General features: G+C 42.1%; 2 protein-coding genes, 1 long non-coding RNA gene, 1 other non-coding gene and 3 pseudogenes across 15 annotated transcripts; 3 read left to right on the top strand and 4 right to left on the bottom strand.

The window, feature by feature from the left end:
- Positions 1-19,715: 19,715 nt before the first annotated feature.
- LOC455398 (HAUS augmin-like complex subunit 1) lies at positions 19,716-20,567 on the bottom strand (annotated as a pseudogene).
- A 14,631-nt stretch (positions 20,568-35,198) lies between these two features.
- LOC107972629 (biogenesis of lysosome-related organelles complex 1 subunit 6-like) lies at positions 35,199-47,748 on the top strand (annotated as a pseudogene).
- A 10,737-nt stretch (positions 47,749-58,485) lies between these two features.
- PPEF1 (protein phosphatase with EF-hand domain 1) lies at positions 58,486-210,664 on the bottom strand. Of its 5 annotated transcripts, none has more exons than XM_054676257.2 (22): positions 210,381-210,648; positions 200,338-200,431; positions 198,273-198,397; positions 195,486-195,665; positions 188,638-188,724; positions 186,142-186,244; positions 178,753-178,920; positions 155,940-156,067; positions 152,432-152,492; positions 136,264-136,424; positions 128,512-128,626; positions 124,673-124,719; positions 107,267-107,433; positions 104,039-104,075; positions 102,362-102,511; positions 97,138-97,290; positions 82,319-82,504; positions 79,826-79,968; positions 68,248-68,354; positions 62,313-62,476; positions 60,565-60,649; positions 58,486-59,127 (listed from the first exon to the last, which is right to left on the bottom strand). In XM_054676257.2, the coding sequence occupies exons 7-22, from the start codon at positions 178,796-178,798 to the stop codon at positions 58,916-58,918; spliced, it is 1,962 nt and encodes a 653-aa protein (XP_054532232.1). In that variant the 5' UTR covers positions 178,799-178,920; positions 186,142-186,244; positions 188,638-188,724; positions 195,486-195,665; positions 198,273-198,397; positions 200,338-200,431; positions 210,381-210,648; the 3' UTR covers positions 58,486-58,915. The 5 variants fall into 5 exon arrangements, with proteins under 5 accessions (XP_054532232.1, XP_054532234.1, XP_054532231.1 ...); XM_054676259.2 differs by having other exon boundaries at positions 195,486-195,726; positions 210,381-210,626; XM_054676256.2 differs by lacking the exon at positions 198,273-198,397 and having other exon boundaries at positions 195,486-195,726; positions 210,381-210,664.
- On the top strand, positions 193,872-197,944 carry LOC107971191 (uncharacterized). The gene is made up of 3 exons (XR_010154897.1): positions 193,872-193,956; positions 194,977-195,142; positions 197,682-197,944. It is a non-coding gene; the product is annotated as an uncharacterized LOC107971191 (long non-coding RNA).
- Positions 210,665-211,561: 897 nt separating the features above from the next.
- TRNAV-UAC (transfer RNA valine (anticodon UAC)) lies at positions 211,562-211,634 on the top strand. The gene has a single exon. It is a non-coding gene; the product is annotated as a tRNA-Val (tRNA).
- Positions 211,635-233,121: 21,487 nt separating this feature from the next.
- Positions 233,122-462,039, bottom strand: CDKL5 (cyclin dependent kinase like 5). 8 transcript variants are annotated; one of them, XM_024353159.3, is made up of 23 exons: positions 445,202-445,389; positions 430,130-430,181; positions 380,899-381,124; positions 377,195-377,229; positions 323,468-323,513; positions 312,500-312,636; positions 308,012-308,132; positions 306,029-306,088; positions 303,630-303,720; positions 299,849-300,038; positions 291,290-291,370; positions 288,108-288,259; positions 281,863-282,829; positions 277,836-277,937; positions 277,177-277,282; positions 273,487-273,610; positions 266,791-266,890; positions 262,755-262,877; positions 261,511-261,630; positions 258,157-258,373; positions 240,655-240,738; positions 236,156-236,338; positions 233,122-233,326 (listed from the first exon to the last, which is right to left on the bottom strand). In XM_024353159.3, exons 3-23 carry the CDS (start codon positions 380,960-380,962, stop codon positions 233,214-233,216), a joined length of 3,216 nt encoding a protein of 1,071 aa, XP_024208927.1. In that variant the 5' UTR covers positions 380,963-381,124; positions 430,130-430,181; positions 445,202-445,389; the 3' UTR covers positions 233,122-233,213. The 8 variants fall into 8 exon arrangements, with proteins under 8 accessions (XP_024208927.1, XP_054532229.1, XP_054532226.1 ...); XM_054676254.2 differs by lacking the exon at positions 262,755-262,877 and having other exon boundaries at positions 288,159-288,259; positions 445,202-445,399; XM_054676251.2 differs by lacking the exon at positions 262,755-262,877 and having other exon boundaries at positions 445,202-445,397.
- Positions 292,528-293,530, bottom strand: LOC738805 (cytochrome c, somatic pseudogene; annotated as a pseudogene).
- Positions 462,040-518,289: the final 56,250 nt, after the last annotated feature.

Raw genomic sequence — 518,289 nt, 5'->3', positions numbered from 1 at the left:
AGCCTTCGGGAGCAGCCCCTGCTTTGCTGCTATTTAGGGGAGATAATCTAGTAACTGGAAAATGGGGGTGATGAAATGACAGAAGAGGGAGAGAGAAGCGATGCCTGTTCCCTTCCTCAGCTCCCTCCGCTGTCTCAGGCCTGAAACCCTACGTGGTCCCTACACCACGTTCAAGCCGACATGCACGTACAAAGCCATGTACCTGCATCTGCTGGCGCCACCTTCCTCGGGGGATGGGGTGGGCAAAGGAAACAGTGGCCGGGACTCTATCCCCAGGGCACCCTCCTCCGCCCTGCCTTCTCCTGCTCTCACCTTACCTCTCCCCTGACGTCCCTAAGCGTCCACTGCCCTTCATAATGGGGCTTTAGAAAGCAACAGTGACAGACTTTGGGGCTGAGGCCTGGAAAGGTTCTAAAGGCTCCACACCGCAAGTTGTTCAGAGGCTGCTTCCTCTGCACTTTAAATAGATGTGCTATGCTGACTTTGACACATTTCTTTTTTAAACTTAAAAAAAGCACAATCGGAAAAAAAGCAAGAAAGAAATGTAGTGAGTCATCCACTAGCGGGAGGGAGGGGTACTGTGCTGGGAGGTGGGGACCAATGGAACATTCCAGGAGGCTGGCCAGGGAGTACGCAGTACGTACCCCAGCCGGTGGGGAGAGGGAATATAGGAGGGGATAGTTGAGGCCAAGAGGATTGGCTCCAAGGAATCCCTGGAATCAGCTACTTTGTCCTCTGGGGGTCTTCTACCTGTAAACCTCAGGCGTCTTGGAAACTAGAGGAGAGTAAAGACTTGAGCTGTGGCTCCAGCTGAGGGACACATTCCACAGGTGCTGAAGAGCACGTGATCATCATCTATGCCTGTTTAGTTAGGGCTGCTGTTAGCACCTGGATTTTACAGATGAGGAAACTGAGACTCAAGAGGGCTTGTGAATTTCAGAAATTCACACATGTCAGTGGCAGATCAGAAAGAAGCCCATTTCCGGCCTCCATGTTTACCTAGATCTAGGCAAAGAACCTTGCCTTAGTCTCTAACAAATTTACCTCAGAAGAGAGACTCATTTGTTCAGTTTATTCAAGGTTTGGATAGTAGATATGAAGAGAAATATTGAAGGGGAAGGGAATTCTCAGCTTAGCATACAGGCGTTAGGAAGCTAAATTCAGCCCAGGGTGATAGAAGTCACGCTTGCAACTGGGTGGCGCAGCAAGGCTGGGGATGCAGCACCGTGGACAGTGGCAAGTCTCTTAGCTCCTCCGAGTCCGCTGGCTGCCCCAGCTAGGAAGCAAGGACACCAGGTCCCCCCCTGCCTCTCTCAAAGAGTCCATTTCAAGGTCAGGAGAAATGTGGCTCATGCTTTGGAGCCCACAAAGCCCTTAAGTAGCCTCTGCTGTGATGTGGGCACAGCCACCCTAGGGACTGTTCCCAGATGGTAGCCTTTGGCAAAATTGTGACACAGGCAGCATTGGGTTTAAGGTCTCACACCTTGCTTTGGCCACCTCCCGGGCCCCTGTCACCACCAGGAGCTCAGGGGTCAGATGGGCCAGAATTTTGACCCCCATGCTGCTGCTTAGAGCTGGACACCCTTTGATTAGACACAATCTCTTGGTACCTCAGTTTCTTCCTCTGTGAAATGGGATGGTGATTATATAAACCATCTTCATGTGGTGGTTCTAGAGATTAACAAGCTAATGGACATAACAGTAACAATACCGTGTATGTAATGAGGTCATGATCACGTTTGTACACCCCTGGCACTGGCACAGTCTCAGCAGACAGAGGCTGCTGCCACTCCCCCACCCCACGGTGGCGCTGGCCTAGGTCTGCAGGCTCCAGATCATCCCGGAGGGCCCAGGGTGTGTCTGAAGGTAAGCATTGGATCAGACAGGTGACATTTGAGCTGCGTGGCCATGGATAGCAAGTCACTCTCTGAGCCTCATTTCCTCATTGGTCAAATGGGGATGACGATGCTCATGGTGGAAGATTCTGGAGGACTGTTAAGAATAAGCTAGGGGGATACATCCATTTTAAACAGAGCAAGAGAGAGGTCTGTGAGGACTCCAGCCTGGCACACCTGGGAGGAGCCCAGTTCAAGGTCAAGGGTGTTGAAATCAGCGCCGCCCCGAGCAGGGCTCTGCTATACGGACCAAGGACAGAGCAGAGCAGACAGAGGCAGGAGGTGGCACTTTGAGGAAGAGAAGCGAAGAGCATAAAGGCCCTGTCTTCATCCTTCACCTACCTCTGGATTCCTTCTTCCTCTTGACACTTGCCGCCCAAGGGCCTGGGGTTGCAAAGGGGTGCGGAGCCTCCTGCCCTCACTTGGGAGAAGCCTGTCTGCCCTTAGAAGAAGGGAGAGAGCCGGGGATGGGGGATGCCCCTGGGGGAGGCTGAGGAGCAGGGCTTGCCTTTTGTCTGACCCACTCGGGACCCACCAGGGCGGGCAACCAGGGAGGGCTTGGGTCCAGGGAGCTGGCAATAAGTGGTGCCACTTCGCTGGAGGTGTCACTGCTACACAGCAGCCTGAGACTGCAAGAGCTGCCTGGCACGCTGGGTGGTTCAGAGCATGGCACTGGGGCTGGCACTGGTCTGGGCCACATCCAGGGCCACCACCTCTGTACTTGGGCTTAGTGAGAGCACTTGTACCTCGCATGGCTGTCACAAGATTGAGTGTGACATATTTTTAAAGTGCTTGGATACTACTTGGCACATAGTAAGTGCTAAATAAATGTTTGTGTAATAAAAAAAAGATAGTGGGGATAAAGCTGCTGGAACAGAGCAAATATTCAATGAATTCCTCTGAGAAAGCCTCCGAATCCCTTTTCTCCCATGCTGTCCTCTCGACAGCCAGCCTCCCGCTACCTGGGAGACACTCAGGTGCTGAAGTGTTCCAGGAAAGAAGCCACAGGGTGCGGGTCACTCCCAGTTCTCCCTGGAATGTTTGCATTTCACAAGTCACATGCAAGTTTTGGTGAAAGCTCTGACTTGTGGAATTCTCAGCCCCTGAGCTGGCCAGTGTGATGGGGAAAGGGTCCTTAACTCCCAACTGTCATCTTTTCTGCCTATGTGCAGGCCGCACTGCCTGGGATCTGCGTTCTGATAACCTGTCTCCTCCCAGGACTCTAAAAGGCAGGAATGGCTGGGTGCGGTGGCTCGTGACTGTAATCCCAGCACTTTGGGAGGCCAAGATGAGGTGGGAGGATCGCTTAAGCCCCAGAGTTCCAGACTAGCCTTGGCAACATAAGGAGACCCTATCTCTACAAAAAAAGAAAAGAAAAGAAAAAAAAAAAAACCCCACCTGGGCATGATGGCAGACACCTGCAATCCCAGTTACTCAGGAGGCTGAGCTGGGAGGATCACTTGAGCCCAGAGGCAGAGGCTGCAGTGAGCCATGATCATGCTACTGCACTCCAGCCTGGGCAACAGAGCGAGACTCCATCTCAAAAAAATTAAATTAAAATAGCAGGCAGGATCACACAAGAGGACAAATTCCTCAGTAATCTCTCAGGATACTTTCAGCTGTCCATCGCAGCTACCCAGCCTGTCAGTGGCTCAAACAATAAAGACATTTCTCACCCTATGTAAGACAACGACTGCAGCTGGGAGGTTGCAGAGTTGGTTCAGTGGCTCAACAATGCCACAAAGGACCCATGCTCTTCCTGTTTTTCTTCTCCATCAACTTCAGAGTGGCGATTTCTTTTCTCATGGTTACAAGATGGCTGCCACAGCTCCAAGCATCACATCCTTAAAGGACAACATCCCAACCAAGGAGGGAGAGTCAGGGCTTTCTTCTTTAGCTTTTGGCTTCTCTCTCTCTTGCTCCAGTCTTTTTCTCACTCCCTCGCTCCCTCTCCACCCCTCTCTCCCCCTATCAATCCCTTCCAGGTAGGGAAGTCTTTCCTAGAAGCCCTCTGGCAGACTTTTCCTTAATTCTAAATGCCCAGGACTGAGTCATATGACTGTTTAACACTAATCACTGGTAAGCGCAATAAGGATTAACAGGATGGATTTCTAAGTCTGGAACCATCATGGGCCTTGCAAGGTTGGTGGGGCACCTTTGGAGACCTCACTTGTCAAATATCTGCAACAAACTCGGGGTCCTGTTAGTGGGGAAGAAGGGAGATGGCTGCTGGGCAACCTTGAGTCTGCCAGGAGCACTTAGCCTCCTGGGTCATGGTCATGGCCTCTTTCTATGCTTCCTGAAGTTTCTTATGCCTTGTCCAGGACCCCTTGCATCAGTCCTGGGCTGGGAGAAGGCAGGCTAGGGGACCTGGCAGCACGGGCAGGTCTAAGGTCCAACAAAAATATCCCCACACAGAAGCCGGAGGTTGCACTCTGAGGGATGGGGCTCACGCGATCCTCCCACCTCGGCCTCCCAAAGTGCTACGATTATAGGCTTAAGCCAGTGAGTCCAGCCCTTGGTAAGATTTTTGATTGTCTTCAAAGAGTAATCAAAACCAAAGAAAAAGAGCAAATATACATATTTATATATAATATATATTTATTATATATATCATATATGATATATATGATATGATATATGATATATAATATATATCATGTATATGATATGATATATGATAAAATATATATCATGTATATGATATATATGATATATCATATATCATATATATCATATATGATCTATATCATATCATATATATGATCTATAGATCATATATATATATATATATTTTTTTTTTCTTCCAGACGGAGTCTCACTCTGTCGCCCAGGCTGGAGTGCAGTGGCGCAATCTCGGCTCACTGCCACCTCCACCTCCTGGGTTCCAGCGATTCTCCTGACTCAGCCTCCCGAGTAGCTGGGATTACAAGTGCCCGCCACCATGACCAGCTAATTTTTGTATTTTTAGTAGAGACGGGGTTTCGCCATGTTGGCCAGGCTTGTCTCAAACTCCTGACCTCTTGATCCGCTCACCTTGGCCTCCCAAAGTGCTGGGAATTACAGGCGTGAGCCACCACCCCCGGCTGCAAATATATTAATAATTACCCAGAATGAAAAGTCTAGATAAAATCAGCATGATAGAATTTGAGGTGAGGGAGTAGACACTCTGGGATGTGAAATATGCAAATGTTCTTTTCGAATATAAGGGGTGAGAAAGAGATCAATTCAAAAACAAGATGAGAGGCTGGGCGTGGTGGCTCACACCTGTAATCCCAGCACTTTGGGAGGCCGAGGCGGATGGATCACCTGAGGTCAGGAGTTTGAGACCAGCCTGGCTAACATGGTGAAACCCCGTCTCTACTAAAAGTACAAAAATTAGCCGGGTGTAGTGGAGGGCGCCTGTAATCCCAGCTACTGGGGAGGCTGAGGCAAGAGAATCACTCGAACCTGAGAGGAGGAGGTTGCAGTGAGCCGAGATTGCGCCACTGTACTCCAACCTGAGTGACAGAAAAAGACTCTGTCTCAAAAAAAGACGAGAAACATAGAAACACAGAATTTCCATCCTGAAGCCAGGATGGAGTGCCTGTGTATCTGTTTGTCACCCAGACAATACGTGACAAACTAAAATAAGTCTGTAATGCAAAGCAGTGTATATCGTATGCTCTGCAACGGGAAGGACCAGGTAGGAGAAGCCACCATACACATGAACATGTTCAAAACCAGCTACCTAGATCGATGGTGACAATAATGTCAAGAGACCAGACCCCTGTTAAATGACAAATGTTGACAGATTGGGTTTACATGGTTCATGTAGAAAGATATATGCTCTTTGTAGGCATATGGATACAGAAGGTTGCAAAGAAAAGGACAAAAAAAGACATGCCAGGCAAATGCTATCAGAAAGAGGGCTGGTCCCCCTGTGTCACTGTTGGGTAAAATAGACTTCAGGACCAAAAGTGATATTAAGGACGAGAAATGGGATAACATGACGATAAAAGATGAAATTTGCCAAGAAGACATTTCCATTTTAAACATTTCTTTATCCAATAAACAACTTCAAAATAAATGCAGGAAACATTAACAAAAGAACAAGGACAAGATGGCTTCATCATCTTGGTGGGAGGCTTCGAGACATCTTTTTTTACTACTGGTAGGTCAAGCTGACCAAAATATCATCAAGGACATAGAAGATCTCAGTGACACAGTTAACAACCTTGAGCTGACAGACATGAGGACAGGTCTGCTCAACAATTTGCGAATACATATTGGGATTCTTCACGCACACTTGGAGTATTAAAATTTCAATTATTTACTAAGCCTTAAAGAAAGACGCAGGGCTGGGCGAGGTGGCTCACACCTGTAATCCCAGCACTTTGGGAGGCTGAGGCAGGTGGATCGCCTGAGCTCAGGAGTTTGAGACCAGCCTGGGCAACATAATGAGACCCCATCTCTACAAAAAAGTTAACAAATAAAAATTAGCCAGGTGTGGTGGTACACACCTGTAGTCCCAGCTACTTGAGACTCTGAGGTGGGAGGATAGCTTGAGCCTGGGAGGTTGAGGCCGCAATGAGCCGTGATTTGCGCCACTGCATTCCAGCTTGGGTGACAGAGTGAGGCACTGACTCAAAAATAAGTAAATAAATAAATAAATAAGAGGTTGACCGGAAGAAAAAACAGGCATGGAGTTTGCAGTGATCATTATCACTTTCCCCCCAAATCCAGAAGAACTACAGAGCGGACACCTTTGTCCTGGGGCCTCTGCTGAACTATTTCTGCAGGTCTGTTCCTTGGCTTCCCCCAAGGGCATCCCCGCGGTTGGTGCCTCTCCTGCGTGGGGAAGACACATGGAGGGGATGCCGCTGCTGCTGTGGGCATGAGGCTTAGAGGCTGCCAGGGCCAGCATTTCGTTCTCACGGGGACCCCGCAGCACCTTGGGATTATGCCTCGACCCTCCCCGAGACAAAACTGACAGGAGAGGAATTCACAGGTGGCAGGATTCGCCTGAAGGCCAAAGGACTGGGGGCACAGCCACAGAGAGCTGGTGAAATGTCATTCAGGGGTCTCTCAAAGTCAAGGCCCGCTCTAATAGCTGCCAGCCACCCCCTAGGCCAGGCTGAGGTCACAAGGAGTTGGCTGCGTCTTGCTCCTCTGACAGGGTAGAGAGTGAGGGGTAACAGGCAGTGAGGGGACAGTTGGTGGGGACCACACAGTCTAGTCCACTTCCTGGGAGGGATATAGAGGTGGGAGCAGGAACCCCCAAAAGAGCCCAGACACCAGCCTGGGTGGAAACTGAAGGGCACACAGGGTGCCAGCCCAACCTAATGAGACCTAGACAAGAGGGGTGGAGGTCACCCAAAGGCCACAGGTGTCACTGGGTGAGCAGTAGTATTCGGTGGTTAAGAGCTCTGATCCTGGTACCAGAGTCTAGGCTTCCATCCCTGCTCCTTCCCCAGTGTGCTGGGTGGCCTTGGGCAGGTCACATAATCATTTTGGGCTCCAGTTTCCTCAGTCAGTGCATTGAACACATATTTACTGAGCACCTACTACATGCCAGGCACTGATTTAGACACGTGGGAGAATCCACGAACAAAACAGTGATTCCTCCCATCTCAGAGCCTAAGTTCAGGCAGAGACAGACGATAAGCAACGCCCTTAACAAATCGGGACGTTATGCAGCCAATTCCACAGTGAGGCCAGCTCAGGCCTCAAAGAAAGATTGGAGTGAGGGAGTCAGGCAGCAGTATTAAATAGGCTGCGGAGGCTAGGGCTTGTCAAGAAGAAAAGATCTGAGCAAAGACTGGAAAGGGCTGAGAGAAAGGGCTGCATGGCCATTGGGGGAGAGCACTCATAGCAGAGGCAGAGTGGGCCCAGGTGTGGTGGCACACGCCTGTGGTCCCAACTACTCAAGAGGCTGAGGAGGGAGGATCACTTGAGCCCAGGAGGTGGAGGCTGCAGTGAGCTGGGATGAAGCCACTGCAGTCCAGCCTGGGCGACAGATGGGACAGTGCCTCCATGAGTACTAATGGGCACTCCTGGTCTCAAAGACTGCCCCACCCTGTCAGGGCCCTGGACCTTGGTGACCTTTGGCTTCCTGACCCAGAGCCTCCCCAGGATCCAAGTGTCTCCTTGGACTTGGATGTCCTGTCTCTTAAAAAAAGTGGCTCATGCCTGTAATCCCAGCACTTTGGGAGGCCGAGGCAGGCGGATCACCTGAGGTCAGGAGTTCAAGACCAGCCTGGCCAACATGGCGAAACCCTGTCTCTACTAAAAATACAAAAAATTAGCTGGGTGTGGTGGCGCATGCCTGTAATCCCAGCTACTCGGGAAGCTGAGGCAGGAAAAGCCCTTGAACCCCGGAGATGGAGGTTGTAGTGAGCCAAAATTGCACCACTGCACTCCAGCCTAGGTGACCGAGCGAGACTCTGCCTTAAAAAAAAAAAAAAAAAAAGGAGGAGGAAGTCCTGCCACCACATGAATGCACCTGGAGGGCATTATGCTAAGTGAAATAAGCCAGACACAGACAAATATCACGTGATCCTCCTTATATGTGGAATCTAAAGTCCAGCTCACAGTAATAGGGAATAGAAGGTGGTTACCAGGGGAACTGGGGAGATGTTGGTCAGTGGGTGCAGACCTCAGCTATGAGCTGAGGAAGAGCTGGGGAGGGAGCACAGTGCGGTGGCCATTGCCACCCAAGCACCGTCCACACAGTGCTGCGTGCATGGAGCGCAGTTGCTGAGGGGTCTGTACTGTACAAGCCAAAGGAATGAGAAAAGCTTGGTGTTCATTGCTGGGAATGAGTGTCTCCAAATCCAAGGAGACACTGGGATCCTGAATAGGCTCTGGGTCGGGATGTCAAAGGCCACCAAGCTCCAGAGCCTTGCCAAGGTGGGTCACTCTTCGCGACCGGGAGTGCCAATTAGCACATGTGGAGGCACTGCCTCATCTGCCACAACACCTAGCAGCTCTCTCCGATGTCTCATTGATGACCTGTGAGCTGTTTCCTCCCACATGGACCCTGGGAAAGCAAAGAATCACAAGCAGCAATGCCCTGGAAGGACCAAGGAAGACACAGCCATTGCGGTACTTCCAAGTGGGACCCTGCCTGTTCTCCCTCCTCAGGGACCTCCCATCCCTCCTAGTGGTGCTGGGCTCTACAACCTCCGCCACTAGCTCCACTCAGAGGACCCTCTCTCCATCAGAAAGTGGCGGCAGCTGTGTCCAGGTCACCAACCCCCAAACTCTGGCTCCTCGCAGTGTCTGTTCAGAATCCCAAATCTCTCAGCAGTCATTTAAGCTCTGCAGTTTTTCCGAACACTTTCAGAAGTTAGAGAACAACTTCTTCCCTTTGGCCATTAAAATGTAAGCAATTGACCTGGCACCGTGGCTCATGCCTGTAATCCCAGCAATCTGGGAAGCTGAGGCAGGAAGATCACGTGAGCCAGGAGTTTGAGACCAGCTTGAGCAACATAGTGAGACCTCATCTCTACCAAAAATTTAAGAATTAGCTGGGTGTGGTGGCACGCACCCTTAGTCCCAGCTGCTCAGGAGGCTGAGGCAAGAGGATGGTGTGAACCCAGGAGTTTGAGACCAGTCTGGGCAACATGGCAAGACTCTGTATTTAAAAAAAAAAAAAACAAAAGTAAGTAACTGTACTGTGAGTGGCAAAACAGTTAAACTTCAAATATCAAAATTCAACTTCCTTCAAGTGATCTTCTCTTTAGGTGTCTGACAATGTTCTTTGGAAATTCAGGTTGAAATACAGTGACTTCTAGGGCAAAGAAAACAAGCAGAACATCCATTCCCCATATCCTAGGCACACTCATCCCTCACATGCCATTTGTTCCTCACGCCACCTCTCTGAGAGAAGGCATTATCACCCCCTTCTGTGGACAGGGAAACTGAGGCTTAGAGATATTCAGAAGCTGGTCTGGATTCTAGCGCCTGTATAGAAGTGGCAGAGATGGGGCCGGGTGCAGTAGCTCACACCTGTAAACCCAGCACTTTGGGAGGCCGAGGCAGGCAGATCACTTGAGGTCAGGAGTTCGAGACCAGCCTGGCCAACATAGTAAAACCCCATCTCTACTAAAAACACAAAAATTAAGTGGGCATGATGGCACGTGCCTGTAGTCCCAGCTACTCAGGAGGCTGAGGCAGGAGAATCACTTGAACTCGGGGAGGTGGAGATTGCAATGAGCAGAGAGTGCATCACTGCACTCCAGCCTGGCCAACAGAGAAAGACTGTCGGGAAAGGGAAAGGGAAGGAAAAGGGAAGAGAAGGAAAAGGGAAGGGAAGGGAGAGAAGGAGAAAGAAGTGGCAGAGGTGCAATTCAAAGCCAAGCCTTGCCCTTTAAAACTATACACCTTCTTCCAGGGTTGGAGGCCAAAGGATTCCTCCTTTCCACCACTCCTCCTGGAGGAACATGTGTCGGTACCCAAAAGCATGCCTGCAAGGTGGAGAGACAGGGAGAGGTTCGCGTGGCACCCAGACGAGCCCCCTAATTCATGTCATTTTTCTGCATTGAGTCCTGATGATTTATTTCCCCAAGCACAGCCCAACTGAGGCTGAACCTCCTGGGCCCACGTGACCTCCTCAGCCTGGCTCCGGGAGGAGGTAGCTGAGCCGCATCTTCCCATCTGCTAGGTGTCAGGTTTTGCAGGACACCAGGCCTGAAGCTGTCCCTGGCCTTCCTCTCCCAGTCGCCCACCCCACACCATTTCCCAGCTTCCCAGGAGGCGACAGATCCCTTGTCTGTTCCCCAGCAATGCACCCCGACCCCAAGTCTCTCCTGCCCCCAAGCAGATCCCATTCTCAGAGCACAAGGCATCCTTGGCCTTCAGCGCTGAATGCTCACAAGCTTATGTGATCAGTGTGCACACCAGCACCAGCAGCGTGCCAGGGCCAGGCATGTTGTACAAGTGAAATGCCAAGAGTGTGCTCCAGGGAGCAGCCTGGAAGGAAGCAAGAGTGACAGGGGAAGGAGCTCAGCAGGGTGTGGCATCAGGTGGAACCCAGCCAGCCCGACGCCACAGGGGGCTCTGGAGTGAGCACTGCAAGATAAAAGCAGCCTCTGCCATCAGTTAGCCAGTGACTGCTGGCTGCCCGCGGGTGGCAATGGGGGCAGTTGGGGGGGACGCGGATGGGACACAAGCTCTTAGGCAAGCACCTCCCATCAGTCCAGGGCAATGCACCAGGAAAGGGGGTCGCTGTGCGTTGCTGGCACCCAACATTCCTAGAAGCTGGAGGATGAGTGCACCGGCCAATAAAGGGGATGCAGCGGGGCCAACAGCTTCCACTACAACAAGATACCGCTTCCTGTGCTACGTGCTTCACGTACATTCGCTCTCATCTTTGCTATGGTCCCGGGATGTGGTTGTGGTTACGATAAATGGAGGCTCCGAATGCCCATGTCATTTGTCCAGAGTTTCCCATGCCCTTGATGGCAGAGGGGCATCTGAAATCAGGTTGTATGACTTCAAAGTCCATGTAGGATTGCCAGAGTTGACAACTAAAAATACAAAACGCCGGCCGGGCACGGTGGCTCAGGCCTGTAATCCCAGCACTTTGGGAGGCCAAGGTGGGGGTGGATCACTTAAGGTTAGGGGTTCGAGAGCAGCCTGGCCAACATGGTGAAACTTCGTCTCTACTAAAAATACAAAAATTAGCCGGGCATGGTGGCACACGCCTGTAATCCCCGCTACTCAGGAGGCTGAGGCAGGAGAATTACTTGAACCTGGAAGGCGAAGGTTGCAGTGAGCCAAGATCACGCCACTGCACTACAGTCTGGGCAACAAAGTGAGACTCTGCCTCAAAAAAAAAAAAAACAAAAAAACACCCAGTTATATTTGGATTTAAGGCCCAGTGCACTGGCTCACACCTGTAATCCCAGCACTTTGGGAGATCTAACATGGCGAAACCCCATCTCTACCTAAAAATACAAAAATTAGGCAGGCATGGTGACGCACGCCTGTAGTCCCAGCTACTTGGAGGCTGAGGCAGGAAAATCGCTTGAACCCGGGAGGCAGAGGTTGCAGTGAGCTGAGATGGTGCCATTGTACTCCAGCCTGGGTGACAGGGTGAGAATCCGTCTCAAAAAATAAATTTGGATTTCAGGTCAACAAGGAATCTGGTTTTAGCACAAGCATGTCCCGGACAATATTTGGGACATGCACAAATGAAACTATTATGCATCGCTTATGTGACATGCAAATTAACGGGGCGGCCTGTATTTTAGCTGACAACACTAAAGCCCACAGTAGTGGGCTGCCCTCTTCCACTCTGGTTACTCAAGCAAACAGGGCCGGGGTGCAGGGGGCGTGGAAAGAGCACATGGCACCAGATACTGGGGGACAGCATTCTGTTACATTGAAATACACACAAATGCTTTCGTGCTTTGCAGAGGGAGGGGACCTACAGTTTTTGTCTGATAACGAGGATATAATTGTGGCCACATCACCACGTTTGAAATTATCCCCTTTAAATGCCGTACCTCCGGGGGGGGGTCTCACTGAAAGCACAAAGCGATGAGAAGTGGGACATTTTCTGTCCGGTGTTATCGGGTCCCCGCGAGAACGCCCCCGAGTTCGGCAGGCAGCCCCGGGTTTCCCTCCACCCTCGCGTGAGGGAGCTGTGACTGGATTCTCTCTCTCAATCGATCACTCTAGGCGCCCACACTCGGCGCTGACAAACCTCAACTCTGCAGGAGCCCCTGCACGGAGGGGAAGCCCAGGAAGCACAATCCCCCCCATCCCCGGGGGCTTGAGCTGTACCCCAGAGCTCTAACTTATTTGACGACTCTGCCTCCCCGCCCAGCTGAGGTCCCAAGAGCTGTCCACTGTGCACGATGTGACACATAGCACCTGCAGAAAACCATTTCCAGTGCCTGCTCCCACTCTCGCACTGGGAGGCGTTTCACCAGGCGCCGCGCTGGGGGTAGTGAGGGATGGGGTGAGCTTCGGAGGCTCCCCGAGGCAGCAGTAAATCTAGGCTATAATTAAATCAGACTGTGAACATATTGTTCACGGAAACCTCAGCAGAACATGAGTCATGTTGCTTGAGTGAATCACAGCCTCAGAGTTTCCATTTATAATTGCTTTATCTGGGGCCTTTATATTTCACTCAGGATTTTGGCCCATGCCCCCGTTATTCTCCCTTTTGGGGAAAGCCTGAGGACTGGACATGGCTAAGAGTGCACCTGGGCAGCCAGGAAAAAGAGCAAACGCCAGGAGAATCCTCTCCCCAGCCCCAGGGGCACCTCCCTCCTGCGGATGCCCCCAGGGCCATGGGGACAAGCGGCAGGGGAAACAGAAGGAGGGGACATCGGGCCATTTCGACTCTTGCTAGTTTCTGAAATTTTAAGTAAAATTTGATGAGAGGGAGGAGGTTGAAAGCTCAGGTTAGAATGAAGTTTCATGATCTCTGTGCTGCTTTTGGTTAACTCGGCTACCGGGACACAGCAGACAGCGCACAGTAGTGCCCACACACAGGCCCCGGAGCCTGACTGGGCTCTGCCCCACCGCGTACCAGCTGCACAATGTTGACAAGTGGCTTCACCTGTGTCTGTTTCTTCCTGTGTAAAATAGGAGTGATAATAACAGTAACCTCATAGGCTGGTTGTGAAGATTAATGAGTTAATATGGGTGAAGCCCTTAGAATACCAATGGGCTTGGTAGAAGTGCTAGTGTGTGAGTTTTCATCACCATCACCACCAACATCATCTCAGACCACCCGCGGCATCGCTGAGCACTGAGGGACAGAGCCTCACGTGCTTCACACACAACCCACAGGCAGCAGTGCAGGTGGAGGCAGAACTCACAGGATGGGGGTGCTACCTGGGCCTTCCCTGCATTCTGTCCGTCACTTTTGTTGTAGGCGAGGAAATGCAAGCCCCAGCTCACACACATTAGCGGTGAGCCCAAGCAGACAGAGCTGAGCCTCCTGACCCCACCCAGCACGCTTTAATGTGTTCCCAGGTGTTCCTACTGCAACCACGTGCTTGGAGCGGGGAGCAGGTTTCTCCCTTTAGGAGATTTGCAGGGTGGGGTCTGTAGCACTGGTAGGCAGTGGGAGACTGACACTTTGAGCCACACCCGGGGCTGTGTAGTCAGGGTCCCCACAACCAGAGCGTCAGCACCCTCATCACTCAGTGCACACGTTCAGGATGCAGCAAGTTCCAATGTTGTCACCTCATTTGGAACCTCACCACAATCTTTGGAGGCCAGCTGGGGGCAGGGGGGCGGGGGTTGTGGACGAGGTGCCCCTGCTGCGGATCCTCTGAGAGCTTTGTAATGAAGAGTGATTTCACCCACTCAGACCCAACATGTAAGTGGCCCCGGGGATCCCCAACGTTTTTCCTGCAGGGATCTTTTTATCACCCCACTTTCCCTGCTTTGAACGAGTTTTTCTCCAAAGCTGCAAGTGATAAGTAAATTAATTTGTTCTCCTATAATTTATTAATTGGCGATGAACATAATGGCCAAATGAAGTTTCTGTTCAGCATGGGAGAAAGGGTGCTCCCAAGCCAAGGAGCTGGGATTCCTGCCAAGAGCAAAGAAATGTGACATTTTCCTTGGCCCGAGATATCTTATTAGGAGCTCCAAGTACATTCTCCGGAAGGCTTTCTAAAATGACAACACCAGATAGGCTCCTGTTAGGATGGCTGTCCTCCCCACAGGCCCAGGGACCCCAGGAAGGGAGTCATCAGGGGCTGCGATCCCGCTATGGCAGTCCAGCCCCTCTAGGTCAATGACTGGGTAAGGGCCTGTATTAGTCTGTTCTCACACTGCTAATAAAGAACTAGCTAAGACTGGGTAATTTATAAAGGAAAGAGGTTTAATGGACTCACAGTTCCACGTGGCTGGGGAGGCCTCACAATCATGGCAGAAGATGAAGGAAGAACAGAGGCATATTACACGGTGGCAGGCAAGAGTGCGTGTGCAGGAGAACGCCCCCTTTATCAAACCACCAGATCTCGTGAGACTTATTCACTATCACGAGAACAGCACAGGAAAGACTAGCCCCCGTGATTCAATTACCTCCCCCTGGGTCCCTCCCACAACACATGGGAATTGTGGGAGCTACAATTCAAGATGAGATTTGTGCCCAGGTAGAGTGATAACCCTGACCCTAAGCTGGGCTGAGCATGAGCCATGTTTTTCAGTTAGAAATGCTTGGTTTGGGGCTGGGTGTGGTGGCTCATGCCTGTAATCCCAGCACTTTGGGAGGCAGAGGCAGGCAGATCACCTGAGGTCAGGAGTTCAAGACCAGCCTGGCCAACAAGGCAAAACTCTGTCTCTACTAAAAATACAAAAATTAGCCAGGTGTAGTGGTGCACATCTGTAATCTCAGCTACTCAGGAGGCTGACACAGGAGAATCACTTGAACCCGGGAAGTGGAGGTTGCAGTGAGCCGAGATTGCACTACTGCACTCCAGCCTAGGCAATAGAGCAAGACTTTGTCTCAAAAAAAGAAAGAAAAAAAGGAAATTTTTGGTTTTGCTCCAAAGCCCTGGTATTGTGGAAAGATCACTTGAGTTACAGTCAAAAGGACACCAACTTGTCTTTCAACTCCATGAATGTATCTGTTACTTTATCACTTAAAATCTCACATAAAGTCTTTTTTTAAAAGCCCATATACCTATAAGTCACATTAAAAGTCTAACAACAGTAGGTATTCACAAAGGGGAAAATGGAATGAGCGGCAATTTAACTAGAAAAAATAGAGGAAAAAAACCAACAGTTTAATAGAGTAGGATGAATAAAATGAAATCAAGTATATCAGTCAACTTACCAGAGGTGATTAAACTGAATTCACTCAAGAAAAGACAGAGATTATCAGATAGAGTTAAAAGTAAAAATCCAGGTATATGCTGCTCACAGGGAAAAATGCAAAAATAAAATGAGAGAGAAAAATTGAAAACAATATGCCAAAAAGATATCAGAAAAATGCCAATAAGAAGAAAGCAGGAAGAGCAGAGGTATGGAGAAAGTTGAAGTTCAAAACCCTAAACAGGATGAAGAAGAACTTGTGTATAATAAGAATGTACAATTAAGAATATATAACATTCATAAACTTATGTGCACTAAATAACATAGACACTAAAATCATAAAATGAAAAAATATAGAAATACAAACAGAATAAAAATATAGTTTTGGTTTTTTTCCGAGATGGAGTCTCCATCTGTCGCCCAGGCTGGAGTGCAGTGGTGCAATCTCGGCTCACTGCAACCTCTGCCTCCCAAGTTCAAGCAATTCTCTTGCCTCAGCCTCCTGAGTAGCTGGGACTACCGGCACCCGCCACCATGCCCAGCTAATTATTGTATTTTTAGTAGAGATGGGGTTTCGCCGTGTTAGCCAGGCTGGTCTCGAACTCCTGACCTCAAGTGATCTGCCTGCCTTGGCCTCCCAAAGTGCTGGGATTACAAGCGTGAGCCATCGCGCCTGGCCAAAATACAGTTTTAGTAGGGTGTTTCAGTTCACTTCTTTCAGAACTGAATATACCTAATAAGCAAAAAAGTCAGTAAGGGCAAAGACAAAGTGACTGATACAACCAACAATTTAGTGTAACAAGTACATAGAGAGCCTTACATTCTTCAAATGGAAAACATACATTTTGTTTATATGTCCATGAAACATTTACAGAAATAGATTAGGTACATGGCCACAGGGAAAATCTTATTAAAATTTTAAGGAATAATAAAAGAGTGAAAATTTGAAGTTTGAAATATTTTAAATGTTGAAAATATGAAACACTCCTGGAAACTCCTTAGAATAAAGAGGAAATTAGGCCGGGTGTGGTGGCTCATGCTTGTAATCCCAGCACTTTGGGAGGCTGAGGCGGTCGGATCACAAGGTGGGGAGATCAGGACCATCCTGGCTAACATGGTGAAACCCCATCTCTACTAAAAATACAAAAAATTAGCCAGGCCTGGTGGCAGGCGCCTGTAGTCCCAGCTACTTGGGAGGCTGAGGCAGGAGAATGGCATGAACCCGAGAGGCGGAGCTTGCAGTGAGCCGAGATGGCGCCACTGCACTCCAGCCTGGGCCAGAGTGCGAGACTCCATCTCAAAAAAGAAAAAAAAAAAAAAAGAATAGAGGAAATTAAAAGGGAAATTACTGTCTAGAAACTAATGAAAAGAACACTTCACACTAAAACTGACCGCACAGTGAAAGCAAGGCTTAAAGGAAAATTTACAGCTTTAAATGCCTTCATTATTTTAAAAAATTTCTAAAAATTAATAACCTATACCAATCATAAGAAATTAGGGGAAAAGGCCGGGCGTGGTGGCTCACGCCTTTAATCCCAGCACTTTGGGAGGCAGAGGCGGGCGGATCACGAGGTCAGGAGATCGAGACCATCCTGGCTAACATGGTGAAACCCCATCTCTACTAAAAATACAAAAAAATTAGCCAGGCATGGTGGTGGGCGCCTATAGTCCCAGCTACTGGGCAGACTGAGGCAGGAGAATGGCGTGAACCCGGGAGGCGGAGCTTGCAGTGAGCCGAGATGGCGCCACTGCACTCCAGCCTGGGCGACAGAGCAAGACTCCGTCTCAAAAAAAAAAAAAAAAAAAAAAGAAATTAGGGAAAAAAACAGCAAAATAATAAACCAACAGAAATCAGAAGAGAATTTGTACAGATAAAAGCTGAAACAAGTGAAATAGAAAACAAATACCCTCCCCCCAAATATCTCAAAGGATAAATAAATGTAAAACTGGTACTTAGAAAACACTAATGAGGCTGGGCGCCATGGCTCATGCCTGTAATCCCAGCATTTTGGGAGGCCGAGGTGGGCGATCACCTGAGGTCGGGAGTTCGAGGCCTGACCTGAGGCCTGACCAACATGGAGAAACCCCTTCTGTACTAAAAATACAAAAAAAGTAGCTGGGCATGGTGGTGCATGCCTGTAATCCCAGCTACTCGGGAGGCTAAGCCAGGCTGAGGCAGGAGAATTGCTTGAACCTGGGAGGCGGAGGTTGCAGTGAGCCGAGATCACACCATTGCACTCCAGCCTGGGCAACAAGAGCAAAACTCTGTCTCAAAAAAAAAAAAAAAAAAAAAGAAAAAGAAAAGACTAACGATAGAGACAAATCTCTTACAAGCCAGATCAAGAAAAAGAGAAAGAAAGCAGAAGTTCACAAGAGGAGGAGTCAGAAAGGTGACATAACTACAAATTTTAAAAAATCTTAAGAAGCAGTAACAAGTAAATTTGAAAAATTTAGAGGAAATTGATGATTTCTTTGCAAAATTGAAGTTACCAAAATAGACCAATTACTGAAATAGAGCAATGATCACAGAAGAGATTGGGAAGGGGAGTAGCAATCCACTGTGAAACAGGCACCAGGACTGCATCACCCATGGCTGAGTTTTATCTAACCTTTAGTGGACAAATGAGACTAATGGTATTTGTACCCACTTCTCTCAAAATGAATGTGTACACTGATAACCTGTGACTCTTGATAAAATGCAGATTCGGATGCAATAGAGCTGGGGCGGGGCCCTAAACTCTGCATTTCTAGCAAGCTCCAGGTGAGGCAGATATTGTTGGTTCTTGGACCACACTTTGAGTAGCAACAATTTAAACTATTTCAGAAAGTAGGAAAAAAAGATACAAAGTTCACCAGTTTATTTTACAAAGCCAACATTACTTAAATACCAAAATCAGACAATGGTAATTCCAACAATAACAGATCCTCAGCTTCAACTTAATGTATAAATATAGAGGCAAAGTCTAAATAAAATATTAGCAAACAGACTTTGGCATTGAACAACAGAATTAGAAAGTTCTTCAATACAAAGAAACCCAGCAATATGACTCTTTGCATCAATGAACTAAAGGAGAAAACTGCCAACCTAAAAGGAAGAAGCTGAGGCACATTTTTTAATACTTCTTTTATTTGTTTTGGAAATGAGGTCTTCACTATATTGCCCAGGTTGGTCTCAAACTCCTGGGCTCAAGTGATCCTCCCGCCTCAGCCTCCCAAAGTGTTGGGATTACAGGCGTGAGCCAATGCGCCCAGCATCTGAGGCAAAATTCATCTGAGTAGAGTTTATTTGGGCCAAGTATAAGAACTGCAACCCAGGAGTGTAGACAAAAAGAGTGAAACGCTATAAAATATTTAAAGAGGTTTGTTCTGAGCCAAATATGAGTGGCCATGGCCTGAGGCACAGTCTCAAGAAGTCCTGAGAACATGTGCCCAAGGTGGTTGGGTTACAGCTTAGTTTTATATGTTTTAGGGAGACATAAGACATGAACCAATACATGTGAGATATACATTGGTTGGATCTGGAAGGGTGGGACAACTCGAAGTGGGGGGCTTTCAAGTCACAGGTGGATTCAAAGATTTTCTGATTGGCAATTGGTTGAAAGAGTTAAATTATTATCTAAAGACCTGGCATCAACAGAAAGGAGTGTCTGGGTTAAGATAAGGGGTTGTGGAGACCAAGGTTGCTACTTGGTCACAGATGAATGCCCTTAGAGACAATAGATGGCAAATGTTTCCTATTCAGACCTTTAAAAGGTGCCAGACTCTCAGTTTATCTCTTCAGGATTGGGAGGGTCTGGAAGGGGAAGATCTAGTTATGTTAATGGAGATTCTTTACAGATGCAAACTTTCCCCCACCAAAGATGGCTTTGCAGGGCCATTTCAAAATATGGCAAAAAAACACATATTTGGGGGTAAGATATTTTGATTTTTTTTATGAAAACGATGTATTTGGGCACAAAAATGCAATACAGTTAGAAACCATATTCTATCAGTTATGATATTCTGTAATCTAAGAACACAGAAAATTTTGTTATTAAGAAATGCCAAGAGGAAAAAGAACTCTGTGAAGTCCTATTCAATTTACTTTGTTAGGGAAAAGGCTGTTTATTTGGCTCTTGTCACAGTTCCATCATGTCTACTCTTCTTGTAAGTTCAGCTTCAATGCTATCTAATTCTCGCTCTGCTTCTTCAATTTTCACTTGAGCAAGGATGGATTCGGCATTAAATCTAACTAGGAGTCCAATTTTTTCTTCAAAGGTATAGTCTGTTGTTTTAATTTTGCCAGTTTCTCTGACAGTGCTACTAGGGACTGATGAGACAGAGAAGCATCCATGCCTCTGGCTGAAAGTTGCTCCCTCTGCAGCCTTGATTCCAAATCTGAATTCCACTGACTTTGGTTTTAGAAAGTCCATGCTCTGATGACGATTATCAACTTTGGCCCTTTCTGTAGACAGATGCAACTCTGCTTTCTTGAGATCCTCTTGTAGACATTTTTCTAATACTAAAGTTGCAGTTAGATTTTTTTTCAAATTTTTCCAGTTCAATCTTGATTTCTTCACTTTTGGATTTGGTACGAAAGAGGTAAGAGGTCAAATCATTCACTACAGGGATAAAACTAGTTAGTGAGGCATCCTTCGTTTCAAGGGCCACCGCACTGCCAACCAAAGCATTCAGATACCTGGAACCAGTGCTAGAGAGATTGGCAGGGGAAAAAATTCACACTCTCCATGAGAAGGTCTTGGAGATACTTGGCTTCTGACTGGTATTCACTTGCTTTCTGCTTCAAGTCCTCTATTACCAGGTAGACATCCCTGTCCTGGACCTGTTGTGTTCTGAAAGGTGATGTAAAATCTCTGTGGTCCGTGGGTTCACCTCATACTGTGGAATGGGATGATCTCCATATATAATATATATTTTTATTATTTATTTATTTATTTATTTTTGAGACAGAGTCTCACTCTGTTGCCCAGGCTGGAGTGCAGTGGCGCCATCTCGGCTCACTGCAACCTCCATCTCCCGGGTTCAAGCCATTCTCCTGCCTCGGCCTCCCGAGTAGCTGGGACTACAGGTGCCCCCCACCATGCCTGGCTAATTTTTGTATTTTTAGTAGAGACAGGGTTTCACTGTGTTAGCCAGAATGGTCTCAATCTCCTGACCTTGTGATCTGCCCGCCTCAGCCTCCCAAAGTGCTGGGATTACAGGCGTGAGCCACCGCGCCCGGCCCAAATATTTTTTCTAACCACACAGCAATGTTTCTCTCTCCTCCAGCAGCTCCATAGCTGCCGCTTCCGCCACTTCACTAGCAATATTTTGATTTTCTTCTCTGTCCAGTGGTGTTATGCCAGTCAGGTTGGAAAGTAACACATTATATAGAGTTAAATAAAATTCACCTGATGAGATGTTATGGTTCGTGATGTTATATGGTTTGTGATGTTATGGCGTAACTTCCCAGGTCCCTTAGATAGGAATTTGGGCAAGAGGGAAAAAAGGTCAGAGATTAGTCCTCAAGAGAACAGATTCAAGTTGCCCTGAATATACACTCTGGATTAGTGGCAGTTACAAGTGGATTTTTTTTTTTTTTTTTTTTGAGACAGCGTCTCGGTCGTCGCCCAGGCTGGAGTGCAGTGGCACGATCTCCACTCACTGCAAGCTCCGCCTCCCGGGTTCACGCCATTCTCCTGCCTCAGCCTCCCCAGTAGCTGGGACTACAGGAGCCCACCACCACACCCGGCTAATTTTTTTGTATTTTTAGTAGAGACGGGGTTTCACCGTGTTAGCCAGGATGGATGGTTTCGATCTCCTGACCTCGTGATCCGACCACCTCGGCCTCCCAATGTGCTGGGATTACAGGCGTGAGCCACCGCCCCGGCCTACAAGTGGATTTTTAAAGGAAAGGAAGAGGAAGTTCCTCAGCTGTTTACCAAGAATTTACATTAAAATAACAAACTACTGACAGGCTACATACAGGGTTCTTTGTATTACAAATTCCAGGCCAGGCGGTGGCTCTTCCCTGTAATCCCAACACTTTGGGAAGCCAAGGCAGGTGAATCACTTGAGCCCAGGAGTTCAAGATCAGCCTGGGCAACATAGGGAGACCCCTGTCTCTACAAAAAATAAAAAAATTAGCTGGGCATGGTCATGTGCGTTTGTGGTCCCAGCTACTCGGGAGGCTGAGGCAGGAGGATCGCTTGAGCCTGAGCGGTAGAGGCTGCAGTGAGCTGAAATCAAGCCACTGCATTCCAGCCTGGGTGAAAGAGAGAGACCCTATCTCGAAAAAACAAACAAACAAACCCAAATTCTAGGAACAAGAAGGCAAAGGGTGAGACAGCTGGTTGGGAACAAAATGACTTTAAACAATTGCCCCCAGGCATGGGGAGAGGGGGAGCAGGGAGGAATGAAAGTCCCATATTCGTGTCTTTCTGGGCCTGCAGACCACACATAGCCCAGACTGTTTTATTTTTCTTTTCTCAAAACCACATAATCATATTAATAGGTGCTAAAAGCAACCATTCCTAATCAAAACTTAAACAGGGCTAGATGGAAACTATGTAAACAAAACTAAGGATATTTACTAAAAACCAACAACAAGTGTTATTTTAAATGTCAAAACACTGGAAATATTTAATTAAAATCAAGAACAAGATTCTTGATGCTTACTAACATTATTATTTAACATGGTTTTAAGGCAGTGGTTCTCAACCCCAGATGCCCATTAGCATCAATCTGGGAAGCTTTTAAATATATGTATATATACACCAATTAAATCTCTGAGCCTAAGGGCCTGCCTGCCATAGGAGGTTTTGTTTTGTTTTGTTTTGTTTTGTTTTTCAGAGCTTCCTGGCTGATGCTAATGTGTAGCCCAGAATGAGAACCAGTCTTAGAGGCTTCAGCAAATGCAACAGAAAAAGAAAATAAAGCAGCAGGCATCCTCACTGGGAAAGAAAGAGGGTTGTTAGATAAAATACAGAACACCCAGGTAAATTTGAATTTCAAATGTATCATGAATCACTTTTTAATATAAGTATGTGCCATACAGTACTTGGGACTTACTTATACTAAAAAATTATTCCTTATTTTTCTGAGATTCATATTTAGCTGGGCATTCTGTATTTTTGTTTGCTAAAGCTGGCAACCCTAAAAGAAGAGATATAAATGAATTCTATTTGCTGATGCTATAATTGTCTACCTTGAAAACCCGAGACCCCGTTACTGGCAGTGAATCCATATGGTTCTGCAGCAACCTCAATTCTTGGCTCCTCAGAAGCAAGAACTCAACTGAGGGGCATAAGGCAGAAAAGGGGACCAAGGCAAGTTTCAGAGCAGGAGTGAAAATTTATTAAAAAGCTTTAGAGGCCGGGCACGGTGGCTCACGCCTGTAATCCCAGCACTTTGGGAGGCCGAGACGGGCGGATCACGAGGTCAGGAGATCGAGACCATCCTGGCTAACACAGTGAAACCCTGTCTCTACTAAAAACACACAAAAAATTAGCCGGCCGTAGTGGCGGGCGCCTGTAGTCCCAGCTATTCGGGAGGCTGAGGCAGGAGAATGGCGTGAACCCGGGAGGCGGAGCTTGCAGTGAGCCGAGATCGCGCCACTGCACTCCAGCCTGGGCGACAGAGCAAGACTCTGTCTCAAAAACAAAAACAAAAAAATCTTTAGAGTCAGCTGGGCGCAGTGGCTCACGCCTGTAAACCCAGCACTGCGGGAGGCCAAGGTGGGCAGATCCTTTGAGTCCAGGAGTTTGAGAGCAGCTTGGGCAACATGGCAAAACCGTGTTTCCACAAAAATACAAAAATTAGCTGGGTGTGGTGGTGTGTGCCCATAATCTCAGCTACTCGGAAGGTTGAGGCACAAGAATTGCTTGAACCCAGGGGGCAGAGACTGCAATGAGCTGAGATTGTGCCAGTGCACTCCAACCTGTGCGACAGAGTGAGACCCTGTCTTAATAATAATAATAATAATAATAATAATAATAATAATAAAAGCTTTAGGGCAGGAATTAAAAGAAAGTACTTAGAAGAGGGCCAAGGGGGCATCTTGGAGGTCAAGTGCCTCATTTCACCTTGGATTTGGGATTGTATATGCTGGCCTACTTCCCGCATCTTGCATCCTTTTTCCCTTGATTCTTCCCTTATGGGGGCTGCCCACATGCGCGGTGGCCTGCCAGCAATTGGGAGGTGAGCATGCGCAGTGTGTTTACTGGCGGTGTACGCATGCTCACCTGAGGCGTTCTTCCCTTTACCAATAGAATGCCCCCAGAAGGTCATATACCACTTAAACTCCTCCATTTTGCCCCTTAATGCACATGCTCCAGCCCACTCGCCCAATTCCTGAGCTCTTACTGGGAAACCGCTGATCATCAGTTTCACGTGTTTTTATCTATTGGGAAACTGCTTTTCCCTGGTGCTGGCTGTGACCAATTATTATTTTAGAGAGACAGTGAACCGACTGACCATGACCTGATGGTCACCTGACATCTGACATTCCTGGTGGTGGTTGGCAGGGAAGGGGAGGGGTGCTCTCCTGTCCTGTTTAATGTCTGACTAGCTACCTACTGTAACAATTCTATTAAACAACTTTTAGAGTAACGATATTTGGTAAAGAGACTGGATACCGGATACATTACAGCAGTAAATAGGCTTTTTTGAATAAGTACCTGTGAGGCCATAGGGACAGGACTTGGCCCATGCCCACTAATGTATTTTTCCATACATACTAACCAGACCTTGCAAGCTGTTTGAAGAAACTAAGATAAACAGCAACCCCCAATAAATCTTACTCAAGGCACCATACTCGCTGATCGCAGGACCTTGAAAAACTAAAATAAGCAATATCCCAACATAAATCTCACTCAAAGGAGTTAACCCTATCACCCACATGTGCACAAGACCAGACCGCCCAAGGAGGGGCTTATCTGCCATTTTCTGCTCATGTGATGTATGTGTTAGCATAACCCCTTACTACGCCTGTGCTTCTTGAATTCCACCCTGCACATGTGGACACTCCCCTAACCTCATGAATTAGGTATGTCACCCTCATTAAGACACCGCAGTGCACTCCCCTCAGAGGCAGCTGGAGAATTTTTTTCTCCTGCACTGTCTCCCTTATGCCCAACCTTTCTGGGCATGTCTTAATCAACCTTATCTGGAAAAAGCTTGCCTGGCCTCATGTCTTTTCTTTCTCTTTTTTTTCTTCTTGTCTTTTCTTTACTTTTCTTTTTCTTTCTTTCTCTCTCTCCTCTCTTTCCTCAAGACAGAGTCTCGCACAGTCGCCCAGGCTGGAGTGCAGTGGTGTGATCTCAGCTCACTGCAACCTCCACCTCCCGGGTTCAAACGATTCTTCTGTCTCAGCCTCCCGGGTAGCTGGGATTATAGGCATGTGCTACCATGCCCAGCTAATTTTTGTATTTTTAGTAGAGACGGGGTTTCACCATGTTGGCCAGACTGGTCTCGAACTCCTGACCTCACGTGATCTGCCCGCCTTGGCCTACCAAAGTGCTGGGATTACAGGCATGAGCCTCCATGCCCAGACAGGAAAGGAGACTTTATTTCTTATAAAGGGTTATATAGCCTGCAGGCTGGCTATCCCACAGGCTGCAAAGTGTAGCCTCCAGCAGACACTTCGAGGGAGTGGGGAACAAAGATTTATGTGGAACGGGTTACATCCCATGTTCACTTTGTGGGGGAGACTTAACATTTAAATGGATAACAATTAGTCCCTATCAAAGCTGTAGTGATGGCTGGTAGAACAGAGGGTTGGGGGGTCACTTAGTGTTTGGTGGTGGGTGAGCTGCAATTGCATCAACATTGCTTATTTCAAAACCAGTGCTTGTTTAGTTGCTAGAATAAAAGGGAAAAGAAAAATCCTTGTGGCAATTAGAACACAGTTGATTCCTTTTTTTTTTTTTTGAGACTGAGTTTCACTCTTGTTGCCCAGGCTGGAGTGCAATGGCTCGATCTCAGCTTACTGCAACCTCCACCTCCCGGGTTCAAGAGATTCTCCTGCCTCAGCCTCCTGGTAGCTGGGATTACAGGCACCCGCCACCACGCCCAGCTAACTTTTTTGTATTTTTAGTAGAGATGGGGTTTCTCCATGTTGGTCAGGCTGGTGTCAAACTCCCAACCTCGGCCGGGCGCAGTGGCTGACACCTGTAATTCCAGCACTTTGGGAGGCCGAGGCGGGTGGATCACGAGGTCAGGAGATCGAGACCATCCCGGCTAACACGGTGAAACCCCGTCTCTATTAAAAATACAAAAAATTAGCCGGGCGTGGCGGCATGTGCCTGTAGTCCCAGCTACTCGGGAGGCTGAGGCAGGAGAATGGCGTGAACCCGGGAGGCGGAGCTTGCAGCGAGCCGAGATCGCGCCACTGCACTCCGGCCTGGGGGACAGCGAGACTCCGTCTCAAAAAACAAAACAAAACAAAACAAAAAAAACCAAACTCCCAACCTCAGGTGATCCACCTGCCTCGGCCTTCCTAAGTGCTGGGATTACAGGTGTGAGCCACCACGCCCGGCCCATAGTTGATTCTTTAAGTGTAGGAGCGTGTAACTTAACCCTTGCCTGGCGTGGCTTTAGGTCTTGTTTATAATTTGGTATCTTACTGCCACAGAGAGTCCCTTCCATCAGTCTTATGATCTCTATTTCAGCATTAATTCTGGTTAGTTGTTGTGTCTAAACTGCAGAGGGAGATAGTATAACGAGATGTTTCCAACCTCCCAGCTCTCATGGCAGGGAGCACAGTTTTTAAGGTCTTTCTGGGGTGCCCTTGGCCAAGAGGGGTTCCACTCAGCTGGTTAGTGGGGGTGTGGATTTTATTTTGAGTTCTCAGTGGCAAAAGGTAACATGAGCAAAGTCAATAGACAAACAATAGATGTGGACAAGAATGTATAATAAAGGGTTAATTTCTTTCTTTTTTTCTTTTCTTTTTTTTTTTTTTTTTTTTGAGATAGAGTCTCATTCTGTCACCCAGGCTGGAGTGCAGTGGCACAATCTTGGCTCACTGCAATCTCCACCTCCCGGGTTCAAGCGATTCTCCTGCCTCAGCCTCCTGAGTAGCTGGGATTACAAGCGCACACCACCACGCCCAGCTAATTTTTGTATTTTTAGTAGAGAAGGGGTTTCACCATGTTGGCCAGAATGGTCTCGATCTCCTGACCTCCTGACCCCCCACCTCAGCCTCCCGAAGTGCTGGGATTACAGGTATGAGCCTCTGTGCCTGGCCTAAAGGGTTAATTTCTACAGTATACAAAAATATCTTGCAAATTGATGAGAAAAAGATGTATAGACCAAAAAAAAAAAAAAAAAAAAAGGAGCAAAAAATATGAAGAACAAGTCCAAACACATGAAAAGGTGCTTAAATTGTCTAGTGGTCAGGGAATATATCATGCTAGTATCATTTTATACTCATGAGATTCACAAAACACAGAAAGAACTCTAACATCCAATGCTGGCAGAGATGAGGGAAAGGGGGATTTTCAGGCGTTGCTGACAGTAATGGCATTGTCACAGGGTTTTGTTTTGTTTTGTTTTAAAAACAAGCAACAGCATTTACTTTTAAAAGGCAATTACTATACTAACCAGCAATTTGACTTCCTGCAATCTGTCTGATATGGTTTGGCTATGTCCCCACCCAAATCTCATCTTGAATTGTAGCTCCCACAATTCCCACATGTTGTGGGAGGGACCTAGTGGGAGGAATTGAATCATGGGGGCGGGTCTTTCCATGCTGCTCTTGTGGAAGTGAACAAGTCTCACGAGATCTGATGGTTTGATAAAGGGGAGTCTCCCTGCACAAGTTCTCTTGTCTGCCGCCATGTGAGATGTGCCTTTTACCTTCTGCCATGATTGTGAGGCCTCCCCAGCCATGTGGAACTGCGAGTCCATTAAACCTCTTTTTCCTTATAAATTACCCAGTCTCGGGTATGTCTTTATCAGCAGCATGAAAACGGACTAATACATTGTTCCATTAGTAGAGATAGATTAGTATCTCTACATAGGGACATATATACAATATTTATTGCAGCTTTGCTTTAGTGGTCAAGAACAGGAAACAAAGTAAACACCTAATAAAAGTAGGATCACTGAATAAAGGGTGGTCCTCCATAGCCAGGAATATTATACAGCCATTAAAAAGAATCAATTAATGAACAAAAACGTTCATGGCAGCACTGGCCATAATAACCCCAATGCCTATTAGAAGGAGAATAGATCGATAAGTTCTGGTATAGTCACACAATGGGATAGTATACCGCAACCAGAACGAACAAGCCACAACTACATGCAACAACATTATAAATGTCAAGAATATAATGTGCAAAAAAGTATGTACTGAACGTTTCTTTTATGTAAGGCACAAAACAGACTAAAGAAGTCGATGCTGTTACAAGTCAGGAGGATGGATACCCTTGGGGAGGTGGGAGGTCAAGGGGAGGAGGCACGTTGGGAGAGGTAGCAGTTCTCGGGCACTGGTAATATTTTATGTCTTGATCTGGGTGCTGGTTACGTGGGTGTATTCACTGTGGAAACTCATCAAGCAGTACATTCATGATTTGTGTATTCAGAAACACCAGACTTAAAATTGTAATAACTTGCAGGGATTTCAACTAGGTATTGATTGTTGGTTAAGAAAAACAGAATGTGGAAAATCATGTATAATATAATCCCATTTTTGGCCGGGTGCGGTGGCTCACACCTGTAATCCCATCACTTTGGGAGGCCAAGGCGGGCAGATCACGAGGTCAGGAGATCGAGACCATCCTGGCTAACACAGTGAAATCCCGTCTCTGCTAAAAAAAATACAAAAAATTAGCCGGGTGTGGTGGTGGGCACCTGTAGTCCCAGCTACTGGGGAGGCTGAGGCAGGAGAATGGCATGAACCTGGGAGGCGGCACTTGCAGTGAGCCGAGATGGCGCCACTGCACTCCAGCCTGGGCGACAGAGTGAGACTCCATCTCAAAAAAAAAAAAAAAAATATATATATATATATATATATATATATATATATATAAAATCCCATTTTCATACAGCATACAACAATAAAACCACCCTGATTATGTATTCCTGGGGGTGTAAATACATGTACATATGAGGATATATGTGAGTCTCTATAGATTTATATGCAGACAGATAAAAATATGGAAAGCTGGCTAGGCGCAGTGGCTCATGCCTGTAAGGAGGCCGTGAGAGGCCAAGGCAGGTGGATCACCTGAGGTCAGGAGTTCAAGACCAGCCTGGCCAACATGGCAAAACCCCATCTCTACTAAAAGTGCAAAAATTAGCTAGAGGTGGTGGTAGGCGCCTGTAATCGCAGCTACTTGGGAGGCTGAGGCAGGAGAATTGCTTGAACCCAGGAGGCAGAGGTTGCAGTGAGCTGAGATCAAGCCATTGCACTCCAACCTGGGCGACAGAGCAAGACTCTGTCTCAAAAAAAAAAAAAAAAACTTGGAAGGCCACATAGCAGGTTAAAATGGCTTCCCTCAGTGAGGGAGAAGGGGATGAGGGTCATGCTGATGTTGGGGGAGGAAAGGGAAAAAGGAAAATACTATGCCCTTGTTTAAAAATGACAACAACAACAACAACAAAGTATAAGCCAGGTGTGGTGGCACGTGCCTGTAATCCCAGCTACTTGGGAGGCTAAGGCAGGAGGATCGCTTGAGTCCAGGAGTTCAAGGCCAGCCTGGGCAACATAGCCAGACCCCATCTCAAAAAATACATATATGATCCCATCTATGTAAACAAGACAGAAATTTAGAAATAAGTCCTGCTAAGGTTTAAAAATTGAGACCCAGGAAATGATTTATGTTGCATAACTCAAGCACATGGCATATTATGAACATTTGGTCATTGTCTGGGAAAAAATATGAAGCCTAAAGATTATTAACAAACAGCAAAGAACACAAAAAATCTACTTATCAACTGCTAGCAATATGGTGGACTCAGACAACCTGAAAATTCTTTTACTATAATCACTTAGAAATACTGGGTAAAATGTAACTTAACTATTTTAAATGTAGAGCTAGGCCCACAAATAATAAAATCAAATCCCCGGGTGCCAGAAACAAAGAAGGAAATGAAAAAGCAGAAGGGTGAGTGCCTGAGTTAATGGGGAGCAACTGTCTGCAGAGCCTGGGGGTTTGGGAATGAATGCCCACACAGGAAATGAGGCTTTGGGGCTCTGGGAACTAGGGAATTGCCCAGAGAGCTTTGCTTACAGCTGAGACCCTCAAATAACTATTCTATAAATGAAAGGATCTAAAAACAAGAGGGACCACAGGACACAGGGCTTTTGGTGGGAAAAAAATAAAAGCTCTCTGAGAAGTCAAAACCACAAGACCACAATTCACATTGCTTTTACTCTACCCACATACTTCAGAAACTCCAGACTAAAAAGTACCGTGAGAATTATTCATCAAGCAGTGATACTCCTGGGGCACAAGGCAGAAGCAAACAAAAAACTTCTTTGAATTGAAGCTCCCACATCCCAAATATCATGGAATGTTCACACACAAAAAAATAAACCCTGCTAATGATGAGTTCATAGTAAAATATTACAAAGCCCATTGGTGACTAATCCAACTCAATCAACAGTCTGCACATAGTACAAACATACAATTATACCCCCACAAACTCCAAATGCACACAGATAACCAGAAAGAGATTATTTTAAAAATACATATAAAGTAACTGCAGACTAGATAAGACACAATCAAATCCTAATAGAACTAAACTCTATGGAAAAAGGACAAGAAGAATTGAAGAAACATCAAATAGAACAGTAACCACATAATGTATCAGGGAATACGTTTTTTAAACAAGATTATAGGGATGATAATAAATTCTTCACTGAAAGACATTAGAGAAGACTAAAATGATTGAAAAAATGTACCATTTCACGGATGGGAAGACTCAATATAGCAAAGGTGGCAACTTTCTCCAGATTAGCTTATAAATTTAATGCAGTTCCCATCAAAATCCAACAGAGGATTTTACAGAATTCACAAACTGATCCTAAAATCTGTACAAAGGGCCAAAGGGCCAAAAAAAAAAAAAAATGTTAAAGAATAAAGGTAATGGGGATGGGGCTCATACTACCAGATATCAAGACTATTATAGACAGGCACTGTGGCTCATGCCTGTAATCCCAGCACTTTGTGGGGCTCAGGCAGGAAGATCACTTGAGCCCAGGAGTTTAAGGCCAGCCTGGGCAACATTGTGAGACCTTGTCTCTACAAATAATAAAAAAGTTAGCCGGGTGTGGTGGTATGTGCCTGCAGTCCTAGCTACTTGAGAGGCTGATGTGGGAGGACTGCTTGAGCCTAGGGGGGTTGAGGCTGCAGTGAGCCATGATCATGTCACTGCACTCCAGCCTGGATGACAGAGTGAGACCCCATCTAAAAAAAAAAAAAATACTATTATAAACCTATAGTATGTGATACATGAGATATTAGTGAGAAGATAGTCAAAGAGACCAGAGGATCACAAGGCCTAAAAACAGACCCACGTGGATATGGAAGCTTACTGTACGGCAGAGGCGGCCTTACGAATGAGTGGGAAAGAATGAACTGTTCAATAAACTGTGCTCCCACATCATACCTTAAAATCATTTCTAGTGGATGAGAGAGCTAAATGCTCTTGAAAAGCAAAATTTTAAAAAAACCTTTGGAGGATACAGTTGATTCTCATTATTCACAATAGCTGTGTTCTATAAACTCGCTGTGAACACTGAATTAGCAAATACTGAACCATTGCTCTTAAGGGAAACACAGGGTAGGGTTCCCGTGAGCCTCTGGTCACGACATTTTCATCACCCTATCAATCCAGAACCTTGTTTTGTGTATGTTTCTGTTGAAAGGCATCTCATTTAATTGTATTGCTGATTCCTGAACACTAAACTCCCGGCCAACAGGGCCATCCCTCATGCTTGAAGGAAGCTTCTCTAACACGTGTTTTCTCTGTAAGGCACATCACAGCTTTCTTGCGCTTGGAAGTGCCAGACAACACTTCCATCTATGCTTGGGGGCCATTTTAAACAGCAAAGTCACCCACAAAAAGCACAAAAATGTGGAAACAGTGGCACTAAATGTGCCTCAAGAAGGACACTTGTTTACAGTTTGACAGCTGAGACAAGAAGGCAGAGTGTCACCTTGTTCCACCTCAGCTGGGAATGTGCGTGACTCAGATTTTTTCACTACCTTTGCATGTGATCACTGAAGATACTGATTTTGGCAAGTAGGCAAATTTGCAAATACAAAATCTATGAATAATGAGGATCAACTGTATCTTTCTGATCTTTCCAGGAGTGAAAAGGATTTGTTTGTAAACAAGACACAAAAAGCACAAATTATAAAGAAAAAGACTGACAAACAGGACAAATAACAATTTAAAACTTCTACTTGAAAATGGATGCCAGAAAGAGAGTGAAAAATCAAGTCACAGACTAGAAGAAGACATCTGCTTCACAAATAAAGAACAAGTATTGGTATCGAGAAGCGTTTTTAAAGTTCTTAGAAATCAATAAGAAAAATACAGCCAGCCATTAGAAAAATGAGTAAAGGCTGGCCAGGTGCGGTGGCTCATTCCTGTAATCCCAGCACTTTGGGGGGGCCGAGGTGGGCAGATCACCTGAGGTCAGGAGTTCGAGACCAGCCTGGCCAACATGGTGAAAGCATGTCTCTACCAAAAATACAAAAATTAGCCAGCCTTGGTGGTGGGTGCCTATAATCTCAGCTGCTCAGGAGGCTGAGGCAGGAGAATTGCTGGAACCTCGGAGGTGGAGGTTGCAGTGAGCCAAGATTGCAACACTACACTCCAGCCTGAGTGACAAGAGTGAGACTCCATCTCAAAAACAAAAACAAACAAACAAAAACCAAAGTGGTCATTTAGTTACTATATCAAATCAAGAATATGTTATCATTAGTGCAGATTATCTTATATGGGGGACTGGCAATAAGTAACATTAGAACACGTGAGAAATAATTTCTAGACTTGTGTCTCAGTGTGTCTCCATTCTGTAAGTGATACACCTCTTCACTTCAAAAAGAAAGTGGCAAGAGATAAGATTGAATGGGGAGGAAGGCACCTTCTCCGACCACACTAAGGGGTTTGAGTTTAATGCTGAAGACAACAGGAAGCCAGTGAGGAAGCTGAAGAAAGGAAGGATAATCTTAGAAGTAGAAAGTGTAGAAGAAACCCAATAAAAAAGAAATGGAAGCTAAAGAGAGAGGGTTGGACAAGAGAATGAAAACGTATATCCATACACATACTTGCAACTTGAATGTTCTTTGCGGCAGTTTTCATAACAGTCAAAAAGTGGAAACAGGTCAGGCGCAGTGGCTCACACCTGTAATCCCAGCACTTTGAGAGGCCAAGGCAAGCGGATCACTTGAGGTCAGGAGTTCAAGACCAGCCTGGCCAACAGGGTAAAACCCCGTGTCTACTAAAAATACAAAAAAAAATTAGCCGGGCGTGGTGGCACATGCCTGTTATCCCAGCTACTTGGGCGGCTGAGGCAGGAGAATCATTTGAACCCGGGAGGTGGAGGTTGCAGTGAGCAGAGATCGTGCCACTGCACTCCAGCCTGGGCGACAGAGCAAATGAATGTTCATCAACTGATGAGTGGATAAACAAAATGTGCTATATCCATACAGTGCTATACTAGTCAGCAATAAAAAGGAATGAACTATGAATATGTGCTATGATACAGATGAACTTCAAAAACGTTATGCTCAGCGAAGAAAGCCAGACACAAGAGACCACATATTGTTGGGTTCCATTTATGTGAGTTATCCAGAAAAGACAAATCTATAGGCAGAAAGTAGGTTCATGGTTGCTTGGAGAGTGGATGGGGTGGGGCAGGGTGAGAGCAGTAGGAGGGTTAACCAGAAGTGTGCGTGAGGGATCCTATTGATCTAATGAAAGTGTTCTCAAACTGATTTATGGTGATGGTTTCCTAACTTAGGAAATTTACTAAAACATTATTGAATTGTACACTTGAAAAGGGTGAATTATAGGATCCAAAATATCCCTCAGTAAAGTTATTTTGAGAGAGAAACAGAGAGTAGAAAAAAGCACCTAATCGGCCTAAGAGAGCTTGCGGGCCAGCTGAGAGGGAGAACGCGCCTGGGCATGAGACTCTGCCCGGCTTCTGGTCCACAGGCCTCTAGGCTCTTCCTGCCCAGGAATAGGGCATCACTTTCAGGCAGGGGCAGCTTGGAGAGCTGAGCTGACCGTGGGTCAAGTGGACTTGGCCTTTGATCCTGCTCTCACTGTGTATCCTACCTCTAGCTAGACCTTGGCCTTGAGACCTGCTTGCCCCAGTTCTTACCTAAGAGGATCTAGCATTGCTTTTGACAGCCCCATTCAGTGACCTGAGCCCAGAGGCTCCTTACTCCAGCCCCACTACCACCACTGCTGACCACCGAGCGGGTCCGACTGACACCTGCCTGCCCCGCCTCAGCTACTGGCCCTTCTCATGGGCACTAGGGCAAGGTCTTCCAGCTGTTGCCCATGAACACACTCTTAATTTTGGCACTGCCTCTATTTGGCTGCAACTGAGAGAGATGGTGGCCCATAATAAGATTATGCTGTGGTGGTCAACCTTGGGCAAGGTACTTAACCTCTCTGATCTTCATTTTCCTCATGGGTAGAACAAAGAAGATAATGGCATCTCTCTTATGGGATAAAATGAGATCATTCATGTAAACTGCCAAATACAGCAGCCAACACATAGTAGGTACATACAGTGGGTGTGTCTAGTTCTATGCTTGGGTTCCTTTCTGTTTGGGTTGAGAGACCTCAGTCTCTCTGCATGCTGGAATGTGACACAGGTCACCAAACAGACTTACAAGTGTTGACTCTAGAAAAATTGGTACCATTATCAGTGATACATCATATTGATAGTAGGTATCCTTGATATAATTTATTCAAGCAGAATAATGCTGGCTTCATAGAATGAGTTGACAATTTTTGCATCCTAAAATGCCACCAGGATGGCACTTAACCTCTGTGGTCTTCCTCCCCCAAACACACAACCCCAATCTAATCAAGAGAAAAACATCAGACAAATCCTAGTCAAGGGAGATTCTACAAAATACCTGAGCAGTACACCTCGAAACTGCCAAGATTATAAAAAAAAAAAGGAACTGTCACAATCAAGAGGAGCCCAAGGAGACGAGATGACTGAATGTAGGTAATGCCATATCCTAGATGGGATCCTAGAACAGAGAAATAACATGAAGTGGAAGCTAAGAAAATTTGCATAAAGTATGCGTTCGTTCAGCAGTTGCCAACCTTTTTGGCACCAGGGACCGGTTTGGTGGAAGACAATTTTTCCACAGACTGGGGTCGGGGGATGGTTTTCCACAGACTGGGGTGGGGGGAAACTGTTCCACCTCAGATCACCAGGCATTAGATAGATTCTCACAAGGAGCACGCAACCTAGATCCCTCACATGCGCAGTTCACAATAGGGTTCGTGCTCCTATGAGGATCTAATGTTGCCACTGATCCCACAGGAGGGGGAACTCAGGCGGTAATGCAAGCTCACCTGCCACTCACCTCCTGCTGTGCGGACCAGTTCCTAACAGGCCACAGACTAGTACCTGTCCGCAGTCCAGGGATTGGGGACCCCTCCGTTAGTTAATAATAATGCATCAAGGCCAGGCGCGGTGGCTCACACCTATAATCCCAGCACTTTGGGAGGCCAAAGCAGGCAGATCACCTGAGGTCAGGAGTTCGAGACCAGCCTGGGCAATGCAGTGAAACCCCATCTACCAAAAATACAAAAATTAGCCAGGCGTGGTGTGTCTCTACTAAAAATACAAAAAAATTTAGCCGGGCGTGGTGGCAGGCACCTGTAATCCCAGCTACTTGGGAGGCTTAGGCAGGAGAATCACTTGAACTCAGGAGGCAGAGGTTGCAGTGAGCCAAGATCACACCACTGCACGCCAGCCTGGGCAACAAGAGCAAAATTCCATCTCAAAATAATAATAATAATAATGCATCAACATTGGCTCATTAATTGTGACAAGTTTACCATACCAATGTAAGACGTGAATAGGGGAAACTGGGTCTGAGGTATGTAGAACTCTCTGTACTATCTCTACAACTTTTCTATAAACCTAAATCTATTCTAAAATAAACAGATTATTTACAAAGCAAAAACACAAAAAGTCTGTCGTCCACACATGTATGGATCTATTTCTGGACTCTATTCTGTTCTATTAACCTATTTATTTATCTTTACACTAATACCACACCATTTAATGAGTAGAGCTTTATAATACATCTTGAAATAAGGTAGAGTGTTAGTTCTCTAAATTCGTTCTGCTTTTTCAATGTTGTTTTGCTTATTCTAGTTCCTTTGCATTTTCATATGAATTTTAGAATTAGTCTGTTGATTTCTATTTTTAAAAAAAAGGCTGCTGGGATTTTCACTGGGACTGTGTTGAATCTATGGATTAATAAACTGGGAGTGGTTGGGGATCTTCGCATTATTGAGTCTTCTGACTCAACACAGTATATCTCAAGATTTATTTAGATCTTCTTTAATTTCCCTCAGCAATATTTGTAGCTTCTAGTGCACAACTTGCAAATACTTTGTCACATTTATGGCTAAATATTCCATTTTTCGAAGCTCTTTTTAATAGTATTGGTTTTGCTATTGTTGTTGTTGGTTTTTGTCTGTTTGTTTTGAGATGGAGTTTCGCTCTTGTTGCCCAGGCTGGAGTGCAATGGTGCAATCTCAGCTCACCGCAACCTCCGCCTCCCGGGCTCAAGTGATTCTCCTGCCTCAGCCTTTCGAGTAGCTAGGATTATAGGCATGTGCCACCACGCGTGGCTAATTTTGTACTTTTAGTAGAGACAGGGTTTCTCCATGTTGGTCAGGCTGGTCTCGAACTTTCGACCTCAGGTGATCCGCCCACCTCGGCCTTCCAAAGTGCTGGGATTACAGGCGTGAGCCACTGCACCCGGCCAGTATTGGTTTTTAAATTCCAATTTCTGATTGTTCGTTGTGAGTATATTGAAGTAAAACTGATTTTTATATATTGATCTTATATCCTGCAAACTTGCTAAACTAGCTTATTAGTTCTGGTAGCTCTTTTGTAGAGTCCATCAGATCATGTCATCTGCACATAGAGATAATTTTTCTTCTTCTGTTCAAATCTGGATGTCTTTATTTCTTCCTCTTAACTGATTATACTGGCCAGAGCTGTAGGTTTTTCATATATGCCCTTTATTAGGTTAAGGAATTTTCCTTCTGTTTCTAGTTTGCTGAGAAGTTTTATCAGAAATGGATGTTGGATTTTATTCAACATCTATGTTTACTGAGATACTCATATGATTTTTTTGGTTTGTTAATAAAGTGAATTATATGGAATGAGAGCAGTATTTAGTCTAAAGCTAATTATTCCCCACCACTGAGGCAAGGTCCTTTGGAGTACTCTATCCAATGCTCCAAAAATCAGGAGATTTTCCACACTAATTAGTGGGACAAGGCTTTATTCTGGGCCCTAAGTGAGCAGCGGGTGGTTCTTTCCCTGGCCTCAGGTAATTTCCTCATGTGCATGCCCTGCTCAGCCTTCTGCTAAAAACTTGAGGGGAAGCCTCTGCAGATTTCCAGAGTTCTCTCTCTGTGCAGCTGTCTCCTCTCCAGGACTATGTCCTACAAACTCTAGCCACCTTGGACTCCCAATTTAGGGATTCTTCTGGCTTTGCCTGAGTTTCCCCTCCCTGTGCCACAGCCTGTAAACTCTCTGAAGGGAGTAAGCTGGAGCAATTGTAGGGTTTACCTCATTCATTTCTCATCTCTCCAGGATGACTATTCTTTAGTGCCTGATGTGCAGTGTTTTGGAAATAATTGTTTCAGATATTCTGTCTTTTGTTTTTGTTGTATCAGGAGGATACATCTGGTCCCTGTTACTCCATGTTGGCCAGAAGTAGAAGTTGACTTCAGGTTTTCATTTACTTTGAAAATCTTCTAGCTGGATGATAGAGATTAAAAGTACTTTTATATTCCAACTCAGCCTGCCCTGGCCGCTTTATATTCCTCATAAATCCTGCTTGAAAACTGAACAGTTTTTGCTTTGGCTCATCTCTCTTTTCTTATACTCTATTATACACAGCTAGGACCAATCAGCTGTCACTTTCAACATTTTGCCTGTAGACCTCCTTAGTCAAATCCAAATTTCATTAAGAAGCTTTTCCATCTTCCATATTATCATAAACTACACTTTTGGAAATTGTTTCAAAACCACATAACATGTGTAAACATGTTTTGTAGCCTGCAATAGCAGTTTCCTAGCTAATTTTCCAGGTTTTGCTGGTTCCTCACTGCTTTTCCAGCCTCTGCCCTAATGTGGCAGGCCAAGTCTCACTAACACAGGCCTCCATAACAACTGTTTCAATACTGACTGAGTGGTTAAGTTAAATATTAAAAGCTAAAAAGCCAGTGCCCTTATACAAAGGCTGGAATGTAACAAAAGCCCACCAAGAGTTTTGCCTAGCCTTTCCCTGGGCCTTAAAGCATGACAAAATAACGAAGGAATTCTTAACAGGACCCATTTAGGATTAAACATGTTTTATTGTGGGTCTGAAGAAACTCCCCAGGCCTCTGCAAACAAGTTTACTGGGGGTCTGAAGGAACTCCCCAAACCTCCGTGATTTAGCAGGAGACAAGATACGGGTAATCACCTCAGCACTTGGACCCATTTAGGTTAAGTAAATTTACTGAGGCTCCAGAGGAAGGTCTTCAGGACTCAGACCTTAGTTATAGATTAAAAGAAGTTAATCACTTATGTCTTTAGATGAGTGCACACTTACACGTAGGCATACAGCTTAGAAGGTATATAAGCTCTGGAAAACTTTGTAATTTTGAATTGGCCTGGCCATAATTTCCAGGTCTTCTCCCTGTAGCCAGTTGCAGAAATAAGAACTCTCTTCCTCTCCAGTTCAACTGCATCTCGTTATTGGGCCACAAGAAATAGCAGCCCGATCCTCAGTTTGGTCCAGGCACACTAACACCTTGTCCTAAAATTACTGACACATATTTCAGTTTCTGTTAGGATAGCACTCCACTTGCAGGTATCCTTTTCCTTATAATTTAGTTTTTGTCACATTATAAACTACTCTAAAATTCAATGTCTTAAAAACAGCAATTGTCGGGCACAGCGGTTCACATCTGTAATCCCAACACTCTGGGAGGCTGAGGCAGGCGGATCACCTGAGGTCGGGAGTTCAAGACCAGCCTGACCAACATGGAGAAACCCCATCTCTACTAAAATACAAAATTAGCTGGGCATATGTAGAAAGAAATAGACATGAGACTCCATTTTGTTCTGTACTAAGAAAAATTCTTCTGACTTGAGATGCTGTTAATCTGTAACCCTACCCCCAACCCTGTGCTCGCAGAAACATGTGCTGTGTCGACTTAAGGTTTAATGGATTTAGGGCTATGCAGGATGTGCTTTGTTAAACAAATGCTTGAAGGCAGCATGCTTGTTAAAAGTCACCACCACTCCCTACTCTCAAGTACCCAGGGACACAAACACTGCGGAAGGCCGCAGGGACCTCTGCCTAGGAAAGGCAGGTATTGTCCAAGGTTTCTCCCCATGTGATAGTCTGAAATATGGCCTCGTGGGAAGGGAAAGACCTGACCGTCCCCCAGCCCGACACCCGTAAAGGGTCTGTGCTGAGAAGGATTAGTAAAAGAGGAAGGCCTCTTTGCAGTTGAGATAAGAGGAAGGCATCTGTCTCCTGCTCGTCCCTGGGCAATGGAATGTCTCAGTGTAAAACCCGATTGAATGTTCCATCTACTGAGACAGGAGAAAACCGCCTTAAGGCTGGAGGTGAGACATGCTGGCGGCAATACCGCTCTTTAATGCACCAGATATGTTTATGTATGTGCACATCAAAGCACAGCACATTTTCTAACCTTGTTTATGACACAGAGACATTTGTTCACATGTTTTCCTGCTGACCCTCTCCCCACTATTACCCTATTGTCCTGCCACATCCCCCTCTCCGAGATGGTAGAGATAATGATCAATAAATACTGAGGGAACTCAGAGACTGGTGCCTGTGCGGGTCCTCCGTATGCTGAGCACCGGTCCCCTGGGCCCACTTTTCTTTCTCTATACTTTGTCTCTGTGTCTCTTTCTTTTCTCAGTCTCTCGCCCCACCCGACGAGAAACGCCCACAGGTGCGGAGGGGCAGGCCACCCCTTCAGGCGTGGTGGCGCATGCCTGTAGTCCCAGCTACTCGGGAGGCTGAGGCAGGAGAATCGCTTGAACTGGGGGGGCGGAGGTTGTGGTGAGCCAAGATCACGCCATTGTACTACAGCCTAGGCAACAAGAGCGAAACTCCATCTCAAAACAAACAAACTAACAACAACAAAAAAAAAAACCCAGCAATCACTTATTTGGACTGTGAAAGGGAAGTATCTTGGGTCCCCAAAATCACTAAGCTGGGAACTGCTTAGGGAAAACGTGCCTCCCATTCTATTCAAAGTCATCCCTCTGCTCACTGAAATAAATGCATATGTGATTGCCTCCTTTGGAAAGGCTGATCAGAAACTCAAAAGAATGCAATCGTTTGTCTCTAGCCTACCTGTGATGTAGAAGCCCCCTCCTCTCTTCGAGTTGTCCCCTTTCTGGACCAAACCAATATTCATCTTACATGTGTTGATTGATGTCTCATGTCTCCCTAAAATGTGTAAAACCAAGCTGTGCTCTGACCACCTTGGGCACATGTCATCAGGACCTCCTGGGGGTGTGTCATGGGCACGTGCCCTCAATCTCGGCAAAATAAACTTTCTAAATTAACTGAGACCTGTCTCAAATTTTGGGGGTTCATAAGACCATAACTTTGTACATCAGCAATTTGGGCTAGCTTCAACTGTGCAGTTCTTCTGGCCTGGATGGGTTCAGGTAATCTCAGCTGAACTCATTCATGCATCTTCAGTCGGCTGGTGGGTTAGCTGGGGCTGGCTACTTTATGATGAATTTAATTGGGATGACTAGGCCTTCCTCCAGAGGCCTGAGTTTGTTTAGTTGGAAGTGGTCCTAAACCATCAAAGGTGATAGTTTCCGTGACAGGGACAATTAATCAATTTACACTGAATATTTGGATTTAAATCTACCATATTACTGTTTGGCTTATCTCTTCTATATTCTTTTTCCCTTTTGACTTCTTTTTAAAATTGTTATTATTCCATCTCTCTATAGATTGGAAATTATATACCTTTACTATTTTTTTAAACCAGTTATTCTAGAGATTACAACATGCATTCTTGACATCACAATCTAATGTTAATTGTTGCTTTGACCGTGTTTTTAGACAATAAAAAGACCTTAGAACCCTTTAACTCCATTTATTCTCTCATCAACTTATGTACTAACTATTGTTATCATTTAGTCTCTGTAATTTTACTCTTATTTTAACTCTTATAAGAGGTTATTATTCATTTAGATTTTACTCACACATTTACCATTTCAATGCTCTTGAGTCCTTCGAGCACTTCTGATCTTCCATATAGGCTCATAGAAGCACATCCAAATAGAGAGAGGTGGTGGGGGTAGGACTTGAGAAGGATCAGTAGTGCCTTGTAAGGCAACTAATTCAGGGGAGGCCATTACAGGTCCTCCAGGCCCAAAAAGGGGAAAAGTACCCTCCTCAGGCAGGGATGGCAGGGCTGCTTCTCCAGGAAAGGAAAATAAGAATCAAAATCTGCTGGTGGGTCCTGGAAACAGTAAACTAGAGGTTCCTCTTCAAAGACTTTCCTCCCCATCTAATTAGGAATAAATAGTAACTTCTCTTAGAAGCAAAATTTATTCAAAGACCTGTGCTAACATTCTTAAATATCTGCTAGCCGTAATAAAGAAATCAATGTACTTTATGTTCTTAGCTTCCACAATTTAGCCTAAATATTTGCCCTGGCATGCTTATACTGGCCCAAGCAAGCATTAGGTCATATCCTGTTCCTCTTCCTTATTTGAAGGGGTTTTTACCTTTCTCAGCATTCCACAAGTTACTTCCGCCTTCCTTTGTTCTCCTCTGCCTTTCCCTCTTTTAGAAAGTTCTAAGTTGCAGGCCGGGCGTTGTGGCTTGCGCCTGTAATCCCAGCACTTTGGGAGGCTGAGGCGGGCAGATCACAAGGTCAGGAGATTGAGACCATTCTGGCTAACACAGTGAAACCCTGTCTCTACTAAAAATACAAAAAAATTAGCCACGTATGGTGGCATGCGCCTGTAGTCCCAGCTACTCGGGAGGCTGAGGCAGGAGAATCACTTGAACCCAGGAGGCGGAGATTGGGGTGAGCCAAGATTGTGCCACTGCACTCCCGCTTGGGTTACAGAGCGAGACTCCGTCTCAAAAACAAAAAAAAAAACAACAACAAAAGTTTAAGTTGCTAGCCAGTCAGGACAAATACAGAATGTGAGGTCCCATTCCAGCCAATGGAAACCAGACACAGCAGTAGGGTGGACACGTCAGGTTAAATGACCCTGTCTCCTTTGTTCGGTGTACTCTTGCAGCAAAATTGCTGGCGAGTGTACCCTTTCTGCAGAAAGTAAAAAAATGGCCTTGCTGAGGAAATTAAATTTATGTTCAAGTGCTAGTTCTTTACGGCACCGGGGAACAAGCATTTCAAACAGGTCTCCATTCCAATTTTCAGGCTGCCATTCCTTCCCAATCATTGTCTTTTCAGCAACATACCCTAAGAGGTTGGGAGTTCAATTTGTATTGTCATTCAAGCATTCACAGGATTAGACTTCGGGTTTGGCTTTCAGAAATCTAAGCCTTGTGGCTACAGGAGATAAGAGTTTCTTTCCTGGTAGTTTTAGAAACATTCAGGTCCTTTATGTAGACCTTGAGCTGATCACTTTCTTTACCCAAGTTCTTCAGTAAACGACCAACCAGCCAACCCTATTACACTCATCCTTTTGACTAAAATGTTAAAAGTGGCAAATACTTGTTCTCCTAGAGGTCTGCCTTCTATAGGTACTTGATCGCAAGTATCTGAAGGTGATAATTTGAGTAACTATTTTGCCACTTCACACTGTGGAGTACAAGTACCTCTTTAGCACTGGAAACAGGGCTACTTGTACCTTTAAATCAAATCAGAGTAGGGAACCAATTTCAGAAAACCCAGAACCAATTCAGAGCACTTATCTTTAAGATTCTGTTCTTCTGGAACTACTCTCAGTACCAAATTCTGTGTCAGTCTGGGTTCAACCAGAGGCAGAACCAGAAGAAGATACAGATAGGTAGGTAGGCAGATAGGTGATTGATGATTTATAGGTAGATAACCGGTAGAAACCAGATGTGGTCTCCATATCTGATGCTGGAGCTCAAAGTCTACAGGGCAGGTAGTCAGGAAGGAAGATCACGAGCAGGCTAAAACCCACAAGCACAAGCTGGCACCCCACGAAAATGAACTGAAGCCTGTGTCCTTTCTTACCATCTCTGACCTTGGTCATCGAGTTGCCCTGCAGAAGCCAAGGCTTTCGGTCATGGAGCTAAACACATGTACACAGCCCAGAAATCAGAGAAGCTGATAGGATCCAGGGGTAGGTAGAGCAATTGCAGGCCTAGCTACTGTCTCACACCAATGAGGTGAATCTGCAGATCAGCCACAGCATGTGTAAGCTGCAAAATAGCAACTCCTTTCCTTTTGCCTCCCAAATCTCCTGGCCCACCCTAACCAAAAACATACAAGAGAGGGAATTCTGAGAAAGGTAGTTCAGCCTAGCCAAACTGACACAATTACAAAGCCATCACTTTCTTTAATGGTTATATGTCTCTTCAGACACTCCTTTTGTTCTTGAGTAATATTTTTCCATAGAAAATAGTCCATGGGGCCGGGCGTGGTGGCTCACGGCAACATTACAATTTAAAGATCTTACTCGGCTTTGTGATTCTAGAATCAGGCAACACTTCATTCTATAAAATTAGAGTAAGTGTTCCAATGAGTTGAGCAGAGGAGGTTGGTATGGAAAGAGAAAAGCTGAAGAAAGCAAAGCGGAACCAAAGAGTGAAAGCAGATTGGTCTCCTCCAAGTTACTTTCCTTGTAAGGTAGAAACAGAGAAACAGAACACTAGACAAATAACTGATTGGAATTAATTGGTTAACACCAGGTTACTTCAGATTACATTTTCTTTTCTTTACTTTTTTTTTTCCTGTTTTTTTGTTTGGCGGGGGGACGGAGTTTTGCCCAGGCTGGAGTACAGTGGCATGAACTCGGCTCACTGCAACCTCCGCCTCCTGGGTTCAAGTGATTCTCCTGCCTCAGCCTCCTGAGTAGCTGGGATTACAGTGCCTGCCACCATGCCTGGCTAACTTTGTATTTTTAGTAGAGATGGGGTTTCACCATGTGTTGCCCAGGCTGGTCTCGAACTCCTGACCTCAAGTGATCCACCGGCCTCGGCCTCCCAAAGTGCTGGGATTACAGGCATGAGCCACCGTGCCCGGCCAGTTTCAGATTACTTTTTGTTTTAAGGATTAAAGGCAGAGGGAACTTCATTATCACTTGGATGGAAATTGGCCCATTTGGGAAATGAGGCTGTTTCACTATCCTGATTTTTTGGAAGGCCAGCTCACAACTCATTTTTGGTTTGGTGATGTGGCACTTCAGCATGAGTGACTCCACTTTGATTTTTAGTCTGGTCTGTTTGTTGCTTAGTTGAAAACAATGGCCTCCTCCAGATTTTTGTTTAACACCTTTCTCCTCTTTTGATCAGGCTCTCCCCTAGGTGAGAGTGCAACCAAAACTTAGGGCATCAGCGCTGCTCTCAGTTACCATCATCTGGGTTTCTAGTCTCAATATATCAATCACAGGTTATGGTATCTTCATGATCACACACTTCTCTGAGTTTCTGTCATTCCAGCAGATGAGAGACCATTTCATGCTTGACAAATGGCTGTGTTCAAACATTTAAAACTTTTTGAGAGGATACAGTGCACTACGGAGACTACTATTGTAACTATCAGGAGGATAATACCTAGAATTTGGAGTATGGTTCTTAGCCAAGGTTCCCATAAACCAACCCAACTAAAATTAAGTAGATCAAAGAAGGAGCCAGATGAGGGGTCTACCATCATAACCAAGTAGCCTGTTAATTTTTGCAACTGAGTCTCCAATACCTGATGGATTTATCCCTGAGCAACAAGAAGTGTTAGCAACTGTACAGATGGCAGTAGGCAGCAATTCTATTATCCGCCATCCCATGACTGGGTGAAATTAAAGCAAAGAGTGACCATTTGCAAGTGACCTGCAGAAGCTACTGACTGAAATTCTAACTACGGCATTATTCTGCCAAGTGAAAGAGGTAAGAATAAGCAAAGAAAAATTCAGAGGAGTAAGAGTCTTAGGATAGGGAGGCTTCTTCCGATTGTCTCGGGAAAGCTGTCCACAGTGTGAAGTTGGCAGCTTCGCATCCTGGTTTGCAGTTTCAATGTTTCTGGTTGTAACATTGGGCATTCTGGTGAACTCTTTGTGTGGCCCACACATCAGGCATGAGACTTGTCCCTTCCCAAATTTACATTGAGTTGTTCAGCTTCAGCTTATAGGGCTTTAGGAACAGAGCAGTTTTTGTTCTTAGTTGGAGTTTTATAGCCAGTTATTGGAGGAAACTAGAATTCAGAAACAAGTCCAGTCTACAAGTAGAAAATAAAAACTCAAACACAGTGAACAGGGCTATGATCTAGTAACGGGGTGCTACATTTGTTCTTCTGAAACACAATTTTTCTCTCTACAGTCACTCTCATTCCTACTAATCAGAGGTAAACTAATTTGTTTGCAAAATAAGTTTACTCTCATTAAACTTGGCCTGGTTGTTTTACATAAATGCAGCAAGAATAATCACTTAGGTTCTTTTAAAAGCTGCTTGGTTGGAAATTTTGTAAGGAGTCTCACATTGGACTTTTTAAAACCTCTCAATAATAGACCGGGCGCGGTGGCTCACGCCTGTAATCCCAGCACTTTGGGAGGCCGAGGTGGGTGGATCACCTGAGGTCAGGAGTTTGAGACTAACCTGGCCAACATTGTGAAACCCCATCTCTACTAAAAAATACAAAAATTAGCCGGGCGTGGTAGCACGTGCCTGTAGTCCCAGCTACTCAGGAGGCTGAGACAGGAGAATTGCTTGAACCCGGGAGACGGAGGTTGCGGTGAGCCGAGATTGTGCCACTGCACTCCAGCCTGGGCGACAGAGCGAGACTGTCTCAAAAATAAAATAAAATTAAAATTAAAATTAAAACCACTCAATAATAAAAAGCCAAACTAAGGCAGACATCAGACTTTGCCTGTAGTATCTAATATCTTGAGAGTGACTTTTTTTCCACACTGTAAGGCTGGGAACCCTTGAAAGCAGGCATTTTATGCGCATTCTCAAATATGACAGTCCAGTCAAAAGCCTTGGTATTTTAACCAGTGTTGTCAATTGTATCCTGTTATAAAGCAAGCAAATTCTTATTAAACTTATGTGAATAACCAGATTGCCATAAAAATAAGAATATTCATGAATAGTTTCCAAATTCTGGAGGATAAGGTAGGAAGAAAAAGCAAATGTTTCAATTTTTTTTTTTTTTTTAAACGGAGTCTTACTCTGTCATGCAGGCTGGAGTGCAGTGGCGTGATCTTGGTTCACTGCAACCTCTGCCTCCTGGGTTCAAGCGATTCTCTTGCCTCAGCCTCCTGAGTAGCTGGGACTACAGGCATGTGCCACCACACCCAGCTAATTTTTGTATTTTAGTAGAGACAGGGTTTCGCCATGTTGGCCAGGCTGGTCTCAAACTCCTGACCTCAGGTGATCCACCCACCTTGGCCTTCAATTTTTGTTTACAAAAATAAACTTTACCAAATTGTTGTAAACTATAGGTAGCTTAAAATAAAAAAGTGTTCTTAAACCTGAAAAACAGGGCTGGCCACGGTGGCTCATGCCTGTAATCCCATCACTTTGGGAAGCCGAGGTGGGCGGATCACGAGGTCAGGAGTTCGAGACCAGCCTAACCAACATGGTGAAACCCAATCTCTATTAAAAATACAAAAATTAACCTGGCATGGTGGCACACACCCGTAATCCCAGCTACTCAGGAGGCTGAGGCAGGAGAATTGCTTGAACCTGGGAGGTGGAGGTTGCAGTGAGTGGAGATTATGCCATTGCACTCCAGCCTGGGGCACAAGAGTGAAACTCTGTCTCAAAAAAAAAAAAAAAAAAAAGCAGATGAGGCCCCTTCCCTGTTCCTAGCTGGAGGGACACAAGTGTCCTTGGGCCATTGTCCTTGGACGGGGCCCTGATGAGGCCACCCAACAGCCTGGAATCCTGGGAGCCCACGCTGGGTTTAAGTGACACTTCTCTAGATGAAGGGTTAATAGAGGACTTGACTATAAAACAAGGCTGTGGAGCAACTGGCAGAAGGATTGCTTTCTCATTACTTGCCAGATCTGCACAGATCAAAACAAACCCTCCAGGAACTCACACAGAACCAGGTTGTATTGTCAGACACACTGGAACAAGAGATTTCAAAATTTAAAGACTGTCATTCTATGTTGGATATTAATGCTTTGTTTGCTGAGGCTAAATACTATCCTGCCGAGTTGGTGAATATAAGAAAAGAGATGCTGATGCTTAATGAAAAAAAACATCAAATTTTTAAAAAAAGAGCACAGGCCAGGCATGGTAGCTCAGGCTTGTAATCCCAGCACTTTGGGAGGCTGAGGTGGGCGGGTCACTTCAGGTCAGGAGTTCGAGACCAGCCTGGACAATATGGTGAAACCCCATCTCTAATAAAAATACAAAAATTAGCTAAGCGTGGTGGTGCAAGCCTGTAGTCCCAGCTACTTGGGAGGCTGAGGTAGGAGAATCTCTTGAACCCAGGAGGCGGAGGTTGTAGTGAGCCGAGATCGTGCCACTGCACTCCAGCCTGGGTGACAGAGCAAGACTCTGTCTCAAAAAAAAAAAAAAAAAAAAAAAAAAAGGACTTAAACTGCAGCAAAGGAGGCAAAAAAGAGTTGGAAAAAGAGCAGCAATGAGAGGAGTTTGAAAGAGAAAAGTAGTTAACTGCCAGACCAGCTAAAAGGACGTGACAATTTGTGTTTGTGTGTTTTCTTCTCCTATCCTATATTTGGATTAAGATGGCTTAAGTGTAGACTGAAGCTGAGGTAGTGGCTTATACCGTTATGTCAGATCTTGAAATCCTTATTCCAGGATTACTGTGTCTCCATGCCTTTCTTCCTAAATAGTAGACATCATACTGCTTTGTTTTTGATATTTATATGTAAGTTTTTCAAATTTTATTTAATTTTAAAATGTACTATTTTGACCTTGAATCATTTATAAACTGGAAAATGGTTTATTATGAGTCTAGACTCTAAGTGGTTAAAAATTCAAATGAATTTTTTAGCTTCTTAATGAATATAGATTTAAAACTTTCCAGTTCTTATTTTATGAACTGGCTTGCGTTTCTGGCAATACAATGCTGATTTTTAGTAATTGTCTTTTCATTGCTTAGTTAAGAAGAAATGCCAGCTGTTTAATCACATCTACCCCTGGAAAAGAGGTGAGCCTTGTGAAGAACATAATGGAAAAGTGCACGCACAGGAAATAACAGCAGTTCAGGTGTAGTTCAGGTGAGCAAGATGCCAGATAGATTCTACTAACCAGTGCCGTTGTCACTGCTTTTGAAGCTTTTGGGTTCAAAGATTACATCTAGGCTGGGCGCAGTGGCTCACGCCTGTAATCCCAGCACTTTGGGAGGCCGAGGCAGGTGGATCCCTTGAGGTGAGGAGTTCGAGACCAGCCTGACCAACATGGTAAAACCCTGTTTCTACTAAAAATACAAAATTAGCTCGGTGTGGTGGCACATGCCTGTAATCCCAGCTACTCGGGAGGCTGAGGCAGGAGAATTGCTTGAACCCAGGAGGTAGAGGTTGCAGTGAGCCAAGATGGCGCCACTGCACTCCAGCCTAGGCAACAAGAGCGAAACTCCGTCTCAAAAAAAAAAAAAAAAAATTCTTGAAGTGGAATGATGTATAGCAACGACCCACTTTATAATGATAGAGATGGTGAAAAATTAGTAAATAGTTTCACAAAGAGGTAGCATGATACCTTTAGTGTTTTCTAGATTTTTTTCTGGATACTATATGTAGAAACTTACTATGTGAGGAAAATATTATGAGGTTTCATTGTTTAAAATCAAGAGTGTATTATTTACTGTTTTACAGTATTATTTAATATCCAACTGGTCTCCAATCTCTATTACATAGGGACTGTGCAGAGCCTGTAAAGGTGTATGAATGTGTATCTTCCATAATCCACATTATATTTTTGGTAAGCTGGAATCACTACCTCTGATCACGTATCAGGCTAATGATGGAGAAAGCATTGGATTTAAGTTCAGGGCTAAGAACTGGTTTGTTTAAAAGTTTAAATTGTGGCCAGGCACGGTGGCTCATGCCTGTAATCCCAGCACTTTGGGAGGCCGAGGTGGGCAGATCATGAGGTCAGGAGTTCGAAACTAGCCTGGCCAACATAGTGAAACCCTATCTCTACCAAAAATACAAAAATTAGCCAGGTGTGGTGGCACGCACCTGTAGTCCCAGCTACTTGGGAGGCTGAGGCAGAAGAATTGCTTGAACCCGGGAGGCGGAGGTTGCAGTGAGCTGAAACGGCACCATTGGCCTCCGGCCTGGGTGACAGAGCAGGACTCTGTCTCAAAAAAAAAAAAAAAAAGTTTAAATTGTTTGAAAGGGCATTTGTCTTCTTTAATGAATGATGATCTCACAATTCAGTTGACTTTGACCTAATATTTAAGAGTATAAATATATTTTCTTTGAAAAGGCTGAGTGTTGCCCTCAAACACTTGCTAAAACTGCCTAGGGCAGGATTCATTAGGGCTTGCAGGACAATGTCACCTAAATTGCTGAATGTACTCATTGTAATGTGATATCTGACAGAGGGGGTGCAGTGTTTCTGGGTCATTTTGGACCAACTGCAATGGTTGTTTCAGATGCTGGTTCCTGCACACTACTCTCAATCTACTGAAGCACATCTGGTTTTTTGTTTTGCCTTGCTTTTAGTTTTTAAAGTTTCCCCCAGTGATTCCAATGCACCTGAAAAATTGAGAACCACAGGCTCAGTGGTAGGTCAGGGTTTCCCACACTAGGCTGCACAGCATTATCACCTGGGAACATTAAAAAATACAGACATTCTCAATTCTTTTAGTGTAATTAGCTATGATGTGGATCCCATGTATTTTTTTAAAGAGCTCCCCAGATAATTCTGATGTCAGGAGCCACCGGTATAGACTATCTAGTGAGTTGTATTATAAACAATAAAATACTTTAAAAGCTACCCAGTAACTTTTGGGATTAATTTTATGAAATAAATTCTGAACTGCTGTTTTTGATATAGTCAGACTTAAGACTGAAACCTAGCAGGCAGGCAATAGATATAGAATTCTAGTTAACTGAACTTTTGTGACCTGTATAAAAATAAATCATGTTTATTGAACGGATGGCAAGGCACATATACTTTCAGAATTGTATTAAGTTTTGAAGACTTTTTTAAAAAATGTCAAAATGTATATATATTAGTATCCACTATCTTAAGGTCAATTATAAACCAGAAGTACTGTTATCTTGGTGATTAAAATCTATAACTTTAGCTGTATTTCAATAACAAAAACATATCTTACTAGACTGAGTGTGGTATCTCATGTATGTAATCCCAGTGCTTTAGGAGGCTGAGGTGGGCGGACTCATTGAGCCCAGGAGTTCGAGGCTGCAGTGAGCTATAATTGCACCACTGCACTCCAGCCCAGATGACAGAGTGAGACCCTGTCTCTAAAAAAAACAAACAACATATCTTACTGACTAAACCTGAATGGAACTCATAATTAGTCTTTCTGTATTTTTCCACAAAATAGCGAATTGGTACTTGGGAGACTTCTGTTTTTTTGTTGTTGTTGTTGAAAAAACTGCCTTTGTTCTGAAATTATATCACCTGTGTTCTGAACTAAGATGATGGGAGTTCATTTTGTATTTACTTTGCAGTAAGTATCATGTAAATACGCAAACGTTGAATGTAATATAGATTGTGATCGCAGTGGTTTTTTGGGTGATACAGTTTATAAATATACCAATTATACACCCTCATACATTTGTCTGATTTTGAATTTGTAAAATGAGGACTACTGTTTACACATTTAATACAAAAAAAGGTCTCCGGAAAAAAAAAAAAAGATGAATACTCTAAGAAAAGCTTGTTTTAACATAGGGGACTAAATTTTAGTTTTGTATTAGTGTACTTTTGATCTCAAAGCTTAATTTTTAGAAAACCCTATAAATAATTCCCTTCCAATTTTTGCCAACTTGATCACATACAAAATTCTTTTTTTTTTTTGAGACAGGGTCTTGCTGTGTCACCCAGGCTGGAGTGCAATGGCGCAGTTGCGGCTCACTGCAGCCTCTGCCTCCCGGGTTCAAGTGATTCTCCTGCCTCAGCCTCCCGAGTAGCTGGGATTACAGGCATGCACCACCACACCCAGCTAATTTTTTTATTTTTAGCAGAGACGTGGTTCTGCCATGTTGGCCAGGCTGGTCTCGAACTCCTGACCTCAAGTGATCCGTCCACCTCGGCCTCCCAAAGTGCTGGGATTACAAGTGTGAGCCACCTCGCCTGGCCTACAAAATTCTTTTCATAGGATTCATCTCCTACACACCTACAACTTGCTCAGATCTCTTAGAACTTGCTCAAATCTTGTACAACTTGCTTAAACCTTCAGTTTTGTTCTATACTTCCTTCTTTTTCATACTGGAACAACCAATCATTCTACTTTATGACAAAAATTTACTTTCCTTTTTCCCTTATCATTTTGACAACAAAAATTCTTCCTCATACAAAAAAAAATTACTTTTTCTCTTTTCAACTTTTTTTTAAGCCAAACATACGTTTTCATACTTATAACTTTCTTGACATCGCTCTTACTGGTTCCTCCCTACCTCATTTCTATTTCCTTCCAAAATCCTTATTTTGAAACAACTTTTAAATAACCTCCAAATTAGACAAAATTAATCTTTTTAAGAAAAAAGTATCCTTTTATTTTTTCCTCACCAAAACACATCTTACTTTCTTTAGTTTGCATACAGAATTCCTTTATAGTAGTTTTATTATTGGAATTTTTAATCCTTAGCAATTGTGAATCAGTATTCTATAAATTAAGTTTCATAATTTCTAGAAATATGCACTTTCTCAAAGTACAATTTTTCATATTAACAGACCAAAATATATTTATTTTTCCATAGCTTTTCTTTAAATAGACTAAAATATATTTAGTCTTTATTTTATCTTATTTTTTGAGACAGAGTCTTGCTCTGTCACCCAGGCTGGAGTGTAGTGGCGCGATCTCACTGCAACCTCCACCTCCTGGGTTCAAGCAATTCTCCTGCCTCAGCCTCTGAGTAGCTGGGATTACAGAAGCCCACCACCACGCCCAGCAAATTTTTGTATTTTTAGTAGAGATGGGGTTTCACCATGTTGTCCAGGCTGATCTGGAACTCCTGACCTCGTGATCCGCCCACCTCGGCCTCCCAAAGTGCTGGGATTACAGGCATGAGCCACCGCACCCAGCCATATTTAGTCTTTCTATAAAATTTAAGAAGCCAAAAATAAATTTAAAGTTACGTTCAAATTAATGTTTCAGTATTCTAACTTAATTGGAAATGACTCAGACAGTTCATGAATATTACTTAATCATAACAGGACTTTAAGTTACTGTAAAAGGTTTTCAAAACTGAAAAGTTCATTTATCAATTTGTATCCCATTTACATACACCTAATTTACTCATTTTTAACAATTATGCTTGAGTTGTTCATTAAGCAAAGCTAGCCATCACCTCAAGTTATTTTTCAAAAAAATCAGGAAACTATAAGTATTACAGAAGCAAAAAGATTAATAGGTTAAACATGGTTCTTCCACTCTGCTTTTTTTCCCTTTCCTATTGAGACGGGTTAGTTCTCTTGAACTCCTTCGTGGGCGGAAACTGGAGTAGCTCATTCCACTCAGCCCGCACTGGCTACTCTTGGCAGGAGGGAGCGTGCAAGCGAGTGAGTGCAGGAACCAGAGCAAATGAATCCTGGGACCGACTGGTCACTCTTCTCTGGTGGGAGCAGGCTCTTGTGGGCCCTGCAGCAGCGTCCAAGCATGTTACAACCAATGCTCTTTCAGTTCTGCCATCCGGGGATGGCCAAGTGCCAACCAGGTCAGTGGAGGGTCAGGGTGGCAAACCCTGCCCTCTCAGAACCTGGGTTCATGTCCGATGAACTGTTTGAAAGGTGATGAATGCAGACTTTATTGAGCGGTGGGTGGCTCTCAGCAGAAAGGGAGGCTGGAAAGGGGATGGGAGGGTGATCTTTCCCTGAAGCCCGGCCGTCTCTGGCTGGGCTCCTCTCGGAAGCCGCACCGCCTGAAGTTAGCCGTGTCTATCCATAGTCTCTGACGCGCACTGCTTCTCTGCTCACCACTCAGCTGCTTGTATCCTTGACATTCAGCCACTTGTGTTGCTCTGCCAGCTGAAGTCTTTTATCGGCAAAGGATAGGGGCAGGGCAGGCCAAAAATGGCAACATTTGGCTGGAAAAACGGGGTCAGCTGTTTTCACTTAGGGCCAAGGTTCCAGGCTTATGGGTTGGGTTTAGCCAGGAGCCCAGCCCTTCTGTATCACCATGACTGATAGGTATCAAGATTTTTTTCTTTCATGTATTTTGCTCTTTGGTTGGCTTTATAGCTTTATTATACATCTAAGAGGTAATAAGCTTGTTTGACTAGTAAATTTAGGGGAAAAATATGCTTGCTTTATAATTGACTTTAAACACTTTTTCTTTAAGCCAATTAAATAGAGCTCTTTTATATATTTTGGTATGAAAATATCAGATACACATAACACATAGATATACAAACATACACACAGAAAGAAATGGATCTTATTGCTTTCATTAAGATTCATTTGCCCGGTCGGGCGCGGTGGCTCACTCCTGTAATCCCAGCACTTTGGGAGTCCGAGGTGGGCGGAACATGAGGTCAGGAGATCGAGACTATCCTGGCTAATACTGTGAAACCCCGTCTTTACTAAAAATACAAAAACAATTAGCCGGGCATGGTGGCCGGCACCTGTAGTCCCAGCTACCGGGGAGGCTGAGGCAGGACAATGGGGTGAACCAACCCGGGAGGCAGAGCTTGCAGTGAGCCAAGATCACGCCACCGCACTCCAGCCTGGGCGACTGAGCAAGACTCCATCTCAGGAAAAAAAAAAAAAAAAAAGATGGACAGGAAAAGCAACTTAAACAAAGGTAAACGTTGATATGCAAGCTTTTAAGCCAGTGCCTTTCTCATTGTAAAAGTTTCTAATGGTTTAGGTGCAGAGAGGGAGATACCCTTACAAATGGAGATTTCCTTTACAGATATAAATTTCTTTTAGAAAGAATTTCAAAATCCTGTTCCTTACTTAGATCATTGCCTTCAGGGCAGAGCTTTTTAACAAACAGGGCAAAAACTAACCAGTAGAAACTTACCAGAGCTGTCTTCGGAGGCCTGTCAGTCTTGGTGGTTAACATAGAGATGATCAGAGGTAGGCAGCTTGTTTTTAAGGGCTTCTCTCAAATTCTTTGGGAGCAGTCCCTTTTTCAATGTTTTGATCATTTGCACAAATGACAACTATTTTTTCGAAACCGCAGTTTTAGGGGTTGCTTATTGGAATGCCCTGGGGCAGGCCCACAAGTCATTCTAGGTTGTTGGTTGCCATAGAGCTGAAATACTTTGGAAATAGCTTTCCTAAGGTCATTTGCAATCTTTCAGGGTTTGTCTGACCCGTAAATGGACCAGGTGGGGCTTGTCAGGTCACTAATATAACTCTTAGGAAAATACCATTCTGCCTCTTTCATCTATTTTTGGGCTTTCCAGATCCCACCAACATGTAAATTAGTTGGTGTAGATCAGGTATCCCGGCATCTTTTGTTGTTTTTTTTTTGAGACAGAGTCTTGCTCTGTCGCCCAGGATGGAGTGCAGTGGCGCCTTCTTGGCTCACTGCAAGCTCTGCCTCCCGGGTTCACGCCATTCTCCTGCCTCAGCCTCCTGAGTTGCTGGGACTACAGGCGCCTGCCACCACACCCGGCTTTTTTTTTTTTTTTTTTTTTTTGTATTTTTAGAACAGACGGGTTTCACCATGTTAGCCAGGATGGTCTCGATCTCCTGACCTCGTGATCCACCCGCCTCGGCCTCCCAAAGTGCTGGGATTACAGGCTTGAGCCCTGCGCCCGGCCCCCATCCCGGGATCTTAAGTTATAATTAAGACTGTGAATTCTGGCTGGGCATGGTGGCTCACGCCTGTAATCTCAGCACTTTGGGAGGCTGAGGTGGGCAAATCATTTGAGGTCAGGAGTTCGAGACTAGCTTGGTCTAAATGGCAAAACCCCGTCTCTACTAAAAGTACAAAAATTGGCCCGGCATGGTGGTGGGTGCCTGTAATCCCAGCTACTTAGGAGGTTGAGTCAGGAGAATTGCTTGAACCTGGGAGGCGGAGGTTGCCGTGAGCCGAGACTGCGCCACTGCACTCTAGCCTGAGTGACAAGAGCAAGACTACGTCTCAAAAAAAAAAACAAAACACTGTGAATTCTTCAGATTAAAGGTCTTCCCTGGGTTTGCAAAATTTTTAACCTATGGCCCTGAGCTGTTTTTATCCAGGCAATGTAAATCACTCCAGGATTGTCTCCTGAATTTTCAGATGGTTTTATGCTACAAGGAAACTGTTTAACTGTTGTTTTTTTTTTTTTTTCACAGAAGAAAGGCAATTCAGACAGAGTATTAATAGACTAAATATTCAGGCAAAGTAGGATAGAGAGGAGCAGTAGGAGTTACATCAGTTTTACCATCCTTGGTGTGGGGGATATCTTCCATTTCTAGCCCTTCATTAGCTCTTTGCAATGAAGCTTTTAAAAAGGCTATTTTGGAATCCTGGGCAGGTAACCAAGCAAAAATGTCAGCAGATTCTAAGTAGGCAGGGGAGGACAGAGAGAAAGACAGCTTAGAAGCCTCTACATGCTAATCAATTATATACATCCCATTCAGACTTTAACCCTATAGCTACAGTCTGCTAATTTAGTTCTAAGAATAAAAAGAGGTTGGGCGTGGTGGCTCACGCCTGTAATCCCAGCAGTTTGGGAGGCTGAGGCGAGTGGATCACGAGGTCAGGAGTTCGAGACCAGCCTGGCCAACATGGTGAAACTCCGTCTCTACTAAAGATGCAAATCAGCCAGGCGTGGTGGTGCGCGCCTGTAATCCTAGCTACTCGGGAAGCTGAGGCAGGAGAATTGCTTGAACCTGGGAGGCAGAGGTTGCAGTGAGCCGAGATTGCGCCATTGCACTCCAGCCTGGGAGACAGGGCGAGACTCCCTCTCAAAAAATAAAAATAAAAAAATAAAAGAATAAAAACAACCTTGGGAGGCTTGAACAGTCCACATAAAGACCACTGGAACTCCAAATGGTCCTTGGTATAATCTTTTTTTGTTTTTGTTTTTTTTGAGATGGAGTTTCACTCTTGTTGCCCAGGCTGGAGTGCAATGGTGCGACCTTGGCTCACTGCAACCTCTGCCTCCTGGGTTCAAGTGATTCTCCTGCCTCAGCCTCCCGAGTACCTGGGATTACAGGTGTGCACCACCATGTTGGGCTAATTTTGTATTTTTAGTAGAGACAGGGTTTCACCATGTTGGTCAGGGTGGTCTCAAACTCTTAACCTCAAGTGATCCACCTGTCTCGGCCTCCCACAGTGCTGGGATTACAGGCGTGAACCACCGTGCCTGGCCAAGTCTTTGGTATAATCTGCCCATAGGTTTAAAAACGTGCACAAGAATGGACCATAATGTTTGAATACATAGCTGTCTGGAGTCCCTAAAGGGGGACTATATTTGCATGCATTAGAACTTGGGGTGTCCATTATGTTTCTTATTAATCTTTCTAGATCAAAATCCAGACTACCAAAGGCAGCCAAAAGAAAGAAAGATGTAGACATAACAGTCAGTATGCTAGTCACAAATAGGGTGCAACCCACATTTCTGTCTAGCCATATTCTTGGCAACTCCCAACCTTTTGGTTGGTTGACCAAGTTCTCAGAACACAAAAACATGACAAATAGGAAACCTATAGCTGTCCATGGGAGGGAAAGAACCACTAACAAAGGGGCAGCCTAAAGCCAAGAGTACTCAGTTCTTTAGAAATTAAGGATCCTATTTTTATGTTGGAACTTGGGTCTCTCAGAGCAAAGTTGGTTTTGGCTCTGAAATCCCTTTAACTTAGCTAATGATTTTTCTTACCTCAGCACACAAGAAGAGAAGAAATAAAGTGGATAGATAGCTGTGAATTCTGAAAGCCAGGCTCACTCCTACAGTAACAGTCAGTTACTGCAACTACTGTCAGTTACCTTTGAAACTGCAGCCCCTGCCGGTGACTCATCATCCACTGCAAACCCAAAAGCCATGTGTCCTCTTATGGCACAAACCCTTGGTATTTGTTTTAGTCTGTTTTGTGTTGCTATAACAGAAAACCTGCAACTGGGTAATTTATAAAGAATGGAGGTTTATTTAGCTCATGGTTCTGGAGGCTGGGAAGTCCAAGATTGGGTGGCTGCATCCAGTGAGGCCCTCATGCTGTTTTATAGCATGGTGGAAAAGTGAAAGGAGCAGGGGAGAGAGAGCACTCACACACCAGAGAAAAGGGGGCTGAACTTCTTTAATTGCTAACTTATTCCCATGAGAAAGGCACTAATCCCTCTTAAAGACCTAATCACTTCTTAAAGACCCCACCTCCCAACATGGCCAAAATGGCAATAAAATTTTAACATGAGTTTCAGAGGGGACACACCATATTCAAATCATAGCAGTACCCCAAAGTCAAATGCTCACTCTTGGCATTTACCTTGGATTTGAAGGCCAAAAAATTCAGGGGTCTCAATGCAAAAACAGCAGAGTCTGGCACAAAAGGAACTTATTTACAACACCTAGGACTCTGTGAGGAAGACAGGGGACCTGAAAGGGGTCAGCAGCACGTCTCCTGCATTCCTCAAGAGGCCCTTAAGAGTAATTAGTAGTCTCCTTATGGTCCCTTTTATGGTCACCAGATTGGTCAAAAGATAACATTTAAAGATCTTAACTGGCTTTGTTTGTGATTCTAGAATCAGGCAACACTTCCCTCTGTAAAAATAAAGTGTTCTGATAAGCTGAGCAGAGGAGGTTGGTTTTATAGACAGAGAAAAACTGAAGAAAGCAGAACCAAAGGACAAAAAGCAGACTGGTTGTTTCAAAGTTACCTTCCTTGTAAGACAGCAGGGAAATAACAATAAACAAATAATTGATTGGTTAACATCAGGTTACTTTTTGTTGTAAGGCAGAGGGAACTTCATTATTATGCCAATTGAAGCTGGCCTGAGATGACACAGGACCTCAGCATGGGTGACCCCATTTTGACTTTTAGTCTAGTCTGTTGGGGCCTGGTGAAGGAGCTTAGTCCAAAACAATGGGCTCCTACAATTTTCATTTAACAGTATGCATAAGCAAGGCCCCATCTTACCAATGAAGGTGTCAAACCATATTAATTATAGGGCTCAATCCAAGTGTATTCACTTTGTATCTCCAACATACACACACACAAAAATACGCTTTTTCAAACAATACACTCCCACAGATTCCCCCCAAGAATCCAATATGGTTCTCATCCCGGAAGGGTGGATCCCTTAATTGAGGATCACTGGCTTATAAAATCTCCAAAGAAGATCACAGTTTAAAGATGGAAAGACTTTATTCCATGAATAACCTGGTATTCCTCCTGTCTCCCTCAGTCACTCACAGATGTCAAGCTTAGTAGTTTTCTCTTGTGCTGTATGAGTTCCTTTCAGGATGTTTTCAAACCGCTGTGGCCTCCTGGTTAGGTGGCACTCACGAGAACACCACTAGGTCCAACCCAGTTTCTCACTGGCAATATGTAGGTACTAATGCTGAAACCAAATCCTATTACTGACATTTAACCTAATCTTACCAATAACAGCTTGCTAGGGACTTCCAAAACCCATACTATGCATCTGTTTGTGGGATGAATTGGGATCTGCTTTTCTCTGCTACTGACTATGAATTTCAGGGGTGTTGGAAAGGACTGTACTTGTGATTTGGGCCTAGCTGTTTCAGGGAGCCTGAGGGAAGCTCTCATTTGTGTTTAGCCAAGGTTGGGGACATCAGGTTTCATCAAGTCTTCATATCTATGCACTACATAGAAAGCCTTTAAAAACTCATTAAAGTCAATGCTTCCATCTTTGTTCAAGTCCATTATGTTGGCAAGCTTATTGACTTGGGAATCATCAATATGAACATTGTAGTGAGAACTAAAAAGTTTCCACATGGCACGAAATTCTTCCATGGAGATCAGGCCTAAAAGAATATAGGAGAAGGTTGTGAGTGTTCATTTTAAGACCCACCTAAGGCAAGGGTTGGGGAACCCACACTGATTAAATAGCCCCAGTTAGAAACTCACTAAACTGCCTAATCATGAAGATACTGAAGGATATGGAAGAGTAAGATCATAAATGTAAGAAACAATATCTCACTTTCAACTACCAAGGGATCCTGAACTTATTCTAAAGCCAGAATGAGCAAACAGTGAAGAAATGGGGACGGGGTTGTGGACTATGGGACTAAATGTGGTATAGAAATTACAAGACCTAAAATAGAAAGGTGAGGTGCATGGAAGGAGGGCAGAGAGGAGGATGACATCAAAGCAGAGGGAGAAGATACCGTGGGAGTCAATAAGAGGATTACAAACAACGGTGCTGCCTTTTTCATAGGCAATCATTTACTTTAATGTGTTGATCATTGATTTTTTTTTTTTCGGTGTTCAAAGGTCTCTGCATTAGGGGATTATCTGATGAGTTTTTAAAAATTTGAAAATAAGTAATTGTGCATCAAAGCTAAAGGCAGAAGGCCGGGCGCAGTGGCTCACGCCTGTAATCCCAGCACTTTGGGAGGCTGAGGTGGGCAGGTCATCTGAGGTCGGGAGTTCGAGACCAGCCTGACCAACATGGAGAACCCCATCTCTACTAAAAATAAAAATTATCAGGGTGTGGTGGTGCATGCCTGTAATCCCAGCTACTCAGGAGGCTGAGGCAGGAGAATTGCTTGAACCCGGGAGGCAGAGGTTGTGGTGAGCTGAGATCCCGCCATTGCACTCTAGCCTGGGCAACAAGAGCAAAACTCTGTCGCAAAAAAAAAAAAAAAAAAAAAAAAAAAAGCAGAAAATGACTTTTCATAGCCCTTACTCCCCAAAACAGAATCAGATTTCTAGGAATGATTTTTATGGCCATGAGTAACTAAGATACTGAAATGGATAGTAAATCATCTTTTCATTTGTGCTGGTGATTTATAAAAAGTTATTTCAGTTTGACTGATGGCTACATAGGTTTCTGTAGGACTCTATGGTCTTGAATACAGAGTCTGCAGCCAAACTGAAATAACAATAATATTAAATGAGTTTCTTTTTCCCCTCAAGTTTCATCATGTTAGATGAAGAACAAAATAGATAAAATCAGAGTTCTGATTTCAGAGAACCAGATTAGCCTTTGCTTTCTACTACTGCTACCCCATTTTGACTTTTAGTCTAGTCTGTTGGGGCCTGGTGAAGGAGCTTAGTCCAAAACAATGGGCTCCTACAATTTTCATTTAACAGTATGCATAAGCAGGCCTCCATCTTACCAATGAAGGTGTCAAACCATATTAATTACAGGGCTCAATCAAAGTGTACTCATTTTGTATCTCCAACATACACACACACATACGCTTTTTAAATGGACTCATCCAAGTTCATTTATTTACCTGAGTGATCAGTGTCAATGGCATTAAATATGATTTCCAGGTCAGATCTGTATCTGTACAGAGTTTCAACTAGAGTAGAATGAGCCTAAAATAAAGATTTTCTAAGTGTTAGAACATATTGAATTCATGACACTAATCGCTTTTAGCAAATGTAACAAACAGAAAACATCATCAACAATTGAAATGATGTGATTTAGACAGAAATCTGAGAAGGCCAGCCTTCCCTTGGAGGCCCCACCCTCTTCATTCAGTCTGTGATCCTCAGGGGACAGGGCCAAAATGAATAAGGCAGCAGTAACTAACACAGCCACCATTTACAGAGAACTTTATGTGGATTATTTCATTCGGTCCTCTACAACAAGAATGAACAAGAACAGAACTATTATTATGTCCATTTTACAAATTTGAAAACAGGGAGATAAAGGAACTTTCCCAAGGGTCGCAGAGCTGGTGAGTGGGATTTAAATCTCGGCTGCCTGAAGCCAAGGCCTGTGATCTTAGTCACCATGGTAAACTGCCTCTGAAGTGACGTCAAAAGCCTCCTTCCTGGGGATATTTTAGTCTCTAACCTACCTTTACTTCCCTTCTCTCTGCTCTTAACGTCTCATCTTCGCTGCAAATGATCACCCAAGTTCTAGCTCCAACCAGCTCCTTTTCAGCTCAATGTCATATTTAACTGCTGATGAATTGTTAACTAATAAGTATGGGGATCCGATAAATCTCCCTGATATTCACATTCTAAGAAAAGATTCTACATTTCAAAACTCTTTCAGACATATTCTGGGTCATGTCAGCAAGTCTGTACACTCAGGCTTAACAAGCAATACATTAAGTATTGGAAATGGTATGTTGTATAAAAGCATGGATGTCAGGCCAGGCACAGGGGCTCATGCCTGTAATCCCAGCACTTTGGGAGGCCGAGGTGGGCAGATCACTTGAGGTCAAGAGTTCAAGACCAGCCTGGTCAACATGGTGAAACCCCATCTCCACTAAAAATATAAAAATTAGCTGGGTATGGTGGCAGGCGCCTGTAATCTCAGCTACTTGGGAAGCTGAGACAGGAGAGTCACTTGAGCGTGGCAGGCAGAGGTTGCAGTGAGCCGAGATTGCACCACTGCACTCCAGCCTGGGCAACAGAGCGAGACTCCACCTCAAAAAACAAACAAAAAGCATGGATGTCATATCTCCCCTTCTGCTAGACAGCACTTACAAAAAAAAATCCAGTATTTGATGTGGACTTGCTTGTGGAAGCTTTTTCTTTTTTCTTTTTGCTTATCCTGGGAACACACAAATTTGCTGAACAGACCGCAGTGTACCTGGGAGATTCCCCTTCGGCTTTTCCTAAGACTGCCACTCCATCTATTAGATTATCCCACTCCCAGCTTCTCTTTTTTTGAGACGGAGTCTCGCTCTGTCACCCAGGCTGGAGTGCAATGGTGCGATCCTGGCTCGCTGCAACCTCCGCCTCCTGGGTTCAAGCAATTCTCCTGCCTCAGCCTCTTGAGTAGCTGGGATTACAGGTGGGCACCACCACACCTGGCTGATAATTGTATTTTTAGTAGAGACGGGGTTTCACCATGTTGGTCAGGCTGGTCTCGAACTCCTGACCTCGGGATCTGCCCGCCTTGGCCTCCGAAAGTGCTGGGATTACAGGCGTGAGCCACTGTGCCCGGCCACTCCCAGCTTTTCAAAGGACTAAGTTATGTTTCACCCTGGCCAGGTTTTAGCTGGGGCTATGTTTCACTTGCCTCTTGTACAGGTTTTTCAATGCGGATATTCTGGAAGCTGGACATGTATTCAACGTTTCCATTTTGGTCTATGTTTACCAGATTCGAACTGAGGGATCTCCATGGTAAGTTCAGCCCCAAAATGTTCTCCATGCAAAAAGCCCACTGGCTCACAGAAAGTTTTCCTAACAACAACAATAACAAAGCCCAAATGATTTGTTAAAATATGATTTTAAAGAATGCAACCTCCTTGGGAGAGCCAGGGCAGCATGGGGCCAGCTGCTCTCCCTCATAATTTATCCTCCCAGGCCCTGCAGCCCTGAAGGAGAACTAACTCAAGGATATCTTCAGTGTTCCACAGATCGTGTCCTTCCTGTCACCTGTAAGAAATCAGACTTTAGGTGTTAGATTTTTTTTTCCTTTTTTTGATTAACAAAGTAAGGTATGCTTATTTATTTATTTATTTTTTTTTTGAGAAGGAGTCTGGCTCTTTTCACCCAGGCTGGAGTGCAGTGGTGCCATCTCAGCTCACTGCAACCTCCGCCTCCTGGGTTCAAGTTCAAGTGATTCTCCTGCCTCAGCCTCCCAAGTATCTGGGATTACAGGTGTACGCCACCATACCCGGCTGATTTTTTTGTACTTTTAGTAGAGATAGAGTTTCACCATGTTGGCCAGGCTGGTCTTGAACTCCTGACCTCAAGTCATCTGCCCACCTCAGCCTCCCAAAGTGCTGGGATTACAGGTGTGAGCCACTATGTGCGGCCTAGGTTTGCTTATTATAGAAGATTTGAAAAACACAAAAGAATACAAAGAATAAAAGATGTATTATTCACCTGTCATTTCACAACTAATATTCTTTTCCTCCTAATATATGTAATTTTTCAAAACACAAATATCTTTATTACATATAGGCTGTTTCTATTTTTATACAGATATCCATTTGGCCCAGCATCGTTTATTGAAAAGACTCCTTTGCCCACTGCTCAGCAGTGGGACCTTCAAGTGTCTATATATGCATGAATATGTTTCAGGATTCTCTACTTGCTTCCATTGTCTATATGGGTATTCTTGTGCCAATTGCATGCCATTCTAATTACTGTACTTTTATAATAGATCTTGATATATAATAGGGAAAGTCTTCCCACCTTATTCTTTTTCTTCAGGAACATCTTGGCTATTTGGGGCCTTTTGTAATTCCATATGACTTTTAGATACAGATTCTCAAGATCTACTGAAAAATCCCCACCTTGGGATTTTGACTGAGATTGCATTGAAACTATAGCTCAATTTGGGAGGAATTTGTACCTTGACAACTTCAACCCTTATAGTCCTTGAACACAGTAATACCCACCCATTTATTTCAGTCCCCTTTGATTTATCTTAATAATATCTTAGAAATCTCATACCTCCCCCGTCTCTACTAAAAATACAAAAAATTAGCCAGGCATGGTGGCGGGCGCCTGTAGTCCCAGCTACTTGGGAGGCTGAGGCAGGAGAATGGCATGGACCCAGGAGGCAGAGCTTGCAGTGAGCCAAGATCGCGCCACTGCACTCCAGCCTGGGCGACAGAGCAAGACTCCGTCTCAAAAAAAAAAAAAGAAATCTCATACCTCATTCATTAGGTTTCTCCCACAGTACTTGATTATCTATTGTGAATGGTATCTTTTAAGATTTTTGTTATCTAAAAGCTAATTGCTGGCTACCCCAGCTATCAATTTATTCCCACTTAGCTCCAAAACTAGTCATTTTTTTTTTTTTTTTTTTTTTTGCACGTTTTGTGATACTAGAGCTGGACCCTGTAATCATTTCCTCTTTGGCAGCTTGTATAACGTTAGTCTCTGTTAGTAGACAGTGCAGGAAGAACACTGCAAAGGATAGCAAAAGAAAAAGCTTTTCTTTCTGGTTCTGGTGTGCCTTGCTTCTTGTTTCTACAGCACCGCATGGTTAGCATGTGTGGAAAATGTAGTGGCACCCACCTTCTAGTAAATTTCACTGACACCACAGCCCATGGCTTCCTCGCCATTAGTGTGTGGGAGACGCGGTGGTGCACAGCCCAAAGAGAGTCTTGCTGGCACCTCAGTGGGTGGCTCCATCCTCTCCAGTCCTGGCCCACCAGCCGGAGACCCAACTGTAACTTGAGGCACCTCAGTGAACTTCTGCCCTATCCAGCGGACCATAGCCACATCCTCACCAATGAGGGCTTGATCTCATCTCTTGATTGGGAGTAGGGGGTCCCTTCCAAGTTTTTCCTTCCTTGGGTCCTCTCTCTCAGCCTTAGACAGCAGCTCCTCCCTACACTTGCACTGGTTATTTGTTTTCTCTCTCTCTCTCTCTCTCTCTCTCTCTCGCGCCATGGTTTCGTCAACTTCAACAGTTCCCTCAAAGAACCATTTTTTGGCCGGGCACAGTGGCTCATGCCTGTAATCACAGCACTTTGGGAGGCCAAGGCAGGTGGATCACCTAAGGCCAAGAGTTGCAGACCAGCCTGGCTAACATGATGAAACCTTGTCTCTACTAAAAATACAAAAATAATTAGCTGGGCGTGGTGGCATATGCCTGTAGTCCCAGCTACTTGGGGAGGCTGAAGCAGAAGAATTGCTTTAACCTGGTAGGCAGAGGTTGCAATGAGACAAGATCGTGCCACTGCACTCCAGCCTGGGTGACAGAGGGAGACTCCATCTCAAAACAAAACAAAACAAAAACAAAATTTTTTTTTTTTACTTTGTTAATCATATCTTTTACATTTAAGGTTATCATCAATGCCTCTCTAATTTGCATCCCATAAATTCTAATACATTGTATTTTCATTGTCATTCAGTTTCAGCAATCTAATTTCCATTGTGATTCTCTTTGAGCCAAGGATTATTTCTTTTTTTTTTTTTTTTGAGACAGAGTCTCGCTCTCTCTCCCAGTCTGGAGTGCAGTGGCGCAATCTCGGCTCACTGCAAGCTGCGCCTCCTGGGTTCATGCCATTCTCCTGCCTCAGCCTCCCGAGTAGCTGGGACTACAGGCGCCCGCCACCACGCCTGGCTAATTTTTTGTATTTTTAGTAGAGACGGGGTTTCACTGTGTTAGCCAGGATGGTCTCCATCTCCTGACCTCGTGATCCACCCTCCTCGGCCTCCCAAAATGCTGGGATTACAGGCATGAGCCACCACGTCTGGCTGGAGCCAAGGATTATTTCTATATTTCTCATTTCCAAGCCAAAGGGTGATTTTATTACTATCTTATGTTACTGAGTTGTATATGTCAGAGACTTTATTCTGTAATGTTTCCAATTCTTCAAAACCTATTGAGATTCACTTTATGTTCCAGTGTGTGGTCACTTTTTGTAAATGGTCCATTTGTGCTTGATAAGAACATGCATTCTGAAATTTGGGTACAGAGTTCTGTGTAGTCTTTTAAGAAAAAAGTTTGCTGGCCAGGCGCGGTGGCTCACGCCTGTAATCCCAGCACTTTGGGAGGCCAAGGCGGGTGGATCACGAGGTCAGGAGATCAACACCATTCTGGCTAACACAGTGAAACCCCACCTCTACTAAAAATACAAAAAATTAGCTGGGCGTGGTGGCACACACCTGTAGTCCCAGCTACTCGGGAGGCTGAGGCAGGAGAATTGCTTGAACCCGGGAGGCGGAGGTTGCAGTGAGCCGAGATCACGCTACTGCACTCCAGCCTGGGCGACAGAGCAAGACTCCATCTCAAAAAAAAAAAAAAGAGTCTGCTAATCTTTTATCTGTTTGTTCTTTTAGTTCCTGAGAGAGGAGTATTAAAACCTCCCTCTATCGTGGTAGATTTTTCTACTTCTACTTTTTATTCTGTCAATTTTTGTTTTGAATAGTTTTGAAGCTATATGAATAAGTACATACACATTTAGAATGGATTCAATTGGCATAATTAATATTTTATCATTATGAAATGTCCTTTTTTATTTCTAGTAATATATACTTCCTTAGAGTCTACTTTGCCTGATACTAATAAAGCTGTCTTAGCTTTGTTTTTGTTAGTGTTTTCATGGTATATGTTTTTCCAAATTTAATTTCCAATGTTTTGTGTATATGATTCTATGGTCTAATTTTGCAACTGTTGAGAAATCTATCAGTCTAATTGTTATCTCTTTGTAGCAATATGTGTTTCCTCTCTGCCTGCTTTTTAAAGATTTTTTCTTTGCTACTGGTGCTCTGGAGTTTCACAACAAATGTGTGTAGGTGTGGATTTAACTTCATTTATTCTACTTGAGAATCACTGTTCCTCTTTATGAATTTGAGTCTTTTATCAATTCTGGAAATGTCTTAGCCATTACCATGTCAAATATATGGTCTCTTACATTCTATTCTCTCCTCCCAGTACTCTGAGTAGGTGTATGTTCAACTTCTCATTTTATTGTTCATAACTCTTTTTTTGTTTGTTTGAGACAGAGTTTCACTCTTGTCACCCAGGCTGGAGTGCAATGGTGCGGTCTCGGGTCACTGCAACCTCTGCCTCCTGGGTTCAAGCAATTCTCCTGTCTCAGCCTCCCAAGTAACTGGGATTACAGGTGCCTGCCACCATGGCCGGCTAATTTTTTGGTTTTTTTTTGTATTTTTAGTAGAGGTGGGGTTTCACCATGTTGGCCAGGCTGGTTTCAAACTCCTGACCTCATGTGATCTGCCCGCCTCAATCTCCCAAGGTGCTGGGATTACAGGCATGAGCCACTGCGCCTGGCCTGTTTATAACTCCTAAACTAATTCTTTCTTGAGTAGCGTCTAATCTTCCGTTTAACCCATTCATTATGCTTTTTCTTTTTTTAACAAGCATATTTTCTATCTCTTTGGTTTTTCTTCAAATCATTCCCAAATGCATGTTTCTGGTTCCATATTTCCTTTGAACATATTTATTTGATAATTCCAATATTTGATGTCCTCGGGGAAATAATTGTTGTTTCTGCTGACTCTCACTCATGGTAGTTTGTATCCTTGTTTGTTTGGTAATTTTTGATTGTGAGCTTATGTGAGTTGATCTTAATCTCTGGATACGTGAGTGGCCAAAATTAGGGATGCTTCCCTCAAAGATAAATTTGCATTTGCTTGCCAGGAGTCAGGGAGCATTACAGACTTAGGACAACTTTAGCCACTTTGAGGGTCCAAGCATGATGATGGAAGTCTCAAATTCAGCTTTTCCATCTTCCTACTATATTATAATTTAGTCTCAGAATTGATTGCTATACCAATATCAGCATTGGGCCCCAGGAAAATCTAGTCTTTTGTGCTTTCTTGTTGCTCCATGCTCCCACATGTGGTTTCAAATCATCTTTCACGGAAAGTGAAGATGCAGCTGGAAGATTCACGTGACTGTGAGGCTGGTAAATGCATTAACATTCTACATCCTCCAAAATCTAGCTGTTTGTTAACAAGAAGGCCCTCCAGAACATCTAGTCTAGCATACTATCAGAATAGAGGTTTAGGGCCGGGTGGCTCACGCCTGTAATCCCAGCACTTTGGAAGGCCAAGGCGGACGGATCATGAGGTCAGGAGTTTAAGACCAGCCTGAACAACATGGTGAAACCCCATCTCTACTAAAAATACAAAAATTAGCTGGGCGTGGTGGTGTATGCCTATAATCCTAGCTACTTAGGAGGCTGAGGCAGGAGAATTGCTTAAACCCAGGAGGTGGAGGTCATAGTGAGCTGAGATCGTGCCACTGCACTCCAGCCTGGGCAACAGAACAAGACTCTGTCTCAAAAAAAAAAAAAAAAGTTTAATTCAGGGTTGTTGTTAGTTTTCCAAGTTGAAAATAGCTTGCTAAAAGGGAGAAATATGCCTTTTTTGAGCAAATAATGGATTATATTTTATTTTTATCTCTATTCTTCCTTCTTAGTAAAAATGGAGAACTGAAATCCTAAGGAAGCAAGGAAAATGAAAAGTGATCTGTATGTAACTTGGTGTGTTAAGAAATGGTAAATGTTATGCAAATTTGTTACCTGATTTTCTATGGTCTTGAAGTTGGAAAGCACGAGTAAGGTCACTTTTTCGTGAAATCACTCTCTCTCTTAATATCTTGATGGCGCTGTTTTCCATAGTATCCACTCTGCAAAGAAAACAATAATTAGGTAAAAGTAACATAAATCATCCTGTTGTGTTTCATTTTAATGTGCAATATTACTATTTATGAATTTTTACTTTAAATGAATTGCCCAGATTCTCACATATCGCTACTAGATGGTAAATATATGCATATGTATATGTATGTGTGTGTGCATGCACACATGCATTTCATGAAGTTTTAAAAGGATTACAAATAGTATTTTCTTTTGAATGTCAAAACTCACATGAACAATCATTTGAAAAGAAGGAAAATAAAGAGGAACTTACTATACCAGATATTGAAATTTATCATTAAATCACTGAGCTAAAACAACAGATATTGACACAAGAGAAGACTGATACATGAGTAGAACATAATAGAAATTTCATAAACAAAGGCCGGGTGTGGTGGCTCACACCTGTAATCCCAACACTTTGGGAGGCCGAGGCGGGTGGATGACAAAGTCAAGAGATCGAAACCATCCTGGCCAAAATTGTGAAACCCCGTCTCTACTAAAAATACAAAAATTAGCTGGGCATGGTGGCACGTGCCTGTAGTCCCAGCTACTTGGGAGGCTGAGGCAGGAGAATTGCTTGAACCCAGGAGGCGGAGGTTGCAGTGAGCTGAGATTGCACCATTGCACTCCAGCCTGGGCAATGGAGCCAGACTCCGTCTCAAAAGAAAAATTCATAAATATATCAAACTATGTATGGGAATAATATATATAATACAGAGGTATTGCAATTCAGTAGAAGAGGACAATTTTTAAAAAGAGTGCTAGGATAGTTAGCTAACAACCTAGACTTCAACCTCTACCTCAGACCATTTACAAAAATAAATTTTCAAATAAAGGAGGAACAGAGGAACAAAATAGTCACACACATACATATAATTACTGTTTTGTTCCTCTTTGTATTTTTTGTGCATGTACACACACACACACATATATGGCAAAATGATAGATGTAAATCCAGGCATATCAATAATAACATCATATGAGAATGGATTAAATAATCAAAAGGCAGAGATTGTGAAACTGGATAAAAGCAACAAAACAAGATCTAACTATATGTTGTTAATAGGAGACACACTTTAGTTTCAAAAATACAAAGAGTTTAAAAGGAAAAAGACAAAAAGGAAATTCCATGCAAACGGCAAGCCTGAGAGCTAGAGTGGCATACCAATAGCAGACAAAATGGACTTTAAGACAAAAATTGTTACCAGAGACAAAGAGGGGTATTTTATAATGATAAAACAGTCCATCAAGAAGATGAAGCAATTATAAACACATGAGAACCTAACAACAGAGCTCAAAACTACATGAAGCAAAAACGGACAGAACTGAAGGGAGACATAGACAATTCAACAATAATATTGAGACTTCGATAGTCGACTTTCAGTAATGGATGAAACAACTAGGTGGAAAATCAACATGGAAAGAGAAGTCTTGAACAGCACTCAAACCAACTAGACCTCACAGATATGTATAAAACACTCCACCCAACAACAAGAGAATTACATTCTTCTATAGTACATGTGGAACATTCTCCACAATAGACTCGATGCTAGGCCATAATATAAGCCTTAATAGATTTAAAAGGATTAAGATCAAAGTATCTTTACTTTAAAGAAAATTTAGGATTTATTGAAAGAAATAAATTAATAAAGTAATTTGGGAAAATAAATAAATTAAAAATTAACAACAGAAGAAATTTGGGCAAGTCACAAATATGAGAAAATTAAACAACAAAATCTTAGCCAATAGGTCAAAGAAGAAATCACAGGAGAAGTCAGAAAATACTTTAAGATGAGTGAAAATGAAAATACAACATACCAAAACATATGAAGTAGTGCTTAGATAAAAATTTATAGCTATAGATGCCTATATTAAAAAAAGAAAAAAGATCTTGAATCAGTAACATAATCTTCCACTTTAAAAGATTGGAAAAAGGCTGGATGTGGTGGCTCATGCCTGTAATCCCAGCTACTTGGGAGGCTGAGGCAGGAGAATCGCTTGAACCTGGGAGGCAGAGGTTGCAGTGAACCGAGATCACGCCATTGCACTCCAGCCTGGGCAACAAGAGCAAAACTCCATCTCAAAAAAAAAAATAAAAAAATTAAAAACTGGAAAAAAGAGTAAACTGAACCCAACATAAGCAGATAAAAGGAAATAATAAAGAATAGAGCAGTAAGAAATGAAATAGAGAATGGAAAGATAATAAAGAAAAATCAACAAAACTAAAAATTGGTTCTTTGAAACTAAATTGTCAAACTTTTAGAATGTCCAAGAAAAAAAAGAAAAAAGACTCAAATTTCTAAAATCAAGAGTGAGAGGGGACATCACTACTGACCTTACAAAAGTAAGAAAGATTATAAAGAAATACTAAGAACAATTGTAGACCAACAAATTAGATAACATAGATGAAAAGGACAAATTGCTAGAATGACACAAACGATCAAAACTGACTAGGAAGAAATTAAAAAACTGAACATGCCTGTAACAAGTAAAAAGACTAAGTAATCAAATGATTCGCAAAGACAAGCCCAGAGCCAGATGGCTTCACTGGTGAATTCTATGAAACATTTAAGGAAGAATTAATGCCAATCACTCACAAACTCTTCCAAAAAGAAGAGGTGGGAATACTGCCCACTTAGAAGCTAGTATTACCTTGATACAAAAACCAGATAAAGATCACAAGAAAACTACAGACCAGTATCTCTTATGAATATAGACACAAAATCCTCAACAAAATACTAGCAAATGGCATCCAGAAACATATAAAAAGGATTATACACCATGGGTAAGTGGGATTTATTCTAGGAATGCAAGCTTTGTCTAATAGCTGAAATCAACCAATGTAATATACCATATTAACACAGGACAAATAAACAATGGGGAAAGGACTCCCTATTCAATAAATGACACGGGGATAACTGGCTATTCATATGCAGAAGAATGAAACTGGACCTCTACCTATCACCATATGCAAAAATTAACTCAAGATGGATTAGACTTATTAATAAATGTAAGACCTCAAACTATAAAAATCCTAGAAGAAAACCTAGGACATACCCTTCTGGACATCAGCCTTAGCAAATAATTTATGACTAAGTCCTCAAGAGCAATTGTAACAAAAACAAACATTGACAAATGAGAACTAATTAAACTAAAGAACTTCTGCACAGCAAAAGAAAATATCAACAGAGTAAGCAGGCAACCTAAAGATTGGAAGAAAATCTTCACAAACTGTGTATGCAACAAAGGTCTAATATCCAGAATTTATAAGGAACTTAAACTATTCAACAAGCAAAAAACAAATAGCCCCATTAAAAAGCGGGCAAAGGATATGAACAAACACTTCTCAAAACAAGACCTATAAGCGGCCAACCAACATGAAAAAATGCTCAACATCACTGAACTTCAGAGAAATGCAAATCAAAACCACAATGAGATACCATCTCACACCAGTCAGAATGGCTATTATTCAGAAGTCAAAAAATAATAAATATTGGCAAGGCTGCAGAGAAAAGGGAATGCTTATACACCGCTGGTGTAAATGCAAACTAGTTCAGTCACTGTAGAAAGCACTTTGGAGATTTCTCAAAGAGCTAAAAATGGAACTCCCATTTGGACCCAGCAATCCCATTACTAGGTATATACCCAAAGGAAAATAAATCATTGTACCAAAAACACATGCAGTTGTATGTTCATCATAGAACTATTCCTAATAGCAAAAACACGGAATCAACCTAGGTGTCCATCAATGGTGGATTGGATAATGAAAATGCAATACATATACACCATGAAATAGTATACAACCATAAAAAAACCAAAATCATTTCTTTTGCAGCAACATGGATGCAGCTGGAAGCCATTATCCTAAGTGAATCAACATAGGAACAGAAAACCAAATGCCATATGTTCTCACTTTTAAGTGGGAGCTCACCATTGGGTACACATGGACATAAAGATGGGAAAAATAGACACTGGGAACTACTAGAGGGGGAGGCAGAAAGGAGGGCAAGGGCTGAACAACTAAGTATCGGGTATTATGCTCACTACCTGGGTGATGAAATCACTCATACATCAAACCCCAGCATCACACAATATACCCATGTAACAAATCTGCACATGTACTCCTTGAATCGAAAATAAAAGTTGAAATTTTAAAAAATCACAAAAATCACATGATCATCTCAATGCATGCAGAAAAAATTTATCTGATGAAATTCAACACTCTTTCATGATAAAAACACTACCCAAACTAGGCATAGAAAGAAACTTCTTCCACTTGACGAGAGGCATCTATAAAAATACACAGCTAACATTATACTTAATTATCAAAGAGTGAATGCATTCCCTTAAGATCAGAAATAAGACAAGTATATCTGCCCTCACCAGTTTTATTCAACACTGTACTGGAGGTTTTAGCCAGGATGATTATACAAGAAAAATAAAACCAGGATGATTATACAAGAAAAATAAATACAAGGGATCCAGATTGGAAAAGAAGTAAAACTGTCTCCATTAACAGATATGATCTAGGTTATAAAAAATCTCAATGACTCTACTAGAAAAAGATTAAAACTAACAAGTTAATCAAGATTGTACAAGATCAATATCCAAAAATCAATTTTTTTTTTTTTTTTTTTTTTTTTTTGAGACGGAGTCTTGCTCCGTGGCCCAGGCTGGAGTGCAGTGGCGTGATGTTGGCTCACTGCAACCTCCGCCTCTCGGGTTCAAGCCATTCTTCTGCCTCAGCCTCCTGAGTAGCTGGGACTACAGGCGTGTGCCATCACACCCAGCTAATTTTTGTATTTTTAGTAGAGACAGGGTTTCACCATATTGGCCAGGCTGGTCTTGATCTCCTGACCTCGTGATCCACCCGCCTCAGCCTCTCAAAGTGCTAGGATTACAGGCATGAGCCACCGTGCCCGGCCAATCAATTGTATTTCTATACACTAGAAATCAAGAATCTAAAAATATAATTAAGAAAACAGGCCAAGTGTGGTGGCTCACATCTGTAATCCCAGCACTTTGGGAAGCCAAGACTGGAGGATCACTTGAGCCCAGGAGTTTGAGACCCAGCCTAGGCAACATAGTGCGACCCTGTCTCTACAGAAAATTGAAAAAATTAGCCGGGTGTGGTGGTGCACGCTAATTTTAATGTAAGGCCCAGGAATTTGAGGGTGCAGTGAGCTATGATCACATCACTGCACTCCAGCCTGGGTGACTGAGTGAGACCCTGTCTCCATAAAAAGAGAAAAGGAAAGAAAAGAAAAACAATTCCATTTACTATAGCAGCAAAAGGAATAAAATATTTAGAAATAAATTTAGCAAAATAAGTCCTAGACTTGTACACTGAAAAGTTCAAAATATTATTGGAGGAAATTAAAGAAGATTTAAATAGAACAATATTTCATGTTCATGGATTGGACAACTTAATATTGTTAAGATGATAATAGCCTTCAAATTGATCTACAGACTCAACATAATCCCTATCAAATTCTCAGCTGGTATTTTTGCAAATTGACAAGCTGATTCTGAAATTTACATGAAAATGCAAGGGACCCAAAATAGCCAAAACAATCTTTAAAAAGAAGTGCAAAGTTCAACTCACATTTACCAGTTTTAAAACTGTAGTAAGTTTGTAAAGTTACAATAATTAGGACAGTGTGGTACTAGCATTAGGATAGACATAGACATAGACAAATAGAATACAATTTAAAGGCCAGAAACAAACCCTTACATTATGATCAACTGATTTTTGACAAGAGTGCCAAGAAGGAAAGAACAGTCTTTGAGTCATGGTTCTGGGACAACTGGATATCCACATGTAAAAGAATAAAGCTGAACCCTTCCTTCACACCATACACAAAAATTAACTCAAAATGGATCAGAAACCTAAATGTAGGAGCTAAACCTATAAAACTCTTAGAAGAGAACATAGGAATGAATCCTTATGACTCTGAGTTAGGCAATGCCTTCTTAGATACAACACCACCAAAAAAGCACATAAATTGGATTTCATCAAAATGAAAAATGTTTGCACTACAAATAATACCACAGAGAAAGGGATAAGAGATCCCACAGAATGGGAGAGAATGTTTGCAAATCAAATATTGAACAAGTGGCCAGTCGTGGTGGCTCACGCCTGTAATCCCAGCACTTTGGGAAGCTGAAGCAGGTGGATCTCTTGAGCCCAGGAGTTCAAGATCAGCCTGGGCAACATGGTGAAATCCCGTCTCATCAAAAATACAAAAATTAGCCAAGTGTGCTGGCTTGTGCCTGTAGCCCCAGCTACTTCAGAGGCTGAGGCAGGAGGATCAACTGAGCCCCGCAGGCCAAGGCTGCAGTGAGCCATGATCGCCTTTGCCTGGGCAACAAAGTGAGACCCTGTCTCAAAAAATATATATATATATATACTGAATAAGTGATGTGTATATAGAATAAAGAACTCTTGCAATGCAAAAATAAAGAGTGACAATTAAAAATGGAAAATGTACCTGAAATATAATATTTCTAAAGAAGATGTACAAATGTCCAATAAGCACATGGAAAGATCCTCGACATCATTAATCATTAGGGAAATACAACGCAACACTACAATGAGATTCTACCTCACACCACTAAGAGAACAATAAGAAAAAAGAGAGATCAAGCTGGGCGCGGTGGCTCACACCTGTAATCCCAGCACTTTGGGAGGCCGAGGCGGGCAAATCACCTGAGGTCAGGAGTTTGAGACCAGCCTGGCCAACATGGAGAAACCTCATCTCTACTAAACATACACAAATTAGCTGGGCATGGTGGCGCATGCCTGTAGTCCCAGCTACTCGGGAGGCTGAGGCAGGAGAATCACTTTAACCCAGGAGGTGGAGGTTGCAGTGAGCCAAGACTGTGCCACTGCACTCCAGCCTGGGGCAACAAGAGTGAAACTCTGTCTCAAAAAAATAAATAAATAAAAAGAGATCATAACAAGAGTTGGCAATGATGTAGAAAACCTGGAATCCTCACACACTGATGGTGGAAATGGTAAACTGGTTAGCTTCTTGGGAAAAAAGTTTGCAAGTTTCTCAAAATGTTAAACACAGAGTTACCATATAACCCAGCAATTCCATTACCAAGTATTTACTCAAGAGAAATGAAACATGTACACACAAAAACTTGCCCATGAATGTTCATAACACCATTGTTTATAATAGCCAACTAGTGGAAACACCCTAAATATCTATCAACTCATGAATGGACAAACAAAATGTGGTCTATCCATACAATGGAATATTATTCACCCATAAGAAGGAATGAAGTACTGATATAGAATACAACATGAATGACCTCAAAAACATTGTGCTGAGTGAAAGAGGCCAGCCACAAAAGACCACATATTGTGTGATCTCATTTATATGAAATGCCGAGAATAGGCAAATCCATAGAGACAGAAAATAGATTAGTGGTTGCCTAGGGCTGTGATGGGAGGAGGTGACTGAGAAATGACTGCTCAGTGGGTATGAGTTTTCTTTTTAGGATGGCAAAAATGTTCAAAAGTTAGATAATGGTGATAGTTGCAAAACTCTAAACGTACTGTCATTGAATTGTAAATGGGTAAACTTTGTGGTATGTAAATTACATCTCAACGTAGCTGTTAAATTTGAGAATTTGTGTGTGTGTGTGTGTGTGTGTGTGTGTGTGTGTGCAGAGAGAGGCAGAGACAGAGAAAGAAATTTTCTAAACAAAGGTAAAAATCCAAAAATTATAATGAAATTATAAATAAATATGGTATGTTGTTTTTCAGATTGTCCAATGTTATAACCCTTTTGAAGTAGCTATTAAAATTTTAAACATATAAATTCCATAAATTCCACATTGTAAAATCTTACATTAAAAAAGCCACTAAAACTTATGGATATATGTCCACACACACACACACACACACACACACACACACACACAGGATTTTTTCCAGCTTTATTGACATAAAGCTATAACATATTTATAACTGGCAAATAAAATTGTATATATTTAAGGTATACAATGTGATGATTTGATATACCTGTATCTCCAGATATCCTCCACCTCTCAGCCCCTGGCAACCACCATACTACTCTCTGTTTCTATGAGTTCAGCTTTTTTAGATTCCACATATAAGTGATGTCATACAGTATTTGTCTGACTTATTTCACTTAGCAAAATGCCCTCCAGGTTTATCCATGTTGTCATAATGTCAGGATTTCTTTTTTATGTTGGAATAATATTCCATTGTGCATGTACAATCAGCCCTCTGTATGCATGGGTTTCCCTTCAGTGGGTTTTTTTTTAAATTGAGACAGGGTCTCACTTTATTGCCCAACCTGGAGTGCAGTGGTGCAGTCTTGGCCCACTGCAGCCTTGACCTCCCAGGCTCAAGTGATTCTCCTGCCTCAGCCTCCAGAGTAGCTGGGATTACAGGTGTGCGCCATCATGTCCAGCTAATTTTTGTATTTTATGTAGAGATGGGGTTTCACCATGTTGCTCAGCTAGTCACGAACTCCTGGGCTCAAATGATCCTCCTGCCTCGGCCTCCCAAAGTGCTGGGACTACAAGCGTGAGCCACTGCGCTTGGCCAAATTTATTTTTTTTAAAACAGATGGTTGTGCCTGTACTTAACATGTACAGACTTCTTCTTGTCATTATTCCCTAAACAATACAGTATAACAACTATTGACATAGTGTTTATAGTGCATTTGGTATTATAAGTAATTTAGAGATGACTTAAAGTATATGGAAGGATGTGCATAGGTTTTATGCAAATACCATGCTATTTTATATAAGTGACTTGAGCATCCAGGGATTTCGGTATCTGAGAGGGCTCCTGGAACCAATTCCCTACAAATATCAAGGAATTACTAGATAGATAGATAGATAGATAGATAGATAGATAGATAGATAGATATAATGTGATATATCTATATATATATAATATATAAATCCACACACGTATATCAGTCACACTTTCTTTTTCTGTCTTGATAGACACTTGGGTTGTTACCATATCTTGACTATTGTGAATAATGCCACACTGAGCATGGGAATGCAAATATCTCTTCAAGATACTGATTTCATTTCCTTTGGATATATACCCAGTAGTGGGATTGCTGGATCATATGGTACTTCTATTTTTAATGTTTTGAGGAACTTCTATACCATTTTCTATAATGGCTGTACTAATCCATATTCCTATCAACAGAGTACAAGCATTCCCTTTTCTACACTCCCTGGTCAACACTTAGGTTTTGTCTTTTTGATAACAGCCATTCTAACCGGTGAGAGAGGGTATCTATCTCATTGTGGCTGTGCATTGCATTTCCCTGATAATTAGTGACGTTGAGCATCTTTTCGTATACCTGTTGGCCATTTGTATGTCTTTGGGAAAATGTCTATTCAGGTCCTTTGCCTATTTTTTAAATTGGATTACTTGGTTTTTTTTTTTTTTGCTGTTGAGTCGTATGAGTTCCTTATATATAGGAATGCTAGTTATAGCATTGTTTTTAAATGCAGAATCCTGGAACCAATCTGGATGTCTATCAATTGGATAAGATTTAGTTGCTCCATAACTGTTATGGTACATGTATACTACAGAATAATATGTATGTACTAAAAAGAATGAGTTAGGTCTATCTTTACTAACTTGCGGTGATGTTCACGATAAAATTTTTAGGGGAAAAATTCAGTTGCAGAATACAGTGTGCAGTGTGATTCTTTCTTAAAAAAATATACGTACGGCCGGGCGTGGTGGCTCACTACTGTAATCCCAGCACTTTGGGAAGCTGAGGCGGGCGGATCACAAGGTCAAGAGATCGAGACCATCCTAGCCAACATGGTGAAACCCCCTCTCTACCAAAAAAACAAAAATTAGCTGGGTGTGGTGGCGTGCACCTGTAGTCCCAGCTACTTGGGAGGCTGAGGCAGGAGAATTGCTTGAACCCAAGAGGCAGAGGTTGCAGTGAGCTGAGATCGCGCCACTGCACTCCAGCCTGGCAACAGAGCAAGACTCCGTCTCAAAAAAAAAAAAAAAATGTACGTACAGGCTGGGCGTGGTAGCTCACACCTGTAATCTCAGCACTTTGGGAGGCCGAGGCGGGAAAATCACCTGAAGTCAGGAGTTCAATACCAGCTTGGCCAACAAGGTGAAACCCTGTCTCTACTAAAAATACAAAAATTAGCCCAGCGTGGTGGGGCATGCCCGTAGTCCCAGCTACTCGGGAGGCTGAGACAGGGGAATCACTTGAACCCAGTAGGTGGAGGTTGCAGTGAGCCAAGATCGTGCCACTGCACTCCAGCCTGGGCAACAGAGCAAGACTCCTTCTTTAAAAAAAAAAGTATGTACATTGTTTATCGTCTTTCTCTTCACACTGAGATATGTGTTTGATGAGGGGACTTCAGCCTATCTTGTATTATGTATGCCTAGAATAGTATCTGACACATGGCAGGTACTCAAAGGTTTTTTTTAATTCAATGACTGAATAAATGCTTGACTATTTTTGTAAGAGCAAGAAGAGGGTGGAAGGGGCCATTCTAAACTGCCAGTTTTAGTTACCTCTGGGGAAAAGGATAATTGAGAAAGGAGAGAAGTTGTTAACATTTTCTTTATTCTTCTTTGCTTTTTTTCAGTTGTTAACAACAAACATGTTAGTTCTATAATGTAAAAAATCTTAGACCGGGCGCAGTGGCTCATGCCTGTAATCCCAGTACTTTGGGAGGTCAAGGCAGGCAGATCACATGAGGTCAGGAGTTCAAGACCAGCCTGGCCAACATGGTGAAACCCCGTCTCTACCAAAAATATAAAATGTTAGCCAGGTGTTGTGGCGGGCCCTTGTAATCTCAGCTACTCAGGAGGCTGAGGCAGGAGAACAGCTTGAACCTGGGAGGCAGAGGTTGCAGGGAGCTGAGATCACGCCACTGCACTCCAGCCTGGGCTGCAGAGCGAGACTCCGTCTCAAAAAAACAAAAAACAAATGAAAAAAACAAAAAAAAAAAAAACAAAAAAACACTTAGAAAGATAATGTTAAAGGGAGAAAAGGAGTATAAGCTACAAATGCCATCACATGGAGAGAGACACTCAACTATTTGTCACATACACTTCTGGATAGAGAAGAGAAAGGGGCAAGACCAGATAGAGCTGTTTGTGGGTCAGAGAAGGTTGTAGGTTGGGGGACTGAGTGGGTGTGGGGATCTTCTTTTCTTTACATTCAGTTACGTTTCTGAGGGCTGACTGCTTTATCCATCTAAAAAGATGTATGAATTTAAAATTGCTCCTTTTGGTTTCAAATATGGGTGCATTCACCACTTGGTGTCTGGAACTATTTCCATTTTGTTGATACTAATGAGTAAGCTATAAATGACTCTCTTCACTCACGTGGCTGCTCTTAGTCACGTGGGACTGGTTCTAATGGGTCCGTGATACCAGTGCTCAGCACTCTCGGTATAGTATACACACCTTTGGCGAAGAGGCTGAAAGCACGTTGCTTTAGTTACTTGGTACTGGAAAAATCGAGGAGTTGTACCAGAACATAGTTTGATGTAAGCTCCTCGATTGCTGCCTTCTTCATAATAATTAGAAGCAGAAAATATAGTCACAACCTGGTTAAAGAAAAAGAGGGTCAGGTTCACGTAACATTAGTTCTCAAAAGGTCATTCAATAAGGTCAGAAATGGCTCAATTCTTAAAAAGCAAACATCAAAGAAAGTTCATAAACCCTGCAAATCATCACAGTCTGATGTGATTTCTATGACTGCATCGGAGGAAAACAAGGCTACTACCCAGTGTCCCCAGCAGCACTAACTCCTGGCCACTCAGCCAATGTCCTCAGCGCATGGCCCTGCAATCCCGGGTACAATTTTAGTGCCAAATCTCAGAATCCTCTTTAATGTTTGATTTTGCAAATTCTTTTTCCAAGGGGATAAATCCCCTATTTTCTTGCCTTGTAATAGTTGAGCATTCAGAACAAAATTTGTCTGGTACTTCAGTTTTTTTCTTCTGCTTGGAGCTGAGTGATTTAGAGGGTTCAGGGCCCCAGAAAGTCAGTGCTTTAAGGGCAGAGGTGCAGTGGCTAGAATAAGGGACCATGACCACTGTCTTGTGAAGGAACTAGCCTTGGGCTGTGGTAGAATATGGGAGGACAATTTTTTTTTTTTTTTTTTTTTTTTAAGATGGAGTCTCGCTCTCTCACCATGCTGGAATGCAATGGCACGATCTCAGCTCACTGCAACCTCCACCTCCTGGGTTCCAGGAATTCTCCTGCCTCAGCCTCCCGAGTAGCTGGTACTACAGGTGTGTGCCACCACGCCCAGCTAATTTTTGTATTTTTAGTAGAGACAGGGTTTTACCATGTTGACCAGGATGGTCTCTATCTCTTGACCTCGTGATCCACCTGCCTTGGCCTCCCAAAGTACTAGGATTACAGGCATGAGCCACCATGCCCAGCCAGGAGGACAATATTTGTGGGTGACAGGGAACCTGGTTTAGGCCCCGTTCTGTCCTGATGAGCATGTCACTTCAGACAAGCCACTGATGTTTTCTATCTATTTTCTTACTACAAAGAAACCCTAAACAATACTTGCCTTACTCATCTTGGAATGTTAGTATGAGCTGAAAATGAATTAATAAAGGTCAGAAAAACAAAGTGCTGACACAGAGGGAAATGCCACACAACTTGGTGTCCATTTTTATTTATTGCTGTTCACTATAGGAAAAGGTGCATTCCAGGCCAGGCGCGGTGGCTAATGCCTATAATCCCAGCACTTTGGGAGGCTGAGGCAGGTGGATCACCTGAGATCAGGAGTTTGAGACCAGCCTGGCCATCGTGAAACCTTGTCTCTACTAAAAGTTCAAAAATTAGCTGGACGTAGTGGCGGGCGCCTGTAATCCCAGCTTCTCGGGAGCATGAGGCAAGAGAATCACTTGAACTCGGGAGGCGGAGGTTGCAGTGAGCCGAGATCGCACCACTGCACTCCAGCCTGGACAACACAGCGAGACTCTGTCTCAAAAAAAAGAAAAAAGAAAAAAAAAGAAACGGTGCATCCCAGAACAACTTGGGACAAGAAACCAGCTCCTCGGTCCTCACCTTTTTTAGCCTTTGATCAGACACCACTGAAGGAACACAACACACTCCGTTTTAGTGGCTGCAGCTAAACTGACTACAGTGAGCAACTTGCTGGAGGTCACCTACTCAGGGAGCTGAAGGGAAGTGTGTTTTGTGTTTTGGGCCCTGCACAGGGAACACGTAAAAAGTGCAAGAGCAAACTGGATTCACTGCTGCCTTTTATGCGCTCTGTGAGGAAAAGGACATTCTCAACCCCACTGTATGGGACAGTTGCCTTATAAGCAGTCTAAAGAACCAAGCCTTTCTGTGTGTCTACTTAGTGCCATGTATCAGAATTTCTGTTTCTGGGGCCAGGCGCGGTGGCTCACGACTGTAATCCCAGCACTTTGGGAAGCCGAGGCAGGCGGATCACCTGAGGTCAGGAGTTTGAGACCAGTCTGGCTAACATGGTGAAACCCTGTCTCTACTAAAAATACAAAAATTAGCTGGGTGTGGTGGCACACACCTGTAATCCCAGCTACTTGGGTGGCTGAGGCACGAGAATCACTTGAACCCGGGAGGCGGAGGTTGCAGTGAGCTGAGATCACACCACTGCACTCCAACCTGGGTGGCAGGGTGAGACTCCATCTCAAAAAAAAAAAAAAAAAAAAAAAAGAATTTCTGTTTCTGGGATTAGGGAAGATCAGGGAAATAACCCAAATATCTTTTAGGATAAGGGACAGTGAGGCCCCTTCAAACAACCTAGATGAAGCTCGCCTTCTCTGGTTTCCGTTTGGTACTAGAGAAGACATCTTCTCATGGGCTTCTAGGCCAGACGTGCTCTGTGAAGAAAAGACTGTGCTTAGGGGAAGGATGTTTATGGGAATGTCACCAACAATTTTAGCTTACCTTCCCATCATGACAGATTTCATACCCTTCGGGCTTACATTCATGAGACCTGATGAGCATCTTCAACTGGTATTTATTAAGAATCTTGGAAGTAACATCTGGTCCAAAATAGCAGCCCCCTCCTCGGCACGTATTTGGAAAACAGCCATTTTTGCCTCTGGGATCACTCCACAGAATATCAATAATCTTGGAACAACAAACCAGATTTCACTGTAACTTACAAGTGAGAGTATATCTTTCTAGATTCCAACTTATTTGTCAGAAATATTAACCCAAGGTATCCCAAAGACCACTTCTCATTCTTCCTTGAAAATTGTTTCAGGCGTGGCGTGGTGGCTCATGCCTGTGATCCCAGCACTTTGGGTGGCTGAGGTGGGAGGAGTGCTTGAGGCCAGGAGTTCAAGCCCAGCCTGGGCAACATGGTGAGACCTCAACTCTACAAAAAATACAAAAATTAGCCAGGCATGGTGGTGCATGCCTATAGTCTCAGCTACTAGGGAGGCTGAGATGGGAGGATCACTTGAGCCTGAGAGGTTGAGGCTGCAGTGAGCCATGATCGCTCCACTGCACTCCAGCCTGGGTGACAGAGGGAGACCCTGTCTCAAAATTGTTGGGAGCAGGCCCCCCTAAAATCTGGCCATAAACTGGCCCCAAAACTAGCCATAAACAAAATCTCTGCAGCACTGTGACATGTTCATGATGGCCATAACGCCCACGCTGGAAGGTTGTGGGTTTACGGGAATGAAGGCAAGGAACACCTGGCCCGCCCAGGGCGGAAAACCACTGAAAGGCATTCTTAAGCCACAAACAACAGCATGAGCAATCTGTGCCTTAGGGACATGCTCCTGCTGCAGTTAACTAGCCCAACCTATTCCTTTAATTTGGCCCATCCCTTCGTTTCCCATAAGGGATACTTTTAGTTAATTTAATATCTATAGAAACAATGCTAATGACTGGTTTGCTGTTAATAAATACGTGGGTAAATCTGTGTTTGGGGCTCTCAGCTCTGAAGGTTGTGAGACCCCTGATTTCCCACTTCACACCTCTATATTTCTGTGTGTGTCTTTAATTCCTCTAGCGCTGCTGGGTTAGGGTCTCCCCTACCGAGCTGGTCTCCGCAAAAAAGAAAAAGAAAAAAGAACATTGTTTCATATTCATCTCCTCCATGAATAACCAATACAGCAATAACAATAACCAAGAATCAGGCCCTGTCATTTTTTTTGTTTGTTTTTTTGGCTTTAAAAATTCCATCACAATTGTTTGACAATTGTTGAATCTACAAGGTTCTTTTCTCTTAAAAGAACTTCATTGTCACATTCAGGGAAGAAATTAGCTCCCCACAATGCCCACACATTAGGTGTGTCTTAATATGTTCAAAGACATAAAGTAGGTCTCCTGCTGTGGCTCTGGGCCAGGTTTTTGTCCTGTTGAGCACATAGCCTGAGGAAGCCCTTGCTGTTTCCCAACACAAATGTGGAAACCTGTTTATCCGAGGGTGTCTCCTAAAGCATCTCCTTCACTTTTCCCCCCTCGATGGTAAGTACCTTCTCAGTTTCCGCAATACATTTAGTAAATGACTGGTTTCCATAATGTGTTCTAAATCCACAAGTGTTGTATTATTATAACATTTCCTTTGGGGCGCAGGAGAGGCAAATGCAGGTTACATGATGTCCAGGACTAAAGATCCAAATTTTTAAAATCATTTTTCTGCCAGGCACAGTGGCTCATGCCTGTAATCCCAGCACTTTGGGAGGCTGAGTCAGGAGGAATGCTTGGGTCCAGGAATTCAAGAGCAGCCTGGGTAAACATGGCAAAACCCCATCTCTACAAAAACTTAAAAAATAAAAATTAGCCAGGTGTGGTGGTGCCGGAATGTGTTCCCAGCTACTTGGGAGGCTGAAGTGAGAAGATTCCTGAGCCCAGGAGGTTGAGGCTGCAGTGAGCCATGTTCATGCCACTGCACTGTGGCCTCGGCAACAGAGCAAGACACCATCTCAAAATAAAACAAAATAATATTTTTCATAAAGATTGGAGGCTCCGTCTTTGTGGCTCTCATCTATCTGTAATGTTTCTTTTCTTTTTTTCTTTTTTTCTTTTTTTTTTTTTGTGATGGAGTCTCGCTCTGTCACCCAGGCTGGAGTACAGTGGCATGATCTCGGCTCACTGCAAACTCCGCCTCCTGGGTTCAAGTGGTTCTCCTGCTTCAGCCTCCTGAGTAGCTGGGATTACAAGGGCCCGCCACAACACCTGGCTAATTTTTGGTATTTTTGGTAGAGACAGGGTTTTACCATGTTGGCCAGGCTGGTCTCGAACCCCTGACCTCAGGTGATCGACCCACCTCGGCCTCCCAAAGTGTTGGGATTACAGGTGTGAGCCACTGCGCCCAGCCTGTAATGTTTCTTTATTGAAACTTCTATAACAGCTTAAAGCGGTGAGAAAAACTCTCTGCCATTAAAGCTATATAACCTTGAAAATCCTCCCTGGGTCTCACTTTTGAGATCTTTAGAATCAGGCATTTGGACCAGTTGACCTGTAAAGTATCTCAGATTCTAACAGACTGATTCTAACAGTCTATATTTTCCACATGTTTCTTTTGAGTGCATGAAAAAGCAGGCATGTGAAGTTGTGCAGTTATTCTAGTGGGTCCAAATCAGGTCTGGAGAAGAGGACCAGGAATTGCTAAACATGATTGTACACCCATTTATAAGTTTGGTATGGAAGAGGAGCTAGAAATAAGTGAGGAAAAAGACAGTGAGGTGAAAAGAGCAGAACTGGCAGGAGAGCTACCCTGGAATAAGTACCTGGTCAGAACTAGAGAAAAGAGAAACCCTGTACCAGGCCCACATCAGATACCTGCAGAGTTTTTGATGATTGAAGTGACAGTTAAAACCACCCAAAGAAGAGTCAGCCAAGGGGGCTCCTTTCTCCCCACTGAATTCCAACATCAGCACCGCCCTACTCTATGAATAAATATAATGGAACCCCTTTGCTGGTGTTTATGACAAAAATAACACTTGCATTTTCAACTGAGTCAAATCTGGCTCTTACACCATGATGTCATGTTTAGGGACATAATTCGACCTGTAATATAATGATGGAGGAAAGATGGAAATCAAGGAGTTGGGCTTTGTTAGGAGGGGATTAAGCTTTCAATTTCTACATGGGATGCAAATCATTTATAGCCAAAATTACCCCTGGGAAACCTCTTAAGTTACCCTTAACATATATAGTTGCCCCTCAGTATCCAAGGTGGATTGGTTCCAGGACCACCTCCTACATCCAGGATACTAAAATCTGTGGATGCTCAAGTCCCTCGTATAAAATGGCGTAGTATTTGCATATAATCCACACCCATCCTCCTGTCTACAAATGGTCCCTGACTTAACGATTTTCAACTTCACAATGGTGCAAAAGCAACAAGCATTCAATGAGCTCCTTGACATGATGGAATTAAGTCCAGATAAACTCATCATAAATCAAAGAGTATCTGTACTATAAATCATCTCTAGATTACTTATAATACCCAATACAATGTAAGTGCTATGTAAATAGTTGTTATGCCATATTTTAAAATTTATATTAGATTGTATTGTTATATTGTTTTCTTTTTTTCCAAATATTTTCAATCTGTTATTGGTTGAGTCCACAATGCAGAACCCGTGCATACGGAGGGTTGACTGTACATGATTGTATGCATATAACTCTATACAATAATATGTATATGTGAATGTTTTATATATATTATATAAATATGGATATATTCTTTTATATATGTGATAAAGTATATGAAAATAAAATTTTCCAGTATTTTTCTCCTTTTTTGCCATATACAATAATTGAAATTTACATAAATTCAATGCACATATGATGGGACTCTGTTGAACTAGAATAAGCACTGGCCAAGGAGTTAGCACTTCAAGTAATTACCTAAGTCACCTTGGGCAAATCACTTAACATATTCAGGCCTTAGTCATCATCAAAGGAATGAGGAAGATATATCTGAGACTCATTTTTCTTTGATTCTAAGTCATCAGGGGTAACAGTTTTTAAGAATTGAGCTTGTCCTTCAGAATCCATTCCCTGAGTTCTGCATTTCTTTTTTCTGTCTAGAAATCATTTACTTGACTAGGTTTACCCAGATCGTAGTGGTAACGTAAGATTAATTCCAGAACTCACAAAAAAATTGCATAAAAGCCCATTTGTTGGTGAAACAAATTCCTCAGTAGAAACCATCTCTTTCATCTCAACAACACATTATCCTCTGAAATGCAGGAGCCTTGGGGTGATCACTGCATGAAAGACTAATTAATTCTTTACAACATTCTTTCCTGAAAAATTTCAAACAAAAAAAATGGGAACGTTTTACTGAATTACAGCTTTTATATGACCTGGTCAACAAAAATCTATTTGTGTGTCAGCCTTTTAAATCTCCTCAATCTAAAATAAATCCTTCAAGAAGCACCTTGCGCATGTCTGCAGCTCTAAGTAATCCAGACTCCAAAAGTGTGCTTCGAGGGAGAGTTAATAGCTCTGAAAGGTATATCTAAATGCTTCTCTTCTAAAACATTAATACTATAGATTCACTATTCTTTCATATTTTCCCTTGGTTATACATCCTCCCTTCCAGCTTTTGTCCATGTCATTTTTAATTAATTCATTAATTCATTTATTTTTTGAGACAGAGTTTTGCTTTCGTCGCCCAGGCTGGAGTGCAATGGCGTGATCTCAGCTCACTGCAACCTCCGCCTCCTGGGTTCGAGCAATTCTCCTGCCTCAGTCTCCCGACTAGCTGAGATTACGGGTACGTGCCACCACGCCCAGCTAGACCATGTCATTTTTTTTTTTTTTTTTTTTGAGACGGGGTCTTGCTCTGTCGCCCAGGCTGGAGTGCAGTGGTGTGATCTCGGCTCACTGCAACCCCCGCCTCCCAGGTTCAAGCAATTCTGCCTCAGTCTCCCGAGTAGCAGGGATTACAGGCATGCGCCACCACGCCCGGCTAATTTTTGGATTTTTAGTAGAGACGGGGTTTCACCACGATGGTCAGGCTGGTCTGGAACTCCTGACCTTGTGATTCGCCTGCCTCGGCCTCCCAAAGTGCTGGGATTACAGGCGTGAGCCGCCACGCCCGGCCTAGACCATGTCATTTTAAAAGCTATGCTCAGGCCGGACATGGTGGCTCACCCCTGTAATTCCAGCACTTTGGGAGGCCGAGATGGGTGGATCATGAACGAGGTCAGGAGTTTGAGACTACCATGGCCAACACGGTGAAACCCTGCCTCTACTAAAACTACAAAAATTAGCCGGACGTGGTGGCAGATGCCTGTAATCCCAGCTACTTTGGAGGCTGATGCAGGAGAATTGCCTCACCCTGGGAGGCAGAGGCTGCAGTGAGCCGAGATCGCACCATTGCACTCCAGCCTGGGCGACAGAGCAAGACTCCATCTCAAAAAAAAAGCCGTGCTCAGCCCAAACCTTCCAGCCAGGTACCTAGATTTCTTTAAATGCCTTCCTCCTGCTCCCTGTCCACCCTTCAGGCCTCATTGAATAAGGGCTGACTAAAGTAGGTCACGTCCTTCCTGAGAATGCCTGTCACTCTCATCTATCCCTTCAGAAAAAGAGCATGGACATTCAAGTCAACCTCAGGATCAAATCCTACTCTATCATTCCTGACCAGCCAAGACACCTCAATCAAGTCATTTCCCTCTTGGGAGCCTCCTCAATGCTGCTGACTACGTTATTTAAAATTGCAATTTTGGCCAGGCGCCGTGGCTCATGCTTGTAATCCCAGCACTTTCTGAGGCAGAGGAAGAAGGATAGCTTGAGCCCAGGAGTTCAAGACCAGTATGGGCAATATAGTGAGACATCATCTCTATAAAAAATAAAAAAATGAGGTGAGAGAATCACTTGAGCCCAGGTGGTCAGGGTTGCAATGAGCCGTAGTTGCACTACTGCACTCCCACCTGGACTACAGGAGTGAGACTCTGTCTCAAAAAAAAAAAAAAAAAAAAAAAAATTGCAATTTTGTCCCCAAGTCCAGTTTTCCTGTTCTCCTTAACTCTGCTCTAGTTTTTATTTTTCCCATAGAACTTATCACTTAAGACTGGGCGCAGTGGCTCACGCTTGTAATCCCAGCACTTTGGGAGGCCGAGGCAGGTGGATCATGAGGTCGAGACCATCCTGGCTAACATGGTGAAACCCCGTCTCTATTAAAAATACAAAAAAATTAGCTGGGCGTGGTGGCAGGTGCCTGTAGTCCCAGCTACTTAGGAGGCTGAGGCAGGAGAATGGTGTGAGCCCGGGAGGCGGAGCTTGCAGTGAGCCGAGATTGCGCCACTGCACTCCAGCCTGGGCAACAGAGCGAGACTCCGTCTAAAAATAATAATAATAATAAAAAAGAACATATCACTTAAGATATCATATCATTTACTCATTATTGTATTGTTTGTCGTCTAACTCCTCCCCCTAAAATGTAAGCTCTGCAAGGTAATGGATCTTTATTTGGCCATTGACATTTCCCAGAAGTCTAGAACAGTGTCTGACACATAGTAGGTGCTCAATAAATACCTGTTAAATGAATGAATAAAGAGAGGGGAGTCATTCAGACTATAAATAATTAAAATTATTTTTGAAACCTTTCTGGCCTCTGTCTCTTTGTAAGTCTGTCTTAAAGAGTATCATATTCATCTCTGTATAGTGACTTAACTCTGATTAAATATATCCCCACATCTCAGTGAACATAAGGGAAAATTTAAACTATAGCACTCTGCCAAGAATTATGAATTTCCATGACTACAAGACAAAATAAAGAGTATATGATCTTTATACAAAATAGCTCATAGATATTAAGAAATAAAGTAATTGTGAGCTCTGTTTTTATCTGGAAATTTCGGCTCTAGCATAGCTTATGTGTGTGTTTATCCACTATGTACCAGGAACTGAGGAAAGAAAATTAGGGGCACAACTAAAATGATTAAACATCAGAAATGAGGTTCTGGCCCATTTTACCCAATGTCAGCTCTGATCATGTGTATGGGGTCTGCAGGAGGCTGTATCTCTATTGTTTGGAGAGCGGGAGGCTCTGTTATGGAATAATGAGCCCCAGTCTCCTCCCTCCCACTTCTTAAGGCTCTTCTAACTCTTCTAGGCTTCCAGAGGCCACAGTTTTCTTTGTGTGCAGCTCCAATTTCTTTAACATTATCTTCTTTATTCACCATAATCCTAGAAGAGCTTGTTCTAACCTTCAGTCTTTGGGATTTGGATGTCAAGGTTTAAGGAGGCATCCTTTCCTACTTGCTATGAGATGCCTCTCATGCTTACTTGATTTTTAAATATTTTGGACTCACAGCCAATGATGAATTCCATTTCTCCCTCAGTCTGTCTCCCCACTTCTCTCTCTCCTCATTGATTAGGGTATATTTTACACCAGAAATCACATTTTAGTCAACATTTTCAGCAATCAAGGTATAAGGGTCCCAAATCAAGAAAAAGAGGCTTCTTTAACAATTACTGAAGAGAAGTAAGAAATTTAACACTGTTTGGTAATTGTTTAATTATGCTTCCCAGCTACAGATGTAACCAACATCATGTGGGCACGTGTCTATGTGTACTTGTGACATTGCAAATGCATGTATGTGTGTTTATATCTGAAAACGAAAGCTACTTATTATGGTTATGATTCTATCTACAGGAAGAACACTTTTATCATTAAGCGTTAGTCCATATCCAATAATTTTATTTCATTTCTTTCAGAACAGGAAACCTGAAGAAAAGTCTACAAAAGACCTTTCTAAGAGGTCATAACATTCCCATCTAAGAAGTTGAAAAACAGAGTTCTGGGGCCGGGCACAGTGGCTCATGCCTGTAATCCCAGCACTTTGGGATGCCAAGGCAGGTGGATCATCTGAAGTCAGGAGTTTGAGACCAGCCTGACCAATATGGTGAAACTCAGTCTCTACTAAAAACACAAAAATTAGCTGGGCGTGGTGGCACGTGCCTGTAATCCCAGCTACTCCGGAGGCTGAGACAGGAGAATTGCTTAAACCCAGGAGGTGGAGGTTGCAATGAGCTGAGATTGCGCCACTGCACTCCAGCCTGGGTGACAGAGTGAGACTCCATCTCAAAAAAAAAGAAACCAACCAACCAACCAAACAAAACCCAGTGTCCTGTAACATCTTTTCCTACAGTGAGAGACATGGTATGACCTAGCAGTCAAAAATGAGAAGTGTAGAGTCCAACAAATTTGGAATCAAAACGAGACCCATCATTTAGCAAATTATTCAACTTATGTGAGCTTCAGTGTCCTCTTTCGGGAAATAGGAATAATATTATCTATGTCATCAGGTTGCTTTAAGGATTTAATGAGATAATACACATAGCTGTTGTTCTTAAGAACTCATCCCTGCCATATGGGGTAAAAACTGACAAGAAAGCAGTTAAAATGTAGGACTGGAAATTTAGAAAAACGCTAAATTTCACCAAGACAAATGAGCAAGAGTACTCAGGAGTGATCAATACATTCTTGTTGAATGGATGAATGAATGAGAGGAATATTTATAGATCTTACTCCATGCCAGAAGCTGCCAGAGACTCCAGACAGGCAGCTCTGGATATGCACGCTCTCACAAAGATGAGTACATGGCTTATTGCCTTTACATCCATGTTTATAGACATACTCAGTACAGTTCTCAAAATGACAACATAGTGACAGGAATGGCAGTGTTAGGGGCTTGGCAGACCCTCTCCCCAGTGAAACAACCATTTAACTGGTGAACATCTTTTTCTTTAAGACAGGGTCCCGCTCTGTCGCCCAGGCTGGAGTGCAGTGGCACGATCTCAGCTCACTGCAGCCTCCGCCTCCCAGGTTCAAGCCATGCTCCTGCTTCAGCCTCCCAAGTAGCTGGGACTACAGGCATGCACCACCACGCCCAGCTAATTTTTGTACTTTTTATAGATATGGGGTTTCGCCAAGTTGCCAAGGCTGGTCTCCAACTCCTGGGCTCAAGCAATCCGCCCACCTCAGCCTCCCAAAGTGCTGGGATTACAGGCGTGAGCCACCACGCCCAGCGGAAAATCACTTAAAAAAAAATTAAAATAGTTAAAGCCACTGGAAATTGTCGTAATGGCATACAGCATATGGAGAAACATTTAAGAAAACTTACTAAATTTTGATACCAACAGAGAGAGTCTGTGGCATTTGAGCCATGATCTACTCTAACCCCCTTCACTGATCAGCATGAAGGATGCTCTACTTCAAGTGGATGCATCCAAGACGGGGCTCCTTCTTCCCCCAGCTCCCAGTAGAGGGCTATGGTTTTGCCCCAGAAGGAGCAAGCTGATGGGCATCCCTCATTCCCCTCAGCTCTGCGTTACAGAAGCTGGATTCCAGGCAAGCACAGCAGAGAGGACTGGGGTCACTTCTCCCACTCATTGGGCAGAAGCCCTATCCTAGGCATGGCAGCCTGCAGGTGCTAGACCCCAACTGCCCCCATGCTTGCTCAATCATAAGGAGGAGGTGCTATGCCAGGAAGGGCAAGCCAAGAAGACCAGGGGCTATCATCCCTGCCTACTACCCCACTTGTGGAATGGGGCTGTCACTGGAGGAGAAGTGGGTCACTGTCCCTGCTCCCAGCTGCAGTGCGATGGCACAGTGGTTTGGCCCAGGGTGTGAGGCAGGTCAAGAACAGAGCACTGCCACTCTTCCTAAGGGACCGGCCTTATTTGGCACAGAGTGTAAGGAAGTTCATGCCTAAAGGCACTGTTGAAAACAATGGAGATGTTGGGAATAAGCATTTACGAGGAGGATGGTAGTGCGGAGATACTAGTAGTAACAGTACCCCAGCTAGAAGAAATTTAACAGACTGAATCGGGGAAAGAGACAGATGAGAAAAGAGCCTTTGTGGAGGTTGGAGTAAGCCTCAAACATGGTTAAAGCCCTGCCCCTGCAAAGGGGTCCAACTTTAATCGGATCAGACTGTAGAGCACTCTGTGGGCCAGGGCATTGTTAAAAACAATAGAGCAATCGGCTAGCAATTAGTGAAGGCTAACAGCTGGGACTGCTTCAAATAGTGGCAGATGGGTCCGAAGCTTAAAGGAGAGATCAGGGAAAGACAGTCAAAGAGAGCCCAATTAAATCCACACCAGCCCTGGTGGTCGGAGAAACTGTATGCATGCCCAAGGCAGCACTCTGTGAAGAGTGACATCAGAGGCTGCACACTGAAGGGGAATAGACTTCACTAAACTAGTCCAGACGAGTCACTCAATAAATAAACAAAAAAGCAAATAACAACAAGCCCCAGAGGGGCATGGGAATAACTAACTACCTAGGGTTACTACAATGTAAGATTACAGGACATGCAAAGAAAAAAGTATGACTCATACACGGGCGGGGGCGGGGGTGGGGTGGGGGGGGCGGAGGGGGGAAGCAGGCAATAAAAACTGCTTTTGAAGGGACTAGACGTCGACTTAGCAGACAAAGATTTCAAAGCAACTATTATAAATATGTTCAAAGAGACATATATAAAACACTCCACCCAATAAGAGTGAAATATATAGTCTTCTGAAGTGCACATGGAGCATTCTCTGGGATAAACCATATGCTAGGCCACAAAAAAAGCCTCAACAAATTTTAAAAGGATTTACCAAAAAAAGAAAAAAAGTTTTAAAGGAATTTAAATCAGGCAAAGCATGTGTTCGCTGACCACAATCAAATTAAATTTTAAATCAATAAATGAAAGAAATATGGGGAATTCATAAATACGTAGAAATTAAACAACACACTGCCAAATAACAGATAAGTTAAAGAAATCACAAGGATATTTAGACAATACTATTGAAAACAAAAGCACAACATAGCAAAACTATTTTTTTTAAGGCAGCAGCAATTGTTTAATAACATAGCAAACTTAAGGGATGGAGCTAAAGCGGTACTTAAAGGGAAATTTGTATCTTTGTTAAAAAATAAAAAAGATCTCAAGTCAATGATATTACCTTCTAAGGAAACTGAAAAAAGAAGAGCAAACTAAACCTAAAACAAGCAGAAGGAAGGAAATGATAAAGATTATGAGGCAGGAAAATAAGGTCTGGAGGCAGGGAACATAAGGCCAGCTCACACTTCAGCTATGACAGGAAATATCCTCTCCATTGGGCTTATGCTGTAAATGACTTTGTAACTTCACTTCAAACTCTGCATTTACATAGGGTGTACCCCAAGTAACCAATGGAATCCTCTAGGGGGTATTGAAACTCCCAAAAATTCTATAACAGGGCCTTTCAGCCCATATGCTCGGGCCACTCCCACACTGTGGAGTGTACTTTCATTTCAGTAAAACCCTTCATTCCTTCCTTGCTTTGTTTGTGCGTTTTGTCCAATTCATTGTTCAAGACGCCAAGAACCTGGACACCCTCCACTGTTAACAATTAGTGCAGAAATAAATGAAATAGAGAATAGACAACAATAGAGAAAAATCAATAAAACTAAAAGTTGGTTCTTCAAAAAGATCAATAACATTGACAAACCTTAGTGAGACTGACCAAGAAAAAAAAGGAAATATTACTACCAAACTTTCAGGAGAAAAAACAATAAAGAAGTACTACAAACAACTTTAGGTCAACAAATTAGATATATTAAATGAAATGAATTTCATGAAATAAATTTGTTTCAGGAAATGAAACAAATTCCAAGAAAGACACAACTACCAAGACACAAACTACTCAGGAAGAAACAAAAAACTTGAATACAACTATAGCAAGGAAAAATATTGAAATTAGTAATTTTAAAACTTCCTGCAAAGAAAAGCCCAGGCCCTGATGGCTTCACTGATGGATTCTATCAAACATTTGAAGAATTAAAATCAATCCTTCACAGACTTTTCTAAAACACAGAAGAGGAGACAATACTTTCCAATTCCTCTTATGAGGCCAAACTTATACCAAAACCAGACAAAGATATCACAACATAAGAAAACCATAGACCAATAGCTCTTATGAATATAGATGCAAAAATCCTCAAAAAATATTACCAAACGGAAGCCAGCAACATAGAAGGTGGATTATACATCATGACCAAGTGGGATTTATCCCAGGAATGTCAGGTTGGTTTAACATCTCTGAAATCAATCAATATAATATACTGTATTAATAGAATAAAGGGAAAGAACACATCATTTCAATGTATTCAGAAAAAGCATTTGACAAAATCCAACACTCTTTCACAATAAAAACACTCAATAAACTAAGCATAGAAAGAAACTTCCTCAATGTAATAAAAGGCCACTACAAACAAATACACAGCTAATATCATACTTGATGAAAGACTGAATGCTTTCCCCAATATCATGAACAAGACAAAGATATCTACTCTCTTCACTTTTATTCAACAGTGTACTGGAGGTTCTAGACAAGGCAATTAAACAAAAAGAAAAAAAGGAAAAGAAAAGGCAGACAGATTGGAAAGGAAGAAGTAAAATTATTCACAGATAACATAATCTTGTATGTGGAAAATCTCAAGAAATCCACTAAAAACCATTAGAACTAATACGTTTATCAAAGTTCACAACACAATGTCAGTATATAAAAGTCAGTTGTATTTCTACACACTAGCAATGAACAATCCAAAATGTAATTAAGAAAACAATTCTATTTACAATAGCATCAAAAACACCTAGGAATAAATACAACAAAACAAGAGCAAGACGTGTATACTGAAAGGTAAAAAAACATTGTTGAAATTAAAGATCTAAATAAATGGAAAGACATCTCAAGACAGCCATAGTACCCAAATTGACCTACAGATTCAAGGCAACCCTACCAATATCCCAGCTGCTTTTTGGTAGATATTGACAAATCAATCCTAAAATTCATATGGAAATTCAAGGGGCCCAGAATAGCCAAAACGATCTGGAAAAAGGAGAACAAAGTTGGAGAACTCACACTTCCCAATGTTAAAACTTCCCACAAAGCTACAGTAATCAAAATTGTACAGTACTGACATAAGGATAAACATAGAGATTGTGAAATACAATTAAGAGTCTAGAAATAAACCCTTTTATTATGGTTAACTGATTTTTTGATAAGGGTGTCAAGAAAATTTAACAAGGAAAGTATAGTCTTTTTAAGAAATGGTGCTGGTGGCCAGGCACAGTGGCTCACGCCTGTAATCCCAGCAGTTTGGGAGGCCGAGGCGGGCAGATCACCTAAGGTCAGGAGTTTGAGACCAGCCTGGTCAACATGGTGAAACCTCATCTCTACTAAAAATACAAAAATTAGCCAGGCGTGGTAATGCATGCCTGTAATCCAAGCTACTACTCAGGAGGCAAAGGTTGCAGTGAGCCGAGATCCTGTCACTGCACTCCAGCCTGGGTAACAGAGCGAGACTCTGTCTCAAAAAAAAGAAAAAAAAAATTGGTGCTGGGATAACTAAATATCCACATAAAACAGAAAGAATTTGGAATCTCACCTCCCACCACACACAAAAATTAACTCAAAATGGATCAGACACCTAAATTTAAGAGCTAAATGTATAAAACTCTTAGAAGAAAACAAAGTAATAGATCTTTATGACTTTGGATTAGGCAATAGCTTAGATACAACACCAAAAACATGAGCAACCAAAGAGAAAAAATATATCATTTTGACTGGGCATCACCCAAATTAAAAACTGCTGTACTGCAAAGGACACCATCAAGAAAGGGGAAAAGACAACCCACAGAATGGGAGAGGGTATTTGCAAATAATATACCTGATAAAGGATTTGTATGTAGAATATATTCAAAAAACCTCTTACAATGCAATAATAAACAGATAAATAACTCAGTTTTTAAGATGGGCAAAGGATCTGAATAGACAATTCTCCAAAGAAGATCTACAAATATCCAATAAACACATGAAAAGATGCGTGACATCATTAGTCATTAGGGAAATGCAAATCAAAACCACAATGAGATTCCATCTCATGCCCTCTGGGATGGCTATAATCAAAATGATAGACAATAACAAGTGTTAGAGAGGATGTGGAGAAATTGGAACGTTCATCCATTGCTACTGGAAATGTAAAATGGTGCAGCCACTTGGGAAAACAGTTTGGGACTTTCTTAAAATGTTAAACTTTTTTAGAATTAGTTTATGACTCAGCAGTTCCACTCCTAGGTACACACTTAAGAGAAATAAAAACATACATGCACAGAAAAACTTGTATGTGATGGCTCATAGAAGGATTATTCATAGTAGCCAAAAAGTGGAAACAACCCAAATGTCCATCAGCTTATGAATGAATAAATACAATGTGTATATCCATAGAATGGAATATTATTCAGCAACAAATAGATGTTCAGTACTGATACATGCTACAACATGGATGAGCCTCCAGAACATTGTGCTGAAAGAAGCCAGACACAAAACATCACATATGTGTCCATTTCTACAACATGTTCAGAATAGGCAAATCTGTAAAGACAGATAGTAGATTGATGGTTGCCTAAGGCTGTTAGGTGGCACAGGGTGGCTACAGAAGGGAATGGGGAATGATGCTAATACGTATGTAGTTTCTTTTTCAGATGATGAAAACGTCCTAAAATTAGATTGTGGTGCTAGTTGTACAACACTGTGAATATACCAAAAACCATTGAATTATACAGTTTAAATGGGTGAGTTACATGGTATGTGAATTATATCTCAATAAAGCTGTTAAAAATATAGTGATGAATTCCAAGAGAATCACGTGGTCTCCTCATAAAGGTAAAGTCACTTTTTATCTATATATTGTAAGGGACAACATGCACGCTAGTGTCATTGTTGCCACTGCAGTGAACACCCTGATTACCTACCTGTTCCCATTCATGCTTTGTTAAGTGTTCAGTAGGAGACCCATTTGTTTTGATTCTTCCATGTGCATTAAAAGTCACACCTACTTTATTGTGCTTCGAGTCAGTGTCATGGTCTCTGTTTGTTTCCGTTGGTGGTATCAGCACAGATTTCATCTATAAAACAAATTCATGCTTTAGTCCAACCCTCTGCTTATTCTGCCACATACAGAGACTTCAGTCCCAGGCGGGATTCTTTCTATGTTGTGGTGCCACAACCCAATGAAAAACACACGGTCACTTTTTGCATCTCGTCCACCTCCTATATCTCACTCATCCACTGATGTCTGTAAAGTGGGTCTGTTACATTGTTGGTACATTTTCCAATTACAGACATTGCCTATAAAGAAAGAGTTTCTGTGTTTCACTGGAGTTTCTCTGTAGGTGTTAAACGCATTCTGTGGCATCCACACAGAAAGTGGAAGATACCAAGGTAGGGGCAACTAGTCTCCTTATTGAGCCTTTATCTAGCCATAGGATCTTCAGGAGTTCAGAAACACCTCTTAATAGAGTGGCTGCTGTGCATTTTGTTATGCTTTCCAGAAGAAAAGAGAAAAGGTACATCTGTGTCCAAGAAAGTTCTTAAAGGGGACATAGGTTGAAAACTTCAGAAGCCCTTCCAACCTAAATGCATTGTGGTTCTCAGCCTGACTCTGCCAGCCATTGACGATGTTCTCTAATCTTGGCAACAAAACTGCTGCGTTTCTTTGGAAAACAAAATGTCTTTCTGATAGGGCATCAATTACTAGAATCCCTCTTGTTCCCTTACGCAAGCAGAGACTGTAATTTTATACTTGTTTCTTTGTAGCACCATGTCTTTAAACAAAACAATATTAAACAATATTTCTGTTATACTGGTGGCCGTGGTTCAGTGATAGACAAATTCTCTGTGGTAGGCACTTAGTTTCCTTTTTTTTTTTTTTTTTTTTTGAGACAGAGTCTTGCTCTGTCCCCCAGGCTGGAGTGCAGTGGCGCGATCTCGGCTCACTGCAAGCTCCGCCTCCCGGGTTCACGCCATTCTCCTGCCTCAGCACTGACTACAGGCGCCCGCCACCACGCCCGGCTAATTTTTTCTATTTTTTAGAAGAGACGGGGTTTCACCGTGTTAGCCAGGATGGTCTTGATCTCCTGACCTCGTGATCCGCCCGCCTTGGCCTCCCAAAGTGCTCGGATTACAGGCGTGAGCCACTGCACCCGGCCAAGCACTTAGTTTCTTTTACAAACTAGAGTGTGTAGGAAATCTTACCTTTATTTTTCAAAAATGAAATTGAATCTTATTCTGAGGTCCTGTCTCATTGAGCTAGGTAGAAATTCAAGCTCAGCTATTGCTAGCTAGTTCACAGCCTACCTGCCCTGTCTCCTGCCAGCAAATGTTCCCATTAGGGGCAGAGCAGAATATTCTGGGAGGACCCTCTGGACTTGGGTCCACACAACTCACTTCTTTTTCCCTTTTTCTTTCTTTCTTTTTTTTTTTTTTGTAGAGATGGGGGTCTTGCTATGTTACCCAGGCTGGTCTCGAACTTCTGGTCTCAAGTGATCGTCTCACTTCGGCCTCCCAATGTACTGGGACTATAGGCATGAGCCACCGTGCCCAGCTGTACACAACTCATTTCTGATGAGCTCACTGAGCAAGGCCACATGGTCTCTTAAGTATGTGTGGCTCTGAAGTTTTCAAGGCCATTTGGGATCAGGATACTTTGCCCCAGCTCTCCCTAAGGCACTACACGACCATTTTCCCCCAGGGAGTCTAGTAGCCATCTTTCTGCAAATGCCTTGCTGGGGAGTCTGACAAATAATAAACCAGAATCTTAGTTTTATAAAATCTTCCTTCATTCTTTAATCCCTCTGCATTGACCCCCCTCAACCTGCCCACCTTACAAAATACCTTAAATGAACCTAGAATAGAGGTTGTCATCAAATTCCCCCAACCCTTCCCCACCCCTGTTAACAATGATACCATTACGACCGCAGGTGTAAACCAGGAAGTATGGTCCCTCCTGCCACAGAGGGTTGGAGGGTCCTATGGGATGGGAAAGTGGGGATTATAAAACTGGACTGGAACAATCTACTTTTATGTCTCATCTGATAGAGTTCCAAATGGTTGAACCTATCATTTTCACTACAGTTCAATGATATTTAATACAACAAGTATGTGTTACCAGTTCAACCTCACTCAAGGAAGGGTAGAAGACACAAACAATATACAAGTTGAATTTCTATCTTTAAAGCCAGTCTAAAGAGCAGGTAGAACAGTTATCCCTGAAGGGGGTGAAACTCTAGGTATCCTGAGAAAATTGCTGGCCCACAAACTCTCCCCAGGGTCTGTATTGGTGACTGAAACACAAACCTCAGAACCAAGTATAAGGAAAAAAGAAGAGAGAACTGGAGGAGAGAGCTATATGTTTAGTAGTATATGCCATTTTCTTTTCTTTTCTATTTTTTTTTTTTTTTTTTTGAGATAGTGTTTCACTGTCACCCAGGCTGGAGTGCAGTGGCTTGATCTTGGCTCACTGCAGCCTCTGCCTCCTGGGTTCAAGTGATCCTCCTGCCTCAGCCTCCCAAGTAGGTGGGATTACAGGTGTGCACCACCATGCCCAGCTATTTTTTTGTATTTTAGTAAGGACAGGGTTTCACCTTTTTGGCCAGGCTGGTCTTGAATTCCTACCCTCAAGTGATCCGCCCACCTCAGCCTCCCAAAAGTGCTAGGATTACAGATGTGAGCCACTGCGCCTGGCCACCATTTTCTTCATATAGGTAATTACATTTAATCCTCCCAAAAATCCAATATGGTAGGTATTTTTATCTTCAGTTTATACGTGTGGAAACCAAGGATTAGAAAACTTCAGTATGTTGCCCAGTCACCCAGGAAGTGGCAGAGGCAGGATGTTAACCTACTTCTGTCTGTCTAATGTTAGAGCCTCACAGTCTTTACTATGTTAAGGTGGCCCTCAACTTGGGATCTCCACAGAGCTAGTGAGGGACATCCCAGAGGCATCTTCTCAATATCTCAAAAAGCCCTCGATAGAGCTGGCTGCTCAGGCTAACCTCAGGAAAGCAAAAGTGTTCAATCTGGTCAATTGGAAGAGGCTGCCATGACTGATTAGCACTGTAGTCATAGGGCAGGTGGTGATGGAATGTGGCATTCATGCCCTATGTTCACCAATATTTGACTGACAAAGACATCATGTTCCCTTGTGCTCTTGGTTAGAATCTAATCCACTCATTATGTTAATAATGACTATTATATCTTGATCAAAATGTCTTATTGGCTTGATTACTCGCTGATATAATGAGAAAGGTACCTTAAACTTAGAGTGGGCTTAAATTTTATTGCAACTGGGTTTTGTTGTGTTTGAGACAAGGTCACTCTCTGTCATGCAGGCTGGAGTGCAGTGGTGCGATCATAGCTCACTGCAATCTCAAACTCCTGGGTTCCAGCAATCCTCATGCTTCAGCCTCCCAAGTAGCTGGGACCACAGGTGTGCACCACCACACCTGGCTAATTTTTTCTTTTTTGTAGAGATGAGGTCTTGCTATGTTGACCAGACTGGTCTCAAACTCCTGGTCCCAAGTGATCTGCCCACCTCAACCTCCCAAAGTGCTGGAATTACAGGGGTGAGCTACCATGCCTGGCTGCAACTGGGATATTTTTTTTTTAGAGTAAAAGGAGGTGCTATTAATAATTACAACAGGACAACAGGTGTAAGCCAGGAAGCATCGTCATCAGTTGGTGAGGTGGGGAAGGGTGGTATGTAAAATCACCACAGAATCAGGAGAGGGCTGTAAAAAACTTTCTATTCAGTTTTGTCTTAGGTTTACCCTGCTTTGATCTTAAATCTCTCAAGAGATAGTCAATGAATATTAAGTACTTACTACATCCCAGGTGCTGGGGTTTTATCAATGGACTAGAAAAACAGAGGAAGATAGTAAACAAACAGTACCACAATTTCTTACTTAAATTCGGTAACTATGATGAAAGATATGTACAAGGGGCTTGACAGTATACAAAAGGGGATCTCATCTGGTCTGGAGGTCAGACTTATTAAACTTTAATTAAAAAGATGGGAGGATACCAGCAACAACATTCTCATTCACATGTGTATAAAGGGTCCAAAAAGTCAAGGTGCCACTGGGGTCACATTTCTGTCTCTATCAGATTAAATTCCAGCTCTAGACCCCACCTGTCCAGGTTGGTTGGAAGTTGATGATCAGTCCTGAGGGGTAACAGTTCAGGTTTCCCACTAGGACCATATAGCATCATCTGGCTCCGCTGCTATTACTGGTCTTCAACCCATGTGGCGCCCCCTACACCTCTAGCCTGAGGGCTTCCTCTTGGCTTGAGTAGAGGAGGAAGACAACTCCAATGACCCTGCAAGACCCGTCCAAGGAACCCTTCACCAGGCGTGAGATCTTCACAGTCACCACATAGCCACTTGTCTCAGAGGTTCCATACTAGTTCCTGCTCTGCTTGTATTTAACATGATTATTTAAACATTTCAAAAAAATATTTCCAAAAAAAGTATCCTAAGTTATTTGATGTGTATTATGTGGGAAATCGTATCAATTCAGAAATAAACTGCACTTATATAAGTGATTCCACTTATATAAGGTACCTAGAGTGGTGAAATTCGTAGACAGAAGGTAGAATGGTGGTTGGTGGTTGCCAGGGGCTGGGACAGGGGAGAATGGGGAGTTAGTGTTTAATGGGTCCAGAGTTTCGGTCTGGGATGATGGAAAATTCTGTAAATAGATGGTAGTGATGGTGATGGTTGCACAACAATGTGAATATACTTAATACCTCTGAACTATACACTTAAAAATGGTTACAGTGGCAAGTTTTATGTTATGTATATTTTACCACAATATAAATGAATGAATTGAGGTTTTAATTTTAAAAATCAGGATTTTTCACTTTTAGAAACTACATAAAATGCCAACATTTCCTCATTTTTCCACCCTCAACATGAATTTAAAATTTTTTTCCGTATATAGAAGTTACCCACTTAGTTCTTTATCATGCAGTCATAGATTTTTCTTAAAATTTATACTTTTATATACTCTAATAAAATCTATAATCTTTTTAGAGTTACAACCACTAAAACACAAATCAATTCAAAATAATAAATGAAGAGGTATGTATTCCCTTCTAAATCCCTGAGAGAAGATTCATGCCAACATTACTTCTTACCTTGTTCCTCTCTACACGGTGGAGTAAATTCAAATCTGTGGTCTCTGATATCCCACCATGGATGACCAGGATTTCATTGTCAACGATTGTACCGATTGGGAGCCAGGCATAGAATTCTTCCAAGATTTGTAAGATTCTTTTTCCATGTAGCTGTAAGTAAGAGCTTGAGTAAGTTTTGTTTTTCTGACAGGTTCAGTTTATTGAATAGTCCCCAAGTATGGACAAAAAGTAATGATTTTCAGGCCACTCAAAGGAAGTCAGCAAGGAGTCACTAACCAATTAGCATGTATTCATCATGTCTTTTTATTCTGTTTTCTTTTCTTTTTCTTTTTTTTTGAGATGGAGTCTCGCTCTGTTGCGCATTGGAGTGCAGTGGCGCCACCTTGGCTCACTGCAACCTCTGCCTCCCAGGTTCAAGCGATTCTCCTGCCTCAGCCTCCCAAGTAGCTGGGACTAAAGGCGTGTGCCACCACGACTGGCTAATTTTTGTATTTTCAGTAGAGACGGGGTTTCTCCATGTTGGCCAGGCTGGTCTCGAACTCCTGACCTCAGGTGATCCGCCCACCTTGGCCTCCCAAAGTGCTGGGATTACAGATGTGAGCCACTGTGCCTGGCCCTTTATTCTGTATTTTTGATACTATGACATCTTGGGGACTTGCTGACTCTGGAGGAGAGACTGTCCCTCCCAGGGCTAGCTAATTCCTAGATAGTCAATGACTGGCCTTTCATATGCAGACCAAGCAACCGAGAGCCCACACCCCAGCTACCTTCTTTATGGAGCTCTCACACTCCTCATCCCGGGGCCAGTTACCAGACAGCTAGGGACAACCTCTGTGGCCCAGAGCAGTCTGAAATTACTCAAATTGGTCAGTCCTAAACCAGATTACACTCAGATGCTTCCCTCCACCCTCCCTCTGCCTTCTTTTTTTTTTTTTTTTTTTGAGATGGAGTCTCGCTCTGTTGCCCAGGCTGGAGTGCAGTGGCACGACCTCGGCTCACTGCAACCTCTGCCTCCTGGGTTCAAGTATTCTCCTGCCTCAGCCTCCCGAGTAGCTGGGATTACAGGAGCATGCCACCACGCCCAGCTAATTTTTATATTTTTAGTAGAGACAGGGTTTCACCACGTTGGTCAGGCTGGTCTCGAACTCCTGACCTCAAGTGATCCGCCTGCCTCAGCCTCCCAAAGTGCTGGGATTACAGGTGTGAGCCACCGTGCCCAGCCTCCCTCTGCCTTCTGACCAACTCTGGTGCTTCCCCACGTGGTCTCCCAGGGTGGCTTGCAGTGCCTCCATTTTCTAGAGAATTGTAAATAAAAATCTCTTCCTTCGTGACAGTCATTTCTGTGTCTGCATATTTTACCACACCTAAGTAAAACAAATCCTTGGTACCTTTGAAGCAATGAAATATGTATCTATGCTAAAACTTACACAAAACTCACAGTGAAAAAGTGTGGTTTAATCCAGAAAGAAAATATAAGACTCTACTGTGGCCAGGGCTTCCTGCTGTGCTTGTATTTTATCGGTATGCATTCTGACTAGTTGGCCTATTACCTTTCCTAAAGCATCAATCTGGTCTTTCTTGGCTCTTTTTAAATTTCTCCATAGAAACAGCAAAGTGAATACTAAAAAAAAAAAAAAAAAAAAAAAAAAAAAAAAAAAAAAAAAAAGAATGTCTTACCTTATATTTATGCAAAATTTCTTTCGTGAAGCCATACCTAAAAAAAAATGGGATTTAAATGATTTGATTGTTGATAACACCTACTTCCATGAGTCATGCAAAAAGGGAAGCCCTTGGCATCTCAGTATCTATCACAAGAACTCAAGAAACCAGAGTTCAGTGGGAAGTGTTACTTACCTGAGTCCTTGCTAGGCATGATTGGAAAGCATAAAAGCAACCAACGACATCATCCCTACCCTCAAGGAGCTTATAGTATAGCTGGGGAAAGAAGATAGATTTCTATGAAACAATTATAAGACAACTTAAGAAATATGTGGTAGGCACAGGTTGTGTAAACGCTACAAGTATGCAGAGAAGCATGCTGTGGTAGCTGGGGGAAGCTGTGTGAGAGAAGACTTTTCATTTAGATAGAATTTCTCAGACATCCTATACAGTAAATGATTGGAAAAAAGAAAAGACTGAACAAAGAAAAGACTGAACAACTTGTTACCTAGCAGGTAACAAGTTGGCTTGTTATGCTCTCTCTGATACAGGTCCCATAATGGTATTGAGGGTTTTAATAGAAAGTGTCAGGAATCTTAATGCCTGAATAGCAGCAGTGAAGGGAGATTCAATGATGACAATATTTCTGTTACTTTTCCTTGCTTTAGGATAACAGTACATGCCCTTAATATCCAACACTGTGAAGATGAAATGCAATACACTCACTCTGGCTTTCCATGGAAATCATGTCACATCAGGCTTCTACAGTGTAACGTTCTGTTTTCTGAGATGAATTCCATCCTGTACTCACCAAAGGTGTCCATACTATTGAATCCAACAGATGCCTTGCAGTCCTCACCTTCCTCGCCCTCTCTGAAACACTAAATACAGCTGACTCTACCATCCTTCTAGAAAACTTTTCTTTCCTTGGATTCTGTGACCATAAACTCTCTTGGTTTTCCTCCTGGCTCTTCTGAGCCTCTTTTGCAAGGTCTCCTCTACCTCACCTTAAATGTGGCAGTTCCTTCAGATTCCATCCTAGGCTCTCTTCTCCCCTCACTTTCTCCTTTGGGAATCTCATCCCTGCCCGGGCTTTCAGTTATTATCTAGTGTTAATACCACAGGATGATGTTCCAGGCCACACTTAATTTCTGATCTCTGGACACGTATGTACACTCAACTGCCTACTCAATAGTACCTCAAATCAGCTTACCCAAAACTGAATTCATCATTCCCCCTCATCCCAACCTCTCTCCTCTTTCCACATTCCCAATATCAGTGAATGATGCCGCTGTACCCCCAAACTCAAGCTGGGAATCTGGAGGCCATCCTTGATTCCCTCCCCCCACCCCCCTTTTTTTTTTTTTGAGACAGAGTCTTGCTCTGTCGCCCAGGCTGGAGTGCAGTGGCGCTATCTCGGCTCACTGCAAGCTCTGCCTCCCGGGTTCACGCCATTCTCCTGCCTCAGCCTCCCGAGTAGCTGGGACTACAGGTGCCCGCCACTATGCCCGGCTAATTTTTTTGTATTTTTTAGTAGAGACGGGGTTTCACTGTGTTAGCCAGGATGGTCTCAATCTCCTGACCTCGTGATCTGCCCGCCTCGGCCTCCCAAAGTGCTGGGATTACAGGCGCGAGCTACCATGCCCGGCCGATTCCCTCCTCTTTCAGCTCTCCCATATCCAGTTACTGAGCCTTAAATCATCATTGACTAAACTCCTCTTGAATCTATTTCTTTGCATCTCTATCACCACTACCCTAGTCTAAATGAGAACCCATTATCTATCCCTTTAACCTTCAACTACTTCCTAATTGACGAGCGTGTATTCACTCTTGCCCCTCTCCAACTCTCTCCTCCTACTGCATTTTAAAACACAAATTTTATGACGTTATTCGGTGACATTGTGTTGTTCTTGGAAGTCCGTCCAAATTCCTTTGAACCATCCAATCATTTCTTATGTCTCCAGCCCTATCAGGCACCACCCTGTCCCTCAGTCTATGCTCCTGTCCTCCTGAACTTCTTTCACATCTAAACAGTCTTGTCCTGAGCTCTGCATAAGTTGTCCCCTCACTGTGGAACACTGTTTCCCATCCCCCTCTATGGCTCTTTCTTGATTGCCTAATTCATTCTTCAGCTCTCAGGCTAAAGCCATATTTCTATGGGGGAACCTTCCATCATCCCTCAGACAAGGTTGGATTCCCCCTTTACAAACTCATCACACTTGAAAAACCTGCTCAACACGCATCTTCCCTGCTAGATGTAAGCTCTATGAGGGCAGGGGCCATGTCTCCTTCATTAACCATTATAGACACTAGATAAATACGATAGGCAATAAGGATAAACAGCATGCCTAAATAAAAGTATCAAGCTATATTATATATAATGGGCCTCTGATAATAGTCCTGGGATTTTTTTCCTTCATAGTTTTAGCATTTGCTTCCATACCTTGAGAATTAGAATTGAAACTCTGTACTCAAGCCAGGCGCCAAAACTGCCCCAAAGACAAAACTAATCAGTTGCTGAGCTTTGATCAAGGCACCCAAAAGCCCAGGACCAAAAGCATGAGACATGCCATATCTTCCACTGTCCTAGAGCAAACTGATTTCTGTTTTTCATAAAACAAGAGATTTTTTAAAAGAAGAAGAAAAAAAGAAGGGAAAAGGGAACATTTGTCACCTACTGTGCCTTCCAGCAAAGATTCTTAAACCATCTAACCAATCTTTATTCCTCAAGTTTCTGGTGAGTTAGATAGTTGAAATGCTGTGTTCGTAAATATGTTTATGAGCAACAATGCCAGAAGCAATTATCATGTCATAAAACAATACACGCATCGGTGAAAAACATGGAACTAGTTTCTGAGACAACATCTGAGGCAAGCCAAGAGTAGCAACAGAACGACTGCATCCAAATCTGTTCGAAGAACCTGCCACACCTCCAAACCTGGCCTCACACACCTACCCAACACACAATTTAGCCTGTGAAGGTCGGGCATGGGAGCAAGAGAAAGAACATAATAGAAGGGAGAAGAACTGACAGAACTGGAAGAAAAGATAGGAAGGGAGTTTCAGGGCAACTGATACTCAGCAGAATAATGGGGGTGGTGAAAGGGGTAAGAATTGAAGTCCTCCTTGAGATCCCCCTCATCCCTCTTCCAATACACTCACTTCTATCTCTGTTAGGAACTAAATATGGCAGCATTTTCCAGAGTGCGAAACTTTTAAAAGAGAAAATCTAAAGGCCTGGGTTACCTCAGATTCATCATAAAATCTTCATGGTTCCCTCTGTTCAAGTGCAGGTCATTGGGGTAGACAAGAAAACTCACACACAGGATCATTAGGATCTCTATGGAATTCTTTCCTCGATCTACAAAGTCACCATTAAAAACATACGGGTTCCTCTCTGAGGGGAGACCATTCTGTGGAAGGAGGAGAAGGGAAAAAACAAGGAATTAAAAGAACATACTTTTAAAGTCAGGCTGTGTACATAACATCCCTGTTAATATGGAAAAAAGAGGCTGAGTCAGGTTCTTCCACCGGGAAATATCTGCTCTCTCGCTTGAGCCAGTTTTACTCTTCCAGGGCAGGCATCTCCTGCAAAGGCCCTGAAAGTGACAAATCTGCTTGGGAATGGAAGATTCCAGGGAGGATGGGACGGTGCTAATTTTACCCACCACCTACTATGAGTTTCCTCTGAAAGGAGCTGATATTTGTCCTATCAAACATGGCTATTCTGACCTCTTCCTTCTCTTCTGAAAAGAGGGAAACTTCTACCCAAGGAAGACCACCAAACTAAGAGCCAGAAATCCTTTATTCTAAGGGGTCCTATGGTCAGCTCCTTGGGGCTGTGATTCCCCCAGTTTGCAAAATGGGGATGGCACTACATCCCTCCCCAGATCACCTGGGAGAATGGAAATGAAAGTACTCAGGCAAGTGAAGAGTGCTATGTGATGTGACTGAGCAGCTCGGATGTACTGCCAGCGAGCAACTACACCAGGTGTGCAGAGCCCGGGTATATTCTCAGTGATCACTGACCGGGCCATATCAGTTTTTAAGTATTTTTAATATCACTCTTGAGTATGAAAAAATACTTTTAAACACAGTGTTAGCATGAAAAGCAGCAGAGATCAGAACAAAGGCCTGGTCTTTAAAATAGCTATTAATTCATTTAGTCCTATACTATAAAACTCTAAGACAAAACAAACACATGTAACATGGCTACATTTTCTCGATGTCATGTTTGATAGGGAGATGGTTATTTCCCTACTGCATGGCTTCTACTGCATAATAAGACAAATTCAAACGTTTTAAAAATATGTTACACAGAGACAAATTTAACTACTCATATATAAAAATGCATGTCCTCCTTCAAAAAGGTTACCTTCACCAGGCATGGTGGTTCATACCTTTAATCCCAGCACCTTGGGAGGATGAGGCGGGCAGATCACCTGAGGTCAGGAGTTTGAGACTAGCCTGGCCAATGTGACGAAACCCCATCTCTACTAAAAATACAAAAATTAGCCAGGCATGGTGGTGTGCGCCTATAATCCCAGCTACTCAGGTGGTGAGGCAGGAGAATTGCTTGAACCCGGGAGGCAGAGGTTGCAATGAACCAGGATTGCACCACTGCACTCCAGCCTGGGCAACAGAGAAAGACTATGTCTAAAAAAAAAAAAAAGAAAAGACCACCCTGGCTAACACACGGTGAAACCCCGTCTCCACTAAATATACAAAAAAAAAAATTCTCTGGGCGTGGTGGCAGGTGCCTGTAGTCCCAGCTACTCAGGAGGCTGAGGCAGGAGAATGGAGTGAGCCCGGGAGGTGGAGCTGGCAGTGAGCAGAGATCGCACCACTGCACTCCAGCCTGGGCGACACAGCAAGACTCCGTCTCAAAAGAGGAAAAAAAAAAAAAAAGAAAAGAAAAGAAAAACAAAATGGCTACCTTCAGGAAATAATACACATATTCTAGAAATATTAATCTTTTTCAAATGATTTTCAAATTCCTCTTTTGTTAGATTTCTGACTACATTTAAAAATCTTATTAAACTCAATATCTTATTATGTATATACATTTTAAATTGCTCATATCAGTATAATAGAAATAATTGAAAAAATATAATACAGGTTACAGCATATAATTTAGGGATTCTAGAAAACATTTATACAATGTAACATGTTCTGAAGGCAATTTCAAACAAACAAATAAACAAGCAATGGCATAGTGTGATAAGAAGGTGAATTCTCTGGTCCAGGTCCATTCATTACCCATGTGTCCTTGGGCAAGTTACGTAACCTTTATGAGCTGTAGTTTTCTCATCTGTCAAGTGAGGATGATAGCTTCCATACTTACCACACACGGCTATTTTGGAACTCAAATGAGACCATGTATATAAAATTGCATTAAAATGGTAAAGCAACATACAAATTAAGAGACTCATTTTATTATGACCATGTTATTTCTAATTCTAAGATTCCAATATTTTCTTTTTCTTTTTTTAAGACGGAGTTTCGCTCTTGTTGCCCAGGCTGGAGTGCAATGGTGCGATCTCAGCTCACCGCAACCTCCGCCTCCCAGGTTCAAGTGATTCTCCTGCCTCAGCCTCCCGAGTAGCTGGGATTACAGGCACCTGCCACCACGCCTGGCTAATTTTGTATTTTAAGTAGAGATGTGGTTTCATCATGTTGGTTAGGCTGGTCTTGAACTCCCAACCTCAGGTGATCCGCCTACCTCAGCCTCCCAAAGTGTTGTGATTACAGGCATGAGCCACTGCGCATGGCCCCAATATTTTCTTATGTATTAATTCATATAACCTTATTCACACTGGGCTTAGTGTAAACCAGTTGCAAAAATACAGGCTATCGTTCATCAAAACGTAAAGAAGTCTGGGCATGATGGCTCACAACAGTAATCCTAACACTTTGGGAAGCCGAGGTGGACGGATCGCTTGAGCCCAGGAGTTCAAGATCAGATTTGGAAACATGGCGAAACCCCTTCTCTACAAAAAGTACAAAAAAATTAGCCAGGTGTGATGGTGCACACCTGTAGTCCCAGCTACTCAGGAGGCTGAGGTGGGAGGATTGCCTGAGGCCTGGGAGGTCGAGGCGCAGTGGAGCTGAGATCACACCGCTGTATTCCAGCCTGGGTGACACAGTGAGACCCTGTCTAAAACAAACAAACCAACCAACCAACCAACCACAAAGAAAGGGGGGAGGATTCTGCATCTCTGATCTCTGTTACTCTTCCACCAGCCTTCAGCTGTCTAGGGTGAGTAAGCTAGAGGAACCTGAGGACTGTTGAAGGCTATAGACTCTGTTGGGATGTCCAGGTCTGAAGGGGGCTAGAGGAGCAGCGGCAGGGAGCCCTGGGGTGAAAACATGGAAGAACTAGGCCTGAGGGGATGGTGGACACTTGATTAAGGGGGTGGCTCTGCCTCAGAGCATGTGTGTGATCTTGGTTTGGAGGCAGGGGGAGCTGAAATGTTGGATCCTACCAGAAAAAGTGTAGGAAGATGTCTTCCACATCCTTGAAACGAAAAGAACAGATCACTTGCATTTAGGGGTACCTAGAAACACAGAGACTTCTTTTCACACTCGATGCAGGAGTAGAAACTGTTGTGCCTCCAACTATGGAAAGGCTTAACCTAGCTTAAGCAGAAAATAGAAAATGGAAATAAGCTAGTACCTAAGAGGATCCGGCAACTAGAGAGAGACAGACCAATCAGATCTACTAAAGCAGATGGTCCCCAATAAAACAGGACTGCTGGAGGAAACAGAGAACTAGTTTGTTTTTAAAGTAATAAAGAACAAAAACTTATTAATTCTTGGCATTAGGAATATACTATTCAAACTTAAAATATCAATGGGTTGGCCGGGCGCAGTGGCTCATGCCTGTAATCCCAACACTTCAGGAGGCTGAGGTGGGTGGATCACTTGAGGTCAGGAGTTCAAGACCAGCCTGGCCAACATGGTGAAACCCCATCTCTACTGAAAGTACAAAAAATTAGCCAGGCGTGGTGGCACGCACCTGTAATCCCAGCTACTCAGGAAGGTGAAGCTGAGGCAGGAGAATCACTTGAACCTGGGAGGCAGAGGTTGCAGTGAGCTGAGATTGTGCCAGTGCACTCCAGCCTGGGCAACACAGTGAGACTCTGTCTCAAAAAAAAAAAAAAAAAAAAAAAAGCAATGGGTTAAAGGTAACTAGAAGAAAGAATGGTTGGGAGAATACATTATTGGCCTGAAAGAGCAAGCAGATGAAAAATCTCTTACTCTCATCATTTTGAGTAAAATCAAAATGATGAAAATCAGGAAGAATAAATAAGAGACTAGCATTCAAAGCCAAGAGACTTAATATGCCAATAATAAGCATTTCAAAATCAGGAAAAAGGAACAGATGAAGAGGCAATAATTACAAAAATAAGAGAGAACATTTTCTATGGTTAAAAAAGGACTTCAATTTGAAGCTTGAAACACGACTTCTACACACAATTGATGGGGACAAAATCCCTACCACCTGGTAAAAAGATTGGAAGAGGCCAGAGAGAAAGAACAAGTTACAAAAGGAAAAGAATCAGCCTAGCATCAGACTTCTCATCTATAGTAGTGGGAGGTAGGAGACGGTAGAATAAAATTTACAAATTAAAGAGGGAAAAGGACTTTGAACCAAGATTTCTACAGTGGCCAAGACATTAAGTTCTCAGGGTGATAGAAAAATACTTGCAGATGTGTAAAGAGATCAACTATCACCAACAACATAAATGCTCAGGGTGAAAGACAGACATGCAAATGTGTAGTATTTAATATAACAAAAACAGCAAACATAGATCAATTGCTTGTTATGTACCAGGCACAGTTTTAGGTGCTAGGAACACAGAAGTAAACAATACAAAGTCCCTGTATTCGAGGAGCCTGCATTCAGAGAAGATAGCATCCACATGCCCCACTGAGGAAAACACTCAACAAAACACTGTAACTAAATAACCATACTAACATTTAAAAGTCCCTGGCCGGGCGTGGTGGCCCACGCCTACAATCCCAGCACTTTGGGAGGCCGAGGTGGGTGGATCACCTGAGGTCGGGAGTTTGAGACCAGCCTGACCAACATGGAGAAACCCTGTTTCTACTAAAAATACAAAATTAGCCAGGTGTGGTGGCACATGCCTGTAATCCCAGCTACTTAGGAGGCTGAGGCAGGAGAATCGCTTGAACCTGGGAGGCGGAGGTTGCGGTAAGCCAAGATCATGCCATTGCACTCCAGCCTGGGCAACAAGAGTGAAACTCCATCTCAAAAAAAAAAATAAAAATAAAAAATAAAAGTCCTCAAGTCAGGGAAAGATCAAGAGGAAAGAATACAGATGTGAACAATGAATCATGAAACATATAATTATATATAAATCAATATGACAATATGAAACTTGCATTTAAGTATTAAGCAAAGATTCCAGAAGTAGAAGAGACATGCTATGAAGGAAAACCTAATAATGGTCAGGAACTAAAACTATGGTATGAGCAATAGCTAGGATTTACAGGGGAGGTGAGAGGAGAAAAATAAAATGCTCTAGAAATCTTAACTGAATGGGAGACATGGAGTGTGCAAACAGTTATCTTATTGAGAGAGAGAGAGGATCGTAGTGGAAGAATAAAGTTATAGCTATTTGAGAAATACACACATATACATTATTTACCAGAAATGTCAGAAGTGGGAAGGTAACCACTAGTGAACGGAAAAGCAGAGTTAAAAATTCCAAATAAAACAATAAAAAATAAAACTTTACCAAAACAGCAAAAAGAAAAGGAAAAGGGTGAAACAAAGTGAAATAGCAAAGTAGAAGAAAAAATTTCAAATATATCTGTTGTTATACTAAGTGTGAATGATTAAATTCTCTCATTAAAATACCAAGATTACCAGGCTGTGTTAAAATACAAAACCCAGATATATAGTGTTCATGAGAAATATACATTAAAAAGAAGGTAAGAGAAGGTTGAATATGAGGTAGATGCAACAAAAAGAAAGCAAGAATGGAAATATTAATACCGGGCAAAGTAGAGTTTAAGATTAAAGTACTAAACAGGATCACAAAGCAACATTATGTCATAATAAAAGCCACTTTATGAAAAAAATACAACTCATGAACTTATAGTCAATAAAAGAACACATTTTTGCTTCATACATTTAACTACTAAACGCAAGAAGAAATTGTTTAAAAATACACAGTGTGTTATTCAGATTGAATTACTGCTTTAAAATAATGTCCATAAATTCTTTGGCACTCTGTTTACAAGGTGAAGCCTAATTTGCCTCCCCTTGAGTAGAAGCAAGACTTACTGACTTGCTTCTCATGAAGAGAAAAAAAAAGCAAAAGTGATGATGTACAACTTTGGAGACTAAGTCATAAAAGACACTGCAGCTTCCTGCATGCTTTCTTTCTTGGATCACTCACTTTGGGGAAAGCCAGCTGCTCTGTCACAAGAAGAATCAGGCAGCCTTGTGGAGAAGCCCATGTGGCTGTTCTGCCAACAGTCAGTGAGGAACTGAAATGCTGTGTCTACAGCCACATGAATGAACCATCTTGGAAATGGGTCCCTCAGCCCCAATCAACTTTTCAGATGACTGCAGCCCTGGCCAATAGTTTGACTGCTACCTCATGAGAGATCCTGAGCCAGAATCCATCCAGCTAAGCTTGACCCAAATTTCTGACCCACAGAAACTGTGAGATACTAAATGTTTATAGTGTTAAGTCATTAAGTATTGAGGTAATTTGTTGCACAGCAACATAATATACATATTTAGGTACATATAATAGAAAAAATACGGGAAAATTGAATATACAACCAATAAACTTGATTTAATATATGAAGAACTTTGTGTATTACAAATAAGAGAATACAGCTGACCCTTAAACAACACAGCTTTGAACTGCATGAGTCCACTTATATGTGGCTCATCTCCCTCTGCCACCCCTAGACAGCAAGACCAATCCCGCCTCTTCCTCCTCCTCAGCCTACTCAACATGAAGATAAAGACCTTGGTGATGATCCACTTCCACTTAATGAGTAGTAAATATATTTTCTCTTCTTTAATATGTATATATATATTTGAGAGAGAGAGTCTTGCCCTGTCGCCTACATTGGAGTGCAGTGATGCAATCTCGGCTCACTGCAACCTCTGCCTCCCAGGCTCAAGCGATTCTCTGTAGATTATCTGTAGATTCTCAAGCGAATGCCTGCCTCAGCCTCTGTAGTAGCTGGGATTACAGGCCTGTGCCACCACGCCTGGCTAATTTTTGTATTTTTAGTAGAAATGGGGTTTCACCATGTTGGCCAGGCTGGTCTCGATCTCCTGGCCTCAAGTGATCCACCCACCTCAACCTCCCAAGGTGCTAGGATTACAGGCATGAGCTACTACACCTGGCCTAAGATTTTCTTAATAATATATTTTTTTTCTCTAGCTTATAATTATATAACATACAAAATATGTGCTCATCAACTGTTTATGTTATTGCTAAGGCTTCCAGTCAACAATAAGCTATTAGTTGTTAAGTTTTGGGGGAGTCAAAATTATATGTGGATTTTCAACTGTATGGGGAATTGGTACCCCTAACCCCAGCATTGCTCAAGGCTCAACACTATAATTAATTTTTTATATGTCCACGGAACTTTTATGAGAATCAGTCTCATACTTGACTTCAAAGAACTCTTAAGAAATTCAAAATAAGAAAAATGTCACAGGATACAGTCTCATAAAAATGTGATTAGAAAAAAAGTCTAGCTCCTTGAATTAAGATTCTTGGAAATTAAAAATTATCATCTTAATAAGTATTATATCAAAGAGAAAATTAAAAGCAAAATTACAAGTGCAATAGAAGGCCTAGTTAACACTAAAATCAGAAAAGATGTGTAGCCTTAAATGCCTTCATTATTAAAGATGTTCACGAAAGATGGTATTCATCTTAGGAAATTAGAAAAAGAACAATAAAACCCATCAAATAAGGAGAAGAGCTGAAACTAAGGAAATAGAAAAGAAATAAAAAGGATAATTTGGGTTTATATAAATCCAAATTTTATTGGTTCTTTCTTTGAACCAATTTTATGATTTCCTTGAAAATCATCCATTTCCTAGCAAAACTGATTCAAAAGAAGAGGAAAACATGAACAGTGCACTGGCCCCATGTGGCTTTCTAGCAGAACTCTATTTTAATTTTCATGAGCAAATAGTTTTAATGTGACTTAAACCCATGGTGCCCAACCTTGACTGCACATTAGAATCACCTGGGTGACTGCAGTGTATAGCCCAGTTTGAGTTTGCAACCCAGGGATTCAAATTATTATAAGCAAGAGAAAAAGATGAAAATCTCTCCAACTCATTTTATGAAACCAGTATAACCTTAATTTCAAAATTTGAGGAAAGCATCCAATAGTCTAAAATTATATTTATTATGTTTGAATGGTAAACACACTTTCTATTGTGATGACAGATTTTCTTGTATTAAAACTTCTTATCTCGAATTAAACCAGAATTTGTTGTGGGTAAATTCTTTGCTACCTCTGTGATGTCTTATTTCACCTCTACTATGAGCAAAGAGTAATGAATGTTTTCAGTTAAACCTCATTTTAAGCCCCAAATAGTAATGGTCAACTAATCCATCCACCTTACGCAACACACTTGACACTCAATAAGCTTTAACCTTTTCAGAAAATCTTCAAGATTTTCTTCAAGAATCTCACATGTCTTCAAGAGATTAAGACTTCTGATAATAAAGCTCATTCAACAGAGTATGTCACTATCTCTGAAAGTGATTCTAAAAGGAGTCCTGAATGTATATTGAACTCCTTTCAGTGTTAAGCCCCTCAAGACAACCGCATCAAAGAGGGCAAGACTCATTTGGATGTGTAAGATCTGCCCTGTTGTTCCAGGATTAGTTGTATTACTTTATATAGTTTGGGTTTGAATCCACTTTAGTCTTAGAGTAATAAGGGAACTAAAAAGCACACAGGATGATGAGGAACTAGTCTACTGGGATGTGAGTGTCTAGGATATTTAGGATTCCGGCTACTGACATTTCTCCAGGTTTCCTTCAAAGAAGCAAAACCTCATGCCATAAAACATGCTTCACCCAGTGCCAGTAAACGAAACCCTCTGGCTCATTCTGCAGCTAATATGCAACAAACCGTCTATGACATGGTGATTAAGTTGACAGATACAGAAAGTCCAGAGTAGCTACAACTCTGAACTGCAGTCAGATGACCTGTAGGGGGAAAAATAGCAGACCATAATTAATTAACTTAAACAGAGACAAAAACCAGATGTTTCCCACAGTCTCGCCTATTTCCTATGGAAGCATTTTACAACAGACATCTGGAAATTATCCCAGTGAATTTGGACATTTCCTGAAGGCACATCAAACAATAAGCTCTGGTCAACTCCACGTTAATTTTCTTCTTCTGCAAACCCTATTTCAGAGGTCTGTTCTGATTGTAACATACTACCTTCACCTCAAAAGGAAAATAAAATTGGCCACTGTGGCAGTGTGAAGCATTTCAGTGATAGAAAATAAAGAAACTGTTTGACTACCTTGACAGCTGGAAAATTATGGGTGTAGCGGGTGGAGGATGGTGGGGAAGAGAGAAAAAAAAGGAAAACAAGGCAGTAGGGCTTCCACTGGATAGCATCAGGATGGTACCCACAGGGTTAAGAGTTCATTAGCATCTCTCTGTTCACATGCATCTCTTTTTCAGCGATAGGAGGTCACCACTCACGGCATCAATTTAACAAACTAATTTGGTGATACTTGATCTAAAATTTCAAGCTTTCTATTCAATGAGGGAAAAATGTCTTGTAATTTTACTGAAGCTGAGGCTCTGAAAGAAGTATTTCAAACTGGTCACTCTAATTAAGCAACAGGGCTGATTAAAATTAATCTTTTCAGAAAATAAAATCTAAAAATATGACCTAACTAATGATATGTAAATTACTTCACTTGATGATAAGATTATATTTGAAGCCATGTAAAGTTGAGATGCCCTTTTAGCAAAGGTCTGTTGTTAAGAGTATGGTACCCAGTGGGGAAGAGTCCTTTTCAAACCCAGATGCGATTCTGAGCTGAAAATGTTTCCCTTAGTATTAAGGTGCTAGCTGATACAATTTTTAAGGACAACCAAATATTAAAGAAACCAAAATCTCAAAACAATCAATGAAGAACAATAATTGCTACAAATCCCATCATTTATTGTAGGGCACCACAAAAAGTGTGTGAGAATAAAATCTTTCATGATCCTCCAAAACTTCCCTTCATGATTTAGGCACTTACTAAATTACTAAAATTCTTTGAAGAGATCGCCAGAAATGTCTTCTCTTCCAGGAAGTCTTCCATAAGGTTAGGTGCTCTGCCAATGGGTTCTTTTAGGACTCCATGCTGATCCCAATCATAACATGTCCAACCCTGAACTATCTTGTCTTTTTATCAGCCAACCTTCCCCACTAAACTGTGATGTCTTTGGGGCCAACAACTGTGTTTTAGTCATACTGTATTGCCAACCCTTAGTAGAGTGCCTCATTCATAATAGGTGTTTCATAAATATATGTTAAATCAACTTTGTATGGTCCTTTAGTGTTTATATGATACCTTGAACATTACAGGGACCAGATAAAAGTTTACTGAATGAATGCATTAGTAGACAGATTCACTTTTGCATATGGTGAGTTATAATGATAGAAGTCTTGAACCAAACCAACCACTTGGATGAAGAGTAATATGGTGAGGCCTCTCAGTGACCCTACATTAGAACAGTCTCTCAGGCTGTGCCCTTAGTTGGCTTTGGGCCAGCCCCAGCCTTAGAGCCTATTCATGCTATGCTGTATAAAAGAACTGATGAGGAAGAAAGTGTCTAGCAAACCACCAATTGAGATGAATTAAAATTTTGTCTTAATTCAAAGCCTGAGGTTTTCCTACTTACTCTTGTGAGTGATGGAGAGAATCAGTTAGTCATAGTATAACATAAACTTTGGTCACTTATAGCTCCAAAAATCTCCAACAGGATGTAGTTTGCCAAACTATTCCCCACAATTCAAGATCTATTGCTCTTAAAAACAATAATAAAATAAAAGTAAGTGAAAGCACGGCCACTAACTACTTCTAAACAAAAGATTAGGAGCCCGTGGTTACACTGATGTGACTCAATTGTAGCTTCTATCAGTGAACCAGAGTCAGGTATGACATATAATTGGGATTCAATCAGTTGTTGACAAATTGATTAGTACAAAGCATTACAGTGAGAAACAAAGACCATCACAGAAATTCTACCATTTCCCGAAGCAATCAAGTGATTGCTTAGGTCATAGTTATGCACCTCCTGTAATCTGAATAGGCAACCTTCGTGTGTGATGCTACCAAGAGAAATCCATCACCCCCCAACCCCCTCACCACTCTCTTCCTTTGAGATGTGCTTCTTCCTTTCTTCCTTATCTATTTTTATGGCCCAGTGCTCTTCTCCTAACTAAGCTTTCTCTTTCTTCATGCTCTCTCATCCTCCTATGCCTAAGACCCAATATCCTCATTCATACTATAAGCATTGCTTAAATGGATTTTCCAGATCACTGAAGCTTATTCCTTTGAAAGCTAAAATGCCTTTAAAAATTACTTTAACCATTTTGGTTGGAAGTTTTTAAAATGTGCCATTTGCTCCCTTTACTTCTTCTTATTTTTTTCAGATGGAATCTCGCTCTGTTGCCCAGGCTGGAGTGCAGTGGCACGATCTCAGCTCACTGCAACCTCCGCCTCCCGGGTTCAAGCAATTCTTCTGCCTCAGCCTCCTGAGTAGCTGGGACTACGGGTGCGTGCAACCACGCCCAGCTAATTTTTGTATTTTTAGTAGGGACAGGGTTTCACCATATAGGCCAGGCTGCTCTTGAACTCCTGACCTCATGATCCACCTGCCTCGGCCTCCCAAAGTGCTGGGATTAGAGGCATGAGCCACGCGCCTGGTCCCTTTTACTTCTTAAGAGTATACACCTTATAACTTGAAACTCTCTTGACCTTGCAGGCTCATCAGTCTAAACATCCCCTCAGGCACTTCTGACAAGGCAAGAACTCTCTTCCCTACACTCCACAGCTCCAGATCGCTGAGTATTAGTATTTCAGTTTTTATCTCATTTTTATAGTTCTGTCTTTTAATTTTCTTTTCTTTTTTTTCTGAGACAGAGTTTTGCTCTTGTTGCCCAGGCTGCAGTGCAATGGCGCAATCTTGGCTCACTGCAACCTCTGCCTCTCGGGTTCAAGTAACTCTCCTGCCTCAGCCTCCCAGGTAGCTGGGATTACAGGCATGCACCACCATGCAAAGCTAATTTTTTTTGTATTTAGTAGAGAATGGGGTTCCACCATGTTGGTTGGGCTGGTCTCGAACTCTTGACCTCAGGTGATCCACCCGCCTCAGCCTCTCAAAGTGCTGGGATTACAGGCGTGAGCCACCGTGCCCGGCCAGAACGTTTTAATTTTCATTGCTGTCATTATGTCTGACTTTTCCGTCTTCACCTCCCACTCCCTAATCTGCTGTGGGGTGGATAGCCAGACAGGCAAACTCATGTGAACCTTGTGTGAGAGAAGGTTTTATTGATACTGGTTCATGGGTCTTTGAGTAAGAGGCCTAAGGCCTGTCCTGTGAGTAGGGTTCATTGGATTTGTGTCAACGATTTCAAGCGTTCAGAGACCCTTTTTACTTAATTCTGGGTTTGGGACATATGAGTGGTAAGTGAAGGTAAGTAAAATAGGCTGAAGTTTGACATTGGGATAGGTGGGGTATCACTGTCATTTATATTTATACAGAAACACTGTTTCCAGAACAGCTTGTCTTCATGCTTTTAGGCCGCAGTACATTCATGCAAACTATCATCATTCTCCAGTTAAACTGCAGACAAAAATAAATAAGACAGAAAAGGGCAAAATCCTGACTTTGGTAAATCAGAGATCATCAGATGGCCGGGGCTTCCTCAGATATCTCTGTGTCCCAGCCTTTCATTTCCCTGCTTTTAAGTTAGGACATTCTTTTGCTATAAGCTAAGCGACCAAGCACCATCACCCCCAAGCTCTACGTGTCATTCTCCTGTCTGAGACACCATTAAGTACACTACCTTTCCAGCTTCTTTTTTTCTTTCTTCTTTTTTTTTTTTTTTTTTTTTGAGACAGAGTTTTGCTCTTGTCCCCCAGGCTGAAGTGCAATGGCGCGATCTTGGCTCATTGCAACCTCCACCTCCCGGGTTCAAGCGATTCTCCTGCCTCGGCCTCCTGAGTAGCTGGGATTACAGGCACGCACCACCACATCTGGCTAATTTTTGTATTTTTATTAGAGACAGGGGTTTCATCATGTTGACCAGGCTGGTCTCGAACTCCTGACCTCAAGTGATCCGTCCACCTCAGCCTCCTGAAGTGCTAGGATTGCAGGCATGAGCCACTGTGCCCGGCCTTTTTCCTTTTTCTAGATAAATGAAAGTAATGTATTTATTCACTTATTATAAATTCCTTTAAAATAATAATATAGTTTCTGGGTTTTCTGCTGTACCGCTGTTGAAAATACTAATGATATTGTTGATCAGCTATTTTCCCCATTGCTTTATCATTGTTGCTATTTTCTTCTTTTTTAAAAAATAAATTTTACCATGTACATTCAAGGTATAATATATCATGATGTTACAGAATACATACATATAGTAAAAAGGTTACTATAGTGAAGCAAATTAAAGTATCCATCATGTGACATAGTTACCCAATTTTTGTTTTTTTTGTGGCAATAGCAGCTAAAATCTACTCATTTGGCATGAATCCCATATATGGTACAATTTTATTACCTATAGTCCTCGTGTTGTACACTAGATCTCTTTTCAGTTTCTTAAAGTGGAAACTTGCTGTCATCAATGGCTCTTCCCTCGGTCTCCCCACTTAAACCAGGCAGTTTCGAGATTCTGGTGTATGTGGTTCATTCCATGTCCAAGATGCATTTTACCTTCTTCTCACTCACGCCTGCCAGAATTCTAATCCATGGCTCTTGCACACTTCTGTTTTCCAGACATCCCTCTCACCTCTCTACCCAAATCCATCCTAAATATAATAGTGCCCTAGTCTTTCATCACTGGGCTAGCAATCTCCATTTCCTTAGCACTGTCATTGGTTAGCTCTCCAAATATATCTTGCTTGCATTTGAATGCTATATTTTCACCTTTAGTTCCTTTTATAGTACTTCTTACCACCCACCTCCTCCTGTTCAATCTTTACATTAGCACCTTCCAGTTTTATATGTGTCATATAGTTTTGCAGACAGAATTAAAGGAATATGTTAGAATTCTCTTTTCTCATCTGTCTACTCCAGAGTCCTATCCCTTATCGCACTTTCATACGAAATAAAGAAATTTTCTTTTCTAAATGCCTTGGAATTTAGTGACTACATTCCCGATTTAATTTACTCAACTATTTTCCCTTTTATATATTTCCCAAGACTCTAGATAAAGAATGACCAGGTTTGTTGTTGTTCTCCACATGCCCTGCCCCCTCCTCCTTCCTCACATTGTAATTGTCAACAATAGCCGGACCGCACTTCTGAACATTTGGTGTGGAGCTACGTCCCAAGTTAAATAAATCCCATCCCCTGTCCATCCTTCCACCTTTCCCACGGCACTCCAGTGGGGCCAGTAGAATCTCCATTTCATGGTCAATGAAGCCCCTTCCACCTTCAACTTATTCAGAAAGGCTTCTCTCCTCCATAGGCCTGGGCTTCCTCCAGAGCACAGCAGCGCTCCTGACTCCTGCAGCCCTTCTGAAGGAAAGGACCCACCCATCCCCAGGACACCCACCTCAGGCCCAGGAGCAGGGGAGGCTCTGCTTGCCCCCAGGGCTGCTCACAGAGAAACACCCCACCACCCTCCTTTCAGGCCCATGACCTCTGACTAAACTTCCCGCCCCTGCTCCTCATCTGGGTCCACGTGGTGCCCGCCACTGTTGAACACACCTGCTTTCCAGGTCCTTGCCCACCTCATCGCCAATATTCTCTTTCGATGGCTTGGGCTGCCCATGTTCTAGGCTCCACCCCAGGGCATCCCTTACCCTGGGACTGCTCCCCCTGCACTTCCCACCATCCTACCTCCTAAGGCCCTCACTGCAGTCAGCCTGCTCCCTGACACAGTCGGTCAGCATTCCAGTCCTACTACCCTCCTACTTCTCCCAGTTGACTGGCCCATCCTGGCTTCTCTTCCTTCCCTACCCAGCTTAGATTCTGTGGCTGATGTCCAGAATTGCTCTTTCACCAGCCCCCTCGGCTCCCTGCCAGCAAACCTTCGCCTGGACTTCCTACACCAACCTGCTACTTGGGACACTTCCTGACACTCTCTGACAGTCACACTCTACGTCCTGGCTTGGGCCTGCTGAAGTCTCAATGGAACCTCTTCCTAGGTGCTGGCTCCACCCACTCCTGGTTTGGCCTGTCCTCTTCCCTTCCAAGCTGCTAATCTAATGCATGAAGTGAAAACCTTGTATTTCTATTATAATTTATTATTTTAAAAATGCTTTTGGATACTTATTTTATCCAGAATACAACCTCTTATGGGGTGGAAGCTCAAGATAATATTGCAGCTGAAAAAAAAATTGCAGTTCATGGAGGTTGTATGGCTCACTCAAGCTCTCACAGCCTCAAAGAGTGGAACTGATTGGTCATCAAAATGTGGCAGGCCAGGTCTCACTAACGCAGGCCTCCATAACAACTGTCTCAGTACTGACTGAGTGGTTCAGTTAAATATTAAAAGCTCAAAGAGCCAGTGCCCTATACAAAGGCTGGAATGTAACAAAAGCCCACCAAGAGTTTTGTCTAGGCCTTTCCTGTGCCTTAAAGCATGGCAAGATAACGAAGGAATTCTTAACAGGACCTATTTAGAATTAAACAAGTTTTACTGGGGGTCTGAAGAAACTCCACAGGTCTCCACAAACAAGTTTATTGGGGGTCTAAAGGAACTCCCCAAACCTCCATGATTTAGCAGGAGACAAGATAAGGGTAATCATCCCAGCACCTGGACCGATTTAGATAAAGTAAATTTACTGAGGCTCCAGAGGAAGGTCTTCAGGACTCAGACCTTAGTTATAGATTAAAAGAAGTTAATCACTTATGTCTTTAGATGAATGCACACTTAACACGTACACATATAGCTTAGAAGGTATATAGGCTCTGGAAAACTTTCTAATTTTGTGTTGGTCTGGTGATAATTTCCAGGCCTTCTCCCTGGAGCCACTTACAGAAATAAAAACTCTCTTCCTTCCCAGTTCATCTGTATCTCGTTATTGGGCCATGAGAAATAGCAGCCCAACCCTCAGTTTGGTCCAGGAACAATAATGTTAGAGGTGTTTGAACCAGAGCATGCAGAAACCGCAATTACTTTTGCACCAACCTAATAAAACAGTTGCAGTAAAGAAGCCAGCTAAAACCCACCAAAACCGAGATGGCAACAAGAATGACCTCTGGTCATTCTCACGGCTATACTCCCACCAGCACCATGACAGTTTACAAATGCCATGGCAACCTCAGGAAGTTACCCTATATGGTCTAAAAAGGGGAGGCATGAATAATCCACCCCTTGTTTAGCATATTATCAAGAAATAACCATAAAAATGGGCAACCAGCAGCCCTTGCGGATGCTGTCTATGGAGTAGCCATTCTTTTATTCTTTTACTTTCTTAATAAACTTGCTTTCACTTTAGTCTATGGACTCACCCTGAATTCTTTCTTGTGCGAGATCCAAGAATCCTTTCTTGGGGTCTGGATCGGGACCCCTTTCTGGTAACAATAATAATCAGAATATATTTTCTTTCCACCCATCTGAGATACCTATGCTATGCCCAATTATTTGACATGCTAGTTGTGGGGATCACAGGGGTAGATGAACAATAAATGCATTAATCAAAAAGAGACATTCAGAAGACCAGTGTAAAGGGGTAACCACTGTGAAGGCAGGGATCTCAAGATCAGTTTTCCATATGCAGTCAGCCATCCCTGAAGCAAACATTCAGGCTGTAACTCTTGGCCCAGAGACAGAAAAAAATCCAATCAAAGAGATGCAGAGAAAATCCATGCTGGCCAAGCAGTTTTGTGCCCTCTGTGCTGGCTCTCACAGGCCAAATGCAATAAATGAAGAGGAGGCACAGCATTGGAAGAACAACTGAGCCCATGGATGGCGAATCAGGGGAGAAAAGAGAGCATGCTGGAACTTATTCCTTATCATAAGCAACTCCACTCATGCATAATTAGTGTGCACTGGAAGAGAAGACTGGTATGTGACATGCTCATCCCTGAACAAAATTAAAATAAAACAGACTGCATCCCTCCCCATCCTGTACCATCTAGACATTTATGATGCGATAAAGACAATAAATACAATCCGGTACAAACCCTAATGGATACATAGACAACAATAATGTAGAATGAAGACCCAAAGTACAATTTTTTAAAAATTTATGAGATGTGTGTTAAAAAAAAAAAAAAGATATGGCTCTACAAATCTTTGAGCCTCCTGGTTAAAAACAGTAACATTATATCTGTATTTGTACATATCTCTAGTAAAACTAATACTGTTATCTGCCCTAAGACTGCCCTCCCCCAAGAAAAATGCTAATATTTAGCAAAATCATCATTTACCTTGTAGAAGATCAAAAAAAGATCATCCAGTTTCCCATGCAAATCACCTGCAGTGCAAATGAAAAATCAGTATTCAGTAGAGAACGAGATGCAATGCCCATTTTTAAAAGTGAAATACTGCTGATCCACTCCAAGTGTTCTCAGAACATTGGGTTATCCTATGACGATGTTAATTTGACAGGCAATTTGTCTCCACAGCACTCTTCTCTTCCTCTCCTATAGTGGGGACAGCATCTAGTGCTTCAATTACCTTTTCAGTCCAGTCATTTGCACAGGGCTTCGATCACTCTGGGCCAAGCACTGTGCTAAGGGTTTTACATGAATTATCTAGTTCAGTCCTTACAATCACTCTATGAGATGGGTTTTATCTTCATCATTCTCATCTTACAAATGAGGCTCACAGTAGTTAAGTAAGTTATGCAAAGATACCCAGCCATCAAGTATCAGAGCAAGAATTCAAACCCAACTTTAACTCACTTCAAAACTCAAGCTTGGCTGGGCGTGATGGCTCACACCTGTTACCCCAGCACTTTGGGAGGCCAAGGCACATGGATCATTTGGGCCTAGGAGTTCAAGACCAGCCTGGTCAACATGGCGAAACCCCGTCTCTACTAAAAATACAAAAATTGGCTGTGCATGGTGGCACACGCCTGTAATCCCAGCTACTTGTGGGGGCTGAAGCATAAGAATCACTTGAACCCGGGAGGTGGAGGTTGCAGTGAGCTGAGATTGCACCACTGCACTCCAGCCTGGGCGACAGAGCAAGACTCCATCTCAAAAAAAAAAAAAAAAAAAAAAAAATTGCCAGGTTTGGTGGTGCGCACCTGTGATCCTAGCTACTCAGGAGGCTGACTGAGGTGGGAAGATTGCTTGACCCTGGGAAGTCGAGGCTGCAGTGAGCTGTGATCATGCCACCACACTCCAGCCTGGGTGACAAAGTGAGACCCTGTCTCAAAAATAAAACGAAAAACAAAAAACCCCTCAGGCTCTTAGCGATTATTCTGTACACCCACACTGTAATCCCTAGGAGAGCAGCAACAGTATCTATTGTAGTCAGCATTGAATCCCCAAGTGCCTACCATAGGACCCAGTGGATAAGAGGCACTCAATAAATACATTTCTTGGCTAAGTATATAGCTTTTTAAAGCTGTGTTTTTAATATACTCCAGTAGCAGTATCTGAAATTTAAACTTTGTGAGTAGGTAGTTGACATTCTTTGATGAGACATAGAAAAAAAATGAAAGCCAACTAGGGGAGATCATGAGTATCTGAAGCCATTAATTAAAAAATAAGGCCAGGCACGGTGGCTCATGCCTGTAATCTCAGCACTTTGGGAGGCCGAGGCAGGTGGATCACTTGAGGCCAGGAGTTCAAGGCCAGCCTGGCCAACATGGTAAGACACTGTCTCTACTAAAAATACAAAAATTAGCCAGGTGTGGTGGCGTGCACCTGTAATCCCAGCTACTCAGGAGGCTGAGGCAGGAGAATCGCTGGAGCCCCGGGAGGCAGAGGTTGCAGTGAGCTGAGATCACTCCACTGCACTCCAGCCTGGGTGACAGAGCGAGACTCTGTCTCAAAAAATAGCAATAATAATGAGTGACTATGTGAATATCCAAAAGCCCTATTTGGATAACTATTTCTAGGTAAAATATCTTTCATAAGTTCTGCTCATAAATTTTTATTCTTTGTATCCAACTTAATTACTATAGAATTTAATTTACAAATACTTTTCCCTCAGTTTGCTTAAAATCCCACAACCAAGATTAACCAAATATATGCAATAGAAGACTCCAAATATACTGGAAATAATAAAATAGAAATTCTATATCACCAGCACTTATTTATAAAATACTACTATAATATTATTAGCATATTAGTATCATTGTGTGCTTAAATCTCATTGCTTTCATATGGTCTCACTCTAAATCTAAGGACATAAAGATGGGAGGACTCTTTACTTAGTTTAATATTTTTAACTTCTAGTTGGACAGCAAAAGAAAAACTCGTACCATGGGAAGAAGGACAGAAAGATATTTCCACTGCCAACAAAAACATGAGTGCAGAATTGGTTATCATTTATAATATAACTGTAGACTAAAAATCCTCTTATATTTCATGCATGCTGAAAACTACGGGGCATATTTAGATGTACATGTAAAAAAATGCATCTCACAATTAAAATAATAGCAAATTTTCATCACAATCTCTCCCCCTTTCCTAACACCGTCTTAAACGGAAGATGGTTTTGAAGTTATGGCCCCAGTTTTAAATTTTATTATAAATAATCATGAAATTTTTGAAGTTCAATGAGCTGTTAAAAATAGAAAATAATAATATTCCCATGTTAAGAAAACCCACTGGCCTTGTCTTTTCCCCCTACCAATGGTGCTATGTGAAAAAGTCTAGAAATAAGTGCCAGGATGTGGAAATCTTTAACCAATGGAGATGTCCAGTTAAGTCATGCCCTAATCTTTGTCTCATGATGGAAAATGAACCACCAGGTACATAATGTGAGTCAGGATGGCAGATGTGGGGCTGCCTCTAACCTGGGATACAGAAGACCTGATTTTAATTCTGATCCTGCCACTTTTCTCTCTGAGCTTCAATTTCACCCATAAGAGCAAGGAATAGACTAGAGAACCCTTCAGTTCTCACACTGTGGGATTCTAGGACTGCCCTGCCCTGTAATTAACGTGTGTGTCTTCTTCCAGATCCTTTTAGCAAGGATGAGTCTGTAGTGGCTCCCAGTGAAACACAGGGGAGCGGATCCCATTCTCAGTTTGGGCTATTCTATATATCCTAAGAGCACACCTAGCCCTGGCCTCACAGGCTTCACAGGGTGGCATGGCTTTCTGAGCCTCATGACCCGAAGTCTCTATTTTCCATGAAAAGGCCAGGTGAGGCCTTGAATAAAAGACCCCCACTGCTGAGATGAATCATCTGCTAGTCAGAGACCTGATGCCTGAGGAGGCTGGAAATGAACCATTAGAGACTCTTCAAAAACCTGAGTCAGGGCATGTCATGAGGTAGGCACTGCTACATCAAGTCCCTGCCACCACTATCAGACACTAGAAATGCAAATAGTTTAATTAGATTGTCAAATTCACTTCTACCTGCCAGAATAAGAGAAATGCAGGCTAAAAACTGATTTGGAAAATAACAATCACTGTTTTGTAACCTAAAGGCTTAATTAGAAGTTAAGGGAATTGCTGTTCCTTCCACGCACCCCACTCTCAAACGGTTGCAAGCATGCTGAGCACCAACTGTGAGGAATTTCAATGTGTACTGTTTCTTGAAGCAATATCCTGCCAGGCTGGCCTATATGATAGCAAAATCTCAAATCTTGTTATTTAAAAGAACAAGAAACAGATTTCTGGGACATTCCCACTCTTCTAAAAGCTGCACAGACCAGTTGGAAAAATCTAAAACAGCAGCCAAGGGCAGAGAAGAATTTAATCTTCACCCCGCCACGGGCTTTTCTCTTCCCAGCATAAGTGGCATGCAGAGGCCCACCTAGAAAAAGCACCGTGGAACAAAGATAATGAGAGCTAGACGGAGGGCAAAGAATGCTTATTCCACCCATGGGTGGTTTTTCCATATTAAAATGCTGTCTGCCTTTATAAAAAGCTATGAGCTCTTTAATTTCTCACATAATTAATTCCTGCCAGCTGGTATGCAAAACAAAGACAAGATGGGGAACAGTATTATCATGATAGATAATTCTATATTAACATTTTTCCCTTAACACAGTCCAATTTACACAGTTTTCAAGTTAGGCAAACGATGTAGGACCAAGAGGCTCCTAAATATTAATTTGACAACTCTGCTCTGAAACTTACCACAGATTGTTACCTCTTTGGAGGGAGAAGTTTGTATGTGAGTGAAATTCGGCATTTGCTTCAGGACTTTCTTGGTTTCAAACAGCACCTCTAAGACATAATGGGCATGAAGTATCTGTGAGGGGAAAGCAGAGGAAATAGATGTAATGAACAAGGAAGAAAGACATGACTGTATAGAAAACTGTAAAGGTGGAGCATGCACGCACGTTTCAGGTCGCTGTATTTCAGGATAACCTTTCAATTATTCTGAAATAGATCATTCTAGCCCGGTGTCTGGCATATAATAAGCCCTCAGTCGACGTGTGTAACTGAGAAAATGAATCATCATCCCAGGTCCTTAGAGCCCAAGAGAAGTGAAGGGAGGCACGCCCTTGCCCTAGGGAAACGTGCAGACAAAAAGCCAATTGTAATAATAAAAGAGAAAAAGAAAAAGGAGAGGGAGAATGAAAAAAAATTATAAATACATACTCCAAAATATAATACAGCAGAGATGTGACTACCACACAAATTTAACATATTTTAATAGGTCAAAACTATTTAGACCTATTGCCATATTGGACCTATGCTGTCCAATATGGCAGCCACTAGCCACACGGAGCTACTGAGCATGTGAAATGGAGCTAATCTGAATTGAAATGTGCTGTAAGTGAAAAATTCACACTGGATTTTCAAGCTCTTTCCTTTTTTGTGGTGGGGAAGAGATAGGGTCTCACTATGTTGCCCAGGCTGGTCTCGAACTCCTGGTCTCAAATGATCCTCCTGCCTCAGCCTCCCAAAGTGTTGGGATTATAGGTGTGAGACACCACCCCCAGCCACATGTAATCTATTGATTCCCAACACTGGCTTCAGTGTTACCTTAGCTTATCATTGTAGTTTTTCTGGTCCATTGGTAGTACTTATCAGAGTAACTGTTGTCTAAAGGGGAAGTTTTCTTTTTTATAAAAGCTAAATTAACAAATATTCACTGAGAATATATTGCAACAACACAAAATTATTATGAAAATAATTTCTCTGGGTCTTTGGATTGACTAAAATCATTTTGGTCATACTAGTCCTTGCCTATAAGGCTATCTTTCCATAGCATTAGAATTATATTTACAACTGCAATATTAAATGCTCAAGATGATTAACTCAGATGGCAGTTTCTCCATTTATAAATATATTCAGGTTAAATAACCACTTGAATAAAATGGTCACATTCTTTTAAGTTGGAGGAAAATACTACCTTTAAAGAATATTTCTTTTTAAAAAAGTAGTTTTAGGGCCGGGCACAGTGGCTCACACCTGTAATCCTAGCACTTTGGAAGGCCGAGGCGGGCAGGTCACTTGAGGTCAGAAGTTCGAGACCAGCCTGGCTAACATGGTGAAACCCCATCTCTATTAAAAATACAAAAATTAGCCAGGCATGGTGGGGCGCGCCTGTAGTCCCAGCTACTCAGGAGGCTGAGGCAGGAGAATCACTTGAACCCGGGAGGCGGAGGTTGCAGTGAGCCAAGATTGCGCCATTGCAGTCCAGCCCGGGCAACAGAGCGAGACTCTATCTCAAAAAAAAAAGTAGTATTAAAATGGAGAAACATGTCATTTTTTTAGTTGAAATAAAACTTTAAATAGTAGAAATGGGTAAAATAAGGAAAAGTCATTTTCCATCTCCCCTAGATCTTATTCCCCTAATCCCTACCCCTAGAAACAGCCACTGTTAAAAGTATCGTATCTTTCCCAGAAATATTCTATGTGTTTGCAAGCATACAAAAATCAATATAACCACAGATGAATATGAAAATGCATGTATAAACATATAATCCCTTAAATACAATGTGCTATATCCATACAAAGTAACATTACTCAGCTAAAAATAGGAAGTAAGTACTGATCCATGCTACCACGGATGGACTCTGGAAACATGCCAAGCAACAGACGCCAGGCACAAAAGGCCACATATATTGTACGATTCCACTTACAGGAAGTGTTCATATTAGACAAATCCATAGAGAAAGAAGGTAAATTAGTACTGCCAGGGGCTGGGGGAGGGAGCAAATGGGAGTGACTGCTAACGGGTAAAGGGTTTTGTTTGGGGGTGATGAAAATGTTCTGGAATTACATAGTGGTGATGGTTGCACAACATTTTTAATATACTAAAAACTGTTGAACCATACACTCTTTTTTTGGGGGGTGGGGGGGATGGAGTCTCACTCTGTCGCCGAGGCTGGAGTACAGTGGCACGATCTCGGCTCACTGTAACCTCTGCCTCCTGGGTTCAAGTGATTATTGTGTCTCAGCCTCCCGAGTAGCGGGGACTACAGGCACATGCCACCATGCCCAGCTGATTTTTGTATTTTTAGTAGAGACGGGGTTTCACCATGTTGACCAGGCTGGTCTTGAACGCCTGACCTCAAGTGATTTGCCTGCCTCGGCCTCCCAAAGTGCTGGGATTACAGGAGTGAGCCACTGCACCCGGCCTCATACACTTTAAAATGATTTAAATGATCACTTTTATATTAGATGAATTTTTTCTCAATTAAAAAAATCAAAATATACATGATCCTTTTTTTTTTTACTCTGTACACTGTGTTGAACCTTTTATTCTTCCCTTAATAACAGTCTTTTCATTTTTATAAAGTCAGAATTATCAATCTTCTCTATTATGGCTCCTTGGATTGATTTATCTCCTTGAACTTATATTAAGCATATTTATTTTAAACTCAGAGTCTGATAATGCCACTAACCAAATACCCTACAGGTCTGTTTCCATTGTTTGTTGTTTGCCTCAGTTTTCTTCATGTGTCTTATAACCTCCTGTGCTTGGTTATATTTGTATTGAGTTCTGGAAATTGCATATGAAAAACTGAGGCCAGGTGCAGTGGTTCATGCCTATAATCCCAGCACTTTGGGAAGCCGAGGTGGGAGGATCACTTGAGGCCAGGAGTTCGAGACCGGCCTGGGCAACACAGTGAAAACTTGTCTCTACCAAAAGCTAATAAAAAATTAACTGGGCATGATGGCATGTGCCTACAGTCCCAGCTACTTGAGAGGCTGAGGGGGGAGGATTGCTTGAGCCCAGGAGGTCAAGGCTTCAGTGAGCTATGATAGTGCCACCACACTCCAGCATGGGTAACAGAGTGTGACCCTGCCTTTAAAAAAGAAAGGAAGAAAGAAAAACTGAACAAACAATCTCAGGCCTATCGTCTTCCAGAGAAGACTTAAATTTGCTGTTGGCAGGTGGTTAGGAGCATTAGCTATCTAAGATGATCTCAGTTCAATCTCAGGAATTACATGATTCATTCCAAGCTGTTCTTTGATCATTGAAAAGCCAGTCTTCCAGTTCACTCTTACTCCTAGGTATGCCCTTTAGGGTCCTAACCTGAGAATGAGGGTACTGGGGTGATGTCAGAGAAAACGGTGATGTAGGCAACTCTAAGGTCCCATTCCGCCACAAAAACATTGACAAATCAAGCAAAAACAAACAAACAAACAAACCCTGTCAGAATCAACTTTGTCAGAACTCTGGAAAATACTCAAAGTTTATAACAACCAAACAGTGAATCAAGAAAAAGGAAACTGAACAATGGTTCAGCACAAGCGGGAAGTAACGACTAAGATTTGTAAATGGCCCAAGGAGTTGAAGGAGTGCTCCAACACAGAGCCAATCTGCAAATATTTGTTGTTGGTTTTTTTCCCTTTCTTTTTTTTTTTTTTTAGTCGCTCCTGGTGTTCAAGGAAATCTCTGTCAAAACACTAACTTAACACAAGCTAAAGGAACAGAGATTTCAGAGACCACACACAACTAGACCTAATAGATATCTACTAAACACTCTCCCCAACAAAAGCAGACTATACATTGTTCTCAAGGACACATGGAACATTCTCCAGGATAGACCAGATGTTAGGCCACAGAATAAACCTCATCAAATTTAAAAAGACTGAAATCATGCAAAGTATCTTCTTTGACCACAATGGAATGAAACTAGACATCAATAACAAAAGCAAAACTAGAAAATTCATAAATATGTAGAAATTACACAACATACTCTTAAAAAACCAATGGGTAATAAAAAGATCACAAAGGAAATTAGAAAATACTTTGAGAAGAATAAAAATGAAAACACAACATATCAAAACTTATGGGATACAGCAAAAGCAGTGTTCAGAGAGAAATTTGTAGCTGTAAATGCACACATTAAAAAAGAAGGATCTCAAATCAATAAACTAACTTAATATTTTGACAAAGAAAATACGAATTAGAGTGGAGATAAATGAAATAAACAATAGAAAAACAATAGAGAGAATCAACAAAACCAAAAGTTGGTTCTTTGAAAAGATCAACAAAATTAACAAACCTTTAAGCAAGACTGACTAAGAAAAAAAGAGAAAATGAAAATAACTAAAATCAGAAACTAAAGTGGGGACATTACCATCAACCTTAAAGAAATAAAAAAGGGTTATGAGAGAATACTATGAACAATTGTACACCAACAAATTAGATAACTTAGATGAGATGAACAAATTCTTAGAAACTCACAAATTACCAAAACAGACTCAAGAAGAAATAAAAAATCTGAACAGATCTAGAACAAGAGATTGGATCAGTCATCAAAAACCTCCTAACAAAGAAAAGTCCAAGGCCAAATGGCTTCAATGGTGAACTCTACTAAACATTTAAATTAGAATTAACACAATCCTTCTTAAACTCTTCCAAAAAACAGAATAAAAGGAAGCAATTCCTAACTCACTCTATGAGATCAGTATTACCCTGATACCAAAGCCAGGCAAAGACACTACAAGAAAAGAAAATTACAGACCAATATCCCTTATGAAATAGATGCAAAAATTCTCAACATAATACCAGCAAACCAAATACAACAGCATTTTAAAGGGATTATATACCATGGCCAAGAGGGATTTATCCCAGAAATACAAAGTTGGTTCAACATAAGAAAATTATTCAATATATCACACCACATTAATAGAACGAAGGGTAAAAAACGCACAATCATCTCAACTGATGTAAAAAAAAAAAAAAAGCATTTGACAAAATCCGACAACTTTTCCTGATAAAACCACTCAGAAAACTAAGAATTGAAGGAAATTTCCTCAACATGATAAAAGACTTTTATGAAAAACCTACAACTAACATTAAACTCAGTAGTGAAAGATTGAAAGCTTTCCCCCTACGATGAGGAACAAGATAAACATGCCTACTTTCACACTGCTATTCAATATTGTGGTGGAAGTTCTAGCCAGAGCAATTGAGCAAGAAAAAGAAACAAAAGGCACCCAAATCAGAAAGAAGGAAATAAAACTATATTCACAGATACCATGATCTGGTATATAGAATATTCAAAAGAATACACTACACACGCACACATACACACACACACACACACACAAACTACTAGAGCTAACAAGTATATTCATCAAAGCTGCAGAGTATAAGATCAACACACAAGTAATGAGCAATCAAAAAAGGAATTAAGAAAACAATTCCTTTTATAATATCAACCAAAAGAATAAATTGTTTAAGAATAAATTTAACCAAGGTGATGAAAGACTTGTCCACTAAAAGCTACAAAACATTGCTGAAAGAAATTAAAGACATAAATAAATGGAAAGACACCATGGGTTGAAAGACTTATATTGTGAGGATGGCAATTATTACCCAAAGTGATATAGCAATTCAATGCAATCCCTATCAAAATCCCAATAGGCTTTTTTGCAGAAATGGAAAATTTGATCTTCAAATTCATTGCAAGGGACCCCAAATAGCCAAAACAATAATGAAGAACAACTTCAACACTGCAAAAGAACAAAGTTGAAGGACTCACACTTCCCTATTTCAAAACTTACTACAAAGCTACAGCAATCAAGACCGTGTGGTACTGGCAAAGACACACACACCAATAGAATAGAACTGAGAGTCCAATAACAAACCCAGATATCTATGGCCTATAGATTTTTGTTTGTTTGTTTTTTTGAGATGGAGTCTCGCTTTCTCGCCCAGGCTAGGGTGCAGTGGCACGATCTCGGCTCACTGCAACCTCCACCTTTCGGGTTCAAGCAATTCTTCAGCCTCAGCCACCTGAGTAGCTGGGATTACAGGCATGAGCCACCATGCCTGGCTAATTTTTGTATTTTTAGTAGAGACAGGGTTTCATCATGTTGGCCAGGCTACTCTTGAACTCCTGACCTCAGGTCAGGAGGCACCCGCCTCGGCCTCCCAAAATGTTGGGATTACAAGCATGAGCCACTGTGCCCGGCCTGGCCTATTGATTTTTGACAAGGGTGCAAAGACCACTCAATGGGGAAAGAACAGTCTTTTCAACAGATGGTGCTGGGACAACTGCATATCCATATGCAAAAAATTAATTTTGACTTCATACCATATATAGAAACTAACTCAAAATCATTCACAGACATAAGTGTAAAGGCTAAAACTATAAAACTCTTAGAAGAAAACACAAAGGCAAGTCTTCATGACCTTAGATTTGACAATGGATTCTTAGATATGACACCAAAAGCACAAGCAACCAAGAAAAAACATGGATAAACTGGACTTTATCAAAATGTAATGCTTTTATGCATCAAAGTACATTATCAAGAAAATGAAAAAACAACCTACAGAACGGGAGAAAATATTTGCAAATCATATATCTGATACGGAATTTATATCCAGAAAGAACTCTTATAACTCAATAATAAAAAGCCCGATTTTAAGTGGGCAAAGAATCTGCACAGATTTCTGCAAAGAAGGTACACAAATGGCCAATAAATACATAAAAAGATGTTCAACATCATTAGTCATTAGGGAAATGCAAAACAAAACCACAATGAAATGCCACGTCACACACACTAGGATGGCTATAATAAAAATAAAAATAAAAACAAAATAACAAGTGTTGGCAAAAACATGAAGAAATTGGAACCTACATGGGAAGATACATTGCTGGTAGAAATGCAAAATGGTGCCACTACTGTGGGAAGCAGTTTAGTAATTACTGGAAAATTTAAATATAGAGTTACCACATGATCCAGCATGGAGCTACCATATGACCCAGTGAAATATTCTTAAGTATAAGCCCAAGAGAACTGAGAACACATGTTTATACGAAAATCTGTGAATGAATATTCATAGCAGCACTATTCATAATAGCCAAAAGGTGGAAATGATCCGAATGTCCATTCACTGATAGCACTGGAATATTATCAGCCATAAAAAGAAATCAAGTAATGATATATGATATGACATGAACGAACCTTTAAAACACTAAGTGAAAGAAGCCAAACACAAAAGGCCATATATTTGATGATTTCATTTATATGAAATATCTAGAATAGGCAAATCCATAGAGACAGAAAATAGAACAGTGGTTGCCACGGGTGGGGAGGAGGCAATGATAATAGGAATGGCCTTTCTATTGGGAGTGATGAAAATGTTCTGGAATGAGATATTGGTGATGGTTGCACAATCCTGTGAATGCGTGAAAAAATCACTGAGTCGTACACTGTAAAATGGTGAATTTTATGGTATGTGAATGATATCTCAGAAAATGGCAAATGAAATGCTGTTAGCCTACAGAGAGGAGCTTGCTGTGCACCTGAGGAGACTTCTATTAAATGAGTAACAGAGGGTAGCTCTCACTTAATGTGAACTGTTTTCTAAAGAAATGCATTTCTGCGGTGGTATGTTCATCCATTCTTTCAACAGTTATTGGGCATCTGTTATGTACAAGAATCAAGGCAGCATCTGCTTCCACTTACCTGTTGTTCCTTAAAGGCCTCAAGAAGTAAATCAATATCCGTACAAGTGAGAGGAAATTGTAGCCGAGGACCATTATAGGAGTCTGGGACATCTATCGAGTCCACATAATCCCATCTATCCCTCATGTCCTGTTCGCTTTCAAGAGATTGATTTCTTAATTCTGGAAAAGGAAGGACAGAACGGGGGGGTGGGGGTGGGGGTGGGAATCAACATTTCAATACTTAAATTTAATAAATATCTTCTTGAATACCTAGCCCATGTAAGGCACTGTGCTAAATGTTCTGCATATCAACACAGCCCACATATAACCACGAGGAATGACGGACCCTGAGACCAGAACATTCACATGGGTCACCACCATCCCTTCCTGGGCAGATGTTTTACCACAGCAGTGGGTCCATGGCTAGTGGGAAGGGGAGGGAGAAGCACAGGGAAAACTAGCCAATCAAGGTATTTGGATGATCGAAGCTCTAGCTCTAAGTTTTTTGCCCACTCTTACATCTCAGACTTTTACAAATAGGGCTGAAAACAGAACAATACATTATATTTGGTTCAAACATCTGTTGCTATTCAGAACCTACAGAAAATTTAACTGCAACATTCAATTTTTCCCCTGTTAAACACTTCAGAGGATTCTATTTAGCTGTAACGGATTTGTTTTTCTCCTTACATAAAAATAAACTTTCTGACATGATTTTCATTCTTTCTTGGTAACAAAGCAGATAAAGTTAAAGGACAAACCACAGGCAGAAATACCCAAAGAACCTCTCAGTCTCAGAGAGACAGTTCTACATAACGGAGTGCCTGCATTGTCCATTTTAGTGGGTGCTGAGACCCCGGGTCCCTGCCTGCTAGATTGCCCATGAAACAGTCAGCCCCAGTACAGAAATCAAGACAATTCAGATAGAGAAAGACGAAAGGAAACATGGTAGATGGATTGCAAAAGTGATCCCAATTCTCTATCCCACCTTCTATCCATGCTCTTTGTAATGTACTTTTGCAGCTACTCCCATCAAGAGTGTGTTTCCCCAGCCCTTCAAACCAGGCTGGGCTCATGACTTGTACTGGCCTAAAGAATGTGATGGAAGTGCTATGTACCAGTTCCAAGCTCAGGTCTCTCTGGAGGCCTTGTATGCTTTCATGCACTCTTTAGGAACGATGCCACTACCACAAAGCCTAGGCTAAGCTTCAGAAAGATCCAAGACCATGTAGAGCTGAGCTGAGTCATCCTAGCCAAGGCTGTCCTCGATCAGCCCCCAGCCAGCAGCCACCAGTGTTTGTTCTGGACACATGAGTGAACTCCAGCCAAGACCCCAAAAAACTGCCTAATCAAACCTGCCAAGATCAGCAGAAGTGTTCAGCTAATCTGTAGACTTGTTAGCAAAAAGAAATATTGATTACATGCCACTGAGGTATGGTGGTTGTTTAATACACAATATTCTTGCGGATAATGACCCAGAGGACAATGACATACTCTTCAACTCATTAACACTGAATTGTTACAAAGGCCATTCTTCAGAAGTTCTCTGCAAACAGTTTCTATCTTTTAAAATATTCAGAGTGGTCAAGATATAGACAGAATACATTTTTTTCATGATCCAGTTATGCTGAGAGATTACAGTTAAGAACTAAACGTGAAAAATGTTTTCTAAAGTCATACTATTTGGCAATTTAAAAAAATATTTTCTAAATTCTTGTGTACCACAGTGTTTTCTGGTGGTGGTTGATGATGTTTTATAAGCTGAATTTAGGAGTAATAATGTCTGTCTTTAATGTGGTCCGGGAGTGGTTATTTTTCTCATTTGGGTTTGGTTTGAGATTTAAGAATAACTTAATTATTTCAATTTATATTTAGAGACTAGAAAGGGAGAGCATCTTGATAACTTTATCTCAGATTCATTACGTAGGCAGTAAAGCCTAAATACTTCACTGTCTTCAATGCCCATGCCACCCTTTTCAATTTGGTAGTCGTTCTTGGATATAAATCTTGCTTCAAATGAAAACTTTCCTTTTCCTGACCGTACACACTGAAATACCAAGCAACTCTTAGAAAAAACAAATAACAGCAAAAACAAAAACCCACAAAAAACCGCAGTACTTTCACTATATCATCTAACAGAATTATAAAGGTTATTTTCTGTTATAGACTCTAAAAAATAAAGTGAATATGGAACGCATGGTAAAAACTAGGGGATTTTGTTTTTTTTTTGATGGGGGAGGAATTTATGATATGATTGCAGTGTTCATGAGAAAGGCAGTGAAACAGCCTGGGCAACATGGTGAAACCTCGTCTCTACAAAAAATACAAAAAAACTAGCTGGGCATAGTGGCGTGCGCCTATAATCCCAGCTACTCAGGAGGCTGAGGCAGGAGGATGAGCCCAGGAGGTCAAGGCTGCAGTGAGGTGTGATTCTGCCACTGCACTCCAGCCTAGGCAACACAGCAAGACCCTGTCTCAAAAAGAAAGAAAGAAAGGCAGCATAGCTTAAAGCATGCCTGATTTAGAAAGTCAGATGCTGGAAGGAAAGAGGAAATGAAGTTGAGGATGCAGCTATGGATGCAGACAGGCATATGGAAGCACCCATGGAGCTGTTCCATGGTGGAAGAAAGGGGGTGGAGAAACCACCCCCTTTCTCCCTTCCAAATCCTCAGAGGCCTGGCAACTTCATAGTCACTTCCTCCCTTGCCTGTATCTCCAGCATGATCCTCTCTTCAGACTCTGTAACACAATTAAACATAGTTAGACACTCCTCCGATCTAAGATGTCACCCCGGGACCTCGCATCTGCTCCACACTGGCGATGCTTTCCTCTCCCAGCCCAGCACTCTGTCTTTATTGTTCCCACTCTTCTCTCTCCCTGGACTACCCTTGCTTTCTCTTCTTTGGACAATTTATCATCCTTCAAAACTCAGCAACCCCTGCCCAGTTGAACCCCAGGCCACACCTTTTCCAAGGCATCATGGTGATAATGACAAGGATGGGAGCTCCCAGTTACTGATGTGCCAGGCACTGTTCTAAGCACCTTACACATGTGTATTCATGTAATGACCGAAACCACCCTATGAGATAAATATTGTTGGTATCTCCATTTTATATACAAGGAAAATGGGGTACAGCATGTAAGTAGCAGAGATGGAACTTGATCCCAGAGAATCTGGCTTTGAGCTCAAACTCTTAACCATTACACTTTTACTACATATTAAAATGTAACTATGCTACACGATACCTATAGTATTATTTATATACTTATAACAGATTTATTTAGTAATCCCAACTCTGTGAGCAATAAAGCAAAAATCATTTTATTTTCCCAATCACTGCCTCCACCCATGCTGTCATCTCTCCCTTTCCCATCAGCTAACTGACACAGCAAATCAGTTCCATCCCTTCCAGTTATGAAGACTCAGTCTTGTTACTTAAGAACAAAATTAAAATATTGTTTTCATTCTTTAAAAAAAAGAGAAGCTTGGTCTACCGTCCCTTCCATAGATGTGATGACCATCATTGCCTAAAAGTTCAGTGACAAAGATATGAAAAAGCACCAGTTCCCTAAACCGATTCTTAGTTAAAACTACTCAATATGAAGTATTAGTCAATGTCAAATCATAATCCTTCTGCTGGTTTTTAGCAACATAAAAAAGAATAACATAAATTCTCTTCCAGTAGCTAATGTGTCATGTATGAAAACAATCAAAGGCTTTAACATTTCTTATGTATATACTGTTCTTGTGGGCTAGAACTATTACAACTAATAACAATAATTTAATGAACAATATATAAAGATTTGTGCAACACAGAATTAATCCTTACCTATTTGGTTTACAATTTTGTCAACATGAATCTAAACTAATTAAGAATTATAGGCAAATGATACCTTTACAAGTTGTTCTAAAGAAAATACCTCAAAAATACCCCCTACACACAATCTTTTCTTTTACCCAGTACAGACTCAAAATCTGGACAGGGAAAAATTTAAAGCCCATAAATTTTTATACAACAATTTCTGCCTCTACCACCCACATGTCACTTTGAAAACAAGCTCCAGATATTGCTGGAAAAAGAAAAGCAACAATTGAACTACATTTATAGTTATTTTTGTTTCTCAGTTATGAATCTGGATCAGAACCATTGGTGTCCATATAATAAATTCAGTAGATGCCAAAATGACATTTCATAAAATTTAACATCTGTTCCTGATTTTTTAAAAACTCAGAAACTAGGAATGGAATGATACTTCCTTAATATCGCTTTGTAAATTTAAATCATCAATAATGGTTTTTCCATTAAATCATCAACAAAACAAGGATGCCCACTTTCACTGTTTCATTCTAACACTGATCCACTATCTTTGGCCAATGCAATAAGACATGAAGCTGAAATAAGAGCAGTAATTATTGTATAGAAAGATATAAAAATAAAGTTACTTGTGGCCAATGTGATTAAATACCTACACCCAAGAAAATCAATTGAAAAACTCCCAGAATTGATAGGACAATTAAATGTAATACAGAGGCTGGGCATGGAGAATTGCTTGAGTCCAGGAGTTCGAGACAAGCCTGGGCAACATGGCAAAACCCCTACAAAAAATGCAAAAAAATTAGCTGGGCACGGTGGTGCGTGCCTCTAGTCCCAGCTACTCGGGAGGCTGAGGTAGGAGGATCATCTGAGCCCAGGAGATCGAGGCTGCAGTGAGCCATGATCATGTTACTGTGCTCTAGTCTGGGTGACAGAGTGAGACCCTGTCTCGAAAATAAATATATATATATATAATATATATTCTATATAATTATATAATTATACAGAATATAATATATAATATAATTATAATAATATATATAATATAATTATATATAATTATATTATATTATATATAATATAATTATATTATATATAATATATATTCCGTATAAATATATAATTATATGGAATATATATTATATAAATACTATAATAAATCTATTTTATATTTTTTATATATATAAAAGATAGACATTAATCACACTGGTTTGAATCACAGCTTCTCCACCAATGAGATGAATAACCTTGGGAGATTGCCTTCTAAGCCTCAGATTCCATATCTACAAAAAGGGGATGATAATACTACTAATCTCACTGGTTTGTCATGAAGACTAAATGAAATGATGTATTTAAAGCACTTAAATACATGGCACATGGTAAACATGTAACAAATATCAACAATAAAAATATTATTATTACTTAATAGTAGCACAATATAAGATAAATTGACATAATTCAAAAGCTTTACTAAACACTACCGATAACCAATGGAAGATATAATGGGGAAAATGTTCTATTCACCATAGCAACAAAAAATATAAAATACCTGGTCCGATAGGACATTTTGGCTGATCTGAGAAGCAGAAAGAAAAGTGAAAACAACACCTCCACACACTCCATCCCACTCCCCGCTTCCGCCAGTCTCTGTTTAAACCTATGGCTATGTATGGCAGCTTCGGCTTTCTGCCTGTGGGAGGAGGCTGATGTGTGAAAAGTGGACTGGGAATGTTTCTGTGGAGTCTCTACACCCCATGGAGTCCTATGCACTGGTTTTGAGCTCTTAAAGTAGTAGCACAGGGAGATCAACTGTTATAATTGATCATCATGAGGTGGTAGGATTACAAGGACAAGTATGACTGCTTCCAGGGTCACCTCTTATCTTCAGAGTACCCAACGTGTCTCAAGATACTCCATGCCCCAGAGTTAAGACCATTAATCTGGTGGCCCCGATATCTGGAAATGTTAAATAACCTTCTGGTTCCTAAAAATACCCTATTTAGGCCGGGCGCAATGGCTCACGCCTGTAATCCCAGCATTTTGGGAGGCCGAGGCAGGTGGGTCACCTGAGGTCGGGAGTTTGAGACCAGCCTGACCAACATGGAAGAAACCCCGTGTCTACTAAAAATACAAAATTAGCCAGGCGTGGTGGTGCATGCCTGTAATCCCAGCTACTCAGGAGCCTGAGGCACGAGAATCGCTTGAACCTGGGCAGCGGGGAGGTTGCAGGGAGCCGAGGTCACGCCACTGCACTCCAGCCTGGGCGACAGAGCGAGACTCTATCTAAAAAAATAAAATAAAATAAGAAGAGTTAGAAAACTCTTCCAAATTCATAAGAAAAAGACAGATAACCCAATAGAAAAATGGACAAAAAAACCTGAACAGGAACTTCACCACATGAGATGTCCACATGACCAATAAACATACAAAAGGGTGAGCAACTTGGTCGGGAGCGGTGGCTCATGCCTGTAATCCCAGCACTTTGGGAGGCCAAGGCGGGTGGATCACCTGAGGTCAGGAGTTTGAGACCAGCCTGGCCAATGTGGCGAAACCCCATTTCTACTAAAAATGCAAAAATTAGCCAGGCGTGGTGGCACATGCCTGTAGTCCCAGCTACTCAGGAAGCTGAGGCAGGAGAATGGCTTGAACCCGGGAGGCAGAGGTTGCAGTGAGCCGAGATTACGCTACTGCACTCCAGCCTGGGGAACAGAGTAAGACTCTGTCTCAAAAAAAGAAAAAAAAAAAGAAAAAGAAAAAGAAAAAAGAAAAGAAAAAAAGTGAGCAACTTGACTGCTCAAAGGGAAATGCAAATTAAACCTGAAATACGATACCACTAGATACTCACCAGAATGACTAAAATGAAATGAATGTACTATTGCAAGTGTTGGTGAGGATATGGAGCAACTGAACTGGTGAGAGTATAGCTTGTTACAACCATCCTGTAAAAATGCCTGCCAGTATCTAATAAAGCTGAACAGATATAAGCCCTATAACCCCAAACTTCTATCCCTGGCTTGTGGTACATTTTTATGATAATGGCTCCCCAAGGAATCATGCCTCCCTATGTCCACATCCCTTTATACTGTAACACTGCTACTCCTCTGAGCAAGAGATGGATATCTTTAACTGCTCTGAATTCACGTCTGGCCTTGTGACTTGTTTTAACCGATAGAGTATGGCAGAACTGATTTCCCAGAGTTCTAGCACATAGGCCTTAAGAGGCCTGGCAGCTTCTGCCTTTGCCCTCTTGGACCCAGCCATCATGTAAAGAAGTCCAGAATAGCCTAATGGACAGAGAGGCTGTGTGAGAAAAAGGGAGGTAACCAAAAAATTTTTTTTTTTTCTGAGATAGAGTCTCACTCTGTCACCCAGGCTGGAGTGCAGTAGCACGATTTTGGCTCACTGCAACCTCCGCCTCCCAGGTTCAAGCGATTCTTGTGCCTCAGTCTCCTGAGTAGATGGGATTACAGGCGTGCACCAACACACCCAGCTAATTTTTGTATTTTTACTAGAGATGGGGTTGGCCAGGCTGGTCTTGAACTCCTGACCTCAAGTGATCCATCCACCTCGGCCTCCCAAAGTGCTGAGATTACAGGCATGAGTTACTGCACCTGGCCGAGAGGTAACCAAGTTAATACCTAATACCAAAATCCCAGACATGTGATTAAAACCATTTGATCTTTCCTGCCCAGTCCAGCTAGATGAGTGAGCTCAACTGATAACACATGGAACAGAGGTAAGTTGTTCCCAGCAAGCCCTGTTCAAATGCCTGACCCACAGAATTATATGCAATAACATGGCTGTTGTTTTTAAGTCACTAAATGTGGGGGTAGTTTATTAGGTAGCAATAGATAACCAAAAATGAATATATAGCCAAATAAATGCATACATATTTTACCAAAAGGGACATGTACAAGAATGTACATAGCAGCACCATTTAAATCACCAATCTGAAAACAACTCAAATGCCCATACACAATCGAATGGATCAATTATGGTATATTAGTAAAATGGAACATTATTCAGCAATAAAAATGACCAAATTACAAGGATGATTCTCACAAATGTAATGATGACCAAAAGAAGCCAGACTCAGGACTGGGCGCAGTGGCTCACGTATGTAATCCCAGCACTTTGGAAGGCCGAGGCAGGCAAATCACCTGAGGCCAGGGGTTCGAGACCAGCCTGGCCAACATGGCGAAACCCCATCTCCACTAAGAATACAAAAATTAGCCAGGTTTAGTGGTGAATGCCTGTAATCCCAGCTACTCCGGAGGCATGAGAATTGCTTGAACCAGGAAGGTGGAGGTTGCAGTGAGCTGAGATTGCGCCACTGCAATTCAGCCTGGGTGACAGAGCAAGACTCTGTCTCAACAACAACAAAACATTAAAAAAAAAAAAAAAAGAAGAAGAAGCCAGACTCAAATGAGTATATACCACATGCTTCCATCTATATAAAGAAGTTCAAAGACTAATCTAGGGTGTAGAAGTCAAGAAAGTAGTTATGTGATTGTGTGAGGGTTGGGTAGCAGTACAAGAAGGCAGGATGGGAAACTTATGTGGCCCTGATCATGTTTTATTTCTTGTTCCAGGTGCCAGTTACATGGGTGTGTTTACTTTGAGAAAATGTACTGAGTCATATAATTTGTATACCTTCCTGTAATGTATACTTCCAAAAAAGCTTCTATAAGAAGATTAAACCACTGTCCCCTTCTTTAATAAAAATATTTTTCTTATATTTTAAAATCACCTACAGAATTTTTTAAAATGCAGATTAAAACAACAACAACAACAACACAGTCTGAGTAAACATCTCTGGGCTGGAACCCAGCCACCGGTGGCTCTGAAACTCCGTAAGTGATTCTGATGAAGTGAGCCTGGGTTGAAGTATTAGGTCATTAGCAGAAAGTGCTGTTTCATTTTATCATTATCATATTTCCTCTCAAAAACATTTTTGCCAAGGAATATGAAGCATAAACAACTGTCTTTGAATTGCAGTTATCTAAAAGAAAAAATGGCAAAGTACCCACTTCCACCCACTCCCCATTCCTTAGGTTTGGCTATTTCACCATTCAGAAGGCTTCTACAGATCATTAAATGCTTTAATTAGTTTCATACATATGCACTTAGCTTAAATCATGCCCATTAAAACACCATTCTTTTACCACTTCACTTTGAAGGGTATTTACAAGATTATTTAAAAGATGCTCCTAGATGCCATACACATTTTAATGAGAGCAAAAAAAAAATGGTTGGCCCAAATTAAAGCAAAATGAGCGTTTAAGTCTGGCATCTGTCTTGGAGATAATAACAGGCAGATCTTAATTTGCAGGAGAAATACATGGTTGTAAAAAATTATAATTTTAAAATCATTTTTGAACTACACCTCCATTGCCTGCCTCTGCTTCAGAATGACTAGATGATAGGTAGACAGACAGACAGATCAAAGAGAAGAGAGGTCGGGTGCAGTGGCTCATGCCTGTAATCCCAGTACTTTGGGAGACTGAGGCAGGCAGATCACGAGGTCAGGGGTTCAAGACCAACATGGTCAACATTGTGAAACCCCGTCTCTACTAAAAATACAAAAAATTAGCTGGGTGTGGTAGCAAGCACCTGTAATCCCAGATACTCAGGAGGCTGAGGCAGGAGAATCGCTTGAATCCGGGAGGCAGAGGTTGCAGTGAGCCGAGACCGTGCCACTGCACTGCAGCCTGGGAAACAGAGTGAGACTCTGTCTCAAAAAAAAAAAAAAAAGAGAGAGAGAGGACAGAAAACAGATACAACGGGGCCAACTGTGTTTAATTTGCCATTTTCCCCTAGATCTGCTGCATGAAATACTCAAAATATTTTGATCTCTCAGCACAAAAGTTTTGTGGATGAAAAATAAAGTTCCCTTGATCTTGGTTCCAAGATGGCCGAATAGGAACAGCTCCAGTCTACAGCTCCCAGTGTGAGCGATGCAGAAGACAGGTGATTTCTGTATTTCCAACTGAGGTACCGGGTTCATCTCACTGGGGCTTATTGGACAGTGGGTGCAGCCCACGGAGTGTGAGCAGAAGCAGGGCTGGGCATCGCCTCACCCAGGAAGGGCAAGGGGTCGGGGAATTCCCTTTCCTAGCCAAGGGAAGCCGTGACAGATGGTACCTGGAAAATCAGGACACTCCCACTCTAATACTGCACTTTTCCAATGGTCTTAGCAAATGGCACACTAGGAGATTATATCCCACGCCTGGCTTGGAGGGTCCCACGCCCACGGAGCCTCGCTCACTGCTAGCACAGCAGTCCAAGATTGAACTGCAAGGCAGCAGCAAGGCTGGGGGAGGGGCATCCACCATTGCTGAGGCTTGAGTAGGTAAACAAAGCAGCCGGGAAGCTTGAACTGGGTGGAGCCCATTGCAGCTCAAGGAGGCCTGCCTGCCTCTATAGACGCCACCTCTGGGGGCAGGGCATAGCTGAACAAAAGGCAGCAGAAACTTCTGCAGACTTAAACATCCCTGTCTGACAGCTTTGAAGAGAGTAGTGGTTCTCCCAGCACAGAGTATGAGATCTGACAACGGACAGACTGCCTCCTCAAGTGGGTCCCTGACCCCCGAGTAGCCTAACTGGGAGACGACTCCCAGGAGTGGCCGAATGACACCTCATACAGCCGGGTACCCCTCTGAGACGAAGCTTCCAGAGAAAGGATCAGGCAGCAACATTTGCCGTTCTGCAATATTTGCTGTTCTGAAGCCTCTGCTGGTGATACTCAGGCAAACAGGGTCTGGAGTGGACCTCCAGCAAACTCCAACAGACCTGCAGCTGAGGGTCCTGACTGTTAGAAGGAAAACTAACAAACAGAAAGGACATCCACACCAAAACCCCATCTGTAGGTCACCATCATCAAAGACCAAAGGCAGATAAAACCACAAAGATGCGGAGAAACCAGAGCAGAAAAGCTGAAAATTCTAAAACTCAGAGTGCCTCTTCTCCTCCAAAGGAATGCAGCTCCTTGCCAGCAACGGAACAAAGCTGGACAGAGAAGGACTTTGATGAGTTGACAGACGTAGGCCTCGGATGATCGGTAATAACAAACTTCTCCGAGCTAAAGAAGGATGTTCGAACCCATCGCAAAGAAGTTAAAAACCTTGAAAAAAGATTAGACGAATGGCTAACTAGAATAAACAGCGTAGAGAAGACCTTAAATGACCTGATGGAGCTGAAAACCATGGCACGAGAATTACATGACGCATGCACAAGCTTCAGTAGCTGATTCGATCAAGTGGAAGAAAGGGTATCAGTGATTGAAGATCAAATGAATGAAATGAAGTGAGAAGAGAAGTTTAGAGAAAAAAGAGTAATAAGAAATGAACAAAGCCTCCAAGAAATATGGGACTATGTGAAAAGACCAAATCTGCATCTGATTGGTGTACCTGAAAGTGACGGGGAGAATGGAACCAAGTTGGAAAACACTCTTCAAGATATTATCCAGGAGAACTTCCCCAACCTAGCAAGGCAGGCCAACATTCAGATTCAGGAAATACAGAGAATGCCACAACGATACTCCTCGAGAAGAGCAACTCCAAGACACATAATTGTCAGATTCACCAAAGTTGGAAATGAAGGAAAAAATGTTAAGGGCAGCCAGAGAGAAAGGTCGGGTTACCCACAAAGGGAAGCCTATCAGACTAACGGCGGATCTCTCGGCAGAAACTCTACAAGCCAGAAGAGGGTGGGAGCCAATATTCAACATTCTTAAAGAAAAGAATTTTCAACCCAGAATTTCATATCCAGTCAAACTAAGCTTCGTAAGTGAAGGAGAAACAAAATCCTTTAAAGACAAGCAAATGCTGAGAGATTTTGTCACCACCAGGCCTGCCTTACAAGAGCTCCTGAAGGAAGCACTAAACATGGAAAGGAACAACCAGTACCAGCCACTGCAAAAACATGCCAAATTGTAAAGACCATCCAGGCTAGGAAGAAACTGCATCAACTAACGAGCAAAATAACCAGCTAACATCATAATGACAGGATCAAATTCACACATAACAATATTAACTTTAAATGTAAATGGGCTAAATGCCCCAATTAAAAGACACAGACTGGCAAATTGGATAAAGAGTCAAGACCCATCAGTGTGCTGTATTCAGGAGACCCATCTCACGTGCAGAGACACACATAGGCTCAAAATAAAGGGATGAAGGAAGATCTACCAAGCAAATGGAAAACAAAAAAAAAGCAGGGGTTGCAATCCTAGTCTCTGATAAAACAGACTTTAAACCAAGAAAGATAAAAAGAGACAAAGAAGGCCATTACAAAATGGTAAAGGGATCAATTCAATAAGAAGAGCTAACTATCCTAAATATATGTGCACCCAATACAGGAGCACCCAGATTCATAAAGCAAGTCCTTAGAGACCTACAAAGAGACTTAGACTCCCACACAATAATAATGGGAGACTTTAACACCCCACTGTCAACATTAGACAGATCAACAAAACAGAAAGTTAACAAGGATACCCAGGAATTGAACTCAGCTCTGCACCAAGCGGACCTAATAGACATCTAAAGAACTCTCCACCCCAATCAACAGAATAAACATTCTTCTCAGCACCACATCACACTTATTCCAAAACTGACCACATAGTTGGAAGTAAAGCACTCCTCAGCAAATGTAAAAGAACAGAAATTATAACAAACTGTCTCTCAGACCACAGTGCAATCAAACTAGAACTCAGGATTAAGAAACTCACTCAAAACCGCTCAACTACATGGAAACTGAACAACCTGCTCCTGAATGACTACTGGTACATAACGAAATGAAGGCAGAAATAAAGATGTTCTTTGAAACCAATGAGAACAAAGACAACATACCAGAATCTCTGGGACACATTTAAAGCAGTGTGTAGAGGGAAATTTATAGCACTAAATGCCCACAAGAGAAAGGAGGAAAGATATAAAATTGACACCCTAACATCACAATTAAAAGAACTAGAGAAGCAAGAGCAAACATATTCAAAAGCTAGCAGAAGGTGAGAAATAACTAAGATCAGAGCAGAACTGAAGGAAATAGAGACACAAAAAACCCTTCAAAAAATCAATGAATCCAGAAGCTGGTTTTTTGAAAAGATCAACAAAATTGATAGACTGCTAGCAAGACTAATAAAGAAGAAAAGAGAGAAGAATCAAACAGACGTAATAAAAAATGATAAAGGGGATATCACCACCGATCTCACAGAAATACAAACTACCATCAGAGAATACTATAAACACCTCTACACAAATAAACTATAAAATCTAGAAGAAATGGATAAATTTCTGGACACATACACCCTCCCAAGACTAAACCAGGAAGAAGTTGAATCTCTGAATAGACCAATAACAGGCTCTGAAATTGAGGCAATAATTAATAGCCTACCAACCAAAAAAAGTCCAGGACCAGACAGATTCACAGCCGAATTCTACCAGAGGTACAAAGAGGAGCTGGTACCATTCCTTCTGAAACTATTCCAATCCATAGAAAAAGAAGGAATCCTCCTTAATTCATTTTATGAGGCCAGCACCATCCTGATACCAAAGGCTGGCAGAGACACAACAAAAAAAAAGAATTTTAGACCAATATCCCTGATGAACATTGATGCAAAAATCCTCAATAAAATACTGGCAAACCGAATCCAGCAGCACATCAAAAAGCTTATCCACTACAATCAAGTCAGCTTTATCCCTGGGATACAAGGCTGGTTCAATATATGCAAATCAATAAATGTAATCCAGCATATAGACAGAACCAAAGACAAAAACCACATGATTATCTCAATAGATGCAGAAAAGGCCTTTGACAAAATCCAACAGCCCTTCATGCTAAAAACTCTTAATAAACTAGGTATTGATGGGACATATCTCAAAATAATGAGAGCTATTTATGACAAACCCACAGCCAGTACCATACTGAATGGACAAAAACTGGGAGCATTCCCTTTGAAAACTGGCACAAGACAGGGATGCCCTCTCTCACCACTCCTATTCAACATAGTGTTGGAAGTTCTGGCCAGGGCAATCAGGCAGGAGAAAGAAAGAAAGGGTATTCAATTAGGAAAAGAGGAAGTCAAATTGTCCCTGTTTGCAGACGACATGATTGTATATTTAGAAAACCCCATTGTCTCAGCCCAAACTCTCCTTAAACTGATAAGCATCTTCAGCAAAATCTCAGGATACAAAATCAATGTGCAAAAATCACAAGTATTCCCATACACCAATAACAGACAAACAGAGAGCCAAATCATGAGTGAACTCCTATTCACAATTGCTTCAAAGAGAATAAAATACATAGGAATTCAGCTTACAAGGGATGTGAAGGACCTCTTCAAGGAGAACTACAAACCACTGCTCAAGGAAATAAAAGAGGACACAAACAAATGGAAGGACATTCCACGTTCATGAATAGGAAGAATCAATATCGTGAAAACGGCCATACTGCCCAAGGTAATTTATAGATTCAATGCCATCCCCATCAAGCTACCAATGACTTTCTTCACAGAATTGGAAAAAACTACTTTAAAGTTCCTATGGAACCAAAAAAGAGCCCACATTGCCAAGACAAACCTAAGCCAAAAGAACAAAGCTGGAGGCATCACGCTACGTGACTTCAAACTATACTACAAGGCTACAGTAACCAAAACAGCATGGTACTGGTACCAAAACAGAGACATAGACCAATGGAACAGAACAGAGTCCTCAGAAATAATACCACACATCTACAACCATCTGGTATTTGACAAACCTGACAAAAACAAGAAATGGGGAAAGGGTTCCCTATTTAATAAATGGTGCTGGGAAAACTGGCTAGCCATATGTAGAAAGCTGAAACTGGATCCCTTCCTTACACCTTATACAAAAATTAATTCAAGATGGATTAAAGACTTAAATGTTAGACCTAAAACCATAAAAACCCTAGAAGAAAACCTAGACAATACCATTCAGGACACAGGCATGGGCAAGGACTTCATGACTAAAACACCAAAAGCAATGGCAACAAAAGCCAAAATTGACAAATGGGATCTAATTAAACTAAAGAGCTTCTGCACAGCAAAAAAACTATCATGAGAGTGAACAGGCAACCTACAGAATGGGAGAAAATTTTTACAATCTACCCATCTGACAAAGGGCTAATATCCAGAATCTACAAAGAACTTAAACAAATTTACAAGAAAAAATCAAACAACCTCATCAAAAAGTGGGCGAAGGATATGAACAGATACTTCTCAAAAGAAGACATTTATGCAGCCAACAGACACATGAAAAAATGCTCATCATCACTGGCCATCAGAGAAATGCAAATCAAAACCACAATGAGATACCATCTCACACCAGTTAGAATGGCGATCATTAAAAGTTGGGAAACAACAGGTGCTGGAGAGGATGTGGAGAAATAGGAACAGTTTTACACTGTTGGTGGGACCGTAAACTAGTTCAACCATTGTGGAAGACAGTGTGGCGATTCCTCAAGGATCTAGAACCAGAAATACCATTTGACCCAGCCATCCCATTACTGGGTATATACCCAAAGGATTATAAATCATACTGCTATAAAGAGACATGCACACGTATGTTTATTGCGGCACTATTCACAATAGCAAAGACTTGGAACCAACCCAAATGTCCATCAATGATAGACTGGATTAGGAAAATGTGGCACATATACACCATGGAATACTATGCAGTCATTAAAAAGGATGAGTTCATGCCCTTTGTAGGGACATGGATGAAGCTGGAAACCATCATTCTGAGCAAACTATCGCAAGGACAGAAAACCAAACACTGCATGTTCTCACTCATAGGTGGGAATTGAACAATGAGAACACTTGGACACAGGGTGGGGAACATCACACACTGGGGCCTGTTATGGGGTTGGGGGAGGGGGGAGGGATAGCATTAGGAGTACACCCAATGTAAATGATGAGTTAATGGGTGCAGCACACCAACATGGCACATGTATACATAAGTAACAAACCTGCACGTTGATCACATGTACCCTAGAACTTAAAGTATAATAATAATAATAATAATAATAATAAATAAGGTTCCCTTTACTAATCAGCTACTGTTGTGTACCGATAGATTGTCGTTCAGAAAAGGCATTCAACAAATGAATATTGAATGAATTCTAATTCAGCTTTTGGAAAAGTGAAAAAATTAAATGATTGATTTAGTTGACACCATCCAGAGAGGGAAAAAGGCCACTTGAACTGATGTTGCCAGTTGTTGGGTGTCACATAAACAAAAGAGGTAGGCATCTTTTTAATTTCATAGTGTTCTCCCATCTTCAGAATTTACCGCTCTTGATGAAGACAATTCAATATTTAATGACACATTTGAAAAGACTAAGCTTTTTACTTACCTAGCTCTTCCTTATGTATATGTGTGTAGTTTTCCAACATGAAGGAAAAGAAGGTGGATAACTGGACAAAATAAAAAAAACATTAATCAATTAGTGAACCCCAAACAGCTACTGTGGCAAATGCTGTTGGTGTTCCACCCGAGTGCCCTTACTCTTGTGGGGCATTTCTATCCCGGCTGCTGCAGGTGCTAAGGGTCACTTCTATGCCTGCCTCCAGAGGACTGCCTGCATCCAGAGCAACACAGGATGACACATGAACGCCCCTCCTGTGGGGCTGCCCAGAGACAACGACTGGCTGAAGCAAGGGTGTAACAGCCCAGTCCCCCACCTCCCTTGCCTCTGCCAGGGACAAACTGTAGTGCATTTCACACTTGACAGCTCCAGATGGGATCAGGCTGAGGTCAGACTTCAAAAAGTACATCTTGGCCTAGCTTCTCCCGTCCTGTCTTGCATTCCTCACTCCCTTACAGGCTTTCCCTGAAAACACACCCTCAATAAGTCACTTGTACCAGAATCCCTGTCTCAGCCTCTGCTTCTAGGAAATCCAACCTAAGACAGCTACCGAATTTTGTTCATTATGATCTCTTCTTCTCTTTTTTTTAAGATGGAGTTTCACTCTTGTCACCCAGACTGGAGTGCAATGGCACGATTTTGGCTCACTGCAACCTCCGCCTCCCCGGATCAAGCGATTCTCCTGCCTCAGTGTCCCGAGTAGCTGGGATTACAGGCACTCGCCACCATGTCCAGCTAATGTTTTTGTATTTTTAGTAGAGACAGGGTTTCAACATGTTGGCCAGGCAGGTCTCGAACTCCCGACCTCAGGTGATCCACCTGCCTCGGCCTCCCAAAGTGCTAGGATTACAGGTGTGAGCCACTGCACCCGGTCATGATCTCTTTTCTTTTTGGTGGTGAAATTAAGAGTTAAGGAATATTCTTAAATATCAAATATATTTTGGAAAGAAAGGAAGGGAAAGGTGGAACTTCACCAGCTTTCCAGCCACAATCAGGGTACTGGCTCTATGGCCACCAGGTATCTGCAAAGACCTGCATTTGTACAGCACAAATAATTTCTTTTTCAAGCCCTGCCTCTCATGAAAAGTAAACACTTTATCAATCTGGGAGTAGATCTGGGAGTTGGGAATTGAGAGAAGGAAGACTTTCCATACAGTTATCAAAATGTACGATTTTAAAGCTGTTGATGATGGGTTTGTCCGTTAACAGTCAATAGAAACCACAATCAGACATCACTTCACACCCACTACGATAGCTATAATCAAAAAGAGATAATAACAAGTATTGGCAAAGATGTGAAGAAATTGGAGCCCTCATCCACTGCTGGTGGGAAGGTAAAACCATGGAGCTGCTTTGGAACACAGTTTAGCAGCTCCTCAAAAAGTTAAGCACAAAGTTACTACATGACATTCCACTCACAGGTCTATACCCAAGAGAACTGAAAACATATGTTCACACAAAAACTTGCATACAAATGTTCACAGCAGCATTATTCATAATAGCCAAAAAGTGGAACAACCCAAATGATCCATCACCTGAGGAATAGATGACCAAAATGTGGTCCATCCATACAATGGAATATTCTTCGGAATGAGTAATATTAACTAAAAAGGAATGAAGTCCTGATACATGCTACAACATGGGTGAACCTTGAAAGCATTATGCTAAGTAAAAGAAGCTGGGCCGGGCACAGTGGCTCACGCCTGTAATCCCAGCACTTTGGGAGACCGAAAATGCAAAAATTAGCTGGGCGTGGTGGCACGTGCCTGTAGTCCCAGCTACTCAGGAGGCTGAGGCAGGAGAATTGGTTGAACCTGGGAGGCGGAGGTTGCAGTGATCCGAAATCGCACCACTGCACTCTCCAGCCCAGCGACAGAGCGAGACTCTGTCTCAAAAAAATAAAATAAAATAAAATAAAAAAGAAGCCAGACATCAAAGACCACATATTATATGATTCCATTTATATGAAATGGCCAGAATAGGTAAATCCATAGAGATAGAAAATAGATTAGTGGTTGCCAGGGACTGGGGGAAGGAAATGGGGAAATGACTGCTAATGGGTACGGAGTTTAGGAAGCGGGAAATGAAAATGTCCTAAAATTGATTGTGGGGATGTTTGCACAACCCTGTACATATACTAAAAACCATTGAATTGCACACTTTAAATGGGTGAATTGTATGGCATGTGAATTACATCTCAATAAAGAATCAATAAAAAATAATGTACTGGTGCTGGAATGTGTCTAAAGCATACCAATTTGGGATTCACTCTACCTGTATATTTATCACTATATTCTACAGTGCTTAGAAAGACAGCCTATGCTGAGGTTCCTAATCTAGACAAAGGGAGCATCTGACTGAATCACAGTATATCATTTTTCTAGCTGCCAAAAATAAATCTAGCAACTTAGTTCTTTTTGGAATGTTCTTAATTATCTTTAAATATTATAATGTGATACACAGATATATGATTGCTAAAAACTACAAATAATACTAAATAAAAATGAGAAGTCCCTCTTAACATCCCAACCCACACCCACCAATACCATTCCTGTCCTCAGAACTAACTACTGTAAACAATTTCCTGTGTATCTTTTTCCAGACTTCTGCTGTATGTTTCATGTTCTTTCACATAAATGAGATAAACTCTACATATTGTTTTACAAGTTGATTTTTTCATTAGCAACTATATTGGAGATCTTTCTAAGATCTGTTTATTGTTAAAAGTAGTTTTTTAAAATTAATGAGCATTAAAACTAGATTTATGTATTCTTTAAAAAGGCCTTCTTTGGCCAGGTGCGGTGGCTCACGCCTGTAATTCCAGAACTTTGGGAGGCCAAGGCAGATGGATTACCTGAGGTCCGGAGTTCGAGACCAGCCTGGCCAACATGGTGAAACCCTGTCTCTACTAAAAATTTAAAAATTAGCTGGGTGTGGTGGTGGGTGCCTATAATCCTAGCTACTCGGGAGGCTGAGGCAGGAGAATCGCTTGAACCCGGGAGGCGGAGGTTGCAGCGAGCCGAGACCGTGCCATTGCACTCCAGCCTGGGTGACAAGAGTGAAATTCCGTCTCGAAGAAAAAAAAAAAAAAGGCCTTCCTCACCCATGTATATTTTCTTCTAGAGCTTGCAGAGGTTTGTTGCTAGGAAATTCTGCCATTTTTTAACTCCTTGAAGTATTTTTTTCTTTTATAAAATGACAACTTTATTTCCTATTAAGGCATCTGCCCCAAAATAGAATAAGACTATTTTTATTAGTTAACCAGATGTTGGGCAGCCCTCTTAAAAATGTGAACTTCAAAACGGAAAAACACCATCCTTTTCCCAAAGCACACTCTCTCTCAATAACTAGTTCCAAGACAATGTCATGACATGCTCTATTAAAGCCTTTCACCAAGCTTCCTCAGCTTCAAATGGACCCAAACTTTCATTCTTTCAATAACAAGGGGTAAAGAGAATCATTTTATCAAAAGAAGAGAAAAGCTTGCAAAACAGACCTGCATTTGGCCTTGTTCATCAGCATATTCGATGGACTGGAAGATGGTGAGGGCATAGTGTTGTCTGGCCTTCAGTCGAGCTTTGTAACCTCGGTACCAGTTCTGGATGATCAACGCAGCTCTCAGTGCTGCAGACCCACAGAATATGAAAGTCAAAGAAAAACAGTTACTATGCACCTGTTAGGAGAAGTAGGTGCTTCAGTGGAAAAAAAAAAAAACTGTACACCTGGATTCCTAGGTTCTAAGAATATTAAAACACCAAACAATGAGATTGACTTTTATGTTTTTTATAAAATGTCCTCATGTCTCAAACACTCAGAGAATAATGATGGCACAGCCATTAGGAACAGAAGTTTTGGAGTAAGACTGCCTGAACTTGAATCCTAGCTCTGCTAATTACCGTCTATGTTACTTTGGGTAAGTTATTAAAACTCTCAAAACCTCAGTTTCCTCATCTGTAAAATGGGAATAATAACAGCACCTACCTTTGGCATGGCTTAAGCATAGTAAATCTATGAATTTATGTATACCCTATGAAGTAGCAATTCCATTCTTCACTACGTACCCCAAAGCAATTCTCACACAGTCCATCAGGGAGACATATGGGGATGCAATTGCTTCTTTGTGGCAATAGGAAGTTTGATACAAATAGGCCTGGCTGCCTATCACTAGGAAAGAGAATCTGTATCTTTGGTGGGTGCACACCATGGAGTAGCACAACACAACCGGAAGCAATAGATTAAATAAACCCATAGCAACCTAACCAGTAGGTCTTAAAAACATAGTACTTCCATTGGAATGGTTATTAAAAAGTCAGAGACAGAATGAAATACTACTTTAATCAATAAAACTATATAGATACAAAACCACATTTCATAAGAACATATACAAAGGGAAAGATGCACACAACACATAATGGACCGGTTATTTATAGGGGAGTGAATGAGCGTGGGGTACATGAAGAGAAGGGAATAAACTAATTAACATAAGAAGGGGCCTTGCACAGACCAATGATGATAATGTTCAATGAGCTGATGGAAACGTATGATTCACACCACCTTCTGCACCTGAGATTCAATTGATAAAATGCAGGTGGATAAAGAAACACACCCCCTCCCTCACAGAGTTTCTATGAGGATGAAATGAGATGTTACAAGGGGAAGAGTTTAGCCCAATGCCTGGTAAAAAGCACATGCTAAGTAAATGGCAACTGGAAGTATTGTCTTGTTTGTGGACTATCTAGGCAGACTGTCTCTCTTCTGGGGAAGGTAGCCTTTGAGCCATCTTGTAGTTTCATCATATTGAAGAAAGAAATCAGGTAAGAGATAATGAGATTTAAAATACAGTCTCTTATGCCTCCTCGAGTTTTAGAGTGAAGAGCAATCAACACCAGCTGGCTCCTTTTATTCATGCTATCATTTTTCCCAGTTGGTGCATAAAAAATAAGAGTTGACTATAACAGGAACGATGTGAGTTCTAAAAGCAGGGGTCCAGCCCCCAGTCTCAGCATCCTCTGGTTTAGTACTGCTGCAGTACACAGAATATCCCAGGACCTGGTCATCTGGCAAGGTTAATTTATTAGCTTCCCCAAGGCTCTTGGGTTCCAGGGACTCTTTCCATTATTCAGGTTCCAGAAAACCCCAGGAAATAGACCCAACATCACTTATCATGAGCTTTATAGGGAAAAACCACAGGAAGAAGAAATAGAGTGACATGTTGTGGTGTTATAATATACAAATGATTTGGCTGTGTCCCCACCCAAATCTCATCTTGAATTGTAGCCCCCATAATTCCCACGTGTTGTGGGAGGGACCTGGTGGGAGGTAATTGATCATGGGGGTGGTTTCCCCCATACTGTTCTGGTGGTAGTGAATAAGTCTCATGAGATCTGATAGTTTTATAAGGGGTTTCCCCTTTCACTTGGCGCTCATTCTTTCTTGTCTGCCACCATGTAAGACGTACCTTTTCCCTTCCACCATGATTGTGAGGCCTCCCCAGCCATGTGGAACCATAAGTCCATTAAACCTCTTTTTCTTTATAAATTACCCAGTCTCAGTTATGTCTTTATCAGCAGTGTGAAAATAAACTAATACAAGATATATATATATATATACAGAGAGAGAGAGAGAGAGAGAGATTGAGAGAGAGAGAGAGAGAGACAGAGAGAGAGAGACAGAGAGAAAGAGAGGTTTTCATCCATGGCCCTGATACAGTCTTTTGTTATGATGTCGGGTATGTTAGGCCTCAGGGGCAGCCTCTGACCTCCTGTCCTCCTTTCACCTGCCCCAAGGCTCTAATCTTCCCCTGACTTTCTGATTATGGGCTTAAGGCTCTATGCCCTAGGGGAAGAAATGCTGTTGTCTTGAAGCCTTCATAAAAACCCAAGAGAACCGGGTTCAGTGAGCTTCCGGATAGCTGAACAGTGGAGGTTCTGGGAGGGTGGCCTGCCCCTTCCCCCCCTGCCTCGCCCTATGCATCTCTTTATCTGTTTCCTTTGTAATACCCTTTATAATAAACCAGTAAATGTAAGGAAGTGTTTCCCTGAGTTTTGTGAGCTGCTCTAGTAAAATAATGGAACCCAAAGAGGGGGTCATGGGAACCCCCAACTTGAAGCTGGTCGGTCAGAAGTTCTGGAAGTCTGAACTTGCAACTGGTGTTGGGGTGGGGTTGGTAGGCAGTCTTGGGGACTGAGCCCTCAACCTGTGGGATCTGACACTATCTCTGGGTAGATAATGTCAGAATCTGAATTAGAGGACACCCAGCTGGTATCCGCTGCTTGGTGTGTGGAGAAAAGTCCCCACACATTTGGTCACAGAAGTCTTCTGTGTTGATGATTGCTGTGGTGTGAGAGTGGAGAAAAAAAATGGTTAGGGGAGAAAGATTTTCCCTACACACATCTTCAATCTTGCAAAGCAAATAATTGGCAGTGGCATGGCTGAAATCTGAAGTGTTCTCACAATACCATGATGGAGGCTCTAGGGTCACCTGAAAGGCCTGTTCTGTGGGACAGTCGCTATCATGATGAATCACCCTCTGGCCTCAGGGGTTCTCATACTCACAAGCACAATGGTGCCTTTCCAGTGCCACTTCCTAGGCACTTACAAAGGACCATGCATTGATTAGTCCTGCAGTCCTCACAACACTGTGAAGCTGACAGAGACTGAGGAACTCACTAAAGCTCACTTAGCTGGTAAGTGGAAATAGACAGTGAGGATTCGAACCCTGGTCTGACTGACTCCATAGCCCAAGCTCTTAACCTCCATAGAGCTATTGATCTTTTCTGTGCCTCTGCTTCTTCATCTGCACAATGACGTTGTGGAATAAATGATCACTGAAGTCTCTTCTATTTGGTATTAGCAACATCAATAACAAATAAACAAGCTTGGCCAAGTGTGATGGCTCACGCCTGTAATCCCAACACTTTGGGAGGCCGAGGTGGGCAGAACACTTGAGGTCAGGAGTTTAAGACCAGACTGGCTAACATGGTGAAACCCCACCTTTACTAAAAATACAAAAATGAGCTGGGCACGGTGGTGCACGCTTGTAATCCCAGCTACTTGGGAGGCTGAGGTGGGAGGATCACTTGAACCTAGGAGACAGAGGTTGCAGTGAGCCAAGATCGCCGCCACTGCACTCCAGCCTGGGAGACAGAGCAAGGCTCCATTTCGATTAAAAAAAAAGAAATAACTGAGCTTATTATTATTTCTCTAATAATAGAACAAAACTATAATATGTTAAGGGTCTATTACAAGACATTTGGTCCCCACAAGCATCATCATCTCCATGTTACACATAAGGAAATTTTGAGTTCAGAAAGGCGAGTCTCTTGCTCCAAGTCACTTATTTAGTATGAACTCAGGTCCTCTGGCTCTTTCCACTCCAGTCAGTTATTACTTCATTCCCTAACCTATGTGTACCTTTCCTTCCTTTGAATAATAATGGCCGCCATTTATTTATTTATTTATTTATTTTTTTGAGTCAGAGTCTCGTCTGTAGCCCAGGCTGGAGTGCAGAACCACGATCTCGGCTCACTGCAACCTCCGCCTCCTGGATTCAAGCAATTCTCTGCCTCAGCCTCCCCAGTAACTGGGACTACAGGCGCCCACCACCACGCCCAGCTAATTTTTGTATTTTTTGTAGAGACAAGGTTTCACCATATTGGCCAGGCTGGTCTTGAACTCCTGACCTCATGATCCACCCGCCTCAGCCTCCCAAAATGCTGGGATTACAGGTGTGAGCCACTGCGCCTGGCCATTCACCATTTCTTGAATGACTACTAAGTGGCTGGCACTAGCTGGACACCTGACATCTACTGCCACTTCTCCTCCCTGATGCGGAGAAAGAGGCAAGCTAGGCCCCCTCCCATCTCTGCCTGGCTTCCATCCCCACCCCACTCTCCAAGGGAGGAGCTGCTGTTTTGTATATAGCACACAATACGTTCACTGGGTTCCACTGGGAGGGGTGTAAACTGTGGCATAGGAGATTTATAAACACCTATGGTGCCCTCTGTCTTCTACTTCCTCTTCTACTCCAAAGTCAGGAAACGGAACTGCCCCACCCCACCCCAGCTTGGGAAGCAGCCATCTCTGCCTATGCTCATACTCCTGTACCTGAGCACACATGCCACTTATTAAGCTATCAGGTCTCAACTCTAACCCCACCCTTCCCTAGTCAGCACAGTGGTGCTGAGGCTGGGACTTTGCAGACCCCATTTCAGCTTTGTCAGTTGCCCCCTGTGAGGCTCTGCCAATAGGGGTAGGAAAGGCAGACTGCAAGGCTGGAGGAGGGACTAGGGACACACTCCTTCCTGTCTGCTTCCTGTTCCTGACAGTGTAACCTAGCAACTGCTCTTCACCCCAGGTAACAGTCGTTGGATCCAGTTTGCAGTTCATCCAGCACTTGCAAAGCCAGTCTCGTGGCAGCCCTGGAGATACCAGCACCAGCTGAGTGCACCACTTCTCAGAGGTCTGGGCTTCAGTTCTGTGGGACCCTCCTTGCAAGTTTCTCAACCGGAATAATTCCACTCTTTTCCCTTTGTTCTCTCAGCTCTAGGGTGGTAACTTCCCTGCAGTTACTATAGTTTTTTACATTCAATTCTCTCTGTTCAAATCACTCTGTGGTTTCTGCCTCCTGACTAGACTCTGCCCGATGAGCTCGTCTCAGAGGGGTGGGAAAAATAGGTCCTGCTAAGACCTCAAGCCTCCAACTTCCTGCAGGCTCCAACTCATGCCGTCATTAGAGCTCTACGTTGAGATTTGGGGTACTTGTGCAGCAGCTAATAAAGCGGACTTTGATCCACATCCTGCTGTTGTCCCTTGGGCATACATTTCCCAAAGAAACCTCTCCAGGAGAGGGAAGGAGCCCAGCAAGGTTGGGCATACCAATATCAGACCTCCAAAACCTCACCTAATTCCTAAGCCCCATCCGCCACAGGACAGCACTAGCCAGCTGAGGACCCTCCCCTGGAGAAGAAACCTCCAAAATAGCAAAGGGTAGAATGTGGGCATGATAGACCCTACCCGAGGGGTTGCTGGCCCCCATAACCCCCCACCCTGCCCAGAGAGTTGAAGATCTGCGTCATCCAGTTCTAAACTTATTGGACAGCTTAGATCTACTTCTGGTCCTGCTGCTTCATCTGATAACAGGGCTTCTCTTCCCGGTCACATTGATTCCATGCAGAATAAATGAATGAATGAATGAATGAATAAATGCATGCTATTGAGGAGCATGTGTAGCAAGGGTCTTCTATTTTTGTTTCTAGACAGAAGCAACAGCATAGATTCAATAAGTTACCTGGCCAATTTTCTGTGCCCAGTAGGTGGTTTCTCTATTGCCAAGCTGGTTTTTTGTTTTGTTTTAATAGATTCTTTTCTCTGGTGGCAATCACTGTCATGGCGTCTTGCAAGAAATTAAATAGTCATGTACGGGGTTAGTGAGCAAGACAGATAATGAATTCAGAGTGATTGCTTTGTGCCAGGCATTGTGCCTGGTGCTTTATGTGGATCATCTACTTCAACTTGATTTGATTTCATCCTCCCCCCAACAATCCTCTCAAGTGTGACTATCCCTATTTTACAGATGAGGAAACTGGGGCTCAGAAACAACAGGTCTGGGGTCATGTCACTTGTCAGAGGGACAATGCAGAGTCAAATCCAGTTATCTGTAATTTCAGAACCTGGGCTCATCCTCATTTTGCTATATACATGGCATTTGGAATCAGCCATAAAAAATGAGACGGGGCCAGGCTCAGTGGCTCAAGTCTTTAATCCTAGCACTTTGGGAGGCCAAGGCAGGTGGATTGCCTGAGCTCAGGAGTTTGAGACCAGCCTGGGCAACATGGCGAAACCCTGTCTCTACTAAAAATACAAAAAATTAGCCAGGCGTGGTGGTGCATGCCTGTAATCCCAGCTACTTGGGAGGCTGAGGCACAAGGTATGAGAATCACTTGAACCCGGGAGGCAGAGGTTGCAGTGAGCCAAGATCATGCCACTGCACTCCAGCCTGGGCAACAGAGCAAGACTCTGTCTCAAAAAAAAAAAAAAAATCAGATGGTATATAGAATAGCATCTCCTCCCACACCTTCCCCCCCTCACATTCCCTATTTCTTTACCTGTTCTACTGTTCTCTGTAGCACTCTTGAGCATCTGACATTGTCTACAGTTATATGTGTATGGGTTTATTGTCCATTTTCCCCTATTAGCTAGGAACTTCATTTTTTTCATTGCTGCATCCGCAGCACCTGGGGCAAGGCCTGGAAATGTATTATATATTTGTTGAATGAATGATTGAATGAATGAATGAACACCTTCTAGGGGTGTTGTAATAATACATAATAATGTATTAGTAATCTGTTGACATAGGTATTAGTAATATATTAATTGATTCATATAAAATGCTTAGCATATTGCCTGTCATATAGGAAGCACTCGATAAATGGGAGATACTTTTTTAAAAATTGTCTCTCTCCAGGCTAACAAATTCCAGTTAAGTCCCAAAGACTTCCTAATTATACATAATATTTCATTAGAAATTTCACAAATTATGACTGCACATGGTGGCTCACGCCTGTAACCCCAGCACTTTGGGAGGCCGAAGCAGGTGGATTACCTGAGATCAGGAGTTTGAGACCAGCCTGGCCAACAAGGCAAAACCTCGTCTCTACTAAAAATACAAAAATTAGCCGGGCATGGTGGTGGGCACCTGTAATCCCAGCTACTTGGGAGGCTGAGGCAGGACAATTGCTTGAACCTGGGAGACGGAGGTTGCCGTGAGCCGAGATCACACCACTGCACTCTAGCCTGGGCGACAGAGCGAGACTCCGTCTCAAAAAAAAAAAAAATTCACAAATTACTGTGGACAAACAGGCTACCATCTCCGAACACAACAGCCTAGAGCAAGAAGAGCCCGGCCAACTGAGGTGCATGCAGTTAGAGCCTGCAGCTTTTGCTCAGACATCACGTTTGCGGGAGGCCTTTCCTGACCACCCCTTCTTACATGGTCTCCCCTCCCCTCATCGCCTATCTCCTTCCTTGTTTTTTCTCCATAGCACTTATCACCATGTGATATTTACTTCTTTGTCATTGTCTGTGTCTTTCCACTAGAATGTAGTCTCTATAAGAGCTGGGATTTTGATCTGTTGAGTTAGCTGCTGTATTTCCTGAGCCTGGAATAGTCCCTGGAACATAGCAGGAATAAATATTTGTTGAACAAATGAAATGACTGTTTAGTTAAGACTTTGTGTCTTACATTTCTCTTTGTGCTGGCTGGTAGAGTCTTTATGTTTGGTTTGGTTTTGGTTTTTAAATAGGAGTTTATTTGACAGATAGTTCTTCAAACAAGACATTTCATGTTCAGAATGATAAGGTATTTAAAGGCTCTCTGCTTTTGAAATTCTTCTGGCAGAGGCCTCCTGAGGAAGCAGCAGGATTAGCGAATATTTAATGTACCTTTAAGGGGCCTGGCATCCAGGCAAGAAGAGACCCAGGCACAAGTGCGACACAGCTGATTAAAATGAATTCGAATGAACTGGAAAGAAAATGAATCCTCTAATAGCAAAAGGCTTTAAGCGAAGAGGAGAAGCATCTATAACCTCAGCTGTTCAAAGTATGATGAGAAGAGGGTATGGCTGAACTCTGGCCTAGGACCACAGTCTTCATTACTGTTATTTTTGTTTACAGATATTCTATATCTGCCATCTGCCAGAATGTGCGGCTGTCCCAGTGAGACTTCTAACTTCACTGGAAAAACAGCTCAAAGCACATGCCCAGTGAATATGAGACAGACACAAATCCTGCTTGTTGGGCAGCAAGCAAGGCAGACACCTTATGAGGCTCGCTCAGCCACAAACTCTGGCAGCCCTGCAGAGCAAGGCCACAACACAGAGGCCTTGTCCCTGGGAGACACTTTTCTGAAAGAAGAGAGTAAAGTGTGAAGTCCAGTCTCCAAACAATGTCAGGCATTTGAAACACAACTATCACTTTCCCTAAGGGACAAAAGAGATCATAATTGTGTCATTCTCAGGAACCTCTGGCCTTCCAGTGAGACAAGAGCGAGAATAACAGGTCACTTCTACAACATTCTATGTACTTACTCTCCTACCCACCAACCCCATCCACATGGGGTAATAAAAATAAGTTCTGACTTTGTCATTGGGATACTTCCATTTGGGCCCTGACTTACCCAGTTGCCAGCTAAGTAACCTCAGGCAAATCAACGAAACTCCGAGGTCCTCAGTTTCTCATGTAAACAATGAGAACTTTGGATTGTGTGATCTCTAAGATTCTTTCCAGTTACCAAATACTCTAACTCATCCATCTACTTGTTTTTAGTGCCATTGCTGCAGCCCACCTATCACTGTACATAGAAAAGCTGAAAATAACCATCCAAGGGCACGATATGATGTGCAAAACTGAACACTCAAACCAGAAACTTCTGGACAAAGGAGACAAATTCTAAAGGCTATTTGAAAATAAATCAATCAATCGGAATCATCCCTATAGAAAAATACAAGTTACTAATATCTCTGGCTTTTCCATCAAGGAATTGTAGCCAAAGTTTGCTAGCAATTGGTTTGGGAACACTAAACATTTCACATATTAATTTTTTTAATTGCCTAAAATATGACTAAGGTGTATGATCTGTTAACTGGTTCAAGTGACAGCAAACAAAAGATGGAGGGAAGATGGATGGGGAAGAAAGGGAAGACAAGAGAGGGCTGGCTCAGACTTCACCACCACGCAGTATATCCATGTAATAAAAATGCACCTGTATTCCCCAAATCTATATAAAACTGGAGGCTGGGAGATAGAGACACATGTGAAGTATCTAAGGCTCAGAGGTTTCAAAGAAGACCAAGTAATCAGAGAATAGGATGATAATCATGAAGATTCCAGAGGTGGGGCTTTTCCAGGTGACCATGGGGGCCAGTAAATGGGAGTGAGCAGCTGAAGTTGAGGAGATGAGGGAGTTTCTGGGGCTCAGGAGATCAAGGAACTCAGACACCAAAGCATTTGGGGCTTATTCACATGTACAGTGAAGATACCCAGTATGAGGCTCAGAGTGGGTGGAGAGTCTTCAATGAATGAAGTTGGTAGATGGCAAAAACAAGAAAGGGCTAAAAAATGGTACTACCAAAGGACATAAGCCTAGGTTGCCACCACTACAAACTTGGTAAACTTATCTCAGGATGTACAGGATTAGGGTTTTTTCTTTTGAAAGAAATTTTTGTTTTTTTTTTGAGATGGAGTCTCACTCTGTCACCCAGGATGGAGTGCAGTGGCGCGATCTTGGCTCACTGCAACCTCCGCCTCCCAGGTTCAAGCAATTCTCCTGTTTCAGCCTCCCGAGTAGCTGAGATTACAGGCACATGCCACCATGCCCAGCTAATTTTTGTATTTTTAGTAGAGACGGGGTTTCATCACGTTGGCCAGGCTGGTCTTGAACTCCTGCCCTCAGGTGATCTGCCCGCCTCAGCTTCCCAAAGTGCTGGGATCACAGGCATGAGCCACTGCGCCCGGCTGAAATATTTTCAAATGTATGAAAAAGTAAAGATAGTATAATTGTTAATAACTAGTCTCTCTCTCTCTCTCTCCATATACCATCGTCATTTCTTCAGTCTCCTTTAATCTGGAACAACTCCTCTGCCTTTCTCTTCAATGACACTGAAATTTTCAAACAGTACAGGCCAGTTGATTGTAAAACATCCCTCAATCTGGATCTGTCTGCTCTTTTCCTCGTGATGAGATTCAGGTTGTGTATTTTGGCAGGATAAGTGGTATGTCTTTCTCAGTGCATTAGGACATCAGAAGGCATGTGGTGCTCATCTGTCTCATTATCACTGAGCGAACTTGGATCACTTGGGTAAGGTGGTGTCCATGTGAACTTCTCTACTGTAGAAGTGTTTGCCTCTTTACAATTAATAAACAGTTTGCAGGAACACGCTTTGAGACTGTGTATACATTCTGTTCTCCAAAATATCCATTGATGATTTTTGCTTAAATCAATTATTTCTATGGTGGTTGCAAAACAGTGATTTTTGAACTCATTTCTTCTACATTTATTAGGATTAGGATTTTTAAATGGCCCATTTAAAGCCCTATTTGATTCAACAGGGCAATGGAACAACATGAAGATGACATAAAGCCATCTCATGAAAGGTTCCTTAAGAGTTGTCATCCTTGGACTGGGTGCAGTGGCTCATGACTGTAATCCTAGTACTTTGGGAGGCCGAGGCGGGCAGATCTCTTGAGCCTAGGAGTTCATGACCAGCCTGGGCAATGTGATGAAACCCCATCTCTACAAAAACTATAACAATTAACCGGGCATGGTGACACACACCTGTAGTCCCAGCTACTTGGGAGGTTGAGGTGGGAGGATCACTTGAGCCCAGGAGGTTGAGGCTGCAGTGAGCCTTGATGGCGCCACTGCACTCCAGCCTGGGTGACAGAGTGAGACCCTGTGTCAAAAAAGAAAAAAAAAAAAAAGATGAGTTGTAATCCTTGGCTATATCACTAGTTCAGGAAAATGTGATGCTTCATTTATACCATACCAAAATAATAGGCCAACTCAATAAAACACTCAGACCAAGAGAATAGTTTACAAGTAACTGTTAACCTTCCTACCATATTATGTTTTGCCAATTTTCCAAAAGAATTATTATGAATACATTAATTTTTAAAAACTATTGTATTCTTAAGTATGTAAAAGAAATTTTGCTATATAAAAGAATTCCTATCATTTTAAATTATTAAAATAGTCTCTCATAGGAAATGTGTTCTATTCAATAATTCAATAATAACCTTTAATCTTCACTCAGGAAATAATATCTTGACTGCAAATTCTGTTTTATGTCTCCCTCGTTATTAATTACTAATCTGTGTTATATTGCCACGTTCGTTCATCCAAGGTCAAATACAATCCGCATTAAATTTTTGTCTTTTGCAGCTGCTAAAAGCTAATGAAATATAAAGCCATAATCATATAAGAAAAGCGTTCTGAATATGGGAAATAACTGGCAATTGGGGCTGAGGGATTGTCCTTTCTTGCACTTAGTTGCAATAGGTCTCTCTGCAACAAGATTTCCTAACAATTAACATGACCCAACTGGAAAGCTGGCTTCTTTGTGAATTTCCTAGTAAAGCTGGAAGCCAGTAAAAATCATTTAAACAAAGAGGTGGTTCTGCTCTCTTTGGGTTTTGTGTTGTGTTGTGTGTGTGTTTTTGTTTTTTCTTTTTTGAGACAATGTCTTGCTCTGTTGCCCGGGCTGGAGTGCAGTGGTACGATCATGGTTCACTGCAGCCTCCACCTCCTGGGCTCAAGTGATCCTCCTGGGCTCAAGTGATCCTCTGCCTCAGCCTCCTATGTAGCTGGGACTACAGGTGCGAGCCACCATGTCCAGCTATTTTTTTTTTCCTTTGGTAGAGACGAGGTATTGCTATGTTGCCCAGGCTGGTTTCAAACTCCTAGCCTCAAGTGATCCTCCCGCCTCGGCCTCCCAAAGTGCTGGGATTACAGACATGGCTACTACACCTGGCCTTTCTGCCTTCTAAAGGTTCACGATTCTAAAATGGATATCTAAATAGCCCCTATCAGAGTCTCAAAATACTTGAAAATTTTAAAGCAAAGGTAAATTAATCACACAGCAAATAAAAAGATGAAGATGTATTTAATTGGTGTAAAGAATAAAAAGGTTGTTGGGATGGGTTTGTTTTGTTTTGTCTGTTTCACACAGGCATTAAATGTGTTTGTAGTACCAATCCTATACAAACCTCCAGGCCAACACATTATCATATCAAACGGTGACTATTACCTAAGAATTGGTAGTGAGAGGAATCATGATTTCAGATGAAGAAAATGGTCTCCTTTTACAAAGAAAAGTACTTATTTAAAATGATTCCCGGCCGGGCGCGGTGGCTCACGCCTGTAATCCCAGCACTTTGGGAGGCCGAGGCGGGCGGATCACGAGGTCAGGAGATCGAGACCATCCTGGCTAACACGGTGAAACCCCGTCTCTACTAAAAATACAAAAAATTAGCCGGGCGTGGTAGCGGGCGCCTGTAGTCCCAGCTACTCAGGAGGCTGAGGCAGGAGAATGGCGTGAACCCGGGAGGCGGAGCTTGCAGTGAGCCGAGATCGCGCCACTGCACTCCAGCCTGGGCGACAGAGCGAGACTCCGTCTCAAAAAATAAAATAAAATAAAATAAAAAAATAAAATGATTCCCAATAAAACAGGGATTAGAGCATATAATGTGGGCTGAAAATAAAGATTTGGAGTCTTGACACACTGATGTCAAAGCCATGGAGTAGAAAAAGCATCCAAGGAGAGTGTTAGAGTGACAAGACCAGAGAGCCAAGGGGGAACCCAGAGGAGCCCCAACATTTAAAAGCCAGGAGAAAGTAGAGTCCACATAAATAGTTCATGCAGAGACCTAAAAGAAAAACCAGGAGAATGTGTTGCCCCTGAAGCCAAGGGCAATGAGTAGTAAGAAGGGAGTGGGCAGGAGTGCCAAAGACTGCCAGGAAGTGAGCAAAATCAGCACTGAAAATGCTCCATTGGACTTCGAGGTCATTCAAGAACCTGTCAGATCATCTTCCCTGGGCTGGGATCGATGAGGAGGTAGGAGACAGCGGTACAAATGCACCCCTAAAAGGAGCGAGCTTGAAGGGGAGGACAGAGACGAGAGGAACTGGAGGGGACGAGAGGGCCAGAGAAGGCTTATTTTAAAGGGAAGGAAAGAACAGTTACAAAGGGCAATTTTGGACAACTGGGAAATTCTGAATATGGACTACATGTTAGATAATGTTACGCTATCAATGTTAAATTTCTTCAGGGTGATCTAGTATTGTAGTTATATAAGAGAATATCCCTCTTTTAGTAGATGCATGCTGAAGTACGTAGAGGTTAATTCCATAATGTCTACAGCTTATTTTCAAATTATTTCAAACGGATGTTTACGTACTATTCTTTCATCTTCTCTGTAGGTTTGCAATTTTCAAAAATATTTGGGGAGGAAAACAAAAGTAAAACAAAATGGCTTGAGAAAAAAAAAATATATATATATATATACAAACCAAAAAAAAAAAGGAAAAAGGAAAAAAAGAGGAAAGTCACTGAGCATGTCAAGATGCTGATGAGCAATAGCTAGCGGAATGAGCAGGAGAGGCAGAAGGAAAATCAATGCCCTCCCCTACCTACCCCTCCCACAGCTACAGAGCATACGGATAGTCTTAGAGGGACAATGGACTTGAAAGAGCATCTTCTCTGTCTGCAGTTCATTGAGGAGGAAAATGAGGACGGTCCGAGTTCACAGGGATTTTCAATATACCCTACGGTGGCAGTAAAGACTGCTTGATGGCTATGATAACCTAGAACCCTCTGACAAACAATAGCAAGAAGAATGGCAAGAGGCCCTCTAAACTTGGAGAAAATTCTTTAGGGAACACCAAAGATGAAAGATTTTCATTTGTTATTTTTCCATGAAGGTCTCAAACTGAAATATACATCACAGTAAAGGACTTCAAATTGGGAGTAAGGAGATGGGGATGGAGAGCCGGGAGGGGGGCTCTCAAGCAGCTGTGAATGGCTTGATTGTTCGATTTTTTTTTTTTTTTTGAGATGGTGTCTCGCTCTCTCGCCCAGGCTGTAGTGCAGTGGTGTGATCTTGGCTCACTGCAAGCTCCGCCTCCTGGGTTCACGCCATTCACCTTCCTCAGCCTCCCGAGGAGCTGGGACTACAGGCGCCCGCCACCATGCCCTGCTAATTTTTTGTATTTTTAGTAGAGATGGGGTTGCACCGTGTTAGCCAGGATGGTCTCAACCTCCTGACCTCGTGATTCACCCGCCTCGGCCTCCCAAAGTGCTGGGATTACAGGTGTGAGCCACCGCGCCTGGCGATTGTTCGATTTTTAAACAGCTAAATTAACTGGATGTTTTACCAAGAATTAAAGAAATATTTAGTTTGCTATTTAGTATTTTTAAGTTTTTTTCATATAAAATAAAGAATGAGTACTTTTGAAAGGAACAATTTCCTTTAGAGAAACTTCTATTTGTCACAGCTTACGCATCAAACCACAAAGCCAAAAAAGCACGGATTGTCTTTGTCGGCCTCTTAGCACTTACAGAAATTGAATAAATACATTTCTAAGTGGTCTCAAGGGAAGAAATAAAATATATCAGTGTTTCCAAAGTGCTCCATGGGAACAAAAAGGCAATAGATTATTAATTGAAATACCATTAACATAAAATTTTAAGTGTCAAGTGAAATTCAGGAGAATGAAATTGCAATGTTTAATTTCTGTTATGTGGATAAATTCCAATTCTCCAAGTCAGGGTAGCATATCAGAAGGGCCATGAACTTTGGAATCTGCCAGATCTGGTTCCAATTCAGGCTCTGCCACCCATGAGTGTGTAACTTGGGGCAGTTAAGTCTCACTTTCCTCATTTATAAAACGAGGGAGACTAATCAAAGCTTTAAGAGTTTTGGTAAGAAATAATGAGAGTAGCAGGCACTCAATAAATGATAGCTATTATTAGTCCTCTCTTACCTGCTACATATCACAAAAGAAATAAAATAACAATGACAATATAAAATTGATGTTACTTTTTTTTTTGAGATGGAGTCTCACTCTGTTGCCCAGGCTGGAGTGCAGTGGCATGATCTTGGCTCACTGCAACCTGTCTGCCTCCCAGGTTCAGGCAATTCTCCTGCCTCAGCCTCCCAAGTAACTGGGATTACAGGCATGTGCCGTCATGCCCAGCTAATTTTTGTATTTTTAGTAGAGACAGTGTCTCACCATGTTGACCAGGCTGGTCTTGAACTCCTGACCTCAAGTGATCCACCCACCTCAGCCTCTCAAAGTGCTGGGATTACAGGTGTGAGCCACTGTGCCTGGTCTTTTTCTTTTTTTAAGAGTCAGGGTCTCACTCAGTGGTGGTCCTGGCTGGAGTGCAGTGGCATAATCATAGCTCACTGCAACCTCAAACTCCTGGGCTCAAGTGATTCACCCGCCTCTCAAAGTGTTGGGATTACAGGCGTGAGTCACTGTGCCTGGCCCGATGCTACTTCTCTACATGGAAGCTGGGTAGAGCACAAGAAAGGGAATAGCCTCGATTTTATATGTAGGTTACGCTTTCTCAAACTGCCATGATACTCCAGAGGCAGAGTACTGTGGTCAGGTGGAACGACCTAGCAGGACAAAAAACCCTTAACACTAGTCAGACCAGTGGAAACAGGAATCAAGCACGAGCCTTGGCTCTGTGACTTGCTGTGTTCCCTTGAGGCAATCACTTTGCCTTTCAAAGCCTCATTTCCTTTTCTGCAAACTGAGAACAACCCTTCAAAAGGCTGTGAGGATCAAACGTATGTTACAGGGCCTGGCCAACTTGAAAAGCACTATGCAAATACAAGGTACTGTATATAAGTAAATTTAATTAAAGCTAGCTTCTGAAGCAGCAACATTCAGAGGTGGCATAAAATGGTGTAATGGGTGACAGCAAAAAATACTTTGTCGTCAAAACTCCTTGAATTCAAATCCCAACTCTGCCAGCTGTAAGCTGCATAAACTTACCAAGTAGGCTGGGCACGGTGGCTCATGCCTATAATCCCAGCACTTTGGGAGGCCAAGGCGGGCGAATCATAAGGTCAGGAGTTCAAGACCAGCCTGGCCAACATGGTGAAGCCCCGCCTCTACTAAAAATACAAAAAATTAGCTGGGCATAGTGGTGGGCGCCTGTAATCCCAGCTACTCAGGAGGCTGAGGCAGGAGAATCACTTGAACCCGGGAGGTGGAGGGTGCAGTGAGCCGAGATCACGCCACTGCGCTCCAGCCCAGGCGACAGAGTGAGACTCCATCTCAAAAAAAAAAAAAAAACGAAAAAAAAACTTACCAAGTACCACACTGAGCATGAGCTGCTTCCACTATACAAACAGGAATAATAACCCTTTATTCAGGTTTATTACAAGGATTAAATAAAACATATGTAGATTATGTTGAACACTCTTTGGAATATGATTAGTAATCAGGAAATAATATCTATCATTTTCTATCAAGAGCTTTCAAAATATTTATAGCCCTTGACACGATAATTTCATATCTAATCACCTGAATATAGAAATAATCCAAAATAAGGAAAAGGCTTTGCACAAAGAAATTCTTCAAAGTGTTATTTATATTAGTATTAAAAGGTCCAATATTTGAAGAATAATTAAGCATATTATGGCCTATTCACCAAATAAAATACTTAGCAATGACTAAAATGATGTTTGCAAAGCATTTATAACAACTTGAGAAATGTTTACATAACATTTTAGTGCTGAAAGTGAGGCTACAAAAAACTAACATTTAGGATGATCAGAAATCTATAATATACAAAAAATACATTGAAGGAAATTATCAGAATGTTGTCATTATCTCTGGGTAGTGGAATGATGAGGGAGTATTCATTATTTTCAACTGCTTTTCTATATTTTTTCCAAATTTCTGAATGAGAGAAAATTTTATGCACACAATGTTTGTCTATGAATAAATATAAGTAAACATCACTGCATCAGCTTTCAGCAGATTTATTATTATGAACTCATAATAAACCTTGATTGGCATATCCAACAAGAGATAAAAGAAGAAAAAGAATTTTAAATGGCTCTTCTGGATGCACTCCATATGGGTTTGCCCTGCTCCATAAGGAGCAATGGAGCAGTAAAGAAAAAAAAAAAAAAAAAAAAAAAGAATTTTAAGGGAATACTCTGAACAAGTATATGTCAACAAATTAGATAATGTAGATGAAATGCGCAAATTCCTAGAACTACCACAAATGACTCAAGAAGGAATAGAAAATCTAAATAGTCATATAACAAGAGACAGAATAAGTAATCAAAAAAACTACGCACAAAGAAAACCTCATGCCCAGATAGCTTCACTGATGAATTCTACCAAATATTTAAAGAATTAATACCAATTCTTCATAAACTCTTCCAAAAAATGGAGGAGAAGGGAACACTTTCCAACTCATTCTATGAGGCCAATATTACCCTGACAGTTAAATCAGACAAAGATATCACAAGAAAACTATAGATCAGTATCTCTTATGAATATAGTTGCAAGATTCCTCTACAAAATACCAGCAAACTGAATTCAGCAGCACATAAAAAGCATTATACACCATGATCAAGGGGATTTATCCTAGGAATGCGAAGTTGGTTTAACATCAATTAACATAATGTGCCATTTAATTAACATTATATGCCATATCATAAAATAAAGGACAAAAACCACAAGATCATCTCAATACATGCAGAGAAAGCATTTGACAATATTAAACACCACTTTGTAATAATAAAAAAATCAATAAACTAGGAATAGGAGTGTGTTTTCTCAACCTGAGAAAGAGCATCTATGAAAAAGACACAGCTGATATAAGACTTACTGGTGAAACACTGAATGCTTCTCCCTTAAGATCAGGAACAAGACAAGGATGGCTACTCTTGCATTTCTATTTGACATTGTAGTCGAGGCAAGAAAATGAAACAAAAGGCATTGGAAAGAAACAAGTAAAACTATATTTGCAGATGACCTGGTTTGTAAATAAAAATTCCTAAAATATCCACTAAAAACCTATTAGAGCTAATGAGTTCAGTAAAGTTTTGGGATATAAGACCAATATACAAAAATCAATTTTTAAACATTTGCAATAAACAATCCAAAAATGAAATTAACAAAAATCCATGTATAATATCATCAAAAAGAATAAAAAACCTAGGTTAAATTTAAGGAAAGAAGTGTAAAACTTATACTCTGAACACTACAAGACACTGGTGAAAGAAATTAAAGATCTAAATAGATGGAAAGACATCCCATGTTCATGGATCAGATTATTTAATTGTTAAGATAGCAATACTCCCCAAATTGATCTACAGATTCAACACAACCCCTGTCAACATTCCACTTGGCTTCTTTTGAGACATTGACACATTGATTCTAAAATTCATATGGAAATGTAAGGGACCCAGAATAGCCAAAATAATCTTGAAAAAGAGAAACAAAGTTGAAGAATTCATACTTCCCAATTTCAAAACTTTATTAAAAAAAGCTATAGTAGGCCTGGCATGGTGGCTTATGCCTGTAATCCCAGCACTTTGGGAGGCCAAGGTGGGCGGATCACAAGGTCAGGAGTTCAGACCAGCCTGGCCAACATGGTGAAACCCCGTCTCTACCAAAAATACAAAAATTAGCCAGATGTGGTGGTTTGTGCCTGTAATCCCAGCTACTCCGGAGGCTGAGGCAGGAGAGTCACTTGAACCTGGGAGGCGGAGGTTGCAGTGAGCTGAGATTGTGCCATTGCACTCCAGCCTGGGCTACAAGAGTAAGACTCCGTCTCAAAAAAAAAAAAAAAAAGCTATAGTAATCCAGACACTGGTACTGGCATAAGAAAGACATACAGATCACCGGAATAGAATTGAGAGCCCAGAAATAAACAACATTTATGGTCAATTGATTTTTGACAATGGTGTTAAGAGGATTCAATGGGGAAAGAACAATCTTTTCAACAAACAGTGCTGAGACAACTGGATATCCACATGCAAAAAATGAATTTGTACTCCTACCTCACACCATACGTGAAAATCAGCAACTCAAAATGGTTCAAATGCCTAAAAGTAAGAGCTAAAAGTACAAAACTTTTTTTTGGCCTTTAAAAATATATATATTTAGGGGGTATAAGTGTAATTTTGTTACATGTATAATGAAGTCTGGGCTTTTAGCGTAACCATTACCCAAGTAGCATACATTGTACTCATTAGGTAATTTCTCATACCTCACCCCCCTCCCACCCTCCCAGCTTTCTGAGTCTCCAGTGTCTATTATTGTATTCTGGATGCCCATATGTATACATTATTTAGCTCCCACTTTTAAGTGAGAACATGGGGTATTTGACTTTCTGTTTTTGAGTAATTTCACTTAGGATAATGGCTTCTTGTTCCATCCATGTTGCTGCAAAAGACATGATTTCATTCTTTTTTATGGCTGAGTAGTATTCCATGGCATGCATATATATATATATACACACACACATATATATATATATATGCACACACATACATACATATATACGTATATATACACACACATACACACACACACACATATATATACACACACACACTTACATATACATACACCACACATTTTCTTTATCCAATCATCCATTGAAAAACACTTACGGTGATTCCATATCTTTGCTATTGTAAATAGTGCTGCGGTAAACATAAGAGTGTAGATATCTATTTGATATAATGACTTCCTTTGGGTAGACTCCGTGGTGGGATTGCTGGATGAAATGGTAGTTTGGTAGCTCTATTTTTAGTTCTTTGAGAAATCTCCATAATGTTTTCCACAGAGGTTGTACTAATTTACATTCCCACCAGCAGTGATAAACATTCCCTTTTCCCTACATCCTTGCCTACATCTCTTATTTTTTGACTTTTTAGTAATAGCCATTCTGACTGGTATGTAAGATGGTATCTCATTATGGTTTCAATTTGCATTTATCTGATGATTAGTGATGTTGAGCATTTTTTTCGTGTGTTTGTTAGCCATTTGTATGCCTTCTTTTGAAAAAATGTCTGTTCATGACCTTTGCCCACTTTTTAATGGAGTTATCTTTTTTTTCTTGTTGAGTTGTTACAAAACTCTTAAAGTAAGACGTGAGCAAAAATCTTTTTGGACTCGGGAATGGATTCTTAGATATGACACCAAAATCACAAGCAACCAAAGAAAAAATAAAGTGAACTTCATCAAAAGTAAAAACTTTTGTGCTTCAAAGAACACCATTAAGAAAGTATGAAGAGAATTCAACGAATGAGAGAAAATATTTGCAAGTCACATATTTGATAGGAAACTTGTATCTAGAATATATAAATTTATCTTACAACAATATAAAAATAAATAATTCAATTAAAAATGGGTAAATGATCTGAATAGACATTTCTCCAAAGCAGATATACAAATAGCCAATAAACACATGAAAAGATGCTCAATGTCATTAGTCACTACTGAAATACAAATGAAAACCATGGTGTGATACCACTTCATACCCACTAGGATGACTAAAATCAAAAGGACAGACAATAACAACTATCGCTGAAAATGTGGAGAAATTGAAACCTTTATACACTGCTGGTAGGAATGTAGAATGGTGCAGTCACTTGGGAAAACAGCTTGGAAATTTCTCAAAATGTTAAACATAAAGCTACCATATGACCCAGCAATTCCACTTCTAGGTATATACCCAAGAGAACGGAAAACATATGTTCACAGCAGCATTGTTCATAACAGTCAAAAAGCTGAAACAGGTCGGGCACAGTGGCTCACACCTGTAATCCTAGCGCTTTGGGAGGCCGAGGCGGGCAGATCACCTGAGGTCAGGAGTTCGAGACCAGCCTGGCCAACATGGTGAAACCCTGTCTCTACCAAAAATACAAAAATTAGCTAGGTGTGGTGGTGTGTGCCTGTAATCCCAGCTACTCCAGAGGCTGAGGCAGGAGAATCGCTTGAACCTGGGAGGCGGAGGTTGCAGCGAGCCGAGATCACCCCACTGCACTCCAGCCTGGGTGACAGAGCAAGACTGTCTCAAAAAAAAAAAAAAAAAAAAACAAAGCTGAAACAATCCAAATGTCTATCAATTGATGAATGGATAAATACAATGTGGCATATTCATACAATGAAATATTATTCCACAATAAAAAGGAATAAAGTACTGATACATGCTACAACATGGACAAAGCCAGACACAAAAGGTCACATAATATATGACTCCATTTACATGAAATGTCCAGAATAGATAAATCCATAGAGACTGAATATAGATTTGTGGCTGCCAGGGGCTGAGAGGAGAAAGTGCTTAATGGATAAGGGGTTTTACTTTGGAGTGTTGGAAATGTCTCAGAAGTACAGAGGGGTTGTGGTTGCACGACACTGTGAACATACCAACTGCTGCTGAGTTGTTCGCTTGACAATGGCTAATTTTATGTTACGTGAATTTCACCTCAATAAATCACAGGTATTTGAAAGAAAAAGCAATCCAAAAATCTAAGCTAATATTTCCACTTACATGCAATGTTTTAAAAGTTGAAAAGTATTTCAAAAAGAGAGAGGATTTGTTTTTACAAGTTGGACTTGGCTTTTTTTTTTTTTAACCTAGGAAATTTGGCTAAATTTAAAGAACTGTGAGTAATCCTAGATATAAAAAGATAATTTCTCTTTACTCTCTGCTAATAAATGTCTACTACAGCAGTAGAGTTCAGATGGAGCTTTTGAAAGATTTATTTCATGACATGCTTAAAGATTTGAAAGAGTCAGTACACCTCCTATGTCCCTTCCTACTTTCAGAGATGAGTTTCCTACATCATCAGCACAAGTCAGCTGGGTAGGAGAATAACATTTGATTCCCAAAGTAAAACATCCCACGCTAATTAGTATAGCGCACTCTGCATCCTAAACCCTCCACCTTAAGCCTGAATAAACTTCCAAAGGCAAGATGTGGAATAGAAGTTGGGGGAATTACCTATAACCTAGACATCAAAGAAGTGGAGTTTAAGAGCAAATTACTCATATTAATTGTCCCAGCTTATTTACTTGTTTTTATTTTAATTTGCTTGTTGGAAACTCTATCCCTTAAATGCTCAAGTTTGTTTCAACTAGATGCCAATAGCCATGAGAAAGAACCTCAGTACAAAATAAACAAAGTGAATATTTAAGCTTCTAATGATATGGGGGTACAGAAAGGCATGCCATCTATTTAGAAACAATACACCTTTTTTTTGGAAACAGATGATCTAGCATTCTCCCAATTCTCCTAGATTATTTTTAAAACGTGATGCAAATCTCATGAAGTTCTGTGTTGAATAGATATAGAAATAATGTGATCATTGAGTTATAAAATCCAATAAAAATTCAATGATGCTACTAAATGTCACAAAAGTAGGGATATAGCTATTTATAAAAGTATTGAAGAAACACATATAAATTACACTGCCTTTCTTGTTCCCTGCCACTGAGTTTTAAATTGAGATTTTATATTGGTACATTATCGAATGAAATTAAATCAAACATAAAATATCTCTAAGACAACACTTTATGGTACTTCATAAATTCAAAGCTACATCTTCCTAAATGTAGTTTCCTATGCTACTCTAACGATGCCTTGTGCAAATCACACAGGGCAGCTTGAGCATCGTGGGAGTAAATGAGAAAGGAGAAGAGGGTGAGGGCAGCTCATTTTCCCCTTTTCATTCATAACCACAGGCACATTCCCAGTACTCACATGTGTCAGATCTCCTGGTTTTCGTTGAAGAACTGCTGCATCCCATGACTTCTATCTAAATCATATGTGTTCATGAATTCAACTTCTGATTTTAAGACAGAGTGTGAAAAGTGCCTCCCTTTAAGCTGCGAGGAACCACTCTTAGCCGATCCTCTTCAGTCATAGATTCTAATGAGGAATACACAGGAGGGAGGGAAGGAAACCGCCAGTTAACCACATGGTAGCTGAGGGGCTGCTCAGCAGGATTCATTTTACGCTTCTTCTGAATCGCTGTTCATCATGTGATGTGGAAAGTGATCAGACATAATCTAATCCTGGCTTATTTTCCAAAACACAGCAGCAGCTACAGAGCAGCTATAGGCTGCTTCTCTGCTAGACATAAATGAGTTTCTCCATGTCTAGGTCACATCCAGCTCTGTATAAAATAGAGCATTCAAAATGAAAAGAAAAATCGAAATATGAGAGTGTACGATTTTCTAATTTAAATATGGGGAATGGGATGTGGAGGAGCTGACATAATTAACTGTTTTGGTTTTCAGCTCAAAGTAATTCAACCTATCTAGGCTTTTAAAAACACAAATTGGAACTTGACTATGAGACAAAAACAACATATTTAACAGCTATGCTGAAATTCAAAGTGAGTTCTTTGACAGTATTTCGCGGAATAAGTTGGGAACATTTGTTTTAAAAAAAAAAGGAGGCAGCCGGTCGCGGTGGCTCACGCCTGCAATCCCAGCACTTTGGGAGGCCGAGGCGGGCAGATTACGAGGTCAGGAGTTCGAGACCAGCCTGGCCAACATGGTGAAACCCCGTCTCTACTAAAAGTACAAAAATTAGCCAAGCATGGTGGCACATGTCTGTAATCCCAGCTACTCAGGAGGCTGAGGCAGGAGAATCGCTTGAACCCGGGAGGCGGAGGTTGCAGTGAGCTGAGATCGCACCACTGTACTCTAGCCTGGGCGACAAAGCGAGACTCCATCTCAAAAAAAAAAAAAAAGGAGGTTTGAAACCTCCCCCCAAATTTAGGAATTGTAATCTGTGAGAGTGTCCTTTTATTTATTTTATTTTTTGAGATAGAGTCTCGCTCTATTACCCAGGCTGGAGTGCAGTGGTGTGATCACAGCTCACTGCAGCCTCAACCTCCCAGGCTCAGGTGATCCTCCCGCCTCAGCCTCCCTAGTAGCTGGGACTACAGGCATGCGCCACCACACCTGGCTAATTTTTTGTATTTTTAGTAGAGACGGGGTTTTGCTGTGTTGGCCAGGATGGTCTCAAACTCCTGACCTCAGGTGATCCACCTGCCTCGGCCTCCCAAAGTGCTGGGATTACAGGCATGAGCCACCGTGCCTGGCCAAGAGTGCCCTTTTAAACAAGCTCTCTGGGCACTGCTGAGGCCCCTCTGGAGTCTAACCTTGTGTTCTATAGTCCTTCTCATGAGCTCCCTGACTCCCATAATCACTTCACGGGAGTTTTCAACAAAATTCCTTTCCATAGTATACTGTCACGTCACTTTTTAGGGTGATGTTTCCTTTATTTTGTGATGCTCCAAACCAACCTGATCTAATATATTTGCATTCCTTTTTTTTTTTTTTTTTTTCAGACAGGGTCTCACGCTGTCACCCAGGATGGAGTGTAGTGGCACAATCACGGCTCGCTGCAGCCTTAACCTCCCAAGCATGTGCCGTGACACCCGGCTAATTTTATTTTTTTGTAGAGACAGGGTCTCCCTATGTTGCCGAGGCTGGTCTCAAACTCCTGGGCTCAAGTGATCCTCCGACCTTGTCCTCCCAAAGTGCTGGGGTCACAGGTGTGAGCCATCTTGCCCAGCCCTATTTGCATTTCTTGACAGGCACAAAGTCAGCAAACAACTGACATATCTATCTTTCCATTGGTACTACACCAAAAGCTTCAAAATTTCAACTCGACTGAAGAAAGGGAAAACTAAAATAAGCAAAATATTTGAACTATGGCAATGTTTTGAAAATAACAATAAGCTTAGTAAACAGATTTTCTGACCAGAGGTGAACCTGATTATTTTATGTATTGAATGAATTAGCCTTCCTAAACTTTGGGTTATTTCCAAATTTTTATTTATTTTTTGAGACAAGGTCTCGCTCTGTCACCCAGGCTGGAGTGCAGTGGCGCAACCATGACTCACTGCAACCTCCACCTCCCGGGCTCAAGTGATTCTCCTACCTCAGCCTCCTGAGCAGCTGGAACTACAGGCATGCGCCACCATGCCCAGCTAATTTTTGTACTTTTTTGTAGACATGGGGTCTCACCATGTTGCCCAAGTTGGTCTCAAACTCCTGGCCTCAAGCAACGTGCCCACCTCAGCCTCCCAAAGTGCTGGGATGACAGGCATGAGCCACCGTGCTTGGCTCTATTTCCAAATTTGATAGGCATTTCTTTCGTGTCTTCCTTATCTACATCATGGCTAAAGAACATTAACAAGTTCAGATCCAAGGGCAGGATGAGCCCTGTGGCATCCCACTCCAAACCATCCTCCAGGTTCACCACAGATCCGTTACCTTCATACTCACTGAGCACATTTGTTCAGTTAGCTGGTAAACTCACCTATCATAACTCTCATTTATCTGTGAGACATCCTGGAGAATTTTACTAAATATTTTAATAAAATGATGATATGTATATATTTTGATACTTTGACATTCCAGCTTATTCCAGCAAAAGAAGAGAGAGGGAAGGAGGAGGAGAAAAGGAAGGAAGGGCAGGGGAGGAAGAAAGGAAGGAAATCAATTTGGCAACATTTTTAATACAAAATCATAGAAGTTTAAAGGTGAGAGAGACCTTTAAAATTACCTAGTATTTACACAAAGTGCAAGGAAGTTAAGCAACTTGTCCCATGTCATATAGACCTGTGCTTGTCATACTTCGTTGCATATGAGTGTCACCTGGGGAGCTTTTCAAACTCCCAGTACTCAGCCTGCACCTCATTAAGTCAGAATCTCTTGGGGTTTAAAAAATACTGATGCCCAAGTCCCACCCCCAGATAATTTGACATAATTGGTACTGGGTGGAGGATGAGGCATCAAGATTTTTTTCAGTTTTCCAGATTCTAATACACAACAAAGTTTGACAATCTGTAATAGAGACGGTATTTTAGCAAACCCACGGTGCTGCATAGTGATGATCACATTTTCCTAGAAATGCTTTGGCTCCATCTATTTCAAGCTGAATTTTTCCAGAGGTCATATCAAGCCAACGAGTCTGTGGCTTCTAGCATATATTCTTTTCTCATTTTTGAAATTGGGGCACTGTTCGTCTAGGAATTCATCTAGTCCTGGTGACATTCTCCAGGTGCCTAGATCAGTGCTCTCCAACTCGAGTGCTCACAAGACTTATTGGGGGTGAGGGGATGCAGATTCCCAGGCTTTACTAACAATACTCAGATTCAAAAGTCCAGTGCCTTGGAATACACATTTAAAGTGCACCATGCCGGGAACTTTGATGCAAGGAATCCCCATATCTCAGTTGAAGAAACACTATTTTCCAACAGTATCCAAATCTCACTTGGGCTTCGCTCCATCCTCATGCTATTTTTTCCACTCCTTTTTATGAAGACATAAGAATTGGGGCTGGGCACAGTGGCTCTCATTCATAATCCTAGCACTTTGGGAGGCTGAGGCAGATGGATCCTTTGAGCCCAGGAGTTCGAGACCAGCCTGGGCAACATAGGGAGACCCCAACTCTACCAAAAAATACAAAAAATTAGCCAGGCGTGGTGGTGCACATCTGTAGTCCCAGCTCCTCAGGAGGCTGAGGTGGGAGGATCACCTGAGGCTGGGAGGTCAAGGATGCAGCGAGCCGTGATCACACCACTGCACTCCAGCCTGGGTGACAGAGTGAAATCCTGACTTAAAAAAAAAAAAAAAAAAGGTATGTTTTTTAATTTAAAAAAGAAAACAGGGAAAAAAAAGAATTGAGCATTTAGTAGGCCATAAACACTGATTGGACTGATTGATATATTTCAATTTCAATTTTCTTTTTCCAGAAAAAAAAAAGCACTGTCTCAATATCTCTCCAGAGGCATTTGGTTTTCAGTCACCCCTCAGTTAATCCACAACAAACACAATTGCATATAAAAGCTTCAGTAAGAACTAAAAAGCATCAAACTTGAGTATATTTCTGTTAGACTATTAGCCCCACGGGCAACTTCCAAAGTAGCCCTTGAATCTCTGGCACCTACATGGTGCCTTTCACATTGCAGATGTTGGATAATGCTAAATGAATGAATGAATGAACAAAGGAATCAATATTCCTAGGCCAGAGTTCTTTAAAAATTTAGTTGCTAAAAGTCATTATTAATCCATCATTTTGTGCACAGGTAGGTGCTATTCAATTACACAAAAGCATTTTATTAAATCAGAAAGGGGTAGTACTTATACATAATTTTTAAAGAAAGTTTTAAAATCATGATGGAAAGACATGATGATTGTTGTAGAATTTTTTGATTATCCATTAGAAAAAATTGGCTATAATAATTTTTGCATTATTAAATAATTATTATCAGTTTATTTTTAACTGTTTTTCTCTCAGGTAATAGGTTACAAAAAAAGTCAGTTCTTTTTCATTCTCACCAAAATATGAGCTGGTTAAAGCAAGATGCCACTTACCCCTCCCATGTACTGCCCCACCTAGACTTCCAGGAGAGAGGGAAGTGAGTTTGTAAGCAGTGCGTGAGCCTTTGAGGACATCTCTGACATAAAGCTGATAAAAATGATTGGGGATTTTCCATGACTTGGTAAAATCTAAGCTGCTTCCATTTCCCACCCTCTGTTAGCATTTAAGTGCATTGAAGAAGTCTCTGAAGAAGTGATTCCCTGAGGCCTGAAAAGGGTTCTCAGGCTCAAAGAGGTGGGGGGCTTCCACAGGGTTCACAAATGCCCAAGAATGTCCTAGTGGGTAATACGAGCCCCTGGGTGGATCTTGGCAAAAAAACAGCTTGAAACTTGCCCATTGCTGCTGTCCCTTCTAATATATACCAAGGATGGTTTTAAAGAGTAAACATGAAATAATGACTCATCATTGGCACTCACTTATAATTTGCAAAAGGAAAGCCTTCCGCTAAAAGGTTTTTACTGTGTGTGTGTTGGGGGTGACTGGGTGGAACTGATAATTTTCCATTTTTTTCATGCTAATCTTTCACTTCCAATGCTGAAAATACAAGGAAAGTACAAAAGACAGGCCGTGGGGACAAACTAACGTTCGCCACCAAGCACCCTCCAACCACTAGCCCAGCCTCCCCGAGTTGTTCTTGTTCATTTTTAAGGTGGTCTGATTTCTAAGCTCATCTCTATCCAACTTCCACACCTTGGCTCAGCCACCCTGACACGACCCTCTCTGGCATTCTAGATGTCAGTTTCGTAGTTTCCTAGGCTAGAATTCAGCTTTTCCTAGAGATGTTGGCTTTAGCAAGAAATTGGCTTTAGCTCTAGTCCTGAAAACCTGGAACCCATAGTCATTCAACTGATACCAACACCCTCTACCCCCACCCCCGACCACCACAGTGGGAGTGAAGCAGGCAGGTGTAATTCTTCCCCCGTAGATTGTGCTAGCATGAGGAACAGATGCCTCATCGGGCTCACCCTATTGCATTCTGCTTGGTATTCATTGCCACAGAGGTTTTATAGCCTGATGTCTGTGGCCTAAATATAATGAAGAGGCATAGGGTGAGGCAGAGGAGTCCCTGGCAGCCCGTGCCAGAGAGTTCCCTTCCATCACTACCTTTCCAGTAGAACAGTGGAGCAATTACTTATGTCTGGGGTCTTAAATGAGTAAGGGGAGGTCTGTAAGACCAAGCTGGTGATTCTTCCTGGGTCTCGCCACATGAGAGGATAAGAAAAGGTAGGAAACTATACTGACCACCAGAAGGTGTTTGAAAGTGTCTGCTGGTATATCAGACATGATTGTAATCAGGAAACAGCGTGGCCTGGTGCCAGGTTTTCCAAAGTGTGTTTGTGGAAGAATAGTTCTATGTGGTTTATTATTCTAGGACTAAGGCCAAAATAAAGGTCCCACCATTACATAATAAGTTCAGGGGATGTAGAGCTGGACAGGTTTCTTTACTGCAGGACTTCTCAGAGCCTTTAATATATGAACATACATTGTGAATCTCTCAGAAAGAGCTGACCACTATTTCCCAAAGAGCCTAGCAAGGGGCCCTTTTGAAGTAAAGCATCTCAAGAACTACTGTTCCTAACTGCCTAATGCTGGCCCAGTGGAGCCTTGGGTTTAGAAGTCAGACAACAGGAGTTTGAATTCTTAGTCATTAATTCCCCTGTACCTCAGTTTCCTCATAAGAAAACAGTGATAATAATGCATATCTTACTGACTTGTACTGAGGACTGAGTGGTGGGAAAAAACTAGCTTGAACAAAGACCAACTGTTTTTAGCTGATGAGTTAGGAGGGGCCATGCATGGGTGGGAACCCACTGTGTTTGTTCAAGTCTCTTTCTTCAGAATGCTTTGTCTGGGGCTTCCCAAAGACTAAACCCTTTGGGTACCTACAGGTTCTGGGATAATTTAAGAGTCGCAAAGCAATGGGTTCTTTTCCCTTGAGAGGTCTAAGATCGGAAAGAATGCTATACCAGTAATCATAATAGTAGCTAAAATCACTACTATTTATTAAGGGACTACTATTTACCCAGCATAGCGGGTGCTTTATATTTCTATTATTTCAGTTCACTGTCACAGCAAACTTTCAAGGTAGTATCGTCATCACCATGTTACAGATGAAAAAAACTGAGACTCAAATAACATACTCCCTGGCGTAGCTCATTAGTGGCAGAACTGAAGACTCGCTCTGTTTAATCATTAAAGAACAAAAATGTCTGCCCGCTAAAAGGCTATGCCTTGGTTTCAGGATCCAATCTGATCAGTTCACATACGAAGTAAATCACTAAAGAGAATTTTGAACACTGTAAGGAATTCTGGTTCCATTCTTACAGATAGCTAGAAACCTCTAAGACGACAAGACGCCAAGGGAACTAAAGGAAGATTTCTAAATATGAAGGTGTGCAGTGGAGTTTGGAGAATACTCCCTGAGGGGACCTAGAAGGGTTTCTCAAAGGACCCCTTCCCTCATTTTCTGGCTCTCAATCCAAGTGACTGTGGAGATTTTCCAAATATCAAGTTCATTTGAAATAGGCCACAATCCTTCAGATTGCCAAGTCATCTGTACATCTTCTTCAACTGATGGCAACTGATTTACAACCAGCATTTTTGAGAACAATCATTCCGAGAAATTGCAAAGCAGTAAGATATACTCCAAGGAGTACACATTGCCTGTTCCATTGCCACACGATATATGTTTATGATGTAGACTTCTGCTTGCCCCAAATGCCTAAGAATAAACAAACATATTACCTGTTTCTTCTGCTTGGCCAATGTAGAGGTTTTTCCTCACCCCAGGTGTTTCAAAGGAAATGAAGACGAGAAAAAAACCTTCTCTCTGGGGAAATGCAGAGGGCTGAAAGAAAAGAGGTACAATTTCAGCCCTCTCTGAAGCACCCCACACAAACACACACACACACACACACACACACACACACACACACCCCACTCTGCAGAGAGAGCTCTTGCTTAAATAAACAAACAAACATATACACACAAAGAAATAACTAGAACAGGGCCAGGCTGCTTTGCCTTTCAGCCGGGAAGGCAAGCCCAGAGCCACGAATCTGGGAGACAATGCACTGGCCGTGAGCACAGCTCTCTGCTCCAACCCTGCTCTGTTCCTGGCCTGGAGATGCACTCAAGTAATGGGCTGCAAAGTCAGCGGCCACGTGACTGCTTCCAAAGGGACCAGGCTCCGCATGGGCAGGACCACGCTATTGTGTGCATAATCTGCCATCAATACAAAATAGAAAAGAGAATTTCAGTAAATAAGAGCAGAAAAGCACTCTTTAGGTAAACTGAGGATAATTTTTAGAAAACGTTACATTAACCTGGTACAATTAAGAGAAGTGGAAAAACTAAACATTCTTCCTTGGTTCTAGAAAGGTGTGGGTTTAAGGGAGCAGCCACTGGGTCATAAGACATTTGTACTCCAGCAGCTGTTCAGTAGCTCCTTATTGGAGAACCTACCTGTGAAGGGAGAATGACCTCCCTTCATCAGCAGAAAGGGAAAGGAAAGTTGGCCTGTAATGTTGCTGAGTTTGGGGGAGGAGAAAGACATACTTGAAAATTCAAAGTGCCCATGGCAGTAATGGATGCCAGCAGCCACAGTTCTGCTATGTTCGAGGCAATCTAGTGGTGGTCTTGTTCACAGAGTCTTATACTGATCGCGGCCACGCTGCCAGCAGTTTCCCTGGCAAACTCTTCCTAGCTGGTGACACAGCATACGTGTTTTCAAGCTTACTGGTCTTAGGCTTTGCCAGCTAAAATTTACAGGACTCCAGCCATAAACATTTCATAACCCCACCCAAGCTGCTCTTTAGCTCGATTCCTTTCTGCAATTGAGAGCCACAGGAGATCTAGTAAAGTGGTTACCTAGTTTGCCATTTAATCGGATGGAGTTACTTGAAAAATAACTGGCGAGGTGGCTCTGGGCTTCTGTCCTATTAGTATATTAACATCACCAGAGGGCCTCATTATGAGGCAATACGACCACTCAGGTTTCCATGGTGGGGAAGACAAGAGCAGGACCTGATGAGGCTGCTACACAAATTGTAAATGATAGCATAATTACTCAGGCTCCAAAAAAATAGTGGACAATGTAGCTATACAGCTGGCTCTCCCAACCAAATGCCTATTCAATCCTCAGCCATTAAATTATGGCTATGTCTAGATACAGTTGTTCCAATGTCACCTCCTCTGTGTGAAGCCTTTCCTGAATCACCAAAGGGGAATTAGTCACTCTGTCTTCTGGCTCTCAAAGCCATGTGTGCGTCCAATTATAGAGTGTGCTCAAAGTGTGCTGTAATTTGCCCTTTTACATGTGAAATCCTAAAGGGAAAGGATCTATTTCATTCCTCTTGGCATCCCCAGTTGTGTGTGTGTTTTCTTATTTTTGAGACAGAGTCTCACTCTGTCACCCAGGCTGTGTAGTGGTGCATTCTGGGCTCACTGCAACCTCTGCCTGCCAGGCTTAAGCGATTCTCCTGCCTCAGCCTCCCGAGGAGCTGGGATTACAGGTGTACACCACCACACCCAGCTAATTTTTGTATTTTTAGTACAGACGAGGTTTCACCATGTTGGCCACGCTAGTGTCAAACTCCTGGCCTCAGGTGATCCGCCTTGGCCTCCCAAAGTGCTGGGATTACAGGTGTGAGCCACTGCGACTGGCCACATCCTCAGTTTTAAACCTACTCATTACTGAATGCAAAAGAGGTACTCACCAAATATTTGTTTAACCACAGAAAGAAAGGAAAGCAGGGAAAAAAACTCATGATTTAGGTTGTTATTTTAATGGCCAGCCCCTGGACCACGAATTGGATTGGCTGTGCCCTTTATGTGATTTGTTGAAAACTCAGAATTTGCTTTGAATGAATAACTTCATTGTATTTTTCCGTTGTAGAAAGAACACTGAAATGTTACTGTGAGCACCAAAGGGGTCTTATGGTCAGCCTCCAATTGTTAAATGAACCAACACTGATGTAAGTGAATAAATCACAATAATGATAATATCTATTGAGCACTGACCACGTTCTAGGTACTTTTAAATTTTACATATGTTAATCTTATTTAATCCACACACCATCCTCTGAGGTATATACTATTATGATCCCTCTTCACCCATTAGGAATTGTAGCCTAAAGTCAAACAGCAAATGAGGGGTGGAACTGGGAGTTGAACCCGGCCACTTTGGCTCTAGAACCCCTGCTTATTATAATCATTACACTCTACTGCCTCAGTCAGCACCTTGTGTGTTTGCAAAATTCAAGCTTCAGCCTCTTCTCAAATGCTCTCTGGCTTTCCTACAGCTGACCAGGGATGTGTTCTCCCAGCCTGAAAAAAGAAAAAATGATGGGCAGAGTGATGTTAACAGTTTTAAACCTCCTATGTGGCAAGTACCTCCTATGTAGCAGGTGCTACTGAGGGACAGAGACACAAATGGCAGAGAAAAAAAAATACACATGATTGGATATTGAAATATACATACCAGGTACTTAAAACAGTGCCAGGCACATAATAAATATCTATTACATGAATAAATGAAAGCAAAATGGTATGATAAAATATCTAATACAACAGGTACGAGACACTCCAGGGGCGCAGAGAAAGAGCCCTATCTCAGAAAGGGGGATGACGGAAGGCTTCCTAGAAGTGATGCACGGGCCGAGACCCGATGACTGACCAGGCATCAGCCAGAGGAAAAGAGGTGGGAAGAGGGGGTTCTCATAGCTATGCATATTCTACAGTACTTAACTAGGGTGTGAAATGGGAGAGGGGAACTAGAAATCAAAATGAACTTCTTTCCTAATGATAATGCTGCAATTACATAGAGAAAGGTGCCCGGATGTTAAGATTGAAAAATGGCTGCCCTCTCCACCTCTTCAGGCTGGACTTAATCTCTCTTGATTGCCTTCCCTTCCTTTCTCACTTCCCCACTGCTGTACTTTCTTTGCTCCTGCCTTCCAAATAAACTTGCTCTCAAATGTTTATCTCAGGCTCTGCTTCTGAGGGATCCCAACCCAGGACATTTAGTTAGTCCATGGCAATAGCAAACTATGGAAAGACAGAGGGGAATGGAGAAGCCTGGCTACCTCTCAAGGAAAAGAGGGCACTGCGGGCAAGCCTCTCCTATTTCACAAGCTTCCTGGAGCTGGCCACAGTTCCAATTTCTGCCAAGGCAAAGTAGTTCTAATGGGCAGCTCCCATTATTGATCATGACATACCCTGAGGAGTATGCTAGAATTGAGGCGAAGCAGCTGGACTGGAGAGGAGACTAAGAAAACAGCGGCATGTGCAGATCTATTTGATGGTGGGTACTTAAGGTGTCTGCTTGTGGCTCCTGATACCTCGAAGCCCCGTAGCACCAAAGGGGGGAAGCTCAGACAGGGCTGGCCTCCCATTTCTTCTGACTCTGAGCTAGCCTCCTGATGCTGGGGCCACGGGCAAGCAATCACACCCAATCACCACTTCCTAACCCCTAGTAGTCTCCAAAACTGGGGTAGCTTCCCCACAGCACATGCACAGAGATCTGCTGGAGAGCAGAAAGCAAAACATCAGAACCCATATTTTTATCTATTTTCTTATTCTTGTTAACTTTTCTATTTCCATGTATATTTGATCATGTACACAATAAATGAGTTCAGCAGTATTAGCTGTAAATAAATAAATATGCTTGGTCCATTCTCATGAAACTTACTGTGAGGGGTCCATGATCAAAAAAGTTCAAAAAGGCTGGGGGCAGTGGCTCATACCTGTAATCCCAGCACTTTGGGAGGCTGAGCAAGGAGGATTGCTTGAGCTGATGAGCTGGAGACCAGCCTGGGCAACATAGCAAGTCCTCTCTACTAAAAAAAAAAAAAAAAAATTAGCTGGGTGTGGTGGGACATGCCTGTTCTCACAGCTACTTGAGAGGCTGAGGCAGGAGGATCACTTGAGCCTGCAAGATCGAGGCTGCAGTAAGCCATGATAGAGCCACTATACTCCAGCCTAGGCAACAGAGGAAGACCTTGTCTCAAAAGAAAAAAAAAAAAAATCAAAGGACTCTAATTTAGAGATCCTGCTCCCTTGTGAAGAGAAGAAAGGAATACCAAGTAATTTTTCACTTAAATAGAGAAAGGATCAAGCATATTTTCAAGGGTGAATTCTGGGTACTGAAAAATCACATTAACTAGGAGAAAAGAGAGGCCAGATCTGGCAAGTCATTAGGAAGTCATTAAAAGAAATTAAAAGTGGGTTATGAGTCACTATCAGATGGAAGAAATTCATAAAGGTCAGTGCTTGCCAGATGTTTCTATTGGGGTCACCTGGTGAGCAGCCACAATGACAGGCTAAAACAGCCATCACGTTTTAAGGTGGGGAAATTCAGCTTTCGAAAGGCTCCATCTTAGATACAAAAGTTGAGCTTTCCTTGGTTGTGATTTAATAAATAGATTAATAGATATCAGAATTTTAATTCGGACCACTGCTTAATCTAACCCTAGCTTGGTCCTCGATGGCTTGAGTTTAAAGAAATTCCTTAAATTAACCCTGAATGTTCATAAATCAAATCAAAAAGCTTCACAGAAGGTTCTGGTCTGGGTAAGATGGAAAAAGGACATTTTACCCACTCTACTCTTTCTCTCTCATGGGACAAAGCTATAAAACCTGGACAGAATCCATGAAACAGCTATTTGAGGACTGTGGCAGACAGACTCTAAGCTGCCCCCAATGATCCCTTCCTCCTGGTCAATTCACACCATTGTGTTCATCCCTTCTCTTCAGCATAGGCTGGACCCAGAAACTTGCTTCTAATCAATTGAGCATGGCAATGGTATTGGGATGTCACTTCTATGACTAGGTTATAAAAGATTGTGATTTTCTGTCTTGCTAGCAGACCCTATTATCTTCACAGCTTTTGTGCTTTCAATGAAGTAAGCTGCCATGTGGGAGAAGCCCAAGTGGCAAAGGACTGGGGGAAGTCTCTAGCCAAAAGCCAGCAAGGAACTAAGGCCCTCAGTCAAACAGACCATGAGGGACTGACTCTTGTCAACAACCATATGGGCTTGGAAGTGGATCCCTCCCCAGTCCAACCTTCAGATGACAGCAGCCCAGTCAACACATTGTGTGCAGCAGCTCACGACAGATGCTGACGTAGAGGGCCCAAGTAAGCCACACCTGGGTTTCTGCCCCACAGAAACTGTAAGATCATAAACATGTGTTGTTTTAAGCCACTAGATTTTTTGGTAATCTGTCCCACAGCAATAAACAAGTAACATGAGGATTCTGAAAAGTAAATAACAGACGGCAGATGAAGGAAACAGATCAGAGTTTGAAGTACCACTGAACTGACAGTGAGTTTACCTTTTGTTCCCTCCAGTTCCTCCAGGCCAGATTCAAGGAAGCAGAAATTAAAATTAAAACCATGAGATACCACTATATGTCTATGAATATGGCTAAATTTGGGTGGGGGGGTTGAGACAGGGTCTCACTCTGTCACCAGGCTGGAGCGCAGTGACACAATCACAGCTCACTGCAACTTCAACTTTCTGGGCTCAAGCTATCCTTCCACCTCAGCCTCCCAAGTAGTTGGGATCACAGGTACATGCCACCATGCCCGGCTAATTTTTGTATTTTTTGTAGGGAGTGGATTTTGCCACATTGTTCAGACTGGTCTCTAGGTATCCGCCTGCCTCAGCCTCCCAAAGTATTTGTATTATAGGCGTGAGCCACTGTGCCCAGCTAAAATTTTTTTTTTTTAATACAATATCCAGTGCTGGCTAGAATGTGGAGCAACTCGAACTCTAACACTTTGCTGGCAGGAATGCAAAGTGGTACAGTCACTCTGAAAAAGAGTTTGGTACTTTCTTATAAAGTTGAACATATACTTACCATATGACAGCAATCCTACTCCTGGGTAGCTATACTAGAGAAATAAAATTTTCTATTCATGCAAAAACGTGTATGCAGGTTCATACGGTCAAACATTGAAAACAGCTTAAATGTCCTTCCGTGAGTGTCCCACAAACTGTGGGACATCCATACAATGAAATGCTACTTAGCAATAAAAACAAATGAAGCTGATACACACAACCTGGATGGGTCTCAAAGGCATTATGCTGAGTGGAAGAGGCCAGGCTGAAAGGGATACAGACAGTTATATCGCATTCTCAAAAAGACAAAACTATAGTGACAGGGAACTGATCAGTGGTTACCAGGGGTTTATGGGTGAGGGAGGGGAGTGACTACAAAGGGCTAGCAGGAGGGAGTTTTGGGGGGCATGTTCTATATCCTGATGATGATGGTGGTTATGCTAATCTATCCATGTGTTAAAATTCACAGAACTGGCTGGGCGTGGTGGCTCACGCCTGCCATCTCAGCACTTTGGGAGGCCAAAGCGGGTGGATCACCTGAGGTCAGGAGTTCAAGAGCAGCCTGACCAAAATGGTGAAAACGTGTCTCTACTAAAAATACAAAAAATTAGCCAGGCGTGGTGGCAGGCGCCTGTAATCCCAGCTACTTGGGAGGCTAAGGCAGGAGAATCCCTTGAACCCGGGAGGCGGAGGTTGCGGTGAGCCAAGGTTGCGCCATTACACTCCAGCCTGGGCAACAAGAGAAAAACTCCGTCTCAAAAAAATAAAAATAAAAAATAAATCACAGAACTGTACTTTAGGTTAGTGCAAAAGTAACTGCGGTTTTTGCAGAGATACGCCCATGTACTTACTACTGGAGTCCAGAAAGAAATGAGCTCGACCTGGGAACACCAGGAAATGTTTCGTAGGGCATAAAAGATGGAGAAAGACATTCCAGGGAACATGGGAGTCTGTTATATTTGAGATTGGGGGATACATAGAGTACACAGCAAAGGTTGGGAGCATTAACCTGGGGGAGGTAGGTTGGTGCCACCTGTGTTCTTATAAATCACAACAAAGAATCTGGACTTCAACTTATCAGTCAGGGATTGTCCTTTCAAATGCTTAATGGGCTGGGGCAGATAATACAAATGACTAAAGCAGCCTGGGCGGAAACCATGAGACACTGTAGCGAGTTTTTGTCTAAATGAGGAAGCTGCTACTTACTGGTAGCTCCATCTTCGGCTGCTATCCAGAAATCGCAGCCCAGTGTTGCCTGATGTAATTTTCCAAGAGAAGCTGAAGATAGTTTTATGTACGATCTCCTTATTTTTAAATGTTAGCATGAGTATTTTTCAGCAAATTTATGAAGCCACTGATTACAGGGTACACTGCTGTTTTATGTACCAATAAGAGAGAACACCACTGATCAAACTATGTCACTGTCCATTTCAAGACACATCCCAATATCAGAGCTGCTAAAATGTGAAAAAAAAAATGCATCTTAGAATCAACAAAATACAGTCATTCTCATTTTCTCAAAATGCCGTACAGACTGCGTGGATTCTGCTTAAAGCTGCCAGATTGCAAACTCTGTTTAAGTCAAGGGGAGCCTGAGGGTAAGCTGATTAGATTCAAGCTGCAAGATCACTCTGGGGATCAGATGGTGATGAATGGGGAAGAGCAGGTAACAGGAAGACCAATGAGGAGGCTCCTGCAATAATCCAGGAGATAGATGGTAAGGGCTGAATTAAAGTCATGGCAGCGGGGATGAAGGGGAAGAAGGAGCCGAATGTAAAAGGTTTTATGTAACAAACCCCACAGGTCTCAGACTGGGCATGGAGAGTGAGGGAGACAGAGACATCGAGGAGGATTCCAGGGTTTTTAGTTTGGAAGAATAAATAGATTCATCATTCACTTGACAATATTTACTGGGTGTCTACCATGTGCCAGGCACTATGCTAGGTGCTGTGGTTACAAGGGGTGGACAAGATAGACATGGTTTCTGCCTTCTTATAATTTACAGTCTAAGAGATGATGATATTCATTGCAATAGGGTATTAAAGGGTACAAGAGTTGGACATGAAGGGGGACAAGCGAGTTTATGGTGGAGAAAAATCGTGAGTTCAGTCAGCGGTGTGCTAAATTTCAGTACTTGTGAGACCTCACTGTTGAGATATCCCACAGGCAGTAGAAGCCTGGGTTTCGAGCTCAGGAAATAAATCAGGACCAGAGAGTCAGATTAAATAGGTCATCAGGTTGCTGACAATAGCTGAAGTGATTAGAGAAGATAAAATAGCCAGGGAGAGCTTATAGAGTAAGGCTATAGAGGCAAAAGCAGAACACTGGGGAATAGAGACATTAAAGAGAATGAAAAGAGGAAGGAGCCAACAGGGAGGCTAACAAAGAAGCAATCTGGAAAGTAAGAGGCCAAGGAGTGAGGGCTATCTGTAAAGCAATGGAGACTTGATTACCGTATAGTCCATCTAAACCTGCACCTAGAATTACTGCCTGGAAGCAATTTACCTTTGCCATGTACAATTCAGACTGTCAGAGTTATGGATGTTTTGCATGAATTCCAAATAGGCTTATCAGAACTGCTTCTAATTTAAAAAGCTAGGATATTTTTAAATATTGCCACAATCTGTTTCTTTATCTTGTATGTGCTTACGTTTTACATGTATCTCAGATTGACATCTAGCATGAGTCAATGTAGAGCAATGCTAATTCCTTATTTCTTCTTCTTTTCCTTCTACAGGAGCTACAATCTGCCATTCCAAGAACAAAAGTAAAACAAAGACTACACACTGATGCAACTCCCTCTCATGTTAAAGCACTGGGAATTGGGCAAAACTGATCTAGACAGAGAATGGAGTCACCTTGCAAGACCATCATGAGGTTCTCTGCCCAGAGCTCTGTAACAGGTGAGCCTGAAATGTGGTAAGATACTCTGATCCTTTGGACTTGTCTAGAAAGGTCCTCAGACATCTTCATTTTATAGGAGAGGAAACCACGCCCAGAGAAGTTAGGTGGCCTCCCCAAAGTCACAGTCTTGTGACTCAGTGACCAGTACATCAAGGTGACCCAGTTTCACCCTATACATATATATTAAAGCATTTAACAAACTTCATACATAAAACATAAAGACCACAAGAGTTGGGCTAAACAACTAAACAGACAGAGGCCACAGGTTAACTTTCGATCATTGTCCCATGCCTACCCGGATCATACTCCATTCACCTGGTCCACTAAGTGCTCTTCTCTTACCTTTCCCTCGAGGTTTGATCAGGTCCACACAGGTTCAAGGGGAACAGACTCCTAGATCTTCACTTTGCTGGTTGTTGACTCTTTCAGCCTGACCTGCGGGCTCAGGACACAATCTATCATCACACAGGTCTTATTGAAGAGGGTTTCCCAGTCTCATTTGTAATCTTCAAGAGGTAGATTCTAGAATGATTAATAGGTTGCCTTGGTGACCTCACAATGTAGCATGCAGATATGACAATACCTGCCAATGGAATGTGGACGACATGACCTGGATGAGAGGACTATTTCTTGCTTATTGAAAGGCAGATTCCAGCTTTCTTTTTGTCACCATTGCCTCCCTATCAACTATTTTTGTGTTCATGAACATGGTAAACAAAGAAAAGTTTGTTTCTTGGAGGAATGTTGATAAAACAAGGCCTGGGCCAGGCACGATGGCTCATGCCTGTAATCCCAGCACTTTGGGAGGCCAAGGCGGGTAGATCACCTGAGGTCAGAAGTTCAAGACCAGCCTGGCCAACATGGTGAAACCCTGTCTCTACTAAAAACAAAAATTAGCTGGGCATGGTGGCGGGCACCTGTAATCCCAGCTACTCAGGAGGCTGAGGCAGGAAAATCACTTGAACTCGGGAGGTGGAGGTTGCAGTGAGCTGAGACAGTGCCACTGCACTCCAGCCTGGGTGACAGAGTAAGACTCTGTTCCACGCCTGCCCCCTGCCAAAACAAACAAACAAACAAACAAACAAAAAACAAGTCCTAGAAAATATCCAGGGCTTTCTTTTCAAAACCCTCACTATTACTGCCTCAGATGCCTAAGAGTTTACGGAGAAGCCTTTGGAAAAAATTTTCAGAGCATTTTCTTTTGTGCACTTATTCCTGGCTTGGTTTCATTCATATATTCATTAAATAAATATTTGTTGAGCATCTATTATGTGCCGGGTACTGTTCTACACCCTGGGGATATACCAGTTAGCAAAACTGGTAAGGTCTCTTCCCTCCTAAAGCTTATAGGCTAGTAGGAGAAGTAAACATGAATCAAATAATCATAAATGTGAAATTGCAAAGGACAAGTATTCATTTTATGAGAGTGAGGTGGGGGTTCGAGCAAAGACTTCTCTGAGGAAGTCATCTTTGACCTGACAGTGGAAGGTTGAATGTGGATTAATTAGGTGAAGGTGTTGATGGGGGATGGAGTCAAGCATACAGTTGAGCTAAGGCTCGTGACCCGGAGTAGCTAACTGGAGACTAGGATTGGGAGACTTTCCAAGGAGAATCCAGGATTCAATATAGGTCTAATTTACTAAAGCCGAAGCTCTTATTTTCACCAAAATTTAAAGGGTGCACAATCTGTCAGTCTTACAACTCATTTGCGTAAAACTCTAAAACAGCACTTCTCAAACTTTAATGCACTTACAAGTCACCTAGGGATCTTGTCAAAACACAGATTCCCGGGCCCAATCACTGCTGAATCCCAATCTGATTTAGTAGGTCTGGGGTGGGGCTGTGAAGCTGCATTTCTAATAAGCTCCCAGGTGACAGTGAAGCATACTTTGAGGGGCACTGCTCTATAACACAGTATTCTTTTTATTTATTTATTTTTATTTGCTTGAGACAGGGTCTCACTCTGTCGAGAGTGAGCTATGATCGCGCCCAGGCTGGAGTGCAGTGGCGCGATCATAGCTCACTGTAGCCTCCACCTCCCGGGCTCAAGTCATCCTCCTCACTCAACCTCCCAAGTAGCTGGGACTACAGGTGCCCGCCACCACTCGGCTAATTTTTTATTTTTTACAGAGATGGCGTTTCACCATCTTGCCCAGGCTGGTCAAATTCTTGGGCTCCCAAAGCACTGGAATTACAGGCGTGAGCCACCACACCTGGCCTCATTCATAGCTTTTGGAGTGTAAACCAAAAGAAAAATTTTAATCCCTGCCCAACCATTGGAATGGACTTCTTCCTAGGCCAGGGCACTTTAAAATTTAACCTGAAAGACTGCTTCAGGCCATGACGAGAAGCAGAGGTCCAACATGCCTCATTATACCTCTCCGGTATTAATATAAACACAGACCTTAGGACGGATAAGAAACATTTACAATCTGTCCTCTCTGAAGCCTGCTACCTGAAGGCTTCATCTATCTGCACAATAAGAACTTTGGTCTCCACAGTCCCTTAACCCAGACATCTCCTTTCTACTGATCCCAGGTCTTTGGATAAACTCAACCAATTGTCAACTAGAACATTTTTCAATCTACCTATAACCCGGAAGCCACGCCCCTCCTCCCCCTTGCTTCGAGTTGTCCTGCCTTTCTGAACTGAACCAATGTATTTCTTAAATGTATTTGATTGAATTCTCATGTCTCCCTAAAATGTATTAATTCTACAATTAATTTTTATGGTTTACTCAGTAGTAAGACCAAAACAAAAGAATGTTGTGATATGTAAATAAAGCAATGCCAAAAGCTAAAGATTTCAAAGACTTGGAAAGAACGAGAGAAATAATAATCATAAGCAAACTGACGTGTCAGTAATGTAGTGAAACTTCTCTAATTTATCCCAGTGAAGTGGGCTGTCAATTCTTACTCAGTGACAAGTTCAATTTATGAAATAGTTTTAAAGAAAAGTAACAAATTAATCTGATGTAACTAATGAGAAGCAATGTCTATATGTTTAATAACTCTTTAACAGGTCAATAAGAGCTATTTGTAACTAACACTTTCATTTTCTGACGGAAGCTCTGGATTTTATATGATGTGAGAGAAAAACCACCTCCCTTTCCAGGCCTCCATTACTTACTTCTGTCACAGTTCCCACTGATGTGCCACATTCCTCCTGGTGGCCTATGTGAAAACAAGTAGGCGAGAGAGCCAAGATTTCTCTGGATTGGTTTTCGTGAGAAGGTTATGAAGTTAATATAGGGCCTAGAGTGAAATATTGTCATTTAAAAAAACTAGAAATGAACTCCTCTGTGCAGAGAAGAACAGGAAAATTAAGAAAGGGAAACAGGAGTAAGTTTTTATAATTTTGAGGAAATATCAGCTCTGCCACTTTCAACCTGGGGATCTTAGGCAACTTACATAACTCCTCTAAACCTCAGTTTCCTCATTTTAAAAATGAGAATAGGCCGGGCGCTGTAGCTCACACCTGTAATCCCAGCTCTTTGGGAGGCCAAGGCAGGTGGATCACTTGAGGTCTGAAGTTCGAGACCAGCCTGGACAACATGGTAAAGCCCCGTCTCTACTAAAAATACAAAAATTAGCCAGGCATGGTGGTGTGCGCCTATAGTCCCAGCTACTCCGGAGGCTGAGGCACGAGAATCACTTGAACCTGGGAGGTGGAGGTTGCAGTGAGCTGAGATCGTGCCACTGCACTCCAGCCTGGGCAACAGAGTGAGACTCTGTCTCAAAAAAAAAAAAAAAGAAGAATATTTAAAGAGAATAATATAAGTGGCAATCTCTTTGTAAACTATAAAGTGCTAAACAAGTATTAGCTACCATTTCCAGGAGAGGCTTGCATTTCCCGAGTGGATATACATCCTAGAGAAGAAATGTGGTCTGGCCAGTGGGTCAGGATGTGTCTAGGAACATACTAGAATTAGATTCTAGAGTCAGCTTGCTTGGGTTCAAGTTCTTGCTCAACCACTTAACAGCTCTGTGTGAGCTTGGGCAAATTACATAACCTCTCTGTGCCTATTGCTTCAACTATAAAATGAGGCTACAGATAGCACCAATCACACTGGGTTGATGTAACGAATGAATGGGTTAACACACATTGTAGCAGCCACTGATCATTACTGTCCATTCTCCCTCTGTTCCTTACTAATAAAACCCCCGTTTTGTTCTAGGTGGCAGTGTTCGGGCAACAAAACTTGATTTGCTAGGCTCCCTTGCAACTATGGGTAGTCATGTGACACAGTTCTAGCCCTTGAGATACAAGCAGAAATCTATGGGCTGAGGCTTCCAGAAAAGCTATTTTCCTGATAAAAAGGAAAAGACTCAGCTGGCACAAGCCTCTTCTCTTTTGTCCTTCCCCCTATTCTGCCTGGAACCAGGACACAATGCCTGGAGGAGGAGCAGCCATCTCATGCACACTAGGAAGAAAGCCTCACACTGAGAAGAGCGAAACCATGATGCAGGATGGAGGGACGAGCTTGAGACCTGGATGACAACGTGACACTGTATATCTCCTGGCTTCGTATCATGTGGGACGAAAACCAAGCGCTCTGTGTTAAGCCCCTGGTGTTCTATTTACCTTATTTCAGGCAGCCAAACACATTCTCTAACCAATACAACTGTAAAGCAGCTTGGTGCCTGGCTCATAGTATTCAATAAATGTTAGCTATTATTATTATCATTAGGCCAGCATTCTGTTCCCTAACCAGGTGGCTAGCAAATAGTCCCCTAACTTCCTTGTAATAGAATCACAATTTTCCTTTTCGAAATCACCCCCGCTTCCTGTTTTTAGCCATGTGATTTGCATGGGACTGACGCAGCCCCCAACTCTAAGCGCGGGCCCTGGTTGACTTAAGCCAATTATCCGAGCCCACTCCCCAAGCAACAGCAACTTTTCAGGAACAAGCACATAATTCAGGCCTAAGACAGCATATCCTCTTCTCCTGGCAAAAAGGAGTGTTTGGGGTGGGCGTATAGCTAAAGAAAGATATTATGAGTGAATCTCGGGGTACCTGGAGAGAGTGCTGGGACAGACTCACTTATCTCCCCCTAGTGTGGTGCTCTGAGCAAGGTTTCACCATGAGAAGAGCCAGTCCAGGGGGTGAAATTGATACATGGGGAAGGGCCAACCAAAAGGCAGGGAAATGGAGCCGGAGCCCTCCATCCTAAGTCTCTGGATCAAATCTTACCTTCGGAAGTTTCAAACCAGATTCGTTTGAAACTGGTTTTGCTCAGTTTGGGTCGGATCTTCTGCCACAGGCAACTACAAGATTCTTTCTGATACTGTTAGAAGAAAAAAATAATAATTTTACTGTAAGGACTACATGCCTACAGGGGAACTTTCCAAATCCTGGTGTAGTGCTTCTATTCAGTAAAATCTATAATCCAGCACAATATAAGTTCACATCACAATCACCTTTTTAAAAGAAAAAATGACAATAAGATTCACAATCAATTTTCAGTTGTGTGAATTCATTCAAATTTCTCTTCTGAAAGAAAAAAAAAGTCAGCCAGTTGAAAGTGTTTTGTTTTTGTTCTTTTTGTAAACACGTCCAGGAGAGGTCCATTAAGAATAAATTTGTATCCAGGCTTTAGAAGAACGCTGAGCCCAGAAGCAGACGCTGGAAATGTATGACTAATATTGAAATAATATTCACAGACAGTTGTCATGGCAGCCTACTCCGTCTGCACAAAATAGAACCCACTGCTTTTTTTTTTTTTTTTTTTTGAGATGGAGTCTCGCTCTTTCACCCAGGCTGGAGTGCAGTGGCGAGATCTCGGGTCACTGCAAGCTCCGCCTCCCGGGTTCACGCCATCCTCCTGCCTCAGCACCCCAAGTAGCTGGGACTACAGGCACCCGCCACCACGCCCGGCTAATTTTTTGTATTTTTAGTAGAGATGGGGTTTCACCGTGTTAGCCAGGATGGTCTCGATCTCCTGACCTCATGATCCACCCTCCTCGGCCTCCCAAAGTGCTGGGATTACAGGCGTGAGCCACCGCGCCTGGCAGAACCCTCTGCATCTTAACAGGATTTAGCAGAGGAAAACTGCTAGCATGCAGATAGCCTCTAAATGAATTAAACAACCTACTAATTGGTTTTGCTTTTATTACTGTAGATGGCCTTAGGACTCTACCCAAATTGTATCCAAAAGATCCCCAATTCTTGAAATCATTAGTAAAAATACACAATATGACTGGAGTTTAACACCTGCACCACACTTGAAATCTTTCCCTCAGACTGTGCAGAAAGCTTAGAGGCAAGTCTTATTGCGTGCCCAGTTGAATCCATGTGGAAACAAATCAGGCAGTAAGTGTAGTGGAAGTCGAGGGAGTAACCCATTCCATTTCCATCACCAATTAGCACTGGCTGCTATCAGGTGTTGCCTTTTAAATGGGACTCTAGAGGAGTGGGCAGTAGTAGTCAAATTGTTCTGTGTTCAGTTACCTAGTCACAGGGGAGTGACTTTAGAAACTAGGCACATCTCTGCCGGGTGTGGTGGCTCAGGCCTGTAATCCCAGCACTTTGGGAGGCCAAGGCAGGCAGATCACCTGATGTCAGGAGTTCAAGATCAGCCTGGGCAGCATGGTGAAAATCCATCCCTACTAATAATACAAAAATTAGCAAGGCGTGGTGGCGGATACCTGGAATCCCAGCTACTTGGGAAGCTGAGGCAGGAGAATCGCTTGAACCCGGGAGGTGGAGGTTGCAGTGAGCCAAGATTGTGCCACTGCACTCCAGCCTGGGCGACAGAGTGAGACTCTGCCTTAAATTAAAAAAAAAAAAAAAAAGAGAGAGAGAAAAAGATACTAGACACATCTTAAGATAGGTTAAGTAAGAGAGGGGGAGACAAAACATTCTAAGCTCATCTGTTTCTCTCTCGAGTGGCCATCTCTAGGAAATGTAATCTCACTGAAAGTGATTGTGGGTGATTGTGAAGGTTATAGATAACTGGTCTGGAGAGGTATACCATGTGAGGCCTTCTTTCCTATTAGACAGGTTTTTGCTTATCACCCTGCCTATCCCTCATCAGCCTTCTCTTTTGTCAAGTTTCTTCTTTAAGAGAAAGGAGACCGGGCCCAAATTCAGATCTAGTAACATCCTACATTAGGAAAACCACATCAAGCCACTATCTTCCATTAATATACTGGAACAAATGAGTCCTTTGGGTTAACTCATGTTCTTCAGACTTCTTGAGATGAGGCCATGTCATATACTTTTTTTAAAAAAGCTCCTGCACTACCCAACACTGTGTTCCCAGACATATTGCAGGCATGTGATAATGAACAACTTCCATCAAGGGACTGGAACACAGGGCAAGCCCTTGGTAGCTGGGGGACAAATTAAAGACATTGTCAAAATGGTACAGGAGAGAGCTACGGGTGAGCTATGTACAAAGGTTCAATCAGTAGGATCTGTATTTTTCCTCATATAACTGAAACTTCTACTAAACAGTAGCATTAAAAATGAGGGATTTTATTATTCATTTCACAAGGAATCTGGAGTAGGGAATCTGGGGCTGGGACCCAGGCACCTTCCTTCTTTAGGCCAAGCCATGCAGCTTTCTTCTTCCCAATTGTCAACTCATGGGTGCAAAATAGTGATCACGACAGAAAGTGATGCCCTCCTTCTAGCACCACACTCACGTTCCAGGCAGAAAGAGATGAACTATGGGCAAAAAGGGGGATACCAAATGGGTCTACCTCCTTTCAAGGAAATGAAGCTGTTTTAGCCACACACATCACCAAAGCAAACAAAATCAGGCACTATAGTGCAGAGGCTAAGCACAGCCCATGGAGCCAGATGGTCTGGGCTTAGAACCTTGCTTCTTTATGTCACTGTGTGACTTGGTCAAGTTACCAACTTACTCTGTGCCTCGATTTTCTCACCTGCAAACTATGATAATAGTACAGGGTTCTCAGGAGGATTCAATGAGTTATTACGAGTGAAGCACTTAGAATAGTCCCTAATACACAGCAAGCACTGTACAACTGTGTGTTTTTACTTGTCTTATTGAGGAAAAGAGGAACGGATATTCCTCTTTTCCTCAATATCTGCTAGTAGATAAGCAACTAGCAGTATCTGACACAGACATGTTGCCCACCGTATAATTGTACCTGGCCTGGTTACTGTGCCACATGTGAGCAAGCGCCCTGCTGTACATGAGAACTACTGGCTCCCCAGCAGACAGGGAAACCACAACCCAGGTGATACGGTTTGGCTGTGCTGCAACCCAAATCTCATCTTGAATTGTAGCTCCCACAATTCCCACGTGTCGTGGGAGGGACCCGGAGGGGAGGCAATCGAATCATGGGGCAGGTCTTTCCCATGCTGTTCTCATGAGAGTGAATAAGTCTCATGAGATCTGATGGTTTTGGCTTCCCCTTTTGCTTGGCTCTCATTTCTCTCTTGCCTGCCAGCATGTAAGACGTCCCTTTGCTCCTCCTTCATCCTCCGCCATGATTGTGAGGCCTCCTCAGCCATTGGAACTGTGAGTCCACTAAACCTCTTTCCTTTATAAATTGCCCAGTCTGGGGTTTGTCTTTATTAGCAGCGTGAGAACAGACTAATACACCTACCCTACCAGAAGCGGCCATTCCCATGACTGTCAGCCTCATCCCCACTTACTGGGGACTGAGAACAACCAAAACTTTCAGGCATCTGAGCCAGGGCACCACCGTTAGCCACTGTGCCAACGCTCATCCATTTGAGACATAGATCATTAGGACTCTTTCCATTGCAAGTGTCAGTAAGCCCATTCCAGCTGGCTTAAGCAAAGCAAGGAATGGTTTCCTCAAATAACTGAAGAGTCAATGGTATATGCATGACTGGGGTCGGGGCGTAAGTGATGGCACCCAGCTGCTCTATTGCTCAGCTGGGATCCCTTGGTGTCCGCTCCATCCTCAGGTCTCCAGCAGGTCGTGGATGTCTTTCATGCTTCATGGTCATTCACTAACTTCTGAACCTCCTCCCTATGTCTTGGTAATTCCTCCTGTTTGACTCCTACCTCGCCAAAGTAGAAACAAGAAATTTGCTTTTCCAGCCTCTTTGATAGCAAGAGCACAGGCAGGTAAACTAAGCTCTGCCAGCGACTTCAATCCAGAAGAGGGCAACCTGAAGACGTGGAGGGCTCCCAAAGGCCATCTTCTGCCAAGGTTAGTGGCAGAGGTGTCCAGTTTCCAGAGACAGCAGTGGTCAAGATTCTGGGCTCCAACACTGGTTTGAGTTACTAAATATGTACTCAGAGGAGGCAGCAGTGCGCACCTGCGCTGGTGCAGTCCCTCAGTGAGATTTGGACATCATTCCTGGCTTTGGAGTCACCGAGGCCTTCTTGGAGATCCTGTGAGCCATCTGGTGTCCTTTAATAAACTCCTTTTCCTCTTAAACTTGTGGGAGTGTTGAAGCCGCTTAGGTGGTGTTATGCTTTCGTAACAACCCCAAACGTTAGTGGCTTACAATGATAAAGGTTTGTTTTGCACTCCATTTCCGCGGACAGTGCAGATGGGCTGCAGTTCTGTAACATGGAGCCTTCCCTCTGAAACTCAGGCCAACCTGTCTCTGGGGCATTGCTGTTCTTCTTGCAGCAAAGGGGAAGGACAGAAGCAGCCACCACACTGGCTCTTACACTTTTGCTTGGAAGTGATACTCATCACTTCTGCTCACATTCAACTGGGCAAAGCAAAGCCACCTGGGCAAGTCTATCGGGGGGCCATGGTGTCAAAATCCTACATGGGGAAGAAAAGTGAATATTTTGAACAAGAGGATTCTGTTGTATGCAACCAAGAGCCCTAATATAATGCAATAGTAAGATGGCAGCAGAAGTGCCAGCCTCTACATCATCTCACGTTCAAGTCCAGGGTGAATTAGGAAACGTCTCTGCTCAAGAAGTCAAGCAAAAATCCAGGATTAGCTCTTACTGGAACTCATTGCCCTGGCTTGAGTCACCCTCAACACTGACACATTGTTTTCAAGACATATTCACTGAGCACTTACTATATGCTGGAAACTATTTAGACTCTGCGTAATACAGCAGAGAATGAAGCCAAATCCATGCCCTCATGGATCTTTCGTTCCAGTCGAGGATGGTGGGGACAATCAACAAAATAAATTAGTAAATATGTAGAAATTTAGTGCTGCAGGCCAGGCACAGTGACTCACGCCTGTAATCCCAGCACTTTGGGAGGCCGAGGTGGGCGGATCACGAGGTCAAGAGATCAAGACCATCTTGGCCAACATGGTGAAATCCCATCTCTATTACCATTTGACCCAGCCATCCCATTACTGGGTATATACCCAAAGGATTACAAATCATGCTGCTATAAAGACACATGCACATGTATGTTTATTGTGGCACTATTCACAATAGCAAAGACTTGGAACCAACCCAAATGTCCAACAACGATAGACTGGATTAAGAAAATGTGGCACATATACACCATGGAATACTATGCAGCCATAAAAAATGATGAGTTCATGTCCTTTGTAGGGACATGGATGAAACTGGAAACCATCATTCTCAGCAAACTATCGCAAGGACAAAAAACCAAACACTGCATGTTTTCACTCATAAGTGGGAATTGAACAATGAGAACACATGGACACAGGAAGGGGAACATCACACACCGGGAACTGTTGTGGGGTGGGGGGAGGGGGGAGGGATAGCATTAGGAGATATACCCAATGCTAAATGACGAGTTAATGGGTGCATCACACCAACATGGCACACGTATACATATGTAACAAACCTGCACGTTGTGCACATGTACCCTAGAACTTAAAGTATAATAATAATAAAATTTAAAAAATATATATATATATAAATTAGCTGGGCGTGGTGGCAGGTGCCTGTAGTCCCAGCTACTCGGGATGCTGAGGCAGGAGAATCGTTTGAACCCAGGAGGCGGAGGTTACAGTGAGCTGAGATCACGCCACTGCACTCCAGCCTGGGCGACAGAGCAAGATGCCGTATCAAAAAAAAAAAAAAAAAAAAAGAGAAGAAAGAAATTTAGTGCTGCAGAGAGAAATAAGCAGGAAAGGGGGGCAGTGAGTCTCTAGCATGAATGGAAAAGAATAATAGCAATTTTCAGTAGACAGTCAGGAAAGGCCTCACTGAGAAGATATTTGGGTATGACCCGAGCAAGGTCAGAGAACAAGCAACAGCGTGATCTAAGGAAAAACTATTCGAGGCTGAGAGCAGCAGCAGCAGCAAAGGCCCCGAGGCAGGAGAGGCCTAGTGTAACTGAAGGGCAGCAAGCAGGCCGGTGTGGCTGGAGTGCAGTCAAAGCAAAGGCAAAGTTATAGGATTTTTTTTTTTTTTTTTTTGAGGACAGGGTCTTGCTCTGTGACCCAGGCTGGGGTGTAATGGCACAGTCACGGCTCACTGCAACCTCCGCCTCCCAGGCTCAAGCGATCCTCCCATCTTAGCCTCCCAAGTAGCTGGGATTACAGGTGCATGCCACCATACCTGGCTAATTTTTGTATTTTTAGTAGAGACGGGATTTCATCATGCTGGCCAGACTGGTCTCAAACTCCTGGCCTCAAGTGTCTGCCCACCTTGGCCTCCAAAGTGCTAGGATTACAAGCATGATCAACTGTGCTTGGCCAGTAAGAGGATTTATAACCAGAGAGGCACAAACCTTGTAGGCCACTGTAAGGCTTCAGCTTTTCTAGTTGAAGTAGGGAGCCATTGAAGGGTTTTGCACAGAATGATGAGAGCTAATCTGAATCTTGAAAGGACCACTCTGGCTACTGTGTGGAGAATAGTCTGTAGGGGGGAAAGGGCAGAAGCTGAAAGGCCAAGATCTGAGGCCACTGGCTATGATCCAGGCAAAATGTGATAGTGGCTTTGATTAGAGTGTAGCTGGGGAGATGACAGAAAGCTAGCATAGATAGATCTTGCAGGTGGTGCCAATAAGCTTTGCTAGTAAGATTACACTGGGGGTGTAAGAAAAAGAAGAATCAAGTATGATTCTTAGTTTTAGGCCTAAATAGCTGGAAAGATGAAGCTGCAATTATCTGAGATAAAGAAAACAGAGGCCGGGCACGGTGGCTCACGCCTGTAATCCCAACACTTTGAGAGACCGAGGTGGGTGAATCACTTGAGGCCAGGAGTTCAAGAACAGCCTGGCCAAAACAGCAAAAGCCCATCTCTACTAAAAATACAGAAAAAAATCAGCCAGATGTGGTGGCACACGCCTGTGATCCCAAGTACTCGGGAGGCTGAGGCACGAGAATTGTTTGAACCCAGGAGGTGGAGGTTGCAGTGAGCTGAGATGGCGCTGCAGCACTCCAGCCTGGGTGACAGAGCAAAACTGTCTCCAAAAAAGAAAAACAGATCAAGAGAGAAGCGGATTTAGGGGCAGAGATCAGAAGCGTGGACACAGACATGTGAGATGCCTAACAGACATCTAAATGGAGATGTTGAACATGTAGGTCTGGAGTTTGGGAGAAAAGTCTAGACTAGAGATACACACTGGAATCTTCTAGGTTCTCAATGGTATTGAAAGCCATTAGATTGAATGAGGTCGCTGGGGTGGTGAGAACGAATAGAGAAGTCCAAGCACCGAGACCTCTGAGGTACAGCTGTGTTTAAAGGTCAAAGAGATGAGGCTCCAGCAAAAGTGACCAAAAAGGAGTATGCAGTGAGAGGAAATAAACATCGCGAGAGGTCCGCATCCTAAAAGCCGAGGGGAGGGTACCTCAAAACGGAGTGATGGGTTGTTTTCAATGCTGCTAGTAGATCAAATCTGATGAAAAGGAAGAGCTATTCTGTGTAGCAATGTGGAAGTCACTGGATCAGAGGAATTTTGGTGGAGTGCTAGAACAAGTCCCAATGGGGGGACAGAACTGAAGAGAGCATCAGACCAATCTAAGAATTGTATTATAAAGGAGAGCAGAGAAATGGAAGTGGCACAGGTGCAAGTGGAATTAAGAGCTTTTTTCCCGTTTTTTTTTGCTTTTGTTTTCGTTTTTGAGACAGGGTCTCACTCTGTCGCCCAGGCTGGAGTGCAGTGATGCGATCTCAGCTTGTTGCAGCCTCGACCTCCCCAGGCTCAAGGGATCCTCCCTGCCTCAGTCCTCCAGAGTAACTGGGACTACAGGTGTGCGCCATCATGCCTGGCTAATTTTTTTTGTATTTTTTATAGAGATGGGGTTTTGTCATGTTGGCCAGCCTGGTCTTGAACTCCTGAGCTCAAGCAATCTGCCCGCCTCAGCTTCCCAAAGTGCTGGGATTATAAGCGTGAGCCATCGCACCCGGCTTTTTTTTTTTTTTTTTTTTTTTTGACAGGTTCTCACTCTGTCACCCAGGCTGGAGTGCAGTGGTGCAATCATGGCTCACAACAGCCTCGACCTCCTGAGCTCAAGGGATTCTGCCCGCCTCACTCCCCCAGAGTAGCTGGCACCACAGGATGTTTGGCAGCGCCCCGGCCTCTCCCTCCTGGGTGCCTATAGTACCCCTCTCCCAGTCATAACCAACAAAAGTGTCTCCAGATATTGCCAAAGAACTCCCAAGATTTTGTCCCCCAGGGGACATTTTGGGTCGTCACAACTGGGTGGTGGGGGAGGATGTGTGCGACAGGCATCCAGTGAATAGAGGCCAGGGATGCTGCAAAACATCCTACAATACACAGGACAGCCTCCTACGACAGTTAGCCAGTCCCAACCCATCCTGATCCAGAGGAAGAGCACGAGAGCAGACGGTGGCTGGCAGGGGACTTGCAGAAGTTCTCTTCTGATTGCTTCCATTTTTTCACCGCAATAGGAAGCTAGGTCATCAGCTGTAACTGAGATTGGGGTTGGGGGTACAGGAGGTTTACGGAGATAAGACATGAAACTGTCCTTAGAAGTGGACATGTATTCTGGACTGCAGAAAGGGCTCACTTGAGCTAAGCAGTCATGAATTTAGTGTGAAACCAGTCAGCTTGGATGTGTTCTTCTTGGGCCATGTTCAGGGGCAGGGTAGGGAGACAGTCAGATGTAAGAGATTGTGGTTTTACCAACAAGCACAAGGAAGAAATGAAAGGGCAAACAAGCAAGTGATAAAAATGACCACAGAATTTGAGCTGGGTGGGGCCGGGCGCGGTGGCTTACGCCTGCAATCCCAACACTTCAGGAGGCCGAGGTGGGCGGATCACTTGAGGCCAGGAGTTTGAGATCAACCTGGCCAACATGGTGAAACCCCATTTCTACTAAAAATACAAAAAGTAGGCCAGGTATGGTGGGGGGGCGCCTGTAATCCCAGCTACTTGGGTGGCTGAGGCAGGAGAATTGCTTGAACGGGAGGCAGAGGTTGCAGTGAGCTGAGATCGTGCCACTGCACTCCGGCCTGGGCAACAGAGCGAGACTCCGTCTTAAAAAAAAAAAAAAGATTGTGATGACACCTTGTGAGGGGCGGCGGGGAGAACAGAACACAGTTTCCCTCCTGGAATGGAGAAAAGGAACAAGAGTTTTTCACCAAAGGCAGATACCTGTGTTGCATGCAACAGAGGGACACCAGCTTCTTTTCTGCACAGAGGTTAAGTGTGGGAACTTGGCAAACATACCTTTATACCCAGGGGCAGACAGAAAAATCGGGATGTGGGGGGCTGGAGAGCAATGCATTTCCTAGAGACACCATCCAAAACACAACCAGTGGGTGTAACTTTAGGGCCAGTTCCTGGCAGTCTTGTTTTCGACCGCCAGGGGTTTGGAAACAGGTGGGATACACTTATTATCAGGCTTCCCAGGAGTCCTGAGGCTCACTGACTAGTGGGAAACGTGGAGCTCTCACGAATTTATCCTCCGGCCGGTGGCTGGCCACTCTGGTCATCTCGTGGCCCACAATCTAGGCATCAAGCGCTCGAGAGGCCTCTGAAAACGTCTCACCAAAAAAGCAGACTAGAAGGGGGCCCCATGATGAATATGACAGGGAGCTAACTGAGGACATCGGGAAACGGGTACTAGAAAAACCCACGCCACTAGCTGGCCTGCCTCTATTTCTGGGCGGGGGGCGGGGGTGTGTGTGGGGGGGGGATTACATGGCAGATAACTGCCTCCGTTTTCCTACGTGGAAGATGGGCATAACATTGAGACCCAGAGGTGAAAGGGGACGTGTTTAGTCCAACCCTTGTATTTACAAAGGAGGAGACTGAGACCGGAGGTGAACTGACTAGCTCGAGTACCCAGCTCATGAATGGCCAAATCAAGACGAACATCCAGATCGTGACCCCCACCTTAGTGTTCCCTGCACCCACCTGGTTTCTTCCAGAGGCCTTCCCAGGAAGACAGGAGTTGGCTGAAGGGAGTTCCTGCCACAAAATCAGTATCACTTTATCAACCTACCGACCTCAGCAGAAGATCCAGAGAAAAGGACAGCTGCTGCCTGCAGACCAAGTTCACCTGGGCGCTTAAAGATGCCCCCCCCCCCGCCCCCCAAATGATTACAGGTGGGTTTTCAAGCTTGAGAATGGTGAGCAATCCTAGGGTGGTGACGAAGATCCACCTGGAAGCCCTGAAAAAGGCAAATGACACTGACGATGAAAAACAAGAATCACCCTTTGTGATGGAGGGTCCCAGCCCGTTACCCAGACTACAGTCCTGCAAGCAAGTCAGGGACCCCGCACCGGGTTGAATACTCTGCTGTTACCGTGTGAAATTCCCAAAAACTTAACAAGGGGCCTGGCATCTTCATTTTGCACTGGGCCCCTCAATCACGTGGCCAGGGCCGCTGCCACCCTGGAAGCCACAGACGGGTGGCCCCGTCTACACGTCTTCGTCCCCCCACCCCTGCAGCCCTAGACCAAGGAGACCTAACGGAAGCCCTGGCATTTGCACCCCCTAGGCCTGTCCTCGGGAGGGGAAGAAGGCTGCGGGAAGGGGCAGGGGAGCGGGTACAGGTCCACACCCTCGGGCAAAGGGCCCGCTAACCAGCGGCCTTTTCCAACCCTGGTTCCAAGGGTTGCCCCTGTCCTCCTTGCTCCGGAGGCGAGGCCTTCCACGCCGCCGCAAGCGGCGACGTCCTGACTTCCGACCGGCAAGTGGGCCGGGTGGCCGAGGCTCAGTTTGCCGGTTGGGAAAATGGGAAGGCGCGGGGCCCTCGCGGGCGGAGGAAGCTGCCGGGGGCGCAAAGCCCGAGCAGGGTGCACTTCCGGCCGCCGGGCCGCCCCGCCGGCGCCTCGATTGAGGGAAAGTTTGGGGACAGATGATAGCGGGGAGGTGCTCTCGGCCGGGGTTCCGGCCTCGCCCTGGTCCCAGGGGCCGCGACTGTGGCGGGCAGGGAAGACAAGCCGCCCAAACGCCGGAGCCCGAGACTCGGAGCCGCCGCAAACTCCTCGCCTCGGGGGCGGGGTCACGGTGGAGAGGCGGGTCTCCGGCGGAGGGACCGGAACTGCTGTGAGTCTATGAATAAAGTCCCAACAACATTCTTCCTCGTGGAGGTTCCATAGTGTAGTGGTTATCACGTCTGCTTTACACGCAGAAGGTCCTGGGTTCGAGCCCCAGTGGAACCATACCCGTAAGGCGGCTGTTTTTGCTTTTTTAGGGTTCCGTTGTTTGGGTTAAAAAAAAGGGTTTGGGTTAAACAAACAAAAGAAACAAAAAGCGACAACGAAGTGTTTTTCTTTGTCCTTTTTTTCTTTTTAATTTTTTTGGCATGTTTTTCTCGCAGAAGTGAAATGACAGATACCCTCTCCTATCCCACAAGGTCGCTGCCGCCATAGTCCGACATGAGAAGTAGTGGAGGGCAGGGGCCGGGCGAAGTCCTAGACCCGATCCGGCGCCCCCGATCCGGCCGGGCCCTACCCCACCTCTCCTCCCAGTACGCCTCGGAAAATCGGGCGCTCGGGGAATGCACCTGGCTGCCCTTTGCCTGCAAGCCAGCAAGGGCCGGCCACCCAACCTCCAACTAAAATGTGGCAGGCAATACAGCAGCGCTTTGACTGCAGGTGAATTATTAAAGGTCGATCATGATTATGACTCTGATTAAAAGTTCTATTTTTCATTAAACTCTGATGTGCAGAGCACGAAAAAAAAAAAAAAAAACCCACAGTCCCTTTTAATGCAGCAGTAGAATTTGTGGAATAGAGTTCATACACAGTATAAAATAAATGTCAGGCTTGTAGACATTCAATAAATACTGGTTGAATGAGCAAACGTTTCTCTAGTTTCTTTCCGTTCCTCTTTACTATTTCATTACAGTTTCGTTTGGGGAGTTTATTATTTGTTTAAATATTGGCTTTTTTATCTTTGACAAGAGGAATGAGGGTGTGGGCCATGGTGAGATGGTGGTAGCAAAAAATATAAAATGGGAAGGGGCACTCAGTATTTTTCTCTGCATTTTCAACCTAGTTATGCATCCTTAACAGTGTAGAAATTTGCGTCTTTTTGTAACTTAAGAGTGTAACTCTTTCCCTGTTATTACAATCACTTCATCAACTTTATTCTTTTTTTTTTTTTGGAGGCGGAGTCTCGCTCTGTCGCCCAGGCTGGAGTGCAGTGGCGTGATCTCAGCTCACTGCAAACTCCGCCTCCCGGGTTCACGCCATTCTCCTGCCTCAGCCTCCCGAGTAGCTGGGACTACAGGCGCCCGCCACCTCGCCCGGCTAATTTTTTGTATTTTTAGTTGAGACGGGGTTTCACCGTGTTAGCCAGGATGGTCTCGATCTCTTGACCTCGTGATCCGCCCGCCTCGGCCTCCCAAAGTGCTGGGATTACAGGCGTGAGCCACCGTGCCCGGCCTTTTTTAAAACCACCTTAACCTTTTTTTTTTTTTTTTTTTTTGAGATAGAGTCTGGCTCTGTCACCCAGGCTGGAGTGCAGTGGTACAATCTCGGCTCACTGAAACCTCGGCCTCCTGGGTTCAAGCGATTCTCCTGCCTCAGCCTCCCGAGTAGCTGAGATTATAGGTGCACGCCACCACGCCCGGCTAATTTTTGTATTTTTGGTAGAGACGAGGTTTCACCATGTTGCCCAGGCTGGTCTCGAACTCCTGACCTCAAGTGATCTGCCTGCCTTGGCCTCCCAAAGTGCTGGGATTACAGCTGTGAGCCACCACCTCCAGCCCACCATAATCATTTTTAAGTGTACAGTTCAGTAGTGTTAAGTATATTCACATTGTTGTGAAACAGATCTCGGGAACTTTTTCATCTTGCAAAACTCAACTCTATACCTATTAAACAACTCCCCTTTTCCTCCCATCAACTTTATTCTGAATGGTGATGTAAAAATAATAGCTAATTATGTCTAGCACTGTGCTAAGTATTTTGTACATATGATCTCTTGTAAGCCTCAAAATAACTCTCGAAAGTAGGCATTATTATCATCATCTTACAGATGAGAAAGTTTAGGCGCAGAGATATTAATAACTTGCCCTGAGGTCACAATGTAACAAGTGCTAGTGCTGCGATTTGGCATCCAGTCTGGGTTGGCAGTCTGTGCTCTTAAACCTACCAGGCTGCACTCGTCTCTTGATTTACTTAACCAGCCCCCTAACCTTGGCCATTTAGATTGTTTCCAATTTGTTGTTGTTAAAAGTAACACAGCAATGCACAGCTTTGTGTGACTGTCCTCCCACCACCACCAAATTTAGCATTTTCCTGAGTGAATAGGTGTGCACATGATGCCTAGTTGCTTTCAAAGAGGGGGAATCCATGACATTTTCATACAATTCGAGAATGTTAGTGCTTATGTGGCAGGAAATTGTTCAAGGTCACCCCCTAGAAGATGATGGCGAAGAAAGGACGAAGACCTGAGACTTCTGGTTGTAGTTCTCTCCCTCCATTGCTTCCCTTACATTAAGATAGAATGAACAGTATGGGCCGGGCGCAGTGGCTGACGCCTGTAATCCCAGCACTTTGGGAGGCCGAGGTGGGTGGATCACCTGAGGTCAGGAGTCCAAGACCAGCCTGGCTGACATGACGAAACCCCATCTCTACTAAAAATACAAAAATTAGCTGGGCGTGGTGGCGTGAGCCTATAATCCCAGCTACTCGGAAGGCTGAGGCAGGAGACTAGATTGAACCCGGGAGGCAGAGGTTGCAGTGAGCCGAGATGGCGCCATTGCACTCCAGCCTGGGTGACAAGAGGGAAACTCCATCTCAAAAAAAAAAAAAGAAGAACGAAAAGTATCTTCCTCGCGAACCGAATCTCAGTTGATGCTAGTATCTTCCATGAGACTTCCTTGTTGAGGCAGGTAACTCTGTGGGTTAACTTGATGGGGCTCAGCCAAAGACCTAAGAACTAAATGGATTAAGATGCTTAATGAGGCCAGGGCTCAACTTAATCCCCTGCTCCTGGGCCAGCTCTCCAGTTCAGTAAGGTAGAGCTTCGGCCGAGGACCAGGGGAAGATGTCACGCAAGATAGAAGGCTTTTTGTTATTACTTCTCTTTGGCTATGAAGGTATGTGCTATTCAGCCATTGACATTCATTGCATACTTAATACATAATTTAATTAATATCGTTGATAAATAGGAATATAGCCTGAATAATAGAAATATTATTAATTAGCAACACATGTTAATTAACTAACATGTGTTATTAATGAACAACAGTTGTCTTTGTGCGGATGGCTTTCCAGTTCTGTGAGGAGCCTTCTAAAGTTCAAAGGATGCTTAAAATCCAACAGAAAAAAGGATGGGTCTCAGAAATCTATAAAATAGCCATAAGTTGCAACAATTAATGAGAAAGTATGGCATATTCTGGAAAACTTTTAGGAGTCAAAGTGGGAGTGATTGTAGAATTTAATATTCCAAACCGGAATGCCATTGACGGTGGAGGAGGATGCTATTAATAATTCTGTTGGGACGACAGGTGTAACCCAGGACCATCCAGGGCAAATCGGGGTGTAAGGTCACCCTAGTTTAAATATGGATTAATGTAACATACCCAGTACCACTGGAATCTAATAAAAAACATAATCCAACTGAGAGTCAGGAAACCCCGGAGACTCAGTACACTCACTCATTTTAAAATTTCTAAATATGACCCTAGCAGAAGTGATATGCTTCAATTAGGAAAAAATAAGGGCAAATCTCTAAAATGTCATCCAGTTCCAATTCCCTCTCAATCTTTGAAATAATATTCTTTCATGCCTCTCTCAATTCTCAAGTACCCATCTGCTCAGAATTTCTCCTCAGGTTCATCCAGATGTTAGAAATTGGTTGCCTCTTCTTTGTGGACATCGTGTATTTGTGTGTGTTATAGAAAATAAATTAAAAAGCAGGGAGAAGGAGGTCTCTCTGCTCTGCAAATGACCTGGTAGACAGACACAGCGAAACTCACACAAGTAGAATCAGAATTCTTGGTTTCACGGCTCACTGTAGCCTCAACCTCCCAGGCTCAAGCCATCCTCCTGCCTCAGCCTCCCTAGTAGCTGGGACTACAGGCACGCACCACCACATCCGGCTAATTTATTGTATTTCTTGTAGAGAGGGGTTTTCACCATGTGTCCCAGGCTGATGACTTTTGTTACTTAGTCACATTTCTCAGTATTTGGAAAGACTGGTGACAATATAATTCCAAGGTCATTCTGCAAACCCCAAGGTATATTTCTAAGTAGGGATCATGTAAACCAGTTGTCTGTTAGGATTTTTTTTCCCTTGCAATTAATAGTCTGCAACTTGTCCCAGTAACTCTGACTACTTTAAGATGCTTTGGGGTTTTGTTGTTTTTCCTTTTACTCCTTGCCCCCTCCTCTTTCCTCAGCAAGAAAATCTAAGCAGACTCTTTCAAGGCTTAGATCTAAATACTCCTGGTTGTCAGACACCCCTAGGGCTCACTCTCAGATTTCTCTTCTTTGTGATTGGCATGGAGATTCACTCATTCATTCCTTGGTCCCTTCTTTTAAGAGCTCATCCCTGACTATCTCCTAGGGGGCAAACATTGTGTATGACGGCGGGGCGCGGTGGCTCATGACTGTAATCCCAGCACTTTGGGAGGCTGAGGTGGGTGTATCACCTGAGGTCAGGAGTTTGAGACCAGCCTGCCCAACCTGGTGAAACCCCGTCTCTACAAAAGTACAAAAAGTATCTGGGCATGATGGCAGGTGCCTGTAATCCCAGCTACTCGGGGGAGGCTGAAGCGGGAGAATCGTCTGATTGCTGGAGAGGGAGGTTGCAGTGAGCTGAGATCATGCCATTGCACTCCAGCCTGGGTGACTGAGCGAGACTCAGTCTCAAAAAAAAAAAAAAAAAAAAAAAGGACTTGACATGCAGGGCATCCTTGTTGCTTCCACAGTGCTGAGTCTAACAACCCTGTTCTGTGACTTCCCCACCCCCGCGATGCGAAGAAGTCCTAGAAATGTTTACCAAAGCATTTTAAAATTAGACCTGCCCAGTTAGTGGATATCAGCAATAAAAGGCCGTCAGGAGGCATGAAGGATAGCACTCTTTCGTGCTCTAAAGTTTACCAATCTTTGTGCATGGCTGGGGAGCTCCAGAAATGTCCACGAAGAGCAGAGAACATCGTCTCTCCAGGTGCCCTGCAACGTGGGCCAGTGGGAAGGTTTGGGGAGCTTAAATTATCTTACCTGCTTAACGCAGGCCTTTAACAGCACTTGGAAGGAAAGCAGCCAGCCAAAAATAGCCAGTGTGGCTTGGCAACCTACTGTGTGCCCTACCCTGGGCCAGAGGGATGCTCCAGGGGACAGAGGACACAATCACTGAACTTAATCAGCATATTATCCAGATGGAGATGCATAAGGCCCATAGACATGGGAAAGATGCATCCCATTGTACAGCTGGGAACCTGAAGACAAAGGCTCTTTGTCCAATTTACCCTCCGCTGCTTCTGTCCTTCAGTGGCAGTGTCTCCTCATTACAGTGAAATAAGGTAAAGAAATTGCCTTCACTTAGGCGTTGGATGAAGGTTCATTTCAGAGAGCACACAGCATCACAGTAAGGCATTTCCTATGTCTTTTTTTTTTTTTTTTTTTGAGAATTTCACTCTTGTTGCCCAGGCTGGAGTGCAATGGCGTGATCTCGGCTCACCACAACCTCCATCTCCCGGGTTCAAGCGATTCTCCTGCCTCAGGCTCCCAAGTGGCTGGGATGACAGACGTGTGCCACCACGCCCGGATCATTTTTGTAATTTTAGTAGAGATGGGGTTTCTCCATGTTGGCCAGGCTGGTCTCGAACTCCTGACCTCAGGTGATCTGCCTGCCTCGGCCTCCCAAAATGCTGGGATTACAGGCATGAGCCACCGTGCCCAGCTTCCTATGTCTTATAATTGAGTCAGGCTTCTATTTCTCTTACACCGCACATATTGGATTCAATGCCAATAAGGATTTTTAGAACATCCATCGTATTAAAATATCTTACTTCATTACTTGGTCATGTTTATTATATAAAAACAAAAAAAGTCCTTCAGGCTCAACTTATAGGTGACTGTGTTACCATCAGAGATTGCAGGGTTTTTTTTAAAGCAGCTTTATTGAGATGTAATTTATATACTCTTAAATTCACCCACTGCAAGTCTATTGTTCGATCGTTTTAAGTATATTTACAGATTTGTGGAGCACATAATCTAATTTTAGAACATTTTCATCACCCAAACATTAAGCCCTCGCTCCTCATTCTCCCTGTCTCCCCCCTCCCCCAGCCCCTGGGCAACCACGGATCGACTTTCTGTCTCTAAAGATTTGCCAGTTCTGGACAGTTCATTTCAATGGAGTCACACAGCATGTGGTCTTTTGTCTTTCACTTGGCATATGTGGTTGAGGTTCATCTGTGTTTGAAGCATGTGCAGATAACAGATTTACCCATGAATATGCCTGTCGCCTAAAATAGTAACACTTTCACACCAGAAGCAATTTCCTTCTTTCTCTTTCACGAGAGGGACATTATTGCAGCCTGCTGCGTGCGTTCCTCCTGTTTCTCAAGCAGATTGGAAGCTGGTTACAGACCATTTTTAATCATTCATAATTTTATGCTTTTCTCCTCGGCTTCATCTGTTTCCATGGGAAGGAACGCTCTATGGTTGGTGATACCCAATCCAAGAGACTAAACTAGGTTTTCCTGTGTGTATCTAAAGCGCGCCTTTCCTCATGGGTTGCAAGGTACATTTCAAGAAATAGACACGCCTTGAAATTTCCTGCTGTGACAACAAGGGTTTCCTCACAGCAGAGTGGCCCTTTTGGACCAAGGGGCAGAATGAGCCCATATTGCATAAATCTAAGCCCACATTGCATAAATGTAAGATTGGTGACTGGCGGATGTCTCATGTAACGTGTGGCGGAATCACAGAAGCCATCTAAACAGGGAGAAAAATATGCAACCACATAATCGAAATATTTCACTATTTTTCCTTTAGAGGCTGATATATTTCTCTTGTTCCCCTTCCAACAATGCTATTTTCTGGTATGATACTATTAGGTTGGTGCAAGAGTAATTGCGGTTTTTGCCATCACAATATGTTGTCGCCAAAAATGCTTTTGTTCTCCAGTTTGTTGGTGATTAAATCATTGTGTGGGACTGCAGCAGCCATGTTGGTTCTCCTTTGGTGACAGCTTTTTCTGTAAAACGCCTGTCGTTCCTTCTCTCTCTGCTCATTTCCATAAGGATATGGTACCTCAGAACCCCAGGCTGTCTACAGACAAATGCTTTCTGCGGGAGGGGAGTCTGGGAAGAAAAGAAATGCAAGAAATTGGTCCAAAATTGGATTGCACCCAGGAATTGGCTCTGAAAGCAGGCCTCTCTTCCTTGGACTCTAGGTTTCCTCAGTGACAGCTCAACAGACCAGACTCTCTTCAGTGACATACATGGCCTTTGAGCCAAGTGGATTTGGTTATGAAAGCCACACTGTCAGTGACCACCAACACCCCTTGCCTTTGGTCTCCCAAAAAGAGGATCTGGCACTGTTTTTTTTTTTTTTTTTTTTTTTGAGACAGTCTCACTGTGTTGCTCAGGGTGGAGTGCAGTGGCGTGATCTTGGCTCACTGCAACCTTCCGCCCGCCTGGGTTCAATCGATTCTCCTCCCTCAGCCTCCCTAGTAGCTGGGATGACAGGCACGCACCACCATGCCCAGCTAATTTTTGTGTTTTTTGTAGAGACAGGGTTTCACCACCTTGGCCAGGCTGGTCTGGAACTCCTGACCTCAAGTGGTTTGCCCGCCTCGGTCTCCCAAAGTGCTGGGATTACAGGCGTGAGCCACTGGCCTGGCACAATTGATGTTGACCTAACTGACAGGGCCCTTCAGAAACTACCTCACAGCCAGTCCCAGCTTCTCTTGAGGGTGGGGATGGGACAGAGCATCTCCTGGACTAGCAGCCCCCAGCCAACTAGACCCTAATTGCTGATTTCCTTTGCATCTCTTGATGAACAGCTACAGGCCTGAGGTTAGGAGTTCACGTAGTCGTTAACTCCGCAAAGCACAGGGCACCATCCAGCCTGTCTGGGCTCCCCCTTGAGTTCCAGAAGCATCTGTCTGGCTGCCAGCTCGATTTCAACACTGGGGTGTCCCCTAGGCGCCTCAGATTCATTATGTCCCAAACAGATCATCCTCCTCCCCATCCTCCCCAAATCCCTTGTCTTCGCTGAAACCTTCTTCCCCTTCCGCCCGCCCCGCAAATGGCAGCTCTATCCTCCCAGTTGCCCCAGCCTCAGACTTCCGTTTCTTTCACACCCCCACCCCTGCCACGCGTAATCTGCCCGCAGATCCTGTGGGCACTACTTCCCCAGTGTAGTCAGAATCCAGCCACTTAACACTTCCACTGCCACCACCCTGGGCCAAGCCAGCATCTTCTCTCCCTCGGATGACTGCACTCACCTCGGAACTGGACCCTGTTGCCACACTTGCCGTGGCCAGCCCAGTCCACAACATTGTACCAGAGGGAGCCTTTGAAACTGTGGTCAGTAATGTCCTCGTCTATCCTCAAGTTCCACAAAGCCTCACATGGCCCACGAGGCCCTGCAGGAACTGGCTCCCGGACACCCCCAACCTCGTCATCTCCTAAGACTCTCTCTCCTCTAGCTCCAGCCTCAGGAGCTCCTTGCTCTTCCTGGAACACGCCAAGCACACGCTCACCTCGAGGGCTTGGCACATGCTGTTCCCTCTGCCCAGTATGCTTTGCCCACAGGTGTCTCGCCTCCTTCGAATCTTTGCTCCAACATCACCTTCTCAGTGAGGGCTTCCCTAAGCCCAAAAGGACCAGTCCCTGTTCCCTACTTCCTTGTGTTTTCTCCACAGCAGTCACCGTAACTTTCCATACTATCTATTCTCTTTCTTCATTAGTTCATTAATGTATTCTCCCCACCCACTCCCACCCAACACACACACTAGCCTATGAGCTTTATGATGGCAAGTGCTTTTCCTGTTTTGTTTGCTACTCTATCCCCAGCACCTAAAGCTGGGACTGGAATGTAGTAGATGCTCAATGAATATTAGTTGAATGAATGAATACTTTGAGGTGAGTCATTATCAGTCATTTTTTGTATGGGTTTCTATAATCTGTGGGCAAGAAAAAGGTGGACTGAAAAGGCCAGAGCAAATGGTGAGCTGAGGGACAGGAAAAACCCTCTTTTTTTTTTTTTTTTTTTTGAGACAGGGTCTCACTCTGTCACCCAGACTGAGGTGCAGTGATGCAATCATACCTCACTGCAGCCTCCAACTCTCATGATCCTCCCACCTCAGTCTTCCGAGTAGCTCAGATCACAGGTATGTGCCACCACACCTGGCTAATTTTTATTTATTTATTTGTTTGTTTATTTATTTTTAGCAGAGACAGGGTCTCGCCATGCTGCCCAGGCTGGTCTCAAACTTCTGAGCTCAAGGGATCCTCCCACCTCAGCCTCCCAAAGTGTTAGAATTACAGCCACGAGCCACTGTGTCCGGCCAGGAAACGTCCTCTTTATAGGGAATGGGCTGAGCAGGCGGAGAAGTAGGGGTGGGGGGACGCATTTGAGGCAAAGAAATTCTATGGACGGAGGCAAGAGACAGTCTGGCACATTTGTGGCTTGGCGAGCAGTACAGAGTGAGAAACATAAATCCCGAGAGGTGGGCAGGAGGTAGATCTATCTCCATGACCCCTTGAAGGACACTTTATTATTATATGCATCGTAGGGGTGTGGAAATGGAGAGATCATAATACATCTCAGAGGTGGGACTCAGCCCCTGGCAACAGTGACCCGCCAAAGCGTTTTGCGCAGGAGAGTGTCGGCATCAGGTTTGCACCTCACTGCCTCAGCAGCGTGGAGGATGAAAGAGACAAGTCTCTCTTTAGCAGGTAGAGTACCTGGGAGAGAGGGTGGGGCCTCAAAGCAGGCAGTGGGATGGAGAGGAGAGAAAGCCCCTGGTGGCCATAGGATGGTAGGGATTTAGGAAAAAGAGGAGGCTTGGAGGAGCCTTCTGGATGGGGTGGTAGATGGATGGCGAAGCCACTCAGGAGATAAGAAATAGAGAAAAGAGCCCAGGTGCAGGGGCTCATGCCTGTAATCTCAGCACTTTGGGAGGGCGAGGTGGGAGGATCCCTTGAGCCCAGGAATTTGAGACCAGCCTGGGCAACATAGCAAGACCCCGTCTCTACAAAAAAATTAACACAATTAGCTGAGCGTGGCAGCGCAGGCCTGTAGTCCCAGCTACTCAGGAGGCTGAGGTGGGAAGACTGCTTGAGCCCAGGAGGTCGAGGCTGCAGTGAGGTGAGATAGCACCACTGCACTCCAGTGTGGGTGACAGAGCAAGACCCTGTCTCAAAATAATAATAATAATAATAATAACAACAATAATAATAAAGAACTAGAGAAAGGAGAACAGTCTGAGGAAGCAGATGAGTTTGTTGTTGTTGTTGTTTTTGAGATAGAGTCTTACTCTGTTGCCCAGGCTGGGAGTACAGTGGCGTGATCTTGGCTCACTGCAACCTCCGCCTCCCCAGCTCAAGTGATTATCCTGCCTCAGCCTCCTGAGTAGCTGGGACTACAGGTGTGCACCACCATGGCCGGCTAATTTTTGTATTTTTAGTAGAGCCGGGGTTTCACCATGTTGGCCAGGCTGGTCTTGAACTCCTGACCTCAAGTGATCTGCCTGCCTCGGCCTCCCAAAGTGCTGGGATTACAGGCGTGAGCCACCGCGCCCGGCCACTTTTGTACGTTTTTTAATGGATCCATGTGGTGTATCTGCTTCAGGATTGGACTTCTCACTCAGCATCATGAGATGCATCCATCCTGTGGCATGTAGTTCTAGACTGTCTATTTGCATTGCAGTATAGTGTTCCATTGTGTAAACATACCCCGATGTAGATGCTCTGCTTTTGATGGACATATGAGCATTTCCAGTTTGGGGGTATTACAAATACTGCCGCTATGGATCATCTAGCACGTTTTTGGTTTTGGAGTATATATGTATGCATATCTGGTGGGTAGCTACTTAGGAGTGGAATTGCTGGGTCATAGGGCGCATATATGTTCAGCCTTTGTATAAACTGCCAAATAGTTTTCCAAAGAGGTTAGACCACCTTGCACCCCCACCAGCAACATATGACACAGTTCAGGTTTCTCCACAGCCTTGTCAACACTAGGTTGGTCCACTTTGAGCTAGCAGGAGACATCTACGGGAAGATATCCTGTAGGCCATTCAGTGCTTACTGGATATCTGAACCTTGGATTTAGCAATATTTACGGGGTGGGTGGAGGAAACAGAGCTCTCAAAGGAGACTGAGAAGGTGTATCTAGAGTGGTGGAAGCTAAAGGAAGATGGGACTGACAGCACCCAACATTGCGGTGTGAAGATGGAAGGTCAGTGTTGGGAAGAGTCCATTGGATTTGAAAATAAGAAGTTGGCTGGGTGCAGCGGCTCACGACTGTAATCCCAGCACTTCAGGAGGCCAAGGCCAGAGGATTGCTTGAGCCCAGGAGCTCAAGACCAGCCTGGGCAACGTAGTGAGACCTCCATCTCTATAAAAATATGTTTAAAAATATTGGGTGTGGTGGCACGGGCTTGTAGTCCCAGCTACCATGGGAGGCTGAGGTGAGAGGATGGCTTGAGCCCTGGAGTTCAAGGCTGCAGTGAGCTATGACTGCCACTGCACTCCAGCCTGGGTGACAAGAGTAAGACCCTGTCTCAAAAAAAAAAAAAAAAAAAAAAAAAGCCAGGCACAGTGGCTTACGCCTGTAATCCCAGCACCTTGGGAGGCCAAGGCAGGTGGATCACCTGAGGTCGAGAGTTCCAGACCAGCCTGACCAACATGGTGAAACCCCGTCTCTACTAAAAATACAAAATTAGCCAGGCATGGTGGCACATGCCGGTAATCCCAGTTACTCAGGAAGCTGAGGCAGGAGAATCGCTTGAACCCAGGAGGCGGAAGTTGTGGTGAGCCGAGATCGCGCCATTGCACTCCAGCCTGGGCAACGAGTGAAACTCTGTCTCAAAAAAAAAAAAAAAAAAAGTCATTGTTCTTGGAACCAACCCAAACGTCCATCAGTGATAGACTGGATTAAGAAAATGTGGCACATATACACCATGGAATACTATGCAGCTATTAAAAAGGATGAGGTCGGGTGCAGTGGCTCACGCCTGTAATCCCAGCACTTTGGGAGGCCGAGGTGGGCGGATCACGAGGTCAGGAGATGGAGACCATCCTGGCTAACTCAGTGAAACCCTGTCTCTACTAAAAATACAAAAAATTAGCCGGGTGTGGTGGCGGGCGCCTGTAGTCCCAGCTACTTAAGAGGCTGAGGCAGGAGAAAGGCGTGAACCCGGGAGGCGGCGCTTGCAGTGAGCCGAGATCGCGCCACTGCACTCCAGCCTGGGCGACAGAGCGAGACTCCATCTCAAAAAAAAAAAAAAAAGGATGAGTTCATGTAGGGACATGGATGAAGCTGGAAACCATCATTCTGAGCAAACTACCGCAAGGACAGAAAACCAAACACCGCATGTTCTCACTCATAGGTGGGAATTGAACAATGAAAACACTTGGAGACAGAGCGGGGAACATCACACACTGGGGCCTGTCGTGGGGTGGGGGAGCGGGGAGGGATAGCATTAGGAGATATACCTAATGTAAATGACGAGTTAACGGGTGCAGCACACCAACATGGCACATGTATACATATGCAACAAGCCTGCACGTTGTGCACATGTACCCTAGAACTTAAAGTATAATAATAATTTTTTTTAAAAGTCGTTGTTAACTTCCTCAGCCAGCACAGAGTCTGACATTGAGGGACTGTCTTTGTCTGTTTGAGAAGCTATAATAAAATACCATCAACTAGGTGGCTTATAAACCACAGAAATTTATTTCTTACAATACTGGAGGCTGGGAAGTCCACGATCAAGGTGCCAGCAGATTTGGTTCTGGTGAGGGCCTGCTTCCTGCTTCATCCCTGGCACCTTCTTGCTGTGCCCTCCCATGGTGGAAGGGGCAAGCTAGTGATACTGAAGGGGGGCACCGCGTGGTCCCTGCCTCGGGCTCCACCCCCAGGCCTGTGCCCACGGACCTAGGTGAGGACAGGCACTCCTGCCTTCGTGCCCAAATGCTGCATTTCCCAAGACCACCCTGGCCCACCACGCCCCCATCCTGTGCCTATCAAAACTCCAAGACCCTAGCAGGCAGACACACAAGCGGCTAGATGTCGAGAGGAGCACATTGGCGGAAGAAGACACAAGTGGCTGGACGTGCAGAAGGCATTGAGAGGCGTGCGCCGGCGGAAGAGCACACGATAGACGCCGGCAGCCCCAGGCCATCAACCGGCGGAACAAGGTGGAGTTTGGCCAGGCTGTCAGAGAAGAGTGGGGCCACCTACCAAGCCCGACTCCAGGAGAAAAGCATCTCCCTTCTGGCTCCCCTATCTGCTGAGAGCTCCTTCCACTCAATAAAACCTTGCACTCATTCTGCAAGCCCACGTGTGATCTGATTCTTCCGATACCCCAAGGCAAGAACCCTGAGATACAGAAAGCTTTCTGTCCCTGTGAGAAGGCAGGGAGATGAGTCTAATGGGGCTGACTAACACAAGCCGCCTACAGACGGCAAACTAAAAGAGCACTCTGTAACACAGGCCTGCTGGGGCCTCAGCTGTAAACATTCACCCCTAGACACTGCCGTGGGTTTGGAGCCCCACAGCCTGCCCGTCTGTATGCTCCCCCAGAGGTTTGAGCAGCGGGGCACTGAAGAAGTGAACCACACCTCCCTTGCATGCCCTGAGATGGGGACAAGGGGACCTTTCCTGTTTCACTAGCTCCCTGGAGTCTCTTTTACACAGATACTAATCCCATGTATGAGGGCAAAGCCTAATCACCTCCCAAAGGCCCCACATCTTACTACTACCACATTGGTGATTGGGTTTCAATATATGAATTCTGGGGGGACACTAACATTCACATCATAGCAGGGACTCTGGTGGCCTGCTACAAAGATGGCGCTCCCTAACCTTCATTGCTACTTGAGAAGGTCAATTCTGCCCATAGCGGGTGAGTAACCAGTGGAACAAGGGCCCAGGAGAGACAGCAGTGTGGTGGCTGCAGGTGAGGGTGGCCCTGAATCTTCCTAGGCTAAGAGACATGTGTGCTTCACTCCCACTGCAGCCCCTGCATAGCCCATCGAAGTACTCACCATGGGCATGGTCCAGTGGCCTGTCTTCTCCTGGGTCCTCAAGCCCCTTGTGAGCAGAGAGTGAGGCTTCCATTTCAGAAGGCCCAGTCCTAGTATAGCGCCAGGCCTACAGTGGACACAAAAAAAGTGGTTGCAGAACAGGGAAATGTGTATTATTGAAATTCAAGCTTTTATAATTGTGATGATAAAGGCTTTGTGTGGTTTCTAAAAGCTTTTTGTGAGCATCAGATTTACTTTTTAAATAGCAAAGTGGTTAAAGGAGGGACTTTTATTTCCATTTTTTACACTCAGGTTTAGTCTGAAATTTTTTTATCATCAGAAAAGAAAGAAAGGTATTTGTTTTGTTCAAAATGTCTGGGAAGGCCGGGTGTGGTGGCTCACACCTGTAATCCCAGCACTTTGGGAGGACAAGGCAGGTGGATCACCTAAGGTCAGGAGTTCAAAACCAGCCTGAGCAATATGGCAAAACCCAGTCTCTACTAAAAATACAAACATTAGCCAGGCATGGTGGCTGTAATCCCAGCTACTCGGGAGGCTGAGGCAGGAGAATCACTTGAACCCGGAAGGCAGAGGTTGCAGTGAACCAGTCTCAAAAGAAAAAAAAAAAAAACAAGTCTGGGAAATGGAGTTTTGGTGGTGTAGGGGAGAAAAAGTAAGCACTTTTCCTCACTTATCTCAAGGTTCATGGCTGAGATCCCTACGACAAAAGACAGATTAATGAGGGAAAACCATCCATACTTATTTAATAAGTTTTACATGGCACAGGAGCTTTCAGAGATGAAGACCCAACGAAACAGGAAGACCTGTGCATTTTTGTGGACAGTTGTGTGGAAATATGATTGGAGGATCAAAGGGTATGATCTAATGGTAATAAATGAGAAAAGCATAACAAGGCCTGTTTGTTCAGATTCGTGTTGGTGCCCCTGTGTGATATTCCTTCCCTCTGGGTATAGGGCAGGACACCTGTCACATGAGGGTCTTCAGGGGAGAAGATTAGACTGACCTTCCTAGGTTTGATGGCCTGCTTCAGGGAAGAAGAGGTGAAAGGAATTCGATGGCCCATTTCAGGAGAGAAAGGGTCAAGGGCTGTTTTTGTTTCTATGGCCAGCTTCAGGAGGGAGAGGGCAGGAGCAGGTCAGAGAGACCTTCCTGCTTCTGCAGTTTTCTCAGTTTCCTTGTGTGTCCAGGTGCCATATTTGGTGGTAGCGTTTCCTGCACCCCATCAGTGCTTTAAACCAGCAGTGTCCAATGCAACCTTCTGCGATGATAGAAACGTTCTGTATCTTCTTAGCCAGTACGGTAGCCACTAGTTTCATGTGGCTCTGAAGCACTTGAAATGTGGCTGGTTTGACTGAAGAATTGAACTTTTTATTTTGATAATTTTAATTAATTTATTTTATTTTTTGAGACAGAGTCTCACTCTGTTGCCCAGACTGGAGTGCAGTGGTGCAATATCGGCTCACTGCAACCCGGGTTTCAAGTGATTCTCCTGCCTCAGCCTCCCAAGTGGCTGGGATTACAGGTGCCTGCCACAAAGCCCAGCTGATTTTTGTATTTTTAGTAGAGACAGGGTTTCAGCATGCTGGCCAGGCTGGTCTCGAACTCCTGACCTCAAGTGATCGGCCTGTCTCAGCCTCCCAAAGTGCTAGGATTACAGGCATGAGCTACCCCGCCCGGCCAATTTTAATTAATTTAAATTCCAATACCACATGGGACTAGTCATGACTACATTGGACAGTGAAGCTTTAAACCATCAGTTTCTGCTAATATATGCAAACTCTTTACCTGCTAAAGTGTGAACTCATTCTCTCTCTTCATGCTTCTATAAAGAGAGCTTATATGTCAGTTTTATGTTAAATTTTGCACACTTTCAATTTTCCCACATTATGTATATGGTACTTATACTTTGATTGTGGTTTGATATTTCCTGTACATTATAGACAAACCTATAAAATAATTTCTAAACAATGTCTTAATCTTAAATCATCTAATTGTGGCACAGTGAGGGAACTGGGAATCAACTCCTGAATAGCACATTGGGCAGACACAAGGGATGATGATGATGATGATGATGATGATGATGATGATTTAATAAAAGAGAAACCTTGGGCCGGGCATGGTGGCTCACGCCTGTAACCCCAGCACTTTGGGAGGCCAAGGCAGGAGTATCACCTGAGGTCAGGAGTTCGAGACCAGCCTGGCCAACATAGCAAAACCCTGTCTCTACTAAAAATACAAAAAATTAGCCAGGTGTGGTGGCATGCACCTGTAATCCCAGCTACTTGGGAGGCTGAGGCAGGAGAACTGCTTGAACCCAGGAGGCGGAGGTTGCAGTGAGCCGAGATCGCGCCATTGTACTCCAGCCTGGGCAACAAGAGTGAAACTCCATCTCGAAAAAGAAAGAAAGAAAGAAAGAAAAAAACACAGAAAAACTTCACACTGCTAGGGTTAAATGAAAGGGAAAGCAGGATACAACACTGTTTAGATAGTAAGTTCTCAAATATATTTAAAAATACACATAGAAAAATGACGGGAAATGACGGGAAATATTTATACTAAAATGTTAACAGTGTTGGCTTTGGTGGTAACAAATACAGGTGTTTTCCTCTCCCTGCCCTGTCCACTTTGCTACATTAATGTAGTTTCCAAAATTCTATAACGAACAAAAATAATGATTATCTTTTTTTTGTTTGTTTTTGAGACAGAGTCTTACTCTGTCGCCCAGGCTGGAGTGCAGTGGAGCGATCTTGGCTCACTGCAACCTCCGTCTCCCAGGTTCAAACGATTCTCCTGCCTCAGCCTCCTGAGTAGCTGGGATTACAGGCGCGTGCCACCATGCCCAGCTAATTTTTGTATTTTTTGTAGAGGCGGGGTTTTGTCATAGTGCCCAGACTGATCTCGAACTCCTGGCCTAAGTGTTAGGCCCGCCTCAGCCTCCCAAAGTGCTGGGATTACAGGTGTGGGCAGGTGCAGCGGCTCACTGCAACCTCCGCCTCCCAGGTTCAAACGATTCTCCTGCCTCAGCCTCCTGAGTAGCTGGGATTATAGGCGCATGCCACCATGCCCAGCTAATTTTTGTATTTTTTGTAGAGACGGGGTTTTGTCATGGTGCCCAGGCTGGTCTCGAACTCCTGGCCTAAGTGTTAGGCCCGCCTCGGCCTCCCAAAGTGCTGGGATTACAGGTGTGAGCCGATGCACCGGCCCTATAATGATGATCTTGTTCTTTCTGTTTAATTTTACTGTCCCTAGCTTCTTAGCATCTGCGGATGTTTTTCCTGGCAGATATTTACTTACCATGACTTCTTCCAGAAGGGGTGTTGGTAGCTTTCATGTGACTATTTCTATTTCACTTTTCCATGTAACGAGTGATGCTGTTGGATTTCTCTTTCATTAATTAGATTTTTTCTGTCTCATCCTTTTGCTTTAGCCACATTGGGATTATCGTCTACCGAGGTATGTAACAGTAAGAAGGCTGTAATGTACATGCATAGTACTTTTGAAAATTGTCCTAGCCAAAAATAACATAGAGGACTATCACTTTGTTTTTAAATGTATTTTGAAATATATTTTGGCTGGGCATGGTGGCTCATGCCTGTAATCCCAACACTTTGGGAGGCCGAGGCAAGCAGATCACTTGAGGTCAGGAGTTCGAGACCAGCCTTGCCAACATGGTGAAACCCTGTCTCCACTTTAAAAATACAAAAATTAGCCAGGTATCGTGGTGCATACCTGTAATCCTAGCTACTTGGGAGGCTGAGGCAAGAGAATCGCTTGAACCCAGGAGGCAGAGGCTGCAGTGAGCTGAGATCACACCACTGCACTCCAGCCTGGGCGACAAAGCGAGACTCTGTCTCAAAAAAAAAAAAAAAAAAAAAAAAAAGTATTTTTTTTTGGTGATGGTGACTGTAGCACATTTGACCTAGGCAAGCTCCACGATTGGTGTTTAAATGAGAGAATGCAAGTAAAACAGGTCTTCAATCAGATGGCACAATCTTGAATCTATCTCCCCATAGGAACTTCCAGGGGATGTGAAGAGTCTAAACTTGGATTGGGGCTCCCCAAACTCCTGAAGATAACTATAATGGGGTGAACGGTACCCTCTAGATGGGTGTATCTGTGAGATTATTAGTTGGTCGCCCAGGGTGGCAGACATTTTACTTATTTAGAATGGAAGATGAGTGGTAGCTGTGTGTATTAAGGCTGGATTAATAGCTGAATTTGGCCATTGTAGCAAAGCTGCTATAGACGATGCATAAGGACTGAGTGTGATCACTCCGTGGGGGCAACCACAGTTGCCTTTGACCGTGACTTTTCTGCCCTGCCTCTCTGGTTGGCTGCAGGATGAAGGCGAGGACCCCTGGTACCAAAAAGCATGCAAGTGCGATTGCCAAGGAGGACCCAATGCTCTGTGGTCTGCAGGTGCCACCTCCTTGGACTGTATACCAGGTGAGTATCCCCTGTCCTTGGGATGGAACAGTCATTGGGAACACCCCATTTCTCTTCCTTTTTCCCACTCAGCTGAATTAACCCCCTGAACGCTACCCCCATCTTTAGAATGAAAGATGAGTGGTAGCTGTGTGTATTTATTACTATTTATTACTATTAGTAAGCCTATGTTAATGCGGGTTTTCTCCAGTTGGCCTCTGAGCTTCGAATCTCACAGTGGCCCCTGCTTCAACACATGGCGTGATGTCAGTGTTCAGAAACAGCTCCCTGGATCTCCATGTCTCCAGGCTGGGATAGTACGATGGGATCTAACTTTCAATGAAATCGATGAATGAGACTGATTGAAAATAAATTAATGGGAGGACGGGCACAGTGGCCCACACCTGTAATCCCAGCACTTTGGGAGACTGAGGCGGGTGGACTGCTTGAGCTCAGGAGTTTGAGACTCTCCTGGGCAACATGATGAAACCTTGTCTTTACTAAGAATACAAAAATTATCCGGGTGTGGTGGCTTGCACCTGTGGTCCCAGCTATTCGGGAGGCTGAGGTGGGAGGATTGCTGGAACCCGGGAGGCGGAGTTGCAGCAAGCAGTGATCGTACCACTGCACTCCGGCCTGGGTGACAGAGCGAGAGGCTGTCTCAAAAAAAAAAAAAAAAAAAAAAAGGAAAAGAAAAGAAAAGAAATTAATGCTAGGCAGCCTGGAATTTTGAAAAGAGCACAGGCTCTAGAGCCAGGAAGATGAGGGCTGGAATCCTGGCTGTGTCACATCTGAACTCTGGGACTGCCACTTTTTTCCTTGCCTGTCCAATGGAGGTGATGATAGCACCATGCCTGGATACTGCTTGCTCACCAAACAGCCATGTGCTTCCCTCCCATTGCCCAGCCCCCTTGTAATTAATCAGGTGGTGCCATCCAAACAGCTACAGCCAAGGTGAGCAGGCCACTTTGAAAATGGCACTGAAGGGCTGGCACTCAACTCTTCAGCTCTCCCTTTCCTGCTGTGAAGCCACCTGTTGAGATAGTGGCTTTTTCTGCAACCTGGTCTCAGGCTGATCACGTGGAGCAGAACTCCCTGCCTACCCACGGTAGACCAGTTGCCTGAGTGAAAAATAAACCTGTGTTTTGTGGAGCCTCTGAAATTTCCAGCCCAATTTGTTCTGCAGCTGATTTAGCCTGTGTCTAAGACAGGGGCCAGCAAACTTTGTAAAGGAGGAGAGAGGAAATATTTGTGGCTTTGTGGACCAAATAATCTGTCACAACTAGTCCATTGTGCTCTTGTCTTGGAAAGCAGCCATAAACAACATGTAAATGCTCAAGCATGGCTGGGTTCCAATAAAACTTTATTTACAAAACAAGCAGAGGGCCAGGTGTGGCCCATGGGTCATAGTTTGTTGACCTCTGCTCTACGGGGTTGTCAACAAGGAATAAATAAGATGAGGCATTAAAGCAGCCTGTGGGGTACTAGCACACTGTTGAATAAAGGTTGGTTTCTTTCCTACCAGCCTCCTAAGAGCTCACACACTGAGGAGGGAGGGAGCAGATCCAATTTTCAGAGGCTTGGGCAGTCGCTGCAAATATTTGCAATGCTTAAATCCTTTCCATGCTCAGAGCTTGTTTTGCATGAAACCGGCCTTGCTGCCTCTCCAGGGTTATGATGGTATTGTGCCACTTCATTTACTTTACACAATTGCCTAATAATAGCTTCACAAGAGACAGGTTTGTGTGTCTGTGTGTGAGGCTCTTTTCATTATTTCATTAAATTTGCATCAAAAAAGCAAATTGCAATGTGTGTGTGGGAGGGTAGGGTACAATGGTTTCTACTGCGTGATTTTCCTATTTTCTGAAGGGGAAGTCATTTCTGAACTAAGTTTGTTTTCCAAGGGAACTGTGGGGTCCCAATCGTGAGGAAACCGGTGGGCTTTTCCTATCGGACATCCCCTCAGGCTCCATGGCATGAGCTCATGCAGCCATTAAATGTTGGTATGATTGGCTCAGTCAATACTGACGCACCCTCATTAATAATCCATTTATAACTCAATTCACCCATCTTTCAACATGTGCCTATGATGTGTCAGGCACTGACAAGGAGACAGAAATGAAGGCATTGTCTCCACCTTAGAGAAATTTACCATTCAGTGGTAACGAATGTTCTTTTCACTAGAGACATGAGACCTCCTGGAATTCCATTCCAAGTAAGTTCTGTCTAAGAAGAAATTGAAAAGACATTGTTTATGTGGATTGGCTTCATCGACCCAATCTAGTTTGATACTTCAAGAAAGGGCCATGTGCAGCCTGGGCAACATGATGAAACCCCATCTCTAGATGGGGGGGGGGGCACGGTGGCATGTGCCTGTAGTCTCAGCTACTCGGGAGGCCAAGGTGGGAAGATCGCTTGAGTCCTGGAGGTTGAGGCTGCAGTGAGCCATAGTTGTATCACTGCACTCCAGCCTGGGCAACAGACAGAGACCCTGTCCCCCCCACCAAAAAAAAAAAAAAAAAGAGAGAGAGAAGAGTCATGTGTTTGAGGGATGTGATATTGACCCTGGTCCCCAAAGCTGTCTCCCCTACACAGCTGTCATGAGCTTGAAGTTCTAAAATTAGAAATTCTTTTAGCTTAAGTGTTCTCCTCTCTCCACTGTTTTTTGGGTTTTGTTCTTTTTTTATTTTTTTATTTTTTTTTTGAGACGGAATCTCACTCTGTCTCCCAGGCTGGAGTACAGTAGCGTGATCTCGGCTCACTGCAACCCCCACCTCCCAGGTTCAAACAATTCTCCTGCCTCAGCCTCCCGAGTAGCTGGGACTACAGGTGCACACCACCACGCCCGGCTAATTTTTTGTATTTTAGTAGAGACGGGGTTTCACCGTGTTGCCCAGGCTGGTCTCGAACTCCTGGGCTCAGGCAATGCACCTGCTCGGCCTCCCAAAGTGCTGGGATTACAGGCGTGAGCCACTGCACCTGGCCCTGGTTTTTGTTCTTAACAACACAGATATTTTCAGAAAGGAAAACTCAACCTCAGCGTTAATGGTTGATTCATTGGTGTTAATTGGTTCTTCCATGAGAGAGGTGATTCAGGGCATTGGGACCAGCCGCAGGCTTGCAGAAGTCACTTGCCCGTCAGTGCCGCATTCTCATGGTATGTCAGGAGCGCAGCTTGGTTTACCTGGGCCCTGTGAATCAGGGCTTCCCTCATAATGTGTCTCACGAAGAAAGAGAACCCTGGAAAGCACAGAAGGACAGCGGGGTCACTCAGAGCTGCCAGGAGCGCTAGCAGGTGCACTCTGGCTAATGCCCGGGCCGCCCACGGAGCAGAAGGCCACATGCATTCTGGCCTCCTAATCTTCACTTTAATGCTATTAAAAATACTAAAAGCTCTGTCTTTTCCACCGTTGAGCCAAGATTACCCCGGCACTCTGAGAGCAAAAAATAGGGTAGGGAAATTATCAAAAGTATAAGAAATCTACTGGTTTGCTAATGGTTCATTTTGATTCTAGATTTTCTATTCTATATGATGCTTGAGCTTATGATCCATTCTTCCAGAAATATTATTCTACATATTTTCTTCTGTACTCTACTGTATTGTCACATATATTCAAGTCTAATATCTATGCATAACACTATTCACATCTGTCTGGAATCTTGTGTTAAGAAAGTCCCTGAATTCTGTGTTTCTTTAGATCTGCATTCTTTATAAGCCTGCCTACAAACTCAGAAAGTAGCCACTAAAGTAAAAAGGCTAGAATATGAAATATACACAGCCTTGGGCTGGTAACATATTGCAAATATGCCTTTATCTATCTCATGATCACATCATGGCTCAGAAGAGCCATTTGAGCCACAGAAGATGTAGGCTTTTCCCTAAGGGTGAAATGAGTATAGAAACAGGTCTAATAGCTGCAACAACAAAGTGACACTGGGTGGAAAACTCGGGAAGGTCATATTCTGTGTGTGTCTGATAAGGATCCCCTTAATTTTTTTTTTTGAAATGGAGTCTGGCTCTGTTGCCCAAGCTGGAGTGCAGTGGCACGATCTTGGCTCACTGCAAGCTCTGCCTCCTGGGTTCAAGCGATTCTCCTGTTTCAGCCTCCCAAGTAGCTGGGATTACAGGTGCCAACCACTGCGCTCGGCTAATTTTTGTATTTTTAGTAGAGATGGGGTTTCACCGTGTTGGCCAGGCTGGTCTCGAACTCCTGACCTCAAGTGATCCTCCCGCCTCGGCCTCCCAAAGTGCTGGGATTACAGGCGTGAGCCACTGCACCCAGCCTTGGGTCCCCTTAATTCTTTCACAACACTATTTATTTTGCCTTCTAGCATCTACTCAATTTATGGTTTCTTTTGATTAGGCCAGAGGTCGCAGTCAGTGTCTACTTCTTCCCTGAGGCCTCTGCTGCCTGTTTCGAAATGCCATTTCCTACGCTTGTCCCCAGTGGCCACCCAAGATGGGGCGACGGTGTGTGTTCATTCATCTCTCCATCCATCTGTCCAGTCAATACCTAGAGAGTGCCCAGCACCTGTGGGCATTCTGCTCAGCTAGGGGGAGAATGGGGAGGGAGGCAGGCGAGGGGAGATGGCAGTGAAGTATGCCTGAGGAGGAGGGGTGCGTGACAGGTGTGGAGGGTGCTGGGGAGGTAGCACCTGGGGCCCCTCAGCCAGCTCAGGGCGGGCAGAGATCTGAAGGCTGAGGCATGGGGGGCCAGGCGGAGGGGTGTGGACGGGAGGGGATGGCCTCAGGGAAGGGCTGCAGGCCACATGTGGACCTGAAAAGAGCTCAACCAGGCCCACAGAAGGAAGAGGAAAGGGGAAGAAGAAGTCAGGAAAAATCACAATAAGAGAACTGGAGTGTGCTCTTCTTCAGGACACACACAGTGTGGGAAATGTCACATTTTCTATTTTTCCATGTTAGAAGAAATCCAGCCGGAGTGCCCCCTTGTAATGGCCTGTGAGGAGTCTGCAGACAGGATTTTTGAAGGTCTTTTCTCCCAATTTAGACTACATGAACCCCCCACGAGCTTGCGAGGGCAGGCTGGCCACAGCCCCATTGGAAGGCAGACGTCTCATGGGTGGCTCCTCTCCCTCTGAGCCATACTCAGTCCGAGGGACCTTCCCAAGTTTTCTGAGCGTGCCCAGAGCTTAGGGCTCCCAAGCCCATCCCAGTCCAGCCCCTCAGGGGAATCAGGTCCCTCTCTGCTGCGCTCAGGCCCTCACCACATCCCTGCTACTTTAGCTGGGGCTGTGACCTCCTTCTCTTGGGCAATACGCTAATTCCTGGTGAGGCCTAGATCTTCCAGGTCCGTAAGCTTAAGGGATGCTGTCGACAAGATTCTCTCTCACATCCCTCTCTGTCTCTCTCTCTGTCTCTCTGTCTCTCTGTCTCTCTGTCTCTCTCTCACACACACACACACACACACACACACACACACTTGCTCCTGCCTGGGGCAAGGACAGCCGAAACCATTCATTAGTCACGTGAAGCTGGCCTCATTCTCTGGAGGGTGTGGCGGGGGGTGCGGTGGTGGGGGGACGGGGAGGGTAATGGGGACAGAACAGAGTAGGATAGAGGGGCAATGGATTTCCTCCCTATTAAGTCTTTGCCAGAAAAACATGCAAAATTCAAGAAGGTTATCAATGTAGTCTCACAAATTCACCTCCACCAATGTCATGCACCTGCTGCTTTTTGGCAAGACGCTGTGCTCTACGAACTCTACAATCTCCAAATAGTTTCACTCAATCTTACAGCAATTTTATGAAGACAGGTACTACATCATGCCCCCATTTCACAGATGAGGAGACTGAGACCCAGAGAGGTTAAGCAACTGGCCTGCGCTCACGCTGAGAGGGTGGGCCCCTGCCCCAGGTGTCATTGGCTGGACGCAGGTCTGCTTGACCTTGACTGCCCATTACAATCACCTGCAGCTTTGTCCCCATGCCCAGGCCAATGATGTCAGAATCCCTGGGGGTGTGGCCTGAACATCTGCATTTCTACAGCTCCTCGGGCAATTCCGAGGTACAGCCCAGGCTAAGCCCCACCGGTCTAGAGTCTCTGCTTACCGGATTGCTGGGTTGGGCAGCTGAAAGCATCAGTGCCTCGGACCTGGAGTGTCGGGCACATGGAAGTGCCTCGGACCTGGAGTACTGGATAGGGAGCAGGACTGGAGGTTGGACGATGAAGGGCTCGGTTTGGGACACACGGAGTGTGAGGCTTCTTTGGGTCACCACAGCGGAAGTATTCTCCTGGAAAATATTCAGAGGGCAGTGGAATGAAGCTTGGGGCCCGGGAGTCAGGCATCGGCTCCCAGACACCAGCTGAAGCCAAGGTGACAGTGAGAGCGTCACCTTCCCTGGGGAGTAAGTACAGCATCCACGTCTGGACACACGGGTCTTTAGATCGCAGAGTGAGCCACACATTCTCTGCTGCCTGGACAGGCCCTCCCAGGCTGTCAAGGCCATTGGCCCTGGCCAGGTACCCCTGCAGGGCTACAGACCGCTCTGGAGTGTTAGATGAGCTATTGGGAAGAAATGGCAAAAGAGATGTGAAGGGGAAACAGATGAAGAAGAGCAAAGTGCCAAGAATAAGGTGACTGGGAGAGGTGGCACTGGCTTTTTCCCTTCCCCTCTGCCTACTCTCTCAGAGCTAGTAGCCCTGAGCGGGGCGGCGGCGGGGGGTGGGGGTGGAAAAAAAAAGGAGGTTCAGTCATCAAATGCTCAAAGTGGAGGGGCCTCAGAGACACCCAAGGTTAGAATTTTGCCCATGAAAAATCCCTGCCACCTGGCCTTGTGCCCCTCCCCCTGATCGCTCGGGCTTGTCTTCCCAGCTGGAGGGGTGTCGCGGGTGGGGGAGGAGCCCTCGAGTCCGCAGGCACTCAGTCCTCGGGATCCCCAGCCCACAGAAAGAATGTCTTCCCTGGCAGGCCAAGGTTTTCAAAGTGCACTTTCAAAAGTGGGCTTGTTAAAATTGCAATTGCTCTGGGGTGGAGTCCTGGAAACTGCATTCTTGAGTACTTGAGTACTCAATAAACTACAAATTCTGTGCCCTCACCCTCAGACCCACAGAGCTGCAGATACTGGTGAGATCAGGCCTATTCCTTTCGTGCATTGGGGCAGAAAGGAAGTTAAGCCTCCCTGGCCAGAGGTCTGAAGCTGGCCTGTTTTTAGCCTCTGGGGACAGGGCATGGCCGTCTCTGCAAGCATGTTTCATTCAACTTTACTGGCTTTTGAAAAATTCTGGAGAAAATACTATGATTTGCCTTAATTGCAGTTTATCATTCATCATCAGAAAACTAGGAGAATGAGGTGGGAGGATCGCTTGAGCCCAGGAGTTAGAGTTGCAGAGAGCTATGACTGCGCCACAGCACTCCAGCCTGTGTGACACAGCGAGACCAGGTCTCTAACCAAAAAAGGAAAATATATTTGCCATTTGTTTTCTGTAGAAATTCAGTTAGGAACTGGGTTTGGTTATAAGCACAAGACCCCCTAAATACTGGCTTATTGATTTAGGAGTTTTAACTCACATGGTAAAAAAAATTAGGGGTAGGGAGTTATAATACTTAAGGTTATCAAGGCTAAGGTCTCTGCAGTTTTCTTTTTTTTTTTTTTTGAGACAGGGTCTATCACCCAGGCTGGAATGCAGTGGTGTGATCATGGCTCACTGCAGCCACAGACTCCTAGGCTCAAGCAATCCTCCTCCCTCAGCCTCCCCGGTAGCTGGGACTATAGACGTGAGCCACGAGATGGGGTCTCCCTATGTTGCCCCAGGCTGGTCTTGAACTCCTGGGCTCAAGTGATCCTCCCAAAGCACTGGGATTACAGGCATGAGCCACTGCACTCAGCCTCTGCAGTTCTCTTGGCCTTACCCACATGGTGCAAGATGGTTACTCTCACACCAACTATCAGATGTGATCTAGGCAACAGGAAGAAAGAAGGGGCAAGCAAAACCTGACCAGAAATCCCAGCAGGCAGTCTTTATGTCTCACTGGTCAGAAGTTATGTCACGTGGGCACTTCTAACTGCAAAGGAGGCTGGGAAAGGCCCTTTATTCAGCTGGCTACATTGCTGCTCCCAATAAAAGGAGAGCTCTTTAGTCAAAAAGAAGGGGAGGCTGGGTGTGATGGCTCACACCTGTAATCCCCAGTGCCTTGGGAGGCCGAGGCAGGTGGATCCCTTGAGCCCAGGAGTTCAAGACCAGCCTGGGGAACATGGCAAAATCCTGTCTCTACAAAAAATACAAAAATTAGCTGGGTGTGGTGGTGTGCACCTGTGGTCCCAGCTACTCAGAAGGCTGAGGTGGCAGGATCGCTTGAGCCCAGGAGGCAGAGGTTGCAGTGGGCTGACATAGCAACACTGCACTGCAGCCTAGGACAGGGCGAGACCCTGTCTCAAAAGAAAAAAAAAAAGAAGAAGAAGAAGGGGAGAATGAATGAATACTGGGTTGAAAATTGGCAGCCTCTGACCAGGTAACTCGACACTGTGCCTGCCACTGCAGGCACCACCTCGGCTCACTGAAACCTCCGCCTCCCGGGTTCAAGCGATTCTCCTGCCTCAGCCTCCCGAGTAGCTGGGATTACAGGCATGAGTCACCGTGCCCAGCCTCAATACTGTTTTTACTGTGAGGGGACATACAGACGAGAGGAAGGGGGAGACAATCAACACAGAAGAACCACCTTTGGGTACTACCACTGGGAAAAAGCAGTTCCTTTTAGCTGTTTCTCACTCAACAGTCCCCCAAGCACATTTCACCCATTTTTTTTTCATTAGACTGGTGAGAAAACTGCAATTTACAAGTAGGAAGTCATTCTCTATATCTCAATATGTCATCGCCCTTCTTGCCTCTCACTGTGGTTTTGTCCCTATAATTGGCATGATCTGCTGCCCAAGGACAACGAGAGACCTGACGTCATGAGGCAGGATGGCTAAATCTGTGTTAATGGGGGAAATAAAGATGTATGGCATTTAAATATGGTATTTCACTGTGCACCTCTTGGTTTTTAGATCTCTAAGTTGGTGGAGGAGGTGAAGTATTTCTCAAAATTCCACACACCCCTTGTGAAGTTGCCATAGAGCCACTTCCCTCTGCTTTTACAAAGGCTGTGAGTCTCTATGGCAATTCCTTTACTTCATCCTTCATTCCTTTCTTGCGTGAGTAGTGAACCGTTGAAGACCCAGCTGTACCCATTGTGAACCACAGAGACAGGTAAAGCCTTCTCCGTCTCCGAAGCGCAAAGCAGATGGGTTTGTTTTGTTATTTCAGTCACCTGGTGCTTGTTGAGTATTGAGATATGTGTGAATGTGAATTCTTTTTCCTTTCCCAGAATGCCCATATCACAAGCCTCTGGGTTTCGAGTCAGGGGAGGTCACACCGGACCAGATCACCTGCTCTAACCCGGAGCAGTATGTGGGCTGGTATTCCTCGTGGACTGCAAACAAGGCCCGGCTCAACAGTCAAGGCTTTGGGTAAGCAGGGCCCGGGGATTTTTTTTCATGTGCTTTAAAAAAAAAATAGGCCTCTCTACCAGCGTGACCAACACAGTGAAACCCCGTCTCTACTAAAAATACAAAAAATTAACTGGCGTGGTGGCACGTGCCTGTAATCCCAGCTACTCAGGAGGCTGAGGCAGGAGAATTGCTTGAACCTGGGAAGCGGAGGTTACAGTGAGCCGAGATCACACCACTGCACTACAGCCTGGGCGACAGAGTGAGACCCTGTCTCAAAAAAGAAAAAAAATATAGGCCTCTCTAATAAACAAATGACACAGAATGTACTTATGAGTGCTGGGGGAGAGATGAAGGAAGAAAGACCTCATCCATGCAGCCAGGGAAGGCTTTCTAAGGAAAACATATTTGACCTGTGGCTTGAAGTTGGCCAGGTGAGGGAGGGGAAGAGGCGTGGGGTACAGCAGGTGCAAAAGCCCTGAGTTGGGATGATACCTCCAGGGTGTGGATGGGGAACATAAGCAGGGCAGCAAGGCTGAAGCACAAGTGAGACAAGGTGGAGAGGCAAGCAGAGGTCAGATGGTGCAGGACCTTAGAAGCCACGTTAATGACTGTGGTCCGTACTGTAGGGATAATGGGAGGACCCTGAGTGCGTATTAGTTAGCATACAGGTTCATGCTGTTGTAACAAAGAGCACCAAAGTACAGTGACTTAATGTAGAAGTGTGTTTCTTGCTCACTTAAAAGTTCCATTCATCAGCCAGGCACAGTGGCTTACGCCTGTAATCCTAGCACTTTGGGAGGCCGGGGGGGGGCAGATTACCTGAGGTCAGGAGTTCAAGACCAGCTTAGCCAACATGGTGAAACCTCATCTCTACTAAAAATACAAAAATTAGCCGGGCATGGTGGCAGGTGGCTATAATCCCAGCTACTTGGGAGGCTGAGGCAGGAGAATCGCTTGAACCTGGGAGGCAGAGGTTGCAGTGAGCCGAGATTGTGTGCCACTGCACACCAGCCTGGGCGACAGAGCAAGACTCTGTCTCAGAAAGGAAAAAAAAAAGTTTCATTCAGTAGTCTAGGGTTGTTATGGCAGCTTGATGGCATGCGGGGCCCAGACTCTACCTTGTTGTTCTGTTGTCCTTAACACGAAGCGTCTATCTTGGGGTCCAGAATGGTGTCTCTGTCTTCTGCCATCACATCCACCTTCTAGTTAGTGGGGAGAAACAAAAGAGCAGCAGAGTGTGCATGACTTGCCTTTAAGAACACAAACATATTCTATTGGCCACTTCTGCCCACATCCCATTGACCAGAGTTTGGTTAGGGGGCCCCATCTAGTTGCAAGGGAGACTAGGAAATGCCATCTTAGCCAGATGGCCATTTGCCCAGATGAAACTCAGGGGTTCTATTACCAAATGAGGATGGGAAGGGAGTATCGGGTGATAATTAGCAGACTCTGCCGGATAAATATTTTAAGTCGAAGAGTATCGCAAGCACATTTGTGTTTTAAGAAAAGTTCTCTGGTTCCTGTGGGGCCAGAGTAATCCAGGGAGAGTAGTTGAGGTGTGGGAAGAAAGAGGGGGACACGGGCTAGAGTGGTGGCGGTGGAGACCGACAGAAGTAGAAGAATTTGAGGCACTTGGAGATGGAGCCAATAGATAGATTGGGCACTGGAGGTGGAGAGGAGGGGCCCAGGATGGTTCTCAGGTGGCCGGCATGGACACATGCGAGGATGGGGTTAACTCAGAGACGTGGGGTCTGAAAGCAGGGTGGGGTGGGGGCACTTAGGGGCTCACATTGAGACGTGTTTCATCTGAGATGCTGAGAGGCATACAGAAGTCCTCTAGCTGGCAACTGAACTCTCTGGATTTGGGATTTAGAAAAGGTGTGGGATAGAAGTGAAAAGTCAGGAGCCACCCAAGGAATAAGTCTGGAAAAGGAAGAGAAGGTGGCCCAGGGCTTAAGTCCTACAAAGCTAATTAAAATACACACTAAAAGGAAAAAAGGAGGTGGCAGGGGGAACTACTATAGGTTTCCACGATTTATGAGGAATGTAGCTAAAAAAACAACTTAGTTGCTTCAACGGTTATCTGGCTTGACACTTGTCAAAGCCCTTCTAGATCCACATGGGTCAGTGCTCTGCACGAGGCAGGAATGTCACCAACCGAGGGAAACACAAATAGGTGTGAAGAGAGTGAAATGCGCAGAAAGGTTCACCCTGGGAGTCTCAAGCAGAGGGCAGGGGCTGGTGGTCTAACAGCCATGCACCTGCGTGTTTTGCAGACAGACATGTTCAACCACTCGCAAAGGCAATTTCAGCCACACTCTGAGGCATTTCTTTGACAAATTAGTCGAATCTGGAAATCTTTTCTTGGGAGGTGGAGATGCAGGGAGAGGGAGAATGAGATGCAAGTTAAGTATAACGGAAGCTGGCCATTCCTAGGAGACAAGGCTCAGACTGCAGCCCAGACTGCCCGAGCTTGGCAGGGGGCTCTTTGGATGCTGGCATCCCCTCGAGAGCCAGCACCTGCGGGCTTTTTGCAGACATGCACAGGGGGAGTCTCTCGGTGACTCGGTATGTTCTCGGCAGGTGCGCCTGGCTCTCCAAGTTCCAGGACAGTAGCCAGTGGTTACAGATAGATCTGAAGGAGATCAAAGTGATTTCAGGGATCCTCACCCAGGGGCGCTGTGACATCGATGAGTGGATGACCAAGTACAGCGTGCAGTACAGGACCGATGAGCGCCTGAACTGGATTTACTACAAGGACCAGACTGGAAACAACCGGGTAAGTTGGGCTTATCCCAAACCAACTTCAGCTCACACCCTCTGGGACTTCCCCCCCTGTCCCCGCGCTCCTGTCACTGCCCTCTGTCAGAGCACCGACTCCACAGCACAGTGGATCGTCTGCGCTTTCCCCCACAATGTGCTGTGCTCTCTTTCCTGGGCTTGCTTTGGTGCCCAGCACAGTTTGTTTGCGAATGAATGCTATTCTTAAGCTCAAAAAAAAAATTTGTCTGAGTTTCCATATCAGCATGCAGTTGCCTGAACTCTTAAGACTGACCATTTGGACTATTTCAACTCACTGGATCATTGAATGCACTTTGCTTCACGGGTATGGTCTGATGTTATTGATGTGGGTAGAGAATCATCCATTTATATAGATGTGGCCTCTCCTATTGTTTGAGACTGACAGAGGGGAGCCTTTTGAGAACCTAGCAAGTTACCCATTAGCCAAATGGTTAAAAGGACTTCACCAGCACAAACACAGACGAACTTAAACCTTTGGGCAACTCTACATCCTATTAATCTTTGTGGATTGAGACAGAAGTCTTCTTCACCATTGACTAAACGCAGTAGACTCCTGACTATATATATATATATATATATATTTGCTATGAATAAAAATGAATTAAAAACTCCCTAGCTCTTTGGAAATGGTAAACATCCTTTTGCCTAAGAGTAAGGAGTTCCCCAGGCTAATTTCAACATTTAATCAGGTTAAGTAGACATGTACAGCTGAGATTCAGAAGGCTTTGTAAGTCTCTGATGACAATTTGTACGGCCAAGACGTTCATGGGTTGTTCCAAGGAGTTTGAACACAAGAGGAAAAACCATCTTGATACTTGGACATTTAATTTCATTTTTATTCTTATTAGCTGGCCTCTCCAAAAGACATGAGAAGTTTTTCAAGCCCTGTGCTTCTGAAGGCCTTGAAGGTTCTTTGCAAAGAGGCACTTCACCCCTGCACTTGTGCAATCTGGTGGAGCCTGTTCCACCCTCCCCTCTCTTCACCTGGCTCCTGACTTGAATAGGCTCAAAGACAAACTGCAATAGAGAGGGTGGTGTGGGGCGGTGCCACTGCGGAGAAAGGCAAGAACATGGCAGACCAGGCCCTTCCCGTTTTGTAGATGGATGGGGCCAAATGCAACAGCCAGATATTTTCAGGAGATAATCCCAGAAGGAAATGAAATGTCCTAGTGGCATCAGGCAGAGCACCATGACTTTGGTAAGAGGGCAAAGAACGATTTCTTTGGAAATGGCGTCAAACACCCACAGCATGTTTTTATGTTACATCCTTAAAAACACTAAGCAAACCCCCTTTCTCTTTACTCTGGCACCACCCTCCCCTTTCCAGAATCTTCCTTCGAGTTTTTATGTCTTTTTGTTTTGTTTTGAGATGGAGTCTCACTCTGTTGCCCAGGCTGGAGTGCAACGGTGTGATCTCAGCTCACTGTAACCTCCGCCTCCCGGGTTCAAGTAATTCTCCTGCCTCCGCCTCCAGAGTAGCTGGGATTTACAGGCACCTGCCACTGCGCCTGGCTAATTTTTTTGTATTTTTAGTAGAGACGGGGTTTCACTGTGTGTTGGCCAGGCTGGTCTCAAACTCCTGACCTCAAACGATCCGCCCGCCTCCGCCTCCCAAAGTGCTGGGATTACAGGCGTGAGCCACTGCGCCTGGCCAAGTTTTTATGTCTTTTAAAAAAAACATTTTCCAAGTTGAAAAGGTACTCATCACTTGTATCAAAGTAGGAATACACATTTAAGTTTTGGCTTACAACTCCTGAGCCAAGCACGGGTTTTCACTTGAGCCCTACTTTGGATACCTTTGGAACATGTAAGTGTGATGTGGGCCTTTTCAAAATGTCAAAATGCAAAGGATAAAAACTCAAAAGCGATGAGTCAAGTGGCATTTTCTAGCAGCACCCTCCAATAGAACTTTCTGTGATGATGGAAATGTTCACATCTGCACTGTCCAATATGGCGGCCACTTGAAATGTGGCTCATGTGACTGAGGAACTGAATTTTTATCTAATTTTAATTAATTGAAGTGTAAACAGACATATTGGCTAGTGGCCACCCTATTGGATGGTGCAGTTCCAGATGTCCCAAGCATGTAGGTGTGATGACAATCACTCAAGGTCAGATTTTGGGGGGCACCCGCAAACTGTGCTTTAACCACTTCCTAATCATTTCCATAGTTAAAAGTTGGGGCTAGCTCCAGAAAGGAACCCTTCTTCCTTTTCCCTCCCCGATGTGATGGTGACAGGATTTCCTCTATCTCTCTAGGTCTTCTATGGCAACTCGGACCGCACCTCCACGGTTCAGAACCTGCTGCGGCCCCCCATCATCTCCCGCTTCATCCGCCTCATCCCGCTGGGCTGGCACGTCCGCATTGCCATCCGGATGGAGCTGCTGGAGTGCGTCAGCAAGTGTGCCTGATGCCTGCCTCAGCTCGGCGCCTGCCAGGGGGTGACTGGCACAGAGCGGGCCGTAGGGGACCCCCTCACACACCACCGAGATGGACAGGGCTATATTTCGCAAAGCAATTGTAACTGCAGTGCTGGGTAGATAATTTTTTTTTTTTAAGATATAGCTTTCTGATTTCAATGAAATAAAAATGAACTTATTCCCCACTCAGGGCCAGAGAAAGTCAGAACAAAGAAAATGTCCCTGAAACGAATTTTCTTACAAAAGCCTAAGTAGCAGGGGTAATTTTCTGCTCATTTTTTGTCTCAGTGATACTGTGAAAGGTGCAGTCTCAGGGGAACACAAAGCAGCCCTGATAATTTGAAAATTCATTTGCTTTACCACATTCAAGACAGAAACATACAGTTTCCTAAAGCCTGGCTTTGAATGCAGAAGGGAGCGGCTCCTCCTAGTTAAGTTTCCACTAAATCATCGCCAAAGAGGACTTCAGAGCCCTGGGGAGGCAGCTGAGGGACTCAAGGGTGACTGGGTGGCAGGGATGAGTGCGGTGGGTGAGAATCCCAGTGCCCTGAGAGGCTATACGTGACAAATGACCAAAAGCCCAAGGTAGGGGAGTTTCCTCTGCTCACAGTTCTTACCTTCAAGGCGGATCTGGGCTTCCACCCTCATGAACACAGGGATTGGGGAGGGACCAGAGCGCCCAATACACACAGCTCCATTATGCAATCCATTCCAGCAAATTCCCCGTGTCTGTGGTCACCATTTAGGTGATCATACAGGACAGGCTGCACATCTAAGTATATGTAGGGACCCCAAATGACCACAACACAGTACAATTGCCCTTTACCTAGGGCTACCATTTCCTAGCAAACCAAACATAGTTCGAGAACAGCTGGCCCAGGAGCTACCACTGGCTACTCAGAGGAGGCTCATTAGCTGGCTACATGCTTCGCAGGAAGTGGGAAGGACTCACATCATAAAAAGGACCATGTAGCTTTTTCCCTGAAAGCTTCTCACCCTCCACCCTCTGCCTTGCAATACGCAAACTGCGCCTGCTCCTGAAAAGCTCTCTGGGAAGGAATGGGCCTGGCTTTCCGTTCCTGGAGGCGGCGCCTTAGATTGGGAGGCCTCATTGGCCACTTAGAGCCCAGCCTGAGTTTCCAGGCCCCTTCCTGGGAGAGGCTGTTAACACGGGGGAGGGGCAGGAGAGGGATATGGAGAGCAGGTGGTGGAATCAGAGGACGAGGCTGCTCTAAAGACTGTCCTGGCCCCAGACACAGGGTAGTCTTTGCTAGCAGCTCATTTCCGAGTTACTTTTCATTTTCAAATGCCAAGGCAAGTGACTAGACTCGCGCTAATACAGTCCTGGACAACACATTCACCTTTTCTGTGAACAGGCAGCCTTCTAAAAGCCCCAAACATCCTTCCTGATGCTTTGGGGGCTCAATTATTTTATATCCAACCCAGCATCTTTCTAGTCCCTATGCTGTATGCTTGAACTTCGGAAAATGCTTTTCCCTGCCCAATCTTCTCTCAAATATAAACACATCACACAGGGTGTTGGGGGTGGGGGGGGGTGGGGGGACTTATCCCTGGCCTTAGGACACAGGACAAATCTATTTTGGATAGAAATGCCTGAACAGAGACCCTTATTTGGAAAGGTGAATTAACTTTGGTCACGACATGGACTGTCAGACAAAATGGCAGTATCCTAAGAGTTAAGGCACATCAAACACAGGAGTCGAGAGAGTGCAGTTCAGGGAAAAAGGAGAGGAGGAAACAGTGAGGCAGGGAGAAAGGCTTTCCAAATAAGAGTTCATGTTGGAAACTTTTGTCACAGCTTTATTGAGATTAAGTTCACATACAATTTGTATCCATTTAAAGTGTACAATTTGATGACTTTTGGTATATTCAGAGTTGTGCAACCATTATCACTAGATCAATTTTAGAAAGTTTATCACCCCAAAGAGAAATCCTGCACCCATCAGCCAACACTCCCCAACCCATCGGCCACCCCAAGCCCTCTGCAACCACGAATCGACTGTCTCTATAGATTGGCCTTCTGGACGTTTTACATAAATGAAATCATATAGTATGTGGTATTTCGTGACTGGCTTCTTTCACTTAGCATAGTGTTTTAAAGTTCATCCACGTTATAACATGTGTATCACTATGTCACTTGTCACTCCTTTTTATTGCTGAACATCATTGTTCAGTATCATGTCAAGAGCACATTGTTATTTATCCATTCATCCATTGATGGATATTTGGGTTTCCACTCTTTAGCTATTATGAATAATGTTGCTATGAACATTTGTGTATAAGTTTTTGTGCGGATGTGTGTTTTCATTTATCTTGGGTATATACTTAGGAGTAAAACTGCTGGGACACACAGTCACTCTTGTTTAATCTTTGGAGGAACTATTATCCCAAGTGGCTGCATCATTTTACATTTCCACCAGCAATGTAGGAGGCTTCCACTTTCTCCACATCCTCAGCAACACTTGTTACTGTCCATCTTTGACTATACCCATAATGTGTGAAGTTGCATCTCAACTGTGGTTTTGATTTGCATTTCCCTAGTGACTAATGATGTTGAGCATCTTTTCATGTGTTTACTGGCCATTTGTACATCTTTGGATAAAGGTTTTTCAGATCCTCTGCCCATTTTAAATCGGCTTACAACTTACTGAGTTTAAGAATTCTTTGTATATTCTAATTCCCTTATTGGATATGATTTGCAAATATTTTCTCCCATTCTGTCGATCTTTTTAACCCTCTCGATAGAGTCCTCTTAAGCACAAAATTTTAAATATTTGATGAAGTCCAATTTATTTTTCTCTTTGCTTGTGCCTTTGGTGTCATATCTGAGAAACCACTGCCAAATCCAAGGTCATGAAGATTTACCCCTATGTTTTCTTCTATGAGTTTTATAGTTCTACCTCTTACAGTTAGATCTTTGTTCCATTTTGAGTTAATTTTTGTATATGGTGTGAAATAGGAGTCCAACGTCATTCTTTTGCATGTGGATATCCAGTTGTCCCACCACTATTTGCTGAAAAGACTATTCTTTCCCCCACTGAATGATCTTGGCACCCTTGTCAAAAAACAATTGACCATAAATGTGAGAGGGTTTATTTCTGGACTCCAAATTCTATTACCTCACTTTCTTCATTATTGTAGCTTTGTAGTAAGTTTTGAAATTGGGGCATGTGAGTCCTCCAACTTTGCTCTTCGGGATTGTTTTGGCTATTCTGGGTTCCTTGAATTTCCATATGAATTATAACTAACTTGTCCATCATTGCAAAGAAGCCAGCTGGGATTTCACATTGGAAACTGCTCAATACTTCAGAATTTAATAAACAGTAAGATATACGATTCATAAGACATTTATCTGCAGATAATTTGCTTACAACAGCATATTATTTACTTCATTCAATTCATGACAGAATGTATAAAAACTAAAACTTTTATTGAGGGAAATCTGAAGCCTAATAGAATCTTGCTGTCAAACACACAAACTATGCTTCCAAGTATCATTTCTTTTGTGGGGGAAACTTTCAATTAAAAATTATACATAGTGTAGGAAAAACTCACTCTTACCTTATTTTAACATATTTACTTTTATTTTTAGAAATGCTAGAGCACGGTCTACACTGGAGTTTGTTTAAAAATTGCGGTAAAATATACACAACATTTGCAGATTTTTAAATAATTAAATGAAATGTTACGAACAAAGAAGTAGCATTAAGTGTTGCCAATATTAAGAAAAAAAAATCTGAGCTGATTCGGGTACTCTGTGTGGGAGGAGGTTACTTGGACAAAGCAAAGGTATTTCCAGATAGAGGTGCTGCTGTGAATCCATTCTCAGAGCCCAGAAGATTGCACCCCTAAAGTGACCCTTGGAATGGATGCTCACAGAACCCCATCTTTCTGTCCACTTGGGGCTTGGTTGCTAAGGCCCACTGACAAACAGCTTACAAGGACTGTTGCTTCCCCTGTGGTCCCAAGAGTACTTCCATGCTGGGTCATTCTTAAGCCCAACCTTACAGGGCTGATACGAAGATCAAATAGGCTACGTGCATCTAAAGGGCTGTGTGGACACCTACTGAGCTCTGTGTAACTGGCATTAAAGATTCAGTGACATTCCTTCTCAATTTCCTGAAACTGCCAAATTGGGGCAGAAGTAATAGCAATGTTTTATAATAGCAATAATGTTATAAGAGCTCATATTTCTTGAGACTCTCAAGTGCTCTGCAGGTTATTATCTCATTAAATCTTCACAACAACACTGAGGTAGGTACTGTGATTACCTCCATTTAAAGATAAGGAAACTGAGGCATAGTGAAGTGCCTTGCTTCAAGTCACATGAGATGTAGGAGATGGAGCCAAGACTCCACCCAGGCAAGCGGACTCTATATCCTAGGGATTTATTTATTTATTTATTTATTTTTGAGATGGCGTCTCGCTCTGTCGTCCAGGTGGGAGTGCAGTGGTGCGATCTTGGCTCACTGCAACCTCTGCCTTTTGGGTTCAAGTGATTCTCCTGCCTCAGCCTCCCGAGTGGCTGGGATTATAGACATTCACCACCATTCCTGGCTAATTTTTGTATTTTTGTATTTTTTTTTTTTTTGAGACAGAGTCTCGCTCTGTTGCCAGGCTGGAGTGCAGTGGCGTGATCTCGGCTCACTGCAACCTCTGCCTTTTGGGTTCAAGTGATTCTCCTGCCTCAGCCTCCTAAGCAGCTGGGATTACAGGCATGTACCACCACACCCAATTTTTGTATTTTTAGTAGAGACGGGGTTTCACCATGTTGGCCAGGCTGGTCTCGAACTCCTGACCTCGTGATCCACCCGCCTTGGCCTCCCAAAGTGCTAGGATTACGGGCGTGAGCCACCGCCCAGCCTTAATTTTTGTATTTTTAGTACAGACGGGGTTTCTCTATATTGGCCAGGCTGGTCTCGAACTCCTGACTTCAGGTGATCTGCCCGTCTCAGTCTCCCACAGTGCTGGGATTACAGGCGTGAGCCACCACACCTGGCCTGATCCTGGGCTTTTAAGCTGCATCCCCAGAGGACCTCCAGTGACTTGTTTCAATGAAGTGTTCTATTCTCAAATCGCATCAATTACCATCTGCTGGGAAAGGGGATGGAAGGTGGCACATAAATTGTTGTGAGCTTTTAGAGAAGAATATGTTATACATCGTGGGGACTTGTTACCTGCTCTAATTAGTATACTTATTCCATCAGTGTAGATAGCCATTTCTAAGTCTGTTACCCTTTCCTTCACTTGACTAAGTTGTCTTTATTTCTGCACCTAGAGTAAACTTCAGGCAAAGTTTTTAATATAACCTGTGTTGGAAACTGTTTTTGAAAATTTGAACCTTGGAGTTACTTGAATAAATCTGAATTACTAAAGAGAAACAATACTGATTGTGACCACATTACCATATGTGGACGTGCAGTGACTTTTAAGGGTATATGGGCTTTACAATGAACATATTCGGCTTCAAATCCTGGCCCTGCCACTTCCAAACTGGGTGACCTTGGGCAGGTTAATGTCAAGTATGGAAATCTGTTTCCTCATTTACAAAAAGGGGATAATAACAGTACCTGTTTCACTGGGTTGTTGTGAAAATAATAATAATAATAATAATAATAATAATAATAAAGCAAAACACTTGGGCATTGTGCCTGGCCATAGTAAGTGCTATGAACATTAAAAAGTATAAGCACCAAATACTTTCATTCAGTCTTGGTAAGATTATAGTTGAAAGCACAGGCCACAAGTTTCCATGTCACTTAAGGAGACAGAGTGAAGAAGTGGTTGACACAGGACTTTTAAGAACGGAGAGCACTGACTTTCAGCTCCTACCCTTTGTTTAGAAAGAGAAAGAAAACTGGGGAATATTTTATCTATAAGTTATCACAAAAGCTAAGTTCTTTCCCTCCTGATTGAACATGTACTCGGTTGGTGTTACCCTAAATGATGAAACTGAGGGCCTAAAACGGGTTAGTAAACTATGGCCTGTTTCTATAAGTAAAGTTTTACGGGACCACAGCCACACTTACTGATTTACATATTATCCATGCAGCCTCTGCAATACAAAGGCAGAGCTGAGTAATGGTGACAGGGAACTGATGGGCCACAGAGCCCCCAGTATTTACCATCTGGCCCTTTACAGGAAAAGCTTGCCCACCTCTCCTCTAGAATCAAAAAACCCTTATTAAGCTGTGCATCTTTGCTTTCTCCATAGCACTTAGCACAAGATTGGCCTCTCTTCCCATCCTCCTCAAACTACCACGTGAGTGTCTAGCGACGTGCAAAGGTGACAACACTCAAGTATAAAATAAACCAAAGTTTTCAAAATGCCGTAAGGGGAAAAAAGCTTTATAAATAGGAAAACAAAGATCAACATCATTAAGTTACAGGATTTGCCTAGTTTTACATTAATTTCTGTCTCTTAAACTGATTACAACCTCAAAGGCCCATCATCCCTCATTTGAATTCGAATGCACTCTTTCTTCCCAAGAAGGAACTAAAATGGAGCTGTTCGCAGTTCAAACACGAAGGACCACAGTGCTCAAGATTGGGACGGCCTGGCAGTCACATCAGTCAGTGCAAAATCTGCATTTTATTAAAGACATTTGGGAAGATCCATTCAAAAATACATTGTGCTCAGTAAAAATTAACCATTTCATGCTGATAATGAAGGTTATCACGGAATAGATATTTGTGTAATATTTACAGCAACAATAGAAATTTTACATAAGTTTAGAATGGAATTACATGCCAGAAAAAACTTGATAAGATGTACCAACACATGATACAAAGAGTTATAGAAACACTTTACAAATGGTTCATAATTCACTTGTGAGGATTTAAGTATTCAACACTTTAAATTCAGTTTGGATTCAAAAATTAAAAAGATTAACAATCACATCACACCCTTGCCACAGTAAAAAGTATGGAATTACACTTTATATAATGGATTATAAAGTCTGTGCAATTAAGAATTTCCACTGATTCTTCATCTACCACATACTAGATGTCACATCATTCTGGCTTATCCCTATTTTTAAGAATGAACAGAGTCTAAATGTCACCCTGCCCTGTGTCTTCCCAGACACCACCTTCAAGCTTACTAGAGATTGAAGAAGCTCTGAATAGTTAGCTAAGTATATACAGAATAACTACCTGAATTCAAAATGGCACAAAGCAATTCTTGGAGATAGAAATTTGGGGCAATGATTTTGTTTGGTTTAATTGTTTCTGTTAATCAATCCAAGTTTACAGTGAGAATTTACTTCTTTTAATCACCGTATTACCCCTCTAGCCTGACTCGATCGGTGACCAAAGAGTAAACAAGGGGAGGGAAACAGACTGAGGGCCAGAATCATTGTGTGTCTCTAGAGAAAACAGGTTGTCTGCAAGCTTTGCTTTCCATTTTGGAAAACCTAAGCCGTGCTGGAGAACTTACACATTCTCCGGGACGATAAGCATCTTTTTTGTTTTGTTTTGTTTTTCCATGAAACTCTACAGAGTTTGAACCGGAGCTTTTGACAATTCTGGCAAAAAACACTTTAGTCCCCACAACAGGGACAAAAGTCAAGGCATCTACCTTTTCTATTCCTGGGTTTCTTCTGATAAGACCTGAAGCAGAGCACTAGGACAAGCTTGTCTACCCCTGAAAGAAATCAGATCAGACTTTTGGGAAAGTAAAATCCCCAACCAAAGGAAGTCCTGAGGAATTCTTAGCAGTCTGTCAAAACAGGGGGGATGGAGGAACAGATAAGGCCTCTTTCTCCCTGATACTCTGTGTTGGAAGAGTAACAAACAAGGCAACTTCTAATCTGCATACAACATGGAGACCGATTTTCAGATTCCAAAGGAGGATCGAAATAGGAACCAAGGATCAAATGGGGTTTCGAGAGCTTAACCTTGTGGGAAATGAAGGGCTTTAGAAGTGAAACTAGTTTCACTGCCGCAATTTTGCTGGCCCTACAAATCCAGCGTGCCGACTATTACAATTTTTTTCTGGCAAAATGAGACAAACTTCCTTTAAATTTGGGCGTAAACAGGTGATGAATGAAAATGCAAGGCGGGTCATGATCATATTTAATAGCCTACAGTAAATACACAGAAAGGTGGGGTCAGTGCCCGGAGAGGAGAAAGGTGGAGCCAGGACCAAGCCTAACGCTGATGAATGAACAAACCACTGTGGGAAATGAAGATTCATGTAGTAACTGGCTCACATGAAAGCCTACCATTTGTATCGTACATTCAATTCACAAAGAAAAAAAAAAGAATCGAAGGGGGCAGCAGGCCCAGAGTTTCCTAGCCACCCCACTTCTCCCACATTGCGTGTATGCAGATAGATGAGGGACTTCTTTTTCTTGTATGGTTTCTTACTCATCGTTTCTGAGACAGAATTTTTCATCAGCTGAACCAGACCTCAAGATATTCTGTATCTCAGCTGGTCAAGAAGCAAAAGGAAGAAATCGTAACTGCTTACAAGTTTGGTTTCTGGTTATTTTTGTAAGCCAGGCTTTTAAGTCTCTGAGAGGATCTTCTTGTGAGATTCTGGCCCTGGGAATTAGCGACAGGACACTTACAACCTTTGTACTGTCTTTTCTATGTCCCCTTTCAAAAACAATTGTGGTTCTTCAAACCATAAGTAAGTTTTCTCTGCCTACACACTTTCTTAGTGATGAACTGAAGGAGGCAAGGAAATATTTCACTATTTTCTGACTTGGTTCAGTGTACCCTACCACATTCCAAAGTTCACAAAAGTATGAGTCTGTGGATCTTAGAACCCACATCTCAATATCCCACTATCATGCAGGAGGTAACGAACTTCTAGATAGAAAAGCAATGCTCTCCAGGAAACATGTTCTGACCAGCAGAGAACGTGCAGATTTACTGAGTCCCAGCTGAGCTCCAGCACCGAATCACATTGAGCCATTGCCCTTGCTGAAAGAGTTCAGTCACCACCAGGTCCCAGGTGAACAGAAATAGACAGATCTTTCTACACACTTGAAAAGTAATCCTCTGGCCTTTGAAAAAAAGTTGTACACTATGAGTCATTCTCAATAATACATGGCTAGAAGAAAATAAATGGCTTTTTTCCTTATTTACTCTAAAGACTAGTTTAAGAAGTGAGGATACTATGATCTTAACTAAGAGGGGCTGGAAAGGGAAAATGGGATAGCATTTCCTAGTATAGTCCACTAATTCTCAGATTAGGAACATGCTAAACTGGCTAACTCTACAACCACAACATACTTTATAATACATGGCGTGACTAGAGACTGACAGCATAGCTCTGAGCTTAGAATTAAAGTACAACTGCGTAAGGTGAATCTTAAAGCATGTTTTAAAACAGATTTAACCAAAGCATACAGCACAAATACTTCTATAACAGCCACATCACAACCACCAATACGGACTTTTTTGCTTCTAATTGGTCTGCCATATGCTAATATTTGTAAAGAGCTATTAAATGACTTGAATAAAAAACAAAGACATTTTCTTTCGGGAGACACAGCTGAAAGCCACGGATGCCTTTGAGCAGTTGGTAAAAATCATGCCAATCTGCCAGGCTGTTGCTTGCTTCTAAATATAAGCCTCATGGCTCTATGAAAGATTTTCTAAGGATGCTAACCTAGAATTTAAGTTCTCCAACACCTATAAAGTAACTCTGGTCTCCTTCCAAAGTATGCACCTTTTAGCAGGCCCAAGACAATGGAAACGAACAATAGGATTCCAAGGATTCAGGAATAGTGGTTGAAGACTCTTAAGAGAATGTGATGTTGAAGAATTCACACCTGCAGTACTGTAGCCTGGACAGAACAAGGCCAGAGCCAAGCTCTGCAGACTGGTGGGCTTGGGATGGTGTAGGGCAGGGTTTCTCAACCTCAGCACTAGCAGTGCTTGGGGCTGGACCACTGTTTGTTTGGGGGGCTGTCCTGTGCATGGCAGGGTGTTTAGTAGCATCTGTGGCCTCTAACCACTTGATGCCAGTAGCATACCATCACCTCCCCCCCAGCTATGACAACCAAATGTCCCCAGACATTGCCAAATGTACCCTTGGGGGCAAATCTGCCCCTAGTTGAGAACCACAGTTGTAGAGTCAGCTCACTTGAGCCCCTCAGCATGAAGCACTCCCTTTTGGTCTTGGGCTCTAGAAAGAGGCTAAATTTTAGAGCAAGACCAACAAGGTTCAGTTAAAGTGTATTTAGAACTTCAGAGAGGAAAAACGAGGATGGCAGAGAAATAAAGGTAGAAAAACAGTGAAGCAGAGTTTCTTTTCCAAAGGAGATCAGTGATACTTTCATAAAAGTAACATAAGCTTTCATTCACCCGTTTTCTTCTTTAGGAAGTTACGGCCGATAATAGGACATGGATGTCATGAATTCCCCTTCCTAAAGAAAAGGCAAATTTTTCTGACTTTAAATCAAGTCCTTTCTACCATGGATGGCAATCTTTGTGATGTCAGTAATTCTTCATCAAGAGGGGAAAACAACAGTTAAAAGCTAAGAGAGGGCCCATTAGGTGTGAGAGAAAACTTTTGCATCCCCCTCCGTGAGCAGGAAGAGAATTGCATGCTGGAAATGCAGATTGTAGTTCACTTACAGCTTATTGGATGAAAAGTCAGAACAGACAAAAGCTGAGAAGAGGATTAAAGAGCTACCTCGAAAACACTGGTTGAAAACATTTGTAGATATCTGTAGGTATTTTCTGGCTCAAATCTGGGAAAGTACAAAAAGTACGTATTGACTCTTCAACAATTAGGTTTACTTTGCTCTAGGTAGAAGGCAAATATTCTAGCCCTTCTTTGAAGAACCGTCATGAATAGAAATGTTCTGCAAACATCTGAGATCCCAGTGTTAGCAAGGATGACAACATGGGAAACCAGCCCCTAGGTGACGAGCCTCGAATGCCACAGCATGGCAACGGGACCGTGCAGTTCCTAAGCGCATAGCACAGTGAGAAGTCTTTCCAGAGAAAAAAAGTGTAGTTTCTGGTTTGCAAGGGGGGAATACAAGGTAGAGATCTAGTATGAAAAAGAAGAGTTAAATACACACCCTTTTAGAGTCATTAGTGTCCAGGCAAAACTGCTGATGGTCCACCTCATTTGTATCATCAAGCAGCTGCCTGGAAAAGCCAGAATTCAGAGCTACCCAAACAGTACTGAACTGGTGAAAGAAGTAAGACAGAAAAAGAACTAAAGAGCATGCAAAACTATTGGTTTGAGTCAAATTTTTTCAGTAATAGTACCCAGTCGAGTTTCATTTTAGTGCCTATTACACTCATTAAAATTAAATAAAAAGCACCTTAAAATGACCTATCTATATAATCAATACACATTATAGTATTTATATAAAAATGCAATATGTGCACAATTTAAGCTTCAGGGAAACTAGGACCTTAGTCTTTATAATCTTCATAATCATCAGAGCTATGATTCTCAAAATCTCGGGGGAGGGTTAACAGTAACAGCACATTTTGATTATAGCTGACTTGATGCAGGGGCTGACACTCAGAATTTGAGGACAAGTAATAAATACTGAGAAATTATCTCTTTGAGGGGTGAGAGGGACCTTTAAAAGTATTATTGCTAAGAGACTACTTCCAAAAATCTACTACTACTGATAGATGATGGTGCTGAGGTGACTTCCCTCAAGGATGACCCAGAGGCATGGGAGGATAACACTTGATGGCCAAAGGGTTTGATGATACTTAGGAGTAACTTGGGAGCTGAAAGAGATCAGATGAGGGGAAGATAGGTCCTGTTCTGATGGGGATTGTGTGTGTAACAGGTGTGCATGAAAATCTTGTCATAAGTGGACAGCCCCAGGAAGAAAAAAATGGATAGAGTAATTTTTTATCTACCTGGAATTGCTCCAGGAGCCTTTTAAATATGGTATTGGAGAGAGCAATAGCAAAAAAGGCATTCAGAAATAGAAATGCCACACATATATCTCACACCCCATCAGCCAAGAGTCTCCGGGACAGTGGACAATATTCAGGAGCATAGAGATGGTTTGCAAGATCTGCAGACAGGTACCTCTTATGATCTCACAACAAGGAATGTTCACTGGCAACTCTTTGGTCTACGCTCTACACTAATGCTAAGTGGAAGAGCACATTCTCTCTACAAAGACCCACGAGTAACGCCTCAATCTATTCTCCCCTGTGTGCAAGTAATGTCCCTGGACACAAACAGGAGCCAAGTGTGTGAGGACGGAAACCAGGCCTGCTGGAATTCTCACTGGCCTATCTGACTTTCTTCCCCTGCAGGTTTGGAAAGAGATGCTGCATCTCATCTGCTACCAAGGATCATGTCTAGAGGCTACTGCTGGGGCCTAAAAGTTGAGCAAGGTTCATACTGTTACAGTCACGTGTAGCCACAATTCAACTCCCTTTAGTAGAAGTATAATACTCACTTCATATCACAAATGTATAAAAATATGGCAGATAGTGTCATAACGATACTTTCTTTAAATGAATATATTTATAAAACAGATATTTACCATATATATATTTATATATAGAATAAAATACTCCTGATGCAATATATAAATGTTACTGTTTAGTTTTTATAGAAACTACTGTAGCTGTCCCACTGCTTCACAATGTTTCAAACAGCTCAAAATAACTTTACATTATAACATAAAAGATATGATTTTAACAGTACAATATTAATTATAAATAAATGTTACAAATCCTATCAAATATGGAAGTTTAGAAAACAATTTAAGACATACAGTTCATCTGCTAACCCTTCAAAGGGATACTCTCGGATTACAATAAACCCCACATTTAGTCTAGGCAGAAAAAAATATGTAGTAAGGGCATCGGTCAACACGACTTTCCTATCCCTTGCAGTGCCAGGACACATCCTGGCATTCCCAAGTTCAACAGAGATTGCACTAAAGCTGGAATGTAAAGGGGAGAAACTGGCAAGAATTTCTTCTTCCTCAATGGCACACTCTTATCTATTCTCACACAAGACCTGTGGGGAGTGGCGATCCCTAAGGAACTCCTGTGGCTCTAAGATCCCTGACTAGCATTTGTGGCCGCGAGGAGCTCAACGGCCCCAACACATGCAATATTGCACACACCTTCATAAAGCTGAAAATATTGGCTCACCACTTGGCCCGGCCCATGCCCCAAGCCCAGCCCACCCTTTCCCACCCCTCCCCACTGGCTTGTCTGTCCACCCCTCCCCCCTACCAGCACAAATTACAAGGCTGTCTCTTTTAAATCATTCAGATTTGGCATTCGTGAGCGATTTGTTCTGTTATAGGGGTGCCCATTTGGCCCACTTTTGGCACCCAGCTGTTCAGAGTAGGAAGGGCCCTCTGTGGCACTCCTGGTCACAGAGGACACATGCCAACCAGGATCCATCTGACCTGGCAGCTGGAGGGCTGGCCTGCCCTTCGGTGCGGGTTCCTGCCGGATGTTGCTGCTCCCGCCAGAGGCCTGGCTCAGGGGGTGAATCCGAATTTCTGAGAAGGAATTTTTGGTTTGTTGAGCTGTTAAGGGCTGGAAGCGGGGATCTGAGGAAGCCGGGTGATTTGAGGCCGAAGAGAGATGTAACAACTTGCGCAGTGATTTTAATGGCTGGCTCTGAAAGAAAGGATGAGAATGCACACAGGATTCAAGTTAGAGCGACCATAAGGCTGGGGAGGGAAGGGGGCTTAGAGGTGAGGTGACTGGGTGTGGCCAGGAAGGGCAAGCATGTGCAAGGAGGAGCCCGTCCAGCCATATCTGTTCTTCGGGTTTTTTCAAACAAGATTGTATTATTCTTTAATGGAAAAGCCTAGAAATCTAGATAAGACATATAGAGCTGGTACGGCAGCCAATCAAAGGCCCAGGCTCATCTACCTGGTTGCATCCTATCTCTAATCAGGGGATCTCATGCTTCAACCAGCAGGAAGGAGAAAGCAAAAGGTGTATGTTTCTCTGTTTTGAGAAGACTTCCCAAAGGCTCCACAAAATGCTTCCACTTATATTTTACCAGCTAGAACTTAGGTACACAGCCATATCTAGCAGCAAGAGAAGCTGAAAATATGGAATGTTTTAGTTAGCAATGTACTCAACTACAAGTCGTATAGCCCTTTTCGTTCTTATCTCCCCAATTTCCCTCTCTCGATATTGCAAAATTCAAATGTTCCCTTGCTGCACTTTTTTTTTTTTTTTGCTTTTTTTTTGAAAGGGGGAGGGTAACATTTGGGCATTGAAAATGCAAAGCACAAAGAAATATGCAAAACCCCATCAGAACTATCTAAAGAATTAATTCACAGGAGGCCTTCAATTCCTAACATGGGCTCACAGTGGTCCACCCTGCCTGTCTGTCTACTGTGCAGCTGGACATCCCCAGGTGCTGCATCAAGGAGGGAGACTGACTTCAGGGCAGAGGGGAGGAGCCTCAGAGCCGTCTGCTCACTGGACAATTCCTGAGCCTCATGCTCCTGAACGATGAAAGATGGCTCAATCTCCTCTTCCTCGATCTCGGAAGAGACATGGAAAGCACTTGGAAATTCACAGCCAATCACGACTGCTGGATTTGGCCACTTGGGCTACAACCCTAGCCTTGGGACCCCTCTGGGGCCAATTCTCAGAGTACCTTTGCTGTAAATGTCATGGTATAAGGGACATGCATTTAAGGGCTCAGTAAAGTTTGAATAAAATGTTGACGAACTCAAGGAACATTACAAGATTTGAAGGAACTAGGCACTGAAACCCAAGGTAAATGGCTTCAGAATTGACTCAAGTAGATATTGTTTCAGGGGAAAGTATTCTCCATCATCATTTCAAAGTCTTCCCAAGAAAGCTTTGTGCTCCCTACAGGAGGTAGCAGAGCACACTGTACACTCTAAGTGCTCAAAAGTGGCTTTTTAAAAATAACTAAATTGGTATAACACGATGAGACTCCTGGTGATTTTTATAGCCTTGACCACATGTAACTATCAAGCAATTACAATAAGCTGCATTCAGCAAGAGCTATAAAGTTATTTGAAAAGAGCTTCTAGCCTGGGCAACAAGGCGAGACCCCGTCTCTATAAAAAAATTAAAAAACTGGCCATGTATGGTGGCGTGTGCCTGTAGTTCCAGTTACTCTGGAGGCTGAGATGGGAGAATGGCTTGAGCCCAGGAGGTCAAGGCTGCAGTGAGCCATAATCTTGCCACTGCACTCCAGCCTGAGTGATTGAGTAAGACCCTGCCAGAAAGAAAGGGGGGGGGGAGGGGGAGAGAGAGGGAGGGGGGGCGAGAGCGAGCGAGCGAGCGAGAGAGAGAGAGAGAGAGAGAGAGAGAGAGAGAGCGAGCGAGAGAGAGCGAGCGAGCTTCTTGGTAAAAGAAATGGTTTCACAAAGAAAGTTCTAAAGCTCTCTATTCTTTTTGTTTTGTTTTGAAATTGGGAATAGAGAAGCAGGCCCTCACTCAGAGGCTTGTCTCTTTAGTTTGCATACATATCCAATAAACTTGGATATCTGGTTCTCTATGCTTCCACCATCCCCAGCTTATATTATGTTAGAAGCAGAAAATATAAATGGCTGGGGCAAATAGAATGGGAATATGGGGAACTTCTGCCAGCAGTTCTATGCAACAGCTTACAGTTAAAAAGAGTAAACAGAGGCTGGGCATGGTGGCTCATCCCTGTAATCCCAGCACTTTGGGAGGCAGAGGCAGGTGGCTTGCTTGAGCCCAGGAGTTCGAGACCAGACTGGGCAACATGGCAAAACCCCGTCTCTACCAAAAATTCGAAAAATTAGCCAGGTGTGGTGGTGCACACCTATAGTCACAGCTACTTGGGAGGCTGAGGTGGGAGGATTGCCTGAGCACAGGGAGGTTAAGGATGCAGTGAACCGAGTTTGTGCCATTGCACTCTAGCCTGGGCAATGGGATTGAGGCCCTGTCTCAAAAAAAAAAAAAAAAAAAAAAAAAACAGTAGTCCGCTCTCCCAATCACAGAAATCTGTGACACAAGAAATCACAGACACAAGTAATCCTATAGCCTCAAAAGCTCGGGAGGATTGTCAGAAATTATAGTGCAAGAATAAAGGATTTATAAAATACTCAATATCAAAAAACAAAATGCTCATTATGGGATACTGAAAAGATACATTACAAAATTTCCAACCAAAATAGTTGTTTAAAGGAGATAAACCTCAGATACCTGAAAAATTTACTGATTCAGTTTCTGCTTATTCCTCCATTACGGAAGATAAATGTGACTATATAATACAGTCTAATATGTAGTTCCTAATGCAACTGTTTGCCTGTTTCCTGTCAAAAACAGTATGGATTTCACGAGTTGAAATATTCTTTCAAGAAAACTTATCATACCTGTCTTTCAATTTGTATGCTATTATTTTTAATGAAACCTTAATCTTCCCACCATCTGTGTTCATCCTGCCTGAAATGTTATGGCATGCCTCATTTTTTACCATGAATTATGGTTCTTTAACACAGCTCAGCTCTTTCCTGGGCTGTATTTATGGGCTGGGACTACATCTTCAGTTGCCTCCAGCTAGGTGAAGGCTAACAGAAGCTTGCATCTTTCCCAGTAGAACATGGGTCACTGAAGCAAGATTCATCCTGGCTCACAAGATGCATCTGGCTATAACTGAGGGTCTATTTTGAGGAGGTGCTCAGCCTTACTGTAACATTGAGAGGCTAAGTTTTCTCTACCATGCCCTCCCCGCTCCTCAGGACAGTTACTGGAGAGTTGGAGAGTCTAGCAGTGGTGCAGGATCCACTCACTTGGGTCTGCAGATCTGAGATCTTCTCGGGGCGCCACTCCTTTGGTCTGCTGCTTGGAGTGCTAGCAGAATGAATGGATTTCTGCAACGTCAGAAGATCAGGGCTGTCGGAATTGGGTACCTAGAGCAAAATATGGACAAGCATTCAATAAGCACACTGATAAGCCTAATTAAGATATGCAACCACACCCAAGAGGAGAACCAAACTAAAAAGCAAACCAAACCAAAACTCAAATAACCCAGTAAAAAAAGAACCCCAATCTCTCCCAATGTTCACAATGCAAGTGATGCTAGTTAAATTCTTCTGCCCTCTTAATAATTTTCCCTGCATTAGGAAAAATTGGCAGATGTCATGCAGCTTTGTTAAACCTCAACCCTTAAAGCATTCCCATGCTGTTAGTTTTAGTCGCTGTAAGAGAGAGCAGTTAAATTGGGCTGTACCAGGAATTGCTGTCGTATCCTCATTCCATATTGCAGTTAGGTTATGAACCAGTTCAATAAAACAGAAATTTTTTCCTGCTGGGAAAATGATCCAAACACTGTATATGGTAGTGCCAAAGAAGTCTGGTAGGCTTTCAAGGATAGCAAAGTGAGAAAGTATGGTTTGGATCATATTCCCAAACCACAGTCTGATATATCTGGATCTATCATTATGTACTAGAGAAATGCTGGAAATCTGTGCCACAAATTCCAGATGAATGCAATTGCTCTATTCACCAGTTTTGGTGAACACAAGAGTAATGTCAAATGCCAAGCAAAAGCCCTGGTTTTAAACTGACCAGCAAAAGCTCAAGCCAGACAAGGAAACAAGCTGTTTTTTCATGGAGCCTGTTAGCTCATTCAATTTGGTCAATTCAACTTGGCTTCAAAAAGACAAATTGCCAATCAAGTGTTAACAAACTCTGTGAGTCAAATGCAAAGATATTTGTTAACTGTAAATGTTAATAGAATTCCTTACATAAAATACAGGCTTTTATAAATGTTATCTGCCCATAACTGGCTAATCAGACATGACAAACTAGCCTTTCACTAGTTTGTTTGCTTAATAGACTTTGTGCTTCAACTTTCTTAACTGATTCAGAAGAATGGCAATGAATTTATATCCCAGTGAATTTATGGAACTGGCTCACATACTTAACTAGCATAAAGAGAATATGACCTCATGAAAATAAGACATGCTGTTGTCATCAGTAAAACAAGTTTACTGGAGCAGTTTTCAGGGCTACCATACATAAAAACGGGTACCATGGGTGGAGTGACTACAGGAAGCTTTTTCAAAGAAGAACTATGCTTTAAATGATTCTTTGAATTAAAAAGAGGAAAGAGGGATTTCTTGATGCTTGGATTCTCCCCGTTGGTGGAATCTGTCTGCAATATAAGATACAAATAAACTAATTGCAAAAAAAAAAAAAGTGCTCTTATTGAAACTACTAGCCCTTGGAAGCCCTCAAATTGCTAAATATTAACAGTCACTGAAAGAATCTCGGTGCTGTGCATCTACAGAGGTTCTGTGCCAATTCTCACCTGGATGTGAAGATGTCAATAATGCAAATTCAAGACAAGCACAAACTTCTTCTAAGTATATAATGTGAGATCATGATCAATACCTCTAGTAGGAATGCCAAGAGACCTAGACACACCTACTCACATTAAGCTTATAAAACGTTAAATAATTTTTACTTACTATCAGAAATATGGTTATAAAGAACTGTGTTAAAGAGCTACTGATAAACTTCAATCTTCTCCTAATTGCTAGAGAGGACTTCAGCAAGTAAAAAATCTACCATGTAATTTGCCTATTAGGAGAAAAAAAATCCCAACATACTGGAAACCCTTTCGAATTTGGTCAACTTTTAAGCCTGAAAACATCACTAGGAAGAGGTATTGATCACTGTGGTGGGATACTAATGTTGAGTAAGAGGCCTTGTTCTGTACTGCTAGAAATATTTACCCAATGGAAAACATCTAGCACAATTCAGATACTGGTTTTCAAAGAGAAGAAACAGAAATTTCAATATTTAAATGGAAGCATCATCACAAGTTGAGATACTAACTAACTAGGATACAATTACCAAGTTGGCAAAGTCACCATATGCTCTGAGGACTTATGTAACTCTGGATATGTAACCAAAGCCAGATTTCCCAAGGCAGCTTCCAGATTTGCTTGAGTCGAAGCAGGCACCTTTACAATACAGAATTATTTTTTTTTGGCACCACTTTTCCCTGTTTTGGATATCTCAATTGTCAGAGAACTAGAATGTCTATGAAGGTATTCAAGTATTTAGGTAATCTTTTAAGGGTATCTGTAAAAAGGGATTTGAGTAAAACATCCCACAAATTTTCTTGTTCCAATGACAGGAACCCCGAGGAAGAGTTTAACTTGCATCGCTGAAGAGGCCAGAGGAGAGCTCCTAGAGGCTCCCCACAGAGGCGGGTCCATGGTATAAATTGAGCCTGGACTTGGTATTTAGGAGAACGCAGTTCTGGTTCTCCCAGTTGATTATGTGATTTTTGGGCTTTGAAGCAAGCCCACGACTTGCTTGGGCTCAGCTCCTATACCAGTGAATAAAAAAATTCAACTAGATTTAGGATCCACCTCAGCTTTAACATGTCATGCGTCTCTATGTACACTGGGCATCAGATTTTCATTCTTTTGGAATCTTATGCAAAGGCCACAATGCCTTAAATCTTTTGAAGCTTATTCTATGTAGTTTCTTTTTGCTGAGTTCTAGAAAGTGAAAAACTATTAACAGTTTAAATGCTCATTCAAAGTAGGCAGAGTTAACCCAATGTCAGGCGTAGGACTCTGAGGTTTGGAAGGCTGTACTGAGCGCTCTTTGGAAATCCCAAAGCCCTTAAATTTTATTTTTCATTTAATTAAAAGATGCAGAGATACAAACAACTTTTGGGTTGGTAAAGCTTAAGGCATTATGGCCTATGCAGAGATATTCTACAGTTACTTTAATATCAAAAAGGAAACTTATGAAAACCTAATAAAAAGTTTAAGTCGAGAGGATGTTAGAGAATGGTTATTTTCCTTTTTACTCTAATCTATATTACTAAAATATCTAAAATTTAACTAAATTCTGAATAATAAAGTCAGTCAACATGTATACTCTACTTGTGCCACAGTGAGCCAGGGACTTTAGGTTTAATGTTGCTCTACAGTAAACATCAAAATCTAAATCTATATACAAAAACACCTTCAATTCCTTAATCTTTCCTACTTTCTACCACTTAATCACCCCACAATGCCAGGAGACCTGTGGTTTAGAACAAAAACCACAAAATAAAAATAACAGTGGTCAGGAGGTAGCCAAAGTTTAATGCTCATGATAGAGAAACATGTTCTACAGACAATGATAAAAGTTTTATTAACACTTTAAACATTTTAAGTATTCCTATGTTAAATCAGGTCTATTTGTTCACCCAGTCTAAGTAACAAGTATAGTAGTATCTGACTGAGTGGCATTTTGATTTGACACTTTAAAAGTAAGCTTCAGTTAAAAATATGGGCAGTTTTTTTAATGACTACTTCAGAAATATTATGCAGCCATTAGGATTGAAGATAATAAAGTATTTGTAGTAACATACATATTCTGTGCATGTAGATATAGATAGATAAACTGTTAAAAGCCAGAATACAAAATCGTACTAAAAGGATTGCTCTAATTTAAAACTTAAAAAACAAACAAACAAACAAAACCCCCACCTTCTTGCCACAAACATATGCATAGGCTAAACAGCTGGAGGAAAATATACCAAAATCCTAATACTAGTTGTGGTAGGGTATTAAGATTTAAAACGATCTTTTTCTTTTTCTCAAATTTTCTATAATGAACTCATATTTATTTTATAAGGAAATACATAAATTTAACAAGCAAGGAAGTGAAAGAATGATCTAGAAAGATTATCTAGGAAGGTATTTGTTAACATTTCTAGAACATCTGTGAGATAAGAATGCTTACTTCAGGTTATTTATACACATTGTTATGAACATCTACCTAATCTACTTCCCATTGAGTCATAATTCTATAATTTTCATAATAGAAAGGGCCTCAGAAACACTGGGTCTAATCTACTAAACTTATAGATGAAATCAGTGAAGTCCATCTGAACAGGCCATTTTGATTGTGTCTTTTTCCTCTTCAAATAAATAAGAATAAATTACGTATGAAGTAAAACTAGAACCAAAACCATTCAAAATGGCTAACTAGGCCAGGCACAGTGGCTCATGCCTAGCACTTTGGGAGGCCTAAGTGGGCAGATTGCTTGAGCTCAGGAGTTCGAGACCAGCCTGGGCAACATGGTGAAACCCTGTCTCTACAAGAAATACAAAAAATTAGCTGGGTGTGATGGCGTGCACCCAGTTATTTGGGAGGCTGAGGTGGGAGATCACTTGAGCCCAGGAGGTAGAGGTTGCAGGGAGCTGAGATCATGCCACTGCACTCCAGCCTGGGCAACAGAGTGAGACCCTGTCTCTAAAATAAATAAATAAATAAAAACGGCTAACTCTACCTTGTTTAGCCTTGAAGTTGTCATAAAGAAAAGGGGGATGCAGCCTCATCTAGGGGAAGAACTACTCCTGCTGCTGTCCTACAGGCCGGGTTTCCCCAAGGTTCTCATGTCACTAAACTAGCAGGATCCTTGCTTGGGTGGTTCAGTGAAGTGATGTGAACGGTCCCATGGAGCCAGCTCTTTGTTCAGGCAAAGGGCTCCCAGGAGATAAGGTGCATTCCAACCCACAGCGCGATCAAAAGGCAAACATATTTTCCTTCTAACGCAAGCCCTAAAATCCCAGATACGATCTTTGTGACTATATAACTCAGAAACACACCTGGCAACGTAGGAATTCTGTAACCAGCCAGGAGAGAATAAGGAATGATGGTTATTTACAAATTTCAACATTTAAAAGTAAACCAAAACCCATTTCCTAAGTTTATGCATATCTTTAAATCCCCAGAGAGAAACAAATCCTGTGTCTTCAAAGTTTTTACATTAATATAAGCCCACATAGATAAGAAGTATATTGAGAAAGGCTTAAAGTGTTCTCTGTCATCCAAATTAAATTTCTTCTATTCCTGGAGATTCTGTTGAATGTAGAAAAGGCTCTGTTGAGAGGATAGTTGTAAAGAATTTCAGAAAGAGACATAATACAGTGCATAAATGTCAAGTCTCAATAAGAAAACAATCAACTTTGATCGCCAAGTGCAAAGTGTAAAGTATCCATTGAATAATGCAGAAACATGTTATTATATATAGAAACTGGTCATCTACTTACTGTTTGAGATTTCTTCTTTTTCTTTTTCATTGACCTGAAAAATCCTTGCTTCTCTTTTTCCTTGAGTTGCTCTGAATGACTAATATTTTCAGGACTTTTCCTAAATGAGAAGACATTTTTATCATATTGATTTTTCAATCATTTTCTTGCCATTGTGTGACAAATATAATAAGGACTGAAAATGCATGACACTAGGTTCCTATAGCCGGGAAGAATCAAACACTTGGGTAAAGAGCCTCTAAAAAAGCACAGGAGGAACTAAATTTAATCAACCATGGTTAGTGATTATCCTCTGGCACAGGCTCACTCAAAAGAGCAATTTGAGCATTATGACCCGTAACTGTTGCTGCAAGACTATTTCCATGCTGTTGAAGACCTCAGAGTTTGAGATTATGAAAAGTACACAGCTTAAAGGATGGCTTTTCTGTAACTCTACAAGGGAAAGAGCAAAACATTTTCAACACCTACCTTCATTTTTCTATTTACCTTTTAAAAACCAGCTCGACAAGTTTATTATTAGCGACTTGTCAAGATACTGAACATAAAGATCAATACAGCTATAAAAACATCTTGAATGAAAGTAAAAATTTGCCAGAAACTGGAAATATCCTACTCATTAAACCTCTTATGTATTTATTAAAACTAAATAAAAATAGTTAAGAAAAAAATGTAGGGACAGGTGCAGTGGCTCACACCTGTAATCCTAGCACTTTGGGAGGCTGGGACAGGATCGCTTGAGGTCAGGAGTTTTAGACCAGTGTGGGCAACACGGCAAGACCCTGTTTCTTTAAAAAAAAAAAAAAAAAAAAAAGCTTTCACGGGGGGGGGGGGGAAGCTTCTAACTGAAAATACTGACATTAAGCTTGATACCACTGACACCACCAGGTATTCTGAACTCAGAATGATACATTTATAATTTTGAAAGCCAGAAAACTTCAGACATGATGAAATGGGTAAGTGTTGAAAACTTAAGAGTCTTTATTTTTTTTTATTTATTTTTGAGACAGTGTCTTGCTCTGTTGCCCAGGCTGGAGTAAAATGGTGCGATTTTGGCTCACTGCAACCTCCACCTACCGGGTTCAAGTGATTCTCCTGCCTCAGCCTCCCAAGTAGCTGAAATTATAGGCATGCACCACCAGGCCTGGATAATTTTTTTACTTTCAGTAGAGACAGGGTTTTACCATGTTACCCAGGCTGGTCTCGAACTCCTGACCTCAAGTGATCTGCCCACCTCAGCCTCCCAAAGTGCTGGAATTACAGGTGTGAGCCACCACGGCCAGCCAAAAGAGTCTTTAAATGTAGTGTTATATTGTTGCGAAAAACATTCTAAACCCAATGACAGACTGGGCCTAGGCCCTGGGAATTTGGTAAAAGTTTCTTGTGACAAGTTCTTTTGCAATTAAGGAGATGAAACCCTCTTGCATGGGGCTTAAAGATAGACTGTCGTAAGCTAAACTCCAAGACACAGCATTCAGTCACTTGCCATTGGTAAGGAACACTGCAGAAGAGTGGGGTTTTCTGGAATCACAAAAGCATGACTCTGGATGGAAAGGAGCCTCAGAGAGCATCTAGTAGAAATGGCAATACTATTTTTTAACGTTCTGTAACTTCTAGAGGTTAAAGAATTATACGTTTATGAAATAGCTATGTCGTTCCACAATACTATCTGCAAAAACACAACCTAGAAGCACAACAGAATATTCAGATTAATGGGTATAAGTTTTTACCAAGCAGAATGAAAGTCTCACAAAATACCACAGGTGTGTTGAGGGTAAAAGTGCTTTCTGCCAATCCAGCAAATCTTTAAGGAAGACATATTCATCATGACTGCCATCTCAGAATGTGAATGGGCATTACTGTAAGAATGTTAATGCTGGCACAAGAGGAAATGAAGGCTTGAGACACCAGTCCTAGGAGGAAGTAGGATCTTGCATGGTAAGAGGAGAATCTATGCAGGATGAAACAGTGAATAAGATGAAAGTGAGAAGGGGAGGGTAATAAAAGGGAAGCTCAATGTTTGCAGTTTGCATGTTGCATCGTTGGGTCCCCAGGACACAGGGAAGATGGGCCAAAGACCCTCTGCAGGGGCTTTTCAAGAGGCACTGGATAAACCACAGCCCAGGTGGGGATAGAGGAATGATTGGGACATTTTCAAAGATCCAGGCAGAGAAAGATCCCAGAGGCCAAATGAAAAAAAGAAATAAATTACCCTTGAACTGGTGGGTGAAAACTAGGAGCGAAGCATGTGTTTGCATCACCAAAGACAGAAAGAAGGATGTCAGAGAGGAAAAACAAAACAAGCGAGAAGCTATGCAGAAACATACATACCCAAAGAATTAACACAGAAAGGGAAGGGAGAAAAGGCTGACAGAGTGACTCAGAGACAGATGGAAAGAGGCTGGCTGGAACAAAGGCACTTGAAAAGCTGTGTTGTATAAAGGAATGCAGAATGAGTTATACATTGACAGCTGGAACTGAGCCATATGGGTAAGCGTGTGGTTGGTCATTTCCCTCATTTGCGCATTCTGGCCCCTGTGATTCCACCTGGAAGAAAGCAGCTTCGTGCTGAGTGGGGTAAAGAGGAGCAGCACAAAAGAAGGGTAAATAGGGGGTTCACATCAATCTCAGAGACAGAAGCTTTGAGAAGGACTATTCATCCAGTCACCTGGCACCTTCTCCAGAGCAGCAGTTGGGACCAAAACAGTACGGAAGGAGGGCAATGAGACAAGTGGTAAGCAGGCACACAGGCATGGGACTCTAACGTTATCTAACATGACAGCTATTTCCATAAGGGTCCAAGAGGAGACACAATTCCAAAGATTCACCTAAAGAAAGGAAGGAATTAAAATCCAATGAATCACTCAACCAACATTCAGCGAGTACTTTATACATGTCAGGCCCTGTGTTAGGTGTTGAAGAAACAGAGAAAAATGAAAGAACGAATCTGATCTCACTCAAGCTGCTCATAGACTCTTGTTGGGGGTAGGGGACAGGTTTGACAGCTAGGGAATGGGGCGGGGGGGCATCATGGTCAGGCTTATGGGACTTCAGTATAATCCCTCTGAGAGCAGCATGGAAGGTGAGCTGAAGCGGTGAGGAGCATTACTCTGTGACACTTTCTCTGCCACCTGCCCCTCCCCTGGCGATGTGATGAGCGTGGTTAGCTAATGTGTGAGAAGAGAGAGGCAGTGAATAATTCTACGGGAGTAACTCTGAAAGTTATGATGACAAGCACTAATGGATATCAATATATTCATAACCTTACGAGAAAAAGAAGGCTGGAATTGTGCAAGTTACAGCAATTCTTCATTTAACTAGTGGGATTTCTTTCTTTTTTTTTTTTTTTTTAGACGGAGTTTCGCTCTTGTTGCCCAGGCTGGAGTGCAATGGCGTAATGTCGGCTCACCGCAACCTCCACCTCCTGGGTTCAAATGATTCTCCTGCCTCAGCCTCCCGAGTAGCTGGGATTACCAGCATGCGCCACCACGCCCAGCTAATTTTGTATTTTTAGTAGAGACGGGGTTTTCCCATGTTGGTCAAGCTGGTCTCGAACTCCCGACCTCAGGTGATCTGCCCGCCTTGGCCTCCCTAAGTGCTGGGATTACAGAAGTGAGCCACCGTGCCTGGCCAACTAGTGGGATTTCTAAGTAATTTGGTTTACTCTTTAAACATCAATTTTTAACCCAATTGACAGCAGTCTTTCTAAACATATTTATACATTTTGTCTTTCAAAGCAAAGTGAAGCTGCCTGTTTTATAAACACACACTCCATAGAGATCTATGATATGTATGATTTTCCAACCTGCTTCTCTCCATAGCTATTGCTTGGATCCTTTTCCCTCTGCATACTGTAGTATTACCTTGAACTATTTCTTGCCCTGACAACCTCAGTGCTGCCTGCTAGACCTGAGCATAAATGAAGAACAGACTCCAAATGAGGGTGGGGGTGTTATCCTATTAGTAAAGATGATTAATCCCACCATATTAACTCTATTTTGCTTGTTCTGAGATATTTTGGCTATCTCCTGATTCTTAAGTGGGTTCTACATAACTGAGATGGCCAGAATAACAGCTCTGGATATCATACTGCAATATCTATTTATTGCTTTAAAATATAACATAGTAGCTTGACTTTTCCATTGCAAGAAAGGGGTACACTGTACAAATATTCTCTTCCTGAAGTAAATCTGAAGTACTACTACCAAGGAAAAACAGACTGACCTTAGGTAAGAGATTATTTAGGAATAGCAATTCACGGCCAGGCACAGTGGCTCATGCCTGTAATCCCAGGACTTTGGGAGGCTGAGGCAGTCAGTCACTTGAGCTCAGGAGCTGGAGTCCAGCCTGGGCAGCATAGTGAGACCCCATGTTTACAAAAGATACAAAAATTAGCCAGGCATGGTGGCATGTACCCACAGTCTGGGCTACTCAGGAGGCTGAGGTAGGAGGATAGCTTGAGCCCAGGAAGCAGAGGTTGCAGTTAGCCAAGATTGCACCACTGCATTACAGCCTGGGCAACAGAGCCAGACCCTGTCTCCATCCCCTCGCAACAAAGAATAGCAATTCACTATATTACCAAAACAAGGCTCTTTGATGTTTTTTGTAAGTTACCAAATGTGCATTTCTCTCAAATATGAAGAATCTGATGAACCAATTCGAGAGCTTGTTCAAGAAAAAAAATCAAGATGAGTCAAGTTGAACTAATGACAGACTAAGTGAGATGCGATGAAGGAAGGAAATACGTCATAGCAGCATTATCACGAAGAGTTAACAGAAACAAAAGAATAGAGCCAGTTCATCACTGGCAATTCTGGAACTCTCAAGTCTCATAACAGCAATACTAGAATAAGGATGACCTGATGAAGACTCAACTAAAGTTCAACATCCCAATTGAGCCTCTCATTCTTTTTAAAACAACTCTTTTTAGGTTTCTGTACATATCCACGCATAAAACAAGTTCTACTTAAACTGATTATCAAAAGACAGAAACAGTACATTACTAACACTGTCTATCTCAAATTTGGATTTAATTTTGATCTGACCTAATTTTCACAGGACTAAGGTAATCTGTAATTGTTACTCTTTTAAATCATCACCACTTCATTATGTAATAATCAAGAGAATCCAATTCCTTCTGTACTTCTGTATTCTCACCATTTAGACAATTTTGTCATGACTTATCAAAGCCACACCAGAAAATGGTCAACACTGGTAAGTAAAGAAGTTATACTTGCGTTCTCACGTTAATTCGCAGATCTTTTCTATATACTAGGGAGCTTAAAACAGTCACATGGAGAAAGAACACCAAAGTTTATCATCAAAATGGAGGGGAAACACCTGATGTTGAAGTTAGATGACAACGATAGTAACTGCAGTCACTAACATTAATGAATGCTTACGGAGCCAGGCATTATTCTAGGTGCTTTTAATGCATTGCCTCATTTAATTATCACATGAACCCTATGAGGGAGGTGCCATTCTTAGCCCTATTTTACACATGAGGAAACCAAGAGACAAATAGACACAGTCCTCTGATTGATAGACAAGTTGCCATCAACCAAGATATCCTATTTCCAGAGTCTAAAGTCTTAGTCACGAACATTAAGACTGTCATTTTATAAATAGGCAATGGATGTAAATTGTGCTTATACAGCAAAAGTGTATTTATAGCTTTTAAGAAGTCATTTTTTATATTGTTTTAAGAATAATTAAGTAATTTTCACTATAGGGCACAATAACACTGAAACCTTGATGTAACTTTATCAACGGGGTCCAAATTGTGACATCACATGGAGTCAGGAGTACTGACATAAGGCCCTTCTGTTACTTCTGGCAACAAACACCAGAGAGGGACTCTCTGACAGACTGGTCTTATTCCAAATCCAGTGTCTTACAGTGATGTCCCATTTTATGCTCTTGGTAGAGAACCTGGGCAGTCTTTCAGGGTAGTTGAGAAGAAGTCTACATTATTATTTTTCTTAAAGTCCTTACTCCTCAGACAGATTTGCTAATGGATCTTGATAAAACTGTAATTCTCTCCCTAAATATTTATTAGATGCGACACAAAAAAGATAAAAGAATAAGAAAAGTTGCCACATCATTTGTGCCTTTCATTACCATTATGCTTTTATGGTAGCATAAAGGACTGTTCCCCTATTTCTTTTTACCCTGAATGACAGACAGGTAGCACAGAGGCAACAACCATGAGCTTTGGAGTCGGAGCCCATTTAAGTTTGAACCCTGGCTCCCTTCTCCATGTTACTGGCTGTCCAGCACCGGGCCAGTTCCTCGACTTTTCCAAGCTTCAGTGTCCCTGCCACTAGCATGGAAGCACAGTGTGACTATGAGAACTGACTGAGACGATGCACATCAAATGCTAAGCGAAGTGTACCTGGCTCAATGTCAACAAAAGGAGACCGCAAAAGTCATCATTCATATGAGAACAACACAGTGGAAAGCGTATCAGGTATTTAATAATCCAGGAGATTTTTTTCCCTTAAATGATATTTAATCTAAATGCCAAACTGGAAAAAAGTTACCAATAATGAAAAATCACATTTTCCTTATTCAATAATTTATCTAGAGAAAAAAAGGCCTAGCAGGAGAAAGGACACTAAAAAGCTCATCCAGAATTTATTTCAACTCTTAAATCTACAATTAAAAAAAGGAAGAGTAAAAACAAACCAAAATGCTCACCATGGATCGAATGCTGGTTGTCTTTTTGAGTGGTTGGTTCCAGAACTGCTCTCTGATGGTAGAGAAGAAACTCTAGTTGACACATTATTTTCATGGAAAGAATTGTCTGGACGTGGAGATGGCACTGAATAAAGAAAAAGTAAGTCACTGATGGACTTTTTTTTTTTTTTTTTAGACAGAGTCTCGCTCTGTCACCCAGGCTGGAGTGCAGTGGCATGATCTCGGCTCAGTGCAGCCTTGACCTCCCAGGCTCAAGCAATCCTCCTGCCTGAGCCTCCCAAAGTGATGAGATTACAGACATGAACCACCACAGACGGCTGATGTTCTCTTTTGGTCAAAGCAGTTTTCACGTTATCCTACTGCATTTTCTCTAACACAAATAAAACAACAAACAAACATATAAAAATCCTCATCAGCTCTTCACATAACTTTTGTGTTTTCTGAGGGTGAAGGCATTCCAGGGAACCTTGTCCCTCCATCCACTGCTTATGACACTAATTTGCAAGGGTTAGTTAACACCAAGTAATGTGTATTGAAAACAGTAAACTGACCTGCCAGCTGATAAAGTGAAGAACATTATATTTTCTTTCTCTCTCTCTTTTCTTTTTTTTTTAAATAAGAGACTGTTACTCATGCTGGAGTGCAGTGGCACAATCATGGTTCACTGCAAACTCCACCTCCCAGGCTCAGGTGATCCTCCCACCTTAGCCTCCTGGGTAGCTGGGACCACAGGTGCACACCACCACACCTGGCTAATTTTTTGTAGAGACAAGGTTTCACCATGTTGCCCAGGCTGGTCTCGAACTCTTGAGCTCAAGTGATCTGCTCACTTCAGCCTCCCAAAGTGCTGGGATTACAGACGTGAACCACCGCGCCCGGCCAGGATATTTTCAAGTGTGAATCTTGTAGCCCCTACCACCATTCCCTGCCACCGTTTTGGCATTCTTTGAAGTTAAAGCTTTCTTATCATAGACCAACAATGTAAAATCTATTCTTAGTTTGAAGTAATTAATATGTGTGCTGAAACAGACAAACTACAGTTTAAGCCTTGACACTCGGGAGGTAGTATCACTCGTTTTTAAACAAAATTACACAGAAATTTAGCTATTTCTACAAAAATATTATTTTTCTCTAAATTCTAAATGAACAGAAAAAGATAAAATATAATGTATGTGAATAAATACTTTTCTGCTTTTGGGGGGATAGTTATTAACTTTTTCTGTCAATTTCTAAGAATGGTTATAATAAAAATATACTGGAAATTTTATCACAAAAGGAATATACAGACTGTATATAAAGATAAATGACACAATTTCACTTGACTCTTGACCAATAGGAATGAAAACGGGAAGCATTCTGGAAACATCTGTTATTTCAATGATACCACCAAATCTTCCTCTAGGACTTAGTAGTATCATTGAAATGACAGATGTCTCCAGATGTTTCATCTAGTTAAATATTTTCCTTCTATATCTGAAATCTTTAAAATTAAAACATTCCACCTGCCAAGCTCTCACTACCCTCTCTACTAATGAGGTAGAGACATATGAAGTATTTCTCTGAATTAACCAATTTATTTTTTTTTTGCAATCAAAATAAAACCGTGTTTCCAGAGGTCAAAGACTAACTTAAATCTCCATTAGCATTTTATATTAATGTATATTCTCCAGACATCTATAGAAATAACACACCTATGCTACATTTTGGAGGTAATGCTTTGGTGATAGAAGAAAAGGCTTTTGCACATGTATGTTACAATATTTTAATTAAATTAAATCTTAATTAAAAGCTTAGTCCCATAAAATTCTTTTTTTTTTGTTTGTTTTGAGACGGAGTCTTGCTCTGTCACCTAGGCTGGGGTGCAGTGGCGCGGTTTTGGCTCACTGCAAGCTCCGCCTCCCGGGTTCACGCCATTCTTCTGCCTCAGCCTCCCAAGTAGCCGGGACTACAGGCACCCACCACCACACCTGGCTATTTTATTTTTTATTTTTTTTAGTAGAGACGGGGTTTTGCCATGTTAGCCAGGATGGTCTCGATTTCCTGACCTCGTGATCCTCCTGCCTTGGCCTCCCAAAGTGCTGGGATTACAGGCGTGAGCCACTGCGCCCGGCCAGTCCCATAAAATACTAAAGCGTAATCATGGTATCAGGAAAAATGGCATATTCAATCAATACCTTATGCTTTTCCAAAGGTGGGGCTGGAAGGGAAGGAACAGAGTAGCCTAATCATTAAATATACATTTAGTCCTAAATAACACTTCTGTGCATTTATTTAGCTGGGGTTCCTAATTAAAATGACTAAGCAGTTCTCCATGCCCCCGCCCCAAATCCTGCCCCTTTCCAACTACCCTCTTAAAACAACAGAAATAGTGGGAAGTTAGGCAACGTGGGCATAGGAGGCTTTAGAAAGCTGTGGTGACTCTTGAAGGCTTTACAGGCCTCCTGACCCAAGGCCTTGCTCTTGGCCCTGTGGGCTTGCTGTCCATTTTCTCCACCAGGGTGTTGGAATGCCCAAGGGCTTTACAATCTATTACTGCATAGTTACTAAAAGGGATTGCCTTTGTCATTCAATGTCTCCTAAGTTTGTACAACCCCAAAAGCATCTGTTTTAGTTGTCTGCTAAATAACAAAGTACATTTTAGCCTGTGCAAGTACACTTGAAATTTTTCTTTAATTCAATTGACAAATAGTTATGAAACTGTGCGAGGCAGTGTACTAGTCAATGAGAATAAAAAGAAGAGAAGACGAAGAGAACTGAATGTCTCACAACCTTGTGAGAGAGAACTCAGACAAAGAATCAGTGCAATGTGGTCAGTGTTACATCAGAGTTACAGGCAAGGTACGACAGACAGAACGGAGAAGAAAATGTTTCAGTCCATCTGGAACAAACTGTGGGAAGATATTATACTGAAGAGGACCTTAAAGAAAGGGACAGAAACAAGCTGTTCCAGCAGGAGGAAGAGTACATTACAGGCCAGAGGAGGGCACAGCCTGTGCAGTCCCATAGGCTGGGTACGAGAGAGACCTGGGGGGTGGGGGAGAAAGTGGCTGGAGAGCATGGCAAGGGCCAGATCATGGGAAGTCTGCAATGACATCCTAGAGAATTCAGATTTTGTCCTGATGCCAATGGGAAGCCACCAAAAGACTCTCAACAGGTGAGTGATAGGGGATTAGGAGTAGGGTGGGGTGGGGTGGGCAATGGGATGCCTTGCTCTATTTTTTCCCCCCTTATAGCACTTAATATCTTTTACTGCTCTATATAATTATTATGTTTAGTGTCCATCTCTCCTCCCGAGGAAGTGAGTTCCGTGATGGTGAAGATCTTTGACTATCTTGTTCACCAACAAGTTCTAAGCCAGAACGGTGCCAGACACACAGGTAACATCAATAAGTATGTTATGGCTTGACAGAACAAAATGAGTGGTATGGTCAGAACACAGCTTCAGAAGGATCACTCTAGTCTCTATATTGATGGGTACCTTGGAGATAGGGAGACCAGTTAAGAGGCTACTTAAGGAGGCCAATTCATAAGCCAGGAGGGCCTGACTTAGCAGGAGCAGAGGCAGGGAGAACCGCTGGAAGGCGACAGTGTAGGTGAGAAGGCCGCTGGCCTGAGTCGGTGAAAGCAGTGTGCACATAAAGTGAGAGAGGGAGGAGAGGGGAACCTGTTGAATGCCGGGGGTGGGCTTACCTCTGTAAAAGCTACCAACTCTCCTTGGCACAGGATCATTGTATAGGTGCCTATTTTCTTTGGGGGCTGTGCCATCATCAGAGTGTGGGTCATGATACACTCCACCCTGAGGCAGGAAAGAAATTTACAAAAGTTAAGCCACACATTGATGACAATATTGCCTATGACTTTTTTCTTGAGACAGGGTCTCACTCTATTGCCCAGGCTGTAGTGCAGTAGTAGGATCATGGCTTACTGTAGCCTTGACTGCCCCAGTTCAAGCAATCCTCCTGCCTCAGCCTCCCGAGTAGCTGGGACTACAGGCACACGCTGCTACACCCAGCTAATTTTTTAAACTTTTTGTAGAGATGGGGGTCTTGCTATGTTGCCCAGGCTGGTCTTGAACTCCTGGACACAAGCAATCCTCCCACCTCAGCCTCCCAAAGTGCTGGGATTACATGTGTGAGCCACCTGGCCCAAATTTAGAACCGTACCTAATCAATCTATAATTGACTTAATGATCTTTTTGAAAGAAAACTCAGAATTATGCCACAAGGAAAACTACTTACTTTATAAGCCACTTCAACTTATTTGTGGGAGACTGGGTATTAATACATTTTAAAAGCTAGGCAGTAATGATGTTGAACAAATGTTTACAGGCATATTTTATTGTGACATACCTCAGACTTCTGGCGTGTATGGAAGGAAGAGGTGCCTTCTCTGGAGGTCTCTTTGACCGAAGATCTTGCCACAGTCATCTCTGGAGGGAGCTGTTCTCCAGGCTGGAAGTAAAATTTAAAAGGATTTATAAGAGCATCCTGTTCCTAGGGATGGAACTCATCATGGCCTTTATTTGGTAGAACTAGGACCATAACCAGCTAAAATAAAAAATGTTAGTTGGCTAAAATACAAATAGTCCCATAAAAGTGAATAATCTGATGAATGTAATATAAGTCAAATTTCACACAGATGGAAAGTAAAATTCTCATTAAAGTTAAGGCAAGCAGAGAACAAATTAGTCTGAAAATAGTTCAATTAATTATTAAAAACAAAAAAAATTACCATTCTAATATCTAGACAGTCATGGTTCTGAGCGGCCCTCTGATTAGGAATTCTATTAGTTTATCTGAAATTTCTCTAGCAGATTTTAAGTCTGAGTTCTCTAAAATGAACTGTGCAGTTCCAAAAGTATATTTCATGCAGGACTTATATGGCAAAGTCAGATGAAAATAAATGATTTTTGAATATATCAAGGAATAGAGTAAGTCCTTTTAATAATTTTTTGTGTTAAAATCCTCTTAACTACTATAGTTTATGTGCTTAAATTCTTGTCTTAATCTTCTCTAGGATAACAGCACTTATGTTTCATGTATTTTCTGAAGCCAAATCATGATAGTGCTCATCTCCAAAGACATACCACTATCTTTCTCTCTCAAGGAAGTGAGTCACAAGCTAAGAACAGTACTCAGTCCACAATGGTGTTCACTGAGGGGAAAAAACACAGCATTTTCTATCGCCAGAAAAAAAGATTAAGGAAGAAAATTACCAAGTCATTAGAAGGAGTTCGCTGCATTGTATATCTGTATATTATGCACAGAAAAGGGCATTACCTTAAGCCTATGTGACATATCAAAAACATTTTATTTAAGATTTAAAATATGATTATTTTTCTCCCTCTCATTCTCCAAATGTACTCTGAGGATTCTGGGCAGGAATTCATCCAACATAGCCTTCCTTCTTTCTATTTTATGAAAATGTCTCATTTGACTTTTACCACCTGTACTGTTTACAAAGGCCTCTACAAAAATTATTTTAAGAAAACAAATTATTAACATCTAATATAAACTCAGTAAGAGTCTCTGTGCTTTTCAAGGTGGCCCGATACTTTGCATGGGAGTGATTCCTAGGATTCACTCACAGCTTAAGTTACTTTTCCAGCCTTCTGGTATCTTTGTGCTTTTAAACTTGTACTTTCTTGTAGCTGGGCACTGTACCTCCTGAACTGGCCTTCACAGTCTGTAACAGATCTGTGCTTAGCCCACAGTAACTGTTTATAATTCGTTTATGACCACCATGTTCACAAAAATTCTTTTCCTGGAATTCTCAGAGAGCAGTTACTTTTTCTAAGTTAAAAAGCTATTTGTTTTTCCGATTTCTTCTCCATTTTATACCATGCTGAATGCTAGCACATTTTACCCAATTTTCCCTTCCATGTCTCCTCTGCAGGAAGCTGCCAGATCTTTCTAGGCTCTGGATGTTCTTTCTCCCGACAGCATCTCCTCAGGGCTCCTCTGACCATTCCTCTGACTCCACTTCCAGCCTCTGCAAATGGGCACCTCTTGCTTTCTCCTTTCACCTGGGTGCCAGACCATCTTTTTAGCCTCTTAGAGCACACTTCTGCTTAGAGGCCAAGGTCACTTCAAATTCAACATGTCCGCAAGACACCAGTGGTAAGCAGCTGGCCTCAGCACCTGGAGTTTGCCTCATAATCCCAGCTCCATCCTGAGCTGGTTGGGTAAACTTGGAGCAACTCACCCAACTTCTCTGAGCTTCGACATGCTCATCTGTGAAATGAAGGGGTTGAATTAGGTGACTTCAAAACTACTCTCTTTCACTCCAAAAAGGAGGTCCTAGAAAAGAAACCATGAAGTCTTCCTTTTTCCTATATTCAATCCTTCAAATCACAAATCCTATTGTTTCTACTTCTGAGGAGTAGAAGATCCACTCTGTTTCCCACTGGCACTGACTTAATCCCAAACATATTCTCTTCACCTCGTGCTTGAATTATTGCAAAAGCCACTCCAAATTTTGCATTTTTCACTCCAGCAAAGTGGAACAAGTTGCAATGCCCAAAGCATACCATGCTATGTAACATCTGTTACCTTCCTTCTCCTTCCAATGCTCTTTTCTTCCCTCTTTCCTGAGGTCACTGTCACTTTCTTCCCAACCTTCCTGGAAGTCTCTGCTCAGGTGCCACCTGTTCTAGGAGCTCCCACAACTCACAACTTGGACTGTCTCGCTCCCTTGCCACACTGGCATGCCTCTAGCACAGTAGCCAGAATGTAACCTCGCAGTAGTGGAACAACCTATCTGTTGACAAGTGTCCCCTGCCAGCCCACACACTTAAGACGACAGGGACCCTATTCTTTTCATCTTTCTAGCTAGAGCTTTTCATGTTGCCTAGCTCAGGACGTACCTGAACATATCTTCACTCTTCAGCCTATTCAAAGCTTGTCTATACATCCTAGCCCAGAGAAAGACCTTCAGTTGCCTGTAAAGCCGTTTCTAACTGCTTCTGCTCACAATGACCTCTCTCTATTCTCAGTTCCTATTTATAGCCAGTGCCATATTGACTTAGGTCTTACTTATTTCATTGTGTGTTTGTGTGTGTGTGTGTGTGAGACAGTCTTGCTCTGTCACCAGGCTGAAGTGCAGTGGCACGATCTCGGCTCACTGCAACCTCCACCTCCTGGGTTCAAGCGATTCTAGTGCCTCGGCCTCCTGAGTAGCTGGAATTACAGGCACACGCCACCACGCCCAGCCAATTTTTGTATTTTAGTAGAGACGGGGTTTCACCATGTTGGCCAGGATAGTCTCGATCTCCTGACCTCGTGATCTGCCTGCCTCGGCCTCCCAAAGTGCTGGGATTACAGGCGTGAGCCACTGCGCCTGGCTACTTATTTCATTGTTATCATGTATCAGTTTATCTTCCCCAAGAGCAGGTAAGTTTCTCAAGTGCAAGAGCTCTCTCAGACTCTTTTGAGTGCCTGGGAACACCCAGCATAGAAAAGGTGTTCAATGTCCAAATATCAGCCTCCACAATCACAGAAGCAGCAAGAATAACTAAAATTTGTTAGACACTTACTTTGTGCCAGGCACTGGGCACAGTACTTTATAGATGAAATCATGAGAACATTATTTTTAAAACATGCTCTACTGTAAGAATGCTACTTCTTGTTTTTTTTGTTTTTGTTTCTGTTTTTGTTTTTGAGACAGAGTCTCGTTCTATTGCCCAGGCTGGAGTGCAGTGGTGTGATCTTGGCTCACTGCAGCCTCTGCCTCCCAGGTTCAAGTGAAGGAATGCTACTTCTTTTAAGCAGGTTAGGTCAGTTCTAGAGTTTGACGATGAATAAGATGGAGGAAGCATTATGCTAAAAATACTGTTTTAAGATTTAAAAACAATCCAAAAGACTGAAAACTAACATTTATCCTGGTATGAAGTTAAATTTATCTATAGTTCTGGACAAATTTAAAACTTTTAAATTCAGTTAAAATATTGAGTAAGGTACTAGCAAAAGCTTTTGATTTAAGCAAATGTGGTTTGGAGAGATCAGAGAAAATACCCATGAATTCACACTGTATTTTAAGAAAAACTAAAACCTAACTGATACAGCTGATGAATTCTGTAATAAATCAAAATAGGATTCTCTCAACAAAATATTCCAGAAAAGAACATTTAAGAAAAAAAAAAGATCACTAAAAACAAAATTTGACTTTTCTTGAGTACTCAACGGTTGATCTAAATAGATTTAAAAAACAAAAAACAAAAAAACAGAGATTAGGCCAAGTATTGCTTCCCTAAATGCATCCTATCAAGAAAAGCACAACCTCCTGTAGTAGGGAAAATAGTAGATGGACCCTCATCACATCCCTCGTACCACCTTCCCCTGAAGGGCCACCAGATTCGGTCAAGGTGCTCAACTGTACCTGGGGTGACAAGAGTTGCAGGCTGTTGGCTCTAGCTGCCATCCCTTGCCCTATGCTCAAGCTTCCATCCAAGCCCTTGGCTCTCACTTTGTCACGGGTCACATACATAGAATGCCTATGAGGACGCTGCTGGGAAGAAAAGGGGCTGGTGTAGCCCAGTCCATAAGAAAAAGATTCGTGAGGTGCAGACAGCGAATGGGAATGGCTACTGTCCATGTGCTCCGGCAGCTTCAATTCCTCCATCGTCTTAGAATGTCTGGTTGTGGTTCGACGTGAGTCCAGCGTTCCCTCATTTCGGTTATTTCTTCCAGAAGGGCTGAGCAAAGTTCTCGTGTCACTGTGTCTGGTGGGGGTTGGGCTGGTGGGAGAATTCAAGTCTAAGCAGCTAGATGGGAAGTACCTACTGGTACTGGGCTCCGCAATTTGGGCCCTGGCTTCAGAAAGGTTGCTCACAGACTTGGAGTCACTCAGTGCCCCATGGCTTTTGGCCTTGGTCCTGTAGGAGGGACTCCTAGAGGACTGGGGAATTGTGTCAATATAGCTATGCCGACTCTGCTTTTCATTGGGCTGCAGTGTCCCAGCTTTGCTTTGAGAGCTTTCCATGAATGAGTGGCGGTTCTGCTGAGATCTGCTGTTTGACTTGAGGTACTTTGTCCCTGGGCCTTCTGAAGGCTTTGGGTCAATATTAAAATCAAACTCTGTTTTTGACTTGGCTTCTTTTGGGCTAAGAAGGTGTGGTATGTTGTTGTTGGTGAGATCTTTGCTGGTAGACCCAGGCTGGCTGCTTGCTTGGTAGGTTTTGGTGTGCAGTGGACTAAGACTAGCTCCAGCAAGGTTTCCATTTAGGAAGCTTTCATTGGCAGGGAGACCTTCGTCAGCCCGGGGCAGGCCTACACTCAGGTTCTGGATGTCCTTGCTGTTAGATCTGTGGTGAGACTGCAAAGCAGTACTTTTGCCGGCTTGGTTTCTATGTTAAAAACAAAAGAAGTATATCAGTTTCCCTCAATAGCTGACACACAAAAAGTATTGTTAAAAAGAAAGAACAAATACTCAAAACACCTGGAAGACTAAAAACATTAATTCTCTCAAGCATGTGCCTTCAAATAACAAGTAACCTATCAACAGCAATTAAGTTTCTTAGACCAACTCACTCTGTAACAAAGCACTGGCCTTGATGAAATTATTCTGGCACTGCTAAATGCTCAGCTAACTTGCTGTCAAAACAGTTTCTAAATGATAATCTGGTAAAACATACTCTCATTATATTGGTACTCATATGAGTGTTTGTGATAGAATGACTGCTAAGAAGAGAGCTGAGCTATAAACTCTTTATAACTCTTTTGTCTGCTTGAATGTCAGAAGACAACATTTAGACTTAAAGGTTACTATGTTTCTTGAACTTCATTTTTATTTGTAAAACTTGTAGCCTGCCTCAGAGATACATACTCACAGCACATACACACAGACACCAATGTCTCTTCTGCCTGCATAATCAAAGAATGAGAATTCTAGCAATGTACTTAATAAAAGAAAATGACCCTCTAAAAAGAAATGTAAACTGTCCAGTGAGGTTTGTTGGAAAACATGATGATCAGTGTTTATGTCTTGGAGAAGTGGCAATTACTTGGGGCTCTTCAGATATCTCTTTGTACAGTAAACAGGAATCCTGTACTATACCGGATTACAGAGATCTGAAAGAGTTCGTTTCTCTCCAAAAGACACAATTATTCTCTTTTTTATTTAACATTTCATTATCCTAGACCGACTGAGCCCTCCTTTAGGACTTAAAGCTTCATTTCACACTTGGTTTAAAATACAAAATATAAATCCAGAGGAAAATCTTGTCCTCTATTTGAAAGCTGAAACTGACACCATAGCAAGGCCAGTTTGTGCTACTGTAACTATTCAAAGGATCTAATTGTAGTTTGGGACAGACTAGAATGTTTAAAAATGAATAATGATTTACACAATTCTGGTTTTACTATGCATTCAAAAAATTTTGCTGCAAATATTGCTATTGCTACAGATGGTTTGATTTGGGAGAGTTTTGTTCCCATGACACACTAATTGGAAGTCACTTTTTTTTGTTCATGTAGAATGGTAGTCTGTGAAGCTCTGACTTCCAATTTTCCCCATGAGAACCTGCATGCTCAGCCATCAAATAACATAAGGACCCATTTCCTAGTCTACCTTTCAGTCAGTAATCTCTGCCAGAAAGCTACCTGAGAGTGTCAAAAAAGAAAAAAAAATCTGATATCGAGCAAGCCTGTGACAGTGTGGGGGGCCTCATCTCTTGAATGTACTCACTAATCTCTTCCAGTTAGGTCATTAGAATTACAGCATTAAATAAAAGGACTCCTAAATATGAGCACTAAATGGCAAATCCCAGACCTAGAAAGGAATTACAAAGAAAAAAATGCTAAGTTTCACTTTCTGTTAAATTATATTAACAGAGTCTATCCCCAGATCAATAAAGTCCCTGTATCCTAAAGGCATCAGGTTTTAAACCATTGAGTTGTTTGCCAACTTATATCTTGGTAACTGAAATATCTCAGCGACTTTTCAAACCTAAATAGTGATAGACTGTCTCATCCACAAATAGATCTAAGTGTGTTGGTTATTCTCCATTTGCCCAACCTCCAATCCGTCCTCCACCCCCATGAGCCCGGCCCTGGGCCTCAGGAACCCAATGCTGCAGATTGTCACCCACGCTTCCTAGCCAGCTAGCTTCTGGTTGGGCTTAGCAGTGGAAGGCATCACAAGACAAGAGGAGAGAGGGGCTGAGGGATGTCTTCCCTGCTCCTTCCCTGCAGGCATCTGCAACCTGACTCAGATCGTGGCTGTGTCCTTCTAGATGACAGCTTCTACAGGGTGGCTCTTCCTACCCAGGTCCAGCTCTCCCTGGACTCTCAGAACCCTATTTCATCCCCATTCCCCTTCAGGCCTAGAAATAGTAATCGTAGACAGATAACATGTACAGATATTGGGAAACGTCCTCAGCTCACAAAGACCATAAAGGGACAGAGAACAGCAAAGGCAGCTGCTTGAGCCTTTGGAACTCTTAGAAACACTGTTAGCGACGTTAAGCAGAAACGTACATGTGGATCTTAGAAAGAACACATTCAGAGCAACGTAAGAGACAATTCTAACATGAAAAGAGAGGTTATCCAGTTAAGGTAAAACGTGTCAAAGCTTTAGGTTTTCCATAAGTGTACAAAGAGCCTAAACTGCCATTCTGAGGGTTTGTGTCTTAGGATTAGTTGGAAACCACTGAGCTTTGCACATAACGCCTATGTAGAAAGGGCATCATACTCTCTTTGCATCGGAGCTCTGCCAAAGTGCGACAATAAAAAACAGCTTTGAAAATTCCATAGATCTCTTCGACACACAACTGTAAGGAATCTGTGTTAAACTGCCAACTAGTTAAAAAAATTTTACATACAAACTCTTCTTAAATGGTTGCAGAATGGATGGATGGATGGATAGATAACGATTTAGTTAAAGTAAGTTTTAAAAGCAAATGTCGAAGGTGCAAAGCTACACTTTGATGGAGAAGGCTGGTGAAGGACCAGGAGAGTGGCAGTATGGGGCAGCTGATGCACCATTGCACCGTGTCCATGGTGGGCAGAACCTCAGGAGAGCCTGAGGGAGATAGCCAGGGGCTAAGTAACACAAGAGTCCACTGCCTCTCCTAGAGAGAAAAAATTTAGAAGACAAGGTATGCAACAGCATGTTTGTGTCTCCAGAGACAAGGCAGGGGAGTTTGTACGTGGCAACCAATGTGATATGGTGCTGTGAGCATCTCTAAAATGGTCCTGCGAAGTCTTAGGGAGCCATTGTTTGTGTTGAGATTCAAGCTAGAATTAATGTCTCTAACAAAAAAAGCATCCATGGAATAAGTATGGACCATAGACCAGTGTGGAGCAAAAGCCCTCAGATATATGTAAAATGTGGTAAGATCATTCCTAGAAAAATCATATAAGACTTTTTCTTTAATATATTCAATACAGTGTCAAGACCTGAAAATGAATTCTTCCAGAGATTTTAAATTCACTTATAAATTCTATTCTCCTCTATTTCAAAAGGGGACTTGGGAGGACTCCTCAAGGACCCAAACAAATCATATCTTCTGTATCTGCTGAAAACATCATCACCAAGCACATCCTCCTTAACAGATCCCTAAAGAGGTTCCCGAGGAGAGCCTCGGGTCCCCACTGGTTAATTCCAAGAACTCTGTCTCTCAAGTGGGTCACTAGAAGACAAATACACAGCCTCTTTTCACAGTATGGGTTATATCACTAATCACTATAGCACAAATCAAAAACTTATTATCAGTCTACTGAACTTTATATCATTGGGATAATTTTTCGGTGTAAACTAAAGGAGCTAAGAGACAATTAAGGTAGAAGGGAGATAAAAGCACCTGAACTGAGAGTAACCCCAAAGAAGACACAGGACTAATTTGCACCCCCTAAATGCAAAGGAACAACCAAATGATGACTACTATTCCTTGACTTAGTGTCCTAAAAATTTCATGGCAACAAACAAAGAAAGCCAGCTAAGAAAGGTCTATAAGATGTGAGGAGAAACAAACTGAAACCAGTCATTTTCAAGAAGAGTAAACAGCTCTAAAACACAATTATACTATCACAGTTAAGCAGAGAGAACATACGATAAATGGTCATCATCAATTTATGGATGCTCTCCCAGACCTAAATAGTACCAGATCTTGAGCTTTTAAAAATCTGATCTACTAAGAACAACTGACTGGCCAGGTGTGGTGGCTCACACCTGTAGTCCCAGCACTTAGGAAGGCTGAGGCAGGCGAATCGCTTGAGCCCAGGAATTCTCTACAAAAGATAAAAAAATTAGCCAGCCATGGTGGCACATGCCTGTTGTCCCAGCTACTCAGGAGGCTAAGGTGGGAGGATCGCTTGCCAGGAAGGCAGAGGCTGCAGTGGGCCATGATTGCACCACTGCATTCCAGCCTGAGCAATAGAGCAAGACACTGTCTCAAAAAAGAACAATGGTTCTATATGGATGGAAAATTTGGGGTTGCAGGTGGGAAGAAAATTTATATTAAAAAACCTTCATATTAGGAATTATTGTTTTCAGCCAGATGCTATGGCTCATGCCTGTAACTCCAGCACATGGGGAGACTGAGGCAGGAGGCCTGTTTGAGGCCAGGAGTTTGAGACCATCATGAGCAACACAGTGAGACCCCATCTCTACAGAAAATTTAAAAAATTAGCCAGGCATGATGGCATGCTCCTATAGTCCCAGCTACTCAGGAGGATGAGGTGGGAGGGAGGCTTGAGCCTGGGAGTTCAAGGCTGCAGTGAGTTATAATCATGCCACTGCTCTCCAGCCTAGGCGACAGAGCAAAGGCCCTGTCTCTAAAAAATAAAAATAAAGAATCATTGTGTTCTATTTATCTTGTAATAGTAGATGAGAGAAACTATTTCCTATCTTCCATAATCCAACGACCCCAGATGACAAGATCAGCCTCTTGGGAGATGAAGGAAAACAGGGAGACCATGACTAGGACACTGTCCTCTTGGACATGCAACCAACAGAATTGAGGAATGTCAGGTCTGAAAGACAACCTGATTGTATGGCCCAAATCCTGTGTGTGTGTTTTTCAGGAAACAGGCTTTGAAAAAATTATGCTGAAAAATTATATTTAAAGAGCAACAATTTTAATCACTGACTTTACTATTTCCATATTCTTATTCTTATGAAAAATTAATTTCTCAACTCAATGATTAAAAGACAAGAGCAACAAAAACACAAGACCTCTCTGTAGAGCCAGACCTATTTGGTCCAGTCACAAAGATTACACTAGGTACATTTCCATCCACCATCTGTGTTTGGCACCCTCTTCTCTCTCCAGGAATCCCCTTGCCTTCACCCATCTTTCTTCCTCCGGGTATCACCGATGGGTTTCATTCACACAGAATATTCTAGCTCTTGAGGCTGTAAACCCCCTTAGTTGCTAACCCAATGCTACCTTTCCCAGGGAATGCATAGGTTTCCATCATATACTAGTTAAAGATAAGAAAGTCTTTAAGACCCACACAACTCCTTAATTGTGGTTCTGAATCATGCAATAAGCATAAGGAAGATATTTTTGAATAAAGAGGGCTTTCCTTCTTTTCTCTAATTGCATCATTTAAGCAGCCACCTCCTCCACCTACTTGTAAGACCAACACTGCATCTGTATTTCCTTAAAAGGGAATATTTACCTATTAGACAATGTGCTGCTTTCCACATGGTAAGGTTTTCTTTTTGCTGACCTTGAAGGAGAACGATCCAGAAGTCTCTGGGTTTGAAATGTAGGGTGATTCAAACACTGTTCTGTCAAGTATCTGTCAGCTGGGTCCAACTTCAGTAAATTCTTAGGAAATAAAATTTAGGATCGTTAAGAACATTACAAAGTCAAATTTAAGTTCTAATAAAAACCTTATTTTTTTCCTTATAAAAGAAATACACAGTCATTGCAGAATATCAAGTAAACACAGTTCAGGAAATAAAAAAAAAAAAGACTATCTAAATCACCTATAATCTCATCATCATTTTCCTCTTTGTATATATGATCCCAGCCCTTTTTTGAATATCCTATATACATATTTTCTTTTACAAAATATACACAGTTTTGTATCCTGCACTTATCATTAATCAAAATCACTTTTACAATATAATTAAAAAATTTAAAGTACACTTTTAATTAAGTAGATATTCACTTGAAAGAATATACATTCTTAATCTTTCTCTTATCCCCCAGATACCCAGTTCCCTTTTCTGGAGGCAGCCTAGGTTACCAGTTTCTTAGGCATCCTTCCATAGATATTCCCTATACATATCTCTACCTGTTCCTTTTATTTTACCCACATAGTAGTATACACATAATTGCCTGAATTTAGCTTTCTTCCCACTTGACATAAGATCTTAAGAAATAATTCGGGGCCAGGTGTGGTGGCTCACGCCTGTAATCCCAGCACTTTGGGAGGCCGAGGCAGGAGGATCATCTGACGTCAGGAGTTCGAGACCAGCCTGACCAGCATGGTGAAAACCCGTCTCTACTAAAAATACAAAATTAGCTGGGCGTGGTGGCTCATGCCCGTAATCCCAGCTACTCAGGAGGCTGAGGTAGGAGAATCGCCTGAACCTGGGAGGTGGAGGTTGCAGTGAGCTGAGATCACGCCATCGCACTCCAGTCTGGACAACAAGAGTGAAACTCTGTCTCAAAAAAAAAAAAAAAATCATTCTGTATCAGCAAAGAGCCTCAACTCTAATTTTTTGGTTTTAAAGTTTCTTCTTTTACATTTTTTTAAAAGTTTCATAAACTTTTAAGTTCAGTACTTGGAGGGAAAACATTTTTTAAGACTAAAATAGAGCCAATATAATTAATACAGCTAGTCTTAAGGTTATTAGGGGCTTGAATTAATTTTGGTGACCTGTACCCCCACTAAATTGGCTGACAGGATGAGATGGCCATTTTAGGTACTTAGATGTGGACAAAATTAACACGGCAGCTTTAGAGAATGGCAAAGAGATAATTTCTCTTTGAAATATTCAAAGAAGGGATAATTGGTATTTTTCATTTTTCAAATTCATTTTCAAAAAAAGCTAAAAAAAAAAGGAATGATTGTATTTATATAACATTTGATAATAACAAGGCAATACTAATCTTTGGTGACAGAAGTCAGAACTGGTTTCTGAGGGGGGTGGGGTGGCATAAAGCCTGGAAGGGGGCATAAGAAGGCTTCCAGGGTGTTAGTAATTTTCTCTATCTACATCTGGGTAGAGTTACACTAATATGTTTACATTATAAAAAGTAACTGACATATAGATACAATTTGCGCACCTTCTGAAAGGACATGTCAATAAAAATATTTACTTAAAGAAATCTGATGGTAAAGATATTAAATAAATAGGAATTTGAATGTTTAACTTCTAAACTGGCAGAAGCACAGGATGATTCGGGTAATCTTTCTACTTTTATTTGTGCTAGCTTTTAATCTGGTACCACACTGATGCTTGGCAATTATATTTGGTAATGATTTAACAAAAACATTCAATTATTTTTAACTAAAGAAAGATGAAAGGCAGAAAACATGAAATTGTACTTAATTCCATGTTCCTACTTTATTCTATTCACATTTTAGAAGTTACCAAATTATTGAGGTCCCAATCCATGAGGACTGACTGTGTGAAAAAGTGTATTGACAAAACCTACCTGATTTAAGTGATAATTTATGACTAATTAAACAAAAGGCTTTAAGTGTTCTTTTTTGCCAGTAGCATTTCTCAATCCGCATTCAGAAGAACACTAGAGCTTTAGAGTTTTATAAAAAACAGTATTCAGTATTTAATTAAATTTGGAAAATATTGGGTAAGACAGAAATGCCTCTTTATTGTGATATTTCTGAAAGCCTTTATGGATTAATGAATATTGTGCATCTCTACAAAAGGTTGTATGGTATGTGGCCTTTCCGAAACGTCACACCCTCCTCCCCCACCTCCACCCCCACACCTATGTACACTATGTTCCCTGGAACACAGATTAACATAGTTTAAAGCACGGCAAAGTTCTGAGAATGCCACTCAGAAATTTCCGACTGTGCTAAGTATGCCTTTTAAAGGCTCTATGCACAGTGTAACCTCTACTGATTTTGACAGTTGACTGACTGGGCATAAAATAAAATTGATCCATTAATAAGTGTTCTTTGAAGGTCTACTATCAAACAACCAACACTTGCTTATGCACTTCTGGCTGCAGTGAAAGCTGGAGAAATATGAAAAACAGTTCCCACTCAAGGAGCCGACTGTCTACTGGAGAAAAAAAAATAAACTTGAATAAAGAAATTTGAGAATGCTTTTAGAGTATAGAGCAGGAAGACTTCTGGAAAGGGAGGGTAGCATAAGGAAGAACACTCAGGCCACAGCATTAGCAATGATCCTGATACGTCTAAAGTAGAGCCAGAAAGAGTCTGGGAGAGAAGAGACCAAGTTAGAAAAAGAGAAAAATTAGATTCACTGATCAAATCTGTGTAGGCGATGGGAGGCTTCAAATACCATGTCAGAAAAAATTGTTGAATTTCTTCTTTCAACATTGATTTTAAGATTTGTTTTAAAACCTTATGCTTGAACAGCTCTTGCGTGCTAACAGATTTTTATTATTCTGTCCATTTTAAGAATGTCATTTAGGGGTCTCATGATTCTGTCTAGATGGACTGTGACAATACCAGATCCCATTGTAATTTTAAATAAGTTACATGCCTTTTAATATGACATAGTTCCCCATTATTTGCCATTCCACATCTCCTAAAATTTCATTCATAAAAGCAGGCTATGGTCACATGTAGACACAAAAGAATCCACAAACCAAAAGACATTTTATAGAGATAATATCAATTGGCCTTACCTTCATTAGGTCAAGTAGAACACTATTCAAAATTCCAAGGTATCTTCTTTCCAAGGACTGAGGATGGTTAACAGCTGGAAACTGTGAGACATACACAAAGGGAATGTTAACATTTGGGGAAGGACATGTGTGTGCACGTGCTTGTGAGTGTTGCAGAAGGGAGCAGATAAGCAAAAATGCCAATCCCAGTCAAATTCATACTTGTATATTACTTTTGTTGTCTATGTATTTTTTTTTGTTTGTTTTTGAGACAGAGTTTCATGCTGTTGCCCAGGCTGGAATGCAATGGTGCGATCTGGGCTCACTGCAACCTCTGCCTCCCGGGTTCATGCGATTCTCCTGCTTCAGCCTCCTGAGTAGCTGGGATTACAGGCACCCGCCACCACGCCTGGCTAATTTTTTGTATTTTTAGTAGAGCTGAGGTTTCACTATGTTGGCCAGGCTGGCCTCGAACTCCTGACCTTGTGATCTGCCCGCCTCAGCCTCCCAAAGTGCTGGGATTACAGGCGTGAGCCACCACACCCGGCCGTCTATGTATTTTTATATGGATTAATACGACTGGGTGTCAAATAATAGGAAAACTCACAGGTGAAAGATGATACTTAAATCTAGGCAGACAATACTAAGGCATGTGAAACAAACTAAAATATAAAAATTTGAACTAATTATGCAGTAAAATAGAATATCATCTGATTATAAACAATTCAGTTTTAATACAGTGTATACATAATTTGTCTGCTTATACACATGATTCTTAATTACTGATAGTAATTGAGGGTCTAGCAGAGAGGATATGATAAGACATTAGATAGAATCCTTATAGCTTTTTAACAACAACATACCATTTACTTTTGAAAACATAGAAGTAAAAATAGAGAGAAAGTAAGTGGCCAGTACCTAAAAGGTCACAGAAGTAGAGAGTGAATTCAGACACACATTCTGTCATCGCTTTTTTTTTTTTTTTTTCATGATCTGTGGTTTTCTTTTTAATTATCTTTAGTCTTGTGATCACACATAATTTTAAAATTTGTGTATATCTCCGTTACTTTAATCCTTTTAAGTTGGCAAAAGCACCATTCCCAATCACAAATACACAGTTCTACAGTTTTGTTTCTGAATGGCTGTTTAAAGACAATCCTAAATTATAACTTAGTTTGACTTAGATTGTAAAGAATTCAAGAGTGAAGTTTAACTTGCTACTATTTTAAAAGCATGTGACCTTATAGATCTATAAGATGTGAGAGGTGTTGAATAATCTTTAATATTACACATAAACCACACTAAAATGCCTTTCAATAAGTAAAAGGAACCATTTTAAATACAGGGAATTATAATTAGATTGGCATAGTTAAGGCCAAAACTATAGACATTGCTACCTTATTTATCTTCAACCCTTGCCTTTAAGAGGCAAATGAACATGAACACAAAACACAGGTGAATCTTGCTTGGTTCTAAGACAGTGAAGGAATTTCCCCAGTATTTAAATATATTCACATAACCAGTTATATAAATCTAAATATAAAACCAATCTCCAGTAAGTTTTAAGATGGCACTCACCATCTTTGTGAAAAGTTGAACATTACTAACGAAGTCTAATCATATCTTTAAAAGGGGTAAACAGTGATAGCATTTACTGAATTGGAGTTACTATTAAAATTCAAAAACTGAACATATTCATTTAACCACAAGCCAGTCTTAGTTTTAAATCAGGACTGCCCAACAAAATATTCTGTCAGTCATTCATGATCTGAATTCTGGTGTATGAGATCTATTAAAGGATGGTACACATAAAAAAGTCATGAGACATTTCTGTTTTGTAATAAATAAGGCAGTGGCCAACTATTACTCATTAGTAGCTTTTTTGAGATAAGCTATTAAGTCTGCCCTTTCTTCCTTCTTCTTAATGCCGACAAAGATCATTTTTGTTCCAGGGATGTACTTCTTGGGATTCTCCAAATACTCCATCAGTGTATCCTCTCCCCAGATGATGCCTTTGTTCTTATTGGCGGCTGTGTAAGAATATCCAGGGGCCTGACCTGTCTTCCGCCCGAAGAGACCATGGAGATTTGGCCCAGTCTTGTGCTTGCCTCCCTTTTCAACGGTATGGCACTGGGAACACTTCATAATAAAAATCTTCTTGCCTTTCTCAACATCACCCATATTTAATTCTCTTTTTAGTCGCTGGCACAACGAACACTCCCGCTCCGAAGCCGGACGTCCCCACCTGTCATCGCTTTTAATATGCTCTTACAATGACCTGTTTTCAAATTCTTCCTTTTTTAAAGTTGGAACCGAAGACAAACAGGTTCCTAGATTAACAAATGCATTTTTAAATAAAATGAGGGGAAGGGGTCTAGTTTATTTAGATGTGCTTTTTGTTCTTTCCTCTGCCAACTCACATTCTGCAATATCTAGTGGATGTTAAAGTATTGGGTAATATGACTGGCAGAGCCCAATGCCATGTACTCCCTTCCAAATGTCAGGGCTAGTCTGCTTCCATACATTATTTCCTCTATACAAACATACAAGCATTTCTAAGTACCGAAATCCCTAAACATGCTAAATAAGTAAATGGGAGGACTAATTATACAGTAAAATTTCAAACAAGATATTTAAGGAGTGATTATGATATCATCTCCACACCATGCTCTGGATAGCAGGAGACAAAAAATACAGGTAAGACCCAAACCCTGCTCTTGAGGAATCTGCTGTCTGGTTGGGAAAGCAATCAATGTTAAACTGTGCAACCATAAATTCTAATTGAAGCTCAGAGAAAGGAAAGACCAAGATGGTTTATGGCTGTGGAAGAAAGAACCCATAGGTAATACCTGAATTGGGTTTTGAAAAATATGAAAAATGTGAAGACAGAGAAAAGTAGGACAGCACCTTCCAGATAGAGGAGTAGAAGGAATAACATGAACTCAATACAGATGCACAGGCAATAACCTAAAACTGATTTCTGAGGGAAGTGATGTTATGCGAGGCATTTTGGATATATTATTCTTATTTTAGAGATGAAGAAGGTGACAATCAGAAAGTTCAAATAACTGGTTCAAGGCAAGTTACATAATTAAACAGCAGTAGAACTAGTATTTGCACCCAGTCTTGTGATCCAAACCCACACTCTTTCTAAACCTAGGTGCCTCTCCTAAGGGAAGTACAGAGGCTCCCTTCGATGTTACTGGAGCATTAAATATCAGCCCAAATAGAAAGACACCTACCATGCTGTGATAAAAGACCCTATACCAGTACATGTTAATATTTTGTGTATGAGGTCTATCTTATGCTACCAGATACCCCCTTATTTTTTCTAGGAGTGAAATTTCATTGATAAGAAAATTAATGCTGAAAGTCGAAAGGTATTAGAAATATTATAATAAAAAATGACCAAGCAAACTCCTAACTTCAAAGAATTAATTTACATGCGTTTGAGTGAGACCTACCATTCTAATATGAAATAATTCAACAAATAGCCAAAACTCATGCATAGAAGTTTAAAGTATATCTCAATCAGTCTTGTCTCTTTCTGAATCACTTGGCCAATCCAATACAATCCAATGAGAATGCCTCTTTGCTGAGCACTATGCGTGAGGTTCTGGTCTAGACATTTTACAAATAATATTTCATCTTTACACCAATCCAATCAGGCAGTCTTTTGGTTATCATCATTTTACACAAGAAGAAACAGAGGCACAGGATGGTGAAATAACTTCCTGGCATCATTCAAAATAGTAAATACGGAACCAGGCCTTGAACCACAGCAGTCTAACTCCAGAGCCTAGGCCCTATACTATGGGGCATCAATTGTTACTTTATCCCAATAATGCAAACCACTATAGCAACATCTTGTAGATTTTCCTGTCTCTACACAACTAACTTCAAATGCACATCACACTGGACTGGTTACTGGTGAGTCCATGGTGCACAGCAGATGCAGTTTACATGTCCCATGTGCTTAGCTATCTGTCATAGACATTTTCAAATAACATCATGAAAGAAAATTTCTCCCTCAAAAGATATTGTCAAGCCTCCAAAGAGATTAAACTAATTTAGTTAAAACACCACAAACACTTTCAGACTAAAATGTAAAGTATTAAGGTTTATAAAAGTCAAAGTGTGATGGAGGCAGCAATTTCCCTGAAGGATGTTTGTAAGCAGCATTATCACACGCTGTCTAGAATTTTATAGACAATATTGTTTAGGGAAGAAGACTATGAGCAAACAGGACCACAGACAAATGAGAAAGAGATAATCCTTTGTGTGGCCTATCTAATCCAAATGCTCCTCGTTCTTCAATATCCATTTCAAATGTCAAATGCTTCATAAAGCATTCTCTAATGAATCCCCAATGATGATTTCTAACTTTCCAGAATATTTGACACTCTCATGGTCTAAACCATATGGAGATACATTAGAAAACCGTACAATGAGGTAAACAATGCAGTACTTTATTATATACCACGCTTTCTTATAAATTGTATTGTTTTCTAATTATTTCATGGATGAAAGTCTTAATTCTTCAGCTAGTTTGTAAGTTATTAAGGCCAAGCAGCATGTCAGATCTGTTCATACTCTCTTCAGAGAATCCGGCATACAGCCCCATTAACCAGGCCAAGAACAAGTCAGCCAGCAAACCAGGCTTAATGTTCCAGCAGTTAATGTTAAAATCCTGAGGTCAAATATTTAATCATTCAACACTATTCAGCCTAGCAGGCACTATTCTAGGTGTGCTGCAAATATAATGGTGAACATAACAGTTCATTTCCTCAGTCCAGTGAGGATACATATTTGCAAACAGCTACTTAAAGGAGAATGCAATGGGTGCTACAAAAGAGGTATAACCAGAGTGTTATAGGGTCACCAGTTTCCCCTCGAATAGTCTAGAAGGTCTTCACGGAGGGAGGACATTTGGCCTGAGTCTAGGGGAGGAAGGAGGAGGAGAAGAAAGACAGGTGAGTGTTGGGAGCATTATAGAGATGGAAATGCAGACTATAAAAGCAATATGTCAAGGAAATGGTGAGAGGTTCAATGTGGCCAAAGAGCACAAACTGGGCTAGCGGGGAGGCAGAAATGAAGCTGGAGAACTAAGAAGGGGTTTTTAAAGCTACCCTAAAGAGTTTAAACTTTATCAGTAACCTTGTAGAGGTTTCTAAACAAAAAAGAGAATTGTGTGGTTTGAGAAATGTGAGAAGGCTAAAGTGAAAAGAGAAAGATTGGGGGATCTATTTGGGGGTGGTGGTCAAAGGTTAGGTAAAGGTAAAAGGGTAAAAGAAGCATGAGAGATGGAGAGAAAAGAAATACAGTTGAGTTTCAATGCTGATGCCACAGACTGGTTAATCACTTCTCAGATATGTAGTGAATACTCACTGGATATGGTAGATGCTGTGTTAAATGCTGGAAACACATCTGTGATGTGATAAAACAGTTGATTTCTGCCCTTGAGAAACATATTCTAGTGTGAGAGGACTAGATAGTTAACAAGTAAAGAAACAGACAAAATAATTCCATACTGTGGTAAGTTCTATGATAGAAAAAGGATGCTGTGGGAGAGAAAGACTAGGATGGAGGTGAGGGTGGTACGTTGGGTGGCCAGAGAAAGGGGCACTCTTTGAGATTGACAGAATGAGAAGGGACCACACGAGGGAAGCACCTTGCCAGGAGAAGCAGCCATGGGTCCCAAGTTGATGAAACTGGAAAAACCCTGGAATGTTTATGGAAGCCAAAGAACAAAAAAGGCAAGTGTGCTGAGAATCTGGAGAATGGGGGGAATGGAGATAGGTACGAGATGAGGTCAGGCAAGGTCTCATAGGCTACGGCAAGGAGTTTAGATTGATTTTCAGTGAAAATGCAATTCATTAATTATGACTAACTTTATTTCTGAGTATAATAGATTTTTCTTTCTTCTAGACTGGGGACAAGTCCTATTTATTGTCATATTTCCAACACCTAGTATGACAAATGTTCAAAAATGTTGAGCTAACCTGCTGAACCACATATGCTGTTGGCACCCCAATTACTGGTCATAGCTGGCAAATTTCTGGCTTACAAAAGCAAAAATAAAAGGAGAAACAACAAACTTGCCTGAGGTAACTCAGACAGATGTGAAAGACAGACAAAAAGCAGGAGATAAAAAAGATACTGGCATGCCTCTGTCCATTCATTTTGCCCACATTCACTGAGCCTAGAAGGATCTGGACGGTTGGGCACTCAGGTTTGAGCAGTGGTGGTCTCTAAAGGGAAATTAACTGGGGGCCAGAAAATCAAAAGAAAAAAACAAAGTGGTTTGTAAATGGCAAGGTAACATGGTTTGAGAACTATGCATTTCAGAGAAAGGAAAGAAATGGTGGGGAGATTATTTTATAGTTCCCACAATGACCAGCAATTGCCATGCTGGCCCAAAAAAGTGGCTGAAGATGGATTAAACACTTAATGTTAGACCTAAAACCATAAAAACCCTACAAGAAAACCTAGGCAATACTATTCAGGACACAGGCATGGGCAAGGACTTCATGACTAAAACACCAAAAGCAATGGCAACAAAAGCCAAAATTGACAAATGGGATCTAATTAAACTAAAGAGCTTCTGCACAGCAAAAGAAAATACCATCAGAGTGAACAGGCAACCTACAGAATGGGAGAAAATTTTTGCAATCTACCCATCTGACAAAGGGCTAATATCCAGAATCTACAAAGAACTTAAACAAATTTACAAGAAAAAATCAAACTACCCCATCAAAAAGTGGGTGAAGGATATGAACAGACACTTCTCAAAAGAAGACATTTATGCAGCCAACAGACACATGAAAAAATGCTCATCATCACTGGCCATCAGAGAAATGGAAATCAAAACCACAATGAGATACCATCTCACACCAGTTAGAATGGTGATCATTAAAAAGTCAGGAAACAACAGATGCTGGAGAGGATGTGGAGAAACAGGAACACTTTTACACTGTTGGTGGGACTGTAAACTAGCTCAACCATTGTGGAAGTCAGTGTGGTGATTCCTCAAGGATCTAGAACTAGAAATACCATTTGACCCAGCCATCCCATTACCAGGTATATAAAGGATTATAACTCATGCTGCTATAAAGACACATGCACACATATGTTTACTGCGGCACTATTCACAATAGCAAAGACTTGGAACCAACCCAAATGTCCATCAATGATAGACTGGATTAAGAAAATGTGGCACATATACACCATGGAATACTATGCAGCCATAAAAAAGGATGAGTTCATGTCCTTTGTAGGGACATGGATAAAGCTGGAAACCATCATTCTCAGCAAACTATCCCAAGGACAGAAAACCAAATACTGCATGTTCTCACTCATAGGTGGGAAATGAACAATGAGAACACTTGGACACAGGATGGGGAACATCACACACTGGGGCCTGTCATGGGGTTGGGGGAGGGGGGAAAATAGCATTAGGAGATATACCTAATGTAAATGACAAGTTAATGGGTGCAGCACACCAACATGGCACATGTATACATATGTAACAAACTTGCATGTTGTGCACATGTACCCTAGAACTTAAAGTATAATAAAAAAAAAAAACTGGCTGAAAACTTAAAAAGTTGTTTTTGGGGTAGGTGGAAGAAGTAGCCTATAACTCACTGGGCACTCTAATAAGGTGACTCCTCCTCATTTGGGGAAAGTTTATACTTTCTAAGACGCTATTTCACATATTCTCAGAAAAGTTTTGTACAAAGTTGTCAAGTCTAGGAAAGGCTGCCCAAGACAATACACTAGTTGTTGTTTTGTTTTTGTTTTTGTTTTTGAGACAGAATCTCACTCTGTCACCCAGGCTGGAGTGCAGTGGCATGATGTCGGCTCACTGCAACCTCTGCCTCTTGGGTTCAAGCAATTCTCCTGCCTCTGCCTCCCGAGTAGCTGGGACTACAGGTGTGCACCTCCATGCCTGGCTAATTTTTGTATTTTTTTGTAGAGATGGGGTTTCACAAAGTTGGCCAGGCTGGTCTCGAACTCCTGGCCTTAAGTGATCTGCCCAACTTGGCCTCCTAAAGTGCTGGGATTACAGGAGTGAGCCACCATGCACGGACCCAAGACAATACACTAATTTGAAAAGAAGATTTGATGTTTCACCGTCAGTGGACCAGAAACATCTACTAAAACAAGAACCTTCAAATCTGGGGAATCCAAGTTTTCAGGGCTTTCCTCAAATCACTACAAATATGTTTGTTCAACATTCATACATTTGGTATATTTGGGGGATGCTTAATATTTTGGATAAAGAAACAATCTAAGATAACCAAAGTTTAGCGTGTAAAAATGTATACACTAAAAAAGATTTTGAAAAACTGGAACTTAAAAATTAGAAAAAAGATTAGAATTTGAATTCTAACCACTTTTTAAATCCACAAGTACTATTTAAAAAATCGGAAATAAAATATTATAATAGGGATTATAAACACTGTAATGGGAAAAGAAATAGTATTCAAAGGATAGTTTAGCATTCCATTGTGCAATGAACAATGACTCAAATACTGCAGTATTGATTCCATTTTGGGTTTCAGCAAAACCTCTTACCCGGAGCCCATGGAAGCGAGGATTACTGTAGAAAAGCTTCATCTGCTCAGATGGAAGTGGTCCTAGCACCTTCTGAATAGTAAAAAGTTGGTCAATTTCACTTTCTCCAGGAAATAAAGGCTGTCCATCGCTAAGCTCCCCAAGAATACAGCCCACCGACCACATGTCCACGGACTTTCCATAGGGAGCGCTGAAAAATAAAGGAAGCGATTATTTTGGCAACTGAAAAAATATAATGTTTTGATAATTTCCAAATTATTGTGAACAAATTTATAATGTGCAGCACACTTGTATATTTATGAAATTAAAAAGTTCCATGTGAAAAGAAGGCTGAAAAGCAAATCATCAGAACACAAGTGAATAAACCTATGCTAATAAAGCCATCAATTTAATAACAATTTAGTTAGTATACACTAATTTGAAATTTATTCACATAAATAGATATGTATCTTAAATGTGAACGGCTTAATAAACCCTAATACAGTATACATATCTGGCAAGTAACACCTCACTTGGGGAATGAAATGCTTCCAAATAATTGTATTTTCTAAGACAAATAATTATCCTTTAACTCTCTAAATGTCAAAAAGATACATCTTATCCATTTTATGAGTTCAGTCTATTAAAATTTACTATGTACTGATTTATGTGTTTCCTTAACACTGAATATTATTTAACCTTCCATCGCTCAGCATCACAGTTTCTGATGACTAAGATTGTGCTAAGATCTACTATATTATTTATTTGAATATAATATATGTAACCTATGTATATAGAGCTTTATGGTAGCTATTTCCCTCAAAACATTTTCCAGTTTATTTAGGGGTTTATAGCTTCTTCTAGGGTGTGAGTTTACCAGAGGGCTTTAGGAGTGTTGCTGTTATTAATAAATGGAGGTTGTATATGAAAATCTAGGTATCCTCAAAACAGCTTTATATCTAGAGTATTAAATTTACAGCAAATTAAGAAACCACACACACACGCGTGCACGCTCACACACATTTCCAACATAAATAATCCAAGCTTTAAGAAGGGAAAGCCAAAAGAAAATATCTGAAAAAGAATATGGAAAGAAATTTTGGAATGCTAAAATGATACAGTAGTGAAACAAAACTTTTAAATCAAAGGACTGTTAACATTATACAGAACAAATTTCTAGGATAACAAATCATTGCAATAATAAGTCAATATTTCATTTATCTCATTTCCTTCCCATATCAACCTAAGAACTACACAAGGAAACTTCATTTAGATCTTTTTGGTAAGTTTGTTGGGCAGGGCAAGATACTGATCTTTCTTTCGTATCTGTTTGAGAAAGAGAAAATTTGTTCCATAGTGCTAGATGGAGAAACTTATGGAAAATTTTCACATACTCACTACAAGCTATTTTTCTTCTGTCATCTGATTTGAATAATTTATGCAGCTGGAATGATTCTGAATGTCAAGGACAAAGCCTTGAGAATATATAAAACTTAAATTCTTAATGTATAACCAAATACCTGATTTCAAAAGGATTTTTACAAATATGGCTCTTCAACTAGTACTTGACAATCACTTAATTAGCAATATTCATTTCAGCACTAATTTAGTTACATTGTCCCCATACTTTCAGCAGCTAGCACACATCTCTAAACATAACTCCAGTTTTTCTACAGGTATTATTAAGCAGCAGATACTCTCTGAAGATTCACAATAAGGCTGTCCTCAAAATAAACTTTTTGGGGCCATGTTACTGACACCACCATATTATAACAAGCCCTTCTACTACACTTGAGTCCTCAGATGGGGTTCTAAGAATGATCTACTTCATACTCATTTCTCCATTGGTAAAGTGTCCAGTAAATTCAATTCTCCCAAAAGAAAATGGACTATGCATCCCAATGAATCCAAAAGGTACACGGAAGAAATATAGACAAACACAAAGAAAATCAATCCTGATTCTAAGATTAAAAATTAGCATAAAAACTCTAAACTCTGCCTACACAATGGAAGAGATAATAAAGTGACTAAGCATCTTTGTTTTTCAGGATAAAGCAAGCTTTTGATTTAAAAAAAATAGTAAAGCTTTCAAAAACTAATGTCAATGATTCTTACAGGCTTTAGGTCAGCAATGAATCAAGAATTACTACTAGACGGTTGGTAGACACTGGAAAATAAGTAGTTAATATCAAAATAAACCCTCAGTGAGTAACTTAAACATGTCGTCATCATGCTCTTCAGAAAAAAAATCCAGAAACTTATATTGCTATTACATAAAAAACATTTTTAAAAATTAAATTCCTCATGTCCCCCAGATACACTAAATTAAAGAAATGAGACCTACAATTTGCGCACTTGTCATCATTATCACTATATCTAATTTTATTTGTGGAGTATAAATTATCTGTTTTTGGGTGGTCCCAAAGAAGGAAATACAATCTAAGGAAAATAATCCTACAACTAGGGTAGGTAGAGAATTATTAATGAGAACTACAGGCTCCTTCTTAGGCTTTAAAGTTAAAATGTACTAAAAAGAAAAGAACCTTATCAGAAGACCTTTTTTTGGTGTTAACAGATGAATGAAAGAGCATTGAAAGTTAAAGGGTGGCCACAAAGTAGATCAATGTAGAGATGTTACTGAGAAAATCATCAATGCAGTGCTAGTTTGAATAGCCATTTATCATCAAACAGGATTTACACTGTTCAGAACAAAAATGGCAATTGGTCCATTTTTTTGTTTTTTGGGTTTTGTGTGTGTGTGTGTGATGGAGTCTTGCTCTGACGCCCAGGTTGGAGTGCAGTGGTGGGATATCAGCTCACTGCGACCTCTGCCTCCTGGACTCAAGTGACTCTCCTGCCTTAGCCTCCCAAGTAGATGGGACTACAGGCAGGTATCACCATGCCTGGCTAATTTTTGTATTTTTTTGTAGAGACGGGGTTTCACCATGTTGCCCGGGCTGGTCTTGAACTCCTGAGCTCAAGCGATCTGCTGGCTTTGGCCTCCCAAAGTGCTGGAATTACAGGCGTGAGCCACTGTGCTCCGTCTGGTTCAATATTTACTCTATGTGCCTGGCAAAGTGGTTGGACATAAGAGATACTTGATAAGTACTTGAAGAATTAATAAATGAACAAATAGATAAGCCAGAATGTCAAACTGTGTGGATATTCACATTCTTAATGTGGAAGTTTATTAGCAAAGATGGCTACAATTAATTTCTTCCATTTCCATACATATACCATTTCATAATATGGCTCTGCCACTTGCCCCATCAAGAGATGGAATTTATTTCTCCATACCATGAATCAGGGGTTGGTCATGTAACATGCTTTGGCCAACGAGGCAAAAGCCATACAAAAAAAGGCTTGAAAGCTACTGTTGCTTTGGGGCTTACCCTCTTATAGCACAGAATTCTCCAACTATCACACTTAGAAACTTGGAATAGCTTACTGGAGGATAAGTTTCCAGGGATCAGAGACGGTCTGATCCAGCTGAGACCCCTAAACTAACCAGCTCCCAGAAGACCTACCAGCTGATTATAACTTCGTGAGTGACTCCAAGAGAGACCAGTAGAAGAACCACCCAGCTGAACTCAAACTGGTGATTCCCCCACACCCAGAATTCTGAGCAAACAAAAAGGTGCTTGTTTCATACCATTAAGTTTTAGGTAGTTTGTTATACTGCAATATGTAACTGACACATTTAATTAACTGAAGTTCTTATTTTCCATAGATGAACTCAAAGCAAATGACAATAGAATCAGCAGATGTGGAAATGTCATTCTATTTTGGGACGGTAACTCACCCAAGTAAGAGTTCTGGGGACCGATACCATCTGGTGGCAACGTACTCTGTGTAATTAGCATTATTGCCTTCTGACAGATTACGAGCAAAACCTGAAAGATAGCAAAGTCCAAAGTTGTAACTTTGAAAAAGAAATAATAATTCATGTTGGCAAAATATTTCAGCGCTAGTAATACTTTAAACAACATCAAAAGAATGTAATGACTGTTCTCGCATGGGCTATTTATTAATAATATCCTTGTTATCTTAAAAAGTTAGTAGAGTGTTCCATGTCAATTGAAAGACATACAATGTATTCACTACAAAACCAGTCTCTTCACTATGCTAAAGAAAACCGTGTTTTCGAAGTCATCCCATGCTTTTATAATTATTCAGAGCATACTTTTAAATCAGCTCTCCCAATAAATGCAAACCTTAGGAAAAAAATGAAATAAAGTCCCCACAAAAGCTAGAAATCAAAATCAAAGTCAAACTAGCATATTGTAGACGGTCATTAATTTTGCTATGTGGCACTTACACAGTATTTGCATATGTACTGTTGCTGAGCAATTCTAGCCTTTACATAAACAGTGATGGAAACAAAGCAGGCCAAAATTACTATCATCTCCTAATGACTGAGAATATTAGGGGTATCTTAGTTACCAATTACAGACTCTACCACTACTTTTACCCCCACCCTTTGAAAAGGTTTTAGGGCTACTGCATAGCCACAAAATAAGGCAGGAGGATAAGTTAATCACCCATCTAACTCACCAAACACAACATAGGTTCACTGTGAATAGTTATAGAGAATCAGAACATTAAAATTAAGAGTAAAAATTAAGGTGTACGTCAGTTTTGAGACATGGAAAATACTGTTTCTTAAAATGAAACGGTAAAAAATAAAAACAATCCCAGCGTAAAACAAAACCCCTAACTTCAGATAATCAATGTTTCTTCATAAGACACGCTTTGAAGAAATATTTGTATTTTTGAATGGGGTTCTTCAAGTCAGACCAAGGAGTGCGTACTCTGGGAGGGGAAGCAATTAGGAAGTCCTTGCTAGGGATACACAGGACACAGGATACCGCATGTGGTGCTGCCAGGAGGAACTTCCTGACCATTTACAACAGTCTTTTCTCTGAGAAATGCCAGACCAGGAGTACTCTTCCTACTACTAACCATTCTATGGGCATTCTTTTATATTTATAACTTGCTTTATATTTTCAGTAACTTAAGTCTCTGTTTTGGGTAGTAATCACAATCACGGACAGGAAATCAGAAACAGATGTTGTTCCTGAAAATCATAATGCTAACAAAATGCTAAAAATGCCACAATTAAAATCTTTCAGATCCAGTATTCAATATTTCCTTTTTCCTAAGTACATTCTTTATAAATTTAGGACATAGACTCTTTTACATACCATTCCTTATCATAAAATATGAAGAAAATTAAGTCCTGTAAAACATTTTTTCTCAAACAGGTTAATAATATTCAAAATCTTTGAAAATACTGAGTGACAATAGCTACACATGCTTCCATTTGCTACACTGGACAAAATGGGTCATTCTACGAAGCAAATTTTGACAATGCCTCTATTTCTTGCTTGTGTAATTCATCTCCTATGCACTAATCTAATCTAATTTTTCCTTATAAGGAGATGGATTCTTAGTTATATGTAGAGGTTTACATTGTATTTGTGATTATATTTAAATATATGAAAAAAGACATTTAAAAAATCAAGTGTTCATTTTTCAGCATACAGGTTAGGCAAAACTATTATTTTAAAAAGTGACCCATGACCCTAACATACAATCTAAAATTTTTTCTGAATTATTTTAATTTAAATGTTTAATAGAGCTTAATACAGAGTTATCTACATGGGAGACACAGACAATTTTCTACTAGGAGAGAGTACAACTAAAAAAATTTCCCTATACATTCAATCAAAAGCTGTAATATTATACATGACTAACCCCATTCATTGAACATTTAGAGGGAACAAATGAAAATGTTCTAAAAATGTCTTTTGACTTTATAGATATATAACAATTGCATATACAAAATACTTATGTGTATTTACAGAGGGATATTTTAGTGTTCATGATTAAACCTGGAACAACTATCAACATTCAAAAAAAATTTTTGTGAAGTCATTACATATTGGGCATATGGGTGTATTTGCTTTGAATTAGTTCTGATTAAACAAAAACCATGATAAAATTTTAAAAATAGACAATACTCTGAAGAGAGCAGTACTCCTCCAGCAATCAATTTGTCAACATGTGACTCAAAAGAATGTTCCTCTACCAATTTAAGTCAAAACATAACAATTACTTTTAATATTCCTTTAAAAGCTACCTATGTGTTACAATAAATTAATTCTGTAAGTACCAGGACTTAATTTCTTTTTAACTTACCAAAGTCACACAGTTTTAGGACATCATTGTGGCTGATTAAGAGATTTTCTGGTTTTATATCTGGAGTGTCAAGATAAAAAAAAAATTAGTAAAAATGTTCTATGTTCTCCTGATTGACACTGTTAGATCACTGTAATAGCATCTAATTAGAAATATCTGGAGTAATTTGAATAGAAAACTGTGGCAGCAAAAATAAAAGTAACACATTTTATGCTGGTACATAAAAGTTTTAATGAATTTCTTTTTCAGAAACATGCAGACCACAACTTCAAAAATATTTTTTTCCTCTTTAAGTATTAAAAAGATTAGTTGGATCTCTGAAAGAATTTTAAGAATAATTAAATATAGGCCAACACATTTTAAAAACCTATTATTACTTCATAAAATACTAGTAATACAAATTTTTGGAGATAGAAATATAAAATGTTTACACCCACAAGATACTTTAAAAATACATGAGAATAAGTAGCTAGCATTATATTTACGGGAGAAGAAATACAAGACATGCTTTCTGTTACATTCTTCTACATAATTTCTATATTTACATCTCTTTAGCTTTTCTGCATGGTTCACAATTATCAATGTCTAATGCTGAAGCCATACTGGATGAGTCAAATTAAGATTTCTAATTTTTTCCATGGATGTTATGAAGATGTGGTGGGAGTTAAGCAGAAATTCACAGAAAATGCAGTTGAATTCTCTCCTTGGGAGGCATCTCGCAATTGTATTTTTAGAGTAGAATACCCATGATCTATATCATATGGTAGAGATGCAAATGGAGAAAGGGCAGAGGTAGTGAAATCTGTAGATTTCAAATCATGGTTTCTACCATTAATTTGCAACCAATGATTCACTATGCACATAATCAAATCACAGTATCATGATGGAAATGCACCTAACTCGGCTCCTCATTAATATCCCCAAACTACAGTATAGACTGTTACTAGAATCATTACCCTAGACACTGGATGTCCAGTTGACGTGGAGATCTACCCATGCTACCAACAATCTTGATAAGGTAACTGCTATGAGAGTCAAATGCAAGAGAAATATAAACTGTTTCTAGGAATAAAAGACGATGGCATTCTTCATATGACCTTTAAACTATTCTCACAAGTGAGAATATTTTTAAAGTGATATCCTTGTGCATTTGTGTATAGGTAAATTAAAATGTAGCATTCTTTTATCTGCTAATCTAAAGACAAAAAGTAAATACTGCAATTTTTTAAATAAATATTTAGGGTTATTGTTGTATCAATTTGTGTCCCACTACTGTAAAACTCTCCAGTGCAAGAAAGATTATCAGGAGAAGAGTCAAAGTTGATGCTGAGCAAGTAATTTCCCTTTCATTGCTATAAACCACCCACTTCATGGCAGTAAAGGACAAAACAGTTTATGGGAGTATAATTATGACCTTTATGCAAGGTTGATCATGCCTGCAACTGCAGACAACGGGCACTTTTCACTAAGGGGTAGAGAAAATTAGGAGGTGAAGATACATACTGGAGATTGTTGGTGTAAGAAGGAATGAGACATGAGTGCCAATAGGGGCCAGTGACTTAGGAACCACCTATATAAAGCCTGATTAAGAGTTGTTTCACATTACCTGGTCTACCTGCAGGACCAAGGCTATAGAGATCAACATTTTGCTCTTCTCCTATCCCCAAGTAAGTTTCAAAGTTCACATTTGTTGAGTTCTCTTATATCACTAGGCATTTCTACAGTTGGGAGTGGATCTATAATAGTTATACAAATGTAAAGATCTCACCACAATATCCAAATAAATTTGTAATCCATCCTTTTGGTGATAGAAAAGGAGATTTGGAGAGCAAATATTTCTCGTGTCTTGCACTTTCAAAATATATTTAATTTAAATGGCAATGCCAATGCTTATGAAAATATTCTTAAAGACAGTAACATGTGAAATACTCTTAACTTTATTTGATGTTTTAATATTTTCCATTTTAAAAATCTCATACTCACCTCGATGGACAATATCATTCTTATGGCACCAGTGAATAGCCTTGATTAGCTGATAGATGTAGCTTTTTACTTTCTCAGGTGGAACTCCATTTGGCATTTCTTCCAGCAATTCGAGCATATTCTAAAAATTAAATAGAGTCATTATTTCCCAAATTAGGTAGGCCCGTAAATTATGTATTAACAATTTTACAAAGCATCTAGAATAATTCATCCAATACAGAGCTTTTTTTTTTTTAATTGTTTTGCTTTCTATCTACAACTTTCTCATGCTGAATCAGCATTAAAATTGGGGCCTTCTTTTATGAGGAATTCCATTTTTACTATTCCCTAATGCTACCCCAAATAATAACCCTGTATACTTTTCACTCTCCCTAAAGGTTTTCAGGCTTTATTTTAGAATAATTAGAAGAGAAAAGCAATACAAAGTAGAAATATGACACTGTAATGTATAAAGGGGGGAAAGAGTCTTTTTAAACACAGTGTGCTGTATCTCTGCAACAGAATCTTGTGATAAAAATCAAGCCTTGAAAATACACCTGGAAGATCCAGGAAATATTCTTAGTAGAAAAAAAAATGTCTAAAATTAAAAATGATCAATACATTTAGTACAAAAATTCAAACAGGCCAGAAAATACTATTGAAATAAAGAGTCACAGACCCCCTACAATTCAATATTCAAAAACCTTAATTTGGAGTCAGAGACCATTATAACTAAAATTCATGCAAAATTTTTTATTATGTAGAAATTCCACTTAGCCGGTCTCTATTGAATTTCCAGATTAACCATTCTCCTTTCCCACTGTAAAGTACAAGGCCCGTGGTACAATCACAGCTTATTGTTTGTAAGCAACCATCTAGGACAGCAGTTCTCAAAGTGTAACATGTGGATCTGTGGGGTCTCAGACCTTGCGGAGGGCCCATGAAGTCAAAACTATATTCATAATAAGACTGTGATGTTTGCCTTTTTCACTGTGTTGGCATTTACACTAATGGTACAAAGCAACAATGGGTAAACTGCTGGCACCTCAGCATGAATCAAGGCATTGGATTCTTTAATCCAATTAAACCTTGCCTTTAAAAAAGAAAACAGACGTTTTAGTTAAGGACATCCTTGATGAAGCAGTACAAAATATTACTTTGACTAAATTTCAATTCTTGAGTACATGTCTTTTTTGGAATCTGCATGATAAAATGGCAGACTGCACATAAAGCCCTTCTGCTGCACATGTACCATCTGTCCAATGGTTGTCCTGAGGAAAAGCACTTAGAGGATTGAGATGCAAGCTGAATGAGCTGCTTTTTATGTGGAATGCCATTTTTCACTTGAAAGAATAACTGACATACAAACTTATCTATGTTAACATGCAATACGTTTATTGTTATTTTAAAATGAACTAATATTTTTATATTGCTCAGTCATGACTAATATGAGAAACACTAATAGATAAAATACACATAAATAAAAAGTTCTTAGGGTTCCCAATAATTTTCAGAGTGTGAAGGGGCCATAAGACCAGTTAGAAAATCACTGCTCTAATTTGGCCTCACAGTTTTGTTCCCACCAGTCAAGTTGTATACCTATCAAGAATCAGTTGTATTTACTCCCATGCCTATTTATAAAAGATGCACTTGTTATTTTAATATAATTAAATACCATATAAACAAATGAAATAATGTTTTTTTAAAAAAAGAGTTGTTGTTTATAAGAAAACAAAGTTGAATACTTTAGAAAGGCTTAATAAATGAAAAGCCACTAAACTTATTGCCATCTAATCAAATGTGAGACAACTACAAAACACTGGCAAGGAATGGGTGCTAGTGGGGATAAGCATGTCCATTGAAGGATTCTGCACTAAGATTCCTTTGCAGATGTTTTTGCACATTTGCTTTACCTTAAAGATGCATTACGAGTATGATGTATGTAAAAAAGACCAATCAGAACTTCAGAAGAGCGATAGGCAAAAGGCCTTGACCCTACCTTTATAGCGTGGTAAATGAATACATACAGTATTTATGTTTCCAATTAAAATAAACATTTTAAGTATGTATGCATCGTTTTTTGATTCTCCATTTGAATTCTCTTTTTCAATTAACAAATTCATAGATGGTCCCAAATGCACAGGTGGAATAAGAAGGCTTTGTAATATAGAAAACAAATTGTATCTCTTGTTTCATATTCTATTCTAAATTCCTCAGTGGCAGACATATTGTCCTCCAGTATCCAGTCTTCCCTTACTCCGCAGGAACACAATTTTCAAGTGGAGGCCTAGCTGCCCAGAACGAAGAGTACATTTCTCTTCTGCCTTGCAGCTAATGTGGTCATGCAACTATGTCCTGGCCAATGGGATATGACAGCTGGAACTCTATCCTGACCTTGAGGACAAGGGTCACACCTCGCTGTGGTGGAGCAGAGCTGCCACACTAGTCCTGTACTGCCCTACCTTTGTATTTATATGTGAGGGCGAAAGAAACTTCTATTTTAAGCCTCTGCAATCCTGGGTCTCTGTTACCAGTCCCTTATCCCTTAGAGAACTTTCTCCTTGCTCTCCTGAGACTTACTGTCAATTAGGACGCACTGCCACTAATGTGGCAGGTGTGACAGTCACATTCTACCTAAGAACCACAGGATCGGGGGAAGAATCTCAGGCCTGACTGTCAGAAGACTGGAGTTCTAGTAGCAGCTCAGCCATTTACCAGCAGGGAGATCTCAGACACACAAAATTGCCTCTCCCAGTGAGGAAACAGATACACAGAGGTGACTTCTCCATTTGTTATATTAAATTATTATTAATAATGAACAACCACCATGAATAGAACAAAAATAAAAAGGATAAACTAAAAGAGATGTCAAAATTTTCTTATTTGGTAGTGAAAACTACAAACTGCATGATTATTTATGATAATGAAAAAATAAAAAGCAGCCAGGCATGGTGGCACGCACCTGTAGTCCTAGCGACTCAGGAGGCTGATGTGAAAGATTTGCTTGAGCCCAGGAGTTTGAGGCTGCAGTGTGCTATAATCATACCTGTGAATAGCCACTACACTCCAGCCTAGGCAACATAGTGAGACCCCATCTCTAAAAAGTTTTTAAAAAATAAAGAGCATCTGGTTTCCCCTGGAATCCTAATATAGTAATCCTTTTTTTTTTAATAGAACTTTAAAAAAAAAAAAAAACTTTTAGTTTTATTTTGGTGTGGAAGGTACCTTAGAGGAATGTATAAGTTGACACAGAAAAAGAAACTTAAAACAGATTCTGGAAAAGGAACATAAAGCAGTGGTTTAAGATTACCAACAACCTTCTAGTACCGTTCCAGTTTTTCTAGTAAGGAAATTATTACATGTATTTTTTTTTTATTTCAAAAAACAATTTGTAAAGGCTGAATGCATTCAAAGACACATTACTGGTCAGTTACCCTGGCAATACTGCTTTCCATTTGGTTATGACAATGTTGATACTCTGTCATTTATGGTATAGCAAGCACCTGGGTATAGACCTGCAGCAAACATAAACCTCTCCCACTTTAACCTTCTTTGGACAACAGCATAGGAATCGGCAGGAGCCACCTATTTACTCATCAAGAAAACTTGCTTAAAGGTTTGCCCCACTCCAGTTTCTTCTACTACTGTTAAAGTGTTTATCTGTTTAAGTTTTTGACCATAACAACTGCTGTAGGTCAGCTGCTCTCCAAGAAATTTCTCTTTTTCTTTTTCTTTAGAGACAGGGTCTCACTATGTTGCTCAGGCTATTCTCAAACTCCTGAGGCTCAAGCGATCCGCCTGCCTCAGCCTCCCAACGTGCTGGGATTACAGGTGTGAGCCACTGCACCAGGCCCCTCTCCAAGAAATTTCTAGGCACACATTATTGATTACTGTAACATACATTTGCCCTTAGGTCATGTTATTAAAATTGTCTCCAACAAGTTGAACATTTTTTAATACAAGCTAAGGCAAGTGTAGACAGCTCAAATAATGCATGCTTTTCTTTTACGGTCTCATCTACCACCTCAAGCCTCATCTTAGGCCTCCTGGCACAGCTCCTTCCCTCAAATAAAGCCAAAGCACTGGCAGTTCACATAAGCTGCTTCCTGGGCCCACTCATTCCCCAGCCTAGATCTGATTCAGTGTGGTATCTTATACAGCCTCTTCCAGCCTGTACCATCACTGTCAGTTTACCAGTTTCTCCCTCAGTTTAGGCTTAGTTAAGTCAAGTCTAAAAATTACTTGTTGAACATAGAGTTTAAGACTTCAGAAGCCAAATCAGTATATTGTTTAAACTTATGATTATCTCTATACAGTTTAATTGTACAAAATTCTTAAATATATTTCAGAATTTCTAATGATTATTAACAACACTTTCATTTTTAAAGTCCTCAGATTATGAGTACATTGATAAGCCATATTAGATAACAGTACTTTCTTAAATAATGTCAGAAACAGCCTTAAATAAAAGAATCGGGCAAATGTGCACATTGGCAATTAATGACTTACTTTTTCAACATACTCAAACACCAAGTACAACTTTCCCCTCCGACGAAATGCTTCCTTCAACTCCACAATGTTTTCCTGCTTGAGAGTTCGAAGCATTTTAAGCTCTCGTAAAGTCGTTTCTTTGACTTCTTCATTTTCTAGAATGTAAACAATGGTGAAGAGACTAAAATGAAAACTTTCAAGCTACTATTCAAAGAATTCCAAGAACACTGAAAACATCCCAATTTCACCTTCCGCTTTGAGTACTTCTGCATAAGAAGTACAAGAATGGAATATTAAATAACACGTTTTCTTGTTCAAAGGATCAAGAATAAGAAAATCGAAGAAAGGGTTTACTTGATCAGCACAAACTTGACTTCCTGCTTATATTTTCTTATACTCCTTTTACTATGTGTATGTATAAAAATTTTCTTATACTTCTTTTACTACGTGTATGTATAAAAACACACTTATAGATACAACATATGCCTCCATTGTCATCTGAACTATAACACTCTATACAAGGAAGGAAAGAGATTAAAAGGGCCATAAGGAATCAAAACTGTTAGTGTGCAGAAGAACCTCTATGCAGCCGGCATCTGTAGTAGCTGATGTTTTTAAGGATGGCCTGAAACTTTGGCCTAAAAGAACATTTTATTCCTCAGGCTGCATGAGTCACCTCAGGGAGCAGAGGTCATGCGCCAAGCATCCACAATTCAAGTCACAGCCAAGTTGCAGGGAATTCTGAGAGTGTCTAATCTTCTCTCTGAACAGCAGCTGCTGTAGGTTCCTGCTGTCCTCCCTGTGGCATGTCCATCTGTCCATCCCAGATGGTGTAGCTGTTCTGGGATGGAGAACTTATGCTGAACCAATAGACCCTCTTCCATACCATCAACTTCATTCATGATAATCTCCGCGGTTATGGAGGAAGGACAGAAGTCATATTAACTCTAATAGATTAATTGGCAGGGGAGTGATGAAAATAATATTTCTATTTAAATTAGTTTTTATTATACCTTTAGATTTACCCGGGAAATCCTAACTACCATGTTTTTGCATGTATGTACCAGGATACAGGTTCATAATCCCTCATCTGCAAGTCCAAAATCCAAAACACAGTCTAAAAACTGAAAGCTTTTTCTAAGTTTGGGGCAAATTCACTGAGAGGTAACACCTGAACTGACAGGAGACTACATAAAGTCTTTGTTTATCCAATCTAATATGAACATTCATATGTTGTGCTATAGAAATACTACTTGATTACTGAGTGCTGTGCATTATAACATGCCACACGTCCATTCTAAAATCCAAAAATTATGAAGTCTAAAACACATGTAGCCACAAGCTTTTGGGTAAGGGCCAGAATCCTAGCTTGAGAGCTGTGTGACCCTCAGGATTAGACACGTCTTTCAGTGTGAGAAGGAGGAAAATGGAGTGTGGAGATAGGGGCACGGAAGCCTACTTGATACGCCCTCTAGAAGAAAGGCTCTCTAACCAAGGCATGCAGGAGGAAAAAGGCTGAATGGATTCCAAAGGGAGAGGGAAGATTCTAAATGCAGAGCCAGGAATGTTTCCTCAGATTATTTTCTATCCCAGCCCCCTTTCCCAACCCCCAACTCAAACTCAAACTGAGTTTAAAGAAAAGGGAATGACATAAAAGCAAGGGCTTTGTAGCACCCGAGTATCCATAACAAACTGGGAGCACGGAGTCAACACTCCCTTGTGAACTGGTTACATAAATGAAGTATTCTACTTTAGCCAGAAAGCTGTTGGAGAACACTGGAACACAGATTAGGACCAAGAGAGATACTGCCTATGAGAAGACAAGAACCAGCAGTAGGAAAGGCCAACTGTGGCATAAGCAGCGAATTACCTGGATCACACCAAGGCAGTCAACAGGGAACTGGGTACTTACAGGGAAAAGAGCATGACAGTGGATGTCACCTGGCAGTGGGGGAATGTCTGAGATGCAATCGGGGACATCCCAAAGTAGCTTAGAGCATTGGGAGGGGACAAAGGTCCAGGTGTTCTGCAAGTTGGGGCTGAGCCAGAGCAGTGGTGTTCTGTGACTGTTAGAATGCTAAGGTAGCTGCAGCTGCTGAAGCACAGGAACACCGGCAGTTTCCTAAAGAAGCAAGATCGAGAACATGCTTCTCTAATATCCCCTCTGAGTTACTCAAGGTTGGGGTAATCAAACTAAAATCCATCTATCTATCTCTAAGAAACAGAATAACACACAGATCTCAAATAAGAAACAAATGATCTAACAAGGGACTAATTTAACAAGAGACAAGTCTACTGATTACTCATGACCTGGTCTGTGCCTGCCTTTCCATCCCCATCTCATGTCCCTCTCCCTCACCTCCATCTTTCAGTTCCCAAAATAGCCCCAAACTTCATTTTTCCACCTTAATGGCCTTAAGACTTGCTCCCTCTGCCTACAATGCTCAGTCTACTACATAGGCTCTTGACAGGGCTTGCTCCTTCAGGTTTTAGTTTAAATATCACTCCTCTAGAGCCTTTCCCAGACCACAAAAGCAAGTAGGCCTCCATCCCCATTATTCCTTATCACAGTTCTGGACTTTTCTTTCACAGAACTTCTTACCATTTTTCTTGATATATTTGTTTGCTTAGTGGTATGCAATCTATGCAGCCATCCCTGCTAAATCAAGAGCTCATGGAGGACAGGACTCAATTCTTCTGTTCAACAATATACACCAGGACTGTACCTGACACAAGGAGAGGTGATCAATACATTCTTCCTACATGAATGCTTCACCTGTGGCCATAAGGAAATCTCTGCTCATACATGCGTAACTCTTCCTCACTTCAGCCACAGCAACGGGAGGGCAAACAATAGGCACTTTGCCTCTCAGTTTTCTTACAGCACTGTCAATTTCCTCAAGCACCGCTTATCAGGCAGTACGATAAACTGAATTTTCTCTTCTCCCTATTCACCTCTGTCCCTAGGTGTCTTCTACAGTATGTGATTAGAAACGATGGAGGATACAGAACACTGACAGTGCTCAGGGTCAAGAACACACACAAGTACATGCACACAAATACCTAAATAAAAATAAAATCATTAAGAGCGTCCATAAACTATGATGCTTCGTGAATTCTTGGTACTGGAAATGCAAATGAAAAAACATCGTACTATTATTTATTACCAACTTGTGGCAGTTTCACTTTGCTAATGAATAAACCCTCTTCAGAATGGCTGCATCAGGATGGTCTTAGTAGAAGGAACAGTGGACCAGGACTAACTAGGGAGACCTAGATTCTGGACTCAGTCTTTTAATCAACTAACAGTACACCATGCAACTTTAGGCAAGCCACTTAACTTTTCATCAGTAAAAGAAACAAATAAATGCCTCCATCTCCCAAAAATCCTATTGCCTTTTTCAAGTCTAATAATCTATTATTTCTTTTCATTAAAATTGTATTGATTATGAGCCTAAACCTCATGGAACTTGGCTGCTTTGTTATACATACATTATTCGAATCTGTATTGACTCCACTTAACAATGGTTAGAGAAGATAAATGAATCATCAAAAAGCAGCACACAAAATTACCTAGAATGTAGTGCCCAAACATCCTCATTGGAGCAGCTGTTTTTAGGAAATAAAGGCTTTTCTACTTTATGCCAGTCATAGTATTAAAAGTTGAGGTAAACACTTGAGCACTAAGATTGCAATGAATGGGAACAGGCAGGAAGTGGAGTTAATTCCCTAAATTCAAGCAAAATGGGCACTCTTCATTATTACTGGGTACATCCTATAATTTTGTTTTTCTAAGTACTTTGAAGGTTCCTGGCCTGCCCTGCACTTTATGATGAAAACTGTCAACTAAATTATCAGATGAGGGGAAAAGGAAGGCACATTCCAATTACACAGGCTTCTCTTCTCAGAGGTACACAAAGTAGGAAAGCATTTTGCAAGGCATTACAAAATGCCTTACAAAAAGCATTCAGTAAGGCATTTTCAAAGATGGTAGCACAGCCCACTGAAATGAGCACAAAAATCACTGCCATCTAGTTGAAATAATCCCCGTGGATTCTTTGTCTAGGCTAGGATTCTTTATCAAGGCTAGGCTCCAGTTTACAAATGAAGAAATCAAGTCTAGAAAGGATAACTTTCTCAGGGTGCATGAATGGAGGGTCATATTCAACCTCATAGTCTGAGTAGAACACAGGCACAAAGGTGGCATAGTATACAATACAGTGAGTTTTGGAAAGTGAGTCACAGTACCCAGGTTCAGGTATAACTATGCTACCATTTAGCTGAACAGCAAGGCGGCATAGTATGGGTGGAAGAAAAACTCAACAAAGATCCTGGGTCAGCATTTTAGTTGCAATTATTCACATACACGCTATGCAACTTTGAGCCTGAGGTCCATCATCTGTATACTGGGGCTGAGTTATACTGGATTATTCAGAAGGACTCTTCCCGAGTCCATACTTCTATGTGATAACTGCTTATGTGCATGCTGACCCATCTTGTCATCAGTTACCACTGAGGGGGTTTAGCTGAATGCAGGATCAACTCTGACAAAGTTATGTGCAGATATATAGAAACCCCACTGAGTGAGGACAAAATGGCAGGGTGGAAAAAGGATGTTAAGTAAAAACAACCCAAAAACTGTCCTACTTCTAAACTTACCAGTAAGGCAAGTTAACACACCTAAAAATCAAGAGCGATTTGCTAAAGAGAACAATTCTTAAGAAGAAAGATCACAGGAGCAAAGGAGATTCAAAGATAACTGATGAAAAGAGAAAAATCTAAAGATGAGCAGAAACTCTATTGTAACTCTATTTTTAAAGAACTGTGGGCTTAGAAAGGAAATCCAGGAATAGCTGTAACCTACTTTGTGAAATCACAAACCTGACATTTTTGTATAGCCAAAGAGCCCCCCACCCCAAATGGACCTTTACACAGATAAACTGATAAAGAAAAATCAACCCATCCTTGATCAAAACCATGGGGGTACCATATTTGAGTCTGGTTGCTCTTATTGAAGAAGGGACATCAATAGACAGACAATGTGGCTGAGGGAGTTTGAATGCTAGTGCTACTGTTACATACACCAAGAAAGATGAGGACCCTCCAAACTTTAGAGATGAAGAACAGGTAAAAGCACAGTAGAAATTTATTAAATCACAGAAGATGCAAAATGATCACCAAATCCTAGAAGAATCCCTAAAGTCTGAAGGAGGTCCATGTTGAACATGAAAAGGAAGTGTGGTAAAATCATGACTAGCCAGAATGCTCAAGCTCAGTTAATCAAATTCTTTGTTTACTCAAGGGTTGGACTTTTTGTTTCAAGGCCTCTTTCACACAGAAATCAGGCTCTTGAATTTAAGGACTCCAGATTATGAACTCTGGTTTTGTACCATTATATAAAATAAGAGACCAGAGTACTCCTGATCCAGAGATCAGTATAGAGCTTTCCAGTGTCTGGGTAAACAGAAGAATAAAATAAATTAGAAGACAGAACAGATGATCAATTAAATGTTTTCTAATAATTAAGAAGAATATGTCCATTCCAAGAGGAAAATAGTTCTCTATAGAAAACATGCAGCAGAATACGAAATGCAAGTAATTTTATTTTATATAAAAGCAGAGACACAACCTAAGTTTCATCTCAAATGTAGACTAGTGTATAGCTCCCTGGAGTCAGCCTCCTTGCCATGCACAGAGGCCCAGTGACAAGCAGAGAGGCTCTCCCCTCACTCCATCACCTTACATTTAAGGAAAGATGGAAAAGTCTAAAGAAGCAAAAAGAAGGTCCAAATGTATGTCAAAAATAAATTCTAGACAATAGGTTTTCCTAAAGTAAAGGCTGGACAGACAATATTTTGAATTCTTGCTGGTCCAAAGCTATATAATCTAAATCAGCGCTCTTGGGTTATTTAATAAATTGAGGACAGCAGACACTTGTACTTGTGTTGACAAAACAACAGTGATACATTATCATCTGAACATCAAATCTCACTGTAGAAGATGGGAGTCATAGGAAGGGTAGAAGAATTGGACTAAATTTATAATTTATACATAGTCTGAAAAGTACCTTTTAACTAAATAATCTCTAGTATCTTTATGGTCTATGGTCATTTTTTCCCTTCTCAGAAAATCCAAATAATGAGCAGAACTATTACAATGAGCAGAACTAATACAATGGAGACTTCTGGTTGGTCAGGTGTTTACTAGATAAAATTTCTCTGCAGGAACTTAATAGCCAAACTTATAATACCATCATTTAGGGTTATCTTAAAGAACTCATTATCACAGACTCCAAATTTATGAAGGGTCAACAAACAGAAGTCATCAAAACAACAAAAAATTAACTAATGAAGTAAGCTCAGACAAAATTTTTCATTACTCAAACATTCTTCCTTTTTAATAGGAGTCTATATCCCCAAGTCAGGGTGTCAAAGTCTTTCAGAGAGAATCACAGGCAAAGACACTGATAAATTATCTGATAGAATTGTATCTGCTAACAACTAGAAAATAAAAACCTCGAAAAGGCAAGGCTTGGTGGCTCATGCCTGTAATCGCAGCATTTTGGGAGGCTGAGGCAGGAGGATCTCTTGATCCCAGGAGTTTGAGACCAGCCTGAGCAACATAGCGAGACCTCGCCTCTACAAAAAATGAAAAAATTAGCTGGGAGTGGTGGTGCACACCTGTAGTCCCAGCTACTTTGGGAGGCTGAGACAGGAAGATTGCTTGAGCCCAGGAGTTCAAGGCTGCACTGAGCCATGACCATGCTACTGTACTCTACCCTGGGATACAAAGCAAGACCCTGTCACACACATACAGCCTGAAAAAGAAGACACATAGACAGGAATAAAAAAAGAAGAAGAAGAAGAGAAAACTGACAAAGCTTTTTGTATATTTCTTAATGACCCTCTTTACTGTAGAAGCTACTCATTGGCCTAGCCTACAATTTTACTGTAAAAACTGTTCCTCCTCCCAAAAAGGTTAACACTTGATTCTTTCTTGAAATAGCATATTAGTTACTACTATAACCTAACTTGTGTTAACTATAAACTTATTTTCATAATTTTAGTTTCATTTTATCCACTTAAAGTCCCAAAATAAACTTTTATTTACTATGAAATTTTGATTCCCATTTTAAATAGTGATCTATCATCCTGGGATAATAAAGACTTCTTGAACTAAATAGTAGTCTAACAAAATATAGTTTCACAAACATTTTTTATAAATTTGTGAATATATATGAATTTAACAAGAAAGTAGGACATTAGCATAATCTTTTAAAGCTACCAGAAATTAACATATATTCCGTGATATCAGTGAAAGAATAGATGGTCCCGACTTACAATGGTTTGACTTCGATTTTTTGACTTTATAATGGCATGAAAGCCATATGCGTTCATGAGAAACCATACTTTGAATACCCATAAAATCATTCTGGTTTTCACTTTCACTACAGTATTCAATAAATTACATGAGATATTCAACACCTTACTATAAAATAGGCTTAGTTATATGATTTTGCCCAACTATAGGCTAACATAAGTGTTCTGAGCATGTTTAAAGGAGGCTAGGCTAAAGCTATGATGTGTGGTAAGTTGGGTGTAGTAAAGCCTTTTTTTGGAGACAGAGTCTCACTCTGTTGCCTAGGCTGGAGTGCAGTGGCATGATCACGGCTCACTGCAGCCTCAACCTTCTGGGCTCAAGCGAGCCTCCTACATCAGCCTACTGAGTAGCTAGGATTACAGGCACGCACCACCATGCCTGGCTAATTTTTTTAAAAACATTTTTGTAGAAACAGGGTCTCGCCATGTTGCCCAGGCTGGTCTCAAACTCCTGGCTCAAGCAATCCTCCTGCCTCGGCTTCCCAAAGTGCTGGGATTACAAGTGTGAGCCACCACACCCAGCCAAAGCATTTTGTACGTAACAATTTTTTCCACTTATGATGGGTTACTGGGATGTGGCCTCATCACAAGTCAAGGAGCATCTGCACTGGATTACCTTGAACATGGCTCAGACCAAGTGCAGATCCTATTTCAGTTAACAATATTTTTACAAGATTATTTCGTTATCTTCACTAAGACTTTTAAACATTAGATCTAGATAATCACTGCCATAATACCAAAAGAATATTTCAAGAATAACTAATAAAGGGGATTAATGAGAGCTACATGACAATGAGGGCAATATTATCATGACACTGTTTTTTATTATAATTGGCTAAAATTTAATAAACTGATTGAGAATTAAATGGTTTACCCAGGGGTTGAATAGACATCCTTACCTGAATGAGACTATCTATATACACTTCACACTCCAAAAGAGTTGTTCACCAAACATGTACCCTTTTTTCCATTTTTCCATTAAGCAAGACACTACTCCAGCCAGAGGAAAAGGGTAAAGACAGAAAAAAGAGAGTACTAGTATCTCCCTGGGAGAAATGTAAACAGTAGGTAAGTGGGCCAGACTGGAATGAAAAAGTTTATGAATAATTGGTTATGTTTTTGGGTTCTAGCACAGAAATGTTTTGGAAGTATCCCTCTAGAAGTATGTGTAGGTGGTACGTAGGTGTCATTGACAAGGTGGGGTGGGTGATAAGGCTGCATGCCTCTGAGGGATGGTGAGTGATAAGGGTCTGGCAGAGATGAGGGCAGAGCAGATTAATGTTTTGTTGGTTCAATAAAATAAGGGCAGATCAAATATTTTCCATGTCTAGACTATTCATGAACTCCCGATACCACGTCCAGAAACAGTTTCTCTCACCTCAAAATGATCCAAGTTCCATGTCTCCATTCAGGCAATAACTGTTTTCTACTGTGTTTTATTGTTATTTATTTGCAGGTCTTAATTCTCCTAATAGGTCATATGCTTCTTGAAAGTATCCACACCTCAACTCTTACAGCACTTCACTCAGTGCTCAATGAATTTCAACGGATACATTAGATTTCCACTCTAAAGGTATCATTAACACAGGTAAAAATATATAATTGAAGCTAAGAATTGGTATGCACAAGACAGAGATTATAAAGAACATGGTATTTACTTAAAAAGAAAGTAATGGGGCTGGACGAGGTGGCTCACGCCTGTAATCCCAGTACTTTGGGAGGCCAAGGCAGGCGGATCACTTTGAGCTCAGCAGTTTGAGACCAGCCTGGGCAACATGGCGAAACCCTGTCTCTACAAATAAAATACAAAAAATTAGCTGGGCATGGTGGCGCACACCTGTAATCCCAGCTACTCAGGAGGCTGTGGCTGTAGAATCACTTGAGCCCGGGGAGTGGAGGTTGCAGTGAGCCAAGATTGCGCCACTGCACTCCAGCCTGGGTGACAGTGTGAGACCCTGTCTCATAAACAAAAAAAGATGGCATACATGGCCTAGATTGTACTTTTTACAAAATTTGATGACAGTTATTATTTTTGGTGGTAACTGATGCTTGCCAATATGCCCTGAAAGATGAATGCACAGCCAGAAGCCTTTACATGCATGCGAAGGTTGTGCTTTGATCTACTGTTGCAACCATTCTTTTTAGGAAATCACCATTTGTCTCTCAGCCACCTGCTGACCCAAAGTCACTGCTCAAAGAGCTCATTTCCAATGGTATCACAGTGGGATAGCCTGGAGCTACTGCTTCCTGCTAGACCACAAATATCCCATTTGAAGCAAGATTTTTTTGTCCCCCTAGAACAAGCAAAAAGTTCTCTTTTACCTTCCACTTTTTACCTTCCCTTTAAGCCTGCCCATACAATGACTGCTAAAGTTCCCAGCTGATATGCATGTGTTTCATATAACTAGCACATCAGAGATGGATTACATCAAATACTACTACATCTATCCTGGAGCAAGTCCCTTTTTGTTATTTAATGTTTGCTAAGTCTTTGAGGTGAGGGTGATGAAACTGTTCATAAATATAGAGGCTGGTGTCTTACATCACTTAGGGGATGTGTGCTGATGAAGGTAAGCTATGACTGCTATTTCCACACTTCTAATTAGATATGAAGATTGATGCTGTGTTGGTACTTCTTACTCTTAGACCATAGTTTTTCAAATAGCAGGCTCTGACTTACTAGTAGTGAAATCAATCCATTTGATGTCACAATAGGCATTTACATGAACAGGAAAGAACAGAAAGTAGAGAGCTTCACATTCATAAGATGAAGTTCGTGACATTTTTGCTTCATTTACATATAGTGTTACATATGTGTGCGGACACTGGGTTAGGATATGAAATATATTTCTACTGTGGGTCTCAGTCCAAAAAGTCTGAAAAAAATGTTGTCTAGAGCACCTTAAAGGCCATACCTATTTTTGTTAACAGTTTCTCTATTTGGCTATCTTTGGATGGCCAACAGTCTAGATTTTAAAACTAATGAACTACTGAAATGCATTATTTTAAACTTTCTTGCCCAGCATGGGGTAATTTTACAACTCTGTCTGAAATGGTCTGGATGTGATGAAGGCCCCTAAGCATAGTATTTCTTCTTAAAAAGCTTTTATTCTCTCAATGCATTATTCTAAATATAAAATCAATCCCTCAATATATCCTTGTATTTCTAACTCTGACTAGGAGCTGGAGATCACCGTAACCAATACTGAAATCTTTCATGTAGTACTTGCTATTTATGTGGACCCACAGAAGTATTTACTTGAAGCCAGTTTTTTTATTTTAATAATATTTAGAAACAGCATAAACAACATGCCTTCTAACCAGCCTTTGGAGCAAGATTTCCAATGCTGCTTGCAACCTTAAAATAAAAAGATGAATTTTCTAATATCATGAGATTTGAAAAGATTCACATAAAAGGAACTAAATGTTTGAAAGCAAAGCATAAGAAATAAGCTATATTCACTTTCTGAGACTGTGACTTCAAAATATCACGAATAGACAGTGTCTGACCAGCTAGATCCCACTTCTTCCACACTCTATGTATAGAAACTTTATACAGAAGGAAAAATACATATATACAGATATATATATATATATATATATCTACCTTCACTGTCCTTGAATTTCTTGATCGCCACAATTTCATGTGTTTCCTGCAAGGGAAAAGAAGCAGAAGGAAAGTCATTCTCCAGTGTTTTTCCGACTGGGGATTCCAACTGCCTGGGGGTATATTCTGGGACGGAGTAGCAAGAAGCCAGAGTGTTAAAAATATATCATCTTCCTCTCCCCCGCCACCCCTCATTTCTTGGTTCCAAAATCTCTTTCTTATCACCCCACAAACATTGTCAAGGAAGGGAAAGGAGAAAAGGAGAGGGTGTGGAGCAAAGAGCAGATATGGTGACAGAATATGCGTAACTCATAAATCATTAGTGTCAATGTCTTGAGGATACTCAAAAGTGCCAGGATGAGTGTCAGACTGTCATCTGTACTGCCCTCTGAAGTCCAGAGACACATTTTAATTGGCCTTCTAAGACCAAGAAAGGGCCTCTCCAATACACAGTAGTTGCTGGTAGCAGAATGCTAACAAGCATATCTAATTTTCACCAGCTCGTCCCTATTGATGGCCACTGCAAATCCAAAGTGAGATAAACATTCCATCACCAAATACCAATCATCACCTTCGTCCTGCCCTTATCTCTTCTGAACAGAAGAAATAACAGAATTCTGCTTTAAAAGAAAATATGAAAATCTTTTTTGTTGTTTTTGGTTGGGAGGAAAGAAAACAAGGGCTGGAAAGGAAATGGAAATGCTAAGAACTAAGTACCACTAAACTAAACAATTTTTACTCAATTCTGGTCTATAAAAGGAATAAAAAAGCTTTCGGCAAAATAATTAATACAAATTCTTCAAAGCCAACATGTCATATAAAAGCCTTCTGAATGACTCAGGCCTGTTCTTTTTTACTCTAAGTGGGGACACTTTCAGATCAAATCTTTTAATATTTAATAAAACGTTGTCCCTGCATCAAAACAAAAACTTTAAAATTAAACACAATACCAGGCAAGTGCTATAAATTATGGAGGAAAAAGATACTTCTTAAAGGTACTGTGTTTTTGTTTTTAATGAAGGAATAGGACTGTAGGGTAGAGACAACTTACTTGTATGTATAGGGTACAACTTATTTGTATATTAATGGATCTTCTGACTTAAAGAAACTCCTTCTTCCAGGTATTTTATTATTGGGAAGGAAGAACTGCCAATTTTAAGTAATGCAGGAGATTATCAGCTGGAATATTATCCCACGTAGTACAAAGGTGACTCTTTCATGTATGCTACTCTCCCATAATACATTGATATCATGTTCTTACCCTGCTCCTTTTCAAATGGCTCTAGCTAGCAATCTACCTACAGCATAACTGAAAGGACAGACCATATCAGGAACCTCCTCTTGCTTTTCTCACAGCACAAAGATGTAGCTTCCAGGAATAGAGAAAAACTGCGCACATCTCAAATGAATATTGTTCCAGGTAGTGTTCCATCTTATATTCTATTCTAACTGAAAGACTCCCACATACATTTCTTTCATTGCATCCTAAGCGTTAAAACTTTGTCTGATTTTATAAAAGATCTTACTCAGTTCAAAACTGTCCACTGATATGACTACAAATTTAAATTTGTAACTGGCACATTTATACCACCTTGAATAAATTCATTAGTTATTTTTCTCTGGCATCTCATAAATACAATTTACTCTATAAAGCAGATGGCTAATGGGGGTCAAATAAAATGTTTATTCTTTTATTTATCCTTTCAAGAATACCATGAAAATCCTCTCTCCTCACAACTCACTTTCTCTGCCTCCCCCGATATGGTTTATGTATTTACTTAAAGAATGAAATCGAACAGATGAAGTTTTCTACATTAAACCAATTCAGTGTTTAGTGAAAAACACATGCAATTAAGAGAAGATACTGGAAAGAATTTAACATTTCACATGTATTCAAACTGCTTATAAAAATAATATAAACTCATTACAGAAAACACAAAAAGAATACAAAGGGTACAAAAAGGATATAGAGAAGACATTTACAAAATTAACCCTTGCTAATATTTTGGTATATTTTCTTCCAGTAAATTTTTCTCAAATGGTAGTAGTAACATTGGACATCTTATTGTATGTTGTTTTTATTTTACTTGTTATTATGTAAGCAACATTTCAAGCTGTTATTTTTAAAACCACCATTTTTCATGGATGGCTATTTAACAAGTCTATTAATGAACATACTTCAACATCTGCATCTTTATTTCCACAGAATAAATTCTATAAGTGATATAATTGGTTCAAAGGGTATGAATGTTAAAGGCTCCCAATATATAATGACAAACTGACATCCAAAAAAAGTCATGTCACAGTTCCCTTCAGCAGTGTATAAGAATATTTACTCTACACCCACTGCCAAAGCAAAATAAAATCATTTAAAAAAACCTCGCTGGCATTCAATGAGATTAGAGAAGCTTTCTTTTAATAAGTGAAATCGGGTCCACTAGGGTTAATATTTTCTTGTTGATTCATGGATGAGAACTTGTTGACAAATTCTGTTACAAATCTTTTCCCCAGATTGTTGTGATCACTAGAGTTTTGTTGTTTATTACATAGTCAAGTTTACTGATATAGGCCTTTGTAATTATGTCTATTACTTTTGTGCTCAAAGTCCTTACTTAGCCTGAGCATGGTTAATATTCATCTGCATTTATGTATCTTGATTTTTTTTTTTTTTTTTTTTTGAGACGGAGTCTCGCTCTGTCGCCCAGGCTGGAGTGCAGTGGCGCGATCTCAGCTCACTGCAAGCTCCGCCTCCCGGGTTCACGCCATTCTCCTGCCTCAGCCTCCCGAGTAGCTGGGACTACAGGCGCCCGCTACCACGCCCGGCTAATTTTTTGTATTTTTAGTAGAGACGGGGTTTCACCGTGTTAGCCAGGATGGTCTCGATCTCCTGACCTCGTGATCCGCCCGCCTCGGCCTCCCAAAGTGCTGGGATTACAGGCGTGAGCCACCGCGCCCGGCCCCGTATCTTGATATTTTAATTATTTCTTTCCTTAAATCTTTATTCACTTGTAATTTATTTTAATATATGACATGTTGAGGGAATCCAGATTTAATATAATTTCTAAACACTAAATCAATTTTCCCAATACCCTTTACCAGAAATTTTTAGTTGTTACATCTTAGCATCCTCACATATAGATACTAGATGTGCTTTCAGAGATTTCTAGTGGACTCTAGCCTAGTCTAGTATAGGCTACTGATTTGTTCTTATGCCAGAACCAGTTTTTAAAGTATTGTGACCTTTAACTGTTTTAAATTAATCTGAGGTTATTGACACTGATTCTTCTTATACCATTTTGTTAAATATATTTATTTTTGAGAGCAGGGTTTGACTGTTGAATTTAATTTGTAATTATAGATACATGAGCTATAATTTTTTTTTTTTACATATTCAGTTTCCTTCACTGTTTACCACCAGTCCTTTTCTTGTATGGTTTATACATATTTGAGTGATTGATTTGCATTCATGTTTTGCTCAGCCAGAGCACATCTTTGAAAGGTTTTCTGACAAAGTGTCCTATTTTTCAAGTCTTTGCATTTTTGAACATCTTCATGTATACATGGCAACTTGATAGGCACAGAATTCTTGGGAAGGCAACCTTTTATTCTTCAGAGTCACTGGAAGCTTAAGTGCACCATAAAGCCCTGGAAAATGCCATTCACATCACAGACACCAGAGTCTGTATGCTTATTAAAGCAACTTAATGCAGGTAGGAATAAAGTGTCTTCTTGTAACAAAATCTATATACTAAGATATTTTTCCAAGAAGAAGAAAATTAAGGGTCTAAAAAGAAGGGCTGCCATTTTCTAACATAAAGAAATTATAATACTATCACATAAGGCATCAAATGGGGAACAATGACCTGACAGTCTCTGGTATTTGTAGTAGAAAAGAAGTATGAGGCCTATTTGGATTTTGTTCCAATATAGATCACTTCTTTTTTTCTGCCTAAATACTGTTAGGACTTTTCCTTTTCTTTGAAATAAAAATTTTAAATTATTTGGAATATATCTAGAGGAGTGAGTGTGTGTGTGTGTGTGTGTGTGTGTGTGTGTGTGTGTGTGTGTGTATTTTTTGAATCAATAATACCTGGAAATCAATGAAATTAGGAAAGTCTTCTTATAGCAACCTTAAACGTTGTTCCTACTCCTATTTTTCTATTATTTTCCACCACAAACCTTACAACTTCTAGGTTGGATCTTTCATAATTGCTTAGTCTTGTACTAAGTTTTTGTACTTAGCATGCAAAGTTCACAACTGCATCATCAGCACCTAGAATAGCAGGCACATAGTAGGTGTTCAATAAACATTTAGTAAACGAACATTAATCAGTTCGAAAGTGCTAAACAATTTTGTTTTATCCATTTTAGGCTTCTTTCACTTGTCCTTATCTCAGCCAACTTCTGCATTTTTTGCCTTGTTTTAGCTTATTCACTCTCTGTAGAGGTCATATCTTCTTGGCTTTCTTTTGGGAGACTAAGCAGATGCCTTAACTTTATTGGTTTGTTAGAAAAGGTCATTTTCGGCAATTGTTAAAAAGTCAGGAAACAACAGGTGCTGGAGAGGATGTGGAGAAATAGGAACACTTTTACACTGTTGGTGGGACTGTAAACTAGTTCAACCATTGTGGAAGTCAGTGTGGCGATTCCTTAGGGATCTAGAACTAGAAATACCATTTGACCCAGCCATCCATTACTGGGCATATACCCAAAGGACTATAAATCATGCTGCTATAAAGACACATGCACACGTATGTTTATTGCAGCACTATTCACAATAGCAAAGACTTGGAACCAACCCAAATGTCCAACAACGATAGACTGGATTAAGAAAATGTGGCACATATACACCATGGAATACTATGCAGCCATAAAAAATGATGAGTTCATGTCCTTTGTAGGGACATGGATGAAGCTGGAAACCATCATTCTCAGCAAACTATCGCAAGAACAAAAAACCAAACACCGCATGTTCTCACTCATAGATGGGAACTGAACAATGAGAACACATGGACACAGGAAGGGGAACATCACACTCTGGGGACTGTTGTGGGGTGCGGGGAGAGGGAAGGGATAGCATTAGGAGATATACCTAATGCTAAATGATGAGTTAATGGGTGCAGCACACCAGCATGGCACATGTATACATATGTAACTAACCTGCACATTGTGCACATGTACCCTAAAACTTAAAGTATAATAATAATAAAAAGAAAAAAAGAAAAAAAGAAAAGGTCATTTTCAGAACCATGTGTTGCTTGTAAATCTTCACAGCCATGTTTTCTCTTCCCATATCTTTTCAGTGTATTCTCTGCTCCACCCTTTAAAACTCATCCTTACGGCCGGGTGCAGTGGCTCATGCCTGTAATCCCAGCACTCTGAGAGGCCGAGGTGGGCGGATCACGAGGTCAGGAGTTCAAGACCAGCCTGGCCAACATGGTGAAACCCCATCTCTACTACAAATACAAAAATTAGCCAGGCATGGTGGCGCGTGCCTATAATCCCAGCTACTTGGGAGGCTGAGGCAGGAGAATCGCTGGAACCCAGGAGGCAGAGGTTGCAGTGAGCCGAGACCACGCCACTGCACTCCAGCCTGGTGACAGAGCGAGACTCCATCTCCCAAAAAACAAAACAAAACAAAACAAAAAACCTCATCCTTACTAAGATGGAAAGAGATCCACCAGGACTGGCATTTGGCCTCAACTTGAACTTCAAATATGAACTGATGCACCCCAGCCCGATTTTAGAACCTGGCTTGCTAGCACACATCCTTCTCATTGGGGTTGGCTGGTCTGAGACTAAACTGCCTGGGCAGGGTTCTCTGAGTAAGCCAGAAGAGCACATGCCATTCATTAGCTGTTTACCTCGTGGCATTCTGGAGACCACATTTCCAAGCACAGCCTGTTCCCTTCCCTTTACCTTCACCACACTTTGCCACGGGGACTCCGAATCCTAGGATGGTACATGCTTTTTCCAATCCTTCTTTGCCTCTTCCCTTACTATATTTAGGACATTTTAGTCTCTGCAAAGATCTGGAAATGCAGATGTTAATGCAGGCTAGTAGGGGAGTGAGAACTCCAGCTCTAGCAGTGTCAGATTATAGTTAACCTCAGGGAGATGGTTGCTTATTTTTCAGTTCCTGTGAGCATGGGTCCAAGGCATTTCCTACTCCCTTTGGATATCTGGCCTGATTTGGGTTCACAAAGTAGGATGAACAGCATGATGTTCAAGACTATGTTTTCAACCCAGTCCTGCTAATAAAATTAATTCTCCCTGGACTTTGCTAGCAATCTTCGATGTTTAGTTTCTTAATCTGCAGAACTTCATGGGTATTTAACATCTTCATGGGTATTTAATGGAGAGGTAGGAAGTAACACGCCAAGCTTTATTACTTATTCTACCACCACCCTGAGATGCTATATATAATAAAGGTGTAGACAAAGAGAAAAACATACAAAAAATAACTCTGAAAAACTTGTTTTGAATTTAATTTATTCATAAAAGCATACCATTGCCCCCACAACGTCTGCAACAGAATGTCACCAGCTGTAGTTAGCAAGATAGGCATAGTTTGCTACTTGTTTCAGTGTCTTTATTTAAAATATGAAGTATTTAAAAGCCGACATCTTAAGCAATAAACTAAGAATGTGATCAAATATATCAGTAATCTATTAATGATAATTCCATGCCTCACCCTTAATTCTACCTTAAAATTAGAATTGTATTATGTACTTTGGAACACAAACAGAGAGACTAGGTAACTTTAGATAAAGGTTCCTGAATTGTACTACTGTCTCCATGAGTAAACAAACTATATCAAGGCATTTCACATTTCCCAGAATAAATTTCCCCAGCTGGAAAAAAAAAATCAGAAAGAGAATAAAAAATAAATGTTATGAGTACTAACAAATACAAATATCTGGAGAGCCTACAGTTCCTTCAATATTCTCAAGATCTCTACCCCATAAAAATCAAGCCTCAATCACTAGAGAATCATACTAGACAGAGAGACTTATAATCATCAACTCACTTGCGTTGCTGACTGTCTAAAGCTCTGGGTCACTGTTTTATTCCCAGTATTAATTGTGCCTTACTTAAGATTCTGGCAAAGCAACTAATTGGTATTAACAGCCATACAATTTACTAAGTTATTTTAAAATGCAGTTATATAACTTAATTATGCTCTGGAACAGTGAATTCTTTAAACTGATCATATACTGTATAAGGAAGTAGCAGGAGTCATTATTTTTCAAATGTTTTGCTAAGTTAAAATATCCAACAGGTATCATGAAACAGAACAGAATAAAATACTCTTTTATTCTACTATTCACGGATTAAGCCATTTCAAAAGGTTATAACAGTTATTCCTCAGTATCTACGAGGATATGGAGGGGGGCCACTGGTTCCAGGATCCCCGAGGATACCAAAATCCATGGATGCTCATCCCTGACATAAAATGGCACAGTATTTGCATATAACCTATGCACATTCGCCTATATACTTTAAATTATCTTTTGATTACTTATACTACCTAGTACAATGTAAATGCCATGCAAATAAATAGTTGTAATACTAGTACAATGTAAATGCCATGCAAATAAATAGTTGTAATACTGTTATTTTTATTTGTATTTTTTATTGTTGTATTTTTTAGTTGTTTTTGTTTGTTTGCTTTTCTGAATATTTTCAATCCTCAGATGGTTGAATTCATCGATGTGGAACCTGCTGATATGGAGGGCCATCTATAGTCTACAATTCATTTTCTAATTGCTCTCTGAGGAAGTGCTTTCTTGGGAGAAATTCTTTATTTCATCATCCAAATAGCAGGGAATATAACTTCATAACTAAAGCATTTTAAATATTTCTGTTCACGTTTTATTTGCAAATATCCTGTCTGCTCCCTGAGCATAAGTAAAACCCTACAAACACAGAAACTACTACTTTATCGCTTCTCAGCCTTCTGGCTAAGATCAAGTGAAACTGGTACTTTTTTTTGAGACGGAGTCTTGCTCTGTTTCCCAGGCTGGAGTGCAGTGGCGTGGTCTCGGGCTCACTTCAACCTCCGCCTCCCAGATTCAAGCGATTCTCCTGCCTCAGTCTTCTGAGTAGTTGGGATTGTAGGCACACGCCACCACGCCCAGCTAATTTCTGTATTTTTAGTAGAGACAGGGTTTCGCCATGTTGGCCAGGCTGGGAAACTACTACTTTATAGACCAGTATGGTCCCAGAAAAAGTAAGCTTCATTTTAAGTTATTGTTTTTAAGTACTCTTGCACCAAGCCCCACCCTAAGTGCTTCCCGTGGATTATCTCACTTAATTCTCAAATCATCATTCTGAGGAGATCTCATGCTCATTTTACAGATGAGGATACTGAGTTTTAATGAAGTTCCATAATTTGTCCCATGATCACACAGCTAAGATGTAGCAGAGCTGAGATTTTAAATCCAGGAAGACTGATTCTGAACGCCATTTCTCAACCATAATCATGCTATACTGTCTTTGCAAGCCATGTGTATGTAAATTTTGTTGTAGAAAGTGATTCTGAAACACACACACACACATCACTGAAGAGAAATGTTAGCACCAATGAACATTTCAAAATAGTTTTCTAATAATATGTTATAATATTTATACACTGAAAAGTACAGGCAAGTATTTCATTACTTCCATCTTTATCTTTTTTACTGTGTAGAAACCTTCCAAAATAACTTAGTCCAAAAGTATTTATTTTTACATTATAAGTAAAATTATAAAATGGGAGGAAATTCAAGCACAGGATACATTCTATAGCAGGTCAGAGCTAATATGCATTTGCCAAGTACTATAGAAATATAAAATACCATCCATGATATTCAGTGATAAAAGCTAGATTTCTCCAGGAAATTCCTTAGAGATCTTGACTTATATTATTTATTATTTGAAAACTACCATAGCTTGTCAATACTAAAAGTTAGATTTACTGCTAAATTTCAATACTTCAGACCAAATCACACACACAAAAAATCTATACCAAAGAAAAAGAGCGTTTCAATCAGTCAACTAACAAATGTTTATTGGACCTCTGCTTTATGTAAGGTTTTCTTTTGGATCCTGTGTTTGACATGAGTGAGTAAATGAAGCTGTCTTATATACATAGAAGTCTACAATCTGGTATGTAATAACGCATGACAGTAAGTTAAAAATGCATGACAAAAGCTAAAAAGTATAACAAGTGTTATATGATATGCCACAGGAGTTCAAAAAAGATCATGCAAATATACAGAAAAAATATATATCCCCTTCAGATTTAACAGTTGATAATATTTTGGCTTATTTGCTGTGGATCTCCTGCCTTTTGAAATGTAAAATGCCAAAAATAAAACTTCATTCATTTCCATTCCCTCTACCCAGAGGTAATTTCTATCCTGAAGTTGATAGTATCATTCCCACACATTTTTATCAGTACGAATGAATTTGCCCATAAATTGTATTGTTTTGTGCACTAAAAATCATGTAACTAGCATATGCTATTGCATGTATCTTTTTTCAAACACTTAAAAAAAATACAATCTGTATCTGACATTAAAAACTAAATCTAGTTCAATAGTTCTCCCTTGGGGGGTGACTGTGCTCCCCCCAAGACATCTGGGGACACTTTCGGTTGTCACATAGGCTGGGGGCGCTACTGGGATCGAGTGAGTAGAGACCAAGAGTGCCGCTAAACATCCTATAATGCACGGGACAGTCCCTACAACAGTGCTAGCCCCAAATGTCAAAAGTGCTAAGGGTAAGAAACTCTGCTCGAGTTTATTCATTTTAACCATTTTGTGGTATTTCCGTACAAACATTCCCCCTTAAAAATGTGAGAATGCCATGGCACGTGTATACCTATGTAACAAACCTACACGTTATGCACATGTACCCCAGAACTTAAAGTATGATAATAAAAAAAAATTTGAGAATGATCACTTGTTGAGGAGATCAGGTAAAGCTTTACTGAAAAGATTAATATGCTATGAAAGAAAATTTTAATTGAAAAAGAGAAGATTAAAAGATCCATTCTCCAAAAATTATTAAAACTATCACAACACTAAAATGTCTACACTCATTTTTATAAAACAATGATTAGTTTTATAATAACTTTTGTAATACAGTTCCATTAAAATATTATACTGTGAAATGGCCAGGCACAGTAGCTCATGCCTGTAATCCCAGCACTTTGGGAGGCCGAAGCGGACGGATCACCTGAGGTCAGGAGTTCGAGACCAGCCTGGCCAACATGGCAAAACCTCATCTCTACTAAAAATACAAAAATTAGCCTGGCGTGGTGGTGAGGGCCTGTAATCCCAGCTACTTGGGAGGCTGAGGCAGAAGAATTACTTGAACCCGCGAGGTGGAGGTTGCACTGAGCTGAGATCACGCCACTGTACTCCAGCCTGGGCGACAGAGTGAGACTCTGTCTCACAAAAAAAAAAAAAAAAGACAGTGAAATATACCAAAAGGTATACTGAAAACATATATCCTTTTTTTTTTTTCCTAAAAATTTCAGGAATGGTTTTCATTAGGCCAAAAACAATTTAGCGGAGTCCCACCAAGTCTATACCAATACCCGGCACAATGAGAACACTTGGACACAGGGAGGGGAACATCACACACCGGGGCCTGTCATGGGATGGGGGGAGGGGGGAGGGTAGCATTAGGAGATATACCTAATGTAAATGACGAGTTAATGGGTACAGCACACCAACATGGCACATGTATACATATGTAACAAACCTGCACGTTGTGCACATGTACCCTAGAACTTAAAAGTATAATAAAAAAAAAAAAATATATATATATATATATAAATACCTGGCAAAACTGCCTATTAAGGTTGACATGATGGAGCTATTATTACAGGAAACATTGATGTAAACTCTAACCTGCTCAAAATTAGAATTAAATGGTACGCTAAGAGTACTTTAAGAAAACTCTTATAATTTAGAAAGCATTACAAGAAAAACTGTGTATTTACTTCATGTACCGTCTCTAAAAAGAGGATAGTCTTATGAAAATACTAATACTTTATCAAGAACATGTGACAGCAGGTAGCCAAAAAGGAAGACATGGGAAGTGGGATCTCACAAAGAGACTTTGTACAGATAATGACTGCCTTCCAGGCGGATCACTTGAGGTTAGGAGTTCGAGAACAGCCTGGCCAACATGGTAAAACCCCATCTCTACTAAAAATACAAAAAAATTAGCCCAGCGTGGTAGCACACGCCTGTAGTCCCAGCTACTCGGGAGGCTGAGACGTGAGAATCGCTTGAATCCAGGAGGCGGAGGTTGCAGTGAGCCAAGATCACGCCACTGCACTCCAGCCACTGGGCAGACAGAGTGAGACTCTGTCTCCAAAACACACACACACACACACACACACACACACACACGCACGCACACACAAAACTGCCTTCAAGCCAAGTCAGTGATAAATTTCCAACACAACAACTCTGTTTTCTCATTATTTCCAATAAGACATAAAATCTCTTCTACCATCTCTGCGCTGGATCTGCCCTCCATGAATCTTTTATTGAGATGTAAAATGAGAATGTATGAGTGTAAAATATTCAGACAGAATGCCTAACCATTTCTGCATCTTCCCCTACAAAACCTGGGCCTGTCTCCTGTCCCATATATCTCAGTAAACACTAGCCAGAAATTTGGGATCACTGTTGACATCTCCCTTGTCTGCACCACCAAATCCATCCAGTCTATCACTAAGTGCTGTTGGGTTTTGCCTCCTACATTGTTTTCAAATGGGTCCACTGTCCTGTACCTGAATGCTCCTCCTACCCCTGGTCAAGCCTTTGGTACTTTCACCTTCAGTACTGCCACAGCCCTTCTGATATGTTCATCCCCTCAGCAACCAGGTTCTTCCTTGGGAAAGGAAATCTGATTTCAAGCTCCACCATTCCCCTTAAAATTCTCCCTAACTCCACTAACCTGACAACTCCGTCGCAGCTGCTCCACATGGCAGGCCAGGTAGCTCTTCCACCTCCTCTCCCTAGGTCTCCTTTGCTTGCTGAGTCACGTCTCTCCTTGCCATGTTCTCTACTGCCTTAGGGTCTATTCCCTTTGTTCTTGCAAGCTTTGCCCTCCCTTGCCCACTCAACCCTCTCTCATCCCCCAGATCCTGGCTCAATCAATCCTCACTTCCTCAGAGGAGCCTTCCCACGGCTCCTCGATGAGATCTGAAGGCCCTGTGGTGTTCTCTCAGCAAGCGCCTCTTCTTTATAACTTGCATTAAAGTTCCACCTTTACAGATTTACATGATCACTTGATCAAGGTCTGACTCTACTACTAGACTGCAAGCTTGTAGTTGAGAAATAAATGCAACTGGTCCAAAATGTGCTCAGCAAAAAAGGAGAACAGCTAGTCCAAACATCTTACTGTATTGTGTTGCCAATGTAAAACATATATCCTGTTGGCCTGGCTCATTCTTCTCTTTGGATATCAGTTACTAATACTACCATAGCCTAACACTTTTTCCTCCCATAATTTTAAAAGAAAAAGACATTCCTTGGTACATAAGGAAAAACCAACCAGCCAAGAACACAGAATGCAAATATATACATTTTGGGTTTTTTCTTTCTTTCTTTTTTTTTTTTTGAGACGGAGTCTCGCTCTGTTGCCCAGGCTGGAGTGCAATGGCACAATCTCGGCTCACTGCAACCTCCGCCTCCCAGGTTCAAGCAATTCTCTTGCCTCAGCCTCCTGAGTAGCTGAGATTACAGGCACACGCCACCATGCCCGGCTAATTTTTGTATTTTTAGTAGAGACGGGGTTTCACCATGTTGGCCAGGCTTGTCTCAAACTCCTGACCTTGTGATCCACCCGCCTCAGCCTCCCAAAGTGCTGGGATTACAGTCGTAAGCTGGCCACTTTTCGGTTTTTTTAAGGACAGATTCCCTAGGAGACATATTAGATCTGTTTTTCTATGCTTTAGAAAGTTTCGGAAGGGTGTGGTGGCTCACGCCTATAATCTCAGCACTTTGGAGGCCGAGGCAGGCAAATCGCTTGAGCCCAGGAGTTCAATACTAGCCTGGGCAACATGGTGAAACCCTGTCTCTGCACACACACACACACTACAAAAGATTAGCTGGGTGTGGTGGTGCACACCTATAGTCCCAGCTACCTGGGAGGCTGAGGTAGGAGGATCCTTTGGGCCAGGAAGGTTGAGGCTGCAGTGAGCTGAGACTCTGCAACTGTGCTCCAGCCTGAGCAACAGAGTGAGACTCTGTCTCAAATAATAATAATAATGATAATAATAATAATAATAATAATAATGTCAAGGTATCTAGTAAGGCTATGAGACTTGGGGCCACCTTGGATGGCTGATATTTGAGTGCCACAAATGTGAGAACAAAACCATATTAAAAGCCTTGGACCACTTAATTGATAAATGCAAACAAACCCACATATCCAGAAATCCTTTGTAAGTACTTGTAATATGCTCCATTGTAACTATTATAGTATCAGCCTGAAGGGACGCTGGCTAATAATGCCAAAGAATGAACTAAGAGGGCTAGTTTACACAGAACTATACACTAAAAATGGGTACATCTTATTGTATATAAGTGGGTAATTCAAGATGAATCACTTAAAAATAATTTACCTCATAGTTCCAGGACTAATATAAATTTACTACCCTATGTTCATATTATAGATTCGGTAATTAATAAAATGTTCAAAAAGTAAAATATAGTTATCAAAATGAAAAATGAGACATTCAGAGAACAATTTTCCTTAATCCCTCTGGCAGAAAATACCAACAATTTTCAATGGAAAGAGAGAAAGGTGAACTTTCAAAACAGTCTAGCTCCATACTTATAGATCATATAAAATTTGAGATGCATCTCATTTTTATTTAAAACCCACATCTTCAAACATTATATGTAGATACCCTCAAACCACCTTGTCTACACCAAATTCACACCAAATTGTCCGCAAATGAATGAGAATTTTGAAGACTACATGGCAGTGATGCCTGTCAGACAGCCTTTCAGTTTAGTATTAACCATCACGTCTATACTGCAGTTATTGTGCAATTGTGTTACTATTTCATTTTGTCCTTATTTTATAACACTGAGGCGAGAAAATGAAAATTTCACTTCTAGTGATCAAGTAACTGAGACCAAGATGGCATTAGGCATGCCAACTGCAGGCAATCTAAACCTCAGATAACCATTGGACTTAAAAGCTATGTTCCACTATGAATGAAGAATACAAAATTTAAATTTAAATGCAGGAAATATATCCTCAAAGACTATCTTGCTGCGGCAGGAACAGTAATTTATAGCTCACTAAATTTAACCCGTGCCAAGAAAATGTAGCTTTTAAATTTTCTGTAACTGTTTTAACCTTGCTTTTCAAGCCCCCACACTTGACTTTAACTTGCATTATATGGTAGTGCAGTCCCTTCTGGTTTAAAGTCTTGTTCAGGTAAATGTTAAGTTTTTCCATTTTCTCCCTGCTTCTACCAAGATGACAGCTGTAGGTATGGATGTGGGTGGGGTTACAGAACTTCACCGTAGTAAGGTAGAGGTTCTCAGGTCTCCAAGACAAGGTTCCTTATACGCGTGGACCCCAGACACTGGCCTGAGGCTGCTGTTGGAGCTCAAGGAGGGTGTAGACTCAGGTGTGCTCTCTTGGCCCAGAGCCCAGGGATCTACCCCAGTTGATCTGTCTCTAATTGGTGCCGAAGACATCTAGACTCCTTAATCTCATTTACACCCAAGACCTAGCTCAATCAGTGTCAGCTACAGCGTGGCTGTCAGCTACAGCGTGGGTATCAGCTTGCCCCTCAACACATCTTTCCCACTGACAGGTTCACTGGCTCTCAACCCAGCTACCTGGAGTGTGAAGTAACTTTGGGATTCCTCAGAAGCCACTCACCAGCTAAAGGAGGCCTGGCAGTCCTCTTTACCTAACCACAGCATGCTACATTTTCTTCTGCTGTGGCTGCTTACATTGTGTTAAAGCAGCCTTGCAAGACTGTTTCTTCCCTGAGTTACAAGAAGGGGATGGGGCATAAGCTTCCTTCACTTTTGGCTTACCTTCAACCTACCCACCCCCTAAACCTTGAATTTCAGTTCCCTAAGGTGATGGGGGCGGGGAATGACAAGAAATATATACCTGACCACCTGCCTGCTCTAACTCTGCCTGTTCTTCCCACATTCCTTTGACACTTGAATGGGCTGTCCTTCATTTCTCCTTTAATACTCAAGGAATTTACCCTACAAAGTGGCATTCATCCTGCTCTCTTTCCTGGGGACATGATAAAAGAAAAGATCAGAAGACAAAAACCAATTTATTGACCAAAGATACATCATCAGGTATTCCAAAAGTATTATTCCTGCTAAATAAAGATTCAAGAATATTGACAGAATAAAAAACAAAGTTTAAAATTATGGACTGATGATCAGCATAAAAATGCATGGTCCAAATGAAGAGAAAAATCTATTGCTCTCTTGAACAAGTGACAGAGCTTGCTAGAGATTCCTTTATCAAGGGAGGGACTGACTGTGCCTTTCTTATGACCAATTGTTTCAGTAAGTTATGTAGAGACCATCGAAGTCAGTATACTTAATTTTTGCAATTATTCATGTATAAACAATGTACAGGTAGTTAACAATAGCATAGCTACTACAGAGCAAGTTGCTCACTGCTTACTCAGAGCCTGAACAAAAGCCAGACCCATGCGTATATACTCATACCTTCTGCTGACGTTAGAGACAGTAGAGCAAAAATGGTAATAAATTAGTGCTCAATAAAAAAATGCTTGATTCTGTTTTGTTTTTATTCATCAACACACTGATGAATTGTGCATGCATGTATATAAAATCTATAAGTCTTGAATTCTGGCAAATACAATATCCTAATTTTACATTTTCTTATAAAATAAGAAAATGAGAATACTAAAATCGCAAATAAAGCCAATGCACCAAGGTTTAATTTTTTCCAATTCATGAGAGATATGGCTGCTTTAGAACAGGCACGAGCTTAACAAAACACTGAAGTTCAAAGAAAGCAAACAGCAATTTGTTTCTGTATAACATCTTCGGGCTACCTAGGCACAAGGTGCTCAGGTGCGCAATGGCTACGACACTGCTAAGATGTGAAAGACTGTGACGTATAGAACAGAAACACAGAAACTCCCTATTCAAGCACTGCGCTGGGTTATCTCTAGAAATCCTGTGACCACACTTTCTGATAGATGTGCTCACAAAGCAGGCAAGGAAGCAGAATAGGACAACTGAAATCTGAAAAAGGTTCCAAGTCACAGCGTTTTGCCATAACCATATCTACAGAGAAAAGTGAAAAATACATTCAACATAGGTAGTAACAATTTTTATTTTCTTTTCCTAAAATCTGATTTTCAAAGTATCTAGTTAAGCTTGTAATAACTCCTCATATCTTATTATACATTGTGGAGAAAACTAGAAAATGCCAGATTTACTTTCTCTTAGCAGAGAAAGAGAAGGCTATTAGATATATATCAGCAGCCCATGCTATTTTTCAAAGAGCTATGTGTAAAATATAATAAGGTTTCTCTTCAAATAATCTGATCAATCTTTTATTCTTTAATTCATAGTATCCCTCCCTTTTTTCTCCTTTTTCCTTTTTGCCTTTGTTAAATGCCCAGGCACGCCTCAATACCAAGCGTTATCAATACCAGCTCACATTCCTTCCCTTATTTAAAAAAAAAAAAACTTTCTAGCTCATTACAAACACCCCTTCCCTTTCCTCTTTACTTTCTTTTACGTGCCCACCCTATCTAAAAAACAAAAAATCAAATGTTTAGCCAACCAAATTTAATTTAAATTATACAACCCAACCCTGGCCAATAAAAAAATACAAAAACAAAACTCGCGTCAAAAATAAAAACTCTCGTGCCCTTTGTTCAAGTATATTCTCATGACAACTGGCCGAAGAGGCACCCCTCTGCGCAAAAACAAAATTGCTTTGCTAAAAATCCTTTTGTTCAAGTGTTCAATTTCCTTAAGATATTAAGTGTTATTCCTAACATGTGTCTAGTTTGCCTTACATCCAAGTATCTAGCATTTTATCTTACATATGTAATTAAAAGTCTGCTCAATTAAACTGTATTATCACACAGGCCTGGAAGAGGAACTGTTTATCACCATCATATTGGCCTGATGACCAATGTACACCACACCTTGAGCACTAAAGCAAAAGGAGGAAGAGACAAAACTCCCAAAAGTTTTGTCTGTTGTCTTGAAACAAGAGTGGCACGTAAGTCTCAAGCAATTCAATGTTTCAAGAGAATTAGCCAAAGAACACTGTAAACCTGAATAAAATGTTTGTGTCCGGTTACTTGATGTCAAGAACATCACTGAAGCACTCTAGTTAAAATCCTCTTTAAATAATATTCTCTAAAAGGCCTAAGTAAGATCATCAGTTTTGCACATAATGAAAATTTAAAATATTCACAGCTGTTAATCAGAGGAATTCAGGAAAAGAATGCTGCATTACATATCATGCAGCCTGGAGGCTTTCAGGATAACGTTCTAATTCCATGCTTTACCTCCTAATTTGTAAGGAAAAGCTCCCTTGCTCATGTCACACCTAATCATTTGCAGTAAGTTTCTCAACTAAGCCTTCACATACACTTGCTTTTATCTGCTCACACTCTGCCTCAAGCATTCATTCTTCATTCATTCATTCATTTATTCAACCAACAAACATTTTTCAAGCCCCTACTATGTAATAGGCACTGGGAATACAAAGAAGTTACATTCTGGAGGGAAGAGACATATAACAAGGAAACAACAGAACAAGATTATGGTAACAAAACAGACAATTCAATAGAGTACTGGTGCAGTACCTAAGGAGGTGATGTTTTAGCTTTACTGAAATGACAAGAAGCCAGCCCTTCTACTTCTAGTTCACTCCTTTTACTCCTTCAAAACCCTCCTTCAGGAAGCACTGCAGGATCCCCCCAGCTTGTTTTGTGTACTCCTCTTTTCGTGATCCCAAGACCCTATTCACACCTCCAGCAAACCACTCACCACAACTGCACTGGAATCTATGCTTTGCCATGCGGCCTCACTTCCCAGCCAGACGGTGATTAAGATCCATGAGGGTAGGTACCTCACTTAACTCTGTGCCCCTGAGACCTAGCAGAAAGGCCCCCACCAAAAGGATGTGATGGATGGGTTAGGCAGTTCAGCTGTTCTAAATACCTCTGATGAAACTTACAGTGACCAATAAGAAATGAGACAAGGGACATGCTGGGCAAAGAAAGAAGATATGTAACTTGCTTGGGTGCAATGGCTCACGCCTGTAATCCAGCACTTTGGGAGGCTGAGGCAGGTGGATCACCTGAGGTCAGGAGGTCCGAGACCAGCCTGGCCAACATGGTGAAACCCCATCTCTACTAAAAATACAAAAATTAGCCAGGCGTGGTGGCAGGCGCCTGTAATCCCAGCTACTAGGGAGGCTGAGACAGAAGAATCATTTGAACCTGGGAGGCGGAGATTGCAGTGAGCAGAGATTGCACCATTGCACTCCAGCTTGGGCGACAAGAGGGAAACACTGTCTCAAAAAAAAAAAAAAAAAAGAAGTAGAAGATATGTAACTTAAACATGGCAGAAAGTAAAAACAAATATTATCTTGTTAAAAGAACCAACCACCTGAGTTTTCAAACGGATAACCTGTTTTTTTTACATTTTCATGCTCTGACAGCCATGAACACCTCCAGGGCAGAGAGTACACCCCAATTTCTGTGCCACCATAATAAGCCTTTCCTTTCTGGAGTGTGGTCACTCTGTAATCACTGATCATGCCCTTCTCACCCTTTACCCCAAACAACCAACAGGACTCACTAGAGTAGGTGTGTTACCAAATGTCTATTTAATGAACTAATCGGAAGTTCTAAAGTTCACTCCTGTGGTTTCTCTTGAGCTAGAACTAGCAAAGAATCTTATTATATCAACAAAATGTATTCAAGTGGCATGGAAGATAAATCAATATGAATTTGAAAAAAAATCTGCCTCAGATAAATCACATTGTGGGCTAGTGTTCATGGAAATTTAAGAGCCAATGGTATGAAAACATGCAAATTAATGGAGAGATACATTATTCCTAACAAAACATGGCAGAAAATTTATATTCACATTCTGTGTTTACAAAGAATAGAACAAACTCTAAGATTATAGTACCAAGTACACAGAATATGCATGTAAATGAAACTTTGATTCTACATTTCAAATGAACGAAAAAACTTAAAACATTTTCACTGAAAAAGCAAGGTAAAGGGCAGTATGACTCTTTTCTCAACAGAGGAACATGGCTATATTATAACTGCTTTACAATTAAGTCCCTATAGAATTTAAATGTACTGGCATGGATAATATTTACATAATGACGTGTGAGTCACATCCTTCTAGTTATTCTACTACCTGTATTTAAACACAAAGACATGTAAAAACAATAGAAATGATCACAAATGTATAACAAAATGTGATATATAATAGATATACATAATCAGAAATAATCTGGTTAAATTTTTTATTGAGCCCTAAGCAACCAAACAAAAAAGCAGAGATTTCCTTTTATTTTTCTTTATTATTATTATTATTTGAGACAGAGTTGCACTCTGTCACCCAGGCGGGAGTGCAGTGGCTCGATCATGGCTCACTGCAGCCTCGACATCCCCAGGCTCAGGTGATCCTCCCACCTTATCCTCTGAGTAGCTGGGACTACAGGCTACTATCTGTGTGCCACCACACAAGGCTAATTTTTGTACTGTTTGTAGAGACAGGGTCTCCCTATGTTGACCAGGCTGGTCTCTAACTCATAGGCTCAAGCGATCCTCCCGCCTTGGCCTCCCACAGTGCTGGGATTACAGGTGTGAGCCTCTGCACTTGGCCAAAAGCAGAGATTTCTAACAAAATCATTGTTTCCTACTTACAAAAACGAACCAAAAAATCTGATTATTAAAGGACTATACTCCAAACAGTTGTAAATGTAACCTATTACTGGTTATTTTTTATACTCTTGTTGCCAAATCTATGTGGTTTAATAAGAAAGAAAACAAAAACTTTTCTAATTAGAAACATACTTTAGTAACACTTAATTGTGTGACACTTTTTAGAAGCCTAGAACACTTATTTTAGATACATCAATCTTAATTTCAAGCAAATAATAGAAAAGCAAAGTAAAACTCAAAGGTTGTCACGTCGCTGAAAGAAGGGTAAGAAGAACTTCAGCTCTGAGCTAGACTGCCTGCATTTGAATCCTGGCTCTACCACCTACTACCTGAGTGACCTTAGGGAAGTTCCTTAACTTCTCTGTGCCTCAATTTCCTCCGGAGATAATCAGATATAATAATATCACTTATTCCTGAGGTTGCTATTAGGATTAAATGAGAAGATACAAGTAAAATGCTTAGAACACACATGAGTTAAAAAAACAGTATCACCATTATCACCCACTACCATCAAGGAGAAAGTTCAGAAATGTTCTACTTTTGGGCATTCCCAAATCATCAAAACCAAATTTCCAAAGGAACTCAGAGATCATGGGGTTGTATCCCTGAGATCTAGTTTCTCCTGCCCATGGAGAGAACTAACAGCCCTTATGATTATAAAGCCCAGACTCACAAAGGCAGTAGAGCTGAACTTCCCATCCAATAGAGTTAAGGTTCCTCCAGGAGTGGGAGGATCATGGGACCACAGCTTCTGCGTGAGGCAGAGAGGGGTGTTCAGGACTTCTGACAGTTGTGGTACTTGCGGAGATTCCACCTGTCTGATTACTAAGCACCATAGCCTGGAGAGTTGGGGCCAGGGAAGCACTACCCACTGGATGGCAGCTCCTGGCAAAGGGTTTAATTGTAACCAGAGTAACAACAAGGCACTAAGCACTAGACCCCTTCCTCATTTGCCTAGTACCTCATAAACCAAAGGAGGCTTATCTCAACCAATGAGAGGGGAGGAAACTCCCACAATACTACCAGCCAGGTAGTATGAAGCTAGATTCTGTTTTTATTTCTAAAAGAATTGTGAGTGGTTTCCATCTGAGTATAATGGGGCAAATTAAAATTGATTCCACAGGTCTTTGAACTCTACAAAACTATCAGCTATTTGAAAGTAAGGATTATGTCTCAGTCCTATCTGCAGACCCAAGGGTCAATCACTGTGCCTGATACATAGTATATTTGAAGAATAAATTATTAAGTTTATTCTTTAAATATTAAAATATGTTACTATTATACAAAACGGTGTTAACAGATTTTAGAATTTTCATTATATATTAAACACATGCACACACAGACTTCTCATTCTGGTCAAGATGGAGGAGCCCCACTCCTTCCAGGTCCTCTTCCTTAAGACTAAAAATCCTTGACCGTGACACAAAAACGTACATAGGAAGCCAAGATGGAAAGAAGATGGCACACTGCATAGGGACTTCGGCACTTGAGAGGCAAGTTCCTGGGTTTCCTTATTGTCTCCCATATATGCCCAATAAGGTACTTCAAAAGCCTTCAACCTGGCACCGATAGACAAATAAAAAAAAAAATAGCTCCAAGAAAAGCCTGTTCTTTCAGCCAAAAGACCAGGAAAAGGGTAGGCTAACAACTGAAAATCTTTCTGGCAATACCCTCCCTATTCCAGGCAACAGGGAGGGTACTGCCAAAAAGAAAATGGAAAAACTGCAGCAATGGAAAAACTGCAGCACCACCCCACTGAGGTTTCAGCAGGCCCAAGTAGGAAAACACTCTTTTACACATACACATCCCGAGAAAGCAGGCGGCACTGTTAGAATTCCCTGCCTGATGAGATCAGTGAGGCTGACCAAGGAGCTAATCTTTCATTGCCCATCAGGCCGTAGCACCTCTGACTCCCCGGCCAGGGTAGCGTCTGCAAGATGTAGCAGAGGCAATAAGGCAGGTGCAAATCTGAGATCCGATTTCACTGGGGAGGTGTTGGTGGGGCCAAATGAGGAGCTGAACATCCACCTCACCCATCTGCAATGAGGCAGTGTGAGTAAAAGTGGAGCTTTTGCGGAGGTGGTATCAATGGGACCAAGAGGGAAATTGAATATACACATTTGCCCTTATCCGATACCTCAACTGGGTGGCTACCTGCTAAAACACACAATAAATAGGATCCAGAGTCTTGCAATATCCAAAATGACCAGGATACAAAAAAAAAAAAAAAATCATCATATTAGGAACCATGAAAATCACAACCTGAATGAATGAAAGAAGACAATTAAGAGACATTAACACTGAGATGAAGCAGGTGCTGGAATTATCTGACAGAGATTTTAAAGCAACCCTAATAAAAATACTTCAATAAAGAACCCAGAAGAGCCCATGGGCACAGACAAAAAAGAGCCCCAACAAAAGCCTTCTCTTCTCCAGCTAAAGGACCAGGAAAAGAACAGCCTAGCAGGACAAAAGACCTTAGACAATAACTACTCTACCCCAGCCACAAAACAGTGAAAACTGGGGCCCTACCCATGCCAGCAAATGCTGCGAAGAGAACACGTCTAATTCCCTGCCAGGCTGGTGTCAGTGGAGGCCAACGTGGGGAGTGGTCACAAGATACTCCTGGCCCTCCAGCCACAGTGGTCAGCAAAGGCCTAGGGAGCTGGAATTCCCACCCAACAAAGCAGCAGCAAGGAGCCCCTCTCAGTGGGTGTCAATGGATGTGGAATTAGAAAACTCAACTTCCATTCCCTTCCTTTCCAGAAGGGGTGTCAAAGAAGGCCAAGAAAAACAGGAGATTAAATAAGATCCAGATTCTAATGACATAACATCCAAAATGTCCAGGTTTCAGTAGAAAATTATTCATCATACTAAAAAGTAGGGAAATCTCAACATGCAAAAAAGACTAACAGGTGCCAGGGAAGATTGTAGAGATGTCAGAATCATCACAGAAAAAATTTCCAAGCTGCCATCATACAAATACTTTAGAGTAATTACAAGCATACTTGAACCAAATAAGAAAATATAGGAACTCTCAACAAATTAATAGAAGATACAAAAAAAAAACTTTAGGCCAGGCATGGTGGTTCACACCTGTTATCCCAGCACTTTGGGAAGGCAAGACAGGAGGACTGCTTAAGTCCAGGAGTTGAAGACGAGCCTGGGCAACATGGTGAAACCTGTCTCTACAAAATAAACAAAAATTAGCTGGGCGCGTCTGTGGTCCCAACTACTTGGGAGGCTGAGGTGGAGGATCATCTGAGCCTAGGGAGGTGAAGGCTGCAGTGAGCAATGACTGTGCAACTGCACTCCAGCCTGGGTGATAGAGTGACACCCTGTCTCAAAAAAAACAAAAACGAACAACAACAACAAAAAAACTTTATGAATTGAAAAATAAAGCAAATAACTGAAATTTAAAACTCAGTGAATGGACTAAACAACAGAATGGAGAAAACAGAGGAAAGAATCTGTGAACTTAGAGACAGAATAGAAATAATCCAATCTTAACAACAGAAAAGAAACAGATGGGGGAAAAATGAACAGAGACTCAGAGACATGTGGCACTATAACAAAAGACCTAATATTCATGTCACTGGAGGTTCAGAAGGATGGGACAAACAGAGTAGAACTGAAAATACATTCAAAGAAATCACAATGGAAAAGTTCCAAATTTAGCAAAAGACATAACCTACAGATTCATGCAGCTAAACAAACTCCAAACAAGATAAACCCAAAGTAATTCCAGCCAAGACACATCATAGTGAAACTTTTGAAAACTAAAAAACAAAAAAACAGCACCTTACCTACAGGAGAAAAACAATTTGAATGACAGTGTATTCTCATCAGTAACCACAGAGGCTAAAAGGAAACAGCACAATTTTCAAGCACTAAATAAAAGAACTGTCGGCCGGGCGTGGTAGCTCACGCCTGTAATCCCAGCACTTTGGAAGGCTGAGGCGGGTGGATCACGAGGTCAAGAGATCGAGACCATCCTGGCCAACATGGTGAAACCCCATCTATACCAAAAATTACAAAAATTAGCTGGGCGTGGTGGTGCGTGCCTGTAGTCCCAGCTACTCGGGAGGCTGAGGCAGGAGAATCGCTTGAACCTGGGAGGCAGAGGTTGCAGTGAGCCGAGATCACGCCACTGCACTCCAGCCTGGAGGCAGAGTAAGACTCTGTCTCAAAAAAAAAAGAAGGGAAGGGGAAGGGGAAAGAAAAGAAAAGAAAAAAGAAAAGAAAAAAGAAAAGAAAAGAAAAGAATTGTCAATCAGAAATCCTGTATCAAGCAAAAATACCATTCAGGAATGAAAGAGAAATAAAGACAATCTCAGATGAAGGAAAACAAAGAGAAGTAGCTAGCAAACTTACCCTTAAAGAATGGTTAAAGGTAGTTTTCTAAATAGGAAGTAAAAGATAACCAGCCAGGCGTGGTGGTTCACACCTGTAATCCCAGCACTTTGGGAGGCTGATGCAGGTGGACTGCTTGAGCCCAGGAGTTGGAGACCAGCCTGGGCAACATGGCAAAACCCTATCTATACCAAAAACACAAAAATTAGTCAGGTGTGGTGGTGCACACCTGTGGTCCCAGCTACTCAGGAGGCTGAGGTAGGAGAATCGCTTGAGCCCGGGAAGTCACAAGGCTACAGTGAGCTGTGATTGCACCACTGGGTGACCCTCCAGCCTGGGTGACAAAATGAGACCCTGTCTCAAACAACAACAACAACAACAACAACAAAGAAAGTAAAAGATAACCAAAGAAGCTTGGAATTTAAGAAAAAAATATTAGAACAGGCTACAAAAATAAAAGGTGGGGAATATAAGACTATCCTTTTGCTCATGAGTTTCATAAATCAGATTTGATGGTTGAGACAAAAATTATAAATTATAACATCATCTGATGTGGTGCTCAATGTACGTAGAAGAAATACTTAAGACATATATATTTTTTAAGTGGGGAGGGCAAAAGGGTCTAAAGGAGAGTAAGATTTCTACACTTCACTTGAGTGGTAAAACACTGATAATAGATTGTGGTAAATACAAATGTATATTTTAATACCTAGATCAGTAACTAAGAACACAATACAAACTGATATACTAATGAACTGTATAAATAAGATGGAATCCTAAAACTTCCTGAAGACAAAAAAATAAGAAAATGAAACCCAACAGGGTCTCATTGTCATATATAAAATACTATACCCAACAGCAGCAGAATACATGTTTCTTTCAAGAGCCCATAAAATATTCACCAAGACAGAACACATCTTGGGCCACAAAACAAACCTTAACAAATTTTAAAGAGCTGAAATCATACAGAGTATTTTCTCTGACCACAATGGAATCCGATTAAATATCAGTAAGAGAAAGAAAACAGGAAAATCTCCAAATAGTTAGAAATGAAACCTAACATTTCTAAATAATCCACGGGTCAAAGAAGTAGTCTCAAAGGAAATTCTAATTTCATAGAACTTGATGAAAATGAAAATACAACATGTATCAAAATATGTGGGATGCAGCTTAAGCAGTATTGAGAGGGAAATTTATAGTATTCAATGTATACATTTTTTAAAAAGAGAGAAGGTTACAAATCAGTAAGATAAATTCTTCTCTCAAGACTAGAAAAAGAAAATAAACCCAAAGCAAGAAGGAAATAATCATGATAAAAGCAGAAATAAATGAAATTGAAAACAGAAAATCAATGAGGCAAAAGGCTGATTCCACAAAAAGAACAATTAATATTGATAAACTTCTAGCAAGACTGGTAAAGATAAAAAGAAAGAAGACAAAAATCATCAGTATCAGGAACAAAACAAGGAAGATCTCTACAGATCCTGCAGTCATTAAAAAGAAATAAAGGAACACTACAAACTTTACACTCTTACATTTGACAACTTAGAAGAAATGGACCAATTTTCTTGAAAATCAAACTACCAAAAGTTAACCAAGATGAAATAAACAACTTTAAGAGTCATGTAATTATTAAAGAAATTGAATATGTAATTATAATTATCAAGTTTCCAATAAAAGAAATCTGCAAGCTCAAATAGGTTTGCTGGAGAATTTTAACACTTAAGGAAGAATTAACAGCAATCTTATACAGTCTCATCTAGAAACTAGAAGAGGGACAGAGAATCCAGAATTAGAGATGCACAAATCTGCCCAACTGATTTTTCACTGCAAAAGGAACTCAATGGAGGGAGAATAGACTTTTCAATGAATGGTGCTGGAGCAACTAGACATCCATAAGGGAGAAGAAAAAAGAACTTTGGCCTTTATCTCACACCTTGTACAAAAATTGACAAAATAGATCATGGACTTAAATGTAAAATGTAAGCTTATAAAACTTTTAGAAACAACCAAAGGAGAAAATCTTTAGGATCTAGGGCCAGGCAGAGTTCTCAGATTTGACACCAAAAGCACAGTCCATAGGAAAAAAAAAATTGATAAATGACCTTAACAAAATTAAAATTTTTGGTCCATGAAAGACATTGTTAAGAGAATGAAAAAGCAAGCTATAATCTGGGAGAAAATATTTTCAAACATATAGAACAAAAGATTTAAATCCAGAATATATAAAGAACTTAAACTCAACAATAATAAAACAATCCAATTCAAAATTGGAAAAATGGCACGGGTACTTCACTGAAGAAAATAGACAGATGCCAAATAAGCACAGGAACGGTGTTCAACATTTTTAGACATTAGAGAAATACAAATTTAAACTACAATGAGATCACCTACACAACTATTAGAATGGCTAACATAAAAATAATAATAGTGATAATACAAAATGCCGGTAAGCATGTGAAGAAACTAGATTCCTCACACATTGCTGATGGGAAGGTAAAATTGTACAGCCACTCTGGAAAAGTATACACCAGTTTCTTACAAAGCATTACATTCACATACCATACAACCCAGCAACTGCACTCTTGAGCACCTAACACAGGGAAATGAAAACTGGAAACGATCTAAAGATCCTTCAAAAGGTAAACAAACTCTGGCACCTCTATACTACAGCATACTAAAAAAGAGCAATAAAAAAGAGCAAACTATTAGTTCACACAAAAACTTGGGTGAATCTCAAGGGAGTTGTGCTGAGTGAATAAAGCCAGTCTCAAAGGGTTAAATATTGTATCATTCCACTAAAATAGCATTCTTGAAATGACAAAATTATAGAGATGAAGTACAGATTAGTGGTTGCCAGGGGTTAGAAAGAGGGGAAGGCAAGAGTGTGGCTGTGGCTATAAAAAGGCAGCACAAGGGATCCCTGTGATAAAACCGTTCTGTAGCTTGACTGTGGTGGACATGTGAATCTACACAAGTGATGCCATTACACATAACTAAACATACACACACAGGAGTGCAGATAAAATTGGTGAAATCTGAATAAGGTCAATGGAAATACATCAATGTCCATTTTCTAGTTAAGATACTATACTGTAATTATGCAAGATGTTACTAATGGGAAAAACTGGTCAAAGGATATAAGGAATCTATTATTTCTTATACCTACATGTGAACTATAATTATCTCAAGATTAAAAGTTCAAGGGAAAAAAAGCAAGATATATGTGAAAATGAATGTGAAACAGGAAGTGAGGACAGCAGCGTCCAATCCGATTCAAAAGTTTCAGGAGTTTTGTAGTATCCAATAGGCACACACATTTCATTAGTAAATAACTGTGATTATTCCTCATGCTCATAAAAGGATTTATGAGAAGGAAATTTAGCCAAGAGACTGAGTTTTCCAAATGAGACTGTTTAAACTGTCACAGCAAGATGCTGGATGGGCAGGTTTAATGTTTAAGTTGTCTGTGTCTTCTCCTTCCCTCCAGCGCCCTGGGGTGGGAAGAAGCTTCTGATGAAAAGTACAACAGTTAAAAAAAAAAAAAAAAAAAAGCTATATTTTTGGCACATTTGAAAGTAATGGGTATATGTGTGATCCTGCTACATATAATTTAAAATGTTAATACTAAAACTTTCTGTAATGTAGTCACTGCAATTTCATTTCTAAAATTCTGATTCTAGCCTATTTTGCTTAAATGAAGATGTGCCAATGAAGAGTTTAAAAGTCTAGGAAAGATGGGTGCAGCCAGAAGCTCTCAGGAGGGAGACACACAGGTTGCTTTCTTAAAACTTTATTGAGGCCAGGCATGGTGGCTCACGCCTGTAATCCCAGCACTTTGGGAGGCTGAGGCAGGCAGATCACCTGAGGTCAAAAGTTCGAGACCAGCCTGGCCAGCATGGTGAAACCCCGTCTCTACCAAAAATACAAAAATTAGCCAGGGGTGGTGGCGCATGTCTATAATCCCAGCCACTCAGGAGGCTGAGGCAGGAGAATCACTTGAACCGGGAGGCAGAAGTTGCAGTAAGCGGAAATCACGCCACTGCACTCCAGCCTGGGCAACAGAGTGGGACTCCGTCTCAAAAAAAAAAAAAAAAAAAAACCTGTATTGAATAAAGAATACTCTCTAGAACTTGTAATATGATGAACTAGGTCTACATTGCATGCAATAAAGCTAAAAATGACAGCAGTTTACTACCAAATATTAAGCAAATTAGCATTTCTCATTGTACAGGAACCCTGGTAGTCTAATGTCTTTGTGTCTGCTAAGTCTCACGACTGAGGTTTTTGAGTACCACCTCCACTGGGGCAAAGGTGCGCTTTCTACTGCGCCTTCCTTCTCTTAAACAATCAAGCAGAATCATAATGCTTCCAAGTATGCATCTTGATCTCTAGGTCATCAGGCTGCTGCTGGCATGACTACTGGCTCTGCAGGATGGCTGCTGGCCTACCATGGCTAGTGCCCAGTAGCTAGGTTTTTGCTTTTGTTTAAGAATTCTGTTTATCAGCAGGGAAATCAAAAGACTGGGAGTCAGAGGGGGTACTTCCTGCCTGCTCCATTCAATCTTGCTATGCACTGTAACTAGAAGGGTTTTTGCTCACTTCCTTGTTGTGCCTACAGCAAGAGGAATTGTTTCTTTCTCCAGGAACTAGCTTGTCCCCAGGAGGGGACATGGTGGAGAGAGGAAGAGTTGATATGGAGCCATTGGAGGGACTCTGCAGGCCAGGTGTATCACTCTCCTGATCCTTCACATGATCCTTAAATGCTCTTAAATGAGACACTGAATAACGCAATGATGTTCAAGGCAAGAGACACCAAGGACACCACCAGCATGAAGATGATGAAGGTGCTTTTCTCCGGGGGCGAGAGAGTAAGCAGTCCACTTAATGTGGGGAAAGATCTCGTTTGCAAGTGTAAACCACACTTAGGCTGAATCCATAGACAGACCACGGGATCATCAGGAAGGCCACCTCAAACAGAGGCCTGAAGATGACACCAATGGTACACATTCGCAGCAAGCTCCCTGGGATTTTCACCCTTCCATGTTTCTCAAGGCCACACTTGAACTTCTTTATTTCAATTCCCTGCAAGTGCATCTCCACACTGACATCATCAATTTGGGCAACTTCGAGTTCTCCCAATTGCCTGTTCAACTTCTCTTCTTTTCACATCACGTAGAACATGTGTGTCAGGTACAAGAGTGGGGGAAGAGACACAAGTATTATCTGCAGAACCCAGAAGCATACATGGGAGATTGGCAAAGACTGGTCATAGCAGACATTTTCACAACCAGGCTGTTGAGTGTTCAATGAAAGGCAAACTGCTTATTATCCCAGGCTGACTCAACTGCAGTACTCAGGAGCAGGATTGGGGAAATGAAAAGGACTGAGAACCACACCTTACCTCCAGCTGGGGACTAAGCTTGAACCTTCTCTAGGAGGTGCCTGAGGCACTCCAGTCACCAACGTTGCCTGTTCGCTGTTAGTTCACTTAAAAAAAGTGAAGTAGGCATGCCAAATGATTGCACTCATTGGGGGACTAAGTAAAATGAAAAAAGTTAAGTTCAAGCAGCCAAAACTGTCTCAAGTTCAAAAGTCTGCTGCTGTTTGGTACCTTCCTCGCTCCTTCTCCCTAATGAAAGAAAATTGCTCACACCAGGTAGAAGTTTATGTGAATTCATTTTCATGCAAGGTGAGTAAGTACTTCTAAACAAGGATGTACATATACCTATAATAGGGCAAGTTACATAGATGGAGGAACAAAATAGACAAATCTAAAGGTCTCTTTCAATTCCAGAATAAAGGAATCTTGAAAACAATGATTCAACAACAGAAACTGAATTAACAATTCATACTTACACACTGACTAATTCATCTTGAGAAAATTAGGGCCAAAATCTCCCAAATAGATAATGATATTCATTCAACTACTATTTATTTAGAGCCTCCTAGGTGCCAGGTACTGTGCTAGGCACTGGTTCATTGGTGAGTAAAATGAAATTCCTATACGTGTGGAACTCACAATCAACCAGGGGAAACAATAATTAAAAGTGCAGTATTTTATTAAATGTAAGACAATTGTAAGATAAACCATTATTTTATCTACCATTCAGAAAGGAATCAAGAAATCCAGTTTAAGATACATCACAATTTCAGAAATGTGAGGAAAAATATATATCATAGAATCCAGAAAAAAGGCTCAGTGAGCAAGTGAATATACAACTTCAAATTTAATTAAGTGCCAAGAAGAAAACAAATAGGAGGCCCCAGCAGAGGACAACACGAAGACACCCAGATCAGACTGGATAGGGTCGGCCAGGCCAAAACAGTGAGAAAATTGCTGCAGATGAAGGAAGCAGCCTGTGCAAAGATTTTTAAGAGTGAAGACCTCACTGTATTCAAGGAACTAAAAGGCAGGCAGTGAGGTTACCAGGTAGTAGGCAAAGGAAGAAACAGCACAGCCTGAGACTGATGCCAGAGCAGGGGCTACCCTCAGGCATCCATTTGGCAGCAGCAGAGAACCAGGGACAGAAAGTGAGATTACACTGTGATGCTGGGGCAAGACTGAGGCCATGGGAGAAATTATTCAAGAGTTCTAGGGGCCAGTGGGAGGGTTGGAGGAAACTGGATCAGACTGAGGAACCTACAGAGCAGCACAAGGATGGGTATTCTGTGCTAACAGATGGCCAGTGAGTTTTGGTGGTGACAAAAAGTAAGGGATGTCAAGAATGATGGGGCTGGTCCTGAGAATCTCTGGAGAGAGGAACAGGCAATCAATCCTGGCACTGTGGTACTGAAGCTTTAGTGAATGAAATGGCATTTTCCAAGGGTATCTGCCAGCCCAGTTAGCATGAAGTAGTAAGATCAGGACAAAAAATGAGCTGCTGCTCCCTCATTATCTGGGAATTGGAGGTCAAGTCCCTGACAACAGGGGTCCCAACTTAAATATGTATTTACTGAACGTAGACCATCTATCTTCAGTTGAATTGTTAGCACATGGAAGCTATTTTGTTAAGACTATATTACTATACATTGTGTTCATTCTTGTGGGTTTCTTCTAGGGTACTGTCATAATACATGAAGAGTTCTTAAAAAAACATTTTGGGAGGAGCAACACTGATACCACCCACTAATCTGCTAAGGGTGGTGGAACCTGGCATGGTGCATAACTCATAAGCATGCCACTCCTGAAGACCTGCTAGTCTTTATCCATTTCTACTCTACGGCCCTTACTTCTTTATAATAAAGGTCTCTAAGCAAAAGCATAGTAAAAGGTTTCTGTCTCTAATTCAGAGCATGCTACACAAATAGATCTTATCGTAAAATGGGCCACAGCTAATTGATCATTACACAGCAAAAATTAATTATTTTCAACCAAATCCTTTCAGTACGGCAAATCATTTTAAAACAAATTTTATTTAGTATATTAAAATTACATTTATAGAGAAAAACAAAAAAAATTACATTCTATTTAACATTTTAATTCTTTTAAAAATATATTTAATTCTCAAAGACAAATATTCATTTTAATCAAATGAGAAAAGAGGAAAATATTTATTAAACACATTAATCTGCTAACTAATAAGCGATCTTTAAATATACTGCTAATTTGTTTCTTGGTTTAATGGCTGTTTCTCACAGTACGTTCAGTGAGAAAAATAAAACTTAAAATGAACCCTAAAAAAGAAGCAAGGTTAACGAAATTTATAATGTCTCAAATGACTGAGGTTAGTTACAACTGTTATCCAAGGATAAGAACTAAAGCCTACCAAAATGCAAATTTGTAGCCAGTAATCAAATTATAAGGCTTTAAAGTACACACACACTACTTTCTCGGTTGCTTAAATAACACATTTTAGCCAAATTGTCCTCTATCACACAGATTCTCAAACTAATCCTATTAAGCTAAAGTCACCACGATCTATAGTTTATAATTACTACATTCTTCAAGGTTAATTGAAAATAAACCATTGGCAGCATAAGAGTTCCACATTTATTCTCATTAGTTTTTCAAATTTAAACCGTGCTTAGTCTCTAGAGATTTCAAAGTGCCTTAGAAAACTGAGTTCTTCTTCAAAAATAAGTGGGGTGAAATAAGTGAAGAAAATAATCCCTAGAACTACTTGAGCATGGTTTACAGAAGGTTAAAAAAAAAAAAAAACAATGCTGTAGGGGAGAAAAGGAAATCAAAATGTGTAATAATTCTAGTTTCTTTAGGGTAAAGTTAGTAGCCATTTGCAAGAACTACATAAAGTTCTTAAGTTTTCCAAATATTTTGTTCTGAAAAAGTTCTTACTAAGCATATGAAAATACAGAGATTTGAAATTCAAAGGGATGAAAATAACTGGGAATGAGTCATTTCAGCTAAGAAAATGGTTCACAGGAAAGTTAAAAAACCTCTTGCTGAATATTATTTATAAACTGGACAAGATATTTCCAATTTTAAAATGTAAACAGGACTTCCAGTTTCAGCATCAACCCATACAGTGCTTGGATACCATCACTCCTGTCCTTACATTAAGAAAAAACCCTAACAAATTGAAAATCAGCAACTTTTCTTGGATTTACAGAATTGAGGTCAGAGGGTGAACCAATCGCCTGAAATCTAGAGAAACAGGCAAATACAAAGAATCACATCCAAGATCAGCAGTACCTGGAGCAGAAGGCACTGGAATCATACACTAGTAAGAAAACTTAAATGATAATTTTGACAAAGGCTAACTGAGACTAGCTTGTGAATGAGAACTCCTGGGGACTAAATCTTAGGAGGCCCTCTAAGTTCTTGCAGTTTTACCTCCAGGAAATCTCACCAGGTTCTGACTATGAAGACCCAAGAAAAAACTCCTCCCCTTTTGTGTAAGACACAAGGAAAAGTAATTTGAAATACACCCAGGGGTAAGATCTAATAAAAATCTCCTCTTCTTTTAGGTAGGGAGAGGAAGAAAGTAACCATTTTGAAATAAGGCCAGAATGTTTTTCATAACAAAGGTCAACAGTCCAAGAGAAAATTTACCAGAGCCTTGGTGTCCAGGGAGAAAGGAAATCAGCCAAAGACAGTCCCTCTAGCCTTCTTGTTTCATCTAACAGAAGAAAAGGAGGGGAAGGGGTGGCTGGAAACACTTCTGAAGGTTGTAGCCAAAGACTCAGGTCTTACAGAAGAAGGAGATTATAGAACACTTTCTTCCCTTCGCCATACTCTTCCCATCATGTCAACAGAGCTCCAGTACATTAACAGAGAATTACAACTGAAAGAGTTGCAAGACACAGACTCACTATTTATAAAGGAGTTCTTAGGAGAACCCACAGACAACAGACTAGGAAAAATAAAATAACAAAGACACTAGAGGAAACTGAAGCCTCTGGCATCTATACCTACATCATTAAACATGACCTAGCTTCTAGACAGATTAACATATAACCTTACACTAAAGGCCTATTTATTCAGTTCCTATTGCCTAATATATCATATCCAGCTTTAAAAAAAATTACAAGGCAGGCCAAAAAGCAAGAAAAAGCATAGTCTAAAAAGACAAAGTAAGCATCAGAACCAGACTCAGATATGGCACAGACTTGGGGATTATCAGATAGGGAATTTAAAATAACTGTGATTAATATGTTAAGGGCTCTAATAGGAAAAGTAGACAGCACGCAAGAACAGATGGGTAATGTAAGCATACATAACTCTAAGGAAGAATTAAAAGAAAATGCTAGAAATCAAAATCACTGTAACAAAAATGAAGAATGCTTTTAATGGACTCGACAGTAAACTGGACACGGCTGAGGAAAAAATCACTAGGCTGTAAGATATGTCAGTAGAAACTTCCAAAACTAAAATGGAAAGAGGAAAAAAGAAATTTCTTTTCTTTTTTTTTTTTTTTTTGAGACGGAGCCTCACTCTGTCGCCAAGTCTGGAGTGCAGTGGTGTGATCTTGGCTCACTGCAACCTCTGTCGCCTCCCAGGTTCAAGCAATTCTTCCTGCCTCAGCCTCCTGAGTAGCTGGGATTACAGGCGTGCACCACCATGCCCGGCTAATTTTTTTTTTTGTATTTTTAGTAGAGACGGGGTTTCACCATGTTCGCCAGGATGGTCTCGATCTTTTGACCTTGTGATCCGCCCGCCTCAGCCTCCCAAAGTGCTGGGATTACAGGCGTGAGCCACCGTGCCCGGCAAAAAAAAGATTTTTAAAAAGCAGAACAGAACATCCAAGAATTATGGGAAAATTACAAAAGGTGTAACATATGTAATTGGAATACGAAGAGAAAAGTGAGACAAGGGAGAAGAAATATTTGAAAGAATAATGGCAAAGAATCTTTCAAAATTAAGGGTGCCAAACTGCATATCCAGGAAACTCAGAGAACACCAAGCAGAATAAATACCAAAAGATCTACACCTAAGTACATCATATTCAAACTACACAAAACTAAACACAAGGAGAAAATTGTGAAAGAAACCAGAGGAAAAAAAACACCTTACCTATAGAGAACAAGGATAAGAATTACCTCTGATGTCCTGTCAGAAACCATGCAAGTAAGAAAGTAGAGTGAAATATTTATAAAAGGTTGAAAGAAAAAAAAAACTCTACCTCAAAGTTACTCAGTGAAATGATCCTTCAAAACTGAAGGAGAGTTTCTCAGATAAACAAATGCTGAGTGAATTTGTCACCAGTAGACCTGCCCTTTAAAAATGCTTTAAAAAGTTCTTCAGAGAGAAAGCAAAATTATATAGGTAAGAAACTGGGATCTACAGAAAGAAAAGAGCATTGGAGAAGGAATAAATAAGATAAAATCTATTTTTCCTATTCTTAATTGATAACTGTTCAAAATAATAATAGTAACTATTATTGACTGAGTATAGCATATGGATAAGCAATATGAATAATAGTAACGTTATAAGGGACTGGAGGGAGGAGTTCAAAAATTCTAGTAAAAGTTACCTACACTCCTCAAGAAGCAGTATAGAGTTATCTGAAAGTGTACTTAGATAAGTTGTAAATGTACACTGCAAACTCTAGGGCAATAACCGAAAAAAAAAAAAGTAAAAACAAGTATAATAGACACTAAAACAGGAGAGAAAATGGAATCCTGTAAAATGGTCAGTTAAAACCAGAAGGCAGAAAAAGAGGGGATTAAAAAAAAAAAGTAAGTACAACAAATAGAAAATCAGTTATAAACATGGTTCATATTAATACAACCATATTAATATCATTTTAACTGTGAATGGCCTCAATATACCAGTTAAAAGAAATTATCAGAGTAGATTTAAAAAAACAAATATAAAGGAATGGGCCAGGCGTGGTGGCTCATGCCTGTAATCCCAGCACTTTGGGAGGCTGAGGTGGGAGGATCACTTGAGGCCCAGGAGTTTGAGACCAGCATGGGCAACATGGCAAAACCCTGTCTCTACAAAAAATACAAAAAATTAGCCAGGCATGGCAGTGCACACCTGTAGTCCCAGCTACACAGAAGGCTGAGGTAGAAGGATCACTTGAGCCTAGGAGGCGGAGGCTGCAGTGAACCATGATTGCGCCACTGTATTCCAGGCTGGGCAACAGAGCAAGACTCTGTATCTAAAAATAATTAATAAATAAATAGAAAGCAAAGCAAAGCAAGAGAAAGAAAGAGAGAGAGGGGGGGGGGAGGGAGGGAAGGGATAGGATAAAAGTAAAGGGATGGAGAAAGTTATACCACGATAACACTAATCAAGAGGAAGTTGAAGTAGTTATATAAATTTTAGACAAAGCAGATTTCAGAACAAGGAAAATCATTGGGATAAAGAATAGCATTACAAAATGCAAAATTCTCCAAGAAGACATAACAATCCTTAATATGAATGTACCAAACTAGAGAGCATCAAAATACATGAGGAAAATACTGATATAACTGCAAACAGAAATAGACAAATCCACTACTATAGTTGGATACTTTAACAGCCCCTTTCAGTAACCGATAGATACAGCAGGCAAAAAAAAAAAAAAAATGAGTATGGGTATCTATGAATTGAACAATACCATCAAGCAACTGGATCTACTTGACATTTATATAATACTTTAGTAACAGCAGAATACACATTCTTCTCAAGCTTACATGGAACAATTACCAAGATAGACCACAACTGGGCCATAACATATACCTTAATAAATTTGTAGCTATCATATGAAGTATGCTATCATACCACAACGGAATAAAAATAGAAATCAGTAACAAAAACATAGCTGGAAAATCTCAAAATGTTTAGAGAATAAACAACAAACTACTAAATAACACATGAGTCAAAGAAGTCTGAAGAGAAATTTTAAAATATTTTGGACTAAATAAAAATACAAGTCAAAACTTGTGCAATACTATGAAAGCAGCACTTAGAGAAAAGTTTATAGCATCAAGTGCGTTATTAGAAAACAGATGTAAAATCAATAATCTACGCTTTACCTTAGGAAAGAAAAGAAAGAAGGGCAACTTAAGCCTAAAACACGGAGAAGAAAAAAAATTTTTAATTACAGTAGAAATCAATGAACTGAAAACAATCAACAGTAAAAACAAAAGCTGCTTCTCTGAAATCAATAAAGCTGATAAACCTCTAGCCAAATTAACCAAGAGAAAAAAAAACACAAATTATTCACATCAGATTTGAATGAAGAGTCATCACTACCAAATCACGTGGACATTAAAAGGAAAATAACAGATTATTATAAATAAATCTATGCCTAAAAATTTGACAACTTAGATAAAATGGACCAATTCCTTGAAACATACAAATTACCAAAATTTACACAGAAAATAATAATCTGAATAGGCCTGTATATATGAAAATTGATCAATAATTATTAATATTCCAAAAAAGAAAGCTCCATTCTCACATGGTTTCACTGGTGAATTCTAGCAAACATTTAAGAAATTATACCAATTATCTACAATCTCTTCCAGACAACAGGAGCAGAGGGAATACTTCCTAACTCATTCTATGAGGTCAGTATCATCCTAATACCAAAATAAGCTAAATATATTTTTCAAAAGGCAAACTACAGACCAATACCTCTCATGAATACAGATGCAAAAATCCACAACAAATATTAAGGGAATCAAATCCGCCAATATATGAAAACAACTATACACCAGGTATGAAAGGCTGCTTCAAGGCCAGGCGCGGTGGCTCACGCCTGTAATCCCAGCACTTTGGGAGGCTGAGGCGGGCGGATCACCTGAGGTCGGGAGTTCGAGACCAGCCTGACCAACTTGGAGAAACCCCATCTTTACTAAAAATACAAAATTAGCCAGGCGTGGTGGCAGGTGCCTGTAATCCCAGCTACTCGGGAGGCTGAGGCAGGAGAATCGCCTGAACCCAGGAGGCGGAGGTTGCGGTGAGCCGATATCGCACCATTGCACTCCAGCCTGGGCAACAAGAGTGAAACTCCCTCTCAAAAAAAAAAAAAAAAAGAAAGAAAGAAAGGCTGCTTCAGCATTCCAAAATCAAGCCATGTAATATACCACCACCACCATGCTAAGTAGAAAAATCACATGGTCTTATCAATGGATACAGAAAAGCGTTTTTTGAAACTCAATCTCCGTCACTGATTTAAGAAAAAAAACAAACCTCCCAGCAATCTAGGCATAGAGAGGAACTTCCTCAGATGAAAAACATCTACAAAAAACCTAACATTATTGGTACTTAACAGTAAGAAACTGCACGCCTTCCCCTTAAGATCAGAAGGATGCCCCACCTCATAAGTCATATTCAACACTGTACTGGAAGTCTTAAGAAATACAATAAGATAAGAAAAGGAAAGAAAAGATATACAAATTGGGAAGAAAGAAATAAAACTGTTTTGTTCACAGATGACATGACTGTCTATGTAGAAAATCCCAAAGAATCTACAAAAACAAAAAAAAGAAAAAGAAAAACCTGGAACTACTAAACAATTACAGCAAGGTCACAGGATGCAAAGTTAACAGACAGAAGTCAATTACTTTCCTGTATACCAGCAAAGAACAACTAGAATTTGAAATTGAAAACACAATACAATTTATATTAGCACCCCAAAAATAGTGCTAAGGTATAAACCTAACAAAATATTTGCAGGATCTGTATGTGAAAAATTATTCATTGCTGTTAAAAATCAAAGATGATCTAAATAAATGGAGAGAGATTTTGTGTTCACAGATTATAAGACTCAATATTGTTGGCCGGGTGCGGTGGCCCACGCCTATAATCCCAGTACTTTGGGAGGCCGAGGCGGGTGGATCATCTGAGGTCAGGAGTTTGAGACCAGCCTGACCAACATGGCGAAACCCCATCTCTACTAAAAATACAAAAATTAGCCAGGCGTGGTGGTGGGAGCCTGCAATCCCAACTACTCGGAGGCTGAGGCAGGAGAAGCGCTTGAGCCCAGGAGGCGGAGGTTGCAGTGGGCCAAGATCGCACCATTGCACTCCAGCCTGGGCAACAGAGTGAGACTCCAACTAAAAAAAAAAAAAAAAAAAAAAGACTCAATATTGTTAGGTTGTCAGTTCTTCTCAACTTGATCTGCAGATTCAATGCAATCCCAATCCAAATCCCTAGAAGCTATTCTGTGAATATTGACAAACTAAAGTCAAAGGGTGTATTGAAAGGCCCAAAACAGCCAACCCAATACTGAAGAATGACAAAGTGAAAGGACTGATACTACTACTCCCCTTTAAGATAATACAAAACTACAGTAATCAAGACAATATGGTATTGGTGAAAAATAGACACAGACATCAATGGAACAGAATAAAGCACAAAAACAGACTCAAGAGCCAGCCTGGTCAACATAGCAAGACCCTGTCCCTACAAAAAATTTAAAAATTAGGCTGGGCGCAGTGGCTCACGCCTGTAGTCCCAGCACTTTGGGAGGCTGAAGTGGGTAGATCACCTGGGGTCAGGAATTCAAGACCAGCATGATCAATATGCTGAAACCCCATCTCTACTAAAAATATAAAAATTAGCCAGGCGTGGTGGCATGTATCTGTAGTCCTTGCAACTCAGGAGGCTGAGACTAGGACGTGCTTGAACCCAGGATGTGGAGGTTGCAGTGACCCAAGATTGCGCCACTGCACTCCAGCCTGGGTGACAGAGCGAGACTCCATCTCAAAAATAATTAATTAGTTAATTTAAAAATTAGCAGGGCATGGTGGCATGAGCCTATAGTCCCAACCACTTGGGAGACTGAGATGGGAGGATTACTTGAGCCCAGGAGTTTGAAGCTGTAGTGAGCCATGACTGCATCACTGTATTGCAGCCTGGATGACAAAGCAAGACCCCATCTCTAAAACAAACAAACAAACAAACAAACAAAAAATAGACTCGACACAAATACAATCAGCAGATCTTTGACAAAGGAGCACAGGCAATCCAACGGGGAAAGCAATCTTTTCAACAAACGGTGCTAGATGTCCAAATGCAAAAGAAAGGATCTAGACACAGACCTTACAAGTCTCACAAAAACTAACTCAAAATGGATCATACACCTAAACGTAAAATGCAAATGTATAAAACTTCCAGAAGATAACCTAGAAAATCTAGGTGACCTTCAGTTTGGCAATGAGGTTTCAGATGTAACACCAAAAGGACTGTCCATGAAAGACAAAATTGCTAAGTAGGATTTCATTAAAATTAAAAACTTCTGCTCTGGTAAACATACCATTGTAAGAATGAAAAGACATGCCACAGACTGGAAGGAAATATGTGCAAAACACATATCTGGAGAGTGTTAGCACTGAAAATGGCAGAACTGGGAAATCTAGGACTCTGTCCCTCCACAAAAACAACTAATGAGCTGGCAAAAAGTATCAGAATCAACTTTTCCACAACTCTGCAGGTATTCAAAAACTCACAACTACCAGAGGAAGGCTTGGTGAAAGAGGTAGCTGCTTTGTGATAACACTGTGCATTTTAAACTGCCCACCTACCTTTACCCACATATCATATCCATGGCAGATGAGAAGACTAGAAATAGAGGACAACTTCCTCAACCTGTTAAAGGACATTTTTAAAACCCATAGCTAACATCATGAATACTCAATGGTAATAGACTAAAACCCCTCCTCTCAAGATCAGGAACAAGACAAAGATGCCCACTTTCACCACTTCTATTTAACAAAGCACTGGAAGTTCTAGCCAGAGCAATGTGACAAGTAGAAGAAATAAAAGGTGTCCAAATTGTAAATGGATAAGTAAAACTACCCCTATTCACAGATGGTACCTTATACAGAGAAAATTCTAAAGAATCCACACACAAAAAATATTAGAACTAATAAACGAATTCAGCAAAGTTGCATAATACAAGATCAAAACACAAAAACCAGTAGGCCCCAAAATATTAAACATGTAATTACCATATGACCCAACAATGCTACTCCTAGGTATATATTCAAAAGAATTGAAAACGAGGACTCAGATACTTGTATGTGAATGTTCATAGCAGCATTATTCATAATAACCAAAGGTATAAATAACTCAAGTGTCCACGAAGAAACAAATGGATAAACAAAATGTGGTGTACATTCTGCCCCCACATATCATATCCATGGCAGATGAGAAGACTATAAATAGAGGGCAAGTTCCTCAACCTGATAAAGAACATTTATAAAACCCACAGGTAACAGCACGAATACTCAATGGTAATAGATGATGTCTAATTACATGTATACAACACATTTTGTTCGTTGTATACATATACAATGAACATGATGTTTTCAAGGTTCAACCATATAATATTGTTATATGTTGTTCCAATATTGTTCAGTCATATAAAGGAATGAAGTTCTGATATACTCTACATGAATGAACCTTAAAAACATCATGCTAAGTGAAAGAAATCGGACACAAAAGGACAAATACTGTAATATTCCACTTATATAAAATATCTAGAATAGGCAAAAATCACAGAGACAGAAAGTAGGTTGGAAGTTACAACTACTGGGGATAGGGGAATTAGAGAGTTATTGCTTAATTGGCAGAGAGTTCCTGTTTGGGGTAATGAAAAAAATGTGCAAATACATAGTAGTGATGGTTACGTAACACCGTGGATACAATTAATGTCAAACTGCGGCCTTAGAAATAGTTAAAACGGCAAATTTTATATTACATATATTTTACCACAATAAAAAAAAAAAAAACTGGGGCCGGGCGTGGTGGCTCACGCCTGTAATCCCAGCACTTTGGGAGGCCAAGGCAGGCAGATCACTTGAGGTCTGGAGTTCAAAACCAGCCTGGCCAACATGGTGAAACTCTGTCTCTACTAAAAATACAAAAATTAGCTGGGTGTGGTGGCATGCACCTGTAATCCCAGCTGCATGGGGGACTGAGCCAGGAGAATGGCTTGAACCTGGGAGGCAGAGGTTGCAGTGAGCCGAGATCACACTACTGCACTACAGCCAGCCTGGGTGACAGAGCCTCTGTCTCAAAAAAAAAAAAAAAAAAAAAAAATCGATAATATTTCTATACACTGGCAACAAACAATCTTAAAAAAATTTCTTAAAAAAGAAATTAACAGCAATTTCATTTAAAATAGCTTTAAAAAATCTTTAAAAAATTTCTTAAAAAAGAAATTAACAGAGCTATTTCATTTAAAATAGCAGCGAGGTGCGGTGGCTTACGCTTGCAATCCTAGCACTTTGGGAGGCCAAGGTGGGTGGATTACGTGAGGCCAAGAGTTTGAGACCAGCCTGGCCAACATGGCAAAACCCTGTCTCTATTAAAAATATAAAAATTAGCTGGGCGTGGTGGTGCACATCTGTAATACCAGCTACTCAGGAGGCTGAGGCATGAGAATTGCTTGAACCCAGGAGGCAGAGGTTGCAGTGAGCCAAGATCACAACACTTCACTCCAGCCCGGACAACACACCAAAAGTCTGTCTCAAAAAAAAAAAAAAAAAAAAAAAAAAAAAAGCTCCAGCCTGGGCAACAGAGCAAGACTCTGCCTCAAAAACAAAAAAAGCATCCGAATGAATAAAACATCTAAGAATAAATCTAACCAATGAGGTAAAAGACTAGCACACTGAAAACTACAAAACATTGCTAAAAGAAGTTAAACACTTAAATATATGGAAAGGTCCCATGGATTGGAAGAATTTATAGTTAGGATGACAGTACTACCCAAAGCAATCTACAGAGTCACTGCAATCTCTATCAAAATTTCAACAGCTTTTTTTTCCCAGAAATGAAAAAAAAAATTTCAAATTCATACAGAATTGCAAGGAGCCCTTGATAGACAAAATAGTATTGAAAAAGAATAACAAAGTTGGAAGACTCACACTTCCGAATTTCAATATTTACCACAAATTTATAGTAATCGAACCAGTGAAGTGCTGACATAAAGACAGGCACATAGCCCAGAGGAATAAAAGTGAGAGTCCGCAAACAAACCCACATGTCTATGGCCAACTGATTTTCAACAAGGGTGCTAGCACCAGTAAATGGGGAAAGAATGATCTCTTCAACAAATCCAGGTGCTGGGACAACTGAATATCCACAAGCAAAAGAATGAAGTTAGACCTCTATCTCACAACATATACAAAAACAATACAAACGTTATGAGAAATTACTTAATGGGTACAATGTACATTATTTGGGTATGGTTACACAAAAACCTCAGACTTCATCCACTACGCAAATAAACCCATGTAACAAAACTGTACTTGTACCCCTTAAATATATAAAAATAAAATTTCATTAAAACAATTTTTAACTGTACAAACAACAATTCAAAATGGATCAACAACCTAACATAAGAGCTAAAACTATACTACTGTACCATTAAAAAAAAACAGCCATAAATCTTCATGACATTGGATTCGGCAATGGTTTTAAAAATATGAGCAATAAAGGAAAAAATAAACTGGACTTCATCAAAATTAAAAACCTTGTACATCATCTAGCACACTATTAAGAAAGTGAAAAGGCAACCTACAAAATTAGAGAAAATATTTGCAAGCCATATATCTGATAAGGAATCTATATTCAGATTATATGAATAACTCTTACAATTCAACCAAAAAGACAACCCAATTTTAAAATGCTCAATGGATTGGAATAGACATTTCTCCAAAGAAGATATACAAATGACCAAAAGCGCATGAAAAGATGCTCAAAATCACTCATCATTGGGGAAATGGAAATCAAAACCACAATAAGATACCACACTACATCCACTAGGGTGGCTACAATTAAAAAGTAATAATAAGGTGGCCAGGCGTGGTGGCTCACACCTATAGTCCCAACACTTTGGGAGGCCAAGGTAGGTGGATCGCTGGAGGCCAGGAGTTTGAGACCAGCCTGGCCAACATGGCAAAACCCCATCTCTAATAAAAATACAAAAATTAGTCAGGCATGGTGGCTTGCACAACTGTAATCCCAGTTACTCGGGAGGCTGAGGCACAAGAATCACTTGAACCTGGGAGGCGGAGGTTGCAGGGAGACACTGCACTCCAGCCTGGGCGACAGAGTGAGACTTTGTCTCAATGAGGAGGAGGAGGAGGAGGAGGAGGAGGAAACAAGAGTTGGTGAGGATGTTGAGAAATTGGAACTCTCATACATTGCTGGTGGGAATGTAAAGTAGGGCAGCTGCTGTGGAAAACAGTTTAAGCAATTTTTCAAAAAATTAAACATGGCATTTCCACTCTACTTTGGGGTATATACCCCAGAGAATTGAAAATAGAAATTCAAACAACACTTGTACATGAATGTTCATAGCAGTAATAGTCACAATAGACAAAAGGTAGAAACAACTCAAATGTCCATGACTGATGAAAAGATAAACACGATGAGGTATATTCATACAACACGAAACAGTATCATGCAGGCATAAAATGGAATGAAGTACTGTTACATGCTACAACGTGGATAAACTTTGAAAACATAGGTCAAAGAAGCCAAACACAAACGGTCACATGTTGTATGATTTGTATGATTCCATTTATATGAAATATCCAAAATAGGTAAATACAGAAAGCAGATTGGTGGTTGCCAGGGGCAAGGGAAAATGGGGGGTAAATAGTGAGTACAGGGTTTTCTTTTGAGGTGATGAAAATGTTTTGGAACTTCAAAGAGGTGGTGGTTGCACAACATTATGAATGTACTCAATGTCACATACTTGTATACTTTAAAATGGTTAATTTCATGTTATGTGACTTTTACCTCAATTTTTTTAAGAAAGAAGGGGAGCCTAAAATGTGACTAATTCCCGGCTCAACCATCTACTGACTTGTATGGCTTTCAGGAAATTAACCTATTCGAGCACCAGTTTCCCCCACATAAGAGGAGGATAATTCCTTCTAACTTTTATGGTTAATGTGAGGATTGAAAGAGACACGAAAATAAAGCAGCTAGCACAATGCCTGGAAGAGGCACTTGAAACAAAAGTTAACTGTTTCGTCTTAATTTCTTATTTACGTTCCTTTGAATCTCACATATTTTTCTCCAAAGAATTTTACACTCATAAATCTCTTCATATTTATGAGAATGTCCTTCTCTTGAGCTGAAGAATTTTTTCACAATCTCAATGAGGACTGTTTTCTTCTTCGTATTCGTCTTTGGGTGGAAAGGGTACTATGCAGGCCAGTGATGTGACAGAAGGTAAATAGACTATATGCGTCTCTGTATGCCCAGTACCCAGCAAATTCCACATCTCTGCTGCGACAGTTGACACGTGAAAGAGGTAACCAATACAAAACTTCCTGCCCAGCCATTCAAAGGATTTACTCAAGTCCAGATCAACGGAAAAGTAATTTTCACTGAAGTCCCCCACCTTATTAACCTTATTCCTCAGGCTCTTAGAGCACCAAGGGCAAAGAGTCAAATAGAAATTAAGACTGTGGTTCACTAAGGCCACTACGCTGTTCCCACAATATTCTCCTAGTTAGGGCTTGCTCAATATCAGAAGTCAGCAAACTCTTTCTATACAAAGCCAGATAATAAATATTTCAGGCTTTGTGGGTCAGTCTCTATCGCAACTACTCAACTGTCATTGTATTGCAAAACCATGCACAAAAAATACTTAATTGACTGTGGCTGCATTCCAACAAAACTTTATTTATAAAATAGAGCCCACAGGCAGTAGTTTGCCAACTCCGGATCTATACAGCTAGGAGAGGTTCTCCTGCCCATCCTAATATGGTAGAGTCTTAACGGCAATGACTTGGGCTTCCTGGATCAAGTTTCAACTGTGCCATTTGGGGAAGGTTCTACAATCCATCATTACTACACCAAGGATTCTGGGCCCTCTGACACACAGAGGTAAAACAGAGGTTCTCACTATACCATTCTCATTCAGTCCATTATCAGCTAATAATGTTACTCCTTAATTCTATTCCCAGCTTTATGGTAGTTCTCATGTGGGGTTCTGGGAAATGCTTTTCCCCTCCCGCTTTATTATTGACATGAATTTTTCCTAAGGCAGGCTTCAATGGAGAAATTTATTGGAAAAAAAAAAAGGGAAAGGTTTCACACTATCATGTCAACTACCATCTTATCTCAAATTCACCTCCCAAACTATATGTTAAACTTCCTGACAACAGAAAACATGACTTTAAGGCTGGGGCGATGGCTCACGCCTATAATCCCAGCACCCTGGGAGGCCGAGGGTGGATCATGAGGTCAAGAGATCGAGATCATCCTGGCCAACATGGTAAAACGCCATCTCTACTAAAAATAAAAAAAATTAGCCAGGCATGGTAGCGGGCACCTGTAGTCCCAGCTACTCGAGAGGCTGAGGCAGGAGAATCACTTGAACCCGGGAGGCAGAGGTTGCAGTGAGCTGAGATTGTGCCACTGCACTCCAGCCTGGCGACAGAGCGAGACTCTGTCTCAAAAAAAAAAAAAAAAAATAAGAAAAGAAAAGAAAACATGACTTTATATTTGTTAATTTATCCATGTTAAATTCCTTAAAAGTAAAAATTACATCTTATTGTTTTTTTGTAGTTAGTGCCTAGCTAAGTGCCTGATATTTGATAGGCATTCAACAGATTTTCCTTAGATGTCTGGTTGAATTTTACTTTATGATGTCATGCCTAGAACACAGTGTTTTAAGTATAGGAAGTAACTTTAAAAACAAAAAAAAAGTTGATTTTTTTTAAATTAAAATGCTTTAATATATGAAAGACACCTTTAAATTGTAAAATATGAACTACAGCTTCTAATTACACAGTAAATCAGTGTTGGATTACTTTTTATGTAGAAATAGATCACGATGTACTACTCTGTTGTTTTCTGAGACGGAGTCTTGCTCTGTCGCGCAGGCTGGAGTGCAGTGGCCCAATCTCCGCTCACTGCAACCTCCGCCTCCCGGGTTCAAGCAATTCTGCCTCGGCCTCCTGAGTAGCTGGGATTACAGGTGTCCGCCACCATGCCCAGCAAATTTTTTTGTATTTTTAGTAGAGATGGGGTTTCACCATGTTGGCCAGGCTGGTCTTGAACTCTTGGACCTCAGGTGATCTGCCTGCCTTGGCCTCCCAAAGTGCTGGGATCCGTGCACTACTTTGAAGAAGTTTCAACAACTGATAAAGAGCTATGCTTAAATTACTCAAGAGTTTCCACTATATAGGTATTTGTTCATCAGTGCCTATATATTGCAGGCCTGTGGGGGGAAAAAATGATTCACACTCATTTTTGTTTCTGAAGTTTTGAAGAAAAGTGGCATTAAGGAGCTAGTATAAATCACTTAAGCACATTTATCAGAGACTAATGAAATTATTCACCTTATAGTACAGAAGAGATGTTCTCTTCTTTGAACTAATTATATTTTTATGATTACCATAAAAGGACTTTAAAGTTAACTATAAGTATTCAATAAATAAGAATGTTAACTTAAATTAGAGAACTGAAGATGAAAGATGTAGTAGAGAGCTGTTGCAGAGTAGCAGGGACTCAGTCCCTGAAGAGGGATGAAAGATAATCCCAAGGATTTGAAAGTGGTACACTGGAAAAGCATTCCAGCCAATTCATCCTCTAGAAGTGAGTGGGGAAATGATGATTTAGGAACTGAATCACTGTAAAAAGGAGGAATGAGGAAAAGTTTTCAGAGTAGAAAGAGGTAATACTAATTGTAACATGACCATTCCCTTACTCTGTTTACTAAAAAACTCACAAACAATAAACTAAATGTAGATTCGGATGATGAGGATAAAGGCAAACAGGAGGCTTGCAAAGGCCCAAAACTCTTCTAGCTCCCTTAAAAAGTTAGGTCAGGCCAGGTGCTCACGCCTGTAATCGCAGCACTTTGGGAGGCCCAGGCGTTGTGGATCACATGAGGTCAGGGGTTCAAGACCAGCCTGACCAACATGGTGAGACCCTGTCTCTACTAAAAATACAAAAAATTAGTCAGTGTGGTGGCACATGCCTGTAATCCCAGCTACTTGGGAGGCTGAGGCAGGAGATCACTTGAACCCAGGAGGCGGAGGTTGCAGTGAGCCGAGATAGCGCCATTGGACTCCAGCCTGGGTGACAAGAGCAAAACTTCATCTCAAAAAAACAAAAAGTCAGATCAGCATGGAAAATGACACACGACCCATTATTTCTTTAATAGATAAAAAGACAACAGAAGTGGCCAGGCGCCTGTAATCCCAGTACTTTGGGAGGCCAAGATGGGAGGATTGCTTGAGGCCAGGAGTTCGAGACCAGCCTGGTCAACATAACGCGATCCTATCTTATTAGAAAAAAAAAAAGACAACAGCAGCATTTGTAGTTTTTCTGGTATCAACAGTCTAGCAAAATCTCAAATACAAAATATTAAAATACAAAGAATTAGAATTTGGGTGAGACTATTTCAGCGTTCCAGGCACTGTTCTACAATTAATTGGATCAGCAACAAAACTCAGGACAAGAGCAGAAACCACACACAATGGTTCTCTATGAGTGCTTCTCTAAGAGGAGACAGATCTTTTTCCTCAAGTATCTTCTTAAAATTGTTTAGCAATAAAAAAAAAAAAAACGTAGGCCAGGCGCAATGGCTCACGCCTGTCATCCCAGCACTTTGGGAGGCTGATCACTTGAGGTCAGGAGTTCAAGACCAGCATGGCCAACATGGTGAAACCCCATCTCTATTAAAAATACAAAAATTAGCCACGCATGGTGGTGGCTCATGCCTGTAATCCCAGATACTCGGAAGGCTGAGGTATAAGAATTGTTTGAACCCGGGAAGCGGAGGTTGCAGTGAGCAGAGATTGTGCCACTGCACTCCAACCTGGGCAACACAGTGAGAGAGAGAGAGAGAGAGAAAGAGAGAGAGAGAGAGAAAGAAGGAAAGAAGAAAGGAAGGAAGGGAGGAAGGAAGGAAGGAAAAGAGAAGAGAAGAGAAGGCTCCTATCTCATGCTCAAGTTAGCTATTTCTGGAGTCAGATCAAAGCCTAGTTCCACAATTTATCAGCCACATGATTTTGGCCCTATTACATAGACCCTCTAAGACTCAGTCTCCTCATGTGTAAAATGAGGCTAAGAATAGAGTTATCTTGTTGTAGTGGTTGAGACATCTAGTAGAGTGTCTAGCATGTGGTAGATGCTCAATAGGTAGTATTTGTTAATATTAGGTTTTATGTTCTGCTGCCATTTTTATTCTTTATTAAAGCCAAACTCATTATTTCTCCCCCCAAACTCATATATCTTTTACAAGTTTCCCAGCCTGATAAATAATACCAAAGCTTTTCTAGTTTACCACATTCAAGTCCCTGGGATCATCTTTCATCCCTCCACACATACCAGGTCCCTGCTACTCTGCAACAGCTCTCTACTGCATCCTTCATTTTCAGTTCTCTAACGTAAAATTATTATTTATTGAACACTTATAGGCTGTACCCCAATGTTGGATGTTCACAGCTTTGTATAACTAGCTATCTCCAAAGCATATGTCACCTACTGCTTCAAAACAAACAAAAACTTCTCATAAGTCAACCATAGTCACAGGAAACAAATTATATGAATCACCACTTTCCTGTCCTGGGCTCAATGAGCATCACCCTCCAGCCTCTCTCTATCAAGCTGTACAAGCCCACTTTCCTCAAGTTCTAATCGAATGTCTTTATTTCAACCCCATTCAATTATCCTTGCCTTGTTGTAAGCATGACCTTTTCGTGTTTTTGCTAAGAAGAGCATGCTACAAAACATGCCTATTTCACAGGCACTTTAAAACAGACACACGAGGCTGGGCGCGGTGGCTCACGCCTGTAAATCCCAGCACTTCGGGAGGCCGAGGCAGGCAGATCACTTGAGGTCAGGAGTCCAAGACCAGCCTGGCCAACGTAATGAAGCCCCGTCTCTACTGAAAATACAAAAATTAGCCGGGCATGTTGGTGCGTGCCTATAGTCCCAGATACTCGGGAGGCTGAGGCACAAGAATCGCTTGAACCCATGAGGTGGAGGCTGCAGTGAGCCAAGATCACATCACTGCATTCCAGCCTGGGTGAGAGTGAGACTTCGTCACAAAAAAAAGCAAAAAACAAAAAACAAAAAAAACAAACACATACAAATAAAAAGATAATTAACTATGCATATCTGCAGGGTAAAGGTCCAAACCAGAATATCTTTTTTTTTTTTTTTTTTTGAGATGGAGTTTCACTCTTGTCACCCAGGCTGGAGTGCAGTGGTGCGATATCGGTTCACTGCAACCTCCGCCTCCCAGGTTCAAGTGACTCTCTTGCCTCAGCCTCCTGAGTAGCTGGGACTAAAAGCATGCGCCCCCACGCCCGGCTAATTTTTGTATTTTTAGTAGAGACCAGGTTTCACCACATTGGCCAGGCTGATCTTGAACTCCTGACCTCAGGTGATCTGCCCACCTTGGCCTCCTAAGGTGCTGGGATTACAGGCGTGAGCCACTGTGGCCAGCCTAGAACATCTTTCAAATGTGAGTAGTCATAATGAGTCCTAAAAAGAAGCTTAGTCACTGCTAAGAGTTTTCATATGCATGTCAACGTGTATATATAACAACTTATTATTATATATACAATAAATATATACAGCTTAATTTTGTTCAGCTGTCAAAAAAAAAGTACAAGCTATATTTTTCCTTTGAAATTGAGCAGCATTAATTTCAGTAAATTAGGAAGTATGATCTTTGGTCTGGATCAGCCCAACATCATATTCTATGCACAAAAGCAAAATACACCTATTTATCAGCATGATCTCTCAATTACTGCAACAGTACACAGATTAAAAAAGTGACTTTCTTCTATACTTGTTCAAATATACAACATGCTAAGAATTAATTATATATACATCCCCAGTCAACCTTTTCAAAAAGATACCGAATTTATGCATAAACAATCACACAGACCTGACTTATACATTTTTATAAACATTTCACTAAATTTTTAAAGGTATGCAAAAGATATTGGCCTGATTACTTTACATAAGTACAATCGGGAAGATTACATACATTTTTAATTATAATATGAGTTTCATAATAATCCATTTGTTTGACCCTAAAGCATCAATCTTGCCAGAAGCATCAAATTCTCTATTTTTGGATAATGGGGTATAGATTTGAAGGTCTGATTTTAGCTGAGAAAAGGATATACTATCTATAACAAGCCTAATGACTAAACAGCTGCAGATTCTAAAAAAGAGTTTTATAATACTCTGAGATAGGCACTAATTTATGCTTTAAATTTTCCATCCAGTGATATCTTTTTAGACACATGCAAGGAGAAAGCTACAATACTTAAAGAGCTGGTGTGTGACCTCATGTAGTGAAGGACAGCAAAGAGAAATGTTTTAGATGTATCTCATTTGCAGCAACCTCACAGACTTGTTTTTTTTTTTAAGTTATCTATTCTTCTATCTCTTCAGACAGACCATAAGCCATATAAAGGCAAGAAAAGTATGGTTTATTTATCCTTGTAATTCAAAGTTTCCTACACACAGTAACTAAAAATCAGAGTTCACATTTAGAGTTGGTTTCCTAAGAGTAGAGATGTCCATTCTCATCCACTTTCACACTGGGCCCATCCTGCTGGCACTAACAGTGTGTGTTTTGAGAACCAGGTATATGAAACAACCATTTTAACAAATGAGTAAATAGAAAGATAAAAACAATATATTTAAATAATAAACTATTTTTATATAAAAGGCAGAAGGAGAGCTTAAAGTTACATGAAAGTATAGAGGAAAAGGTCACAGGTTGAAGTATGACAATGACTAGGAGAAAACATTTGGACTCTGTACATGATGTGTAATATATATCAGATATATGTATACGTATAATACATGTATGCATATGTGTATGTACATATGTAAGATATGTACATATTTCATAAATATTTGAGTTTTAAAACCCAAGATTAGAAGTAAGAACTGAAGTTTCCATTTGCAATGTTGCATAAACAGAGCCATTGTATAAAAGGAGGTTTTATGTTCGGGAAAAAGTCAAATTTAACTTAGAAACTAATAACCTATTTCTCCCAAGTAATATCCACCCAGGAATTTTTTTTAAGCTTCAGAAACTTATAACTAAAGGCAAGTCATTAAAAGTATAGCATTTAGCATTTTATTAGGGAGCTTTTCATTTGTTTAATTTCAAACTACAGTAATATTTCTTAACAAGGTGTTCAAGGTGCTAAATTTATTTTTATTATATTTATTATTTTAAATTCTTAATCATCCTTAATCAAGAACCAATAGTATTCGAACCATTTTTGAAAATTTAATGGCAAAGAGATCTTCAGATAACTATTATTAACATAAAATAGTTCAATCACCCAATTTCAAAAAGAATACAAAAGCCATTGCATGGAAGTAAGAGATCTGTGATCTAAACACAAAAATATATTAAGTGTCACGAAGGCTTAAATTCAAAAGGCAGGTAGTATTTTGTACAATAGGAAAGAAAAAGCAAATATAAGAGTATCATCTTTATTTATGTGTGTGCATATTTACATACATACACACACATACATTATTTTCAATAGATGACAGATTCAAGAGTTTAAATGTTTTGGGTTAAATTGCTAAAATCATCACAGACATAAATTATATCATTCTAAAACATCATGAAAAAACTTAAAACCTTGGTCTTAACAAATTATATGCAAATGAAGCCAAATACTCAGACTAGGTATGCCATAATAGAAAAATATTTAAACTAATGTTTGTTACAGTTTCAACACTTGCCATCTGAAAGTTACTCTCCCAGTAAAACATGCTTACCACTGAATAACAGCTATGGAAACTTCAAATAACTTCTCTGAATAATTTGTGATTATTACCATAGTAAAATAATTTCTAGTAAGGTTCATTTCACAGCTGTTCAAGGGTAATCAACTATAGCCAGTAATCATAATCTACACTATTATCCCAAGTTCTAGCTCATACCCAAACACCTACCTTATTACCCTTCAAAATCTGAATTCAAATGCATCAAGCAATCTAAGTTAATGGGTCTACATGAAAAATAATTTTTAAAAAAACTCTTTGCTCATAAGTACTTGAACATAAATTAAATCTGTCACTGCCCTGCCTTCTTATTCCTGTCCCACCACCTTTTCTCTTCTCCCATTAGGCAGCTTTTCACTTATACAGTCATGCATCACTTAATGACAAGAATACATTCTGAAAAATATGTCATTAGGTGATTTTTATCACTGTGCAAACATCATAGAGTGTACTTACACAAACCTAGATGGTATAGCCTACTACACATCTAGGCTACATGGTATAGCCTATTGTTCCAAGGCTACAAACCTGTATAGCATGTTACCTTACTGAGTACCATAGTCAATGATAAGTATTTGTGTATCTGAAAATGTTTTTTATCTAAACAAAAAATACCATATCATAATCTTACGGGACCACCATCATACATGCTGTCCACTGTTGATCTAAATGTCATTATGAGGTGCACGGCATAGGTCAGTTGAAAAAAAAAAATAGCACGTGATTGCTGAGAACTAAGGACTACCCAACCATGATCAAGCTTATCTAAAAGTAGTCTCTTTCTGGCAGCATTCACATATTAATTCCACTTCATTAAACAACATCCTCATAACCAGAGTTTTAATTACAGGTTGAGCATCCCTAATTCAAAAATCCAAAATGCTCCAAAATCCAAAACTTTGAGTACTGATATGATGCCACAAGTGGAAAATTCCACATGTAAGTATTTAAACTTTGTTTTAGGCAAAAACTTAAAATATTGCATAAAATTACCTTCAAGCTATATGTATTAAGTATATATGAAACATAAATGAATTTTGTGTCTAGCCTTGGGTCCCATCCCCAAGGTATCTCATTACATATATGGAAATATTCCAAAATCCAAAAAAATCCAAAACATTTCTGGTCTCAAGCATTTCAGATAAGGAATGCTCAACCTGTACATGCCCACACGCAAAGACCACTACATTAGTTTCAAAACAGTTAAACATAAACAGATATTTCTTTTTAAAAATAATGTACTTGCCTTGTGTCTGCATTTAAGTACAACTCCATAGGCTCCTATAATAAAAAGAAGTAAACAATCAAGGGCACGCATACAAACTACAAAGCTCTGCTATATTGACATTGCTTCTCAGTGTTATAATAATGACTACTAAAGTGACAAGATTCTATAGTGATAATGCAATAATGAGCCACATACAAATGGAACATACTTTATTATACATTTATTATAAATCAAGAGTATAGACAAGTCATTTCTTCCAACAAGTATTTTTAAATGTTTCTTTTTAAAGAAAATTTCACTGGCGATACGTTTAAATGTAGGGTTACACATTTATGAAGACAAGATTTGGTCTCAAGAACTTTGAGAATAAAGGAAAATTAACTCAGAAGATTCTGTGGAACTTAAAACTTAAGAGCTAAGCCAGGCACAGTGGCTCACGCCTATAATCCCAGCACTTTGGGAGGCCGAGGCTGGCAGATCACCTGAGGTCAGGAGTTCGGGACCAGCCTGGCCAACATGGTAAAAACCCATCTCTACTAAAAATACAAAAATTAGTTGGGTATAGTTGCAGGTGCCTGTAATCCCAGCTACTCAGGAGGCTGAGGCAGGAGAATCGTTTGAACCCAGGAGGCAGAGGTTGCAGTAGTCCAGATCGCGCCACTGCACTCCAGCCTGGGCAACAGAGCAAGACTCCATCTCGAAAACAAACAAACAAACACTCGAAAACAAACAAACAAACAAACAAAAAAACCTTAAGAGCTAATGACATCCCAATAGTAAGCTCAAGCACAGAGCCCACCAAATACATTATCTGTTCTAGAAGACATTAAAATCTTCCTCTAGGATACTGAAATGCCCCTCTTTTTTTTTTTTTTTCTGTTTTGTTTTTTAAGTTTTTTTTGTAGAGACATGGTCTCACTATGTTGCCCAGGCTGGTCTCAAACTCCTGGCCTCAAGCAATCCTCCCACCTCAGCCTCCCAAAGTGCTGGGATTATAGGCATGCACCACCACACCCAGCTGAATGTCTCTCCTGACTGGCAAGGTAGTCCAGGCCTCAGTATTCCAATTAATAGCTAGTAGGATTTGCTACCTTTTGCCATAAATAAAGACTCAGTTCATGCACAAAGGCGACAAGCACTCCCACTGTCTTTGGTGTATTTCAACAAGTAACTACCTTTGGGGTTACTTATCCTATTATCTAGGCAATAGACTTCTTCCTTAGAAGTAGGACAGAGTTGACAGCAAAGTACTCAGGAAACTGAGGTTAAAATTATAATGTGAAAAATCTAATTAAGAGAATCAAAATGTAATGAATGATAGCTGAGCTTTGCAGAAACATCAAGAACATTAACATTAGCAGACTGGCAAGCCTGCATTCATCTATGAGAAGGGGGCTTCACGGATACAAAATTAGGAAATGTGTCTCCAATACAGTCTATGGGACCTGAACAAGTCTCCCTCACTTTGGTAGAGATGGATGAATCCTATTATCACAGTTAGCATAGAACCAGCCATTATAACCATCTAACTTAACTCCACAATTGCCAGGCAATTGTCCAATTCTAACTGCCTATGCCAGTTTTTCTATGGGGTAAAAAATACACTGTCTAAACTACAAGAATGCAGAGTTTGCTTGACAGGGGTGTGTGTGTGTGTGTGTGTGTGTGTGTGTGTGTGTGTGTGTGTTTTGAGACAGTCTCACTCTCTCATCAGGCTGGAGTGCAGTGGCACAAGCTCACTCACTGCAACGTGTGTGTGTGTGTGTGTGTGTGTGTGTGTGTGTGTGTGTGTGTGTGTGTTTTGAGACAGTCTCGCTCTCTCATCAGGCTGGAGTGCAGTGGCACAAGCTCACTCACTGCAACCTCCACCTCCTGGGTTCAAGCGATTCTCCTGCCTCAGCCTCCTGAGTAGCTGGGACTACAGGCGCCCGCCACCACACCCAGCTAATTTTTGTATTTTTAGTAGAGACAGGGTTTCACCATGTTGGCCAAGATGGTCTGGATCTCTTGACCTTGTGATCCGCCACCTCAGCCTCCCAAAGTGCTGGGATTATAGGCATGAGTCACTGTTCCTGGTGACAGATTGTTATATACTTTATATGTATATCCTAGCCAAAAATACATGTGAGGTGCTTTCCAAAGAAAGAAACATACAGCAATGGTAGTTCTGATAACAACTTAAAGTAACATATTCTGATATATATATATAACAGTCTGGTAATTTTGAGCCAATCCCAAAGAAGATGATCACCTATGGCTATACTGAGAAAAACTAGTTATGATCCAGAAAAACTTAGGCCCAGAATCTGGAGCATTCTATCCTTGTTACACCCTATGTGCTAGCCTTCTCCAGTCAGCAGCTTTATTGCATTGGTCTCTAATTCTAATACTTTTGAAAAATAAAATAGGCTATTCCAGAACAGATGGTAGGCAAGACACTGAAGATGAAATTTTTACATAACATCGATGAAGAAATGGAAGAGGAGTTGACTAGTGAAGGAACAAAGACGTATTTGTTTTGTATGGTTTGAATTTCAGACCTTGAAACAAGCATCCAATGATTAAACTCTTTATTTTAATTGTTTCTATGTATTTGAAAGGATTTGCCAACTTTAAAACTTAATAACAGCTTTGCTGTTCACATAGGTGAACTTTTTTAGTCCTTTAGGAATTCAGAGTTTATTTGAAAATTCTGAAATATGAAATTTTTGTAACATATGCTTTAAAGATATAAATGCTAAGAAACCATAATTATAATCACTTATCTTCTGTTAACAGAATCATTTATCAAAATTTCCAAAGTTATCTTTAAGTCTAGAGCAAAAATCACTAAGCAGGAAAAATCAGAAGAAATGATTTTTTTTTAGGAGTCAGTTTATACAAAATGACATCATATTTCATCAAATCAATGGTATATCATTGGTCATGAGCATTATTTTAAGTACTATTAGGAAAGGGAGAATGCTGCCAATTAAACTGTGACATGATACTGATTATAAGATACACCCTGATTTCAGAGATAAAATTGTATGCCTCAGAATTTACAAAACATAGTCTCCCATTTTCAAAGAAACAGAATTTACTTATTTGTTTATTTACCAGGTATTAAGTAAAATTTCACCAACATGGTGAATCCCAGTCTCTACTGAAAATACAAAAATTAGCTGGGCACAGTGGCTCACGCCTGTAATCTCAGGAGGCTGAGGCAGGAGAATCGCTTGAACCCAGGAGGCAGAGGCTGCAGTGAGCCGAGATCATGCCACTGCACTCCAGTCTGGGTAACAGTGAGACTCTGTCTTGAATGAATGAATGAATGAATGAATGAATGAATGAAATTTAAGTTATTCAAAATAAGCCTAGCTGATATAAAAATAAAATGGAACCAAGAAAAAAAATGCAGACTAAGGAACTCATGATTGCTAAAAAAAAAAAAAATGAATGAAGGCAAAGACTGTTGTAACACTGGGGCTCTTTTTAAAAGAAAAGGGAAAAAAATCTTTGATTTATTAAACTTTAAAGGGTTTTAAAAAGTCATTAATTTTTTATTGGAGAGTGAGACCCAAATTGTTTAAGAGTAATTTTATTTTTAATATTTTACTCTTAGACACACATGTGAATTGATATAGGTTAAATTAACAGGATCTAATTAGTAACTTTTTGGTGGTAGGAATAACTAACTGTTCATTGCTCAAAACTCAAGGAACGCAAAAATTCCAACTTACCTTCACCTACAACCCCAAGGATCTCAAATTTATTCATCACATTACCAATGTTAGGAATCTTCATGAAGACAAACTCCTCTTTTGATGCAAGCCACAAAACATGGCACCAAAAGAACTTCTCAGAAAGCTGTGCAGTAAGATCCAAAACCGTCTGAAGGAAGAAATTCTCACTGGTTGGTGGGAACTTTCACATATTTGTTCTAATCATGAAGTATTAAATGACTCCCTGAAAAAAACAAACATAATTAAAAGCTGTAAGTTTTATATTTGCAGTACTCTAGTAACCAATCTTACCTTTTTGTATAGTTATTTTTCAATCCATTTTAATGTTTTATACACTTAAAATGAAGAAGAAACCAACAGTAATAGGAGCGAAGAACCCAAAATGGAATGAATACAAACAAACAAATGAACCTCTCTGTATTTGAAATGAATAATATAACCACACTTTTGGGGACAAGGACAAATGAATTAACCACAGCTAACTTTTAAAAACAGCATTTTCACTATCTACTCTCCTAAAGCTAAAAATAAAAAGAATTATAAACAAATACTATATTCTACTCAGCTACCTGCTTTTATACAATGACATGAAACTTGTTTGTGTGTGTTCTAAGATTGGGCAAATAGGTAAATATTCTGTGAATATACTGACCTTGGTTTCTTATTCTCATAAAAGGGAGTAACAAATATAAAAAGGGAGAAGGCTTGGAGTTGGAGTTAACAATATAAGCTCAGTTTTTAATATATAGGAGTATAGACAGATATAAAGGTGTTTGTGTAAATGTGCACTCACATACATATATTTCCTAGCTCTGTCTGCTGAGAAGGCCTAGAAGCAATGATACCCCTATAGCTATGAACACAGCTGGTGCTCTAATAAAAGGAACTAGGGTTCCTTGAAGAAATGGCTGATTCCAAGGGTGGGGCAGGAGAAGGACCATAGGAGCCTAGGGCATATTTTTGTGGTGCCAGAAAGTAAGGAAATGCTCAAAGAATGATAGGCGTACCTCAAAAGGACACAGGAGTCAGACTGATGTGACTCCCACTGGCCTAATCGGGAATATTTGAGCAACAAAGTAAATAAGCACAGTAACAGATTATAACCCATATAATTTTTTTAAAAGTCCTTACTGACATAAATAAATAAATGGGGGAGAAGAGAAAGCTCTTTTGCGAAGTATAATTCCAAATAATAAATGTAGTGATAAAATTAGAAGATCGCCATTTGGCAATCACTCTGGTAATAATTACTTCAAGCAAGTATGATCAATATATGCTAAAACTAGTGGTTGAAAATTTGATGGAAAACAGGATATTATCTAATCTCAAAGTATCTCTCCACAAGATACCTATTAATTACAAGAAGAAAAATAGTAATTTTACACTGAAGAATCCTGCCAGACACCACCTTAATTAAATGATCAAGTTAACGTCATCAATAAGGGGACAAACCAACATTATATGTCCCCTGATAGGATGTATCACATCACCACTTCTGTGGCATTCCTGCCAGAAATGCAAAACCTGAATCTAATCACAAGAAGCAAGAGACAAGCCCAAGCTGAGGGACATTTTACTAAATAATTGGCCCATATTCTTTTAAAATGTCAAGGTCATGAAAGACAAGAAACAACTGAGTAACAAGAAGCGACTATTCCAGATTAAAGAAGATTAAGAGATATGACAATGAAATACATTGCATGATCCTGGATTACATCCTGGACAAGAAAAAGCTTTTGTTCTTTTTTTGCTATGAAGAACAATTGATACAATTCAAATGTTCACAGATTATAGTACTGTTGTCAGTAGTTTTCTAATTTTCATATTAGTACTTCAGTTATATAAAACAATGCTCTCATTTTTAAGAAACAGCACTAAAGTTTTTAAAGGGGCATCATGTTTACAACTTAAACCATTGAGAAAAATTATATGTGTGTATGAGGGAAGAGAAAAAAGACAGAAAGAATGATAAAGCAAATATGATAAAATATTAACACACTTGGAAAATCTAGGTCAAGGGTATAGGAAGTAGGAAATTCTTTGCACTATTTTTGCAATTTTTCTCTAAATCTGAAATATTTTCAAAATAAGCTTTGTTTCAAAAAGCTTATCCCATCTCTAAGAATAACAGTGGTAACAACACAAAATATTGTTTTAAAAGGAAGAAACAAATCTAAACAAGAAGTTCCTTACTGCCTATAAAATCTGAAACTTTTAACAAGAATACCCCATGTGATGTGGGTAAGTATTGTCAAGGAGTACCCTTCCATACACTGATGGTAGAAATGTAAATTGGTGCAAATTTTCTAAAAAGCAATATATACATAATTAGGTGACTTTAAAATGTGCATATCCTGATAAGGGCATCTGACAAAAACCTACAACAAACATCATTCTTAAATGTGAAGCAGTAGACACAGTCCCTTTAAAACTTAAGAACATGTGCCCAGGCACCATGATTCACGCATATAATCCCAGCACTTTAGGAAGCCAAGGCAGAAGGATCGCTTGAGCCCAGGAATTAGAGACCAGCCTGAGCAACACAGGGAGACCCAGTCTCTACAAAAACAAAAAAAAACAAACAAAAACAAAAAAAACCTAGCCTGGTGGGCATGGTTGTGGGAGGCTGAGACGGGAGGATCACTTGAGCCCAGGAGGTCAAAGCTGCAGTGAGCTGTGATTGCGCCACCGGACACTAGCCTGGGCAACAGTGTGAGACCCTGTCTCCACCAAACAAACAAAAACATGACAAGGAGTTCTACTATTAATACTTATTAACATTAGTATTAAACATCCTAGCCAGGCACAGTGGCTCGTGTCCATAATCCCAGCACTTTGGGAGGCTGCTGGGAGGCTGAGGTGGACGGATCACTCACGCTCAGGAATTCAAGACCAGCCTAGGAAATGTGGTGAAACCCTTTCTCTAGAAAAACTACAAAAACTAGCCGGGTGTGGTTGTGCACGCCTGTAGTCCCAGCTACTCTCAGATGGTGAGGAGGGAGGATTGCTTGAGCCCAGGAGGGCGAAGCTGCGGTGAGCCGTGATCGCACCACTGCACTCCAGCCTGGGCAACACCGCAAGACCTTGTCTCAAAAACAAAAACAAAAACAAAACAAAAACATCCTTGTGGGTTATAGCTGGCTTAGTAAAATAAGAAACAATAAATGAATAAAATGTATGATTGAAAAGAGGGAAACGAAAACAGAATTTGCATATATTACCTCATAGAAAATTCAAAAGAATTCATAAATTATTGGAATTATTAGTGTTTGGCAAGGTAGCTGAACATAAGCTTAATACACAAATATCAGCAGCATCTTTAAAGAGCATTTGTAAGAAACAGAAAATGCAATTTTTAAAAATCACATTTATGGGCGGGGCACAATGGCTCACGCCTGTAATCACAGCACTTTGGGAGGCTGAGGCAAGCAGACTGCTTGAGCTCACGAGTTCGAGACCAGACTGGGCAACATGGCGAAATCCAGCCTCAACAAAATATATAAAAATTAGCTGCATGTGGCAGAGCATGCCTGTAGTCCCAGCTACTCCAGAGGCTGAGATGGGAGGATGGTTTGAGCCTGGGAAGCGGAGGCTGCAGTAAGCCAAGATTGTGCCATTGCACTCTAGCCTGGACAATAGAGCCAGACCTTGTCTCAAAGAAAAACAAAAACAAACCACATTTACAATAATTTTAAAAAGCACCTAAGATTTAACAAAAGATATTCAAAACCACTTTTCAAATATATATGTAACTTTACTCAAGGACATTAAAAAACACCTAAATAAGTTATCCAAATTTTACAGCTAGGAAGATTCAAAACTATAAAGGTATCAATTCTTTCCATATTGATCTATATAGTCAATGCAATTCCAATCACAATCCCAACAAGGTTTTCTAAAGAATTAAGACAAGCTGATTTTAAAATATATATGGAAGGGCAGAGTTCCAAGTAGAAGCAACACCCTCCTACTACAAGTATGAGCAGCAAAGAATAAGAAAAAGAAAATAGTAAGAAAGATAAGAAAAGTTACAAGAGCACTAGGCTTTGAGGGTAGGATCTGGCAGGATGCCCTACTGAATAGGTTGAGGATTATAATAGAGTGAGGGAAATTAAGACAGGGTGGTTCTGGCACAGATAAATAACCAATAGAACAGATGTGAGAGCCCAGAATAGACCATACTTCAGTATCCCTACAGATTCCTACAGACCTTAAAGAAGTCAGAGTAACTCTTGAAGATAACTCAGACCATGTCACCTCTCATAAACTTCTCATTCAAAACCCTCTAATGGCCTCCCATATCATTAAGAGTGAAAACCAAAATCCACATGAGCCACAGGCCTTGACCTCCCCTCCTGATATCATCTCCTACTAGTCTCTCCCTTGACTAGCTTCACTCCAGCTACACTGACCTCCTTTCGCTATACTTAGCTTAGAAAACTTTAGTTCACTGGAATCAAAAATTTTTTAAGGATTATTCTGATATTTAGAGAAAAAGATGTCACAATTTGAGATGAAATATTTATTAATTCATTAAGCAAATAATTACTGACTGCCTCCCATGTTTTCAGGATAAGACACACAACATAGTGGTAAACAAGACAGGCAAGGTCCTTACCCTCATGGAACTTTACATTTTGCTGGTGGAGAAAAAATACGAGACTATTATCTTGTATTTTGTTATGAAAGAGGGAAAAAGAATGATAGACAGGGAGGGCTTCTCTAAAAAGGTAACATTTGAGCTGAGATGGCAATGACAAGGAGCCAGCTATATGAGGATCTATGTCAGTCACATTCCTGGTAAAAGATGCTCAGAGCATTTCTGAAAACGAATCACTCTTTCATTTTCTACGGCTGGTTTGAAAGAACACTCAGGAAATATTTAAATATTCTACTCTCTGCCAATAATGGTATGGTTCATTTCAAAGGAAACTTGAGATAAAAATTAATCATTCTCACTAAGAAGACCCAAAAAGTTCTGTATATAAGTATTTGTAAAGAACATTTGTGGCCGGGCGTGGTGGCTCACGCCTGTAATCCCAGCACTTTGGGAGGCCAAGGCAGGTAGATGACCTGAGGTCAGGAGTTCGAGACCAGCATGACCAATATGATGAAACCCGATCTCTACTAAAAATACAAAAATTAGCCGGGTATGGTGGTGCGTGCCTGTAGTGCCAGCTACTCGGGAGGCTGAGACAGGAGAATTGCTTGAACCCAGAAGGCAGAGGTTGCAGTAAACCAAGATCTTACTACTGCACTCCTGCCTGGGCGACAGAGCGAGACTGTCTCAAAAAAATTAAAAAAAATAAAAATTAAAAAAAAAAAAACATTTGGTCTCACTATTCTTTGTGGCAGTCAAAACTGAGTAATAAAAACTGGGAATTAGGCCAGGTGAGATGGCTCATGCCTGTAATCCCAGCATTTTGGGAGGCTGAGGAGGGTGAATAACCTGAGGTCAGGAGCTCGAGACCAGCCTGGCCAACATGGTACAACCCCGTCTCTACTAAAAATACAAAAATTAGCCAGGTGCGGTGGCAGGCACCTGTAATCCCAGCTACTCGGGAGACTGAGACAGGAAAATCACTTGAACCCGGGAGGCAGAAGTTGCAGTGAGCTGAGATATTGCCATTGTACTCAAGCCTGGATGACAAGAGTGAAAACTCCGTCTCAAAAACAAAAACAAACAAACAAAAAAACTGGGAATCAGAATGTGAGTGGGGCCGGCTACAGTGGCTCACGCCTGTAATCCTAGCACTTTGGGAGGCTGAGGCAGGCAGACTGCTTAAGGTCAGGGGTTGGAGACCAACCTGGCCAACATGGTGAAACCCCATCTCCAGATAAAATACCAAAAAATTAGCCGGGTGTGATGGTGGGTGCCTGTAGTCCCAGCTACACAGGAGGCTAAGGCACGAGAATTTTTTGAGCTTGGGAGGTGATGGTTGCAGTGAGCCAAGATGACGTCACTGCACTCCAACCTGGGCAACAGAAGGAGACTCGGTCTCAAAACAAATAAAAAAAAAAATAATGATGTGAGTGGATACTTATCTTGGATGTCAAGAATGGTCTTTTAAATACCAGTATTCATACTGAAGAAAAAAATTATGCCATATTGGATTTAGCTGCAATTTTATATCAATATAACTGATTAATCTTTTTTTTTTAAGGCATAAAAACTAAAACGTTTTAGTTCTGGTGATGGCAAACTACATATCTTGGATGAAATGTCCCTTTACAGACAAATACAAATGCTAGAGGGAATACTTTTCAGAAACATCTTAAAAGCTCCAAACACTTAACAAGATTGTGAAGAATTACCTGGCTAAAATCAAAGCAATCAAAGCAAAAGAATAGAATCCAGAGAGATAATCCAAACCACCCAAAACTATTTTAGCTTTTCTGGTATTTGAAGATCCAGAAAATGAGAGAAAAACAGGTTTGCTCTTGAAATCGTTAGAGATCAAGGAACACAAAATTCAAAGTCAAGGGTGTCTCAAAATGAGAAAGTTTGTTAGCAATAATTTATTGTATATTTCAAAATAACTAAAAGAGTGGAATTGGGAGGTTCCTAACACAAAGAAATGATAAATGCTCGAAATGATGGATACCCCAATTACCCTGATCATTACATATTGTATGCTTGTATCAAAATATAACATGTATCCCATAAATATATACAACTATTAAGTAGCTATAATCATTAAAAATAAAATTTTTATAAATAAGGAGAAAGTTTGATAAATCACCACTCACTTGAAGCCAAAACCCCAGGATATACTCCCAGGATAAGAAAAAACAGAAATAAATCAGCCCTTGGACAAACTTGAACTGTAGGTTTATGTCATCTGGGCGATCTAGATAAAATCTTTAAATGTACTTTGGATTAAGGTGGTTCCACATTCAGATTGTTAAAGCCACCAGTTGTCTGGGTGAAACAAAGAAAAAAAGCAACGCTCTGAGGGAAGATGGCATCAACCAGGCCTCACAATACTGCTACAGATAGTTTCTCATTTACAATGTGCAGTACATAATCAAAGATGGCCAAACACGCAAGGTAAGATACCACGAACAAGAACCAATAGAAACAACTGAAAAAGAAAATGATCCCAAAAGACTTTGGGTCAGGGATAGCCTATAAATGATCAGCAATAGCCTACAAAACAACGGTAGGGTTGATGCAATAAAAACCAGACTGGCTGGGTGCAGTGGCTCACGCCTGTAATCCCAGCACTTTAGGAGGCCGAGGCCGAGGCGGGTGGATCACGAGGTCAGGAGATCCAGACCATCCTGGTTAACATGGTGAAACCCTGTCTCTACTGAAAAAAATACAAAAAAATTAGCCGGGCATTGTGGTGGGCGCCTGTAGTCCCAGCTACTCGGGAGGCTGAGGCAGGAGAATGGCATGAACCCGGGAGGCGGAGCTTACAGTGAGCCGAGATCGAGCCACTGCACTCTAGCCTAGGCGACAGAGCGAGACTCCATCTCAAAAAAAAAAAAACCAAAGACTGAACATTGTGACAGAACTAAAAGGTCCAAAAGGTGAAAGATCAAACTATAAAAATAAATTAGAATGCTAGATAGAGAGCATAACAAAAAAAGAGAACTAAATGAAAGAGAAAAATATTAGGATAAAGAAGACATTGAACATGTTTTTAAAATTTGACCAAATGAACATATAAACTATAGCAAAGAACTGCAAAATATCTTTTTCTCCTCTCCAAGCACACATACAACATTCACAAAAACTGATCATATGCTAGGCCATAAAGCAATTCAAAATAAATTACAAGGGCCGGGCACAGTGGCTCGGGCCTGTAATCCCAGTATTTTGGGAGGCTGAGGTAGGCAGATAACTTGAGGCCAGGAGTTCGAGACCAGCCTGGTTAACATGGTGAAATCCCGTCTCTACTAAAAACACAAAACTTAGCCAGGTGTGATGACCACGTGCCTGTAGTCCCAGCTACTCAGGAGGCTGAGGCACGAGAATCACAGAGGATGCAGTGAGCCAAATGGCGCCACCGCACTCCAGCCTGAGCAACAGAGCAAAACTCCATCTCAAAAATAAATAAATAAATAAAATAAATTACAAGGACTGAAGTAAAAGGATGGTCTCTTTCCACAACTAAAGTTGATCAATCACAAAAGAAGTAGTTAGAAAATAATTCTTATGTTTGGAAATAAATATACTCCCAAAATAATCCGTATGTCAATCAAGGAAGAAAACATAATACACTTAACAATAACAAAAATACAAATCTATAGAAAGAAAACAATGCTTAAGGAGGAAATTGAGAATCTTATATGCATATATCAGAAAATACTAAAAACTGGAAACATGAACTAAGCATCAAACTCAAGAGGCTAAACAAAAGAAACACAAAATGAGCCCAATGAAAATGTGAAGAAAGAAATGAGTAAGAGCAAAAATTCATGAAACAGAAAACGCAAGTAATAAAAAGATCAGGCTGGGAACCTACAGAACTGTGAGCTAAAAATATATGATGTCTTAACATGGCTAAGCATGTGGTGAGTTATTATGCAACAGAAAACTGATACAACAGCATTGTTTCTTTTATATACAGTTTAAAAACAGGCAAAGCTGAACTATAAACTATATTAAGTATGTACATGTAAGTGGTAACTGTATAAAAAAGTGATCAAGGAAGTGTTTATTGTAAAAAAATCAGGATATTAATTACCTCTAAGGAGGGACTGAGATTGAGAAAAGACTTATGGCAGCCCGGCACTTTGGAAGGCTGAGGCGGAAGGATCACTTAAACCCAGGAGTTTGAGACCAGCCTGGGCAACATAATGAGATCTTGTCTCTACAAAAACTTTTTTTTTTTTTTTTAATTAGCTGGGCGTTGGTGGCGAACACCTCTAGTCCCAGCTACTTGGGAGGCTGAAGTGGGAGGATTCCTTGAGCCTAGGTGATCACAGCTGCGGTGAGCCGTGATTGTGCACTGTGCACTGTGCACTGCCTGGATGACAGAGAAAGAAAGGAAAGAAAGGAAGGAAGAAAGGGAAAGAGAAAGGGAAAGGGAAAGGCTAGACAAGACAAGACAACACAACACAACACAGGAGGGGTTCCTGGGGCACTATTTCTATGTCTTGGTTAAATAGACATTCACTTATAATTGTTCATTAGAGTATATACTTATGTTTAATGTATTTCTATGTTGTTATATTCCATTATAAAACAAGCTTTTAAGACCTCAGAATATTTCTGATAATGATTTCATACATAAATAGTTCCTTCGTCATTTATATGGTATTTAAAAATAATTTTTATCAAAGACAAAGCATTGCAGTATCACATTAAACAAGAAAGTTTAACTGTTCTCTCTCTCGGAAGTTCAAGACACCACATAATGCACTATGTTTAGTGCTGGGTATCACAACAACAAAACCAAAAATTGCCAATAACTGATAACCTGGATAGTGACCACTCACCTAAAACCATGCCAGATGAGGAACTGGTAAGGAAACCAGGTGAGTTTGGCCTCAGTGAGAGATGACTGACATCCAAATGTCTGAAGACTTTGGAAAAAATGGAATCGAGCCAGTGATTTATTCCAGGGGACAGAACTAAGTTCAGTAGTAGAAGCAAAAAGGAGACAAATTTCAGCTCAGTAGTGATTGGAACATGTAAACCAAAAATAAAATCCTAAATTAGCCGGGGGTGGTGGCGTATGTCTGCAATCCCAGCTACTCGGGAGGCTGAGGCAGGAGAATTGCTTGAACCCAGGAGGCAGAGGTTACAGTAAGTCGAGATAGCGCCACTGCACTCCAGCCTGGAAAACAGAGCAAGACTCCATCTCAAAAAGAAAAAAAAAAAAATCCTAAACCCCCCAGCTGACTGAACAAACTCCTTCTTGGCCAAGGGCACCCCAGAGAAACCTGAAAAACTGAATTCCCAGCCAGGAAGAGAGGTCAGACATACCTCGTTATACTCCCTCTTTTTGGATGGCGATCCTAAGACTGGCAAACCAGACACTGTGGCAATAAGATACCAAATTATAAACAACACCTAAGGTCAGGCAAAGCAGGGGTTAAGTCACGCCCTACAAACCATAAAGCCTCATCAGAGATGATTAACCTAGTATAAAGTATAATGTGGCTTACTTTCCAATCTGACTGTGTTATAGCATCACATGACAAATAGCAGACCCTGAAGGCAATCAAAATATTTTACCCCAAAATATATTTCTTTGACATATTTTAAAATAACTGTCACGGGGCCAACAGAATCTCCATTAGTGCAGCCAAGCCTTCCCTTTCTGGGCCTTTCCCCCAACCTAGGAGACATTAACTGAGAGCCTGACACCTTTAAGGTCTGAAAAGAGACATTTACCATCTATTCTCCCTGAAAGCTGCTACCTATGAGGCTTTATCTACATAACAAGAACCTTGGCCTCCACAACCCCCTAATCTTAACTTTAGCATTTCTTTCTACTGACTTCAAGTCTTTAGAAAAAGCTTAACTCTTTCAACCAACTGCGAATCAGAAAATCCTTTAATCCACCTATGATCCCCCACTACCTTGGCTGAACCAATGTACATCATCCTCCAAGTACTGACTGATGATTTTACCTACAATTCTTCTCTCCCTAAAACATATAAAAGCAGACTGCAATCTGATAGCCTAGGACATATTTTGTCAGGGCTCTTGAGACTGTTCCCCAGACCATGGTCACTCACATTAGCTCAGAATAAACCTCTTTAAAATATTTTACAGAGTTTGGTTTTAACATTAACAAAATGATCAATCATCAATGGTTATTCATTCATTCTCATTTTTGTCATACTTGTCAGATGCCTACAATGGGACAGCCACTATTGTAGATACTTCAGGATATAGTGGTGAACAACATGGACCATGCTCCTGCTCTCATGGAGCTAAAGGAGATAGACAATAAATATGATAATTTCAGACAGTGACAAGTATTATAAGGAAATAAAACAGAGTCTTATGATAGAGTTATGGCAGTTGGGAAGGGGAGAGGTTCTTTAGGTAGGAGATCTGGGGAAGGTTGTCTGAGAAGGCAGTATTTCAGAGAAATCTGTCCCATGTAAAAATTCCAAGCCACCAGGGCTATGAGAAGAGTGTTCAAGGCAGTACAAAGAGTCTTAGAGAGTTTGATAAATTCAAGGAACACAGAAGGCCTGTATATCTGAAGCAGAACAGACAAGGAGGAACCTCGCAAGAGGCAGGAAGGGGCCTCTGTAAACAGTTTGTCCCTGGTAGAAAGGAATCCTGTACTAAACTAGATGCCCTCTAAGGTACCTACTAAAGTGAAGATTCTAACTCCCTCAAAAATTGTTTGCGTTTTTGATTACCAGTCACTAACTGTGTAAACAAATAACCAAATGCATTTTAGGTTGGATTTGACTCACGCTAAGAAAATACATGTAAAATTAAGCAATGTTTCTGTATTAGCAAACAAGCAGGTATCTAAAGAACTGACAGAAACGTAGGCTTATAATTTATTTCATAGATTATTAGTATTGAATTTAAGAGCTGCCTGGGCCTTGAATGTTTTCTTTGTTACTGAAATTATAATCTTCATCTCAACGGGTCTTTTCTTCTTCCCAAAGAGAGTACAAAATCAGTTGAATCATGAGTTTTGTTTTTGTTCCTGGCATTGTTTTTACATATCCAAATGAGAGAACCATTTTGTCACTGAAAATTGCATAGGAATACATTTGGTACATGACTAAACTTCTGTTATAATAAGAGAGTTCAAATGGTTGGAAAGCATCTTAAAACTCAAGATCCACATATAGAAGAAAACCATTTCTATGGAAGGCACGGCCTTGTGAAAAACACCCTAATTAATTACCCTTTTGTAAAGACTTCTCCATGCTGAATACAAGCAAGGAGATGAAGCACTCCTACTTAGTTTTCTTTCTAGATGGGACCATCTGACCCATAATAGGATCTTCATTTTGCTTTATTCTCCCAAAAGTGGAGAGTAACTTGATTTATCAATCCATCCTTTATAATTCAGTCCCCCCTTATTAAATCAAACAGATATTTGATTATCATGAGTTATACACAATTTACTAGCATAAAAATTTCAAACTACCAAATATGTTATGTGCCTCCCTACCCTTGACCTTCAGAATCCTTCCACAAGGTAGGAAATCCAGTATCAACCCAATGTATCTTCTACCAGCTACTTGATACTTCTCCCAGCACTGCCAATCCTCCTAAACTCCCAGCCCTTCCTAATATGAGGGTCTTTGGATTCAGATTGAAAAACAGAGCTAAGGCTGGGCTGGGTGGCTAACGCCTGTAATCCCAGCACTATGGGAGGCCAAGGCGGGTGGATCACCTGAGGTCAGGCATTAGAGACCAGCCTGGCCAACGTGGCAAAAACCCCATCTCTACTAAAAAAAAAAGAAATACAAAAAATTAATGGGGCATGGTGGCACATGCCTGTAATCCCAGCTACTTGGAAGGCTGAGGCAGGAGAATCACTTGAACCCAGGAGGCGGAGGTTGCAGTGAGCCAAGATCTTGCCATTGCACTCCAGCCTGGGCAACGGAGCAAGACTTTGTCCCCAAAAAAAAAAAAAAAAAAAAGAAAGAAAGAAAAAGAAAAACAGAGCTAAAATGGGATCAGAGCCAGGGGCGTTGGCTCACGCCTGTAATCCCACCACTTTGGGACGCTGAGGCAGGCCGATCGCTTGACTCCAGGAGTTTGAGACCAGCCTGGGCAACATGGCAAAACCCTGCGTCTACAAAAAATTAACCAAGCGTGGTGGTGCATGCCTCAGTCCCAGCTACTCTCAGCTACTCAGGAGGCTGAGGTGGGAGAATCATTTGAACACAGGAAGTCGAAGCTGCAGAGAGCCATGATCACGCCACTGCACTCTAGCCTGGGTGATGAGCAAGACCCTGCCTCAATAAAATAGGATCAGAGAAACTCAGAGTTCATACTAAAACTGTACTATTTCAGATACCCTATTGGTTAAAAGGATGTTGAAGACATCTTCATGAAAATATAAAGATCAATTTTAACATGGTTTCTTTGGGGTAATATTTTCTGAACTGCAAATTCTAAGTAACTGAATTTAAAATAAACTTACAGAAGTTGGGGACCACCTAGATTTTGCTGGATTGATGTGGGTCAGAAAATGTGGTCTGAGTTATTGTCCTCAACTCCAAGAAAAATAAACTTCACATGAAAAAGGAATGGAAGGAACTGAAGTCCAAGACTTGAAGAACACCTACAGGCTTTAAATGAATTCAAGACCATTGACCTGGATAAATTTCATGTTTGAAATGCTTTAAGACTTTCAAAATGGAATTGCTGAAATTTAGTAGTCTTGGGAAAATCACAGGGAAAAGAAGAGGAGAACAAAGACTGGCCAAGAGCAAATGTCCCATTTTCCAGAAAGGGCAAAACAGTACATTCTGTAAACTCTACACCTAAGGGTTTATAGTTAAGCAATCATTCAATGTTTTGAGAGCTAACCATGTACCGGGTACTATGATAGATTCTGGGACATAACAGTAAAGAAAACAGACAAGATCCCTATCTCATAGAGCTTAATCAAAGACTCACACAGTAAGTATAAAACAGTAAATATTAGTGCTATGAAAGAGATATAAGTTGCTGGAAGGGCTTATGACAGGGGTTTCCCACCTATTAGGAAGAGTTGTTGGCTCTCCTAGAGAAAGCAATTAGTGAGCTGAGGCCTGTAGAATAATTCAACATAAACTCATGGAAGAAGGGGGGTGCTCCAGGAGAAAATAATTTATGCTAAAGCCCCAAGTCAGGAGGGAACAGGGTGACACAAGAGACCCACAGGTGAGGTGGGGAGGGGTGGGGGTCAATAACATAGTACAAGGTGAGGCTGGAGAAACAGCAGGTTGGGCTATTTCAAGAAGCATAATCTTTGCCATGGGACATAAGGACTTACAGGAGGGTTTTGAACAAGAATAGGAGGGGTGGATTCAGGGAGTGGTATGACAATCTGATTATTTGCAGTTTGAAAAGATCACATAAGCTACAGAGTACAGAATGGCTCAGTACCTGGAACGGGAGACATCAGTTTTGGGGTAGAACAGCTAGGAAGCCATGGCAGCCACCCAGGTGAAAGATAAGGGGAGGATGGACTAAATTGGTGGATATTAAGAGAAATGAATAGATTTGGGACATGTTGGAGAGGAAGTCAATACCACTGAGGATGGATTAGAGACAGGGAGGGAGGGAAAGAGGAGGCAAGGATAACTTCTTGGTTTTGGGCTTGGGCTATGTATGAGCAGAGACACATGAGAGGTGCTGTTTCTTCACTGAGGAAGACTAGAAGAGAAGGAGGTTAAGGGAAGGATAGAAATCCAAGGTTCCATTTGTCAAGTTAAGGTTGAGTTTAGATATCCATAAAAATGGAAAAGGTACAAACTACAGGAAAAATAGAAATGAAAACCTGAGGAAAAGAATCTGCAACTTATATCACAAAGTTAATCTCAATACACAGAAGGCTACTCCTGCTCATTAAGAGGGGCGGAAACCCAATTTTTAAAATGGGCAAAGTGATATGAACAAATAGTTCAGAGAAAAAGAAACACAAATGGCTCTTAAACATAAAAAAGTTACTCAAATTTACATATAATACAAACAGAAGATTAAAACCACACTGAGATACAATTTTTTACATTAGCAAAAACCAAAAATAACATACCATGCTGATGAGAGCATGAGAGAATTAAGCTTGCTCATACACTGCTGGTGGGAATATATATCAAATTGGAAACCAATTTGATAAAATCCTTCAAAACTAAAAACATATTCTAATGACACAGCAATTACATTTCCAGAATTTATCCCCAGAAACACATACACACACACCACATAATGTATACATACATTATTCACTGCAACATTGTTTGCAAAAACAAGAATGGAAACAGTCTAAATACACATCAACAAGGGCCTAGTTAAATGAATTACAGTACACCCATTCAAATATTTTAAGCTAGAGACAGAAGTGAAATATGTATGTACAGTACTCTAATCAGCATTTCATAAATTTTAGCTATGTCGTCATTAATTTATTATCCAACAAATTAAAATTGTGCTTAAAACTATTTTAATTAAATATCACGTATCTTTTTTGTATACTGTGGTTCAATATAAGATTATATTGAAAAAAAGGAGTTACTGTTTTTAAAAGTTTGAAAATCTGCTAATTAAAAAGTATAAAAGTACATGGTAGAGGTTATTGATCCTGAAGACATGACGAGATTTCAAACACTGTCAATGACATGGAAAATTCACAAAGGGAGCTTCCAGGCTAAACTTTGTTAATATTTTGAAAAACAGACCCTCTTATCAAGTCTTCAGACTCCTGGTCCTTGTGGCTATAAACTGCAAACTACATGAGAGATTTTCTGAAACCTAGGTTTCTTTCACCAAGCCAAACTATCAGATTTATGGTTGATCTTGACAACTTTTGTTTCCTCATTTAAAAAATAAGGCTCCTCAGTTGGACGATCTCCAAGTTCCTTTTTAGCTTTCAAGTCTCACAATTTAATTCTAAACACTAGGACCCTTTCAAATTGAAAATGAGCACAAAAATCCTCAATAAATAAATGTCAATTCCTAAGGCACCAATATAAAATATATAAAGCCTACCCTCTTTTTTCATTACGGTTCCAAATCATTTACCAAGGTAAGCTTCCAGAGCAATTGAGTAAATTCATTCTAAACAAGGGAAGGCACGGAGTGATTATCTTTCAGCATATTTCAGAGAAACAGGAAAAACAAAGTAAGTGGAATACCACTGGCCAAACAGCTGGTGATGAAGCTATTCCTGTGAGGGTCACTTATGTCAAAGGGAAAAAACATAGTAATAATGACTAGACAGCAGCAACTTTGCGAGGCATGGACAGGAAGTCTGGGATGTTTTCCAAATGTATTGGAAGTTATTTTTATTTACAGAGATATTTGTGTCCTATTTAAAATATAGAAGAAACTGAAGAAAAATCAAGCGAAAATCTTTGCACTTCCTCAATTGTTTGTGCTGCTAACTTCAGAAGGGTACGTAAAATTACTTTGGCCATACAAATAATAGTCAAAAATACAAGCAATTTCATCAAGACCATTAATTGATAAAAGCATTCAATTAAATTCCAAAGAGATCTGAGAAGCTGACTAATAAATAATAACGATTTAAAAAAGAAAAGATAGATTCTTTCCCTCAAAGAGGATACAATTTTTTAAAAAGATATGGTTAAGAGCACTTTTGAGTTATAGCTTTCCCGCATACTACCTTAATGATGAGCTCAGCAGTCTCTTGAAGCTTTGGTATGTTTCCATTTGTAAGCTGAAGATTAATGTGCCTACCTGAGGGCTTTTTTTTTTTCCCCAGACAGCAAATGCGTGGTATCTTTTCCAACACCAATTCTGATTCTCTGACACCAACTGAGTATCCTTCAATTCAATCCACAGGTTTAAGGACTCAGTCTCACAAAACTGCCCTCACTTCGGATTCCTGTCACAAGTCCCAGGTCCCCAGGCTATTCATACTTCTATCCAACTTGGCTACAAATTTGGGGGTTCCCACAACTCACTCTCCTCAAGTTTGATAATTTGCTAGCGTGACTCACAGAACTCAAGGAAATGCATTACTTACATTTACTACCAGTTTCTTATAAAGGATACAACTCAGGAACAGCCAAATGGAAGAGATGCACAGGGCAAGGTATGAGGGGTTGGGGAGCCAGCACAGGCCTTCCGTGCCTTCTCAGAGCACACCAGCCTCCCAGCACCTCAATGATTTTGACAGAGTCAAACTCTAAAATATTTTAAGAGATTTATTCTGAGCGAAATATGAAGACCATGAACTGTGATACAGCCCCAGGAGATGCTGAGAATATATATGTGCCCAAGGTGGTCAGGCTACAGCTTGGTTTTAATTACTATTATTTTGAGGGAGAGTTGGGGGTAGAGAAGAGGTCTCACCATGTTGCCCAGCTGGTCTCCAATTCCTGGACTCCAGTGATCCTCCCGCCTCAGCCTCCCAAAGTGCTGGGATTGCAGGTATAAGGCCACCACGCCCGGCCCCCTACAGCTTGGTTTTGTACATTTCAGGAAGACATAAGACATCAATCAATACATGTAAGATGTACATTGGTTTGGTCCAGAAAGGTAGAATAACTCAAAGGTGGGGAGGGGGGTGCTTCCAGGTCATAAGTGGATTCAGAGATTTCCTGATTGGCAATTGGTTGAGTTTACCTAAAGACCTGGAATCAATAGAATCTCCCTTCTATGATTTGGGTTAAGATAAGGGGTTGTGGAGACCAAGGTTCTTCTTATGCAGAGGCTTCCTATGGAACAGATTGTAAATGTTTCTTATCAGACTTAAGAAGGCAGTCTGTGCAGTGGCTCCTGCTTGTAATCCCAGCACTTTGGGAGGCTGAGGCGGGAGGATCACTTGAGGTCAGGAGTACAAGACCAGCGTGGCCAACATGGAGAAACCCCGTCTCTACTAAAAATACAAAAACTTGCCGGGCGTGGTGGCGCATGCCTGTAATCCCAGCTACTCGGGAGGCTGAGGCAGGAGAATCCCCTGTCCCCACCCCAGGTCTTTAAAAAATACCACGAGAATTGCTTGAACCTGGGAGGCGGAGGTTGCAGTGAGCCAAGATCATGCCACTGCATTCCAGCCTGGGTGACAGAGCGGAGACTTTGTTCCCAAAAAAAACAGACTTAAAAAGGTGCCAGACAGTATTCTCTCCTGGACCAGGAAAAAGACCTGGAAAGGGAAGGGGATTATCTATAGAATGTAGATTTTTTTCCCCATGAGAGACAGCTTTGCCAGGGCCATTTCAAAATAGAGAAATATATTTCAGGGTAAAATACTTCTATTTCTTTCAGGGCCTGCAATCATGTTGGTATCTTACTGCTACAAAGTGTGGTACATTTTATGTATCATGTTGGTATCTTACTGCTACAAAGAGTCTGTTTTAACATTAATGCTGGTTAGCCATGCCTGAATTCCAAAGGGACAAAGGTATAATGAGGCATGTCTTTCCTATGATGGCCTGAACTAGCGTTCAGGTTAGAGTGCCCTTGGCTGAGAGGAGGGTTTCATTCAGTTGGCTGGGCGGCTTAGAATTTTGTTTTGCTTTACAGTGTGTTCACCAACCCACAAGGCTCCAGGGCACCATCATTTAGGAAGGTTTCATTATGTAGGCATGACTGATTAAAGCACTAGCCATTGGTGATTGAGCTCATTCTCCTTCCCTTTTCCCCTCCCAGAAAGTCTGGGGTGAAGCTGAAAGTCCTAAATCTCTAATAGTGCCTTCTTCTTTCTGGTTGACCAGCCCCCATCAGAAGCTATCTAGGAGGTTCTGCCAGGAGTCACCCAATTAGCATACAAAAGACACTCTTATCATAGTCATCTTCATAGTACTAGTATAATACAACAATTGTAACATTTATTTTGAACTACATAAAATCCCTTTAATTAAGACACCCCCAATATATGGCAAAATGACAAAAATTTTGAATATCCAGATTTAATAAATTCAGTTGAAAATCCTGAACTCTTAGCTTGCCATTATGAGTTGGCAACGTCTACACTGCTCTTGATGGTCTGCCTCATCAACAGAACAGGGCCTCCCTTCAAATGCATTATTAAATATCAAAGTTTTGTTGCAATTCATCTCAACATTTTAGGTTTCATCATTGCACTGTCAAGTACCTTCAAGAGGTACTTTTTCCTTGTTTTCTCTGGCCAGAATCCCCATTTCCTCTACTGTTCCATAATAGAATTAAGTAGTATTTGAATTTCAAAAGGTCAATTAGCAGAAAAATACCACTTAGCTACATCATGTTAATATCAAAACAAGAGCTCAAACAAATAATTTTTTCACATTGGTCTAGCTAGGAAGTGATTTTTTTTCTTCCCCCTGAGACGGAGTCTCACTCTGTCGCCCAGGCTGGAGTGCAGTAGGGGGATCTAGGCTCATTGCAACCTCCGCCTCCCGGGTTCAAGAGATTCTCCTGCCTCAGCCTCCCAAGTAGCTGGGATTACAGGCACACGCCATCATGCCCAGCTAATTTTTGTATTTTTACTACAGACAGGGTTTCACCATGTTGGCCAGGCTGGTCTTGAACTCCTGACCTCAAGTGATCCTCCCGCCTCAGCCTCCCAAAGTGCTGGGATTACAGGAATGAGCCACCGTGCCAGGTGTGATATGAAACTTAGTGCCTACAAAAACAGCTCACAGCCAGGCACAGCGGCTCATGCCTCTAAACCCAGCACTTTGGGAGGCCAAGGCAGGAGGGCTGTTTAAGGCCTGGAGTTCAAGACAAGCCTGGGCAACACAGCGAGGCTTTGTCTCTACAAAAAATTTCAAAAATTAGCCGTGTGTGCTGGTCCATGCCTGTAGTCCCAGCTACTTGGGAGGTTGACACAGAAGGATAGCTTGAGCCTAGGAGTTCAAGCCTGCAGTAAGCTATGATCACTAGTGCACTCCGGTGACAGAGGAAGATCCTGTCTAAACAAAACAAAACAGCTCACTCCAATTTCAGATCGTTCTAATTATTGAAAAATTCCTATTCACCAGAAATCTGCAAAGCCACTTCTACCTCTCTAAGCCTTAAGTTTATTCGATGGCAAAGTGAAGAAATCCTCAAATCTCAGTAATCATTTAAAGCACTGAGAGCCTAAGATCTACCCTACTCAAATTCAACAAACATTTATTAAGCATCTATTATGGCATGCTTGCTGTTCATATATGCAATATTTAGCCTAACCACAATTCTTATCTACAGTCAATTCCACCTCTTAAAGCAGGCAAGAAACAAGAAAATTCACTGGTCTTTCTTCTTTTCTTATGCACCAAGATATTTAGAGATTTTTTTTTTTTTAGGAATGAGGAGAAAGATGTAGCTAAGTGGAATATGGAGAAGGAGGAGAGAATAAAGTAGTGAATAAGGAGACAATATCTTCGACCACAAGGTAATTCACAATTTACTCATTAAATAAAATATTCATCAAGCACTTATTTGGAAGCTGCATTAAAGATAAATCTGAATGAAAAATTTCCTCAAAAGAGTTTCAACAAGGTGCCTTGATTGAAGGGAACCAATCATGTCATAAATTTGCTACTCTTTATGCGAGTCACAATACATGATAATCATAGTACATATTCAATCCTTTAAAATAGATAACAAAAGGAAACTTCAGTACTTTAATAATGCCATCTACAATACCAGAGAATATAAAGGACTTTACCTAAAATGAAAAGATTTAATTGCCCAATTTCATAACCAAGTTAAGGCTATATGCCATTGTGCTTGACTGCTTTTTAAGCAAAACATCTGACATTTTCTTTCATGAGAAAGCAAAAAATAGACAATTAAATGTTGGCAAAAGTTTGGTTCAGGCATTTTAAATGCAAATATTGTAAGTCATATAACAGGTTGTAAGTTCAAGCTACTAGTGCTGAATCACATATAACAAAGTCTTCCTGCTTTCCAATGTGAAGAGATACTAGAAAAGCAGAAAAAAAAGATTAACTTTGACTTGGAAAATCAGAGAAAGCTTCATTGAAGAGGTGATATCTGAATTAATACTTGAGACAAGAACAGAAGTTTAGCTGATAGACAAAATGGGTAAAGGCATTCTATGAAAAGTTTGTGCAAAAATGTAGGCAAAAAAAATGAGTGTTCGGTGAATGCAAGTAATGCAGCATATCTGAAATCCAGGGCAAAAGTCCAGGAATAACACGAAAAAAGGCATGGACAAAATCATAAAAGGGCTTCTATACCATGCTAAGAAGTCTAGGTTCTGCTTCAGGATGGTGGTTTTCAAACTTTGCCCTAAATGGCTCAAGGGGCTTTTTGAGAAAGGTAGAAGCAAAAGCAGAGTTCCTACATTCCTGTCCTGCTTCAATCAGACAATAGTGTTGCGCTCTCTCTTTTTTAAAAAAATCTATTTTAAACATTATATTTGCCTTAATTAAAGAAAGAACAGCAGGCCCAAATGGAGTCACTCAGGCTAAGGTTCCAAGTTACCAAACCAAAACCTAACTTGTTTACTTGTAAAATCTGACCACCTAAGAAATCAGGAGAAAGATGATAGCTAAATTCCCTTAAGCCAAGATTCCCTATAAGGAAAGTAACCTTGAAATGACCAACCCACTATTTGATCCTTGGTCCTGCTTTCCTCCACTTTTTTGTGCATACAAAATGTACCCACTAAGTCTAGGTCATTAGAGCTCTTTCTGTTTCGTAGACTGGATGCTACCTGGTCCATGAATCGTTAATAAAACCCAATCAGATCTCTGAGACTCAATTTGTTGAAATTTTGTTGACACCCTATATTTGAAGAAGGGGTCTAACTGCCTTACAAGAAGTTTGAAGGCTACTGCCATAGACAACAAGAAATCAAGAGAAGGTTTAAGTTGAGCATTTTACCAGTGTTATACTTCAGAAAAATCACCATGGAGGCAGGAAGAGAGTTAGGGCAGACACTAGTCAGAAAGCTACTGATTTATAGAGGCCAGGCACAAAATGATGAAATTTAAACTAAAGCAGCAACAGTGGGAACAAAGAAAGGCAGATAAAGTTGAGATATTTAAGAGATGTAATCAAAAGACACAGCGACAATTTAAAAATAGTTGATGAATGAGAAATGGAAAAGTCTAAAATGATGCTAAAATTTCTGCTTTGACCTGTAGGCCAGGGTTTGTAAAATCAAAAATTATATTAAAAAAAAAAAAATTCTGCCTTGACTACTGGGTATATCAGGACTCTACTAACTGAAACTGGGAATAGAGATGGAGCAAATGGAAAATAATATTACATGACTGACAACTATGAGGTCTTAGTTGTTATTTATTATGGGCAACATGGCGAGACCCTGGCTCTACTAAAAATTACAAAGTCAGCCGGGCATGGTGGTATGTCCCTGTGGTCCCAGCTACTCAGGAGGCTGAGGTAGAAGGATCGCTTGAGTCTGAAAGGCAGAGGCTGCTGTGAGGAGAGATCCTGCCCCCCCCACCCCCGCATTCTAGCCGGGGTGACAGAGGAAGATCCTGACTCAAAATAATAATTCCCTACAGATTTAGCATCTAGTGATGATTTTTGAGATCCTGTGTCAAAAACAAACAAAAAAAAGATACAGAGAAAGAAATGGGCTTGGGATAAACCATTCTAACAATTCATAAATAATTAAGAATTGATTATGCAGCCAGGAGTGGTGGTGGCTCATGTCTGTAATCCCAGCACCTTGGGAGACCAAAACAGGTGGATCACTTGAGGTCAGGAATTCGAGACCAGCCTGGCCAATATTGTGAAACCCCATCTCTACTAAAAATACAAAAATTCGCTGGGCATGGTGGTACACTCCTATAATCCCAGCTACTCAGGAGGCTGAGGCAGGAGAATCACTTGAACCCAGGAGGCAGAGGTTACAGTGAGCCGAGATCGCGCCACCACTGCACTTCAGCCTGGGTGACAGGGCGAGACTGTCCCCCCCCCCAAAAAAAAGAATTGATTATGCATATTTATAACAGTATCTAACAGAGAATGAACTTGTAAACAATATTGCATTCTATTTTACAGTTCCACAATACCAACTAGTTAGTTACTTGCGCTTCTCATTTCATGCAAATGACACGTAAAGCGCATTGAAATACAAACCACCATCTTTGTTTTCAGGGAATCCAGAATCTGATAGAGAGAATAAACCCTACACATTCATTATAGCAAAGAGGAAACAGATCTCATCTCCAGGTCTCCTAATCAGCTGAGGAGGAGCTATGCTCTGGCTTGACCAAAGGATTCTTCTCCATTCACAATAGAGTAAGTGGGAAAATCAGATAGCCTCCTGGTGACTAAGGAGCCTACTTCTCAATGTGGTGTCATCATTTTCCTTGAAGTAACTCCTAGTTTATATAATCATAGACACAGGATTCAATATAGAAACCCACAGACATTTCAAATTTAAATATTGTTTGTTATCTGCTATTTTCAATTGTTTAGGCTAACAAAAATTTTTTTTAACTTTTTAGTTTCTAGATTTTGATATGTCCTCCTTAGAAGATGAAAACTTATTTCAACAATCCAAGACCAATTAAGATGATGAGGCCAGGTGAGGTGGCTCACACCTGTAATCCCAACACTTTGAGAGGCCGAGGCCGGTGGATCACGAGGTCAGGAGTTCAAGACCAGCCAGGCCAACATGGTGAAACCCCGCCTCTACTAAAATTGCAAAAAAAAATTAGCCAGGTGTGGTGTTGGGCGCCTGTAATCCCAGCTACTTGGGAGGCTGAGGCAGAGAATTGCTTGAACCCGGGAGGCAGAGGTTGCAGTGAGCCAAAATTGTGCCACTGCACTCCAGCCTGGGCAACAGAGCGAGACTCCATCTCAAAAAAAAAAAAGATGATGAACAAGCAGTCCATGCACTGCTTTTGCCACAAACCCTTCCTCTACCTGGACCCTTCTTTCTAGTCTTTTGAGAATACTGACACATCTGGGTGTCATCCCTCACTAATTATGTGACCATGAGCAAGTTATGTAGTCCCTTCAAGCCTATTTTCTCATTCATTAAGAGGAACTGATACCACCTACTTATAGGCTAATGAAGAGGATTCAAGATTATATAAAGCCTCTGATGCATAGAAGCCACATAATAGAGATTATTACTAATTAAAAGATAACACTAATGAAACACAATAGATGATGTAATAAGGCCAATAACTTTAGAAAGAGGGATTTATTATATCATCTCAAAGAGCCTACATTTAAATGGATTCCCCAAATGAGACCAGTAATTTATGTCAATGCCCAAAAGAATAGATTCATGAAATGTCATTAACATTTTTAAAGCAATATTTTTATTAAGGAAAATAAAATATTTTAAAGCAAACAATTTTAGTCTTGCCAGTTCTGATGACAATTATATTATCTGCAAAGTAATGTTACTTTATCAAGTTGAACAATATCACTGAAAATTTTTCTACTCGGCCTCAACAATTTAGAACTATGCTAAATCTAGAACAACTTCTGAAATTGCATTGCACTATCATCATTATTGATCATTTATAGTTACGTAAGTAAAGATACCTTTCATTAACTGTATGAAATAGAACATCTTCTGTTGTGCCAAGAAAAAAAAAAAAAACAAGAACTGACAAATTGAAGAACATCTAGATGCAGAATTGCTAAGGTATTTGTTTGAAGGAAATAAAAACGTTTGAGTGGGAGGAAAAGCAAATGTGCTTCAATTACCTTTAGCCCTAAGAAGTTTCATGAAAGACATCACAGAAACAATACACACACAAAAGGGATGGTTATAGGACTATAAATGGAAGTAGTCTGCCAGGGCTATGAAAAATAAAATGAAGCTTCATTCTCAAAAGATAAAATACAAAGAGAAGAGGTGAGTTAGAGTCTAAATTCTAAAGAACTGTTGTTATAAATTAGTATCAAAGGATATAGAAAACAAGATGGGGCAATGAAGATTACTATTTAGAATACGTGAAATATATTTACCTAATGCTGTTTCCATAAGTAATACTTTATTCCAACAAAATTAAACCAAAGAAAAGCACTTCCAGAATGGCAGTGTGAGGTGGTCCATGTGGACCCTGGACCCTCTCCTCAGCAAAACAACCTTAACTGGTACAAAGGATACAAAAAAAGAAGGAAAGAGAAGAAACTATTTACAGTCTGCAGAAATTGCCCTAAGGACATGGGGCAAATGCAGAAATATTTAGTCAAGAAAATCTACTGAATCTTGGTAAAAAGACCAAGTCGGAAAAATTTGAACCAGGACTCACTTCCTTACATGCCCATTCCCTCTCCCTCACCCCCAGCGCTATGCCCAGTGAGTGTAGCCAAGACGAAAGTTTCTCCCCAGGAGCAGTAGGTTACCAGAATTTCACATCCCCTGCCACCCCTCGCAGCCTCTGTTTCATGTTGCAGGAACTATTCCGGTCAAGCAGAGCTACCTCCACCTAGCCTCATTTATAGGGCAGCAGCTCTACCCCAGGCAAGGAAGGCTGAGAATACTGAAAATGGAACCAAATGGAAATTCTGGAATAGGAAAGTAAATAACCAAAATGAAAGATTCATTAGCACCCACCTAGCACCTAGATCCTGCTTTCTAATACCATTCTGTGATAAAAATAAACCAGGAGTCGGGCACAGTGGCTCATGTCTGTAATCCTAGCACTTTGGGAGACAGGCCGGGCAGATCACTTGAGCCCAAGAGTTCGAGACCAGCCTGGGCAACATGGTAAAACCCCTTCTCTACAAAAAAAAAAAAATACAAAAATTAGCCAGGTGTGGTGGCCCGCACCTGTAGCCCCAGTTACTCTGGAGGCTGAGGTGGGAGGATCACCTGAGCCTAGGAGGTCAAGGCTGTGGTGAGCCACGATCATGCAACTGCACTCCAGCCTGGGTGAGAGTGACGCCCTGTCTCAAAAAAAAGAAAGAAAGAAAGAAAGAAACCAGGACTCTTTGGTGAAATGGCTGAAACTAGGACTGGGGCATAAAAATGTACAAGATGAGCCTGGAGCATATTCTAGTGCCAGAAAATAAAGTAGGTTTAAAAAAAAAAGAGAGAGAGAGAAGGAGGAGGAGGAGGAGAAAAAGAGAAAGAAAAAAGAAGGCCAGGCGCAGTGGCTCACGCCTGTCATCCCAACACTTTGGGAGGCCGAGGCGGGTGGATCATCTGAGGTCAGGAGTTGGAGACCAGCCTGGCCAACATGGTGAAACCCCATCTCTATTAAAAATACAAAAATTTAGCCAGGTGTGGTGGCACACACCTGTAATCCAAGCTACTCAAGAGGCTGAGACAGGAGAATCGCTTGAACCCAGGAGGTGGAGGTTGCAGTGAGCGGAGATCACGCCACCGCACTCCAGCCTAGGGGATAGAACGAGACTTCCTCTCCAAAAAAAAAAAAAAAAAAAGGAAGAAAGAAGAGGAAGGAAGAAGAAAGAAGAGGAAGAGGAAGAGGAAGAGGAAGAAGAAGAAAGAAGAAAGGAAGAAGGAAGAAGAAGTGTGCTATGTCAAATCACACTAGTTAACTGGAGGGGCCCCCGGTAGCCAAAGCAGGGACAATTTTAGCAACAAAATAAAGTAGTACTACATTTGGATTATTAACCAAAGTATTAAAAAGAAATCCATGAGTCCATAATGATTTTTTAAATAAGTAAATGAGAGAGTCAGAGTTGACAAATCCCCTGTGCACAAGAATTCTAAATAATTTATGTAAATACCCCATCTTCAATAAGGTGGAACATAACTCCATAGTCCTTAAATGTGGCCTGCACATAGTAACTTTCTTCCAAAGAGGACATTATGGAAAGGGAGAAAAAGAGTAGTTTTACAATGCAGAAACCTGACAAACACCGCCTCAGCCAGGTGATCAAGGTTAATTAACATCAATAGTGATAAGCATGTTGATAGTATGTCCCTTTGATACGATGTGATGAAAATGACACTTTACTTACGTGGTCTTCCTCCCAAAAACCTGCAACACCAGTCTAATCACAAGGAAAACATCAGACAAATCCCAACTGAGGGATACTCCACAAAACACCTAAGCAGTATTACTCAAAACTGTTCATCAAAAACACAGAAAGTCTGAGAATCTGTAACAGCCAAGAGGAGTCTAAGAAGATATGACAACTAAATGTAATATGATATCCTACATGAGATCCTAGAGCAGAAAAAAAAAGACATTAGATAAAAACAGGAAATTTGAATAAAGTATGAACTTTGAATATCAGTAATCAATAATCACTAACAATATGGTTTATTAATTAGAATGAATGTATCATACCAATATAAGATGTTAATAATAGGGAAAACTACACGTGGGGTACATGGAAACTCTCCACTATCTTTGCAATGTTTCTGTAAACCAAAACCTATTCTAAATTATGAAGCTTATTTTTAAAAACTCACTAGAGGAGATGAATAGATTTCAGCTGGCAGAAGAATCAGTGAACTTGAAGACTGATTGATAGAGATTATGCAATCTGAAGAACACAGAAAAAAATGAAAAATGAACAGAACCTCAGAGAAACATGGGATACCATTAAACATATCTATCTATCTCATCATCCCCTTTTGGTTGTTTCTCTGGAGAGCCTGGACTAATACACAACAACATACATGTAATGGGAATACCAGAGGAGAAAAAAGAACAGAAAAAAATACTTAAGAAATAGTGGCTGGCCGGGCGTGGTGGCTCACGTCTGTAATCCCAGCACTTTGGGAGGCCGAGGCGGGCGGAACACAAGTTCAAGAGATCGAGACCATCCTGGCTAACACAGTGAAACCCCGTCTCTACTAAAAATACAAAAAATTAGCCAGGCATGGTGGCGGGTGCCTGTAGTCCCAACTACTGGGGAGGCTGACGCAGGAGAATGGCGTGAACTTGGGAGGCGGAGCTTGCAGTGAGCGGAGATCGCGCCACTGCACTACAGCCTGGGCGAGAGTGTGAGACTCCATCTCAAAAAAAAAAAAAAAAAAGAAATAGTGGCTGAGAACTTCTCAAATGTGATGAAAAACATTTAACTACATATCCAAGAAACTCAACAAACTCCAAATACAATAAACACAAAGAGATCCACACCCAGAAACATCATAGTCAAAATGCTGAAAGGCATAGAAAATCTTGAAAGCAGCAGGAGAGGCCAGGCACAGTGTCTTACACCTATAATCCTAACACTTTGGGAGGCCAAGATAGGAGGATCGCTTCAGGCCAGGAGTTCAAGACCAGCCTGGTCAACACAGCAAGACCCCATCTCTATATCAAAAAATACATTTAAGGCCAGGTGTGGTGGCTCATGCCTGTAATACCAGCACTTTGGGAGGCCAAGGCAGGCAGATCACTTGAGGTCAGGAGTTCAAGACCAGCCTGGCCAACATAGTGAAACCCCGTCTCTACTAAAAATACAAAAATTGGCGGGGCATGGTGGTGCACACCTGTAGCCCCAGCTACTCTACTCGGGAGGCTGAGGCAGGAGAATCACTTGAACCCGAGAGGGAGAGGTTGCAGTGAGCCAAGATGACACCACTGCACTCCAGCCTGGGCAACAGAGCAAGACTCCATCTCAAAAACAACAACAACAACAAAATATATATTTAAGAAAAAAAAAAGAAAGCAACAAGAGAAAAACAACTTATCACATAAGAAGAATCCTCAATAAAATTAATAGCTGACTTCTGATTAGAAACAACGGAGACTGGCCAGGCACGGTGGCTCACACCTGTACTCCCAACACTTTGGGAGGCCGAGGTGGGCAGATCACTTGAGGTCAGGAGTTTGAGACCAGCCTAGCCAACATGGTGAAACCCCATCTCTACTAAAATTACAAAAATTAGCCAGGTGTGGTGGTGCATGCCTGTTATCCCAGCTACTTGGGAGGCTGAGGCAGGAAAATCACTTGAACCTGGGAGGCAGAGGTTGCAGTGAGCTGAGATAGCACCACTGCACTCCAACCTGGGCGACAAAGTGAGTGAGACTCCATCTCAAAAAAAAAAAAAAAGGAAAGAAAAGAAACAAGCAATGGAGACTGGAAGGCAGTAAGATGACACATTCAAAGCGATGAAAGAAAAGGAAAAAAAAAAAAACTTCTCAACCAAGAATTTCATATCCAACAAAACTATGTTTCAAAAATGATGGCAAAATAAAGACATTCCCAGATAAATGAAAACTTGAGAGAATTCATTGCTAGAAGATCCAACTTACAAAAAATACTAAAGGAAGTTTTACATACTGAAAACAAGTGACACTAGACAGTAACATGACTCCACACGAATTTTTGTTAAAGGGCCACTAAAGCACAAAGGAGGTGGGTGGGAACAAAGCTATACTGGAGTAAGGAAATGATACCAGACGGTAACTCAAATTTCTTCAAAAATTAAGGAAACCAGAAATGGTAAATAAGAAAGTTAATATAACAAACTACAAATATATACTTCCTCTCCTTTATTCTCCCAACTTCTTTAAAATATGAAATTATATAAAGTTATCATTTTAACAACATATCTCAGGTTTTAACATAAATAAGACATGTATAATAACATCACAAAAAGGAAGAGAGAATAGAGCTACATGGAAGGAACGGTTTCTATATCTTACTGGAGTTAAGTTAGCATACATCTGAAGTAGATTCTGATAAGCATGTATGTGGTAAGTCCTAGAGCAACACTAAGAAAATAACTCCAAAAAAACTTAAAAAAAATCATTAAAGAAATTAAAATGTTACACTTGAAATTCTTCCCTTAATACAAAATAAAACAGTAAAGGAGAAACAGAAAAACAAAACAAAAAAATGAAAAATACAGTAAACTAACAGCAAAATAATAGATGTAAATCCAAACATATCAATAACTATATTAAATGTGAAAGGATTAAACAATCCAATCAAAATGCAAAGATTGTCAGACTGGATTTTAAAAAGATTCAGCCAGGTGCAGTGGCTCATGTCTGTAATCCCAGCACTTTGGGAGGCCAAGGTGGACAGATCACTTGAAGTCAGGAGTTCAAGACCAGGTTGACCAACATGGCAAAACACCATCTCTACTAAAAATACAAAAATTAGCCAGGCGTGGTGGCACGTGCCTGCAGTCTCAGCTACTCGGGAGGCTGACACAGGAGAATCTCTTGAATCCGGCTCACAACATTGTGCGCTCCAGCCTGGGTGACAGAGCGAGACTCCGTCTCAAAAAATAATAATAAAAATAAAAATTAAAAAACAAGATTCAGGGCCAGGTGCAGTGGCTCACGCCTGTAATCCCAGCACTTTGGGAGGCCAGGGTGGACGGATCACGAGGTCAAGAGATCGAAACCATCCTGGCCAACATGGTGAAACCCCATCTCTACTAAAAATACAAAAATTAGCTGGGCATGGTGGCACATGCCTGTAGTCCCAGCTACTCAGGAGGCTGGGGCAGCAGGAGAATCGCTTGAACCCGGGAGGCAGAGGTTGCAGTGAGCTGAGATTGTGCCACTGCACTCCAGCATGGCGACAGAGCGAGACTCCGTCTCAAAAAAAAAAAAAAGATTCAACTATATGTTGTCTATGCGAGGCGTATTTTACATTCAGCTATAAATAAGTTGAAATTGAAAGGATAAAGATATACATGCATAAGAGAGCTGGAATGGCTATATTAAAATCAAACAAACTAGATGTTAAGACTTTTAAAAGTATAAGGTAAAAAACTAAAAAAATCTGAATGTGGACTTTATTAATAATCACTATCAATAACCAATAGTCAGTAATTGGTAATCAAAAATCAATTACTAAAGGTAAAGAGGGATGCTGGGTATAGTGGCTGACACCTGTAATCCCAGCACTTTGGGAGGCCAAGGCAGGTGAATCACTTGAGCCCAGGAGGTCGAGACCAGCGTGAGCAACATGGTGAAAACCTGTCTCTATCAAAAATACAAAAAAGTAGCCAGGCATCGTGGTGCATGCCTATGATCTTAGCTACTTGGGAGGCTGAGGCAGGAGGACTGCCTGAGCCCAGGAGACGAAGGTTGCAGTGCAATGAGACCACACCACTGCACTCCAGCCTGGGCAACACAGTGAAACCCCCCATCTCAAAAATTAAAAAAAGATAAAGAAGGACCTTAAGAGTCAATCCAACAGGAAGGGATAAAAATTATAAACATATTGCACCTAATGAGAGAGCTCACAAAGTACTGAAAGTTGAACCAAAGAAATGAGAAAATTTGGATGAGCACAGTAAGAAATACATAAGAAATGAACTACAGAGAAAATACTCAAGAAACCTATCCTTTGTTCAAATATGAATGCTTAACCCTGATTTCAAGGTCTGATCAATATAAATTTTCTGATCTTGAGTTATACAAGTTACTAAGAAATAGGAATAGTAATGTTACTTGTTTTGGAAATACATTGTAAGAACAAAATCTAAAATTTGTTATATGAGTAAACATAACTCTATACAATGTATTTTTAAAATTCAGATACTAGAAAAGAGCAATAACCACAAACATTAAAGTAGTTATTTTCATCATCTTTTCCAAGAAAAGCAGTAGACTGAGTTTGGAACACTGAAGTACCACCACCAGTTCTCACTGTGTTAATACTAAGTATTAGAAGGCTAAAATAAATTATAAATGATGTATATAGTATTTGACAGGAAAAAGAGTAGAGATGATAATTTTCCAATTAGCATTTTCTTAAAATGTTCTTACAAAATTACAAAGTTCAGGCCAGGTACAGTGGCTCATGCCTGTAATCCCAGCACTTTGGGAAGCAGAGGCAGGAGGATGGCTTGAGCCCAGGAGTTTGAGGCCAGCCTGGACCACACAGGGAGACCCTGAGTCTACAGAAAAATTTTTAAAAATTAGCCAAGCATGGTGGGCATGCCTGTGGTCCCAGCTACTCAGGAGGCTGAGGTGGGAGGATCGCTTGTGCCCAAAAGGTCAAGGATGCAGTGAGCCGTGATTGTGCCACTGCACTCCAGCCTGGGCAACTGAGCAAGACACTGTCTCAAAAAAACAAAGAAGAAAAAAAGAAAAGAAAAGAAATAAAAATTACAAAGTTTAAGCCAGGTGTGGTGGCTCACGCCTATAATCCCAGCACTTTGGGAGGCCAAGGTGGGCGGATCACGTGAGGTCAGGAGTTTGAGGCCAGCCTGGCCAACATGGTGAAACCCCGTCTCTACTAAAAATACAAAAATTAGCCAGGTGTGGTGGTGCGTGCCTGTAATCCTAGCTACTCAGGAGGCTGAGGCAGGAGAGAATTGCTTGAACCCAGGAGGCAGCGGTTGCAGTGAGCTGAGATTGCCACTGCACTCCAGCCTGGGCAACAGAGTGAGCCTCTGTCTCAAAAAAAAAAACCAAAAAACAAAAAATAATTACAAAGTTTAAAATAAATAAAAATTCAAAGAATACAAAATGAGAAAATGTGTTCCTATATTTAAGGTAATACTATTTAACTTCTTTTTAAAAGTTTGAACAACAGATTCTCCAAATTTCATTCACTACCTTATATTCATTCAAACACTAACTTTGGACTAAACAATACCAAATCTCTGAATTATTTGCCTGCCTAAATTGCTTTTCCACTACTAAAAGTTAAGGTCCCTAGGAACGGGGATTCCATTTTCACAATTCTGTACAGCAAAACATGCTTATGCTTTTATCTTCCTCTGCTACTTTGAACAAGTCACTTCAACAATTTAATCTGCTGTAAAAGGGCATTGTTATAATGATTGCTACAAGGTGTGTTTGATTATTGTTTGTTATAAACTGTGTTTACTTTGGTCCTCAGGCATTAGAAATTATTGAAGGTTTTAAGGAGAACAGTCATACCACAAGTGATAAACTTCTATATCAGAAAGGATTGTTGAGGATGAGGGAAAATGGTTCCGAGGAGGTAGAAACTTGGGGACTTATAAAACTTGGGGACTTATGTACCTTAATAAAGGTAGAGGCAACAGAGATGAAAATAGGATGGTTTTCGGGGAAATAATCAACACATACCATACCCTTACAATTTTTCTGATACCATACTATACCATGAATAATCTCCTCACGGTCTTGTAAAAATGAAGAAAGTCTAGACTAATGCTATCAAGGTAACAAAAACGAACACTTTAATTTGCAGAAATTTTATTTCATTAGACCAAAGTTCCCAGGGCCAGGCACGGTGGCTCAGGCCTGTCATCCTAGCACTTTGGGATGGTGCAGGTGGATCAACTGTGGTCAGGAGTTAGAGACCAGCCTGGCCAACACAGTGAAACCCCATCTCTACCAAAAATACAAAAATTACCCTGGCGTGGTGGCACGTGCCTGTAATCCCAGCTACTCAGGAGGCTGAGGCAGGAGAATCACTTGAACCCAGGAGGCAGAGGTTGCAGTGAGCTGTGACAAGAGCGAAACTCCATCTCAAAAAAAAAAAAAAAAAAAAAACGAAGTTCCCCTGATGGCCTACTTTTCATACACCATCCCCTCTCCCCACCCCCAGGTCTTTAAAAAATGCCACAAGAATTGCTTGAATCCGGGAGGCATAGGTTGCAGTGAGCCGAAATCGCGCCACTGCACTCTAGCCTGGGTGATGGAGCAAGACTGAGTCTCCAAAAAAAAAAAAAAAGAGAGAAGTTCATTTTTATCTTTCATGTAAAAGTCCAGGTAAGTGGTTCCAGCACTGTCCATATCACAGTCTGAGATACCTAACTCAACTCTCACCAATTTCCCCATATCTCAGCCACAGAGAAGCGGGAAAAGTGGAGGACAGGGAGGCCAAAACTCCACTCCTTTTAGGCAAAACACCCAAGATGTACCTAACATCTTCATTCATATCCTACTGGACAAGATTTAATCCTCTACCACACCTGGCTTTAACGGAGACTGGAAAATGTAGTGTTTACCTGGGTGACGAGCACCTACTGGAAAAAAAAAATACTGTACTATTCTAAAAGTGAACAGATACTAGAAGCCAACAGAATATATTAAATATTCTATGACTACATCTAAGAGGTTCATGTAACTCTCCAGGATACTTCAGTTATTATCAGTGAATGCTCTTAAAAGAAATTAGAAGAGGGCCGGGCACAGTGGCTCACGCCTGTAATTCCAGCACTTTGGGAGGCCGAGGTGGATGGATCACTTCAAGTCAGGAGCTCGAGATCAGCCTGTCCAACACTGTGAAATCCCCCTCTCTCTACTAAAAATACAAAAATTAGCCAGGCGTGGTGGCATGTGCCTGTAGTCCCAGCTACTCAGGAGGCTGAGGCAGGAAAGTGGCTTGCATCCAGGAGACAGAGGTTGCAGTGAGCCGAGATCACACCACTGCACTCCAGCCTGGGTGACAGAGCGAGATCCTGTCTCAAAAAAAAAAAAAAAAAAATTAGAAGAGATTCTCCAACCCTAGAGAGGAAAAATTAAATGGGAAAGAGGCAAATGAACACCCCATTATGGACTGCAGGAAGGAAATAAATGAAAACTATTTTCAGCATTTTCTATATCTTATCATGCCCTAAAATCCCCTACCCCGTCAGATATCCACATTTAAAAAAAAAAAAATCAGAAACTATCTAGCATGTATGTTATACTTGCACTGCAGAAGACAGAAGGTATAGACCCAGAACACAAACGATGTGTCGCAGAATCAGAGAACAGCAAACCACTTAATTTTGCTGGCTGAATATATCAACCTAGCCAACAAAATTTTGATGCTTTCTATTTCAAAGAGCCTAGAAGTACACAAATTTAGATCTCCTGAAAAAGGTCATCTCCTTTTATTCATTATTGCTAGAGTGGAATATTATCGTTTCAGAAGGACAGCACAATGTCTTATGGCATGCTTGGGTATTTTTAACTTAAATCCACCAAAGACTATGTAAAAGTTACTCCTACTTAAAGTTTGTACTCGTTTTCCTCTCCAAAACTGAAATGATATTATCTGGCCTGGAATTCATTTACTGGGATTGTAAAACTTTAACAACAATGAGAAAAGTCAGAAAATAAGATACAGATGCACTGTATGGTAAAATACACTAGGGAAAGGCCATGGTGTTAATAAGTAAAAGAACAAAAGCTATCCAAAGTACAGCATTTTAAATTCCTCAGTAAATACCATCAGGAAATGAAAATCTTGAGGCTCAAAGTATTTTAACATTGCTATCATCTACTGATGAGATGAGACCAAAAGAGACACTCAATGGGTTCAAAAATATAGTTAGACAGAATGAATAATTGATAGCACAACAGGGTGACTATAGTCAACAATAATTTATTGTACATTTTAAAATAACTAGGCAGCAGCCAGGCACAGTGCCTCATGCCTGTAATCCCAGAACTTTCGGAGGCCAAAGTGGGTGGATCACTTGAGGTCAGGAGATCGAGACCAGCCTGGTCAACATGGTGAGACTCCTGTCTCTACTAAAAATGCAAAAATTAGCAAGGCGTGGTGGCACCCACCTGTAATCCCAGCTACTTGGGAGGCTGAGCCTGGAGGATTGCTTCAACCCGGGAAGAGCTGGTTGCAGTGAGCTGAGGTCATGCCACTGCACTCCAGCCTGGGTGACAGAGTGAGACTCTGCCTCAAAAAAACAATAAAAAATAAAATAAAATACATAAACTGAAACAAAATAAGATAAAAATAAAATAACTAGGCTGGGCACAGTGCCTCATACCTGTAATCCCAGCTAAGGTAGGGGATTGCTTGGGAGACCAAGGTAGGGGATTGCTTGAGCTGAGGAGTTAAGGCACCAGCCTGGACAACATAAGGAGACCTCGTCTCTACAAAAATTACAAACATTAGCTGGGTGTCGCAATGCAAGCCTGTAGTCCCAGCCACTCAGGAGGCTGAAGTGGGAGTATGGCTTGAGCCCTGGAAGTCAAGGCTGCAGTGAGCTGTGATTGCACCACTGCACTCCCGCCTGGGCAACAGAACAAGACCCTGTCTCAAAAAAAATTAATAAAATTAAATTAAAATTAAAAATAACTAAAAGAGTATAACTGGATTGTTTGTAACACAAAGAAAGGATAAATGCTTGAGGTAATGAATACTCCATTTACCCTGATATGATTATTATGCATTGTATACCTGTATCAAAAGATCTCATGTACCCCATAAATATATATACCTACTATGTACCCACAAAAAATAAAAAATAAAAATTTTTAACCACACATTAAAAAAAAGACTTGAGATGCTCAAAATGAGAAGCTCAATGTAGTGGATCAGTCTCTTGTGAACTTGATCAAGCCGGGAACTGTGTTTCCCAGAATTCCCTTTCCTGCACAGTACACCAAGTTCAAGATGGCCAAATTCTTACAAGATCTTCATGAAGGTCACACAGGGTGACGACAAATGCAGAGGTGTGTGGCAGCTTGCAGCTTGTCCCTGCTCTCCTCTTGTCCCCTCTGTGTCCAGCTCTTCTTCTGATCTGACCAACAGTAGAGCAAGACCCAACAACAAATGCTTGGCTGTGGACCCACAGAGGCAGCAGCTACACGGAGGAAACAGCCTTCCACAGAACTCTCCAGAAAAAAGCCTTTCTGCATGCCTACTTTGGTGACTGTACACATTTGGCTTCTTAAAATTTTCCCAGTAAGCTCTCATTTATCAACCTGTACCAGTACCTCAGGAGGATCTATTAGTGATTTTTTCAGGTCTTTCCTTTTTCAGATAGATATTCCCATCCCCAGCACCTCTTATAATTGTGTACAGTCTGATTACCATATAAGTTCCTTACCCATAATACTCACAGTGGTTCTATTTCTCTGACCAAATTCTCAGTAATGTACTCAAAATTCAGCAATTAATCTGTAATCCAGCAGTACTGACAGAATGGGTTTAATTATTCTGATTAAACCCATTCTGAAAGCTATTTTCCTGTTACTATTAAGCTAAAATGTTCCTAAGATAATGAGGTTCACCTCATCCATTTACTTTTTTTTTTTTTTTCTTTTCTTCTTTTTTTTTTTGAGACGGAGTCTCACTCAGCCACCCAGGCTGGAGTGCAGCTGTGCGATCTCAGCTCACTGCAACCACCATCTCCTGGGTTCAAGCGCTTCTCCCGTCTCAGCCTCCCAAGTAGCTGGGATTACAGGCACCCACCATCATGCCCAGCTAATTTTTGTATTTTAGTAGAGACAGGATTTCACCATGTTGGCCAGGCTGGTCTTTAACTCCTGACCTCAGGTGATCCGCCTGCATCGGCCTCCCAAAGTGCTGGGATTACAAGCGTGAGCCACCGCACCCAGCCCATTTACTTCTATATGTAAGAAATGTTCTCTGCTTTCTGTCAAGTGATTCTTTAAAAAGTCTGCTTCATTACTTTTGTCTTTAATCATTTCTCTACATGTGGCACATAAAAATACATATTAAATAATACAACTTACAGTATTTATTCTAAGTGTTCTTTTAATCAATTTGTCATTTGGGGATATGCTAAGAGAAAAGACAAATGGACTAAAAATTGGTAATTTTAAAGAAGTCTTCTTTGAAATAAGCCCGTGAATTCTAACTAGAAAATTATAAAAACACAAAACATATGAAGTAGTCATTAGAAATATCTTTTCCCCCAAAAGGAATGAATATATACTAAGCATTCAAATCCCGAACTAGACACTGGTAGGTCTGATTCAATGAAAAAAAATTTTTTTTTTTTGAGACAGAGTTTTGCTCTCATTGCCCAGGCTGGAGTGCAATGGTACGATCTCAGCTCACTGCAACCTCCGCCTCCTGGGTTCAAGCGATTCTCCTGCCTCAGCCTCCCGAGTAGCTGAAATTACAGGCATGCACCACCACGCCCGGCTAATTTTGCATTTTTAGTAGAGATGGGGTTTCTCCATGTTGGTCAGGCTGGTCTCGAACTCCCGAACTCAGGTGATCCACCCGCCTCGGCCTCCCAAAGTGCTGGGATTACAGGCATGAGCCACTGCACCCCGCTTTTTTTTTTTTTTTTTTTTTTTTTGAGACAGTCTCACTCTGTCGCCCAGGCTGGAGTGCAGTGGCACCATCTCAGCTCACTGCAACCTCTGCCTCCCAGGTTCAAGCAATTCTCCTGCCTCAGCCTGGCAAGTAGCTGGGACTACAGGTGTGTGCCACCATGCCTGGCTAATTTTTGTATTTTTAGTAGACACGGGGTTTCACCATGTTGGCCAGGCTGGTCTGTAACTCCTGACCTCCAATGATCTGCCCGCCTCAGCCTCCCAAAGTGCTGCAATTATAGGCGTTAGCCACCGCGCCCAGCCCTATTCAATGATTTTTTGTGACCTTTTCTAAAGAGTCTTCAGTTTCTTTTTGACCTTAAAAACCATAAAAGTCTAATATACATTTTCGTACAGCTTTTATAAATTACCAACTATTTCTTTCATGATTGTGACATTAGGTATTCTATAGTTAGCCTACTATATTCAAGGGTATAAAAACAACTCAAAAGTGAAAAGACAGAAATTATCTGCCATGAGTAAGAACCATACTTCAATATGAGATCTGAGTACTAATCTCCAAAGCACTACGTAAGACTAAGAAAACTGATTGTATCTGAAAACCCAACCCTAGAAGTAGCTAGTAGTACTGGGGGTGAGGGAAGATTAGGAGATATTCATGCTAATAAAAGAACTCTTGTTTTACAAAATAATTCACTTTATAACTTATTTTAAAAGAACATTCATAAGGTGTGTTTAAAATTACCGTATCTAGAAAAACTCTGGGAACAAATCATTTTACAAGATGGTGTTATTCTATAAAAACAAGTATAAATGCAAAAGCCAGTGCTTACGCTTACTAAAGGCCCACCGCTGGATCCCTACCCACAAAATGGTATAGAACTCATATTTCCAGTGGGAAGGATTTCTTCAGCTCCAACTCAAGAAAGAAACATACAACTAATGATTCACTAAAACACCACTGGGAAAAGAAAGAAATAGCACGTTATGTGGCTTCTTATAGAATGCTTGAGTTTACTATAGAGTTTATATTTAATTTACACTTACTATGAAGAAAAATTGTACTTACAGTATCCGCACATTCTGAAAAGAATCCAGAACACTGTGAATCAATTCCTTTAAGGTCACAAATTTTAACTTAAATCAGTCTCAGATCCCATTCATTTGCTGATTATAATTATAGCTATAGCTATTTTTTTCAAATTGGAAAACTACATACTGAATTGAAATATAATCATACTCCAAAATTAGAATAAGATTTTTCTCTAAACTTGATATTTAAAATTTTTTAATCTACAGGAATAATAAAATTATTTAACCAGCTAGACTGGTTGAAGATACTAAAATTATTTTTTTAATCTGAGCACATTTCAATCATCACTTAACATTAGTTTCTAAAGTTTTCTAAAGTCTTCATAACAATTCACATATACAACTGACATTAATCAAACACCTATCACATGTAAACTGCAGTGAAAGACAAAAAAAAAGGTGGGGGATAATTCTCCTTCCACAACACTAATTACAATTACAGCTTTTGCTTGCCCACTCCCTTAATTCCCAAAATAGTCAACAGAGCCCTTGCTCATTGTAACTGTCTCTTGCTGGTCCTTCATGGAGATGAACCTGCAATGGTGGGCTGTTTTAAGTTGCAGTCCCTTTACTGAGGCTGCTTAGCATTTGTTGACCTCCTTGACTACAGCAGCTTACAGACTCCTCAAGTTCACAAGGAGCATGCATGAAAATGCTACAGGACAACCTATGACAATACTCTGATCCCTCAGCTGCAACTCATCAAATTACTAATGTTGTCCTGAACCCCTATTAACTTCAATAGGGACAGCACCATGTTTGAAAAGCCAAAGAAGAGACCCAGAGCTAGTGAAAAAGATGTAGGGTTTTTGAGGGAACTTACATGCAGGGCCATCCAGTCCAGTGGCAGCAGGCTAGAAAGAAGAACTGATCTCACTTGTAAAAAAGCATGCAGTTTATATAACATTTTGACTTAGCACCCTCCCCCACCAACCTCCACCTGGCAACCTTCATTTAACCCAAAACAAAGATCCTCAATCTTCCTGCAAAGCCCAGGATCCACAGGACTGGCCTGGGGGCTCAGATGTTCCTTATAGATAATGAATGAATCTGCTGGTTGGTCACTGCCGGATTCCTTAGTTCGGTACCCTATGAACACAAGTTGTTCTTAGACCTCAGGGTCATTCTCGGGGTATGCTTAAGTAAGTTACTGCTGTCAGGTACATATGCTATACAGGTTCATATTCAGAGTATGCCACTGTTATTACTGTCAGATGTGTCTGGCATACAACTAGTCAATTTGGTATTTTCCTCTGGAAAACATTACCTGACACTTGCTCACAATGATGCTCATATGCCACTTCTCTCCCAACGAAGTTTCCAGAGTTCTTCCTGCAGTGCATCTCTATTGGCACCACAGAGCATTACCCAAGCAAGCCAATGCCCTCTGCAAATGCGGAGAGCTCCCTGGGGTACTTCCAGTAGGAGGCTCATAAGAACAAGGACTAGGAAATGAGCCAGGCATGGTGGCTCACACCTGTAATCCCAGCACTTTGGGAGGCCAAGGTGGGAGGACTGCTTAAGCCCAGGAGCTTAAGACCAGCCTGGGCAACATGGCAAAACCCTGTCTCTACAAAAAAATACAAAAAATTATCTGGGCGTGGTGGCGGGTGCCTGTAGTCCCAGCTACTCGGGAGGCTGAGGCAGGAGGATCTCTTGAGCCCAGGAGCTCAAGGCTGAGGTTGCAATGAGCAACCACACTCCAACCTGGATGACAAAGCAAGACCCTGTCTCAAAAAAAGGAAAAGAAAAATGAGCACATCAGAGACACCTTATGGCTTCACTAGTGACTTCACTACTTGGAAGAATTTTTTAAACTACTGATAAGTTTTCATATTTTAAGTCCTTGAGATACACATTAAAAGCTGTCTCAAAAAAAATTAAATTTTAAAGATTTCATAAGATTTGCTTATAAATCCATTAGGAACATTTATAACATTGTCTCAAACAATACTATTAGCTTTCACTGGGATTGAGGCACCTTTGAGATTTGGGTTTAAATTCAAAGATAATTCAGAAATGAGAATGGGGTGTAGTTTTTATCTTTCATTTAGGAAGACTTTCTGCTTCCAGTAATAATGATTATATATAATTCAGACAAATCTCTTCACTGAGAACAGGTAGAAATCTAGACAAAAATGAGTGCTAGGAATGACCAAAAAACCTATCATTTTCCACAGATTGTACACAATAGAAAATCCAAAACAATCTACAAGTAAGCTAGCAGAAAAAATTAGCTTATCAAAGCTGAGGGATACAAAAGTTAATGTTCAAAAACCAACAGTATTTCTATACACCAGCAATAAAGCTAGGAAATGAATTTTTAATACCATTCCTGAAACCATCAAAAATTATCAAATTCCTAGAAATAAAAAGTGGAAAATCTTCTATGTAGAAAGCTATTAAACAAACAAAAAATACTTTTACAAATTAAAGGGACCTAATAAAGTGAAGGGATATCCCATGTTCTTGAAATTTAACACTGTAAAGATGTCAATTCTATCCAAATTGATCTAGAGACCCAATACAATCCCAACCAATCCTAACAAATTTTTAATAGAAATTTACAGGCTGATTTTATTTATTTACTTATTTATTTATTTGAGACAGAGTCTCACTCTATCGCCCAGGCTGGAGAGCAGTGGCACAATCTCGGCTGACTGCAACCTCCCCTTCCCGGATTCAAGGGATTCTCCTGCCTCAGCCTCCCGAGTAGCTGGGATTACAGGCACCCGCCACCATATCTAGCTAATTTTTTTTGTATTTTTAGTACAGACGGGGTTTCACCATGTTGGCCAGGCTGGTCTCGAACTTCTGACCTCAAGTGATCCGCCCACCTCGGCCTCCCAAAAGTGCTGGGATTACAGGCATAAGCCACCATGCCCGGCAGAAGATTTAAAAATGTATACATAAATACAAATAGCCAAGGCAAACAAGACGTCCTTGAAGAAGTACAACAAAAAGACTTTCTCTCTGGATCAGGACATATTATAAAGCTCAGTCACTAGACAAACAGATGAAAAGAATGAACAGAAGGCCCAGAAATAGATCATACAGGGATGCTTGCTGTACAAGACAGTTGGCACTGCAAATCAGATCTTTTCAAATGACACTGTCATTTGGCTATTCATAAGGGAAAACAAAATTCAACTTAACCTCCAACTTACACCATACATAAATATTAACTTCAGGTGGATTACAGACCTAAATATAAAAGTCAAAACAATAATGCTCCTTAAATATACTATAGAAGAATATCTCTTTGTGGATACAGCAAGCACCCACCATAAAGGAAAAGACAGATAAACTGGACTATATTAAAATTAAGAACTTCTATTTGTCAAAAAGAAAGTTAACAGTTAAGCCACAAAGCAGATATTATATATACATGTACACACACTGACATTTTTTAAATGGCCAACACATGATAACAAAAAGCAGACCAACTCTTAGTCAATAATTTTACTGATTTTAAATTCCCTAAAGAAAATGCACTTTGTTATTGCCTGAACCTGGGGTAGACCTCACCTATCACCCCCAGCCTTAGGTACACTACTGACTTTTGGGGTTTTGCAATGTTTATGTCATCACCTAGGTCAAGTTACATAAGGTTTGGCTTTGTGATAATTCACTGAATATCTCCTATACCTTATGAAGTGTTTGCCATGCTTCACTGTGGCATAGTTTAAAAAGCCAATGAGTATGTACACCTCTTGATTTAAAAAAGTGGTAAAATAAAAAAAAGAGAAAGACAGAAGCTGAATATCCTTAATATGTTAGCATCTTACAAATCAGTATAATATAAACACCCAAAGAGAAAACAGACAAAGAGATATTAACAGTCCTTTCACAAAAGAAATGCAATTATCTAATAAAAGCTGTTTGTTCCTGGCCAGGCATGATGGCTCACATCTGTAATTCTAGTACTTTAGGAAGCTGAGGTGGGAGGATCACTTGACCTCAGGAGTTACAGACCATCCTGGGCAACTTAGTGAGACCTCATCTCTATTTTAAATAAAAAGAAGAAAAAGAAAAACCCTGTTCCATCGCAATCGTAATCAATTAAATTAAAAAAAAAACAAAAATGAGAAATCAGTTTTAACCTATCAGATTGGTAATAAGTAAAGTAACTGGAAAATATCTAGTGCTCTCTCATAGGTATGGGAAAATGTGAACTCACATTCAAATCAGGTAGAAAGAAATATAAAGGTTCCTGCCCATAATTTCTTTAAAAAAAAAACAACAAAAAAACACACACCACACTTAAGAAGATGGTATATTCTGTCATACATGTCACAAAACTAAGAAATGGGCAAACTATTCCACATCTTTGCTTGTGGCTCATAAAATTCACTAGGAGCTAGCTGCCTATTTTAAAGGAGAACTTTGGAACTTGGTATTGACCTATGTAATGAGACTATTTTATGCCCAATATTAATTATTTCTTGTAAGACACCGTAATAAACTTGCTATTCTAATAAAAGCCACAAATGTTTCATCTTTTTTCTTCTTAGTTGCAGTTCTTCTCCCCAGACTAACAGCACACCAAGCATCTTAAACTGTTTTGCCCCAGATTTCCTCTGTAACAACTAATGTGGACAGGATGTTTTTATGACCATGGATAATGAAATTGCAATCTTTACCAATTAGCTGCTTGTATAAACATTCTGTTTCCCAAATATAAAATCCACCAATTTCCAAACGCACACTGATCATTCATGTGTGGAACACTAACGTATTCAAATTCAATTTGTCTGAGAAAATTTGTTACGGAATTGTATAATTCCATGCATACAAAACTGAGTTTAAAGAAACAAATGTATACTCAAAATATTTAAAGAGAATAATGTTTTGCTAATCTCTGTAAAGTGGGATTTGAGGCGATTCTGCATTCTTCTTCACTGTCCCCTCAAGGACCTGAATTTCTTACACTAAACTTGTACATTCAGGGGAAGAAGCAATTATTTGTAGAAAACATCCTCTTCCCCCTTGTCCCATTTTCCTGCACCACGTGGCCTTTGCATCTTCTGCCTGCACTGCTTCTAAAGGCACCACCATCCTCTCAACACCCAGGTTCAGAACCATAGCTGCTTCTGAGGCTATGGCCTCTTTCCTGACACTTGACCAGCCAGCTGTCAAGGCTCACATCCCAGCTGTGTTGCTCCTTTCACTTTCCAAGGCTGCTACTCCCAGCTTCCGGTATCTTTTATTTTTTTCATTTATTTTTTATTTTTGAGACAGAGTCTTGCTCCGTCACCCAGGCTGGAGTGCAGTGGCGCAATCTTGGCTCACTGCAACCTCCGCCTCCTGGGTTCAAGCGATTCTCCTGCCTCAGCCTCCTGAGTAGCTGGGATTACAGGCGCACGCCACCATGGCTGGTTAATTTTTGTATTTTTAGTAGAGACGGGGTTTCACCATGTTGGCCAGGCTGGTCACGAACTCCTGACCTCAAGTGATCCGCCCACCTAGGCCTCCCAAAATGCTGAGATTATAGGCGTGAGCCACCACGCCCGGCCTCCAGTATCTTTTAGTTTTAATTCATCTTACAAAAAAAGTTTGTTGGCTCACTCTTCCTAAAGTAAACTCCAAGGATGTCCTTTCCTTCACCCTAACAGTTCCCCAGCCCCATATACTCACACCCTAGTACTCAATCAAGGTCTCTGCAGTAAGGCCCCTGCCTTCTTGTTCTCATAACTTCCCTTCTCAAACCTTACTTCAACTATTCTCTGACCAATTAAGTCTAGACCAATGGTTTTCAAACTTTAACACATCACAATCACCTAGAGAACTAGTTAAAACCCAGGTTTCTGGGATTTCTGAGTTTCTGAATCAGTAGGTCTGGAGTGGAGCCCAAGAGTTTGCATTTCTAACAAGTTTCCAGATGATGCTGATGCTGCTGGTCTGGGGACCACACTCTGAGTACCACTTGGTATAGACTATATGTTCCTGCTACATGATTCCATCAAGCAATTCCCTTCACCTGGCATATATTGCAGCTGCGACTGAAATCCTTTCAAGATGGACCTCTTAGACCACAACCCTTCCATGAAGCTTTACAGCAGGGGTGTCAAATCTTTTGGCTTCCCTGGGCCACATTGGAAGAATTGTCTTGGGCCACACAGGAAATATTCTAACACTAACGATAACCAATAAGCTAAAAAAGAAAAAAAAAAACGCAAAAAAAATCTCATGTCTTAAGAAAGTTTACGAATTTGTGCTGGGCCACATTCAAAGCCATCCTGGGCCACATGCAGCCCACAGACCGCGCGGGTTGGATAAGCTTACTTTACAAGGATACCTTCCCCTCTCTGCAACCCAAATAAAATGTGATATGCTGTGATATGGAAGCCCGGCAGCACTTTATTTCCAATTCTAGTGACAATTATAGTTGGTCTTGTATCATAGTATGTGCCTCCTATCCCCATTAGACAAGGTCAAGAGGTTAGGAGATTCATTCTCATTGGTCTTTGGACATGGAGATGCCTAGCACAGAACCTTGCAAATATCAAGAACTCAGTTTGAAACTTGCTGACTTATGCTGAACTAGAATTTCAAAAGGGCATTGTCCTTTATTCTGTTACACACTGCAAGCCCTCAAATAGTAGCTAGTAATATCACTGACAGGCAAAGTACACTCATTCCCATAACAGTAAGCAACAGGAAGCAGTACTCAACACAATCCATTTACAAAGGCATGAACAAGTTTCTTCAAAGACCGTGTGTCTTGAAAGTAAATCAAGATTGACAATAGAGGGAGAGATAAGATGCTTAGTTTTTATATTCTTTTAAGGTCTTTTGAATGATATGGTAGGTCTATACTATTTTCAGATTTATCTGCAAGTGACCCCAAAGGTCTGTGATGTTTGGTAATTAATGACTTAACTCACACAGGCTTGGTGGAAATACTCGGACAGTAAAAATGCCTAATGGCAAACTTTAATCTTTTGTCCTTTCAAAAAGAAAGCAACATAAATTGCTACAACTATTTTAGAAAACTGGCCATGCTGTGGCCCAGCAACTTCCCTCCTTCCTAGGTATGTACCCAAGAGAAAGGAAAGCAACTGCCCACCAAAAGACCGGTACAAAAACATTCATAGTTTTATTTGAATTAGCCAAAAAACAGGAATCTAACTAGATACTCATTGACAAGAAAGTGGATAAATTGTGTTTTACCATGCAATAAAATGGAAACAAGAAAAAGATTCAGGAAACTTTTGCTCCAATCATTGTAAACCACACTCCCCAAATGAGAAAGAAACCCAAGGGAACGAATGGTTCACCAAAATATTTCCATCGTGCCCAACCCTATCTTCCCTGAGAAATTATATGTAGTACTGTGAATATCAAATTTGGGAACATGGAAAATTTCATTGTGATGCCTCCTGCCAACCCACAGCATTCTGACATGATGGGCCTCCTTAAATCCCACTTAATAAGGGATAAAAACCTAGATAAGCCAGGAATGGTGGCTCACACCTATAATCCCAGCACTTTGGAAGGCCAAGGTGGGAGGATCACTTGAGCCCAGGAGTTCAAGGCTAGCCTGGGCAACATGGCAAAACCCCGCTTCTACAAAAAATACAAAATTAGCTGGGCATGGTGGAATGCACCTGTGTGGTCCCAGCTACTCTGGAGGCTGAGGTGGGAGGATCACCTGAACCTGGATAGATAGAGGCTGCAGTGAGCTGAGATCACACCACTGCACCCCAGCCTGGGCAAGAGAGTGAGACCCTGTCTCCAAAAAATAAATAAATAATAAATAAATAAATAAAAAGAACCTTGATATGGTTTGGATCTGTGTCCTCACCCAAATCTCAGGTTCAATTGTAATCCTCAATGTTGGAGGTGGGGCCTGGTGGGAGATGATTAGATAATGGGTGCAGTTTCTAATAGTTTAACACCATCTACCTGGGTACTGTTCTCATGATACTGAGTTCTCAAAAGACCTGGTTGTTTAAAAGTGTGTAGTACGGTCCCCCCTACGGCACCCCGCTTCCTCCTGCCATGTAAGACTTGCCAGCTTCCCCTTTGCTTTCTGCCATGATTGAAAGCTTCCTGAGGCCGAGTGCGGTGGCTCACGCCTGTCTCAACATTTTGGAAGGCCGAGGCAGGCGGATCACGAGGTCAAGAGATCGAGACCATCCTGGCCAACATGGTGAAGCCCCATCTCTACTAAAAATACGAAAATTACTCTGTCTCTACTAAAAATACAAAATTAGCCAGGCATGGTGGCGCACACCTGTAATCCCAGCTACTCGGGAGGCTGGGGTGGGAGAATCGCTTGAACCCAGGAGGCAGAGGTTGCAGTGAGCCGAGATCGTGCCATTGCACTCCAGCCTGGGCAACAAGAGCAAAACTCAGTCTCGGAAAAAAAAAAAAAAAAAAATTAGCTGGGTGTGTGGCATGCACCTGTAGTCCCAGCTACTCAGGAGGCTAAGGTAGGAGAATCACTTGAACCCGGGAGGCACAGGTTGCAGTGAGCTGAGATCACACCACTGCACTCCAGCCTGGTGACAGAACGAGACTCCATCTCAAAAAAAAAAAAAGAAAGAAAGAAAGCTTCCTGAGGCCTCCCCAGAAGCAGTCATGCCTCCTGTACAGCCTGCAGAACCATCCATGAACATATTAAACCTCTTTTCTTTATAAATTACCCAGTCTCAGGTACTTCTTTTTTGTTTGTTTGTTTTTTAAGGCAGTCTCGTTCTGTCGCCCAGGCCGGAGTGCAGTGGCGCGATCTTGGCTCACTGCAACCTCCACCTCCCAGGTTCAAGAGATTCTCCTGCCTCAGCCTCCCGAGTAGCTGGGATTACAGTCGCCCACTACCATGCCTGGCTAATTTTTTTTTGTATTTTTAGTAGAGACGGGGTTTTGCCATGTTTTAGCCAGGCTGGTCTCGAACTCCTGACTTCAGGTGGTCCGCCTGCCTCAGCCTCCCAAAGTGCTGGGATTATAGGCATGAGCCATGGTGCCCGGCCTCAGGTATTTCTTTATAGCAGCACGACAACAAAACTGATACAAACCTAGATAAAAGTTCTTAAATTTTCAATGTGATGAAATTTGTTCTAAAAACCCTCTTAAAAAAGTACACCAGGATACACGTTGAATAAAGCCAGCTAAGCTATTTCCTGTTATGCACATGTATAGCCTCTCCCCCTTTTATCTAAACTATTTAATGCTCCAGTTGTTTTTTATTTCTGCGTACCTACCACTTACTGTCCCAGGCCCTGGTAAAACTGAAGGCAGAAGGAAAAGACAGAAAAGTTCCCTGATCTCCCTGAAGGAAGGAAATACAGGTAATAATAATGCCAGGAAGTAAACTAACCAAAGCTTTTCCAACCCTCCAGGTACAACTGTGGAACCACATTCTAGACCAGTGCTACCTAACAGAACACTCTGCAATGATGGGAATGTTCTATATCTGCACTGTCTAATACAGTAGCCACTAGTCAAATGTGGCTATTGGGTATCTGAACTGTGGCCAGTGCAACTGAGGAACTGAACCTTTATTTTCTTTTTCTTTTTCTTTTTTTTTTTTTGAGACAGGGTCTCGCTCTGTCGCCTAGGCTGGAATGCAGCGGTGCAATAATGCACAGCTCACTGCAGCCTCAATGTCCCGTTCCCAAATGATCCTCAGCCCCACCTCCACCATAACTCCCACAGTATCTGGAACTACAGGCATGTGCCACCACACCCAGCTGATTTTGGGGTGGGGGGGGATTTTTTGTAGACACAGAGTTTCACCATGTTGCCCAAGCTGGTCTCAAACTCCTGGGTTCAAGTTAATCTTTTAGTTTTAATTAAAATTTAATAAATTTAATGTCTAATTAACATATTTACATAGCCACATGTAGCTAGAAGCTACCACATTTGACAGCACAATTCTACACATGTCCATCATATTTACCATTAATATATACTATAGTTCAACTATAGTATACAGTATAGTAATTAGAAATTATACTATAGTTACAACTACTAGTTGTAAGCAGCATCAATTTAACAGCTCTTGAAGGGGGAATAAAAAACATTAAGCAGGCTGGGTGCGGTGGCTCACGCCTGTAATCCCAGCACTTTGGGAGGCTGAGGCAGGTGGATCACCTGAGGTCAGGAGTTTGAGACCAGCCTGGCCAACATGGTGAAACCCTGTTTCTACTAAAAATACAAAAATATTAGCCAGGCATGGTGGCGCATGCCTGTAATCCCAGCTACTCGGGAGGCTGAGGCAGGAGAATCTCTTGAACCCAGGAGGCGGAGGTTCCAGTGAGTCGAGATCGCGCCATTGCACTCCACTCTGGGCAACAAGAGTGAAACTCCATCTCAAAAAAAAAAAAGCCGGGCATGGTGGCTCACGTCTACAATTCCAGCACTTTGGGAGGCCCAGGCAGGCCAATCACGAGGTCAGGAGTTCGAGACCAGCCCAACCAACATGGTGAAACCCCATCTCTATTAAAAATATAAAAATTAGCTGGGCATGGCAGCATGCACCTGTAATCCCAGCTACTAAGGAGGCTGAGGCAGGAGAATTGCTTGAACCCAGGAGGCAGAGGTTGCAGTGAGCCGAGATCGCACCACTGCACTCCAGCCTGGGCAACAGAGCGAGACTCAGTCTCAAAAACAACAACAACAACAACAACAAAAACATTAAACATACCAGGGTTTAGACGCATCTGGATTTCAGAGATGCTAGAAGAAAATGGGAAGAAAAGTGTACCTTAGAACAGAGGAAATCCAGTAGCCATGTTTTCCCCTTGAAGATGAGCAGCCTGTGGAAAATGATATAATACATCTAAGCCTACAATAGAGCTCCGCACAGAGAAAGTGTTCAATAAACATTTGCTCAACAAAGTACCAAAATAATCCCCGACTAGGATTCTAAGAACGAGGAATTGGATCTGTTATATTTGTATTCCTAGCACCTACACAGTGCTTAGAACAATATGCACTAAATATTTATCTTTTAATTGGCATGCAATGACGACAGTGGAAAAATTGGTGGGGCTACAAATAACATTTCAAAGACAGAAGCAGAACTCACTGACCAGAATGGGGAATTGAAAGAACTCTAGTACTATGCACAGAAAAAGGCAAGTCTAGAAGAGGAGTTGAGTTTGAGGAAAGAAGCTAAATGTAAGAGAATAGTATGTGGTGCCTACTACTTAGAAAACTATATACTAGATACTTTAAGAACTATAAAGGTGCAACTTGCCCTCAAGAAGTTAAGGTCCAGCAGAGGATGGAGTCTGTATGTAACTATAGTGCAAAGAAACGATAAATGCTCTAAGAAGGATACTGATGAAGTGTTGTGGCTATGCAGAAGATAGAAAAGCATATTTCCAGAAGCACAGGGTTAGGGTTAAAACAATAAAGCATTACACCAAGGGCAAGAAAGAAGAGGAAAATGGCCAAAAGCAATAGATTGTTAAGGAAAATAAAGATTATTGCAGAGGAAGAAGGCTAGAGATGGAAGTAGGAAGACTAGGTGTATTTGACAGAAAAGAAGGGAAAAGAATTTGAAGGAGATCCAGACTATCCAATGCCATAAAGCAGTAAAATATCTGCCAAAAAATCCTAATTATTGTTACCATTCCAAGTCCAGTTCAGGTCCTATCTACTCTCAAATCCTCTCAAATTCCTTCAGGCTTGAATTAATCTCTCCTCCTCATATATTCCCACTGTACCAACAATATACATGTCCACAGACAAGAACTATGTATTATTAAGCTCAGAACTCTGTAGACATAGCACAGCATCTTTGACATATGGAATATAATATACTCAACTGAGTATAATTATCCTAAAATATTCTCTGAACTGAGTTTATAAATAATAACAGCTTATTTTTCAGTAGCACATCAATGAAAACTACACCACATCAAGATTGGGTTGTGACGGAAGGTTGGGTTGTGACGGGCAGGCGCGGTGGCTCACGCCTGTAATCCCAGCTCTTTGGGTGGCCAAGGTGGGTGGACCACCTGAAGTCAGGAGTTCGACCAGCCTGGCTAACATGGTGAAACCCCGTCTCTACTAAAAATACAAAAATTAGCTGGGCGTGGTGGTGGGCACCTGTAATCCCAGCTACTCAGGAGGCTGTGGCAGGAGAATCACTTGAACCTGGGAGGCGGAGATTGCAGTGAGCACCACCACACTCCAGCCTGGGTGACAAGAGCAAAACTCCGTCTCAAAAAAAAAAAAAGAAAGAAAGAAAGAAAGAAAGAAAAAGATTGGGTTGTGACATCTACTTAAGTGGCCAGAACTTCTGTTTCATTCAGTTTGTTGGGTATCAACTGTGGATCAGATGTTGTATACAAAAGTTTTTCAGAGGAAGACCTCATAGTAAAGGTGAAAGGGTTAACTCCAAATGAGAAGTGCTAAAATAAAGGTAGTCACGTGCTGCATAATGATGTTTCAGGCAATGACAGAAACAGGCTTTACAGAAATCTTGGACAGGAAAAGGCTTTACAGAAATCTTAAACAGTGATTTTCTCCAAGCATTCCCAGTAACAGTTATCTTCTGTTACATGATAATTGTTACGATTATCTTCTGTTACATAAAAAAGCATGTTATTCATGGGAAATGGAATTTTTAAAAAGTATAAAATGCATTACAGAAGCGGGTTTGCACTGTGCACTGAAGTGCCATACTGGCCTCCAGCAGGCCTCTTAACAGTCCTCAACCTAACAGTTACCAAACTCCTCATCAAACTCCTCATTACCTCTGGAAAACAGAGATCTGGCTGTTGCCATCAGTACAAATGTTTTTGGCTAATGGTTAACTATCTAGTTCAACTTCACACTTCTGCTCCCTTATATTAAGCTGGATGCTTTGCATCCAAAAGTCAGTTGCATTTCTTACCCAAAACTGTCAATTCCTCTGGTAACAATCATTACATGTTTTTCATTTAAATAGTGTGCAAACCAATTACAAGAAAGTGCCATTTTTGTAAAAATTACATTGGATGCTTTGGTAAGATTCAACAAAGGTGATGAGTCACTTAAAAAATGTGCCTGTCAAATCGGATGTGGGTTAGATTATGTTAAAAGACAGGAGACAACTATAAAAATCTATTATTCTGCACTAGTTTCATAGGTTATCTAAATTATTGCTCCACTTTCAAGTCGTCGAAACTGAACCTACTGCACACATAGGATGGATTATACAAGATGACACCGAACTTCAGTCAGCTGAGAAAGATCCTAGACATACGTCAAAATAGTGGCAATGAGCTAGGCATGGTGGCTCATGCCTCTAATCCCAGCACTTTGGGAGGCTGAGGCAGAGGTTGCAGTGACCCAAGATCATGCCACTGCCCTCCAGCCTGCGTGACAGAGTGAGACATGGTCTCAAAAAAAAAAAAAAAAAAATACACTTGAGAACTATTATAGTGATGCAATGATATTATATCATTTCCATGCAATGACATTATATCATTTTCAAATGATATAATGAGGCAGGTGGATCATTTGAGGTCAGGAGTAGAAGACCAGCCTGGCCAAAATGGTGAAACCTCATCTCTACTAAAAATGTAAAAATTAGCCAGCATGGTAGTGTGCGCCTATAATCCCAGCTACTCGGGAGGCTGAGGCAGGAGAATCGTTTGAACCTGGGAGGCAGAGGTTGCAGTGAGCCAAGATCACGCCACTGCGCTCCAGCCTGGGAGACAGAGCAAGACTCCGCCTCAAACAAACAAACAAATACTGGTAATCAAAAGTATGCTTTAGGCTGGGCACGGTGGCTCACACCTGTAATCCCAGCACTTTGGGAGGCCGAGGCAGGCAGATCATGAGGTCAGGAGTTTGAAACCAGCCTGGCCAACGCAGTGAAACCATGTCTCTACTAAAGATACAAAAATTAGCCAGGCATGGTGGCAGGCACCTGTAATCCCAGCTACTCAGGAGGTTGACACACAAGAATCCCTTGAACCTGGGAAGTGGAGGTTGCAGTGAGCCGAGATCACACCACTGCACTCCAGCCTGGGCGACAAAGCAAGACTCCATCTCAAAAAAAAAAAGAAAGAAGAAAGAAAAGTATGCTTTATGGCAAAATAGTTATATGTGCATTCGTATTTGATTGCTTAGAGCTTTACCAATTTTTAAAATTAATTTTCCAATTATGGACTCCAAACCATCAAATAAGGGCAGCTCCTACAAGAACACCCTGCTAACACTATTCCTTCAAGTCTCTACATAAAGGCTACCTCCTGATTAACAGCCCCAAGGATACTAACCACCTCTTCAAAATACCTTCAACTAGTGCTAGGCTGCTATTGGGTTTAACCTCAAAACACTTTAAAAAGCCAAATGCATTATAAATAACGAAAATTACATTACTTTCCTCTTTCAATCTTGATGCTCAATAAGTAAAACAAAACGAGCTCAATAAATCACTGCAGAGTTAGATCTTACAAAGACAACACGCCTATGAAAACGTAGGTTTTTCAAAAGAATCTGTGAAAATCCAAGGCTAAGCAATTTAAGGAGAGAATCTATACCTTAATGGAGGAGAAATAAGTAGGAAATAAGTCAAAGTATGTGAAACAAACTAAAAAAGAAAGGAAATATATATGGACCAATTTTAACAAAAATTCAGTTACCCCAGAGAAGTGCTAGACTGGTTCTAAAAAGGAAAATGTTAAAACTCAATTTTAAGATTAATGATACATCCACTAATCTTACTCACTGCTACATTTTATTATATATAAAGAAAACATTCATGAAACCAGGAAGTACACATCATGGTCTTTTCTTTAAAGTACCTTACAATCCAGTTGTGAACACTGGAATTAATACACGAAAACTTTATGTCCAGAGATTAGGACAATAGGTGTTATTGTCCTAATAAATGTTTGCTGGTCTCACTAAGAGATAAACATCTTAAGATCCTACATTATTAACTTATCAAGACAAAAGGCAAGATGTGACAATTCAGACTCATGATGACCAAATGAACTGTACAAATCAAAATAGCTATAAATGTTCAAAGGAAACAGTACCCCTTTCAGACTGAAGAGGTTATGTTTTATACAGGAGATAGTATATGAACTACATCTGAAAAAATTAGTGGGGTTACAGTAAAGTTGTGTGACCAAAAAGAAGAGGGCACTCAAACGTGGTTAAAAACACTTGAGGCCCAGTGGCCCACGCCTGTAATCCCAGCACTTTGGGAGGCTGAAGCGGATGGATCACGAGGTCAGGAGTTCGAGACCAGCCTGGCCAACATGGTAAAACCCCATCTTTACAAAAAAATACAAAAATTAGCCAGGCGTCGTGGTGCACGCCTGTAATCCCAGCTACTAGGGAGGTTGAAGCACGAGAATCACTTGAACCCAGGAGGTGGAGATTGCAGTGAGCCAAGATTGTGCCACTGCCCTCCAGCCTGGGTGACAGAGCGAGACACAGTCTCAAAAAAAAAAAAAAAAAAAAAAAAACTTGAGGACTATTATAAATAGTGATGCAATGATACTATAACATTTCCATGCAATGACATTAAATCATTTTCAAAGTGCTTTCATGTTTATCATTTTACTGACTGGACATCACAACCACCCAGTGAATTCACAAACCAGAGAACCATACACTTGAGGAGAAACACAGAAAAAGAATACCTAAGCCTGGGCAACATGGCAAAACCCAATCTCCACTAAAAATACAAAAATTAGCCGGGCGTGGTGGCGTGTGCCTGTAATCCCAGCTACTTGGGAGGCTGAGGTGGGAGAATCGCTTGAATGCGGGAGTCGGAGGTTGCAGTGAGCCAAGATTGCACCACTGCACTCCAGCCTGGGTGACAGAGTAAGGCTCTGTCTCAAAAAAAATAAAAAAAAATAATGCAGTGTTCCATGTGGAGAGTGAAAGCGATGTGTTAATACTACTTACTACCTGAAATAAGCTCATAGATGTCCTACTTCAAATCCTATACAGGGGTCTTACCATTTTTACTAAAAGACCATATTTCACTATCTAAGACAACCAACTACAGACAGCTAAATACAGAGTAAACTCTGAGACAGTAATCACTTATTCTATTAAAGTTTTTATATTATGAAATTCATCTACCTAAAGTTTTCCCCTTGAGTCTGAGCCTAATTATAATTGATTTTCCATACTCTACCAGAGATTAGAATGAAAAATCTATTAACACAATCATCCTTAGAGTGCAACAAATTGAGCCATTTACCCTAGCCCCAAACTTGGGAAGCCCTTTGCAGTTGTTACAGAAACCAGAAAAGTAGTCTTGCAAAGAATCAGCACAAGGGCAAAAAGTTAAATCAGTATCAGCACATATACCTTCCCTTAATGCCTTTTTATTATGTATAAAACAGTGTGGGTTATCTCTCTTCCGACTTCCAATGTCCTCCCTAGCAACCATTAAACATTAATGCTTATTTTTGCCAGATAAAATATAAAAGGGGGCCGGGCATGGTGGCTCAGGCCTGTAATCCCAGCACTGTGGGAGGCCGAGGCAAGTGGATCATTTTGAGATCAGGAGTTTGAGACCAGCCTGGGCAACATGGCAAAACCCCATCTCTACAAAAAATTACAAAAATTAGCAGGACATGGTGGCGCACACCTGTAGTCCCAGCTACTCAGGAGGCTGAGGCTGGAGAATTGCTTGAACCAGGGAGGCAAGGCTGCAGGGAGCCAAGATCATGCCACTGCACTCTAGCCCAGGCAATAGAGTGAGACCCTGTCTCACAAAAATTAATCAATTAAATTAAACATAGAAGGGGTTGAATAAAACTATAAGAAGTAGAGATATTGGCTGGGTGTGGTGGCTCACGCCTATAAACCCAGCACTTTGGGAGGCAAGGCGGGTGAATCACCTGAGGTCGGGAGTTCAAGACCAGCCTGACAAACATGGAGAAACCCCGCCTCTACTAAAAATACAAAAATTAGCGGTGTGTGGTGGCGGGCACCTGTAATCCCAGCTACTCGGGAGCCTGAGGCAGGAGAATCGTTTGAACCCGGAAGATGGAGGTTGCAGTGAGCCGAGATCATGCCATTGCACTCTAGCCTGGGCAACAAGAGCAAAAGTCCGGCTCAAAAATAAAAAAGAAAAGAAGTAGAGATAAGATTTAGGTATGGGCTTAATACACAACTTATAAAAGAACATTCATTCATTCAACAAGTATTTACTCTATACCTACCAAGGTTGGAAACAATAATGGTTAGCATTCTTCTACATCCCAATATACCCTATTTTTACTCCTGCCACCCTTCAGGGACCCTATCTATAAAATGGAACTAATAACTACTCTCACAGAGGTGTCATGGATTAAATGTGGCAACCAAACTTTAAAGTGTTCTGTGCTCAAATAAAGTAACAGTTAAAAGACCAAAAGGTTTTCACAACAGCATGTTAAAAAAAAAAAAGGCCGGGCACAGTGGCTCACGCCTGTAATCCCAGCACTTTGGGAGGCCGAGGCAAGTGGATCACCTCAGGTCAGGAGTTTGAGACTAGCCTGGCCAACATGGTGAAACGCCATCTCTACTAAAAATGCAAGAAAACACCGGGCTTGGTGGCAGATGCCTGTAATTGCAGCTACTTGGGAGGCTGAGGCAGGAGAATTGCTTGAACCCAGGAGGCGGAGGTTGCAGTGAGCCAAGACTGCGCCATTGCACTCCAGCCTGGGCAACAAGAGCAAAACTCTGTCTCAAAAAAAAAAGCCTCAAAATGTAACTATATATATAGTATGCTAATATTTATCCCTGGACAGGAAGCAGCCTAAAACATCTCTGTATCCCTCAAGGTATTTGGCATACTGCCCTTCATCGAACAAGGGTTCAGTAAAAACAACTTTTTGTCTAAGGTGTGGAGTACTGTAGTCATTTTAATAATCTGGCAAAGAAGAAAGAATGAATAACAGGAACTAGTATTTACTGCTGCCTGTTATGTACCAAGTACTGTGTTGGGCACTTCACCTATGTTATTTAGTTTAATTTTCACAGCCACCGCATGAGGTATGTAATTTAACCAAAAAACCAGGAGTAGATTTTCATTTTCCAAGAATCAGAACATAATAAATCTACACTAAAAACTGAGCAACATATCTTACATTTGGCAGCATCTGCTTATTTCACTTCAAAAGAATTAAGGGGACCGGGCACAGTGGCTCATGCCTGTAATCCCAGCACTTTGGGAGGCCGAGGCGGGCGGATCACGAGGTCAAGAGATCGAGACCATCCTGGCCAACATGGTGAAACCCCGACTCTACTAAAAATACAAAAATTAGCTGCGCGTGGTGGCATGTGCCGGTACTCCCAGCTACTCGGAAGGCTGAGGCAGGGGAATCGCTTGAACATGGGAGGTGGAGGTTGCAGTGAGCCAAGATTGCGCCACTGCACTCCAGCCTGGAGACAGAGTGAGCCTCCGTCTCCAAAAAAAAAAAAAAAAGAATTAAGGGAATCGTATTAAGGGGAAAAAACTTTTATTAACATGAAAAGAAAATGCAGGAAAAAATATAAATGGGCAACAAATGAATCTTATAAATGTTCAATCTTACTAGTAATTTTTAAAATCCAACAAAAAAACAATAAGGAGAAACCATGCGGCCAGAATGGCCAACAGAGAAAAATTAACAGACTTTTCCTTCAGGAGAATCAGCAGTATTTCCTCTACATCCTTCACAAGTGTAGCACATTCCCATGTGAATCATCTACCATCACCACCCAGTGATTCTGGGGGGGCGGGGGGGGGGGGGGAGGCGGCAGGGGGGAAGGGCAGGATATAAGGCCAGTATCTTAATAAAATGATCAAAGGTGTACACAATGATTCACTTTAAAAGACATTCTCGGCCATGATGTCTGCAATAGAGAAAAGGGGGAAACCCACGAGGACAGGGCACTGAAGCTCTACTTTAAAATGGCTGACCAAACACACATTTACCTTTCCTCCCACACCAAAACTCAGTGAAATAAGCGAAAGAAATAAAAAATTAATCCAGAGCAGCCCTGGGAATCTAGGAGATGCTCTCAGCACATAGATCAGTGAGGAATTCCAAGGAGCACTGAAGCAAGTTAAAATAGATGGCAAAACCCAAAGAAAACAGGCTCTCAGGCCGGGCGCAGTGGCTCACGCCTGTAATCCCAGCACTTTGGGAGGCCAAGGCAGGTGGGTCATGAGGTCAGGAGTTCAAGACCAGCTTGGCCAAGATGGTGAAATCCTGCCTCTACTAAAAATACAAAAAAATTAGCCAGTCATGGTGGCGGGCGCCTGTAATCCCAGCCACTCAGGAGGCTGAGGCAGAGAATTGCTTGAACCCAGGAGGCAAAGGTTGCAGTGAGCTGAGATCGTGCCACTGCACTCCAGCCTGGGCAACAGAGTGAGACTTCGTCTCAAAAATAAATAAATAAATTTTAAAAAATAAAGAAAAGAGGCTCTCCCTCCAAAGATACATTTTTCCAGAAGAACCCCTGAAAGGTAATAAAATAGAGGAAGTAGGGACTGAGGAAAGAAATAACTGAAGAGCTGTGAAACACCCTTGCCAATGTCCCCTCCCTACCTTCTTTCAACAAGACTAATGCAGCATTTACCAAGCCCTGGCTCTCTGAAATAATTCAGACATCCTTACTCCTCATAATGTTGAGGCCACAGAAGTGGGGCAAGGTGCCAATTAACTGTAGCTTCCATGAGGAATGGGGAATCTCACCACTCAGAAGGCAAGCAACCCACATATTCAATAGAAAAATACTGCATTCCAGGCAAAAGACATAAAGTAAAGACATCAAGTATGAAACAAAATTGTATAGGAACCTATACGTGTCGGAGCATAGTGTATAAGGCAGGAGAGAGATGATGTGAGGTTGGAGAGGTGGGTGGGCAGAGACTATATCAAGGAGACCCTGATGGGCAAAATAAGGGAATTCAGTCTTTCTCTTTCTGTTACCAAGACAGCACCAGTGCAGACTTTCAAGTAGGTGATATGACCTAAATCATATTTTATATCACATTGGCAACTGTAGATAATATATGAACTGGACAAGACCCCACTATCTGTCTTGGGAGCCCAGGTGGATCTCAGAAAACGAAGTTTGAGGAAAAGACGTACTTCACATTAGACATGCTGAGCGTAAGGTACCTATAGAATATTCAGGTGTAGATTTCCAGCAGATTACACAGACACTAAAGCCTGGAGGGGAAAAGTCATGGAAGAATTTAAGCCGGGCATGGTGGCTGATGCATGTAATCCCAGTACTTTGGGAGGTCAAGGCAGTTGGATCGCTTAAACCAGGAGTTCTGAGACCAGCCTGGGCAACACAGAGAAACCCCGTTTCTACAGGGTGAGGATACAGTGAGCTGTGATCATGCCATTGCACTCCAGCCAGGGAAACAGAGTGAGACCCTGTCTCAAAAAGAAAAAAAAAAGAATTTAGAAATTTAGAAAAACATCTGTATATAAGTGCAACTGAAATCCTTGGGGTAACTAAGGTACTTCATGGAGACAATGACCTATGATAATTCTTGGCTAAGAAGTCAAAACCAGGTAACAGCAGTGTGCAAGGAGTAAGTAGATCATCAAGAAGCCCACACAGGAGGGAGAGAAAGAAATACAAGAGAAGGACATGGAGAACAAGGATGACAATGGAATACATTGGTTCAAGGGGATAGTGATTAACAGTGTCAGGTGCAACAAAAATGTCAAGTAAAATTAGGACTAAATGAATCCACTAGATGCAGCACACAAGAGGTCACAGGCATTCTCAGCAAAAACAGTTTAAGCAGCGGTGGGGGTGGGAAGCCAGAAAGCAACAGCTAAAATTTGAAGAGTGAATGAGAGACTATGTGTAAATCGCTCTTTCAGAAGTTTCAGTGAGAAGGGGAGAAGTTAGGTAGCTAGGAGAGGATTGGACATGTGGTTCAGGGAAGGTTTCCTAGGATGAGAATCTTAGGCAAAAGATAATGGGCAGAGAAAAACGAAGGAGTCAAAAGTGAGACCCTGAGGATGCAGCAACATTACTCAACCCGGGCACTACTGACATTGTGGACCAGGTAATCCTTTGTCATGGGGCTGTCCTGTGCATTGTAGGATATCTACATGCCTCTACCCGTTAGATGCTAGCAGCACATGCATCACCACCACCCCCCAATTGTGACAACCAAAAATGTCTGCAGACACTGCCAAATGTCTCCTGGAGGCAAAATCTTCACCCCTCCTCCCCAAGTGGACAGCCACTGGGAACAGAATGGGGAGAATGAAGGGGAATAACTGATGAGAAAAGACTGCCAAAGAAGCAGCAGTGAAGCCTAAGGCTCCTGGCAAAGGACTGCCTCAAACAGCAGAAGAAGCATCTCATCCCCTGAGACAGGAGGAGAGGGCAACTCTGGAGAAGCAGGGATGACAAACTGGTAGAAGTGTGAAGAAAATCAACCAGATGGCTCAAAGTTCTCAGTGAAGTGGAGGCAAGGTCATGTGCTGAGTATGAGTGGTGATATTTAGTGGCAGATTTGAAAACAGTGGCTAGAGTTTGTAACAACTGTTGGGGTCTGGTAGCTGGCAGGTCACACCAGGGAATACCGACTGGGGTTGGAAAACAGCATACTCCCTTCTTCACTGAGAACGTTAAAATGTATTATACCTTCCCACAGAAATCACATACTGTATATTGATTACAGTCCCAAAGAACTCACAAGTCTATATGAATTTCAACTGCATAAAGGAGAGAACAGACTCCTCAGGCTCACCTGGGAAACAAATCCATTTTTTAAATAACATAGTTCCTATCAGATAATGTGAACTGTGTTCTATACAATCAATGTCCAAAAGAACTTTTGGTAAATAACCTGTTCAAGGTGGGGGTTGTCTGTGGTTACAACTACTTCCCAGTTTTTTGTTTTTGTTTTTGTCTTTTTTGAGACAGAGTTTTGTTCTTGTTGCCCAGGCTGGAGTGCAATGGCGTGGTCTCAGCTCACGGACTGCAACCTCTGCCTCCCAGGTTCAAGCGATTCTCCTGCCTCAGCCTCCCATTACAGGTGCCCGCCAACCATCCCTGGCTAATTTTTTTTTTTTTTTTTGTATTTTTAGTAGAGACGGGGTTTCACCATGTTGGCCAGGCTGGTCTCAAACTCCTGACCTCAGGTGATCTGCCCACCTCGGCCTCCCAAAGTGCTGGGATTACAAGCCTACTTTCTTGTTCTTAACTGGTAGAACTACTTCCTGATCAACAGTTAGGAAGAAAATAGAATAGAAAGGAGTGGCTGCAAAGACAGAAAAACGTATTAAATGAGATTCTTCATATGATAAACACCTGCTCACCCCTGCCCTCTAAATCAAGGGCTGCAAATGCAAATGATTATAGGACCAGGAAACTGGAGAAGTTTCCTGTATTAGTCCATTCTCACACTGCTTTAAAGATACTACCCAAGATTGGGTAATTTATTTTATAAAGGAAAAAGGTTGAATTGACCCCCAGTTCCGTATGGCTGGGGAGGCCTCAGGAAACTTACAATCATGGCAGAAGGGGAAGCAGGCACCTTCTCCACAAGGCAGCAGGGCACAGAGTGTAAAGGGTGAAGAGCCCCTTATAAAATCATCAGATCTCATGAGAACTCACAGGAACAGCACGGGGGAAACCGCCCCCATGATCCAGTCACCTCCCACTAAGTCCCTCCCCTCGACATGTGGGGATTACAATTCGAGATCAGATTTGGGTGGAGATACTGAGCCAAAGTATTATCAGTTGCCTGAAGCCTGTGCATGGGAAAGAAGCTGGAGGTGAACCACTAGCACAAAGACAAAGACATAAAGGACTGTCCTTGAGTGAAAAAATAAAAAGAAAAGCTACAAGCACCAGCCCAGGGTTGTGCAGAGAAAGTGACCCAAACAGGCTGGATGCGGTGGCTCATGCCTGTAATCCCAGCACTTTGGGAGGCTGAGGCGGGCAGATCCCTTGAGGTCAGGAGTCCGAGACCAGCCTGACCAACACGGTGAAACCCTGTCTCTACTAAAAATACAAAAATTAGCAGGGAGTGGTGGCGTGTGCCTGTAATCCCAGCTACTCAAGAGGCTGAGGCAGGAGAATCACTTGAACCCGGGAACCAGAGGATGCAGTGAGCTGAGATCGTTCCATTGCACTCCAGCCTAGGCAACAGAGCAAGGCTCCGTCTCAAAAAAAAAAAAAAAAAAAAAGTGACCCAAACAGAAGGGAAAACCCCAAGTCTGTTCTACACAAATATGGAGTCAAAATTTACACTACTTTCCAGGTGCTGGAGACCCATCTGAGAATAGACCAAAACCTCTCTAGACGCAGTGAACCCAAAGGGTCCCATCAGAGACAAATGCAAAACTAGACCAAAAGAGCATTCCACAACCCGGGCATAGGCAAACAATTGTTAAATTGTCAAATATTGCACACCACACGGAAAAACAGCAAAAATCTTGGAGGGAAGAAGGGAAGCCAAATGGGAGATTTCATTCCTCAAAAATTACAGCTAAGAAAATAATCCAAAGAGGACTTAAACATAACTATATTTTTAAATGTCCAAAGAAAATGCTCTTATGAAAAATTTAAAAGCTGATTTGAAAGAAAATTTAAATACAGGTTTGAAAGAAAATGTAACAGAAATTCTTAAATTTGAAAATATATTCGAGGTGAGGCACAGTGGCTCATGCCTGTACATCCCAGCACTTTGGGGGACCAAGGTGGGAGGATCACTTGAGACCAAGAGTTCAACACCAACCTGGGCAACACAGCAAGATCCTATCTTTAAAACATGTATATATATGTTTGTACACACATATATATTTGTATATTTGTATAAATATCAATATTTATATATTTGACTATATATAGCCAAATGTTTTTAGTGAAACCCTCAATAAGTTAACAAATTAACTGCACAGCCAAAGAGGAAATTAGTGAATCGTATGATAGATGTCAAGAGATTAGCCAGAAGAGATAGAAATGTAAATTAAACAACACAAAGGATGTGATGAAAAATCCCAAAACATATCTAAATAATGGTTCCATAAATGGAAAATGGAGACGAAACTATTTCAAAAGATAATGGCTAAGATTTTCTCCCACAGCTGAAGACTTCAGGGGTCCTCAGACTAATGGAATACATCAAATAAAAGCAGGATACATAAAACAAATCCACACCTAGAGATATCGCAAAAAAAAAAACCCTGAAGATCAAAAAAACAAGGAAATAAACAGCAACTCAAAAGTACTGTAAATAAAAAATAAATAAATAAACAAGGAAAAGATCTTAAAAGTAGCTCAAGAGGAGAGATAATTACCTACCTACAACGAAATTACAACTAAACTGACTGTTGACTTGTCATTAGCAAATAAAACTAGGCCAGGTGCAGCGGTTCACACCTGTAATCCCAGATCTTTGGGAGGCTGAGGAGGATCACTTGAAGCCAGGAGTTCCAGACCAGCCTAGACCAAAAAATTAAAAATTAACGGGAGCTAAATGATAAGAACTTATGAACACAAGGAAACAACAGAAATTGGGGACTACCTGAGGGTGGAGGATGGGAGGAGGGAGAGGAGCAGAAAAAATGACTATTGGGTACTGGGCTTAATACCTGGGTGATGAAATAATCTGTACAACAAACCCCTATGACATGTGTTTACCTATGTAACAAACCTTCAGATGTACCCCCAAACCTAAAATAAAAGTTAAACAAAATTTAAAAATCTGTCAAAACACAAAATAACATTAACTATCCCCCTCTACCTGAGGGGAAGGGTGAGAGGAAGGAGAGGAGCAGAAAAGATAACTACTAGGTACTGGGCTTATTACTTGGATGATGAAATAATATGTACAACAAACCCCTGTGACATGTGTTTACCTATGTAACAAAACTTCACATGTAGCCCCAAACTTAAAAGTTAAAAAAAATTTACAAATTTGTCAAAACACAAGAGAATAACATCAAAGTACTCGGGGAAAGGAATTAACCCAAAATTCTGGACCCAGCTCCACAACCATTCAAGAGAAAAAGTGAAGTACAGACACTTTCACAAACACCAAAACCAAATTTACTATTAAGGGGCCCTTACTTAAATAATTAAGAACATTTTTTAATAAAGAAGGAAGAAACTGAACCAATAAGGAAGAAATGGAGTGAAGGAAGAATGGTGAGCAAAGAAACCTGAAAAACACATGAGTAAATATTCACTATTTTTATTGGTGTAAGGTGGCTTAAATAAGGCAAAACTAACACATAAATAACATTAACATGGAAGAGGGGCTGACGGTTAAGGAGTAAATCATTCCAAACTCTTGGTCTTATTCAGGAGGACAGGAATAATAATTAAGCTTAGACTTAAGGAAACGCTCATGTTAAAATTTTAAGAGTAACCAAATTTCTGGCTTAAACCCTGGAATAAGAGAACTACAATGAAAAAGAGCTGAACTAATTTCAAATTCAAGACTTTCTTTAAACCCAACAGAGCGCTAGGCGCGGTGGCTCACACCTGTAATCCCAGCATTTTGGGAGGCCGAGGCGGGCGGATCACGAGGTCAAGAGATTGAGATCATCCTGGCTAACATGGTGAAACCCCGTCTCTACCAAAAATACAAAAAAAGTAGCCGGGCGTGGAGGCGGGCACCTGTAGTCCCAGCTACTCGGGAGGCTGAGGCAGGAGAATGGCGTGAACCCGGGAGGCGGAGCTTGCAGGTAGCCGAGATCGCGCCAGTGCACTTCAGCCTGGGCGAAAGAGCGAAACTCCGTCTCAAAACAAAACAAAACAAAACAAAAAAACCAACAGAGCAACCAGTTGGCTCAACAACTAAGGAGAGTACCTGAAGGGAGGGAGGAGACGACCATGTGCTCACCTGTTGGAGAGTACAGCTGGACACCAAAAAGAACGGGTAGAAGAGTCAGTAAATGCGTGAAATCCAATGTGGCTTGCTGAAAAGATAGTGTGAAACCACTGGGGGTCACAGAAATTGAGGATATGATACCTCAACTTCCTGTAGGGTCTTCCTCCTCCAACCCCCCCACCCCACGCACTCAGAGCTCTAAAGAGTCCTGAGGTAGGCTCATTGTGATGCAAACCTGGGGTTGGGCAGCAGCTAAGCCTGAGAGGCTGGACACTACCCTCAGATCACTCTCCCCTATCTCCACTCAGGAAGACAAGCCTTCACTGTGACAGAAAGGACAATGGTTACTTCTACCCTTAAGACAATAGTGAAAAATCAGAGCAGCAGGGAGGAGGGGTGGGGGCCCAAGTCCTGGGAGAGGGGTAGGATTCCACATTGAGCCCAATACAACAGCCAAGGAAGGGGCAAGATCCTGAGAGTCAGGCCTGAAACTGAGGCTTAATCAAGAACAGAGACCACATCCTATCACCCCTCCCCACCTCCAAGCAAACAAACTTCCAGGAACAGTAAGAGCAGAATATCACTGAAGGGACGGGAGAAAATCAAGAGTATGTAAAGAGACCCTCACTAAAGCACACTTCGAAGGGGAGACCTGAAATTTAGACTGGAACAGACACTGTTCTGGTAAACCAATTCCCACCCTGATCACAAAGTATCTCTAAGAGAATTTGAAAACTGGGGTACACTAGGTTAACCATAACAACACAAAAAAACTCAAATCCAGCCCAATGTAACAGTGAAAAGGAAGCCTAGCATGACTAACATCATTTTGCTTCTAAGCCCCCCCACCACCACCCAGTGAAACCATCTAACTATGGGAGAAATTCAGTTTATAGTTTAAAGCAAATAGTCCCTTCTGAAAACCCCTGAAGAGATAGGGGCAGTGTACACACAAGTAACAACGTTGTTAACGATTTTTTTTTTTGAGACAGGGTCTCACTCTGTCACCCAGGCTAGAGCGCAGTGGTGCAATCATGGCTCACTGCAGCCTCGACCTCCTGGGCTCAGGTGATCCTCCCACCTCAGCCTCCTGAGTAGCTGGGACTACAGGTGTGTGCCACCACACCCAGCTAATTTTTGTATTTTTGATAGAGACGGTGTTTCGCCATGTTGCCCAGGCTGGTCTTGAACTCCTAGACTCAAGTTATCTGCCTGACTCAGCTTCCCAAAGTGCTAGGATTACAGGAGTGAGCCACCATGCCCAGCCATGTTAAAGATTTATAGTATTGTGACCTGACCAAGGACAAAGAAGTTTCACAACCTCCACAGACCCTCACTGCCACCCAGATGTCTATGGTCATCATAGTCATCTCTTGACCTCAACCTCCTCCCTCTTCCCTCTTCCTCTAACATAAAAGGAGGCGAAAATTCGTATTAAGATGGTTCTTTAGGACATTACTAGTCCACCATCTTCTCAGGTTGCTGGCTCTCCAAATAAGGTTGCTTTCTTTGAGCCAACACCTTGTCTCTTAACTTATTGGCTGTCATTTGGTGAGTAGTACAACCTTGGACTTGGCTACACCAATTCCTAACTAGATTAACTCAAATACCAGCACTAACGGCCTAGCAGAAGGAAAGACATACCCATTTAAAGACATAAAGATTATATGGAGGCTGAAGTGGGTGGATCACCTGAGGTCAGGAGTTCGACACCAGCCTGACCAACACAGTGAAACGCCGTCTCTACTAAAAATACAAAATTAGCTAGGTGTGGTGGCACATGCCTGTAATCTCAGCTACTTGGGAGGCTGAGGCAGGAGAATTGCTTGAACCCGGGAGGCGGAGGTTGCAGTGAGCCAAGATAGTGCCATTGTGCTACAGCCTGGGCAACAAGAGCAAAACTCCGTCTAAAAAAACCCAAAACACACAAAAAAATATGATATGGCCAGGTGCAGTGGCTCACACCTACAATCCTACCACTTTGGGAGGCCAAGGCAAGAGGAGCCTGAAGATATGACTGAATTGCTGTGATCTCATGATAAAACATGAATGGACAAAGGAGTTGCTGCTTATGGAAGAACAAAGGAACTGTTTTTCTGAGATGAAATCTACTGGTAAAGATGCCTTAAACATTTTTGAAATGACTATTTCAAAAATAGACTACTCTATAAACTTAGTTGATAAAGCAGCAGCAGGCTTGGAGAAGTAGTTCTAATGTGGGTAAAACGCTATCAAACAGCATCGTATGCTACAGAAGAACCTACAATGAAAGGAACAGTCAACAGACATGGCAAACTTCATTGCTGTCCTATTTTAAGAAACTGCCACAGATCCCCCAACCTTCAGCAACCACCATCCTGATCAGTCAGTCACCATCAATACTAAGGCAAAACCCACCACCAGCAAAAAGGTTATGGGTCACTGAAGGGTCAAATTATTGCTAGCATTTTTTGGCAATAAATTATTTTTAATTAAAGTATGTGCTTTTTTTTAAAGACATAATGTTATTGCACACTTAATAGACTACAGTATAGTATAAACAAAGCTTTTTTTTTTTTTTTTTGGAGACCAAATCTCACTCTGTCGCCCAGACTGGAGTGCAGTGGTGCAATCCCAGCTCACTGCAACCTCCACCTCCTGGCTTCAAGCGATTCTCCTGCCTCAGCCACCCGAGTAGCTGGGATTACAGGTGCGAGCCACCACACCCAGCTAATTTTGTATATTTAGTAGAGATGGGGTTTCACCATGTTAGCCAGGCTGATCTCGAACTCCCGACCTCTGGTGATCTGCCTGCCTTGGCCTCCCAAAGTGCTGGGATATAGCGTGAGCCACCACGCCCAGCCAACAAAGCTTTTATATGCACTCAGTAACCACAAAATTTGTGTGACTTGCTTTATGGCAATATTTGCTTTACGGTGGTGGTCTAAAACCAAAACTATCTCCAAAGTATGCCTGTATTGTACAATGTAGATACACATACACATACACACACACACCCCTATTATGGAATAGAACTCAGCATTTCAATGAATTCATGCAATAAATCATGAAAAAAAGCTCAGATATGTCACTCTGGTAGTTGTCACCTTTGGCTTCCCCTTCATCTGCCATACCGTAAATGTTGGTAGAAAAGATTCTGGAGCCCCACAGAGAGCTATTAGCACCTACTCATTTACCAGTGTGGATCCAATTATAACAATTACATATCTTACACAGGTAACAGACACAGGACAGGCATATCTATAGGGTAAGCAGAGAGGAGGATCCACTGGATAGGCACCTGATATACCACTGCACAAGGAAGAAGATACAGACATGAGGAAATGGTGGGGGGCGGGGGGGGGGGGCAAAAAGGGGCACCTTTGATAAGGGAAGTGTTTATTGAGCACTTCCTATGTGCAAGGCAATGTGCCACATACTGAGGGTACAACAGTCAACACTCCATGCCTCCACGGAGCTTACAGTAGAAAAGATCCTGGGATATAGCTAGGGTACAAGCATCAAAGCAAAGCATGTAATACATAAATAAACATTACTTCTTGCAATTCTCCCAGCTTTATATGCCCATCCTTAGATCCTTGTCTTTTTTTTTTTTTTTTTTGAGACGGAGGTTCGCTCTGTCGCCCAGGCTGGAGGGCAGTGGTGCAATCTTGGCTCACTGCAACCTCCGCCTCCAGGGTTCAAGAGATTCTCCTGCCTCAGCCTCCTGAGTAGCTGGGACTACAGACACACACCACCACGCCCGGCTAATTTTTGTATTTTTAGTAGAGACGGGGGTTTCACCATGTTGGCCAGGCTGGTCTTGAACTCCTGACCTCGTGATCCACCTGCCTCAGCCTCCCAAAGTGCTGGAATTACAGGCATGAGCCACCGCGGCCAGCCAGATCCTTGTCTTTTAATGCACCCTCTGCCTGTAAACCCTTTACCTGCACCTGACATTCTGGACTTCCTTTAAGACTCTTCACAAGCACTCAAGAGTCATTTCCTTTCCCAGTCCCCTTAAGTGCCTGTTAAGTGTACCTCTTCAGGCCAGGCATGGTGGCTCACGCCTGCAATCCCAGCACTGTGGGAGGCCAAGGCAGGCAGATCATGAGGTCAGGAGTTTGAGACAAGCCTGGCCAACATGGTGAAACCCCGTCTTTACTAAAAATACAAAAATTAGCCGGGCGTGGGGGCACATGCCTGTAATCCCAGCTACTCGGGAGGCTGAGGCAGGAGAATCGCTTGAACTCGGGAGGCGGAGGTTGCAGTGAGCCGAGATTGCGCCACTGCACTCCAGCATGGGCGAGAGAACAAGACTCCGTCTCAAAAAAAAAGAAAAGAAAGAAAGAAAATAACTCATGGCAAAAGCGAACTCAATTCAAGCCTGAATCACTATGTAGATTTCCAAGGAACTATTTGAAGGAGGTGATGCTGCAGTTATTCTTCGTATATGTGGAGAGGAACAGTGGGCAACAGTATTCTTTACAGGCATGAGCTAACAACTTTACACCAAGAAAAACTTGAATGAATGCTCACACAATCACCAAGGCAATCACAAACTTAGTATGGCAAAGATTTCCTAAAAAGAATTCAGCATGTAGGGGCATTTATTGTCGGAGAAAGAAACAAATCAGGATATAAAAAATAACACCTTTATAGCACTTATATATACATAAGCCCACCTGAACATAAAATGTTTAACAGAGACCAATTTAATGTAAAAGATAAGGCCACAGAATGTGAACCAGATTTGAAAATGGTGCTCCTGATGAAGAGTAGTGCTCCTATACAATAGTAACAAAATTTTCTAAAAACATTCTGGGTGCTCACATGTGATTTCATAAAACATGAAATAGCATAAATGCTGAGAAATATTAAACTAGATCTAAGACACTGTATTTGGAAGAACAAAAGAATAAAGCAAACTTAATGAAACATTTCGTTAAAACATTAAATACTTCGAGCAGATTAAAGGTGTCTGGAGGGAAAAAAACAGCAAAGAATTTTAAGTTTAAATATGGAAGAGAGCTAAAGCTGTTAGAAAAAATATTCTAATTCAGTTATAAATAGAAATGACATTCCTATATAAGGTTAACAGAACAGTGAGGGATAAAAGAAAAGGTACCTTTAGAAAATTAAAGGGAATTTCTACAAAAACAATGAAAGGAGTACCGCAGACGACAATCAATCAAGAAAGGAGTTACAAAAATTTTAATGAAACAAGGGAAGAATATTTTACTTTGCAGAGATTATGACCTTTCTGGTAAATTACCAAGGTTCCATTGAACTAAAATTCTTGGGTTTTGTAGCATTTCATTTCATGTCACACCCCTCCTTAAAATCTTCAACCGTTTCCCAGGAGATTTAGGACAAGTTCAAAAACCCAGCAAAATGGCCTACTAAGCCTTTTCAAGACCTGGCCCCTGCTGCCAACTTCTGCTTCAATGCCTGTTTCTCTATTTTCTGGTCGTTTTAGATTTCTTTCAGTTCTTTTTTTTTTTTTTTTTTTTTTGAGTCAGGAGTCTCGCTGTCACCCAGGCTGGAGTGCAGTGGCATAATCACCGCTCACTGCAGCCTCCAGCTCCTGGGCTCAAGCAATCCTCCCAGCTTACTCTCTGGGAGTAGCTGGGACTACAGGCACATACCACCACACTTGGCTAATTTTGCGTTTTTGTAGAAATGGGGTTTTGCCATGTTGCCCAGGCTGGTCTCAAACTCCTGGGCTCAAGTGATCTGCCTGCCTCAGCCTCCCAAAGTGCTGGGATTACAGGTGTGAGCCACCATGCCCGGCCCTCTTTCAGTTCTTTAAAAGGTTCTGTTGTGCAAAAACCCCAGCTCTCTCACCTTGCCTCATCACATTTGCACCTTCTGTCTGGAAAACTTATTTCCCCAACTAGACCAGGTCCTTCTCATTCTTAGGGTCTCACTTAAATGTTACTTCCTCAGAGCGACCTTCCCACCTCTTCCCCCAAGGACAGACTCTCCAACCCTACCCTGTTACATACAGTTGACCCTTGAACAACACAGGTTTGAACTGCATGGATCTACTTATACCCAGATTTTTTTTTCAATATAAATTACACTGAGTGTGCCTCCCTCTCCTGCCTCCCCTTCCACCTTCTCCACCTCTTCCACCTCTGCCCCTGCTGAGACAGCAAGACAACCCCTCCCTCTTCCTCCTCAGCCTACTCAATGTGAAGACGATGAGCACATTTATAATGATCCACTTCCTCTTAATGAATAGTAAGTATCTTTTCTCTTCCTATGATTTTAATAACATTTTCTTCTCTGGCTTACTTTACTGTAGGAATATACTACATAATACATATAACATACAAAACAATGTGTTAATTGACTATTTATATTACCAATAAGGCTTCCAGTCAACAGTAGGCCATTTTAGTAGTTAAGTTTTTGGGGGGGTCAAAAGTTATACTTGGATTTTTGACTGCGTGAGAGTCAGCACCCTAACCCCTACCTTGTTCAAGGGTCAAGTACACTCCCATAGTGTTCTGCAGTTCTCCTCTGCCTCCATCTCAAGACTAAATTCTTTGGCCGGCTCACACCTGTAATCATGGCACTTTGGGAGGCCAAGGTGGGTGGATCTCTTGAGGTCAGGAGTTCAAAGTCAGCCTGGCCAACATAGTGAAACCCCGTCTCTACTGAAAATACAAAAATTAGCCAGGTGTGGAGGCACGCACCTGTAGTCCCAGCTACTTGGGAGGCTGAAGCACAAAAATCGCTTGAACCCAAGAGGCGGAGGTGGCAGTGAGCCAAGATCGCACCACTGCACTCCAGCCTGGGAGACAGAGTGAGATTCTGTCTCAAAAATTAATTAATTAATTTTTTGAGGGCAGGGCCTACTTACATTTTATCACTCCATGTAGTCTCCAGCAAAGTCTGGCACACAATACAGAATCATTAAGTAATATTTGTTAAATGAATGAAGGACAGATCCTCAGGATGTAGGACAGGTTATTTGAGAAATAAATAATTGATAAAGTATAAAATAATTATGTGCACAAAATTAGCTTTTGTCTACCCCAACTATTTTCAGTAAGTACAATTAAAATCAAATTTTTTCTTTTCATTTGCATTGCTAAACTTGAATTTAGTGGTAATATTAGGAATAATAATTACTAGCAATTAAAGTTAATATATCCCATAAGCGGCTGACAAACCTTGGTGGGGTGTGTGTCTGAGGGTGTGGATAAATTCTAGGATATGTCACATCTGACCCAGCCTCTGGTAATCTTTGAAAGATTCTACTCATCAGGAAATTAGTTTCTAAAATCAGCAATGTCAGGGTAATCAGGTAAATCCGGGTCAGTAAGTTGTTCTTCAACTATTACTCACCACCTTTTTTTATCTGTCATATCTTCCTCATGAGACTGTATATGTTTACTTTAATTATCAAAATACAATCTCATACTTCCAAGAAGCTAATCTTTAAATATAATACAAAATCTTTTTCTTCTTTTTTGAGATAGAGTCTCACTCTGTGGCCCAGGCTGGAGTACAGTGGTGCGACCTTGGCTCACTGCAACCCCTGCCTCCCAGGTTCATGGGACTCTCCCGACTCAGCCTCTTGAGTAGCTGGGATTACAGGTGCGTGCCACCACACTCAGCTAATTTTTGTATTTTTTGTAGAGACAGGGTTTCACCTTGTTGTCCAGGCTGGTCTCGAAATCCTGACCTCAAGGGATCCGCCCAACTTGGCCTCCCAAAGTGCTGGGATTACAGGCATGAGCCACCATGCCTGGCCCATAATACAAAATATACAGTTTAAAACTGATATCTAAAATTGCAACTTACCTAAAATAACATAATCCTTTTAAACAATATATATTATTTATATATGTTTTGTTAATTTCCAGAAACCAAAGTTGTTCTTACTATCAAAATCAACTTACACTGGCACTTCATGTTACCTATGCCTATTTCAAACCAGTTATGATTGAACTGACAGTAAAATATTAATATCAGACCAGTGCCGTGTGTCTAACCTGTTTGCCATTAAAAACCCAGACACAACCAACCACACAAGGAGTTATTGATTTACCTGCCTGGTACATATAAGGGTCACTTTCCAGAGAGAAATGTTCATCTAAAAGCAAAGAAAATTAGATACATTTTCCAAAACACTTTACTTCTAACCAAACCATTACATTCCTCTCCTATATGTACCCAAAAAAATAACATCCCTAAGCAGTGTCCGTCTACCCAAGCAATACACTGAGCAAAGGAGGAAACCTGCACAAGTGGGGATCAGCCTGTGCTGATGAGACTTCCCGTTCCTAAGCTGGCCTTACTCCTCAGCCCACCCTAGAAGGTAACTAAGAAGAAAAATGATGCAGGCAGGAAAAGGCAGTTACAGTACCTTGCATGTTAAGCTGTTTGCAAATCCCATCACAATCCAGTCTGAAGTAGACAAAGTGTCTAAATACCTAAATTTGATGAAGCCTGCTCTACGACACGCGCATTAGGCATGGATCTGTCAAGGGGGATTAGAGGTTCAAACAACAAAATGCACAATGTCATTAGCTTAAAATCAAGAAAACCAATTGTTTCCCTGTGCTCTTACATTTGAAAGTAACTTTTTCTTGCACAATAATTACATTACTTTTACCTTCATTTATTTTCCCTGCATTCCCAACATATCACCAAGAATGTTGTATTTTATTTGGTTTAAAAAAGATCAAATGAAAATAAAATTTAAGCCACAAACACAAGGTAATTTATATCATTTGCAGTTATGATCCTTTAAATTCCGCTATGTATTATGCATAGGCAAGAATTTTTGAAAATACAAAAAGCATTATGAAATGATACTGTGTGTGAAAATTTTTTTTTTTATTTAAACGGAGTCTCGCTCTTGTTGCTCAGGCTGGAGTCCAATGATGCAATCTCGGCTCACCGCAACCTCCACCTCCCAGGTTTAAGCAATTCTTCTGCCTCAGGCTCCCGAGTAGCTGGGATTATAGGCATGCGCCACCAGGCCCGGCTAATTTTGTATTTTTAGTAGAGATGGCTTCTCCATGTTGGTCAGGCTGGTCTCGAACTCCCGACCTCAGGTGATCCGCCTGCCTCGGCCTCCCAAAGTGCTAGGGATTACAGGCGTGAGCCACCAGGCCCGGCCGAGAAGTGTATTTTTTTTCTTTTCTTTTCTTTTCTTTTTTTTGAGACAGGGTTTCACTCCTGTTGCCCAGGCTGGAGTGCAGTGATACGATCTTGGCTCACTGCAACCTCTGCCTCCCAAGCTCAAGCCATCTTCCCACCTCAGCCTCCCAGGAGGTTGGGCCTACAGGTGCACACCACTGCACTCAGCTGATTTTTCTATTTTTTGTAGAGACGGGGTTTCACCATGTTGGCCAGGCTGGTCTCAAACTCCTGACCTCAAATGATCCGCCTGCCTCAGCCTGCCAAAGTGCTGGGATTACAGGCGGCAGCCACCCACGCCTGGTCTCCAGAAGATATTTTTTAAAGACATCTTTTAGACCAGGCACAGTGGTTCATGCCTGTAATCCCAGTACTTTGGGAGGCCAAAGTAGGGGAATGGCCAAAGTAGGGAACTCAGGAGTTCAAGACCAGCCTGAGCAAAACTGTGAGAACCCATCTCTACAAAATACAAAAAAATTAGCCAGGCATGGCAGCCTGCACCTGTAGTCCCAGCTACTCAGGAGGCTGAGGTGGGAGGATCACTTGAGCCTGGGGAGGTGGAGACTGCAGTGAGCCGTGATCACACCACTGCACTCTAGCCTGAGTGACAGAGTTGAGATCCTGTCTCAAAAAAAAAAAAAAAAAAAGACATCTTTTAAGATCTACATGATTTCATTTGTCAGTATCTGATGACAAAAAGATCTAGGTTGGCCAGGCACGGTAGCTTACACCTGTAATCCTAGCACTTTAGGAGGCCGAAGCAGGCAGACTGCTTGAGCCCAGGAGATCGAGACCAGCCTAGCCAACATGGTGAAATCCTGTCTCTACTAAAAATACAAAAATTAGCCAGGTGGGCCAGGCATGATGGCTCATGCCTATAATCCTAGTACTTTGGGAGGCTGAGGCAGGCAGATCACCTGATGTCAGGGGTTCAAGACCAGCCTGGCCAACATGGTGAAACCCTGTCTCTATTAAAAACACAAAAATTAGCCGGGCATGGTGGACATGCCTGTAATCCCAGCTACTCAGGAGGCTGAGGCAGGAGAATCGCTTGAACCCAGGAGGCAGAGGTTGCAGTGAGCCAAGATCACACCACTGCACTCCAGCCTGGGTGACAGAGCAAGCCTCCATCTCAAAAAAAAAAAAAAAGAAAGAAAGAAATTAGCTAGGTGCAGTGGCATGTGCCTGTAGTTCCAGCTACTCAAGAGGCTGAGGTGGGAGGATCGCTCGAGCCTGGGAGGTGGAGGTTGCAGTGAGGTGAGATCACACCACTGCACTCCAGCCTAGGCAACAGAGTGAGACCCTGTCTCAAAAAAAAGGAGAGGTCTAGGTGAAGCAAGTAAATAAGGTTAAAAAAAACTCATTGACAGGAGAGAATTTTGGGGGGTGATGGAAATGTTCTAAAACTGGATTGTAATGATAGTCACACCAACTCCATAAATTAACTTAAAAATAACTGAATCATACACTAAAAAGGTGAGTTTTATGGTATGTAAAGTACACCTCCATTACGTTATAAAGAAATCAACAAAATTTTGTAATCCCAGCACTTTGGGAGGCCGAGGTGGGCAGATCACGAGGTCAGGAGATCGAGACCATCCTGGCTAACACGGTGAAACCCGTCTCTACTAAAAATACAAAAAAAAAAATTAGCCAGGCATGGTGGCGGGCGCCTGTAGTCCCAGCTACTCCGGAGGCTGAGGTAGGAGAATGGCGTGAACCCAGGAGGCAGAGCTTGCAGTGAGCCGAGACCGCACCACTGCACTCCAGCCTGAGCAACAGAGCGAGACTCCGTCTCAAAAAAAAAAAAAAAAAAAAAAGAAAAGAAATCAACAAAATTAACACACAGGTCCCATCTGTGTAGAAATATGGTCCTGCTTTGGCCAAGATATTTCTGGCCCTGAGGCTCTACAGTATTCATCAGCACTTTCTAACTTAAATAGGTAACAAAAGTGATTTTAATCGATTACAGAAAAAGATGTTAAGTTTTCTTTTTTCCTAACATGGACTTCTAAGTGTTCCTTTAGGGCACATAACTGTTTAGTTCTCTTAATGATGGGTCTTGTTTTAAAAAAAAAATCACCGCCAGGTGTGGTGGCTCATGCCTGTAGTCCCAACACTTTGGGAGGCCGAGGCAGGAAGATCACCTGAGGTCAGGAGTTCGAGACCACTTGGCCAACATGGTGAAACCCCGTCTCTACTAAAAATGCAAAAAAAATTAGCCAGGCGTGGTGGCAGGCGCCTGTAATTCCAGCTACTCAGGAGGCTAAGGCAAGAGAATCACTTGAACCCGGGGGGCGGAGGTTGCGGTGAGCCGAGATCCCATCACTGCACTCCAGCCTGGGCAACAGAGTGGGGGACTCATCTCAAAAAAAAAAGAAAAAAAAAATTAAAAATTTAAAGAAAATCTGTTTTAATCACAAGAAGCTTTAAATAGCAGAAAGTTCTACTTTCATGTAGAAAAATTTTCAGAGTCCAACCTCTGTATTAGCACACAACAAGCGGTGGGCGCAGTGGCTCATGCCTGTAATCCTAGCACTTTGGGAGGCTGAAGCGGGTGGACTGTCTGAGCTCAGGAGTTCGAGACCAGCCTGGGCAACACGGTGAAACTCCGTCTCTACTAAAATACAAAAAAATTAGCTGGGCGTGGTGGCATGCACCTGTAATCCCAGCTACTTGGGAGGTTGAGGCAGGAGAATCCTTTGAACCCAGGAGACGGAGGTTGCAGTGAGCCAAGATCACGCCATTGCACTCCAGCCTAGGCAACAGAGCGAGACTCCATCTCAAAAAAACACGCACACACAATAATAATATATCTCTATAGACTTTACCTCCAGATTTTATTTCACTGGTCATAATTACACAAGAGGTGCCCATCTGCAAATTATAATGGCTGCCATTTTACTTCAAGGGTATATCTAAGCCACAAAATTGAATTCAAGGAGTATCTTCGTAGCCTTTATTAGTGTAGCAAATGTAATCAAAGTCCATCAAAAGTTATAATGCAATATCCAGAAACATGAAATACCAAGTAGCTAATTAGAAACAACTACCTCATTTTTGGCATGATTATGTACAGCCTTCATTTATGAAGAAACAGAACCTCTGTTAGAAAAGTCTGACCCTCTGGTTAGAAAAGTCTGCACTTCCAATTGTCCTACCTAGCAGTCCTGATGGATCTAAGTTCAGTCCCCCATGTGACTAAAGGTCCAGCAGCCTTGCCAATGTAGCCCATGAACTCCAAGAAGCATATGTATACCTTCAGTACACCCGAGGCATAATATACAGTAGGAACTCAAAATACCCTTGGGGTGGGCCTGGCGGTGGCTCATGCCTGTAGTCCAAGCACTTTGGGAGGCCAAAGCAGGAGGATCGCTTGACGCCAGGAGTTCAAGACCAGCCTGAGCAACATCATGAGACCCCGCCTCTATTAAAAATAAAGAAAAATTGGCCTGGTATGGGAGCACGTGCCTGTAGTCTCCAGCTACTAGGAGGCTGACATGGGAGGATCCATTGAGTCTGCCAAGTTAAGGGTGCAGCAAGCTGTGATCACACCACTGCACTTCAGCCTGGGCAACAGAGTGAGACCCGGTGTCAAAAATAAATATGCTTGGGAAATCAGTTTCCTAAAGAGAAGCAGAAAGCATGGTTTTGAAGAGCACGGCTTCAAGTCAGACCAGTTTGGATGGCAATTTTGCTGTTTCTGATGACTAGCTGGGTAATCTGAGCAAAGTACTTTATTTCTCTGAGCCCATTTGACATGTATACAGGAGGTAAGAAGACCTACTTCATAGAGCTGTTGTGAGAACACACATGTATTCATGCAAATAAATTACTTGTCACAGTGTCTGGCATGCAGTAAGGCTCAATAGATGGAGTATTATAATTATTACAGAGAAGACTGCCCAAAAGAGAGACCACACCCAAAACCTGACCCTGATTAGGATTATCTCAAACCCCAATGTTTCTAAGAGCTTAATTCAAAGTATTGACAATCATTTTCAAATACCTGAATGGGCTAGTTCCTTTTAACCTAATAAATAACTTTCTATTAATTCCCAAATCTGAAATATTTAAATGTTATCAGTCTCTAGGTAGAAGGTCCTTACCCTCAGCTTTCACACCCACCAACAGAATTGCACCCAAGCTCGTATCTCAGTGTGAAATGTACAAACTTGAATGAGAAATGAGGCCAGATCTTTGATTAATTCAGTCATCCATGCGCTGCTCTACACACATAAAAAAAATTCTAAAAACGATCAAAACCTAAAATCTGAACACTAAAATTGTGCGTCACCAACAAAAGATTTCTAACGTTGGGCTTGAGATTGAAAGCAAATTAGAAAAACCTCCAAAAAGAAAGTTTAAATGTAGTCTTTTAATTGCATTATTGTCCTAAGTTGAAATGTAGTCCAACTGATGCCATGATCAGATGATAAAGAATCTGTGAGATTCTATCTCCTCCTTTAACAAGAAATTTGATGTTACCAAATTATTTGATGTTGCAAAAAAAAAAAAACTTTAAAATCTAAAATTACCCAATTCTGAGTAAATAGCTTTTTCTACTTAGAAAGCAACTTAATACTTCAAATTGTGCTATTCTTGTACCAAAGTGAAGGGTTATCTAAAAGATTTCCCTCATGTTTTAGATCTATGCATGTGAATTAATTATTCCTAAAAGCCTCATATTATTATTTGACATCAATTTATTACATAAAAAAGTCATATTCCCACAGTAACTGCCAAAAATCAGGTACTGTGTTAGCATACCTAATATCTAGAGGAAATAAAGATCACCACCAGTTATCAAAACGGAAGGGGAGAGAATGTGAATTTTAACAGACACGTTGAAGAAAACCTATTTTCCTTGCTCTCTTTGCAAATTTCTTACAGCCAATTTCTCAGATAAAGCTAAATTTTCTTTTACAAAGTAAATTGAAATGAAAATCATAATGAAAGGTTAACTTTCTGCAAGAGAAGCCACTGTCATTTCCAACAATGCAGCTATTGTTAACAGTCTCTCATAGATTCCTGGACACAGTGGTGAAACAAGGCTAGGGGTGATACTTAAAGGAATTTCTCCACCTCTGTCTTTCAGTTTGTAATGTAACAATACTGTACCTTCAAAGTAGAAACACCACGTAAAATCTGGTTCCCGTTAACTGAAACTGCCTTAACCCCAAGCAGCATATTTGCAACCGAATACATCTGATTCGCAATCAGTCAACCTTCTATTACCCATCTATGCGAGACGGCCCTGCAATTTCTTTCAATGGGAGCCTTTCCTTTTAAAACCCCAGGGGACACAATAGATGCCACACTCTGATTTAAATAATTCCAAGAAAATTACAATATAAACAAAGGCAGACTTAGGGAACTTGCATAAGAAAAAATCAAAAACCTGAGAAAAAGGGGTAAAAAAATACCAATCACAAACCCCTAAATCATGAATAAATTTTAAGACTCAGCCAGGAAAAAAGGAATTACTCTCTGGACAAAGAATTCTATTTCAAATTTTAAAAAAATATATCAGATTTTGATTTTTAAAAATTTAGGCTTAGGAAATATGCTAAACAACAAAACTGGAATACTCAACTGTTTGATATATATACATCTAGCAAATTAATCGCTGCATTGACTATGTTAAAAAGGCAAGACAATTCAAAGAGATTTGATACCCTCTCCAATTGAGGAACCCCCAACTACTCTGAAATGGCAGATAATATTTAACACTCTTGGAATGGTTAACTTTATTTAGTGTGCCCCTTTTGGAGTTCTATTATTTAATACAGCCAAACGGAATTTTTCCCTAATTAGGTTTCCTTGTACTTGTGAAATGCTCAGCATACAGTGCTGGCAGCATTAGCTCTTCTGGCTCCTTCCCCCCTCAACCACCCTCACCTCCCCCCCCACCCCCGCCCCGAAAAAAAGATTTCCTTCCCAAATGTTCTCTTCTCTGCATTTGTCAACAGAAACACCTACTGGTGGTGTCAAACTGCTAAGACTGCTGCAGGCTTCCTTATTCCTGGTTTCAGTGTCAACGCCAAAAATTCTCAATCCTAAAATAGTACTTTTAATAAAAAGAAATTAGAAGTCTTGCTAGGTACTCAACCTATCATAGTCTCGAAAAGCAGCACGCCTTTTTAAAAAATCTATTATTAATGGACCCTAATTGGATTGTTAATCATAAGATCATACTATCCCCTTCAACACTAAGATACAGGAACAAGTAAATATAGCCTCTTCACATTTTGTGAATAAAACATTTTAAAACACTTGAAGGAAATAAAAACAAATTTACATCTAAGTGTCACTCACATGTAATTCCGAATAGCCTCGGTGAAGATGTCTTTTTTGTAACCCTACAGCAAGAAAGAAACAAGCTGGAAATGTTCCAGCAGATGTTACCTAAAACGATAATCCTGTTCTATACACATCTCTGTCTCCTGTTTCTGACAAACGCTCTCAGACAAATTAATTTGTGTAATCTTTTACATTAACTATATAACCATTACGTTCAAACAAACCTAATTCAGATGCACAGAAAGAAATCATTCGGTGTCAACAATACTTTCTAAAATCAGCTTAAATTCCAGCCAATTAAAACAGATTGTGCTAACAGAATACTGATCTGCAACTACTTAAATATCACAGCACCCGTCTAATCTCACTGTAGAGATACTAAGGTCAGGCTTTTCTTATTCAGGCATCTGTTCTTTAACACTCAAATGAAGCGAAAAACAAAACCCTCAAGGAAGATCTGCCTTTACACTGAAATATGTTCAGGTTATTTTTTTCCCCAACGTGGGCACAAAACGTGTCAATGCAAGGAGGACCTGTTCATTCTGGGAGACGGTTCCAAATCCCAGAATCCGATTTCTATGAGGGTCCAAAAGGTATGAAGGTCTGAGAAGGGGCCATTCTTCTTCCCCGCACTATGCCAGTCGTGAACTTCACTGCATCGCCTGAAACTTGTCCGGGGGAGGTTGCGGAGCCGCGGGGCCGGCGCCGGGTCGCTAGCCCACCCTCGCGGGCAGCCAAGGTCAGAAGGGCCAGGGCCGCGACTGACGGCCCCTGGCGAGTCTCGGGCTCCCTCCGAACTCGGGCAGGGGGCTGGGGCGCGCAGGCCCCTCCTCGGCGCCGGCGGGAAGGGGCTTACCTCGCCGCAAGCCCCGGGGAGCTCGTGCCGCGGGAGCGGCGGGGCGGGGACGCCGCAGACCCGCCGCTGAGGGGAGCCCCGCGGGGCGGGCTCGACCCGCCGCCCCTCTTTCACACCCTTTCGCCTCCCCACACCCCAAAAGACAGCCCCAGCCCCTCGGGGGAAGCCCTTCCAGAGGCGCAGGGGAGCGCTGAGGAGGGGCTACTCCGGGCTGGGACGTCCTCACCGCGTCGCCCCGTTCCGGGGGGACTGGCGCCCCCGCCCCTTCTCTTGTCCGCCCGGGGGGACTGGGTGGGTCTCCACTCTCAGGAGAAGCTGGGTGGACGCGGGGCCGATGTAAGGATAAGAAGGCTGGGCGGGTGGCGGCGCGACTACTCACCCCGCCGAGTCCCCCACTTCTAGCAGGGGACCCCACAGCTCCTGAGGACGCCGTCGCCGCTTTACCTTCCCCAGCGGCAGAGACAACTAATCGAAACCTCCGGCCCCGCCCTCTAGCAGAAGCGAACGCGCAGCCTATTTTGCTAACTGCCCCGCCCCAGCCGGCCCGTTCGGACCAATGGGAAAGCACCTCAGGTTTTGCCCGATCCCGCCTTTACCCCGCCCCCTTCTGGTAGGAGCCAATGAGGAGGAAGCGCTTGTCCTGGGGTTCGGGCTCGCGCCGCTCGTGCTCGAGTCTCCGAAGCCGAAGAACGCTGGTTCCTTATACAAGCTCGCCTGCGCGCTCACGCGCGCGCCGCGCCTCCTGGCACGCCAGGTTTGGTTGCCCCGCCAAGCCCTAGCAACCTGGGCTGGAGAGGCTGAGAGGGGCGGGGCCCGAGCCTGGAGCCGACGCCGGGGGGAGAGCGGGGAAGAAGGGAGAGGGTCGACGGTGGTGGGGTGGGGAGATCGTGACTGAGAAAGGGGTGGCTGCGGGGGTAGGAGGTGGCGAGGAGGCCCCGGAATCCGCCTGTCACTGCGGAAAAAAGAGGGAATCCTGCCTGCAGCGCAGCTACCCTGCCCTCCCTCCGGAGGGACCCGTGCCGGGGGCTGGGGTGGGGGAAGTCGGAGAAGAGGGGGAGAACACACTCGGGGCGGGAGCTGAGAAATACAGGATGGAGGATGGTTTATCTCTGTTGTTGGTAAAAATGATATCGAAGTCCATTGCTGCTGCTGCCCAACTGTTGCCGCTGCGTGTGCACACACACACGCACATATGCACACACACAACACACACTCACACGTACACTCATCCAGCAGCTTGCGGTCCCTTGGGTGAGTTAGGCGCAAAGACCTAGCAGCCTGAGGATTCCTTACACAGCAGCTGGGCGCGTGCAAAGAGCTGTTGCAGCAGTAGCAGCAGCAGCAGCAGCAACGACCCACACCTCCGCTTCGGTCCGATGCTCTGCCACACAAGATCCCCCAGCTGGCTTGAAAGCAATGAAGTCATCGCCCAACCAGTAGAAATGTAAAGATCTTAATACCCACCATGGATCGGGTTTCCAAGGAGGATGAAGAGGTGATGAAATTGAAGGAGATAACATTTCCAATGCTACTTTTAGAAAATAAAGAAAAAAAAATTTTTTTAAAGACATTGGGGACAAATCTATGGAAAGCTGCATAATAATTTTCGCTTTAACAAGCAAAGGAGAAAAATAGGGTCTCTTCTGGTTAGGAAAAGCACGGAAAATAGGCAGTGTATGAGGTCATAGCAGCCACCAAATTAGAAAGATGCAGTACTGTAATAGGAAATAGATATTTGGGATAAAATCCACTTAATCTATTCCTGTAGTGAATCTGGTAACAATATGTAGCAGCATGCTCAGTTTGGCCACTTCATACCAAGCCAATAGGATTTTCTTTTTCATAACGGTGAATATTTGATGAGGAAATGAAAGTGGAAGCATATTAGAAAATTTTACAGGTAGCAGCAATGAATTAGCAATGAGGGAAAATGGAGTCAGAGGCAACAACAGAGGGCTTCGCAGAGTCTCCTGCCTCCTCCAGATGCAAAGTAACAGTGCTGTGACCTCCAGCTTCACCCACGTGGATCCAGAACTCCTGGGGCAATCACTCCATTTTCATCCCTGTATATCAGAGCCTTTGTACTAGGAATTTCAGCAGCATTACCTTTGACTCAAATGAATAATTTTTTAAAATTTTATTTAGACCTGGTGAACCGGAAGTAACAAATTAATTATCCGTATAGATTGAGAAGATGGAGAAAAACCAATAACTGAACATCTGTTAATATAGGTCCAATTTAGTATTAAGTAGTAATATTAGATGCCTTATAATGTGCCATCCCATATACACAAATATGACCTTCTGCTTAGGGACATTTGCTTTGATCTGGTTTTAAGTAGTGGTAAAGGATTTCTTGCAGTCACATGCAGTTTAGTTAATTCGTCTTTTGGTCAAAAACTAACCTTTCTAGAAAGTTAGTAAAAGTTTAAAAAGTACCATGCGCCGGGAGCGGTGGCTCACGCCTGTAATCCCAGCACTTTGGGAGGCCGAGGCAGGTGGATCACCTGAGGTCAGAAGTTCGAGACCAGCCTGGCCAACATGGTGAAACCCCATCTCTAGTAAAAATACAAAAAAATTAGCCGGGAGTGGTGGCGTGCACCTGTAGTCCCACCTACTCAGGAGGCTGAGGCAGGAGAATCGCTTGAACCCAGGAGGTCAAGGTTGCAGTGAACCGAGATGGTACCACTGCACTCCAGCCTGGGCTAGAGTAAGACTCTGTCTCCAAAAAAAAAAGTACCATGCTGCCATTTAACTGAGCTCTTATGTAGAAAGAACACTAATACTAGCCAGTGAATGGATACCTGCTCTGTGCCAAGAACTTCACGTAGATTTAGGGTTGCCAGATAAAATACAAGATGCCCCGTTAAATTTGAATTTCAGATAAACAACAAATAATTTTTAGTATAAATATGTATTTTTATCCTGGATACATGTGGAACAAGGCTAGAAAACTAAATAAGGTTCTAACCATTGCCAAAAAAATTACAAAATGCCCTTCTAGGTCTAGACCTTGTAATGCAATCAGGACCTGGGAGAAAAGCTTAAGAACCAAATTATAAATTTGTAGTGTTTGTAGAAAGAGGTGAGCATACTTAGACTAAAACATTATTTGCTGTTTATCTCAAATTCAATTTTAACTGAGCATCTTCGATTTTTATTTGCTAAATCTGACACATTATCTCTAATCCTCTCAATTCTCTGCGAAATTCTCACCATTTTCCAGATGAAGAAACAGCTTGAGAACCTCCCCAGCATCGATTTGCTTTTTTGCCCTTCTAATAGAACCCCAACTCTGTTCAGGCATCCACCCCCTCCACACTACCCAGAGTCTCAGTCAATCAATGTGTGGCCTAATTACACTGAAGGAAAGAACTTAACATCTGATGGTTTGAAAGAGGTTTTCCCTGTCTACCCTGCTGGATGAACAAGGAAGCAAGTACCCTTGTTGCCACTGACAGTCATTTCGTGACTAAGAGGAAAACCAGCCCTAGGTCAAAGCCTACACACTAAATAAGGCAGAATCAAAAAATAGAAAAAAAAATTTTTAACTGGGTTCTTGATGACGTCACTGAGTTGTTTCATTAAACAAACTCTGCCCTTTCCTTGCATTTCAGACAGTTTGAGTCAGACTTTCTATTAGATGCCACAGACGCATCCCACTACAGATGTCACAACCCATGAGTGCTACTCATTATGGGTCTCAATAATCAATAAACAAGTGGTAATCAAGATGTAAGATATTTTTGGCCGAGCACGGTGGCTCACGCCAGTAATCCCAGCATTTTGGGAGGCCAAGGCAGGTGGATCACCTGAGGTCAGGAGTTTGAGACCAGCCTGACCAATATGATGAAACCCCGTCTCTACTAAAAATACAAAAATTAGCCAGGCATGGTGGCATGTGCCTGTAATCCCAGCTACTCGGGAGGCTGAGACAGGAGAATCGCTTGAACCCGGGAGGCGGAGGTTGCAGTGAGCCGAGATTGCGCCATTGCACTCCAGCCTGGGCAACAAGAACGAAACTCCATCTCAAAACAAAAAAAAAAGTAAGACATTTTTATCCTTGATATATGTGGGACAAGTCTAGAAGACTAAACAAGCATTCTATTCATTGTCAAAAAAACATTTATGAAGTATTCATCTGGGCCTAGGCCTCATAATGCAATCAGGATCTGGTAGAAAAGCTTAAGAATCCAATCAACACATAATTTTTTTTTTTTTGAGACAGGGTCCTGCTCGGTTACCCAGGCTGGAGTGCGGTGGCATGATCTCAGCTTACTACAACCTCTGCCTTCTGGGTTCAAGTGATTCTTTTGCCTCAGCCTCCCTAGTAGCTGGGACTACAGGCGCACACCACCACACTCTGCTAATTTCTGTATTTTTAGTAGAGATGGGGTTTCACCATGTTGGCCAGGCTGGTTTTGACCTCAAGTGACCCGCCTGCCTTAGCCTCCCAAAGTGCTGGGATTACAGGCGTGAGCCGCGGTGCCTGGCTCAGTGCATAAATTTATAGTGTTTGCAGGAAGAGGTGAGCATTAGTTATTCCTCGGCCCTGCTCAGAGCTTAAATCAAACCGTCAGATCTTACATGTTTTCATTTAAAGTTTATATCATTTGGAAAATTTTCATTTTGGAAATTTGAATCCAATTCCTCATTTGAAACAAAGCCTCTATCTTTGTCCTCCAGGCACTGAGTTTAACCAGGAACAGTGGGGAAAGAACAGAAATGTCAGCCTTAACACTTTAACCAATATTCTTCTGTACCTTGAGCAAACCTTAAATTGCAATCATATCTTTTAAGACTCGGGCGTCAGATGACCTGGGCTCAAATGCTAGCTCTAGTTCTGTCCTTGGGCAAATTGCTCAACTTCTCTATGCCTCAGTTTCCTCCTCTGTAAAAATGGAGATGAAGCCGGGCGCGGTGACTCATGCCTGTAATCCCAGCACTTTGAGAGGCCAAGGTGGGTGGATCACTTGAGGTGTGGAGTTCGAGACCAGCCTGGCCAACATAGGGAAACCCCATCTCTACTAAAAATACAAAAATTAGCTGGGCGTGGTGGTGAGTGTCTGTAATCCCAACTACTTGGGAGGCTGAGGCAGGAGAATTGCTTGAACCCGGGAGACAGAGATTGCAGTGAGCCTGAGATTGCACCACTGCACTCCAGCCTGGGCAAAAGAGTGAGACTCCGTCTCAAAAAAAATTGGAGATGATGAAGATGATAATAGTGCTTACTTCATAGGTTTAGGTGAGTGACTATTTGTGAAATACTTAGAAGAGTATCTGACCCATAGTAAGGACTTTATAAAGATTACCTGTTACTGAGCAGGCTCAATTCCATGGGGTATAAATGAAGTGGTTTATTTTTCTCCAATCACTACTTTGAAACATGTTTTTATGGTAAATTTACCTTTCATGTCCCTTCATATCTTGGATACTTTTTTTGACATTTAGGTGTTTTCTGCTATTAAAAATCAACCATTTAAAACTCTAATCTTGTGTTTGATTTAAATCCCTTTCCCCACGTCCCACCATCATCACCTGTCAGGCTTGTGGCTCATGGCACCTAAAGTGACCAAAGTGACCAACATAAAGTGACCAGGGGATGTGATGGGCCCTTACTCCAGTTCCTTGGAAGGTGTGGTCAGTTCTCTCACCAAGCCTAACTTCTCTGACCATAGGGAGGCAGAGGGGAGAGGGAACCATCAGCTCTTGGCTTAACAACTCATGAAAGCCCCTTTGAACATGGGCTACACTTAATAACTCACTTCTAACAAAATATGGCAAAAGTACTGATCACTGATGGTCATGACCTGAGACTAGGTCATAGAAGGTGTTGCAGCTTCCTCCTTGCTCTCTCTCTTGAATCACTCACTAAGGCGGAAGCCAGATACATGTCATGAGGACAGTTTCAAGAGGCCTTGGCCAGGCAAAGTGGCTCACGCCTGTAATTCCAGCACTTTAGGAGACCAAGGCAGGAGGATCACTTGAGGTCAGGAGTTTGAGACCAGCCTGGCCAACATGGTGAAACCCCTTCTCTACTAAAAATACAGAAAAAACTAGCTGGGCATGCTGGCGGCCCCTGTAATCCCAGCTACTGGGAAGGCTGAGGCAGGAGAATCACTTGAATCCAGGAGGCAGAGGCTGCAGTGAGCTGAGATTGTGCCACTGCACTCCAGCCTGGGCAACAGAGTGAGACTCCATCTCAGAAAAAAATAAAAATAAAATACAAAAATACAAAAAAAAAAAAAAATAGCCAGGCATGCTGGCACCTGCCTATAATCCCAGCTACTTGGAAGGCTGAAGCAGAAGGATTGCTTGAGCCCAGAAGTCCGGGGCTGCAGTGAGCCATGACATGACAGCACCACTGCACCCCAGCCTGGGTGACAGAGCAAGACCCAATCTCAAACAAAACAAAACAAAAAAGATATATATGGCCTATGGAGAGACCATGATGCAAGGAACTGAATGGAGAGACCATGAGGTGAGGAACTGAAGTCTCCTGCCAATAGCCATGTGAGTACGCCATCTTGGAAGCAGATTCTCCAGCCCCAGTTAAGCCCTTGATGGCTGTAGCCCCAGCTGACATCCTAACTGCAACCTCGTGAGAGACCCTGAGCCAGAACCACCCAGCTAAGCCCCTCTTGAATTCCTGACACTCAGAAACTATGGTATGACAAATGTTTGCTGTTTTAAGCCACTAAGTTTTGGGATAATTTGTGACGCACCAATGGGTAACTAATATAAGTGGTTCCTATCTCCATTTTACAGATAACGTTTTAGGAACCTGCCCAAGCTCACCCAGCCAGTAGGCAGTGGAACCAGGACCCAGGAAGAAGTCTAACTCAACCTTTAAGCTCTTTCCCCTCAGCAGTAGAAACCATGTACGGAATGCCACTATGTGCCAGGAACTTCCCTTACGTTGTCTCATTTATTCCACAATAGCTCTGCAAGGAAGACATCTTTCTGCCTTTCAAAAAGGTATCAAAGTAAAGTTCCTATCTTCTTTTTTTCTTTTTTTTTTTCAGACAGGATCTCACTCTGTCACCCAGGCTGGAGTGCAGTGGCACCATCTCGACTCACTGCAACCCCTGCCTCCCAGGCTCAAGAGATCTTCCTGCCTCAGCCTCCCCAGTATCTAGGATAGGACTGCAGGCATAAGCCACCATGCCTGGCAAATTTTGTGTGTGTGTGTGTGTGTGTGTGTGTGTGTGTGTGTATACATATATATATGTATACACATATATATATGTATACACATATATATGTGTGTGTATATATATATATACACACAGATTTTTATATGTATATGTAAAATACAATACATTTGTAGAGATGGGTTTTGCAATGTTGCCCAAGCTGATTTCAAGCTCCTGGGCTCAAGTGATCCTCTCACCTCAAGGGACACAGCTGTTCCTTTTCAGTTCAGAATATGTAAGTTTTTAGTACATTCTCAAGTCAAGGCAAAGATATGTACAAAAGCATATTAAATAAGAATACCCGTCACAGGCTGGGCATGTTGGCTCATGCCTGTAATACCAGCACTTTGGGAGGCCAAGTCAGGCAGATTCCTTGAGGTCAGAAGTTCGAGACCAGCCTGGTCAACATGGTGAAACCCCATCTCTACTAAAAATATAAAAATTAGCCGGGCATAGTGGTGTGCGCCTGTAGTCCCAGCTACTCGGGAGGCTGAGGCATGAGAATTGCTTGAACCTGGGAGGCAGCAGTTGCAATCAGCTGAGATCGTGCCACTGCACTCCAGCCTGGGCAACAGAGACTCCATCTCAAAAAAAAAAAAAAAAAGAAAAGAAAAAAAAAAGAATACCCATCACAAAGCACAATCCAGCAACTTCTCCACCAAATTCTCATAGATTTAATTTTTAATATAATGGGAAATATTGAGCCCATCTGATTTTATATATTAATCAAATATAACTTTTATAAGATAGATTGAAACAGGAAGGAAATTGTCCACATTTTAAAATAGACCTCAAAATATGCTTACTTCATCAATTGATGACTGCAAGTTGCTTTGAAAAGTATAAAAAATAAGATGATTAATAGAAGGATTGATGAATGGATAGATAGGCGATGAAGCAAATAAAGTAAAATGTTAATTGTAGAATCTAGGTGGTGGGTATGTGGATGTTTAGTGCACAATTCATTCAACTTTTAATACTTTGAAAATGTTGATCACTTGCCATAATAACCCCCAAATAGAGACCACTTATTATTCTATACATGTCGATAAGATTTTCCCCTGAATCCACCTATATCCATCACCTGTACCATAGAACCTTCCAAAACTTGACTTAAAGCTGCTTCCAGGGAATATATGTATATATATTTTTTCTCATTTATTTTATGTATATGTTTAGGGATATGCTTACCTGTGTATTATTTTCTTCTCCAAAACAGACAAAAGTTAGAATTATATGGATGAGTAAACCTAGCAGGACACACTCCCATTCTAGACAGATGCTCAGCTGGTACCTTTAGTGCACTGTAAGATCAATCGGCCACAACATAAATTATTTTAAAGAATGTTACCTTCTGAGATGTTATACCCACCAAGTTTAGAGAAGGCAGTTGGAAAAATATTACCATAAAGACAAATAGAAAGTACCTTTAGAATTTGGAAATTAGGGACATGGAGAAGGATCATAAATAATAAATAATCCCCACAGCAGGCTGTATTTTCCCCCAAATAACTGCAACAATGTCTCTCATCCCACATGTCCTTTTTTTTTATTAGATAGAGATGGGGGTTTCGCTATGCTGCCCAGCCTGGTCTCAAACTCCTGGACTCTGGCAATCCTCCTGCCTCGGCCTCCCAAAGTGCTGGGATTACAGGTCTGAGCCACAGCGCCTGGCCCCATATGTCCTTCTTGCAACGTGACTTTGACACTCTTCCCTTTGAGAGATGAAGGTTTATGTTCCCTCCCCTTGAATCTGGGTGGGCTTGTGACTTGGTGAAAGTGACATTGTGTGACTTCCAAGGCTAAGTTACAAAAGGCAGTATAGATTCCATTTGGTTCTCTTGGGGTGGTCAATGTTTTTACCCAGTCGCTGTGTTGTGAGGAAGCCCAAGTCACCCTATGGAGAGGTCACCACCGAGAGGAAGCAACAGCCAGTCCCAACTTGCCAGGCATGTGAGTGAGCCACTTTTGAAAGTGTTTCCTTTAGCCCTAGTCAACTCACCCCAGCTGATGCAACATGGAACAGAAATAGCCAGTCTGCACCAAACCTTGCTCAAATTGCAAATTCACAATCAAAATAAATAATGGGAAGACACTGGCCGGGCGCGGTGGCTCACGCCTGTAATCCCAGCACTTTGGGAGGCTGAGACGGGCGGATCACGAGGTCAGGAGATCGAGACCATCCTGGCTAACATGGTGAAACCCCGTCTCTACTAAAAATACAAAAAAATTAGCCAGGCGTGGTGGTGGGTGCCTGTAGTCCCAGCTACTCATGAGGCTGAGGCAGGAGAATGGCGTGAACCCGGGAGGCGGCGCTTGCAGTGAGCGGAGATCGCGCCACTGCACTCCAGCCTGGGCGACAGAGCGAGATTCCATCTCAAAAAAAAAAAAAATTAAATAAATAAAAATAATGGGAAGCCACTGCATTTTAGGGGTAGTTTGTTATGCAGCAACAGATAACTGATACAATGCCTAAGACAAAAAAAAAAAAAAAAAACATGAATTTGCACACCTCAGCTTCCAAAATCAAGAAAACACCTATATTACTGTTCTAGTAGGAGAAAGACCTTGAAACCTATTGAATCTGTCAATAATCCAACTATTTCACTTCAGCCAACTCTGTTAGTCTCTCACATATGAAAACTTTTTTTTTTTTTTTTAACAAGAATTGCTAGCAAATGGCCAGGTTAGCTTGAGTTCATCTGTCCAACAAAGATTAATCAGTACCTGTTATATAGAAAACACTGTACTTATCATGGTGGGGATACACAAATGGAGCCAATCATCATAAGCTACATTTTCCTGATTATTTATTCTTCAAACTGCTAATAAACATGGACATAATCAAAAAGTAATCATATAAAAAAAGGAAAAAGGCTGTTACTTTACTCATTCATCAATAAGGCAATTAACTCCTGAAAACATCACATAGATTAGCCAAATAAAAACAAAAGTTTGTTATTTTATTAATTAACTTCACCAGTGTAAAATATGTAACTTCAAGACTGTCTTAGTCCAGTTTGTGCTAGTATAACAGTATACCTGAGACTGCGTAATTTATAAAGAAGAGATTTATTTCTCATAGTTCTGAAGGCTGAGAAGTTCAAGGTTGAGGATCCAGCAGCTGGTGAGGGCCTTCTTGCTGAGTCACCCATGGTGGAAAGGAGGAGGGCAAGAGAGCACATGAGAAAGAGAGAGAGGGAAAAGGGGCTGAACTCATCCTTTTATCAGGAATCCACTCTCATGATAACTAACCCACTCCTATGATAACAGCATTAATCCATTAATGGGAGCAGCACTCTCATGATCTAATGACCTCTTAAAGGTTCCACCTCTCAACACTATTACATTGGGAATTTTTTTTTTTTTTTTTGAGACAGGGTCTCCCTCTGTCACCCAGGCTGTAGTGCAGTGGCTTGATCTCAGCTCACTGCAACATCTCCCAAGTAGCTGGGACTACAGGTGTGTGCCACCACGCCTGACTAATTTCTGTATTTTTAAATTATTTTTTTGTAGAGATGGGGTTTTGCCATGTTGCCCAGGCTGGTCTTGAACTCCTGGGCTCAAGCCATCCTCCCACCTTGGCCTCCCAAAGTCCTGGGATTACAGGCATGAGCCACCACATCTGGCTGAATTGGGGATTAAATTTCCAACACATGAAAGGGACATGTTCAAACCAAAGCAAAGACTTTGCAGAGAAGGAAATTTCAACGTGTCTTATTGTCAATTCATTGGCTTCCAAGTAAAAGATTATCTAACTACGCATGCCAATTAAATGGTTGCAAAATCTCAGGCTCCTTTGGAAACTTTATCTGTAATGAATGCATTTACACAAGGCAAGGTCTAGGCAATAGTGTTGGTTTTATGGGCCCCAGCCTCCCTTTCTACTCTTTTTCCCAGCCTCCCTATGATCTCAGATTTAGTACTCCCAGTAATCTCCTAACTTCTCCTCTTTAAAAGTAGCTCTGAGAGGCCGGGCATGGTGGATCATGTCTGTAATCCCAGCACTTTGGGAGGCCAAGGCGGGCGGATCACCTGAGGTGGGGAGTTCGAGACCAGCCTGACCAACGTGGAGAAACCCCATCTCTACTAAAAATACAAAATTAGCCAGGCGTGGTGGCATATGTCTGTAATCCCAGCCACTTGAGGGGAGGCAGGAGAATTGCTCGAACCTGGGAGCCAGAGGTTGCAGTGAGCTGAGAACATGCCACTGCACTCCAGCCTGGCCAACAGAGCTAGACTCCATCTCAGAAAAAAAAAAAGTAGCTCTGAAAAAAACACTTGATAAATTCATTGAAACCAGCCTATAATGTTAATGTGTTGTGTGTAATCTTTACTGGCAATTGGCATTCTAACAGTGACCAATTAATCAACCAATCAATATGACAGAAGCAAGACCTCTAGTTATAAAAATCCAACATTCAGTGAAACTACCAACATTATTCATAATAGTCAAAAAGTGGAAACAACACAAACATCTATGGAGTGATGAATGGTTAAACAAAATGTGCTCTATCCATACAATGGAATATCAGTTGGCAATAAAAAGGAATGAAGTACTGATGCATGCTAAACATGGATGAACATTGACAATGTTATACTAAATGGAAAAAGCCAGACAAAAAAGACCACACATTGTATGGTTCCATTTATATAAAATATCTAGAATAGGCAAATCCATAGAGACAGAAAATAGATTGGTGATTGCCTATGGCTGGAGGGGGGAGCTGGAGGGAAATGGGTAGTGACTGCTAATGAATATGGGATTTCATTTCTCTTTCTTTCTTTCTTTCTTTCTTTCTCTTTCTTTCTCTCTTTCTTTCTTTCTTTTTCTTTTTCTTTTTTTTCTTTTTGAGACAGGGTCTCGCTCTGTTGCCCAGGCTGGAGTACAGTGGTGCGATCTTAGCTCACTGCAACCTCCGCCTCCCAGGCTTAGGTGATCCTTCCACCTCAGCCTCCCAAGTAGCTGGGACTACAGGCACACACCCCCACGCTCGGCTAATTTTTAAAAATTTTTTTGGAGACGGGGTTTTGCTGTGTTGCCCGGGCTGGTCTCAAACTCCTAGTGGAGTGCAGTGGCGCAATCTCGGCTCACTGCAACCTGCACCTCCTGGGTTCAAATGATTCTCCTGACTCAGCCTCCTGAGTAGCTGGGATTATAGGCGTGTGCCACGACACCTGGCTAATTTTGTATTTTTAGGAGAGATGGGGTTTCACTGCGTTGGCCAGGCTGGCCTCGAGCTCCTGACCTCAGGTGATCCACCCACCTTGGCCTCCCAAAGTGCTGTGATTACAGGCGTGAGCCACGGTGCCCAGCCTTGGATATGGGATTCTTATTGGGGTGATGAAAATGTTCAAAAATTGATTGTGGTGATAATGATTATACAACTCTGTCAACACTAAAACCACTGAATTGTATACTTAATTTTTTTCTTTTTTTTAAGAGACGGAGTCTCACTCCAGGCTGGAGTGCAGTGGCACAATCATAGCTCACTGCCACCTCTATGAATTGTACACTTTAAATGGGTGACTTGTATGTGTTATGAATTATATCTCAAAAAAATTATTTAATAAATGAGTCCAGGAGAATACACAGGGGGTTATACTATAAACATCTCCTGCGTATGCCTGTGGGCTACTCAGGTCTACCCCTATGCTACTCAAACGTGTTCCTCAGACCAGCAGCATCTGAAAGCTCAGAAATGCAGAATCTCGGGCCCAGGCCCCTGAAATGGAGTCCATTTCACTGAGTCATGCCTTCTTTGTGGACCTAAAGCTTTTCAAAAGTTTTCAGTTAGGTAGAACCACGTAAGTTCATCAATGTTACAAAACAAAGTAAGGAAACAATCTTCTTTCCCTTCTAGAAAAGGAGCTGCTCTTATAAAATTTGGCAATTTTTGGTGCCTGCTGCTTTTAGAAAGCAGATGGCACTGTAGGGCCGGGGTAGGGGGCACAAGGGTGACTGCTAATGAGTGTTGCTTTGTGGGTAGTGAAAATATTCTGGAGTCAGATAGTGGCGATCAATGCACAACTTTGTGAATATACTAAAAACATTGAATTGTACAATTTAAAAGGATGAACTTCATGGTATGTGAATTACTGTATATTTCAGTAAAGTTATTATTTACAAAAATCAGTGAGACAAGCAGAAGAGGCATTTTTGTAGAACTGGTAATAGTACTTCACAATGCCTAGAGATTCCACTGAATTTGTTTATACCAGGGTTTTTCAACATTATGACTGTTGACATTTTGGGCTGGCTTATTCTAGCGGATGGGGGCTGTCCTGTGCACTGTAGGATATTTGGCACCATTGATGGTCTGTACCCATTAGATGCCAGTAACACCCTCCTCCTAATTGTGACAACCCAAAATGCCTCCAGACAAGGCAGACCTTGCCAAACGTCCCCTTGGACACAAAATCATCCCTGCCTGAGAACCACAGACTTGCACACAAAGTTGGCCCTGCCTTTAGAATAAGGAAGCTTTTCCTTAAAAATAATCTATTATTCTCTGGTATTGACAGGATTTACTCCTGTTCTTTTCTCAGTGGAGATGGTAAATAAATGGTTAAATTCCTATAGTTACTTTTCAGTTGTCTAAATCCTTTATTTATAGATGATCTTCAGCCTTTTGCCTGTTCACTTATGCAACTTTTCTTCATCTGTCCCATTTTCAAGTCTGAATTCTTTTTACAACTATCCGATTGACCTTTATTTCTTAGTTTCTTTTAAAACGGGAAGTTTAAAAATGAAATAATGTCTCTGTCAGAGTCCAAGCAGGAAAAGAGAACAGGCTCTAGATGTAGCCAACAGAGATAATTGTTTTTTGTTTTTTGTTTTTAAGAGTCTCGCTCTGTTACCCAGGCTGGAATGCAATGGCATGATCTCAGCTCACTGCAACCTCCACCTCCCAGGTTCAAGTGATTCTCCTGCCTCAGCCTCCTGAGTAGCTAGGATTACAGGCATGCACCACCAAGCCCAGCTAATTTTTGTATTTTTAGTAGAGACAGGGTTTCGCCCTGTTGGCCAGGCTGGTCTCAAAGTCCTGACCTCAGGTGATCTGCCCACCCCAGCCTCCTGAGTATCTGGGATTACAGGCGTGAGCCGCTGTGCCTAGCCTAATTTTTGTATTTTTAGTAGAGATGGGGTTTCACCATGTTGGCCAGGCTGGTCTCAAACTCCTGACCTCAGGTGATCTACCTGCCTCGGCCTCCCAAAGTGGCAAGCAGAGATAACTTAATGGAGGGAATTGTGAAAGGGGAAAGGTAGGGTTCCCCAGAGATTACTGATTACAGGAAGCCTTACCACCACTAAGACCGGAAAGCAAAAAAGGAAAATGGGTTTTCCTGAGCCCAGGTAGGCTGTGCTGCTGGAGTTGCTGGAATATTAATCACTGCTCTTGAAGAACGTCCTGCCGCCTCCTGGCAGGAAGCCAATCACCTGTATTCCCATGGATGTTGCAGGAACCCCATGGTGACCCCATCAAAGGGGTTTCTTTCTTTCTTTCTTTCTTTCTTTCTTTCTTTCTTTCTTTCTTTCTCTCTTTCTTTCTTTCTTTTTTTGAGACGGAGTCTCGCTCTGTCACCCAGGCTGGAGTGCAGTGACGCTATCTCGGCTCACTGCAAGCTCCGCCTCTCGGGTTCACGCCATTCTCCTGCCTCAGCCTCCCGAGTAGCTGGGACTACAGGTGCCCGCCACCACGCCCGGCTAATTCTTTGTATTTTTTTGTTTTAGTAGAGATGGGGTTTCACCGTGTTAGCCAGGTTGGTCTCAATCTCCTGACCTCGTGATCCACCCACCTCGGCCTCCCAAAGTACTGGGATTACAGGTGTGAGCCACCGCGCCCGGCCAGTTCAAAGGGGTTTCTTTCTGACATGGGGAAACTACGACACACAGTTCAGTGGAAAAAAAAAACCTAAACATATGTGATGACAACAGCTGCTATTTTTCGAGCAATGACTACGTGCAGGTATTTTACATACATGATCTTCTTTAAGGAGACAATCATACTGACAGAAGCCTTATAGGGTAGGTATTGCTATCCACACTTGATATATGAGAAAGTGAAGGCTTTAAAGAAGGATAAGTTTCCACTAACATGCGAGTTCATGAAGGAAAGGCTTTGCTTCCCTTTTTCAAACTCATATTCCCAGTGCCATATGATATTTTTCATTTTTCTCCCTTTTTTACTGTTCTGAAGGTACATTGGCACCAAGGGCCACATCATAGATAGCTATTTTTAAAAAATTATTTATATTTTTTAAAAATAGAGATGAGGTCTCCCTATGTTGTACAGGGTGGTCTCAAACTCCTGGGCTAGTGATCCTCCCACCTCGGCCTCCCGAAGTGTTGGGATCACAGGCGTGAGCCACTGCACCCGGCCAATAGCTATTTTTTGAATGAGTGAATGAATGAATGAATGAAAGTTTCATAACAAGTAAGTGTCAGAGACAGAATTCCTACCAGGTCTTTCTGCCTTCAGAGCACATGTTCTTAACTACAACACACTGCTGCCTCCCACAGGTGTAACATGAGCTCAACTAAGGATGGGAATATATATTTTAGGAAAAATATGCTAAAATGTTAACAATGATTACCTGATTACTTCTGGTTGGTGGGCTTGTGGATGATTTTCCTCTGCTTTTATACCTTTTTTTTGTACTATGCATTTGTTTTAAACCGTAAATATAAATTGCTTTTATAGTCAGGATAAATAAATAATTGAATTCATCTATTTTCTTAAAAGTAAGTATTCGGCCGGGCGCAGTGGCTCACGCCTGTAATCCCAACACTTTGGGAGGCCGAGGCAGGAGGATCATGAAGTCAGGAGTTTGAGACCAGCCTGGCCAACATAGTGAAACCCTGTCTCTACTTAAAAAAAATACAAAAATTGGCCGAGTGTGATGGCATGCAACTGTAGTCTCAGCTACTCAGGAAGCTGAGGCAGGAATCACTTGAACCTGGGAGGCAGAGGTTGCAGTGTGCCATTGCACTCCAGCCTGGGTGACAGGGCAAGACTCTGTCTCAAAAAAAAAAAAAAAAGAAAAGAAAAGAAAAGAAAAAAAGTATTCAAGGTTTGGCGCGGTGGCTCATGCCTGTAATCCCAGCACTTTGGGAGGCCGAGGCGGGCGGATCACCTGAGGCCAGGAGTTCGAGACCAGCCTGGACAACATGGTAAAACCCCAAATCTACTAAAAACACAAAAATTAGCCCAGCATGGTGGTGTGTGCCTGTAATCCCAGCTACTCAGGAGGCTGAGGCGGGAGAATTGAACCTGGGAGGTGAAGGTTGCAATGAGCCAAGATTGTGCCACTGCACTCCAGCCTGGGTGACAGAGTGAGACTCCATCACAAAAAAAAAAAAAAAAAAAAGTATTCAGGGCCAGGAGCAGTGGCTCACACCTGTAATCCCAGCATTTTGGGGGGCCAAGGTGGATGGATCACTTGAGTCAAGACCAGCCTGGGCAATATAGGGGACCCTATCTCTGCAAAAATATTTTTTAAATTAGCTGGGCATGGTGGTGCATGCCCATGGTCCCAGATACTCGTGAGGCTGTGGTGGGAGGATTGCTTGAGCCTGGAAGGTCGCGGCTATGATGAGCCATGATCATGCCACTACACTCCAGCTTGGGCAACATAGTGAGACCCTGCCTCTACAAAAAATGTTTATAATTTAGCCAGGTGTGGTTGTGTGCCCCTGTGGTCCCAGTTACTTGGGAGGCTGAGGCAAGAGGATCGCTTGAGCCCAGGAGTTCAAGGCTGCAGTGAGCTGTGACACCATCACTATGCTCCATCCTGGGCAACAGAGTGAGACCCTGTCTCGAAAAAATGAATAAATATTGCAGTGAGGCAGAGTTTTCTTTTTCTTTATTTCCATGGCATGTCTGCTGGAGGCTGCCATGGTATAAATGAAAAGGTCTTGGTCGCAGTCCAGACCCCATATTCAACAACAGGCACATGAACTTGTTGGCCCATGTATTGCAGGCTGTTGCTCTTCCTGCAGAATGAATCCGTGCAGGTGGGAATATCAATTTAAGCAGGTGTGCTTTTTGTTTTTACGCTATCAATTCATATGTATCATCCACTTTGAGTGTCGTGGTGGATACCTTGGTGCACCAGCCCAAGTCCTCTTGGATGAAAGGCTTGTCCTAGCAACTGGGAATGCTGGCTCATTTAGGAGTTGTCTCAGCTGTACAGCCACCTGGTCCAGGTGGCCTGCATCTGATGGCTGATAGATACAAGGTTACAAAGGCCTGGCCATCTGGCCCGAACCCAGGATGAAGCTCCAGAAGTCACCCACTCCTGCTTCTCTCCCCTCCCTTCCACAGAGCTTCACCCAAGAGCACTTCCTAATAAACATCCTGTGTCCGTCTCGGAGTCTGCTTCCTGCAGAACCCAACCCGTGACAAGTCTCAGTTCATATTTTATTTTTTCACTAAAAATTAATCTCATCTTCAATAGAGAAAGAGGACCATGATAGGAGGAATGAGGAGTTGAAGGGCATTTTATAATTTAGCAAGATATCAGCACAGAGAGCTAACTTTTCCACTAACCCAAAAAGCTTTGTTATCACCAGACAGCCCTGGAGAGGATGATGTCTAAAGTGTCACTACTCTCAGACGAATCTGTAAATGGAAAAGCCTTCCTAACCTACACCTTCCCTAAAACAATTTCATCTTGTACTGATATTTTGGGACTAGTGACCCTTCTGTGCCACTCAATTCTTCTTCCTGGAGACATATGGTTACAGTGATGTGCCCATTTCTAATCACCTGCCTACACAGTGGCCCCAGACTTCATTCAACTAATCACCAGAAGGAACCCTTATAACTTTTTTTTTTTTTTTTGAAACAGTCTTGCTCTGTCACCCATGCTGGAGTGCAGTGGCTCGATCTCGGCTCAGTGCAACCTCTACCTTCCAGGTTCAAGTGATTCTCCAGCCTCAGCCACCCTGGTAGCTGGGACTATAGGCGTGTGCCACCACGGCTGTCTACTTTTTGTATTTTTGTTTTTATTTTTACATTTTTATTTATTTATTTATTTATTGAGATGATGTCTCACTCTGTCGCCCAGGCTGGAGTGCAGTGGCACGATCTTGGCTCAGTGCAACCTCCGCCTCCCAGGTTCAAGCAATTCTCCTGCCTCAGCCTCCTGAGTAGCTGAGATTAAAGGCACCTGCCACCACGCCCAGCTAATTTTTGTGTTTTTAGTAGAGATGGGGGGGGGTCTCACCATGTTGGCCAGGCTGGTCTTGAACTCCTGACCTCAAGTGATCCACCTGCCTTGGCCTCCCAAAGTGCTTGGCCTCACAGGCGTGAGCCACCATGCCTGGCCAGAAACCCTTATAACTCTTAAGACAAAATACAGGGAAAGCCAAAGTCTGACTATTCTTCTAAAAGAGACTAAATGTCTAGTGGTTTTTCCAGGAACAGGAATATTTCCTGGGCTCAAGTGATCCGGTTGCCTCAGCCTCCCAAAGTGCTGGGATTACAGGTGTGACCGACCATGCCCAGCCCTAATCTTTACAATTTTCTAAAAATATGAGATTCAGAGAACAGGTATTAAATTCCTTCCTTCATTCACTAAGATACAGCAGATTTCTATAGGCTGAGACAACATACAATGAGGGAAACCCGTGTGCAGGCCCGCCCTGCAGTACCATCTACCCTCAACTTTACTATGAGTTCTGCTGCTCACCGGCAGGGTGACCCTGAACAAGCACATTCACCTCTTTAAGTCTTGATTTCCTCATAATCGTACCTTCCTTAGATTAGTTAGAGCTCCAAAAGTATCAGGTTTTATTACCATAATGTGACTGCCACTGAAATGAACGCAACCAGGCCTATATTTACTCAGCAACCGAAATGTTTCTCTGCCTGTGTTCCATATGAAATATGGTTCCAAGAGGTTTCTTTCAAAATGTCAAATTGGGGGAAAGAATTAGTCAGAGTCAAACAATTTGAGGGAACAATGGTGCCAAATTGACACCATCTGGGAAATCCTCTGTCTACACTTAATGCTTAATCTATTCACTTTTTTTTTGCTCTGTATTTTGTCCTGTTGAAAGCATCCAGTTGTACTGGTATCTGTTTCTCAGATTCCCAGACTCCCAAGTTATAAAAATGTGTAAATCATGAGCAGGACCCTGACTCACATCCTCTTCCCAGTTCTGTGCATTTTGCTTCTTTTGTAACCCACACGGAAATCAGCACCCCCCATAATCCATTCTACGTGCTGAGAGTCATTCAAGCAGCACAGCCTGACCTCCAAAAGCAACTACAGGCCGGGTGCGGTGGCTCACGCCTGTAATCCCAGCACTTTGGGAGGTCGAGGCAGGAGGATCGCTCAAGCTCAGGAGTTTGAGACCAGCCTGGCCAACATGGCGAGACCCTGTCTCCATAAAAAATACAAAAATCAGCTGGGCGTGGTGGCTCGAACCTGTGGAGGCTGAGATGGGTGGATCACTTGGGTCCGGGAGGCGGAGGTTGCAGTGAGCCGAGATTATGCTACGGCACTCCAGCCTCAGTGACAGAGTGAGACCCCGCCCCAAAAAGAAAAAAAAAAAAAAAGAGCAACCACACTTCATCAATTTGCAGCTCCCACAATACTTCATATAATCCAGTTTTCCCTTTCCTCTCATTGCAATAGCTTTCCGACCCCACAAATGGCATGAATTTTTCAATCCCTCAGTCTCCACTGACCATTTAAAAAAAATTACCCTAAATAAATAACCTACTAACCTACATGAGTTCTCCCTTTTTGACTGTTCCACCTAGTTCAACCTTCTCTTCTCCCTGTGTGATGGTTAATACTGTCAACTTGATTGGATTGAAGGATGCAAAGTATTGATCCTGAGTGTGTCTGTGAGGGTGTTGCCAAAGGAGATTAACATTTGAGTCAGTGGACTGGGAAAGGCAGACCTACCCTCAGTCTGGGTGGGCACCATCTAATCAGCTGCCATCTCGGCCAGAATAAAAGCAGCAAAAGAACTTGGAAATATTAGATTGGTTTAGTCTTCCGGCCTCCATCTTTCTCCCGTGCTGGATGCTTCCTGCCCTTGAACATTGGACTCCAAGTTCTTCAGCTTTGGGACCCAGAGTGGCTTCCTTGCCCCTCAGCTTGTGGACAACTTATTGTGGGACCTCACCTTGCGATCATGTGAGTCAATACTCCTTAATAAACTCCTCTTTATTATTTATTTATTTATTTTGAGACGGAGTCTCGCTCTGTCACCCAGGCTGGAGTGCAGTGGCGTGATCTCGGCTCACTGCAACCTCTGCCTCCCGGGTTCAAGTAATTCTCTGTCCTCAACCTCCCAAGTAGCTGGGATTACAGGCATGCACCACCACGTCCAGCTAATTTTTTGTATTTTTAGTGGAGACGGGGTTTCACCATGTTGGCCAGGCTGGTCTCAAACTCCTGACCTCAGATGATCTGCCCACCTCGGCCTCCCAAAGTGCTGGGATTATAGGCGTGAGCCACCATGCCCGGCCAACTCCTTTTTACATATACATCTATCTTATTAGTTCTATCCCTCTAGAGAACCCTGACTAATACACTCTGCTAGCATCTCTTGCTCTCCTTTCCAAAGTTACCTTAGTAAACAAGTTATGCTCCTTGCAATTCTTCAGCTCTTTCTCTTCCTTACAAAGATGGGCCCAGAATTTTTCATAAGAGGGGTGTTATGGACTGCATTGTGGTTTTTTTGTTTGTTTGTTTTTGAGATGGAGTCTTGCTCTGTTGTCCAGGCTGGAGCGCAGTGGCCTGATCTTGGCTCACTGCAACCTCCATCTCCTGGGTTCAAGCGATTCTCGTGCCTCAGCTTCCCGAGTAGCTGGGATAACAGGCACACGCCACCATGGTTGGCTATTATTTATTTATTTTTTTTAGTAGAGACCGGGTTTCACAATGTTGGCCAAGCTGGTCTCAAACTCCTGAGCTCAAGTGATCTGCCTGCCTCGGCCTCCCAAAGTGCTGGGATTACAGGCGTGAGCCACCACACCTGGCCCTGAATTGTGTCTTGAGACAGGGCCTTGCTCTGTCACCCAGGCTGGAGTACATTTGTATGATCTTGGCTCACTGCAACCTCTGCCTCTGAGGCTGAAGGGATCCTCCCACCTCAGCCTCCCGAGTAGCTGGGACTACAAGTGTGTGCCACCACGCTCAGCTAATTTTTCTTTTAATTTTTGTAGAGACAAGGTCTTACTCTATTGCCCAGGCTGGTCTTGAACTCCTGGCCTCAAGCGGTCCTCCTGCCTTGGCCTCCCAAAGTGCTGCAGATTACAAGTGTGAGCCACTTCACCCAGCCTCAAAATTAATATACTGAAGCTTCAATCCTCAGTGTAACTATACTTGAAGATTGGGCCCTTAAATAGGTAACTAAGATAAAATGAGGCACTTAGGGTAGGGTCTTAATCCAATATGACTGATGTCCTTATAAGAAGAGGAGGAGGTAGCAGGGGTTCACATCCATAGAGAAAAGGCCATGTGAGGACACAGCAAGAAGGTGGCCATCTACAAACCATGGAGAGAGGCCTCAAGAGAAACTAAACCTGCTGATACACTGATCTTGGACTTCCAGCCCTGAGAACCGTGAGAGAATAAATTTCTACTGTTTAAGCCACCCACTCAGTGGTATTTTGTTATGCAGCCCTAGCAGAGTAATACAGGGGGCTTAGGACAACAGCTTGGTCTATGCAACCTCTCCTAAAGATTGTATGTTTACATCAACACACTTTTTAATTAAATTGTATATTTATTTACTTTTTTTTTTGAGACAGAGTCTTGCTCTGTCCCCCAGGCTGGAGTGCAGTGGCACAATCTCGGCTCACTGCAACCTCTGCCTCCCGGGTTCAAGCGATTGTATATTGATTTAAAGTTGTTTGTACGGAGGTGAGGGCTGAAGAGATTACTCATGGCATCGAAGCCTCCCTCGCCCCAAGGCCTTTCTTTCCATGACCAAATCCACCTAAACCTCATCTGATTTTCTTTTCTTTTCCTTGAAACAGGGTCTCGCTCTGTCACCCAGGCTGGAGTGTAGTGGTGCAATCTTGACTCACTGTAATCTCCGCCTCCTGGGTTCCAGCAATTCTTGTGCCTCAGCCTCCCTAGTAGCTGGGATTACAGGCATGAGCCACCTATACCTGGCTACTTTTTATGCTTTTAGTAGAGACGGGGTTTCACCATGTTGCCCAGGCTGGTCTCAAATTCCTGAGCTCAAGTGATCCACCCCACCTCGGCCTCCCAAAGTACTGGGATTACAGGTGTGAGCCACCACACCCCGCCCTCATCTGATTTTCTTTGAGCTGTTGCCTGTTTCACTCTGTGACCTCATTTCTCAGCACTTCCCAGCTCTGACACCTGCTCAATCCTAAAACCAAGCAAATCTGTCTGCTGCCACCTTTAGCCCACAACCAGCTGGCCTCTAGGCCTGGGCCTCAGTGTACTTCATGTTCCCTCCCTCCTGCCTTCTCTCCATTTCCTCGTATGATGCAGTAGCCAGTGTATGCACTCACAGCTCTGTGCCCAAACAAGAACCACAGGTGCTCCTCCACTGTATTCATCTGCTCAGTCTGTTGCAACAAAGTGCCACAATCTGGGCAGTTTAATAACAGACATTTATTATCTCGAAGTTCTGGAGGCCAGAAGTGTGAGAACAAGGTGTCCGCAGGGTTGGTTCCTTCTGAGGGCTGTGAGAGCCTCTTCCTCAGCTTCTGGTGGTTTGCTGGCAATCCTTGGCATTACTTGGCTTGTAGATGCATCACTTTGTGTATTAGTCTGTTCTTGCGTTGCTATAAAGAACTACCTGAGGCTGAGTGTGGTGGCTCATGGCTGTAATCCCAGCACTTTGGGAGGCTGAGGTGGGTGGATCACTGGAGGCCAGGAGTTCAAGACCAGCCTGGCCAACATGGCAAAACCCTGTCTCTACTAAGAATACAAAAATTAGGCAGGCGTGGTGGTGCGCACCTGTAGTCGCAGCTACTAGGGAGGCTGAGGCAAGAGAATCACTTGAACCCGGGAGGCAGAGGTTGCAGTGAGCGGAAATCGCACCACCGCACTCCAGTATGGGCGACAGAGTGACACTCTGTCTCAAAAACAAAACAAAACAAAACAAAAAAAGAATGGGGGTGATGTTAAAAGTTCTAGAGCAGGAATTCTTACCCTGAGATCCAGGATTTATTTCCAGAGGGAGCTATGGCTCACCCACATTACATGCAGAATGTGGATTGGTTGTGTGCACTCCTACGACTGTCTTAGGGGATGGTCCATGTTTTTCACCAGATTTTCAGAGGCCAGGACTCACAAGAGTTACAACCTCTGTTTGAGAGACTAAAAGGCTTGTGTCCAGCAGAAGCGACTGAACAGTGAACCCCAGGTCCCTCTCACACCCAAGCAGGACTCCAGCGGGCAGAGGGCTCTCACGATCACCGCAGCTTTCCTTAGCAATGGGGCTCTCTCGCTTGGCTTTTCCTTCCCACTGTCACCACTTGTGCTTTCATTCCTGACTCCACTTCACTTAGCCTGCCCCCTCCCCTCATCCCTGAGGCCATCCTATGGTGCTTGATGAGGCCAGTTCCCCTGCATTCTAAACCGAATTTCTTGCTGTCTGCCTACCTCCATCCCCTGGCCTCAGCTGAAACCTGTGTCTGCCAGGACAGCAAGTCCCCAGGTCTCCAAATCTTCCCTGTATCAGCCATCAGAGGGGGGTCATGGTGGGGCAAGGGTCTGATCCCTGAGCTGCTATGCACTTGGGCCTCCCCAATGGGGGTTTACTCAACCCAGCTAACCCCAGAGATGGGAGGTCAAGGATAGGGCCTTGGGAGGCTGGAATCAAAGGAGAGCAAGCTGGTTTCAGAGTAAGAGTGTCTGCAGCCGGACCCAGGATGCTGGTTGGAGCAATGTGGGTTATGATGACCCAGAGAGACAAATCTAGTCAGAGGCCACCTGAGACTCCACTGGAAAGACCAAATACAAACATGTGTTCCAAAGGCCGGAGACAAGATCAATATTTTTTTGCAAAGCTAAGAGTTAACACACAGAGGGAGACCAAACTCAGACAAAAAAACAGGACAGGGACAAATGAGAAGGATCCAGGACCATCATCCTGGTTGGACTCAGGCATCTGTTTGTATAAAAGCAGTACAGTGGTTAAGAGCATGGACTCTGGCACCAGACCGCTTACATTCAAATTCTGGCTCATCCGCTTCCCAGCTGTGTGACCTTGGGCAAGTTACTTAAGTGCTGCCTTCCTCAGTTTACCCATCTACAAAATGGGGAATACTAATCATACTTACCTCTTGGGCTTGTTGAGAGAATTGAGTGGTTTAACACATGTGAAGGATTTAGAATGGTGCCTGGCACACACCATAAGTAAGTGTCAGCTGATATTATAAAGTCCGCACATGGTGATTCACAGGCAGGCCCTTGTGAGTTCAATATCCATGTGAACACATCACCTAACACCACCATTTCTGCACTGTTCTGGCTCTGTTGCAGGCCACTGACACCAATGATAGCCACGCACCAGCCCAGGTGAAGCCTGAATAGCTCATCACATGCCACACTCTATTCCCAGTTGCCAGGCTTGGAATGCCAGTGCCTGGACTTTTTTTTTTTTTGAGATGGAGTCTCACTCTGTTGCCCAGGCTGGAATGCAGTGGTGTGATCTCGGCTCACTGCAACCTCCGCCTCCCAGGTTCAAGCGATTCTCCTGCCTCAGCCTCCCGAGTAGCTGGGATTACAGGCATGCGCCACCATGCCCAGCTAATTTTTTTTGTATTTTTAGTAGAGATGGGGTTTCACCATGTTGGCCAGGCTGGTCTTGAACTCTTGACCTCAAGTGATCCGCCCACCTCGGCCTCCCAAAGTGCTGGGATTACAGGCATGAGCCACTGCGTTCGCCAGTGCCTTAACTTTCATCTGCTCAAGCTTCTCTCTCTCAGAACCCCAATGTAGCTTTTTATTGTCTGATTTTCAAAATCCACCACTTTACCCAAACCCATGCATGCATGATCCTGACTCCCTTTCAGTCGTGATCACCTAGTTACCAGCTCAGTGCATTCTTCACTAATACTCAAACCTAATCTTATATATTCTTAATATATAATATCTCCCAAAGATCAAGCTATTTTCCCACCTCAGCCTCCCATGTAGCTGGGACCAGAGGTGTGCACCAACATGCCTGGCTGTTTTTTTAATTTTTGGTAGAGATGTGGTCTCGCTATGTTGCCCAGGCTTGTCTCAAACTCATGGACTCAAGCAATCCTCCCACCTCAGCCTCTCAAAGTGCTGGGATTACAGGTGTGAGCCATTGAACCCCGCCAGGCTTGACATTTATACCAATGAACTTTTTCTAATCTTTCCAAAGCTGCCTGCCTCTCTCAACGTCCCTTATTGTCCTTTAGGCCACTGTAACAGTACTGACTCTATGTTAGAAAAAAGTTTGCTTGAAGAGGAGAGAAAAAAAAAGAAACAAGTTTGCTTGGCTGGATGCAGTGGCTCACGCCTGTAATCCTAACACTTTGGGAGGCGAGGTGGGTGAATCACCTGAGGTCAGGAGCTCGAGACCAGCCTGGCCAACAAGGCAAAACCCCGTCTGTACTAAAAATATAAAAATTAGCCGGGCATGGTTGCAGGCGCCTATAATTCCAGCCACTCAGGAGGTTGAGGCAGGAGAATCGCTTGAACCCAGGCAAGGGCGGACGTTGCAGTGAGCCAAGACTGCGCCACTTCACTCCAGCCTGGGTGAAACAGTGAAACTCCATCTAAAAAAAAAAAGTTTGCTTGCTTGAATATAATTATTGCTTTGCTTGAGTTTGTAGATTATTTACTAGAAACAGCCTCGGGAAACTAGGGCTTTCAACGAAGATAAAAGAAAACACGCAGACCAACAACTCTGGGAACGGGCTGACTGGCCTGATAAGAATATGCTGATGGTGCCTGCAGAAGACCACAGAAAGTTGACCAAGAAAGCAATTATTAACTGCCTGTCAGAGGCCACGCGTGTTTCGCAAGAATTTTTGTTCGTTCGTTTTTGAGACAGAGTTTCCCTCTGTCACCCAGGCTGGAGTGCAGTGGTGCGATCTTGGCTCACTGCAACATCCGCCTCTTGGGTTCAAGTGATTCTCTAGCCTCAGCCTCCCGAGTAGCTGGGATTACAAGCACGTGCCACCACACCCGGCTAATTTTTGTATTTTTAATAGAGATGGGGTTTCACTATGTTGGCTAGGCTGGTCTCGAACTCCTGACCTCAGGTGATCCACCTGCCTTGGCCTCCCAGAATGCTGGGATTACAGGCATGAGCTGCCGCGCCTGGTCTGCAAGAATGTTTTGATCATCATTTCCCCTAATTTCTCTTAAAAACCCTGATCCAGAGGCACAAGTAGGAAAGCTGGTCTTTCAACGCTAATTTAATGCCTGCCTCAGGTTGCTGGCTTCTCAGATAAAACTAACTTTCCTTTCAACAAAGCTCATCTCTTAAGTTTTTGGCTTTCAGGTGACGAGTGGCTCAGACCTGAGCTCAGTTACAACACCACAATTCTCCCGAGCCCTGGAGCCCTCTTTAATTTCTCCGTAGTCTTCTGGATGCAACAGCAGCCAAGTCCTATCAACAATTTCCCAGTTTGTTTTCATTGCTTCCCTTATTTTCATTCGCGAGGCCATGGTCCTAGTTCAGGCCATTACCTCCACCCATCTTCCGACAATGGCCTTGGCCTGGGAACACTTTCTCCTGTCTCTGGCTCTCTCTTCCCTTCAGTCCATCCTATACGGAGTTGCCAAGCTAATCTGCCTAAATCACAGCTTGGATCGTGTCACTGCCTAGCTAAGAAAAGCTTTGTGACTGCCCACGCTCTACAAAGAAAGATCCAGGCTCCTCATGGGACTCTGAAGTCCTCTTCGAGGCTGCTCTTTGCCTGGTGGACAGAGGCACGAGCAGAACGGCCCAGGTGGGGAGAAGCTTTGGGCTTAACAGCAGCCCGCTCCCACCTGTTCTCCATCCTGAGCCCTAATTGCGGACACGCTCATGCATTTTGCTGACCATTCAGAGGCCCCGCACTCTGGCTCCACTGTGCTTCCCAAAATTCAATTTCACTCTGTGGAGTGTTAAACCTCTTCCTGTTCACTATGCAAATCCCAGCCAGCCTCCAAGACCCCCATCCCATTCCAACTCTTCCTCTTTCTTTTTTTTTTCTTTTTTGAGACAGAGTCTCGCTCTGTCTCCCAGGCTGGAGTGCAGTGGTGCATTCTCGGCTCACTGCAACCTCCTCCTCCCAGGTTCAAGCCATTCTCCTGCCTCAGCCTCCTGAGTAGCCGGGATTACAAGCATGTGCCACCACACCTGGCTAATTTTTGTATTTTTAGTAAAGATGGGGTTTCTCCATGTTGGTCAGGCTGGTCTCGAACTCCCGACCTCGGGTGATCCATCCACCTCGGCCTCCCAAAGTGCTGGGATTACAGGCCTGAGCCACTGCACCCGGCTTATAGAAGTATATTTTTAATACCACTCATTTGAGATTCATTCCTCTACTGCCATCACTAGATTTCTTGCACTGGCATGTCGAATTGTCGATTTTCTCTACATTTTTGTATGTTCAGTGCCAAGCAAGCATTGATATATCAAAAGTTATATTTAACTACCTGCACAATAGTTGGCATTGTTAACTTTTTAAATATCTCAAACGTATAGAAGAATAAAGACACCAATGTAATGGACAACTATGCCACCAACTCCCAGGTTTAACAGATGCTAATATGTAACCAAATTTGCTTCGGAAATCTTAAGAAAGAAAATAAAAACATAACAGAGGATAAAAGCCTACCTCCCTCCCCTCAACCCATGTATATACTTGCTCCTCCCTTTTCTCTCCAGAGGCCACCACTGTCCTCATTCCCAAGAATGTTTGTACTTTTAACTATATATGTATATTTCCATAAATAATATCTAGAACTGTATGCTTTAAAATTTTATACAGATATCATATTGCTATGGTTTGAATGTTCCTTCCAAAGCTCATGTTGAAACTTAATCCCTAACGTGGCAGTATTGAGAGGTGGGGCCTTTTAAAAAATATATTATAGAGACAGGGCTGGGTGCAGTGGCTCACGCCTGTAATCCCAGTACTTTGAGAGGTTGATTGCTTGAGCCCAGGGGTTCGAGACCAGCCTGGGCAACATAGCAAAACCTCATCTCTACAAAAAAAAAAAATTAGCTGAGCATTGTTGTGCATGCCTGTGGTCACAGCCACTCAGGAGGCTGAGGCAGGAGGATTGCTTGATCCCAGGAAGCAGAGGTTACAGTGAGCTGAGATGGCACCACTGCACTCCAGCCTGGGTGACAGAAGGAGGCCCTGTCTCCAAAAAAAAAAAAAAAAAAAGAAATAAGAGAAAGGGTCTCTCTATGCTGCCCAGGCTGATCTCAAACTCCTAGCCTCAAGTGATCCTCCTGCCTCGGCCTCCCTGGGTGCTAGAATTACTGGTATGAGCCACTGCACCCAGCCAAGACGTGGGGCCTTTAAAAAGTGATTGGGTCCTAAGGGCTCTGCCTTCATGAATAGACAAATTTATTCATAGATTTCATGGATTAATGGGTTATCATGAGAGAAGAATTAGGGGCTTTGTAAGAAGAAGAGAGACCTGAGCTAGCATCTTAGCACACTCAGCCCCCTCACCATATGGTGCCCCTCGCCATCTTGGGACTCTGCAGAGAGCCACCATCAACAAGAAGGCCCTCACCAGATGTAACCCCTTGACCTTGGACTTTTCAGCCTCCAGAATAGTAAGGAATAAATTCCTTTTATTTATAAATTAATCAGTTTCAGGTATTCTGTTGTAAGTAACAGAAAATAGGCTAAGAGGGTGGGCATGGTGGGTCACACTTGTAATCCCAGTACTTTGGGAGACCAAGGTGGGAGGATTACTTAAGCCTAGGAGTTCGAGACCAGCCTGGGCAACAGAGAGACCCTGTCTTAAAAAAAAAAAAAAAAAGAAAAGAAAACAAAGACACATGTACCTGTCCTGTTCCAATGTGCCTTTTCTTTTAAACCAAAGGTTGTTTTTTGTTTGTTTGTTTGTTTTTTTGAGACAGAGTCTCACTCTGTTGCCCAGGCTGGAGTGCAGTGGCGCCATCTCAGTTCACTGCAACTTTTGCCTCTCGGGTTCAAGTGATTCTCCTGCCTTAGCTTTCCGAGTAGCTGGGATTATAGGCATGTGCCACCACAGCTGGCTAATTTTTGTATTTTTAGTAGAGATGGGGTTTCACCGTGTGTTGGCCAGGCTGGTCTCGAACTCCTGGTCTCAAGTGATCCATCCACCTCGGCCTCCCAAAGTGCTGGGATTACAGGCGTGAGCCACTGTGCCTGGCCACAAACCAAAGGTTTTGTTTTGAGATTTTTTTCATATTGATGGCTTTATTCATTGTGCCTGTCATCCATTGTACCAGTTGCATCAGTTCGGGTCACATTAAGAATGAGATGGCATATACCCAGCAGATTTAACTAAGGAGAGTTCATTTCAGGGGCTCCTGTGAGAGATATGGGCAGGCTTAAGGGAACCGATAAGGAATGATGGTGACTCGCCCAGGGACTAGCAGCATCAGGAAGGTTTTGTGCTGATTCTCTTTGCTCCAAATTCATCCTTTCTTGTCAGCTCTGTGAAAATGGATCTGGGCTGGCCTGAAGACAGTGGTGTTTACAATTAATTGATCACAACCAGCTGTAGATTTCTTTGTTCCTTCTTCACTCCCACTGTTTCCCTTGATTAGCCTTAAAAAAATAATAAAAAGAAAAAAAAAAAAGAAAATGGATCTCAGCCCTTTAAGTATCTTGCCTTTGGGTCGGCCGCGGTGGCTCATGCTTGTAATCACAGCACTTTGGGAGGCCGAGGCGGGGAGATCACTTGAGGTCAGGGGTTGAAGCCTGGCCTGGGCAACATGGTGAAACCCCATCTCTACTAAAAATACAAAAATTAGCTGGGCGTGGTGGCGCACGCTTGTAGTCCCAGCTACTCAGGGGGCTGAGGCATGAGAATTGCTTGAACCCGGGAGGCGGAGGTTGCAGTGAGCCGAGATCTTGCCACTGCACTCCAGCCTGGGCGACAGAGCAAGACTCTGTCTCAAAAAAACAAAACAAAACAAAACAAAAAACAAACAAAAAAACTATCTGGCAAAAAAAAAAAAACAACTAACAAAAAAAACTATCTTGCCTTTGCCAGCTGGCATGATATAAAGCGTCAGTAGAGGGTGAGGGAGTGATGCTGCGGGAGGAAAGGGTTTGGGCAGCATGCTTGCTGGGCCAGCTCCTGTAGCACTCACAACTCCAGTGCTTGGCTCTTGCTGTATACAGCAGCCGGCATCGCCCTGCGGCCGGCAGGTTCCCCTGCCACCCCCTTAGGTGGTTTGGCAGCCTCTAGTGAGTCGCTTTGCCTGGCACCCTAGAGGGAAGAGTCCCAGAAAGTTCCAGAGCACAGATTTGCAGTCCCACCTGCGCAGCAGCTCAGTGCCTTCTCTGCCTTTTAGTGAGCCAGGGCTGCATGCTCCCAGTGTGGTCTGGATCTCAGCTTTGGAGCAGGGAAGGGCTCTTTCTTGCGTGCTCCATCACAACCATCCGGTAGCAGGAGCTGCTCCTCCTGTCGGCTAATCCTAGGTTCTCCAGAGTTTCTTACTAGCCAATCCCTCTCTGCTACAATGAATCATTGTTCATATTAAACTTTCTCTGGTCAAGTGATTGTGTGGCTTCTCTTTCCTGATTGGCCCCAAATTGATACACAGTTCTCATCCCTAAGCCTGAAGGACCAAGAAGAGGGAACCAGCTACTGAAATCCAGCAAGAAGCGAAGTTATGGGAGAGTGCTGCCTCATTTGGACAATGAATACATAATTGGAGGCTTGTTCATACAGCGAAATGTGGTGCAACCGTGAATGCTAGGCAGTCTCTATTCTCCCTTCCAGACACTGTCTCAATCCTTCTTCCCCCTGCTCTGTGCCTGGGAAACCGACAGCGGGGTGCCGGCAAATGGTTAACAAGTAGGTGGGAAAAAAAATAACGATCCTGGTTTGTAGTGTTGGCTGATTTCTTTGGCATAAATACTTCCACCATGGCTAAGAGCCAGCCCCAGCACACCACAGGCGGCTAAGACTGCAAACCTCAGGCTCCTTCGCCCTTTGGTTTTCAGATGGCTGGGCCACTGGGAGGCCCAGCAGATGGGAAGTGAGATGAGATCGTTCCTTTGACCCCCTACCACCTTGTAGGCTGCGGTTTGGGTGGGCCTCTGTATCTCTCCGCACAAGAGGCCTAATTAAGTTGTTTCTGCCTTTTCTCTATGACACAACACAGCCGCAGTGAGAATCTTTATGTGCGTGTGCACGTCCCCTGGACCCAGGTGTGACAATTTTCCCTGCTGCAGGGCTGTCAAATAAAATACAGGGTGCCGGGCCGCACGCGGTGGCTCACACCTGTAATCCCAGCACTTTGGGAGGCTGAGGCGGGCGGATCACGAGGTCAGGAGATCGAGACCATCTTGGCTAACACGGTGAAACCCTGTCTCTACTAAAAATACAAAAATTAGCCGGGCGTGGTGGTGGGCACTTGTAATCCCAGCTACTTGGGAGGCTGTGGCAGATAATTGCTTGAACCCGAGAGGCAGAGGTTGCCGTGAGTTGAGGTCACGCCAGTGCACTCCAGCCTGGGCGACAGAGGGAGACTTCGTCTCAAAAAAAAAAAATTGCACAAATAGCACAACAGGATGACTACAGTCAGTACAGTCAGCAATAATTTATCATACATGTAAAAATAACTAAAAACATATAATTGGATTGCTTATAACACAAAGGATAAATGCTTGAGGTGATGGATACCCCATTCACCGTGATGGGATTATTACACATTGTATGCCTGTATAAAAATATCTCATTGATACGATTTGGCTGCGTCCCCACCCAAATCTCATCTTGAATTCCCATGTGCTGTGGGAGGAACCTTGTGGGAGATAATTGAACCATGGGGGCAGGTCTTTCCCGTACTGTTCTCGTGATAGTGAATAAGCCTCACAAGATCTGATGGTTTTAGGAAGGGGAATTTCCCTGCACAAGCTCTCTCTTTGCTTGCTGCCATCCAGGTAAGACGTGACTTGTTCCTCCCTGCCTTCCGCCATGACTGTGAGGCCTCCCCAGCTATGTGGAACTGTAAGGCCAATTAAACCTCTTTCTTTTGTAAATGGCCCAGTCTTGGGTATGTCTTTATCAGTAGCATGAAAACGGACTAACATAGTAAATGTACCCCATAAATATGTAAACATACTATGTACCCACAAATTAAAAATTTAAAAATTAAAAACCATTCATTGTTTATCTGAATATCAAATTTAATTGGCTGTCCTTTTTTTTATTGCTTGTTTTTTGCGAAATCTGACAACTCTACCTGGGGAGACTCCTAGAAATGGAATTTCTCTCTCTTTTTTTTTCTTTTTTTCAGACAGGGTCTCATTGCCCATGCTGGAGTGCAGTGGCATGATCTTAGCTCAATGCAGCCTTGACCTCCTGGGCTCAAGTGATCCTCCCACCTGGAATTTCTAAAATAATGTCTCCAACATGGTTTGAGTTCTGTAAATTAAATTAAATTAAATTAATTACTTAACTTTGAGACAGGGTCTCACTCTTGCCCAGGCTGCAGTGCAGTGGCATAATCATGGCTCACTGCAGCCTAAACCTCTTAGGCTCAAGCGATCCTCCCACCTCAGCCTCCCAAGTAGCAGGGACCACAGGTGCATGCCACCACACCCAGCTAACTTCTTATTTTTTGTAGAGATGATTCTCACTATGTTGCCCAGGCTGGTTTCAAACTATTGGGCTCAAGGGATATATCTGCCTCGGCCTCCCAAAGTGCTGGGATTATAGGCGCGAGCCACTGTGCCCTGCCCAGGTCCTGTAAATATTATATGATAATTTGTTTTCCTGTTCTTAAGATACCCCTTGATCTAGTTTTCGGTCATCTGTAACCCCGTATTGGGTCTTTAACAGGGCTTGACAGGGGGTGGGGCCGTGGTCACATGATGACAATATAGAGACTAGAGCTCTCTGGTGCTATGAGCAAGACTCTGTCACATGAGACATGTCCATGGAGGAGGCTGAGGAATGTGTTTCCATCTGAAATTCAGCACCTCTGGACCCAGCCTCCCCTCCACCTTACCACTGATTGGCAAATGCCTCTGAGTGGGCCAATGGGGATTTGCCTTTAGAGCGGAGGTCCCTTCCCTTCCAAAATTCCCTCCCCCTGGCCTCAGTTCCCAGAGGCCTGACTCTGGGGTCCTTCCCAGAGCATCAGACCTGATATCCTCTCCCTGTTTCCCTAGCAAGTCTTTCTGGTTTGGGGAAGTTTCTTTACTGTCAGGGTATTACAAAGCAAGGTGACAAATTAATGCCCAGAAAGGTCTTAATGATGGTGAAATGTGTTGCCCTCCTGGAGCATTTATGTTTAAAGCAGTAATCCAAAGGGCTGGATTTTTTGTTTGTTTGTTTTTTGAGACGAAGTCTTGCTCTGTTGCCCAGGCTGGAGTGCAGTGGCGCGATCTCGGCTTACTGTAACCTCCGCCTCCCGGGTTCAAGTGATTCTTCTGCCTCAGCCTCCTGAGTAGCTGGGATTACAGGCGCCTGCCACCATGCCTGGTTAATTTTTGTATTTTTAGTAGAGACGGGGTTTCACTATGTTGGCCAGGCTGGTCTCGAACTCCTGGCCTCAAGTGATCTGAAGGGCTGGATTTTAAGAGACCATTTTAGGGAGACCTTCTGGTGCTTATGTATTTAAATGCAACTTATCCTTCTCTTCTAGGGGAAGAGTCCTTGTCTTCTTTTCCACCATTTCCTCTAAGTTTATCTTATATTTCCTCATCCAGAAGAATTCCTAATCTTCTGACCTTGGAGATACAGATTTTATAAACAGGTCTGGATCAAGCAGCCGATTGTGTTCCATCAGGTCTGTTTCCTTCCACGCTACTTGAAATAAGTTTTTATATTAATAGTTATCCCACAGCGCCATCTGCTGGCTGAAAGCCGTAGGTACCTGTAAGTTATTTTACAAGAGCGGGGTTTTTGTTTGTTTGTTTGTTGTTGTTGTTGTTGTTGTTGTTTTTGGTTTTTTTTCTTAAAGAGAAAGAGATTTGTTTCCTTGGTTGGAATAGGTCGAGTTAGGTTAGGTTTGGGTTGGTTTGGTTTGACTAGGTTTGCTTTGCTTCACTTTGTAACACTGATGAACTGGGGTTCTACATAACTGGAAAATTTTCAAAAGACTTCGGTCTTCCAAGAAGGCATCGCCCAGTGAGTGGAGTCTGTTTCAGGGGGTCTGGGCCAGAGATACTGCATTTCTAACAAGTCTCAGGTGATGCCAGTGCCACTGATCCAAGGGTCACCATTGAGTAGCGAGGGGATACACCTGAGTAGAACAGACGCCTGGGCAGGAGACCCTTATAGTATAACCCTCCTGGATGCATTTTTTTTTTTCATGCTTTCAGTTAATACACAGAAAAACAACTTCTTTCTCTTCCTTCATAAGATAATTTTATCTTTCCTCATCTAGACAATTTCTTAATCTTCTGACCTTGGAAGTGTAGATTTTAAATAGGTCCAGATCAAGCAGAAAATTGTGTTTGATTTTGTTTCCTTGTCTTCTTCCAAGCTACATTAAAAACAATTGCGGCCAGGCGTGGTGGCTCACGCCTGTAATCAATCCCAGCACTTTGGGAGGCCGAGGCGGGCGGCTCACTTGAGGTCAGGTGTTTGAGACCAGCCTGGCCAACATGACGAAACCCTGTCTCTTATAAAAATACAAAAATTAGCTGGGCGTGGTAGTGCACACCTGTAATTCCAGCTGATCGGGAGGCTGAGGCAGGAGAATCAGCAGAACCTGGGAGGTGGAGGTTGCAGTGATCTGAGATTGCGCCACTGCACTCCAGTTTGGGAGAGAGAGTGAGACTCCGTCTCAAAAAAAAAAAAAAAAAAAAAAAAAAAAAAACCCAGTCACTTTCTTCTAGTTGTCCCCCAGTGCCATCTACTGTCTAAAAGCAGCAGGCACCTGAAAGTGACTTAATAATTTATTTTGTAAGAAACAGCAAGTCCTCCTCTGGAAGGAACAATCAAGTTATTTGTTCCTCACTATTTGTTTCCTAATATACCTCTGAGGTTCTATATAACTAAAACTTTTTAAAAGCCTAAAAGTTCTTAGGAGAATTTACATAAAGTTTTAAAAAATTTCTTCGAGCACTTTAATGATCCAACGTTTTGATTTTTATTATGTCTTTATTTGATGGTGCCAGAAAGGGTGTTTTAATTCAATCAGACTTTCACCTCATTAATGAAGCATCTGTTGGTGGCAAAGCTCTGAGCCTGGCTCTTTGCAAGGCAAAGCTCCCTGGGAGTTGGGGCTGGAGCAGCACAAAATCCAGGCAGGGCACAAGAGAGCTCAGAGGGGCTTCTTTTTTTTTTTTTTTTTGACAGAATCTCGCTCTGTTGCTCAGGCTGGAGTACAGTGGCGTGATCTCGGCTCACTGCAATCTCTGCCTCCTGGGTTCTAAGGGATTCTCGTGCCTCAGCCTCCGGAGTAGCTGGGATTACAGGTGCGCGACACCACGCCCGGCTAGTTTTGTATTTTTAGTAGAGAGGGTGTTTCACCATGTTGGCCAGGCTGGTCTTGAACTCCTGACCTTAGGTGATCCACCCACCTCAGCCTCCCAAAGTGCTCGGACACTTTTTTATTTTTATTTTTATTTTTTTGAGACAGGGTCTGTCTGTTGCCCAGGCTGGAGTGCAGTGGCATGATCATTGCACACTACAGCCTCGACCTCTGGGACTCAAGCAATCCGCCCACCTCAGCCCTCTGAGTAGTTGGGACTACAGGTGCATACCAGCACACCTGCCACCACATCCAACTAATTTTTTTATTTTTAATTTTTAGTAGAGATGAGGTCTTCCTATGTTGCCCAGGCTGGTCTCAAACTCCTGAGCTCAGGCGCTCCTCCTGCCTTGGCCTCTTAAAGTGCTGGGATTACAGGTGTGAACCACTGGCCCGGCCGATTCTCTACTCTTATAGAATGAGTTCATTCCTAAGAGGCACCTCAGGCCATGCATGAGTCTAGGCCCTTTTAGTTGCAAGGTCAGAAACCCAATCAACTGGCTTAAGCAAGGCGGAAAAAAAAAAAGGAGATAAATTGGCTTATGTTATTGGGAAATCCAGAGGTGTACTTCAGGCATGGAGGGATCCAGGGACCACAAACTGTTGTCAGGGCTTTCTCTATTTCCAACTCTTACTTCTGCTGCTTTCTCTGTTTGTCCTCATTCTTTCCCAGTTTATAAGGGCTTCCTCTAGTGGCAGGAATATGTCCATTGAGATCTTCAGGCTTATGGCATCACAGCTTGAGAGCCAGGGAAAATGAGAGTGGTTCTCATTTCCAGCACTGATATATATGATTCTCAGAGATGCAGTCTAACTGGGCTTGCTGGGTTCATGTGCCCATCTCTTGAACAAATCAGTGGCCAAGGGGATGGAGTAGCAGAGTCAAGCACTGTGGTTGGTTGCCTGCCTTCAAGATGGCTCTCAATAATCCCTGCCTCTCTCGATAGTTATGCCTTTGCCTAATGTCCTCCCAAATGGTATCAAGCTGGTCTGTGTGACCAGTAGAAGAATAAGGCAATCGTGATTGTGTGTGACTTCTGATGGTAGGTCATAAAAGGCACTGCAAATGCCTCTTGGTCTTTCCCTTGGATCACGCCCTCCCGGGGAAGCCAACTGCCATGCCTTTAGGAGAGATCCATTCATTAAGGCACTGAGGTCTCCTGCTGACAGTGTGGGGGTGAGGCTGGAAGTGGATTCTCCAGCCACAATCAGACCTTCACATGACTATAGTCCCAGCCGACATTTTGGATTGCCACCTCAGAACCACCTAGCTAAGCCACTTCCAAATTCCTTATTTATTTATTTATTTATTTAGAGACAGAGTCTCGCTCTGTCACCCAGGCTGGAGTCTAATGGCACAATCTCAGCTCACTGCAATCTCCACCTCCTGGGTTCAAGCGATTCTCCTGCCTCAGCCTCCCCAGTAACTGGGACTATAAGCGCGCACCACCAGGCCTGGCTAATTTTTTTTTTTTTTTTTGAGACAGAGTCTTGCTCTGTCACCCAGGCTGGAGTGCAGTGGCCCAATCTCGGCAACCTCCGCCTCCCAGCTTCAAGCAATTCTTCTGCCTCAGCCTCCCGAGTAGCTGGGACTACAGGCGCCTGCCACCATGCCCAGCTAATTTTTGTATTTTTTGTAGAGACGGGGTTTCACCATATTGGCCAGGCAGGTCTCGAACTCCTGACCTTGTGATTCACCCGCTTCGGCCTCCCAAAGTGCTGGAATTACAGGCATGAGCCACTGCGCCTGGCTTAATTTTTGTATTTTTAGTAGAGACAGGTTTTCACCATGTTGGCCAGGCTGGTCTCAAACCCTTGAGCTCAAGTGATCAGCACGCCTTGGCCTCCCAAAGTGCTGGATTGCAGGCATGAATCACCACACCCAGCCCCAAATTCCTGATTGTTTTGAAATGATGAGATTAAAATATGTTTGCTATTACAAGCCACTAACTTTGGAGGTCATTGGAGAAGATAGAGTGCTAATATGGGAAAAATGGATATCTTGCTGATCCTTGAAAGGATGCTGGGCAGGCCCAAATAACAGCTGCCCAATACCATCCCTCATGCTGGGAGGAGTTCAGCTGACTGCCAGGGCTACAAACCTGCCAGGTGGGCCTGACACTCACTGATGAACTGGACCCAGGCTCTAGTTACTGTTACTAATAGAAGAGTAATGATGAAACATACTAAGTTGGCTGGGCATGGTGGGCTCACATCCATAATCCCACACTTTGGATGCCGAGGTGGGAGGATGGCTTGAGCCCAGGATTTCGAGACCAGCCTAGGCAACATAGTGAGATTCCCATCTCCACAAAAACTAAAAATAAATTTAGGGCTGGGCGCAGTGGCTCATACTTGTAATCCCAGCACTTTGGGAGGCCAAGGCGGGTGGATCACTTGAGGTCAGGAGTTCGAGACCAGCCTCACCAACATGGTGAAACACCATCTCTACTAAAAATACAAAAATTAGCCAGGCATGGTGGTAGGTGCCTGTAATCCCAGCTACTTGGGAGGCTGAGGCAGGAGAATCGCTTGAACCTGGGAGGCAGAGGTTGCAGTGAGCCTAGATCGCTCCATTTCACTCCAGCTTGGGCAACAAGAGTGAAACTCTGTCTCAAAAAATAATAATAATAAAATAAATACATTTAGCCAGGTGTGGTGGCACATGCCTGTAGTCCCAGCTCTGGAGGCTGAGGTGGGAGGATCACTTGAGCCCAGGAGGTTGAGGCTGCAGTGAGCTATGATTGCGACTGTACTCCAGCCTGGACGCCAGAGTGAGACTCTGTCTAAACAAACAAACAAACAAAAAAACAAACCCACAAATATACTAAGTTATTCCTGGTCCTAATTTTCCCTATTACCAAGAGATTGGGCTTTGGTGCCAGCTATGTAGTAACAGACAAGTTACCTCTCTAAGACTCAGTTTCCTCATCTGTAAAATGGGGTAACATAGTTGTATCTACCCGTTAGGGCGATGGTAAAGATGAGATGAATGTACATGCTTAGTCCAGTACTTCTCAGTTGATGAAGCCCAGTGAATGCTGGCTGTTTGGATTATTTACATTCGTAATAGGCTAAATAATGCCCCCGAATATATCAGGTCCAGTCCCTGGAATCTGGGAATGCTACCTTATATGGCAAAGACTTTGCAGATGTGATTAAGCAAAGGAGACTGAGATGGGGAGATTATCCTGGATTATCCATATTCTCCCTAAATGCAACTAGAAGGGTTCTTTTCTTTTTCTTTTCTTTTTTTTTTTTTTGAGATGGAGTTTCACTCTTGTCACCCAGGCCAGAGTGCAATGGCACAATCGCAGCTCACTGCAACCTCCTCCTCCAGGGTTCAAGCGATTCTCCAGCCTCAGCCTCCCAAGTATCTGGGATTACAGACAAGCGCCACCATGCCCAGTTAATTTTTGTATTTTTAGTAGAGACGGGGTTTCGCCATGTTGGCCAGGCTGGTCTCAAACTCCTGACCTCAGGTGATCCGCCCATCTTGGCCTCCCAAAGTGCTGGGATTACAGGCATGAGCCACTGCGCCCGGCCTTAAGGGTTCTTGTGATTTAAGAGGGTGGCAGAAGGAGATTATGCACACGCAGAAGAGGAAAAGGCAATGTGACTGCAAAGGCAGAGATTGGACCGGTGTTGCCCCAAGCCCAGGAATGCCGACAGCCACCAGAAGCTGGAAAAGGCAAGGAATAGATTTTCCTCTAGGACTCCCAGAGAGAGCCACCTTGATTTTAGCCCACTGAAGTGATTTCAAATTTCTGGCCTCCAGAACTGTCAGATAATACATTTCTGGTTTGTTTGTTTTGTTTTTGAGATAGGATCTCGCTGTGTGGCCCAGGTGAGAGTGCAGTGGTGCGATCACCACTCATTGTAGCCTTGAATTCCTGGGCTCCAATAATCCTGCCACCTCAGCCTCCTAAGTAGCTGGGATTACAGGTGTACACCACCACCCCCTGCTAATATTTTTGTTTTTTGTAGACATGGGGGGTCTCACTTTGTTGCCCAGATTGGTCTTAAACTCTTGGCTTCAAGTGATCCTCCTGCCTTGGCCTCCAAAAGCACTGGGATTACAGGCATGAGCCACCATGCCCAGCCACCTTCTTTTGTTAAGCTTGTAGTCATTTGTTTCTGCAGCCATAGGAAACTAATGCAGTATTATTATCTTTTTTGTTTGTTTTTTGTTTTTTTTGAGACAGAGTTTTACTCTTGTTGCCCAGGCTGGAGTGTAATGCTGCAATCTCGGCTCACTGCAACCTCTGCCTCCCACGTTCAAGCGATTCTCCTGCCTCAGCCTCCCAAGTAGCTGGGATTACAGGCTGGGATTACAGGCATGCGCCACCACACCTGGCTGATTTTTGTATTTTTAGTAGAGACGGGGTTTCATCATACTGGCCAGGCTGGTCTCGAACTCCTGACCTCAGGTGATCCACCCGCCTTGGCCTCCCAAAGTGCTGGGATTACAGGCATGAGCCACTGCGCCTGGCCTAATACAGCATTATTATCTAAAAGCCACCTGCAGCTGTCCATTCCATGGCACGCAATTTAAAAGAAGATGTAGAAATAGATGTGACCTAAGACTTCATGGTGATCCTTTGGAAAAAAAAAAGAGAGAAATAGAAGTGATTTAGAAATTAGACTTCTTCACTGTTCCTGACCTTTTCTACCAAATATATAGAAATATCCTATATTACATTAATACAGATATTCATTTTTATCTTGCAAGCTAAAGAGATAAGAGAACTCAGCAGAAAATTCAATCTAAAATTCTAAGGAAAGAAGAAGAAATTCAAAAATGGTACTTAATGCTTCCTTACTATGGCACCTACTCTCCTGAAAAACAAAAAAATTTTAAATTTAAATTTTTTTTTTTTTTTTTTGAGATGGAGTTTCTCTCTTGTCGCCCAGGCTGGAGTGCAATGGCACGATCTCGGCTCACTGCAACCTCCACCTCCTGGGTTCAAGCGATTCTCCTGCCTCAGCTTCCTGAGTAGCTGGAATTGCAGGTATGTGCCACCACACCTGGCTAATTTTTGTATTTTTAGTAGAGACAGGGTTTCACCATGTTGGTCAGGCTGGTCTCGAACTCCTGACCTCAGGTGATCCACCCGGCTCGGCCTCCCAAAGTGCTGGGATTACAGGTGTGAGCCACTGTGCCCGGCCTTTACATTGTTTTTTAACACACTAGATTTGGATCTCTTTTTTGATGATCATCTATAGAATGCTCCTTTATCCACTTATTGTTATCACCTTCTAATTTTGGTAGACTGAAAATATTGCCGGTAAAGTTTGTCAATGGAGCAAAGATTCATCTAAACCATCTCTTCAAATCCCATTCGCAGGCTTCTATTTCAGGAATGTAATTAAAATCGGCTGCAACAGCTTGAATTCTCACTGGATAAAATCTCTGCAGGCCAATCTCTTTGGTGGATTGCATTTAAATTTTATGTTAATTACAAATTTTGTCTAATTAAAACTCCTACCTTGTGGTCCTACTCTGAAACTTTACGCCTTGATAGTCCAAGGTTGGACCTGATGGTGCTGGCTTTGTATGTTTCTTGTACTTAGGTTTTTTTTCTAGTAGTTTCAGGCAGTTCCTCGCTGTAGAATATTAGAATTTGTGTCTTAAAATTCATATTGTCTGGGGGACTCTTTCCAGCAAACATTACTCCCATTGATGGGAGATTTGCAGGTATAATGTTTTAGCTCTCACCAGGCCACCCTATCCTGGGTGCGAGGGCGAAGTATGTTGGAACTGCAGGCCACAGCTGCCTGGGTGTTTACACCGACCAAAACTCAGAGGGTAGAGCCACAGAAACAGCAGCTCCTGCTGCTCATTGAGATTTAATTGTGTGTGGATGCAAAAATAGAAGTGGATTCTACCTTTCCCATTGTGGCTTCCCACTAATGACATAATGATGGCACCAATGTCAAAATTTCCAAAGCTTAAAAATCCCAATTTCACAGTCATTGAGTTCCTTGAAAACTGTCAGGACCATGTGATACAATGACAAAGGAGGTGGTTGCGAGAGGCACAAACCTAGCAGAAGCTACAGCAGACAAAAGAGAGAAGAATGCAGTCGCATGCCCAACACATAGACACCACACAAGGTCGCTGGATAGTAGGCCAAGGAATGTGAGATCTTTTTAAATATCAGATGAGACACCATGGTTTCTGGTGTTTGCAGCTTCTGGATCTTGACGCCCTTATCTCATGGATGCTGAAGCTTTATCATGTCTTAAAATCTTGGCCAAATGCATATCGGGCCGAGTGCTATTTATCTTTGGTGGCTGACTCTGCTTTTTGGTTAGTGTTCAGTTTGTTCTAAACGGGAAATCAACTTACATTTAAAGATAACAGACTGGTCAAGGTCAGAGAATTGGTGGATGGCAGGGGAAGGAGAGGTCCTTGAAGCCAACCGGATTCTTCCACTATGCCACACTGCTTGCCCTAGAGGAGAGAAACAGATTTACCATGTAACCCATTACTCACTAGAAAATGCCAGGGCAATACAAGGAGGCAGGTTGTGATCTAATAATTATTTCTTTTCTTTTTCTTTCTTTTTTTTTTTTTGAGATGGAGTCTTCCTCTGTTGCCCAGGCTGGAACGATCTCGGCTCACTGCAACCTCCACCTCCCGGGTTCAAGCAATTCTCCTGCCTCAGCTTCCCGGGTAGCTGGGATTACAGGCACACGCCACCACGCCTGGCTAATTTTCATACTTTTAGTAGAGACGGGGTTTCGCCTTGTTGTCCAGGCTGGTCTTGAACTCCTGACCTCAAGTGATCCACCCATCTTGGCCTCCCAAACTGCTGGGATTATAGGCATGAGCCACCGCGATCCGCCCCACCAAAAACTTAAATTTTTTATTGTTAATCAATCTAACAGGTTTGTCCAAAATAATAAGAGCAACAATGTAGTCAATTGTGTGTGCTTACATATATTGCTTATGTATAAGTGAAATGAATGGCAGCAGGGCTATCACGGATGGGAGGACAGGACTAGGATTATTTTGTTACTTTAAGGTACCTGCACTACCTGTAAAGTGGTATAGTGTTAGTTGAAAGTGGACTTGGATTAGTTGTAAATGCATATTGCAAACTCTAGGACAATCACTAAAAAAGTAAAAATAAATATAATTGATATGCTAACAGAGGAGAGAAAATGGAATCATATAAAATGCCCAATTAAAACCACAAAAAGCAGAAAAAGCATGGAAGACAAAAGTAGAAACAGAACAAGGGCAACAAATAGCAGACAGTAACAAATATGGTAGCTATTAATCCAATTAGATAAAGAAAAATCACTTTAGGTTGGGCATGGTGGCTCATGCCTGTAAGCCCAGCACTTTGGGAGGCTGAGGCAGGCAGATCACTTGAGCTCAGGAATTCAAGACCAGCCTGGGCAACATGGCGAAACCCTGTCTCTACAAAAAATAAAAAAAATTAGTTGGGTGTGTTGGTGTGCTCCTGTAGTCCCAGGTACTTGGGAGGCTGAGGAGAGTGGATTGCTTGAGCCCGGGAAGTTGAGGCTGCAGTGAGCTGTGATTGTGCCACTGCACTCCAGCCTGGGTGACAGAGCAAGACCCTGTCTCAAAAAAAAAAAAAAAAAACCTTGAATATAAATGATCTAAACACATCAAACGAAAGACAGAAATTGTCAAATGGATGATAAAACAAAGGCCAACTATATGTTGTCTACGAGAAATGTACTTTAAATATAAAGACATATATAGATTGAAAGTTAAGGGATAGAGAAAACTATCCAATGCTAACACTCATCAAAAGAAAGCAGGAGTAGCTGTATTAATTTCAGGCAGAGCAGACTTTAGAGCAAGGAAAGTTATCAGGAATAAAGAGGAGCATTATATAATGAAAAAGGAGTCAAAACTATAAGAGGGTATAACAATCTTAATGTGTATATGCCTAACAAAAGAACATCAAAATTACCTTACAACAGACACAAAACTTTTTGTCTCTATAAAAAATTTTTTAAAAAGTAGCTGGGCATGGTGGTGCATGCCTGTGGTCCCAGCTACTCATGAGGCTGAGGTGGGAGGACTGCTTAAGCCCAGGAGTTTAAGGCTGCCGTGAGCCATCGATCATACCAGTGCACTCCAGCCTGGGCAACAGAGTGAAACTCTGCCGCAAAAAAAAACCCCAAATAATATTTACATTAGCACCCCCCAAAAAGGAAATACTTAGGTATAAATCTAACCAAATATGTATGACATCTATATGAGGAAAAGTATAAAACTGATGAAAGAAATCAAATAATAACTCAATAAATGAAGAGATATACCATGTGCATGGACAGGAAAACTCAATATTATCAAGATGTCAGTTCTCCCCAATTTGATCTATAGATTCAACACAATCCTAATCAAATTCCCAGTCAGTTATTTTGTGGATATCAGCAAATAGCTTCTAAAGTTTATACGGAGGGGCAAAAGACCCAGAATAGCCACCACAATACTGAAGATCAGTGTTAGAGGACTGACACTACCTGACTTCAAGATCTACTAAAAAGCTACAGTAATCAAGACAGTGTGGTATTCGCATAAGAATAGACAAATAGATCAATAGAATGGAATAGAGAGCTCAGAAATTGACTCACACAAATATAGTCTACTCATTTTTTTTTTTTTTTTTTGAGACAGAGTCTCACTCTGTCGCCCAGGATGGAGTGCAGTGGTGTGATCTTGGCTCACTGCAACCTCCACCTCCCACGTTCAAGCAATTCTTGTGTCTCAGCCTCCCGAGTAGCTGGGATTACAAGCACGCACCACCACGCTCAGCTAATTTTTGTATTTTTAGTAGAGACAGGGTTTCCCCATGTTGGCCAGGCTGGTCTTGAACTCCTCGACATCAGGTGATCCGCCCACCTTCACCTCCCAAAGTGCTGGGATTACAGATGGAGCCACCATGCCCGGCCCCCTAGGTTCTGACAAGTAGTCATCTTTACCTAAAACTCAGTTAACATGATTTGTTTTCATACTATTCATTCCTTTTGAAATTTTATTTAAAAAATTGATATATGATTCACCCCTGTAATCTCACATCTATAATCCCAGCACTTCGGGAGGCTGAGGCAGGTGGATCACCTGAGGTCAGGAGTTTGAGACCAGCCTGGCTAACATGGTGAAACCCCATCTCTACTAAAAATACAAAAATTAGCCTGGCGTGGTGGCAGCCACCTGTAATCCCAGCTACTTGGGAGGCCGAGGCAGGAGAATTGCTTGAACCCGAGAGGCAGAGGTTGCGGTGAGCCGAGATCTCGCCATTGCACTCCAGCCTGGGCAATAGAGTGAGATTCTGTCTCAAAAAAAACAAAACAAAAAAACCACACAAAAACTTACAAAACATAACCTATGTACAAAAATGCATACTAAACATATGTACTTTTTATTTTAAAGGAAGAAACAATCTAATGTAAGTCACCCATGTCAACAAAACAGAATATTACAGAACTCCCCCACATGTAAGTAACCTCCTGGATCATGACTCTTAACCTCCTCCCTAGAGGTAACTCCTAACTCATAATAAATCCAGTTCTTGTTTTTCACATGTGTTTGTTTTTGTTTTACACTGAGGTGTGCATCCTGGATTTGAGTATTGTATGGATGGGATGGAGTCTTACCCTTTGGATTCGTTCTCTCTCTCTCTCCTTTTGCTGAACATTATGATTTTGAGGTATCATCCATGTCTCAATGTATAGTTGTGTATTTTCATTCTATAGAGTATTCATTCTATTGAACGAGTATGCCACAATTTAATTTGCGTTTTACTATAGATGGACTTCGGGTTTTCCATTTGGGGTTATTATAAATTATGCCGTTATGAAGTTTTTTTTGTTTTTTAGAGACAGGGTCTCGTTCTGTTGCCTAGGTGGGAGTGCAGTTGTGCTATCACAGCTCATTGTGGCCTCAACCTCCTGGGCTCAGGTGATCCTCCCTCAGCCTCCTGAGTAGCTCAGACTACAGGTATGTGACACCACACCCAGCTAATTTTTTGTATTTTTAAAATAGAGACAGAGTCTCCCTATGTTGCCCAGGCTGGTCTCGAACTCCTGGACTCAAGCGATCCACCCACCTTGGCCTCCCAAAGTGCTGGGATTACAGGCATGAGCCACTGCACCTGGAAAGATTCTTAAACACTTACCTTGATGTACAATGTGCATACACATGTTTCTCCGGGGCATAGACATAGGGTAGAACTGCCCACAGGCTATGCTGTCTTCAACTTTATTAGATAATGCCAAACTGAGCTCATATCCAGTTACTTAGGTGTGAGACTTCCAGGCAAAAAAGTTGTTTAAATTTTTTTTTTTTTTTTTTTTTTTTTTTTTTTTTTAGGACAGAGTGTTGCTCTGTCACTTAGGCTGGAATGCAGTGGCGCAATCTCAGCTTACTACAACCTCCGCCTCCCAGGTTCAAGCAATTCTCCTGCCTCAGCTTCCCAAGTAGCTGGGACTACAGGTGTATGCCACCACACTCGGCTAATTTTTGTATTTTTTAGCAGAGATGGGGTTTCACTATATGCTGGCCAGGCTGGTCTCGAACTCCTGACCTCAGGTGATTTGCCTGCCTCAGCCTCCCAAAGTGCTGGGATTACAGGCATGAGCCACTGCACCTGGCCTAAAAAGTTGTTTAAAAAAGATAATGCCAAATTGTTTTCCAAAGTAGTTGTACTAATTTACACTCCCACCCGAGGCATATGACAGTTCCTATGCTCCACATTATCAAAACCTGATATTGTCAGTCTTTTCCCTACTTTGTAATACTGGAGCTGCACCTGCGCAACCTACATTTTGTGTTTTGGCAGCCGGCTCCATGTTATACTCTGCCAATAGGGGGCACTGAAGGACTTTTCTGCTTCCTGTTTGCTGCTTTGTTTCTCCTCACTGCTGGGACTGACTTGATGGGCGCAGTGTAGCACTGGCCCCGTGGCATTCCCTGTGCAGGCATCCAGTGAGTTTCCTCCTCACTGTGGTGATGGGTGGTGGCTTCCTGCAGAAGCTGCAAAATTCTTTTCTTTCCTTTTGTTTTTGTTTTGATACAGTCTCTCTCTGTCGCCCAGGCTGGAGTGCAGTGGTTTGATCACGGCTCACTGCAGCCTCGAACTCCTAGACTCAAGTGATCCTCCTGCCTCAACCTCCCAAAGTGCTGGGATTACAGGTGTGAGCCACCACATCCTGCCCAACATTTTTTTTTTTTTTTTTTAAGGCAGGGGCTTGCCCAGGCTGGAATGCAGTGGCCGATCATAGCTCACTGCAGCCTTGAACTCCTGGCTCAAGTGATCCTCCTGCCTCAGCCTCCCCAGTAGCTGGGACTGAAGGCATGCACCACCACATCCAGCTAATTTTTAAATTTTTTTGCACGATGAGGGCTTGCTATTTTGCCCGGGCTGGTCTCGAACTCCTGAGTTCAAGCAATCCTCCTGACTTGGCCCCCCAAGGAGCTGGGATTACAGGTGTGAGCCATCACTTCTGGCCTGCTTAACTCTCTAAATACTTTACCTACACCTGTTCCAGCATCTTATAGTCACATCCCAGTATTTAGTGGGGGCAGAATCAGGTAGTTATAAGTGGCTAGCTAGCCAGGAGGAAAGACTTGGTACTGATCCCTTCCTAGCTTGGGACAACTTTCTTTGGGGAGCTGGAGAGATAGTTTGGCTGGACAAATGAGGGGGCTCAGGGTCTAAGAGCAAATTACAGACAGAAATGGGATAGGTAATCCAGGATGAAGTAGCCAGCATGTCAATCAATCACAGTAGTTCTGTCACTGGAGTTGTCCAGGTTCTTGGCGTTTTGAACAAAGAATTGGACAAAACGCACAAACGAAGCAATGAAAGAATGAAGCAACAAAAGGACAGATTTACTGAAACGAAAGTACACTCCAGAATGGCAGCAGGCTCAAGCAAGTGGCTTGAGAGCACTGGTTACAGAATTTTCTGGGGTTTAAATAACCTCTAGAGGTTTCCCATTGGCTACTTGGTTATACCCTATGTAAATGAAGACTTGGCCAACGACTAGTCTGATTGGTCATGGGAGGCGAACAATCAGAGGCTGAAGTGAAGTTACAAAGGCAGTGGCTCACGCCTGTAATTCCAGCACTTTGGGAGGCCGAGGCGGGTGTTCGAGACCAGCCTGGCCAACATGGTGAAACCCCATCTCTACTAAAAATACAAAATTTAGCCAGGCATGGTAACACGCGCTATAGTCCCAACTACCTGGGAGGCTGCGCTGAGGCAAGAGAATTGCATGAACCCAGGAGGTGGAGGTTGCAGTGAACGGAGATCGCACCACTGCACTATAGCCTGGGCGACAGAGTGAGACCCTGTCTCAAAAAAAAAAAAAAAAAAAAAAAAAAACTTGGCCTGCAATCAGTCTGATTGGTCGCGGGAGGGGACCAATCAGAGGTGCTTTCCATTTTTCATCTGTGACGCAGTGGTAAGGGAGTAGCCGCTGATCCTTTTGTTACTTGGGTGTGGAGAGGTGGGGTTTTCCTTTTGATTCAGTACTAGGAAGTCAGTGTGAATTGGCCTTGGGTTCCCTGCCTCCAGACCCTATTCTCCTGCCTCATTTCCCCACTGAGAGATGTGATCCCTATACATTTTTATGGGAGGCAGAGGGACCAATGGTCTTTCTTATGTGACTGCTTCCAGCTGACTTGGGGTGTAGTCCCTACCATTGGGGATCACAGAACTCTTGCCGCTCTCTGTCTAGTGGAGACAGGGTGGCTTCTTGATGGCCAACAGTAGTGTCTTCAGCTGGAACTGGCTGGAAACCTTGTTGCATGATCATCTGAAGTTTGATGGTCCCTAGGCAAGAAGAAATGAAATTGGTTAAGAGATTTAACAAACATGGTCCAAAAACCAAGACAAGTATAATCATTAATAATTGGCCAGCCAGCAGAAGGAGCCATGAACCCCTACTTAGCATTTTTGGCCAGGAGCCCCATGACTTGGACAGCTGTTGTCGTACCTTAGAGGCCCAATTGGCTAGTTTTCTGGTGTCATCTCTTATTAATCCTGATTGATTGATATAAAAAAGCATTCTTCTAGGAAAAGACATAAGCCACCTTTTTCAGCAGTTAGGAGATCCAGTCCCCTTCTATTTTGTAAAGCAACTGCTGCTAAGGAGTCTATTTGATTGTGTATCTTCCAAGCTGTCTGAAAGCTTGTCTGAGTCATGGGGCTCCTGGTCAAAAATGCTAAGTTCATGGCTCCTTCCTCTGGCTGGCCAATTATTAATTATTACACTTGTCTTGGTTTTGGTTTTTGGACTTTATTTATTTATTTATTTTGGGACGAAGTCTTGCTCTGTTGCCCAGGCTGGAGTGCCATGGCATGATCTCAGCTCACTGTAACCTCCACCTCCCAGGTTTAAGCAATTCTCCTGTGTCAGCCTCTGGAGTAGCTGGGATTACAGGCACGTGCCATCATGCCTGGCTAATTTTTGTATTTTTAGTGGAAACAGGGTTTTACCATATCGGCCAGTCTTGTCTCAAATTCCTGACCTCAGGTGATCCGCCCACCTCAGCCTCCCAAAGTGTTGGGATTACAGGCATGAGCCACTGCACCTGGCCTAAAAAGTTGTTTAAAAAAGATAATGCCAAATTGTTTTCCAAAGTAGTTGTACTAATTTACACTCCCACCCGAGGCATATGACAGTTCCTATGCTCCACATTATCAAAACCTGATATTGTCAGTCTTTTCCCTACTTTGTAATACTGGAGCTGCACCTGCGCAACCTACATTTTGTGTTTTGGCAGCCGGCTCCATGTTATACTCTGCCAATAGGGGGCACTGAAGGACTTTTCTGCTTCCTGTTTGCTGCTTTGTTTCTCCTCACTGCTGGGACTGACTTGATGGGCGCAGTGTAGCACTGGCCCCGTGGCATTCCCTGTGCAGGCATCCAGTGAGTTTCCTCCTCACTGTGGTGATGGGTGGTGGCTTCCTGCAGAAGCTGCAAAATTCTTTTCTTTCCTTTTGTTTTTGTTTTGATACAGTCTCTCTCTGTCGCCCAGGCTGGAGTGCAGTGGTTTGATCACGGCTCACTGCAGCCTCGAACTCCTAGACTCAAGTGATCCTCCTGCCTCAACCTCCCAAAGTGCTGGGATTACAGGTGTGAGCCACCACATCCTGCCCAACATTTTTTTTTTTTTTTTTTTAAGGCAGGGGCTTGCCCAGGCTGGAATGCAGTGGCCGATCATAGCTCACTGCAGCCTTGAACTCCTGGCTCAAGTGATCCTCCTGCCTCAGCCTCCCCAGTAGCTGGGACTGAAGGCATGCACCACCACATCCAGCTAATTTTTAAATTTTTTTGCACGATGAGGGCTTGCTATTTTGCCCGGGCTGGTCTCGAACTCCTGAGTTCAAGCAATCCTCCTGACTTGGCCCCCCAAGGAGCTGGGATTACAGGTGTGAGCCATCACTTCTGGCCTGCTTAACTCTCTAAATACTTTACCTACACCTGTTCCAGCATCTTATAGTCACATCCCAGTATTTAGTGGGGGCAGAATCAGGTAGTTATAAGTGGCTAGCTAGCCAGGAGGAAAGACTTGGTACTGATCCCTTCCTAGCTTGGGACAACTTTCTTTGGGGAGCTGGAGAGATAGTTTGGCTGGACAAATGAGGGGGCTCAGGGTCTAAGAGCAAATTACAGACAGAAATGGGATAGGTAATCCAGGATGAAGTAGCCAGCATGTCAATCAATCACAGTAGTTCTGTCACTGGAGTTGTCCAGGTTCTTGGCGTTTTGAACAAAGAATTGGACAAAACGCACAAACGAAGCAATGAAAGAATGAAGCAACAAAAGGACAGATTTACTGAAACGAAAGTACACTCCAGAATGGCAGCAGGCTCAAGCAAGTGGCTTGAGAGCACTGGTTACAGAATTTTCTGGGGTTTAAATAACCTCTAGAGGTTTCCCATTGGCTACTTGGTTATACCCTATGTAAATGAAGACTTGGCCAACGACTAGTCTGATTGGTCATGGGAGGCGAACAATCAGAGGCTGAAGTGAAGTTACAAAGGCAGTGGCTCACGCCTGTAATTCCAGCACTTTGGGAGGCCGAGGCGGGTGTTCGAGACCAGCCTGGCCAACATGGTGAAACCCCATCTCTACTAAAAATACAAAATTTAGCCAGGCATGGTAACACGCGCTATAGTCCCAACTACCTGGGAGGCTGCGCTGAGGCAAGAGAATTGCATGAACCCAGGAGGTGGAGGTTGCAGTGAACGGAGATCGCACCACTGCACTATAGCCTGGGCGACAGAGTGAGACCCTGTCTCAAAAAAAAAAAAAAAAAAAAAAAAAAACTTGGCCTGCAATCAGTCTGATTGGTCGCGGGAGGGGACCAATCAGAGGTGCTTTCCATTTTTCATCTGTGACGCAGTGGTAAGGGAGTAGCCGCTGATCCTTTTGTTACTTGGGTGTGGAGAGGTGGGGTTTTCCTTTTGATTCAGTACTAGGAAGTCAGTGTGAATTGGCCTTGGGTTCCCTGCCTCCAGACCCTATTCTCCTGCCTCATTTCCCCACTGAGAGATGTGATCCCTATACATTTTTATGGGAGGCAGAGGGACCAATGGTCTTTCTTATGTGACTGCTTCCAGCTGACTTGGGGTGTAGTCCCTACCATTGGGGATCACAGAACTCTTGCCGCTCTCTGTCTAGTGGAGACAGGGTGGCTTCTTGATGGCCAACAGTAGTGTCTTCAGCTGGAACTGGCTGGAAACCTTGTTGCATGATCATCTGAAGTTTGATGGTCCCTAGGCAAGAAGAAATGAAATTGGTTAAGAGATTTAACAAACATGGTCCAAAAACCAAGACAAGTATAATCATTAATAATTGGCCAGCCAGCAGAAGGAGCCATGAACCCCTACTTAGCATTTTTGGCCAGGAGCCCCATGACTTGGACAGCTGTTGTCGTACCTTAGAGGCCCAATTGGCTAGTTTTCTGGTGTCATCTCTTATTAATCCTGATTGATTGATATAAAAAAGCATTCTTCTAGGAAAAGACATAAGCCACCTTTTTCAGCAGTTAGGAGATCCAGTCCCCTTCTATTTTGTAAAGCAACTGCTGCTAAGGAGTCTATTTGATTGTGTATCTTCCAAGCTGTCTGAAAGCTTGTCTGAGTCATGGGGCTCCTGGTCAAAAATGCTAAGTTCATGGCTCCTTCCTCTGGCTGGCCAATTATTAATTATTACACTTGTCTTGGTTTTGGTTTTTGGACTTTATTTATTTATTTATTTTGGGACGAAGTCTTGCTCTGTTGCCCAGGCTGGAGTGCCATGGCATGATCTCAGCTCACTGTAACCTCCACCTCCCAGGTTTAAGCAATTCTCCTGTGTCAGCCTCTGGAGTAGCTGGGATTACAGGCACGTGCCATCATGCCTGGCTAATTTTTGTATTTTTAGTGGAAACAGGGTTTTACCATATCGGCCAGTCTTGTCTCAAATTCCTGACCTCAGGTGATCCGCCCACCTCAGCCTCCCAAAGTGTTGGGATTACAGGCATGAGCCACTGTGCCTGGCCTGGACCATCTTTGTTAAATCTCTTAACCGAATTCATTTCCTCTTGCCTAGAGACCATCAAGCTTCAGATGATCCTGCGACAAGGTTTCCAGCCAGTTCCAGGTGAAGACCCTACCACCGGCCATCAAGAAGCCACCCTCCACTAGACAGAGTGGGGCGAGAGTTCTGTGACCCTTGGACAAGCATTGGTGATAGGACGGGGAAGTTGCAAGCCCACCAACTCCCATTCCTACTCCCGCTGTTATTTCTAGGCTTACCAAAAGGGGTAGGAGTTGGATGGCTCGTTTGTGTCTGGCGGTTGCAGTTAAAGGTATAATGAGGGATTGGTTCTTGGGAGCTATATTGATATCGGAGGCTAAATAAACAAGTGTATAGGTTCCAGTCCAATCGGCTGGTAATCATAAGTAAACTAGTCCCACACAAGAAAAAGGCTCCTTGTTTTTCAAGACAAAAATTGTTTGTTTGCTTTTTGAGCTGGAGTTTTTCTCTGTTGCCCAGGCTGGAGTGCAGTGGCGCAATCTCGGCTCACTGCAACCTCCGCCTCCTGGGTTCAAGCGATTCTCCTGCCTCAGCCTCCCAAGTAGTTGGGATTACAGGTGCCTGCCACCATGCCTGGCTAATTTTTTGTATTTTTAGCATAGACGGGGGTTTCTCCATGTTAGTCAGGCTGGTCTCGAACTCCTGACCTCGTGATCTGCCCGCCTCGGCCTCCCAAAGTGGTGGGATTACAGGTGTGAGCCACCGAGCCCGACAAAGTGTTCTTACTACAAAAGCAAAAACAAGGCTGGGTGTGGTGGCTCACGCCTGTAATCCCAACACTTTGGGAGGCCAAGGCAGGTAGATCACCTGAGGTCAGAAGCTCAAGACCAGCCTGACCAACATGGTGAAACCCCGTCTCTACTAAAAATACAAAAATTAGCCGGGCATGGTGGCGGGCGCCTGTAATCCCAGCTACTTGGGAGGCTGAGGCAGGAGAATCTCTTGAACCCGGGAGGCAGAGGTTGCAGTGAGCCGAGATTGCGCCACTGCACTCCAGCCTGGGCGACAGAGCGAGACTCCATCTCAAAAAAAAAGAAAAAGAAAAAAACAAGGAAACTTTAGCAGGTGTTGGACATGTATATTACCTTGATTGTGGTGATGTTATCAACTAGTGTTTGCATATGTCCAAGCTCATCACATTGTATACATGAAATATGTGCAGTTCTTCTTATGTTGATTATACCTCAATAAAGTTGTTGAGGAGGAGGATGAAAATGAGGAGGACGAAGAAGAAGGTGCCATCTAGTAGCTGCAGTTCCGGGGAAGCTCTCCAGTTCATGCAGGGATCCCAGGTTAAAGAAAAGATAGACTGTGAAAGTTATTAGAACCAAAAATGAGGGACAAAGGCCAAGGTAGAATCCAATGATAAGATCTAGAGCCCCCAGTAGGAGACTGAGATGTTAAGCAAGTTTCCAGAATAGGTAGTTGGGGCAGTGACAAAGTAAGAATTCTGGATGTAAGAATTAAGGTCACATATCAGAATCAAATGATGTGGAAGGGTAGCTGGATGCTTATGTCTGGCCTTCCAGGGGCTGGAGTCTGTTAAATGTCTCTTGCCTTAGGTTAGATCAATCCTGGGATTTGATTCAGTGTTGATTTTATGGGTATGGGCAAAATCTGGCACATTCCTTTCTCCTTGATAATGGTTTCTGCTGTATAAATGTCATCTCCTCCACTGGTCTGCAAGCTCTTGAGGCCAGGGCTTTCTTAGGTTTACCTTCTATTGTAGCTAACTCAGTGCATTGCACAGAGTGAAAGTGGCTGGTATTAAATAAATGTACGTTGAGAGAGGTGAGGAATAGTCCTGGATCTCTGGAGTGAAAAAATAGGGAATGGGGATGTGGTTGTTGGGGATGAAGAGGAAAACTGGCACAGGCAATGATTCAAGATGAGAACCTGGGACTAGGGAAGAGTGAGTGAGATGCCAGGCTGGGGTGGGGTAAGCTGGGTTGAGCCAATGCAAACCTTACTCTGGCAAGGTTGGGAGAGAAAGGGAGTTGTGGGGCATCCCCTGGATAGCTATTCATATGAGGGAGCCTATCTATATGTAGAGGTCATATATACTATATATAGAGAGGTTGGAGAGTGGCTGAAAATAAAAAAACTTACTAAATATGTAAATTGGAGATCATTACATGTGCAACACAGTGATTATTTGCCTTACAGAAGGGTTCATTATAGGGATGCTATTAAAAACAAAAATAGGCTGGGCATGGTAGCTCACACCTGTAATCCCAGCACTTTGGGAGGCCGAGGCTGGTGGATCACCTGAGGTCTGGAGTTCGAGACCAGCCTGGCCAACATGGTAAAACCCCGTCTCTACTAAAAATACAAAAATTAGCTGGGCGTGGTGGCGTGCGCCTCTAGTCTCAGCTCCTCAGGGGACTGAGGTGAGAGGACCGCTTGAACCCAGGAGGCGGAGGCTGCAGTGAGCTGAGATCACACCACTGCACTCCAGCCTGGGCGACAGAGCGAGACTCTGTCTCAAAAAAAAAAGAAAAAAAATTAAGGGTCCACCAAGACATTTGAAATTTGATTCCTGCTCCCACACCTCCACTAGGCAATACTCTAATGCTGACTGTCTGTGGTGGCTCCGCCTGTGAAGCAGAGATTTCTGCCTGGGCCCCCATGCTATCCATAACATCCCTTCTAATCCAGGTGGAGGTAGCCATGCCCCCACAGCTCTTGCATTCGGTGAGCCTGCAGACTTAACACCATGTAGATGCTGTCAAGGTTTACTGCTTGTGCCCTCTGGAGTGGGGGCCCAAGCCATGCCTTGGGACACTTGGGCCACTTGAGCCACAGCTGGGATGGCCAAGGGATGCTGCAGTGGAATAAGACCCAAGGCAGGCCTGGGCAGTGAGCCTTCAGGGGGTGCCTCAGGCCTGTTCCCTAAAACCATTCTGCCCTCCTAGAGCTCTGGGCCTCTGATGGGAGAGGCAGCCTCAAAGATCTTTGAAACACCTTTGGGGTAATTTTCCTGTTGTTTTGATGAACAGCACTTGGCTTCCTTCTGCCCATACTAGTCTCTTTAGCAAATGGTTGCTTGGCCACACCCTTAGTATTCTCTTGAGAACATGCTTTCTCACTCTTTACGTGGCCAGGCTGTGAATTTTCCAAATCTTTCTATTCTGCTTCCCTTATCATTATAAATTCTGTCTTTAAGTAGCGTGTTTGCTCTCACATCTCACTGTATGCCATTAAAAGTAGCCACACAGCAGCCGGAATGCTTTGCTGCTTAGATATTTCTTCCACTGGATATCCTAGTTTATCATTCTTATGTTCTACAGTCCATAAAGTCCTAGGACGTGGACACAATTCAGCCAAGGCCTTTGCAACTTTATAACAAGGATGGTCTTTACTCTAAGGTAAGTTTCTAACACCTTGTACTCATTTCCATCTGAGACCACATCAAAAAGGCCTTTATTGTACATATTTCTACCAGCATTCTGATCACAATCACTTTTGTAATCTCTAAGAAGGTCCAGACTTTCCCTACAGCTCTTGTAATTTTTTTTTTTTTTTTTTTTGAGACAGAGTCTCGCTCTGTTGCCTGGGCTGGAGTGCAGTGGTGCGATCTTGGCTCATGCAACCTCGGCCTCCCAGCTTCAAATGATTCTCATGACTCAACCTCCCTAGTAGCTGGGACTACAGGCGTGTGCCACCATGCCCAGCTATTTTTTTTTTTTTTTTTGTATTTTTAGTAGTGAAGGGATTTCGCTGTGTTGGCCAGGCTGGTCTTGAACTCCTGGCCTCAAGTGATTCGCCCACCACAGCCTGCTCTTGTCTTCTTCTGAGCCCTCACCAGAATCACCCTTAATGCTCTATTCACAGTAATAGAGGCTTTTTCTAGCCTGCTCCTCCAAATTCTCCCAGCCTCTACGCAGCACCCAGTTCCAAAGCCGCTTCCACATTTTCAGGTATTTAGTACAGCAGCAACCCACTCCTAGTACCAATTTTCTGTTTTAGTCCATTTTCTGTTGTTATAACAGATACCACAGACTGGATAATTTATAAACAACAGAATGCTATTTGGCTCATGGTACTGGAGTCCAGGAAGTCCAAGAGCACAGTGCTAGCATCTGGCCAGGGTCATCCCATGGCAGAAGGCATCACATGGCAAGGGGGCACATGTGCGAGACAGAGAGAAAAAGGAGGACAAACTACTTGTGATAATGAATCCACTCCCGCAGTAACAGCATTCATCCATTCATGACCTAATCGCCTCTCTCTTTTTTATATTTATTTATTTTATTTTTATTTATTTATTTTTGAGACAGAGTCTCACTCTGTTGCCAGGCTGGAGTGCAGTGGCACGATCTTGGCTCACTGCAACCTTTGCCTCCCGGGTTCAAGCAATTCTCCT

This window comes from Pan troglodytes, chromosome X (genome assembly GCF_028858775.2).
Source record: "Pan troglodytes isolate AG18354 chromosome X, NHGRI_mPanTro3-v2.0_pri, whole genome shotgun sequence".
In the NCBI taxonomy this organism is placed as follows: domain Eukaryota; kingdom Metazoa; phylum Chordata; class Mammalia; order Primates; family Hominidae; genus Pan; species Pan troglodytes.
The sequence above is the reverse complement of the archived record's forward strand: the minus strand, read 5'-3'. Positions and strand labels throughout refer to the sequence as shown.

What these genes read in the sequence shown, in the direction of transcription:
- PPEF1 (XM_054676256.2), bottom strand. Translation starts at nt 178,798, where the DNA reads ATGGGATGCAGCAGTTCTTCAACGAAAACCAGGAGATCTGACACAT. An exon ending in AACCAGGAGATCTGACACAT is followed by an intron (nt 156,068 to 178,752) that starts GTGAGTACTGGG and finishes GTGGGTCTGCAG; the next exon opens with CACTGAGAGCTGCGTTGATC. An exon ending in TTTCAGCCTCTTCGCCAAAG is followed by an intron (nt 68,355 to 79,825) that starts GTGTGTATACTA and finishes TTTTCTTTGCAG; the next exon opens with AGTGGATACTATGGAAAACA.
- CDKL5 (XM_024353159.3), bottom strand. Translation starts at nt 380,962, where the DNA reads ATGAAGATTCCTAACATTGGTAATGTGATGAATAAATTTGAGATCCTT. An exon ending in TTCTACTTGACCTAATGAAG is followed by an intron (nt 288,260 to 291,289) that starts GTAAGGCCAATT and finishes TTATTTCCTAAG; the next exon opens with AATTTACTGAAGTTGGACCC. An exon ending in AGTTGGTAGCTTTTACAGAG is followed by an intron (nt 273,611 to 277,176) that starts GTAAGCCCACCC and finishes TTCTTTATTCAG; the next exon opens with TGCCATCTCCACGTCCAGAC.